This window comes from Melospiza melodia, chromosome 6 (assembly GCF_035770615.1).
Source record: "Melospiza melodia melodia isolate bMelMel2 chromosome 6, bMelMel2.pri, whole genome shotgun sequence".
Classification (NCBI taxonomy): domain Eukaryota; kingdom Metazoa; phylum Chordata; class Aves; order Passeriformes; family Passerellidae; genus Melospiza; species Melospiza melodia.
The window spans coordinates 62549352-63108693 of NC_086199.1; the positions used below are offsets into that span (position 1 = coordinate 62549352).

The following is a 559342-nucleotide window of genomic DNA, read 5'->3' on the forward strand; positions in this document are numbered from 1 at the left end:
TTCAGCAGCTGTTTGGTCATTTCTGCACTATAGTCTTGGGGCAGTCCCTGGCGACCCCGTGGGAATTCCAGGTTCTCATGCCCGTCTCTAATTAACACATTAATTTGCCTTGCCAGCGCTGACTCAGAGGCCCCGACACGGCGTGTCCCAGCGAGAACCGAGCCCTGCAGTGCGGGCACCGAGGCTCCCGCACAGGCCCCGACTGACGCGGGGGTCCCGCGGAGCCCCCGGGGGGCGCGCCCGGACTACACCTCCCGGCGTGCCCCGCGCGGCGGGGCGGCGGGCGGCGCGGGGCCGCTTCCGGGTTGGCCGGCGCGGTGTGTTTACTTCCGGCCGCGCCAGTGCGCGAGTGTCAGCCCGGGGGGGGCACCCGGCGGCCGCCCCGCCCGCGGCCGGGGAGGGACGGACCGACCGACCGACCGACCGGGGCACGGACCGACGGACACAGCGGCCGAGGGAGGAGCCCCGAGCGCGCAGCGGCCCCGGCCCCCATGAGCGGGCGGTGAGCGGCGAGTCGGCGGCCGCGGGAGCTTCCCGGCGCGGCGGGACCCAGCCATGGACTGGCTGATGGGGTGAGTGGGGCCCCCTGCGCGTCCGTCCCGCGGGGCGCTCCCGGCCGGCCGAGGCGGCCCCGGCGCCGGCAGCCCCAGCCCCGCGTGCGGCGCTAATGACTAATCAGTTCCTGCCCGCGGGAACGGCAGCGGGAGCGCGGCTGCGGCTCAGCCCCTGTGCAGCCGCCTGCGGGCACCGCGGGCTGCACGGGAGCCCTCGTCTTGTCCCGAGCCGCGGCTCTCTGGAAAAGTAACTTTTCCTTCCCTTTTTGCGGAATAGGAAGGCCAGGTGTGGCAGCTCTGTGTGCTTCCCACTCGTACAGTGTGCGGCTAATCCCCCTGCGACAGAACATCGCTCTAAACCCAAAGGCGTGCCAAGGTTTAAATGGCTTTCTGTAGGGAGGAAGAAGAGACTTCGGCAGAGATTAACGCCAAATCAGAGCCACGCCAGGGGGCTTGGATAGCCTGGATTAATAGTGCTAATTACCCAGAGACAGAAGGTAGAGAGCTGTTTGCTGCGGTTTTTAGGTCTGGAAACCTCAGTGTAGGAGAGGGAGATGCAGTTGATGGGAGTGACCTGATATGCTACCAGTATCCCAAACGAGATATTCTCGGTTGCTTCTTGCATGAATTGCGCTGGCGACCTGCACTCAGGTGAACTGTGAATAATTATGCTTCAAAGTCGTTTGAGCACTTGGTTTATGCTCCAGCAAAACTGGCGCTGCAGTGATAACCTGCTGCCCTTAGTTTGTTCTTCACAGCCGCTCCTGAATGTGGTCTTTGCCATCTAGGTTGCCTCCTTTCCTTACACTGATGTGCCTAGAACAGAAAGTAAACTTTTGTGGCAGCTGGTGGATGTGGTGTGTGTTTAGAAGGGTCATTGGCGTGCGTGCTCCTTTTGTCTGCAGCTGATCTGTTCGGTGCTGAGAGGGCACTTGTTACTCGCCTTCACATGGGTCTCATCCAACTCTGGAACCAGCTGTCCATACAAAGTTTCACTGCGAGTCTGACCCCTCACTCGCTCAGATGCAGGGAATGCTGAATCTCTGTGGGGTAGACACGGATGGCTGGCTTTTCCTCCAGCAGGCTGGGCAGGGAAGGGCAGTATTTGTGGCATGTGGAGGGGTCTGGGTGCCATGTACTGCAAGCCTTGTGTCTTGTAAGTCACAGGGCTGCGCTCTGTTGTTACACGGTGTCAATGAAAATAGAAATGACGAGCTTGTTTTGATGTGTTTTGTAACAACCGCAAAGCACAGGTGGTCTGTTACATTGACTTTGTAAAAGTAAAAGCTGGAGTGTCAAAGATTGTTACTGTAATTACAAAAAAAGGTCAAACCCAGGACTTATGCAAGTTACTTGTATGACTCAAAATACTACATGCCCCACTACAGCAGCTGTACCTATTCTGTGCAAATTACATTGTAAAGCAGAAAAGAATCAAGGTTTGTTGTAGCCACACTCTGAGTATATTAGGATGATGATTTTCTTATGAGAAATATTTTGGACTTCTTGAAGTCACTACAAAAAATTGGCATTTGTTCTGCACTTTTTTACCCAGGGTGGGTGGATCCGCCATGTGTGGAAAAGACTTGCCTGTTTTCCCCATTGTAATCCTGAGTCACTTGTGTGTTACTCGCTTGTTCTCAGCTATTTCCTGATGCGTTTCACTCCTGACCAAACCCGGTATTGTCCCACTGATGCTCTTCAAGTTTCCTCCCTTAAAACGCTGTTAGTTCTGTTTGTGCACATTTGGGGGGGATGGTTGTGTGCGATTATGGCAGGAAGGGGGAGCATTGATATTTTGAAATGGGAAAGGCTGGAAGTCCTGGGGGACCCATTCTTATTCCCGGCCAAGTTATGCCTGCTGTTAGCAACTGTGTTTGTAAATGGAAACATCCGTCCTGCTGCTTGACAAAGAAACTGAGGACATTTGTCTGCCCAGGCAGAGGTTTGGGTAATGCCACTTGCTCAGCTTTTCTTTCAGTGGGAGCTTCAGCTGTTTGGGTCTCTGATGTGAGGACAGGACTGAAGAAAAACCTGCAGAATAATAGGAAAACAGGTCTATCCCAGTAACACATTAGTTGGTGTTGATGTCTCTGGCTAGCAAAATGTATTGCTCTGCTTCTTGGTGGTATTTCTTTTTCTAAGTGTCCTCACTACTAAAGCCATTGTGATCTTTCTTATTCCGTACTGCATTGGGAAGGTGGTGGTTTGCAGTTTCAGCTTTCCATGCACTTTCCCCACCCCTGTGGAAGGCCTTGTATGTCCCCTTGTTGGTTGTGCTTTCTTAACTTTTTGGTGTGTGAAACACCCTCTGTGTTTTGACTTTGTATTGCTGAGAAATGATCCTTGGAGTGCAAGTGTGTTAAATTAGGCAGCAGCAACAGTTGCTCCTGTTCTAGATCTCGACCCTTCGAGCTGGTGTCGCCTTTATCTGATAAACGTTTAGAGTGAGATCTGCTTTATTCCTTCTTTTGGGAAGGGGGGAAGGGTAAGTGCTAATCATTCCACCAAGGGCAGCAGCTCCGTGCCTCTGATCGCCTCAGAGTACTTAATATACAAAAAAGCCCGGAAGCTGAGGCTTACAAACAATAGTGAATTTATTACGGATTAACAAACTGTACAGACTTAGGTGGTCATACAGCAAAACTTCTCTGGGTGCTGCCTGCTGTTCAGTCAAGTGCTTCAAAATCCAGTCAAGTCCTAAGGAAAAAAGCTGAAAAGAATGAGTGCTGGCATGGTAGGATGCTTAGTTTAGCACCTAAGTAAAGGCAGAGTTGTTTCTGTGGTTGATTAGTATATTTGACCCTTCCACTGAATGCAACATTAATACTGATGTTGTGAACTCTATGGTTTCTTCTGTGCATTCTCTCCATTTAAAAAAAGACCATTTTGAGCTTATTTGTCTTACAGAGGATGTATTTTAAGTCGAGTTTCAACTAGAGATCAGTGTTGCTTAATTGCTTTGCTCAACAACATTTACCAGAGATCCACATTACCCACTTTGGAAGAGATTCCAAACTTTTGTGTTACAAACAGCATTGATCTGCTCTTGAAGTTCAAATTAGCAACAAAGGCAGGCATTGTTCCTTCACTTACGATATTTTAAAACAAGGTGAAAAGTAAGTTTCATAATTGGCTAGGAGTAAAATATATTAGTGGTGCTAATAAACCTGATGTGGTTTCCTCTTCAGCAGTGCTGTCTGATGCTGCAATGCATTTTTTCACTAGAAAAGGAGTATTGGGTACTGTAGTGGTTTTGGTGAACTGTTACATAATAAGGGAAGAGAGAAACAAAGTGTTTTACAAACAATTACCAATGTTTGACGCAATCATAATTGGAGCTTCATCTGCACTATAAACTTTGTAATTTAGTAGGTTAATAGACTAAACTGATTGAAGCTGAGAGAGATGCTTACACTGATTTGATAAAGATTCACAGCTCCTTCTCCCAGCATTGATTAGAATATAAGTGTAATAAAGAGAGAGAGGCTGTCTGCAAGAGGGATTTCTTATCCATTTAAATTTTAGCTCTTGTTATCCATACAGTCATACTATCCCCTGCTCAGTTATTTGTTCTTTCATATGTTGACCTAGTGACTTGAACAGAAGGGCCTAAAAATGGTTGAAGACTATCCTTTCTCATATTGCACATCTTCAGCTTTGAGGACAGTCAGAGAGAAACAATGACCTGGAAAGGTAAGGAAAACACAAATGGCAGAAGAAGCAAACTTCTGGTCAGGACATTCGTGCCTGAAGACAGCACAGACTATTTCTGTCTACTCAGGTGGTCTGTGGTCTGCAAGACCGAGCGAGTGGCTACAGCTGTAAACTGAATAATGTCTAATAGAAACTAATAGCCCTCACACTTACAGCTTTTACTTTGTAATGTCAGTTAATCCATTATAAACACCACATATATGTGTTGCCCTGCTCAGTCTTCATCTCATCGGGATGGGTCATTGGAAAGTATGTTGCAGTGAAATAACACAGTAATTATGCAAATTCAGTCTTTTTGAGTATATGATATTCTGATGATTAAAAAAAAAAAAACAGTGGAAGAGAACTTCTCAAGGTCAGCACACTGCTGGATTTGTTTCGTAGAGGAGACTTGTAAGTCATGCATTTATTTAATTCAGCTGTAACTGTCAAGGACTTAAATTTAAGCTGTCAGTTTTTTCACTTGTTTCAGATACAGGATTTTGCCACATTACCCCTGTGGTAATTTTAAAGGCTGGAGAAAAGTAACACATACTACTGTTTTGCTGTCTTCCATTCTGCATTTGTGGTGGGGTCTTTAAGAAATGCCCTCACAAGGCCTTAAGACGCTGTCCAGTTCAAGATGAGCTGTGGTGAAATAGGAATAATATTGTCATGCAGAGAAGTCCTAACCTTGAGCCAGAACAGCTGAGGACTACATGTGAAAAAAGCACACCACTGTTCTAGTTCTGAGTCAGTAAAACCCAATATGCTGTTTGTCACCTGTTAGACTAAATCTTTGTTGCTTTTGAATGGGGTGCACTGTTGTAGGATATCTCAAGCTGGAAGGGAGCCGTAATAATCATCAAGTCCATTAATTGTATGGAGTGTATTTTGTAGTGGGAGCAGTGAGAAATCCAGCAAGCTTAGCTGTCAGTTTGGCTGGTGCATCATACAGTTGAACCTGCCTTTCTCTAGCAGACCTTTATAGAAAAAGTAGGTAATGATTTTTATTCTGGGTACTGTTCTAAACTTCCTAATTATAGAAAATATTTCTATTAAAAGGAAGAAAGGAATAACACTGAACATTCTTCAGCTGCTGTAGCTGTAGGGAATGCTTTCCTCTTTCTTCCCTTTAGTCATTTCTAGTGAAGAAACTCTTCTGCCTTTATAAGGCAGTCTTCCCTCTAGAAACTGCTGCAACCTCTCACCTTTTACAGCTTGCATGGTGTGTGTCTGTTCCGTTTTTTAACTGACCTCACAACAGGTGTTTCCCTTGCATTCCATTCCCTGCAGATTCTTGGCTTCACATGCCATTTTCCCTGCTTTAAGGGAGCTGAAAATAACTCAGAACAGTAAACCAGACATGTATGGTCCCATTGGGCAGGAAATAGTCACATGCTCCTTATTTGCTTCCATTGATAGGTGTAACATTACCTGTGGGGTCCCAGGTTGCTCTCCCCAGATAAATCTGGGTCTGTCTGTGAGCCACTGGCTCTCCATTCACTGCTTACTGATGGGACTTCAATATTACTTCAAAACCTTAGCAGACATGAGCAGTGCCTCTGCTAAACCAGAGCTTAACTGTGAAACAACTACATAATGCTGTCTGCAGGTAAAATTAGATCTCCATTAATTATTAACTTGTAATATTCATTAGTATGGTAGTGGAAATGTGCTGTTACTTTGAAATGTGAGTTTCAAGGGCTATTAGATTTGTAGAAAAGGAGTCATGACTGTAAGAGAGCAATTTAAATTTTCCAGGTGTGTTGTTCCCTTATGTCTCCCTGGTTCTGAAAGTGCTCAGTTAAATTACTGAGATGGTCACTGCCAAGGTTCTTCTTTTGTAGTGCAGAACAGGTTGCACATAACTGCAGAGTCTTGCTCCCTGAAGAGCCCTGGTATAGTTAATTATTGATTTCTTGGAGAAAATGCCAAATAAATCCTGCATTTTAAAACCTTTGTTACTTTGGCAAACCACAGAATTTATCAGTAAGTTACGTTAGTGAGTACAGTGCACGTGAATACTTGTTTTATATTTTTAGAGTGTTCTTTTTCCAGTATGCTGAGTATGCTGAGGGGCAAGAAGAATAGATAATTTTCAAGGTATCTAAAGTAAAAGGAACTATTACTTTATTTAGAAAAAGAGTTGAATATTCTTTAAGTGTAGCAATACTCATTCCTTGCATGTCTCTGCATGTTACCCTCTTTCCTTTGCAGTAGCATCAGGATTCAGGAAGACTGGTAGCTTAAGATGCTCATCTGAATGAAAACAAATCTTTCTCTTTTTTTCTGCCTTGTTTCCTCTCCTCAGGTTAGTTTTCAGCTAAATGAGTTCCTGCAGCCTGTTTGTGTGGCTGCATGAATAATGTTGACAGCACGATAGTGTTTGTGAGAACAGAAAGCTTAGGTAACACTTACTTTGGTGGTAGCAAGGACTTAAATCAGCTGAATGGAATCATGTAGTAATGTGGTTATTAGTGGTAATTACTCTGAAAATAATTAGTGATCTATCTTCTGGTGATGTATCCTTCTGCTTGAATGTTGGGAGGAGCTGCAGAATGTCTGAAAATAGGAGATGCCATGACTAGGCTGGTACCCTGGCACAGGCAATGGCATCAGAGCACTGCCACAGTGTTACATTGAGTTTATGGGTAAACTATAAATATACTCATTGTGAACTGGATATGGATGAATAATTCAGACTTCACAACTGGCTGTAAGTCATGTTTCATCTACCTGCGGGAAGTGCTGCCTGTGGTGTGGATGTGGAGCTGGGTGGGATTCTGGGTGCCTGGCTGAATCCAGCAGTCTGATTGAAGAGCGTGTTCAGGAAGCTTGGTTCACACATGATGGCCTGCCTCACTTTGCCTATTTCACTGGCAGTTTCCATCTGTTACATCTGCTGGATGTGGGCCCGGGGAAAGCATACTTGAAAGAGTAAAATTAATAAGAGACTGCAATTTTTAGATAGCTGTTTATACAAGTTTGAACTCAGTACTTTCAGATCTATGTATTCTGCCATCACTGATGACCTATCAAACAACTTTAATATGTGGTTCTGCTAGTGGAATACTACTGAAGTGATCTTGCCCATTGATTTTTATCCATTTACAGTTGGTGATATGGTTGTGAAACTTGCTTGCTAGGTTCTTTTTTTTTTAAGTCCTTCTTAGCAATTTATTCACTCATCTTACTCTGCAATTACAAAAAAAAATTAGCTGTGTTCTTAACTGTATAAGAAATGAGTAAATCTGATTATTTAAATTTATTTTTGCAATTGTGTTGTTTAGAGTAGTACTGAAAAGTGTTACATCAACTGAGACTACTTGAGGAAGAATTGTTGCTTCATGGCCTTGTTCTGACACCTCAAAGAGTTGTAGCCTAGGAGCTTCCCTGTTCCTGAGACTGTGTGCAGTAATTATAAATAATTTAATTTTGCAGCTACAATGATGAATGTAACTAAATACCTAAAGAGCTGTGCAATAATTTTAGCATTTGGAGGGGGAAATATGGCAGTTTTCTCAAAAGTTAGTTTCCTTTTATTCTGTCAGCCAAGAGAAACCGGTCAAGGTGCAAGTTTTTCACACAATCAGCAAACCTCTGTCCCTGCTTGTGGAACAAGAGCATTGAACACACACATACATGCACACAATAAATAAACCCCAAACCAGAATTTGGATACAATTTTCTGAAGAGTGGCACACATTAAACTGGAATTAAGACAGGGATGACTGTCATAGATCAAATTCCTTCTTACTCTGAACACTGAAAGAGTAAAACCATTAAGCTAGAATGTAAGCCTGCAGAAAACTGTATCTTTAAATTATCCAGGTCTGGTAACTTGAGCTCTTCAGAATATATCTGCATGCTTTTAAATTTCTTTTCCCCTTCCTTTCTGCACTGCTTAGGTTATAAAGGTGGTCCCTGAATATTTTTATCATCAATGTTCAGTGTCTGGATCACTGTTGTCCCTCTGCTACACTGAGATGTGCAAGTTCTTGGGTGTTCTATCTGAGAACTCCCGTGGTATTTACACATAATGAACAGAAGTTGTGTGAAACACAGGTTGCATAGAGGTGATCTTGACTCTTTTTTTCTCACTGTTTCAGTTCATAAATTTCAGTCTAGAATTTCCTCATTTATAGAACTTTTCTTTTACATGGTTCTTCATAACTCAGCATGGAGTTGCTGAGGAGAGGCTTTGTTCCTTCTTAACAAGTTATGCAAAACTGGATGGAGATGTTTTTTTATGAGGAGGTGTCTACTTTGCAGATGGGCTCAGGTTACAGGATTAACTCTGTGGTTTCAGGTTTGTGTCAGGTAAATGATAAATAACTTTTTTCTTTTTTTTTTCAGTCAGTCTTCTGTCTGATGATCTCCAGGTGTTGCTGGATCTGCAGTCTATGAAACCTTCATGATTGTAATATTTACTAGAGTGTTAGTGTGTGGCTGGTTTCCATCAGATATAAAAGGAACCAAGTTTGTAGTGAGGGCTAATAACTTTTATCAGACCCACAAATATACTTGGGAAAGAAATAAAAAGCTTCTGGGCATGCTTGTATCCCTTGTTTGTGTTAATAGACTGTTTTGAACAAAACCATGTTAATAGTACAGTTCCAGGTCAGCTGGAGAAATCTCACCTGCTGGTTTAGCTGTGGATTGGTTCCTTTTTAAGGAGCTGACCAGCCTACATTCAAAAAGCCACATTTGGGCAATGGTCTTGCTATTTAAGGTTATCTGCATGTCTTCTAGGAAGGGAAAGAGGTTAGAAATGGAAGTATTTTGCAGGTTCTGTTCTAAGGTATACAAATCCTCAGATGGCCCTAATTTTTTCCAGTGTTGTCTTACTTTGTTCTGTGATCCAACCTTTCTTGGTTCCCTTGTAATTTCTGGTTGGGATGCCTAAGCCAACCTGCAGTTCTGATGTTTTTATGGTCTTGTCTGTATCTCCTTTTTGTTGTAGCCAGATAATGCCATTTTTAAGAAATTAGCTGAGTTTTGAGGTTTGGGAGTAATCTGACAGCTAAGAGGTGAACAAAAGAAATAATGAAAGGAGTACTTCAGCCGAATGACTGTAGCTTATTTTCTGTTCAATTCTAGCCTTAATCTTGCAGTGGGTGTGTTGGACACCCCTCTGCTGCTTGACTTGCTGGGCATTAAAAAGTGTTGTTTCTTTTGCACAGTATACCTGGATGGGCATCTTACAGGAGTTGTTCTTACTTTGTCCCTTCTTCACTTGATTATTGTGGTGCCATTGGTGATGAGCAATTTTTGAAGACTAACCTGAAATTTCAGGGGTTTTTTTTTTATGTATTTATGAATGTTTCTTATTAGGCATATGATGGGCTTTACCATGTGGTCTGGTGTAGCACAGGTTTTAGCTTTGAGTTATGGGTGCTATTCAAAATGCTGAATTGGGTGATTTGCATTCTTATAACCCCAAAGCGTCTGTACTGAGGTTTTCTCTCTTGCCCCACCCTGATGAATATGAAAGTACTGGCTTGAGTCACTTGAGCTTGTTGAGGCTTGAGCAAGTGGAGTAAAGTGCTACGAAAACTCATCTAAGAAAGGGGAGATTGTGGGCTCATGCTTGTAATGTACAAGAATTTAGGTATTTAACTGCAAGTTTGTAGGTAATGCCCTTGGTCTGCCTATTAAAGGGGACCTTTCTGTTTTCACACAGTACTGTAATAAGCTGGGAGGTTTTGGTTTTTTGGTTGGTTTTTTTTTAATTGTTTGTGTTTCCAGGCTTGTTTCAGACAGGATGTGCACAGTCATCCACTAAAATGTAGGCAGTTGTTGCTATATGTGGTATAACTTTTTAAGTGGGCAGGGTATTATTTACATGTTCACAGACTTGTATTTTCTCATTGTTAATAGAATCAATGTTTCTGTTTAAATCAAGTTCCTCTTGGTTTTAGGTAGAGTGAGGACTTACCAGCTCTCACTGTTTGCCTCCTTGGGAATACTGACAAGGAGGCATCTTGTTAATGAAGAACTATTTTCTGCAGTTCATGAAACACATGCAATATAATCCACTGTCTTGCAGGACAAAATCACTTGCTGGGGCTTTTTTGTTTGGTTGGTTTGTTTGTTTTTGTTTTTTTTTTTAGTTGTAATCCATTCTATAATTAAAGGAGAAATAGTCTTATGTAGCAGATTTATGAATTCTCATGTTTAAACATTTTATTCTTTAACATGAGGGGGGCGTTATTATAAAATAAAAAAGTTGGCAAGTGTTTCATGAGAAGGAAGTAACTTTATAATAAAGACAGACAAATTTAAACACATTGGTTATACTTGTTTAGGTGTGTCATCTATCCACTTCTGAGCCAAGCTGAAAATGTAAAAAAAAAAAGGGTGTTAAATATTTCAGTAGGCATAACAATTTAAGCTGACATGGAGGTTGCTTAATTTCTGAAGGACAACTCCCATGAAGGTCTTGATGAGTTTTAAAAGATGCAATTTAAATTCATTCCTTTGACTTCTTAAGTGCCAAACCACTCTTTCAATGACAAATGGTAGAGAAAAAATTTAAGTATTTGAAAAACCATCCTGAGAGTGCATGAGAGATATCCCCAGGCTGATAGCCCCTAGTGCTAAAAACAGTCTTGCTGTCTGAGTACGCAGATTTTGAGCAAAGAGGAAGCAAATAGAGGAATGAGGATGGTGTTTATACATGTAATAAAACTTCGTTAGCAGACATCATCATTTCCTGTCTGGGTTTAATAAAGGAATGATAATTATTTTCCATTATTACTAACAGCTTGATATTTTTTTAAAAATACTGCACACAATAGTATCTTATGTACAGTCACTGTTGGTAATTGAACCGTAGCTGTCAAAACAAATGCCTGAAGAACTTGGATCCGGGGAATTCCAGTCCATGCTTGACCTAAGAGAGTGATTTATCGTTCATCCAGATAAATGTCTGTGGCCTGCCTTGTCATGTGCTCCCATTTAGCAAGCAGAGGCCTGCAGCAGGCTACCAGGTATCACAGGACACTGTGTTCCTGTCTCTGGGCACTTCTCACTTGCCTGTGCCTGCAAAAATTACGGCCTGCCCTTCAATCCTTGGCCAATAGTTCTTGTCTTATGGCTTGTATATAATATTTTCTTCTCCTTCTGGATCTGAGGTTTGTTTGGGTCTGTGACCTTGCAGACAAAGGGTCTAGTCCTAGTTATGCCAAAAATCAATGTATGCACTTTGATGCATCACAAGTTAGGTCAGAAGATGCTGCTGACCAGTCTGAAGGGCTAAGGCAGACAAGCACTGGTGATGATGGAGGTTTGAACCTGAGGGTACCAGCTACCAGGTCAGTGCACCCTTTGTGGGCTGCCCAGAACCTGAGTGGGAAGGTTTTCCTGCTTTCTGGAGGGCCCAGTTTGATAGTGTGATGGAAAATGAAAGGTGGTTACCCTGAAATGTGCAACTTTGTGCAAAATTTTGTCCTCTGCTGTTGCCTTTGAAACTACAGTTCAGTAACTGTTCCATGTTTTCTGCTCTTACTGTGTCCATCAACTCCTGTAGAAGTCAATCTGGACATAGTCAAGCTATGGAACAATGGAGAAGGTCAGATGTTGTGATGAGGAGCCAGCCTGCAAGTGCAAACCAAATCCACCCAGAGCTTTTTGTCCCTAGCCAAGTGAAATAGGAAGATGTGCTTTTTGTTTCCTCCCTATTCATCTTAACTCTCCAATTCACTAACATTTATCTTAAGTTTTTTTAGAATGACTCAAAGTTCTAGTAGTTCTACAGAGAGAAAGTTGATTAAAACTGTGGGGGTACTGCTGACCAAACAATGGAGTAGATTGGTCAGTATTCATAAAATAACAAGGATAATACTTCCTAGCTTTGGTATGTTTTTGGATGAAAAATAATGCATTGTTACCAAAGGGTGTTGCAAATCTGAAGTTTCCCAAAGAGCCTAAGTAAAATCAACTCTTCCATTATCCTTTTGCTGGTATATGCCAAAGCATATGGACTTGTTACACATAGAAAAACGTAAGGCAGGACTCCACAGCTGTGGGAATAACTAATGCAAATTGGATCCATGTTCCCAGTGAAAGTAATAAAGTTCCTGCTTACAGGAATTCTCCCCATGACTTATTTCCCTAAGGTCCCTGGAGAACAGTGGTGTGGGTGGAGTGCACAGGACATGAAGTAAAAATCCTGTGTGATAAACCTGTCTAAAAAGGAGTCTAATCTCCAAGGGAGACAATGGTTATCGTATAGCCATGGGCTACTCATTAACTTGTGGTTCCTAAACCAAATATTATTCCAGGGTGACAGCCAGCTACTAACATGAAACTATTACTTTTTAATCTCATTTTGGATTTGCTTTTTTTGTGCGCCAGTTTTTTGAGGTTTAGTAGTAAATTGACAATGTGAGTTTCGCAGCGGGCACTCAGACCTTCAAAGAAAGAATGAGTTCTCCAATATGCTCTTGTTACAAAATCAAACTAAGAAGAGCTTCGGGTTAGCTGGGTTTCAGTAAATACTTTTTCTGCTTTATCATATGGATAAAAGCATAGGGAAAAGCAACAGGAAGCTCAAAAACGATGGGGGGAGGATAAGGCAAAAGTTGGATTAAAGACAATTGATTTACCAGCATACTTTGACAATAAAGAACAATTTTGGTGTATTGCATGACATGAGAAGGTTGAAATAATAATAAATAGGAAGAATTTTTGTATACAGCCCATAGCTGAGCTGAGGATTTAACTTCTGTGATTCACTAAGGTAAATAATGCAATTCTGTAAAGATTAAGGACATTAGCAAGAGTGCTAGCAGGGATAATGCTGGTTTTCAGTCCATGCATCTGAACTGAGCAGTCAGTTGGCAAGAAATTTCTCTTGGGATGTGGTGCTGGGCAATTAACTGCATTTCCAGAGATTTATGGAGTCTTCTGACTCTTCAGTCTTCTGACTCCATAAATAGTGTTGGCTATTATCAGAATGGAGTTGTGGTCTTGGTAGACTGTTGTTTTGCATTATGGTAGTTCTGAGATGCAGAGGTAGATATTCAGAACATATTTACTTAACAGCACAGTACAGCCTAATCTTTTGTTTGCAAATACCTCCCCTTTTCATGTACAGGAAGTTGAAATGCTTCACAAAAATCTGATTACTACAGAGGGACAAGAATGTAACTCCCTTCTAAAATACCTCTGGTAACACTCATTTCCAATATCTGTTTCTTACAAAAGTACTAAATGTACTGGTGTTTAAATTTGGAAAAAAAGCAGGTGTTTGTGTTTGGAAAACTTAAAGTACCCATGGAATGCCTTTCCTCATGATTAAGTCATTTTAAGCACATTTTCACCTCCAAGATGTCTGACAGAAAGATTAAGAAATTGATGCCTCTTTTTCATTGTTTTAAGTTAACACCTTTTTGACTACGGTCAAATTTTTCAGATTTATTATTCATGAAGTCAGCTGTCTTGTTAGCATATTTCATTCTTGTGCTTGTTTAGGGGCCCTGAATTATGGTATGTGGTTCTGAAGGATGACATAAGTCACTCTTCTCCTGGTATTTGCTGTTCATTGTTGAAATGTCACCTTTGGGACTGTGACTATCATTCGACAAATGTTAATCTTTCCAGTAATTTTTAATGATCTTGATAATGCAATGATAATGAGAGAGGAAGATGGAAATGGTTATTAGGGGAGATGATTTGAAATTCTATGGACTTTAAAGTATTCCAGGACATTAATACTGAATCATGGTGGCGCTCTTGCTTTTATTTCTAGTTTTCTAGAGGTGAAAATGTGCCACTTTTTCCCTTTCATCCCCAGAAGGAGGTAAGAATTAAGGTGGAATCTGTTGTTTTAACATCATCAAGCATAGAATGCAAATTTGGCAATGAGACCCCTTGGTTGGTATGTGAGTTGTATTATTGATCTCCTGTTTTTTCTGTAATCTGTACTTGCTTGTTTTTCTTATACAAGGTCTTTTTTCAAAGGCAAGTATCTACTAGTGTTTTCAGAGAAGCCAGATGGTACATTGGCCTTGGTGGTCTTGAATCTGCAGTGCTTCCTGAACAGTTTAAATACTTGAAACTTGCTTATTCCTCTTGGTTATTCTGAGCTTAAGCTTTATAAATTTATGTAAACTTCTGTCACAATCTGAAGAATTGTTTTCAGTCTGGTATTTTTTTGTGATTAAAACAAAATAATGCACTATAATATTACAGTTTAGGCCTGTTTGCTAATTATAATCCTTGAGTAGGAATTACTTTAGCATCTGGAAATAGGAAATAAAAAGATCATAGGTTGAAGGTGCTTTCCCTAAATGTAATTGCCATTTAAAATTATGTAAATGCCAAACTGAAATTTCTTCAGACAGAATGCTTAGGGGAGGATCTGTGATAAAAAGAATAATGATTGGGGTTTTTTTCTCATTAGATGAGTGCTTTCCCTGTTGATGGGATTTTGTTGGTGTGTGTGCACAAGAGAGATCTCAGTATGTGTTCTAAATGCACTTTGTATTTTTCAGTTCTACGATAATTTCTATGGCACTAGCTTCATAAGCCTACCTTTATTTATGTGGTATAAATAGAGAATAAAATCTTGATCAGGAGACATAGAAACACTAAGTATGTGGAAGAAGACAGAATTCTGCTGGGTATTGCAAGGACTACTATATAACCAAGCCAGTTCAAGCAGCTGATCAGTTAAATACTACCTGTGATTTTTTGGTGTCATGCTGAGAATAAATCAGGTTTGTGTACTGACTGGAAATGACCTTTTTACATTCCTTGGAACTTTTTGCACTTTAGGCTTATGAAAACCTACTGCTCTTCCCTGGCTTCCTTCTTTAGTAGGTTTTAAATCAAATTGTTATGAAAATATTGTGTACAGGTTATTGTGCCTGTAGATTTCTCAAGGATTTGCATTGGTTTAGGTAACTCTGTTAAAAGGTAGCTAAAGTATGCATTGTTTAAGTTTTCAACATATGAACTAAAGTGTTCAACATTTGAGTCTTGTACCTCTGCACTTCCTGGTGAGATTCAATTTTCTTTAAAATACGGTAGAACTTGGCTCATTCAGGTATTACATCCTCCAGAATATCTTGGAGAAGATTAAGTCCCGAATCATCTAAAGAATGACCTTGTCCTATGCCAGGGGAGCAGACGAGGCTGTAGCAGCTCTTACAAGCCTTTAATATGAAAAGGTGTGCAGATTTTTTAAGTGCTGTCTCTGTCCTCTTTTCTTTAGATGATATAGCTTTTAGCAACACAAACCAGTGAAGAAGTTGCTGATAAATTCTTTGGATAATTATGAAAATATTTCACATCTGGGAGTGGAAGGAAAGCAAAAAAAAAGTTGAACATACAGCGTGTGCTTCCTCAGATACACTGTGACAGCAACATTTGTAACCTTCCTGACAGATTTCAGTGGGTTACCCCTTGCCCAAAGAAGAGCTGTCTGGATTTTTAGCATGGCTGTGCCAAAGCAGGAGGTTCCCTTTCTACAGGGGAGAACTGTTGCTTTCTATTGCTCCAGCTTCTCCTTCCGGTAAGTTTACTGAGGACAGCATTTCTCTTACCTTGCAATAATAATAAACAAAGCTGACATAAGCATGAAGTAGGAATGTTTCTGAAGACTGCTTATCTTAAAAAAAAAACCCAAATAATGATGGTGCTATTTTATGTTGATCCATGTTAGACTACAGTTTGTGACTGTTCTCAGTGTTTTGAGTGCTTTTAAAAATGAATTTGTGTTAAAATTTGGAATAGTTGTCCATATGCCCCAGTAGCCCCTGCTCGCTTTAATTTTCACTACTGTGACTATGAGGGAGATATTTTTACCCATTATCTGACAAGTGAATACAAATTTCTTCCATATGTGTCATTGCCATAGTATTTTTTTTTTTTATAGCTTGATATTATGAGAACAAAAGGAAGCTGGGGACCCTAGTGAGAATGTTAGAGAGGGATTAATGGAGCCTTGTAGCTATGGAGTTAAGCTGGGCTTCTGTTTTCACTGCCAGTGACATCTTGATTTATGCATACTGGGGATGTTTTAAAACACAGAAGCAATAGGAAATAAGACAGTTTGCTTCTAGCTTGTGTTTTCTGCAGGGCTTCTTGGCTTTGCCTTCCAGTTAGACAAGAGTATTCAGAGCATAATCTTGTTGTTCCATCCTTTTGTTGCTGTTTATTTGTTTGCTGGTTATGTAAAGCTCTCGGTTTGAATTTGTTCTCCCCTTGCCCAGATATTCCTTGAAGATGTAAGTAGGGAATGTGCATACCAAAAAAAAAAAAAAAAAAAAAAAAGAAAAAATATCTTGTGTACACCCTGTTTTCAAACAATGTTATTTCCTTCAGTGTGAATGAGAATATGGCTCCAAGGGTATCTTCTGTGTGTGACCAAGGTGGGGACTGCTAAAGGAGAGAAGTGCACAACACAGGGTGTAAGAGATGAGCAACGTGGTTTTAACTGATGGGTGGACTTGCCGTTCTTTTAGTAGCATTTTGTGTACTACAGATATCTAAGTAGTCTAAATTCCAGTTCAGGATTAGAGTTTGTTGGGGGGAGGGTTGTTTGTTGGGGTCTTGTTTGTTGTTCTCAGGGTTCATAGTAAGAAAGAGGTGGTCAGTGTGGCAGCAGTTAGAACACTCACGCTGTCATGGTGGAGCAGTGTACCCGCAGATGAGCTCGCACAAACGCTGTAAGCAGCGGTCTGGAACGGGAATATAAACTTCTCCCATCACTTATTCCAGAGGTGCAGATTGCTGAGGTAAGCAAGCCTGTAAAGTTGAGATGGATTAGCCGTAAAGTAAGCGTTAACTACTGTGAAAACAAGCCTCCTTCCCTTGCCAAGCGCTTCGGAGTGGCCTGTTGCTGGTCACTTGCTAAAAGGTGACATAATTTGCAATTCTAATAGTGTGACACCGTTTTCCTACCATGCTGAAGTACTTCTCACGATTTCAACATATATGAATATATTTCTAGTGAGCATAATTTTGCTTAGGAGTTTAATCTAAAACCAGAATGATTGACGGAATTTTATTTTTATTACAAAGGCAGGAGGTTTTAGAATGTATCAAAGGAGTTTTCCTAGAAAGATGATGGATTTTAACCTCTAGGCCTGCCTCAATGGTCTTTAGTATTAAGTTGCTAATACGAGGTACTGATTAGGATCTTCCCATTCAATGCAATCGTATTGCTTCGTTTTTTGTAGGCTTCTGTGAAACAGCCTTTTAAGCTAATGCAGTTGCAGTGCTAATAAAAAGTAAAACATGCGTTCATCTTTGCAAAAAAGCGTAGCTTCTACATGAGTGTAGAAGCTTCCTTGGTCCTTTAAGTGCTCTAAAGCAATAAGACTGATTTTTGCTACAGAGAATTTAACGATAATACTGCAGTATTGGTTTTTTCAGTAAGTCCTTGCATGGTGTTTGTCACCCATTTCTAATACCATACCTAGACTTTCACACAGTGCTATCTCTTGATTTTGAGCTATGACAAAATATAGGTGATTCCTTTTTATTTTAGCAATGTTTGAGGCTGAACATAATGAAAAGGCAAATTTATAGCATGTAGGTTTTAATTTTTTTCCCTACTAGAATTCTCTTCCAATTCTTCTATTGTGAGAATATTTTGCATCATTATATAGAAGAAGTGGTTCTAATGTTTGTTTTGTCATATAACGAATCAATTTTGGTTTGGAAAGTTCCTCTCCCTAATTCCTATCTTTAAAGTCTTTGTTATGATTCTAATTAGTAGGTATTAGCATATGTATCAAAATGCAAAATGTGCAAGTACTATTTGGAAAATTAAATGCTAGGTTTAGCTCATCATTTTGTATCATTGAGATTTATTTTGAACAAAACATTAGCACGCTGAAGTATGAAAAGTATAAAATTATAGCATAAAATCAACATCAATAAAAGTCTGTCTCGTGTGCATGGCTTTTCCCTGTCTTAGTATCCATGCAGCCGGGCACAAAAAGCACCAGATAACAAACGTGTTGCTACTCTTCATGCCTGAGACTGGAGGAGGTAAATGTGGAATTCACAACATGGAGTTGAAAATATACAAACATTAAATTGCTTTTATAATATTGAGAATTGGGAAATGGGGTGGATCATTTGGAGAGGAAGGAGAATTTTCCTCACCAGGCGTATATTTGTTTGGTCAGTTGCAATAATGGGCCATCCAGTGTAAATAAATGTTGTTACCACCATCCCTGCCATAGTCACAGCCATGGGCTGGAAGAGCCTCGGCCCAGGAGCTCTGGTGACACCAGGAGCTGTGCCCAATCATTTCTACTGTGATCCTTTTCCTGTTTTTAAAACCTTCTCTTCTGGAAAAGGTGAGAAGGGAGGTGAAAAGAGCTGTTGAACTTCCTAAGTTTTTCAGATTTGGCACAAGTATCTCATTTGGTATCTTCTGCTCACTACATATTACATTATTTCCAAATACATATGCTTTACTTTCACTCCAGAAGAAAGAAAGCAACTGAAACAACTGAAGCTGAAGTAACAAGTGAAGAATCAGTAAAGGCAACCTTGACGATTTTCTGTGGAACTGAATTTTAGGTATAGTTTTACAGGGAGATGCAGGTCTTTATAAAAAGCACCACAGTATCCTATAACAAGATTTTTGCTATCACACAAAGACCCTGCAATTTATGCCATAGTTCCCTGAGCACTTTGAGACTGCTGAGAAGTGCCCTCCTCTCGCTGTTGGAGCTGTTTATTCCTCTCTTTGCCAGCTCAAGTGCTTGAGTGCTTGGGAATTGGATCCTGCTACCAGTGATGCAGCTTACAGCTAATGGAAAGAAAACAGCATTTTATTTCAGTTGGGATCAATTCCTGATCCAATTCACTGTACAGCTGCACAAGTACCTCTGCATGGGAGAGGCACAGAGGGAAGATTGGAGTGATAGAAGGGGGAGTGTGATCAATTGTCATGGTGGTAGTGACAGTTTGCTGGCTTGATGTATTAGTGGAACTGTGTCATTAGGTGCTATGGAAACTTGTTAAGTGCTAGACAAGATGAAACCTTTTTTTCTGTAAAACAGGTTAAAATAATCCATTTTCAGTTAAGTAATATATCCTCTGAGAAATAATTGTTCCAATGTCGGTGCAGTTGATCTTCACATTTGCTACAGCTGTGGAGCCAGAAATGTCACTGACAGAACATGCTTCTGTTTGGTGGGAGAAAAGTAACTTCAAGTGTGGTACCAAAGTATAATCAGTCAGGATGGCAAAGCTGGGAGGCAGATGATTAGAGGGGCCAGGGCAGTTGCAGAAACAAGCTGCATGTCAGCTTGCTGGTTATGCTGTTTAATTGCTGCAGACTTCATGAGAGTTTGTGGTGATGGTTTGTATGTATGTGTGTCATTTTATGGGGTGGTGGGGAATGCTAATGTGATTCATATGCTTTAACAGATGCTCTAGCTCACTTTCCATAGATACAGTTTCTTACTGAGACTTGGCCTTTTAAACTTGATTATCATTATTTGAAGAATAGTTTGTTCATCAGTGTATTTTCTGCTAAAATTAGACTGGCTCTCTTTTATACACAAGTTGCTCTGCCACAGCAAAGTGAAGGCAAATTGGAGTCATTCTGTATAATTTCCTTTGTGTTCTGTCACCCTCTATGGTAACAGCAAAATCTCAACTCCAAGTTATATCTGTCTTTTGCCTTTTTTTTTTCTGCTGACACAACACTTGGTACTCTGAGATGCTCTGTGTCCTGGGGACAGAGATGGATTCCCTTGGTGGATAGTCACATGTAATCTTTTGGTAAAGACTGACTTAGATATAACACATTGCCCATTGCTGGGGGCAGCTGTTAGTCTGAAATCCTGTTGATTGAATAGGTGATTATAGAAGAAGAATGATAAATGTGCTCCCTCTCTTAGTGCCACAGATGACAAACTCATGCTGGCCAGGGCACCAGAGGGAGGTTAGGAAGTAGGATGTGCATCACATAATGTCTATTGCCACATGCTCAGCCAGATGTTTTGGTATGTAAAAATCTAGCATGGAACTTATGAAATATATGCACTTACTATGAAATGACATCAAGTTCTTTACTAAAATCAATTATAACAGAATGTTCTTAATTTGCTTTCTTTGCAAATTGTACTGTTTTGTGTGACTCACTGAAGATGACTAATTCTGTTCACCCTGAATTTACCTAGCTGCCATTCAGAGTACATTTCTTGTGACTCAGTTCATGCTTAAAATTTCTGATTTTGTGCACATTTTCTCAATAATATTTGTGCTTCCAGCATGCAAGGGGAAGTGTCTTAATACACTTGTTACAGGACCAGCATGCTGTGCTCAGGCACAGTGCTTTAGAGGTCTCCAGTGTATTGTGAAATGCAGCCATGTATGTTTATCGGGAGCAGCTGGTTTTGTTCTGTGGATGGATCCATTTGGGGGGAGGGGGAGAGTGCTGGTGGCTTTTAGAGATTAGCTGGTGGCAGTTTTGCTTGGGAAGTACATCAAGTTTTAGCAGAGCTACTGTAAGAGAGAGAGGAGCTGGAAAGCGACAGTGCACCAGCCCTACTGATCTTTTTGTGTGAGAAGAAGCCTTTGGGATTTGGTTATCTGCCTGTGGGTCTAACTGCAGCCTTCATTAGAGGAATGTGTAACACTTGCTACTGAAATAAAGATCTGGCTGAGCTGGTACAGGCGACATTTGGACACGCAAGGCCTAGATGAGACAGCAGAGCAGCTGTGTCCTTGTGCAAGCGAGAGGGAGGCTGTCCGGTTTATTGGATCTTGTCAGATCATGGCAGTGCATGCTTCTTAAATCCCTCGGGCTAGGGAGGGAGTGTTGAAGTAAGGATGGCTTATTTTAGGTAAACAGATTTAGACAGCAGTCCATTTTCTTGTTGCTTTTCTGCTAAGAAATGTGGGGACATCTCACGAAAGGCTAACGTTCAATCTTTGAAATGTTCATGTCTGGCGTGTTTTGTGGGCAGGAGCTGCATGGCAGGTATGAGCTGGGCACAGGGCATGCAGCAGCCTGGTTAGTTCTGGTGCCTTTTGTTTCCCTTCAGGAAGTGGTGGATGTGTGTGTGCTTTTAATGCCATTCATATTCACCTGCTTCTCTCATCCTTTTTCCTAAGTGGGTATCGATTAAGCATTGACAGTAAGGATTTGCTGATCTTACTGCTTCCTTTAGTATTGAAGTGTAACTGGGAATTCTTTTCACACTGAAAGAACAATGGAAGACTTCTGGATTTAATTCTTGGCTGCTGGAACTTCGTATATTTGGAGAAACAGGGATTTTGTGGGATGTTCAGCACTCTTGTAGAATATAATAGTTATTGCCGTGCTCAGGTCTTCTACCAGTTTTTAATATATGAAGCAAATGCTTTGCTCTTCAGCTATGCAGAAGGGACTTCTGGCTGATGCCTTTCAAACAAGTGCTGTACTTGGTTTATCTTTATCTTGGAAGGGACAGCCTTGCTCCTGCATGTCAGAGTGCAGTTCTGTACTGTGTCTTGCTGTGCTTGGAGAACTAATTACTACATGGGAATGGATTCCTCTTTGTTGGAGAGGAAGGTCCCCTGTCTTTTGCAACTTAGACCTGGCTGATAGAGTACTGGCTGATCTGAGAAGTGGGAGGAGGACAGATAAATTTTGTGACTGAAAATCAGACATAAGAGACAAGTCAGTAAATAAAATCTCTTCAAAGGCAAATGTAACATTTGAACTGCAGAGTAGACACAGAACAACTGAGTTGTACATGAAAAAGAACTTATTCTGTGCATATACTCTGCATGGCTGTGGCAGTCAACTTGATGTCCAGAATGATAAACTGGAGGTCATAATCTTGTCTTTTAAGCTTTTAAGTAGTACTTTTCACTCCATCAGAGTAGAGTAATACATAAAATGATGATTTAGGCTGTGGTGCCATTGAGAAAAGCGATGATGTGATTTTCCTGAATCTGTTATGCCACTATAGTAGAATACTGCTGCTTGATTAGTCTGTCATCTTTAGGAGACTCTGAGATGCTCCACCAACAATTTGTGTCTGTACTCAGTGACTGGGGGACAAGAATTTTGTGGGATGAGGGAGAAAGTTAATGGGGCCCAATAAGGTATAGGCATGCCTTTTCATGTTGATAACAACAAAGTGAATGTCATTTTGGAAAACAGTAGTTATTATATCACCTATGGCTGAGTAGTCCCAGATCTAAGTATAAAACTTTGTATTTTTGGAAGTTGTTTGGAAAGGGGTTGTAGAAGACCAGTAAATGAAGAGGCTGATAGGACTTGCTTCTTTAATTTAACAAAAAACTTTATTGAAAATTTTGAAATAAATATTTTGAATGAGTGATAATGTGTGTGTGGATTTGAGCACTTGTTAATCCAGCTTCCACCTGTTTCCTGAAATCAAGCCCTAAAAAGTTCTGTAGTTTAATTGTAAACTTTAAAGTTGTTTTTCCCCTCCTCACTGTAGTGCTTTACTCAGTGTAATTGGGAACACTTTACAATAGTAATGAACTTGGCAAGAGAAGAGCCCTTTGCCTGCTGCCAGAGTAAAGCAAATAAACAAATAAGGAAAACAAAAGAAGATCCCTCCCTGTCCCCTTGGCGGGTTGCAGGAGCGGCTGGCACCGCTGGACATGCTGGCGGAAGGGTGGAATGTCCTGCCTTGCATTCCACGCAGATGGCCTGGACCCCGGCCACCCCAGCAGAGCAGAAAATACTGTGCTCTCAGCCATGCCACTTGTGATTTAATTGGGACTGAAGCTAACTTTAAAAAGCACTGCATCATCAATTAGAACTGTTTTTATGTACTTCCAAAAGCTAAACAACCATTTTGCTAAGGAGAAGTTGAATTCTTCCATAAGACAAACATTAGTGGGATCTTCATTTAAAGGATATTTTCTTTTTTGGGTATCTTGCCACTCAGAAAAGCTCAGTATCCCATCTGAACAGAGCACAGGCATCACCTGAAGAGAGTAATTCTTCTGTGGTCTCATCTTCTGGTTGTCAGCAAAATACTAGCTTTCTGCTTTCAAGGATGGTGGCATAATGCTTCTGGTATTGTGAATACCAGTGCTAATGCTCAGGGGCGTATTTGGGACTGCTGGTTTATGTATATGTAGAGCTGTGGTGGTCAGTATTGCCTCCTGATAAAATTAAAGTGAACAAGCTTTGTAGCGCCCTTGTGAACTTGCACTCCCAAATTCTGAACTGGGATCTGAGTATTTTATGTATTAAGACTGACTGCAGAAGGAATGTGCTGGTTCTTGCAAGACCAGGCACTCATCGGAGCTTGTCTTGCAGTTTGCTGTCTGCAGCACTGATTACAATAACAGCTCCTTAGCATTAATCAAATCTGCAGGTATCAGGAGAGAGGAATGGTGCTCCTTTCCTGTAGTTTAACTACTGTTTGGTTAGTCACCATTCAGGAAACAAACCCCTGTAACCTTAACTAAAGGATGCAGAAATGATGCTTTGTAGTTATTTATCGGGCAAAATCTGACGCTGTTAGGGAAGTAGAACACCCTGTCCTTAATTGAAGGATGTGATAATGATGCTTTGTAGCTTTCTAGTAGGGAAAATCTGTGATTAGTGTCACATGTTGTTTTCAAATCTGGAGATAGAATAGTTCATGTTTGTGGGATGAAATAATTTTAGGAAAAACATGGAAAACTACTTCACCTAATTCTACAATGCAGTCTTTACACTGTGGAATGCAGGCTGGTAATTCAGTGCTTCCTGATGGTTGATAAGAAATTGTTCCTCACAAGTGATGGAAATATAAAAGCTGGAGTATGATTTCCACCAGGTGTTTAATGACTGGGAGGACAGTGCTGTTTAGAAAACTAAGTCCAAGTAGTCAATTTCCAGCAAAATATTTCAGGAATGCTATGCAAATCCATATATTAGAATAACAAAGCACAAACCAGATTGTCTCACTTGAGCCCAATGGGTGTTTAAAGCCAGTGCTATCTCAAGAGCCATCCAAAGCTTTGTGAAGCAGGGAAGCACCCAGTGTGCAGACACCTACCATCTGCATGCTCCTGGTGCTGGAGTGCAGAGGGAGAGGTAAAACTAATATTTGTGGCCTTGCATGTTTGTGCTGTGACCTGCTGTATGGGTTTAAGGGGATTGTGCAGCTGTGAAAGAACACAACTGCAAACTGGAGGTATTTCCTTGTGATGAAAACAGCCAGCAGCTGTTGGATGAGTGTCTTTTGTTGCCCTACCACCAGAGTTTGAGCCAAGTTTCAGATTCACAACATGAACTTTTTTGAAAACTTTGTGCTGCACCAGAGCATTTTTCTGAGCAGGTGAGTGCATGGTAGTTACTTCTGCATTGTTTTCACACTGAAAATGAAAAAACTCCTAAATCACAGGACATTTTAAGATTTGGTGCATTGGTTTTCCAATGTTTGTAATTCAAACCTGCATCTCTTAAATTCCTCCTGATAATGTTTTACAAACCTCCACAAAACTGTTGGACAGTTTCTTCACTTCTCCATAAATATGGTTTAATGGTGCAGATCTCATTCTAATGGCTCTGATTATGCTTGGCCTTCCATTTACTCTGAAATGTTTTTCCCTCAGCTTAACATTTCAGATACAAACAAGAGGACAAATTACTTGTAGTACCAGATAAGTGTGTACATGGCTGTCTGAAAAACTCTTCATTTTTTTTCATCAGTGTATATTTCATGATGTCTGTTCTAGTGTCCAAAGGCAATTACCAAATGCAAATCAATGCTAGATGATAATTCTAAGAGAACTGTACTGCCTGGAGCTGCTTATTTAAATATCACCTTCTTGCTAACTAAAATTGGAGGGAAAGAATTACATTAGCCAGTTAAAAAGGATAACAATCCCTGTTTTAACAGGCCATGTAGCTTTTTCCACTGTTTTCAGCATCCCTTGGCTTGCTTGATCAAGCTGAAGAGAGAAACCTGAAATACATTCTGTATTGTGTTGAGAATTGTTGTTTCTTCATTAGCCAGTGTCCTTCAGCAGTATTTATAATGGTGGTGCTGTGATTTACTCATGAATTTTAGGTTCTGTTTAGCTTAGAGTTTCTTGTTGATGATCAATCAGTCTATTTCTTGCCTGAGTTGCTTGGAGGAACATCTGTGCACCTCTGCTTCCAAAGTCTGGATTTGGTTGTGATGAACATGTGCTATAAGCCTATCACAGAGACAAGACTGAAAGTTATCTGCTCTCCACCCTCTCTGAGTCCTTGAAGAACCATTTCTGGTGAGGATGATAAAATACCTCTAAGCTGGCTCTTTGCAGTTAAGTCTTCCTATATTTACAGAGGGGGCAAGGGAGAGAATTCTGTTGTGTCCATATTGTTATAAATAATTGCTAGGAGAATTTACTAAGAAATGCTGGTGAACATGGAATAAAATTATATGCTTAGCAAGTGGAGCTGCTCTTGATGTGACTAACTGGATTTCAGGTTTTCTTGCTGTCTCTACAGAGAGCTTGTTTAAGACTCCAGTGGAGCTGGATTTTTATTTAGAATTTGGCCATTAGCATGCCAGGTGACTTCAGACACATCTCTTTGGCTCCCTTTTGTCTTTCACTTCCCATTTCTAAAATGGTAACTTCCAGGCACATTTTGAGAACTGCTGATATTTTAAAGACTCACATATACTGATATCCTTGAGATACTTAGTCTGCATCTTGTTAAGCTGTTGATAGGATTAAAGCATTGGTAAATATGATAAACATGGAGATAGGCTAAGGCACAAATGAACTTTTTTTTTAGTTCTTTCCTCTGGATGCCTTTTTTTATGCACACAGACCCTGGTACCAGAAAATGCAGCACACCTTGAATATAGGGAATGGCTTGCCACTAGTAACTCCAGGTTGTGGTTGAATTTCAGAGTGTCTGCTCTCCCTAGACTGGGGTACATAGGTTGCAGTTTGTTTTCCATTGGGCAGTATGGATAGTTATCTCTGTGAGCTTTGCTCTCACTTGTTGATTTTGGAGAAACTTTGTGGGTGTAGGTTCTGCAGCGATTGCTATCACAGCACCTCAGGGATGGCTGATAACCTACATCCACTGCTGCAGCAGCACTGCTGAACCGAGGGCAGGAGTCAGAAAAATGACTTAAAGTTTTCAGCTGCTAGAAGGAGTCTTGCAAATCACATTAAAAATGTTTAAAAATGGATATTCTGTGTACATTTCATACTCTTCAGGCTAACAGGGAAATTTTTGCTTGGGTAATGGCCTAGCCTACAGAATAAGAATTGTGCATAATAGTGAAGAATTTAAGCACTCTTTGTTCCAGCTAAAAGGGAAAATTAGCAGCAAACCATTTAAAGAAACAACCTTGAAATTTCTGTACCATTCTGATATTTTATGTGGGTTTCTGAAAAATTGTAAGTGGATTGTTTTCCCTGAAATAAGAAAAAAAGTAAAATTTTTACTAAGCCACACTGTCAAAAATGCTTATATTTTGACTGATTGGATTATAAGAAACAACACTTGTGGTAGCCCATGAAATAAGTGATATTGGTAGTGAGGACAATGTTTTGAAACACAATGATTTCAATTCAGATTGGCCTGTTTATACATTTTTAAAAAGTAAGCAAGAGTTGGCAATAGAGCTACTGTTGTATTTAGTTTCTAAGTTATCTGTGAAACACTACCAGGAATTTAAGATACATCTGGCATTACAATAAGTTGAATGAGTTCTGGCAGCATTTACAATAGAGAGCTCTAAGCAGTGTTTTGAGTACTTTACTTTTTAGGGTAGACAGACCTCCTCCTTACACCACATTTTGAAGGCAGCTCTGAAAACAGCAGTGATGCAGCAGGTCTCTCAGTGGGGCATGCTTGACCATCCTGGATGGGTTTATTTTGCTTAGAATATCCAGCCCTGAGTCAGAGGGAAGGAAATGTGACACTCTTGGGTCCTGTGGCTTCAGCTTAAATTTCCATCTACGTCGTTGCTCAGGCTTTGAGTTTCTTATTGTTTCTTTACTGTGGTAACATGATAACTATGAACACATTTTTCACTAATAATTTTTATTTGGAGGTCTGGGATATGCTTGTCTGTGAAGAGGTCTATAACAGCAAACTTCATATTTAAAACTAGTTTGTCACTTGTGTTTAGTCATCACCAGAAAACACAGTGCCCTGATTTTCATTTAAAAAAAACCCTTCCAATTTCACTTATTGGCTTTTAAATCTGTAATGCATTTGCCTGTTAGGTAATACATGTTTTAAATATATTATTCATGACTGAGTGTTTTCAAGGGTGATTTCCCTATGCTGTGGACTACTGCATCTTTACAAACAGTTTCTGCAGTCCCTGAGAAGGAAATAACTTGAAAGATTCCATTATCTAAAGAAGTTTTCCAACTAAGGATTTTCTTTAAGAGGAAGGCCGCCACTAATATTAAGGATCTGAAATACACATTCCACATTCATCTCTTCCTGAGCAATAGATGAATTGCCCTTCAGTTTTTTAATTTCAAGCCATGTTTCTGCTGTCAAGTAAGAATGTCACCTGATGTACGAGGTGTTTCTCATTAGGCTGTGAGATTTCTATGGGAACCAAGACCTTTAAGAAGGGGAAGCTCTGCCCTCACTGCTGCCCTGGGTTTAAGCAGCTGCCCTAAACTGACAGCTATGCAGAACTGTGCAGCTTCTTAAGCTTAGCAAGTTATAAATGGTGTTCGTCATAACGACCTTGGGAGGTGAGTATTGTGTGTCCCAGGCACACATAGAGGAGATGGAGGGTGTTGTGCTTTGGGTCTCTAAGTAACACATTTCCAAAGGAACATTGTGCAGCCTCAAGCAAATTGAGAAGATACATGCTCATAGGAAGGATGCTGCTGCTTCTATTGCAAGTATAATTCTGGAAGTGTGATGATAATGAGAGGAAGTGGAGGACTTCCTGCATTAGTTTTTGTGGCTGTGTGAAGGGGCTGTCTGAACTGCAGCTGTGTTGCACAACAGATAAAAGTTATGTTATGCTGGGCTAAGTCTCCTGAGATGTGATCTAATACACCTCCTCTTGGTGCTGCATGCACAGTGGTTAAATTCTTATTAACCTGGGAGTCAGAACAGCAGCAGTAATCACTGAGTATGCTGCTTGTCTCTGGATTTTACCTCCAGTCAATTGCTTTCCCACAAAATGTGTTGGTGCTAGAGTATGTTCTTAAAATACAATTCACCCCTTTGGGAAAAATTTCCACCGTAAACTAATTACTTATCTAAGTAAAGGGTCTGTGCAAGCTGGGAGGGAAAATGTGTCATGGCAGACCTTTAATGTTGTGATATCCCTCTAACAGGTCTCTAAGCAAGAAAGGGACACATTCTAAATGTGGAAATGATTCATTTTATTTCAAAAAAGCTCGGGATATATGTCATGTGCGGGAGGGAAGATAGTTTCCTAAATTCCTTTCTGCAACATCCAAACTAGTTTTACCTAATTTCTAGATTTGACTTCTGCACTATGGATTTATAAAACAAATTGATGAAATGTTACTGAATGTATTCTATTTATTGTCTTTTTGGTGATGACTATTAAAATGTTAATCATGCTTATCTGTTCAATATATTGTATTGTAACATTGTTACAGTGGCTCTAGTGAGTGGTTTTTCTATTTATTCCATGTACAATGTTAGTTTCTTTTTCATCTTGTAAGTTTGCTTGAATGGTTTCTTTTCTTAAGGCCTGGGACCTTGATGAACTTTACTGTAGGGTTGAAAAGTGATTTTGAGGCCAATATGTGAGACATTTATTTAAGGTGTAAGGAGAAGTGAGGCCTGTTTCTCTTCTGCCTTTGTGGGGGTATTGTTTTGTACCCTCTGTGTAGCAGGAGAAGTGCTTTGGAAAGTGCACATTTTGGAAGGTGCTTTTTTTGTGTCTGTGGATGGGAAGCATTACTGTGCTGATCAACTGGTCAGTGAGAGCTTTTCAGAAAGAGTAACACATGCCAGACTTAATTAGCTCTACTTTGGTGGTTGATAGTGTTTTTTGGGTTTGTTTTGGGGTTGTGTGGTTTTTTGTTTTTGTTTTTTTTGGAGTGGTCATAATGACCACTCAAGTTAAATAACTTACAAAATCAAATATACTGTAGTCATGGGGGGTGGAAGGAACCATAGGTGAAAATAGCTTGGTGCATCTGGGAATTTTTATATCAGAGAAAATAATACTTTGGGAAAATCAGCTTGATTTTCCTGTCATTGTGCTGTACTGCAGGTGTGTATATCCTGTATTAAACCAGGCAAACTAGAAAAGTCCTGTTTCCCAGCAACCCAAAGGGTGTGTGTTTGCCTTTGATAACTGTGTTATGTTTAAAGTCACATATTTGAAGATAATTGAGGAGTCTTCTACTTTCAATGCAGAATAAGACGGATTAGGTCGTTTCTGTTAAGGACATAATGCTGACATTGCCAGTTAGCTAGACACAAAAGATTTTATGATGAGATACTGATCTTGTGGTGTAAGTTACTGTAGAAAAACCATAGAACTCTCTAAAGAGGACACTGAAGACAAGGGTGGCAGTCACACTATAAAAGCTGGTCCATTATGTAACATTAGGATGAAAAGAAGCAGAGAGAAGCTCAATTTCTAGAGTTCAGCTGTTTCCCTACATGCAGTGCTGTAGATAATGCAGGAAATAAATAAATGCAAATGTACATTCAGAAGAATACCTAAATTTTCCAAGTGCATAAGAAGGCTGAATATTAAATTTTTCGGATCATTGCAGGCCACATGTTTACCTTTTTGTGTGTGTGTTGACGTCTTTCTGAACAGTTTGACTCAAGAGAACCAAAACATGGATTTCCTGCTCTTTAAGAGGAAACTGAGTGTGCTGTCAGATCTTCTTCAGCTGCCTTCAGTTATTTTACCTATGTAGATGTGAAAGGACAAACCATGGACTGGCCTGCCCATTCAACTGCCTGTGTTATAAATCTCCTCTAGCATTGGGCAAGGACAACATTCCAGAATATGTTGGTCTTCTCAGGCTTCCCAAAAAACATCTCAAAGGTCAGCTAGAGGGAGCATGCTAATTAAGGAGAAAAATGTTTTCTTTCTGTACATTCATATATCAATAAATTCAGAAATACTTTGCATTACTTTTATTATAATTTCTGTGTATTGCATGGATATTAGTTTCTAATGAAATGAGTATTTTATCCAGATCCTTTTATTTAGGAAGTCTGCTCTGGTGGTGGTCACATTTTGTTACAGTATTACAAATAAATATTCGTATTTTTTAATTACATAATCACCTCCTTTGCTGGAATTTCCTCCTTTATTATAGCTGAGAGCTGTGGATGCCATAAGCATAAGTGCACTTTGCATGAAATCTCAGTCAGGATCGTGGCAACAGAATTATTTGATGTCTTTGGCTATTAAATAGATGAAAATAATGCAACACATAGACTTGTCAGTGATGCTCATGTAATCTGTCCTTGCAGTCCATGCTTCTAACCTCCCTTTTAAATGTGCAGAAGAGGCCTACATGGATTAAAGGTCACGGTATGTGTATTGCTGTCAGAGTGCATTATTATGGCAAATTGATGCATTTTGTTCCGTGTCCTCAGTCTCTGTGGGTTGTAATTTCTGTGAAAGGTGGAGATGAATAAACTTGTCTCATTTTATTATTGTAAGATGAAATAGGCATGAATTTCTCATGGTTCTGAGCTTTCTGCCTGCTTCTTGTACTCTGCCTGGAACAGTCTTCCTGTAATTATACCTTTTAGCTGGGCAGCCTGAGTCCAGCCTTACCTTTATGAAGTTTTGCTGTTTAAATTATTAATGGTGGAGAAGGTGTGTTTCTATGGGCAGGCAGGTCTCTCCTGTGGTTTATTGAAGGGAACTTTAGAATTTAATGAATTTTTATTCTGTAGGCTGATAAATCTAATTGAAGTTGTGGATAAAAGAAAAAAGAAGTCAGTTCTTGCAGGCCCTTTGATGCTGTGGATGCTCTTTGTGAGCCTGCAGACTGAGTGGCTCAGCAGGAGCAGTGACTCCCCACCACACAACTGAGCCTATGGCACTGAGTGAGTGAGTGATAATGTATGGTGAGGCTGCCAAGCACCAAGATAGAGAGTGCTGTAGTGACAAAGCATGTGGCAGCACTTGGGGCTTTCCAAGAGATAATCTAGCTGTAATGCTCTTGATTTCTAAGGAAGAAATTGCTAGAAACACGATACAGTTTTATCTCAACAAGACTGGCTTGGACTAGGCTAGATGTGTTACTCCTTCTGTTGTTACAGGAACAATTTGGTTGCATCTCTTTTTTAAGGTGTATATATCATCTTTCTTCAAAAAACCCAAACCTGACACCAATTTACAAAAGGCACTTCTTTTCTCAGTTTCACTGTGTTCTTCAGTCAGCTGGTAATGAGGTTACATAAGTTAAACTGGGTCTGTCTCCTCTTGAATGCAGTGATTAGTGCTCTGAGTAAACGAATCCAGACTGTGCACACAAGTGTAGCTGAAGCAAGGTAGGGGGGCAAAAGGAGATTACTGAGTGAAAAATTGTGGTTCAACAGGAGTTTCCTTTTTGAGAAGCTCATATGGGGTTCAGAGTGAGGACAGTGGCTTTGAAACTTCTATGTATCAAGTGTCATTTTTAGACATTTTTAGCTCTAATTTCATGAAGACAAATAATCAGACCTAAATTTAAGCAAGGGGCTTTCACATGCCAGTGATGACAGGTACTATTGGTACATCTGTTGTGGAATATAATTTTTAAAAAGTCTTTTTCACTGGTAATACACAAATGGGCTTTTGGCCTCCCATCCATACATAGTGATTTTATTATCAGTGATTTTGGTCCTGTTCCATGAACTATACAAAATTTAAATACACTTCTCAATTTTGGAAGAAAAACTGTATAAGTGAGGGGTTTTTTTCTTTTTTTAAGTAAAAACTTGATAGTTTCATCCAAAAGGCTACAGTAGGCAAAGGTGAAATACATTATTTTTGGTTATGTGCTGGGGTATATTTAATCTATTCTGTTGGTTTTAAAATCTGTTAATAAACTTAAGGTTTTGTTCTGCTGTATCTGGGCTCTTTTTGGTAACAGCCATCAACAGTGAAAATTATAAGGACTTCATGGAGGCTGCAAACATTTTTCTTGCAGTAAAAGGCTGAGGGGTTTTGTTCTGCTTTTTGGGGTTTGGGATTTTTTTAAGTAAAGGGGCCAACCAGGATGTTAACTGACCATCCACTTTTGGTGGATGTCCTCCACCAAAGCGCTGTGAGAAGTGAAAGGTCATTCGGAGCTGGAGTTTGTACAGCTCAGAGAACAGGAAGAATAAAATATGGATTGTAATTTAAAACAAGCACCTCTTCCAGCATACCGATTCAGCGCGTCAGACCCTCTCCTCCCTGCTTGCTGAGTAATGGCTGGTTATTTTTTTCCGATGCGCTCTGGTGAGAGCGGCAAGGAGCGCGGGCTGCGGGCTGCGGTGAGTGACGGCGCGGTGCCGCCTTTCCGGCGCGGGGAGCTGCGGGCAGCGGGCTCCCTCTGCAGCTCCCTGCTCTGCTGAGCTGCAGGGATGCTCTGCTTCCCTCTCTTTGCAGTGCCATGCTTACATTTTCTCTATGTGTTCAGCGACGCTGCAGTCGAGTTCACACTTGGTGCTCCCTTGTGTTCCAAGCAAAGGTATCGTTCAGCCAGATGTTATTTTGCTGCGCTTTCAGTTTTGGTACAGTATTTCAGTCCTTAAGGTATTCTGATTTTCAGATTGTTCTGAATGTTTAAATCTCAATGTGGAGCAACTGAGCCAGAATAGAAACATTGTAAAGTTTGTATCAGAAAAGGGAATGTGATTACTGTTAGTAGCTAGTTACTGGTTATGGTAATTTTACAAATTCAAACTACTAAATGAATGTGGATATATGTTCTTTAATTATCTTGGGTTTATTACACAAAAGAACATCTCATAACATTATTGTATGACTGCTGTACTGCAGACGACAAAGGAAAAATTTAAATTTTTTATAGGGCTGTTTTTGAATGCCTCACTTTTTGTTCTTTTTAATGTTTTTTATTGGTTTGTGCTTACATTGCTAAAGACATGAGCTGTGTCTGCAGTGCTTTAGTGCAGCAGCTCTGATCTCTGAGCCTATGTGTGCTGGTATCACAGTATGTAAACTTAGAAACCTCTTGGACATCTTTGTAGCCCTCCTGGGGAAGAAGCAGCAAGAAAAAACTCACAATAAAACTGAACCCTGGATATTGTAAAGGCTTACAGGAAGAAGGAAAAACGAGGTACATATATGACACAGGAAAAATCAGCTAAAAGTTGCTGTAGTTTTGCCATGCAGGCTCTTTCAGCAGAGGGCAGTACCAGCTCTGTGTGCTTTAATATCCCAGGGCTGCACAATCACAAGCAGCAAGATGTGCATGCACCAAGCTGGTCTCAGCCCAAGCTTTCAACTGTGTGAATTTGTAATAGGTGGCTGGAAGGGGACTGTGAATAGATTTTGGAACACCTGTGTAAAGTTGCAGTAAATGCAGTATTGCAAGGTAAGCTCTGTTAGCCACTTATCCATTCTGCTGGCAGGGTTGGTGTGCTTTGGTTGTCAGCTCCTTAGCCAGGTGAACCTCTCTGTGCTTCCCTGTTTTCCTACTTGCAGAGAGAGTAAGTCCAATGCACAGGAGCCAGCAAACAAGGTGATAGCAAGATGTGTTCTGGACTGTTGCTGGTGCTATCAGCTGGTTCAGTGCAGGATGACTATTGCATTGCCACAAAATAAAACCAACTTTTCACAGAATCATTCCAGATGGAAAAGAGTCCAAGATACTGAGTCCATCCTTAGACCAAACACCACCAAAGCAACTAAACCATAGCACTAAGTGCCATGTCCAGCCATTTCTTGAACAGCCCTAGGGATGTTGTGCTTCCATCACTTCCACCACTTGCCTGGGCAACCCATTTCAGTGCTCAACCACCCTTTCAGTGAAGAATTTCTTCCTGATGTGCAGCCTGAACCTCTCCTGGCACAGCTTGAGGCTGTTTGCACTTGCCCTGTCACTTGTTTCCTGGGAAAAAGGGACCAACTCCCCACCTGGTTACAACCTCTCTTCAGGTCCTTGTAGAGAGCAGGAAGGTCCCCCCTGAGCCTCCTTTTCTGCAGGCTAAACCACCCCAGCTCCCTGCACTGCTCTTCATCCAACTTGTGCTCCAGGCCCTTCCCCAGCTCTGTTTTCTTCTTTGGACATGCTCCAGCACCTCAGTGTCTTTCTTGCAGTGAGAGCCCCAGAACTGGACACAGGACTCAAGTTACAGCCATTCATTTTTGTTTTACTTGTGGTCCCCCACTACTTGTGTTTCTGCTGGTGCAGAACCCATTTAAGAGGTTGTCTTACTGTGGGATTGATGAAAAATGCCAATGTCAAGCACATCACATTAATTGTAAGCTTGGTTTGAAGTCCTTTTTTCCCTGAAGCCTACTGGAATATTCTAGGCATCTTCCACAAGGTGGAGCTTTAAGGCTCTGTAGCTGGGAAATTTTTTCCCCTTGTCTAAGCAGAACGATAAATGGAGTTTATGAAATCTTACAAAATAGGTATAAACCAACTGCTTCAACAGTTTTCACAAAAGAGGTTTAAGTTTTAGGAAAAGCAACAAACTCAAAAGATATTCTGGACTGTAATATGTCTGAGTCACTGGAATTAATGTTGTGAAAGAGAAAAGGAAGGATTGGAAAAAATAGTTCTCATTACTTATTTATTGTTTTGGTATTACTGTTTCTTTGCATCCAAACTGACTTGAAAGGTAGGCAGAACTAGATAGAGAAAAGCATTATTAAAATAGTTGCTAACTCTTCATTTGTTAGGAGGAGGGTTTTTTAAAAATTTTAAACAGTCCTACCCTAAAAGAAGAGGAGGAAACTATAGATAACAGTTATTCTGATAGATTAAAGAAAGGCAGAAAGCCTATTTCTTTCTTTTGTACAGCTGTCTTTTCAAGAGTGAGCTATGTATGCCTGTTCTCTAGAAGAGCACCTTTTTTTGGTTTTCACTCTGCCTGCCAAAGTTGCATCTTGCTGAATTCTGGAAAAGTGCTCCTGGTATTTCAGGCTGTGTTTCAGTAATCAGTTATTTTGGGTTTCCCATGTTTCTCTGAGTATCTGAACTGTGTTTTACTTATTGCCATCTTGTCGGAAATCCCCTGCTGCTGATTTTGTTGGAATGGAATTCATCATCTGCTCGCTGCGCTGCTGCTGGTAAGGCAGTTTTGTACATTAACTAGCACAGACATGTGTGGACATGAGCTGGTACTGTGCACACAGAAGCTGGGAAGGACTTTAGCTGAAGAAGGGAAAGGAGGACTGGATGGAGGGGGTAGCAGCAGAGAGACAGAAAATCAAAATCCCAAGTGTCTTTCGTTGTCGGGCTTTTCCACTTCAAGCTAGCCTTTCCTGATAATAACAGATGTTAGTGATCTATTTTTGCCTCATCTCTTTGCATGAAACAAAAGTTGAGGATAGGAGAAGTTTACTGAACTCTCACTACAAGTGCTGTTTCCCTCTTACCTTTCTTTAGTAAACTCCTATGTTTAGACCAAGAGACTTATCTAGTACTTTCTGCAGAATCTATCTTGTCGCTTTGTGCTTGAGTTGCAGCTGAAGTTGTGAAACATTTTTTAAAATTTAAATCATATTGTTTATTTCATGCTTTGCAGGTCATGTCTGCAAAGAAATTGAAAGAAATTGAGAAAATGAGAAATTGGCTATGGTCTTTTAATCTGTGTTTCAGGTTAGGAAGTAGGACTGGTAAGAACTTCATACAGAGACAGCATAGCAGGAATCCACTTTCTCTCTCTCTCTCTCTCTCTCTCTAACGTTACTACAGCCCCATCCGATGATCCTCTCCAGTTTTAGGGACAGAAAATAGCATATGGGAAATGCAGTAAAAGGCAAGTGTGCTTTATGCCAAATGAGTTAAGAGCCTCTCTGGATAGACTGAGTGCACCTGATTTCTAGACTTCATGTAGACTGGTGGCAGAGCCAGCCTATAATGCTTCTGCATCTTGCTGGATCTGTGGCAGAGCCAAATTTTTAAGCTTCGGTTTTCCTCAGATGCTATCACACTCTTGACATACTGAAAACTGTCTAAAACTTTTCTCTGGGTTCCATTTTTTTTTTCCCCCCAGGTATCCTTTTCATTTATTTTATTCAAGTACTGGTTTGATGCCTGCTGAGTAGATATAGGTGCTGGTAGGGAAGATGTGGAGACTGTTTTGGCAGTTGGAAGAGCCCTTCTCTGCAATATAATCTTAGATTTCTGAACCTCAACCTCAGACATTTGGCTTGCAAAAAAATTAAGTAATATGAGTAGGGTGGTGGAGTCAGCTTGAAATCATAGAGATTTTTTTCCCCCAGATGTTACTTGCCATGTTGTATGGGCAAGAATTCTTGCTGTTCACTCCTGCTGCTTCTGCCAGCGTAGTTTGTCTGGTTTCCAAGGATTTTGAGTACTCCACCCATTCTCTTTATCAGCAATAGCAGAAAATACCTTTCTTTAGTGAAGTCCATAGCAGAATGGACTTCACTTAATCACTTTAATCACTTAAAATACTGCAGATGCAAGCTTTTGCATAATCCATAGTTTTCTAACAATGAGTGATCCCATAGCAGTCAGTTCTAAATGCCAATGGCTGTATGGAGTTGGGTAAAGGATTCCTCATTTCCCATTCAAAGAAATGGTGATTTTGACAAAGAGTGCCAAGGCAAATCGAGTTAATGAAGCCAAGGATATTGAGGGTATATTTACTAGGGGTAACTATTTAATTTTTTCTATATTACACAGGCCAATGCTCTATTGACAAAAGCACCCCAAGCTGACAGTTCAGAGGCATTCCTGTGTTGGTAACAGGATACAGTTGGCTCAGAGCCAAGATTTTCTTAGCACTTATTAGCCAAAAGATCATAGTTGCTTTATTTCAAAAAACTTTGGTATGAAGCTATTGAAATAGCAATCTAAGACAGAGAATGCATGTGGAAAAGGGTCTAAGTGTAGCCTAACCCTTGGAGAATGGCATAGGCAGTTGGTGGCTATTTAGCTGGATTCCCTTATGGTCCATTTTCAGTGTAAGTCCTATTTTCAGTATAGAATGTGAAAGAAATGCTGTGTAGCCATTTGTTTAGCTTATAATCAGTGTGAGAAATCCTCTGCAGCTTACAAAGAGAGAAGGGTGATAGTGGAAAATTTCATTACTGGGAAGATAGATGCTATAATAAAATTGCCTGTGGCTTCAGCATCTCCTTTTTTCAAGTTTACTAGTCCATAGGGTTAGTGTCACATCTTCTGTATGATTATCTTGCATCATTTTCATGACACAGGTAGACCTAGATGCTCATAAAACTTAGAGATCAGCAATATGAACTTTAGCCTTTTGTTCCTGCTCTTCTTGCAGTCTATTGGAGTTTTTTCTGCTGACTTCCATGATGCTGAGATGCAAGGAGAATGGTCATTGCAAGTGAAATGCTAGACTGATCTTAACTTGAAAAACAGAATTGAAAACAGGGATGTGGAAGTAATGCTTAACTTCCAAGGCAGCAACTTATTTCCTAATATCTTGCCAAAAATAGTGCAAAAAATTATTTGTCCATTTACTTGCCCCTAGGGCTGTTAGCTTAGCTGTAGCTGCTGAACCAGGCCTGTGAATTTCTCATCCTACTTTAAAAGCCACAACATGTAGAATTTAACAGCTAAAGCACTTGTCATCTCCATTAATCACAGTGTGTTCATTTGTATTTGTTCATTTGCTCTGTGGGTGTATCCTGGTGGATGACTGTTGTCCAGGTGTCCAGGCAGTCACTGACTTCTCTGCTTTCCTCAGTCACTTAGCTCCCTTGGCCTTCTCTGGGTATATAAATTATGTATGGTTTTTTTTTTTCTAGGTTTTCTTTAAAGCATTACCCGTTGTATGAGTTTTAGAAGGATATTTTTTTTCCATTCCACACTCTTCTATAAAGTTTTCTAGACAGATGCTGGCTAGAGAGTCAACTAGGGAAAGGTTGGTGTGAAAGCTCACACCAACAGTGTCACCAGATGACATGGCTTCACATCAGAGGCCAAAAGTGACACTGCACTTGCTGGATTTTGATCCACCCTCACAAGTCCAGCTTTCATCCCAGTGTCTGGTTTATGAACTTAAATAAAGAGAATCCATCTTCCCAGTAGCAAGGGGATGGGAGCCACTTGGATGGCTCCATGATCATTGGATCAGGAAGGGAGTGGTTTGCTGTGTCCTCTTATGTTCCATTGACTCTACAGCTGTTGGACTTAGTTTTCTAAGATTTTATGGTCCATTCCACCTGTGTTTTATGTCACTCATATTGAGTAAGGTTTGTGGGTGGTTGGTAACTGATTTCAGTTTTAAATATCATAATTTCTAGGTCAGATTTTAAGTTGATGTAATTAGGTGGTAGCCAACCATTTGATTGTGGATGTATATATTGAATCAAATAATTTTGATGAACTTGCACCTTTTTTAATCTGTTGAGGAACTTAAGAAGGGAAGAGATAAAACAGGAACTTAAAACCAGTTTATCAGCTACACCTATTACACAGTAGATGACTGTAAATCACACAGTGGATATTTCATAACAGCAGATAAATCTCAATGAGACAATCCTAAATGTTTGTGGGAGGAGCTGTGGATATTATCAAGCAGTTAGTATATTATCCTAACAAGCAAATAGATCACACCCCTTAAATGAAAGGAGTTATCTGAAAAGGATTTGAACTATTTTGAGATTACTTAATTTTTTTTATGCATGTCTCTGAAAAAGATTTTCTAATAATCTACAAATGCTAAGAAGAATAAAAACATAGTATATGTGATAAAAATCTAGTCAGGGTAACTCATACAGCTTATTTATAGGATTTTGTTTTCAAAGTGTCCTATAAAGGAGTGGTAAATGCTCTTCAAGATCGTTTTTGTATGAGTTTTTTTCTTCTGGTCAAAATGAGAGTAAAGAAACATCTCATAGGCAGTATTATGACATGCAAATGATGAAAGCAGTAGAAGGGCATAGTCAACTAGCTTCCAAAATCAGTGGTAAAGAACAAGACTTAGACTGAAAAATGCTATTGCCAGTGTGATAGGGGCACTGCAGTGCCTCCAGACTGTGTTGCTTTTCCCCCACAAGGAAGATATATTTTTGTATAGACCTTCAAAAGACAAAGACATGTTTTGCCACCACTTCACTGTTCTGTTCTTTTCCTTTTAGGTGCTGGATTTTTAAGGTCCTGTCTGAAACGCGGAAATTTTTTGTGCCATGGTGGTTTGTCTGTGACTTCTCCTTTGCTAGCCCTCTTGGGTAGCTGAAGTTCTACAATTGGTTCTTTCTCTTGCAGTTCATTTCCTAAAGTAATCTTTCTAGCCAAGAGCTACATTAGAGCCTTTCTGACAGCTCCAGTCTTTAAATGAGGAACTGGCTTTGCTTACTGCATTTGATTTTAGAATAGTTTATGCCTAAATGTATTCTACTATGAAGCATCCAGCTTTATTTCAGATTTAAACCCTTTTGGCTCTTGGAAATAGTGTTTCAATATATATATATATATATATATATATATATATATATATATAAAATAAATCAAGTAATGTCATAGCTTTTGATATGAATAGAGTCAAAGCAGTCATGAATAAATCTAAAAATTATGAAACTGTTGTTTAGTGAAGCTTCAGTTGGAAAGATAAAGTTAAAATTTTTAAAATTTATTTTGGTATAATTTTTAGTTTCTCAAGGGATGTCAGTCATTCTCTGAAGCTTGTACATGAATGTATAATGTTGGTGAGAGAGAGAGAGACTCTGTTGGTCTTTGTGATTACAGAATACTGTGGTTCTGTTGTCTCAGAGATAAGGACTAGTGATTTGGGAGAGTCAGAGTTTGAAAATAGTTCATTGTAGGGTGATGATCCTTAATGAAAGTGAGTAATAAACTTGTGTTTCTGTCATATTTCAGAAAATCTCCTGCAGATGACAGGGATCAACAGGACTCAGAGCTGTCATCTACCTTTTGCTTCTGCATCTGCTTGTCTAAGTAGCATCTGCTTTGTAGTAAAAACTGAGCCTCTGGTTGTCTGTTCAGATCCCTTTCCTTTGCCCTTTTATTGGCTTTCTGCAGCTTTGTGGGGAGTAGATTGTGTAAAGTATGCCCCTGGAAAGCAGAGGCCGTTAAAAGGTTTAAGACAAATTTGTTTGAAGACAAAGAGGGCATTGAGGAAAACTGTGGAGAGGGATTGAAGGGCTTTTGCCGCGCAACAGAGCCTTGTCTGTGCAAGACTCAGCCTGCCTCCGAGTTCCAGCAGGCTGCCGAGGAGCAGGCCAAGAAAAGACTCTCCAAGACCCTGTTCCCTTCATCTGTAGTCTGCCATCTGGACAGAGGATGGCTAGAAGGGTTCCTGGAACGTATAGAAAGGAATCTTGAGGGCTGAAAATAAATGCCACTGGAGACAGGAAGTGTCTGAGACTAGGAGGGTTGGAGGAGGGGAGCTGCTCTGGGGGTCATGGTGCTGGCAAGGGTGAGGGGCAGATAAGGAGAGCTGCTGTGCTGCATTAGGAGGTGCACAGCCTTTCCTTCAAGCCCTGAACATCCCTCCATTTACTGCTCTATGCACTTGAGGGCATCTTACTTGTTTGTTGCAGGAGCTCATCTGAGTGATTTGGATCTCTTTTCCTTGTACAAAGGGTTACTTCCCTTAAATTTGTAACCCTTGGCATATTAGGGACTCTGAAATCAGACAGGTTTATAGAAAGATAAAGTGGTGCCAGCCACTCTGAAATCTGATCTTGATGTCATGAAGCTCTGTGTTGCTTCAGCGTGGTTTTTGGTGGGGTCTGTTGCAGTCACGTTAGATGATGTTATGAGTGAACAATGTTCCCCTGAATTTTTTTTTCATGTAGGAATGTCAGTGGGCTACAATATTTTATTCCTTTAGTGTGCTTTAGTAAGTGTTATAATGCTGGATGATAATGTTACTCCTGAGTTAGGAGGGTGGCACAGCCTTTGTATTCTTCTCAGAATGGAAATATCAGCTAATCATATCATGCATCTTTTCTTCCTGTAAGAGCTGCTTAAACCTCCAGAGAAACCTTAGAGAGAGAATTCTTTGCATCACCTGCTTTGCAGTTTTTAAGGGTAACCAGCCAGGTAACTGTGAATGTTTTTTGCTTTGTGTGCTGGCCTCTGAGTATTAAGTGGAAATGACGTAAGTTTTCATTTCTCAAGATGTTTCAAAGAATGTGGTCGTGGAAGCAGCTCCTTCCTATTACTGAGCTTTTCAATGCACACAATAAACACCTCTTCATGACATTTCAGGGCCATTATCCTCTAGAGGATGCTCTTAGGAGGCCCAGGCACTAATGCTAGAGAAAGTTACACTCTGTGCTTAACTGAGCAATTTTCCTTCTGAAAAATGAAGCTGAAAAATGAGCATATGCTCAGATATTTACTGTGTATCCCATTTCTTATTACTGACTTCGGCAGTGGAGTGTGCATCAAGTGTCAGCACTCACTGGCCTGCTAGAGCTGAGCTGTAGCTGAAAGTCTTTTCTGTGTAAGAGAGGAAGTTTCCAGAACAACTGTTTAGTCAGCTACATGTGCTGGCAGCCTTCTTTGTGAGATCACTGCAGGTAGTTTGTGATTTGATTGAAAATTAATGGGGCAATTGCAGCATGAGACCTAAGAGTAGAAGATGCAGGTTTGGAATGTGGATCATGTCAATGCAGTAACAGTAATTTTCAGGTTCCTCACAGTACTTGTTCAGCAAATAAAAACCTGTTAGACAAACCTTATTTTATTATAGAAATTCTAATTTAAATGTTGATTAATACCTCTGCATTTGAAAACCAGAAGAATATTATAAACTTATTGTAATGGAAAAAGTAGATCCTTCCACAGCAATATCATTACTGCTAGAAGATTTATCCTATTTTTGTTTCCCTCTAAATCACTTGATATATCATCCCTTAGAGTGTACCAGTAAGGACTGTAATTATTCCAGAGGCTCCACACACAGCCACCATTGGAATCTGTAATTAGGGGGAGTGCAAGCTTTCTGTGCTTAGGGTTATGTTGTTCTCCAGCTGCAGGATGCATTTCCAGCTCCACAGCACAGAGTAGAGCTGCACAGTGTTGCAAAGTGAAATAACAATTTATAGGTTTAAATCCATCTTGTTCTTGATTAAAAAAAAAAAAAAATAGTGGATAGTATGATCTCTGTGCCAGCTCATTTTCATATCATTGTCTGGAGGAGAAAAAAAATCCTGAATTCTCAAATGTCTTAGTATTGAATAGGGGTAAACTGGGTTCTTTGCTGAGAGCTGTGTGCCATGTTCTTTTCATTTGCAAACTTTTTCCCAAATGTCGTTAGTCCTTCCTCAGAGCAGCAGCTTGCCAGAAAAGGAATTTCAGTAGATTGGCCGTGTTTACATGAGTCACTACTGATTCCTTGCTGAAAGAAAGTGTGTTCTGTTATGCATATCTTGTCTTGTTGTAAATCCTGTTATTTTTTAGGTTGCTGCTGGACACTTATGTAGCAATTTTAGAAATGTTATAACCTTTCTTGGGTTATGGTATATGTGTAATTGTAGCATAGTGCAGTACAACAGACTGGATAGGGCAGGTCTTTCTTTGAGTATGAGGAAACAGCACATGAGTGATTGGGTGTAATTTTGAGTCACGCAAAAAAATCAACAAAAAAAAATCCTGTCTTCTCAAGAAGTTGGAGTTCATGGCAGTCTTTTTAAACTTTTGTTTCACAGGGAAAAATAAAGAAAAGTCCTTTTAAATTGACACTGTCCATAGAGAAGGATAAAACACAGCATAAATATTGATGCCTAATTGTTTCTAATATGCTGAGTTAAAACTTACTACAATCACTTTTCCTCTTCAAGCCCTTGCTGTTCTGCTTTTGTGGGATTTGTCAGATTTGTCATAGGAGTTTTTGAGGAGCACAGTGATGGAATTAAAAAAAATCCTGCAGGTAAAACGTGGAATTTTGTATAAATATATTCATGCAAGCACACAATCCACATGCTTTCTCTATAACAAGTTATTACTTTCTGCCTAACCTGTAGTAGGAATTGTCTCTATGTTGTCATGGAGTCTGCAATAGCAAGTTGCTGGTCCCACAGAAGGGATCTAACTGGGGTTTCTGTGATTGCACCAAAATATGTGAACTGGGAGTGGAAAGGAATGACAAGATGGCCTTGACAGCAATCCTGATTCTAATGTGTGTAAGTGGAAAGACTTTGTAGTATGTGGACTTGAAATTATTTTGGTCAGCAAGTTCATAAAAATTATAACCTGTGTTAGCAAATAATCAAGTGTTGCAGTGCTGTTTCCTAAGCCAGGTCATAAATATCAACTGTTCTTTAGGAGATGGGGGAACTGGAAGGGGCAGAAAGAATAAAAGGGTGAGACAAGGATTCTGGATTTAGTGTGTTTTGCAGGTACCTCCATAATAATTGATTTGGCATTTTTATCTTCAGAGGTAGAGATAAGACATCTCTCATGATGATCCTAATTATTTGATGTATGTATTATTACAGAACTGAAGTGTACGAGGAAAACTGAATGCTGTTAATAAAAAAAAAAACCAAAAAAACAACACAAAATTAAATAAAATGCTGACAACCTGCAACAAAGCCTTCTAAAAACTGTTATGTTGGTTATAGGACCAAAACTGGTAATGCTTCATAGAAAACTGAAGAGCCTTGGGTTTTTTACCACTTATGAAGAATAAAACTTTTCTTCACTTAAATTTCAAATGGGTGCATTTTTAAAGGTTAACAGCAGAAGTATTATAATATCCCTTTCTAACTTTCCCTGCTCCAAGCTGAGCTTTATCATTTTATCAGTATAGTGAGGGCTTTTTGTTTCTAAAACAAGCAGATAATCCATTATTGTTCTAGCATGTGGAGAGTCTGGTGATGTATATCAATGGACTATAACTTTTCATTGAATTTGCTGTCAGAAGGAAAAAAATAGGAGTGTTTTTGTGAATTATGATCTATCCCACATTTTTAAACAAGAAAGGGGGGTTGTGTGCAAGTTGACTTGTAATGATGATGTGTGGAGTTAAAACACAATGACGATTTTTCTTAATATTTGAAGTATCTGGAGAAAAGAGATGAGGGTTGGAGTGAAAGGCAGGTCAAAGCTGGAGAATCCATGCAATGTTAAGTTTGCTTTGCAGCATTTCTTTATAGGCCCTTTCAATTGTCACATGGGCACGTGAAAAACTGAAGGATCTCGTGCTGGTGTTTGTGAAAGAGTTTAATATAAAGGTTAAATACAATCATGGAGTGAGTATGGCTGCAAATTATAGGTAAGGAGAAAGCTGGATAGGTAGGGGAAGAAGTGCCAGCTCTGCTGGAGGCAGAAAGAATTCCAGTTATTAGAGGTTTCCTTCTCTCCTCACCTGGAGCTGAACCCAGCAATCTTTGCCTGGCTGCTTGTCTGGGCTAGCAGAGCAAATGCCACTGGGAAGATGCCTGTGTGTCCTGCACTGGAACTGTGTCTGTACACTCTGCGTGTGCAGCAGCCCTGCAGCCTTGGACTGCTGGCTTTGGGAACTTGGCTTGGTGGACATTGTATTCCCAGAATAACCTTAATGTACATCCTTTTGGGTATGGACCGTGCAGTACGTATCTAAAACCCAGGGGACCAAAAATATCCTTATTTATTAGTCTAGTCATATCCCTTAAAACGTTGCTCTGACTATTTACTTTCCTAAGTCCTGCTCATTGATCTAGAAGCAAGTTTAGGACAACCTGTACTGTCTTGGTGGGGATGGGTTTTTTTGGTTGGATGGGGTTTTTTTTGTTTTGGGTTGGTTTTTTTTTAATAGGTTTTTTTTTTTTAATTTGCTTTATTTTTGGGGGCGTAGTGTTTTGTTTTTTTTTGTTTTTTTTTTTTTTTTTTTTTTTAATTTTGCTTCTAAACATTATGGTTATAGGTGTTGGATTATTCTTTTATTTTACTTTTCTTAAATTATGTGACTGTGGACATAGAGCCAGGCATTTTTTGCTAATTGGTCCTTTGTTTTTTTGTTTTGTTAAAGTAAAGAAACGAGATTTACTCGGTGTAAGCGGATGTTAACATTTCCTGGTAGATAGGCTTGCTCAGTCTGTTTAAGCATCTGACAGAAGATGGTGTCAGCAGGAGGAGGGCATAGTGTGAAAATGGCCCATTATGAGCTACTCAAGCCACTGGAGTTTAAACTCTTACTCATCAACTCACTGTACTATTTGACCCTAAGCAATTTAATCCGTTTTTGTCCCATTCCGCTGTCTAAAGCTGGAGAATGCTCCACATTGCAGAGATGTAAATGGCCTGGCTAATGATGTGGTAATTGACCTTTGAAAATTGCATGCTAATTAGCGTAGTGGCTGCTTGTCCTGTTCACAGCACTGCAGGCAAGAGTGCTTTGATTACTGTAGCTTAGTGACTTTAAGCAAAATTACATGAACTTGCACTAAATATCCAAGAAAAATAAGGAAGTAAATAGCAGCAACAATAAGACATTAGATAAATCGTAGATATTACAGAATAGCATGTAAGGAAGATCACCTTTCTCAATCTGCTGTACAGGCTCCCTTTTGCCCATCTGATGGGAATAAAAAATTTGAGTGGGTTTAATGTTTGATTTTGACATTAATTCTCCTGGATCATGAATGCAAACTAGCAACTTCGTGATTGTGACTCCAAACAGCAAGCTCTAAACACTCAAGATTTATCTAAAATCCCCACTGTGTGTAAGTTGAAATTCTGTAATAAGAATTCTATTTTATGAGTATTGAAGGATTGGCTCAAGCAGGTACCCAACCCTCCTCCTGAAAATAAGGTCCCAGGCTCTGTGACTGTCATGTCTGTGTTTCACCCACTGCAGTTAATGAAGCTGTGTTCTGATGGAAATAGATGGGTAGATACAACTAGAAATGTTAAAGCAGATTATTCTACTCTAAGAATTCCTTTTAAATCTTGGAAGAAGTAAAAATGGAATCTGTAAAGAAGGGAAGTGTAACGAGTGCAGTCTTAATTAAGATATGTAGGTGGAAGAGATTTTTTGTGGGGAAAGAGTGGGCTATGAGATGTGTATCCTTAGTCATGCTTGAAGGAAAAAAAGGAATTTGATCATTATGTTTGCATGTGGGCCTGAACTGATGATGGTTAAAATCTTCCAGGAATCTCCCATATGAAAGGATGTTAAAAACTGAAATGCTTTCAGGCAACTCTAATCTACCATATGAAGGTTTTTTTACTTCATTAATTTGGCATTTAGTTTTTAAAATTTAAACTGAGTCATTCCTTGGTTTTCAGCCAAAACTGGTTCTCATCTAACCTGGGTCTTCAAGATTACTTGCTCCCCTTAAGTCATCCTTCAGGTAAAATGGCACAGTAAAAGGGTGAGAATTCCACTGGCAGCTTAGAAATCCTGCTTTTAATGTTAAATTACTCCATCTTTTGCCAGGAGGAAGATGTTTCATTCCCAAGATAGGACTGTTTACTTTGTTCTCCCTGCTCATCTGTTGCTACTGAAGAAGTATTTTGCCATGTCTCTGAAGGCATTTAAGACCAGCTTTCTAGGCTAAATGCTTTTATGATATAACACTGCATACTGGGAAGGGATACATTATGTGAGGAGTTGGGGATTGCCTTGTACTGTAGGTTTTCCCATTGTAAACTCAAGGGACTACGTGTCACTGGAAGTCTGTAAAAGCAGAAGCGTGGCCAGGCAGCAGTTGTCCAAAGTTTGGATGAAATTTAGTAGTGGGTGTACAATTTTTGATTGTATTTTTTTTTCCACTTGAGAATGGTAGCATATAAAGTAAGAATCTTTGAGACTTAGCTCTCAAGGCAACATGGTAGACAGAGTTCCATGTTTAGGAATAATGTTTTGAGAAGGTCTGTGTGTGCCCACAGATGAGAGAGTGAAGGGCAGTTGCTGAGAGCTCAAATGCAGCTTCTCTCATGGGAGAGGCATTTTGAAAGGCAGGAGGCCTAGGCACTGAGGTGTGAATAGAGAGCTGAAGATTTCTGAATTACATTACTCTTTCATTTGATGTTTGGCTTTGCATTAGTCACTTCATCCCACTAAATCCTAGACTCTATTTTGACTTCCCAAGTGTTTCCCAAAGTGTTGTTACTGCTGCTTTACACTTTGGGAACAGAGATACCAAAGTGGAAGATGCCAACTGGCAGATGTAGCAGATTTTTCATTCAAGTATCAGGGAGTATTTTATAGCCTGCAGCTCTCTCATCTTGACAGGCCAGTAGAGTTTACTTGACATTCACTGCTGTGCCTGAGCAAACCCAATGAAAAGGCAGCGTGTGGATGGTGCCCTGTGTTGCTTCATCCTCAGTAATGGGGAGGACAGAAACAGCTCTGACTTTGTGATTCTGTTTCCAAGTAGTTTCCTTTTATCTGCTTCACTTTATAGCCATTTCCTCCTGGGTTTTTCCACTGTAATGACTCTAACAATCACTGACACAGGTTGCAGGGATTGAGGGCTTTTTTCCAGAGTGCTGTTAAAATTTCCAAAAGTGCTATGTAAATGTTAGTTAATGTTCTGATGCTGTCAAATATGAGGTCCAGACTCTGACTGGGGTGAAGTATTCTTGCCTTTCTTTGAAGGATGGATGGCTAGGCTTATGCCTGGGATTTGTCTACAAAGACTTTTTGTTGAACATTTAGGATCTAGCACAAATGTGAATAACAGCAGCCAAAGTCAAATTTGGTAAGGGCTTTGTTAGGATCACCTAAAAAAGCCAGTGTTCAAATGATTTATGTTGCTGCCTTTGCCTGACACACAAATTATTTTTCACTTAGCACTTCAGAGAAGCTGTTTCATTATGTCCATTAATTTGAAGTACAGAATAATCTGCAGAAATAATATTGTATTTATTTCTTTTGAGACAGTCAATTTGCTTCTCTCTGAAGGTAAAGCATAAAGGATGTCTGATAAGTGACTCTACAAATGCAGAATGATATTTTTTATGATCAGAATTTATTCCTGATATACTCAAGTTTCCACTTTTGCCTTCTTTTCATACCAGTCAGCAACTGATAGATTAGCTTAAAACTTCTGATTATAGTTGGTTTCCTGTAATGTATGTGTTGGTTTTACAGTTTTTGCTAAATGTGTGTGTCCCACCCCCAGTTCCCACACACAATTCCTTAGGTCAAAGCCAGCCATATTTCATGGGTGCAGAAGTGTTCCTTTGTTGAGATTTGTACTGCATACTGAAGTGCAGAGAGCTCATCAGTGTGTGCCTTACCAACAGACCCTTCTGAATTAGGAACTGCAAAAGAACCACTTACTGGCTGCCAGATTTGTCCTTATTGACAGCTGTAAATGTTGAATTCATTGAATAGATAATTTAGTTTATAATATTTGGCAGTAAGCATCTGTATCAGCAGTCTGAATTCGGGATTGAAGTAAATTTCCTTTACCCTCGAGTGAGAGGGGCATTCCAGAATCCCTACAGTGAGTCTGTGCAGAAGCAAGGGTAGTAATTGAAGAGGTGAATGAATCTCTCAGGGTGCTGGGGAGGATGTGCAGGACCAAGCTCATGATCAAGTTTAAAAGGAGATTCAGTGTGAGGACCTGGTACTTTTAATTTGTTTCAATTTAAAACTATTACAGTGACTGAGCACATATTGTATACCTGTTTTACTCACCTATGTATGGCATGTGATCTGTTTTATCAAACTCACATATGTGTTATCCATTTTATTTCCTGATATCTCTTGTATTTAATGGCTTGTTCTGTATTTGACCAAAATTACAACCTTTTTTTTAGTATTTAAAGAATTTTCCTTACTTCACTTTCTTGAGGGTTCTCTATAGAGAAAAGTTTTGCTTGTTGGATATGAGGTTTTTATATTGAATCTAGGTACTGTTTCATTATTAACAAAACCAATCCAGCTTTAAACTGTTTTAGTTGAAATACTGCTTGTAGCTTTTAGCACCTTAGTATAAGACCACTTGGCTAAATTAAAAGAAAAAGGAAAGGATAAAAGGAAAGAAGCCAGTTGTGCCATAGAAAATGTGGCTAGTTTTCTTTCTGCTTGTTTTGTAGGCTTCAGGGATTTCTATGTGCCTGATCATGTTTAATTTTAGCTGAAGTCTCTTTCTCAGAAATGTCTCTCCTGTTCTCCCTCTGTGGTACTTCCACACTTCTCCTGGATTGTATCATTAGCTAAATTTTGCAGCAGAGACTTTTATACCGCCTGGGACTGGTTGGGTGGAGCATGTTGGTAACTCATACAGTTCTTTCCTGTTCTTGGGCTGAAGGGGCAGTGCCTGCTCTAAATTACCTGCTTGCTGCTCTTGCCAAGAACATCAATCTTCTCTTACTATTTTTTATGTAACTTTATGAGCCTTCCTTTGAGATGCTCAGAGTTTTGGAGGCTGATCTGAATGGGGGTCTTCATGCTCTGCAGCCCTGTGCCAGAGTTCTATAAATACCTGCTGTCCCCGTGCCCATCTCTGTGAATCAGGGCAGCCTTCACCTCCTACTAAAGCATTTCTTTTGCCACAGCAGTTTTGTTAACCCTGTGTAAGGACCTCTCTCTAACACCAAAACTAATTACTGAATTCTGCCCAGCTGCTTCTGTTTTTAAAACCTAAAAATCATTTAAAGTAAATTGAGGAGACTGCACTCGAGTACCGTGAAGTCCAGTAACAAACTTCACATTATGTTAACTCTTTTGGCCCTTCCAAAGAGCAATGTCTGTGTTCCTTTGCTCCAAGCTCATCTCCCAGAAACTGCCCCAAGTGGGGAATCAAAGCAGGCAGTGTGCCAGAGGTTTGTGTTTCAGACAGTTTGGCACACACTGAAAGCTTGGTCTTTCCTGTATTAAGCCATGGGCAGATGTCCACTAAGAATGATTAGGCAAAATTTATATAAAGGCCTTGTAAAATGGTGTGTGTGTTTTCCTTTCTTTTTTTCCCTTCGTCCCCTATCCTCTTACTTGAGACGTTTTGTGTGGGTGTGTATTTTTTTCTAAATTTATAAGCCCTGGCTTTTGCCCTGGTCCGGTAGAAAGCACTCCCCCACCCTTTTCCGTTTCCAGGCGGATTGCTGCTCTGTTATTACAGCTCTGTAACTTTCTCCAGCACTGTCCTCCTTTGCTTATTATAAACAGCTTGCAATAACCCCTTCAGTGCTGCTGGCATTTTTGCTTTAAATCAGGACTGCCTATTGTATTCATTATAAAAAGCAAACTAAAACAAAAATCTTGTCCTAAAAAGCAGATTAAAGACTTCTCCCCTGTTATGGCTTTCTCTTTGGTTATAGGAAATTTATTACAGCTTTTATTTGTATATTGATCATTGTAGTGTCCTCATACAGGGCTTTTGGCTTGCTTTCTTTTCAATACTAAGCCAAAATCTCCAGTGTAATGGGATTTCTTTACAAGTTTGGCAAAGAAATCTCTTCAGCTCTGAAGCTGAGGCAGCACTATCTTCACATGCCAAATGAATCAGAAGAATTTGGGGATAACATTTACATCTAGCTGTCTTAGAGTCAGATTTCCTGTTCTCCTTCTCCTCTTTTACTTTTTCATTCCCTATCAAGCAACAATTGATAGTGATGTGTAAGATCTCTGTTCCTCTAATATCAGTGTAAATTAAGGCTTAATTATGTAAGTATTTAGGTAGAAGTAAGTGAACGTGGCTGACCCACTGTTTGGTGTCGTGCTGGAAGTGTATAATCAGCCCAGAAAAGCAGCCTTAAATTTGTTCTTTGTAACAATTCAGTACTTCATTGGTTATCTTGGGAATTAACTTGGACAGTCCTTAAATACAAGTTATGATGCAAGACAGTAGAAAACAAGGTTAAGCATTAAGTTAGTGGGTATTTTCCAGGAGAAAGAGAGTAAATTGTTTCTTCAGTAGTCAAATAGACAAATTCAAGTAGATTTTTCAAAAGAGGACAAACAATACACCTATAAAATAATAATAAATATACTGTAGAAGTAACATTTTAACACTTGTGCAAACCTTGGCTCTGGCAAATAAGGTACATATGGGCATTCTGTCTCCTCTCTTTCCTGACCAGATGCAGAGAACTGAGGTTGCTAGTGAATATTTCTTTTTAAATGTAGAATGATGTTTCATTCATATGCAAAGTTCTCCCTGGATGAATAATTAAGCTCTGAGTGTACTGTAAGTCTGTCCAAGTAGTGGAGGACTGGCTTTTCTCTTCTGAACTCAGCCTTTTACTTAACATGTACATTTCCTTATTAAATGGGAATTTATTTAATAGGAATTGAAATAGATCTTTTAATGATGTTTTCAGAGCTCAAAGTAGCTGGGACATGGTTGAAAATGGTAAATCATCCATGCTAATTTATGTTATCTAATGAACTGGTCTTTGAGCTAATGTCCAGAATAACTAGGCCAAATGGTGCTGTTGAAATTCCCCTTGGAAGCAGGGCAGTAATTGGATGAATGTTTAGCCTGTGAACAAAAAAATCCATGCTAAAGTTTATGGATTCTGCTTGGGAAAGGGAATGAAAGCGAAGTGGGCTGTACAAACACTTTATTTGTCAGAAGGGATCTTAAGGAGACATAAAGATGTTTTCCCTTCTCCCAAGTGCCTTCACCACAGTGAGGATGATTCAGCTTGTGTATGGTCTCTGGAATGCCTACGTGTAGGGAGAGAGGAGAGGATTTCTTTAGGTGCAGCTAATTGAAAATACTGTAGGAGATAATGTCTGTAGCACATTGCCTCACCATGGAGTTGCCTATTCAGCGAGTTTATCATCTTTATGTTGACTGAAAATAAGGGTTTTTTTAATCTCTGTGAACAAAACACATTTCTGCAGATGAGCTCTCTCAAGCAGGAATTCATTGTTTCTGAAGTGGTTGTGTTGGCACGTAGGCTTAGCTGTGTTCCTGTGGCAAATTCTTTTGTCCATGATAGCATTTTGGGATCCCAGCATCGATGTGGCTGACTCTGGCACTGATTGGACAGTTTATATTTAGTTGCTGGTTTCCTATAATAGTTTTCAGATGGAGATGTTAAAGAACACATACCCTAGTGCTGCTGTAATCCTGAAAGAGAATGGGGGAGTGAAAAATAAAAAAAGGAATTTATGTCCTTCTGCAGAAGGACAAGCCCCACTGTTTTTTTACCAAAAAGAAAACCAGCATCTGCTTTCAGCAGCAGAATTCTGAAATTAAATTTTAAAAAATTAGGTAGCCAGTGAAAGCAAAATTCTCATAAAATTCATGGATAAATCACTTAAATTTTGTCTCCAGAAAGGCACTTTAAAATAATCTGTGGAATGGTCACTTTTTATTATTATTACAAAAAAAAAAAAAAAGATTCTCCAGTTTAGAATAGTCAATTGCTGTTAAGTAATAGTTATCAGACACTACCTCATGACAGCTCCCATGTTCCATATTGCTGGTGTAGCTGCAATGCAAATCAGTAGATACCCAAAGAAAGCCCAGTGTCATATATGGTTCAATTATACTGTCAGATGTATCTTTTATTTCCAGTAAAGCTGCAAACATACCAGAACCTGGATTTTACTCTGAGCCTGGATTTAAGGTGACCTCTCTAAAATCCTATATTCCAAGAAGAAAATCGACTAAAAGTTTTCATCTGAGATGGGTTTGCAGAGCATTTAGAAATAATCTTTATGTAGCATATTTGATTTATTAACTTTACTTTTATTTTTTAAATTTTCTAAATAATTAGCAAAATAAGTCATTCTAGTTTACTTTGATAAGCTTCCAAGAATGTGTCTGTGCTTTACTCAGCACTGGTGGGTAGGTGGCTGCCTGCAGGGACCTGACTTCGAGCTGTTCTGTGGTGATAGGAAAATCTGGAGGGACAGTGGGGCCTGACCATAGCAACTGGAATAATCATCCCCTAGTGCCAGCCAGTACAGAGGTAGGGACCTTGTAAAGCTGAGGAGAACATGAGGTATCATTCTCTCCCAGAATGTATAGGATAAAGACAGAGTGCTGCCACCACTGTGCTTGTAATGTGCTGGACCTGTTTGGAGTGCTGGCCCCTCTGACTTATTTTGAGGAGGAAATTCTAAAGCTTGCTCTAGTCTGGTTTGGCTTGAGCTAGTTTGTGTCATGATTACACAGCACAATTAAATTTTTTTTCTAGCAGCTAGAACTGGGAGCAAATCATAGGACGGTAGGGATGAGAGTCACCTGCAGAAGTCACCCAGTCAGTCCCCAGCTCTGGAGCAAAGTCATCTCAAAGGCCTGCAATAATGCAGGCTCTGTAATCTGTTCCTGTATTTAAAACCCAAATACACATACCAAGCAAAATAATGCTAACCTGCCCTGTTTCTTGCTTAATTCAAATGCCTTTGTGCTGGACAGAGCAGGAAGAACATTTTGTTTTCTTTCTCTTTACGTTCTTGGAAGGTGTTGTGTTGTTTTTCTCCCTCAGTTTTCTCATCTGTAAGACAGATAATGTTCTCTATGCTCTCTGAACTCCACCTAATTCTACACCTGCCTTCAACTAGTGCCATGGGTTGAGCACAGTGCTCCAGATTAGGCCAGATGCTGAGAATTTGTCCTGTAGATGCAGCATGTTTGTACAGCTCAGTCTCATTGCCTTTTATCATCAGGACCACATTGATTTCTTCAGCCTATAATTCAGTGTAACTCTTTTTCTCTCAACATTTGTGATCTATAGTCCCTTTACAGGTATTCTTGGTTACACCTAGCTGTATAATCTGAGGCACCTATAAAGAATTAAAGTAATTCTCCTTTTTTAGGCTGGTTTTCTATAGCTATTAAACTACTTCAAATAAAAATGCAGCTTGACAAGCATACTGTCTTTAGACATTTGAGCCATTCAAATGGCTCAAGAATAAGAATAACATTTTACTTGGGCCAGAGTTCTATGGGATTGATTGCTTCTGCTTTTTAGGTAGTGAATATTTAATCTTTATATTTGTCTAGTGTGCAGTTTTCCCATATCCTAAAGCAGTTTCACCTGGGCCACAAGTGATGGTCATTTCAACATCCATTGATAAAAATATTTCTCGTGTGATTTATTACTTAAGTCGCTGTTGATCTGCTCACAGGCAGTAAATGATCAACAGCTACCTGGAGTGATTTTTGCATTGTGTGGACTCAGGCTGTGCAGCTGCTTGGTTCACAGCTATCAGGGTGAGCAGGAGGGGGGAGGAAAGCAGCCTCATCTGAGGCACTGCAGTGCTGTGATTTATGCAGGGCAGCTTGCCCCACACTGGACTGCTAGAGGATATTTTTCCCTGCAGCATTCGAGCGTGAATTTAGATCTGCCTGTTTTTAACCTGCTACAAGGAAAATAAGCATTTTAACCACTAATCATATGTCCCTTTGCACAGGTGTAATTTCTAGCTTGATACTGGGAGGAGAAAAAAAAAAAAACAACCCCAAACAAAAATGCTGAGTATTTGTTATCTAGCGCTTCTTGTTTAGTTGCCTTGTGCTCCAAGGGTAGTGCTTGAGTAATAGTTGCAGCAGGGCTGGTGAGCAGGAGGGAACAGATCTGAAGCTGCTTTCAGGCTATTCAGAAGAAGAGCAGCTCACTGATAAACTACAGCTTTCTACAAAATTTATTCTTGCGTGTGCAAGGAAGAGCTCTCCTCTAGGTACTTGATAAAAAACTCCTCTGAGTTTTTGCTGCTTTTCCTTAGCAGGATCCAAGGTTTTGTGAGAGGTGCTTTGGGGAGATTTTACACCTCCAGACTCCTGTTTGGCTGCAGGCAGTTTCCTCTGGGCTTCCTGCTCAGTGGCTCTGGTGGTGGTTTCGCATTGTTCCCCACTGATGACTCAGGGAAACAGGAAAGCGATCCCCTGGTGAACAAAAAGCGCAACCACCAAACAGGTGCCTGTGTTCTGGTGTTGCAGAGGACAAACCACCTCATTCTGGACTTTTTCCTAAGATTCTTATCTGCAAGTATGAGACTCAGGAGGAATGGGTCATACACGCTGAACGGGTAAGAAACAGCCTGCATCCTCTTTTGAAACTTCATCATTAAACCACGTGAAAACAGAAGCCTTTATTTTCCTCTCCAGTGACGGGGTACATGAAATAATGGCCATGTCTTTTGTCTCAAAAAGAACAGAGGATCACAGAGTAGGAAATGTGCAGCTTATTTAGCTTTGTTTTCTTCTGCATCTTGTTAGGTTTGCTTTTATAGTGTGTGCATTTGGTGGGGGCAGGTTGGAGTTGTCCATATGGTAAAATGAGATGGATCCGCTCAGTAAAGCCATGAAACATTAGGAACTCTGTGATTCCTGAAGAAGTGCCTGTAGTAATTATATTAAGTATTTTCCAGCTTTTAGTACAAAAAAGAGCTAGACTTATTAAATGTGATGCTCCCTGACATGGAATGCAAATTACTTTAAATTTCACCAGTCTGAAAAATTAGTTGCTACTTGAAACTACTGCTCTGAGTTACTTTACTAGCTTTGTGGTTTTAAAAGTACTGATTTTATTTCTCTCTGATTGCCGTTACATCTTCTCAGTAACACGGAATACACCATAACTGCAAAGATGATAATGAATTAAATATTCCTTGTTCAAAGAATTTTATAAAAATTGAAAAGAGAGAATTTTCAGGTGATTGGATTTTTAAAAATAATTGTTTGATTTTTATTAAAGCAGATTCTTGTGTGTCTTCATAGGATGTAAGTTTTATTTCTGAGCACAGCTTAGCTGGTCTGAAGAGGCCTTGTACTTCCACTGTGCAGTGGTGACTGTTTGCTTGCAGCTGGCAGATGACTTGACAAATGAAGAAAGTTGTTAATCTTGGAGTGTCACTTTCCTTAGCTGCCTTTAGCCCTCTGCAATGAGTGAGTGCTGAGGTAAGTGCTGCATGGTGCAGCTCCTGAAAAGCCCAGATGTGTTTTGGATGTGCTTCAGAGTACAGGTATGCAGACTGAGCCCACAGTGCCTTAGACTCGCTGTCCATGCTGCAGCCCAGTGGCAGCCTCTGCACAGGAGAGGCAGATTCCAGCTCAGATGGATGGGGAATACTTGGGCAATGTTGGTCATCTGGACTGCTCTGGTTTTTGCCTGCACTGGTTTGCCCAACGCAGCTTAGAAGGATCTTTTGCTTTGCCAAAGTATGTTTACATTTGATTTTTAAAAAATCCAAAATTAGATTTGAATTAGGTTTTTCTTAATGTCAAAGTAGATGGGTGTTAACATCTTTGTGACACACCCTTAACATTTTTTAATGACTGTAATAAAAATTACATTATCCATTATCCAACTGCATACAAGATCAAACATAATTGAAAGTTACTATCTTACAGTGCTTGGTTTTAAGCTGATAAACTTGTCCCTCAGTGGATTGGGTTTGCAGTAGAGAGAGGCTAAGAATATATTCTAGTTAACTTGGCTTTTTTGCAGATGTTTGTGACCTTTGAGACATTATCTTAGAGAGACAATTAAGAAATGATGCTGAAAAGCAAAAGGTAATGGATATTGTTTATTTTAAATTATTTTTTTCAGACTTTAGTTACAAGAAGTACAATCTTTCATTGATTTGAGTTTTATTAAAAATGCATGGTATAGGACTTCAGGGAAATGTATTGTGCAAGATCACCCTGTGCATCTGTTGTGCCTTGTTGTAACTTGCAAGATGATGCATAATCTTTGTAAGGAATTTCACTTGTTGTGGCCCAGTGTGTACCTGGCATTACATTTTACAGTGAGCATTTAACTGGAAGTGTTGTATTACAGTGAGTAAAACCAGAGGCACCCAAATGCTTGCATGAAGAAGCAGCTTCAGCTGTGAGTTTGTGGGAGACTTCAATATTATCTGATTCTAACATGCTGATCTGCTTTACTTTATTAAACAACAGATGCTGAGGAGTTGATTTATCTAATTAAAGAAATTCCTTTTATGTTTATCTCTTGCCTAGATGGTTTAATAATGCAAGGTAATGGAAAAAGAGCTTCAAGTATGTTTTCCTGTTTAGCCTAAACTTTTGCCATGTCAGCAGAAAAGCTTGTTTTGATCTTGAAGGGTTTTTGTTTGGGACAGCATGTTCCACTTGTCAGGTGGGGAGGTACCCTGTTGTGCAGGTCACTTGAGGAGAGGGGAGCTCATTGGGGTGGAGTGTTCGAGGGCAGATAGTTACTGTGGGAGTGCTTTTTACACTGCCATGCATGAAACTTTATCATAAAAAACAAACCAAAAAAAGAATTAAAAACACATGCACAAAAAATCCTAAAACAAAACAACAGCAAACCAAACAAAAAACCTCAAACAAACAAACAAACAAAAAACTGAAAAAAACCCAAAACTGTCCCCAAAGCTAAACAAGAATACAGGGAATAGTAAACAAGGATGTTGTAGCTAAAGTCATCATCATCATAAATTTTTTTCATTGGATATGATTTGCTCAGGCTCTGATTGCAGTTGTAAACTCATAAAGGGGGAGATTGCAAGGGGAGCTAAGATACTTGAGGATATTTTCCAACCTAATACAGCAAAAAGCCTCCCCTGCCTCGCTTTTCTGCTGTTTCATTGCACCTCATTTGACACTGTACAAACATAAACAGGAAACACAATTAAAATCCAGAGTTTCACTTAGAAGCAGTGATTTATATGTATTCTGTGAGCAGGTCTCACTGGACATGGGCATGTTTGCTCTTGCTTGTTGAAATGGGTAATTGTTAGGCTTGTGGAGAGAGAGGGATCTGGTGCTGAGATTCATCACAGGACACTGAGTTAGAAGACCCACTTTATCTTGCTGAGACCGAGGTAGAAATCTTACCTGCCAGCATCTCTTTAGCCATGTTGTTAAGTCAGCTTTGCTGTTGTGTGCTATCCTGCCCTGTGCTGATTGTATTTCTTTGCATTGCAAAGTTTCTTTGTATAAATGATCTCTTTTGAAGGTCATCTTAGCTTGGGAGATATTCCTTTATTTGCTTGGTGCTGTGTTGTGACACAGTGACACTGAAAAATGCACTGGCACTGTAAGCATTGCAGCATCAATTTTTTTTCTCTTTGCAATCGCTATTTTTTCTTTTGTCTTCTCTTGACCCTTTATCATTTGGAATTAGTGATGCTCTGTATAAGTCTTTGCAGGCTGTTAGGGTGTCAAATAACAAATATTGTTTACTACACATTTATTTCCCCCTTTTTCTCCTAATGACTTGAGTTTAAGGAAGGGTATAAATCCAAGCATGCATTTCACAAGATATGACCTCAACACAGCTTGAACTTTGGTCCCAAGTCAAATTTCCTGTGTACAGGCCTGTGCATTCCTATAAGCTTCACAGTGGCCACACAGAGCTGTGTCCTCCTGGTGTCCCTGCACAAAGGCCATGCCCTCTGCAGGAAGGCTTTGCTGCAGTGCTCAGTAGATTGTCCAGCTGTACAAGTGACAGCTGGCAGCTTGCTGCCTTCCCTTCCAATGGCATAGGGAATTCTGACCTACAGCCTACAGGGTGAAAACTGCACCCACACTGGCCTTTCTGATGACCCTGGCCAGAGAGCCACGTGGTGATTCTCTTCTGCTTGTCATGGTCGTTTTGACAAGGCCAAGTGAACCACATTTGGTCTGAAAGTTCAGGTTCAGAAGCTTGTCAACAAATTATTGGCTATTAAATCTGAGCAATAATCTCTGCAACTCATGCACAGCGGCCATCCCAAACCTGTGGTGATGGAACTGAACTGCATATGCAAGAGACTATTTGCTGAAACAAATGTGTACAACAATTTTAAATGTTTAGATGTTAATTAAATAATTTTTATCTTCTCATCATTGCCCTACCTGACTCTCTGCTGTTGAATAACTGCTGTGTGGCATGTTTTCCTGGGACATTAAGTGTCAAAAGAACATTACTAGATCATGCTTTCAGAGATCTGGTGGAGGTGAAAGCTTTGAAAATGCAGTATTTGCAGTTTAGCATCTCAGTGCCTGTGCTGCTGAGGAGCCCTTGCTCAATTTTCTCAAAAAGTCTGTGTTTACCTTGTGACGTTGTTGCATCAGTGTTTCACATGAGAGTTCAAATAGTTGGGCACCTCCCCTCTGCTCAGTACTGCCCGGGGCCCTTGGAAAAAATGTTCTGAGTTCCACTCTGCATGGAAGGGATTTTTTTTTTCTGCATTCATCTCAGGTCTGTGTGTACATGAAGGTGATTATATATTATCACAGTCAGAACTAACCATTGCTTTGAAACAAATTCAAGTTGGATGGGGACAAAATACTTTGGAATATCTTAAGGATTAATGGATGCTCACTGACTAATAAAAAATATTGTTGGCCCCAAGATGTTTCCTCTTTTCCAAGCCACTGCTTTAAATTAATGACTTTTGATTTTGAGCCAAGTACTGAAATTGAAAAAGAATTTGTTTTTCTTGTGTGCTTCCGTCTTGTACTGACGTAAAGCAAGCCAAGGAGAGAAAGTAGTATCTTATGTTTGTTTTGCCCAAAAAAGTAGAAATGGGAAAGAACATAGTAAGTCTGCTTCAGAAGGCCTTTTTATTAAGCCTCATTGCAACTGCAGGAAAAATATCTTTGAAGGATGTGACAAATAGCTCATGAAAGCTCGTTGGAATAGCTCGTCTGGCAGACGGAGGTAGTATGAACACCCAAATATCTTATCTGAGGAGAAACAGCTGTTTGAACTTCTTTACAGTCCTCCCAAATTACCACATTTTCTGTCATGAAAAAAAGGGGAAATCTAAGGGTAGCAGTACAGACTGTTATCCTTGGAAAGCACAGCACAAATGTATCAGATTAGGGCCAAAAACGTAGATTATCCACTCCAAGGTTTTTTTTTGATTGGGAATCCATTTTTGGAGAGTAATCTTTAGAATGCTTTATGGCTGTATCAGAAAATTCAAGCCAAGGTACAAAATGCCGGCCCTCCTGGCTGAGCTCTGCCTGCTATCTTAGTACTTCCTTGGTCAGCTGTAGCCCTCTCATCATTTGTAACTTAGTTACAGCTTTACCCCTACACTTTCGGAAGCTGACAGTGATCTTCATTCAAGTGCCTCAGTTACAAAGTGAGATGGCTTCGTATATGTCACAGAATGCCTTATTTTGCTGCTTTTTGGAGCAGGAGGGTTGCTGCAGTGTATGCAGGGATGGTGTCTGGATGTAGACATGTAAGGCAGCTCTGACTGCTGGGTGTGTAGAGGGAGAGCAGCCCCTGAGGACAAGCAAAATGTGGCAAATACTCTCATGCTATAAACAGCAGAAGTTTCCTTTATAGAACACACTGCTCAAGTCTCCCACTCACTCCCCTGCATCCCATGTCTGCCATTCCATAACTGCACAGGGACACTGCCAAAGGATGGGGACAGGATTCCAGCCTCACACCGTGTCCCACACACAGGAAAGGTTTCTGGCTGTTCCTGACCGCTGCTGCCCTGCTGTGCTGGGAAGGTTCATTCCTACAGGCTCTGGCTCCTGTGCTCTGCCCATTTGTTTTCCTGTTGGCTCTACTGCAGGAACAGTATGGAGAGGTTATGGAGCCATCAAAAGCTGGGGAAAGAGGGTGGTGGTGGATGCAAGGGCCTTGAAAGCAAACAGCAGGACTGACAGTAGTCTCCCTGTCACCCTGTGGTGACTATAGCTTACCATTTGCAGCAATTCCATGACATTTTGGCATTATTTATGCGTCCTGGGCACTCCTGCTACTGTCCACTTTACTCTATGTTTGCTAAGTTTGAAATACAGTGCAAAGTACCAAACCACTTCTAGAATTGTAATTGTGGATCTTTGAGTAAATACTCACCTTCAGGAATGGTGGTTGTTTCATAGAAGGTTGGGAGGGTTTTTTTCCCCCCCTTTAAACTATTTAAACTATTCAGGTTGAGAAAAATGTAGAAAATAGTAGTTTGTAGAAAGCTGGAGGTTGTTTAGCCTGGAGAAGAGAAGGTTGTGTGGAGAACTCACAGCAGCTTTCCAGTATGTGAAGGGAGCCTACAGGGAAGCAGGAGAGGGATGCTGCTTTACCAGGTACTGTAGTAAGGGGTTCAAACTGGAAGAGAGGAAATTCTCTGCTGTGAGGAGGTGAGGCACTGGAACAGCTTATGGGGAGGTTGTGGATACCCCATCCTTGGCAGTGTTCAAGGCCAGATTGGATGGGGCTCTCAGGAACCGGGTCCAGTGGGAGGTTCCCTGCCCATTGCAGGGGGGTTGGAACTGGATGACCTTTAAGGTCCCTTCCAACCCAAACCATCCTGTGACTCCATTGCCCTTTATATTCAGCCTAGCTGTGCACGCAGGACTTCTCCTACAACACAAGATTTATGATCTCACATGTGTTTTCTTTGGAATTTTTTTTGCATGCGTGAGCATTCAAAAGTAGTTTAAGCATTTTTTTATTTGCTTACAATGTATGTGTAAAGGCTTAAACTGCAAGCCTTATATGGGGAAAGTATTATAAATGTAATGCTTCTAAATAAAAGATTTCATTAGAACTTGCACTGTGAGTCATTTGTGTTATATTAATAGTGTTATTCCCAAATATGGATTTGGAACTGGGCCTTCTTCATGGTGAATGCTGCAGATGACTTACAGAAAATAAGTATTTATATTAAATATCAAATTTTTTGGGAGGAGTAACCTTTTTGTCAGCCATTTATACAGATCACTGGGCATATAGTGTAAAATAATTTTATAATGTAGTTCTGAAACTCAGAACTCTCTGCCAGTTGATACTTTAGTGTCATATTAGAAAAGTTTTTGTTTTGTTTTTTTAATATGAAAAAGTGATTAAGACTCAGGCTGTGGCACAGAAGTATGTTCATTTTGATATATATTCTTAAAAGTAGCCTGATCAGTTTGTCTCCCAACTTTTGGAAATATTTTAATCAAAGAACAACCATTCTCACAGCTTATCTACATGTAGCTAACAGCAATTTAATGGATATTTTATAAGTCTCTCTCAGAAGCAAAGATTTAATTCAGAACTCCAGAATGTGTTCTTGCAGGCCTTGTGTGTGTGTGTTCTTCCCTCCCTTTTTTTTTTTTTTTTTTTTTTTTTAATCCCCACATAGTGTATGTGTTTACTTAATGGGAATGTCTCACCTCTTGATATAAAACAGTGTTGTCACACAAATTCAAGAGAACTGTCAAGTCTTGCTCTTACACAGAATCTCAGGTGGTAGGAAGTGCTCACCTTAGGATTTGAGTATTGCAAAGATGTTCCATTAACAATCTGGGGCCAGAACAGGGAACAACTAAACACTTCAGATGCCTAATTTTTAAAAAATTTTTGGCATCTTCTCTGCCACCTCCCTCTGTCCCTACAAGTAAACTGCTTTCTGGAGTATGTACTGTGGTTAGAGCTTGTAATGAAAGTTGTATGCTGGGTAAGAAGTGCCCACTAAAACTGGCCATATAATTTATCTGTTTTACACCAGAACTATTAACAGCCAAATTTATAGCTCATTAGTAATAACTAGGAGCAATAAATTAACTGTCAGCTTTTATACAGTTACTGTGAATTGCAGATACAAGAGCTTGAAATGCACTGGACAGTTTACTTCTGCTTCTTCCCCCTAAGATGCTCTGAGGACTGGAGGCTTTTAATGGGTTGTTGTTGTGAAAGAATACTGAATAATTGTATTAAATGTAGCCATTTAAAAAGCATTTTTCAGTGAATTCAGACTTTCCATTAAAAGAGAATGGGCGCATGCTTTCTTCCCATGCCCACTGTCAAACCATACCTGAAATAATGATGATGTAAATTCAAGTTTGTTTCCTTGTAGCTGTCTTGAGGGGACTTGAATATGGCCCCCCTTTAAACTAAGGAAGAAAAAGCAAAACCAAAACCTGCTAATGACTTTTTTAAAGTCTCCAATTCCCAGGGCTGTGTCCTGCCAACAATGCAGCATACGCCATCACTGTGCTTAGTGCTGCCAGCTTAGCTAAAAGAAAATGGGAGTTCTTTCACTTCATCCACGTGGGCGAGAACAACAGTGATGCCACGGGGTGCTAAGGATTAGGAACCTCAAGCGCTGGCAAGAGGCTCCTGCTGAATGGGAGGGAGCAGCAGCACCACTGCTGCTGCCTCTGTGCCTCTTGGGTTTATTGGTTTGGGTGCTTTATTTCACAGCTGTCATGCAGCTACATTGCTCAAAGGTGTTGAACACATTATTTTTCAAGACAAGTGTTTGCCTTCTCAGTCAGTTTTAATTATGGATGTATTCAAGATACAGTAACAAGGCATTTTCTCTGGGGCATTTAATCATTTTTTCATTATAATTTGATTTCATGGAGCTTATGAGAGGATTTTTGTAATGAGTGATGGCTCACAGAGGTATTACGCAGACTACATATTTAAATAATTTTATGGGGTTAAGTGTGGTGTTTTGTAATATGCTCAAGACACTGTACTTAGGGTTACTTAAAAAAAAACAACAACAACTATTTTTTTGTAAGCTCTAAAAGGCAGTTGAGTCTGACCTTGACAAGCACAAGTTTAGGTACGTGTGTAGGAACTGAAAGTAATCAGATTTTTTTGCAGGTTCATTTAATGTTTTCACTAAAAAAATAATTTCTCAATGGCTGAATTATAACTTTTGAAAAAAGAGGGGTGGATTTCCATCCAGATTAGCACTGTAATACTCAGTAGTCTGGATGTTAGGTGCTTCCTGTGTAGGTGAGTAACATCTCAAACTTAGTATGTGATGCAATCAAGCTATTTTAGGCCTTTTTTTGGGAGTAGCTTGTAATAAATAGTGTCAAACCAACATCTTGGTGTTTTTTTCCAGCGGAGACCTTTCTTTTCTGTTCATACTAATTCTTTTACTGTTACTTAATGTGTTCCTGATGCATATTTGATCAACAAGATCTGTCCTTTCAAACACAGATTTATTAACAAGTGAGTGACCTTCCTAGAAAACCCACACATATTTCTGTCCTGATGATATTTTTTTTCCCTGAGCTAAAGACAATATTACTACTGATTTATGGTTTCTGAAGTGGAGGTGTAGAACTTTCCTGTGCCCTAGAGAGCTGTGTTCTCCACTTCAAACAGCATACTTTGTAAAACATGGATAAAAATGTCTAGCCACTTTATAAGGCTCATAAGAACGAATGAACTTGTACAGTTATTGAAAAAGGCATTTATTTAGATTTGTCACATTTATGTAAAGGAAAATAAAGGCTGTGCAAGGGTCTTGCCATCTGAAAACTCAGGTAAAAATAACTGATTTTTCCATTTATGGGTAAGTCTGCGTTAAATATAAATACATTTGAAAACAGCAGCACCAGGGTGAGTAAACATTAGTAAGCCCAGCCATCCTGTCGCTTACCTTACAATAATTACTGGTCTGCATTTGAAGAACAAATCTTAATGTTGCCAAACTCCACCTTTTTCCTGCCCAGTCTGTATGAGGGAGAGTCTTTATAAGAATGTGTTTCCTGTTTCCCAGACAAGGGAGGAGAAAAATGTGTTTGCTCCCTGTTCTGGAACACAAAAGCCAGCAGGCAGTGACTGGGTGCCCACGGCAGCTGCTGAGCACGAGCCTTGGGCAGCTGCAGCCCCTTCTTCACTGCCCATCCCATCAGCATCTGCTGGCACAGTTGTATCAGACAGAAACCAGCCCAGAGGTGACAAAGAGCTGGATGTGTGGTTTTTATTAGGCCACTTTGACCCAGGCTTTGAAACATAGAAAGATTGTAATTATTTTCCTCCTTTTCTTCCAGGCTCTTGTCCCAAATCCCTTGTTTTCTGTTTTATGGGTTAGTTTTTGTCACAGGCTATTAAACTTGAGAGTAAGTTTTATAAAGAGCAGTGGCAGAGCAGGAACATGTGCTTAAGCCATGTAGAAAAGTAACTGTAGCCCTCCCAGGCTGCAATCCTTATAAGTTTGTAAGGACAGTAAAAATGTACAGGAGAGCAACAGAATGGTTCTTCTGATTTGGAAGGATATCTAGGTGTGGCAATCACATTTCTCCAAAACCAAGTCAATTAGTTTAGATTTTAACATCTATGCCAATCGTGTCCCATATTCTGTGAACAAGAGTAGCTTCAGCCTTTCCCACCTTAAATTTTGAACATTACTCTGATTTCAGCATTTCAATATAAAATAGTACAAATCGAGGCTGCTATGTTTTAAAGTCAAATCCACTGCTATGGTGTTTACAAAAATAAATTTTACTTTTATGGAGTCAATTTCTACCAAGTTAGGGTTCACATCTCTTCTTGATGCTCTCCTTTTAAGTAAAAAAACGCCATAATTTTTCTCTCTGGTGGTGAATTGTGCAGTCAATGATGCAGTATGTGATCAACAGATGGAGTCACAATGGTCAGCTATGGGGCAAATAAGAGTGTGTCACTGTGTATGAGAGAAGTCCTATGAATAAGCTCTCCTAAAAATGGTCCAAGAAAAGTAAGGGTTTGGGTTTTTCAGAATGTGGTTTTGGAATCATCAGTTCCCATTTTTCTGTTTTGCTCTGGAAAGGAGTTATGTCATGTGTAAGTTTGCTCAGGCCGTCAGCATTTACACTGACTATAGGAGTTCTGAAGAACTTTTGGTGGGAGGGAGAATGTCTCTTAGTGTTTTGGAGCAATTTAGTGGACTGAATAAATAAATTGAGCTTTTTATATTCTACATGTATTGGAAATCTGGATAGGATAATAAGTTTTCAACTTTGCTACCATGGCACTCTTAATAGGAAATAAAAAGCATGAATTTCCACTTCTGTATGCACAGAACAGTTTATCAGTAGTAAACATCATAGTAAATCTGATAAATATAAATACTAAATCTGTTCTATAGCATGAGTAAGTATAATGATGAGGCAGTTTGTGTTATAAACTATGTTGCAATACAGGTTAAATATTTTTATTGTCATGTTCTTGAAAACTAATAGTAATTTGTTTGCTCCCCTGTAAGTGCATACTGGGATATGGCAATGCAATTTCAAAGTAGACAGCTCTCTGAGGATTAAAAAAATACTTACAAAGTGTTTCAGACCATGCTTCATCTCATACATAATAGGAATGTAACTCCCTAGTTGTCCCAAATACATTCTTCAGATTTCTACACCTTTCAACTTAATGCTCAGGCCCGATTTTCTTTATTTTTACTGCTTAGTGTTCCTTCAGACGGTGGTCAGAAAACTGCAAGACTGTGAGGAGATTCTTGTTTTTTGGTAATGTTCAGCCATGGTGAGCCACAGCCACGGTGTTTTCTCACAGTGCTCTGACACATGAGTGAGCACTGAACAGCTCTGCTTGGCTTGCGCCTCTCCATTCTCAAGTCCCAGCCTTCTATTTCTCCAAGTGTTTTCCTGTGTTCTGGAGCACTTCTGACTTCCTCCAACAGCAGTACTTAACACCATGTCCTGGCACCTTGGGACAATGGTAGCTGTGTGTGCTTTTGCTCTGTGTAAGGTCTTATCACTCTCATTTATGGGAACTGATGTAGTTGCCCACGCTGGGCACTACATCTTTGTCAATTCTTTGCAAGGATTTCACTCAATTTCACTTCTAGGCCTTAAAGCATGGAATATGAATCAGGTTTTGTTTCCCTCTGTCCATTCAGCCAATTTTTGAACAGCATTGTAGCTTCTGGATTATTTAATATTTGTATGTGTACAGAGCAGATGTTTGTTGCCTTCATGGAAATACAAGGCTGTTTGTCAAGGGTTACACAAGTAGAACAAATGCCAAGCTGCTGAGCTGTTTCTCACTGCCAGTCTGTTTCTCTTAAGCAACAGTCTGCTAATAGAAGTTGTACAAAAGCACACGTCTACAGTACAGGAGGAAAATCTGGCTTCCTTTGTTGCATGGTGAGAGAGCACAGGCTTTCAAGTTTTGCTGGAAACTGATTGTCTGGAATTAGAAATGAGGTGGTAAATGAAGTCCTGGAGAGGGTGAACTGCAGCTTTCACTTTTTGTAGAGGTGTAACACGTTGAAGTTTGGAAATGTCTGCAAGTTCTGACTTGCATAAGCCGTGGGTTTCTCATCCATCAAGTAGCTCAGTGATATTGAGTATATGGAGCGTGTTTATGGGGAGGGTGAGGGTGGGTCATGTTTTTCAGCAAGTTCAGGTATGGTTGGTTATCTTTCCTGAGTTCTGCACATTAAAGTAGCATTTTTTAAAGTGAGACAATGAACAGTATTGAAGGAATCAGGGGGCATGACTTACTTTGGACTCTCTCACTGCTGCACTCCAAATATGTTCCTTGTAAGGGATGGGAGAAGGCATTTTCCTTTCTGAGCATAAGAAAGGGAGAATAAGGAAGGCAGTGGAGACAGTGGGCAGTAAAGTGGAGCTGAATGGCTTTCCGTGCTAATGGTCAGATTAGCAGATGAGAAGACACAACTCATTCAAGTTTTAAGGCTGTATCATGTTCTCCCTTGGGTCAGATAATTTGGCTCAAATCAATAACTGCTTTTTGCTCAAGGGTATTCAAAGATAACAGTAGAATCAGCACAGTGATAATTCTATATGGAAGGATGATATAACATTTTTGCTATGTGCTCTTCATTTGTTTCTTACAACCTAATTTTGAATGACCATCCTGTGGCTTCTATCCCTTTGGTTGTGGGTGAGAAAGGGAAAAAAAAGGGGGATTACAAGAAAAACAGTATTTTCTTTTCTCCGTGAGGTTTTTAATCAAAGGTAGCATAACCCATAGTGATGATGAAATTATTCTAATTGTTACTAAGCTGATTAAATATTTATAAAACAAGAGTTATATTTATAGCTCTTCTTTCTGGATAATGTAAATAAGTTGATGATTTAATAGCTTTTTCTTTCCTTGATGAAATAATGAGAAGTAGCATTCTTTCTGTTGACTTGGGATGTAAATATTCTCTGAACTTCTAAATGTTAGAAACTTAAAACATTTACAGCTTGCAACAGGTTATTTAATTTTTTGGGGAATGGAGATCCAGATGAAATTTAGTGTGCTTGTCCATCTCTATTAAGATTTTAGGAGAGCTCCAGATCTCTTGAGCAGTTATGCTTTCACTGTTTTGAGTAGGCACTTCAATACCTTCTAAATTAGAAAGGTTGAAAAGACCTGCAGTATTTAAAGACTGGGGAAAAAGCTTTCTGAGAATAAGGCATAAGGAGATTTTTAAAAAAATGACTCAGAAGATCAAGAGGTGAATATAATATCTAACTAATGAAGTTTAAAGAAAGGGAGAAGAAAGCTGTAACAGAGAAAGGATGGCAATTATAATTGGAAATATGAATGTTAAAATAAGGAGGTTTCAGATATTCAAAAGATGCGTGGCTTAACAATGGATGTGATCAGGCATTGAAACAAACTACTGCAAAAATCTCTGCTTTTTCTTCCTTGTCAGATACAAAAGTTGAAGCCAGATGCCTTTTTGGGAGGTGTGCTTTAGCTAACAGAGCTTTGGGTTCGCTCCAGGGGTAACTAGATGGAAGGCAGACAAGAACTGAAGGCTGGTTCTGACCCCAGAACCACTCTGGTTGCTGTGGTGTGCTGGCATAAAGTGTAGCTGAGCATCCCCAGGCGTGGGAGCTCAGTCTGTGGCCTGGACCTGATTGCCCAAGGGCTCCTGGGAAGAACCTCTGGACATGGGGCAGCCACCCTGCCTTGGCTGCCATCCTCCGTGGGCTCCTGAGCAGCAGGCAGGTGGCTGCAGCATCCCCTGCACGTGCAGGACTTTTGATTTGTGCAATCCCAGTCAATCAGGCTTTTCAGGGAAGCACTGGGCAGGTTCTGTGGTGGAGGAGCCTGGCATGCCGCTGGAGGAAACGTGTGAATCACTGGGTGGAAAAGTTGGGCGTTACCCGTGTAAGTCTTGTCAGCGCTCCAAATGTCTCCTGGCGTTGTTGGTTGGGGTATGAAGAAGGTTTTTGAGAGTACACCTGCACTGGAACAAAATCAAGTGTACTTATTGGCAAAATGTGTTTATTTTACCAGTATAGCTTGTTTTACTTGGACAGCTCAGAGGCATGGGTGAGAGGTGACTCTGAAACGTGTGTGCAGAGCACAAGTTTCCTCAGAAGTGCTGTGTCTGCAGTAGCAGCTCTTTGCTACCTTGCTGTATTGATGTAGGCAAAATACCTTCTTCAGTCAAAAGTGTGCTTTCATTGTGAAATAATCACAATATGTAAGCTGTAAAAACCATAGTGGGGACACAACTTTTGATTTTATCTATGAGGTTAAAACAGATCAACTCAACCACAAGAAGGGGCATGCAATGCTGACTGTACCTGACAGATCTTGTCTCTATATGAATTTTAAGCTAAGTCTTGCACATTTTGTCTTGTCTTGAAAACTGCTGTCCCCCAACAAATCATTATTGGTGAAGACAAAGCAATAGCCACGTGAGGTGAAAGCTCAGAGGAGCTGTGCAGTACCTGCTTGTTGCTACCAGAGGAATCCATGCTACTGGCTGTTTAAAAGATAAAGTTTTGTCTGGGGAGGTTTGTTTTCCAGAGGACTCTCTGAATCCTTGGACAGTGAAGCATAGTTACTCCTCCATTTTCTTTGGGCTGGGAAGTGAACATCTTCCTTTAACCCTAGACCTTCCCTCTTGCATCAGGCACACAAAAAGGGTTTTGTGGGCTGTGGAGAGGCCTGGGGTTACAGGGCGCTGGGTGTCTGTCCCTGCCTGGGCTGGCAGCAGGATGTGACTTCTCACTGGTATTACTTCTGTCTGTGCTGTGTTTTGATATGCACCCACACTGTGATGGGTATGAATACTGACTTCAGCTAGGTGGGTCTTTTTTCATTTTCTTTATGAATTTATTCATAGGAAAAGACAAGAAACAACATCCCTCATAAAAGAATCACTATACAAGCACTATAGCTCTGGTTAGGTTCCAAATATGCATGAACACCTTGCATATGCAAACAAAGCAAAGCCTAATTTGTAGAATAAAATATTTTACTACTTTCAGAAACAGCAGTAGCGATGTTTTGAATATTGTGTCATTAAAAGCAACAAGTATATTGTTTTATGATAAAAGAATTATTTTTAAAAAATTCATTTAGTTGACCATTTGTTCTTTGTATAAAAATGGAGCATGTACTGGGGAGAAAATAAGGAATTTATTTTACCCTGTAGAATTAGTTAGAATACCATGCCCTTTTTGTTCTAACACTAAGCCTGTAGGGGAACATTTGGGAGCAGAATATATTCTGTCTTTTAGCACCCTTCAGGCCAAGAAATGAAAAACTGAATTCCAACATATAATCAGTCAGATGCTTGAATGTGGACTCAGTATACCAATGTTAGCTTTTGAGCTGCTTAATTCTTAGCTGTTGTGTCTTTTCTTTTAATGTGACTTGCTCAGGTGTGGAATTGGCTGACTTTTTGTCAGAGATATGTCTAGAATTAAAGTTATATAAGGCTGTATCTGTTCAGAGGAAATTTGCATGGTTCATACTTCTGGTCAACATTGGAAGAGCCTGTAAAGTTTTGATGATATTTGCAATAATCTGCTATGTTTTAGTTTTGCTGCTTCTGGTTAGCAGCAAACCAGTTAGCAGCGATCCTATTAATACATCCTATTTATGCTTTTTGTCAGCTGTGCACACATTCATTTTATCAAAACATCAGGAGAATCCTTGACACACTTCTTCTGTTCAATACACATTTAGAAGTGAATTCTTTTACAGAAGTTTTAAGGTTTATTTTTTAAATCAGCATGCCAGTACAAAAAGTTTAGGCTACTGTGGTAAAGACAAGGAAAAATAACAGTGAAGAAAGCTGAAGGGGAAAATTTAATATCTGTTTCATAACATTAATAAAAATAAAGCTACTGTAATGAAAAATAGCTGTTCCTTTACTAAAGTAAAGACAATGAAAAGATTGATGGTGCTGCCCAAGTCCGGGTGTGTACATGTTTATGTAATGTGGGAAAAATTTTCTAACAAACTAAGAATAGTGGTTACACGTTTGCCCTCTTGGTAGTATTCTAGTCATGATGCAATTCTCAGCAAAATGCACTATAATTATACAGGGAAGTTGCTATTTGCATAGTAGAACACTGTGTATTTTCCCCAGTTTCAAACAATTTTTAGAGCAGAACGTTGAAAGGGAAAGGTTCACCTACTGTATGTTGGAGCACATCTCCTTGATGCACATAGTGTTCCTTCAAAGTGTAGAAGCAGCTCAAGATGCAGGGTGAATACATCTCCTAGTGTTCACTTTCCCCTCCCCAGTGAGAAGCCTAGAAAAATGTGAAAATACTTTAAAGTACTGTTATCACTGAATTTAGGTATAATTTATATATATTTATGTATATATGTATCTCCTTTACCTGCCTGTACGTCCTGGCAGTCACACTGGAGCTTTTGTGCCTCTTCCTAGTCATGAAGCAGTTTTCATCAGACATTTCCAAAAGATGTCTTTGCCATGTTGACAGTAATGGTATTTTTCAGTTAAATAGGAATTACAGTAGTTTGACATAATTACCCATTGATCCCTGTAGTCTCAGTACATATTGGTATTGACAGAGTCCTGAAAGCAAGTAGTTTAGGAAACGTATGCAAAGCAAGAAATGCAAAATGTAGATTATAGTAATCTCTTTGGTTTTGGCTGTAGAACTGGGGAAGAGATTTATTTGGCAAAGTTCATACAGAATAGTCTTGGTAGACACAGTGGTATCCTGTCCTCAGTTTCTGTCCAGTACCTTAAGTGTGACTTTTCTTTTGTCTGAAGGCAGGCAAGGCTAATTTTCTTACTGCATTACTAAAACATGACAAATGGCAATCTTGTCTAACCAGAACAGCAAAGCTTTTCTGTCAGCCAGCGCTTTTGTTTCCTAGTAAATAAACATTCATTCAGGTGTTGTAATGGACTATGGGGGGAAAGGTGAAAATGTAGCCATGGAACAAATTCTAAGCAAAATGGAGATTCAAAGGAAGACAGCATCAGAAAAGCCTCCTGTACACCAGTATTGCTCAATGACAGATGTGTGCTTAAGGTGTTAATTTAAACCCCTGTCTCTCCATGACTGGCTTAAACTGAGGGATATTCCATTGTATATTCTAACTTCTTCCTTGATCAGGTGAGAGTTGGGTTGATTTCCTTTATTTTATGTTGTTTCAGCAGTGCAAGCCTGTCACAGTAATAAATACTTGTGTCATGTAGAGTGATAATTCAACTGAAGTTTGGAAGGCAATTCTGTTATAAGTAGACCCTTTCATGACCTCTGTAAGCTTCCAGGAGGTTCACTTTAAGAAACAGCTCTCAAATATTCTGAGCCTAAAATGGAAACCTCTGATGGTTTGAGATAATTCAAGTACTTCTGTTTTGTATTATCTTTGTATAAAGAAGTGATGTTTTTGACAATTTTTCCCCTTTTTGGTGGTCTACTGCCATGATTTCCCTCAGTGGCTTAGCTTGCTTTTGGAGAAATGTTAGTTAGAAACAATGAACATGATACAACCCAACAGTCCTGTGTACACAAGCTTTTTTTATTCTACCAGCTCCTCATTAAACTAGGCCAGTGCACTTCCAGAATACATTAGTGCAGAGCCTGAAAAAACATTTATGGCAGCTTTAACCTTATATTGTATTATTCTGCCACTCTTTGTCCAAATCTGTCCAGAATTTATAGGAGAGGGTTGGTCTCAAGGCCATATATTATCATGTTGGGTTTTGTAAAATGCTGGAAGTTCTATATCATCAAAGTATTCAAATCAAATGGGTAAGTGAATAGCTTCAAAGCCATTTTCTTCTTCAGAAAATCAGAGCATTAAAACTTCAGGCTGTATTTGTGTAAGAAGTTTTAGGAAAATACCAAGCAAGCTACTCATGCTATGCAGTTTTGTGTGACTATAGCTACATAAGTATTTATGTCCCACATGCTCTCTTGCAGACACAGCCAAGACTCTGCTGTGAGGGTGTTACAGGTTCTCATGTACAAGGTTTTTAATATAACCAAGTGTCCGGAATTGTCCTAGAAAACATCAGGGTTTTTTCCCCCAGTAAATTTGCACATCTCTCATTTAGCATGCTGAATAAGAATTGTAAATGTTTTCAAATGGCTTGAAATACTTAGCAGTGTTTGAGGTTTGAGGATTCCTCAAAGGCAAGATCTTCACGCTTTTATTTCCACAACTGTTTTGAAACAGCAGCAGTGAAACTTGAGCTGTGCCAAAGCTGGGGTGTATGTGCATGTGTGTGTGTGGATCCCAGTGATCCCAGTGCCCATGTCCAGCACTCACCTTGGTTGCAGGCTGATCAGTCCATGTCCAGCACTCACCTTGGCTGGCAGGCTGATCCCAGTGTCCATGTCCAGCACACACCTTGGCTGGCAGGCTGATCCCAGTGTCCATGTCCAGCACTCACCTTGGCTGGCAGGCTGATCCCAGTGTCCATGTCCAGCACACACCTTGGCTGGCAGGCTGATCCCAGTGTCCATGTCCAGCACACACCTTGGCTGGTAGGCTGATCCCAGTGTCCATGTCCAGCACACACCTTGGCTGGCAGGCTGATCAGTCCATGTCCAGCACTCACCTTGGCTGGCAGGCTGATCAGTCCATGTCCAGCACTCACCTTGGCTGGCAGGCTGATCCCAGTGTCCATGTCCAGCACACACCTTGGCTGGCAGGCTGATCAGTCCATGTCCAGCACTCACCTTGGCTGGCAGGCTGATCCCAGTGTCCATGTCCAGCACTCACCTTGGCTGGCAGGCTGATCCCAGTGTCCATGTCCAGCACTCACCTTGGCTGGCAGGCTGATCCCAGTGTCCATGTCCAGCACTCACCGTGGCTGGCAGGCTGATCCCAGTGTCCATGTCCAGCACTCACCTTGGTTGCAGGCTGATCAGTCCATGTCCAGCACACACCTTGGCTGGCAGGCTGATCCCAGTGTCCATGTCCAGCACTCACCTTGGCTGGCAGCAGGCTGATCCCAGTGTCCATGTCCAGCACACACCTTGGCTGGCAGGCTGATCAGTCCATGTCCAGCACACACCTTAGCTGGCAGGCTGATCCCAGTGTCCATGTCCAGCACTCACCTTGGTTGCAGGCTGATCCCAGTGTCCATGTCCAGCACACACCTTGGCTGGCAGGCTGATCAGTCCATGTCCAGCACTCACCTTGGTTGCAGGCTGATCAGTCCATGTCCAGCACTCACCTTGGTTGCAGGCTGGCCAAACAGGTTTTACTGGGAGGTGGCCCCTCCTCCGGGCTGAGCTGCCCAGCACAAACACTGCTGGTACTCAGCCTTTGCTGAGCGCCGGCTGGAACCTTCTTCCCCACAATCATAAATCTGAACTATTTCAGCTTGTAGCTCAGGAACTTTATGACATTGTTTATGTGGCTAAATCTGTGCTCTGGGCCTGAGCAGTGTTAAGAAATCAAATTAGCTTGGATGAAGCATCTCGGTGTTGAGTATGGAATGCAAATTTGCACTGGTCTGGGCGTGAAGCAAGTTAATTTTGTGACGTCTGGATTTTGTGGTCCTGCTCTTCAGAAGTTGTAGCTAAGGAGTTATTCTGCAAATGCCAGGAATTACAACAAATAGTTTCTCATTACATAATGTAAGTTGTGTGTGTTATATTTTGTAATGCATGCCTGGGGAAAAATCTCATAGAATAAATTTCATGCTTATTTCATGAATTGTTTTCTCCTTGTGCTGTCATCTAAATGTGGCATTACCAGATAAAATCATTTACTGTACTGAAATGAAGCCATTCTTAGCACCAAAAAGGAGGGAAACTTTTATTTCCTTTGTGTCTCTCCATCTGTCTGGGAAAACTGTGCAAGTTCACTCCCAGCATCTCCCTTTTTTCCTTCTGTGCCTTTCCCACCCAAGTATAGATAGTCCTGACCAATAACACTGCTGGCACAGATACCCTCCTTTCCTGTGCTGATTATACCTTTGACTCCTTAGCCCAGAGTTTTGTGCCAATTTGCAATTAGGAGTTAATTTTCCATGCCATATTTACCCAAGTCTGTAGAAACAGTAGTTGTCTTGTAAAACTTACAGGGAGAGTTCTGTATATATGTAGCAAGTAGTTCTGAATATGTTAAACAATCCCTGGGGAGAATGTTTTAGCCAAGTTTTAGAAGTTTTACCTCTTTGTATGAAGCTTGAGGTTCAGTGTATTTGGGGGAGGAAAAGAAAGAACAGAAGTCTTTCATTTTAGCTTTTCTGTATCAAATGCATATTGCATTAATGCTTCCCTGGAGTGAAGCCTAGCTAAACTTTAAAATTAGGGCAAGAAAAAAAAAAGGAATGGTAATGTGTGAGATGAAATTGTCACTTGTATTATCTCTGGGAAGGAACTAACAGCAGCTGCAATGGTAGAAATTCAGCATCTCAATCCTTACAGTGTGCTCTAAGAACCTGTGCAGCCCCTCAGCAGGTACTCTGCTTAATAAGGTTTCTTCCTTTGACTTGCTTGGTGAGATCCATGTGTTGAAAGACATTTTTGGGCACTCAAAAGGATAAATGCATTAGCTTCACTGTCACACCTTCAGTCATTTGTGTTTTCTTCTCACCCTTTTCCCCACCGAAAGAACAAAAGGGATTTCACCCTTGCTGACACAGATGTTGTGTGTCACTCCAGCCCCAGTGTCACCTGCAGCTATTACTAAGCTTTTGCTAAGCACATTTTGTCTCTGTGGAAGACAGTTTATGAGGGTGATGGATTTGAGCTCTTTATTTGCAAATATTTTCCAGTTTATTGTTCCTGTATGTAGCAGCTCTGAGTACATTGTTTTGCAAATCGGGACAAGGGAACCGCTCTGCCTTCTGGGGCTGTGCCATGGTGGTGTTTAACTCCACTGGAATGAACTCTGTAGGAAAAGCACTGTACAGGGCCTGCTTTATCCTCACTGAAACTGGCTGCTGTAGGATGGTGTACAACAACTTAGTACATAAAGCAAAGAACCTTTGCAGTTGAAAGCAGGGGAAGCTTTAAGCAGAATGAAGTAACATTAGAACTTGCCTAGGATTCAGAATAACTTTTAATAACAGAAATTATTTTTATATATAGTGATAAGTTTTCAAGGTTTCTACAAACTGATGTCTGAATCTGATGTTTCATTCCAACTCCATGGCAATTCCTTGATTCAGAATCTACTTGCCACAAACTTGCCTGAACAGCTGCACAGGAAACAAGTGTCCTTTCAGTGTGTGTTTTCACAGGGCTTCTGTCATTTTAGGTGGGCTGACTCAGGAGGACTGGCTGAAATGCAGGTGGTAAAAATGAACTCTTTGCTCTATTTCAGATTACCTCCTCATGTAGAGTCTGAGTGTGATCATCCCATCCTTTATTTATAGTGCTCAGGTATTAGTTCAGTGCTGGTAGAGTTGAGTATCTCTTGTAGAGCTGCTTTTATTGCTGCTTCCTTCAACACATTCACGTTCTTCATCTCTCACCCATACACACTTGCTGAGCCTGGCTTAACTTGACATTTGGGATTTTAGAACAATAGATGCACCTACACACTTGTCAGAAATACAATATCTTTGAGATCACGATTTCTCTGTTCAGTACATACAGCAGCACTCTTTCCTTTTCCTTTGCTCTTTTTTTTTAACTAAGTAAAGTGGTATTTGATGAACCCTTGCTGCTTCTCATTTTGTGCATCCCTTCCAAAAAGCCTTAGTATAAATTTTTTTTTGCATTCCCAATGGAGCTTTACTGATATTTTGAGCTGATTTGCTTTTCTTGCTGCAAATGGTTGTTTCTCATGTTATGGATGAGGTGAGAATATTGTGAACCCTTTTTTTCTCTCTGCCTGCTCTAGAAAAAACACCCCATAGTATTGATGGAGCCAAAGATGATTGCAGGATAGACACTGACTTGTCATTATTTTCAGAGTTTTCAGTAAAGCAGCAAATGTAGGCACCTTGTCACTTACAAATGTGCTGCTTTTAAGCTCAGTCTTTTATGCACAGACTTTCTGCACTGTGTGTGGCCAGGAGGACCTATTTGCTCCTGCTATTATCTCAAGAGTGGAGCTGAACACGTACCTTTAAAATCTATTTTCCCTTCACTCTGACCATTCCACACTGCTTTCTGAGACTGAGACAACTTGTCTTCAGGCTGTCTTCTTTCCCAAATCCATGCCTGTAGTGCTGATACTGAGCAGAGCTGCTTGTGCCATCTGCTGCTGTGTGAGGATGACAAAATGGAGAGCAAATGTAATCTCGTATAAACACAGCTTAGAGGCAAGCTAAAGGATAAAATGTTCTCATTGCTGATTTTCAGTGATTCCAGACACCTGGGAGTACCCTGTGAGGTAACTGGAAAGGGTATTTGGCTAGGTGGTATCAGGGCACACTAAAGTCAAAATGAGCTTGCAAAATTGAAATGTTATATGTCAGACAGGGACACACAATAAAATTAAGCTTAATTTAAAACAGGACTTTGCAGTCTGATGCTACAAGGCTTCATTTCTATGCATATAAATGCTGAACTGTACCTTTCTTTTTTTTCCCCCTCGGCGTTGTTTGTTTGTCTGGGTTGAATACAACTCCCTTTCTTTGCCAACCTCCAAGTACCAGAATATATCCCTGTGGTGGCTGCTTTACATGTACTTTTTATGGAATGGTAAAAGGGGCAAATAAGTATATAATGATTAACTGCTGGTTATAACAACATTATAAATACAAAGCATTATTCATAAAATTTATAAATATTCCTTGCCTTGGTAGCTGGGATCAGTGTAGAAAGCTTTCCATCAGTGTGTTGCTAGCACATGTAGTCATGTGTAAGTGAGGAGAAATGGGGCTCCCCTCATCCCAATGCCCTGCTGTGCCCTTCCTCTGTGCCTCTGGTGATGTCACTGTTTTGCTGATGTGTCTGTAGATCCAATACAAGCCGTGAAGCTGTTTGTAGGTCCATTCACAGGCATTCCTCTTAACGTTTAGTGATGATTTCAATACACAACGCTGCCTGTCTGGTGGGAAAGGCACTTGCTAGAAGCATTCTCCGGTGCTGAAGCACACTTGGGCTAAGGTGCAACAGTTGTTACATGCAGAGGATGTTGAGGAAGCAAGTGAAAGAGGCTTCTGATGAATGTAAATAGGCAGGATTTCTGATGGCTGCAGACACACCCTTAAGGAAGTGTAGATATGCATCCTTCCGAATATGCACAGGTGGAGAGCAGACCAGCAGCTGTGTTCAAATAAACACTCCTTGTAGATGGAGTACTCTCCTTTCTGGACGAAGCAGCTCTCAAATAAACCCATTTGTGTGTTCTAAATCTTGTGAAAAGTTGTAAGAATCTGTACTGCACATGTGGTTTAAATTATTTATGTTGGTGCCATTTAAATAAAGTGTGCGTGCCTAAGTTGTGCTTCCTATAATAATGTGATTTTTATTATTTTGAAGCATTTAAAATTGATTTAGAGATGCTGGGTTTTCCCACAACTTGTATGAAATCTGTATTACAGGTAAACTGTAGCATGTAGTCGATCAAAACAGAGGATACTGCTTGAATAGAGGAAAACTGATAGGTGCCACAGAGACATGTGGTTGAGAAAAGGGAAAGAAAAGTGCTGAGCTGATGTGGAAGCTAGCAGAAGAGAGAAATAAGCCATTTATTTGCACCCAAGTAAAAAGTGATCAGGTTTGAAAGTTGTGTTTCAGTCAATATTTTGGTTTTACCAGAAGAGGATCAGTTCCTAACCTGCATGAGATCACTGAACCTCCATCTCTGAAGGGCCACTGTTTTGCAGTCAGAGTCACAGAGAGGCTAACTTTCCTAATGCAACTGTAATGCCACAGAGCTGTATTTATTTTGGTTTTACTCCTGGATTTTTTCTTTAATTTACTTTGGATAGACAGACTTTTATTAAAACTTAAGCTGCTTTGTATCACAGGCTTGTTGTTTTTAAGGTGGTTCTTTAAAAAACTAAATTCTCTCTGCAGATTTCACTGGTGGACAAAGCAAGGGCAGGTGCCCATCCTCCATTTGCCAGGACTCTTGCTTCGTCATGTTACTGTCACAAGTTGCTCTTACTTGGGGAAAAGGTTGACAGAGCATCAGATTTTTTGCAGGTTGGATTATCTCCTGTATGAAGTGCCAGGATTCAGTGTGGAAAACCGAGCTGTGTTCAGCTGCAGGCTTCCTATGTGCTATCAGTGAGGTCATTAAAACTCCATCTTAAGTGGATTGCTTGTACAGTGGGAATCAAAATACCTCCTGCTTCACAAGGGTGAGGAGGCCTAACTTGGACATGGAACTAAAAGTGCATAGCTGACCAACACCCCTGCCTGGGTAGATGCTTTGGGACTGAGCAGCAGCACACAGTTCCTTCAGGTTGCATCACGGGGCTGCGGTTTCTGGGGTTTGTGCAAACAGCAGCCACATTCCAGCCTGCTTTGACCAGGTGATGCCAGGCTGGTGGCAGCAGCAGTGTCACAGTTTGTGCTCAGCTGAATTCAACAAGCCTGCTTGCCCTGTGTTCACAGGGCAAGATGCCTGTTCAGTAGGCAAACTGGAACACTTGGCTGTACCCTGAATGGGGAATTGCCCCTTCCGATTACAGCCAGTCTTGGAGGTGCACATAAAATGGCAAACCCACTGTTTTCTCTGAGATGTCCTGGGCCAGGCTTCAGTGTGTCAGAATAAGTCATGTACTCAAGACTTTCTGTTCTAGGTCACATTATGCCACACCTGTTACATTTTTTGTTGCGATCTGGCTCTAAATGCTACATCTGCAACCAGTGGGCACAGCTGCCTGTCCAAAAGGGGCATGGATTGGTGGTTACATGGCATGGCTAAGGAGCTGGACCTACAGTGCCTTTCTAAGATCTGTTAGGAAAACACATGGCCCAAGTGGTTTATCCAGGCAAAAGTGAAGGTGGGTCACAATGGACCTTGTGTTTGGGGACACTGCTTAATCAGTCATCCTCTGAGGACCATTACCCAAGTGCTTTGCTCTTAACTCTGGTCACAATGGCAAGTCATCTCTTGCTGTTTATCGCCTTCTTCTTCACCAACTCTGTTGGGCTGCCATGCACTATGTAAGACTGTCTGTAGCTCTAGTAGCCCAGGCCCTTGCATGCCACACAGAGTCCTGAGAGCAGTGCAGAACCTTGCTGACAAAAGGCGTCTTTATTCCCGTTTCCCACGGGGAGTCCAGCCTGGCCCCACTGCGGACGGGGCCCGTAGCGCAGACAGCAAAGCGGAACGTTTGCCCCGTGTCCTGCTCCGTCAGGCACCGTCCTGCTTTGCCTCGCTTACTCTCCGGCTGCCAAAAAGGAGGGCGGAGGATTGCATTGTCGGTGTCGGTGCCGGTGCTGGTGCTGGGCAGCCGCGCTGTCCGTGCCGGCGCTGCCCCGGGTTGTGTAACGCGGCCGGGCCGCGCTGCCCCTGCGGCCGCAGCGCCGCGGGGCGCGGGGGCGGCGCCGGGCCCTGCTCGGGCCGGTTCGGGGCCGGGCGGAGCAGCCGCGGCACCGCCCGCCCCCAGCGCCATTGGCGGGGCCGGCCCGGCGGGGGCGGGCGGCCGGGACGGCGGCGGGGAGCCCGGGCCGAGCGAGCCGCGATCGCCGCTCCGCACCGCCGTACCATGGTGGGCGATCACTGCAGCCTCCCCGGTGAACGGCCCGTGCTCGCCCAGAGTCCCAAGCCCGGATTAAGCTGCAAGATGGTCCTGCAGGCGGTGGGCAAAGTGCTGAGGTAAGCACGGGTCCGGCGGCGGCCGCGGCGCCGGGCAGGGCAGGGCGGCTGCCCACGGGGATCCCGGCACAGGAGGGAGCTGGAGCCGGAGTGGAAACTCCGGCCGGGCCACGGGCGCTGCTGAGCCCCGCTCCTCTCCGGAGGAAGGAGGGAGGCTGCTTTTGGCTCCCTCTGGATCTTGAGTGGCCATCGGGGAGGCTGGAAGTTGGAACAGCAGTAAGCGCTCGGAGGGGAACATTTGTTCACCCTTAATACGGCAGTCGGGTTTTGTTTGCGCTTTCATGAGAACTGAGTTTCCAGGACGTAATCAGACAGTGAAGGTCCTGGCTTGCCTGAAAAAGGACTCTGACCAAGATGCTACATATGCTTTGGCAAGTCCTCTACAGAAATGTTGTAAGATGAGGGGGAAAAATTGCTCATGCAGCTCACAAGGGCTTGTGTGAACACTGAGACGTGGATGACTACTGAGACCAAAACCAGACTCTTTGGCAAAGGATATGCAGTAATTTGATTCGGAGGAGTTCTGACCCGTTCTGGCTGGTATGGAAAAACGTCACCACAAATATTAGGATTAGGAGCGTCGTTCTTCAACAACTGCAGCTTTTTTTTGTTGTTGTTGTTGTATTCAGATATTTTTCTGGAATCTGTGGAGAGTTGCAGTGCTGCTCCAAAAAGGAGTCTTGTTCCTCCAGCATAACTTTATTTGGCAAGCTTTCGGGTTCGTCCCCGTTTCCTACTGTCTGTTGCCAATTGTTAAATGTTTGTCAACAGAAACATTATCCCTCTCTTCCTCTGTTGACTCATGTCTCTCCCCAAGCGAGTTTAAGAGAGCCATTTATTAAAGCAGAATGTTCTGATCACAAAGCGGCTGAGCTCTGGCTGGGGCTTCAGCTAGAGGAGTTCGCTGAGCTTGAAGCAGCCTTGGTGGGAACAGCTGCTTAGATTTGCTCTTTAAAAAGTCCCATACTGCAGTGGGTTTTTTTTCCCCTGTTAAAAATACTTTCCCGTAGAAAATATTAATTTAAAAAATCGAGGTTTCTCTTCCAGCTTTTTAATAAGTTTAACGCCCCTTCTTTGCATTTTTGGGGTGCAGCGTGTCTATAATTCAATACGGTGTCACACAGCTGGTCATATCATAAAATCCTTTGGCCAGCGACTTGCTATTCATGATGTGAACCTTTTGAAGTTTTTGGTAGCTGTTCTATTGGCAACACTCCCAGATGTAAATAGATGGGTGCCTCTGTAGGGAGGAATTGCCAAACCTTTTGTTGAGCATCTATGGCTGTTTATTTTAAACTATAGGTAAGTTCCTGTGACTTACAAGTGAAACATATATTTTTAATTTGTTCAGTGCGTGATTTTTAAAAAATGGAACATTAACCTCAACCTTTCTCCTCCCCCTGGAGTACGTGCAGAAATTGTGCATAGTTCTGCTTTTCTTCTGAGATTGATTTTCGATGTGTACTATAAAACTGTTGTGAAAGCAGGAAAATATTGTCACACATTATGATATGTTTTGGACCAATGAATTAATAGCATAACTTTAATTTGTTGAGCTGTTGAGCTAGATGGGAGTGATTACTGTTTTGCAAATGTTCTTTTAATGTGTCCTTTTGTTCTGGGTTATCTCCTTTTGCTTGTGGTTAGAGAGAAATGTGAAATCACAAAAACTTTATTTAGATGCCGTACTGGTTCTCTTCTTTCTTCTCTAGAATCTGCTTCAGATGCCTTATCTCACCTTAGGTGTTTCACGTCACCTTGCTTTGTTCTGTAAAATATAAACTCATCCTGTTCTGTAAAGAGCTCAGGCAGTGTGAAAGCACGGGCACTGGTGAGGAGCCAGGTAAATACTACATCCAGTCAAAGGTTCCTTATTGCAGAAATGGGATATTAGTGTGAGCCCTGTCAGTGATGGGGGAAGAAGGAGCCACGTGGGACCTCCTTTAGGCCAAAAATGTGTCTTGGTGGTGACAGCTGGGATGGGATTTCTCTGAACAGAGGCACCCACAGCTGAGCTTTGTCCACTTCATTGTTGGTAGAAAAGAATAGGGACCTTAAAAGTCCTGTGTCTGAATGCAGAGGTGCAGTGCCTGCAATGATAGAGTGACCACCTCGCGTGGTTATATGTAAGTTGTAGTGATAAGAAGTTAAATGAGATGTATTCCAAATTACTGTGATATCTTGCTATCTCTTTCAGAGGAAATGTATTAAATACCACTTCTAAGCTTGGCCACCTGGAATTGCTGATGGAGTTTTTTGCAGTCTCTACAGTGCTAAACTCTGTATGGAGTAATTTTGGTTCTGTTGATCAGGCCATCGCCAGTGACTTGCTGATGAGATCCAAGGATATCTTGCTTGTGCACAACCTGGTGTTATGAGAAGCCCCCACTGCATTTTAGGCCCTTTTCTCAGGCCTAACTGGGAACTGTCATGATCACAGTTTCCTCCCAGCCTTCCACAGCCTGCCAAGGAATTGCAGAAATTCACAGAGGACAAGGGATAGAATGCCTGCGTTCTCTCTAAACTGCCTCCACTCCCGTCCCTCTCCTGCTTGTGAATTTTAAAGCTCAGGTGTTCTTGTGCAGTAGTTGATCATTTTGATTTCCTGCATAGCAGATTTGTTGTGTTATTTACTCTGAGTGTGAGTAGTTACAGCTAACACTCGAGGCTTTTAACACACAAGTTGCTCCCATTAGTAGGTCCAGCTCCTCCTGCCTGCTGGGTGCTGTGTGTGCCAGTAACAGCTGCCAGGAGAGGAATCAATACACCGCGGAAACGAGGAGGGAGGTGTGAGGAAGCACAGAGACTTCATGAGAAGAGCAGTCCCGAGAACCTGAGAAGAGTTTAAAAGAGCGTGGGGGAAAGACAGCTGAACCAGAAAGGGGGAAAAAATGTAACAAAAGCAACAGATGTGTTCTCAGTCTTTCTAATTAATGTTTTATGAAAGCCACGGTTAGGTTTATTGCTCTTTTAAATTATTTGTGATTCAGCTTTGAAGAACTCTAGGGATGCTTGTATCTTTCATCATATTGGTTAGTAAACTGTGTTTAACACTTCAGGGATGGGACCAAGGCTGTGCACTTGTAATGATTAAAAAAAATTGAGACACCAGTAGAAAAGTGTCATCTCCCCTTTAAATTAGTCACAGCATAGCTGAGAAGTCCCATAACATGGTGTTTAATTAGGGCTGTTTAATTTCATTTCACTTCATATGTTTTTGAAATATGTTAATGTAATTTTTCCCCTTTTCTGTAATGAATTGTGCTGTTATTTAGCCCATAATTAGAGAGGAAGAAAAACCTAAAATGGGTCCAGTTTTTCTGTTTTTTGTTATTTTGATTTCTTTGAGTTCGTGGTTCTTGAGAGACATGGAAGGAGAAAGGGCGAAGGGTATCATGTCAAAACTTAGAACATTATTCTGTTTTTTAGCATTATTTCATTAATTGTCCGAGTTTCTTGTGGCACCATGGATTCCTGTCAGCTTCCTTGCAGAGGTCTGCGTTTTACTGGCCTCAAGGAGCACAAGAGGAAAGAAGGCTCAGGTTCCTGGCCTCTCTCCCATTTTTGGTCCCAGTGGGTAACAGAGCCAGCCTTAAGCATTTTTCAGAGCCACACGCTGCTGAGTTCGGGACAAAATGTTCACTGCCTGTGCCAGTGCCTGAGTCCTGGTGCAGATGCTCAGTGTGTTTGCAGAGCTGTGACACTTTGGGTCCTGTGCTAGCAGTTTTCAGAGGCTGTTCCCCATGCAGCTTCCTAGTCTGTGTGTTTCCTTTTAGGTCTCCAGTGGAACTGAGTCCCTCTGGGGTAGTTGACTTTTAATCAGAGATACAGTGGTAGGAAAGAGGAATGATGCAGGCTACAGAGTTGTGATGTCACTGTGTAACATCTTTTGATAAATTACAGTATGGTTTATATGTACACACTGTCCTGGAAGAGTGTGGAAATGGAGAACTTAAACCTCCCCTTTCTCATAAGAGCCTCCCTTTTTACAGCATTGTACAGGCATTGATTTGGATACCAACTAAAAATAGAACAACCAATCCCACTCTTTTTTGGGTAAGCGCTTTTCAAGAGTGTAGTTACTTGTCTTCAGTGATAGGGTGATAATGATTGTTTCATTTGGATAAATTAGCAAGTTTGAGTTGGCATTCTGGATGCTGCTATGTATTTTTATAGCCAGCATTCAAAAGCTTTTGAAAAATTAAATTCCTTCTCTATTTCTCAATTCATAGCAAGATGAGGAAGAAACCAGCTCGATTTTGACGTTGTATTTTGGCTTTTAGGTAATCATGCAAGGCTGTCTTGTAGTGTTCATGAGCTGGGACATGGATGGGTAGGAGCAGAGAAGCTTCTCCTCTGCTGCCTGGACACCCGTGGCTGAAGGCAGCTGTTGTCGGTGATGCTTGTGTGTATCAGCAGGACTAAAGCAAATATTTAAAAAATCGATCCTGTTTTATTCTAATTTGGGCAGAAACATTTTTCAATTATTTAGTCTCTGGTTCACAGTATTAGAAAGTAATTAGAAGAGCCTTGTTTAACACTAGCTAATCTGATTAATGCAAAAGCCTGGGACAGACAGAAGAGAAGGGAGGGAGGACAGTATGCAGGGAAAAGGGGCTTATAGGCAAAATGCTCTTCAGAGCCACATTGGCTATTTTTATCCTGTTCTTTTTCTTTCTCCCTCCCACAATTTTCCATTGTACCGAAATAGTTCAAAATGTTTGGTTCAGGGCAGCTGACATCACTAGTTGTCATGCTGTGTCCTGCTGAATATTTCTGTAACAGGAGCTGATTCCCCATACAATGATGGCCTTTTGGGACTCTCAGCTGCTCAGAAAGGACTGGTGACACTATGGGGCAGTAACATCTTGTGCTTTGGCAAGGGGTGACCAGGCAGGAGGGGCTCTGGTGGCTCTTCTGTGTGAATGAGAGCATGGATGTGCTTGTGGAGATTGCTCATTGATGCAAGTGTCCTGTTCTTGGGACAGAGCTGGTGACAGGAGACAGGCCTGGGTGGCACTGCCAGCCTGATGGGCTCATCTGGCTGGGATGTGCCTCCTGGAGAGGCAGCTCTCCCTGTGTGTGCTGGGTGTTCCCAGCATACACAGGTAGCAAAGTCTCTTCTGGCCGTAGACACAAAGCTTGTTGTGCTCTGCTTGATGTTCAGTCACCCAGGAAGCTGGTGGATGCCTCTGGCAAAGCCATGCCGTGACTGGGGCTCTTGCTGGAGCTCAGGACTTGGAGCTGTGCTCTATGCTGTGTCTCACAGGTGGGTCCAGCATGCCAGACACTCCTCTGGTTCTTTGGGATAATCCTCTGTGAAGCCTTGTGAACATTGCTGAGCCATGTACAGTGTATTACCTTAATGAAGAACTTGGTGTCTTTCTTCAGAGGCATTTACAGCATGAAGTTGTATTTAGCTTATGTGTTCCACGTCCTGTGAAGTGATAGCCAGAGGGAGAGCACTGCTAAAATTCTCTCTGTTGAAACAACCCTCTAAGGTGTCTCCAGAGCTCGTACAGAAAGGGCTCCTGGCCAAGGTTTAATAGCATTTTCCTCTTGTTTAGAGGTAAAAGTATGCTTGCTTCTTTTTTTACTGAAGTTGCCTCCTGGACACTTTACAAAGAATAGATTTGACTATATCCTCAGACTTGTGAAATTATTCACTCTTTTATCTTGTTTTCTTGGTATGCATATAGGATTTGTTCCAGATTTTAGCTGCTTGTTTCAGTCTGAAGATTATTTCATTTATATATGAGCAAAGTATGAGTGTGCAACATTCATCCTTCTGGGAGTTGACTGCAGTTCCTAGTTTCTCTTTTTTTCCTGTGTTGCAATAGCCCATAGTTTCTGGTGCTGCTCTTTATGGGAAAGTTATCTATTCCACACAATTTCTTTCTGCTCTTCTCTGGGATCTCAAATGTCTGTGCACTCCAAGACTTTACCAGGTAGGTTTTTAGGAGAAAAAAAGTCCTCTGTAGAAGAGCTTTTCTCTTGCCATTCTTGATTTTTTTTGAAGAGGTGTGGTGTTAGGAATGTGATCTCCTATCAGTTGTCCTCTCTGTAAGATGGCTGAGGCAAAATCTATCTGTTCCTCTATTGTACTGTGACTACACCAAAACTGAGTTTGTTATTTTATTTATATAAGTTTGTTATATAAGTGTTGTTTTGTTGAGGGGAATTTTTGAATTATTTTCTTAATTCCTGGTGCTGTGGGGTTCAACAGAATCTTAACTAAAACTTCAGCAAATTGCTGTCAGAGAAGAGATGTTGCATTTCTTTTAAGAGCTGCCAGCACCTAGTCTCTGGCAGGAGGATTGGATATATGAATTAACCCTTTCTTCCAGCTTTCTGAAGAACAAACCTGCTTCTTTGAGTGAATGGAGCCCATTAGCACTGAAGCCAGTTTGCTTGAGTTCGTCAGAAAATTTTACTCTCTTAATTTTTCAAGTTCTTTTCTGTCTGGTACAGAAATAAGTCTACAAGTGCTTCTGCTCAGACAGCAGGAGCACGTGGTAGCAGATGCTCCCCAGGTGAAAGGAACACTGTGGATGTCTGTGTGATTCCTTTTATTTTTAAAAAAAGAAAAATCAGCAGTGAGTGCAGCTGTCCTCAGAAGGGCAGGTAGTGGCACAATATTAAAATTCTTAGCTTACTATCTGGAAAAAGTAGTCCTGGCACACCACCCAAAGTACATGGAGTTACTGAAGAAGGAAGGTTTGGGTCTCTTCATTGTTGGTTTATGTAACTCCACACAGAGGTGGGATGACACGAGGTGCACCTTGCGGGCTCCATCACACCCAGCCAGCCCCCAGATCTGCTCCTCAGGCATCCCAGGCTCAGAACAGCACAGCCTTACAGGGAAGGTGCTGGCTGTCAGCAGGATGCATTTAGCACAACAGGGAAAGGAAAATTCTGATAAAGAGGCTTTGCTGATTCCTTCTTTTACAGAGTCCCCAGTTTTGATGTGACTGATAAATTTCTTTAGAATCATGTGGGGAGAAGATGAAGCTTCGGTCTTGAGACCACATTCTGTGTAGGACAGAGGGGAAGCTCTGTTATCTCTCAACTGAAACAGTTGTTTTTCTGTTGCTTTACAGCACAGAAAGGTTTTTTCATGTCTAGGTATATCATTCAAATCAGTACATTTTTAAATCCACACATAACCATCCCTTGCTTTGAGGAGTGACTCTGAGTTGCAAAAGCTGGGGCAGAAGTGTGGCTTCATAAAGGGTTTTGAGGAATGTCTCTGGTGTTGGTCTCACTTCTATGAAGTGATCAGTTGCAAATCCCACATGAATGGTTAAAGATCCTTTTTGTCATTTGCTCATGCAGCCAAGGGAACAAAACAACTTTAGTATGCAACTGTGCATCTAATTTTAGTATTTGTTTTTGAAAACTACTAGTTTTCCTTAACCAATTTCTTGGTTGTGCTTTCAGCATTTAATTAAAAGACTGAATTTGTATTTTAACAGGTTCTTGGAGGTAACACTACAAGTTTGGGTATATCTATGGGGTTTTTTCCTGATTTCTGGTGGATCATTATATCTGTAAAGGTGTCTCCACTTGCTTTTCAGTCTCCTGTGCTGTATTTGGAAAAGTAATAAATTAGGGTTGAGAATCACTTCTGTCCCACTAGCTAATTAACAGTGATCTAACTGTACCAGTAATTAAACCATTACCCATCCTAGTATTTTTTTCAATCAGTCATTCAAATGTTCTTTACTTTGGCCTGTGAATCCAAAGTTTGTGTTTTAAATAGATACTTTCCTTCCTCTGTTGTACAGAAAAGCTACAATGTGATGTTTTCTAAGAAATTCTGAAACAGCTGTGTGCTGTTGTTGACAAAACTGAGCAGAGCATTGCATCATTCTGTCAGAAATCTTTAAAAATTAACTGCATGGTTACACTAGTGAAAGTTTGTACGTATCATTTGTTAATGAAAGTTACCTAGTTAAGATAATGCATTGATTCCTTTTCCCACTGACCTTCTGACCGTGTGAGGAGACACACAATTTATGCCTTCTATGGCCTTCAATTTTTAAGTTTAACAAGATAGTTCACACTAAAGCTGAAAGGCCCTGCTTCTGCTCTCAGGATCTAAAACTTGCCAGGAAAGATGGGACTTAACTGAACTGACTTGGGTTTAAATTAAAGCCAAAATATTAACAAAAGGGGGAAATTTTTTTTATCTCCGCCATTGAAAAGTGACCTTGACCCATAATATTTTCTATTGAATAAATCTTCTTCCTTATTAAAATGCTGTGGTTAATTTGAAGTGTAAGAGATGAGTTTGTGGAGCTTGATACAGAGGATTTTAGGTGGGGCTGCTTTTGCACATTGGTATTTCTTTCCCCAGCCTGCTCAATAACTAATGAGTGATAGGTGATTGAATTCCCCCCAGCTGTGTGTCTCAATGCAGCAAGATGCACGTGTGTGTGCTAGTACACATGCTTTAACACTGAGGTGGCAGGTGCAGGCATGCAAAATTGCTTATGAATAGTGAAAACAAGTTAGGTTTTTTATTTTTGCCCCCATGGTGTGTATCCTAGTTTATACTGTGTACTGAAGCTCCTGCAAAGAAAGCTGAGGTGTTTGAAGTAGCTGTGTTGATACCTGTGATTCCGTGTGCACTCTCAGTTGTGAGTGTGTGCTAGGTGTGCCCTAGCACATTTCTGTCTCATTAAACCACATTTTTTTAGATGGAAAGCAGACAGAGTTTATGTGAAGGTTTCAGCTGTTGAAGTCCTGCCCACTGTGTGATAAAGGTGTTGTTTTCCAAGGTGGAACTGTAGCAGGAAGGCAGGTGCTGAACTTATTTTCAGTCCCTTCCCTACAGAAATAACTAACTTGTCCTTCTGATGCAAGACACCTTTTGTGCCTAAATAGTTGTAATTTCACATTGCAAGTACAGGAGACACTGTATGCACCCATCTTCCAGAACACAGTATGTAGGTAAGCTACCTCCATATCTAACATGGTTTTGCAGTGGAAGGTTCTCTTTAGGCTACAGTGGTGCATGAAACTAGTCTGTATTGTCAGATAATTTTTGGTTGTTGTCATACAAAGAGAGCTTGCAAGGCAAGATGGCAGTGAGGAAATGAAACCATTTTTTACAAAGGCAAACTGGTCTGCACCCTGGTACTCTGTGAACAGAACGAGCTGTCTGCATTTGTATATCTTGGGCTATATAGCAAGAAGTCTGATTGCTGAAGCCAGGTTGCCATGGTGAAATAATTCCCAGCAATTAAAGCACAGTTCCATCCTGAAAAGCAACTCTGTGCAAGGTATGTTGTGAAATCCCACATTTACAAGGCCATGAGGTTTCCAAATCAAATTTGCTTGGTTTAGAAATAAAAAGGTAGCTTTGCAGTGTTCCAGCTCTACAAACCTCATCAGGGTTGGGACATAACAGTGCCTTCAGTGATTTATGTGCTCTGGTGGTGAACTCCCTCCCCACAAAGGTGCACCACAGGGTACTGGATGTGCTCATCTAGAGATAACAGGGCTCTATCAGAGTAGCCAGGAGGAGCAGTTGCTGCCAAAACCTGAATTTAATAATGACGTAAAACTCAAAATAACTCTGTGTTCCAATAGGAGATTAGAGGATAAAAAAATCACTGATTAAATTAATAGACATATCAGAAAAGACACAGGGAGTAGATTTGTTAATTGAGAATTTTTTTGTGATTTTATTACAGTACATTAAATTTTTCTTTAAATTTGGAGAGTTTAAAAACTTTAAAAGAGAGATAAAACTTTTTTTCCATTACATTGTTTTTTCTTGCTCTCTGCAGGTAGTATTTCTGGCCTCCAGAGTTTCAAATTGTCAAATTGAAAAAATACTGCTCTTAATATAATAACAAACCTGACAGATCTATATTTGTCTCCTTCAGAGTGAAAAAGATGTTAAAAGCCTCTCCAGAACTTGCTTTCAAATCTTGGCGCAGATCACTTGTTCTCAAGGCTCTGTGGGTGACCTTTCCACTGCAGCACATGTAACAACCAGGCTCTGCCATTGTCTGCTTTCAGTTGAGGGCATATTTTCCCCTTTCTCTGTGTGTTTTAATTAGAGAAACATAAGGTATGTTGTAGAGCTCTGCCTTGGACTGCAGTATTTTTTGTTTTAGAGAAGGAACTATTTATCTCTGCTGGTTTCCAGCGGTCCTTGGAGAACTAGCTGAGATGTAAACATTCACATGTGCAGATATCTGTGCTGAAATGAATCCTGGCCCTGCTGTGTGGCTGCAGTATGGGAGGATATTTACCAGTGGAGGCTGCTGAGGAAGCATTTGTTTGCTTGAATACTAATGGCATTTTTCCTCTAAGGGAGGCAAGGATACAGGAGCATCCTTATCTTGGTATTGTGTATGGGCCTGATGGGTTTGGAGTGTTTGCCTGGGGACTGAAATGAGCTGTGTGTTAACAAGACAAAGCCCAGACCACAGCGCCAGCCTGCAATTTCAGCTGATGAATGGCTGGGCAGACATGTCCTAAAGAGTCAGCATGGGGTGGCTTCTCCTGTCCCCACACCAGGGTCTGCTCTGAGTGCCATTCCAGGAAGGAGGAATTACAAGCACAGGAGAATGTATGAGACGCCTTCTCAAGCAGGGATTTGGGGTTTACCCTCTTTCTGCTCAGTTTTGGCTTCCTTTCAGACAGTTTGCCAAGTGGAGACTTAAAAAACAACAAAAACAATAGCCACCACTCCATGTCATTCCCAGGCTTGGGACTTGGGCACCTGTGACTCAGTTCTCTGCTGTGTGGTTTGTTGTAAGCATTGAGTAAATTAATTGTTACAACACTTAGTCCATTACCTACTGAATCTCTGTTACCACAGACCTTATTTGGCTCCATGTAGAGATGTTGAAAGTAGGAAAAATTAGTCCTTTTTGTTTCCTATTCCACAAAGTACCAGAAATCTGGATGGTAGTAAATTGCTGAAGAAATGAATCTTGCTGAGCCTTCGTGCTGGCACCTCCTGATTGGGATGCGTTGTGGCTTTTTGCCACCAAGGTAAAAGAGAGCATTTCAAAATGAAGAACAACTGCATATTGCTTAGATAATTTTGTTCCTTCTAGTGAATTGTTTCATTTAAATGATATCACTGGCTCCTAGAAAAAAGGAATCTGTTTGTTTCCCATTGGACATGGCTTCCCTGGTGTCCCAGTTGTGTTATCTGGAGGGGAACCTGGAGAGGGCAAGGACTGTGCAGTCGGGAAGCTGGAAACCCCTGTTCAGTCTGGGGGAGGAGTTCTGGCAGGTAGGCCCAGGGAAGAAAGGGAGCTCCAGTGTTCCACCACAAGAATGCATTCTGTGCATTTTTGTTGCATTAGCTGAGCTGTGGCGTGCCTGGCCCTGCCTCTGCAGCCTTCTTCCCAGAGCTTCATTGGAGACAAGGTGGGGGACAAGGAGTTGATGTGCCTCTGAGACACCTCTGTGGGCAAACACCCAGCTTGTGCTGGGAGGTGATGTACCAGGGAGGTAAGAAGAATCATAGCTGTCTGGGATGGAAAAGACCCTTGAGGTCATTGAGTCTGCCATTAAACCATATCCACACATCATAAATACTTCCAGGGATGGTGACTCCAGCAGTGTGCTCCAGTGCCTGATAACTCTTTGGTGAAGAAAGTTTTTCCTGATCCACAGCCTTGAGGCCATTTCCTTTTGTCCTGTCCATTGTCACCTGGGAAAAGAGACTTTTTCTTGCTGCAGCCTCCTTTCAGGCAGTTGTAGAGAGTGGTGAGGCAGCCTGAGGCTCATTTTCTCTTGGCCACACAGCCCCAGCTCAGTCAGCTGTTCCCTGTAAGACTTGTGCTCCAGCCCTTCACCAGCAGGTGGGTGGGTGGGGTCCTACAGAAGGGTCTGATGTACCAGATGTGGCACGGTGCAGGTGCCCCATGTTCTCCTTGCTTTTCCAGCAGCACCAGCTGGAGCTCAGTCTGGCCCTACAGAATGTTTTGGGCTTTCTCTTGAGAAGCAGCATTATGAAATAATGTTATGGCACTTGTCATCCTTAACATGCCTGCCATGCCTTGGCACCGACTGTTTACAGCAGAGCATCTGGAGGCCAAGCAAAGATTCCCTTTTAAGGCAAAGAGCCACTATGAGAATCCCAAAGAAAAAGTTTCCCTGGCATGTGGGGTACATTCTTCTTTCCTCCTCCTCTTAAATAAACTATTAGTAACTTTTAAAAACAGAACAAAAATGAAGCAGCAGGGCCAGAAATGCTGCCAAAGATGCTTTATGCTGCGCAGCCCCCTTAGACCTGTGCAGCGACCAAGCCCTGGAGCTGACCCGGGGCAGGAGAGGGGAAGAATGAAGCTGAGGTCAGAGAGGTCTGTCAGAGACCTGTGGCAAGAGGAGATTGGAATGGAGACTGCCTTAAAAAGCTTGGTCTCCTTCCTTTCTGCAGCCCTGGAGAAAAGCACTGTGCACAGCAGTCTGAGAACAATTGCACTGAATGCTGCACTGGGATTTGGACTTGCTTTCCAGTACCTTGCACAGCTTCCTTTCCCATGCTGATGTTCTTTTCTTTCCCAATCCTGAGCGTGGATGTGTACCTCCAGGATTTGTGTGCTGGGTGTGCTGTCACATGGCATTTCCAGCTGAAGACTAAGCAGTGATCTGGGTTAAAACAGGACATGGGGTTGCAGAAAAACCTCCAGAGGTGCTAATCTTGTGCTGTTTTAAAGAAAGAGGGGAAATACAAACATCATCTCTAGCGGTGTTCTCAAAGAAAGGGCAGCTTGACTGATGTTTGAAGGAAGCTGTTATTCCCCTTTTTGTGCATGCTGTACAAGTAAACAAAGACACTGAATTACCAAGAAGGGATTTAAGCTTTGTAGCCCTTCTAAGTTTCCAATTCTTGCTCTTAACTGAGGAGAAAATGCAGTGGGCTGCTGGGTAGGAAACTGGACAGCCTTCAAGAGTTTGTTCCTGACCCGTAAGAACTGGCGTAACCTGCTGCTTCATTGTTCTTGTCACTTGGACTCGTAAATTTCAGCTCATAAAATTGTTTCCTTCCTGCTATGAATGGGTTCAGGACTCCCATGCTTACGCAGAATGTTTGTAACCACAAATTAACTGATAATTTCTTTCCAGTAAAGGGCCACATAAAAAGCCTGTAAAGGTAAAAGGTATATCTGTGGGCAGCTGACCTGCTTTACCTTACAAACCTGTAGCTTTCTGTGCATGGAATCCCTGTGTTTTTCCTTTCTGCAAAGGGAGTACATTAGAGGGAGAGACCTCCAATATTGGAATTTTTTTGCCTTAATGTGTTTTACTCCCTCTTCTGTTCCTCTCACATCCCCTTTGACTCCCAAAGAAGGGAAGAGGAGAGAAGCTAAAATGCAAACATCCAGTACACCTTTAATTCTGAATTCTAAGCCCTTATTCGCTGGAAGAATAAAAACAGTGTTCATAAAGTTTGGCCTGAAGGACACTGCTACAATGTTGTCTTACTGCCTCTCCAATTTTGTCTTTTAAGAAGCTAATCCCCATCCTTAGAGTGCCAAAAAAGTAATTTTTGGTAGAATTACTTCACTTTATAGCACTTCATATAGTGGTGCGTGTTTTGAAGCACACCACTTCAAAAAGAAATTTTAAAATTACAGGATAAAAACTCAAAGGCCCAGATAGTTTGAGAGATCAGCTAGTTCAGTGTGTAGAGGTGTACTTGGAATTTGGTGTTGCTGTTACAGACAGTAATCTATGTAAAATGTTCTAGTTGGGAGTGCACCATTTAAACCCCAAACTTTTCCAGATCGTGAACTATACAAATTGTAAAATGCAAGCCAAGTTACTAGAAAATAACCCCAAACCCGTGAGTGTTGTTTTTAATATAATTTATATAATTTTGTAATATTTCTGTAGGCATCTTTGGTTTTGATGTTCCTTAAAACAGTTTTTTTTCTTTTTCTGTCATTTTTTGTGTGCATTGCTGTGGACTGCAGAGCTGTACTCTCACCAACACTAATGGAACATGTCACAGCTGGATTGGCAACAGTGGAATTTGGCACAAATTCTCTTCTGAATTTGTGGGGATTGCTAGGATTATAGCAGTTAACCTTGTGTAAGGCATGGGGTCAGTTGCTAAAAAAAGCCCACAAAATCCCACCACATTAATCACAAAATATATGTCTTTGTCCTGTAAGGTTCTTGATCCATGGTGATTTTCATCCTCACAGACTTGAGAGGCTTGTGAGTTTTGAAGTTTGTAAACAGAGACAGATTTGCCATGTGAGGCCTGTCAGACCTGTTCTGTAAATTTTCCAATGGAAATTGGAGTGTTTGAGATTTGGTTGGAATCTGAAACTGGTGCATGATCCAGAGGGAGTGATGGCAGTTTTACCTGCAGCTCTGGTCATCACCACTATAGGCTTTTAAAATAACTTCTTTAACTTTCTAAAGTTACTCTTACTTCCATTTTAATGTGCCAGACTAAAATGAGAAAACCCACTGATGACATTTCCTTCCATAAGAAGAAGTAAACAGCCATTCATCCCAATGGTTAGTGTGGTGTGGAGGATGGAGAAGGGTGATCAAAGTATCATCAGTTGTCTTTGAAGAGATTTCAGTTTCAGATGCAATGTGAGAAGCTGCACAACTTGCTGGGGACAGCAAGAAATTATTTTAGCTGTGCTGATTTGCTCTGGAAAAAAGGAATCCTGAACTGGTAGAGATTATCTAAAATAACATGGTCAGTTTAGGGAAGTTTGGCATTTAATAAATCATTAATAAATCCCTCTGTATGATCAGCCTGGATGCCTGGTACAATTCTGAAGTGAACTACCTCAGGTTATGAAGCACATCCCCACTGGGATGTGGAGGCAGAGTCCTGGTCCTTCTTCAGCTAAATCAGATTGCTTCATGCGTGCTTCTTTCCAAACAAACCGTGTTGGTCTACACTGAAGCACATCTTTAGTATTTGTACCATGAATCAGCTTTGAGTCTTACAGACAGAGTCTGCTCTGAAATGGGAATAGCATTCCTCAAAATGGTATTAAAACTAAACTTTGGTGGTGATTTGAAGATGCTCTGAAGTGCAGGGGTTTTTTAAACCAAGAAATTACTGAGCTGGAAAGCTGTCATTTCAAGAAGGAAATGACAGAGAAAGATTAGATGAGGATCATTATTAACTGACATGGGATAAGAAAGCAAGTTGGGAAATTGGCAATTTTCTTTGATCTTAACAAAGCAGTTAGATTGGGGGGAAAAAAGTCATCAGTGAGGGTGTCACTTGGTGGAGTGTCTTCTAGCTCTCTTTCTCCAGTGAAATCCAGGCAAACTTGCAGCTCATGTGTGTTCTAGCTGGACACAAGGCTGAGTATGGCAGCCCTGCGAGAAGCATGAGTATTGTACAGTCTTGGCCTGGTGCCAGTTTGCTGAACCTTCTTCTAAGATTTCAGGCAAGCCATCTCTCTTCTGCCATTTCCCATCACTTTTCCCTCTCTGAAATTTATTTTTGGGTGTGACTTGACCTGTGGCATCACGTTCAATTGAGTGCCTAAAACCAGAGGCAGACCTAACCCGGGAATTGTCTGTGGAATTAGTTTGTACTCTGGTTTGCCTGTCACTAAAAACTGTGGAGTGCTGTCCCTTTGGGTTCCCTAAAGAGATTTCTTTCCTTAGTTAGCATTTAAGTACTGATAGACAGGACTTGTGGACAGCTGTAATCCACCAGACTGCTGCATAACAGCTACTTCTGCAGCTGCTTGGGTGATACAGTTGATGTGGCATGGACCTGTTAAGACAAATTTAGCAGAATTCTCTAATTTTTGAAGAAAGACTCATGTAAACTTTAATCAGGATTTGAAGTGCCTATAGCTCTGTTTGGAAAATTCTGTTATTTTTGCGGTCTTAGATGACACTTAGTTATGTTTTCCAATAAACAGTCATTTGCAGGTGATGAATTTTGATGTTTCCTAAAGAGAACAGTAAAACTACTGTTCTTGACATTTTTTTATTCGTGTACTTTAAACATAAAATGAAAAATTAAGGAAGGCATCTTGAATGAGAAGAGCTTGCAAAAAGGAGGTAATGGATGTGTCACTTTGTGCCTTTGGAGTTGAGTCCAGCTGGTGTTTTCTTAAGAGGTTTTTGAAACAGCAGTGAGCTTGGATGTAGGCCTGAGCAGAGGGAAGGAAGTTTATTCCTGAACTTTGCACTATTTGGTAATCCTGGTGGTTGTGAACAAGCTTTGGTTTGTGTGGAATATGGAAGTATCCTTGGTTGATTCTTAATCATATGTAATTGTGTTTCTAAACCAAGGTTTTTTTCATACTGCTGTATTATGCTACAGCTTTGTAAGTTTAAAAAGAAAATACTTTACGCTATGGGCTGGTATTGATAGTTCCCAAACTAAACCTACAGTTTTACAGCCTAGATTAAGCATGACTGAATTAATTTGAGTAAGTCACTAGAACCTAAGTTCTGCCTAATTGGAGAGGGATACATGGCCCAGTTCAAAATGACATTTTTAAGGCTAGATTTTATGTTTGTGCTGCACAGGGCAATTTGACATTCAGGTTTCAGTGGTGTGAATAAATCCTTTGATAACAGTGATTCTGGGTATTTTGCAGGTTCTGTGGTGATAACCAAGAGGATTTTATGAAACGAGCCAAAGTTTTGGATAGGGGCAGAGCATGGGATTCTTCAGGAAGCTTTTGTCTGAAGTGCTTCAGTTCCAGCACCAGGCAGTTGTGGAAAGACTTACACAATCTATTTAAAAGACTCCAGGTGGCTGCGTGTACTGATCCAATAGAGAATTGACATTTGTGTGAAAATGAGAGGCTTTGGATTCTGCCAAAGGACAGTGTAGTGTTGTTTGCAGTAGCAGACTTGTGAAATATATTTAGTGTTGAATTTTTGTTTATTCTCTTGAAATGGGGAAGGGATGCTGCAGCAAGGATGAGGCACAGCCCACCCATTCCCATGTGATGGAAGACTTACCTCAGTCTCTGTGTCTTGCTTCCTTCTGTGGTTTCCCTCCACAGCCTGACTCTGACAGACTGTCTTTGGCCTCTTTGTCTCTCTCTTCCCTCCTCCTCCTCACAGAAGACTGCTCTTAGCTGATGTGGCACAGCCCTAACCTGGGGCCCTTGGTTTAATTATCATGAACTACAGCAAAGACAGAAACTCTATCCAAACTGCTTCTCACTGATAACTTTTTTCCCCGAGTGTGGTTAGTGCGGTTTGTCAAACCAGTCTCAGAAGCTGAAGGTATTTTCTGCATGACTTTTACTAGAACTATAATTTAACTAAAAAAAAAAAAAAAAAAAAATCAATTTATCCTTGAATGCCAGAATCCTGGCCCCCTCCCTCCCCAGCCAAACAAAACCCAGAAACCACTAAATGTAGCAAATGCAAGGGTTTGAAGACAGAAATAGTCTGACAACCAGGAACTGTTATCTAACCGAGCAACCCCTCTGTATTAAGAGCCTTGCACTGAGGAACAACTGATTCTCACATCCTAAAACATCCCCTTGTAGAGCAGCTATGAGAATTAGTCCTTTAGTTTGGTTTCCTTCTGTCTTTGTATTCTTTAGAAAGACATTCTATGTTGTATGATTTAAAAACATGTCACAGGCATCTCCTCTTAAACCATGAAGCCCACCTTTCTCATTAACACTGGAATGAATGAAGGTGTGACCATCTGTTCCCTGCCAGACACCTGCAGTGCTTTCTGCACATCTCTGTAAATGCATCATGGGGCTGTAAGAGTGTATTGTGCTGCTGCACCAAGCTTTCCTCATGGTGGCCTTTCTGACGTCCCTCTAGTCTTAATTTACAATTTAGAGAGACGTGTGACAAGACTCAACACAAGTTTAAGCCAGTGAGCAGTGGCAGTGCTGGTGACCAAAGTTAAAGTGCTGCTTTCCTGCGGAAAGCACAGCTTGGTCTCTGCCTGCTCCAGGAGGGATTATGTGGATGATGAATCTCTCTGAAGATGAGTTTAATAAACAGATCAGTAAAGAGCCCATGAAGAGAGAAAACTGAGTGATCATATTTCCTTTAAGAAGAGGACTGAAACTTCAAACACCATTCCAGGAAAGATGTGTATCACATCCTCTCAGCAAAAATTAAGCCTGCATGTATCTCAGACAGGAACACAGCTGGAAGATTACTTAAGTGTATTAAGAGCCAAAATGTGAGGTCTGTTTCCTTTGGATGAGATCTCAATGAGTTTTGACAGCAAACTTAATGCAGTCATCTGCAAAGGTGGGCTTGTCTTGACTTTACAGATCCTTAAAAATCACTTCAGTGAAGACAGCCTGACATTAAAAAAGAACTGGCATGTCTTCCTTGTTTTTACATTATAATGGACAGCAAGTATTGTCCTATGATCATGCCTCACCATTAAATAGCTCTTCCATCTCTGCTTTTTTACCTGTAGGAACACATGGATGTTTGACCACATAGCCTAAAAGACCAAAGTGCTTGACCCACTGTCCTTCCTACCGAATCCTTGGTCCAGGGTTGGGTTGAGAGTCTATTTAGAAAACAAGTGAGAGGAACACTAGTGATTACAGCAAACACTTTACAGATGGGAGATGAGAAGTCACAATATGCCATGGAGATAAATGTCTTGTATGGCATGTGGTTTCTGTGCTTTTATAAATGGAAGGTTATTTCATAAATGCATTCGATTTCCAAGGGTTTTCAGAAAAACATGAACTCAACTCTTTCTGTCCCAGGTAACCCTAGAATTGAGAAAACAGGTATTTTTGTGCTTATCACTGCTTTTAGCTGGAGTCACAGACATTCACTTAAGAAGCCTTCTGATAGGGCTGGAGAGCAGGGAATGCTGTAGGCTTTGAAGGAGCAGCACCAGCTTTTCCAGCTGTCTTCTTGCAGCAGCCAGATTTGCTGTTTCTCAGACTCCTGTTCTGCAGGTGAGCAGGAACTGCCCATGTGAGCACCAGCACAGCAGGTTGTTGGTGCTCACATGGGCTCCTTCAGGCACAGAGCTTGTCACCACTGTTCACAGGCCTGAGGAGAGACCAGTGCTCTCCCAGGAGTTTGTAATCTCATCTGGCCAAAGGGCAGGGGAGATGGAGCAGCAAAATGAAGCTGCTGGGGAAGGGAATGCAGGAGGAGCAGTGTAAAGGCAAATACAGGAGTTTGGATGAACCAGCTGCCTTCAGGTTTCTGTAGCTGTTCAACAGTAGAACTAACCCCACTTCTCTCTTTTTTAATCTTTTGCAGGAAGTCCAAGGGAAAGCCAAATGGTAAGAAGCCAGCACCAGAAGAGAAGAAGCTTTACCTAGAGCCAGAATACACAAAATCCAGAATTACCGACTTCGAGTTTAAGGAACTAGTGATGTTACCACGGGAAATAGACCTCAATGAGTGGCTTGCCAGCAACAGTGAGTATTATGTTCATACAGCTCTGAGCTTGCTGTCCATCCTCAAGAGGCCATTCATTCACTCTTTTTGCTGTTTTCAGTGCTTAGAGAAACACTCAGTGACTATTTATGCTTACTGTGTAATGCATGTCATTATACCTTGAGTGGTAATCAAGCTGTCTCACGCACAGCGCAGCTGTGCTCAGCAGCATGAAAGCCTTGATGCATTTCCTCCTTGCAGCCTCCTCCCTGTGGCACTGAGGGCACTGCAGTTTTGGATGCTCTTTGCAGAACCATCAAGATCTCCGTTGACTGCTTGCTAAACTGGCTGGTTCTGCATGTTTCTGACTCCAGCTACTGATCTTCCAGAAGCATTGTAAAAATGGAGTTTCTAAAGACTTATATGTAAAGCAACCTAGGCCTAAAGCCAGAAGTGGTGAAGTCTTTTGGTCAGATTTTTTCCTCCCCACTCCTTCCAAATCTTGGTTGAATTATTGTGGATTTCAACAGTAGACAGGCTGAAATTCAGAGATGTGAACAGCTACTGTGACTGAATGCTGTCCCTGTGCACTTCAGCCCTGACTTGCTGTACTTTCCTGGGCTACTCCTGCCTGTCCTCACCTGCATCTGTGGCCCACTCGTGTTTGTTTTCACCACAGTGTGTGGTAGAAGCAAGAAACTACTTTAAACTGCACACTAGGAAAGCTTATAGACACTCATTAAGAAAAGGTGAGGTTCCCCGTGAGAAGTATTAAGAAGTTAAATTATCTCAGGAGATTTTTAAAAAGTAGAAGTGTACTAGGTTTCATGCTGCTTGTTTTTACAAGGAGACATATTTTGAAAACTAATAGTGATGTTTTCTAGCCACTGTAGATTTTAAGTCTGACTTCAAAAGAATGTAGCAAATTGTTTGCCTTCAGCTTATAGCAGAGTATTCTACTGTAAAGGTGAGGCTGATGACGGAGACACTTTCCAGTCTTGCTGCTTTGTGAGTAATAAGAGCTAATGCATCATGGTGCTTTCATCTTAAATCAAAACAAGAGCTTTCATTCTGTGTACCTCTTTGTTTTGCAGTTCATCATTAGGCTCATTTAGCTAAATGATGTTTAAATTCGTATGCAAGCTCAAGACTGAGGTTGTTTCACTTGCTGTATTTAAATAATTGTCTGGAGGATAACCAGTGTTTGAAAGTATTTTACTTCTGAATTTCTTTCCTTTGTTTATTTTTCAGCAACAACTTTCTTTCATCACATCAACTTACAGTATAGTACAATCTCAGAATTCTGTACAGGAGAGTCATGTCAGACCATGGCAGTGTGCAATACGTAAGTCAGTATTTTCATTTGTTACATGTGCAATGTTTCCATGTCTTCAGAGTCTCCTGGGGGAGGATATTGGTGTTGGATGGCACCGGGCAAGTGTTTACAGCAGGTCTCTACTTGTTGAGAATGTGTCAGCTGTGCATCCTCTCCCTTCAGCAGGGAAATGTGATGGAAATCTGTTTTTGTGGAGGACTGGAAGGATGAGAATCTCTGAGTGCTCTGAGCTGGCTTTATAAGGTCAGATCAGAGAGCAAATGACCACGTGTGTGCTTGGGGAGAGGGAAAGGAGGGTGTTAAGGGAACTTCCTTGTCTGACCATCCAGGAGCCACTGTGGCAGTCAGTCGTGAGCTGGGACCAAGGCCCCTGCACAGCTACACACCCCACACTCACTCAGGCCAGCTTTTCCCTCTGGCTTGACCCAGGTTTTCCATAGCAAAGTTTTGGGTTTCCAGATCCTTAAAATTACCTTTGTACAGTAACTAAATAACCTCATAACAGCTCAATCCTGTGCCTCCAGGGAGGGGCCCCAAGCAAAGGGAATTCTGGGCTTTTATAGTCTCACAGTTGAAAAAGCCTGAGTGAGTCTTGAGGTTGTCAGCTCCTGCTGTGTCTCTGGCTGTGTCACAGGTGCCCATGTCCTTTGCTGTGTCCCTGCCATGCAGAGCTCAGCCCTGAGCCTGCAGTGCAGCTGTACCTGCACAGAGTGCTCCTGAGCAAGGGCAGGGCAGGACTGTGTACTGGCCACAGTGCTGGGTTCCAGGGAAGGCAGGGCAGGGGAGGTGAGTTGTGAAAACCTCAGAGGGTGCTTCTGAGAGCTGGAATGCTGACACAGCTCCAGGCTGCTGGTGGATAACCTCTAGCCTGACGTGAGCCACGGGCTCTCTGCCTGAGCCCCTGGGCACAAGAGGACACAAGTGGCAGCTTTGCAAGAGTAAGGAAAACTTTTGGTTTGGCATTTTTCTGCCTCTATAACTTAGAAGACTTTAACATGGACTAGCAGTTAGCTCTGGAAGAAAGCTTTGTAGTGTTACTGGACAGTGTGAATATCAGAAAAGTTACGATAAACTTCTGCTCCTGATGAGCACAGTCCAACATGGTGGAATATGAGATCTAGTCAAGTATGAATATGCCTGTTGTGTTTTGGGTTTTTTTCCCTCCAGCATGTGTTGATAGTCCTTTTCTTCCCTCCTCTTGCATTTCCAGGGATTAATTTACTTGAGATGGATTTTAAAAGAGACAACTGGGCAGTAATGTCATAGTACATCAGACAGAACCTCTATTTTGTATCTCTGACAATCATTACACAATTCTTAAAAGGAAAGCCTTGCTTAATGTACTGGTCTATCTTGTAGACTCGAATTTAATATCAGGGGCTTTCTTTGAGAGCACTTAAAAGCATGTAAAGTGTATGGAGGGTATTTTTGCATGTAGAAGGAGGAATGATAGCTGTCAGAGAGTTAAAGGCCATGCTAGAGACTTTGAAACCAAGCTGGAAGAGAAGGTAATAAATCTCTGCTGGACCCAGATTTTATCAAAAGGAGACAGCCTGTCTCTAAATAAGAAATGGTGAGCAGTAAGATGAGTATTTTGTTGATTGTTGTTCCCAAGCATGCTCATGTTTAAATTCCTGATGTAGCACTGGCAGTCCCAAGCACAGAGTTCAGCTGTTTATCCACTTGGCTGGTGGGAAATAGTGGCTAAGAGGAGGTGGTGGTTGGGAACCTGCATTAGTGTTGCTCCATTCTGCTCTACTGAGCCTTTAACAAGAGTTTTCTGTAAGCACCTTGTGCTGCAGAATAAAGAGAGGAAGTGCCTGTAGGCAACTGCAGCTGTAGCCTGTATTTTTAGTGGTAGGGACTGATAGCAGAATGTTCCTATCCTTTGTTTTGGAAAACTGAAAAATTGTGCTATTTGGGAATAACAGGAAGCATGTCTACACTTGGGTGAAGCACTTAAAATGGCTTGTGTGTAGCTAAATCATAACAACCTCAGTACCTTCCTGTACTTGGGGGCAGGTGGCTGATTCACATCTGCACACTGGAGGCTGCTTGCTTCTAGCAAATGTGTGGGTCTGTGAAAAAGCCACCAAGGTGAGATCAGCTGCCTACACACCTCAGCACAGTTCAGCTCTGTGGGCCCCTTTCATAACCCTGTTCTCCAAATCCTGATCTTTTTGTTCTGCCTTTCCTAGCTCTGGTAAGCTGAGGATGTGCTTGTTGTGTTGGAGAAGCACCAGTTGCTGTGGCTCATTGTGCCTTGGACCTGTCTCCAGTGTTCAAGGAGAGACACCTGGACACTGGTGTCAGTTGCTGATTACCCTGGGGGACAGTGCAGGCTTAGCCTTCTGTGGCTGTGATCTGTTTGTTGCTCTCCTTTGGAGTAAAATAGCATCTGGCTATATAAGATTGCCATAGAATTACAGTACCTTGGAATTTAGGTGCAGTTTGCCATTGTTTCCCATGCTGATTTCTTGGGTAGTTCCATATGAAAGTCTGCATTCTGTTCCACTTTTATATTTTCCCTGCTGAGTACTTTATTATACATTTTGGATCACACCATTCTGGTCATGCCTAAGAAAGGCTTTTTTTATTTATGGTTGAGATGTTCATGTAACTACTGAGAACTGGTTGCTTGTCAAGTTACTTGACATTCAGATTGCACTGCAAGTACCCAGTCCTAAATTTAAAGTATTTGCTGGCACAATAAGCACTGGTTGAAGTTAAATATTTGAGTTAAGGTTTTCACATCTGAGAGAAGCTGCAGCCAAGTGACAAACTGCAGACAGATGCAGCTTTCAGCCCTCTGTCAGATACATGAGATAGCACAGCCATCTGCACACAGCAAGGAGGAGAATTTCTGCTTACGGTCACTAGGAGACATCTAACCAAAACTTAGTCTCAGTGTAGAACAGATGGAAGCATTTGCTGACAAGGTGGGATAATGCCAAGAGAAATACCATAGTGGCCAGTTATCCTCAAATTTTAATGAGGGTGAATGAATACAACTTTGGGAATTACTTAATTTTGCTCATTAATATGTTTATCACTTGTTGTAAAGCAGGTACTATATTTTAACATGGTATTTACTATTAAAATTTAGTATGCTTTATAGCTTATTATTACACAAACCAGCTTTAAAGCGCCCTGAGCTATAAACTGGTTTTCTAGCTGACATTTAGGTACAACTCCTCTAAGTGCTGCAATGAGTGTAATAAATAAGAGCCTGTGTAAGTGCTGTACATAAAAGAATAAGTCTACAAAACTCCTGAGATAGAAATGAAAGATGGATGCAAACTTTCAGGAAGCCCACCTTTCAAAATGTTTTTGTCCAGTGAAATCCCTTAATTGGTAATGCTTATCACTCTTTTTTTCCTAATCTTAGAGTCTCTTTTCTCGTGTTTATCTTGCCCTTAGTGTCTCTGCATAGGGAGGGTATTTCCTCCTAGAGTGCTTAATTCAAATCTGTAAGTTTTACATTTTCTTACATTTAAGTTCCCCCAGCTATATGATTTTACATGATGCCTCCTTTCTCTTCTCTGCCATCCAAAAACTGCTTAGCCCCTGTGAAGCCATCAGAGCTGTTCCAGCTGCTCACAAGCACTATATTCCTGCCTCTGCCTCTCTATCCTGCTTTCTTCATGTTGCCTGTATTTTGGTATTTCTGCCAGGACTGTCTCTCCTTCCTTTCCAGGCAAAATAATTTCCTGTATATGCTGTATATGCTTTTCCCTCCTTCCAAAAGCCTTTCTTGTATATTGGTGTAACTCCTGTTCTGCCTTGGATTCTGTGTCGTCAACACCAGCCCAGAATGTTTTAGAGGAAAAGGGATAAAGCACATAGATATATTAAGATGCAGTATTGTGATTTCACATATGTTAAGCTTCATTATTTGTATCACAGGCTTTTCTCTGGTAAACCCATAGTAATTTCTCCCTGGGATTTAGAACAGAGCTGCAGATTTCTCATACTCTCCATACTGGGGAGATTTAAATCTGCAGTTTTTGAAAAGTGCCCTTAAGTCTCATCCTCTTGTCCTTTCTGCTTCCCATCCATTCCCTAATATGGGGCTGTGCTGTCACAGTGCCAGTGGTGGAATGCAATTAGGCTTCTGTGCCCAAGTGAGCCCTTGCATGGCCCCAGAGTGCTCCTGTCCTGTTGGTGGAGATAACCAGCGTGGGTGGAAGCCGTGTACCAGGTGTGAAATGTTCATGGCACGTCAGGGGCTCGCTCCTCTCTGCCCCTGAGAGCTGGGAATCTGTTCAACAGCACCTGGAACATGAGGAAAACACATGACTCTAATCAACAGGACAGTCCCTGTAGTTATCCCCTTGCTGTTAATGATTCTCCTGTTTAATTCCAGGTTTGCATAGTAATTTCCTAATTTTCAAGAAAAGGCAGAAAGGCTGGGCAGTGGGATGCTTGAGCAGATTTATTCACTTACATGAGAATATAAGTGAACTTGTACAGTTGCCAAATTGTTTCTTTTGACTAAAATCCAATTATCAACACTCAGTTTTGCACCTAAGGGCAGCTCTAAACTGTGCTTTCTGTCTTGCAGTTGAGGATTCCTGCAGCATGAGAGAACTGCTGGGGTAGAACAGTGCAGCCTGCCTCTGCTCCTGGTGACAAGCACTGTCTTAGGGCCCAGAATAAGGCAGAATTGCCCGAGTCTGTCTCTCTCTGCAGGAGGAGGCAAACAAGGTTGTGTTGGTGCACTACATTGTGTAATTCCTTAGAGGTGGATTGTACAAAGGAAGTGAGCAGTGGTGAAGAGCACAGTCTGTGCCTAAGGGCCCAAGTGCTGGGTTTGATGCCTGACACAGCTCTGAAAAGAATTTTTGACTCCTGCTGTTTTCACTCACTCACCTTTTTACTCAATTTTGCAGTCAATCCTTTTCTCTCTAATAAAGGACAGAGTGACCAAATACTACATAGTGAAAAGGAGCTGAAAGAAAAATTCTAAAACCTTACTTTACCTTTCCTCTCCTAACTTGAACTATTCTACTTATTTTTGCAGCTTCCTCTTGTTTTCACATGGCTTGGGGCATGGACTGTGAATAGTGTTATTGGGGAAGACCAGTACAATGGATTTCTTACCAGCCCTGTCATGATATAGGACTGTGTCTTGAGCTTAGACTTTCTGAAGAAAGTTCATAAACTGGAACTCAGAGCTCTTCTAATGTGACATAGGAATAAAAACTTCAAAAATGTTTTCCTGAATTTATTATCTATAAAACTGTCTGCCTAATCAAGTGGGTAGCTGCTCTCAGTAGCAGTTAGAGATGCTTGAATTAACCATGACTTTTTCTTAAAAAGGAACAAACATTTAGTTGTTTTGTAGCCTTCAGATTGTCTGTCAGCTGAAGGATGGCTGCAGTTAATCAAAATTATTATGGCTAACTGATTGAATTATGGTTGCTTTTGGAGGGCTAGTATCTCCTGGTAAAATGCAACAGGAATATTCACTGATGGCAGAATCACATGTAAATTCAAGTGTTTGGGGGAGACTGTAACTGTAACCTAAGGAGCAGAGTTCGCTGCTGGCATGGATGTGCAGAAGGGGCCTGAAAACTTCCCCCGGGGCTGCATTTTGGAACAGGATTTGGAACACCTGAAATCACAGCAAGTGCTGGAGAGCCCCAGGCTGGGAAAGGTGGTGTTCTGGAGCCACCGTCTGACTGTTTCACAGTATTGCACTACAGAACTAATGCATGCTCTCTAATGTTAAGCATCAGAAGTGCAATGTTGTTGCCCCTTAAATATAGTTCAATAATGCTTTCCTGTACATTTATACAGACTGTATGTAAACCTGTCATGGATAGGGAATTATCACTCCCTCAGCAGAACTCCTCCCCTTGTAGTCTTGTCAGCAAGGCTTTCTGTGCTTGGTGCTGCCACCTGCACTCTGGCCTAGACTGACAGGGAGAGACAAAATCGACCAACACAAGTTCAAGTTCTTCGATGCAGAAAGAAGTGAATCTCCTCTGTAGCAGCTGTTGTTTTGTATTACTTGGACAGAGCCCCTTGGAGGAGTAGCTGAGGAGCAGAGTGTGATGTGGTGACCCTGTCCCTTCTCTCCACAGACAGTACTACTGGTATGATGAGCGGGGAAAGAAGATCAAGTGCACTGCTCCTCAGTACGTTGACTTCGTCATGAGTTCGGTGCAGAAACTAGTGACAGATGAGGACGTCTTTCCAACAAAATACGGTACGGCTGCTGCCTGGGGCTCTTGGGGTGCCATCAGTCAAGTGAGAGTTGGTATTCATCTGTGAATAACAGACAGCTTTCTCACTTTTGTCTGATGGGTTTTAGTTTGGTTTCTTTTGTAGTTTTGGTTGTTTGGGGGTTTTTTTTAAGGAAGATTATAACTTTGGTTGATGGTTGCAGTAAAAGAAGACTTACCCTCTTAGATGTGTGAACTAGGGTGGAAGTCTCACAAACCTGACCCCTTGGCCTATATCTCATCATCAGTACCCTTTTTCTTCAGGCATTTTGAGATGATCTAGCCTGGATTTATAGAGGATAAAATTCTGAAAACAGTCAGCATTTGTGTGTTCAATACAGTTTGTTGATAGCAAACTTCAACCTTTGTGTGCCTTTACTATTTCTGTTAGAGCCTCAATGCATTAAGAAATGTGGGTAATAAATTGGATTGCAGCAATCTGGCTTGCTTTCTTTGCCCAAGGCTCTGCATTGTCTCTCATAGTGTTTGCAGTCTCCTTTCCCATACAAAGATTAAATAATAATGTGATTTTTAGAGCTGAAAAGCAATAGCAAAGTAATTTTATCTCAAATTTGTATCCTAACAAGATTGCTACATGCAATGCCTTTGGTTAAGGGGAAGAAAATAGAAACTTGAAGCTATTGCAGGTGGGCTTAATCAGAACTAAAAGCAGCTGGCTTCATGAGCCACTTCAAGAGGTAATTGGGAAACTAGGACATTACAATATAGAAAACATTAGGCTAGCAGCCTTTGCTTACAAAGGAGGTAGTTTCTTTCCCCTTTGATAGAATTTCAGTGTGTTCAAGGGAACATGGTATATAAATTATGTACAAACTGCCACACACCACCAAGGCCCATGTACCTTGGCTTCCATTTTAGGATCTCTGAACTGATGTTTCAGGGGAAAATCCACTCCTGGACAAACTATATAAGGACACAGAAGAACCTCTCATTTTTACAGCCTGTAGCTAAAAAGGTAGTGGCTTTAGAGAAGAACTACACTTGCTGCCTGATTTTTGAACCCTTAAGGTTTAAAATTTAACTTCAAATGAAAATGCATAATATTTGCCTTAGCCTTGTCCCCCAAATTCCTGTCAAAAGAGGGTGATATGACACAGGGCCCTCGGGTTGTTTGCAATGTAAGCTGAGCGGGTTGCTCTTACCCAGGTGCTGCTGTGGGGCTGACAGCGAGCAGCTGGTGCTATCATGGTGTTTCTCCGTCTTCCTTTCAGGCAAGGAATTCCCAAACTCATTTGAGTCCCTAGTGAAGAAGATCTGCAAGTACCTGTTCCATGTGCTGGCCCATATCTACTCCTCACACTTTAAGGAGACTTTGGCACTGGAGCTGCACGGACATTTAAACACACTCTACACACACTTTATCCTATTCATCAGGGAGTTCAACCTCGTGGACCCTAAAGAGACCACCATCATGGATGACCTCACGGAGGTCCTCTGCAGCAGCAGCGGGAGCAGCAGTAACGGGAGCGGCAACGGGAGCAGCAACAGCGCAGGAGCACAGAACCACGTGAAAGAGAGATGAGCCCTCCTCCTGGACCCAAACTAACATTGTGAACAGTATAATCCATTGTGTGTATGTGTATGTATATGTTCAGATATACATACCGGCATATACCGTGATGACAGCTGACCGCAGAGATGCTGCCACGCAGGACGCGCAGTCGCTCGGGGCTGTACGGAGCTTTGGGTTCTTGCGCCAGCCGGCGAGAAGTTGCACCAATTTTATTTTATTTTCTGTCCACTCCTCCTTTTACCTATTCAGATGGATGATGAGTGCTGTTTTTAGAGAAGAGCCAAGCTTGAGAGTGGGGCCACTCTTGGTTTTTTTGTTTTGTTTTGGTTTTTTTTTCTCCTTTTGTTTGGTTGGTTGGTTTTCTATTTTTCTCTTTGGTCTTGAGTGCAAGCCCTTTGGTCTTTCTAGGATGGTGGTCCTGCCATTTAAAAAGTATCTATTATATTATAAGAAGTAACTTTTACTTTGAAGTGGCTTAAAATGCAGGTTGTTTGGGGTATTTTTTTGTGGAGGGGGGTGGTTTTTTGGTTTGGTTTTACATAGACTGCCCCTTACCCTGCCAAAAGCTCCCCTACTGAGTGCATCTTGCCCTTTGTTAGCTTGGAATGGGAAGAAACTCCTGGCTTGACTAGAGTAGCAACTAGGAGCTTGCTACACGTTGAAAGTGGGCAAGTTTCTCCAGTTGTCCCATCTACTCGGTCACAAGGTGTGAACGTGCAAGAGGATCCACAAACCTTTCTGCTTATTGCTCCTACAACATATATACTCTTTTCTCTGCTCCCCTGCCTCTTCTTTTCCCAGGCACACCTGCACAGGTAACAGGAGTGGGATCACTGCAGTCCAAAACCCATGTGCAGGAGTCACCACCATTTGCTTTCCCTTGAACAGAGGCCCGGGGAAGGGGGGAGAAGGGTATACTGAGTCAGTCACCGCCTGTGCTAGAAAGATGGCTGTTGGCATAAAATTATATTGTTGGCTTATTTTAGTTCATCTGTTCTATAATAATAAAAACAAATCTATCAGCCACAAGCTTTGTTTTCATGTGTGCAGCGTCAGAAGTCACCAGACCCCCACCCCTAGAGCCTCCCTTCCACCACTGAATGCTGCTGGCCCTGCTGGCAGCCAGCTTTATAAATAATGGGTTGTTTTCCACCCTGTGATCTTACACTTATTATTATAATTCCTTGCTTTTTCCAGTAGCCCTAGGAACAGCCTCCCCAGGAATTACAAAGATATGCACCTCTTGGAGAGGGGCAGGTTTCCTCTTTGTGCACACATCCAATCTGAAAATGCAGTGAGTTCTTGGATAACTTGAAGCAAATACTGAACCACAGCATCTCTGGATACAGTATTACATCAGTACTGTATCTGGACAGTGATATTCCTTTCTTTCCTTCAAGTTTCCAATGAATTCTTGCAGTCATTTTTTCCAGCTGGGGAAATGCCAGATTTTGCTTGTATTTGTTCTGTAAAAGCTGTCAAAGCTGCTGTTTTTGGTCATTACCTGAGGCCTATGAATGATTAATAACTGACCTGGCATAAATCTGAGAAGGTTTTCCAGAATGAAGTCTGCACCTGTCTTAAAAAGGTAGTAGAGAAGAGGAAGGTAGAACAAGTGCAAAGAAAAAAGCGAAGGAAAGGCACAACAAAGAAATTAAAAATAATAATTAAAAAAAAATCCATAAACCAAAGAACAAAGCATGAGCAGGAAAGGACAGGAAAAAAAAAGGAAGAGCACAAGCAAGAAAAAAGCTTGTGAAGAAGAGTGCATAGCAATAACAGATAATGACAAGTGTTCAAATGAGAAAAAGACTAAATCATGAAAGTGCCATAAAGAGCAGCAAAAAGGCATGAGCACAAGAGAAGGGAAAAGCAGGAGTGAGGGCTGGATGGAGGGATTGAAAGCAACCTCAAAACTTGTGATGCCAGATTTGTCCTGTATTGTTTGTTTCTGGATTGTGGATGCCTCTCACTGACCTGCTCAGGTGAGTTGCTGTTAGTATAGTGGTCAGGAGCATTCCTTCCCCACCATGTCCTCCTGCTACAGCCTCCATGTCCAGACAAATATTCTCATTCAGTCCCCATGCTGATGTGAGCTTTTCCATGACAATTCCCTGCACTTAATTCTGGAGGAAAAAGCAGGGGTCAGCAGAAGGAACAGTGCCATTGGTAAGGCCCCTCTGCTGCTTGCCCTGAGAATAAAGTTCAAGAAACAGAGAGCCAGAGACAACCAGTCAAACCCAAGTGACTTTGGTAATTCACGATCTTCCTGTAAAAATGCACTTGCAGTTGTGTTTGCTAAAAGACCATTTACAGCTGAAGAATTTGAGAAAGGTTTGACTTGAACAAGAGGCAGTTCAACCCTGGAAAGACTGACCTGGCTCTTGAGTTTCCAATCACCACACGGTGATGTCCATGTTGAACAAAAGGGGGACTGTGCCTTAACTTCCCATTGGCGAACTGGCAGAACCTCGCAGCAAGTCTGGGAACGCACGTGTTGGCTCCAGGCAGCAAACAATGCAGCTGCCAGGAGAGCAGTGCAGTCCCAATGCAGCTGCCAGGAGAGCAGTGCAGTCCCACACACCAATGCAGCTGCCAGGAGAGCAGTGCAGTCCCACACATCAATGCAGCTGCCAGGAGAGCAGTGCAGTCCCACACATCAATGCAGCTGCCAGGAGAGCAGTGCAGTCACAATGCAGCTGCCAGGAGAGCAGTGCAGTCCCACACAACAATGCAGCTGCCAGGAGAGCAGTGCAGTCCCACACATCAATGCAGCTGCCAGGAGAGCAGTGCAGTCCCAATGCAGCTGCCAGGAGAGCAGTGCAGTCCCACACAACAATGCAGCTGCCAGGAGAGCAGTGCAGTCCCACACATCAATGCAGCTGCCAGGAGAGCAGTGCAGTCCCAATGCAGCTGCCAGGAGAGCAGTGCAGTCCCACACAACAATGCAGCTGCCAGGAGAGCAGTGCAGTCCCACACAACAATGCAGCTGCCAGGAGAGCAGTGCAGTCCCACACATCAATGCAGCTGCCAGGAGAGCAGTGCAGTCCCACACATCAATGCAGCTGCCAGGAGAGCAGTGCAGCCCCACGGTACCTCTGGAGGAGCCCGCTGCTGTTGATGGCAGCTGTCCCAGCTTCACTCTGCAGGCATTTGCTATCCCTGAAAGCACAGGCGCTTCCTCTGCTGGGGTAATCGCTTTATATTTTACAAGCAGTTAACAAGAACACAAATAATGAATCCTGTTGTGGTGTGGCCTATCTTGTTGGGTTTAGCAGTGGGAATAAGGAAAACACTGAAATGGCGCCAACACCAATGTTCTTCTAAATGTTACTGTAAAGCTCAGCCCCAAGGCATCCCACGGTATTTCAGAGCTTACTGAATTACACTGTAGGAACTTCAGATACAGAAATGCCACTAAGCCTTCAGAGCTTGTCACTGACTTCCTCCCATGCTTGGAACATGTCACCAATGCCCACACTGTGAGCACTGGGCCTGAATTCACCTGGGACTAACAGGCTTAGGCCTTCTAACATTGAAATTATGAATGAAATATTAAATTTTCACATGAAATTATCATATGAAATATGAAATATGAAATTATCATATTGTTACTTTAAATATGCTTTGTAAATTGTTAAAAGTACTATCAGAACAACAGAGACAACTTAATTACCCTACATCCTATGCCACCCTATCCTTAAAGATCATGACAGACCATACCATGGTTTGACCAACCATGGTTGCTAAATAAATAAAATACCACAGAAAAACAACCAAACACTACTAGAAAAACACCTTCTTGAACCATCTAGGCACACACACCCTCATCCTGCCATAGATTGGCAGACCTTACCTTGTCAAACTCAGTTTTACACCTGCCAGTTCAAAACCCTAAAACCACAGCAAAGCAAAAGCTGTCACAGGGCTGAAGTCTTTCACTTAAAGCCAGCAACTGTCCTGTGTGCATTTTGGGCATCCTGTTCTTGGCATTTGGTACTCTGCAAACACAAGTGATGTGCAGAAGAGCTGAGGTTGCATAAGTTTACAGCATATATCAATTTATAGGGTGAATTTTTCAGGGTATCAAGTTGAAACTTTCCCCTATTTTGCTATTATCCCTGAGTTTTTGAGGTGGCAGCATCCATAGGAAATCCAAGCCTCAGTGCCTGTAAATAAAAACAGGAGGAGAAGAATTTCTCTATCCATGCCATCTGGAGTGAACACCAGCAGGTAAGCAAGGTAGGCAAGGACCAAAGTCAGTAGCTTATGTCTGTCACAAGTGTTTTGGGGTTTTTTTTTTGGTGTCTGCCCATTCAGAGATGGGACAAAGGAACAGTGCCAACACATCTTCTGCACAAAGAGCCACGTGCAGCTTTAACATCAAGGGAATGAAGCTATGTAGAGATCAGAGGGGCAGCTTCATCCCAGCACTAAGAAAGGTCCACTGGAAATTGAGTCAGGCACCTTCTACTTCAACCCAGCAAAATCAGAGCTATGCCCTTCTTCCTTGCCTGGGAATGGAACAAGTGTCAGATCCCAGAGAGCACACTCATTTTACATGTGAGTAACAACCTCTTAACCAAAAGCATTAAGAAACTCAATCAGAAAAGAACACTTTGTTGCTGAGGTGATCTGAGGAAGGAGAGAGATTGCTCTGAGGTACCACCAGTTCTGGCAAAACGTACATGCCAGGATGCTCCTGGAAGTGATCAAGGGCTAAAGATGAATGCTGCCAGGTAAAAATGAGCTCCTGCACATCATCAGGAGACTGCAGGACTGCCACAGAAACAAGCCATCCCATGAAAGAACAAGCCAGCTTTATGAAGCCTGCTAAGCATGCTGATCTCATCAAAGCCACGCTTCACCCAACAAGCCTTTGCTCACATCCATCATGGAACTTGTCCCAGCCAATCCTTAGCTCACCATTTCAGCTGTTAACAGAAAGAACCCATATCCAGAAATACTCTTCCATTATCTAATCTGCAGACAGAGGAGGAGGTTGTTGTTTTGTTCTATTCAAACCTACTAAACAAATGAAAGCAATGTTTGTGCCTTAGCACAAATGGCAACAGCAGGCAGTTTAAATGTAGTTCTGTTGCCCAGTGGCTGTCAGTAGCCACAGCAAGGGTTCAGTGTGGCTGAGTTATCTATGCTGCTGTGCCAGTACCAGTGCCTGAATGTGAACCCAGTACCTGAAGGATTAACACAGAGCTGGTATCTTAACATGATAAGCTGCATGCAGTACAGTGAAATCTTTCCAAAGAAACTGATGATATAACATGAGAAAAACACCAAACAGCTGGCAGAAAACCCTCAGTGTCCTAATGGGGTCTCTGTTCTTTTCATGGACAGAACTGTTCTGGTTGTGACAGCTGACATGAACAATAAGACTTTTCAAAGCTAGGTTAGCATGTGATTCAGAGAAAACAGAAATTGTTGTGGCCAAGCGCTCAGATGAGAGAACACTCAGAGAGCTTTGTCTAGCCAAAAAAAAGAAAATAATCAGTACTAGCTAAACTTGTTTTTATGTTGTCATCTGCTAATTATTTTCATTTTTTCTAAAAAGGAGGCATTAAAATGCTCTGGCACTTTCCCACACACCACCAGTGCAGACAGTTCACATTCTCTCACAAGGTGGTGCAGGGTCCCTCACATAAACCACCTCCTTCTCCTTTTAATAGTCTCTGGGATAATTCAAAAGAAAGAGTAGAAAGAAGCTGGGCTAGACAGACTTTGTGCTCAGTGGAGAGCAGCCCTCTGCAACATGAGCTCAGATACAGAAAGGGCAAATGGCACCTCACAGAGGATTTCAGCTTCTGGGAAACCACTGCTTCAACCTGACATCAGTAAGGCTTAGAAGACACCTGCCCTGAAGCAAGTACTGCCCTCAAGGACTTGGAAGGGAAACCTAAACAGGGAAAACAAACTGGTCCTGGGCAGCAGCCACTAATTTATCTCCCACTCTGAACCAATGGAGTACTCCCAGGCTGCCAGTGCAGGAGCTGGAGGTGAATCCCCAGTCTGGGAAAGAGAAGAAAGGCAACACAGCTCCCCAGCACCATGGACTCATCCAAGCCTGCCAGGACACACAGTGCTTACAGAGTCCTGATCCTTTGTGAGTGTGCTGAATTCCTTTAGGAAAGGCCTTTACTTGACAGCCCTAATTACAAGTAGATGAAATTTCCTAAATTACTTGTTTCTCCCCTTTTAATTGCACTTGACAAAGTATCAAACACAAAAACCTGATTTCCATAGGATTAATTCTCAAAATAATTTCAAAGAATATTATTTCTGTTCTCTAGCATCAAAACGTAAGTAGAAGAGCTACTACCTCTCTCATGTCAAATCTGGTAGACAATGAAATAGCTCTTAACACAGAATTAATCCCACTAAACAATTTACTTTTATTCATAAGGACAACCCTGTTCTTGGCTCTATTTAAAAAGATAATCCAGAACAGGAAAGTGACATTGGATAACCATTTACCTGAAATCTATGTGAAACATGTAAAAAAGAATTCTGTCCTTTTCAACCAGGTTTACTGACACTCAATAATTTAGAAAGGTTAATTTGAATCCTTGTGTCTATAAAACCTGTCTTAGCAGGAGCAAATACAAGAAGCAGAAGACAAATTGTGACTGATGACCGGCTGTACCCACTGCAGCAGAATTGTGAAAACTTCAGCTACTTCAATAACATTTTAGAGAGAGCACAAATAATAATAGATATATTTGAATAATGTTACCAGTTTAAAACTGATCAAAGCTGGTTTAAGCAAAATCTACAGAGCAGATGCTGTGACGTGATCAGAGCATCACAGACCCAGCATGTGAGGATGGGCAGTTCTGAGCAAATATTAAAACAAGAAGCGCATCAAGACCTCAATAACATCACTGGTGATTCATTATTATACCAGTGATAAGGTCTGCAGAAGAGCAAAAAAGATTTTTTTCTCCCTCATTTCACTCCCAGAGGATGACATTAGGAAGTGGATAGCAGGAAGGTAGTCAGGCACCGCAAGCCAGCATTTGTCAGCATCCTGCTGCCAAGCAGAAATTTCAATCTGAAGCCAAGACACTTGGGAAGAATCTCTACACAATCTGTAGGGCAAATGAAAGCAGACACACAGTTCCCAGCTGGACAGGTAAAGCTCCTTCCACAGGAGATTTCCAACTACAAAGCCACTACTGGAGTCCAAGGCTTAAGGCAGATCAGTTCAAGCTCACACAAAGTCAGCACTGAGGCACCACAAGACTGCAAGGTGTCACCTGAATCCCAAAGCCTGGTCCCAAGCAATTCTGTGCAGCACAGACACCCAGGACACATTTATCTCCTGCCCTCCCACCTTTCTTCTGCCTGCATCAAACCAGTACACTGAATTTAGTAACAAGATACCAACGCTGTGAATGAAGCTAATCTTGTGGTGCAACCACTGCTGAAATGTGAAAGCACAACAAATACTCCAATCCATCAAGGAATTTTGATTGGATTAGAAGCCCTCTGTGTTCCATCATAATCTCCCTCATGATGGCCAAAAGCAAAACTACATCTGGAGAAGAGAGATTAAAGCCCCCATTAGAACTGTTTAATTATCTGTTATTAGTGGATTAACATTCATTTCTGATCCAGGTGCTTCTCAGATAAAGAGCTCAGGTGCTTCATAACAGCACTGCTTTATTTTACAGTGAAAGTCTTTTGGCCCAAGAACTGAAAACACGGTTACTTTTTAAAGCTGGGGTCAAGAAATAAGCTTAAGCAAGATTCCATATGCCTGTCCCTTTTTCTTGTCTACCCCAAATTTTTAAGCTGCAGCCTGGAAGACCGGTAGGATTTTTGATTCAATTATAAAGTTTTCACGAGTTTTGCAGGAACAAGCAACTATTGGAAGGGGAGAAAGAGCCTTTAAATGAACTCCTAAGTTCCCAAGTAAGGAAAGAACTGCAGCCTGTGCTCCCGTGTTACTTGATGTCAAAGAACCCTCTTAAGAACAGACACCCATAAAAGTCCCCACAGGCAAAGGGACAGAGAGCTCAGAATGACCCACAAATCACAAACTGTGTGACTCTGGTTCCCAAAAGGTGGGCATTTGTTTTGCTGCTTGCAAAGCTGGGACAGCCTGCATGACCCAGAGTTCCTCTGCAGTCTGTCAGCTGGCAGGTACCACACTGGATCATGGTGTTATCCCACAAGAAAGACAAGAAATGCCCAAACAACTTTCCTTTCATTAACAAAGATAGAAATGTAGCCTTTGTATCTGAAAAGAGCTCAAGCGATGTGCTGAGAAATGAAAGATCCTGTCTTTGGGGACAGGCCCTGAGGAGGTTTGCAGACCTGGTCACTGCAATGTGCTGTTGCCAGGTTAAGATGTGGATTCGAATTTCAGCCCAAGCCACTGAGTTCCTTTGAGAGAATCACTGAATTGCTCTTCATGTCAGTTCCCAAAGCTGTATGACAGGGACAACAGGTACCTCTTTTCCTTCTCCTTGTCTGTCACACCTACATGGGGAAAGCTTGTCCCTTGCTGCAGGTACCAGAACAGACTCTTGGTTTTTGTGTGCTGTTGAAACACACCTCAGTAATGTGCCCCAGTATTGATCTGCCCAGGCTGCTGTGGCAGTGGGCTCTGCTTGACCTTTCCCTTTGAGCAGGACAGGGCTGTGTCTGGTCCTTCCCCTCCTGCAGACTGGGAGCTTTAGCTGTGACCCTGTCACACCCAGTGAATGCTGCCATGTCTCTGCAAAGCTACATGGAAGCTACACAGGCTGGAGAGAGGCATATCCACCCCTCTCTCTCCTTCTCTGCACAGCACCACTGACAGCTGGCACATGAAACAGCTTGTAAAAGTCTTGGGAAGCAAAGAGAAAAAGCCAGTGTCTGCTGCCCTGTCCTCTCTGAGGAAGGGCCTGTGTTCTAGACATTGTTCTCCATGCCAGATAATCAGCAGGGCATTGTACAAGGCCCAGCACCAAAGCTCTGTAGCACAACTGCCTCGTCACCTCACACAGCATGTAGTGGGTGACACCATATTCTGTCTCTCTACAGGATTTTTGCATACTACAAAATGTTTCTCCACCTCTCTCTTGTGGAAAGCAGAGCAGCAGCAGAACAGGCAGACTGGGAAGTTTATGGCTGTGCAAAATCCTTGCAAAACACAGTTTGTACTTCCAAGTGACACCACAGCACTTGGTTCTACCCATTGCCACTCACCTCAGGGGCTGTGGTAAAGCTTTTGGGCTGGACTGGCCAGTGCTGCTCTGTGTTCTGGCGGACTCTGTCCCTCTCCTCTCAGAGATGGAGCAGGGAAATGCAGGTAGGAACTGCACACAAACACAGCTTGGGGACAATGCACCAGAGACCAACTCAGCTACAGACCTGGCTCAGCAAGTGGTGAGGCATTACAGGGCAATACACGTTAAGGTGACAAAAGCTCTTTGTTCCCCTTTCCCAAATGAGATCCTTTGTCAGCAGTTCTCCTCATTCTGCCTAACATTCTCAGACTCTCCTCTTTCAACCCATTTGCTAAGGCAAATTTGCAGTGCAACTCCACTGAAACTGAAAATCAGGGTTGTATCTGCGTTCACACCTCTGTATGAACCCACAGGCCACACACTTCCAAACATATCTGGCAGAACAGCTTTTAAAACGATATTTGTTTAAGTAAATGGCCGCAGCTGGCCCTTGTTTGGGTCACTAACCAAAAACAAGCCCCACAGGATAAAAGCTACAGCATCAAACTTAATTAAAACTGCACATAGCCAGGACCAGAGTTTAGTCCCAAGGCCTTTTTCTAAGCTCTTCTGTAAACATAAAGTTCTACCTACTCCATACCCATTTCTGTTCTTATTGTCCAACTCGGTGCTAAAACTGAAGGCTCTTGGGCAGGGGTAACAACTTCCTGCACTGCACTTGTGCACAGGAGGAGTTTAGATCAGAACCCAACGGGAACTGGAGCTCATGAGCATTCCCATAAAGTGAAGGGAGGTCTCAGCCAGGGTTACAGCTGTTACCTAGTCCTACAAATAGGACTTTTTGTTGTACTTTTTGTACAACTGTGGCTTCTCACATATCACCAAAGCATCCCTAATGAATGTAGCTCCAATAAGTTCCCTGATATATCCTTGCACCTAATTTTGAACAGCACAGTTCAATAAACCAGACCAGGAGCACTGAAGTAATTTGCTTCAGACAGGAGAGAAATCACTACCCAACTGTGCATCTCATAAATAACAAGGCTTGACCAAGGCAATTGTTAAAAACAACATACCCCTGGAATCTAATTCCAGGTAACTCCACTGTGAGTCAGGATTGCCTTGTTTCAGCTTAGTTTCATCCACTCTGAAATCTGATTTTCCTTTGAGAACAAGGAAACTTTGAGAACTTTCCATAGAGGAACTATCCAAACAGACAATGCAATTTGAAGTCACTGCCTCAACGGGAATACTTTACAAGAGCCTATGAGGCCTTACATTAAACATAGCTGCTTTTTCTGACATGTCTTCTAGAACCTAGAAGTGCTTCCCATACCAAGACTTGCTGCTTCCCTAGACCAACCTGTTTTCCTTCTTTTCTGGACAACACAGAGAGAAATGTGTCCCATTCCCAGGGCTGGGCCAGTACTGCCTTCCAGACCCAGGAATGTCCGCAGAAGAGAGAACACTTTGCAGAAGTGTTCAACAAAGAGCGGCTCAATGAAAAGCTGTGGAGCAGAGACTTCTCTCCTCTCCCAGGCAGCTGTTTCTGGAACACGCTGCCCAGAGGTGCTGTGCAGTGCCCACCTTGGGGGCACCGAGAGCCCACAGGGGCACAGCAATGAGCAGCCTGTTCTCAGCACGTCCCTTCCAGCCTTGCCTTGTGATCCACGGGCAGATCTCTCTGCCGGGGTCGCTGGCTACACCAGAAGCACCAACCCTGGCTGCAAGCAAACTCTTCCTTCTGCTAATGCCGCTGATGAATGCTCGTGTCTTCCCTGACCTTGAGGCTGTGTTATCTCCTTTGGCTGCCAGAAGGCGATAATAGCTCCTGACAATGGCAAGAGTCAGCGCTGAGCCGGTGGAACAGGAAATCCCATTTCTCAAGCCCTTCAAAGCCTGCCTGGCACAGTTTCTCTCAGCAGCACTCAGCGAGATTACAGCACTAAAAATAACCCCCACAATAAATTGTGCATTTAGAAGAAGAAAGGACTTGCCCTCAATGTGGGTTTCCCTTCCACTCGTGGCCTCAAGTATCCCCAGACAGTTGAACTACTACGGTTTTGTTCTCCAAATTAAGCAGGAGCTGCAGCTGTTGAAGTGGTTTTAAATGAAATAAGAAGATTAAAGGGTACAACAAAGAACTAAGATACTTTCCAGTTTTTAGACAAGTGTCGGTCTTCCCTCCCTGTTGTTTTCTATGGTAAGGAACTCAGAGCTAAATCTCTTCCTCACGAAAACACTCTGCCCTTCCAAGAGAAGCTCACATACAACGGGTTGTACACAGCTGAAATGAAGCAAAGGTAGGGAGGGGGACCAGCGCTGCAGACTTCCCTACAGAACACAATCCCTCTGGGCATTCTGCTGTGCTATTTCAGAAAATGTCCGAGCCTGATGGGTTAAACGCACTGTCTGAATCACCAGGAAAGAAGGCATACCTTGTGACAGAGGACACAGAATTAGCACTACCTGGAGGCCTCACAAAGTGCCATTGTCTTTACAAACTATGTTTTTGCCTAAGCTCAGTGAGAGCCATTAGAGCTCAGTCATTTGCATCCCATCACTTGCATTAAAGCCAGCCAAAACTACTGAGGAAATTGTCACGCATTGTTTGCAAAGCCCGGACAATTTGCATTTGCGCTCTCCAACACAACCAACCTCTTTCTCAGCCCCCAGACTGACATGTGGCAATGAGATTTACCCTCCTGACTATGGACTCAGCTGCTCGTTTGATGTATATACACCATTATTGCTGCATATAGCACGTGTCAGATACCGGTTCAATTAAAAACTGTTCACCATAAGCACAAACACATTTTCCAGGTATACATGTGTCTAAACTAACATCAACCTGCAAAACAGACAAACAGAGAATGCCAACTGGAGTATTACACACTTGCCTTGTCTTCAGTTTGCTCCTGGAAGGTCCTATGCCGCGTTGCTTCACCCAGAGGAAATCAGACAGATGAACTTTAAACGCAGGGAATTTTTTAGCTACTGAGTCCAAAGAGGTAAGCTCTCCAAGAGAACCAAAGACCTACAGAGCTCAGAACCTCAGCTAATGAAGTGCAGGTGGCACAGCTCCCAGCACCTCATCAGCCATCACCTGGGATGGGGTTTGGATGAAGGCAGCAGCCCCCACCTGGCAGCAGAGACAATCCAGCTACCTCAGTCACAGAGGCAGACCAAAATCCCCAGCTACATTTACTACTTGATTTCAAATTTAAGCTTTAAAATATGGAGGGTGTTGTGTGGTCAACAGTTTAAATTAGAAACTCAGTTAGGTCAGAAGCACAGCCCCTCCTGTGCACTACAATATGACACCATGTAGCAAATGACTGTGTTAGAACATGGCCAACCAGAAAGGCAGAATAAATGTGGGCAGGCCAAAGCATGAGGCCCTACGCTTTGCAAAATTGTTCTTTTCTTCTTATAGCTTTTGAAGACCATAATTAGCAGTACTGGGGATGCTAATTGCGCATAGTACTGGAGACATGAACAGATGATAGAAGTTCATGAATGCTGAAAAGAGAGAGTGAAACAGAAAAAGCAGCAGCATATACCTGCTGCCACAGTGCATTAAATCCCATTTCCCCTCACACAGCAGCCCAGCACATCCTTGTACTTACAGAGATGCAAATGATGTACAGCTGCTTCCCAGTTCGGGGTTTGCAGTGCTGCAGAGACCAAATCCTGCAGCACTTGTGATTCTCCACATCTTTTCATCTTTGTCTGCTCCTCCACTCCCCTCCAGTTTTAGCAGACCAGTGCATCCCCCAAAGGCCCTATAAACACTCTGGCTTTTTCCTAGATGAGACTCTATTTTGTATGGCTGCTGCTTGGGTGCTGCCTGGCAGGGCAGAGGCTCCCAGCCACCCTCGCCTCACCAGAGCCTCCCTGAGGCCAAGGCAGCACTATGGAACCTTCCAGAAGGTCTCCAACTGCCTTCCCTCCATGGTGGGCGGTGCTTGCCCCTCACTGGCTCATGGTGGGAAACCCTGGCTGGCCTGGCCGGGGCAGCTCTGGAGAGGGGACACGAGGGGGACACGAGGGGGACACGTTCGGATCTGGCTGGGCTGTGGTGAGCACCAGGCCAGGGTGTGCCCAGGGGCAGCGCCACGGCCCTGCTGTCAGCCCGGGCCTGCCACGCTGCCCCAGCCCTGTGGGAAGCACCAGGCAGGGCAGAGCCAGGAGGTGAATTGCTGGGTGCAGTGATAAATCCAGGGAAAAGGCACGGAGGGCAAGGTGTGACAAGCCAGCAGCCACACGGGCTGCCCAACCAACTAGTGACAAACCCCAGACCCACACGTGGCAGGGACATACCTGAGCAGATTTTTCAAATGTGTGTGACTGAGTGTTTCAGGCAGGGAGGTGCAGCAATCCTTCCTACAGCTAAATCTGGAAGCAGCTCAGGTTAGAGAGGAGAACAATCACCAGCAGCCACAGTTTTTGGTACCATGGTTTCCATCCAGACCAGACCTCGGTGGGGTTGCAATTGCTCTGAAATCTGGATTAAGCTTTTGGAACACATTACTGCAGAAAGCCAGGCCTAGAGGGTTGGGCTGTCCTTGCTCCTCCTCGGGCCCTGGCATTCGTTCCACGCCAGGAGGATGCTGCCTTCCTTCAGCTGCCATCTTCAGCTCCTGCAGTGCAGAGGCCATGCCACGGCACTCACTGGCTCTGGCACCGGCCGGGAGTTGGTTTTCACGGACATAAACAGGACACTCAACAGCTGGTATCTTTACTGAATGAATTTATTGGTTTTTGAACTAAAGTTGCTCACAGTTATTTAACAAGGGATACATCAGATTTTTTTGTCCATTTCAAACCATTAAATAATGTCAGTTTGTGTCTGTATATGTGTGTGTGCGCGAGTGTGTGTCTTCGAAGTACAAAATAGGAAGGATAACAAGAGGTATTGCTTTCATTTATTCTTATATCTTGTGTGAGTAATCCCCTTCCTGCTTGTACCACATGGGTTTTGCTGATATAGGTATTTTTAAATTATTATTATTATCTTGTATTGAAATCCCAGCCTTTTGTAGAGGTACAATGTAACAGAAGCATCAAAATCTATACACAAGGGAAGAGAAAAGAGGGAAAAGAAGGACAGGGGTGATGGGAGGGGAGCTCGGAGGAGAAGTAGAGAGAGGGCAGAGGCAGGAAAGACAACGAAAGCAAAAGAGACTAATTTACAGCAATGTCATGCAATTAAAACTGCCCCCCTCTCCTGCACCCTTGCCTCCCCCCCTCCCCAGCCATCACCCCCTGGTGTCTGACATGCACACAGCAATACGAGAGAGAAAAGTTAAAGAGTAGGGAAAATAAATAAATAAATAAATAAAGCAAAAAAATTAAAATAAATCCCTCCCATTTGGGGGAATGGGGAAACAGGGCAGAAGTCAAAGGTCTTTGCCCCAGTTGTGTCTTTAAAAATTCTTTTTAATCTTCAAACCTATGTACAAGTAAAACTGGTCCAAGAAGGGGAAAAATGATTAAAAAAACCAACAACGACAACAACAACAAAAAAGAACTCATCCAACATTATCATTAAAAAAAAAATCTTGCGATACAACATACACCCATAGGAACCCAACGAGCAGCAATCGAAGGTCATAAAAGAGCTGAACACTAATGCTAAGCCTACATTCTTAAAATCTCAGTCAAGAAATACTTCTCACTGTGTTTTGTCTTCCACGTGTAAAACCACATTTTTTTTGTTTGTTTAACCTTTGAGCTTGGGCCAGAATAAGTTACACTTGGTCACATAACTCTTGAGGAGGAGGAAAAAAGGTGGCAATTCTTCTTTCTCAAAGTCACAAAATGAACACTTACAAGGTTTCTGTGTCTTTTTTCCCCCTCCTCTGCAAAATAAATAAGAATCAATGTTGCCTCTACACAGTTATTAAACAGAAGATATATCTAACAGCTTATTTTTTAAATATATATATATGTATATATAAATAACCAAGACCTAATAACTGAAACACAAAACAAAAGGTCCCCATCCACCCAATCCCACCCTCCTCCCTTTCAAAAGAAAAAACAAAACAAAACAAAACAAAAACTTTATAAAAATATCTTGCAGTAAATTTTAAAGTTTACAGTAGCTTCGTGATTAAGTCTCCCATTGCCCTGACTCCACCTTGTCTTGCTCTGATGAACCAAGTGCCAGTGATTTTGCACACACACACACATACACACAGAGGAAATAAAACCCAATATAAGTCTCTTTTCTTCCTCCTCTTAATCTTCTTTTTTTTTTTCTTTTTTTTTCTTTTTTCCTTTTTTTTTTAAGAAAAAAACCACCCAAGCCAACAAATGAAACTGATAACTTAAAGAAATAATAATACTGATATCAATGCAGCACTAGCAACACAACAATTGCCTCTAAATGCAGGGTGTGGTGGAGGATCCAGCTGGTTGAAGAAGGTCCCAGCGCGGTGGCACAGTGGCAGGGAGTTGACCGGTGGGGAGGAAGGTGTCGAAGGAGGAGCAGCAGTAGCAGCAGCGGCAACTGTGCCTGGTGATGGGAGAGACAGTCCTTGGCAGAGTCTTGTCCCTCTTCTTTGCTACCAGAAGTTGCCTTTTCCCTAAGTTTTAATGTTTTGTTTGTATGTGTTTACTCATTGAACCCCCTCTCCCTCCTATGTTTACTCCTTTCCCCTTCCAGCAGGTTAAAAAGCAAAATGATACAGTATAAAAAAACCAATTAGTTGTGTGTGTGTATATATATATGTATGTATGTATATTTATACATAAATATACACACATATATACATGTATATATAAAAAAAGGGGGCAAAAGAAAAGGAAAAGGTGGTGGGGAAAAAAAAAAAAAAAGATAAGAAAATCCCGTGATGAAGCTCCCCAATATTGTCTTGGTTCAACGCTTAGTTTTGAGTTGCTCCTGGCTGGTTTCTGATGAGAACGCGCTCTGGATTCATGGAACACTGCGCTCCCGCTACACCCGTCTCCTTCCCCACACCCTCCCTCTCCGGGCTGCGATCACCTGCGCGGACAGAAGTTGCCAAGGGTAAATAATTCACTCCAACAATCTGCAACCTCCTTTGAGCCCAGACTCTGCAATCCCATAACTGAGCAGATCTCTCTTGTGGAGCACCAAAAAAGAAAAAGAGAGGGGAGAAAAAAAACCAGGCGTGCACTGGGGAGGTGACTGGGGAGAAGTGGGGAAGAAGCCCACTTCCTGAAGGGAGAGGGGAGGCTGGGAACCTCAAACAGGACTGGTCCTTGGACAGTCTACATCGGTTGCCTTCCGTCAACAAGTGTCCGCAGAGCACAGAAGGTGAAGCCGTGGCTGACATGTTAACTTTTCGGGATAATTCCTGGTAGCAGAGCGGAAACAAGTGGTGTCGTCAGAAACACAGAGAGAGCATGAACAGAACAAGAAACGAAACAAAAGAAAACAAAGCAAACCCAAAAAAAAAAAAATCAAAAAAGAAAAAACCAAAAAATCAGGAAGGAGAAAAAAAGCAAAACATTCAAAAAAAGGGAGGAAAAAAAACCAATCGAGAAAAACCACAACCCAAGATCTGGTGAACTGGGTTTGTCATCTGTGCTACCTTTTCTTTTCTTTCTTTTCTTTTCATTCTTTCATTCGTTTGTTTTTGTGTTTGTTTCTGAGATATATATTATATATCATATATAAATATATATATGTATATATATACAGTCATTCCTTCATACAAAATTTGTCTATAGACAGTTTTGTACTGTTGTGGCAAGGTATATACATCCTTCTAGTTTAGAGGCTAGCTTGCTAAGGAATATTCTTTCATTCTTTCTTGCTTTTTTTCTTTTTGTTTTGTTCTGTTTCCTTTTTTTTTTTTTTTCCTCTAAGTTATTTAATTTTTTATGTGTTTATTTAAGGTTGGTCTTGTAGGCCGACTGATGAGACCATCTTTGCCTTGTCTTTGCCAGCAGGGTACTTATTGTCTCCTCTAGACCCATAGTCATTAGAACCGGAATCGCTCCGCTTGCTGTTTGCGCTATGCTTGGTTGGCGTGCCGGGGGGATGGCTCACCTGCCCGTTCTTCTCGTCTGAAAAAAGTTGTTTAATTACGTCAAAGAAGTTACTCAATGGGCTGCCTGGGTACACAAAACAGAGGAGACAAAAAAAGAAAGAAAGAAAGAAGGAAAAAAAAAAACGAGAGGGAAAGAGAGAGAAAAAGAGAAGAGAAAGAGAGAGAACAAACAAACAAATGAACAATGGGGTTTTTAACGAGAAGAACATGATGAGGAAATCCAGAGCCACGTGCGTGGGGGTGTGTGGGGGATGAAGACAATGAGCAGGAAGAGGAAGAGTGTTTAGGATGGGACACCTACAGAAATAAAGAACCTGGGAGCATAAAGCACCTAGGGGGAAGCTCCTAGTTTTTTCCTGAGTGGGGAAGCATTGCTGTCTCACCTGGCAGGAGGACACAGTACCACGTGACTGAAATAGGTCAGTCCATTACTAGGATTCACTTGGCCACTCCACATGGAAATGTCACTGACTGTAATGCTGGACACAGGCAAATCCCATCCTACTCCTGCTGTTACAAACACGGGGTATTTCCATGTGGCTGCCCATTGATGCTTTATTTGCAGCCTTGCTAAGCTCTCTGTCAACAACAGGCATCAGGCTTTCCTTGCTTGCATTTTATTTCTTTCTGAGTTTCTCCTTGCTGCCCTGTCATGACCAAGCCTGAAGCCCTGAGTGGTCCCAGGGAAGCATCATTTGGAAAATGAGCTATGGCTGAGCGTTGCCATCTGCGTGTGCGGTCTGTGGTTTGCACTCACAGGCTTCTGAGCACCTTCAGATCCTCCCTAAACAGGTACCTGGAAATGAAGATGCTCAATGTGGAAGCAGGCTGTTACACATCTGCGTGCTTCTGCCAGGGTCAAGACCTACCACCTCACTGTCCTGAATTTACGCTCTCTCCACAGCACAGCCTCCATGGCACCAGCATGCATTCCAGTGCAGTTAGGAGCCAGAGAGGGAGGCAGAGCTGTGTGCTGCTGGAACAGGCATCTTCTTCAGCCAGCCCCTAGATCAGGCTGCAGTGCTAACAAGGACTGGGCACATGAGTACAGCCTTCTGCACCACGTGGGCCTCCAGGAAGCATGGTTATATGCTCTTAATCTGCTTCTGTCTTAGAGGGTGTGCAGAAGGTCATACTTGAGGAAAGGCTCGGGAATTTCTAGTCCCCTTTCATTTTCTTGGATTGGGGGATTAATCTTTACCAAACATAGGAGGGGGTCACTCTTTGAATATGGATATTGAAGGTGTTTTTTATCCGCTGTACACAATGGAGGTGATGCCTGTTCATGATCATTAAAATCTCATGATGGTTTTCTCAATATTGGGACTGTTGGCTCTACCATTCTATCACATTCAAATAATTTCTATCTCCAGCTCCTGGAAGGAAATGGGCCCCTTGTATCTGCCTTCCAATGTGGTAGAATGCTGCGCAGAGTGGAACCTTTCATCCCCAGGATGGGAACATTCTGTCAGGAGCAAAGGGCTTCCTCATAGCAGAGACTGGTGGATACTGGTGGCTTGGTCATAATGTACTTGACTTTAATTCCAAACATAAGCAACCCAGTAACTACAGCAGGCAAGCACCTTCTGCACACAGCAATTTGACTGAAGAGCTTGTTGAGTACTTTCTTATTCTCTAATGGAAAATGCAAGACAGACATCATTGTCTTACACAGAGAAAGAGGAAATGCATAGTATTTGTGCTTTGCAAAACTCAATCTGTTACTCTTTTTTGCCTGCCCCATGCTAACCAGGTAGTTAGCTTTCAGAAAAATCAAATGGCTGGTAAATAGAGTGAAGAACCTTAATCTAATTCATTCCTTGACTTCCTGTGCCTGCTGCTTTGTGGCCAATGTTCTGCTTGCCCTGGTTCTGTCACTCAGTTACACTAAAGCTAAAAGCAACAGGCTGTGAGTTTCTGGAAGGGCATCTTTCACCCAACTGACTGAAGCCTTAGCGATGGGCACAAACAACCCCCAACCAGGCAAAGCACATATCTGAATTTCCAACTGAGAAGAGAAAGGCTTTCACTAAACTTAGTTACTTTGGGCTCAGACCTCCATGAGCTCCACCTGATCCCTTCCACATGCATGCAAATGCTTGGGAAAGGGGGTATCTGTTGCACCTCTATGACTTCTACATCAGAGATTTCCCTGAGCCTCCCTAAAACTGTTTTAGGTTTGTGGGCACACACATTGCGCAGACTCATTTTTATCTACTCAGATTCATTTATACTTCTTTTAAGTGGATACCACTTTTCAATGAAAAGAGAAAAAAGAAAGCAAACACTCAGCCTTGAATGCAGGAATGTGGGCAGATCTGGTTCTCAGGTGGCTTTGGACCCCTCATCTTCATAAGCAAATGGAGTTAGCAGAGAGAATGAAAAAGAGCACTGAAAAAAATGCTGGAGAGGAAAAGACTGCTGGGTTGGGAGAAAAGAGTAGGGGAGTATCTCTAGTTATTCAGCTGAGCAGTTTATTTAACAAGCTTAGAGGGAAAGATGAGGGCAGAGTAAGCAGGGCTCTGCAGGAACTGGGAAAGTTTTTTGTTTTCATATAGACAGGAACAGTGACAAAAGTACAACTTGCAAGAATGGAGCAATAAAACACTTTAGAAATCATACACCTTGTATTTGCTGAGTCCTGATACAGGACTTTTTAGTCATCCTACTAAAATATGCAGCCCATGTTTCATCCACCTTTTCTCCACCCCAAGCCCTACCGGCTTTCAAGTGCCTGGAGATTTATTGCAGCAAAAGTATTTAACAGTCTACTTTTCTTTGCCTGTATCACTGCTGGATTCCTTACAATCATCAGTTTTTAGTTAAAATTTTAATGGGAGGTAAGAAAATCCTTAGGGATGTTTAGAGAGCTACTGAAAACTAAAATAGGCCATTTCACTAACCCTTTCCTTCCTTTGACTTTTGTACTTGAAATTAAATAGTAGGTAATAATGCCCTTCTGTCCTGGCAGTCAAGGAAAAACTGATGCTGGGCTGGTGTTCATACTGCTCTTTGGATAGACAAGGAGTCCTCACACTTTTACTCTGGAGATACCCAAGAATGGGTCAGCTGTGCTGGAAGCATGAAAATGGTGCAGGGTGTTGTTCCTGTTAGTTTTCAGTTTCCTTTGAGGTTATAAATCCAGTAAAACAAGACTTGAAAATGCAGGCGATGAGGATTAGAATAGGTTTTTCAGCAATCTTCCATGCCTAGAGTTCAGTGCAAGATGTGTCATAGGCTCTTACACCTGTAAGTCCATCAGGGGGCCTCAAAAAGGCTGCCTTTCTCATTTCACAAAGTGAGATGACATCCCATTTCCTCTGGACAGGGATGAAGGTTTGGCTCAGTGATTCTTCAGAACATCCCTGGTGTTTCATGCACAGACTAAGGTCTTCTTTCCCCTTGAGAGCAAATGTTCATCAGCACAGAGCAAAGAAAGTGTAAAGGGTAGAAAGGGTGAGAAACCGAGAGAAGGATCAGAGGCAGGAGGGGAGGCTCAGAGCATTAGGTTTATGTCTGTTAGGAGGAGATGGATATGTGCAGTTCTGAGTTAGACCAAGGAGCTGTTTGCTGCAAGACAGGGAAAGGGAATGGGTTTGAAAACAAGCACTGAAGCTTATGAAAGGGTCATGTATTGAAGCGGTGCTGAGAGAAATATATTTATTGAGAAGGAACTGGTTTGGGGCACCTGTGTGCGGCACTGTCACAGCTAAATATCATGAAAGAAGTCAAAACTGTGAATGGATTTGAATACAAGCACTAAAAGGAAGAAACAGGGCTAGAGATAGACACAACAACACAGAAGGAAGCTGGGTAGGCAGTTTGCACCAAGCCTCACAGTCCTCAGGATTTCATCTGCTGTTCTTAGGAAGCCTGTCTGACACTGACCTAGGCCCAGTGGTTCACCACTTTGAGAAGCCAAGTGAAAATGGAGCACCTAGGTAAGAGAGGAGGAAGAAAATAAGGGAAATCACTCCAGGCATCACAAGTGACACCAGGAAAGGATGCACCTTGCAAAAACCCTGCTCTCACTTTGTAAAGACCTCACAGCCCTCCACAGAACATAACAGGAGGTGGTGAACAAGCAGCTTCAGGACAAGCCTGGAGGCTTCAGTTACTGATTAAGTCTGCTGTTTTGTAACATTTTTAAGACAGTCAGATAAGGACTTGCCCCTCTTTTCACTGCAGCAAATAGCAACATTCCCATTGACTTCACAGAAGCAAACCCTGAGGCACTTCCTTCTCCTGGGAAACCATCTCTCTGAAGTCTATGTACTGTTAATGCACTAATCCTTGTGGTGCTGAACACAAAAGTTGCACAAAACAAATATGCCATCTGTGGGATTATGCTCTGTCTTTTCTTTCTGTATAGCCTGAGATGTTTTGGGTTTCTGCATGTATATTTTGGGCTTTGGGAGAAAGTGAACAGGAAAATATAGGTCACCAGTGGGAAGAGAGACCTTTTCTCAACCTAATTTATCTTACTTGTTTCCCTGTTGCTTTCACATCATTCCTGAGTGTCTTTTGCCCACCTCTGCTCCTGAGGTTTTCCTCCTATACTCATTCCTTACTCTTTGGCCCTTGTCTTTTTCATCCCTAGGTGCTCTGTTTTGATAGCAGCTGTGGTTTCAGTGAACCATGTACCAAAAATCCAACTTCTCTCACGTAAAGCATTAAAACACTCCTTAATGGGTGATAATCCATTTCCTTTCAAATCCATTTTGCTACTTTTATAGACTTCTAGCCCACTTTGTTAAGACAAGGCATTTTTGGTCTATTTGCCTTCAGAAACAAATGACTTAAAACACAGAACTCACTCCAAGAGTATGCGCAGTGAAAGGGATGATAGAATAATAAAGTGGCCCATTCCTCTTCATTTAGTTGCAGACCATGTAGGAGACTCCCCCCAGACTGAAAAGGCCCCAGCCTGTACAAATCTAAATCAGGCAGATACCTCACTCAGCTCACTAACCTACTGACAGAAAGTCCAGGGAACAACTCCAGTTTCTTGGCAGGAAACCTGAACTGCAGCTGGAAAAGGTGACTTACTTTCCAGAGTTCTTAGACTCTGCCAGAAAAAATGCCAACTGAAAATGGTGTCTGCAGGAACAAACTGCAGAACTACTGCAGAACTGAGGAGCTACTCAAGTTATCACACAGCACTGGCACAGGCATCCATGCCACCAGCAGGTGGGAACTTCCAACTGCTACTCCTCTGGGCAGACCTGAACAACCAACCTGACATTTTATTGTTCTATAACCCATTCTTGTTCTTACTCCCCTAAAACATCCCATTCTCCTCGGCAGGAGGGTGGCCCAATATTTGTGTCTAGCATCCAAATGGCCATTCTCTGTCTTGCACATTTTTTCTCTCACTCTCATAAACACACAGAGGAGCTGAGATCTAGTTCAGCCTCTCCTCAAAGTGTTACTGAGACAGGTAGCTCTGGAATAATGAATTAGGGAATGGTGAATACAGGCAGCAAAGCCCCGAAGGGATGAGGCCCATTTCCTTGCTGCTGCCTCCTGCAGAGCTAAGGCATGAGCAAGGAATCAGAAACAAACTGTCTGTTACTGATGAAAAGCTCTGGCCAATCCAGCACCACCATGTAACATTCAAAAAAGGAGACATGATGATGGAGGGGAGGGTATCATACATTCATTTGGACAGCTGGTGGCACTGAAAGAGCAGGCAAGGATAGTGGTGGGATGAAGAGATGCCAGATTCTGTTATGGAGTCATGCTCTTCTGGCAAATTGTCTGGCAAAGGTCTAAGCCCACAAATTTTTTGTATCTACCAGTCCTTTTACACAGATCTACCTGCACAAGTGTGTGCTGAGAGGGGAAACTGATGATCCACACCCATAAAGCCACAGCAAATGACAGTACTGTTGCTACCCATTCTCTTAGAGATTTCTGCAGCTTTATTCTTATCTTTTCTGTTATAAAATGTCAGAAATGTATTGGCACTTAATAATACAATTTTGGTCTTTCCTGCCAGATGGATGTTCACATAGTATGTTAGGGGTTTCAAATTCTTCAACCTGTTCCTAAGGAGACAGATGACCTATGCATGCTGGTGAAATGTTGCTTCCTCATTTCCACTGAATAAATCACTTCAAAAGATGATTTAATCTTCTGGTAAGGCATCTCAAACTTAGCTTAGTCCAGCAAGGATTTCCATGTAGCTTCCTGGAACACTGGCTATCATAAATAAACACTGTGATCTTAACTAAGAGTGAGATATCTGTGTTTTCTGTATTAGATATTATTACAGAGAAAAAGATCTTGTACTGCATGGTAAAAATCTAACCACAGCTGTCAAAATAGGATCTGACATGAATCAAATAGTTCAATACATCTGGATAAACTTTTAGTACTAAGTTGCCTTTTTTGTGGCTACCTTCTTCTACACTGCAAAAACACGAATTGGAAAATAAATGTCTCCCCAACACAGCACTAGACTGAAGACATAGAACTACAGTATGTAGGGAGCCAGCCATTCCTTTGGACAGCAAAGGATACTGGCAGAATGGGCAGGGATAACTGGCAACCTGGCTTGAACTCTTTAGAAGCACTGACTTTTCTTACTTGTTGTGATCCACCCATTTTGAATGAGTATGTGATCTCTCAGGGGGTCTTCTTCCTTTGGTCTCTCAGCTGGGCCACAATTTGAGCTGGAGAGCAATCTGAGCCATGCTCAGCAAAACCAGCAGCCAGCAGATTTTCCAGGAATGTTAATAAAACCCCCTTGTTCTGACCACCTCATGGTGTGGCAGTGCTAACAGAGCCTTTCAGCTGGGAGGGCAGTGTGTGCTTTTTTCTGCAGGTTTTGACACCAATATTTCTGCCAACAGTTGCAACTTTTTGGCTGCAAATCATCAACCTCCTGTTCCATCAAACAGCTACTTTTAGAAGTGGGATTACTCTAATTAATGCCAATATGGGTCAGGATCACTTCCAAGAACACCAAGTCCAGGTATTTGCTGCTGTTACTAACACAAAAACAGACACTAAATGAGCACTCACAAAGATACAGGCTGCAATTGCAACCCAAAGGTGATGCAACCAGTTTGAAACTACAAAATGCTTCCTAACTTCTCAAGCAGATTGGAATACTACTGGCATGGGCTTGTGTCTGTATGAATCAAACTGTGATTGCTGGATGCTACAAAGAGAAGCCTTTACTGCAGTGTGGTTCTCTGAGGACACGTAGCCATGGCCAGCAAGATCAGACAGCTCTGAATAGGAAAAATGTCAAGTCCTAAACACTGGAAGCAAAAGGATGAGAGAGATGCACTGATGAGATATTAAAGGCAAGTGGATCTGCTGTGCTTCTGGTTTGATCAGATCATTTTGGGGATAGCCACTGGTACCCACAAGGAACCAAAAAGCTTCTTGTTTAACTCTGATGCCAGGAATCCAGTTTCCAGTTGTAAGCAGCAATACAAAATAAATGTTTAAAAGTAAATACAAGCCTTCTTTCCAGCCTGCACAGGGTTATGGTCCAAGATTTTGCAGGAGTGTATGATTGTGCAGTGCCTAACATGACAGCACCATCTGACTGGAGCTGCACCAGTTATCCAAACTGACCATCTCCTCCTCTTATCATCACCCTCTTTCCATGGAAGTGCCACTGATGTAACTGAAGACTTCACTGAGAATCATCGGGGATGGAGAAGAAGAAGCAAAGATTGCCTTACTTACAAGTAAAATTCATCCTCAGATAGTGGCAGTGTAAAGACTGGGAAGTTTACAGTCTTCCTGGGTTAATCTCAGAAGCCAAAGTGGAGGAAAAAGGCAGGCTTTTCAGAGCTTCCAGCACCTTGGCAAAACATACTTACCAAGGACTCCAAAAAACTGGGAATGGGTGGGAAGGGGAGCTATCAAAGGCTATATACAGCCCTACCATGAAATCAATCACCCAAAGAAATTCTCAGCTCACTAATGAAAGACTTGAAGTCACTAAAATTTGTGAAGAGAGACTCTTTGCTGACCAAGGACTATTAAAATGGCATCATGAGCTTCCATGTGGTGTGCATCAATGGCTCCAGATCCAATGAGTACAGTGTACAATAAATGATATTTGCTTTCTAATTCCCAGCTTTTGGTTGAAGCTGGAGGGCTTTTCAGTTTATGTATCATCTTGATTTTCATTTTTAATGTAAAGGCTCTGCAGAACCTATTAGAACCTTAATTATACAACCTATTCTTCAGTGAGATAGACATAAATACCAGATTAGATGGTAATAAACAGTTCTCTCAATCCTGCTTCAAAAGAAACAGAATCCAGCTTGTCCTTTTACAGCTGTGCTGATTTTATAAGGCTTAACGACAGCACATAAAGTGGTAAAGCTTATTTGTCACTAAACTGATTTGGCTGAGAATACACACAGCAATAGATCAGCTAAAGTATCACTCCTGTAGATATTTTTCAGGTTACAGCTGCATTTTATATGTAAATATTTTAATTTTTACAAGGTAAATTTAATCTTATGAACAGGCTTCAAGGAAACCAATTTAGTCTTTCTGGCAACAGCAATGCCCATTCCCCTGCTGAGATGGGTGGAAACATAAAATGAAATATTTCACCCCAGCATGCATTTCAATTTTTTATGAGCCACATTCTTTTCTTCTATTGTGAAATACTACAGGTTGGCAGCACTTTTCTGGTTTGCACAGGTAGGGTTGGTAGAACGGCAGTTTGTCATTTGGATATTGGCAGCTCCTATGACAAACCTCACTGTTCAACATTAACTTGTTTCTCAATGCCAGTGACCTTATGCAAAATCACTCCTCAGACTGATGACCACTGCTAGCAGAAGATGAGATAACATTTAAAGGACTAAACAAATTTGCCTTGCCGTTGATTGCAGCATTCAGTGGTTTATAGTGGGTGAAAACAGGTTCCTCATTCCCACCAGAGCTTTCACATGGCTGAGCCAGGCTAAAGAACTTGATCAGCTCTCCCTACTACAGTGTTAACTCTTTTGGCAAGAATGACCTCCTCTGCTCAGTGTCAGAATAGGGAACAAGGGTGTCAAAACCCCCAGAGAATACAGTTTTTCTACACTATTTGTTATTACTAGATGAACATTGCATCAACATCATGGAGGGTTCTCATCTTCAGAACCACAGAGAAAGGTTTGCCAAAAATAGGCAAATAGGCTAAAAGCTCACATGGTTCCCTTTCACTCCCCTGTCTAAACCATGGGTGAGCTCCAGCAGAAGAAAGCTCCAGCTCCTCACTCCCACAGGAGGGTGGAATTCAGCACAGTGCAGTCACCACTGCTTACACTGTTTGTGAGCTCACCAACAGGAATGTGATTTGAAGGAAGCAGCTCCATTAAACTCCTACAGGCCATCCTATCTCCTCTCTCTCTGTCTGGGCTGTAGCTGCCACAAAACAGTTTCCCTGCTGGCCTTCACCTTGTCTTCTGTGTCCCTTGTTGGATTGCTGCTGACACAGTGACAGCTGGAGGGCCTGCATGACCTCTGAGTTCACGAGCAGTGATCTCTTTATCTAGAGAATGCAGCGTGCTGCCTGGTTATCTCCATAGCTCAATTAACTTGCAAGCAATCAGCAGAATCAGCATTTCGTATTTTGTATGATGTGAATGCCAGATTCCAGGCAAGAAATGAAGTCTTGAGGAAGAAGAGGAATTTGCGGTCTGATGACTTCAAGAAGCTAAAGGTTGGAAATGAGTGTTCATAAGATCAGAAAAGTCACCTAAGAAATCAAATGAACTCCTATCCGAGCAAATGAAAAACCTCCCACCAGCAAAGCTGCAACTTAAGGGAAAGAGATTGCCTGAAACACAGGCCAAATTCTGCCTCAGTCGCACATGCATAAACCTAATATTATCTCCACCATGACGACCTCCCTTTATGGTTACAGACTTCAGAACAACTCCAGAACAACTTTCTTCAGTTAATGAAGAGATAGTGTGGCAGGTGCAGGTCCAGCTGGAAAGCAGCACCAGCTCAGTGAACACTTTCCTACCATCCTGTCACCCCTTTCACAGAGATATCTGAACTCAACCTAGATACCAGGATGGAAATCTAAAGAGAACAGAGTTCTCTCATACAGAATCCTTCTGTACAAGACATGAACAGTAAGACAAACACATCTCTCTTAGTATTTGGGCATTTCCACTGTTGTATTTGGACCAGTGAGTAGAGGCACAAGTACTGAAAGAAAGATGACCAGTCCGTGTGTGCAGGGAGGGAAGGGAAGGCTAGGGACAAGTTAACCAAAATTCACGTAAGCCCAGGCAAGCTGAGCTGAAAGTTTTGCAGAAATCTTTTTTTTCTTATTACTAGCAAAATTCCAAGTCTTCGGTAAGTTCACTGCTCCTTCAGTTAGAGACACAACATCCTTCCCCAAGTCCAGAGGGGAGCTATGACAGTTGACTTTAGCCAAGTGTCTGACATAATTTGCTGTGTGTCTTAGGGAGAATTTAGAAGTGTCACACCCCAAGGACATCTGGGGAAGAGGGGGGTGGATGCAAAATGGAGTTAAATAACACAGCATTCCTGTCTCAACAAATAGCAGGAAACCAAGGGAGACAGCAGCTAGCAGGGCAGCATTCAGCTTCACTGCAGAAAAGGGACTGAAGAGTCATGAACCAACAGCAGCAAGTAAAGAAAAGAGGAAACAAAAATCAGGAAAGAAAATCACTGGCCTGGGTTACAGTGAGAGAGGGTATCTCAAGTGTAACACCACACACTTGTGCCATGAAGGGGAAAGCTGTGGTGGAGTCTGTGCATCTGTGCATGGATGGGGAGGAACAGAACAAGGGATATGTGCTTGTGCCCTCCAGGTGAGTGAAAGACATAGAGGGTTGTTACAGGGTGGGGAGTCTCGAAAAGAGCGTGGGGCAGCAGGGACAGGGACGGGCAGGAGGTGCAACAGGACAGCACGGCGCATTGTTATGTTGCTCAGCAGGGGCTGGGGAAGGTGGAAAGGCACAAGGGAAGGAAGTTCTTACCACATTTGGAAAGTCTGCCAGTCATCAACTCCATACAGTTAGTGGTGTCTGGATCATAGAGCGGAAAGAGGAGGGAGGGAGGGAAAAACATAAAAAAAGGTTTCCATACCTCTGTGCATAAAGTAGTAACTTAGCACATTATTACCTGAAGCAGGAAACATACACACATCTTGGTGTTTACACAACCCAGGCCAAATTCTGCCACCAACTCTATGCCAGTGCAAACCTGGCCCTGTGACTGAGAGTGGAGCTGCTTCAGTACTGCTGCCTCCACTCACCCCTTTATCATGGCTGGAGGTATTTATGAGATGTGGGAAATACTCTGCCACCACATTAGCAAACTATAAGCCTTGAATACAGTGTTTCACCTGGCTAGCTTTGCAAATTAGCCTGCAACAGCCAGGAAACACTCAGCCAGCTCATACATCTACATCAAAAATCTGGAGAGAGGGAAGAAATCTAGCCCTGTGCTATTGGACATGGAGTGAGGCTACTTGTACAGCTCAAAATCATCTTTTAAACCCCAAAGGATAATGTCAAAGTTTCAATCTAACTCTCCCACTTAAATGTAATCTCTTACTGCTCTTGCTTTCAAGGTCAGTATTCACAGGCAATAGCAGAACTTCTGGAAAGGGTGGCAGAATCTGGCCCTAAGACATTACTGTCCACTTTGTGTACAGCTCCCATTGCCACAGACTCTGGGTGCTCCTTACTCAGGTACAACAAGCAGAAGGAGCTCCACATGTCAGCTTTAAAACAGAAAGGCCCAGCCCAGCTGGACTCTTCCATGTGCAACCTGCTGGCAAAGCCAGATCTGCTGCTGTCAGCCAGGATTCCCTTGCATTTGGGATCTAAATCAGTGTGTTCCTGGGCATTGTGGAGCACTCACTGCTGAGCAGGTGGCTACCAGTTAAAGCACTCAGATCTCCCCTTGCCTGGGCTCTTGAGGAACACTTGGGTTTTCAAGAAATAGGTTTGTTGGAAAAATGCACACATGTGCTGAAAATCCCTAATTGCCAGGAAGCTCTAACTACTCCCTATCTGCTGTAAAGTCTGCAGGACAGAGGGGAAGATAATTTCTCAGCATTCCTCCCCTTATATATTGAGAAAAGTAGTTTCATTAGAGGAGGAATATGCTAGGGTGAGCTGAACTCATGCTAGAAGAGCATGGATATGCATCTCCTCTGATGCAACCAGGCTGGTGCTGCACAGGTCATCTGGGAAGCAGGGAGCAGAGAGGGCAGCTGCTTGGTCCAGTGACACTGGTCAGAGCATCTAAGCAGGGGTCACATGCTCTCCATGGCCAAGGCTAAAGGTGGGCTGGCAGAGGTCAGTGGGAGATGATACCCATGGAAGTTCTCTCAGAAAGGCAAAAGATTGAGAGAAAGGGGAAGAAGGATGGAGGTGAAGGAGAAGAGAACATTCAAGATCTAGAACAACAGAGGTGTCAGACAGGCCAGGAGTTTACCTGCCTTTGAAATTCTTTCCCTGGTCTGGCAGGCAAAGAATTTAATATACAATACAATTTCTCCCTGAAGATTTCTCCCTGAAGATGCCTAGCAGGTTTGAGAAGTGCCTACAGCTGCTGATTGAGTCAATGACTAGGAGTCACACTCATGGTCTGTATAATTTTTTTTTCTTTTCTAACTTGGAGAACTTTGTTGTCTTGTGCCTTGTAGGGGTTCCTGTCCAGTCCCCTCAGAGTCACTACCCTTTGCTGTAATGCAGAGTGATGCAGATCTACAGTGGTAGACCCCAGAGCATTCACACAACCATTAGCAGAACTTAGAACTCAGAAAGAATACATAAAGAGCAAAGAAAATCTCAAATATGACCAGAAGACTGTTTCTGACTCCCCGCTCCAATACCTGGAATTTTCCCTTCAAGTGTATCCAGACTGACTGGCCACACAGTAACCAGAAATCTGGAAACAAAAATGTAGCATTTGGATAATGTCAGAGCAGGAAAACATTGTGTAAGATCCTCCTGAAATTGGTATTCCTGTTTCATTCCTCATTTTAACAAATTAAAGAGTAATCATGTCTCCTTAAGTTAACACTGCCTTTTCCCCTAAGTCATTTGCAGTCAGCACAGCTTTCTTTGGTACTTAAAGCCAGTTGTGTCCCAGGTCTACACACATTAGTTGTGTGATTAGAATACAAGCTGACAGACCTACACACAAAAAAGGGATTGTAACAGAGGCTTTTTGACAGCTGAATATCTTGGGCTCTGGAGCCCATTTGGTTCCCAAAAAAAGTAATTTTGTATAATTCTGTAATTTTTTTTGTCATAGAATTAGTTTTGACAGGTAAGAAAAATTTTCTGAAATATGAGACCATGGGAAAAAAAAATCAAACTAACATTAATAAAACTTCTAATTTGTCTTTCTCAAAACTTTTATGCACAATTATGCTTTGAATTCTTCATATTGTCAGGGCTAGTCCCAGGAACTGCACAGGAATTAATTTCTATTTGTAGTGTTTTTCCAATACCTGATCAGATTGTTTTTCCCCAATTGCTAAGGCAGAGCCAGAGCTCATACTGCACCACTTGGAAGACAGTGTTAATGTGTCTTCAGCTTCTCTTTTAGAATATTCACTTTAATACTTCTTTCATTTCCATCCTATTGTAACATCTGCTTTAGAAAATACTCTATGTGATAAAGTATTCCATAATTTTAAAGCAGAATTTTGATTCTAATTGGAAGTCTTAAGATTCTTGCCAATCAGTGTCTCCTCATGGATAGTAATCCATAATCCAGTGAATGTGGGATGCAGGTGTTATGAGAAGTAAATAAAGCCAGGGCCCAAAGGCTTTTAACTGTCTGAGAAGCACTGATGGGTCATGTAACTGCATTTTTAATGTGTCCTGTTCATTTTACAAATTAAAACATAGTGGCAGTGTCAGCTCTCAATCCTTCTGATGATAAGACAATTTCTTATTTTATAGGAATTGCTGGAAGTCACTCACACTTTGGATTTGACCAAGACTTTCATAAGTGACACCCAGTTCAGCTCACTAACAGATGGCAAATGCTTTGGTTGAAATAAGACCTCCCTTCAAAAGGCCAAACAAGCTTCACTTGTTTTTTTAATTTTAAAGGACTCACTTTAAAAATTATTAGTGCTCTACAAATTTTTCTTTCCCAATTTTCTTTATTCTTTAATTTCTATCCTACACAGATGTCACAAGGAAGCTGCCTGGTTTGTGACGCTTCTGATATCTCTGAGACCCATCCCAGCCCAGGAAATCTCACCCAAACAGTTGCTCCTCTGAAATCTCCAGATCCAGGGCTGGATCCCAGAAAGCACTGAGCAGCTCCTGCCAGATGCTCACAGCCCACAGGAAACACCTCCACTAAGGGACATGATGTCAAGGGAGCCACCAGCTCCTCTGGTCCAAGGCAGTTATCATGCAGATTGAAATCCCCCAGTGTTTCTGTGCTTATCTGAAATTCTGTTTTCCTATCAAGACTCTGGAGAGCTTGGACTTTTTTCTACATGCTTTATTTCTGGACTACCAGTTAATTTTAATGAAGGCTGCTCAGTAATAATACTAAAGCTGTTTAGCAAAAACACAGTGTTCTGCCAATCCAACCAGGCATTACAGGGCACTTTTTGTAGGTGGAACTGTGACAACAAAATGAAGTAATTACCCTAGACACTACAAGAATGTAAGACATAAAGGGTCACAGAAGACTGCAGGAAACTTCAGACCTGAATGAACCCCAGAAAAAGCTAACATGCAATCCAATTCCAAACTGGCATTTGCAGAGTCCTTTTTTTGAATCTGCAGCTGGGAGTTTACCCTGCAAAGCACTTCATTTGCTCCTTACTCCATTTTCCATTTTGGTAAAATCCTTTGCACATTTGGAAACTGTAGGTTTCTTACTTTTGTTTTTTTTTGGTGGCAATTTGCCAGCCTGCAGCTCTTGTGAGCCATAAAATACCTGGAACTCACAGATCAGTGCTCTAGGAAGAATTTGCACTGCCCTGTTTTGAAGCTAGATATGGTCTCTAAACACTTGTTTGTGCTGATGACAGGCATTTCTAGCAGTAACAGCGAGATGCTCTGAACTTGGAGATGTCAATAGTTAAAATCTGATATGAAGCCAATAAATATAATAAAGAAAAAGAAAACCTTTTACAAAGAAGATTTAAAGGTTATTTCAGTATTGCTGATTGCCCAGTACATGGGAAAAAAATGGGAAAAAAATTCAAATATGTAGCATCCCACACTTGAAAACCAAAGCTCAGAGAAGCAAGAAAATATTAGGGAAATAAAAATTGCTACCCTATGAATGCTCACAGATGGCTTTTGCATGCCCCTATTCACCAGCTGCTACTATTACTCTTTCATGCAAAGGCATCAGAGAAAAACAGATCATGATTTAATGGAAAGAGTGCTGGGCTGAAACAAAGGAACAAATCTCAGATATCGTCCTCCATGGAGAGCGATCTTTTTATCCCAGCAAAGGGCAGTCTGTCCAGGGATTACCTAAGCAGAGATTCTGAGTATAAGGGCCCTGGATAGAGCCATTCATGGACAAGAGACAAGGCTGGCTGCTCTCACAGACAGTGAGACTCCATCCCAAAGGGGCCCTTTCATGGTCTCACTGAGCGTAATGGCTTTTGTGATACCAGTAACAAGCACACATGGACAACTATTCTGGGTCAGATCAAAGGCCAAAACCATCTGAGAGTCACACTTGATGATCCTTGTGGGTCCCTTTCAGCTCAGAATATTCTGTGATCTGGTGCTCTGTGTCCCTCAGCAGCTCCACAGACACCCAGGAGTGCAAGAGCAGGCCAAGCATACAGAACACTTCTCCTACCACTGCCTCACTCACCATTGAGATTTCCTGAACCTGCTGTAGTTTCTCTGCTTAGCAGTCCCATGAAAATTTCTCTGCAGGGAGTACTTCTTACTCCCTGTGAGTAAGAAGTACTCAGGGGAAGATGAGTATCTGTAAGCCCCTCACATTCAGAACCTGCTTCAGCGAGGAGTTCCACCAGTTCTAGATTTCATGAAGACATGTTTTTCAATGGCTTTCTTGGTACTTGGCTTCCACTACCTTATGCTGGCCTCTAGTTTCTTTCATCAGGAAGAAAAAATGAACAATCAATCCCTATTTACTTGTTCTGTGCAAGTTATGAGTCACAGACCTGGTATTGTCTCAGCAGTTATGGCACAGAGCTCCTGAAACATTAGGATACAAAGCTGGTATGTTGCACTAAATTTGTCCATCGAGACAGTGGATTTTAGAAGCATTACATTAACTTATGGAATGGATTTAATTTATTTACACTTTCTTTCAGGTAAGGGAGGGAATCTATTTTCCTGCTTCAGAGTATGCCAGAAGAAATAGGCACAGCCAGTCTTAGAAAGGAAAAAATGGAAGTGAATGAGGGGGATATATGGAGGAACGGATATTATAAGGTGCTCAAGTGTGACACAGAAACACATCTGCCTAAATCAGGTACATAACAGGCTCACACACACACACACAGAGATGCATGGGCAACATGACATCTACAAACACTGTTGTCAACTGGAGGAATGAAAAAGAGGAAAATGCATTCTGAAACCCAGGCAGGCCGGCTCAGGGGGCTGGGATGCTGCACAGCAGATCAGAGGGGCAGCAGAGAGAATGACTCTCACTGCCACATGTTCCTTACGCCCTGCTGTTCTGCTTTACACTGAATCATTAAATCTTCCCCTTCTGCAGGTCTCCCTTTACATGCATGCACCTTTCACAGATTGTTTTCATCATCCCACCTGTAAGAGCACCAGAACTCTAAGGCAGGAGAGACAAGACACATAGGATGTGTCTGTGCACCAGGAGCCAGGAAAAGCTCCAGCGCTGAGCCAGTGCTGCTGGTCAGGGGACAGTCCCATGCTCAGAGCCATGGAGGAAGAGAGTCTAAATGAGGGTGAGCTCAATCTGTTGCAGCAGTAGACTGCCTACAGAGGGTCCTCAAACCATGAACCTGAACAGGGGCCCAACCTCCACAATCCCTATGTGGTGTTCAGAGCTGGCACCATGGGAGGAGAAGAGAAACAGAGAAGACTGCTTTGTTTCTAGTGAGAAATGCTGATTAATTCAATGACAATTTCTAGGAAGATTTTGCACACATTTCCAACCAGACACCCAGCTAAGCAAGGTGCTGAATGTGAACTTTTCCGTCCTTTATCCTTTTACTTCCCCTTACTCCCTTACTTACTTGGCTGGGTATGCGAACTACTGGGCCACCCTACTTTAATGCAAAGGTTGTCTCTTTTTTTGTAACAAACCCTTTATTTCCCTTCCCTTGCTTTTCTCTCTTTCTTGTATGCTGCTCAAACCTAAAATTTTCAGGTTGACTTCTCTCATTTTCAAGAGACTTGCATATTCCTGATCAGGTTAGGTGGTGTGATACAGAACAGTTTGATACCCTGTGTCGTGAGCTGTCTTGCCTGGATAAGTCCCCAGCTGAGGGAATTATTATTTTTAAATTTCAAGAGACCATTAATTTTGGTTTTGCTCCATGTGAAGTTATCAGTTCTAGTCTGGCATTATAGGTCAGGCTGGGTTTTCCCTGCTAGAACAATATGCTCTCATGTAGCTTCAGGCAGTAAAAATAATATGATTTCTTCATTCCAGAACCAGAGCAAAACTGTAAGTCAGATACATTTTTCATAGCAGAGTATGCCCATAACATTTCCCTGAGTCTTGGTCAGATGAATGGTTTTTATTCCTGCTATAATATGGTTTTCTTAGGGAGATATCCTGCTTCACATGCAAGTGTGCAAGAGGGTTCAAGTTTTTCTATAGAGCCTCAGTAGCTAGCACTAATTAGGGTGAAGAAGTTAAGAGAGATCATCAAGTTATTTACTTTATAAATAACTTTTTCCTCACAGGAAAGTAAGGGTACACCTCATTCCTGAAGAAACAAGGAATATCGAATGTTGTCCATGCATCAGGAGTAATATGAAATATGTTTAACGGATGCTTTTCTATCTCAATCCCCTCACACCCACTCAGCCCTAGCATTTCCCAGGAGGAAGGGCTAGCAGAAAATTCTAGCTGCTTCCTTGAGTTTGATTTAATTTCAAAAGTCCAGACAGAAAAAAACCTGAATCAACCATAGTTATAATGTCCTTGTTTTCCCTGCTTCTGAACAGAATAACCCATGTGCTGGGCACCATTGTATTCCAGCATGCAGAAGGACCAGGCAGTGCTGGAGGCCAAAAGCAAAGAGGACATTGAACTGAGCATATTTCTCTGTCAGGTACTAGGCGTACACACTTCTATGTGCAGTTACTTTATCTTTGGATGCTAAAGCCACAGTTAGACCAGAAGGATGTAACCCATATGTGCAACGAGCCGAGGACATCTGGGACTTAACTGGAGGATGCAATGCCAACTTAACTCCCCCACTTTTGTCTTGGCTTGTTCACACAAGGGTCAATAACAGAATTTGGCTCTAAAGCATAGTATTTATTTACTTCCTTTTCATCTCCCGCTCCTTCTGCCTCACCATCTTCTGCTGCAGCCTCTGCTCTCCACCTTGCACCTATTTATCTCCAGTACGTGCACATTCTTTCAGCTTTTCTCTACTTTTCCTTCCTTGATGCATTCCCAATAGCTTATCTGCCTTAAGTTTTCAATTTTCACCTTCTTCTTTGTTCTGTCCTTTTAGAGGATAGAAGAGTTACCACAGAGATTTTGTGTGTGTCTGTACAACCACTTCAGTGTTCAGAGTGAACACCTGCTACATAATGATGGGATGAGGCCAGTTTCAGTATTATCAATTCAGGCTGCCTGCACATCCAGATTGATGTCATTGCACAGGGTCACACATGTAAGGCTTTCTCTACCACCACAAGGAATTGAAATTTACTTTTCAAATAGATAAAATAGAGCTTCTGCAGAACCTTAGTATATAATTTGTGCTACCACAGTATTGAGAATTGGATCACACTCCTGGAAACTATTAGTCACCTCCTGACCACATGTTAATGGCTAAGTTAAAAGTAGCTCTCAAGTTTGTTCAGGGACCCACTAAAGTTAGAGGTTTCTAAAGTATGCCTGAAGGGTTTGAAAATCAAGTATCCTCTAGAGCATGTCCCTACTCTGGGAGATTCTGGAACTGGAGAAAATCTGGAAGATCAGTTGATGATGCAGCTTTTGATGGAGAAGTGGGCAAATGGCTCTTTGGGCGGGCAGAGGGCAGAAGCTGTTCAACTGGGGAATGTGCTGGGAGCACTGGAGAGGGAATGAGAAACGGAGGAGTGGGGTGAGAGCAGGGAGTTACTGCTCTGTCTGAATGGAGCTCGTTTTTTTGCTGTAATCAGAGGGATGGTCTCCCTCAGCCTCCTGCTACGAGAGGCATTTCACCTTCCTGTCCCTGCTGAAGGTGTTGGACGGTAGAAGCCACTTACCTGATAACTGCTGCACTGAAGGCTGGTCATGTGTGCTTAACAACTGTGCCTGAATGGTTTCTACTACCCTCTTAAAGCGACGGCTTGGACCTGCCAGGAGAGAAGAGGCACAAGCAGCTGTGAGAGCAATGGGAGCCAAGCCCACACACAAGGCTGCAGGGGAAGGATCACAAGCATCTTCCCTTCAGTCCTGTCCCCAGAGGTGTCCTGACTGTGTGTCTGTCCTTCAGCCAAAGGGGCTATGGTGTGCAGGGCTCAACAGGAAGAGGAATGGCTTTGGGGCTCCTTTTGTAAAGACAGAAAAGGTGAAGGGGTCTGTTTCCTTGTTGCAACCCCTGCGGGGGACATGTGGCCACCCAGAAGAAAAGGGTGAGTGCATGTTTCACTCAGAAGGAAGAAACTATGGCCTCACAGTGCCCAGATGAGACTCTGAGACTTCTGAACGAAACAGGGAGCCAGTACCATGAGTTACACCAAAACTGGTGTGCAAAACAGCCATTTTAGCACTAATCATGGCAGTGCCAACTTCACCTCTTTGGGAATCTCCTTCCCTCCCTGCATTTCCATCACTACCAAAACCATTCATGTTCCTAATGTCCTCCTTGCCCCTGACTGAATTTTCCTGAAGTTAAGCCAGTTATATTTTTTCCTCTGGCAGAGAAATTTGCAGGCCTCTATTATCAGCAAGGACCAAGGCAGCTGGCACCCATTTTAGAGCTTTGCCATGGTTACCTGATAAGAGTGTGAAAGTGACAGAGTAGATCCCGTTCTCCTTTTGCGCCTCTCCGCCTTCTGTGTATGTTATGTCCACCTGGAACTTCACTGGCTTCTGGAAGACAGCAGGACCTCCTGTGGACTTATATTCTGCACGGAAACTTGTCTGTGAGATGACACTGTGACTGAGACTTGGGATCTGAAAGAGGTTGGTAGAAGCAGAAAGTAGAACCAGTGCTAAATGGAAAAAAAACCTGCAAAATTCTGTTTATAACAACACACACTTCCAGAATGAGTAACATTTGCTAGATTTGCTTCTGGTCTTGAATTTTTAATGTACAGTGTTCTTGTGAAATCAGTAAGAGAACAGGTTGCTGGGCACCACAGAAGAATGCACAGCTGCTTACAGGACTGACCTAACTTTAAGGGTTGAATATTGGTGGAATACCCAACACACTTACGAATTTACACGTTGCTCAATTTCATACAGTCAGTCTTTCTTGTCCTACTCATCCACCATTTTTGAGAAATGCCTTTTGCTGACCAAAAGGTGATATTAAGGGAGTGGACAGAAAAGTCAGTGGGATATAAAACTGAATATAAAAAACACCTAAGTAGCCTGGTCTGATCTCACAACTGATCCTGTTTTGAGCAGGAGACCTCCTGAGGGCCTTTCCAACTTCAGTTGCTTGGTGATTCTGTGATGTCAGATAGACATCAGGACACCTGAAGTGCTTGGGATATCCACAGGGAAAGGACGCCTGCAAATAACTCACCCAAACTTCTGTAAATATGTAAAAGAACTCTGAGAAGCTTTGTGACATCATGCAACATCTGTGTATTTAGAACCACTGTGAAATTTCATAACTTCCTAATTTTCAAGCAGTTACCTTTCACATTTTCCTCCAAAATTTAACAACATACTCATATTCCATTTATTGCTTCATAAAGGACCAGATTAAAACAAAAATAAATAAATTACTTGGAAATCTGTCTCTAATCTCTAGGAGGAGAAAAATGAAGATGAGCTCTTTGAGAAGCTGACTTTAAGGGATTAATTAGCTGGCTATGACAATGCATTTAAGTTTGGATGTTGCTGTAAGAGACAATTCACTGGTTTTGTACACAAGTCCCTACATCACACCTAAGCCACACGTGGGGTACACAGAGGATCACCAGTACAGACAGTAGAACACACTATACAACAATACAAACCCCAAAGCACAGCTAAATGCATGAAATTGATAGAATAACATGGCTGCTTACAACCAGCCTGGGATGGACACCAGTCTCTGATGCCCACTACTGGAATGCACTTACTCCTTGTGTGCTTGTACAGTAACAAGGGTTACAGCTATTTTTTTGAAGAAGTTAATTGCAGAATCACAAAGACTAAAATGGAGTTCAGTATTTTGTGGAAAAAAAATCAATATAACAAACTCTATAAGAAATTAAGTTTCCTTCTCTTAATTCTATTGGAAAAAGTCTAATTATGTTGTTGACTACCTTGAATTGAAAAACCTCTTGAAATACCTTTGCTGTCCTGGCTTTTTCATCATGGTACCTCTAGATAATGAGAAAAAGGACTTTCTATAGTAAAAAAAGACAATTTCTCCCTGCTTTCTTCACATCTGCAACAACTGAAACTCTGGACACCAGAAGAAATTACCCTTCTTTCTGCCTTACAGCACTGAAGTGGGGATTTAAAGTAACAAGTGCAGATGTAAGACAGGCCTTTTGTCTGGCTGAAGTGGTGGAGGACATACCCATCAAAGGGAAACCCAATCTGCTGCTCAGCCAGCGACTGTAAGGCTGATTTGACAAAGCAGCAAATCATTGTCTTGGTACTGTGCCAGCAGTGTGATCCACTGCTGTGGAATTCCAAACTCTGGCAACCTGGAGGCCTTGCCAAGAAGGCTGAAATCTTTTCTCACCTTAGAGAGCATTATCTACAGTTAGTAATTCATACACAGCTCATTGCAGGCCATGTAAATTAAATCCACAGAAGATGCTTTTGAAGGAGCAGAGCCCCTGTCCAGTAACATTTGGCACATGGAGTCCTGGACAGACCAGTGAGGGATGTCTCCAAGAGGCAGCTGGGGTGACTCACCGAGAGGAAAGCGTGGACTATATCAGCCTTAATGGAGCTTAATGGTTTGTCCTTAATGACCACAAAAATCTGTTCTTCTTTCTCCAAGTTGATGAAGTTACCGAACCAGGATTTTTTGGCAAGCCTGATGTGATGAAAAGAAAGAGATGTTTAGAATATGGAACACTATTTCTTACTTCATACATGCCCCTAGCTAGAAAAAAACATTAAAAAACACATGAAAAAGTTTTGATGACACTCCAGATGTGATGATACTACTACTAATAAGTGGGAAATAGTATCACAGAACATCCAGAACGACATTTCACTTGGTGAAAACTGATGAAATGACAGACCACACAGCCTAGGTCTGGCAGCATGTGTCACCAACAGTGAAAAATCAGGAGCAATGGTAACTCTTCTGAGTGAGCCAACATACCAGTGAATACTGCATACATAACACACATATAAATGAGGGGACACATTTCTGGTTTGTCTCCAGGGATGTCTCAATTTCTTGTGACAACATGCAGATCCTGGCGACATAAAGATTTAAGTTCCTTCCCACCCAATTTCAACTCCTTTGGTTCCTTCCCACCCAACTGCAACTCCTTTGGAAAGATGCTTTTCTAAAGGTGTCCTGGTACAGTCACAAGCCCTTGCTTCTTGAAGCAAGCTGTAGATTTCACTGGAGGTCCAATCTACCAGTGAGTGAAATGCACAATTACACAAGGCCAGGACCAAGACTGTTCTGTTCATCAGCCCCATTCACGGTGTCTATATAGTGTGTGAACTCTGGCCAGCCTACAAAGGAATGAATTTTCAGTATTAAGAAAGGAGATAACAACACCATGCAAGGCACAGTTCAGTCTTCCACTAACAGCAGTCCAGATCCTCAGTTTGTTCCAGCATCAGGTGGTGGTTTCATCACAAAATGAAATTGCTGTTTTTTCACAGTGATCGTATCAGCAAACGTTTGACTTTGCTTATTGTTTAACCATTCCAATGCACTTCATTGACATTGGCTTTTAAGTTAAGCAGGCTAAAGGAAGAATGCAGGGACATGAATGTTAATGAGAGACACTATCTAGACCTCAAAGTAGCATCTCTGACAGGTGTGGTTTTGAGAGGAGAAAAGAGACTGCCAGCTGTGAGACACAGCCAAAGACTTACTGGACCAAACTAAACGCAGGGAAAACCACACTTAAATCAGCCATGTTCTAGGAAAAAATTCAGCATGAAAATGTCAGAAATTAAAAGACCTGCCACCAAGAGACTGCCTTTTTTACCCCCTCTACAGCATACTTTATAACACCAAATCCAGTTTGCAGTATGGCAAGCAACAGGATGGACATCCATCACTCAGTGGAAGAAGACAATCTCTCCAGACAAGGAGAGCCATCTGCAAAAGGGATTGCTACACACCAGTTTTCCAGCAGAGCAATAAACAGCTGGAGCAGGCTGCAAGTAGCCTCACTTTCTGAGGCAAAGTGAGGCAGAGGAAGGACAGAGGCTAAGAGAGAGAAGAACAAACTAAGAAAATAATTTGAAGCCTAGGCCTTCAGGATAAAGAACAAAGCTTGACGTCAGCAGTGTCCAGCAACTTGCATGCATTCCCCATCTCAGAATGCTCCATGAATCATGCAGCTGTGGCCCCACTGCCCATTTAATGCACACAGCAGAAAGACCACACCTGAAAGAGGGCTCAGCTGGGCAAATAATTATTTGCTTCATTTACTGCAGGCAACCAAAAATAAGAGTAGAGAAAGATTCACTTGCAATTTGGTTAAAACAGTGCCCCCCACTCAATTAAAGTGGGCTGGAAAACTGTCACTCCCGAAAATATTCATAGGCAGCTGTAAATAAGCCAGTGAGCCAGAGATTAGCACAGGGAGCAGTAAAGAGAAAGGGCCTCTCATTCAAATGGTCGTTAAGGAGCCAGGGTTAGAGTGAGGAAGAAAATTACATACTAATTAGCTTATGTGTCTCTCACACACCACAACAACTCTGCAAGCCCCTGGAGAGCTGGGGCAATAGCTCCCTGCATGTAAGGGGTCTGTGCTCATTAGTAAATTAGCACCTGGTTATCCATCTAAAACGGCTGCTTGTCCTGGGCTTGGATGTATCATCATCTGAACCAGGGCTGCTGGATGGACTCCAGGGACCAAGGGGAAGCACGGCCTGGAAAAGTGTGCTTATTTAATTGCAGGTCTGCCATCTTAAAATATGGCTTTTCATTTTTGTATTTTCATTAATGGTTTTGCTGGCCCTTCATTTATAGGTCTCTTAACAAGCACAGGTAACAAGGGCCCAGAACACTGGGAGTATTTTTCCCTGCTCAACATGGTCTGGAGCCTCCAAAATCCATCTGGGCTCTTTTCCTTGGTGAGGTTATCACCAGTAATAGCAAGTCTGGAAGATTCACTGCTAGCCTGGGCTATGCTCCAGCTTGTAAATCATTTGAATTCACTAAAATAATTTTGCTGGTGTCACATAAGACAGAATAGATGCCAGTGGCCTTTCCTGTTTCTGTAATGAGCAGAATTAAGACACAGCACACATGCACTGGTTTTTCTTCCCAAAACTGGCAGAACTAGCTGTACTCTTATAGTTTGGGAATAGGTCCACTAAGAAGAGGGGACAGTTTTGGAGTAAATTTACACAATAAATTTACTCCACAATAAAGCCTTTTCTCCTCTTAGAGGGCATTAAGTGCTACTAACTTGGGTTAAAATGCATATGAATCCTCAGCACCCTGAATGACACGTTCTAGCATCTCTCAAGATCAGGATGTAAGCAGAACAAAATGTACTTAAAATGAAGAATCTTCTCTTACCAAGGCAAACTTCTTAAAGGTGGAGTGGGATAGGAGATATGTGGGGGAGTCTGGGTATGTAGATTACACTAAGGAAGCCAATCAGGTGTCCATTTGATGAAAAAGCAAAGAAAGTAGCATGAAAATAGAGGCTGGTGCTTTATTACTTCACACCAAATTTAACACTCCTACAATGTTGTTCCTTTCCCTACTTTTGGAGTGTCTGACCACGTAGCCTTCTGTGTTCCCTCTCTGAGCACGTGGATCAGTAACCTCCAGAGGTTTACCTGCCTGGCATAAATAGCAGCATTTTTACTCAAGCAAATGGAGCTTTGCAGGTTTAAAGCAGCTGGAGCTAAGTCTCTTTAAATGTCATCCCTAACACATTTTCTAGGGCTTTTTCACAGGAGAAAGAACAGCATTAGCCAGACACGTCAAAGAATATTACCTCATCATCAAGTTTGTTAAATGAATGGCAGGCACTGCTGCACCAGACAGAGCTAGGACATGTATTTATCACTCAACCCATGAGGTCAATACAGCTCTTGATAAGCATATCTTATTTCTTGCAGAAAATAAGAAAATATGGGAAAAAATAAGATATGTGGAAGTGGGCACTGAGCAACAGACATCTATCATTAAAGTATAATCTAGTTCATTATTTTTTATGACTTTTATTATGTTTACTGCAGGGTGCAGCCCAATTGAACTCATTAATTTGGCAATTATACAGAAAAAGAAAAGAGGGCCTTAGGCTTTGACTTGCATCCAAACTGCCTCAAATGATAGGCACTACTTCTCTCCACCAGCTTTTAAAGAGTGAGTGGGAAGCAGGGAAAGCAATAAATTAACAGCAAAACTTCCACCAGCATAGATGCAAGGAAGAGAAGAAATTTAATTCTAAAGGTTTTCTGTTTTAATGGCTTTAAAAACATGTGAGATGAGAGTATTGTATACTTCTGTGATAATGATGTGCCAATTTTATGGAATTCTCTCATGCCTCTCTATTAGTAAATGCTTGAAAGTGTTGAAAACGCAGTGTATTCCACTTTTCTTCCTGAATAACTTTACTAATCTCTACTTCTCCCTCTCCTGAAGTGTTTATCCCTCTTTATCCCTCATTCTGCAGCTATACACATAGAATGTCCATCTCACACCAGACAAAAGCCAGGTCTGGGGCAAGTTGTGAAGACAATACCATTGCCACCATTTACAAAACTTTCAGCTCAAAATTCCCATCCAAAACTCATGAATATTTCATACAAGTCTCTTAACAAGAGGCCAAATTGCCTTGGTTGGCAGGCTAAGTCTATGGGCATTGGGTGCACAAACACAAGCTGTGAAAATAAAAAGGAATAATTTGGCATCTGTTGCATATTAGGAAGTGTTTGGAGCAGCACTCTGGCAGGGACTTCCAAACCTGCCATGCAGTGATGCACATTTGTGCAGTGAAATGGTTGAAATGTACACTGACTTTTAGGAATGAGCCTGGTGAATATGAAACAGCTTCTCCATGTCCCAGTACTGCTGCCTAGAATTAACACTGCATTTACTCTGGCAGCCAAAGATCCCTCTGAATCATCTTAGCAGAGCCTCCTGCATGCTATCCTGAGGATGCAAACTCTCCTGTACTAAAAGGAAGACTTTTTGGTGCACAGTTAGTGCCAGTATAAGCCACTGACTAGCCTCTCCAGTTTCAAAGAGTGATCGACTTGACAACCAAATGAATGAAGAGAGAAGAAACATGGTACAAACCCAGCAAATTCAGAAAACTGTGAGAACATGAGGTGGTTACTGGGAGACTGTTTCATCATCTGTTGACCCCCCCTGCCATTACTGAGGTATAGATTTGATGTAGGGTCCTCATCAAAAGAATAATTTCACACCTCTGTCACACCCACAGGACAACAGGTTACAAACAGATACTGATCCAGAACAGTAATATGTCAGCTTATGACATTTAGGCCAGGAAATGACACTGGTATTTGGTGGAAAAAAGGGCAAAATACTTACTCTGGGGATGATTCTGGGGTTAAATTAGACATCTCTTCTGGTGTAGGTACTGCTCATGCACGGACAGCCAAAGAGAGGGAGGAGAAAAGAAATATGATTCAGTACACCTTCCATTTTCAGCTTGTACACCAATGAAACAATTCTGCACTTGCTTGCATTTGCCCATTGCCTCTGCGGGCTAATTCTGACATTTAAATGCTGGTCATACGTCTCTAGATCTCTCTAGAACAAGCATTTCAAGGCTCACTCTGCCCTTAGGTCATTAGGTAATCTTGCACTGGCTTCAGTGGTTTCTGGTCCAGACCCAAACACACTGTGCCAATAACTCTGTTGCCACTGCCTCACAGCCCAGCTGGGCGCAGCTCAGCCACTGCTGCCATTCTCTGCAGCTCTCTGACCACCTCAGTGGCAATGGCAATGACCATCACAGCTCAAAATCCATGGCTGTAATCCTCCTTTCCCATGGGATCACATCCCAGTACTCTGGAAAACCACAGGGTGTTGGGATAGCTGCTGCTGACATCCAAGGATAAGGCATGTGACTTTGTCTGCCCTTTGCTGGCATGCAAAAAAGCCACCTGGAGCCTGAGGAAGAAAATTTTGCACATCTCAATGCTCTAGAGACTTAGAAAACTGAACTAGGCCAGCAGATATGAAACCACTGATTGTATTAAGGAGATTTTTGCACCAATTACCAAAGGAGGCAAAAAAAAGCATTAACCAAGATCAAAAAAGTTGTGCTTCAGAAGGACAGCTTCAGCCTATTGCCTCTGGCTGTCTTTTTTTTTTCAGCATAAGGCTCAGCCTGTGGCTGTGGAGAGGCAGTGGAGCACAGCCACAGGGGAAATGGCTGAGCCCTAGGTTCACATGCAAAGCAAGTGAAGAAACTGAAGACAGATTTTTCTTGCGGTCTAAGAGCCATAACAGGGACAGTAAGACCTGCATGGCTGGAGTGTGAAGAGGGCTCAGGAGATGCTGTTACAGCAGGGGCAGTGGCATGACAGAGCCTGCTCACACATAGGTTAGGGCTTGGTTGATGCTATCACTCTCATTTCCCACATCAATATTCAGTCCTTGGTACAGAGAATTTGCAAAGCCACAAAGAGGTATGAAATTCCTGCTGAATGTCTGCCCAAATCAGAACCACCCTGGGTGAGTACTCACCTTGTAATTTCCGACGATGGAAGCGAGGAGACCCCAGGAAACTATTCTTGATGGAGTTGAGCCGTGTCCTCCAAGGCATTCCTCCAATGCTGGGGCTGGATGGTGGTGTTGGGTTGGGTGTGCCTGCTGGGCTCTCCTTTGGCGTATGAACAGGTGTCCCCTTGGGGGTAGGGAGGGGACTTCCCCTTGGAGAGGGGTGAGGGGTGACCTGTATGATGGGGATAGATTTGGTGCTTGGGTCAGTACTAGAAGGGAGCAATCTAACAGGAGACATAGGGTTGGTCTGCACTTTAGGAACGGCCAGCTGTGGGTTAAAGCCGGCAGCAGGCGAGCGGCCCTGAGCGTTCTGCACAGGGTTGTTCTGGGAAGAGGGGGCGCTGGCATTGCTGGCAGGGAGTGGGTTGGATTTAGTAGACTGGAGTGGTTTTTCAGCCAATTTGCTCTTGGATGGCAAAGTCTGCGTCTTTGGGTTGGGCTGAAGTGCTGGCTTTGGTTGGAGTACATGTCCAGGCCTGGAGGCGTTCCTACAAGCATCAGGGTCCAAGGAGACTTGGGGTCGGGGAGAGAAAGGGAGGTCGGAGGTCTGAGGGGGGATGAAGAACTTTCTGATAGGCTACGAGACAGACGCAGAGTGTCCATGCACATCAAAAACAGTGAAATACGCAAAGAGCGGGCGAGCAGAGAAAGGAAAGTCAGAACAAAATCCATCCGAGTCACAAAGATGCACCATGTCACAAGGAGACACAGGAGATGGAGGTGAAGGGGCAGTGGGGGGGAGGGATTTTGCAAAGAAACGAAAACAAACAAACAAACAAAAAACAAAAAAAAGACATGCAGTTAGCTGGGAACACAGCATATTCAACAACAGCAGCAGCGGCAGCAGCAAGAACAACAGTGTCATAACAGGCTTCATCATATTAACCAACCACGTGTCAGCAAAGGAAAACAACAGAAAGAAAAGTACAACAAAGGAACAAGGAAAAAAAAAAAAGAAAAAAAGGAAAAAAATAAAAAAGGAAAGTAACCAAGAAAAAAAGAAGAGAGAAATGCCATCTCTCTGGGATTGTTCTGATTGCCCTGCAGTGAGAGAAGCACGATGCTGTAGGGAGGTGAGGAAAGGGAAGAACCACTCAAGCCACAGACAAATTGAGATGTGCCAAGAAAGGGACCACCTCTTTCAGCTCCATGTGCCCATATGCAAACCCAGTAGAGAGATGAGACTCAGAACAGGTGTGTGATACATACAGAGTGGCAGGGGATACACACAGTTACTGCACACACCAGTCAGAACCTCTTTCCTTCCTCTTTACCCCTGGCTGGGTAATGCACCAGTTGCAGCCACCCATTGCAGAAAGAGGGGGAAAAGGGAGAGTGATGCCACCTGGGCACCCACTCTCCTCCCCTGATCTGGAATGTTAAATTGCTCAGCTTTCACTTGGAAGCTTCAGAGCACACAACACCATGAGAAATATATGAGCTCAGATTGGTGTTTGATTTTTAAACTGTTACAGCAAAAACTTCAGTAAGGTCTGGTAAATTTATTTATCTGGGAAGAGATGATACTTTCCATCAGACTTTATGCTTCTCCTCCAACATCTCTCATTACATTGAAGGATAGCTTGATAATTGGAATTTCGGTCATAAAGTCTCAGCAATATTTGCCATTAAGTCCCAAGTCTAAGAAGAGGGTGGGGGGAGCCATTGTTTTGTAAGACATAGTTTAAAAAGAAAAAAGACAAGCAAAGTTCATAATCCACTGCTGAGGTATCAAAATGGGATTATGATTTTTTTCCCAAACAGGAATATTTACACATGTTAAGAGGTATTTTGGGAAACCATTCATACTTTGACAGCAAACAGCAATAGACAGACTTGGAAGGGTAGAAGCCTTTTAAGGGTTATTAGCAAGCTAAAAACCACATTTAAAACAACAACAACAACAACAAGTCCTTACAAATCATTGCCATTACCACCTTAGATTACAAGTATTGGAATAATTGTAAAATTAGAAATCACTATTCAAGATATTCAGCTTTGGTCTACCCTTTGATTTCTACGAAATATTACCTATGAGAAATTACACCATCACCATTATTATTATCCATACTTGACACCTAAAAGCCTCAAAAAAGAACTAACCAGACATACCATGTACATGTAAGCTTCCCTCAAATCTCAGTCCCAGGTGAACATACTCACTAGGGACTTCCTTCTTGGGTGTGATGGATTAGCACAATGTTGCCATATTTAAAAACTGTAGAAATGTATTTAAGACTTATGTCTCTAAGCTGTTTGCATCAAAGTTTTGAAATTACTTTGTTTGCATCAAAGTTTTGAAATTACTTCAAAGTTTTGAAAGAACTTAGGGTTAGGCCACCAAAATTAAAGGAAAATCAGTACATCAAAATATTTGTATTAAGATTGTAAAGTTAAACTTAAGTCTGCCATGTTGCTAAATTCTCATTGTCAATGAGCAAGGAAGGGGAAAAGATGAGGAAAGTGTTTAATTTGTGGAAGTCACTATTGGCATCTGACTATTAACTATCTGCAAATGACACCAATGGATAAAACTCAATTAACATTGCAAATGTTTCCTTGCAATTTTCCTATTTTACATGTATGATGGCTTGAGAAGGAGATTTGAAAGAAGTAAAGTATGATTCAACTCCCTCTTAAGCCATTAAGAATCTGAAAAGGCAACCTTAATTACCACATATTTAATAATGAAATGAAGAACAAGATCAGGTCTCGATTTCAGCTGGTGCAATGTGGAACATCATTAGCAAGATCTTGTGAAATTCAATAACTTTTATTTGCTGCTGAATTCAATTTCTCATAGAACTAAACCTAAGCAGTACAAAAAGTGAAAGGTGTATTTGTTTCTTAAAGTATGTTCTCTTTCAATAATCTAAGGTGCTATTAGAAGCATAGGTAAGGACATTTAAAAAAATATGATTTTTATTCCAACATTTCCTTTTAAGCCTCAAATATGACCAGCATTAATATCATTATGATCTGCTGAAAATGCCACCTGATTGCTAAATCCCTTTGAAGAATAAGTCATCAACTGCCTATTAAGTAATAATGGTAAGATACAGCGACTATGCAATCTTGTCAAACTTATTCTTTGATGTTGTCCTACTGAGATGTCAGAAATTGATCCCAAGAGATCAATTAATGAAATCAAGATTTAAGTTTGCTTCACTGGATGCTTATTTTGTGCAAAACACTGTTTCCATGCTCTTTTCCAGTACATTTTGCAGTGGCATAAGAGTTCTCAGACCTCTGCTCCATTTCAGTGGCAACCAGGAGTCCTGGTGCAGAAAGAAGGAAATGGATTTTCACTGGTCCCTAGGACTTGAAAGACATAGAGGAGACCTCAAGAACACTTAATGCTGGTTTCAAACAGGATAACAATTGGCAGGAGCCCAAAACAGGTTTCAGGAAGTAATTCAATCAAGCAAAGTGCCGGAAGCTTTACTAGACTATAAACTTAGAGCTGACAGTGTGCCTTTATTCACAAGAATTACACAGAATCTTAGGGTGGAACTGTGATTTCAAATACTTGGAATATTTATGTTACCTTCATAGAACTGAGACTAGATCTGTGGATGTATCCATAGCTTAAGACATGGGCTATATCAATTTCTAGTGAGGGATAGCATCTTCTCATGAAGTCATGGGAAGTATGTAGAAATCCTCCAGAGACTTTGGGCCAGACGTTTAGGTAACATGCACTGCCACAGCCCAACAGGCTTTTTGATGGGGTCTAGACTCTTGTTAGGCACTGCAGTCTTAAAGTGACTTAGCTGACCTTTTCAAGCACTAGGAATACTCACTTTTATCCCTAAATAAGTTAACAAGAATTGGCAGACCTCTGTCATTGCATTTAGAAACAGTTACAACTTAACAATAAATGTAGTATCAAGCATGTGTTGCACTGGCTGAGTATCAGAATTAGTTCAGTATCAGTATTTAGTTGACTGCATGCTTAAAAAGGGCATGGGAAGGTACCTTGTTTATAGGGATTTGAATGTTCTTTACTCATCCTAGTCAGTCAGCTTCCTACTTTCCTTTTAAATTTCCTAGCCCTGAAATTGGTGTAAATCATTTTCTCTGACTTCCTAATATGAGCTATTCTGAGGCAAACAGAAGATAACCAGCATGCTTTGGTGCTTTACTGTGACCTAATTGAAGGCAGCTGTGAAATGGCTCCTGATCACTTGGTCTGAAAACAGGCTATATGCAGACCTCAGCTGGATATGGAGTGTTTAGTCATAGCAATGTTATTCTGTGTGCTTAAGAGACTGAAAAAAGGCAGCGGCACAGTGAGATCCCTGCTAACAGTGCAGGGAACATGCAAGAGAAATTCTCCACCTGCATTTGTAAGTAACATTTCCCTCACCACCATGAAAATTTACAAGCTGCCAAGGAAAAGCAAAACATCCCAGCTAAGAGCCACAGCTCTGGCGCAACAGATGTCAAAAAGCATCAAGCATGTGTGAGTGGATTGGACCAACAGATCTTGGAGCAGCAGCACTTACCCTTGGACTGCTGAGAGGACTGGTGGAGAGCCCAGACGAAGCTCCGCTGATTGACCGAGACCTGGATGGACACAACAAGGAAAACATCCCTCAGAAAACTGGGACAAGTAACAACCCTGAACACCAGCCACCACAGGCACAGGCATGAAGTGAGGAAGAGGAGGGAGGCTGTCACTGGAAAAGGACATAACTCTTTCCTTTTCTTTCCTTTCACTATTGTCACGTTTTTCAGTTGTCCCCCCACCCCAAATCAAAGAAATGCTGTTGCTCAGGGAGAATACTGTAATCCCTTTCAATCAAGGCAGCTGCTACTTTCTTTTTGGTCATCAAGCACATGGAAGCTACTAGGTCTGCTCTGTGCAAATTGAACAGCTCAATTCAAAAGCATGGTGAAGACATTCAAACTTGTGCTAGAAATTCTGTTTTGCACAGTGCTGGCAGTTACAAAATGAGACTTTCTCTGTCACAAGCAACATGGAAAAGCACCATGTGTACAAGACACAAAGGTAGGGAGTTCTTCTAGATAATAAAACCCCAAATCTCCTTGACTCAAGCACACAATAATTTTTTATGATGACTTCCCACTGAAATCAAAGATTGCGTTGGCTTAGCCCTTTCCAGCTTCTCACTGATGGATTTCACATCTTTGCTCTCCAGTGAGAATTCTTGCTCCTGCAAGCCAGGTCTTCTCTGTGGATAACGAGTTCTGCTTTTGTTGATGACTTTACTAATATCAAAATTATAGCTCAGGTGCCCTCAGAAAGAGGCCAGTCAAGGGAGAGTGAACTGTCCTCTCTGCTGACAAGGTCACCTATACTGTTAATGGTCTTATGCTCTGCAGCAAAGGCCACCTATGGAAAATGTCAGCTGCTGACAATAAAATGTGCAAATGTGCTATGCTAAACCTAGTGGAAGAGCAGACAGGCCAGACTGCACAAACACTTCAGCAGATGAAGTTCCTAGGAGGAGGGCTGCCCTGCAGAAAAATACCCACACCTTATGTGTGACTGTACATGAGTGAGCCCCAGAGGCAACTGCTTTCTATCCTTTTTAAATAGAAAGTTGTCTTGAAGACTGAAACATCTTACAGGAGAGAATTTGGCTGAGAACCTATTTATTCAACAACCACCATGCAGCAATGTGTCAATATAGCAAAACTATCAATGTTTCCTACCTATAATAACCTACCTATAACAAGAGCCATGAAAACAACTACTTGCCTTCAGGTAACAAACATGAAAAGGTGAAATTCCTGTAGAAAACGAAGTGTATGGGTGTATGTATTTTAATATGTGTCTGTCTGTGTTTACACATATACATTAAAAATTTATATAGGTCAGATACTGGATGTCAACTTATGCATAAGAATATAAAACAAATTTAGACCATAAACAGTATCAGTTTACTCTGTCCAGCTATTGTAGAACAAAGCAGAAAAATGATCTCTAAAATGGTCTCCCAGACATTTATTATTAAATAAGTTTGAGTGGCAGAATTCTTTAAAAATAAGTGAACTGCAAAAGAGGAAGTATTTCCAAGGAAAAAAATAAGCTACAACTGAACAGAATGGCAGGTTCTGTTTTCTCTACTTGTATCCTCTATCCTGATGGTTTTGTTTGTATCCCATTGCAATCTGTCCATCACACTAAGCAGGTGAAAATCAGAAGCTCACTCACAGAATGTTTTTTTGGCCAGATTAAATCTCAGCTGGCACTGTGAAGATCTGGGGCACTCATTCTATGAGAAAATTCCCACATAGGTTTTTTTCTTGTACCCTGATGTAGTCTGCCCATCATAGTGCAGCAGTTAAAAACTAGGCTCACTCCTGGCATTCTTTCACACTAGATTAAGCCTAAATTTGTACCATCAAGATCTGGGGCACTCATAAAGGTTTATGCAAAGTAATTTTAAGGGGAGAACTGTCTGCTCCACTTTTGAAAGACTACTGTATGTGCCTCTCCTATAAGTGAAGTAGCTGACTGCACCACAGATGTGTTGTGCAGATGGGAAGTCCGTTTAGTTAAAATGTTCCTTGCATGAATCATCAGGAAAAGCTTCTTCCACACTATGAATTAAAAGAGGAATCCATAGATTATTTTGGACAAATGTGGAAGGCATTCAGGTGCCCAGAGATGCAGTTATATACCAACTTAAAGGAATTATTTCCACCATCTCTTAATTGTGGTGGGAACGTCCTCTCTGACACTCACCTGAATTCCAGGATATTTGCTTAAGAGTTACACTCTGCTATTTCCTTTTTGCAATCAGGTGTTTCCAACAGTCCTGAATTCTCACTTCCCAACCCCATTGCCTCTTATTTTTTTGCAAAAAGGATCACACACATGTAGGGCAGAATATGGCAGTCCCCACCTCCCAAATCCCAATTCTTTATTGGAAGCAATATTTGAAAAATTGTTGTTGTGTACTGTGCTTTCATCCAGCCTAGGAGCCTGAGGCAGAGGACACAAGAGACAGTTAGTATGAAATCCTCCTGGAAATGCATTCAGTATCCACATGATTGCTATTGAACAAGATTTATTTCTGCTGCTGATTTACATGCAAAATATGTAAGAAGTAAAGTAGGCCCTATAGCAAGCTTCAGTTTGTCCACACTGGAAATTGTATATAGGAGCAGTGGAAAGAATTTTAAAAAGCCTGTGTTCAATTTAGGTGTCAGGGTGAAAAGAAAGCTATATGTTTTCAGAAGTCCTCCTCCTTTAGAGAAAGTGGTAGCATAGGATATGACACCAAGACTGAGGAGATTTTCCTTGCATCTTCTTTAATTTAACAAATCTTCCATAATTTACCTTTACGAATAGGATATGATTCTCAAGCTAGCTATAAAAACTCAGTACCATGCCCCACTATGTGGTTCTGTACTCCAGTACAAAAAGTGCTAACAAGCAAAAATGACAGATTTGTCCCTCTCATCAAGATCATTTCAGCTAAGCAATGCTGTAATTCAGTTTGTAAAAAAACAATCACATGCACTGCTCCTGTATCTCAGAGTCAGGTGGACAGAACTGGGACAGGGCCAAAAGAAAGGAATGAAAATGTTGCATTATGCTGAAATTCTGTAATGAAAGAACAGGAATTTAAATTTTTAGCCCCCTCACCAGAAAATGAAAGTTTGAGGCCCTACAGGCAGCATTAATATGGCAGACTCTTACGTCTTTTGTGTGGAAAGAGGTACGACATCATCTCCATGGCTATGAAATACATTTATTTAGTGAGAAGTATTTATTAGTGAGTAACCTCCTAAGAGTCTTTACAGGCATTAAATGTTACTGGAAGTATTAAATCTATAATTATTCCAATAACTTAATACTAAATGCAACAATCCAGGAAACTGTGAACACTGTGTGTGACTCATTTTGCTCTGTGCTTTGCTTTCCTGTGTGCTTGTGCATTAACTCAATGGAAGTCATCAAAAGGTTGTTGAAAATAGAAGCTTTCTATTTGTGCAGTTGCTCAGATAAAGAGCATTCCCTCAAACACAACTGCCAGATTTAGAGACCCAAGAAGAGACTCTTTAGTGACACAGTTGTTTAGACAAGCCTGGAGGGAGGAATTCAAAACCCCCAAAACATAAGGGAGGCAGACCCAAGGTTTAGGAGGGGGAAGATGCAGAGGGCACTCTAAACATGAGGTGGACACCAAGATCATTGCAGGCTATTCCTCCCATTCCACAGACTGACAATAACCTGGAGACAGCTGAGCTATGAAAGAGAGAGGCAAAGGACTGAAACGAAATGTGCGTGTGTGGGCTGGAGTTTGTAGCTGTGATGATTTTATACCTTATTCAATCTATTTGATAATTCAAAGTATCAAAGTTGAAAGGTCCTTCATTTTAAAGTAATTTTGTACTCATTTTAGCCAGCTGCTGTCAAGCAGAAGCCATGCAAGGCCCAGTTCATGTCAGACCAGTTTTCTGAAACTGAGGGGCTTGAATCCAGTTTCCAGCTGGTTTCAGAGAATGCAGAATTTCCTGAGAGGTGCAGGGCTGAAGCCTGACACTGCTGAGGTGCAGACAGAGAGAAACAGGAGACAGGAGAGTGCAGCTGGCCTGGTAACTGCACTGCACATGTAGCACATGTACAGAGCATCTCTCCATCACCCTTCTCTCAGATCTGTTCCCAAATGCTTTAAGCAGCACCCCTGCTAGGACACACTAGCAGAACATAAAAGCTTCACAGCATGAATTTAACATCTAGGTCAGATTTGGCATTTGTTTCTTCTTTGAATAACCATCTCCTAGAGCTTTTTGTTATGAGTTTGGTACCTTGTTGCAGTCCCAGCAGAACTTGCTTTCATAGCACAGTTTTACCAGGATGCTGAATACAGCTGGTCAAGCTGGAGCCATGCTTCCAAGAAGGGGAGCCTGCAGCATGCATGCAGCGTGCAGAGATGCATCAGACTTGTGTCCCTGGGTGAAATGCCTTAGAAATTTTGAATTGGTTTAATTCCATGTGTGGTTTTGCAAGTCATTCCAAAAAATACCCAGCCAACCTCTTATTTGCTTCAAGCATGAATTGGGTGAAATTTGATACTCCTCTTTCCTTGTTCACTCAAAGCCAAAAAGATCTAAACTGAAACTTCAGGGTAGGAGACCCCTGACAATGACCTGAATCAACATGCAAGAGGTGAGCAGTCAGGCTGTGTTGAATCTCATCACTCTTACTTTTGGGTGTCTGAAAGGTACAAACTGTGCTTCCTCACCGCCTGATTCAGGGAATATGTATAGAATACCTTGGATGTTCCACAATCTTACAGTCCCAGCCATGCAAATAACACTGTGACAGCTCTTACTGGGAATATTCATGCTTGAGTCAGAAGGTCTGCTCATGGTAGCAACCACCTGTAAGATGAAGCCTTACAGAGAGTGCAGAGGAAGAAGTGCAGGTGCTGGTAACACACCTCTTCTTATTTTCAGCCCATACAGATGGTGATGTTGAACAGCACCACCCTCCTTAATTGGCCAATTATACTAAAGTTCCATCTATAAATAGTTTAGAAAGGATTAACAGATATTGAAGCATGCTGCAAACATGAGAAGTAAATGTTACTGGTGCTAATTAGCTTTCTCAATGTGTACCCTCTCAAGAAGTTTTTACTGTAGTCTGTAATGATCTCTCACAATGGTTTTATTAAATCATTTATTAATATAACATTCTCCTTCTCCTAAGTATTTATAAATGGAACTATAATTTGAAGCATGATTGCATTCTTAGCTGTACCTATACTGCCTTTATTGAAAATACAGAGCTTTGAAGATATATCTGTCTCTAGGGCCATCTGTTCACCTCTTAAGAAAACATATTCTAAGAAGAGAGGTAATACCCAGCATTTTTTTAATAACATGGATGGGATTCTGTTTCATAAAAAAAAAGAAAAAGAAAAAGAAGAAAACTGGATAAATTAGGATTCAAATTAACTGGAAAATACCAAACAGATACAAAAGTGCTAAACAGGGAATGGGTTTCTTTCTCAGAAGGCGTCTGGTATCTGCACAGTGTCTGAGGATAGTTTTCTGTGCCCACAGACATTGAAATAGAGGGACAAATAAGAGAACAAAAAAATAACCCAAAAGTAAATTATATGGAGTGTGACTCCAACATAAAAGCACACAAACACACACAAAAGCACCAAAAATGCTTCTTCCCACATCTCTCTCTCTCTCTCCCTGCCGAAAAGCCTCAGTCTCTGAATTGTATCAACCTGTGTTGTGTTTGGAAATTGCAAATGAAAAGTTCCTCTACAAAGTTACCACAGGTCCCGCAAGAGGAATAATCCAAAACTAGAGCTTACCCCAATGGATCAGCACTCGCCATCCTCGGAAAGGGAAAATAAAGAGAGAGGGAGAGAGAAAGAAAGAGAGAGGGGTGTGGAGGCAGGTGGAGAGAAGAGTAGGAAAAGCAGAGTGAAATACTGTTCGGAGAACTGAACGGTCACAATCATTGCCACCGGTGCCTAAGTCTTTCCAGAGACCAGGAACACTAGGGGGACAGTTTCATTCACCAGAAAACAACTTTTGTCCCACTCACATATTGCAGACACATCCAACTTTGGCACTGGGGAATATGGAGAGGCACACACTAAGGCTGCAAAAAAAAATTCCCAGCCAAATCCCAATTAAAGCAGTCAGTAGAGCAATGGGGTTCATACTTCATGCTGCATTTCTTTTCTGCCTCTTACATAAGGCACAGTTATATCACACTGTTATCCAGGAAATTGTTCTTTTTGTCCCCAGTTTGTTCAGTGCAGTGTCCCTCTGTCCCCCAAGCTGGCCTGGTAAGAAGTACTTTTTCTTTGCCACGAATGAACTGTGAAATGTATTGGTTATTAAAGCATGCATTTCTGAGCCAGCTTGGGAGCCCAGGGTACAAGATTGTAGCTCAAGCTGTGAATCTGCTTTGATACTGCCTTATTAGTCATGATGGTCTTATAGTCAGGAATTCAGATCAGCTAGAACATACCAGCTCAGCAACCCAGCACTTATCTCTGTGGATGCCATCTTGTGCTCCAGGATCTCATTTTTCATTTAAAATAAATTCAGTCTCTGGGTCTTGTAGGTTGCAAAGGAAATCTTTCAAATGTGAATGGAGAATAAATCAATGCTGTGCTGAAAAGAGTCTGAAAAAGCAGTTCTAAAAGCAGACTGAATCTCTGGCACGTTGACTTTGAAGGCTAGTGACAATTGAAAACATCAGTATTCTTAATTTTGATCTACTAACCAAAGCATTCAAAATGGAAATAGAATTGTCAGGTTATTAAGTTTTCAGGGGTGCAGGTAAGCAAACTCAGGAAAATGTCACCACCTTTTCACATTAACAAAGATTAGATTAGAAATAAAAAAACAGTTTGGTGTTATTAAGCCAAATTATTTTCAAGTTAGGTGCAACGCTTTTTTTCCTCTCTGTCACTTTCTCTCTCTCATTCTCTCCATTTTCAACAAGAGGCTCCCAAGCTGCCAGAGCTACCTCTGGCTGGGTGAGGAAAATCCATTCGCCACAAGACAGAAATGCCAAATTTAATATATGCTCAGTAGATTTCACAGTTTACTGCTCAGTGCAACTAGTCATGCCTCCAGTTACATCAACATTGCAAGTGCTGGGCTGAGCCACCAAGGCAGTTTTGGGAACAGTTAAAATGAAAATGCAGTCAGAATAAGACAAAAAAGCTGTTGTGCTATGCATTGATAGAGAAGTGGAAAGAAGCATTACAGTAAGTTCTTTTTCATGTGTTTGAGTGACACTCCATTTATATTTCAGCCTGTGGAGTGCAAATTTGGGTAAAATCTAATTCACATATATATATATATACAAATATATGTATATATTTAGGAACAAATGCTGTCCTCAATTATACCTGTACCAATCTATCTACGGTGATGTAACTGACAAGAGCAAATTGACACCCATTGCATATACTGGAACCTGTGTGTATATTTATACAGAAAATACACCCATATTCACACATGCAGAATAGTCAAATGTAAATAGAATGGGTGCAAGAAGGTTCAATAATGTTTCTTTCAAGTCATTTTCCCAATAGGGAAGGCACTGAAGAGGTTAACAGAGAATGGAAAGCAAATTGACAACAGGGTAAAGGAAAGGGGGAATGAGGTTTAAAAAAAAATGAACAATCCCAGGACACAATAGACCCAGAAGCGCAGACATGTGCATTCCCTATAATACTGAAGCAAGTGAACTACGGAGCTGCAGCAACCCAGATACAGAAGAAGAGAAGCACTGAAAGAGGGGGTGAAAGAAAGTCAGAAAGAAAAAGAAAAAGAAAGGGACAGTGGCCTCAGCTACTAAGACAACCATGTGCATCTAGAGGGAAGGGACCCTTAAAGATGCAGTATTCCTTTAAAAAAGGTATCATAAAATTGGACAATTAAACACTGAACAAAAATTTAATGGCCACCCTGATTTATGAGACCCCATTCTGCTGGGGTCCTCTTTGCTGGCTACCCCTTCCTTTCATGTGGTTGTGCACAGATCTAGAATCCAGGTTCTCTCCCATTCCCACCACTGAGGTCCTTCACTTGAACTCTTAGAAGTGGGAGGGAGGTAAGATCACAGTGAATGTGGTCCTCAAAAATTCAGCCTGGTCCTTGAATGAGCAGGACTGTGGGTGATCCTCATGCAGTGCTCTAACCTTCTCCTCCTGTTTTCTGAAAAATACCACCTTTGAGAAGGAACACAAAATGCCTATGTGGATTTAAGGAATTCCCACAGAAGATACAGAAGTGTCATTTCTTCTGCTCCTAACACAGCTGTAGCAGCTGCCAGAAAAGGAGAAAGGTACAAGGAATGGTACTCAGAACTGCTGAAAGACTCCTCTCCTGTCACAGATAAAATTTCTGCATCTCTTTTACTGGACCCGATTCCTAATTACTATGAAAAATCTCATGTTTGGAGTAACCCTAGACTAACTTTTAATGCAAGAAGTGCCACATATTAAAGAACAGAACTTACACACAGGGAGTATCAGAGAAAGGAACAGGAATTTCCATGTCTATGCTAACAGTTCAGGATAGCCCAGCCACTAAAGGCTGTATAACCGCTACTTCTTTATGGCTGTGGAACTACAAGGTTGCTAACAATTTAGGTCCAATCCAATGCTTATTGGTATTTTGGCACCTTAGAGAGGGTGCTTTACACACTACATGAGGCACAATCTCTCCTGCAAATGCACGATGTTCCTCACTGTGGCAGGTTCAGGACTTGAAACATTGATCACAGAAGACTGTCCCAGACTGCCAAAGGCCAAAACAGTCCCTCACACATCCTTCAATTCTCCTGAGGCATAAAGGCCACCTTTACCTCTGTATAGAAATATTTCTATGAAAAGGAGAAATGGAAATAAGAATGGTTTGCAAAGTCCATTGGTTCCTTTAAGGACGCCATTGCTCCTCCCTTTTTGAATCATATGCCACACCTGTAACCTTCCGGTAAGCTTAGTGTTTGTCCAAAATGTGTAAGGATTACATTTTGGTGAAGAGTTATCCTTTGGGATGCCAGTTTTCAACACAGAGAAAAATTCTCTTCCTCTGAGACCAAAGGTTTAGAAACAGCATGTACATTAAAAACCTATACAAAAGTATGAACATTTTTTTGTGTTCATGGACCCACATAAGTCCACTTAAAGTCTGTAAATGTGGCGGCCTACCTGTCTTCCATTGTGCGTCTGTTGAGAGTTGGGTGTTACCCTTTCTGCTGTTCTTCAGCATCTGTCACTTGAACTGCTGGATTAGAATCATCCTCCAAAAACTCTGTTTTCAACCATGTTTTCCTCCTGTGTCCTCTGGGTAGTCTTTAAGAGTTTGTCTCTTACCAGAGGTCCTTAATATTTTGTCTATCAGACTGAATTTCCAAATTTTCCTACCACTGTTGTCACTCACTCAGTTGTGCTGCTGTCTCTAATGCTCAGAGTGGAACATTCTGGGCTTTCCTAATGTTTTATATTCCAATCCTTCCCAAAGGAGTCTTAAGCAAATACATCTTCTACCCTGGGCAGAACTACTACTCATGGCAGAACTGAACGAGAAAATAGCAGTAGGATGAAATTTGAGTGGGGAAATCATTGGTACAGTCCAAGGCTGCATTTGGGATAGCCTCAAATGAATGGTACTGTACAAAAACATATATAGTGTGGAGCTGTAAATATCCCACCCTCTTTGCTTCTCTCTAAAGAGGAAAGAGAGAACAGCTCTGTCCCCACACAGAGAAGGTAAGTACTGCATCTTTAAGGTCTCAGCAGTGAGGTAGAGGAGAGGAACATATTGTCAGTGTTTATACCTTTCTTCTTTGTTGAATTTGGGATTGGCTTCAGAGATATCCAGGCTTTTACTGAACATTGTTTTACTATGGCAGGAACAAAGCGAGAAAACACAGTTACTAGTGTGGACATTTTTATAAAAGAGAGTCACCTGTAGCAACGCTGGACACCCAGTCCCCCAACCCATCCTCCCCTTTTTAAGCAACGCTCTGAAAAACCTTTCCTTTACTTTACAGTTATGGCTCAAGCCTACACAGTGCTCAAGTTCATTATCTTCCCCTGACTTCCGAGGTCTAAGATGACTTCCCCCATGCATACCTGTAAACCTTGCTCTCCTTTATTTAATTTAAAACCCAGGTACCATCTACTTTGTCACAGTGTCCAGGGAAAACAGAACACACCTGAAGCATTAATTGCAAAGCATTCATTACTCATGACTTTTCCAGAAGACCTCAACACTAAGCATGCTCTCAGAAAAGGTTAAAATCAGACCATAGAGCCTCTTAGAGGAACAGTAATACATTTTGTATTCTAATTTATAGGGTCCATTGCCACTTAACTCGCAACTCTCTTCCTTATACTCAGTGTATAGAGAAATGCCCTTCTTTCTCATGTTTGGGTCTGAATCCCTGCAGCTTAGAAGTGAAATTCCCTGTGCTTTGCTAAAAGGGCAGGTCTCTGTAATATATTTCACTTCACTGTTTCACAGAACACTGCTTCCTAATGTTAGCTGATCTCTCATGCAAGCTCTCCACTTCAAAAACTAGAAGAAAATGAATAGTTAATGAAGCCCATTTTAGAATGGTTTTTGGACTCTCACAGCAAAGCTGCTGAAAATTTCTGCCATATCCCTGCTGGATTCTTGCTCCCATGGAATTTTTCCTAGTCTGTGTGATTTTAGCACAAGGGACAAATTAGCTGATGTTAAACTAAGCTCAGAACCTACTTCTTCTTTTCTTTTGACATTTCAATGAAATATCAGATAGTCTGAGAGGTGGGGATACCAGAACAGCAGAAGTAATTAAGATATGATTATGAACCCAGTTTAGTTGACAACTAGCAGGGAAACCCAAGAACTAACAAAACTTAGTCACCACTTTTAGAGGGGTTAGAATTTGTGCATACCAACTTTGCCAATCACAAGGATCCATCGGAGAACACCTGGAAAGGTTGGCACAAGCATTTCAAGGAGCCTGTAAGCTCCACAAGCAGCTTTTGTGTGAGTTTTCCTCGTCCATTATTCAAAACCAAGTCACTGAAGGATTATGTTTTTCACTTAATAATTTCTCAGTCTGGAGGCTGGAGGCTGCCAAGTTTTAAATTTCAGTGGAAAGATATGCCCTAAACAAGGCAAGATCAGACACTTGTAGGGCCCCCACACTGTTACCAAAAGCACAGATCATGATACAGACATGTAAACCCGAAGTTGTAACAGAAATCCTCCTTATGCAAGCAAATATCTGTTTACTACTGGGAAAGAGGAAAGTAGGACTAAATCACAAGACACTTGGGTGTGTTTTGCCCACTGGTCAGAAGTATATCTTTGCCAGCTCAAGGAAGAAGCAATGGCACTGTTTCTCCAGATGTTTACACAAGTCATCTGTGTTTAAATAGGAGACCTGATTCCATGGTCAGTCTGGTGGTATTGTAGGATAAAACACTGAATAGTTGTCTCTTGAGATCAAAAAAAAGGTAATTCTTAAAAAAGCATTCCCCTTGGGGATCTAAACCCTACTGCTGTAAAACCAACTGTCAGTGGGTCATTTCATGGGATATAATACGCACCTAGCCATTAAAAATCCCCATTCTTGGTGGAAGGCACTTGTCACTTTGTTACTGAGTGTTCTGACAGATGGTGCCCCATCAGCAATGCATTGTCCCCAGACACTCCCCATGCAGTGGGGTTCATTAGTGAAGCCAGTTCGTGTTATGAACGACTGTGCTGCCAGCAGCACGAAATGTGCCATTGTCATCTCTGCATGTGCATGGGATGAATTACGGAAGCTCACACGTGGAGTAAAATAACAACTTCCCTTTAACCCCTTCGAAAACAAGCACTACCATGCCCATCATCATCAATCATGGTGTTATTACACCCCTTTCTCTACCCTTAATCACACTTTTATGTCCATTCCTGACCTGTGGTATGCATTGCCCCATATCTCTTTTGTGCCTGCAGGTTTTGCTTCCTCCTTAAGCCAAAGCCCTTCTTTACTGATATGTAGCCTGGATATATCTCTGCTCTGAACTTATCCCAGACCTTTTGACTTCAACTGCTTCCTCATGCGCAGAACTGAGTGACACATTTAAAAGCAAAAGAAATACTTTGGATAGCAAGAGACAGCTTTGCCTCTTCAGGCTTCTGAACCCAAATTCAAAGTTCAGATATGAAAGAAATCATTTCAGCTCTCAGAAAATGCTGTGGTCAATTTAACACCTCATGATTGTTCCATTCAGTTGGACACTCCCTTGTGAAGGAGCTTTGGGGTGGGGAGAAGTGATCTGCCTCTGCCTGGCTCTGGAGGCCTCATGTCCCCCCCATCACCCAGCAGCAGAGTAAACACTGCAGGCGGAACAAGGAGTCAGTGCTGTGCTCATCCTTACTCCTTTGAGGCCTGTTAGGAACACTGAGCACACCCTGTTCTGAACAATTCCTTCACCCACACCTCACACCAAATCACATATTTGAGACAGGTTTCCCAACCTACAATATGTCAAGAAGTCTTTATGGCAGTCTCAAGGTCACATAGCCAGTCTGAAATAAGTCCTAGCAGATTCTGGAAATCAGCATTCTTTCTTCACTGCAGATAGAACTGTAACAATTGCCAGGAAAAGTTTCCAGCAATTCTAGGGACCTCTGGAATATCTGTGAAATTATTTCATGTTCTTCTCCCAGTTCCCAGTCAGCAAAGGGAGCTTCTGGGCACAGCAGGCTTTTTTTTTTTTTTTAACAGATCTTAAGAGCTGAACAAATAAAAAATTATGTAAAAACTGAAACAGAAGTTACAGCATCATCATCATCATCATTCATATATGGGAAGTGTTCTTTATACTGATTGATTAATGCAAGTGTGAAACCAAATGCATATGCTTCCCTTAGGCTAGTCATAGGGACTGAGGAAGCAACTTCCATGGTTCACATAAGTGAATTTCCACAGTTCACTTACTCTCCCAGAACTTGCCTTGAGGAGACACCATTTTCCTCTGCTGTTTCTCCACAAGACTGACACTTTCTTTGATAGAAAAGAGGACAATTATACATATTCCATCACTTTACAAGCATGTGATGATTTATGCACCATTTCAGATGCATTCTGGCTCTGACAGCACATTTTGGAGGCATCTACAAGATGCCTGGACAGGGCTTTTCAGATTCAAGTTGTTTTGATGACATGGAGCATGGTGTTCATTTAACTTCAGGTGCCCAAAAGCTAGGAACCTAATCCCAGATAGTCACCTAGATTCCTGTTGTAGGCTCTGGAGACAGAGAAGAACAAGCAGAAGGTAATTTATCCTGTTTGACAGGACACATGTGTCTGAGACCTCCCAAAGCCCTCATGTGTTCCCATTGCCCAGCCAGCCTGTATTGCAAGCTTAGAATGCATGCCCATACCCTCAATAATTAAAAAGGGGTGAGATGGGTCTTGCCCAGAGGACATGGTGGCTTCCTGAGGAATAACTGCAAGCAAACAGAACCCTTAAGTCCCTGGCAGGACTCCTGCACAAGCACTGCTGGCTGCCAGATCACGTTGCAGATGTGACTGGAAGGTGTAATGAGTGCTGGAGCAAACAGGAAAGCCCCACAGCTCCTTTGTATGTGTAACTCAAAGGGGGGGAGCAGACCCAGGCAGGCAGGGCTCCTGGGCGCAGCACAGACCCACCTCTGTCCATGCTGTGCCATTTCAATGGCTCTGCGAGCAGGAACTGGGGATCCACCATCTGTCACGCTGAGAACCTCCATGGATTTCCTCTCGGGCCGCCGCTTCCCGTGCCTGTTCAGCATTGGGGAGTCCACGCGCTTCCTGGGGGGATCTGCCCGGAAACAAAGCGCTGTCAGCTCAATTCTGCTGGGATTTACCTCACACACGTGGGTAAAATGCTCTCTCCACAGTTTCACTCTCACACCTCCCCCACAAAGACAGATCTCTTCATGATGGAGGTGGACATTTGTTCCAAATTTGCAAGCATTAAGATGTAACTTGCAATCCACCTGCAGAGAGAAGGAACCCTGCCACTGCCCTGAAGGTATTGTGAGCACTGCAAAATAGAGGTTCAGCTATACCACAGCTTGCAGAAATTAGCTTACAAAGCTGGTAACAGTAATAACAGGATGATACAAGGTGACAGCATGGGCTATAGCACAAGCTGCTAGGCAGAGCATGAGCCATCCAGGGATCCTGTGTATGTACCCAGGTTGCTAGAGCTTGCCTTCCACATCCCTGCCAGCCAGATTAAATGTGACACAGGAACAGGAGTACATTCAGAATTGCATTCTGCTCTGAAAGAATACCCTTTTTTTGCATCTTTAAGATTAGATTTCAGGTCCTTCCTGCTGATTTATATTTTTCCTCCTTCAGAAGCATTACAAATTAAACAGGCTTGTCTACCTGAGACAAATCTTTCAATGAGAGCAACACCATACTTTTACTACCACAACTATACACATTTTATTGTGTAACAATTGTATGAGGTATCAAAGTGCTACTTTAGGTTTGCAGAGTGAAAACGGAGGTATAATAGATATTTAAAGATATATAAAAGATATATAAAGATATATAAGAGATATTTAAAGGCAATTCATTCCTAAAGATGTTGACAAACATTTACTGAGGTTCTGAGGAGTACTTAAACTGTTCTGAGAAGAGTCTTTAGATGCCAAAATGCATTGCAGAAGGTGACTTGCCAAATCATCCACCTCTTCATGGTGAAGCAGGGAACCAAATACAGACCTGCTGAGACATTTTATAGCTAACACCACACATGGCATCAAAACAGTATAAAGGAGAAAGGCAGAAAAAAAATACAGAAGGATTTTCTTTCCTTTGCTTGGGCTATTTCAGTTCCCTGCCTCTATTTATAGACACGTTTTTAATTTTAGTGGGGACCACTTGTGAAAGAAGGCATCCTTCACCCCTGCTGTTACAAAGGAGCTCACAGTGCCCAGTCCTTAAGGCTTCCTCTTCTGCCAGAATTCCTGTGCAAAACCAGAAATACCACACTTGACAATTCTACCTGTACTGCCTGCTCTTTATTATCCTGCCCTCACACCCACTATGTACTCATTCCTTCTCTCTTTCTAACATCATGTTTTTTAGAACAAGATCTCTTTGAGGCAGAGCTTATCCTTGAAACAATGAGCATAAGCTAAGATGGTTCAATGCAATTAGTGATAACAACTGACCCCATTACAGTATAACCCAAGTATTCTTTGTGTTAGAAGTAGTAATATTCCACTTAAAAATTAATTAGATAAAAAAGTGTAGTTGCATCTCACTCCATTTCAAACTCTATCCAGCAATAAAAAGATAGTAGAAAACGGTATAGGCAATGACCTCCAGATAAGAAAAAAACAGAGTGCATAAAGCTGACAGAAAAACAAAGGTAGATAAACCAAATAAAGCATTCATACTGTGTGACTTCAGCTGCATATGTGTAAGTGGTCAAAAGTAAGCTGGGACAAGGTTTAGATATTTCAAACTCCTGCTGCTTCAAGCAAGTTCAAAATATGAGAAAGAATTCATGCTACAGAACAACTGGTGGTTCAGGAGTGTATCTACACCATAGTAACACACATAACAAGGATGTTCAGTGTATATATAACACAAAATGGATACAAGTTTTTTAGCAGGATACCAGACATAAAAAAGGAAAGAAAAATAGAGCAGTTTAAAAAAAAGGAAGAAGGAAGATGAAGAAAGCATCAAATGTCAAAAGAATGGTATGAATAAGCTCAAACAAGAGAAGTTAAACAATAAAGAGAAAAAGCCAAGAAAAATACTTTATGAACAGATATTTTAAAAGTCAATTTGATCCACGAATGTTCAAAACAGGAATGGAAACTCAGCCAAATGACATTTACAAAAGTGACATGCCATTTTCTTGAAACCTGGACTTTAAAACACAGGAAAGAAGAAATTTGAAGAGGAATTAGCTAAAAACTTGAATGACAGTCTTTTGTACAGCCATCAGAAAGAGAAAACCTGAGAGAAGGACATTAGCCGGAGGGGCCATGAGGGAATCAACAGAAAACTGAGGAGGAAAAGGATATTGCTAACAAGCTAAATGATTCTTTTGTATCAGCCCTTTCTGCTTAAGATGCTGGAAGAAATTGATTTCTAATCTATATTTTAAGTTATCAAAGACAGACAATAAGCAAAAAGAGCGGGTGGTGAAATGCATCTATAAATTCAGGAACAACAATTCACAAAAGTTGGATGGAAAACACATCCAAAGCTTGCATTAGTGCGGTTGAGCTTCTAATAAAGATATTTGATGCCTATTTAAAATTGGCTACAATCCTACAGTACACATGGCCAAGAGTAGCAAGTATTGTACATACTTTTTAGAAAGATCTGATTAAGAAATGACAGGGCACCACCACTGTCAAGGCTAAAGATACTAAAGAATTATTTATATACACACCCATCCTGCCAAAATTACTTAAGTGGTGTCATACAAAAGCTGTAGAAGATTTTGCATAAGCCCAGGAACTAAAAATAGGAAAATTCCCAGTATTTGCTCTTCTCTTCTTTAACTCTCTGGACATGATGAAAAAAAAATCAGGCCATAGCCCAGTGACAGTGACAATACTGTGGATGCTTTTTCCTTTTGCTTCATATCAGAAAACCAAAGCTAAGGATTTTTACATGTGAAGATAGAATCATATAGGTAATGATCCAATTACAAATCTGCCTTCTCACAGAAGGTGGGAAATAAAGGTTCACCTTCTGAGTTTGGATGAGGCATCTCTATCTTCTGTATGAATTCTGGCCCAAACTTTTGTTCTCTTGTTTATTAAGAAACTTCACCCCATAAAATCCTTTTTCTCATGGAGACATTAGTTGACATTCATTCTTTTTACTGAGAAGTTTCTCATTCCCATGTTTTAACGTAAAGAAAATGGAGCTGCATGTGAAAAATGTTGGAAGTGGCCCTTCCTTGGCTCTTGGAAGAAACTTCATACAGCTGGAACAGACAAAGGGACACCAGAAGAAAGGGCAATCTGTAGCTGGCCATATTTTTACCTGTATCCATTCTTTCTGAGACTTAATATGCCAACAAAGATGAAAAAGCAAAATACTCTCAGATGCTTTTTTTTTTTTTTTGCAAGAGCTCAGACAATACACAACTCTCATGAACATGGTTTCTTCAAGCTGCTGTTATTAAACTGTTACTTGTTCTCTGCTTTTCTTTGTTTGTGCAAGGCCATTGCTAATGGCTAATGATGATATTCATCAGACACATGACTGCTCCTAATTAAACCTTGCCCCATGTTCTCAGAGATACTGCTGGGAACAGAGGACGTGGAAACCCCCTGTGGAAGAGGAAATACAAACACTCAAAGAATAATGCTCAAATGTGTGGGTAAGGCACATAGATGCAGTCAGTGTTTCCCTGTTAGGAAACATTTTCACTCCCTGCACAAAAAAATACAAGAGTGGATCATAATATTTCAGTTCAAACCATGAAAATACTCTGGCATGTAGAAGAGGTATGCATTGCATTTAGGGCGTAGCTACATATTCACTTACATGCTGGGTTTGAAGATTCTAGAGTCACCTTGTTTCTTTTCTTATGACAAAAGCATTTCTAAAACAAGATGATGCTGTCCTTACATGGCAGGATAATCAGTTTGAGTCAAAAGCTGATTAGCAGAGTGCTAGATGACAAACTGCACTGAACAAGGGGCTTTTGACCACAGGACCTGCAGCCGGCACAGCTACCCATCTTCATCAGGATCCCTGCTAACATGCTCTCTGTAGCTCCATCCAGGTAGGAGTTTAAAATTGCTGTGCTAACTAAGAACTTTCATCTCTTCTCCTGTAGAAGAGATTTCCCTGCAAAATTATAGGGCTTGGAGCCTGGAACTTGGATAGGTTAATAATTCAATGAAGCATTAGCAAATGCTGTGCAATATAGCACTGCCCTGAAAGCTCGTGAGATTCCAGGCCTTCCAGTGAAAATAAAGGGCACTTTGCTTCTAGTCTTCAAAGTGCTCAAGTACAATACCTGAAAATCTCCACACTTCTATGCAAAATTCTGTTTCAGATAATTGCTAGAAGTGACTAATCCTTTATTAAACTTGTCTGCACATCAAGACTCCCTTATATAGTTAGCTCCTTGGGAAGCAGTTTTCCTGTTGTCTGCATTAGTGGTGATGAGCAGCATCCTAAAAAACCAATGAATAAATAGGAATAAAGTGGTATCACAAGAGCTTTGTAAGGTATGTAATCTTATTGTGAATTAAGCTTTTAAAATCTTTCTAAGTCTAAAAACATGGGAGTTTGATTTATGTACTATAAAACAGCTAAGTTATATGATTCATACTTTCAGCAGTGCATGTATTCACTTACAGAGAAGAGAATGTGCACATATATAACTGCAGAGGGATGCAGCTATACAGTTTCTTACTAAGTGAAGTCCAGGAGCAGCCTTCTGCAACACCACACTGAGACTTGTAATTAGAAAATTCTGCCACTAGATTATATTGCTAAACCTCATCTGCCTGCATAGAGTCAGCCTGTGCGTTCACAGCTCATTTTTTAAGATCCCATTCAAGACCTACTTGGATGTTTCTGCTCTGTGAGACAGGCATGTCTTGAAAGATGAAGCCTTCTAGTTTAACCACAGAACAGACCTGCCTGCCCCAGGCTGAGGATTCTCACCAGTGCTGAGTACACCATTTCAGTGGGAAGGTAACAGCGATGCTAGGGCTTGGGGTTAAATTAAAATAAAATCAGAATCTAAAAAAGAAAAAAGTGAAGAGGAACTAGCTCAGACAGGTTTATGGTGACTTAGGTCATATCTGCAGTACCTATTTCATTTCTAGGGGGAAGATCCTCATCTTCATGACTAGGATACCTCTCCTTCCGGTCAAGCAGAAGAAAATAAATCATTTTTTCTTGGTTTTCTCTGAAAAAAGGAAGAAAAAAACCCTTTTACATTTGAGAAGAAAAAAAAGGTCAACATGTACATAAAACTTTCTCATCAAATAAACAGTCACAGTGACTCTAAATGAGCTGGAAGTGGTCATAACATGTACATGACAGCTAGATACACAACCCAGAAAGCTTTTCAGACCCTTGCTGTCTCCAACAAGCAGCTAGTGAGGAAAGGAAATAAGATTCCCATATTCCACAACCCGGAACAGAGGCACAGACAGTCAAGGTTATGTGTCCCCAGGAAGTCCAAACCAAGAGTGGCAGCCACACAGGTCTCCTGAGCCTCTGAGTGCTCTTTCTACCACCTGTCCCTCTTAACACCTCAGGACTTAGGCATAGGTTTGAAATAAATAAACATTTGGAAACAAAAGCATATCCAACACAAACATCAGCAATGATACTTCCCCATGTGGACTGTGCAGCCCATGTTCTCATGAAATGACCTGGCTTGGCAGCTAGGGAAGAAATAGCACAGTGGCTGCATTGCTGGTCAGGCTGTGAGCTTCTGACCCGTGGAGCAAGAAAGGCTCAGTGCTCACTCCCATCACCTCACCAGCAAATGAACGGCCAGAGGGTGAGAAGTTCTTACCAGTCACTCAGAGAGAGAGAGAGACATCAGTTAAAGTGCTCTCTGCCTCTCCCCAGGTTCATAAGCATCCCAGCCCCTGGACACCCAACTGATATGAAGACTGAGCAAGTGCTTACTCTTCCGACAACAAGTCCTGTAAGAGTTTATTTCGGTCACGGAAGCAGCCTAACGAGTGCATGCTATCTAACACGTCTGGATCAATATCCTCCAAGGAAGGCAGAGAACGAATCTGCACCTTTCGAGGGATTGGTTGCTCTGGTTCTGGCTCATTCTTACCCCCTCTGCAGAGGAAAGAAGATGAGAGAGAGAAAGGGGGAGGGAAAGGAGAGAAAAGAAACATGAGTCACAAATGAACCCATACTCTGAAACGCAGCCTGCAGCAACAGATGGAAACAGCTTGCTAAATTCCCACTGAGAGACCAGAGCTTCCAACCAGACAGATATTATTCTCATAAGAAACTGTCATGAAGGCTAAGACTGACCAGCAGGTTGTGGATTTGGGTCTTTAATGAGAAATGTCTGTGTTCAGCCAGCGAGGCAATAGGAACTTCACTTACCAGTGCCCTTGTAATAGAAGCAGCTGTTCAGCATCCTAATGCCAAACATTTATAAAACACTACATGTTTTCAGAGATTTTGTCTCATCAGCTGGCCAGACCTCAGACTATCAGGCTGAAAAGTACAAGCTGAATGATTCCCTTTCAAAGAAGGAGCTCTGAACAAATCATCAAAAGAATCTTTTTCACCAATTCTGATTATGACCGGCACTGCAGCAGTTTCTTTCGTTAACACTTCCAATGTGATTAAGAGACCTCATGCTCAGGCTCCCACTTGACACACTTTAAAGGGCTTTGGGGGAAAACCATGCTGCTTAATTACACACCCAAACATGACAATCTCTGCTTCTCTTAAGACATGCAAATTTGAAAATTTTGGCTCAAGTGCAATGCCCGAGGTCAGTGGCAGACCTAAGAACACACCATTAGCAGTAGAACATATTACTCTTTCAAATGTAGTTAACACAGGCTTTCTGCACAATTATCTCATCCCATTCACTAGGCTCAGGAAATATTGATTATTCATTGCAATTAAAGGCCATGACTGCAAGAAACAGGTCAAGGTGTCAGGGTATATCTAACTGACTAATGATATGTATTGCAGACATCCTGAATATCCTTTGATTTTATTTTGGAAGGCAGTGAGCAATTAATGTAAACTCTATCCACTCAAAGAGGTGGGTTTGGTGGTGGTGTCTGTGTTTTGGTTGGAGAAATTGTCTACTCTGAACCTCTGCTATTTCTCAATAGCCGCTTCATGCAATGTTGAAGTTTCCCTGCTCCCAGCATGGACAACAGCAATCAGGAATATTTCAACTGCCACCATTTGCTGTTTGTAGGGGCTGTGTTTGGACTAGAAGAGATCCTTCTTTTTGATGCTGGAAAAAATAAGGTGGCCACAACTTGTGAATTTGCTCACACAAGTTTAAAATGTTCCTGACTCAATGTAAGCTATCCAAGTATCTACACAGAAAAAGGAGTTCCAATCCAAGTGTCCTTAGTTTTTCTTGTGTAAGTTAGAAATCAGCTCTGGTAAGTTCATATACATGAGCCCAAGGTCTCAGCCAGTGTACCAAAAAGAGAGACCATACACCTTAAAAAGAGCCAATGCAGATTATCTCCTCTGAGGTAAGAAAGCAATACTAAGTCAGTGTATCCAGAATAGGACAGTCACACGCTGGGACAACCACAGGAGATTGCTGAGTGCTACTTGGAATTCATTTTTAAGCAAGAAATGCAGTTGTGAGACATCTGCTCTGTTTGCGGGACATCACTTGCAAAAAGAGTCCTCAGAAATGTTCATTTTATCTTCTTCTGAAGCAGTGAGAATGTGCTCAGCCCTACCTGGATGTCATGGAGTCAGACTCTGGTGTTCATTACATGGGTCATGACAACATGGGTTGGGATCCCACCTCTCTTACAAGGAGCACTAACACATACCCTTTCAGTTTTACTCAATTTAGGGAACTGCAAGTAAACATGGAGGACATAAAATCTGCTGCTACTTGGGATTTGTTCTTGTGTGTTAAACCACTAAAACACAGCTTCTGATGGCTCCTTTGAGTCTAGCAGAAGTGAGACTCTGTAATGCCACCATGGTCCTGAATCTAAGGGCTAAACTCAAAAATCCTTGTTCAACTAAAGAAACATCTTATTCCTTCTAAGAGGTCACTACTCCTACCTCTTAGAATTAAAATCAAGCTCTCAGAAGGTAATAAGCAATGATTAGTTCATAACCTTGCACTATTAAATCCAGTGATGAGCTTGTCATTAAGATAAATTCTTGCAGGATAGACCTTTGAACAGCAGCTGAGTGTTTTTGCTTTTTAATGATCTACAGTTCACTTCTGAAAAGTATTGACTTAATTAATCATTCGTGTTACAAGCAGATGTCCTTAAGGTAATTAAAAGAGATTAAAAAGAATTATTGTCTTTGAAAATTTCCAGGAAACCTGGATTTCCCATTAGCTGCCCTTGTCTGAATAGAATCTACAATTTTCTTTAGTATCAAGTCAGCACAGGAATCATTTCTAGAGAGCACAGCTTGCCATCCTCCCTGCACTCCAGGGTGGCATTTCCTTATGCCCTGCACCTGGTCAGCCTCAGACACAGTCAGGAATTTTCACACCGCCTCATCAGGTACAAGTAGAATCTGCAAAGAGGTGTCTTGTCATTTGGCAGCGCAATTCAGAGCTTCAGGAAACAAAAATCACCGGGTCTGGGCTGTGATTGGCATGACTGCAATGCCTGTTCCATTCTCAGTCTAGCAGAGTGACAAATTTGTTGCATTGCAGCCCACACAGACATCAAACAATGTCACATAGTGACTACTGCAAATCACATATATTTTTTTGAAGGCCCACATGAATGTAATTGCTGCTTTAAAACCCACCCTCTTTTGTGAGGATTGGTGGATACAATGGCTGTGATTCCTGATCAGGGTGGACTTTTTCAGTCTCTCCATGAAATTCTCTCATGAATTTCACCAAGATGCCCATTTGCATCAGTGCAAAGCAAAGCAGAATCAGTACATTTATTCTTTTTCTTGATTTAGCAAGTTGGTACCTTCACAATCAAGGCAATATACTCAATGTTACAGGAGTGAGTATTTACCATAATAGGTAATTTTATTTGCCCTCTTACTTTATTTAAAAATGTGAAAATAACTGCTGTTTATTTTCTGGTTTATGATAACCTGCATTTGAGGTAAAAATAAATTATTTAAATTAAAAAGGCTTGAAAAACCTCACTGAATTAATTCGGGTGGGAGAGCAAGGACTGGAGGTTGCTGAGGAATGGTTTCACTTAGATTTCTTTCTTCCTTTTTTAGCCTTGTGAATCATGATTTCAACTTTCAAGACCTCTTTCTCTGCCTGCCTAAATCTGCAATTAAATCTTTTCTTCAGTTTTATAGTAGCCTCAATATTTATTTGAAGAATCAAGTGAAACCGCTTCAATGTTCTGAGTACAACTTTCAGGTCAGTAACCTATAGATGACAAAGGATGAAGATTTTACATAGAATAGTAGATAAAATAAAGAAAAAAATTTAAGAGGTGAGCAAAACAGCCATAGGATAAAACACTACACCCCCTTCTCTGTCAGCATGAGTATTTCCAGGCAAAATAAATGCAAAGAGGTTGTGAAACATTACCAGATGAAAGCAGTTGAGTTTTGGAGACGGCAAGGTTATTCACTGACTAAAATTAGCCACAGGATGTTAACCTCCTGAGGTTAACCCATGGCCAGTACAGAGAAAATGAGAAAGAGACTCATTAAAAAAGCTATTTTGAGCAGAAACTTCTTTTCAGGCAATCTGAAGGGACATCTGGAAGAGCCTTTCTGCACTGACTACCCCGGGAGTCCAGAGGAGACTTGCTTTTGCAAAATCCAGTTTCTACTTCTGAAAACAGCCTCAGATGCAGTTTACTGAGTCAATTATCAAAGAGTCTGACCTTCATTGAGAAATACATGAAAGTGTTCAAATGTTTATGTCTCCAAAGGAAAAAAAAAATTCAAATTCTAAATATAGACTAAAGTAATGCACACCTGCACAACTGCATATGTGAGCCTGGGACAACAGTCCTTCAACAAGTGAAAAGTTCCAGGCAAAAATCTTGAGGAGGATAAAAATAACAATATACATGATCACTGACTTTTCCTTTAATTTCCAGTTCTGATAAAAGCCTGGAGAGTGTCAGCTGATTTCACTCCATGAAGAAACAGGGAATTATCTGTGCAATCTGATGTAAACACCATTTACTTCTGCAACTGCTAGCAAGACCTTATGGGAGGGATTTTAGAGATTACAATTAGAGATTTCCCCACTCCATTTGTTCCATATTTACCCATGAGAGTTTAAAAAAAATAAAAAAAGTATGTGTAGGAAACCTCCAGTACTTTTTCGATTTAAAAAGGTGCCATGTCTGGTAACTGAAGAGAACATGGAAAAGCCATGAGCAGAGTGCTGCCACTATTTCAGGTAAACTAAGGTTTTTGTAGTTCCAATTTTTTTTCTTAACTATTCAACAAAACCCCCTCAGGTCCTACTGAAGTCATATAAATCCAGAGGTGAACATGGCCGGTGACAGGCTTATATATCAGTTCACATCATCCTCGAGTACTTCTCAGGAGTAATGACAGGATTATGAAGGTAGGACTTTGCTTATCACCCACCTGGGAAATGTATCCAAGCATAATTTCCTTGTTTATTATGTGAAATATTCTCCTTAATTTGATTAGGATATCATAGTAGAAAAAGTTTATTTACTTAGGCTTCTTGAAATACTACTAAGGCTACACAAAGAGCAAGGTCACTTTTAAAAGCCATCAATCTTCCTTACTCCCAAACCACCAGACAAGTATGTACTTTTCTCACAGACCTCCTGTTTCACTGTCAGGACTGCTGTTTTTAATCAAGTCACAGAAGTACTCTCACATCAACAGGTTACAAGGTCAGAAACAGCCTCATAGCTTGCTATGAAAAAGGAGTGGGATTATGAGACAGATAAGCTCTTGGTCACAGGTGCTTACTTATCAATATCATCATTTTTGTTTCTACTTCAGAGAAAAGCCAAGATGCCAAGAAGGAACAAATGAAAGCTTTCTTGTCAAGAAGGTATTACAAGGGATTGTCTGTAGCACTTGGATAGCAAACTAAATATGGTTGCTAGGTGGGTATTTTTTTGCTGATCACCTGCAGGTATCTCTTTAACACAGCAAGTTGCTGGACTGAATGTCGTATTTTAAACAGTTGTTAGCCATTGTACAAAAAATGTTCCTGCGTTGGTACATATAAATACAATTATATGAGTAGCAAATGGTAGAAAAATAAAAAATAAGATGTTTTTCTGTTCTCTGCCTCTTTTTCTCACATATGTGATACCTGCTTTCAAACTCCAGTCTCACTCTTCTAGTGGTTTCTTCACAGAACACTAGAATACCAGAATCAACAATGAACGTATGCAAAAAATTTTTTAAAAAGTTACTTACATATACCATATGTGTTTCTGAATATGTTCTAGCTGTAAAGGAAAAGAAAACAAGGAATTAGTGCTGTAAAATAGAAAAGGTAACTCTACAAGTCATCCTTATTCAAGGCTTATTCAAGTAAATCCAAAATTTCAGAGATGGACATATGCATACAACAGAAACTTTATGCTGCATAAAGAGCTGCTCATCCTACTGGAATAAATATCCATCCCTGTACAGTGTAAATGGCACTGTAATTCCAGACATAATTCATCAGTCAGGAGCAATTCCCAGGCAAATGCTAAGTGCAAAGCTTCACAGGTAACTGTTTTGGAAATTCAAGCTTTTCCCTTCCCAAGTCCTTCCGTCTGTAATCTAACTGCTCCTTTTTGTATGAGCATAATAGCTGATCCTTTTTTCTTAAATTGCATTTCTAGTTTTGTTTTGGGGGAAAAGAGAAAGGAAGAAAGAAGAAAATAGGTTCAAATAGATAATTAACAAAATAATTTGTGCATCTGTGGTGTGACCTTCCTGGATACAGGACACATTCTAGACTGACTTCACATTTATCACTGAACTCTAAGGACCAAGCAGAAAAAGGTTCTAGTTCTATGCAATTTACTAATTCTGCACCTGAAGACGATACCATGAATTTGTTTTACTTCCCTCTTTCCTGTTCTACACATGAGAATTTCACTATGCAATGAAGGACTGATTAAAGCTGAAAGTAGCCACGACCACTATGGAAGGCAGATTCCACCAACATTACAATGACATCTTTTCCCACAAGCACAGGAGAAGCAGGCAATATGATTTTTCCAAGAGAAACCCTTAACAGCAGACAGAACAGAAGGTTCATATGATGTACATTCAGCAGAACCTTCCAAATATGTTTTGTTTTAATCATCACAGCAGAAAATAACTTTTCTTAGATGTCCAGGGATTATTTGTTATGTGGGAATTTTTTTATATTCATCATTATGCAGCACCTTTGTAGGTGCAGAACAAAATGCATACTCACTGCACATGGGCTCACATTTGTGCAACTTTCAGGGGAAAGACAGGAGAGAGCTGCAAGAAAACTCATATGAGAGGAAATCACAGACCAATTACAATGGTCAGGAAGAATGGTGACAGCTGTCCTGCTCTTATTACACTCCACTTCCACAATAATTAGAATCAGAGAGAAAAAGAAACAAAAAGAAAAGGATAGGAACAGACAAACAACAAAATCTCAAAGATACAAAGTGTTTGCCTCAGAGACCAAGGAATCAGAGACCTTTGTGCTATGGAACAGCTCAGTGTCTGAGAAAACAGTAAGACATGAGTTTGGCTATATATGAGATCATTTTTTTAAGTAAGTCGGGGCTTTTCTTGGAAACAAAGAAACAATGGAATGCAGCTTAGGAAAGCATGACAGGAGGCTAGAGGGAACAGTGTGGGAAACAAACAGCCTCCTCTAAACCCCGGACTGCATCAACACTGCAACCAGAGGTGTGGCTGGCACTCACATATCTGTCTAAGCAGCACCAATGCCCCCAGCACACACATCCAGCAGCCCAGGCAGACTGGCACAGCTTCCAGCCGTGGCACCAGCCCACCACAGTAACTCCCCTTCATCACAGTCCCCTGCATTAGGCAGTCCTCTACCCCTGCTCTCTTAAGAGCAAAGTGGAGTATTCCTGACACACTGTCACCTCCTGTGGAGATGAAGACATGATTTGGGAGTTCCCCCAACAGCCTGGAGACACAGCCCTCTTCCTTCTGGTTCTGTGCAAGCTGAAGTTCAATCACAGAACATAAGGAGAGCCTGTTTTGTACAGCTTCCATGGGGCAGGATTTTAGAATTGTTCCTTAACAGATACATAGTTCTGTGAGGATCTGCTAAGGGGTGAACTGCGCCTCCTGTGCTGGTAAAACCACATCTACTCATTATTTCCCATACACCACATGGAGGGTTAGAGAGATTAATGATTTCAGACAAGATGCAGATGATACAGCTATGCAATGTCCAAGTCTCTTTCATGCTTGCTTTTCCTGCTGCATTTTTTGTCTCCATGGAACACTGTGCTTCTGTATGCCTGTGATATGCAGAAACACCATGGCAAAGCAGACAACAGCACTTCACTTTCTGAGCTAGAGAGGGGAAAGAAAAGAGGGTCACCAGTCCATGTCTTAGTCACAGAGCCTCTGGGCTCCTTCAGAGAAGATGTCAAATGACTCCTGCCTGCCCCTGTTGATCAACCTCCTTCAAACTAATGAACACACAGCATTTTTCTGAAAGAGATGCCCCACTGCACCTTGGTACACATCTGAAGGTGTATGACAGCTCTCATGGCTGCTGTTTACCCACACATCTGCCACTCAATCCACATCAAAACCATTGCTGTGAAATATGCTGAGATATCCCAGACATGAAAAGTATTCTACAAACGCATTTCCTATGCTGATTCAAATGTAATTGCATTGAAATGTTATTAGAAGTGTGCTTGCTGCTGCCAACATCTTCACTACCGTTTTAAAGGTGATTAATTAATGCTTTGTTGCTTTTTGTCTGCATTGAAGTGACAGGAAGGTTATGGGAGGGCGATTGGTTTTGACAAGAAGTCTGCACGCTTTCTACTGTGCAGTGCAGGGGAGGGAGATACACAGTGGGAGCTAATCTCACTCCTGCCTTCATTTAAACACAATGTTTAAATGTGTTTAAGTGACAAAGGCATTTAACAACCCTTCCCAGAGGGTTTTTCTTACTGTTTGCACATGAGTTTGCCCAGTTTAATACCATTTTATGGAAGCTGCAAAAATGCTGCTTCCTAATGCCTCCTAATCACTGCAGGCAACTGTCTCATGACATCATCTCCAAAATAACAAAACATGCTCAGATCCACTGCACATGCACAGTCAGAGAGATTTCTGCAGGCTAAGATGCTGTTATGGAAGGAGAGGGAGAATTTCTTTATCATAGTTTTACGTAAAAATACTTCCAAATACTAAACCTGTACACTGAAGAAGCACGGAGGAGCCTCTCTCACAGATGAGAGACCCACTGTGATACAGAGCTGCACAAGCTCATCAGTAAAAGAGGTCTCCTCCCACAAAGAGCTTACGTCTGAATTCTAAGGCAGGGAACAACAGATGGAGACAGACAGGCAGATGGAAAACAAGACAGCGCTGTCTACATCCTCGGCACTGATCTCAGCAGAGCAGTTGCCAAGCTAAGAAGTTCTGCCCTGAAGAAAAACTTTCTTAAAGTCTGTGGATATAGATGAGGGCTTCTGAACTTGAACTCATGTCAAATTTCAAACTTCCCTGTCCGGAAGGAGACCAGCCTCAAATCCATCTGTGCATCCACACCTCAAATGAATCTTCTTCATCCAGAAGATCCCCTAGTCTGAGCTTTAAACCTACTGCGTAATGTCAAGACACAAAAACCCTGTGGCTTTTCTTGGCCACAGGGTTCAGGCTGGCAGTGCAAACAGCACTGGTAAAACCATTACCCATTTCAGCAGTAGCAGCTGTAATAAAGCAGCCTCCAGGGACCTTGACATGGGCAAGTATCACTGTCCTACGTCCACGGGGCATGAACAGGCCCTTGGCAGCCTAAATACATCAACTGGTCAATTGCCTCCATTCTACAGGTTGTAAAATGAGAAAATTTAAATTATGGAATAGGCACCTAACCATAAGGCCTTCTACAGAAATGAATCAGGTGAGCTTTCCCTTCTTAACTTCTTAATATTCTTTAGATTCTGCATAGCATGATTAGCATCAGATCCAAGAAAAAACAAAATCAGAAAGCAGAGCGAAGATTCTGAAACTAGGTGCAATTAAAGCAATTTTTAGGTAATATTCAGGGATAGGTATTTTCACCTATGTGTACACCCAGCATAGAAAACAAGTCATTCTACTCTAGTATAAGATGTCTATGTAACAGCTTTATTGGAATAGCTTATTCTGCAATATCTGCTCCGATCCACCTTGCTCTAGAAACAAATTTTCAATAGTGCTAATCCATCTTTAAAAGAAAAGTGCCTCTGCCCTTTGTCTTCCTGGAGAAGAAAATACTGGCTGAGAGTACAACTGGTTTCTACTACAGGAGCTATAATTCTCTGCTGTAGCAAGACTGAATCATTTGAAGAGCACATAACCACAAGAAACCTCATCCTGCAGTACTTTAGGCACGCAGAGCACACCTCCCTTAAGCCTTCTCAAACTTTATTACTACTTCACTTTTCCCTCCTGACACTATTCCTACTAGAAGGTTGTCCCAGAACCCCATGGATATACCTAAAATTCTTCTTGCTTCTAGCCCACTTTCCCTTAAAGCCATTTGACATATCTTTGGTTTCATGCCAGTATCTTCCTTTAGCTTAAACAATCCTTCTCTCCCTAGTAATTACCTCTAATGATTATGCAGATGACCAGTACAACCTTTCTTAGACATTATCTGTGTACATTAACTGAAGCTCTTTTTATGCCATACTATTCAAACAGGCTCTTTCAAATGCAGATCATCTTAGTACTCATTCTTTGTTTGACTTCACCTTTCATAAATATGGGTGGTCAGACACACCATCACCAGGAGCTAGGATCAACTTTTAATGAAAAGTTTATGTTTAATCAAAGAAAAACACAAATTCTTTTATTTTACAGCATGTTTAGTAAAACAGGCAGAGTAAATGAGAGTGGTCAAGGATGTCCCATTAACCATATTTGAAGCTATTTAACACATGGTGAGTGTGAACAATATTCCACTAAGAAATAATAAAGTCTTGCTCCCACAAATGAATCATATACAAAGAAAGGTAATGCCTGCTTCTTAAGGCTGGAAAGGGCCAGCAACAATAATTGTGAGTACCCTCCCCTCCATTAATCTTCTCAAGCTCCAACACTGAAGCAAATGATGACAGTTAAATGTGAATGCTAGTTCTGTTTTTGTTGATCATTTTAACAGATGGACTGGGGAAGATGTGGGTGTGCTGTGAAATGGCAATTACTGCAGGGAGGGAAATGCAGTTGGATGAAAAGGAAAAGAGATACAAATCAAAAAAAGAGGAACAAAGCAGAGAGGGGAAGTGAAAAATGAAAGAAAAAAATTCTAGTCACCTTACATTTCACAATATTTTTCTGCTGAATTCACTAGTGAGGTATTGAGCAAACGATCAGTAACAGTAACAGCTACATCTGTGCTTATTGTACCCAAGCTGCAATTTTGCTCACATCTTTGTATAAATATCAAATTGATTCAAGTGAGATATTTTCTAGGAATAGAGGCTTCCAAATAAACCCATGTTTACACCCTTTTTCATAGGACACAGCTAAAATCAAATTCAGCTCTCTCCTCAGAATGAACTCTATATTCCCAGCTCCTGTGCAGTAAACAAAGAGCTCCCTTCTGCCTGGCAGTCAAAGCAAGCAGCTCACTAACAGCACAGGAGTGTGACAGCAAACCCACAGACCCTCAAATAATGAAAAAAAAGACTGCAGCTAGTAACAAAGAGCCAACCTTTCTTCCTCCCAGCTCTCAGCTCTTTAATATGTATTATTTCAAATTCTTATTCATAATTCAATGGTTAGTGTGTGGCAATAACTACCTGATCTGGGTTTTTTTCCCTCCCTAAGGAAGTAAGAGGTTAATTTTGATCAAGAAAGGGAGGGGGATGAGTGTCACTCTGAGACCTTGAATTACCTCAACTGCTTTCTCTCCTATGCATGTGCATTCCCAGCTGTATTGCACAACTCAAATTATTTAGGGTTATTATTTATTATTTTCTGCCCTGTGGAAAAATTCAGAACAATCTGAAGAAGGATCTAGCACTTGATGACCTGCTCCCTAACATACTCAGACCGTTGGCACTTTTTTGAGGAAAAAACCCCAACAAAACAAGAGAGAAGCTGGTATGTTTACATCATGGAAAGGAAGCTAAGCTTGAGAGGGACTTTGTGACTTTCTTGGCCATGAAGAACAGCTGTCTCATCTCTCAGGATATTGCTCTAACCTCTGCAGTGTTCTTTCTGTGAATATACTTGTGAAAATATTATTCCTTTCTTTAAAAATCTGTTTTAAAAAGGTCTTTTAAGGCGCCTAATATATTTTTTTTCGATCAGTGCTATTTATGTACTGCAAAATGTGATGGCTGCTGGGTTTGCAAAATACTAGAAATAACATAAACTTTTCCCTTATGCCACCAAATAGAGCATGACCTGGACTGGTAATGAATGCAAGAAAAACCCAGATGTCAGGTACTATTTTAGGGAGTTGTGAAGGGAGTTTCAGTGAACTTCTTAGCAGAGAGGTGCCTGCATCCCAAAAGCATCGTCACAGCTGGCACAGACTGATGCTGTTGTTACCAATCTCAGCAGAGAGGCCAACCAGTGATCTGAGAGTTTATTTATAAATATTTTAGCAGACTGAAGAACCAGGAGGAGTTTTAAATTTACATTTCTTTATACATACTCCCACTCAGAATCTGTGAGCTTAGTAAATCTGTATAAAAATCATCACCAAGGCCTGACAATAGGATTTACAGGGGCAATCTACCCATAAAGGCACACGCCTCCACTGACAAGCAGGCAATCTTACTTTCCAAAATTATTTTAAAAGACAAAATTTCTTATTTTAATTGCCAATGTTTTTTAATTCCCTAAAACATTAACACAGCGTCAGTAAAGGATACAATCACTTCACAGTCCTCACTCTTGCAGGGTCTCTGTTGTAGTGATGGGATGTATCCTAGATGCAGACTCAGAGCTGAATGCCAGGAGCTCAACACTGTGGGACTAAGTGCTCAGGACCACAGGGCACAGGATGAAAGAGCAGACTGGCAGACACTTGCTCTGAAGGCTGCTAAAGGATAATGCAGAGCAAATGCAGGATAGAAAACAATGCAGCTTATGTGGCCTGAAGTGAGAAGCCAACCCTTCTGTCAGAAATGTAAGAAAATCACCCTCTGTTTAATGGCAAATCTTCAAATACCAGTACTAACACCTGTGACCTTCAAACACTTACATCATGCCCCCAGCAAACTGCTGTATCAGACAGAAGAATCAGACAGCTCAGGTGGACTCGAAAAGGTGTGAATGAGCCAGTAGTTTTGTGATAAGCTATGAGGGATTTCTCCTAAATGCTTAGTGTTACATATGAAAGGGAATCATGAGGCTACAGAAAAAACACAAAAGCAATCTGTCCTCAAGACTCAAAAGAGATGGTATTCTTCCCAAAGACCCCACCAACTCCACTCCTTGGCTCAGGAGTAAACACATTGGAATGCCACCAAATCACCAAGATACCTTCGCTGCTCAACCATTCCTGCAACAAAGCGAGAAATGAAGCCTTGCTCACGAAGCCTCCTTACCGTGAGACGTTTCGAGGCATCCACTTCAATCATCCCCCGCAAAAGGTTCTGACAGTCCGGGGGGATAAAATGGGGCATGTGGAACACTCCACGCTTCACCTTCTCTAGCAGTTGCCGCAAGTTGTCGTCATCGAAAGGCAGGGCACCCTGCAGGGATGGGACAGAGCAGTCAGTGGGAGAGAACTGGAGACGGCCAAAGGAGAAAAGCCAGGATAAGCAGGTGAGAGAATGGAAAAGAGGAAGTCAGCTCATAATACATTATTATGAGTGAAAAAAACTTTTTATCCATTGAAAAGACAAAATGTCTTAGTGCTGCTGTATTTCCTGTAACATAGGAGACAAAACTGAGGACATTGTTTTTTCTATTAGACCTTTAATTAGAAAATGACTACCAGTATAAAGTAAAATATAAAATATGGAATTGCCTTTCCAGGCAAATTCACCAAAGATGCGTGGATTCACTTAAATTCAGTTCAAGCTTTTGATCTGCTGGTATTCCTCCTGGGCATACTTTCACAGCAGCAATGTTTATCGTCTCCTTATTTTTAATCTTCCTGAGACACATTTATTGCAGACATTGAAAAGGAGGTGAACAGCTTTTGAGAGACTTTCAGTAAAGAACACGCTCTTTCTGACAGAGCATTAAAATGACACAGCTGAAAGAAACCCCAACCAACATTAGCCTTTGGAAGCAGCAGACATTCCACCTGTTTAATATACTCCATCCAGTTCCCATGCTGTGGTCGGGTCATCAGTTCCTATTGCTTCCCTACTGTAGCTCACTTACATGAATGGCTTGAAGTTTTTTTAGCTGAAACAACATTTTGAATAGATCATCAGCTTGCCACAAAAAGCAGTAAAAGACCTATCCTTGCTGCAAGGACAAAAAGGAAAAAGAGAAGTCGAAATCTTTAGGATAACTCTACTGACTGCAGCTGATACCCTTTTATAACAAGTCTGCACCTTCCTAGATATTCTCACTTCCTTCTTTCACTGCCTAATTCTAGAAGGTGCCGAGCTTCCTTGATTTCCAGGATGGCTTGTGGGAAGCTGCAAGCTGTCAGCTGCTGTGATAATGAAGTTTTAAGTTGTCAGCTCTGGCACTGCTCTTACTACAGTGAGTAGTGCATCTGTATAAGCAATCCTGTGTCTATGGTTTAGGGAGAACAACAGCTCATTTACAGCAGCCTCAGGAAGCCACCTGATGGCAGCCACGACTGGGCACTGCTTACTGGTGTTTGTTCATTCCAGTGGCCTTGAAGGCAGAGCCTCTCCCTGCCTTCTGTAACCAACCTCCGGAGTTACCTGCATTTTTCCTATCCATTCCAGACTTAAAGGAAAATCAATTCTGATAGTTCAGTACTTTGGCTAATGCAATTTAAGCCCTGATGAAGTCAGAAAGGACACTGTGTGGCATTTCCTGAAGGTAACAACTACATCTCTTTTATTACTACCATCTGCTATCATATCTTGATAGTTTTCGCAGAGTTTGTCCTGACATAATTAACTGGCGAGCTCTACACTTTCCATCAATGATTGACTTATTTCAATAATTCTTCAGGCTCATGTGTGTATGTAGGAACAGATGAAGATGCAGCAACAGACACCCAAGCTTGACAGAGAATCCCCCTGAAAATGAAAAGCCTGCTTGACAAATCCTAACCATCTTGACACATTTTCTCTTCTGTCCTTATGAATTCATAAGTTATATTAAGAGCTCATTATATACTTTTATCAGCAATGAAAGTAACTGCTCAGTAAGAGATGACCAGGTGCTATCTAGTGTGACAGTTAAATTTCTTCCAATGCAACATCAAGATTAAAAAATCAAAATTTCAAAAATGTCAGTGAATTGTAATGACTAAAAAGAAAAAAGGAGTAAGATTGCTTAAGGGAAATTAAAGCATCATACTGAGATTATGTTAAGGTATTCTGATTTGAACCATTAAAAAAGAATCAGCATATCCTTTGATACAAAAAAACTCTAAAATTTAAAAGCATTTAAACAAAAATAATATCCAGAATTTATCTCATTTTACACTGTACAAGTGCTTTTTCCAAAATAAAACATTTATGTGAAGCAATTAGGTTTACTGATAAATGTACAAAAATATCATAATTTTACTTCAGGCTTGTTACTTTTATAATTATAGATGATCAGATAAACTATTACAGATATAAAGCACTTAACATGCACATTAAACCTATATTCATATAGAGTATTTTACCTACACGTGATATATGCTTGTATTAACATAAACTATATTTTCCTACATTATACTGTGGAAATTGGTAACAAATGCCAAGCCTATCTGCCTTCAGCTGGACACCCATTTGCTGGATGTTTAGGAGTGTTATAATAGAACTTCATTTCAGAATAAACTCCACAGAGGATTGAAACTCTGATCAAAAGAAGGATAAGTTCGACAATGGCACATTTTGAACACTTAAAGTATTACCGAGCCAGATGGAAACTAATTTAAACTTTGTACTACTGGCTCAGTTTTACATTCCCATGTGTACCAAATTAAAATGTAGCTCACTGCTTTCATGAAACAAAGATGAGGGTCTCAAGTCCTTCCCTGAAAAAATACTGCAGTTAATGTATGCATATACCTGCTGAAGCACACATATACATACAGCAGAAAAAAGTGAACACATCCCAAACCCAGCCAAATCTTGATCGCATGAAGGATGACTTGTTTGACACACTCTGTATCCTGGAGTTGTAACCCTACATATCCTTACCCATCAAAAAGTGTGGTGCAACATCACAAAACAACAAAGAACATTCACAAAGACAAGTTTTTCATGGCTGCCTATGCTCTTCTGTGCAGGGCAACAGTGTTTCAAAGAAACAGTGAAATATTCCTCATGCTTTTCCTTTGGGGCTGATGTAGAAATAAGAGGAAAGGATGCCACTGAGAGATACAAAAATAGAGGACTAAAAAAAACCATCCGTACATGATGTCAATAGAATTGCCATTAAATACAGCAGCACTTTCAGATTCTTCTTTTCTTTTTAAAGGCTAGTGCAAGGAAGATGACTCACCACTAGCAACGCAAACAAAATGACTCCGCAGCTCCAGACGTCTGCTTTCCTTCCATCATATTTTTCTCCCTGCACAGCAAAGACACAGGGGTTCAAAAGACCGATCACTAGTAAATGAATTAATTATCCTTGAGGAATGAGAGAGGGGAGAATGGGAAACCCTACATTTAGTCCAGCTACCTGCTTCCCAAGTTGGCCTTCCCAACTAGGAGGAAGCCACTACACAGCCGGCTAAATGAATTTTTGTGAACATCAGCTTGCAGTCTTATCTGGGACCTGTGAGGAAAGGCTCAGAAGTGGGAGCAGGGCAGGAATGGTTGACAACTCACAAATTATTAGATCTGGCATTTAAACAGAGTAACAGGTGCCTTAAGGACATCTAGCAGGTGTGTTTCTCTGCCTTGGTTTTTCAGGGAGCGTGTCACCAGCCATGTTATTTGAAAACTCATAGTATTGTCTGGACAGCCTCTCCTGTGTGCTTCCTGTTTGACTTTACAGTACAGACATGCTTTGGAAGAGGGCAATCCTGGGCACTGAAATCTTGGATACTTATTTTCAGAGGACAAAGGGAAAGCAGGGGGAAAAATATTGTTTAGTGGAAATCAACATCACTGACAGTCAACCCCAGCTTTTCTACTGAGATGACAGCTACATCAGAGACAGGAAAGCTGAGGGGACTATGTCCCTTGGGTCAAAAGATCAAATTAAGCCAGGCTCCTGTACTTCTGCCTGATCACATGGTGCAAAGGCACTGTGAGAATAACATACAATTATTTCCCAATGTGGCTTGATTCAGGGCTGACCCGAACAAACAAAACTCTATTTAGGTTTCTTGTGTCCTTTTCTTTCCCTCTGCCTTGGGCAGATTCCGTGTACAGAGGATCTATCTGGGTACTTGTAATGAGGGACACTTCAAAAAAGGTATTTATGTACACTAATATTAACCAACTTACCCGGATGACTTCAGGACAAGCATAATGTGGTGATCTGAAAGACAAAATACAGTCAAATGAGCATGTAACAGCCTGGTATTTATGGTTATGTGCATTCCCATTTTGTTTAGCAGAATGATGATAGATTTGCTTATACAGAATACAAGTGTGCAAACCAGCACATTTTTCCTTACCTCAACAACAGCATATTTCTAACAAGCTCAGAAAATGGTCAAGAACTAGCATAATTTACAACTCTATGGTCCTGCTATGAATTTCTTAAAAACAAGGAATGAAGGAAAGATGAGGCACATTCTGTGAGTATAAAATTCCAGCTCTCTAATCCCACCATTTAACTTGGCCTTGTATCTAACTAAAAGGAGGGCCCACACTGCAAAGCCTTTTACAGGAAAAAAGACAGATGCATCTCTAAACCACGTCTGGTGTCTCTTCTGCTAAGATGACTGTCATTTACACCAATGGTCACAAAAGCTGCCAATACATGATTGCAGCATGCCTTTTCTTTTTCTTTAAAAAAAACAAAAAAGAATGGACAGTAGCACTATTACCTGGTGAGTTAATATATTCTTTTCACATCCTTCTACCCATATATCTCTTGTTTGATTCCTGGCTGAGAAGAGTTAATTACTTCAACTTGCCAGGTAATAATTATAATTCCTAAAGATTATAGCCATGGCTATTTATTTTATAGCCTTCATTAAAGTAACTTGACAAGTAAAAGGGATGCAAACTGTCTGAAACCCGTGTGCAAATCATGCTATTGTTTATACTGACACCTCCCAGCAGTCCCTGAGCCTGTCTTCATTTGTGCATGTGTTTCTTGTGACAAATGCAATCATGGCTGGGCAATATCTGTCTCACAAAGTAATGAGCAAACCAGAAGCACAGCGAGGTTAGCTTTGTGCTAGGATGCTATATTAATGCCCAGTGAGACAGCCCATTAATTGAATTTCCATACACACTACATTATCTTGTGGCAAAATATCATCCCATGGGCACGGAATGCCCTGATTTGGTATCACAGCTTTTGGCAGAGCATGACAGCTACCTTGACAGCAAAGCTTCCATGAGGAGAGAGAAATGCAGTTGATCCCTCAGAAATTTCAGAAAAAGTGGAATTCAGCCACTTTATCCAATATTTAATACAACACCAATCCTGGGCCCATTTAAAAGATGGGCTATTCACAGGTACCCTAACCAGTCCGGCTGCTCAGTAGTGCCTTAGTTTAGACTACATTTTAAAAACCTTGGTTCAAGAGTCAAAACAGCTAATGAAAGCCAGAGCCTCCCTCAGAGAGCTGGATGGAGCTGCTCACTGGAAGACCAGAAAGAACAGTCTTGTGTCTAGCGGGTAGGGCAGACTACCCAGGCTCCCTGTGTAGCTCTGTACTGACAGCCATGGAAACATAGACAAGGTTACTTAACATTTTTAAAAGCTGCAGTTGGCCTGTTTGAAAAAAGTGACCAGAAGCTCACCAGGAGTCTACTCTTCTGACTAAAGAAGAGCAATGCCACTGCAGTTTTCACACTACAAGAGAGAAAGTGAGGCCAGAGTGAGAAACTGAATAGCTTAATGTTATGTACAAATTCCCAAACTTCCAAAATATATTGTTTCCTGTGAATTTGCCTCTTTATGGCAAACCAAGACCTGCACTACACCTATTCTTTCCAAACCCCCAAAGTCTAAACCACAGAAAGTCACAACACTGGACTAACACATGATTTTGCAAGCTTTTAGAAGACAAATTATTCTTGGGAGAATGCTTGACTAGTGATGTTGTCTTTTTCTCATATCTAACAGTGGAGTAGAGGGTACAGGCCATCCCTAAGGCACACACAAAGCACAAGTAAGAAGCAGAACCACAACTGGGACTGCAGCCCAGGCCTGACAAGTACAACTCTCACTAGTGCTGAACTGCTTACATAGAACACTGAAGGAAGGCAGTGTGGGAACTGTAGGGAACACAGTAATGCAACTGGAATTTGGAAAAAATCTGCATGGCAGCAAAAAGAGTACAGGACTTGCATAGATCAAGGATATCTGCCCAACTTACCTCAGAACAGAAAGGCCAGTTCTAACATGTTCTGTACATCACATTAGGCTTGAAAAATATATGGGAGCTAAAAGGAGTGCAGACACATTCTAGGTAACAGTCCAGCTCCCATCACTTACCATGTTTGAATTTCTTACTCTCACATGTATTTTAGGTTCTGCAAGGTACAGCTGCCTCTCTGCATGAGTCATGAACACACAGAGTAAATGGCTACTACAGGTGGTGCCTGTGGCTGACCTAGAAACTTTAGCCAGACTTCTCAAATCCTGCATGGCATGAACTGCTGTACAGTTCAGCAATATCCTTCAGCACAATCCTTTTTGGATAGCAATGGCACGGAAGTGCACTGGAAGAGTCAGTATCTCAATTTGCAGAGTGTTCCTGAATTTTTATTTGTATATTATGACTCCAACAAGGATTTCAGAACTCTTAACTGTGGGTGCTGAGCAGTGCAACCACCTTGAAAGTGCTAACATCCTTGAAAAGAAGAATGTAAGTGTTGTGAAGAACTCAAGATAGGTACATAGGTATTTATGTGTCCCACTAGCAAATGCCCTTGGAATGTTTTCCTTCCTGAAGTCTGCTCAACTGCAGTGGAATGTGCCATAGATCTTAAAAGGCACCACTGAAATTCTGCAAAAGTCTAAGAGTCTGGGTGGAGAAAATGTTATAATAAATCCTTTGAACAAGCTGGATTGATTAAATCATTCAACAGCTGCATTGCAACTGCCCAGAGAGCACAGGTTTCTGGCATTGCCATTCTGAATTCTTGCCAGCACACACTAGCTAGATATCTGCAGCATTATCTTGGCTAACAGCTTTAAAAGGGATCCTCCAGTCAGCCAGAATCCATAAAAACCTCATTTCCATGCTACCAATCACACAGCAACTTCAACTGCTGTTAAGACAAAACTCAAATTTAATCAAAAATCTATTTATCTTTCTACAGAGTCATGAATATTTCTTTGGCTCTTATCACTAATTATTCAATATAGATGTGTCAAGAGTAACACTCCCTGTCTCTTCCCCTAGGCCACCTCCTCATCATTCTGCTACATCTCTGTGCAGCAAAAGCCCCAGTCTGCCCTTGATAACAAATAAATATATCGCTCAGCAAGATCAAGAAAGAGTTGCTGCCTGCGGGTGCCACTGCAAAAAAGCACTGATGTTGGCAGTGTTGATTTCCAGGGTGCTGGGGATTTTCCAAGGCTAGTCTCCCTAGAGCAGGAAGGGCTCTCTGAATGGTCATTCACAGCTGTGACTCTAGGACACAATAATCTTAAGGATCTTAGGGGACCTTAGAGCATTTACATGGGATTTAAACCAGAGGAAATAAGACAAGAGAGCAATGGTGAAATCCAGGACAGCTCGGGACAGTTAAGTCAGGCATGCAGAAAGAAATGTATATATCCTTGATGTATCTTTTTTGAATTTCATCTGAGAAACTAGAAAAGTAGTTCTTGACCTGTGCACATCAAGATCTTGAAGATCTTATGCAGCTGCAGTAGATCTGAGACAACCAGGGCCATATCTTCAGTGCAGATGTGATGTGCCTGTTAGTTTTTTTCACATGGGTTAGAGAGACCTGCACTGCACACACACAAATCCATTGGGCACATATGGTTTATCTGGGAACACACAGTAACTGCTTTGCCAGAGAAGTGGTTGGTTGATCAAGAAGGACAGGAAAAGCTGTGTGATCTGACTCCACATTGAGACAAATCATGTGTTACACTGCCTGATGGGTCCCCAAGTCCCAGTAAAGATGAGTGTCCATGTCTCAGTCCTTTGGTCCCATGCCTTAAGATGGTACTATGTGGGGAAGAAAAGCTGCTTTGAGTGCCATCCTTTAGGCCTCACAGAAAGACACAGAGTTTCTGCAGAGAGGGAGGAACAAGAAATCTCCTTTCCTCTGTTTTTATTATTATTTTATTTTATTATATTTATTCTTCAAGGCATGAAATTACCTTGATATAGGATGTTGTACAGCTGCAGAGAAATCCTCACACATCTGGCTGTTTTTGCTGTTGCAAAATTCTAGAGTCCTTCCTTCCCCTCTCTTAATCACTGTCTCCAAGCAGCCTTTCAGAGGCAGGAGTTACCCACTAGAGCAAAAGGCTGCCTCTGCTTTCCCCCCATTCTGGGCAGCAAAGGGCTGAGATGAAGGGGAAGATCAGAGGAGTAGCAAAATAGATAAAGGGAATTCAGGAGAAGGACACGGGCATTCCGAGAGAGAGAGCGGCAGCCGCGGATCACAGAGCAAAGAGAGGCAGGGGGACACTAACGAAAGGCTCCAGCAGCAGTGGGTACTCAGGGCTGCAGTGAAGGCTGTAATTAAGGTAGTAGGTGTAGTTACGGCTGAGTGCTAGATTGCCATTAAAGCTTCAACTCAGTCATTTACCTTTGGATGAGAAAACTCAGCATCTAGCCCTCAGCCATCTTACAGCTGTTTATTCCTCGGGTGCAATTACATTTTTGGGGAATCTGCAAATCAATTCATTAATTATCAGTTCATATTTTTAAATCATGGAACCTTTAAGAGGTTTTAATTTTAAAAATTAACCAGACCCTTGTATTAGAAGGGCATAAGGATTACCAAATTAGGTACTCAAAGTTAAAAACTGGCAAAAAAAAAAAGGTTGAAAATGTTACACTGTGCTCTGCAGGTAAGTCAGTTGGATGCGTAGCTAATGCCTCTTTTCTACTTGGGACTGAAGTTGGGAAGTACTAGGGAACTTTAGTGTCAATAAGGACAAGCTTGCAAGAATGCAGCTGATTAACACATGGGAGAATCAAACTCTCTGTCCCTGCTAGAGAATCCTTCAGTGAAAGAAAATGAACAGGTGCTTTAAACAGAGATGTTGACAGGTAATTATGAGTTGCATGTTTCCCAGTTTTCAGAATCACAATGCTCCACATCCAAGTTTAATTTCCAGCATTTATAAGCATGTGGAACAGCAGGGGCAGTTGGTAGGCACTGTGCTCTCCCAGTAAAGGACTGTTATCAAGCACCAAGTATCCTGAGGTATTGGGCCCCAAGAGCATCAAACTGTACACTCAAAACTGGTTGACAATTTTGAGTTCCATTTTGCAGAATCCTGTGTCCTCATAAAAATGGAGATAACCAGATCAATGTGGCAAATATAATATGAAAACAGTATAATTAATACTTGGAAACCTAAGACACAGTGATGAAATCCTACCTAGCATTCATAGCAAGGTTTGAATGCAGTGAGCAGAAGTTATAAATGGATCCATAAAATAAATGATGAGGAAAACCCAAACATTAAATAGCTGTTTACTCACAAAAACACACCATCCAATCACCAAATGAGGCAAAGATTTGTTGAAAAAAAATCTGTACAAGCTCGTACTTAATGGGCATATCCTAATGTGCACAGGCTGAGTAAATGCTACACCGTCAAGCTGAAGAAAAGCACATCTTAAATTCTCAGGGATTGATTTGCAAAATCCAAGCTCTTTTAACATACCTTGTGATGTATTATAGGTGATGCTGGTACCAATGGTCATTAATAAGGTTGTCTGGTATTTCCCTTTATAATCTTCATTTTAAATTCCTTGTAACTTACTTTCAATTTAACAACAATTTACTTGCTTTTTGTCTGTCTCAGACGCGTTTCATGTATTTATATGCATGCATGCTGTGATTGGGCTGAAGCACTTCCACTATCTATGTCTAATTTTAAGTAAATGCTTTTCCATATTTAAAAAAAGGAGAAAAATTTCTAGCATCCTCCCCTGCAAAGGGAAAACCTGAATATTTATTTGCATTCTCCAGAAATTATATAATAGAAATATTCCATTTCACTAGAAAACTGCAATTTGCATTTACTAGCAGAAACTCTCGAGAGCATTAGGATCAAAATCCTACCTGCGGTGGCAACACTTCACAGAGTAATTTTTTTAATCTGCAACTGAGCTGCTTTGGGTGGGGTTACCACATGGTGCCAAACTTAAAAACAAACTGAGTGCAAAACTAATGAAGTAGATCTAGGACTGGCAGCAACTGACTCACACAACCAGGTAGCAGAAACTAGAGCTGGAACCTAGTAAAAAAGAGAAAACAAGCTGGGATTTGGGCCAAATATGGAGCAGAAATGAATGGGACAAGTCAGCTAGACTGTGGTACAAATCAGGAAGGAGACAGGAATCCAGTGCTGGAAATGGAAGCTCTTGATGAGATGAGGTAAAAAGCACTAATACTGGCATTTCCAAATTGAAGAGCTTAAATTTGCAACCCTAACAATGACTTAGTTTTAGATATATGTTTGTTATAAGGAGGAAAGAATATGTGCAGCATCATGTCATGTAATTAAAATCAGAAAGGGTGCTTGGACAGGGAGGTGTATCTGCCCTCTGAATTATCTGCTCACCACAGGTCTGCTGATACATCAATGATTTGCTGAGATGGAGAACTGAAGCAGAGAAGGACAAAGCATCTTGTCCTAGACCACCATGAATGCCTTCAGCAGAAACAGAAATCAAGCTCAGATAACCTGGGTCTCAGACCTGAGGTTTAACCAAAAGGCACTCACTCTTCTTGCCTAGTGACAGCCCAGGATGGATTGGACAACCTCTCCTGCTCTGAAACACTGCAAAGCAGCATGCCAGGAAGAATCACTGAGAAAGAGGTGGGGAGTGTCTCTGCATGGACGGGTAAAGAGGAAGAGGAGCTGAAGAAATCTAAAATAATAGAAGCAGCAGCCTAACACATCTTTCTCTTCCTTCCTTGTGTGCTGTTAGCTGACAGACCCTCCCTGCTCCTGAAGGAATGCAGAGACTCACTGTGTTACTCTGGCATCCCAAGGACCATCTCTCTGTAAGACTGCCTTGCAGAGCAATTTCTGCCATAAGCAGAATTAGTCCTGCAGAGCTTACACAAAGCTCCTCTTCCCCTTAAAGGTCTAAAAATACTAAAAAGAACGACAGCATATTCCTCTGCGCTGTGCATATGCAGGATTTACACAATACCCATTTCTATAATGGGGACTCATTACAATAAAGGCCGAATGTGCAGTCTGTCAATGACAAATTATGTCAGCGAAACAGCAAGTCCATCCTTGCCTCCTCCTACACGAACACATCTGGATAGAACTGTCCTCCAGGTAGTCTGTCAGTGCTATCAGTGCTACAGAAAACCATGCAGGCCTAAGGAGTACCTCCCAGAAAACAGTGACTCTGAGATACGCAATCACATCACACCTCAGGCTACATGAGGCTACTCTTCATGATGCCAGTCAAGACTCTGCAGTGACCTGAAGACTACCCAAACTTTGGACTAAACTTAGCAGTTCACTTGTGATAGCAAAGAATTTTTGACTGCAGTCTCCCTGCTTCGCTGAACTGACAAAGTTAGCTGTATCACACAGCTCAACCCCATCTGAGCCTCCCACTCTGACTGACAGAAATACCTGGAGACTCCCTGCATGACTGTCAATGGAAATGTTACAGTTTCATCTCATTATCAGTGTTCACAGGACGGAAAAGCCATTCTCGAAATTAACTTATGGGTGCATGAAGGAGCATCTCATTAAAGCTCAATATCTCAGCCATGATTCACTCTGTTTTGTTCCTTTTCATGCTGGCGGAAAGTACCAACTGCATGGGTAGGTAAAACTGTTGCCTTGAAAAGCTCTCAGGCTGGTTACTGCATGTGCTCCAAGGGAAAGGGAGTCATAACTGGATTACCTTTCTCTGTGAACAGTGTAGCATATTGTTATACATTCCTTCCTTCCTTCACCCCCCAAACCAAAGAGATCACAGGACACCAGTAGCAGCCATGCTGGGCTGCATGCCCGGAGAATTAATGAAGTGGTGTAATAGCTCACATGGAGGTCTAGTGATTGGCAACACACTTAAAATGCATCTGCAAGGCAGGAGATCATACCATTGCTGCTGTGTTCTGTTTATTACAGGCACATCTCTTCCGTTCCATTGATTTCCTTATTAGTGCATTTTAAGGCCACAATGTGGGGGCTGGATCTGCTTGAAGCATGCAGGTTTGAATTCCAGCACAGCTTATGGGAAGGAAGCCTCCCTTTGAGACTCCAGATACGGATAACAGAGCTCGGTGCTAACAAGAACAGGAACCCTACAGAGAGGTTCCCGAGGAGTATGAAAAATCCTACAAGGCAATTGAGGCTGGGTTGGTTTTTATACTTCCTGTTTTTTTTTTTTTTTTCTCATGGAAGGAAGGGGAACAATTTTCTCTAGAGGGTATAGAGGCTTTGTGGCAACTGCAGGGAGGACTGCATTTCCTGATCTAGAGGGGAAGTCTGAAAGAAGCTGCAAGCAACAGATGGAAGCAGAATCACAGAATGGTTTGGATTGGAAGCGATCTTTAAAACTTAACTAATCCAATGCCCCTGCAATGAGCAGGGATATATTCAACTAGATCAAGTTTCTCAGAGCCTGATCCAACCAGACCTTGAATGTTTCCAGGGATGGGGAATCTATCATCTCTCTGGGAAATCTGTTCAGTGTTTTACCACCCTTAATGTAAAAAACTTTTTCCTTGTATCTAATCCACATTGACCCTTTTTTTACCTTAAAACAATTATCCCTTTTCCCATCACTACAGGTCCTGCCATAAAGTCTGTCCTCACTTTTTTATAGTCCCTCTTTCGGTACTGAAAATTTGCAATAAGGTCTTCTGGAGCCTTTTCTCTCCAGAGTGAATAACCCCAACTCTATCAGTCTGTCCTCATGGGGAAGATGTTACAGCCCTCCAACCACCTTCATGGCCTCCTCTGGGCCCACTTGGACAGGTTCATATCCTTCTTATGCTACGGATCCCCAAATCTGGATGCAGTGCAGGTCTCAGCAGAGCAGAAGCACCCCTCCCTCTCCCTGCTGGCCATGCTGCTTTGGATGCAGCCCAGGACAGGTCTGGCTTTCCGGGCTGCAAGTGCCCATTGCTGGGTCACATGCAGCCTTTCATCCACCAGCACCCCCAAGCCCCTCTCAGCAGCACTGCTCCTTTAATCCCTCAGCCTGCACTGATGATACTGTCTCCCTACCCAAGTGCAGGGCCTTGTAGTTGACCTTGGCATCACAGCTCCTTGCTTTTCATCTGCTTCTGCTAAGAACTCAGATCTTGACGTGCACAGGAGAGAACCGGTGGGTCTCGGTTTACTCACCAACCAGCATTCTATCACATCATGAACTTCAAATACTTTTGCTGTCCATTATTCATGACTTGGAAAGCAAAAGCTAGGACTGAGAGGCAGTGGCTGGGCTTTGGAGGGAACCACAATGGCTCTGAGACTACCTTGAACTGCCTTGGTCCAGAGAAGACACCAAAAAAAACATGAACTGTAACCAGCTGAGGATGGGCCTGGGCTGAAGTAATCAGAATCACACTACGAATGGCCAAGAGAAGTCAGTCTGCATGGGAGGAAGTGGAAATCTGCTGGTACTATCTGGTTTCTGTGCTTGCTGTTAAAACAAATTAACACAGCTAAAAGCTGGTGTAGTGGTGTCAGGCTGCAGCAGCTCAATGCAGCTGCTGCCCTTGCTACAGCGCAGTGCCACAGCCTCTGCACAGTCACCTTGGCACTCAGAATCGGGAGCATGGTCCAGTGGTGCCTGAAGGCAACTGAATTTGCATGGAAATGTCTTTAGACTGCCCCTGCAATATTCCTCCAGGCAGGCTTCTTTGTACCTGCATTCATGCCCTGCCTGTCATTGTAAAGGACCCTGCTCCCTCCCTGTCACTCCTGCATGGGAGCTGACAGAAGCAGTGTTGAGCATGAATGTGAACAGCTGCATGCAAGCAGATAGCCTACAGAGGACATGCAAATTCCATTTAATAACATTTTTCTACCCCTTAATATTTTTTCAAAGCCTCTTCTTAAAACAGTCAACTGCTGCTTTCAGTTTCCAAAAATTATATGGCCAGTAAATGCAAACACACCAGCATATGCAGATGAAGCCAAACCTGAAAGCCTTGATTTTTATATCTGTATGTGACACCTGCAGTGACCTGCTTTGCACAGTAAAGCACTAAATCCCACTGCTTTCAGCTTTCTTCTACACTACATGCACCATATAAATTTACTGTCTTGCTGGGAAACACCAGTGCAGTGTGTAGGACTGCAGATCTTTAGTGAAACCCTTTCTGTAGACAAGTTCTATGTCTGGAATGTGTCCCTCAGTCTTGTAATATGCTTTGAGACACTCACCCACAACTGGTTTCTAACAAGCTGTCCCCAACCTGCAGCGATGCCATCCCGAAGTCTGCTATCCGGATGTTGTTCTTTTCATCCAGCAGTAGGTTTTCTGGTTTTAAGTCCCTGTGGCTGTAAAGAAAGGGTCAAAATGTAAATTAAAATATCCATAACAGCTTTCCCACTCCATGATTTGCTTTTTATCCAGAATAGTATCCAACCTGTTTTACTTTAATTAATTTAGTTTTCCTGTCCCAGGCAGGGGAACACACATATCCAAGATCCAATCCTTGCAGTATTCTAGACCACCCTAGATGCCCTCTCTTGATGAATGGAAGGCCTGCAGTGTCCTGACAGGAAAGGAACATGTTCAACTTCCAGAGAAACCAACACAACATGAGGGAGAAACTGAGGGAAATAGGAGGAGGAGAATTTCAGCCTGGATTTGGGGCTGGTATACTCTATCATATGTCAGCTCCTTAAGGTAGGAGGCAACACCATCAATTTATTCTGTCAACAAGAAGAAACAAACAAATGATATAAAGAGTAAAAACCTTCTTGACGTAAATGCTACTGCAAAAATCTCCTATTAGGAGTTGTTTACACAGGCATAAGACTTTGAAATAATTTTGGGTAATTAGCTCTGATGGAAAAATCCCTTCAACTCAGCAGTGCTTTTAACTGAGAGTGTCAGCAGTAGAAGAAGAGAGGATTCCTTCCTTTCCATCAGAGCTTGATTCTCTTATTACCTGTCAGCATGACAAGAGCCAGGCAACCACAACCTTTATGATGGCAACTCCTGCTCCAAATCATATATTGACAAATTTATTAATTTCCACTGCTCACAGCCAAAACCACTGTGCACCCATGTCTGCATCTAAGTACTCAGGAGATTCTGTACAACTATAACATTCACTTAATTTTACTTACAAAGACAAAAATCTTGCAGAAAATTTGTGATGAATGTGCCAGGTTTTTTTCCTTTTTATTTGCAGTTCTTGGAAAGTCACAGAGATGAGAGAAGCATTTCAGACAGACCAAAGAAAAAGCTCTTTTATTGGTTTTGCTTATGAGTAGGCAAAATTGCTCTGATAATGTAAGATCTAAATAGCAGCACCCAAACAGGCAGGACTGTCAGCTTCCATGGATGGGCAGAACACAAACTTGTGGGAAATGGACATCCAATAGCACTGACTGTCAGGCAAACAACACCCACGTGCAAAAACTTACAACTAAAAGCAGTTCCTCTGACCAGAAACTGAACTCAGCAAAAGAACCAGGTGTCAGAATAGTCAAGTGACACCAATCAAGGAAGACAGGCTTATCTTTGTGCCATTTCCTCTTCACTTTTTAAAACATTGCTCTAACACTCCTCATGCATGCAAGTGTAATTCTACCCTTACAAAAATGTAAAGGTGGACAGTCTCTTCCCTCTCAGAGCAACATGAGCAGCATGTCAATGTATTGGAAATTAGATCCTCTGATCTGAAGAGAAGAGGAATGATTGGTTAGAGACAACTTGTAAATAATGCAGGTAAATTCTATGTAAAACCAGAGCACATGGTAATAGGATACCTGGGGACTGTAACAATTATTTCCAAAGGAGACTCCCAAGAAAACAGCACACATTCAAAGCAGTTACTGGTCATTCACCCCACTGAGACCTATGATTTGCTCTCTCCTGCTTTTTAAAATTTAGTCTCCAATCTTACATAAATATGATGAACCCTGCGTATTACAATGGCCTTGTTAACAATGAGAAAACAAGCTTGTGGATAATAATTGTAATTCAGATTTGTGCACATTTTCATCTGAAAATGCAAAAGGTGCTTTATCCAATCTGTACTTCTCATAGAAATTCAAGGCTTGAGATAACAGAGACAGAAGACTTATTAGCTCTATAATAACCAACAAGATAGTCATAACTAGCTGACAAAAAATGCAGATGAGTGACAAGGAAAGGTTCCAAAGGCAGCGAATGACCAGTTAGTGGCCAGGAAAAGAATCCCTGAATGTCATCATCAAGGACGGCAGCAAACAAAGGCAAGATCATCAACACCTGCCAAAGTTTAACAAACTCCAGCTCCAGCAGTGAAATGGAGTGAAGAGCCCATGGTTCTAAGGCAAGTGAGGAAAGCTGGATGCTAATGAGACAGTAGTGTGCGATTTCATCCTTCCTCCAGCAGACATTCGGGACAGTTCTCATCTTACAACTGCTTTCATTAACGGTAAGACCTTATCCAGCTGGGGAGGTGTGCCGCAGTTCCCCTGTCTGAGGACAATGCTGAGGGGCAGGTAACAGCCCCTGTAAAATGAGTGCTGCTTGTTTGATGCTATGAAACAAGAAACCTCCCCACAGCTCAAGCTGAGTGTGTGTCCTGCTGTGCAGAGTTTTTCGGCAGCTATAGTTGTCTTTCAGTCTTGGCAACTGCTCCTGGCTGACTGCTGAACACATACACCGTATGGAAGTTGAGGGTGCTGCTGCCTGTGCCTGTTCCACTGCTTGTGCACTGAATGATGTGGTATGATTCATACATACAGTCTATAGCAGACATACTGCTGACATGTGACTTTTGTGCCTAAAAATTGAATCCTTTGCTTATCCTCAAATTGTGTGGCTCATTTAGAGAGCAGGAACAACCAAGATGGAGCATGACCTAAGCACAGGATGTCCACAAGCCCAGATGTACACTCAGAACAAAATATCTTATTTCAGGAACGTGGTGCAGCTAAAAGAAATGCAAAAATGTTCCCTTTCCATGGCTGAGAGCTTCCAGCCTTGGCAGATCTGCCACAGGCCCCAGCTGGAGCACAATGTGTGTGAATCTTGAACAAGCCCCACTTCCCGACCACTAAGAGGCAGTGAAAGGGAAGGGACAACACCTTTGAAAATCGAGACAATATTCAATCCTGGAGTCTCCTTCTCCCTTCTTGTCTCCTTCTCTCCTTCTCCCTGTGTCATCCTGTCTTCCCATCAGCTGGGATCCACAACACAGTTTAGGCCTGGGTTTTTAGGGACAATCAAGTGGGGAAATGAGGTTCCTATAAGTTGGCATGTATATTATGGATTTTTTTGAGAGTCACTGCAAGAAAGAGAGGAAAAAGGGGGTACCACCATCCACATTCCAAACATGGAGTAAGCTTCACCTCACTGTGCTGCACAATGTTTTTCCATGAATGATCAGTCTGATGGAGGTCTTTAGGCAGAGGCACTGACCTAGCTCCCAGCGAGCATTTTGAAAACCTTAAGTTGGGACCTGGGGATCTGTGGGACTAGGATAGTATGCGTGAAAGTAAAAGTGGAGGAGCAACAGACCTTAATAGTTTTCTTTTCTTTTCCTCCAGATACTCATCAAAATAAAAACAAGAAAACTTATCAGCTCTTCACAATAGAAATTATCACTTCACTGAGCAGAGAGGAGAATTGTTACATTTATGGCTGCCTGGCTCCCAAAATAAAAGAATAGTTTTGATAGTGCAGTTTTGCGTCTCTGGCCCTTCTCCATCCCTTTTTCAAGACAGTCTCTAGTGCTCAGTATGGATGGTTAGCCTAGAAATTTCATGGCAGCCTGAGCATAAATTTTGTATTTTGGCAGCACTGCTTTCAGAGATCAGGGTGCCAGTGGGATCAGCAGTACTTGCACATTCACCCACAAGAGAATTACATGTCCCAGTGAAAATTTTCCTCTAGCTGGAGCATTTCTCTGACACCCATCTTTGGGCCACTTTGAATTGGCCGAGGCAGCATCCTGGGGATAGCAGTCAGGCCAGGAGCTTGCACCAGAGCAGCAGAACCAGCAATGCTGCCACTGGGAAAGAGACTTCCTCCCTGCATTTGCATTTCCCATCTTTGTATTGCCAGCTTTTCAAGTGCCAGGGGGAAGGGAGAGAAACATATGGGAATAGGGAAGGCTTGTTATAATTTACCTAAGAGCCCAGAAGACCGGACTGTCAAATGCACTCGCATTTGAAAAAGAATTCTCTTGTGCCAAAATGAAACAAAACAAAACAAAACAAAATTCCCAATGTATCTGGTAATTACTTGGCATTAATGGAACAGTGCAGAGTAAATGCATTTAATCTGGTTCTATTCCAGCTGATCTCTCTGGCTCTCCATGTCTTACACGACTGCATCAACTCCTCTCTCTGCAGGTGAACAGAGGACTCATTACCCTTTCCTTGTTCTAAAGGCTCTAAAGCTGTAGGGGCTTTATCACATGGCTGGAAAACCAGAAGAGAAGAAAGCAGCTTCTTTTCTGACAAACACAGCAAACCCTCCAACTGAGCCTTGCATAAGCTGAAAAGGAATGAGAAAGAGAAATGCAGGACTGCAGAACAAGTCAGTGTAACCCTGACTCATAGTGGCCATGGACTCCCAGAGCTCCTCAGCCAAGACAACAGCACAAGAAGTCAGCCTCTGGAGCCAGCATCCTGTGGGCTATTGAAGGGAGAGCATGCGAGTGAAAGAGAGCCACGGAGCAAGCTGTGGCAGGGGAAGCACACACTGTCAGACTCTCTGCAGTATCCCTCTTTCACAAGTTACAACAAAGGCTTTACAATTTCCTTGCAGCCTAAGATGAATGCAGAGAGAGCTCTGAAAAAATTGTTCCATGGAAATGAGCATCATCCTTGGAGAAGGTACATGGAAAATGAAAGGCACAGATAGGCATGAATGTGTTCCAGATTCCCACTTCCACACTGGCCAGGCTTGCTTGCTAGTCACAGCCAGAGATGCTGTTCAGACAGTTCCTTTAGCTCGCTCCGGTGCTTTTCCAGTCCATCCTCCTGCTCTGAGAATATCCCTGTACCTGTACTGCAGCAACTGCAGGAGAAACACGCTCGGCCTGTCACCCAGGGCTGCCAGAAGAATTCTGGTGTAGGGACAGACTCTAGATCTTGGATTCAAAGGAGCTGTCACCTGGCATGAGATGACAAACGGAGCCATTATTTTAAGGTGATGTTTGAGCTGAAACGGTCGCATCAGTTTCTATGACAACTCATTGTAGGTCACAGATTTCTAACCCAAGAAACCTCTTAATTGGAGTAGTTGCAGGTCATTTGTACTAATCAAATTGTTGGCTACTTTGCAAATGCTTTTCTTACTGACCTCAAACTCCCAGAAGGGCCAGGCCACAGAATAATTGTTCTGCAGTATGCCTCTTAAAGTGCCTGATGTGCTGCAAATACCTTATCAGTAACAATTAATAGCATGAGAAGCATTATTTTCAATTTCATGAGCAGAAAAAGCCTTTGATCTTATTTTCTCTTGCTTTTTCTGCAAATAATATCCAAACATGTAAGTTGCATCTACCTACAGAAGATTCTTGGTTTATAGCCATGGTTGCTATGCTCAAATTTAGTAAGTTTTCACAGAATTCTGCAGAACAAGTAAATATAATTATAGCTAGGAAAAAGGACAACATCTATAAACATACCAGGAGGCCTGGGGAAAGGTTTGTATGCATCAAATGCTGCTTGCTTTTAAACAATTATTTCCATTGATCCACTAAAATATATTGTTTCTCCCTGCCAACCTCTCCTCAAAGCATATATTCATGTGTTTCAAAGCCAGAACAGCCTGTCAGGTCTGATCACCACTGCTGCACTTCCCAGAAAATGTTACCTGGTTATGCTTACAGTAAGACTATGCCGTTTTTGAGTTTCCAGTTTCTTACATAAAGAAGAAAACTTACAAAAATACATGTTCCCTGACTTTAGCTGAGCTGGTAACTTCGGCATTGCAGCTGCTGCATTTGATGGCTTTTCTCTGGTTCTCTATACAAGGGATATCTGAAAATGCCTCACCATTTTACAGTGATTCTTGAGCACAGAACTGAAACTTCTGGATTCAAGTAATGAATGGTGAGCTTTCAACAGAGTAAAAATGCACCTTTCTTACTTCTGACGGCCTGGAAGAAAACTAGAACACTCAAGTACCAGAAAAACAAAACAAAACAACAAGCCAGCAAGCAATCTTACTAAATTCCCCCATTTCTAGACCAGTTTCACATCTGGAGGCCTTGAGTCAGGATTTCAAAGTGCCCATGTGCTGCAGTCTTCAGCATTTGACAGACCCTCCCTGCAGAACACCCCAGCACGCTCCTTAGGGATGAAGCAGGGCAGAGCGGGAGTTCTGAGAGGGTGGCACTACATGGCAGAACATGGCAGCTGGCATCCTTCAGCCCTCTCCATTTCTCAGAGACACCCCAGATTTCTCCCTAAAAGCCTGCTTCCCTTACTGACAGCGCTCTGCAGCTCCTGCCGGCAGGAATATGCCAGAGACTTTGGCAGCAGCGCTGTGAAATCTTGCAGCGCTGTTTTGTGGGGAGCCTTCCCCTGCCGGCACGGAGGGAGGAACACGAGGCCGAGCCAAGGCAGGCTGTAATTGCTGTCCCAGCCCTGCGAGTGACAGACACACGGCCGTGCCCACGCAGCACACAGCACGGACACTGCATCCCTCACAGCCCGGCCCGGCTCCGCTCAAACAAGCACAGCCCCGGGCAAGGCGAGCAGAAAGGGCCCTCGTAATTGTCATTTATCAATATTCATAAAGAACCTGCCTTAACCCCTCTTGTGCGCGCTCAGGGAAAAAAAAGAAATAGAAACACAGAATGAAACGCAACCAAAATAAAAAATAAAATGAAATAATCACCTCCCTGCTCATTACCGCAGGGGATTTCCTCTCAATGTCACCACTGCCCCGCGCAGTAATTGGCATTATCTGTTATCTCTGAAGCCATAATAAGGTTTGCCACGGGGCATTTTCTGTAATCATATTTTTATTTGTCAGCTCGCGAGCCGCAGACGGCGGAGCGGAGCCGGGCCAGGCCGCGGGCGCGCGGCGGGGCAGGGGCAGCGCGGCGCCAATGGCGGCTCGCGCCGGTGATGTCACGGCCAGCCAATGAGGCGGCAGGCAGCCCGCCCCGCCCGGCGCTGCAGCATTCCCCACAGACACAGGGAGCGGGCTCTTCCCGGGGAAACCGAACGGGAGAGAGGGAGCCTGGCACCGCGCCCCGGGGGCGCTCACACACGGACCCCCGCAGGGAACACAGCCGGGCACCCAAGCAGCAGAGAGGGGCTGAATGCCCCGCATTCAAAAGGGGCTGCTGGTTCGGGGTACCCGAGGTACCCGAAAGGCACAGAATGTGGGAGAGCAGACACCCAGTACGAGGTGAATGGCAGCTTAGGCAAACCCATCGGTTATGTCCAAAGAGAACCTCCCAGTGGAGATTCTGGGATGGCCAGTCTGGGATGGCCTCACATGGACGTCCGGGAAGCTCAGGCTCTGTGCCATGCATTCCCTGCTCGGCGCGGCCGCTCCAGGCACTGCGGCGCGGTGCGGAGCCCGGGAGCGCAGGGAAGGGCTGGGAGGAGAAGCAGCAATGCCGCACCACGGAGCCAGGCGCTTGCCAGCTCGGGGAAGGCAGCGAGGTAGCACAGATGCCATGTGATGTCCCTGCGTGGTGCCACTCGTGCCCCTGGGTCCCTGGCGTGGCACCGTGCCATGTCCACACAAATGTCCTCAGAGAACCCGACAGTGCCTTACTCATAAGCGTTCTCCCATGGTCAACCTGCACCACAAAGCCCTGTAAGTGACTGCACCACAGAGTGAAACTCACCAAATATTGCCCCACTGCTTCCAGTAAATAAAGTAAGAACAGGAAGCACATTTTTAAAATAAAAAACAGACACAAGCTCCACGCCTATTCTGCTTCCTTTTCTCAGCTGCTTGTTTGAAAATACCTCTCAGACAAAGGTGATCTCTCCACACAGTAGCAGCAGAAGCTTTTTACTGATGGGAGGGGGACTGGGGAATCCTTTCTGAATCTTTGGTTCAGGAATACTGGTGTATCAATGCATTCAGTGAATGCTGAATGTGGTTACGTGCTGCTGTTAAAGTAAGCCACAGGTATTTCCCAGTGTTTTGGGATGTACAGGAAGAAGATGGGACTATTATATGGGTATGGGGACACCAGGCTATCAATCTATTCTGCCAGTAGGCTGGAGGCACCCACATTTAGTCATTAACCAAAGCAGAAGCTTTCATTTTTCAATGTGGTCATAACTGGATAACCTGGCTGATGAGATGATTTGTCATTTCACTACCCCACGACAGGACAAGGTCAGGCTTCATTGCTTAGGAAAGCACATTAAGTTTTACACTCACATATATATTTATGCATGCTCTGATTTTCTGATAACTGTCCAGAATATAGCACAGAATAGAACACAGACCACACAGAGTGACCTGGAGGCAGAGCTTATGATTTACTGCTAACTTAGCCAGCACTAGATGCTTGTCAGGTGGGAGTTAGCAAGGAATGGGATTTACTGTCCAACGAGACTACTGCCCACAATCCAGTATGTTTAACAGAGGAAAATGGATTCCTCAAGATAGACATGCATCTGCCTAGAAAATATCACAGAGTGTTAAACCTACAGAGGTGCTAGTCTGTCTATCAGTCTGTCTGATGGCCTCACCATGATCCTCAGCTTGTTAGTCTCCCACATCCAGAGGGATCCACAAGAAGTCCAAAGGACTAGCAGGTATGTGCATGTTTTAGTAGGAACTGCTTTCCCAGTGGAGATTCTGATTTCTCTGGAATATTCATTTGGAAGCATAAATAATTTCTCTTCAGCTGCACTTAAACATTTTTGAGTGTTGTTGGATTGGATTCCTTAAGTATTAAGCCAAGTAGGGAATAGAAACATGTATGTATTCAATCCACCAGTGGTTACACTGCCCAGTGTACCTAAAAAATAACAGGTCTACAACCTGCCAAGGCTCATGCTGGTTCTAAGGAGGTTGTGATCACTCAGTGTAGTTGAATAGCAGGGAGGAAAAACTGGAATTCACAGAATAAAACTGGTCAGAGGTCACTGCCAACAGAGAAAACTTAGATCCTCTAGTTAGGGCATACAACCTGCTCTTGGCTTCTCTAGGAATTTCTTTGACTATTGTAACCCTTCCTGTGTCAGGTAGGCATTGTCCCCAGGACCTTCTTACCCAGATCCACCACCTTTGAACTGCCTCTTCTGCTAAGAGTATGCTGCTGTACTCTTCTTATACAGTATACTCTTCTTAATATATCCTCAAGAAAGGCTCTTCTTTCCCTCTCCATTTATTAGAAATATGTTCTCCTACAGATCACTGTTTCCTGCTGAAATGACTCATAGATGTAGGGGGAGGGGGCTAGAAGACCAAGTTAAATATTTAAACATCCATTTTCACTGTGGCCATCTGGTTTGTGACTTTTCAGCACAGAACTGGGGGTACAGAAAATCCCTGCATGGCTACTGAGAAGTAAGCACACAGTGATTATGCAAATCCAGCTACTGCAGTACCTCTGAGTGGCCCTTGGCCTCCTGGAGTGGGGGATCTGTGGCTGGCTGTGGCTTTGGAGAAGCAGCCATGCAGACATAAAATGTAAATGTTCTCCCCCAGCCAATCCAAATGCAAGGAGCTGCATTTGTGAGCAAGGAGCAGGCAGTTATGGGTCAGCAGCTGTACAGAAACTCTTGTGCTCAGACTGATTGCAACAACTTGATTTCAGTATAATTTAAATTATGTCAACTTGCTGAAGATGAAAGAGAAACTGGTCCAATATAAAACAGTACCTGAAAGCACAGGTTAAACCACACTCCATGGTTAAATAATATGATGGAGTCAGTAAGAAAATTCTTCCCTACTGGAAAGGAAATTAAAGGCAACAGTGACTCAAATGCCCAGAGGGGACTCAGTAAAGGTTGCCAAAAGCCAGCAGGTTTCCAAAAACTGAAGGGAACCATAAAATGACTTTGCTGCATTTGCAGTTGTCCCAGGTTTCTTCAGGGATTCATTTAGATACAGTGTATGGAGTTCTTAGTTATTACTAAGTGCCACAAAAATTATGGAAATGAAATTCTTTTTCCTCGGTGGTTTTGGTTTTCCTGTTTAAAGCCTTCCCTGCAAATTAATTCTTCTCCAGTGAAAAATGACAGACAGTCTTTTCCATGAGAAGTCTGTCTGTGACTGGTACACTGTCTCACACATGGACAAGAATTCAAAAATACATCAGCACTTTACCCAATGATTTAGAGCTTTACAACATCAGTTACTTAAAATTAAAAGTATCAAGGTAAGATCCCTTTATTGTAGCAGGGAACTCCCATTGGAAATGGCTGTACTCACCATATTGAGTGACTGTGGCAAAAGTCTAAAGCAGAGATGATTTGTCGGAAGAACTTCCTGGCTTCTTTTGGTGTCAATCTTCCCTTTTTTACGAGATAGTCGAAGAGCTCCCCACCTGACACATGTTCTAGCACCAAATACCTAGAAAAACACAAAGTCAGGATTTTTTAAGTACATGATCACACCAACCCCCTCACACTCACACAGTTATAGACAAACACTTCTGTTTATACGTAGTCAAGGGGAGCACTTCCAGAAATAACAGTGGAAGAGAACTGGCATTTTAAAAACAGGAGTTAATATGTTTAACAGTGGTTCTGCAAACTTCAGGCCTGCCATTGTTGGATTCAGTGTCCAATGGCATAGCAAGACCTAATCAGGAAGCTAAAAATTACTCCAAAGACCAGGATGGGAAGCAGAGAATAATCAAGTATAAGCTTCCACAGCAGGTCTCAAGGCTACAGTGGAGTAAGACTCTTGACCAAGAAGCCTCAGGTCCTTTAACCAAGCTGAAAATTCTTTTATAAAACAGCTGCAGTCGCAAAGCTGCAGTCAGAACCAGACAGATGTCAACAAAACAGAATGACTTAAGAAAAGGGGAACAATGTACAATATTAAAAAAACAAACAAAAAAAGAACTACATGTGTGTGCAGTCTCTATAAAAGCTTAGCTTTTGCTGCTGAACAGCAGTGATTGGCTGGAGCAGCTGCCTGGCCTTGCAACTCACAGGTGAAAAATGTGGCACTGAGCGAATACATGTGGCACAAAGGGGGCCTAGGAGCAGGAAGGGAAACTCCTGACCTCATACAGCACTCCTGGCAGTCATAGAGTGAAGAGTGAAACCTTCTGGAAGGAAAGGACTTGCCAAGGATGGACTACCTTGCTGTTTTAAATAGGGCTAGTGAAAGGCAGCCAAGCAAAGGAAAACTGTATAAATCTCTGGAGATGTTGCCTAATAGTGGGAGTGACAGTTTTCCCAGGGAAGTGGCAGGAACACCATCAATGGAATCCTTTAAAAATAAACAAGTTGGAGTGTACTTCTCAGTCCCTGCCTCCCAAGAGTGCTGCAGACCACACTGAACTGTATGTGCACCATGATCTCTCAACCCTCTGCTTTACAGCATAATACTTTTACTACCAAAATTAATTAAACTCCTCAAATTTGAATAGACAGTGAAGAATAATTAATCCAGGATACTGTCAAAATTTTCTGTACCTCAAGCAGCATAATCTCCAAGGAAATTTCTGAATTTGAAATGAAAAGTGGGGAAAATTAATATAAATTGGGGGTCTTAATTAGCCCTGTTTTCAATGTTTCCAAAAAGCTAGGACAATAGAAGGACTAAAAGCAGTTGTGAGGAAAGTAAAGCTTGCTCAATGATAATGGCATTAGTCTTGAAGTTGCAAAAGTGGGACCTGAGCTCCTGGTCCATCATCATCATCTCCTGTGTAACTTCCATCTGTCAGCTCTCAGCTAGCAGAAGGAGAAAGCACTTCCCTGAATTACAGAAAGACAGACATTGGTATTGTCTTGACAGCTAAATAAGTACAAAAAAATGGACAAAACCATAAAATCATGAACTTGAGGGAATTAAAATTGTACTTTTGCATTTTTCGATCAAAGTCAAAACAGTTACAAGAAACATAGTAATATTGACTTTTTAAAATTAAAATCAGTTAAAAAAGAGAAAAATCTTAACTTGAAAATCCCATTTGGAATGTGTGGGTTATCTTCTTTCCCAACAGATGGGTAGTTGCCCAACTGTCTGCTGGGTACACCCTGGTAATTTGGAGAGCACTGTTTATAGACATGACATTTTTTGAGCAAGTCATTCAAACACAGAAGAAAGCTGATATGCAGCAGCCACGGGCACTGGGGTGTCCACACTGTCAATCCTTGGTTCCCAAACCCAATCCTTGGTTCCTAAGCCTTGGCTAACAGACAGTCTGGTAAGAAGGTTTGCTGTGGAATTCATTCTCCCACTCATATTAGAGACAGATATGGCTAACTATCCAATATGGCAGACCCAATTCTGGCACAGAATCAATCCTAAAATTCTACTTAACAGCTTGTTGTCTCACTGTGCCCAGAAGAAGCTGGATACAGCAATGCATCTTGCCCCCAAAATTCAAATTGCTAGCTGCTTTTTTTCTGGGAGATATCTTACAAAGATGACTGCAGTTACAGATACAGAAAACCCTCCACACTGGCTTCAAACAAACAGTTTTTGAAAAATACAGACCCAGCATTTCTGTCACCCACAGCAGGAACTGTGAAGCAATTTATTTTCATCAACTTCATCTTATTAAAAACATTCAACAAAAATGCACTGACACGTTGTATGAAAAATAAAACAAATTGAAAGACAGGGAACATTTACAAGGTTATTCATTTTTTGCTTGCCACCTAGAAGCACTAGATATAATAATGGAAATGAACAGGGGAGAGCATTTGAAAAAGATTTGTGCCTATGACAAGTCAAGGGACACCGAGAAGCATGAGAGACGATGTATTCTGATCTGACAAAGCCCTCAACGTGACATGAGTGAGAAGGACGACAAACACATTCCTCAGTGCTTGAGTGCAAGAAAGAAATGCTGCAGGGATCATTCCACAAGCACTATGTGGCTAAGCTGCAGCTAGGATTTGTGAGCTCAGGTTGTTATCTGCCAGCCCTATTCCCTCCAGTACCTTGTGCATTTTTCTAGGAGAGCCCCCAGCTAGGAGATTTTCTGTTAAACAAGGGCATAATTCAGCACCTGCCCCTATCTCTGTGCAAGCCAGCATTCTGCTGGCACAGGACATGGCACAGTAGTAGTACACTTGTTCTTTCCAAACAGGCCGACAAGAGGGGTTTAAACATTTCCAAGTGTTGCACTGGTTCTAAGCACCACTGGATAGCTACACAAACCCCACTAAGTGCTGCATGTCTGTATCTACCCATCTGTGTGTGAGAGTGTGCCTATGGCTTTACAGAAGAAGAGAATAAACACTGAAAAGCCAAACAGAAAAAGCAAAGCAAAGGAAGAACGTTATTCCCTGGGTTGGAAAATAAGGCACACAGACACTACATCTTTCCTGAATCCATGGCAGAGAAAAGAATCCAAATCTTCTGTGTTCACATCAGCATCTAAATTTCTTTACTTTGGCAAAGTGCTACAGGATTGGAAGTATGCTAATGCCAGCTCTTGGAGGATCTGGGAGAAGGTAAATAATATGTAGCCTGTAGGGAAGAAAAACACTAAAAAGCATTTTCATGAGTCTGTCTTTCCTTTTATCTTTCCCAGGTATGACAGGTTTTCACTTCATTATAGTACTACTTTTCCAATTTATTCTAAGCAAGCAAGCAAGTTCTGAAAATCCCAGAAGAGTAACCAGAACTTCTCTCCTATTACATTTAGAGATGAAAAGCAACTTATTGGTGAATGAAGTTTTGGGGTTTTTTTATTCTGTCTATGTAAGATTAACAGCATCAGTCTTTCTTCCCATGGTAAAAACGTAAGAAAACCTGTGAATATATGTGGCACCTCCTGCAACAACCATTGCAAGAAGGTTCAGGGAAAGGAGAGACCCAGTGTCTGGCAGGCAGTGTGCACACTACATGCTGTGATGATACAGACAGGAGCTATGTTAGGACAAAAGACTCTGCCAGAGCACCTAGCTCTCACATGTTGGATGCTCTGGACACACCCTAACTCTTCCGATCCTTGCATTTCACATGAGAGAAACAAGTTTTGACAAGCGTTAACCTCCTTTTCTTTACTGATAGGGAACTGTGAAGCCAAGTGACTTGTCCAGGGTACAGTCACCCAGTATCAGAGCTGGGATTAGCACCTGTGGTCCCTTGTGCCTTCTACTCCATGCTATCCCCCAATTTCCCCTTTGCCTGTGAGGACACTGAAAAAGCCAGAAAACAGCAGGGTTCTGCAACTCAATATGAAGGCAAGTGTATGTTAAAAATAAAGTCTCAATTACTTTTTCCTCACTGGATATATTCTCTAGGAGATTGCAGATATTCTCACAGGCTGCAGCTCACTTTTGTACACACCAAGGTTTGCATCTTGCATTATTTTCTCATGTCCCTGCTACAAGTCAAGACATGAAACTAAAAATCTCTAGTTGAGTTTCAATGCTTGAAGGAGAAAAGACTTTCCTCTTTAAAAGCAAAGAAGCTGAATACTAAATACAAGAATAATTGTGCTGATTGGAGATGAGCAGAGAGATTGCATCCAGCAGCATCTCATCCCTTTTACCATCTTTCCATCTGCATCCCATCATCTCCACCTTCTCAATAAAAGATTCTGAGTTCCTAACCTCAAATGACCCATTACAAATAATCAGAGATGCAAGCTTAGAATAATCCTAGGTTTTTTTCTTTTTGGTTCATTTTATTTATTCTTTCAGGAGCCAAAATAGTACATCATCAGTTCTCATCAGCTCCTTTCTGAAGGCTGGTTTTTGCTGTGATGCTTGACAGCAGCTTGGACTTCCCATTCCCAACAGTTGCTTTGTGTGTGAGATTGTAAACTGGTACTGTCCCATTCTTATCCAGTGCCAGTACAGCAAGGACTTCTTCATGATTAGATAGGTTGCTGTTGCACTACAGTCCTATCACTTAAAACATAAAAAAGGACACTTTTTGTGGTTATTTCTCCTTTCCATCTGGTGGACTATGCCACAACTTCTCAAGAGGTACCTTTGCCCATGCCCTAGGGAGCTTTGAGGAATAACTCAGAGACCCCTTACTAGGCAAGGCAGCTACATGCTACCTCCAAATCAGGATTGTAACTAAAGAAACAGGCTGGCTCTGAGCAATGCCAGGAAAAATGCTGTTAAAGAAAGACTTACTGGCATGGAGAACACCAGGACCTAACACTACCAGATACTTCTGGCAAAATAACAACAAAAAACCCAAATGCAAACAAACACATCAGTTATGATCTGTAAAGAATGAAAAACTGTCTTTTAGCCAGTAGCAAAAATGGTGTGAAATGCTAAAATTCTTGCCAGATGGGATTGCCTGCAGCAGCCCATTAGGGGGGTATGCAGCTCTTGTTTTCTCAGGACAATTTACAAGATACTAACAGCTACACCAATTATGTATTTATTATTATAAAAGTGTTAAATGGAGAGATCTCTAGATGAAAGCTCATGCTGAAACACAAAGTATTTCAGATAAGTATTATAAATGCAAAAAATTAGGATTACCAAGAAACACTCTCTAATGCTCTAGGATGGAGCATTCACACATCTTGTTTTAGTCAGGTAATAGAAGGTTTGTCCATCAGTGCTTGCAATTAACTGTCTGTTAGGAAAGCAGTTAATAATTTATTTTTTATTAAGTGATATGACATTTTACACATATAAAGCACAGCTTTTCTTAACCTAAACAAGTAGGTTTTCAAGTTGCTCTTCTATGTAAGCCTGAATGTACCACTGGGTACCATCACACATCACTGAGCAATGTCCTAGAGCTTTAACTATGCTAGAATTTCACTAGATATCCACACAGCCCTTGTTAGTTTTTAAGATGTATGGCTTCAGCCATACACTCCAGCAAGATGCAAAACCCAGCTGCAGTTATATAGAAAGAGATACACTCAAAGACATAAAACATCAGGCAGGAATCTCCATCATAAAGACAGATAAGTCTTTAGTTCTCGTCTGTCCTGATGCTTGTTGTGCCAACAGCTGTAAAACTCTCTTAAGTTTTGCCCCAGAATTAAACACAGACTGGAGTGGCTGCACCACAAATGGTAGGGTTAGCACAGCCACAACCTTGATGAACCATGGGCCATCTCACAGTTAACCTGGCAGATGATTCACAAGAAACTGGCTACTCCTTGTGACTAATTACTTTAAGAGCTAGAAAGCTCACTACATTTCAAAGGGACCCGTCTTAGGGAACAAGAGACCAACAAAGAAAGCCTCTAGAAGAAAAAAGAACTGGTCATTCTCCTTCCAGGCTACCACCCTACTTGCAAAATGTCCTTCCATACATATATATGGTTGAACATATATGGGGCAGGGAAGAGGTTAAAAGTTGCCCAGGCTGACATGCTCTGTATTTCTTTGACAGCTTTTTCTCTGCACTATTTACTATTGATTAAATAATCTCTATCAGATATGAAGCCTCTTGTTATTGGCACAGCCTATAAATTATTCAGAAGTTATATAAATTCTTATGGCGGGCATGAATTTTTAAACCCTTATTTGGCACTGGGCCAGGAGCTCTGTATTTTTTCTTCCCCTCTTGCCTGCAAGAAAATGTGCATGTGTTAGATTTCTGTTTTCTAAAAGACAATTTTAACTCCAGTTTGCATGTTTGAATGGACATTGTATTTGATTGCTGGTTACATTTGGGCATGAACAGGTTGGAGCTTTTGGGGAAAAGAGGTAGTAAGAGATTATGCTGCTGTGCTCTGTACCTTTGATTAATTTGGGATGAAAGGTGTTTTGAGCAGTACCCTCACAGTGTATAGTCATGGATGCCAAGGCACTGCAGCATCCATCCTGTATGGGCACATGATATGGAATGGATTTAGCTAGAGGGATCCTCAGCACAGGATGGGCAGAGCTGAGACAACACTCATCAGGTCACTGCTGCAATTCTGTTAGTGACTTTACACTTCAGGGCTTTCTTCTTCAGAGCTAAGTGGCCTTTGGTGTAAAAACCAGGGCCCAGACACACACAACACTGCCTATCAAAGTCTAAAAGAGAAGTCAGGCATGACAATGTACTGTGGCTCTGAAGCAACATCTCACAGAATTACTCATGTCAGAGAATTGCTCCACTATGGGCTTGCTTTTCCCCATGCCCAGCATCACGGCCTGGATGGTATCCCAGCACACATGTCAGTGAGCAGAGGATACAGTCAGGCTTTTGGGCAGTGCTTATTAAGACTTTGTTGCCCAGGGTGCAGCATTAATCACCACCAGCAGCTCTGCAGGCCCTGCTTTGTGCCAGGCTTGGTGTTCCTCTTGTGAGTGAGTGGTCACACCCTCCACTCCTACCACTGGCTGGATTTGTTCTGGCTACACATGCTAGTCATTCCAGACAGTCCTAAAACAAGTCAACAGCAGAAGAAAAGGGAGTCAAAGTAGCTGGTTACAAATATTTTCCTTAGTCTAATCAAGGCTCAGGTAGAATGCTATTCTGCCTTCCAATCCTGTTTTATTTTCTTTCCCTGTATCACAGCACTTGACATCCCACAGCTTCACTCCCAAGGTGCACATCTACCATAAAATTAATTTTCAGTGCTGAGCCTTTAGAGCCACTCTGACTTTCTGAACTCTCCCTCTACTTTAGAGAGGTTTCCCTGCAGATGGATTAAATGGCAAAGTCTTGGCCTACCACTAACAAGAACACACATAACTTTTTTTAAATCTTTTTGCATCTTCTGGCATCTCACAGTAAGTTTTCAACAAAAATAAACAGAATTACAGGAAAACCCTGCAGGAGAGGACAGGCAGCACAAAGGCCTCTGCAGACACCACCAGAGCTGTAAGTCTTTGACTGCTGCTGCCACCTGATTTTGTATGAGCCAGAAACGTGAGTTGTGCACAGCTAGGAGATCATTTTAATTTTCTTATCTGGCTCATTGTGATGCACCTTCATCTCTGAAATCAGGAGGTGGTGTGTTGTGTACATTGAAATGAGATTTGGGCACTTGCCCAGTGATAGCATTGTACTGATGAAAGATGAGAAAGGCACTTATATTTGAAAAAAGTGCTGAGGAATGCATGGCACACTTCAGAGAACAATTGTCAAGGTGTCCACTCCTTTCAAAACAGATTCTTGCTTAAAATGCTGATCAAACTGGATGACAGAGATGTAAAATAAATGCTGCCATAAAATTTGAAATCTTAAATGTGAAGATTTGAAAGTCATTCAACATAAATCCACATAAATATACACAAATATCTGTATGCATCTTGACATAGAAATTTACAGAGATATATACACAGACATCAATGGAAAGTGAATCAAGAAATACCAGTATTACCATCTGAAAGAAAAGTGCATGGAGTAGTTGTAGTATGTATTTTCTTTTCTATTTTATTTCCACTACCCACCAAGCCGCTGACAGCTGAAACTAAACAGTTAATCAAATGAGATCAAAACAGATAATACCACCCCTGTTGGGACTTCTGCAACAGAACTGTATCAGTCAGCTCAGTCCCCTCTGGGGAGGGAAGCTTCATTGCCTGTGGACTGTCTGATGGCCCTTAGCTTGCCATGCTAGCAGCTCCTCCAATAGGGGACAACTGCTTTTCCATGATCCAAAGAAAAGTTGAATGTAGTGCATAAAACACAGTAAATAAAACTCGGTGTTGGGTTAGCTCAGGAAAGACCTTTTCTATACAGGGCACAGAGAAAAGAGGATCATCCCCCCCAGGTTCACACAGCTCACCTGCAATGCAGAAATCACCCAAGGAGTGTGTCCCTCCAGTGTATATTACAGAATACACCAACATTTTGTTATTATCTGCTACTGCCTTGCTCCTTCTCTTAGTACATGCCCCATCCTGGAAGTGTTCAGCATCAGCTTGGGTGAGGCTCTGAGCAACTTGGTCTAATTAAAGGGAAGGGGGGGAACTGGATGATGTTTAAGGTCCCTTCCAACCCAATCCATTCTGCAATGATTCTATGATTTGTATTTCCCTAAAATTCCTGACTGTCTACATTTCCTTAGTCAAACTGACTGGTGCACACACAAGTTTTGGTAGCCCACTGATCATTCCACATACCAGGCTACTATGATTAATTTTGATCTTTAAAAAAGGGAGGATGAACCCCCATCCTGGCTGTTTTGGTCTATTGACATTATATGATAGGAGAGATGGAGGCATTGATTGTCTGTAGCTATTTCTAAATTATCTATTACTGTGGACTCCCAATCTTGCTTGAAGGCCATCAGTGTGATCATACAACAAATATGAAATAATTCAACTGTCAGTAATATTGCTCATTTAGCCAACACAATATATATCTGAGGCTGTATGTCACTTAGAGAGAGCCACAGTGCCCTCTGTTTCCCCCCCCCACACCTAGATGTGTAGTCCACCCTCTTACTAAATAAGACAACTCAAAATGATGGATAAAGAGATGGAATAATAGATTTCATAGCTATTCCCACCTCTCCAACTATCTTGGCAAAAAGAACCATACCAAAATAAACAGAAAAAGACTACTTGGCTAACACACGTATGCTAACAGATTTTTGTTATTATTTTTAAAAAATCATTCTAAGTCTTAAATAAACTGTGGAAAAAGGATTTGATTCATGGTTGCATTAGGAATCTACTCAACCAAAGCCCCTTGTCACAAATTAAATCACAAACTAAAAGTCAAACATGATTTGTGAAATTAACAGTTATCGAGGAAATGCTCCCCAGTGCTGCATTGTGATTAGTCTCTGGCTTCTGAAATATCACCCATAATTCATGAGCTTCTCTGAAACCATGCCACTGCTGCTAGTGCTGGGATGGCATGCATGATGGAAAGGTGCTGCCACAACCCCAGAGCAATCCCTTTCCTGATGCTGGTGAGAACCAGAGGTCACTGTGTCTTATTATTTGGGAAGGTCCATGCAGACACATTCTCAGCCCCCACGCACTGGTAACACCTCACCCCTCCGCAGGCACTCTCTTCCACCTCTCAGATTTATCAAAGGCCACAGCTGTTTCTAATTTTGAACACGGAGGCTTGGCAGAAGCTCTGCATTGTGCCCTTTCTTTAAAATAGCGACTAATAAAAAATGAAACTTAATTAACAGTCATTTGTTCTTTCAGAGTCAGTGTCTTTCAGCAGAGGGATTTGGTGCCTTTGCAGGGGGATGCAGACAGCTTAATCTTGCAGGCAGAGGAGCTACAACACAAAGCAGACTTAGTGATTGTTCAAGGCTAAATGGTCATTGGCAAAGCATGCTTTGGAGCCCAACATTTTTTAGAAGCCAGGATATCCAGACATAGCTTAAAGATATGGGATGCTTTCCTTTTCAAGGTGATTTTCATCATGAAGATGTTGTCCTGCCAATAAATGCAGTATTCTTTTTAATAATAGAGTAACACCATTCCCACTGCTTTGAGTGCGAAATATTTTTCACAAGGAGCAAAACAGCCCCCAGTTCTTATGGGGTAAAGAAGGAAAGCTCAGGTTTTGGCTTTACAGGCATTCAGAGCAAGAAGAAAGCTTCAGCACCTCTACAGCCCATCCCCTTGTGGCCTTTCTTCTGCATGTATTCTTACATTATCACCACTGCCACCATCAGCTGTTTGCTCTTTTCATGCAGGAGTGCGTACTTGTGTGTGTGTGTACCTAGGGTTACACAACACAGAAACCAACATAACAAAGAACATTTCCTCTCTTTTAAGCAAAAAAGGGGTCTCCTCCCCTCTTTCACCTTAATACAGAGAAAATATCCTCTGCCTCTCTTTTAGGAAATTAAGGGAGAATGTACTCCCTGTAAGCCTGATTTCCCTCTGCTGCCTGTCTGCACACAGAACAGATGTGGGCCTCTGTCTCATCTGTGGCAAACAGAGCTTCATGGAGCCATGACCATTTGTGCCACTGAGGACCGAGCATTCAGCATGCAGCTCTGAAAACATCTGAGCCAGCCTCCACCCAGTGCCTGCACGAGCTCTTTCTGGCAACTGCATTCCACCTCGGATGGCAGGCTCTGCCCCAAAGGAGGAGGGGGAAGCCAAGGGAAATTACTGCCTGCTCTACTAAGCTAACCCTTAGGCAGACAGGCCTCGCTTCTCAGAAGAGGAATTCATTGCTCCAGTATCAAGACTGGATGAATAGTCCATGAGGGACTGTTACCTCCATTCAACACACTTTCTTTGGATAAACAATCATTCCCTTCTTGTGTTCAGACACTAAAAAAGAGGTCACCAGTAGATGGTGGCTTTTAAAAACTGTTTAATCTTTTTTAACCACTCTCTTCTACCTGTAATAACCTGTTAAAAAGCTGGAAATAGCAGAGTTCCCTACTGGGTCACCCTTTTCTATTTGGAGAACATTGATTTTTGTCCTGTTGCGCCATGATTAATGTGGCCTGTTTGTTTGACAACAGATACAACGTATTTAGTGCCCTAAATCAAGCTAAAGTGATTGTCTATGGACAACATCCCTGTCTGGCACTGCTAATGATCTGGAGAAAAAAAATCTTACAAAAAAAAGCTTTGCTATGCAACTGCCACTGCAGAACCATCAGGGGCCTACAGTGGCCTTTAAAATCAAAATCTGTTGCTGATGGGACAAATTTAAAACACCTTTAGTGAAAATTGAGGGTTCAATAAAAACTGTTAGACAAAGGAGGTTATCCAAATTATCCACTCTAAGTCTGTTACAGCTTTGATTCAAAATGGTTCCAGATCTTACAGGTACAAGGGAAGTAGTGGAATCTTCATTCCTGGAAGTGTTCAAAAAACACATGGGTGTGGCACTTGGGGGGCATGATTTAGTGGTGAATATGGCAGCATAGTCAGACAATGATAAAATTTCCTAAATGATTCTATGATTCTGTGAAAGTACAGAAATTAACATGAGAAAAGCCAGGGAAATAATGAGTGTTCATTCCTCATCCAAATACCAAATATTGCACAGACACCAGCAGAGGGTGAAAACACACCTAGTTCCATTCTTTCAGAAACGTACCAAGTTCCAAAACCCCTCCCTTCTTCCCTCCTTCCCTTCCCCTTCCTCTGGCAAAAGCCAGTAATACCTACAAATATTTTTTATTTTCGTAAACATCATGCAGCTTTAAAACATGGGGATGTTCTATCAACTTCAGGATGGCTATTTCCCGCTCCACCTGGAAGAAACAAAAAGAAACAGTGATTAGAAGCTTGGTCTTAGAATACATTAGGTATTGTCACACATTTTCTTCCCATTTATCCATTTTCCACTCCTCCTCATATGCAGAGGATACGGAAAATTGTAACAATGTATCTTATTTAGCACTTACATAATTTAAGAAAAAATCAATTTATTCAGCCTCAGCGCTCCCTGCCCTGCAGAACCGAAAACCAGCAAAATTTCAAGGTTGAAAGAAAAGTCCCAAATCTACCAAAGAAAATTAGCTGTGGGAGTTACATGAGCATTCAAGGCTGCTCCTGCCTCACAATCCAAAGCCAGTGACATATTCTCAAAGTACAGAAACTCTAAGATGTCACATAGGGCTCTCCTGACTTCCCACAGCCACAGGTATGGCTGCTCTACAAACTGCATTCTTAATTAATGCTAGAAACTCCCCATCCCAAAGAACTTGCCATGCATGCGGGGGAGAAGATGAACAGCAATGTGATTTTAAAGCTCCAGAACTGAGGTGCAGAAAGGGAAAGAAATATAAGAAGTGACATAAGAAGTCCAAGGCAGAACAAGAAATTAAACCAGATTACTGGAGACGCAGTGCTCGGAGCCTTAAGCGCAAGACTGCGCTTTCCCTCAATTCCCAGGCTGCCCAAGTGTGGCTACTTCCAAGAGCAGCTTTCAGTGCTGAGTTAACAAGTTGTGACTAAGTCCCTGTAATTAGTGCAAGCCCTGTTCTCACCCAAAATTCCTATTATGACCACTAAGGGTATTCATTAGAGATGGAGTCAGTGCAATTCCTCAGCTGTTAGCAAAATCGCTCTGCTGCTTGAAACCACACTGTAACTGCTCTGATTTGACCTAGGCTAAGTCGAAGGGAGTTAATGTAGCACTGTGGAGACTCTGGGTATGTGAAATAAACTCTGCAACAAGATGCAGTGAAAGCATTGCACAGTCGGGCATGCCAAATTTCAAGGAATCCACAAAGGCAGGAAAAAGACCTAAAGAAGCAAACAAGGACAACCAGGTAGCATTTTTTCCAGTCCTTTAAATAACTGATTGTCCCAGCGCTGCTATACTGACAGACAAACCATGAACGAACTACAAAACCATCCCTTAATGTCTCCCCTGCAGAGATCAGATGAGTAATTAGGAACTTGCCCTAGTACACCTTTAGTTCTTGATGTCCTTTAACTTCCTGAGAGAACATCCTCTGCTGAACACAGACAATTCCACCTGAATGCCAGTAAGATCCTCTGCAGGAAATTAGAAAGTGGTAGTTTGCAGCACCCTGCAGAGGAGGATTCCCCAGCATGTTGGTTATCACCCCAGATCTCTCTTCCTCTACAGCATCACATAAAAACAGCAAAGGCAACTTTTGCACTGCATCATCCTTAGCCTTCCCCACATACCAGGATGGAAGAAAGTATATTTGTACATGTGCCAATCTCAGTCTTTCAAAGACACTTATTCCTCTCTGCAGAGTCAAAAGTCATCTGAGAGATTCCACTTCCACACTTGGGATCTCTGAAAATAGCTCCTTCAGAGAACTGGGGAATGCAGTTAAACATGTATGTACATAGTTCAGCACTGCTAGGAATTCAGTGATACACAGTGCTTGATGGTGACAGGTCTGTGGGTGTTAACTTACTCATGACCAGCACTCTGATGAAAGCTAATTATACAAACAGGAAGCAAAAGCTGGGTAGATTTCAACTGTTCAGCTATTTCACCCCAGACCCAGGGGGTAGCTAGCTTATTCCATTTTTGCCTCCTCTTCAAAAAGACCTGTTACTCTTTTCTCTTACAAGATATGCACTGATACTTGCAGAGGGCTTGTTCAACGCTATAACTGATAAAAGTTGAATTTGCTTCAAAAATGAGGAAAAACAAAACAGAAGAAGCACCCACTCTCACGACACTCTCCCAATAGTACTGAGATTCACCATCAGCAGCATGTACTGCAGCTGCTCAGAAACTGCAACTCCAAAGAAATTCCTTTTGGATGGGGAAGTACAGGTATTTCATGGGGAATGTGACCAGTGCACTAGCTGTGACAAGGATAATCCAACTCCAGTATTTCTATGAAAAATAAAATTCCCTACAGACGAGCTGTGTAACTGCATTGGTGTTTCACTTCAGAGAAACCTCTTGGTTGGTTCAGTGGCAATGTAAGCTCAGATCAAGTGAGTGATGGATGGCAGCATCCAGTCAGGGTCCTGCTTGGTTACCGTCCTAAAGCATGAGAAGAGGCAGTGACTTATGGCTACCACTTGGAGGAGGGAATTCAGCTACAGCACTGTGTGGCCTATGTTTGGTAACAGACAATCAGAATAGAAAGGCAGTATCTACTTATGACCTACAGATTTACTCCAGGAACCAACTGAAAAGAATTTCCCCAAGTTGCTTTTCTTTCATCATAAGTGTGTGAGTGTAAAAGGCTCTATGCATATTAATTCCTGGGAACTAAATCCTAGGAGGAAATACAGTTTTGGAGGTCTCAATTTCAAGCCAGGTATGTCGAGAGCATCTGTCTTGATGTGCCTGGCAGCATTTGACTGCAGTGTGTTCAGTTCAGTGGTGTGTTGTCTGCACCAGTCAGCTTTCCACAGCCTGCTACCTCTTCTGTTTTGTCTTCAAGGACAAAACTGATCCACTTATCTCAAGTGAGATGTTTTATGAAGGAAAAATGTCATCACTCTACTTCTTGTAGTCCAGGACTTTGACCCATGTAGAGGCTCAAGACGCTAATGGTTGTATTAGTTTAGGATCTAGAGATTCCAGGTTCTCTAAACAGCAGTCTGATAAAGCTCATCCTCAAAAAACCTCACAGCAGTGTCCTGCCTCTTTCTGCTTTTAAAGCAAAACAAGAGTTCAGAGAAATATACAACAGACCACCTTCTCAGAATTAGTGCTGCAGTCAGTACTGATGGGTGACTCCCCTGGATCCTCTTAATTTTTTATATGCCTACAAAGAAGGCAGTAATTGATACAGGCTGGACACAGACTGAGATCTCAATAGCAATGTCACTATGGTCTGCTCAGGAGGACCTAGGAGCCATCATGTCACTAGGAAAGGAGAGGTATCTGAACTCGTTGGCAAAATAAGAGAGGCCTGAAATAGCATGCAGCTTTGCCCTCTCCCCCAGAGCTTTGCCAGCCCCTGGCATGGCTTTTTTTGCGCAGCCCTGTGTTTGCAAGCCATGGAATGCTGTCCAGCTCCGAGCTGGCAAGGACAGGGGAGAGGAGAAACCCTGCAGGGGTGTTTGCTTTAATGCACATGCAATTATCAGAAAGCAGGGCAAGCTCAGAATAGCCTGTCTAGGGAGGCTCAGAGCCTGTGATAAACAGGACATGTGGAGAAACATTTGCCTAATGGTTAAAAGAGAAAGGAATAAAGCAAAGCTTTTCTGTTACATGAACGCTGGGTCACATTACAGGATCTCAACTAAAGCCAGGGTGGTCTCATTCCGTGGTGGGCTACTGACTGCCTTGAGTCTGGGAGAAAGAGCTGTGAAAGGCTGTGCAGGGCAAAAGGAGATGCATTAGTAATGTGTAGCTGTGCAGGTGCCATGCAGGTGCCAATCAGAGGTTCTAAAAATCTGTGCAGGAGGTTGATTTGACAGGATGCTCCAGTGATTCAGCTAATGACAAAGTGCAACACGGGGCCCAGTGAGGAATCATGCAATACTTTGCATCCCTCTCCTCCATCTCTACTTCACTGTCATTCTCCCCCAGAGGAAATCACATCTCTCTGTTTTAAGCCCATTTTGTCAGAAAACTTGCACTGGCAACAAGTGCTCTGCTGTCTTGCCTTTTGAGTCAAGCACACAGGGTGTTAATTCAGTAAGAAGGCAAGGAGGGCAGGTCAAAGGAGACTGATAGTTTGTCTCGTGAAGAAGGAAAGTTTCCTTTTCTCTTGCATTCATTAGCTCAGTAACTATTAGGTCACTCATGACCCATCTGCTCCTTGAAAAATGAGGCTCACAGCTGTTTCATTTTACCAGGCTGTGTTTTATCTACCAAACCTGTGCAAGCACTGTGCAACAACCATTGTTGCAGTTTCTCAAAGTACCCCTACATGCAAAAGGCTGGGGGACAGCAGATGACATTTCTCCTTGGAAGCTTTGAAGCTCACCAGCAGCGCACCAGAAAGCCCTCTCTTTCTCCACTAGCATCAGTAGCTCCCATGTGGCTCAAAACCCTGGCTTGAGAAGGAATTCCAGAGCTGCAGAAATGGTGAAGGGCAGCAAAGCCCTGCAGGATGCCAACATGTTATGATGTTTTTCCTACTCACAGAGCAAAATGGTGCAGGGAGGGAAGGTGTGGTAGGTTTTCTTGTGAAAATCAAGCTCTCTAATGTTGACCCTACTTTGAGGTAACTAATGAAATACTTTTCAGAACTCATGGCTGTCCCTCAGTTAGGAGAAACTCATCCAGGACATGACCTTTTCTGATTTCAGAATTCTCTACACGCAGAACGAACTTCAAAGGATATAGAGATTTGGCTGCTTATCCAACTCCTCAGGCTAGAACTCAGGTTGGAAACCTTGTACCAGAGCAACTACTTTCTCTAATGTCTGGCCTGCTGTGCAGTAATTTGCATTTCCATGATGAGGGCACAGAAAGCAGAGTAAATCACTCTGGTATTTCACTGAGTTGAAGAGCCAAAACCAAAGGCCACTTCATAGGAAGAAACTAATATTAGGTTCTCTGAAAAGTCTGTGTTCCTGCCATAGCAGAAATATCACAGCAAAATACCTGAATTTTTATTAATTTGGTATTTATGCTTTCATGTTGTGTGGGAGTGAAAGTTAAAAATGGTGAAAATGCCTGGCTTTGGGTGAAGACTGTCTAGGTCACCTGTCCACTCTTGCCCATAATGACAGAAATAGGCTACTCCTGAAATCGGAAGAGAACAGCATTAAAGCATAAATGGCTTTATACAACAAGTAACTGCAGGCCCATTAAGCCCTGTAGGGTCATCACTGCTGTGATGGGACATCATTCCTCCAAACAGATTAAGCCATTACCAGATCTAAGCAGTACCAAAACATCTAATGCATTATATCAGTTGCATCCACAATTTCTATGGAAGCATAAATAGAATTGAAGTGGAAAAAATATCAGGGTTTAAATGATTAAAGTATCTTCCTCTGCAGCTCTGAATTTGGCTGATTTTTTGTTTAAAATGGCCTTTCATTACCTTTATCCAAAACTTATTCAGTAGTCCATTATGAATGCAAATGGAGGACCATGAAAGTTGTGCATCTGTGGGGAGTATTTCTTGCTACTATTGTAGCCATTAACCTCACATTTCTGAATATACTGAGCCAGATTCAAAATGCATTGAAGTCAACAAAAGACATCAATTGACTTAAGTGGGATTTGAATCAGACCTTCTAATGATCATTAAGTGGTATCTGGAAGAAATCTTCTACTGTACAATTATGACTAATTAAATGTTTTAACATGAATTCAGGTTTTCTGTTAAGTACTAGTAATTACAAGAAGATTTACAAAAAGTAGATAAAGAGGGGGAAAACTAGACTTAGCTCTCCATAGAATCAGACAGCTAGACAATGCTTTACAAAATAAAACAAACAGACAAAATTACTGGAAAGCTAAGCAATTCCTCATTTTACTGAAGGCTCTATCATGGGCTCATTCCACCACAATTTTTGTTTGCATGTGTGCTTTTCAAAGCTATTTCCCCATAAATGAAAATGAAAATAGGTATGTGTGAGAAGCAAGTGAGATGCATACTTGATTTTAAAATTTGCATGTGCAGACTTCTATACCATGAAGCTTTGGGAGGGAAATTTACTTTCCACAAACTAGTATTATACCAAAATGTCAATTTCTGCTTGTCTTTTTCCATAGTCCCTTCAAAACTGCAACTCTTAAAGCTCCACTGAATTTCAAAATTTAGTATAAAATCTGAGAGTATGAAGTTCACTGGACAGATACTGTGTTAATTTTCTTGGAAATCCTTTCTGCTGTTGCCAATGTACCTCCACAACAGGATTCATGGCCTGGCCTGACACATAGATGCCAAGGTCTTGAAGGGACAGACCCTACAGGTTATCCAGCCATGGAAAATCCTACCCAGGAAGGTCACGGTTTAACTCTGTAGTTAACACCTGCCGTGCTCCTCAGGGCTCTGCCATCAGCTCCCGAGTAAACATGGCACTTTGACTTATCTGCAGCGTATGCTGCTTTAAGGAGCATCAGGGCTTCATGCAAGAGACACTGATGGGAGCTGACAAGGAGTGGATTTATTCATTCAGCACTTGAGATTATCTGCTGCCCGGTGGTACACAGCTAACGAGTGACTGACACACAAGTCTCTGCCAGCAGTCAGCAGAATGGGTCCCTTCCTCTGGAAGGCAAAGAGCCTCCCTGTGCCTCCTGTCACCTTCAGTGAGTGCCACATCCTGGCTGCCATCGCCGAATAGTGCAGGACACAGGGCCTGCACAAACCTGCAGCCACTCTACAAGAGAAATAACCTGATCTTTGAATTGCCTTTCTTTTTCCCTCCTTATCCTGGTTTTTAATGTTAACATACACTGTGCTTTCTATAACTCGTGCACCCAGCCTGGCATTTCTGAGAAACCTGCCACCCCCACGCAGCAGCCACAGCCAAGTCTGTGTGAACACTGGCAATCACTGCTCCAAAGCAGCACACTCAGTCCCTGTCATGTGTGCAGCCCTCCCTGCAATGCCACATCTACAGTGCTCACCCCAAATGCAGAGCTGTAAGTCTGGTCCCCCCTAGCAAGGCACAGAATCAAAGAATCACAGAAGAACCTGAGTTGGAATGCACCCCCAAGGATCCTTAAGTCCAACTCCAGGCCCTGCACAGAACACCCCAAGTGTCACACCATGTCCCTGAGACTACTGTCCAAATGCTTCTTGAACTCTGTCAGGCTTGGTGCTGAGACCACTTCCCAGGGCAGCCTGTATACAAATGTATGCTGGGCTCATTTCAGGGGCCCTGTGCAGGAAAAAAGTGCAAATCATTAGTAATTTTCCCCCAGAAGAAGTTACTTCTTCTGAAGAGAGAAGGTGGAGCCCTGAACATTTAATGCCTTGTGGGCTGCTATGCTAAGCTACAGAAATACAGTCACTCCCCACAGAGAAATACGCTGTAAAATTACAGGCTACAGAGAGTTCAGCTTCAAATAATACAGGTGCAGAACTTCTTGTATTATTTGAGACATCACAGATTTAATATGGGCAATACCAAACACAACACTGGAATGCTGGAGCCAGAGTGTGTAGAGAATGTAGAAGATGCTGAATCCCATTAAGGAAATATGGGCAAGCATAAAGGAGTCAGTATAGCACAGTACAGCAAAATGTTCTGCCAAAAATATAGTGCAGAGCTTCTGAGAGCATTGGTTGAGGATATGATAAGCCAGAGGGGTTCCCAAGAGCACCTAGGAATGGGACTGAGACAGTGAAGTGATGCTGACTGTGCCATGGACTGGATCCTTGAGGGAGTCCACCATCAATAGGAAGAGAAATTTGAAAGCGCAGTTTTGGAAAAGCTTCAAAGGATGATTTCTCTACCATTTCCTATGTGTCTCAACTAGCCTCTTTCTCCCTCTTCCTCTTTTTCTCCATTAGTCACGCTGGTCTTGTTTAGCTCTTTGGCATTGTCTTACACAAATGTCCTTTACATTTTCTGTAATACTTTTCCAGAAGCAATCAATGGGATGGCTGCTATTTCCTTCTCAACATCTTTCCTTAATGGCCATCTCTGGTTCCCTGAGAAGAAATAAGGCAGATAACAAATGCTCCAGGAGAGGGCAGAACAGTTGGAGCTCTGCAGAGATTGGAGGCAGAATGCCAGACTCCATCCCTGCCTTGCCCTTCTCCACAACAAGCTGAACAACATAATTGATTTCAATGAGTGGAAAACAGATAATATGATTTTTGTTATTCTGCTACATTCTCCTGTCATTCACTTTTGGTTGCCCCTTAACTCTTTAGACAGATATTTGTCTGTATTTGTCTATTAGGATCTCGTTTCAGCTAAATTAATAAACTTAGTGAGATACTAACAGCTGATGTCTATAAGGGATCCCGCAGCCCAGTAGTCCCTCACAGCTGGCAGTGACAGAAACAGAGTCTGCACCAACCCACAGCTCACCCCTCTGTTTCCAAAATATGGTGTTGAAGCACAATTGCACCTCCAGAAGGACACGATCCCAGACAAACAGCAGCATGGACCTCATCCAGGAACTGTGAAGAGGCCAAGGGCAACACATAATCACAGAGTTCACGTTTGCACTTTGCTTTGCAATTAAGAGGGAGCTTGGAGGGGAGGCCTGGCAGCTGCAGGCAGAGGCACCAACAGCTGACTTCCTGCCAAAGTGTGAGGCCAGTGGCTGGATACTTAGGGAGGCCAAGCAGCCCTCTAGCCCAGTTCTTCTGCCCCAGCAGGTTGCCAATGGTTTCTATCACCCTGCAGCAAAAACAGCAGCTCCCACCTCATGTGCACCAGCTCTACGTTGGTACTTCCATGTTCATTCCATCTTAGGGACACCCAAGCATTGACTGACCCCAAGAACTACTTATTCTTATCTGTGATAAGAAATCAGTCTGCTTTGTCCATAATTCTGCCCCCAGTGTGTCTCGTTAGTGACATGGCCATATCTGGTGTATCTCTGTAATGACATGAACCAGCACTTCAGTTCCAGCCATCCCTGCTCACTGATCTGGAAGTGGGATTTTAACTTTTTCATGGAGACCCATCTCAACCACAAGCATGTTTTTTCAAATCTTGCAAAACTGGGCTGAACAGCATGGGAAATCAGCAGTAACCTCTTAATATCTTTATTTCTGCACTACCTGTTTGGATGTAGCCAGCAGCAGATGAGCTCAAAGCCTGTTTTCTCAGCTCTGGTGACTCACACAACAAAATTAGTGGCCTCAGCCTCACCTCCAGGTCAGGAGTAAAGTACTGGTGGACAGTTAAGTGGCTGTCATAAAACTTTCCCCTCCCTCACCTACAGCACCTCAGTTTGGAGAAAAGGCACAAGCTTTCATTATGAGCCTAACCCTGACACAAGAGCTCTGTCCGTGGTGCTTGTCACTTCTTCCATCACATCAGGGATACAGCAAAGACAGCAGCACTGTCTGGGAGTTTTCCACTGGGCTTTCATCTTCAAAAGAATGACTAATAAGGCAGGAATTGAAGAACAAAGCAAGAGGCAGAAAGAGAGAGGAGAAGAGGAAATAATATTGCCTATTTAGCCTCAGTCTTGAGGCTGCCTGTGCTCACTCCCTGCCTCTCCTCAGATTCAGCCTGCAACAGAAGACATTACAGCAAGACTTGTACTCCCCTCAGTGAAGACAACATGTTCCTCTGTTTTGTACAAGCAACAGAAGCTGCAGAAAATTAGCCCATTGCTGCCATCAGCAACCAGGATCTCTCACAGCTGGGAGTTAAGAGATCAAAGACAGCAACGAAGAAACATTTTGTTTCTCAGTTATTTTATCTCTGCTCTTCTCATATCCTTCTCATCACACACCAGTCCCTTATTGCTGGAGGTGCTGATGACATCTTGCAGACTATCAACATCAATATCAGGATCAAGAAGCCTCTTGGCAAGAGAGGTTTACAAACAACATTGTAAAGAGAGCTTCTTGAGCATCTCAAAACAAGTGATGAGGATAAGTTCAGTCATTCCTTCTCCTCATTGTCTGAATCTACTTAGGAAATGAGGACTTAAGACACCTCTGGCCATATCCAGCATATGCTCTGGAGCTGAATATAATAATTTGTCACATCTTCGTTATGTTTTCCAATACATTATTCAGTCAGGTCAGACTTTCAGGAGTACTTGGCATTGGCCTATCTCGTTATCTCAAAGTCTGTGGGACTCTTACTACTAATTGAGACCAGAGCCAGCCAGTAATGATTGGCAAATTCCATCTTTAAGTTATACATCTCTAGAGATGGGTCTTGTAATATGAGGCCTGCCTTTCTATTTATGAATCTGTGCCTCAGACATTACTTCTCAGATCCTGCAGTATTTCAGAGCCATTCTGAGTTCTAATGGTGAATTCTTCAGCTTCACCTCACTAAGCCATAGCCAAAACATATTCCCTACCCTAAAACAGGTCCTCTTTTCCACATAGTGACAATCACTTCTGCAGTACGGTCTTGAATTACCTGTGTCACTCCAAAACAAGCTATATTGTCATGGCAAGTGTTGTACTGCAATGCAGATGCACCCCCCAACACAGCATTGTTGCAGAGAGATCAGGGAGAGCAATGAAATCTGGCATTTTAAATTTGAGAAGGTGGTATTTTTATTATTTCTGAAGAAGTTGTGGTTGTGTATCTTCAAAATAGTCAACTTAGGTGCCATTATCTGAGTCTCTTCCCATTCCTTTGTATCTGTCCTATGTATCACATCTAACACAGAATTCACAGCTATTTGGCTTTTGATGAAGAGCAAAGATAGGATGCAACACTTCGGTAAGTCAGGTGACAACACATCGCTAAAGAAAGTGCTAATGACTCAAAAATTACATAGCCAAAGCAACAGGAAAGTTCAAACGTTTAGCAAATTAGCTTAATTCTCTGAGGACAATGGACTTGGATGGACATGCTTATTCCACTTATTCCTGAAAGTGGCAGAGAATGCATTCCAAAAAAAAGATGAGAATTTGAAAACTGGGGCTCACTTAAATCATACCACCTTAGGCCTGTACACCTTGGGATGCTTTGGCACACATACAGGCATCCTTTCACAATCTAATTCAAACTCTCTTGCACTTGCCAAATACTTAAATATATATATATGTGCAGATCAAAAAGTGCTCACAAACATTTCACTGAGAAGATGGCAGGCTAAATTTGAAACCAGCAATATTTGAAATGGAGAACTGGGCTAGATGTAACCCACTCCCACCCCAACTTTTCAGTGTTTTCTTAAAAAGATCACATTCATCAGTCAGCTGAACCTTGTTCCCAGATGTCTGGAATATATGAAAAACAACCTGTGAATGGGGGAGTTTCCAGTACTCACCCTTAAGGTCACAACAGAGTTTTGGAATGAAAAGGCAAAGGATGCTGTTCCTGTCGTCCTCTCTCTACAGAAAGGAAAACCAATTACCTCTCTTTACAGGGGACATAATTAGCTCCCTTCTTTCCAATGGAGAAAGCCTTTCCCCTAAGCTTATACTGCCTCCCACACAAACACAGGACAGACAAAAAAGCAACCAAAATCTTGCTGAGGCGGATGCCATGCTGAGGAAACCCAGCAGTAACCTCAGATATGAGGAAACAGTGCCTGTGCTGTGAGGTTCACGTGTTGAATCCTGGCTTATGCAAACGTGTTTGTGAGCAAAGCAGCACAGAGATGCTCTCCTTGCACCATAGAGAGCTCAGAGTATCAGCAGCTGGTAAGGAATTGTGGTGATTTTAGGAGGCCATCCCTCTTCCCTGCAGAGATCTACACAACTGTTAAACAGTTTTCCCCTTCCTTGGTAACAGTCTTACTCCAAGCCAATTGGACAACTTGAGGGTTATCCACAGTTCTGTCCTGTCCTTTGGTATTATTCTGCTGCCCTGTATTTAGAGTAGGACAGTGTTCTGTATTCTGTATCATACAGGACAAAATTCCTGTATGTAGAGTACGACATCCAAACTGGGAGCCTGTTCTTTATTTTAGATTGCATTCCTTATGCTACCACAGAAGCCACATAAAAACAACCACATTCTATGAAATCCTAGAGACTGAGAACCCTTTTTTGGACTATTCTTTCTCTGCTAACGTTTCCAAATTGTTTCCACATTGTTAACGACTTTTTTCCTAAGGCTAAGTGATTTTCCTGGCAATTTTCCACACATTTTCCATATTCCCTTCAGGATGGCTGGGGACTTGGAACTTGTAGAAAATGTTTTACTTCCATTTCAAGAAAATGTTTGAAGTGCATGCTTAGTCCACACCATGACTCTATAGCAATAAAAGCAATAAAAGACAGAGAAGTGATGAAAGAAAGTGAGAAAAAAAATCACCTTGCAAGACGTAGCAAACCTATTGGAGAGTAATACATTTAATTGGAAATGGTGGCCAATGTGAATGTTTTTGGTGGCCAACCAGGAAGCTGGGATAGTCTTTACTTCTGACCCATTAAACATGCATTTTGCAAAGCTACTTTTTTGATGAGATTCCTTTGGACATGTCTTAATCTACTGTCGTTCCTCTTCCTTCTACAGGAACAGTGACCTGTTTGAGAAACCTGAGATGTCTCCACAGGGTATAATTTAGCACTCTCCAGGCTTGCCAAGATCCCTGGAGCTCTCTTGTGTCTCTCTGATCCCTTATCTTGCTCATGATCTGCAGAAGATCAGTCACATAAAGCCCACAGGAGAGGAGGCTGCTGCCTACCTACTGAAGGCCCGAGTTTGTCGCTTCTACCTTCAAACAAATGAGCAAAGCTTCACTTACAGAAAATATACAGAAAGCTCTGATACACTCCTATTAAGGAAATATGAAGCAGTTCTTTATATCTGAAATAAGCAAAAGATGAAAAAAAATCAAACAGCCCTCCCTCAAAACTGTTCTGAATATTTTTAAATAAGGCGATGTTCACTGGAGAGAGAAAGAAAATGCGTGGTACATGGCTGTGTCCTCTCTTTGATTTTAACTGTAATGGCCCTTCCTCATGCTCTTCCATTACAGGTGTGGATATTCTCCAGGACTCCAAATGGAAGTCAGCACTTCCAATCAGCTCTTTAATGGGATCACTCCAATGGTGATCTCCTTTAGACCTGAGGATCCACCTGACCACCCAGTTTGCTGCAAGTTTCTTCTGGGAGAAGGGTCTGATGTTATAAGAGAAGCCAGGACCTCAGAGGTGACACAGGACTGCAAGAATCTGCAGAGGGTTTACATGAATGAATGAGTTTGAATTTCAAATGTAGGCCAGAAGCAGCCTGCCCAGCCTAATTTTTTCTCCCTTGTACTGTTTATTCAACCAAAAGGATTTTCAGATGACCTGAGGGGATTGCCTTCATGGGTGAGTGTGCATTTTACCAGAAGACCTATTTGGCAGAATGGCTTTTATTTGTAAGCATTTTGGTTCTGTTGCTCCCGCCACGTGCTGCTTTTCTTGGCCTTCTGGTAGTCTCCAAATCCTGTGTGAACTTCCCTTTCCCCAGCACACCAGGGATCCAGCAGATGCACAAACTACAGAGTTGAACAATCACTTTACGCCTCAAGCACTGCCAAACAGTTTCTTGTGCAGCTTAGGAGGGCATGCACTGCTGCTCTGCTACAAAAAAACAGGGTGCCCTTCTAGAAACACCTTCATTTTGGTTGAAATGCCACCTGCATTTTACAGGAGTGATCCTGAACCAGAAAAACTAATCTGGCAAGGAGTCAAAATAGGAATTGTATTTTATTTTTAACTGAGGCTGGAGAATTTCCTTCTTTCCTTTTTCCCTTCCCCTTATGACACCTCTTGAAATAGAGAGCCCCAAACCCACCTAATGCCAAGGGGTCAAGCTATGATTCTCGAGTCCTTTGTTCACCTAAACAGTATGGGGGCATGAGATAAGCTCTTGTTGAAGCCACCAGTGATTAAAACATCAGCACCACGAGGAGCAGCTGCCTTGCGTGCAGTCAGCTCTGTGAGCCAGCCCCAGTCCTCTCTCTGCCATAGGGGAGCAGCCCACCTCTCCAGCTCTGCAAGGCACCCTGAGCTCTGCTCCTCACACCCAGCCTGCCCGCTCATTAATCATCTGGGACGTGTCTGCTTCTGCAACAGCTGCAGACACCCAAAGAGTGAGGATGTTGTTTCCTCCTTGCCACACAGGGCTGTTCTCCCTTCCCCAGCTGCTTTCAAAGAGAAGCACAGTGGCTGTGGCTGGCTCTTGGGACATTCCAGCAGAGTCCCAGCATGGAAATGTATGCCTGCAAGAAACATCCCATGCAAAAGGCCACTGTGATTCCTGCAGAGTTGGACTAAAGACTCTGTGTCTGTTTCCTACCCAGGTATGTCAGGGACACATGCAAGTATCAGCTGTTGGATGAAGCACAACTCCTATTCCCCTTCAGTCCCTGGAGTGTAAAATCATGGGAATCAAAACAAAAGTCAGAACATTTCTGAGGCTCCTCTGTCTTTCCCTTAGAGACAGGTGACTTTTCTGCCTTTAATGCAGCAGAGAGACTTGAGGAAACTGGCTGTGCCCTTCAAGCGCCTGACAAATGTAACTGCTTGGAAAAACACACTGTGCAGTACTGAAGGGGAAGTCCTCTTACAGTAACAGCTTTGCCAAACCAGAGATCAGCCACCAGCCAGAAGAGGACTGCCAAGCATTTCCAAAATGTAAGGCAAAATCCCATTTTTCAGCTTACCAACAGAAAAACGAGGCAGCTGCACAAGACCTGATGTGCTGGTGCAAAGCAGATGCAGCCATGTCAGAGCTTCTGTTCCCTCTGCAGCACTGGCTGAGCGCAAACAACAGACAACAACCCCTTCACTGTCACAGATGACCCCTCACAATGTGGTTGCTTTGTCCTGCAGGACAAATAGCAGGGATTCAGAGAGAAATTAAGAAAAAGAACTGCTTTCCACAGACCTCCGGGGCAGCTTTGATGCCCCTGGGGCACTTCTACCTTCGCACAGGACTTGGCCAATACAATAGTTCCACTTAAACCCAGTGAGAGAGGATTTAATATTTCTTTGATGGCGACTTCCACCTTTCTTTCCCTTCAGTGACACCCCTCCCCACTCCCTGCCCCTTCCCAGTCCTCAACAGCTCTGGGATGGCCAGGTGCCAGGTAGTCTATTCAGGAATGATCACCATCCTTTTTGCATTTTGTTCCTTTGTCCTTTCCAAGGAAATTATCTTCGGCACCCTGGAACAAGCTGTCACTTCAGAGCACCGTCACTATCACATGGACAGCAGCCCCAGGACCTGCAGGACACATGTGAGCAGCAGGCTGTGTTAGGAAGCATCAGCACTGAACACCTCACTGGCACATCTTCCTCACCAGAGACTGCTCCACTCACTGTAAAGCCACCTCCTGGTGCTAAGGAAACCTGCATCAGGCCCCTGATACCTGGGAGCACCCTTTTCATTCCCAAGAAAAATATTCTTCAAACTGGAGCACAGGGATTTCCTTATATTAGAATGAAGGAGCTTTCAGTCTCTTAAAGAAGCTTTTCTTCTTCCCCCAAAATGCAACCATTATATATATATATTTTTAAATCATCATTGAGAAACACTAAAAAGCTTTCTGTAATACTTCTTACAGGTACTATTTGCTTCCTGCTGGGAATTCACGTGCTGTCAGTGGAAGCTTCACCAGATCCTGACAACTTCCCCCATCAGGAATATCCCTGAGGAAGGATGCTTCCCCTGTGGCTGCTCTCCTGCAGGAGGCACCAGCAAGTAATGCCCACAGTTTCAAAAGGCCCAGTAATGCTGGGTTCTCTGCACTGAGAACTGAGGTTCTCTGCAATCTGTCCCTGGGGACAGATTTTCAGCTGTTAAACCACCCACAGTTAAAATATTAAGAAGAATCCCCTTTCCAGTGAGGGACAATATAAAAATTAGGTTTCCAAGCTTTTCAGACATTGTAGTGGATTGGTCTAATGAAAATCTGGTCTAAGAAAGGAAGCTGAGCCCCTGTGAAAAATCTATGCCTATGCCTAAATTTTGGAAGTGATAAAAGGATGCTGCAGGGTTCCACTAAAGGTAGGAGTAGTGAGTCTCATTACAGCAAATATTTTCTACGCATTCCTCAAGAAAAGAACTCCAAATACAGGATACATCAATACTCTTTGGCATAAATACACATCTAGACCAGAGAGAACGCTAAAATGAAAGAAAAAGTGCAATACTTTCTATTGCATAAATATACACAGTTCCAGACGTGAATTTGAATGACATGTTCATCCAAACCCACCTTTGGCATACCTACAAACAAAATCATAACCATCTAAGCCCTGGAGGTTTCATGGGGTGGGGTTAAAGTTGGAATGATTATCTGAAGTGATATCCAAAGGAAGCCATAAAGCTGTCTAAGTGTCTCCTAACTTAGTCTGGATTCACTGGGTCTGCTAAGACTCTGGCAAATGCCATCATCAATATTGACTTGCTCTGACAGGATATATAAGGGAGCCTGTGAGGTTGAGGCGCTGATTTGTGATTCAGACTCTAGCTTCACTTTCTGATTTTCTTAATAGCTTCTTCTGCCCTGCATGGGCTACTTAATCTATCTGTGTCACAGTTCAGTATCCAGAGAAGGCAGACACTCCGATATTGGATTTTACCCACATTTTCCTGCCTTTTTACATGCATTGCCTGTTTAGATGTAAATGCTTCGGGTCAGAGGTGGTCCCTTGTTCTGTCTTTAAACACAGCTGTGGTGTCTGGTATGCCAGGACACGTGCTAAGACACACCTCTGACAAATGAAGAAATGACATTTCAAATGTCACCACTAACTCAACTTAGAGCCTGCAGAGAACAAAGCAATGGGGGGTAAAGTCTGCAATATGTCACATGGAGCAAAATACAAGTTCAAAGCATGCTGCCACGGCTCACGGCTGGGCACCTGATTGTGGTTGGTGCTGGGGCTCCTCCCTACTGCCCTGGCTCCATGCACGGCATCAGGAGTCAGGAAATAATTCAGATGTGCTCACATAAGTCAGGAGGAAGCAGAGGCACTTCACACCCTCCCAGCACAGGAAAATACAGTGCCCCGAAAGCAGGGAGGGAGGGCAGACAGCATTACAGGTGCAGTAGAAATAACAGAGCAAACTTCATGCTGAAAAGCAGGGAATCTTTGTCATGACAACAGAGAGAGCAGTTAAACCATACAACATGCGCAGGGGATGTAAAGACAGGAAGTACGCTGGCAGCACTGCAGCACTGAATGATGGTTTATTTTTAACAACAGTTTCTAAAACAGGAGCTGGTGATTTTGTTTGTCACTTTTTATTTCATCCAATTCTCTAGATGGATACTAGATCTTTTTGCAAGTTTTTTTTTTTATTTATTATGGTTTCTCCTTGAAGCAGAGAATGAAAATGCTGTGATATGTGTACTGAAAGGTTCACTTAGTTTCAGCTGCAGTTTCCCTAAGTGCTTCTGTGTCCCCTGCTGAACTATTGTTTTGTAATGCAGTAGAGGTGGAGAATGCTTTGGGGATATTCCACAGCCTTCCTCTTGCCTCCACTGCACCACAAAAGAACCATTTTTTCCTCTCTCCTCCCTTCATCCTTCCCTTCCTGTAAGGGGACAAGAGTGATCAAGAAAGAAAGAAAGAAAGGTATACTGCCACCTTCCTTGGGCCTTTTCCCCACCCACTAAAGCCTTTCAAATCTAAAGCATTAACTAAGCAGTTCCATGCTTTGCTCCTGCCCCATGTCCTTCAAGGTGCGTGAACACAGCTTGCTCTGCAGACTAACAAGGCACACAGCAACGCTCCACACTGGGGACTAACATCAGGGCACCAGAGGATCCAGAGCTGCAGCTCAGTGGTCTGAGGAACAAGCTCTGCCACTGTGTCCCCCTTACTAACGGGCAGTGGGCATAGAGGGCAAGTGTGACTAGGCAGGAGAAACCAGGCTGTCCAGGGAATGGTGCAAGTGCTGGGCTTTGCAGTCTGTCATAGGGGTGAGTCAGATTCTGAATTGCTGTGCTGCTATCTTAGTTACAATAGATGCTAATTCAGCTGGTCAGGTAGAGTGTGCTTTCAGGAGGCTAATATGAGCAAGCATATTGAGGCTCTGGGACTTTTCCAGGCTTCAGAGCTGTTCTGTCTATCCTAAAAGGAAGACACACTTGTGAAACACAAATGCACAGCAGGATATGGAATACCAGCCTCCTCCTCTGGAGTTTTCTGGGATGGTGTCTAATGAAAGGCTTTGAACTGTTTGGCAGATCAATGGAGCAGTTTATTCTTCTGTGATGTTTTCAGAGAGCACTGGATCACAGCCTGTGAGGCTCTTGCACTTGCACTGCCACACCTGCAAACTCTTATCTGGTCTTTCTATGTGGAGGGGAGGTGAAGGGGTAGTAAAGAGGGATGAGATTCAGTGCCTGCCCTTTCCTGAAGAGGCTGTCAGTGCACAGCAGCAGAGAGACAGTCCTCTGGGTGCTGCTGCAAGAGGCAGAACAGACACAGCTCTTCTCTTGGTAGCTCCATGGACCTGTGGCGCTGACAATGACAACAGCTCGTTGTCAGCTAACACAGAACTACCACATTAGTCTGCCAAGAGAAGACCCAAGGTGCCATTTTTAGGGTTAATTTATTCTGATTGGAACTGTGCTCCAGTCCCTTGGGATGTGACCCTTCTCATGGAGTTTTCTGGAGGGAGTGAAGGAGCAGAGGTGAGATTCTTAGCCAAGACATCAGAGCCAAGCTGTTCTCTGAAACACCCTTTGTTGCCGTCTCTTCGCAAGCCTGCAGCCTCCGCTCCCTCCTCCCCTTCCCAAAAATAAAGCTCCATGATGTAAAAACATTCCTTTGGGGCTGGAGGTGGAAAAACTAGGACACCACAGTTTGGAAAACGCTCAGCACTGCATGAAATATTCACTATCAACCAAAACAGGTTTACCCGGAGGAGGGTATGATGAAGAGGGAACAGGGAATCAATTTCACTGTCCTATGGTTTGTTATTCTGGCTGCTTCTTCTACTCTCCAAATAAGCTGAGCTTTGTGGAAGCTTCTGTCTGACCCAATTCCCATTCCCTCACTTTTCAGTCTGCGTATGCCTCCTGTTTTGTGTGCAAATAAACACTCATCCTAAAGGCATCTTTGCCCAATCCCAAATGCTCCTGCTCTTCTGAACAGGGCTAATAGTGTAACAATTTATCAGAGAGAGAGCCAGGGAGCGCATGTGCAGCTGGGGCATCCATCAGCTGAGCACTGAGATGGGAACTGAGACCTTCCTTTTCCCTTCACAGAGCCACCTTCTCTGCTCTTCAAACACTGCACATCATCATTGGGTGAGAATCAAAATAATTCTCTCAATAACTGATTGCCAAAGTTGTTTATTCTGGAGTTTGCCCAATGCAAATGACAAGAAAAAACCTGGAAAACATGGAAAGCAGGAGAAAGGCTTTGGTAATCTAACCACCCTCATGTGTTTGCATTCTGCCTTCTGCAGGTACAGGTCTCAGTGCAGCCCCAGCCTGAAGCAACATTAGCTGTGTGAGTCTGTGTCCAGGCACACACAGGGAGTTCAGCCTCATCACCAGAGATACAGCATTCCAAGCTATAATGAGGTGATCAGACAGTGCAATGGGAAAAGGGAGATCAGTAGAGGTGATGGGAAGGATGACATCAACTAAATCTGTGGTTCCCTGTAGGTATCCTGGGTTGGGAAACCAAGGTGAAACCAAAATGCCCAGGCAGAGCTGCAATGGAGGAAGATGATACAATTCCCAAACTCTCATAATGACAACACATCTGGGAAATCACATCTTCAGTTTTTCCAATGAGCTCTCACAGAGAACGGGGCTTAGACACAAAGTCCAGCCCCCATACACTGACAGCTTAAAAAAAAAAAATGCTACAAATGGAAGCTAATCTGCAATTAATTCATTTTCCATTCAATGAAATGCCAAATACATTTTATGAAACAAAGGAGTCCTTTAAATGCTCCAAAGGGCATTTTCCTAATGGTGAAGAGAATGTGCACCCAATACTTGGTCTGGTCCAGGTGAGGGGCTGCATTTTTCTACCAAGCCAGGGAAAAACAGAGAAATTCATCTTCCTTGATGCACGGCTCCTTCTCCAGCCTCACAGCTGGAGCTACTTGGCTCACTGGGACATCCCAGGCCATTCCTCTGAGACCTCTAAACAGGCACAACAGGACTCAAGTCATGGCCAAAAAAAGCCATGTGTAGCCTGGATGTGTGAAGTTGGTCCCATATTTGCAAATGTTATACTAAAAGAAGGATTTATTCACTCAGGTGAGTTTGGTCTTATAATCCAATTCTTTGTGCTGGTAAAACAAGGATTTTTTTGTTTTACATTTATCATTTAATTGTTCATATTCTGTTAAGATCCCACTTAACATCATGCCTTTGTTGTGACACCTGCAAGTACAAACCAGACAGTTCTAGCCTTACTGAGACTGGGAGGCAGTGAGGAATGGAGATTAGAAGAGGGCTCTGGCTAGTCCAGAGGTTTCCCAACAGATACTGGCAGCTATTGCTTATGGAAACACACTAACAAACTGAGCAACTAAGGAGTGAGGCTTCCCTAGTGCATCTGCCCCTCTCATCTTCTGGCAATCAGTGAGGATCACTTGACCTGGAATGTCTATCCAAAGGCTCTCTAACTCTTGAACCTATACACACTTTAGGCTTCCCACTATTCTGAAGTTCCACTATGTGCTTTTTGTTCATTTTACCCCCCCAACTAAAACAATCACATAATTACTTCCCAGTCATTCTGGCAGATCTCTCACTTCTTAAAACCAATGTTCTCATGATGGGCCTATGGTCAACAGTAGCCAGGACAATGACTCAGACTTCAGAGTATTTGGGAAAAGAAATGAAGGCTACCTTGCAGTACCATTTTCAACCTATTTTCCCCCCCAGGAATTAGCTCTGTTCAAGAATTCCACTCACTAAAAGCAGCAGTGTTTTCTGTTTTGTTCAGTGAAACTACACAATAGATGACTGTATATGTTTGTCTTTCTTTTTTTCTCTGTAAAGACAATGAAATCTTTTCCTATTCATTAATAAGAAGTTCCTAAATGATAATGTGCTAGCTCTCTTCACTAATGCTTTTCTAGAGAAGTAACCAGAAAAAAACAAAAAGGAAGAATCTGTAATCACTGGCAGATTACAAAAGGACTAAACAGTTGGATAGGTAACAGGTAAATGCCATATCATGATGGAGGAAGTGCCCTGGTGGAGAAAAGTCACAGATGAGTTTATATTTATATCATTGAATTAAACTGGTAAATATTTATTATTTCAGATGTTCAGCAATAAAGAATTAGTTATTTTTACTACTTGCTGCTTGTGTTTGCTTTTAGGAATAAACATGTCCTTTATGATACAAAAATTTGCTCTTTCCTTTAATTGAGATAAATGAGAAGAGCTCTTAATGGGGTGCTCCATTTGACAAAGGTCAGTTCTCTGCTGAGCCCCCAGAGGGCTGCAGCAGGAGGTGCCCTCGGTGCCAGCATCATGGGCGACCACCGGCTGAACAGCAGCAGTGCATTCGAGGAACTGCACATCTCTGCTCTACAGACAGATCTCTTCAGACTAGGCTCCTCACCAGGGGAGGGTGTATTTGTTCTTCATACCATGTCAGGAATATGAAGAAGTCACATGGCCACTGTTTCATTCAAAATTCAAGTCCCTGCTAAACAAGCAAAGCCCTAGTACCTGCATGAACCACTATGCAGGTTGGTTCTGCTGGCTTCTGCAAGAAAAACCAACAGTGCTCCCAGGGCTTTACAAATTGCTTAAAGAGACACTGTCTAATTCCTACATACTCTGCAGAGCTTATTAAAATCCTCCAGGAGACAGCCACAAGCACAATTAGAGCTGGTTCCAGTAGCACACAGCTGCATCCTGTGATAAGCAGGGGATTGAGAGCATGGCAACACAATTTGACTCAGCCAAAACAGCTATCGGGGGGACTGATCATCACTATCTTCCCTTCTGACATGCTGTCACTGTGCTGGCAGCAGCAAACTTCATAGGGAATAAGCACACCTGGGACACAGCAGAATTTGGCAGGCACCTGGAACTCAGCAGATGTCAGGTGTTTTATATAGCATGCATTTTCCCTGGAAAGTCAGTCCATTTGGATAAACATTCACTGATGCAAATGGAGACACCAACCCTGCTCTCTTCCACCTGCCTGCTGCATTATTTGGGAAAGCTTGGCCACCATTTATTTATTTATGAGGAATTCTCTTTGAGAGAGGATGTATCCCTTTTTTCCCCAAGCAGGAGTCATCCCTGCATGTCCCCCAGTGACAGCTGGTGGTTTGCTTCCATCCACTAACAGCAGACACCAAGGCCAAGCTGACCTGACGAGCTCAGATTCAGGGTTCTATGACATTTCATCAGTCAAAATGCCCCAAAAGCTTTTGGGCCCTTGTGTGCAGCTTCAAATCACAGGAGTTTGGGGTTTCTGGGGCAGAAACAAGAGGAAAGGTGAGGAAAAGCAAAATCAGTTTCAATCTTAGGGAAGGTTTCAGCGGATGGATAAAATTTTATTTGATATACACTGGCCACACGACACCTATGTCTCCTAGTCACTAGGTCATGTACTATCTTGTGATAAGGTAATTATCCATGCAAGGAAGAATGCATTAAATGTGAATAATGGCAGCCTATTGCTGACTGATTTTTTTCACATGAAAAAGGGGAATGATGTCTGGCATCACCTAATAATGCTTTAAGCAATACCTTAAAAAGATCCGATGTGCAAGCCTTGGGGTTTTGCTTGCTCTTCACCTTTGGGTTAGGCACATAATGGCCCCCTACAAACTGGAAATGATAATGCTTTATTTGCAGGACTGTGATATAGGTTCATTCACAAATTCTTCATGGGTTTCTGGTGGAGATTCATTCACATTTTCTTGCAAAGACTGTGAAACTCTTTAGTGAAAACCAGCACTCAGGGTAGTACAGGAGAAAGGTATCACACCAGGGGCAAGACCTGGTGCCTTTCTGCACCTCTGTCATCTAGCTTTCATGTGATGCCAGGTACATCACTTCCCTTGATCTATCCTTTCACTGACTATTGAGATGATTAAGTTTTAGAGAAAGGATTTCCTATTTTTATCTGTTTGTACAATACCCCATTCACACTTCAGCCAAGTCCATGCAAAATAACAAAAAATAATTTCCAAGACTATTTCTACCCTGTGTAATTCTGTTAATACGTTTGAGGCAGAAAAGATACTAGATTAGTAAAATATCAGTCAGAAATACAGAAAGCCTGCCCCTCTGCAGCTGCCCAAGGAGAGCTCTGGAGATAAATAGCTCAGCTATTTCTAAGTGGCACATATTGTTCTATGGGATTATTAATGCCTGCTGCAAACTTGGCTTCCAGTGGGTGCCTTCTCTGGGATCAGTGGGTGTTCACAAAGCTTTTCCTTTGCAGAAGGTGTTAACAGCACTGCTTACAAGCAATATCCCCAGTGTCTTTATTATCATGGGGATTTCTGCAGATGGCACACAGTGTTGACTGTTAGTAATTTATAACCATTCCTTGCTCTTATTCCTTCTTTTCCCTCTATGCAAGCTCTTCCTACCATTGGCCAGCTCTTGCTTTATCCATAGCAGACAGCCTGCAAGAAGCCTTGGCAAAGGAGTGAGTGTGAGTCCAAATAGGATGGGCAGAACACCTCAGACAGGTGCACAGCTCAGGGGCAAGTGACAGCACAGCCTGAAGTCAAATGCATCAGCCCTGGGTTAGATGAACTGGCAGCCAGCCACCAAGACAAAGTGCCTGCCTCCAAATTCAGCAATGTCACGAGGAGGGAAGGACAGTGGGGGTGGCACAAGCTGGTGAACACACACAGGTGAACCAAATTGAGCAGCAGAAAAAAAGATGACAAGGAAGACACATACTAGACATATTTCACTACTGCAGGCTCTGTTCTCCTGACCTTGGCCAATGACTAATGTTGTTTTAGAGCACATTCACATTTGCTCTTAATATTAATTCCTCTGGACTGTAACTGGGAAAAATGCCACTCAGGCTGCACTGGGGAACTTGGGAGATGGGGGATGAATTTTTACTGCCATTTAAATAATTTTGTTTATGCCTGAATTCCATGCTGTGCAACCTTCTCTCTTGGGACCAGGTATCACACCTCCCTGCTGTACAAACAAATGGCACATTTGAGTCGGTCATGAGGCTCAAAGAAAGTGGAGGAAAACGTGGGTGGAGAGAGGAACTGTTCAAACATGACAGGTCTTTTCTTACCTATTATTCTTCCTGACAGGTTAAGATACATCTGCCAAGCTATTTTCAAGATGCAAAGAGCCCTAATCTTTGTTTAGTAGAAAAATTTGCATGGTGTGAGTTGTTGGGAGATTCAGGACCTCAATGAGAGAAGTGGGAAGGACTGTGGTAGGCTGGTAAATGACAGCCTGGAGCTACAGTCTGAACTCAGAGAGAGGTTCCTGACCCAGAGCCTGATTCAAGACCATAGGAGAAGCTCTTTGAAGCCAATTTGTGAATGTCCAGACTACAATGCCCTTAGCTTTTGCTAAATCACAAGCTAACCAAATCTGCCAGAATATTTCAAAGGAAATAGCAACCACTGAGTCTGAAACTTCCTCTTAATTTGCTTTTCTTCCTGATATTTACTTTTCCACATCTACAGTTGTGGCATCTAATCCCTTCCCCTTCTTTCCTTTCTTCCTGTTTTGACTTTACAGTTACAGGAAAATCACAGAATTTTCTACTGAATTCTGCCCATTATATTTCTCATTCATCTCCTAGTCTCCTAGTATTTCAGCCAAATCTGGGATGCCTCAGATATAGAATACCAGATCTTTAAAGAATATACCAGGACAAAGCATTTTGAGGCCAGCAGCTATTCAGCAAACTGTAGTCACAGCTGGTCACTGCCTCCCACCAAACATGGCCTGTTCCTGGCCTGAGTCGAAATCTGAGTGTGCTTCTCCTGGGGGAGCAGGGCCATCATTTCCTGTCACCATTCTCTACGTGCACCTGGGCACTAGCTATTTACACCAGTTGGCACTTCCAGTCATCCAAATACTTCACATAATTCATAAGCCTAAAGCAGTAAACACCCACCTTCCTGCCATTTATATCTTTCCCCAGGAGAACTCTGCTCAGAGACAGCATTAAGGCTTCTGCTTTTTACCCAATTTTCCAGCTGGGTTAACTGAGGCATGCTGAGGTCAAGTGTCTTGCCCAAGGCCAGCAGTCAGCTGCTCAGCCATCCCTGGTGCTGCCAGGCCTGCGGACATTTCCCTCAGCCGCCGGACCACGAGGATCCTTCCGAGCTGTCCTGTGGCACACAGAACCTGCAGGCCACGGGAATCTCTGGCTTTGGCTTCCAGCTAGAAGAGGTGCTGGAAGGGAAGGAAAAGAGCAAGAGGCAGTGTGGTGGGGATGGAGCTGATGCAGGTGTGGGAATTCTCCTTTAGGAAGCAAACAGCTGCTCTTGCTGACAGACAGAGCCTGGAACTGATCAGCTTTGGTAAGAACGGCACTGAGGCGTGTGTCAGAGCCTTGGACAGGCAGATGCCTGGAGCTTGCTAAAGATGTGCCTTCCACAGCCCCCCAAAACCAGAAAGCCTCAATGGGGAAACAGGTTTAGACTCTGATGGGGACTCTACAAATGGGTTACCTCAGTTCACATGAAGAGCAGCTTCCACAGAAAAGAGAGGGAGGTGGAAACTGCAGCATGATGCAGTTACGGGTTTTATTAGCAACAGAGATATTGGAAGAGAAAGCTTCACAGATTGTACTCAGAAACTTGTGCTTTTTGGGAGAAGTTCAGCTAAATACAGTCCTCCATTTATTTAAAATACACAGAACAAAATTTGTCTAATTAATAGGAGGAAGGGCGGCACACAAACTAAAGCCAAACCTACTCTGCTCCAAGAAGAACTCCCTCCCACATTATTCCCCAGCCCCACAACACATTAGAGAAAACAGCCTATTTTCTCCTTAGGATAAATATCCTTGTGGCCCAAAACCAGGAGTAGATTTACTAGGGATTGTAATTGCAACTGCAGGGCTAACACTTAGCCTCACCTGATCAGCACCTCCCAGTGTGCCTTCTGTGCTCCCAGGCACATGATGTAGCTGCAATCACAGGGTTGCATTTATTATGAACTGGGAACGTGACAAGATCAGGCTCTCAAACTTACCATAAAAGGCCACTCACTTGCAATTGGTAGAGTTTACACTTCTGTACCTTTGAATTTGCCTATGATTTCTTATTGGGGCTGGATTTAGTTTTGTAAAGCAGTTTTCTTTCTCATCTAGAGTTTACAGGATAAAGCACATTCTCCTCACATCTATGTCATCTATGTGTCTAGCCCCCCTTTACACAAAAAAAACCCCAAATTTTAGAAAAAAATAAGCATTCTCAAATTGTTCTGCACAGGAAGCATACTAAAAACTTCTTTCCCTGTTCAGCAGAAAATTGAAAGGGTATTACATTCTATGACCAAAAAAAAAAAAAATTTAAAAAAAGTTAAAATAATCTTGGTCCAGAATGAGATGTTCAGTTCTGAGGTGCTATAAGAAGCTTCTGTTTGAACAGCTATTCCAGATAGCCTCCATATCTACACAAGTCCTATAGTCAACCTCACAAAATTTCAAACAAGACACAAGAGAAATACTGTTCTTGTTTGCCATTGTGAACAACAGTGATTAAAATACAGACCTCAGAGCCAAGCCTCTGGACAGGTTTCTTTTTTGACCTTCAGAAACGACAAAGAACCCCGCCCTCCCCAAAACTTCCCCAAACCAGTCACTACTGGGGCTAACCCATAACAAAGTTAGGCTACTGACAACTACCTCTCACCTCGCCATGTCTGTCAGCTGTCCTTGCATCCACATACCCTCTTTATTCCTTCTTTTAGTTCTTCAGCAGAATTAATACAACTGAACCCTGTGCCTGCACCTCAGCCTCTCCCATTCACTGTCCATATCAATTTAAAGTGCTAATTTAAAAGCTAGTGTGACTGATGGACCTTGTATTCTGCCAGCTCTGAGATGGGAACAGTAATGAGCAGTAAGAGGATGTTAACATCCTAAACCACTGCAGGAGACCAGAGTCCCCAGTCCCACTTGGTGGGACAATGAAGAGCAGGCTTTGATTCCTGTTTAGTAATCTAAAAACATTGGTAAAAAATCTGGAGAACGTTTCTGTTCTTCCACACTCAGCCTCTCTGTCTTGGGCAGAATATTCCTAAAGCCCAAAAACTGATTTACTACATTATGGATCCGTGAGGAAAAGAGAAGAGCTGAGAAGCAGCACGCCAAAGCCAAATGGCACCAAAAAGCAAGACAACTTCATTCCTTCTAAGCTGCATAGTCCATGAGGGAGAGGGAGAGTTTCCAGCCCTTCCTTCTGATTGCCACCCTCGTCCTTCACACTACAAGGCTATTTCTGCACGTTTGGTTAATATTTCACTCAGTGTTGGCTGCTAACAATTTAAAATAAGAGAAACAATTAAAAAGAAGCAAGACAGTGCCTGTGCAGAACCTACTGATCACTTTGTTCTCTGTGTCCCTTTCTATCTGGTCTTTCTAAGGACCACCAGGCAAGATATTTTCTCATTGTCGGAGGGATTGCATTATTTTCTGTGCATATCCACTATTTATGTAAAAAGAGGGACAAACACCGTTCCTTATTTACCTCTTCTCTCTCTCTCCTGCTTAAAAAACCTAGTCAGCTAAGGAGGGGGGTAACCCATATAACCAAGATAACAAGGGACACAAATTGAAACAGTGAATATAAACCAGCAGCTAATATGAATGGTTTTGCTAATAATATGTTTCTGAAAAATTGCTGAGTCCCAAATGCATCACTGTAATGCTGACAAACAGATTCATGGAAGCTTCAGTAAGTTCACAAACTAGCATCCTGATTGTGAACCTGGAAGCAGAAACCCCTCCCAAATTCCTTTGAAATTAATATAATAACCAAATTTGCTGAGGAATATGCTCCAGGGAACTTTGCATTTAGGTCAGCAAGAAAGACAAAAGATACTAAAATGGCATTTGCAATTTTACAGTTCCCTATCACCAGCACAACTTAAAGACATGGGTCTATCTACACTAAACACTGCAGAGGGTTTATTATAACAAAAGCAGTAGATTGTTTATATCTCACTGATTGCCAAGCAAAGAGGAAATTGGGTTGTACAGAGCGCTCTATACCAGGCTGCAGATGTCTGAAATTAAGATGGAAACCAGAAATTAAAGTCTTAGCAAGGGAAAACAGAACTGTCTTTCCTGGAAGCTGAGTGCTGGCAGGAAAGGGACCTTGGTAGTGCATTCAGACTGTGCACAAGAACTTGGAGCACGTAACTGGCTGCAGTGATTTATCAGCCAGCACAGCACTGGGTGCAGATTACAGTTGTGCTGATAGAGGCAGAATAACTCCTGGAAATGAGATGCTAGCCAGCACACAGCAAAAGGTAGATGGAGGCCCATGAAGTGCTTCAGATTGGAAATTACATCCTCCTCTGCTGCATGAATAATTGTTTGGCTTCCATTAGGAAGCCTCTCAATTTCTGTCACAGTTTTGTTGATGTACAAACAATGTCTTCTTTTATAACATGGACAGTTTCTCTCCCCCCTAATGGTCTTGGTTTACATCCTTGGTGTCAAGAAGCAACTGGTTGTAAAGTCAAGAAAAGACAGTTAACAATAATAAAATGGAGTAAAAGATATGGCTACAGTAGAAAACAAAACTATTTGAAAATTTGCTCTTTCCCCTGCAAAGCATCTAGATGAAGAGCTCAAAGCAGCGATTTTCAGATAAACTGGTTTTAGTTCCTCAGGCTCCTTGAAATTAAGACAGGTAAAATTTCTGTCAGTCTGCAAGCTGTGAGGCAAAGGCTGTGAGGAAAGCAACTTAGGAGTTTGGAGCACACTCATTTAACTGACAGGTAATTTTTGATGCCACCTATTTAAATGTACTTTGCTATGCAATATGTTGGTATCTCGCAAGATTAGCTGACCTTGAGATTTGAGGACAAACGACCTATTTAAGGAGGCAACACTGTGACTTTTTGCTCTCAACACTGTTGCACAGAGCTGGCCACCACCATATGGGCCTCTGCCACAAAACACACACAGGGAATTGACAGTGCACCTTTGCACTCACTATAAAGTCCAGTTGCATTGAATGACCACATATACTGCTGGATTTTCTTCCCAAACTTTGTCTTCTGCTTCCACAGAAGACAGCCACAGCTGATGATAGCCACAGCTCCTGGCTATCCTGCCTAATCCAAAGATCAATAAATTTACTAAAAGAGACTAATTTTCTTTTGTATGTACTCATATTAAAAGCTGAGTACTACAAAACTTTTTCTGATTTCAATCTGGCCAGAACTTATTGGCTAATTAATTTATTCCTGCCCATGTCAATGGGATTAAAACTTCTGCCCAAGTGCAGGAACAGATTTTAAAAATACCAAAAGCAGTTATTGAAATATCTTTCCATAGCTCAACATGATAGCAAAACACAGGTGCTAGAGAAGAATCATTTGCTGATAAGAAGTCAAACTTTATTTAAACTTCTGAAATAGAGAGACTACAAATGCTGCTTTTATAGGAACAGCTTTTTAACAGAGGCCAAGTAAAAAATGACAACTAACCATCAACATTATGTGTTCATGCAGCACAGCCAGAATGAAACAGATAGAAAGAAATTAAAAATAAATTTCAATACTATAAATTAAAAGATGCCACAGAAGGTATGCAAATTGCATGCCACAAGGTCTTGTTTTTTGTTTACAAAGAATGTGTTTTCAGTTTGATGGAGAGGCATCATTACGGAGGGAATTTGAGGCATTTTAAATAGCAGAAGCACTCATTAAGTATTCATTTTTAACAGGAAGACTGAAAAAAAATTAAAATTAATGAGGAAGATGAAGTGTGGGGGGGGGGAACTTTGAAGATGACAGCTTCTTGCTAAAAAAAGACACACTTGATATTAATCGCAAGCAGTTCACACACACGCATTACTCCAACTCCACTGCCACAGTGTCCAGCACCAGTTCACAGCTGCTTCATGCTCACTTCACCTTAGGATACTTGGCAAAAAAGACAAAGCACAGTGGTGCCCTCAGACACTGTGAAAACAAAGATGGAGAATAGATCACCAGGCAAAGGACATGACAGATCCTGTTTTAAACTCAGGTGATTAAACATATCTGCAATAGCAATCATGGGAGACCCTCAGGAAGAGGTAGAACAACAGTCTACATCAAAAGCTCAAACTGACTCCAGTAATTTCTGAGTAGAAAAGCACAAGTATTCTTGTTGTACCACTACAATGGATCTTCTGTAAACAAATGAAATTTTTCTGGGCCAATCTGTAGCTGGCACATTAAAACACTGTAAGACCTTTTACATTTCTTAAAAAATCTGTCTGGTTTAAGACCTAGTGATCTGGACATCAGAGAGATCTTCTCAAACATCCTTTCCTATCCCTGAATCTTAAAAGAAGGAAGAATCCAAGTCACCTTTCCTTAAACACACACACAGAGTAGACTGCTTAATTGATGTACAACACACAAGTTTGAGAAAATTCAGTCTAAATTCAGCTGTCAATTTGTTCTTCAGTATCCTCACACAGTAAAATAAAGTTTTGATTACTCTGTAAAAATATTTGTGTGTTTCTTTTAAATGCTCATATTCTTGAAGAATGGTCTGGGGGGGCAAGGGGGTCCGGGTCAGGCTTGCTATAAAACATGGTCATTACCAAGCACAGATGTAGGCAAGACTTTGTTCTCTCTGGATCTCTTAGTTTAGAGTAAAAACTTGGATATGGAAAAGATTTTTCCAAGCTGAACTGACCCTGGCAGTGGTAGAGTGGAGGTTATCCTGGACAAGTGTAAAATGCCTGGGACAAAGATGATCAAAAGCATTAAAGCAGAAAGTTACTGCAGTGAAACAGGAGTAACAGGAGTTGGATGAAGATGTTTGGAGGAATGAATATTTGACTTTGCTCTTATTTCACGCAGAATCTCCCAGAAGATTACTTCATGCTAAACACTTTCTCACTAGAGTTATGTTTTACAGTGTGATGCTTTTTTATATTGACCATTCCCACTGTCCCCTGCAAGTTCCTCTCCTGAGCCAGCAGAACCCCAGGCAGAAGAGGTGCCCAGCATGCCAGACACAAGCATAACCCTGCTGAGGAACACCTTTCTGAAATTATGCCCAGGTCTGTTCCAAAATCCACCGAGATCAGTGGAAAGACTCCCTCAGAATTTGACTGAGCTGTGGCAGGCCTACATGAAGCCTAAGCTCATTCAGAGGAGAACTAAGAAATTTCCATGCTGGGCAGAGATGTCTCAGCTAGCTCCAGACAAGCTGTCTAATGAGCCCAAGCTGAGTGCTGCCCTGATATGACTCTCATGTTTCTGTCCCCACATGGGCACACGTAGAGCTAACTCAGGTGTCTCTGCATGACTCTGTATTGCATCATGCAGACATACCCCAGCTGCTTTGTTGCTTTATAGCAGCAGTGACAGAACAGGCAGGTCACAACTATAGGATTATTTCTTATTAATATTTGCCCCTTTAAGGTTTGGCATCTTCAACAACCCTAAGTGAAAATGGGTTGAAAATACTGCATGAGAATTCTCCTTTAGGACTCAGTTGACCCAAATACACAATTCTCTTGCTCTGAATTCCCCAGTATGGTGCAGGGAGATAAACTGCTCTGTTTCCTCTTTCTCTCTTGCCTTTTTTTTTTTTTTTTCTTTCTTTCATAATGCTGCATTGCAGGACCACATTTTCTGATTATCATGCAGTGTCTTATTTTGATTATCCTTTTCTCAAATTAAACAATTTTGGTAGTCTGAGGAAAATCAGGAAAGATCTGTCTCCTGCTCTGAGGGGGTAGGTAATGCCTTTCCATAATAGGTTAGCTTAAAAGCATCCTTAGAGCCAGAAAAGTGGCTGCACTTCAGGGGACTGCCAACATGACTATATTCAGACAGTGGCATGACAACACGGAACTAAAAAAAGCCACAGCCACAGAAGTCCCCACCGTCGATGCAGTGACAGCATGAAAACACAATTTTCACTGGTTCAGCCTGCCTGGCGCAGGGTGAGAGGAACGAGCAGGGCTCTATTCCCAGCAGCAGTGCTGAGCTGGTATTGCGTAAGCACTTTCACAGTGCGGCTGGCACAGCTTTAAAAGAACCTCCTCTCGCTCCCTGTTGAGCATTCGTAGACAATTCTGCGTAGCCAAATGACACAAAGAAGGTTTAAACACTCCTATCATCCTTGCAGAGTAAGCACAGCCATGACAGGAGTAATACCTGCTTAGGTTCCTAAAGAACTAACCTTCAGGTGTGAAAGCTTTGCCTCCAGGTACCTCTACCAAGTACGTGAGTTTCTGAAACAAGCAAATGGAAAATCCTTTTTCTCACTTGCAAGCTTGGACAAATCTGAGCTACAAAGCATAGAGAAGAAAACCCCAACAACAAACAAACAGGAAAACCTAAAATACCATTGGTTTTTACAGACCCATTTCGAAGCAGAATTGTGCTGCAAAATTGGCTCTTCCAGCTCCTTAGGAAACCTGCACAAGCATCTAACCACTGCAAGAACACTCAAGGTCACAGGCAAGCTCTTTTTGGAGAGAAGCTGCCTTCTGACTGTAGTGATAAACTCTGCAAAGCAGAGCCTTGTATTGCAGATGAGATGACTGGGAGATTCCTAAATCAAATAGCAAACTATAAACACTGTACATAAATAAGAGCTTTATTGAGCCCTGTCTCTAAAATTCATACGCAACAGGAGAGTTGAAATGGGAAAGCTGGTCACTGCTCTGCTTTGATAAATTGCTACACATCAGCACCAAGCCTACTCTTCTGATTTGGCAAACTATGTTCAGTCCAGCTTTCAAGACCCCAAAACAAGGGATAGGGATAGGAAAGCATGGCTATAAGCCCACATCAGTACAGAAAAGGAGGAGAAGGCAGCACTGGTTATAATTTGCTTCCACCAAGCTACTCTTGCTGGCTCCATACTGCAAGAGCTTTACCAGAAAAATAGAATAACATGTGGAGAAGAGTTCTCAACACTGTATCCACACTATTGTGTGGATACTGCCCTGTATCCACACAATTCTGGCTCCTGAAGTCCCATATGAGAACCAGAACCTGTAAAAAGGCAGAAGTACCTGGGAAGTAACTGCTTTGGGATTTCCCAAAGTTCAGGACTGATGTCTCCCAGGACACCTCTCCTCCCTCTCCAGCTCAGGACTCCTCTGAAACAGAGAGCGCTGTCCTACAGCAACATAAAGCGCGGCTGTAGACAACAGGGAGCTCTGCAGGTCACAAAACAACGACCTGTTTCTGGCATCTGCTTTGTCTTGTTTTCCTATGAAAAGACACACTGGGCCAGACTGCGAGTTATGCAACCTGCAGCAACTCAGCTGTCGACTGGCTTTGACACAAAACACCCCCAGCAGAGACTTCCCAAGGTGCTTAACACTTGAAACAGAGCCCTGGGATACAAGAGAATGGACGAAGGGACTGGTCACAGGTTAGTAAATGAGGAGGGAAAGGCACAAATTAAAGAGAATTCACTGCGGGAAAATGAATGGTTATGAAACCTTGCAAGAGAATAGTTTTCCACAACACTGGAAGTCTTAGCTGAGATGAGATTGCCCCATGAAGCCCAAACAGGAAAATAGGCTTCTGGTAGTCCAGTTAGTCACTCACTGTATTTCTGACACTGTTGTGACATGAAGAACTGCTTGGGAAGTCTGACCTGTTATTTGCATGAAAAAAAGGGTAAGGCTAGCAGAAAAGGATGAAACAGTCTGTCAGTTAAGTGTATCATTTGTTCAACTTGCAGTGGAAGGTGAATGAAAAGGAAAATAATGGAAATGAGCTGTGGATATGTTATCAAAATAGAACTACAGCACAGGTGAGACAGGGAGCAGAACTTTCCCTATTTCTTATGGATATATGAATACTGTAACAAAGGAAGGCAAAAAGTAGTCCCAGCCTACTTCAAAGCTGAAACCTGCTGAAACCTGTCTCTCCCCACCAGCAGTTCCAGGTTTTCTAAAGTAACCATTTATAATGTTGCAGCCTAGAACTCCTTACATGAAAACAGAAAACTGGCCCCATTTTTGCACTCATGCTAATTCATCATTATAGGTAATAACATAGAACAGAAATGCACTAAGTTTGCAGATATTTTAAACAAGTTTGATTGCAGAGCTGGGGAAATGCAAAAGCAGGTGAAGAGAAAGACACACAGAACCAAAGGCTCAGAGGCTGAACTGTTCCAGGAAGAAGAAAGTCCAGCCTTTGTCTGTGATTAAGTGGCTGATTTGCAAAGTTGGGCAGGTATCAAGAACTGGTTAATTGAGGGCAAGAGAGAGTTACAGTACAGAGTGAAAACAGAGCAGTCCAGGGGAGGAAAACAGCTGCCACAAAGTCTGTTTTCCCTTGGGTTTCCTACTTAGCTTTTAGGCTAAATATACTTTCCAGCTAACCTATTCTGTGGAGCCACTTCCCTGAAAGTGCTGGGAATGCACCAAGACTGCAGCCTCACACACTGAGGAGCTGAGGGGTCTGTACCTGTGCAGTGTCCTGTCAGACTCTGTACTTGACAAGACCCGAAAGAAGGCAGCCCTGCTGAAAGCATTGTATGCACATATTTACACATGCCTCCTAGCAGATGGCCAGCACACATCCCAAAGCAAGTGCCAGACTTACCAGGGTGTGTGCAACAGCAAAGAGGAATGAAAGGCAAATTACTACACAAACGGGGAGAAACGTGCCACCTTAGGTTTTGCAGCTGTGAATGGCTGAAGGACAACAGCCCCTCTGACACAATATTGTGATCTTTGCTGCCTCCAAAGCTGGCTTTTTATGAAGCAGTCACACATCCTTCATGGGAATTGAAGCCCATATAGGTACCATCAGGTGTAATACACCGTGTGTGTTCTATGCTGCAGTATATTTTGGGAATCCATTTATGGTCCATGCTACGTGCACGCTGCTTTTTCAAAGGTGCAATTTCTAAACTATCCGTACACATTTACAAGCAACTGATTACAACTTATTCCAGTTCTACTCCAGTTTTCTCATCTGTGTATTTTTGTGACTGCACTGCACCAGCAGGCCCATGGGGTGAATTCAAGTCTAGGGGAAGAGATTAACTTACAAAGCCATGCAGTCCATGCCCTTTGGTGCTTTGGGTGAGACGTCAAGATCCCACAGGAACCTCTGTGTTCCTTCTCACATCACTGTGGCATGCACAGAGAGGGAGGTGCCCAGGAGCAAAGAACATTTAGCATAATGACTCAGATGGGTGGTCAGCAGTTTAAACCAGCCACTTGATGTTACTATAATGAGGATTCAGTTTAACAGTCATTCTGCATGCATGGAAATCCGTCCCATTCCCAGGAAATCACTTAAAAATAAAATGAACTAAAATAAAATCATCTGTTTGAGAAGAAGGAGGTTATGGCTTGGAAAATGCATAAAATGGGTGGAGTGAAAATGCCCGTGGGTGAGTAAAAATTATTTATCACAGCAAGAGGATCAGGGAGCCTCTGAGCTTCATCTCAGGGATGACACAGCAGAAAAAGAACTCCTGCAGAAATTAGCTGCAGTTCTGCTGAATCCAACAGGAGTAGAATCCTCTTATGATAACTCTGAGATTAGACTAGCATGTTTTATATGCATTCTGAGCCACAGAAGTCTCGATTGAAAATTAATGAAAGATATTTCCACTAGGAGTAGCAGAATTACGTCATCTGCTACTTGTTCACCCGGTGATAAATACCTGTCATCTATTGTCTACTAAATCCATTTAAAAATTCCCACCTATACATTCTGATGCATCCAGGAGCAATCCTCATCTTTCAACTACAAAATCATTAGCTTCCTGAATCTCATAATGAAAACTAATTAATTGAAACATATTCTCAGGAACATGCCTGGCCTATAAAATCCTGAAACACATTCTTAATTTCTATACAGATTAAGTACAGGCTCTAAGATTAGGTTATCTAAACATCAGTATATGTATTAAATCTATCAAGACAACCTTTTTGCTATGCCCTGAATCCTTTAATTCTGCTTGGCTGTCCCAAAACTCCCATTACATTGTGTGCTACAGGTCTAGGCACTTGAACTCCTGACCATAAAAATAATGCCTGAAGTGCTGATATACACTGGCTGAGATATTGTAACTTTGAAAAATCATATCTGCATATGCAAATAAAGGACCTGATGATTCTGACTGGCTATTTACAGCACTTTATTTAAATCAGGCTATGTTAAATTCTGCCCTACTGAAGGTCAGAGAGTGGGTATCAGATTATTAGACAATGATGGCAGGATTGTGGCATCTTATTTCAGGTTAAGGATGCACACAACACCTCGCTTTCTTTAAATTTAAAAACCTTTGAAGAAAAGATAAATGAAAGTTTCTAAGGCATATATATGAGTAGTAGTATCTCACAGCTAAAGGTCTGAGGATACAGAACTAATCAGAGGGGGTTATAGCTTTAAAGAAGGATGGCTGTGGGGTAATCTAAGGAGTGGTACATAGAGAACTCAGAATCAAAACAGGAGAAGAAAATTTTATTTCCAGGAGTAGTAGACAGTTATAGCAATAAGGAAGAAACAAGGAATTGTACAAATGGTATTGCTGTTCAAAAAATGTGAAAAAATAAGGGGAGAGAAACCAAGCATTTCTAATGATCTGCACCTGGAAAACAAGTGGAAGATAAATAGAAACTGTAATGAAAGGGACAGCTGGAGGGATGATAGACGATGGAGGTCGAGTCTCTGTGAGAACCAGCAATTTGAGAGAGTGAGAAATGAAAGAGTCAGAAATAGCTAAGACCTCTTTAGAAGCACAGTGAAGGTATGTCAATATGTTAATTATTTCATCTATCGTCTGCTAGCTGTTCCTCAAACTATACCCACAGAACTTGTCTATACCTCGAATTTGATTTGTATCTAACACTTAAATCACAGAAATTCAGTTGCCATGTCCTTTATTCCAGTCCAGTGCACTTGTGATCTTACTTCCAGTGTTACCTCTCACAGATCTCACCTCTCAAGTCTCCAGGCAGGCTCTAAGAGAGTATTCCTCCATTGCCTGCTAATGTGGTTGCTCTCTTGTTGGTATTCAAACCAAAAATGAAATGTGATCATTACCATGAGTTCCTTTAGGCTGCTTAAGCCTCAGCATCCCCTCAGTAAAGCAGCCTTTGAACTAGTCCTAAACCCACTTCTTGCTATGTTTATTTTCAGCTGTTGAGACCCCCATTCTCTGTATGCTGGCCTGTTGATGCTCAGTTTTACACATCAATTTTGATTTTGCTGACCCTTTTCATATTAAATTTCTGTGGCATGACTCCTGACTTCACTGATCAGTTGTTTCTGCCATGAGGCAGAACATACCATACCATACTGTCTCCACAGCTCCAAAGTGTTTCTTCTTCCAGCTCCTATAGATTTTTTTTTTAAAAAACTGCTTGAAGTCTTTATTTGATGACTGACACAAGTTTATGTATTGCTGGAAGCAACAGCCACAATAGCTGGTCAATCTCTCTCCTCACATCTGCACTGGGGTTCAGGTTAGATATTAGGGATGAATTAAACCACTAGGAGTGCAATGCAGCACTGAAACAGGCTGTCCAGGGAAGCTGATGAATCTCATCCCTTAAGGTTTTCAAAACCAAGTCAGACAAAGCTAAAGCTGACCCATGGCAACAGCAGTCCTTGTCTGAGTGGGAGGATGGACTACACAAACCCTCAGAGGTCCCTTCAACCTTTGTTTCTATGATTCTGCACATTTGTCCAATATTTCACTCCTGCACACTCTAACAATCTGTCTGTCTTAGATTTCTCCATCCTTAATATCTCTTCTCTTCCTGAGGCAGTATGTCATCAGCCCCAGACTTGACATTTGAGAGTCTGAACCCTGGCTCAGTCTGTATTGAGCTGCATCTGCAGCCAAACAAACTCAGAGAAACACTAAATCACTGGTGTCTGCCAAAAACCCAGGTCAGTTAGCAGGAGGGCAAAATGAAACACACACCCTTTCTGTGCACCAGCAGCAAGTGGCTTTGCCCAGCACCAAGCAGGTAGCATGTCCTTGGGCACTGCTAACTGCTGCTTTTTCCTGAAAGTGTTCTCACCACTGTCAGCCTTGCACAGCCGTGCAGGAAGGCAAAGACACCATTTCTCCTCAAAAATGAAGGATTTGATGTTAACAGATCTCCAAGGGGTTTTTTTACTGTTATAGGCAGCATTTAGATCTCTTTCTACCAGTTGCTGGATTTCCATGCCAGTCCCTCTGAAATACATCTTTTTATTCTGATAAATAGATAAATTTAGTCTACTGAGCAGGGTCTAGGTACCTTGTCTGCTATACTGGGGATATTCTGGTACTACAGAGCAACCAAATCTCCAGTTTGACTGCACTGCTTCCCAGAAGGAGTCTGGTACTCTGAGGTACCTCCACAAGACTGCTTCCTAATCCAAGTTCCTCTGTGGCTGCTAAAGTCACAGCTTACACTCCTAGAGGAAAAGGAAGTGAAAACACAGCCCCAAATGACTGCGAGAACAGCTGTGTGCCACACTGCCCTCTGTCCAATGACCTTAGCCATTTGTTCTTAAGTAAATGTTTTTATTTTCTGGATTTGATAAATCAGGGATTGATTTAAGAGGTGGAAATGAGGATAAAATGAACCCATAATACCTAGAGGATAACATGTACTCTCTTTCTGTGTGCGTCTTTCCTTTGGAAGCGCGGCAGTGGACGGTGGGGGACAACAGGAGGTTGGCAAAGGACAGAAGGGATTTAGGAGGGAAATTCAGGGGCAGCTGAGGGAGCAGGAGTGAAGGGAGGAAATTCATCAAAGAAAAGAGATAAGAACATTAGACTGAGGGGATTTATTTCAGGGTATTAGGAAGGAAATATAAGAAGAAAGATCTCTAAAAAAGAACTTTATGCTAAAGTATTTTACATATGGAGGAAATTTCCCTCTATTGATAGCAAGTTCTTTCTGCTGGACCATCTACACAGACAGATGTAGAAATGCACACCAGATTTCTGACCACAGAGCAATAGTAAATTCCAGTCTATTACAAGGATCCATGGTGACATTTTTGACAGTGTAACCAGACTTCCAGAACACTCTAAAATGTAATCTATCAGGAAATTCTTATGAGACAATGATATTTCTGTATAATGACCGTTGAAAATCTGTTTCAGGTACAATGAAGAAAACTAGCAACACAATCCCCATCTCCTGATACATTTGTTATAATGGTTTTTGCATATTCTGGTGACTCAACTTCATTTCAGATCTTCTAGTCTTGATTATAGTTGATATATAGAGCTGTACAGAAGGGTGCAAAAAGCTATTAGGAACTGGAGGATAAGCTAAATTTCACAGCCCAATTCCTTATGAAAGGACTTGAGATAAAACATGGTTTATACATAATGATATTATTTATTTCCTGTAGCTATGCCTGCATTTGAAACTTACAGATAATAAAGAATGTTTTTCTCCTGGACCAACAGGAAACCCAAAAGTAGAAAAAAACTACAGACCTGCACTCTGTGTTACACCTTGCACCAGTGACATTCCTTCACAAGTTCCCTACTCAATGTACAGAAGAGGAGGTACTTGGGAGAGCTGCAGTATAAGAATGTTTGTGTCTGTGGTTTATGTGCCAGGAACAGGAACAAGTGATCCTGTTTTATAGGCCAGATCCTCCTTCTTGACTGTTGACAGCTATTCACCCCTGCCAACACCAAAATGTTCTAAAACCAGACTTTGAATGTCTTCATTTTAGCATAACCTGGAGTACCAGTTCCAAATTTCCCAAAAGGGGAATGACTTTGATTGCCTGTATGAGTTTTCACCAAGTGTTCTTGAAAAAGCCAGCCCGCACCCCAGAATTTATTGCCACTTTTAAAAGTCGTTGTTTCCACTAGGGACAATGCATGATGCTATAAAAGAGATGTTCTCGAGCAATTGCTGCATGCTGAGAGACTGCCAGAGATGCACAAGTTCAAGATTAAACTCAATCTCACCTTCCCTCTGGTTTGTAGGGAATTAAGGCAACATCTCCATTATCCCTCACACAACACAAAGCCTTTGCTGCTGCCTCCCCATGCAGCTGAGCACAACATGCTCCATTACGCCACAGGACTCAAGAATACCAGGTGTTCTGACAAAGCAGCCATTTCTGCTCCCACCTTGGAGAAAAATCAACCAAGCTATGACTGCTATTTTTGTCACTGTGTGGTAGCTGGGCTTGGGCTCTCTCCCTTTGGCACACCTGGAAAATTCTCCTGGAGTAGGATGTGAAACACCATTTTGAACTAAAACTCGGGAGCCCTCTCTGTGTGGTTTGTGCACTCACAGCAGGGGAGGGCAAACAATGGTTTATTGCTACAGGAAGGCTCTTCATGAACAGACCAGTGTGTTAAACCCATGCCAGCTGTGGATACAGCATCTCAGGATGCCAGAAGGCAAGGCAGCAAGTTCAAAAATAGCACCTGGTAAAAGAGAAAATGATCAAATACCTAAAAACTCACCACTACAGAGATCAACATGCTCTAAACAGCAGCAGAGCAAACCCACAGCAGAGTGCACCAAGCTCCATCTGACAGCTCTGGCACCAACAGTTAATTGCACTGGGATTGGGCCTTCCCAGATTTTTCCTAAATTTCTGCCAACTACTTAATAGCACAAACTGCAGGGAATTGACTGAGTAAGGCCTGGTTTATACTTAACAAATGATCAGTAAAATGTTCGTGTTGGACAGAAGCATGCTAAACAAACAGGAAGAGCCTGTATCCCCTAAATGACAGCACAGTTCTTGGCTCTCAGCTGTACCAGTTAAACATGCATTAAGAGACATTTTTTTTTTTGAGCTGGGAAACTCATACACTAAACAGTGCTAAGAAACACTTCTTACAGAAAGGTAGTGCTGGTTTACAGGGCACCATCCAGTTATTTCAGCAAAAATAAGATAATCTTTGAACAAAGTCTTCACTCAAATGGTTTGCCTGCTACATACAGGAATGGACTACATCCCTTAATTGGCATGGATCAGTGTACTGATATTTATGGTGTTTATTCTACATGATGTTGCAGGGTTAAATACCTGAACCAACTGGTTTCAGTCAATCTACTCAAGGATTTATGTCCCATTACTGCTAGAGCTGTTCTGATGCCACTGGTTCTCCTTTCCAGATGAAAGAAAAAAAGAATTAAAAGCCTTCCAGACAAGATTCTGGAATGTGAAATGCAAACCAATGTACAACGGAGTGAGAAGCCTTTTCACCTGTGGTTCCCCTTGCCTTTCAGGGTAACTCCTACTGCTTGTCCTTCCCCAAAAAATGAGCCTCAAGCCTGATAACAGCTGAGGATCTCAGCACCTTCTACCATTCCTACATGTGGTGTAGGGACACATCTTTCTAGCTAGGGATGGTGGGTCTGCCCCAAAGCTATGGCCTCTTGGAGCCTGTCTCAAGGCTTCCAACATCTTGGCATGATAACGTTGGGCTCAGAGGCAGTGGGAGTACCGAACAGGCAGGACTTTCAGGGTCTCTGCTGGGGTAAAATGCAAAGAGGACTCTTCAACAGCCTGCTACAAATACAGAGGAAGTTCAAAAGAAACCTAGACTTTGATATATCAGGAGATCATTGAGATGAAGTATTTCAGAGAAAACACTTCAGCCAACCAACATCTTTTGATAAAACTAAGCTTTGGCCATGGAAAAGGAGAATTTACAGAAGCTTCAGTAGGGAAAGCAACACGAAGTTAAACTATTGTCAGTCTCACTCCAAGTGCAAGGACACTGCAATTACAGTGGAAACAGTCAATGCTGAACAGAAAGGGATTTTATAGGATAATTATTGAGAGAAGCTTCACAGGTGGATGAGGGCTAGAATGCTGTGCGCATTCAGATGTCTCATCTCCAGGAGCAGTTACTTCCCATTGAGGCATTATGGTTATAATCAACTGAAATGAAAAGTAAAAAGCACTCCTTAAGTTCAGCTAGCTCTGGCCTGGGCTCATGAGGGACATTTACTGCTGCATGACCAAGCCAGTACACAAGAGTGGTAGACTGTCTATGCCTATGTGTTTGCACACACAAGGCTGTGGGTAGAACATTTTGGGTACAATAGAGGTTTGAGCCAGACTGCTGTAAAAGGCCAATTATTTTAATAGCTTGCCCAAATGCCTCAATTGATCATACTAACTTTAGAAAGCAAAAGGCACTATGCACACTTGACAGGTTTGTTCCTCTGACAGGTACATCATGTGCTCGTGATTCCCGTTTGATTTCCTTCCTTAAGAATGCCTCTAACTGTGTTCCTTGTATGTGTGGTGGAAAGTGGAGGCGGAGAGTCATTCTCTGAAGGAAAACATAATTACCCAACTTCTTTAAATGCTCAAACAGATGACAAGTGAACAGGCTTTCAATAGTCCCCAGCAGCTCCAGTTTAAAACAAAACACTCTCCATTATACATTCAGTAACAGATCCCTAATCCCAAACTCCCTCTAGCAGGAGGGAGCCGGGGGGGGGAAAAAAGTCCCTTTCATTTTGCCCGTATTTTTCATATTGCAAGGTGCTTTTTTATCTCATTGAACTCAGAAGAGAGACTTGCAGACAGGATGCTGTGCTGTGCTAACTGGGTTGCTACTAGAATATGAACAAGGGTCACAGACACAGGGGCTAAGCCTGCATTTGTGCGCTCCTGGTCTTTGATGGCTGCCAATCATTCCTGCAGTTTGCTCAGTGCCTATGCATGTCACACACTTCTAATCTGCTCTCTTTCAGGGCTAAAAGCTGGCAATCATGTGGTAATGCTCCAGGTTAAAGATAAACCACAATGAGGATGAGAGTGTATAAGCGTGAATATACTCATTTATACATTGAAACCTACATGTTCAACAGCAAGTGAAAATATGAGCAAGTACATGTTTGGGGAGATTTAATTTCCTTTATCCTTTCATCTTTTTTTTTTTTTTTTTTTGCCACAAGTACAAGGTCCTCTGGGTTATTTTCTTCTCACAGCAATATGCCAGGCAATTAGAAGAATAATAGATGAGTGTCAGCAAGTTAGCACAGTGCTCCTGAATCAAGAAGTCCTGGAAAGTTTGATGAATTCTTTAAAATATTTTTCTTGGTACTTCTTTTTAATAAATGGAGATAATTTCCCTCCCGTTTGCTATTTTTAATATAACCACCTTCAAAATCTCATATCCAATATCCTAGAGTACTTTAAATGTATTTCACTGAGGATATCCCATGCCCTTGTCTCTTTATTCATTTGTACACAATGCTAGAGGTACTCAGTGGGATTCAGCAACAGCTTAACACCATTTCCACTGCAATCAATAGCAAAACTCCTAAATACTGCAGCTGGGGAACAATTAGGCCAGTATTGAATACATCAGAAAAAATATTGATTTGGTGGAATTGAGGTTTGGTGTTGGTGAGTTTGGCTTTGTTAGTGTCAGGGAGACTGCCCTTGTTGTGATCAAAGCTGAACTTGAACCAACTTCAGTCCACTTCTGCTTCAGATTTAACTTCTCCCTGATGCTGTTCTGATGTTCTGGTAATGATTTCTGTAGACCAGCCTGCAGACAGCAGTTGAGGACAGCTAGGTCACCCAATATCACCCAAAAGTTTGAAAATAAGGTATTCCAAGTAGAAGCTGCTGTTCTCAAGTATTGCCTTTTTAAATTCATTTGGGGGAACGTAAATTTCTGCTTCTACAGACAACTTGCACAAGGGCATCTCTTTATGCCCCAGACAGAAATATGGGACTTCTCACAGATTTCAAGTGTGTGATTGAAATTCCCAGCTCCATGGATTGTCAAGCCAGAGAGGCTTTTGCATTGATCTGATCACAGCTAATGCATAGCATGGATCAGGAAACCAACTACACCTCCTGCTTCAAGTCCAGCATCTGGAGTTAAACTTGGATTTTAGGATCTTGGATTTTAGGAAAAAACACTGCAGTGCAAGATGAAGTTTGACTTTCAGAAGAAAAACTCACTAGAGCTTTGGGGGGCTCGTTCCAATTAGAAACTTCATCCAGTGGTCAAATAGGCCTAGTATTTCTACATGTAATCTACCTACAGCTTGCAACTTAGTTTCCAATCAGCTTTTTATACCCAAGATTGTAATATCCTCTGTTATCACATGCCTATCCTCTTTATCAGTATTTACAGACTCCAATTAAGCTATGTGTTAGCCTTCTCTTTAATAAACTAAGTCCCCTGAGTCTTATAAAGCACAACCTCTGATTGTTTTCTTACTCTCTCAGATACTTTCTAAATTGGGCCCAATTTCTAAACTTTTTTCCTTGAAGAACAGGCATCTTAACCAGACAGGGTGCATTTCAGCAGTTTTTGCAACAAACAGTGACAGCTACTACATGACTTTCTGTAGCAAAAGAGGGAAAACAGAAGAAAGGAAGAAGTCACAGAATGGAAGGGAATGAAGAATGAATGGCTTAAAAAGAGACAACTGAAAGAAAATGGAGAGGGAAGCAAAGACTCTAAAGTAGGATGAGGTAGCAGAGAAATAAACATTGAAGTAGAAGCTCAGGAAGAAGTAAGAGATGATGAACAGATCAGGCAAAGCAGCAGTTATTTACAAGTATGCTTCCATAAGTTATCCTGTCAGTTCCAAGAGGAAGTGACACTCGATTCTCCTACCTATCCTTCCACTCAACCATTCCAGGCAATCCAATAGTGATTGCTGCAAGACCTTTTGTGGTTAAGAACACAGAATTATGTGCAGAATTTTTTGGAAGCAGAGCTCATTAGTCTCCCCAAAACTCACCACCTGATACAACTGAGCTCCACAGCAGTGGGACTGCTTTTTTCCCCATCTCCACAGCAGTGGGAGTGCTTCCCTACCCTGGAAATACCTGCCTTGCTTCAAGGCCAGCACTGGAGGACTCAGAAGAAACAAAAGGCACACTGACACAAAGCACACATATGGAGCTCTGGGCTCCAGTCATCAGGCCTGGGACATCTGTGGCTTTCTGAGGATGCCTGCATGTTCAAGTAATTAGACCAAGGCCAGCTGTCCCCTTCTAATTCTTCACCCTTTATGCTCCCATTGCTTCTACTACCAATTTCTGTCCAAACAATGATTTGTCTGATGGATCACCAATGAGTAGGTTTTTTGTTGTTGTTTATTCTTTTGGAAGGCTGGAATGGAAGAGAACTGGTGAGACAATAAAGAGGAGTAAGGACTCTTCTGAGTATATCCCATGAGACACCTCAGTGTTTTCAAATGAGCTTTTGCCATACCAGAGGAAAGATTTGCTTTAACCTTTATATTCTGAAGTCATAAACTCCAAATGCTTGTATTGGTACTGAAAATGCAACCATCAGTAGTGAACCTGGCTGCTCAGGAAATGTTACTGCTTTATAGACAACTCTGGAATTCTGGGCCTAATTTCCCTGTCAGTGGTCCAGATGTAATTCAAGGAAGTTAATGAACCATATTTCAATCTCAAGACACTTCCTGTAGCACACTGCTTTCTGAAATCTTTCCTGCCAATTTGTGCTAGAGCAAGCCAGAATACTGTGGGACACAGGTCTCCACATCAGTGGGGTTCCTGCTGAAGAAGCCCAGTGAAGCTTTCACCAGTTGAGGGAAGGCAGGAGCGAGAACAGAACCAACCTTTTCCCTCAACTGCGAAATTACATATGTAGCTTTGCCCCAAAGCCAGGACCCAGACAGGCCCAAGCTGGAGCTGGAGAAGGAACGCTGCTCCCCAGCCTGCATTTAGCAGTCAGGGCATGACAAAGCAAAAGGCTGTGTGTGCACGGAGCAGCCCCATCCCCTGACAGGGCAGCGAGCACTTGGATGATACATTTACTGCAGCCTGTGCTGCATTGTGCCTGCCCGTGTATCATCTCCATAGCAGCAGTTCTGCTAATTGAGACCAGCTGCTACAATTCCAAATTCTTCTCTCCAGAAATATCGATACTACAACGTTATGATTAGAAAGCACTTTACCAAATGCCTCTCAATTCTGCACAGCTCAGATGAAGAGCAGCTGCAGAGAGAAGGGACAGTTCCCTGAATATACAGAATAAAACACTGCAAAAACACTGGAGAAATGAAGGCTACAAGAAGCAAGTCAAAACAGAATAATGATGACAAAGAAAGCAGCCTGCTGTATATGCTTCTGCCTGTCACTTTAGATGTTGAAAGCACCGTGAGCAGACTTTCTCCTTATGCTCTAGGATAAATGGCCATAGCACTGCACTGTTACAGCTTCATGTGGCAGGTGTGCACGTTTGTCAGATCCAGCTTTTCTGTCCAAGGAGACATTAAAGCAAAATCCATCAATCTGGGCCTGGCTTGGAAGAGTAGCTGTGGTCCTGAATCATTTGGCTCCAGGGGCTGCTCTGCACGGCCCACTGGCAAAGAAAGTCACTGGAACTGATAAGCTGGTGGGAAGCCTTGCAAAGTAGGAATGCCACCACACCACGATGACTTGGCCACACTTTTGGCTATCTCCCTGTGGCTGCTGGCTCCACACAGCAAGCTGGATGCTTTGCAATGGTCACACTGGGATTGCCAAAAGCTGCAGCACTTTTCCCCTCCAGCCAGACTGGATTAAACTGGCTATCAGTATTCTAAATTCACATAGAAGTCTCAGGGCCTGTCTGTGACCACCAGGCACAGGGCATTCCTGAAAAGACATCTGGTTACTGAATTTATGTAAGAACTGGGCAAACCACTTCAATCCCATCTGTTATTCCAACCTCCTGAGCACAGAGAACAGAATCCTGGAAAGAGAAAAATCTCACAAAGGGTTTGAAAATGGGAACCACCATGCAATGTGCAATTTCCTCCTGAGAAAGATGCTGTACAATCTTACAGAAAACATGGCATGCTCCAGCATGTGGCTGTGTAAACAAGGGCCTAACACACCGTTTCACTACTCAGATTTCATACTACAACCGAGGTAATGCAACACAGCTAAAGCAGAGAGATCGCTTTGCTATGCTAAGTGATTTGCCTCCTACTCTGAAAATCAGCGAGGTAAATAAAGTGTTTTATATAAATACCAGACAGTTTCTCTCACCAAATAAAATGCTCAAGTTTAAAAAAAAGATTACCATTATTTTGCTGTGGAATATAGTCAGTGCTTAGTGTCCCATTCAGATTTTACCATTTATACACAGCTCTCTTACCTATTTCACATTCTAACTTTTGGTCTACATTAGAAGTCTGCTTGAATCCACAGTACTGCAGGAAAAGGAATGCATCAATGAAGTTCCAAAAAGGTAAAGTCTGAACATGTTACAATTGAGTATAAACTTTCAGAATCTTTGTCTGAAAAAAATATGAACTCACATTTTTTGTGTAACATTCACTGACTGCAAATTACACTCCATTTTCTTTCTGCTCTGAGTAAGGCTGCTATACTTACTTGTGCTGGGAAACAGCTGACACAGAAGTCCATATGGGAAACAGGAGTGTAAAGAGATGAGCTTATCTAGAGAAGCTCTGTGTGCTTATATAGGGAAGTCACCTCAATAAAGTGCTCAACACTGCATGCAAACATGTTAGCGTAATTTGCAGGTGACAGTGTGACGGAATTCTGTTGATTGCAGTGCAGTTGTGTTCCTTCCCTCAAGCTGAATTTAGCCTCTCTAGTCACCAAATCACATGAATAAACTGCTATGCATACATTTATTTTATTTTTAGGTCTCCAAGATCAATCAATGACATTCATGTGAGGAGAATCACAAGGCTAGGTAAAAAACAAAGCTCTTCTGAACACTAACAGCCATTGGGACCATTGGGACAAACACTCTGAGGGTTTCCAATGGCAGAGCTCTGTGGATTGTAAACTGAATTACAACAGCTTTAAGCAGTTGTGGACTTGGCAAATCAGTCATCACAGAGAACTCATGCAGCAGAGCAAGCAGTAGGAATATTCAAGTAACATCCACCAAATCTCTTTATACTGATATTTGTACACCTCAGCCTGCACTGTCCCATGATGACACTGTGGTAATGCTGAAAGTCAGGTGCCCAACATACACTGGCCCCAGCAGAGAAACACCATCTCTGCAGCTGACTTTTATTTTGTGCACAAAGCACAGGCATTCTCCCATTTCATTTCAGCTGCCCTCACCTCCCCCATAACTAAATTATTGTTATTATGCTCCACATAATCCTAGTACTGACAGGGATGTTTGTTATACATAATTAAAGATATTAATTTTGCATGGAACAGGAGACACAGAGCCAGGAACTTAATCTTTTTTTTAAATCTTGCATTAGAAAATTACCTTCATTAGCACCGACTCACTGAGCTTCTCTCTGTTGACAATTTTTATCGCGACCTTCTGACACGTGACACAGTGAACCCCCAACTTCACAAGCCCTGCAGGAGAAACAAAGCAAAATAGAAAGGAAGAACTGGTTAGAGGTTGAGGTTAGTTGTCAAGTGTTTTCCTTTTAGAACACCATCCAGATATTGGCAGCTTATATGCAAAAAAATTCCCATAAGTACTTCCTCTAGCCAGAAAAGGTCTTGTGAGTAAAGGAAACCGTTCAGCCCACATTGTGACCATTTGACAGCGAAGTCATCAACATCACTGATGCTCCTGCAGTTTCTGCACTAAAACTGTGGTTTTGTTGAAGCACTGTAGCCCAGCTCTCACCACTCAAAGTGTGTTCTACCAGGAAGAAGTTCTGGCAATTGAACTGCACTGGACTAAGGGCTTTTCCTGACACCTGACATCAACAAAAGCTTGGAAATCAGAAAAACTAGATGGTCAAATGTTTGGTTCTACATTTCTCTAACTTCTTCTAAAGTTTCCATGATCACAATAAAAAGACACTAAATTATGGCTTCCCTTACTGTTTTAATTTATCCTGCTGGATAAAGTTAGTACTGTGATGAATGCATTGTGGTGTGGAAGAACATCAGCTTATGCTGCTACAATTTTAAGTTCTTGTTTGTTATTACTTACTATATTCTTGTCCTCAAAAAAGATAGAGTACTGTTAACTGATTATATTGGCAAAAGGATGTTGATATCCCTGACAGGATTAGGATATCTGAACTATCATCAGAATATGGAACACCAAGACTTAAAAGAAAGAGGTAAGTAACATATATGAGCCATTATCTTCTGCAAAATTTTCATCTAAGCTTGGTGACTTACATGAAGGTACATTGAGATACCACCCACAAGTGAGTTTAAGATGGTCCCTTGAGCTCTTAACTCTACTGCCACTAAGAAAATTTGTAGCTGGAAAAGTTGTACTTCATAGGTTATTCAAGTGAGATCTTGTTTGCTTCAGGTTTTACTCTTGTCTTACATGCACATACAGCACGCCACCTGATGGGCTGGATACCATCCCAATCCACACACTACATGCCAAATTGCCATTTAGGTTAATTCAGTTGTAACTGAACTAAAAAAGAAATGGTACCCCACTGATGTCACTGAGACCTGCTGTGTTTTGCAGGGCATTTATGAATAATGACATCAAACAGTAGAAAAAAGACTAACTTAGTTCCCAGCTTCTAGGCTAGGTTGCAGTTAAGAAGCCAACCCCATCCCCTAATGCAAAGCATGAAGCCAAACACATTGTTTTATCTGGAATTTGAACACAAATTGCAGATAAAGCAATGAAACACTGAACACAGGACTTCACATGCCTTACTGAGGGGCAAATAGATTCTTGCCTTACTACAAACTGGGCCCAATTAAGTAAACTAGAGTTTCATCAGGGATTTCAGCAATCTTCTGCAGGTACCTGTCCATCATTTTTCTAAGCAGTTAATCGTAAATTCGGAATTATTTATCACTGGTTATTATGTGGAGAAATAAACTCCCAACTTGTTTCCAGTCACATCTCTTTTATGGCATGCTCAACGTTCTGGATATTTCTAGCCACATAATTTCTCAGTCTCATCTGGGTAAATGCTGACATCCTCACTTTCAGCCACGACATAAACAAGTCACAAAAATTAAGAATGCAGTGCACTGACAAATCCATTTGAAGCTGTGTACAGCAATAGTGTGTCCTCTGCCTGAAGCAGCCGAGAGCCAGAGCTGGGGCAAGATGCTGTGATGTCCAACCACACCCACTCTTCTGTCTGCATTTTTTCTATTCAAGTTGTAATGTTAACCAAAGCACTTCTGGCTCTGTGTTCACTGTTCAGAGCACCTGCAGTCTTACTTATGCTTCTTCTCTTTGGCTTTGTTGTGTGTTTGGATAGAGGCTACTTAGCACCACCCTGTTGAAAGCGTGCACTGTTTCTATCTGTGCTGATTGCTTCCTTCCTGCTTCTAGGACAAACCACAACCTTACATCACTCTTGCCGCACAATGACAGCACTTTCTACATCGCTCTTAGTTACACTTTCATATCTCAGCAGAACTTCCAAATCAGTCCTTTATATCTAGACTCCCAAGATCTGTGGCAGTGTTGCACTGTACCAGTTATTTTCAGAGGTCAATAAGGGTGAGAAACAACTACTCTCTAACTGGTTCTCCACTAGTGATACACCAGACTTCTTATATCTCACACTTCAGGGTTTGATTTCAAATCTTGTTGCTCCCAAATCAAGACATCTGACTGAATGTGGCCGATTTCTAAACTATTTTTCTTTTGTCCTCTCTGAAGCACCCTGTCATTGAGCCCTAGAAGGGTTTAACCATGAACTTCTGGGACACAGTCATGCTGCATATGGTATCTTCACGGTGTCCTCTGTCCTTGTAGCTATCAACCTAGCACAGAAACTCAAAAATTAAGATTAAACTATTCTGTTTACTCCAATAAAAGGTTAACCAACTGTGAGAAGACAGCAAACACTTTGCAAAAATAAAACTGTTACTGAATTACACTGATTTTATATTGAATTAATTTCATTGACCTCAAGAAGTCATTCTTGATTTCTGCTATGGTATCAAAGGATAGAATGAGAAAACATATGTGAGATATAATGCATCTTTCCTCTTCTCCTGATTTGCATTTAAAAAAGAAAAAAAAGAAATGCACTGTCATTGCTGTCTGTTTTGTGGAGATAGAAATTTTAGACAACCCTCTGAACAGCCCAAGACAGCACTTGTCACTGTACTAAATTCACTGAATGTAATTTTAGGATAAAAAATAAAATATGTCGCTATGCCTCGCTTTCTCTCTTCTCTCCTGGCCACCTCCTTTTGACATTTGCACGTCAGCCTAAGCAGAAAAAAAGGAAAAAAAAAATCCCTCTTAGTAAGTCCATCTATAGGATAACTCTCCTGCTACTATGAAGAAAGCCTCATTGAGCTGAGGCAGGAAGGGTCTGTCCTCAGGACTTCTGTTTCTGTCCTGTAATTTCAGTCAATTGTGGAACTACACAATTGAGATGAAATATCTCAAATGTGGAATTGAGATCCTGTGGGCTTCTTATTCTTAAGAAGCCCTTTCACTGACACAGAGAACACAAACCATTCAATATGTATTATTTATCTACATAATAATAGAGCTTAGAGAAAAGCAACTATGTGAATAAATTCCTAGGCTGCAACTGAAATAATGGAAGTGGCAGAAATTCTGCTTGGAAACAACTGCCCAAAGTGTGCTTACAGAGTTGTGGAAGAGGTGGTGCATCTTCCATTTTTTCCTCTTCTGTATATGCAGCTGTTAATGAGCACTTCAAAACTATATAAATCCCCCTCCAAATACAGAGGTGTCAATAAGTTAGGTACTTATTTGTAAAGCTTATCTACACAGTCAGGCCAGCACAGGTGTGTGTGTCTTCTGCAAAGGAAACAAACACAGCTGCTGCAAGGATATTTTGCACTGGCTTGGCTTACAGCAAGTCTGCCAGGCAACAATCGGATCTTGAACTTGTCTGCTTCATGAGTAATTAACCCCTCAAATGCAGGCAAGTAACCTTTCTGACTGCTAAAGTTAACTCTGGTCTGTCCTGACAGAAAATATAAGATGCTGTGGCAATCAACTGCTTGAAGTTTCCCTCACCACCCACACAGCTGTCACACACTCACTGCTTCAGGCACACCTCAGATCTCCATCTATGGGTCATTCCTGGGGTCTCTGGACACTGACATCCTGGGGCTTTAAAATCAGTTGTTGCATCCAATGAACTGCAAACATTGGGCTGCTTTTGATCTTAGCCACTGAACTGCATCAGAACCAGCCCTATAATTGCAGGCTGGGGAGTAAAGGAGAAAACATGAACACACTGGAAAGCAAGGGATTGTGTAAGTTAACACTGTCTTTTCATCAGAATTAAAAGCCACAGTTTGGAAACCAACAACCATGAGAAACCCCAGATGACACAAAGATGCCACTGAAGGAAGAAGAGCATAGGGAAGTGTGCAGGTCTGACACAGCCCAATGCAGCAGTGACCTGCTAATAATCATGCCTGAGCATTTTTTTCCTTGCAAATTCCCACTCTGTGGATGCTTACAGATATACGGATAGTTTTTGAAAAGGACAGGAGCTTATGTGATGAGCAAGGGACAGATTTAGGTCAGCTGGGAAGGTGGAAGCACATCCTGAAGCAGTACAGAGAGAAGATTCTTCTTTTACCCAAGAAGAATGTTCTGTGGGGATGGAGAAAGGAAAGCCTCCCTCCAGCTGAGACAATATATTCACTGTGAATCCGTGACCACAGCAAGTGGCCAATATTGTATCTGGTAATCACCTTCAGGACTTTTCAGCCAAGGACAAGATTTCAGAAGAGACTCATTTACTTTTGCCTTGCATTTTGTGTAGCAGTTTTTCTCTAACAGAAACTGAATAAAGCATTAAGAGCTTGGAGCTAGTGCTATTTGATATGCACTTTACAGTTGTGTAAATAGTACATCTTTCTAAGGATCCTGTTATTACAGCTCTTCTTTGGAGAAAGAAACATTCTAGGAACAAGAAAGAATGTTTTCAGTACTATCCAAACCTGAAGTCTGCCAAAGACACCAATCTGAAATAAATTATCATTTTGAGCCAGAAAGAGAGAGTAGTAAATAATGAAACACCGCTGTTGTTTAAATACAGCACTTATGGTATATTCATTGTCAGTGATGTTCCAAGTCTTTCAGAAATGCTAAACACAAGTAACTTGTTATCCTGATTTTTAACCATGAGGCAAATAACTACTCAAAGAAATAAAGGTAGATTTGCTATATTTAACACATAGTATTTTTCCCATTGGTAAACAGAAGCCTGTTGCTTTCTTTTAAAATAAAACCAACCTAAAGAAAATTGCTGTAGTAGGAAAACTCAACACTGATTTCAGAAGATCATCTGCACACACATGTTGCTTGCTCTTCACTTCAGAGCACATTGTCAAAAACCTTAAAAAATCTGAGCAGAAAGCCCTGGCCTGGCCAGAAGTGTCTATTTTGGCTGGATGAGCAATTAAAGGGATGTCTAGAGAGAAATATCACTCCTCTTTTAACTGGAGTTAGCTAATTGCCAATTAATTCAAGTCAATGAACACTCTGCAAATGTTAATCTAGGCACTGCAAAACACAAACATTTGTGGTTTACTTCAGGGCTCATGTACTGGCAACAAACTATCTGGATTAGAAAAGGAACAAAAGTTCTAGGCTGACAAACTCCAGTACACTGTTTTTCAAAAAGCTTGATGTGTATATAGTATTGCTGCACATAAACTTTGTATATATGCTCTTTATATATAAATAATTCAATTTTTTATCCCCAGAAATTGGAGGCTGCTGTTGTAAATCTTAAAAGAATTTATGGATGTTCATTCCTGAAAACTACATGCACTAACATTTGCAACACCTGCAAACCCCAAGGATGCCAGTCCAGAAAATCAACCCTTAGAGCAAACAAAAGCATCAGTGCATGTGGGGTGGAGGACAATCCTAAAATGTAATATCCCTCCTCTTTATTCTCCACATTTATCTTCACAAACACTGCAGTTTCAATTAGGGTTAAATCAGTTCAGTTACAGTGTCTAACTCTGCTGACTGCAGTGAAGTTGCTTTAGATCTGCAACAGTGGAAAATGGATTAAAATTTGGCCCAGAGCAACATGATTTCCATTGCTGTAAAATAAGGATAATAACACTCACTCACTTACCTTGCAAGGGCTGTAGAAGGATTAACTGATTAATCCTTACAAAGAATGTTGGAAAGGGATATAAATCCTATCCAAGTTTTACATATTACAATCAGGAAAACTGCATTCTAAATACAATCTGGAAAGAAACCTCTAGATAATTTCTTATTATTAGTTTCACATCCCAATTCTTTTAGAGCACAGATTTCTGGTCTCCAACGATGCACATCTTATACTACTCTTAGTTGCACTGGAAAGAACTTTGTTACTGAGCATCCTACTTACAGAAACCAATAATTGCCCTTAATTACTCAGTCCTTTCATTGAAGAGATGTTTATTTTTCTATAGCAATGGTTATCTCTAATTATTGCATTTAAAATAAACAGAGACTTACAACAAATGACACACAAATTACATGGTATCAATTTATAATTGCATAATAGGAAAAGGAGGTATAGGAGAAATCTAGAAATCTAAAAGGATGAGGACAGAGCTACCCAGGCTGGTAATGAAATATTTTGACTGTGGACACTTCTACAGAGATAGTCTAGTGCTAAAAGGCTGTTCTGAGAGCTCATGCATTAATTGTTTTTAAACTGCACAAACTGTAATTATGGTAGGACTAAAGCCAGAGTTCAAACGCCCAGCAGGAGCATGGAAGGAGAGATTCATCAGTGCTGAGATGCACATGCCTCAGCTCAGAGCTCAGGAGAGCTGCACACTAACTTGCCACAGCCCAGATTTACTGTCCTGAGCTACGAGCACTGTCAAATGTCTGCTGGCTTGGCCAGCCAGAGGGACACACTCCTAAGCTCAGAGATTGGCGAGAACAACGCATCAGCTCAGATGTGACTGGATCCACATGCCTGATATTAGGGAACAAGAGGCACAAACACGTACAGATATATATATATATACACACACCCAGAGCAGCTCAGCAGGAGCAGTTTTTACACTGGATGCCTCAGAGATTATGGTAGGATCATCCTCCAAGCTCAGCAGGATCAAAACACACAGAACCAACATCACCTCTATCGATTTCTATCTTGGTCTCTTTCTTGCAATATTTCATAAATCAATACTTCTCAGAAAACCTTTATGGCCCCTAAATATAGCAAAGAATGTGAGTGTTGAGCCCTTTTGATGTGCCCTCTTTCCCTTCTCACCAGACACACCCGCATAACTAAAGAAGCCCCCTCAGGGAACCAGGACACAAACCTTCATTGGCACATTAATACTGCTTTTGCAAAATACCACTACTTCATCAGACAAACTCTAACAAACTCCTGAAGTCCTCTGGGATCTATCAGCAGCTTGTGATGTCTATGGGTTGAGTTCAAGTCTTTGTTCCTGTGTAAGAACGCTTGGGAGACTAAGCTTTGCTGCAAGTGCAGACTTCAGCCTCCAATGCGGCCATCTGGAAGTGTCAGGGCAGCACCCCCATCCCTGCACACAGGGAAGGAGAAGAGTGGTTTCACTGGTTTCATATTTGAAAGACAAATTAAAATACAACAGATCTTTCCACTGATACACTAGGAAAAAAAGCCCAACTCTTTTTATATGTCTGGATGGGTATTGGGAAAACTCTGCTTTCACTCACAACTTCCCTAGTCAGAAGCCAATTTTTTCCTCTTTCCAGGAGCTGTACATCCCCTTGTAAAGCTCCTCTTGTGGAATGATGAGAGCCATGTTCCCTTCAGACTTCATTAATCCTTTGTCAGGAGATGGCCAAAGACAGCCATTTTCAGGTATAGCAGGAAGCCAGCAGAAGTCTGTCTATCCTGCCCATGGTATCTTTTGGAAAACGTGTTGCTGTAATTAGGTAACATCTGGGTAATGAGCCACAACATCCCCACTTGATCCAGTGATCTATTGAGAAGCACTGATGCACTAATAAGGAGGGAACAGTGAGCATCAGAGAAAGACAGGGTGAGGAAGGAGGAGGGGAAACAGCAGATAAACTGCTCTTCACATGTACTTTTAGCTGATGCTAATCCCATTTTCTATGCTAATTTCTTACATCTCCCCTTCTTTACCACACCTTTCCATGTTCCATCAAGAAGTCCTCACAGCCTTTTGACCCTCCCATCAGCCAAGACTGTTTCAGCTAGGTTATATGTATATTAAAAATGTAATTAAAAGGGGAGGTTACCATGGCAAACCTTTATAGAGCAGACAGAGGTCATGCTCTTCACAAGATTAGGCTCACCACAGAACACTTCATCTACCCAGCTCAGTGCTGATACAGCTTACTCTGCCCCCTGACATCTCTTAATCACCCCCTGACAGATTCCTAACAGGATTTTCACTGAGTGCTGATATGCTGCCCTTCAGTAAGGGCTCAAGAAGTGATTGGATTAACCACACTTGCACCCATGCCTTGGACAAGGGGCCAAACAGCAAGCCACAAGCTCAGGCAGCCCCCAGGAATTCCAGAAGGGCTTGCTGGCAGCAGTGGGCTATGGCCCATACACAGGCAGAGGAGAGATGCATTGGACAGCCACAGCATATGTTATTCTACAGACACTGGTATTCTTCCAAGGACAAATTGCTCTGTATCCTGTGGAACTAACAGAGGCTGACCACTTGCAGTTCCACACTCTGAATTTCATTTCATTATCCACCACAAAACTCTGGATCCTCCTCCAGTCCCAACTCATCACATCTATGGACATCCTACTTCACTTCCACTCTCCTCCAGTGTCCTGACATCTGCAATTCCTTCCCACACCTCTATCTCCACTGAATCTAGTTCCTTATGCTTCCGGCAGTAATGCCCTCCATAGTTTTAGCCATTTGTCCTGCAGTTCACCTGCCAGCTGCACAATTTCCTTCTGTGTACCATATTATCTCCTTTCTCCTGTGTAAAAGACAACAGATGCCACGGCCAGTCCAGATCTGTGAGCACATGGTCACTGTAAGAAGTGTAGGAAATACCACAATTTCTTAATTATACTGAGTATGAGAAACTCCAAGCCACTGGTTTAGGACAATGGGAAGAACGACCATCTGCAAACTGAATTCTGATTTACAAACAGGAAAGTCACAGCAAAAGAGAAAAATAAAATGTAAGAAAAATGAGATTATTATAATTTTAATGAATAGAAACAGGCATATTTTTAAAAAGCCAATTTGAACAAACTTTAAGAAGTATTGCCTTTAATTTGAGAATAATGGCTAAGGTCACAGCATGGAGCTGAAAGGATTTATTGACTCCTACACCAAGAAGAACAGGAGCTGTCTGCTCATGTAGTACAAAGTACACTACAGCTGGTTCACTATGTTCCCCACAAAGAGAGGAAAGCAGGGCATCATATTCAAAACATAAAAAGGCCCAAGCACCTCATTAATTTTAGGTATGAGAAACAATGCAATGCCTACAGAGCACGATCAGCTGTGCTTCCACAATAAAAAGAAAGAAAATAAAATGAATTTAATTTCCTCGCAAAAGGAAGGTGGTTAGATAAACTGGAACATTACAGCCCACCTTCTGACACCCAGTTTCATCACATGGAATTCATACCACAGGGTCTGAAGCTAAGTATGTCCTGAAATATGACATCAATTTCAAACTCAGGCAGGAGCCAGTGATTATAAAAGGATGAGACCTGTGCTGTCAAAACACCTCTTTGTGTCATACTTCTCCTCCAGGATTTCTATGCAACAACTCCAGCCTGGGCTTCTGGAAGATCTCACAGTGAATTTTTCTCTTCTGGAATGATTCCATGGGTCTGATCTAAAGCCTTCTGAAGTCAATGCAAAGGCTCATCTATTTCAGGAAATTGCAGATCAGTTTCTTCAGCAGCAGCTTAGACCTGTAAAAACCTGGCTTATTCTAATAGGTGTTGCTGCAGACAATGACACTGAAGTGCTACAGGTTTGGCTGTAGAAGACTTTATTCCAGAACCAGCTGTTCTCAAGTGTTACCAAACTGTACAACTCCCTGTATGTGTTAACTATCACTCAGGTAGAACAAATCTGCAGGCACAGTTATTGTTTAATCTTCATAAACTTTTACTGCACCACCTCCATACACAGGAAAGAGTTCTGCTTTTAATCACACTGGTGTTTTCTTAGTATCAGAATAAAATGCTTAAATTAGACTTCCTACAAACACTACTTCAAGGCCAGAGCCTTGAAGTAGTGTTTGTAATAATAAAGAAAAGAGTAGATGAACTTTCTAGAAGTCAATCTAGAGTCTCATGCCCTGTGCTTTTTTCTCTGATTGCTTTCTATTGTATTAATGATTTTATTTCTTGGCCCCACACATTTATCACAAAGCATTAGAAGACTTCAGGAGGTTCAATCAGAAGATTCACTGTAAGAAGAAGGACAATTTTTAAGCCTGGACAAGTACATAGAAATAAACAAACAAACAATAAGCAGCTTGTCCCTACAGGCTACAAACCTCAGCAAAAGTTAAAATATCATCCCTCAAAAACAACACTCCCACGTGAGGACCCAGTTTTCCCCACGTGCACGTTACTGTGACCCCATTGGCTTCCCTGGAATTGTTCCCAGCTCCCTGTGACCGAGAACAGGCACAGCAGCCCTGCCAGCCTCTCCAAGGAGGTGACACAACACAGCACAGGCTACAAACAGTGGCCACAGAGGAGCTCAGTGTTGACTCAGAGTCACTCACGCTCAGAAGAGAAGGCAGCTCAGAAATAATTGAGAGTGCTGTGCCTGTTCAGTGTCCCAGCATACACAGGGGATGAACGTGCTAAAATAACACAATACTGCTCAGCAATAATGGCATTAGACAAATCATGTATCGCTTCCTGAAAAGCCTCTGGCCTTAAGGGATACTGCCTGTACAGGGCACAGAAAATACTCTTTTGTCCTTATGAACATTACATGCACTTCAGTTCTTTGGTTTTGTATTTATTATGAGCTCCTAAGCAACTAGAAACTGCTATGATATTCTTTACTGTACTGCAGGGTCAGGCCACCTGCACGCTCAGGCCATGGCCAAGTTGCCCAGAGTTGGATATGAAGGGTTTCTCCCTGAACACAAAAATCAGCAGCTGAAACAGCTTATAGACCTGGCAGGACAGGTATCACAGCAACACTATCCAAGTGTGACCCTCTGTGCTTATAACCAAGAGTCAGAGGTTGCAGTCCAAATTTTACTAGGGTCGATAATTTTAAAAAACCCTCTCAGCCAGAATGGAAATAGACTTTTAGAAGAGAATCAAGAACTTTCAAAGGCTGAATACAGAAAAGCCTCAGTCTTCAGACTTGGACAGCCTAATTCTGGTACCTCAGTCCACAAAGCAGTGAGCCTGGCTTGGTCAGATGGACAAACAAAACCAGTTTGGGAAACACTGTGAGCTGCAGTGACCTGTGAAATGTCACAAAATGGTGGAACAGCCCTGCCATATGCACAGAATCTGCTTCCTGAGCTCCAGCCAGGTCAGTGAGGCTTCCTGCACAAGCAGACTGGCCACACACATTAGAAACAGGAGTGCAGGGAGGCATGTGGGTACTGTGAGCCCTACCAACAGCAGAGGGTGCAGCAGACACAGCCCCACAAGTTTTGCTGCAGAATGACCTCGTCTGGGTTTCCTGAGGGACCATTTTAACTTGGATATACAAGACTTTAACTCTTCCCTTCTATTTCACAGGATACAAGCCCCTGCAAGCTCCAGGAGATAGAGAAACACAGAAAGAAAAGCTTACTTCTTAGAGAGAGAAGCTAACCTCCCTTCTGAGAAGGAGCAGAGGTGCTCTCCTCAGGTCACATTAAAGGGAATTAAGGAAAATCTGTGGCTTTTGTGTGATTACAAGTTGTTAAATACAATAGAGAATCCCTCATTCCAGAGCATCAACTGTAAATCCCACTAATAACTACATGAAGAATCCTAAATAAAGGTTATTTTAAAAATCTGTCTCTCTTTGCAGTGTACTCTTCCGAAAATCCTCCTCTTCAGCTGCATGTGAGTGTTGCTGTGAACAGTACCTAATGCTGAAATGAGCAGAGAAGGTGCCCTCTGAAACCACAGAGGCAACCAGGTGAAGGAATACGAGAGCAGGAACATCCAGACTGCACTTGGTGGCAGTGCACTGGAAACTGCATAAAGAAAATCAGGGCAGGAGATGTCCAGGTATTCAGCAACAGAGGTAAAGAAACAAATGAGGCCTTCTCTAAGCATGCTGCTCTGATTTGTGCCAGCAGTCCATAATTTGCTGCTGAGGAGGGAAAAAAAAAAAATCTAGAATTTGCTGTTAGTTACAGTGTCACAGAATTATGCTGTGAGGGACCTCTAGAGATGATCAAGTCAAAGCCCCTGCTCAAGCAGGGACAGCTAGAGCATGTTGTCCAAGACCAAGTTGGATTTAGGGTATCTCCACAGATAAAGACTACATAACCTCCATGGATTCCTGTTCTGTTGTTTAACCACCCTCACAGTAAATAAAGTGTTTATTGTGTTTAGATGAATTCTGTTCTCATTTGTGCCCATTGTCTCTCATCCTTCCTATCAGTGGCCACCACTGAGATGAATCAGATCCCTCTTCATTCCCTCACAAGAAGTATTTATACACAATGATGAGATGCTTTTCCAACAAACCAAATCATTCACCTCTAATCTTCCAGAAGAAGCCTCAGTTTCTCCATGTTTGTGGCCCTATCCTGGATTCACTAAGTCCATGTTCCCTGGACTTGTGGAGGCCCAGAACTGGATGCAGTTCTCCAGTTGTGAGCTTGGGCAGAGGAAAGGGGTCACTTCCCTCAATTCAGCTGATTCTGCAGCCCAGGATAGTTTCCTACCCTTGGTACACCAGTGCCTGGCTGGCTCATGGTCAGCTTGGTGTCAACCAGGACCTTGAGGTCCTTCTGTGCAGATTTGCCTTCCAGCTGGCTGGTCCCCTGTGTGTACGGATCCATTGGTTATTCCTTCCTAAGGAACAACAGCACTCTGCATTCCTGTGACAGTCCTGCTGCTCTGTTCTCAAGCCTAAGTACCTCTGGATGGCAGCACAACCACCTGGTCCATCAGACATTCCTACTGGCTTTGGTCTCAAAAATACAGTGTATTGAATTTGGTTCATTCAGTGGCTTTCTTCCATTGAGAATCCGTAGATATTAGTGAGCAAAGAACACTTTCAGAGCATTTTAAGGATATTTAATGGAAAAACAATGCTTCTTTGCAGCAATTTTAAAGAATATTATCTAAATTCAAGTAACTCTTTATGTTTTCTACATGTTTTATCCTAAAAGAGAAACTGTCCCCTAGGGTTTTCTAGTTAGTACAAGACAACCCAAAGAAAACGAAACCAGAACCTGTACAACAAAAGGAAAGTGAGAACAACATAAGGAAAGATGTGAATGAGCTGGTTGCTTTTCTTCAGCCATACCACAGTTCATTCTCAGGAGTACTATAAGCATTGGGTAAGTTATAACTGAAGGGAAACTTCACACGCTGCTTCTCTGACTACAGACAATGCTGTGGATGGGCCACTGCAAGGTAAATTCTTGCTTTTATTGTCTGAATGTGTGAAACAAGACTTCTTCTCACCCCAACCTTCCTACTGGCTCCTTCAGCTTACATACCCTCTAAAGAAGCCCATCCATACAAATTGCTCTCTAATTCTTCCCACACAGCAGGGAAGAGCCACTGTGGAAGAAGAGCAACAATGCACATAACCAAAGCTGAGACTTTCTCCTCCAGAGACCTGGCTTTAAGGTCTGATTCATCTCATTCTCATTCCAAGTGAGGATCCAGCACAACAGAGTCTGTTTGCCCAGAAATTGTCAGGTGGGCAGTGATGTGTCCTGGGAAGCAGAAAGAGCTCTGCATAGTATCTGCCTCACATGCTGTCCTACCTGGTCAAAACAAGCTATTTTAAAATCTTTTTAGATTTATGTTTATTTTTAAATGTAATCAGCATGTCTGGATAATAAATAATGATTTTTCATTTTAAAATAAATTTCATTTCATTTCAACTTTCAGGCCAAATATATGTTGATGCAAATGGCCTGTAAAGAATATACGCCCATCTACAGTGACTAGAAAATGCCAGTCATCAATCTATAATGTAGCAAAAAACTGTCAAGAAAGGATGCAAGTAAATGCACATTAACTACATTATGAGTTCAATGAATGGGCAGCAGAAAAGAATGTCTTCCTAACCACAGAAATGCTAAATTTATTTTGCAAATAATCATAACTAGATGGCCACCAACTTGAAAATGAACCTTCCTTTGGAAAATACCTAAAATGTAGAAATGACAAAATAAGGATGGAATCAATAAACAAAATCAAGACTTTGCCCTTGCTGATTCAAACCATAATAAAAATCCACTATTTAAAGTGCCTTGATTTAAATATAAATTACATAAATTTATCAAATCAGTTTGTCAGATAATATTTCTCCTCACAGCTGTGAGCTAAGTTCCATGTCAGAGCTTAACAAGAGCCTTGCCTCCTCACCCCTTCTGCACTTAACTGGCGCCTAGAGCCTTGCTCTGTGGTTTGAGATTCACTTTCCCTCATCTGCTGTTGAGTGTGGGAACTCTTCAAGATGGGGGAACATAAGGAATTACATCACTACTTGAGATGGGCTCCAGCTTCAAGACAAAGCCAGAGAACTGTACCAAGTGCTAGAACTACTGAAGCAAACAAGGTAGAATCCATGCTAACCAAGAAGCAAAAAGATAGTCACGTTTGCATATATAGAGGAATGTGCCCTCTCTCTCCTGCCCACATCTGAGACAAAGCATGGGGTAATATCTTGGCTGCCTTTGGAAAAGCCCAGCTTTATGACACAAGTAAGGATAGGATGTAGCAGAAAATAGCTTTCTCCAGTATTTTTTCTCAGGCCTCATGAACATATTTCAGGACTACAGAGAAGATTATTTTTAAAGAGAAAAATATGCAACATAACACAGAAATAGGTGAACAAGAGCCCCATGGAAATGTTACTGTTGTTTATATTGGAAGACTCAACTCAAGACTGGGACTCCAGTGTAATAAACATAATGCATTCACATGGAATAGGTGCTTGGCCCTGCCTTGGGGTAGATGGTTATGATCCAAACAGGTAAGGCAGTCACAGAGTACACCTAATTACCTGCAATTTCTCTGTTTGAAGGTAAAGACTTTAGGCATTAAGGAACTGGGAAACTTGCTGAAGGTCACACAGAAACCCTGTGGCAGGGTTGGAAGCCATGCACATGCCACAGTCACATCTTAAGTTGGTGGGAGAAGGCTGCAAAAATGCTACAAACCCACCATGAACGCATTTTAAAATGCAAATGATATGCTAGAACATAAAAAATTCGCCAGTAGACTGTCATTTTTATAAAATTCCAGACAAACCTCATACCTACCTCCTGCTACAAGAGTATAAAAGGATAATATTTCCATTTGTGCCACAAGGTCTGTTCCTGACTTAGAGCAAAAAATCTGAGAGCAAAAATGGGGTGCTTTCTGTGTTATATGTGAATATATAAATTTGGTGAGAGAGCTTTCAAATTTATGATCCATTTAACGAAAACAGCAATAACAAGATCACAACACTGTATTTTAGATAGGAGAAAGGATGCTGATTCCGGGAAGAAAGGAAAGAACAGGACAAAAAAAGGAAGGGAAATCTCTTTCCTCTGTGCAAGCATTTCACTCGCTCTGCTGTAGGAAAAGGATGGATCTGCAGCAGAATGACAGGCAGCACTGACAGACCAAGCTGTTTTAGTGGAGAGGGTTAAGCGGGCTGTGTTAGGGTGTTACAAACCTGGGTGCCATGACGTCCCCAGCAGCAGCAGGGCTGCCAGAGCCCAGTTTGTGTCCCCTGGCGTGGGGCAGGCTCCCGCTGCCTCCGGTGCTGAGCCCGGGACAAGGAGCGCGGCTGGGCTGGGAGGTACAGGACAATAATCTCCATCTGCACAACACAGCTCTGAATCCCTTCCCCTGCAGCTCAATAGGTGCATCTGCTGCCCCTCTGCTAATCCTCAACACTGTTTAAAATGCAGATCAGTGGAGATCACGCCTTTTCTTTCCCATTACAGACCGTACCCTAAAAGAGCTTTAATCACACAGACAATATTCTATCTCTTGCAGGGTCTGCTGCTTTATTCTTTCCTCTTGCCTTTGTTTGGAAGCCAGACCTTTGTCAAGCACTAGCAGCAGCAGAATATAATTTTGCAGTGCGAGGCTTGAAGCTAGCTGAAGCAACTATAACCTTTCCCAAAACTGTGGCAATGTAATTAGAAGACTGTGACTGCAAAATATAAACAGCAGGGAACTCGGGTCATAAGAACCTCCTGAGAAAATGCATCCTAAACCCCTGGATATGTTGCATGATTTTAAATGTAAAAAGCAGCATCAGCAGACTTCCTTACTTGTCTTTGTCTCCCTAGCACTAATGCACCATGACATTTTTTGAGATGTCAGAAAGTACAAGAGCTACAGAGGAAAGCTGTGATTGGTTATATGACTGTAGGCTGAGAAAAATTATTTATTTCACAGAAAGGGCATATTCATGAACATACATATGTGTAAATGCTAACCTGAAATAACTAGTTCTTCCCAGGCAATTCTACTGCCAAATGAATGACCCTGTAAGCTGAAAGGCTGCTCTTGCTGTGACGAGAAGGAGATTATGCAAGTCATCATTGTAAAAATAAGACCATAAGAATCATGGTAGCTGAGCACTGGTCCAGCCCTGAATCTTCTAAGTGACATCCCAGAGCCCTCCCTGCTATGGCTATTGCCATCAGTGCATTTCACAGGCTAGGACCAGCCTAGAATTCACCTCATTTATGTTTATCAAATTGATTTTCTTCTCAAGCAACCTTAGATCCCACAAATAATTGTATGGCATAATACAGTAAATCTTGTCTTTCCCTATATCTATAAACCACAGGAAGAAAGATAAGCAAACCAATTATTTTAACAATCACGGTATGTCTGTCTTTCACAAATGTACAACATATGGTGGAGAGGAGGGCAAAGGAACTCTTCCTGTGTTCTTACCTTCTAAGAAATATGTTCATGGCATGGTGATAAAACATAGCACAGCACTTCCCCTACCACAGAGGGCAGGATAGATACTGAAAGATTAAAAAACACACAAGGGATGTGACTAAGAGGGATGTACTCCTTGCCATTAATACTTGTTGAGCCACCAGATTCCCAGGAGACCAGCTGAGGACAATTCACTGCTTGCAAGAGTTCAGGATGGTACCTGGACTTTGGTAATCCCCAGACCTTCCCTTCCTGAAATAGCAGTTGCTCTGCAGGGACCCTCTGCTGTATCAGAGCCAACTGGGCATCACAGAGGGTCTTGAATGGCATCATCCTATGGGCAGACACAGCCCACAACCATTCATCTCATTCCTCACCATAAATACATGTGCTCTGCCCATTTCTTAAGACCAGGCAGGTGCTGTGCTAACCACTGACTTCCTGGACAGCAGGAAACCCAAACTATTCTGCCTGACTTACACATCTATACATTAATTGCTGGAAGCAGCAGTCCCATCCTTCAGAGCCTCATTCATTTGAACTCATGGGATCCCAAACAGTAGGTCTGTGTCTGCTGGATTTGCTGATCAAGGACAGCCCAGCATGTGGCCCTCTTCTGCCAGTTGGCATCATAGCAATTAAAGGGGGGAAAAGACCATGGGATAGGTCATTCCATGGGCACACAAATGCATTTATTATTTGACTCATTATGGAGACACAAGATGATTTTCAATTAGCTGTCCAATGGTATGATAAAACACAAGACACTTTAATTATGTATTTCATGGACATGCCTCAAAGGTGCCGTTTCACTCTCAAAATAATTAGCTGCACGCAGAGAGTTCCAGAGAGCCTGTGGTTACTTTCCTTTCAAAAACAGAAGAGTTATACAAGTTTGCTGAAGTGCAAAGGCCTCCTGGTTGCAAGGTAACTGCACCCAATGTATTTGTCCAGAATCACAGGTGCCTCTGTGTGCACCTACGGCTGTATGCCCAAGGCAGCATGGAAAGTGGCCAGAGGTATACTTCATCCCTGAGGAGCAGCCCCCTGTGAGCACTAGGTCCTGCAAGGGAGTCTCTGATGAAGCATCCAGGGATGCACACCCACACTTCCACATGGACTCCCCAACCCAAATCCAGGAAAGCAGAAGTGAAGCAGAACAAAGCAAAAGGTAGGGAAAGGCTGGAGAGAACCAACAAAGCTGAGTCACGTTCACTTCTCCTCTCCCCGAACAGCAGCGCTGACCTACAGCAGCTGTGTTTCATTTGGTATTTGTATAAGTAGTAGTAAATTACTACCTCCTGATGAAAAAGGCAAGGAAGATGCTAAGAAACAAGTTTTCTCCAATTAACAAAGCCTCTCAGGACTACTTACACACTGTCCCCTCCTAATGAGGGCACCCAAAGTCACAATCCAGTTTTCCTTTACAATTAACGTCTGTAATTACTGGTGTACAACACTGTGCTTTAACTAATGCCACTACTCACAACATCAAACATTTATATCTGCACTTCTGTGCATATTAGATGCAAAGAATGCAAGTTTCATAGCTAAAAAAATCTTTTTTTCCCTCTCATATAGGAATACCAGATTTCCATTTAAACCACTGGATTAAGTGTTTAAGTACTCTGAAGAGAATCTAGAGAGAAGGTTAAATTTTGGCACCCTTCATAAACATATGTGAATAGAACTGGTTTTCTTGCTACAAACAGCAATGACTTGAAGGACCCCATCTGCCAATGATCTCTACCAAGGTGACCAGGTGGCATACAGTGCAACATATATAAAATCTCTTTCCTAAAACATCTACCCCGGAGCTTCTGAAAATAGTGCCAAAAGGAATTAGAAACATTAATTGAAAGGGTTAAAATGGCAAATGTAAATGTTGCTAGGGGACACTTATTATTCCCACCACAAAAATGTCATATGACATCTCTCCCAAGAAACAGTCAACCTGAACACTAACTTCCCAATAATGCAATTATCTGTGTCAATGTCAAGACAGGGCTCTGCCACTTCACATCCATTGTCATATATATTTATCTCCTGTATCACAGCAGTCCTGCTGGCCTTAGAAAAGAGGTCCCTTATGGAAATGAGGCCTGACAGGAAAACAAAGAACAGATTTTGAATGCATAGAGGCATCTTTTCTAATTAAGGAGCTTGGGTGTGTCTCCTGTAGGTGTTTATAGGAGGTTAATTTGTTTGTTTGTGAAACTACTAAGCTTCAGGGAATAATTTTTAAATGGTTAGTTCTTCAAATTTAAAGATATTTTTCCACCACTGAGTTCTCTGTAAATTATCACTTAGGGACTGGAAGGAGGTAGCATGTACCTTCAGAACATGCAAAATGGTGATAATACAGGCAGAAAACTAAAATTTCTCCATGCATCCTTGCTGTCTCACAGCCTGATTAGCTGGGTGATCCTCAGCACCAGTGAAAATGTCAGTGAATATTACTGATATCAACTGCCTGTTTACATGAAGGATGGGTAGTTCAGTATGTAAGACAGTTAATAAAGCAGAGAAAAAATAACTCACCAGCTTTAATCTCTGGACAGGGTCATGTGTTGTAGCTCTACATACAATTTAAAATCACAGAAAATGTCCCATGGGAACACTCATTCAAGTGCATCAGTCAACATGGACCTAATTACTCCAAGGTCTTTTTGAATTCGGGCCTCAATCTCCCTACATCTTTGTTTTTTCCACTGGTAACATAAATCTGCCACACAGAAATACTAAGGATTAATGTACTGGGGTTGGTGAAATGTCAGAAGTACTTCTAAGGTGTTTCTATAAAGGCTCCTTTTCCTTCTCCTTAGAATCATGCAGGAGAGATAATTTGCTGACCTTGCTATTTCTAAGTCTCGTACAGCCGTGGCTGAGGAGAGCCCATCAATTCCCAGTGACAGCTCCACACTGGTACCATGTCCACCCCAAGTTCATAATTCAATCTTTACATAACACATCCCTCAGAATGGATTATGCCCTTTAATACTAGAATTGGTCAGCAAATGGAGTAAGCATGTGTGTCCCTTTTTGCAAAAATGTCTATCTTCTCTTCAGCAAGTTACTCTCCTTTCAAACTCAGGTAACAGGCAGACTGCACACAGCTTCAGTCTGGTCTAATCCTACATATGCCTACATTTTTAATTGCTTAAATTGATGGATTATTTAGTTCAGTGGTTTTCTTTTCAAAGTTGCCTGTTAAAAATAAATGTGTATTTCACGAAACAGCAGTTAGTCTGTGTTGGCCAGCATCTCTGAGCACACGCCACTGTGAGACAGAAACATTCCTTTGTCCTTCAGACCCAACTCTGAGATGCCCAGTTACATAAACCATAACCACGCTGCGCAAGTTATTATGACAGCAAATGTTCTTGTCATTTGTCCTTTACCATTTGTTCCTATTGTCTGTATCAGAGGTCCATCATACCAGGAAATCAGCAATTTCCTTTCCAAACAGCACAGCAGAATTTATAGCTATGTATTGAAGGATGGATCAGCCTTTGCAACCTATGCATTTATGCTGGAGATACCAACAGCAGTAAAACAAGCAAGTTCAAGTCAATAAACAAAATAGATACAAGTGAAAAAATAGATAATCTGATCTCAGTTAAAAGCATGTGAACAAGGAGAAAACTAATTGAAATTAGTGGAACTACTTATAGGTTATATCAGTGCTAACAGGGGAGGACTACAATCACCCTTTGCAAGCAATTGAGAACACAATCTACCATTGCACTGCCTGACAAGCTTGTAACTCATCTTCTGAGTGGAAGAAAACAATGCCAAAGATTTCAACCAGCTGAGAAAGCCAAGGGCCTAAAGAGTGCATATATTTCATTCACTTACAGAATGGGAAATTCACTTTTAGACCTCTGCTTCCCTATTACTCAGTCTACAGATTAATTTTAAGCTTATTTTGAATTTTAAAAAATCCAAAGGAAATACATTTCAGTCTACAGAGCAGAAAAGCATCACCAATTAATGACTAGGATCCCTTTACTGGAGACAGTCAAGCTCTAAGCCTCCTCTGAAGGATATGGAGTGCATACACACACACAAAAGATTATGCAAATCAAAAACCCATCACATTATGCAAACAAAAATTACTCTACTACACACAAGTTCATGTTAGTCTTTATGACAGTCACACACCACAGGAAACCCAATTCTCACCAAATCTTAAAAAAAAAGAAATAAATTCATGACTTTTGAGCTGTTGAAGGAGATCCCACAGCTAGACACACATCCCATCTGAACCAACTTGCAAACACAGCTCTCAAGACTCTTTACCACAGCAAGATTTCCACCAGGGCTGCAACCAAACATGAGGCAGTAAGGACCATGATATGCTATCCATCACACCAGTGTAAAGCAGGAGTAGCTCCAAGTTTGCAGAAGAGCAGCACTGAATCTATTCAGAGACTCTCTACAGTGCCATGGGTTTTCCTATTTCCTCACAATGGTTTTCATATCAAAATTGTAACATAAAGAATGGTGTGCTTGTGATCTCCTTGCACCATTATCAGTGATCCTCCTTTCAAGAAAAGGTTTGGGGAAGATTCTCTGGCTTTTGAGCCTCCAAGCCATCTGTCCCTCCAACCCTAGATCTCTTTAAAGTAGACAGACTGGTTTCTGGTGGGCTGAGACAGTGCAGAACTCTGAACTGTCCAGACCACCTCTCTCAAGTCCAAGGTACCATGAAGTTTTAATGACATGATCCTAATGAAAGTAGCTGCAGCTGTTCATAAAGTGGTTCCTTAATGGGCCCCAAGGCATATGATTAGGCTCATAGTTTTGTACCAGTTTTATGCAGGGTTTCCCTTCATTAAACCACTTCTTTAGCTATGAGCTGTTATATTCAAAGTCCTTTATGAATTAGGAGCCTTCTTCACTGACTTCAACAGCATCTGGCTTCATGGAAGGAACCAGGTTCCTGCTGTGAAGTGTTTCAGCCCAGTAGCTCTGTCTCAAATCTGTCAAAATTGGACAGGACTCCTGAGAATTTTATTAGGGTTGGGCACAAACAACACTTTGAGTACAAGCCAGATGAAGCTAAGGTCCATAAGGTAAGACCTCTGAGTAAAGCACCAGACATTCTGAATTGCTACAGAAGGTAGAGGAGGTTCTCTGTCTCAAATTCAGAATTCAGTCCAGATCCATGTGTATTTGCTGAAAGAATCAAAATAAACATTGAGTCCCACTCAATGAACAGCATTTGTAATGAAGCATTATAAGACAGTATCTTTAAAATAAAACCAAATCAAATCAATCTTGAGTTGAACTTTCAATTTCTAAGAAAATCTGCTGGTGGAGGTTATCATCAAAACCATAAATATGTTATGCTTCTAGCCTTTCACTGTTCTAGATACCATCTAATTGTCCACTAAATTCTCTAATTTCAGCTGTTTTTAACAAAATGTTTACAATAAAAAATAAAACAACAAAACCCGTCAATAACAGCAACAAAACCCTGAAAGAAAAAAATACCTACATTTCTGGCAATGTCCTCCTACTTGTCAAGCACCAGGAAAGACTGCCAGATATTAAAGTAACTTAAGAGTGCTCCATTTGATCTGCACATAGAAGCATCACTAAATCTATGTCCAGTCCAAGAAAATCACACTGGCAGGAAATCTTCCCTTCAGGCAAACCCAGCTAAAAGGCTTCAGTAACACTCAACATCTTTTGACCAGTCTACCAAGCTCAATGTTTTCTGTTAAAAAGTGCCTAAATAATACAGCCAGTGAACAGGGAGCAGAAAACAGTTATGAAAACAGTTTCCACAGTAAAAATGATGAAAAATGGTCCAGAAGTCACAAACTTCCATTTCTCTTGTTCTTACCTGGGGGCTGCACATCCAGGCTTCCTTTGATGAGACTGGATTTTCCTATCTCTCATCCCTAAACATCTTCCTTCCAGCCTCTACAAATGCAAACCTCTAACAGTTCCAGGCTTCTATGCTCTGACACAACTGCCTTTGCCCAGGTTATACTCTGGATGCTTTCAGAGCTGATTAAAGATCTCCTCAAAAGAAAAGAGATATAATTTAAAATTCTAAAGCATACCAATGAACTGAAGTGATGTTACACACCCTGATGAAAAGAGGAAATCAGACTACATTGCCTCAAACTCAGATTTCTGCAAGTCAAGGTAGAAAAATAAGGATCTGTCTCTGTCAGGGTATCTACTGCCTGCCATGTAAGAGTGCAAATCCACCCTGAAACCCAACTAATAAGCAGGGTGAGAACCAGAAAGAAACAGTTCAGTTTTCCAGACAGATGAATGGCCAGCTGAGCCACTTTTCAGGATTTTACTTTCCAAACTAAAAAAAGCAGTTTCAAGGGCTGGAGGTAAAAAAAAAAAAAAAAAGAACTCAGCAGTAGCTGTTCAAAGAGATATCTTAAAATCTCTTATGAATAAAAGTTATTTTTGTCTAAAAGAGGATGTTCTTTTTCTATTGCCTCCCAGCCTCCTTCCAAATATGCTGACAAAGAAAGATGAATGAGAACTGCAGTATCAGAAAGTGCCTACAAGGACTTGAGTTTTGCAGGTGGAGATGCAAAATCAAGGAACTAGGGGGTCAAATCACCACATCATATCCTTGAATCAAACATTAGATTAAAAATTCTCTTTCTGGACTTGGTGCCTGGAAACCCTTACATGAAGCAGAGGTGATGGATAATGGCAGATCAGCATTCTCAATCTATTCCCTGTTCTGACCTGATGTTAAGAAAAATGGCTGGGGGACTCCTATCCACCAATGAATAAATGTGAGCTTAACTCAGCAATACATTTAACCAAATTTCAAACTATGGCACTTGGAGATAAGCAGCCCTGTAAATTAATAGCTTTGCTTTTCTAAAATCAGAACAAAGAAGGAGCTCTCTAGCTAATGATGGACAACACATTTCAGTCGAGATTATTTTTCACAATCCAGTCTGCAGATTTGGTAACAATAAGATACTTTCAAATTCACATTTTTCTGCCAAACAGTTTAGAACATTATTTAAAACAACAAATTGAAAAACTTGTCCTTTCTGAAATCTATTTTTACATTTATTTTTGCCCAGAACATGCTTATCAGTACCACTGACATTTCACAAGCATGATTTAAAGTCTCTAATTTTACTACTTTTCCATTATTTTGGCATTCTCCTCTGCTTGACAAGCCTAAAGGATAATAGATGTAAATAAAATAGATGTAAAGGGCAAAAAAAATAATCTAGGTTGCTAGTACAGTGTCTAATAAAATAAAACCAATTCAGATAGAAGGCTTTTTCTTTTTTTACCCTACAACATGCAATAGGATTAACATTCTCCCTAGAAAGATGTACTTTTCTTCTAGGTTACAGGGCCAGCTGACTGTAATTTGACTCAAAAACAAGCCCTCCAATTCTTGACCACCTCACAGTACAGTACTGGAAAACATCTAGGTCACATAATCCTGTCTCATCCAATTTGGATGCAGTTCTTCCAAGGATATAAATTCATTAGAGAGACAGATTGTAAACAAATATATACACACACAAGAAAAAAAATATGCAGACAGATCCTGCCTGCTCACCCTGCATATATATGACTACTTGACCCAGAAACTAAAGGTATCACCATGTAGTCACTGGGTCAGAGTCATTCACCTATATAAATAACCCAAGAAATTTAACCTCCCTACCACAACAGAGATTATCTCAGCATTTCAGAGGAGACTGTGGTTCCCTCCAATTTGTTGTTTATTTAGTTATTCCTAAAAAGCCAAGCTGCCAGTCTTACAGTGAATTAATTTTTCACCTCACTGAGAGCCCCAGTGGATTCCTGGTGACATCTCTTAATGGATGATGGAAAGTAAACAGTACTGAAGACATCAGCATCAGATTATTATGGATTATTTCTGAGAGGATTTATCAATCCACAATTAATAAAAATTGTACTGAATACACAAACCACAGATATTGCTTAGCTGTGTTTATCTTAAGAGTTAGACCCCCATCAGTTGATCCCCTATGAAAGAATACCTTACTTTCCCCAATCAGCTGAGCACAGGTTTCACATTTAGAAGGTCTAAAGGAAAAGTCTGGGCCTTTGGACCTCTCACAAAAATCTACAACTTTGTGAAGTAGGAAACAATGTCATGTTAGGCATTTAAAAGTACTACCAATTTTTTTTTTGTTTTGTTTTAGTCATGTGTGCCTCTCCCAAGACATGAACTTAAAAACCACCAAGCTATAATATGCTGTCAACCAAAAAAAGAATACTGATCTGGTTTTCCTCTTGCAACCTGCAGTCAAAATCACTTGGCATACCTGGGCAATTGCAAAGGTATTTTTGTATCAATGATATGTCTATTAAATTCCCTGTGCCAGTCTCCCAGGGAGCTTCAATCTAACCACTACATTGCACACAGCTCTGCCATGTAGATTACTATTAGAATTTATTGGTTTGTTATTTTCTGTCATCATTACAGCCAGAGACACAAAGTAATTAATTGGGCAGACACAGCACTCTTGCTCATGCTGCTGGTCTAGCACAATTAATTACCTGTGCCAGGTTTGGAAAAGCTGATCATCTCACTATTCCCTGTCCCACAGCAAGCATATCACTCAGTAAATAATTCTGAGCAAACACAGGAAGCACGTTAAGTCAATATTCTGCAGTTCTACACACATTTCATTCACGATAATAAAAAAGAAAGAGGAACAAGTGAAATCAAAGCTCCTAAATTTGCCCATAGTAATTTAAAGGCCAAGAAATCATTTAACTGAAGATAAACAGATGTGTTTCCTTAGTACATGCAGCACTGTCTAATATTTCCCATAGAAAATTCCTGAAACCTCTGAATACTGACTCTTATTCAATCCAACTTTGTTATCCAAACACACTCCACTTCTCTGCCATATGCTGCAGGAGCACAGGGAACCCTACACTGCCAACATTAGGCGCCGCTCATCCGCTGTCGCAATAAGCCTGAGCTATCACAGGATGCATTCCCATCTGCTTTTGAATTCTGCTTCAGCTAGCAAAGCTAATAAATTCCCCAGTTTGCCCCCTCAATTCCCTTAGGAGCAATACATGTCAAATCCAAGGTGGCCAGCATTTTCTGTCCATAAGGATGGCACAGAGCAGCAGGGACTCAAGGATGGACAGAACAGGCCTGAGCCACCTGAAGGAAGCCATCTCTCCTGCAGCATTCCCAGTCCTGGTCAGGAACACTGCTCCAGGGGATGGGTGTCTCTGGGGACAGAGGGCAGTGGCCCCTGCAGCCTCAGCACCTTTGTGCCACTATTCCCCTTTGGGGAAAGGACAGCATTAGTTAAAATACTGTGGGAACAAGCCAATGAATCAGCCTTGATCTGAAGTGTAACTACGGTTTCCCCAATTCCCCCTGCTCTGACAAGAACCAGAAATTCACATCAAGTACAGCAACTGTTTCCCTGTAAGCTCCTGGGTGGCTCACAGACCATAATGTCCACATCTGTATGGACAGCACCTAAGACTTCTAGGCACTCAGAGAATCTGAGTGAAAACAACGAGAAATCTGCTGGGTGCAAAATTAAACACTTAGTTTCAAACTGTGTTTCTCATCACTGTTCCTTGCTTTCTTACACATGAATAAATTGCATACGTATAAAATAAACAACAGTGTATATAATTGCTCTATTTGTCTTTACTTGTACATCACAGGACAGATTCAGGCTCCCTGGATTAACCCCAAAAAGGTTATATAAATATATGATGAAGTCATGAACACAGATCTGTCCAGAACATTCAGAGGAACTCTTAAAAATACAATTTTTGTATGCTTTCCTAAATTTAATTAAAAAACAAAATAAATGCACATTTTGCTTTTTCTTTACAGTAATGAATACACTGGAGGCTTAATGACCTCTGTTTTCACTGTGAGAATTTACATTTAAGGTAGCAGTGTTGTTCTTTTTTCCTCTTCAAAAAGATATTCACAAACCAGAGGAGGAACTCTTTGAAGAATGCAGTGAGACTTCTTCTGCCTGCTTCTTACACACAACTCTTCCAACCCAGTCTGAGCACGGCGCAGTTCTCCTGCTGCAGGACTTTGATTATTATAAAAATAATTTAATAATAGTATTAAATATAATTTTATTATTATATTAAATTTTGAATAATTCTGAAAAATTATTTTCACTGTAGACAATTTTTTCAGACTTATATGTAAGTTATATATAAGTCACTAAAGGTGTGCCAAATAAATTATGCCAGAACACACAGCTGGACATGAGGATAAAGAGGGCTGGGGAGTCCCTTTGCTAAGCATCTCTAAATGCAAATTTTAAAGTTCTTGAGTGAGAGGCACTTGAAAATCTGTGATCCTGGACCCAGCAAAGGCAGAGAGCATTCAGATCCTGATCCAGCAAAACATTTAGACATTTATGCAGGAACACGAGCAAGTCCATGGCCACAAAACCATTCAAGTGAGCAATTGGCTTTGATCCCTCAATCCTTCTGGAGTCAGTAGAATGCAACAGTGTAATATTAGCTGGGATGATCAGGGGGAGTGCATGAGGGCAAGATACAATTTTTGATTTGATTTAATGAGCTATCTTGCATTTCTTGTGCTGAATAGTCAAAGGAGTGGCATTTGTATGTGCACTCTGGGATGGCTTTGGTTTAAACAAAAGGAATGTCATTCAGACCATCAGGGCTCACTTTTTAAAACTGAGAGGGATTCTCAGAGGAAGAGGAGGTGTAGATAAAGCTCAGAAAGGCCCTAGGGGGGAAGGGGAAGAGAGAAAAGTAGCAGCAGCTTAGTTAGTCTACGTTATTGCTGCTACAAAATGTTTTCTACACCACGCTAAAGAACCCCCTACTGTGAAGACAAAACCCTTAGGATGTCAGAACAGCTCTTTTTCCTACCATACAAAAAGATGAGCAGCACTTTTGTGAAAGCAACTTTCTAAAAAGCATTGCTGGATCAACCCCATCTGGATTGCACTGAACTTAAGGGCAGACCTTCCATACTTAGTTTTCCCACATTAGTTGTAAGGACACTTCAGAAAATGGCATCTCTCTGTCCAGTTCCTGCAATTCCTGCAGGACACAACAATGTCTCAAGTGGATATTTGAAATATTGAGTTCCTATATCCTGATCAGCAATTATGATTTGCAATCCCAAATTAGTTTTTGCTTCTCCTTAGGCTATTTGGCAATGAAATAAGAGGCAGAAAGACAGAAGCCCAGTTCCCAGGAGCCAGGTTGGTGCTTCGGGGCTGAGGGTAGCAGAAACTAGTTTTGACAGGTTAGCCATGCAAATATGATGTGCCAGTCATTGAGCAAGTATCTCTGTGCTGCTCCCCTCTGCCAGTGTCACAGAGACTGACGCATTGTGACAACTTTCATACCCAGAGTCAAGCTAAGCTCATTTCAATCATGCTTTAAACCAAACAGATCAACAACACCAAAATCCTAATACTTTAGCAAAATAAACACTGTTTAGAGAAGCAAAACATTTACAAGCAAATCCAGTTAAGCACTGAAGTGTGAATCCCAAAGCTATCTGCTCATTCACCAAGGACCCCTGGAGTCATCATCAGTCCAGCACAGCTTTCATCCACCTTTCTCTGGGAGAATCCTACCCTGGCTGAAGAAAAGTGCAGGTAAAGTGCTACAGAACTTCAGTGCAGGCAGCACTGGGGACATTAAATACACACACAGCACCTAACACAGCACAGCCCCACTTTCCCCTCATGAACACTGAGACATTGCCATGCTATAAAAAACTATCCTAGCAGTCAGCTAGAAACAGTAATAGGAATCCTGCAATAAGTACATCAGTTGTCATGCTATAATTAGCCACATAGAGTTTAAATAAAATCCTGATTAATGAACATTTTCCAGAGGACCTCACGTTTCAGTGCTATTCCAGCCAATGCTGAAATCATATAGCTGTTAGATGGAGAATGAAATAGGTCATTTGGGTGACACTTCCTCACAGGGCAGAACATCATTGTGAACAAAAACCAAAACAGAAACAAGGGTTATAGTGATTAAAAATCGTGTACAGAGATTAGAAACCACGTCTCAGATTGCCAGTTTCTACTAAAGCTCTCTTTCTTTGGGTGGAGTGGGAAAAGGTTCATACCCTCCTGAGCTCTCTGCACTTCTCCAGGCCCTGGGCAGTGTTTGGACATGGGAATAACAGCTGTACTTCTCACAGAAGCCTCACACATTTCACACACCATGTTTCCAGCAGTGGAAGCACATGCTGCTTTTGGAAAGCCAGCACAGAGACTCAAATGGATGCTTTGAAATCTCTGTCCTTTAGAGGCGAGGCTGAAACCCACTGTCACCATCTCACTCAGCCACAGAGGGCAGATAACCTGTGACAGCCAGAAATAAAGCAGGCTCCCTCCCTATGTCTATTAGTGCTGGACACTTAACTCCATTTCATTCAAAATGGGGGAGAAAACCTGATGCTGTGGCTTTCCACTTGAAATGGCAACATGCTGCTTACAGCAAAAATGTCAACACCCTCAGCTGTCAGACAGAAATACAAGAAAGCCAGAGACAGACAAGAAAGTTTGCAGAGGAAATATTATTTCTCATTATTATATTTATCTTTTATTTACCTTCATTACAGTTAGTTCTAGAAGTTCGAATTAGTGGCATCTTTCCATCCCGAGATTATAAACGCCCAGAGTATAGTTTTAGTATACTATAGCATATATACTATAATAGTATAGCAAAAAGGTTTAAAATACACTCTTTACCAAACAAGAGAAGGAAAGGTTTTTATACCATCTGAGGTTTCCATCTACAGTTGTCCTAGTGGGACATGAGGGAGCCAAAAGCAGTAGGTACAGAGAAAGCCTGCCTTGACTCATATCTGTTAGTACAGATAAACCGTCCAATATCCTGTTTATAGAGAAAAGAGCTGTCCACAAAACATCACTGGCAGCAGAAGTCTTATTATTTATATTACAGAGATGAGAGGACAAACCACAAATGCATAAAATATTAGGGCAGACAAGAAAATATTTTATACTTGGTAGTAAATTCTGCCTAGCTCAACAGCTTAGCTTTTGAACAGGTGTGAGAAGTAGAAAAAACATCACAAGGAATGGAGATGTATGATAGGCATTACTCAAGGAAAGAAGGGAGAATAAGGAAGGCCAACAATTTCCAGTTATATTAACCCCCTTCTGCTTCAAAGATCTTTATTTTAAACTGCTGAGGTGTATTAGAAGGCTCCAGCTTGGTTTCCCATTACATTCTCCCTGTGCCATTGCACCTAATAACACAGAAGCCTTTAGAAATGCTTCTGCTTTCATTATTTTCTCCCACTGGATGCCTAGTTGTTTAATAACTTTATCATTTTAGAGTTATTTGTATTCAAAATAATCTGTAAATCAAATTCAAATATAACAGCTCAAAGTGGGGGCAAAGAAATATAATTATTTGGTATGGCCTGGAGTAATGACTGAGCTTAATGTAATAGAATTGCCAAAAGAAAATGTGGGTTAAGTAGCAGGAACCATTTCCTAACAGCAAAATCTATCAGACTAAAAAAACAACCTCCCTGCAGAAAAGGTGGCATCTTTCTCACTTCCTTTTGAAACAGGACAGATGATGGCAGTGGAGCATATAACACAGGGAATCACCTGAGAAAAGAAAATGACCTAGAACAGCTTCCATCCCTGTCCCTTCAGAGCAATTCACAACCTGCAGCTGAAACTCTTGTGGGAACACATTCCACACCACCTCAGCCAAATGGAAAACCAAACAGCCACAGCCCAATCAACAGCAAACCAACGCTTATGGACCCTAGTAAGAAACTGCATTGTTATTTTGCTCTTCCTGCATTTTTAGGAGTCAAACTGGGAAACAGCCCAGGCCATGAATGGATGTAAGGATCGGAGCCAAATTTACTGAAATTGCAGATGTTTACTTACATATTTATCTTAAGCTTGTTTCTAACTTCTGCACCAAATAGAGACAAGCTTCCTGTTGAGCTCTTCTGAACTGGGGCTTTTCTGTATAAGCAGCTTATAGCATGAATAACTTACTATGCATATACATGCTATATATATATAAAATAAATGATTACTCAGGTTACTATTCTTATCAAATGATTTAGCAGTTATTTGCTGTAGATGCCATTTTTATTTTCCAATTCATTGGAGGGGAGAGTCTGCTAAAAACACTTTTTCAAACTCCAAGAATTTCATTAATCAAGTAAAACCACATCTAAAATGAAGAATATATTGCAGTAGTCTATCCGAGCAAAATAATATTTTACTTTCTATGCAAAACTGTTTAAATTCCTCAACAGATTTTAACTAATTCCAGAATAGCCACAGGAATTTTCACCTTCATTTCACAGGTGAGAAGACTCAGGCTCACAAAGATTAGATGATTTGCCCAAGCCCATACTCTAAAGCTAGCAACAAAGATTCATGTGTAGTTAGGAGCACATCTAATTTATTTCTATCTATGCTTTTATTACACTCAGGAGCATGCTATTTCAGTTCCTTACAGTACTCACAATCAATAAATCCTTGTATTTTTCCCGTCAGAAGGGATTTGTGACTTTCACCATCACAGAAGCTGAGAAATGAAGACACAGAGAAATATGCTGACTTGGCCAAAGCAACTCACCCAGGGGAGTCAATGCTGAAGGCAAGAACAGAATCTGGACCCCTGGAATCCCAGCTCTTACCTTCATAGTTCTCCTTCCCTATCACACTGCCTTCTTTCTTTTTCTATCTTAAACAGGTCAGTCTAGAAGTCAATGAGATTTTCTTGGAGATTCTCTAACAGTACTTTTCACCAAAAAGGCATCAATATGTACAAGAATGAAGAGAACTTAGCTGATAAAACTGTGCAAAAATGGTCTTGATTCAAGAACTAACACCACCAGAAAAGGGGGGGGGGGGGGGGAGGCCTTTTGGTTACTGAATTGCTGTGAAGCAACAAGGACAGGTAAGTGGTAATTCAAGATGTGTTTCCAAGCAGTTTATTTAAGCTGTCATTACACAGGGCCACTTTCTACAGTTGGAGAGGAAACAAAACCTGGGCTACCAAGTTTTGCATGATTGGTGCATCACAAAGCATTACCTGCACAACAAATCCCTTAATCTAGTCAATTCACATTCCTACAGTTTCTCTTTATTTGTCTTTAGGGCAAGCAGAGAAAACTGACAACACAGACTTGGGGAGATCTCTGCTCACTGGCTCAGACACCACTTCCCACCCTCTGGGAATTAAAGTATGGAGCACAAAAACTACTACACAGTATTGAAACTTTTTTTTTTCCTAAGCCTTTTACTTCAGCAAATAGCTCACAGAACACCAAACTGTTTGATGTTTTAATGTTGCAATATATATCCTATGGCATGAGCTGGGATCTAGGGAAGCAGCCAGAGCTTCGCTCAGCACAGTAATGAACCTTAAGTAACTTCATGCTGTAATGATGGCACAGGAATAACATTAAGATTTGTCCAGAGGTGTAGTTAGGTGTTTTCCTAGCTGCTGATGAAGGGAGAAAGGCAGGCCTGCAGCCAGCTTCTGGAAATGCCCGCAGGGAGGGCCACACATCACATTCTCAGAAGCATTTGTAGTCAGGTTACACCATACACAGCTGGCACTGCAGGAATGAACCACCCTCTCTCTCACCCTGCTCTTTGAACACATCCCTTCTGGTCCTCTGAATCACCTTCTTGGCTTGGGGAAAGGCAAGAGAGCGCTGCTCTGCTGCCTTTTTAAACCTCAAACCATCACAAGCATTGCACAAAGCTCTAGGTGACAATGAGGGCACAGTGAAGTGGCCCCTGAAACCTCAAGGCATACTTCCAAGTCATAGCCTGGTCTGTGCTCTGGTGCCTCCCAATTCTCACAGTTAATTGTACAACAGGTCACTCAACAGTCAGCATCCACAGCAGTCCATCTATCCACACCCCCATTTCTGATTTAAACCACTGTGAGTTGAGCAGCCACAGTCTAGCACCAGTTACCAGCTGGTACAACACTCCTAAATCAGTATTTAACATCACCAATAGGCAAAATTCACTGCTAAGTTTTGCGTGAGGAAAGACAGATGAAGCAACAGCACCTGCAATACAAATGGACTTCAGAAAACTTATTTATCAATCAGTATTTTAAACACGCGTGGGTTGGGTTTTCACACGCAAATTTGAGTAGGGATGAGAATTTGGAGATGTCTCAGTCATAAAGTAAAAGATTTGGTAGCCTGTACTGGCAATTCCAATTCTGGCATTAAAATACTAATTGTACCTTACTTTCAGAACCTGCACATGGGGAACTTTCAGCCACAGGCCCTTCAGTTTCCCTGATTAAGAAAAAAAAACCCAAACACCAAAGCCTAAAGTCAGAATTTTGTACTGGTTTAACATCCTCCTTTGAACTAGAAGCTTTAGCTATCCATTTTCTTTCCTCTAATTTTTTTTCCCTTGATCTATTGTCATTTGGCCAAAAATGAACCAATTTCTTTTAAACACTGGCACAGACAGAATATTTATATATATATATACACATATATGTATTCAAAATGGCTTCTTGGATTGGTAGCTAAGCTGCTCCAATGCTACAAGTCTCTGTTGGAGGTTAGTACCTGCTCTGAATGTGTACTACAGATGAGGGCAAGATACCAAACTCTTTTGCTGCTATGACACCTGATGGGCTGAGACTCACTTGTGACATTAGGCTTTTGTATGTAATGCAATATTTTTATTGCACATTTCCAAGCCACAAAACAATTTAGCCATAAAACTGTCATGATATGAAGCCTGTATTTTTAAAATTGCTTTCTGCTACAGCCATCACATTACATTACCAAAATGGAAAAACTATCAAGATTAAACTGTGCTTTACCATTTACTTGCTGCTAGTTGATTATTTATCATTTTCCCCTCAATTTAGACAAAGAAAGCATGCAGGCACAGTCATGTTTATATCACACTAAATTTTACCATTATTTTGTGTTCCCAGTTTTACAGAGACAGACTAAAACCTTTCAAATCTTTCCAATTGAGAATAATCAGCACCCATTTCTACATGTATGAAAAAATACATCCAAGGCTACTCTGCAGATTTATTTAAATATTTACTACGAAAGGCAAATCCAATCTTGCATTTAATTGCACAAATAGAAAGTCTGATGGAATAGGGCTTTGAAGATCTTTGTTTACTTTCTATGACAATACAGCCAAGTAGGTGATTTTGCAGTGCTTCAGTCTCCCATTTACACAGGAGAGTCATGTTTGTTTTCTCACCTTCCCTCTCATTTTACATTAAATGGTCCTGACTGGGTGCCTCTGGAATCTGTGCATTGTAAATGTCTGAACAGGTATAAACACCTTTTCTGACATAAACCTGACAATGCTCCAAAAATTCTTGCACAACAATCCTTCATAAAACATATTCTGTAACTTTATTTCCTTAAAATCTATAGAGGAAACAAGCTCTCACAAAATCCTAAGCAAGCAGTTGACAACTTAAACACCACTCGCCTTTCTCTCACATTACCACTCTCTCTAGCTGTCCTGTCGTGGTCCCAATGTCAAACTAATACTGCAAATATCAGGATTTTAATTAAAACCAGACTTTTCTATGCTTTTTTATTTTGCCTTAATTTTCTGTACCTTCCAAGCCTGAAAGCTGATGTCTAAAATTGAGGGAGAATAAAGCTGTACTTGTGAGATTGCTGATTTTTTAAAGTCATTGTCACCGCAGAATAAAACAGCTATCCTATGGCATATTAGCATTTATAAGCTAAAATTAGGAATTTTACTTTCACTGAAAACAGTTTTCCATCATCTGCAAAATAAACAGAAATAGGAAATACTATCTCATCCTTTTGTTGAGAAGAGTAATAAAATTCTAGGACATCAAAGTGTTTGTGCTGGACTGGTTGAAGCCACAGAAACGATACATTCTGAATTACAATGCCAAATCAAGCGTAACCATAATGAAAACCTGTAATAATTAGATTTGTTCAATCCAGAAAAGATAAAATGGTAAAGCGTGATTTGGACAGAGAAAAATCCTGAAAGGTAACCAAGAAAATAAAATCAAATGAAGGATTATTCTCCTTTGTAAAGAATCTATTCCAGCAAGAAATTGAACCATGACTCATGAATCGAAAAGCAGCAAAGGGACCTATTGAACTAAGAAAAATGGCCTTTTTTTTTTTCCTGGCAAGAGATCTCTGAGATCTGCAAACAAGAGATCAGGAACAAAAGCTACATATACAAACAGACTCCTTTTTAAACCTCACAGATTTCTTACCCAAGTACTGTCTGGACCAAACAGTGGGGTTTTTTTGTAACTAACAGAAGCCAGAGATGCTCAAACCACAATCTCATTCTGTCACACTCTGCTCTTACCTTTCACTTGGAGCAGCCCACACCTCTCAAGCACTGACATCCATCAGACAACAAATGAGTGGTAGAGCCCAACCTCTAAAGAGCAGTCACAGCCCTTTTAAGTAGTAAGACAAAGCAGACCTGTGAGTATGTAATCAGGCTGAACAAAGTTCTTTGATCTGAAATTCTGTTAGGTCAAACTATTCTACCCTTCTCCATCAGCTCCTTGCCTCTTTTGATTTAGTCAGTGACAAACTTACTGTAAAAGGGAAAATTCTGCCAGGCTTTAGTGGGTACTAAAACCTCATTCAGCAAAACACTTTGATACAGACACAGACCTACAGCCTGTATTTAATTGTCCTTTTCACTGAAGATCTCAAATGTTACAGAAAATAACTGATAGAGACTAGAGGAGATCTTTCACATATATCCCCCAGTCTGAGAAATAGCTCCACCCCAAAGGTGAAGGTGGCAAGCACTCATGGGGACAGGGCTTCTTCTGAATTCTTACTCCTATTCTCCTGGGGCTCAGCAGTTGAAGTAACTTCCACACAGATGCTAAACCTTCGCACAAGTGCTGGACCAGAGGCAGTGCAGTGCAGCTCCCTACTCATTCCTCTATGTGTTTAAGGCTGTGCACACCAGGTAAGATCTGATTCTGAACAATTTTTACACATATTTACAGAAAGGAAACATGCCCATTTTCTTTCAGAATTATAATCACGTTCCTGTTAGAATTACAATTAGAATGACATTTTCTGTGTTAGTCAAACCCTTTCACAGGAAAGAAAAACACCATTGCTGTTTTAAAGAAAAAACAGTTTGTTACCCATTCAGACTTCTTGGCAGAAAGAAAATACGGAGATTTTAGCATGAAAGGTATCATTCTGAGAAAGTTTTAAACAAAAGAGAATACAAATTTGCCAATGAAAATGCCATCTTAACCTTAAACACATTGGTACAGCACGACTGAAATGAAATGATAATGTGGCTGCTGACTGGGGAGGGAAAGCAGATTGAGTCAGGTAGAACTGACATACATTACCAGTCATTTCTTTGCTATTCAATGATTTGAAAAAACACCAAAAACATTATTTCCCCACATGAGAGAACTTTATCCCTACATAAATTTCAAAAGGAAAATGTCAATACTACAAATATCTACAGTGACCTCCAGATCATATTTAAAGAGAATGAGATCAAGCGCTCATATGGCATGTTTGTGAGAGCAGGAACCATGGAGATTTACTATTTACTTACAGGCTGGATGTAGCACATTAACAACACTCACTATTTTGGATCCAGCACCGTTGGCTTGCCAATATAAATATGGTAAAACCCAGCAGGATATAGACACTGTCATTAGCACTATTAGACATGCTACATGCACTAATAAAGAATTGTTCCTTTCTCCGAAGTAAAGCTGCCTTTGCTTACCATAGAGCTGTGTGACACAGTTCCAAGTTTGCTTTTTTTAAGTCCTCCTTCCTCATATGAAAAGATTTCAATTCCGAGTGCTTTGGGCCTGTATCTTACTGCACTTTTATTCACTTGGAATTTTTTTCTTCCTAAGTTTTTTTGGGATTTATGTTAGGTTTGCTTGTGTCTATGAAATGAAGGGTAACAGTTGATGCTGGAAAGCAGCAAAGAGAACTTAATGGAAATAAGAAACAACATAATAAGGAAGTAGTGCTTGCTGCTAATACAGGTTTCTATTGTAAAAAATGTCACTTCCAGGCAGCTTTAAAAAGATTTTCCCCACTTGAAAAACAACCCAAAATATACTTCTTGACAATATTTGTACAGTTCTGTAAGTGAAAGAAGAGAGTGTGCAGTGTCAGAACCCCCCTGCAATTCTGCTTTAGCAAACACTCTCACTCCTCCAATCTGCCCTCCTGCAGCCAGGAATCCTGACTTGCACTGCAGCTGAACCCTCAGAACTCCCATCACTGCAGGCCTTTTGCTGTATAAACACTCTTGATTATTTACAAAAAAACCTCCAATTGAAACAATAGTGTGCTTGCAGACCACGGGGAGCAGAGAAAAGTCAAATGGACTGTGGTGGGTCAACCTGCTCTGAGATGTTGGGAGGAGAAGGGAATTGCAGAGGAGCCCAGGGACTGTGGCATGCAGGCAAAGTGCAGGCTCACATCAACAGCAGCAGCACAGTCCTACTGAACTGCAAATGCTTTTTTCTTCTGACTCAGAGGAGCTTGAAACTGCTTTGTACTACACTGAAGGAGGACTTACCAGAAGGTTTTTAATTATTTCACAGTCACATAAGAGTATTTCAAGAATGTTTGCTGTCCTGCCACCCATTCAGAGGCCTCAGAGAGAGCTGGGGTAAGGAGAGGTTACCAATGGCATTTACTGGATGCTGTTTCCATGTGAGTGCCCTCTGACACAGCTGCACCCAGTGGTCAATGCTGGTTTTCTTTTGAGCTCTTGGTGAGAAGAGTCATGGTGTCTTTCCTGCTTTTTCCTGGATCTGAATAACCTTCTTCTGTGTACTCCTCTAATTGTGTTCCAAAGGCTTTTCCCAGTGGGTTTCCCTGACTAAAACAGGATGCTTTAAAAACGAGGAGAGAGTCCCTTCACTACAGGTACATTTTAGTGCCCCTCTAGCTTTCACATCAGAGGAAAAGGACCTGAAACAAACATACAACTTTTAGATTGCATCACTATTGAAAAGAAGAAACCAAGACACTTCAGCTCAAGCAAAGCAGCAGAAAAAAAATTGCCTGAGAAGATATTTCAGAATATTTAATTAAGGACATCATGATCTCTCTATTTTTAGGATACTTAAGGTACAAGTTTCCCTTGAAATGATTTAGCATATTTTCAAATTTTAATAGATTTAATAGGTTAGTATTATAAATGAGCAATAAAGAAATAAGAGTGAATAGTCAAGATGATGTTAAAAATCATGTAAGGAAAGAGTTTCTTAGATTTTAGATAAGTTTTCCAATAATACTGTTTCGGTCAAAAAAACAAATAGGCAAACAGCTGTCAAGCCCAAGCTTGAGAAGTTTTTGGAAAAAGATTAGCTGGCATTGCTGTCTGAAGAAAAGTCCTTCCAATGTCTTGTTTTAAGCTATGACACTGTAATGACTACAGAGTCCTGTAAAAAGAATAAAGCTGAAAACATAATTCTGTCCTTGCTCTCCAAGGGTTCTACTGCAAGAGGAATTTTTGGGACAACCAGAACCCAGGTTTAATTCTCTCCAGATGCTGACATACATCCAAGACAGGAATTTTCCAGATTTTCGCTGAAAGCAGACATCTTTGTACATTATCCACCTACCTGTTCAGCTGCTTAGAGCTTAAAACAGGTTGGGTCTGCATTCTTTAGTGTGAAGGACAAGGCATACATTAATTACAGTCAGGAAAAAAAAGATGCCTGCCAGAAAAATTCTAGAGCATCCATAGTTAATATCAGAATAAAGATTTTAAGAGAGATAGAGACAAAGAAAACCCAACCAAAAGAGGTAAGAGATGGCTGATCATCCCAGCTCCAAGCACAGAGAGAAGAAAGTGGTCAGCACCATGTGAGAGCACAGTGCTGGCTCAGGGATTAATCACCAGTTACCCCCAGGCTTCAAACCAGTGTGGAGAGAAACTTCATAAAAAGGCTGCTGGTTATAACTTCATTTGCAAATGCAATTGTTTGATGCCAAAATAATTAAAATCCAAGTCACTGGGCCCTTAGGAAAAAAATGACAAAGCTAGGGTTCAGTACTACTTTATGACTATTTTCTTTAAATTGCTTAAAACATACATCTGTCTTCCATGGGCAACAAGGGCCAAGGCAGCAAGCACTGCTGGATTTACATGTATTATGCTTGATTATGGAAAAATAATTTTTTTCTTGTGTTTCCCACTGAAAGAGAACTGAAAGCTAGAGAGAAAGTAAGTTCCCAGGCTGTAAGTCCTCTTTATTGTAAAGTCCAGCTAACAAAACTAGGAAGTAAAAGGTCAAAACTGAAACCTTAATTTTGGACATCGCAACTTCACAATAACTGACTGAGGTAAAAGATTCAAACTCAAGTCCTCATTAACAAGAGATGAGAGCATGAGGGACTGTGAAAAATCCACCTGAGCTTGTACTAAAATATGATGTTCTGAGGACTATTAAAACTACTGTTAATCATTCTTCTGCAGACAGGATATAACAGGAAAGGAGGCCCTTCTGTGGTGGAAGAAATAAGGTTAAAAGCTGAAATGTTTTAAGCAACATAGGGCAGAAAGAAGGAGGATACATTATCTTAGGCTTTGATCCTGAGCAGCTTCCCTCCACCCCTCATTTATCCATTCAGGCAACCTGAAAAACACATTACTCTGCAAGATGCTCTGCTGAAAGTACTTGTAAAAGAAAAAGGAGAACAGGACTCATCCCTTTGATGGAATGAACTACACCATCTGAGGTAAACTGAATGTTCCTTTTCCCCCCCTTTTTCAGTACATATACTTCACACAGATTAAATAAACCCAATATGTGGAGAAAGAGCCCAGGATGACACTAAATGTATCAACAGCTGACCCTTGAATAATAAGGCATCCAAACAACCTGTCTAAAATACCCACATCCACTTCATGCAGTCAGTTTTATCTCCTGGACCCAAATAACTCATCAAGAACAGGATTATGGGGTTTGGTTGGCTGGATTGTTTAAATTTGTTTTCAGTTGTGTAAGACAAAAGTTAGCCAAGTGATTTCTAGTAACTGAAAAGGTCTTGACTAGCAAATTTTATGTTTTTCAGCAGAGTATTACCACTATACCCTTCAAACAGAAGAAAAATTTAAATAGAAAATTAATGGTAGAAAGTAATATTTTATCCTGCTGCTTGCCAAATCTAAGGAAATGTAGTTAATCAAATGGCAATCACTGGTATGAGTGAACTTGCTTTCTTACATGAAGATACAAAGGTATCACAAAATCTTCAGTCTGAACATTACCAGCTCTTACTCTTGCACCCCGCTGCAAGGCATGTTAGTATTGAGGGACCCTCACTGCAGCAAGGACCTCAGCTAAAAGCTTATGAAATTACAACAACTGTTGTTTGCAATCAGCAAGTTGTTCTTGTAGTCACAGAAATTATTTACTCATTCAAAGGCTTGCTTTTCTTTATTTTCCCTGACTTACCAGCATCACTTTATAAACCTGCAATTGTCTACTGCATTGAACTCAAGGAAGTCAGTTGCTGGAAAGGTACAGAACATTACTTCTTTGTTTTCCATTAAAAGAAAATGAAATCACACTGTGCTCATTCAAGTGTGTGGAATGGGAAAGTATAAAATTAAGGTAGAAAAGACTCCTCCTGGTCTTTATAGTCAGTGAGGTTCCTGATGCAGTTCTTTTATACTTATTATCTTTCAAATGAACTGTTGTTCTAAAGTTAGAGTTTAGGGCTTTTTTTTTAAATTTTATTTTCTTTGTTAGAAGCCCTGAGGCTTGTAACACCCGTGAAACAACCCCTGTCTCCAACTGCAACACTACATGGACAGAAAGCCATCTTGTTTTCCCTTCCAGTTTCATAAAAATAAACTTGCTAAGATACATGAATAGGCACAAAATCTAGACACATAGTCTGGTTGTGGCTGCAGGAGCTGACATCTTGAGTAATACTACAAAGGCAGTGTTTGGCAGATTTAATCATGATGCTAGACTCCAGGGGCAACTGAGGTGTGAGTAAAAGTACTGGTGGCCATAGTTCATGGCATCAGCTGGGCCATGTCCAGCTGATACAGATGATCACAATCTTGACCTCAGCAGAAGGTTTTCATAGATCATGAAATCCTGCTGCCCTCTTCTTGCATACAGAGAAATTCTAGGGGAAACAATGATATTAGCAACTCTTAACCAGAACTTACTCTCTCTGATGTTTCTATTCCCACTTTACCTAATTTGTTTGGTATATCCTATTACCATGTTCTCTGACAATATAAGGTACTGAGATGCTAAGTCACCCCACAGCTGTCTGACCCAAAACAAACCTGACACAGAAACAGGTGCTACAGCAGAGCCAAAGTTATAATGATTTAGCCATTCTCCAGTCCCAGACTGCCATACTGGGAATGCAGCCCTAATCTCTCAAAAATGTTCATCGATTTTTGCACAGCTTAAAACTGAAAAGTGTTAAAGAACATGCACAAAGTTGCTCTTTATATAGTTTGTTGAAAACCATGTAATGGAGAAGGCTAAATGAAGAATGTGTCAGTAAAGATCTGATCCTACAATGTCCAGAGACACCAATGAGAGAATTTCCACACTCAGTACAACAATAAATCCTGAAAGTCATTGGTGTCTGCTCAAAGTGACAAATCCATCTGGTTGCCAGGAAAAGACACAGTGCTTCAGTGCAGCAGCACAGGCAAGGAATCATCACTTAATGAAACAGAAAAAGCCTTAGACACTACACAGAAGAAGGTTTTCATGGGAAGCTTGAGGCCATCCATACATATTCAAAAGGATCTGGATAATTTATTTGACCTGTGCCCCAGAATGCTGGGAGTTGCTTCTGGTCCATCATTTACAATACATAATCTCAACACATCCCTCCACTCTGCACAGTGAAATAAAAGCATAATACACCCTACTCAAAGATTCTCTTTCTTCTAACAGTGTGAGAGAAAAAAACCCCAGCAAGACAATTAAAAACTGGTCATGAAAATTAGAAAGCTGTACAGGGCACGGATCACATTGCAACTTCAAATGCAACATTAAAAGCAAGGAGAGAGATCTGAAGGAAATCTAAATAGGAATAAATAAAAGCAAGCACTCATAAAAATCACAGAATCATTGAGGTTGGAAGAGATCTTTAGGATCATTAGGTCCAACCATTGACCCAGCACTACCACTGGAACTCCTAAACCACTGGACCATCACCCACTGCGAGATCAAGACACCTCTTCAACACCTCCAGGGATGGTGACCACCATCTTCCTGGATTACCTAGTCCAATGCCTGACCATCCTAACTGTGAATTTTTTTTTTCTAATAGCTAATCTGAACCTCCTTTGTCTCAGCTTAAGGCCATTTCCTCTGGTCCTCTCACTCCAGCACAGTAGAAGAGACCAGTCCCCATCACACCTCCTTTTCCAGGTAGCTGTAAAAGCGAGGGGTTCCCCCTGAGCCTCCTCTTCTCCAGACTAAGCAAACCCAGCTCCCACAGCACTTCCTCATAAAACATATTCTCTAAACATTTCACAAGCCTTGCTGCCCTTCACTGGACAGGCTCCAGCACCCCAATATTCTTTTTAAAGTGAGGGCCCCAAAACTCAACTCACTTTTTGGAGATGATGAAAGGATGCTGCTATAATATATCTTGACTCACTATTGTTTATATACTTACTTGGGGGTTAAAATTTTGCATTGGTCTTCCAACATGTGCTATTCAGGATATGCAGCACGTTGGGAAACAAAGAAAATGCAGAGCTCCTGATGAGTGATGAGATTTTTAAAAAGCCATGGAGGGAAGGCACAGCAAAGAGAGATGACTCAGCTCTGGCATCTCCCAGCTCTGCTGCTGGTGCATTTAAGGAGTTAAAGAGTTAAGGGCAGTGCAGCTAAGGAGAGCACTGTGTTAGCATCACAGAACACACCAGCAGGAGCAGCAGGGAAGGCCTCAGCTCCAGGGAGAAGGTGAGTGGTGCCCAGCTCTGACAGGGCAGCAGCTGCCTCCACCCAGCACACAGAGCAGGAGGAACCTGAGCTCAGCAGGGCCACCTGGCAGGCACCAGTGCTGGGTACAGACACACAGCTGGGGACTGACGGGCAGCCACTGATCCCAAACACTGCCTGTTACAGTCATTCATCTTCTCTTGGTCCCTTCTGCTAAACAGCCCCAGCTTCCAAACAAAGCCTTGGCCCAGGTTTGCCAGTCTGCTTTGCAGCCAAAGCAAGGCACACAGCACAGACAAGACAGAGCAGCAGTTTGCAAGTGCTGATACACTTGGAAACTAAAATTCAGGTTCCAGCACTTGATACTGAGAGCTCCTCTTTGAGAAGTTTGTACATCAATGCCTTTAAAATTGCTGCTGTCTGCCTCACTTTTGCTTGCTCACCCTTCTGCGAGTTTAGGAACAAGGGGTGCTCTTAACAGTAGTCATGAAACCTAAGACTAATGAAAGCTAGGCTCAATCACAGAGAAGAGGAGATACATTCAGACCTACTTGTATCACTCAGCCACACACAGGAGACAGACTGCACAAGTAAGGATGTCTTAGTAATCTAGTAACTTCAGTATTCATCAAGAAATGTAAGGAAATACTGACTAGACTAAGCTGGCGAATTTCCTAAACATGACAAGGGAAAAATGCCCTTCCTATACACAGTTCATAGGAGAGAGATAAAGACTTGCAAAATTGAAACTGGCACCTATTTACTCTTTCTTACCCATTGAATTCTCTACACTTGCACAATGCCTCTTGTGATGAAAGGCATGAAAACTAAACCACAAAAAACTGATATTTGGCAGCAATCCTTCAAAGTAGTTTATTCCCATTTAACACAAACATGAGCCTCTAGTTTTTCTGGGAAGAGAAACCAGAACTGACATCTTTGCGTCTTCTCTCCAACCATCCTCTAGCATGAGCAGCAACATGCAGCCCATGACAAATGTTATGAAACAAGATGAAACACTAGAAATGTAAGGGAACAAAATAAACAATCCAGTTTTCCTCACAAGAGGATGTATACTCTCCTTCTATTTCCCATGACAAGCAAGTAAGCATTTCAACACTTAAAACTCTCTTTCTATGCCAAGCAGCTAAGGGAAGCAACCATGAGCAGTGTGTACACATAACCCAATACAATGCTAAAATAAACTTCCATCACAAACTGAAACCAAACAACTAAAATAAGCTAATTTTTTTAAAAGCTATTTTGTGTAAATCCAGTGTACATTGAATTGGATGCAATAGTACGCAGGAAGATAAGAACAAAGGAGCCTCCTAAATCATGAAAAATAAAGTAACCTACTTCAGAAGTGTTGCATGATCTCTGATGGCATTTTCTGATGTTGTTGAGCAAAGAGCTATCTTACATTTCAGAGAAAAGAACCTGTGCTCATTAATAAAACTTTGAGAAACTTATTAATCCAATACTTGTTTATTGCTGACTGTTTCTCCAATGAAGCCCTTACCCATTACTGAATGCAGGAAAAATCTGCCCATGTTAGGGCTTGCAGAAGTTTCCAGGCAGTGTGACAACTGACAACCTTGCCTGAAAACAATTAAGATAGGCCTAGCCTATACAACTCCTTCAAAATCAATTAAGGTATTTTTCTGGTTCTTTTTTCTGAATTACCTCTAATCATAAAACACTGAATGTTTTCCATAAAAAACAATACTTGAATTTTTTCAGAATACAGATTTTGCACTATGTACTATCAGAAGACAGTGAAAATGATTGATCAATCAGTAGAATATCTGACACAATTCACTCATAACTGACAAAATGTCCTACACATACTGACAAATTGTTGCTTGTGCACAAGAGTATTTGTGAGCACTTCCCTGCTCTCCATCTTACTCCTGTTTTTTGTTTGTTTTTATTCTATAATTTCCCTTAAGTTCCACCCCACAGAGTGTGTGTAGCAGAGGAGATCGAGCCCACAGCCCCTGGCACCACACAGGAAAGCTCCCTACTGGCTCAAGTGCTTCATCTCAACAGGAACAGAAGCCAAAGGAGTATGAGTATAAATGGACCATTGCAATTTATAGGCTGTATTAATAATTAAATGCTGAGAATGCTATTAGCACCTTCACTGCATCCCCACCCACAGGTCCTTCAATCATCCAATATCACAGAACTTGGATTTTGAGGTATTTGTTCTCAGTGCTTTAAAGCATAAAACATCCTGCAGTGCTACAGTACTTATTTCTTCAATGTGATGAAGTTCATTTTGTGTTAAGGTTTTGGGTTTAGTGTTTTTTTTTTTTTTAATAATCTTCCTATCCAGCCAGACATGCAGGTTAGATGAGAGCCTGCAGTTCTTTGTGAAAGGAAATAAGAGACATGAGCAAACAATGCCTCTGTAGAAAGGGGAATGAAGCTAAGAGAGATTTGCAGTTCTGACCCTCCAGAGTAAAACTGGCAATGGTCCATTTGACAAGAAAAATCCATGGCTCCAGAGGGTTGGAAAGTGGTTCAGACTAACATATTTCATTTCCTTCAAGGCTACCTGTGACTACTTCCCCAACAAGAAAATCACCAGCTTAATTAGGCTTCCCCAGCAATCTCAAAAAATGGAGCTATCCATTCTCCACCTACTCTTTGCAGCAGACACTTAAAGCACTTTCTGCAAGTCTGACAACGAAGGTGTTTGGCTTTGCAAGGCTCACAACACAGCAAGGAGCCATCTGCAGCCAGGGAAGACACAGGACAGAGTCTGATTAGAGATTCTGTGCAGGTTTTCTGTCTCCTATCATTGCTCTCCCCTCCCCCTGCACATGCCCTAGGGAGCCCAGTTCCATATTCAAAGCAGCCTGGGGTCTTCAAGCAGAGAAATGTGCATGATTTGTACGTGGCATTAAAGCAGGGGAAGAACTCCAGAATTACAGCAGCTGCATCCAGCCCCAGAGACGGCCCAGCACCGATCAGGGATTCAGGGGGTCGCATAATTCATTTCACCTGCAGCAGCAGCATCAGGGGAGGTTAAATATGTCACTCCATCACAGTGAGGCAATGGGCAGGGGGAAGCCTTCATCATTCATCCTGTCAGCTCCACACCTCCCTTCACCTCGCATCAGCAGGGGGAGATGGGCAAGATTTTCTATAAGCATATGAACAACTCAGTGGGGGACACAATGACCTTATGAGTCTCCCCTTCCAATTTGTGAATTAATTGTCAGCACCTGCCCTGCTCTACCAGCTCCCCTCCCTGCACTCCATCTTTCTCCCACTATCAAGGGCCTGGTCCTGCAAGACTAACTCCAGCACGAGAGCTCAGTGCCCTCCTGGGACCACCACAAATGACATTGCAGAAAGGTCAGTGTCACAGAACAAGAGGTCTCATCCAAATACAAACAAACATATTTAAATAGCATAGGAAATTTGTTACAGGGCATGTGTATCTCTCTTTTTTGGCCTTTCTTGGTGACAAAGGTACTTTCTCATTATTTTTACTGTTGATGAAACCTTTTGTTGTTTCTTAGCAATCTGAAAGCCTGGTTTCACATGAAAAAGTTTCTTAAGCATAGCTTCTCCAGAGTCATATTTTCACCTAGGCTTAACACCACTCTTCTCTTTACTGCATTATTTGCTAGAGTCCAGCTGTGACCACTTTAGGAGAGAATACCTTTCTTCATGTACTGCACAAGTTCATGCACACTTGCACTCATGTACAATAAAAAACAACTTGCCTGTAACAGGGTCTTTGGGACCCCACCTCAGGATTTTCTCTTGAGAATTCAGCTTTTAAGGTACTTCCATGACACATCAGTTGTGCATGATCATCGTGCAATAAAAGCACAAATTATTAAAAAAAAAAACAACAAAAAAGCAAGCTTGCTGAGAAGATACAATGTTTTAAACCCTGCCATGGGTGTGAAGTTGTAAAACAATTTCTTAAATAGCAGAAGGATGGAAGAACTGGTAAGAATACACAAGCATTTAGATATTGCAATTTCTGGTATAGGTAAGAACATAGAAAAGCAGCAAATTTCTAGAAAGTGGTTAGAAAAGTACTGTTTTTGTTTTGAATATGTAATTCAAGCATAGCCAAACCAGAGAGGGCCAACTGAAGTAAGTGCAAAATTAAATCCCATTAGCATTTAAAGGTTAAAAACCAGTAAGCATGCAAGTGTTGAACAATTTTTTCCTTTTTGTCCTATCCTGGACATAAAGGGCTTTATAAACAAAGTATTAAGAGAAGTGCTCAAAAAATTTCTGCACCTACAGCTTAAATCTTCCATCATGCAAAATGAAGAGCTTGTTCTCTCTCACTCTTAAGCTACACTCTTAAGGAAAGAACTGGTCCATTAACCTGCAGAAAATTCAGCAGATGGCACTTTTGATGTCTCGACTAAGATAAAATACAGTCACAATTCGTGCTTTTATATTTCAAAAAATATATATATAAATGTTTCAAGAAGTTGTTTTTCATGCCTTAAGGCTAAACATTTGAATGCTTCCTACTGTATTTTCTCCCCTCACTTGAGCTGCTAAAATCTGTAGCTATCTTGTGCTCTGCCACTTGTACCACCCCAAACACTAAAGACACCTGAAGGATAAAGAGATGCTTCATAACCAAATGCATACTGGCAAAAAGCTTTTTTGCTTCTGCCAGTTACCTGCAGCTCATGCACACATATCCATAAACAAACCAAAACATCAGCAGGTGAGTAATCCAAAGCATCCTTTACTTCTCCACATGCTTTTCACAATGAGACCACAGAGCAGCAGCACCCCAAGCCCCAGGACCAATGGAGTTATATTTAAAACAGACACTGACAGAGGGAAGAATGAAGTGCCTACCTATTTCATTCTCCAGAAACTATTTCAGCTGAACTGGTGCTTATTTATGACATCAGCATTGCTCATACAGCACCTATGAGTCACAGCTGGGAGTTGATCACTGAATTCCAGTGGGATTTCCTCACAGTCAGCATGGAAAATGAGCTCACATTGTTTCATAGCATATACACCTTTGGAGGGTCCACAGCAGAAAGCAGCAATTTTAGCTGTATTATAAAAAGTATTTCACAACATGGGACTATTCTCACTCTTTCAGGAAAGCTAAAATTCCATTCCAGAAGCAGATGTGTGGTTGCTGAGGACTCTGCTGTGTCCAGCCCAGCAGAGTCATTGATCACTGGATCCCAGCATTCCAGAATCACCTGTACCCACACCCTTTAAGCAACACTCTTGCCTATATATTCTATATTGCCAAGGGCTCAGCACCATCACAGACCAAACTTCAAAAAGGTTGTAGGGTAATTCATGTGAGTGAATTCATAGGAGTATCAAAAAACCCCAACTTTTAAGCTTCTTTTATGATTCTAAATTGCAACAGGAAAATCAGAGTCCAGGAAACCTTTCGAATGGTGAGATCAGGTAACTACTGGAAAGGTCACAGAATCTCCACACCTGGGAGGTCTTCCAGAACACGCCAGAGGTGGTGTGGATAAAGAATGCAATGTATCTCTTGAGGTTCCTCTCAAGAGACCTCTAGCAGCTGACCTGTGCAAGGTCTATGACAGAAAGCAGTAAAATGGTATGGGTTGGAAGTTCTGAGCAGTGACCAAATAAATACCCTTGACCTCAATTTGCACTTTCAGGACCTCTTTCACATGCTCTGAAGTTTAAGACATTTAGAATGTAACTGATTTCATTCTGATTCAAATGGAACAGTAAAATTGTACCCTACAGAATCCAAAGTAGCTGATGTGCAATGACCACAGCACACAGATCAGGGAACAAAGCCTTTGGCTTCCATTACCTATGGGAAGTGCTGAGCCATGTAACTTCTTGGAGCAGAGCATGCACTGCTAGTGCTCTCTTACAGCCTCACCTCTACTGCAAGGACTGACTCTATTCTCCACCAAGCACCCCAAATGACATTGTTTTCACACCCCACAAGTATCCCCTTGACAAACTATAAAAATTCCAAAGAAAAATCCCACTATAACAACTACAGCTACAGTTTATTTAGGATTCCAAAAGATCACATTCATATCTACATTCCTGATGATTCTTGAAAATCCCAGAGTAAAACTGTGCAGTAGTAGCAGTAGCTATCATTTATATCATTAAGTTCAAGCTTCCTAATAGGGAAGAGGCCCTCCCAATGCAAGCTGCAGCTGAAAAGGACAAACCACTGACTTTAAAACTTCAGAACTGAATCACAAAACAAATTAAAAGACTTGGATAGAGACTGAGAGGAAAGATGAAAATAAGGATGAGGTTATCTGAATCAGCTAATCACAATCAACTGGATGCTTTATCTTCCACAAGGAGCATGAATAAATAAACACCATTAGCAATCCCTAGTCTGCTGCTAAACCTGGCCATCATTAGCAAGCTGATTGCTTCCAGACACTGAACAGGAGTCACTCCTAAGGATGTCTTAGAGGAGGGGAGATGATGTCAGGTGCATAAAGGACATAGTGCCACAGGCAGGGAAGACAGATAAATACAGTAATGGCTGGAGAGAAGGGGGAGAGGGAGTGAGAACACAAAAGCAGCGAATGGGCTTTGATGGTGATAACCAGAAGCTTGAATTTGGTATGATAAAACAGTAACTGGAAGAATCAAAGAGACTGACATGATTAAAGTTACAAGCACTGAAGAATGTTTTAGCACAAATGGAAAAAATTTGAGGTGACAGAGGTGTTTAGAGAGACCAATGAGGAAAAGACTTCTGTGACTATGGGGAGTAGAGGAAAAAAACCAGACCTATAATTTTGCCAGTGCAGGCAGACACTCAGAGTTAAGTTTTGGGGCTGAAAGAAGCTATTCCTCAGAGTTTAGCTATCTGGATCTGCCTAATTACGTTCTTCAATGACAAACACTGAGTATTTTAAACAAGTTCTCTATGTCAGGATTGCCTCACCATCTTAAGAAGCCTTAAGAAAGGCAAAACTTAAAAGCTAAAATTGCTGGTAGGCAGATTATGAGAGAGTTATCTACTTCAGGGACATTGTATTTGCCTACTTTCTTCATACAAAAATCTGCAAAACTCAATCAACAAAGTTATATGTGAGGAATATGTTTCAAATAGTTGCACATAAAGGTGATGTGAGAAACCAAATGCCTTTTACTCAAGCCTGTGATCTTTCAGCTACATTAAATCCCTTCTTGTTTTTATGTGATAGAACATGAACAACAGCTAGAACCAGCAGACAAACATTGGTTTCTCTCCTAGTACATGAATTTGCCAATAAAACAGTTCTATTAGTGCCTGACCCAGTAAGTGTGCAAAAATCACAAGAACTGTAATGCTGAATTTTGCAAGAATAAGAAGGTGTCACAGACACCTCAGATAGACCTAAGAGGGATAATCTCTCAAGAGAGATTACTACAAGAGGATATCCAGAGTGGTCTATTTCTGATTGCCTCTCCTGTTCTGATGGCACCTTCGTTGCTTCTTTATTTTAAAGCACACTACATCTACCTTATCAGATGTAAAATTTCTGCAGGAAAAAACCTACTTTAGTATTTCTAAAGGCATGGAACAGCTTTTGAGTCATTTGGTTATACCCACTGGAAGAACTTCCCTTATGCTAAGATTTCTGGAATGCAAACCACTGTCTCCTGACTTTGTAACTCCCTAATCTGTTAACTTGGCTAAATGAGTCTCACTTGGGAGAGTTTGTCAATCACTAAATTAAAACCTCCTTCAACAGAGACACTACTCCTTTTCTCCCTCCAGTCCCTGAAAGCAAAGCAGCAAAACACTCATAAAGAGAAAGAAACTCCAAGAGAGTGATCAGTATGAATTCTGATATTTTCTCTCTCTGTGCTTGATGCATTTGATGAAGTGAGGCAAACCTGCTGTTAACAGCTCAGTGATTTTAAGTGTCTTGTCTGGTATGTGTCTGGAACTGCTGGATAGCATCTCTTAAACTTATTTGTTTCTAAAACCCTCTTTTCTTCTTTCTGAAACTCATCTCTGAATGTCATGCTCACAATCTTCTACGTACTCAACCATGACCATGGATCTTCAGTGCTGAGTGCTTGTTCAGTCTCCTTTAACACTGCTGATGGGATGACATTTAAACAAAATAGCAACAAAAATATCAACACATATGGAGAGGGATTCCAGCAATGAAGCCGCCAGCTCATCTGTACAGCCACAGGGATTTAGAGCCTGTGAACATATTCTTGCACTTCTCAAGAAGAAAAGAAAATGCAAATTATTGGACAGTGATCAGCCAACAATGCTTCCATTCCCATCATGAGAACTTTTCATTATCACTATTCTCACCAAGCTATGTACAGACACAGCCACAGGAAGACAAAGTCCACAGCCTCTTTTACAGCAAAGAAAATTAGAGAACCCAGCATGAAATTATCAGCTCCAGGCTGCAGAGCCACAACAGGAGGTTTTTCACAGTCCTAAGCATTATCTGATGGAGAAAAGAAGTCGGTTCCTCATGCTGTGGAAGCGGCAGGCTGCTCAAAGCAACTGGGGGATGATGACCAGGCTCAGACAGCCCAGTTCACATGGCTGAACTAGGAGAACACAGCTACAGCACAGGGGTGAGGGCAGTGTGACTTCACTGCTCCCGACAGTCAAACTAGATGGATTAGAGGGAGCTTGGTTAAGCCCGCCTGCCTTTTGAAAAGATGGCAGAAGGAAAGAGGCTAGAGGACAGGACTGAATAAATTGGATTGTAATACACATTACAGTTTAACAGCATCAGAATAGATGTGGCAACACAGCAAAGTCAAGAATAAACCTGGAGCAATGCACCAGCCCTCAACTGGTGAAGAAAAAAAAGTTATTCATTTCGATAGAGGAATAGAAGAGACTAGTTTTTGATTTTCATACTTAAAAAATATATAAGAGCAGAACTTCACAGTGTGATTATTTACATCTCCATGTAGGAGAGCTTACTGCCACCAACCACACATATAAAGGGGTAGAAAGTTTGCAATAAGAAGGGCAGAAAGGAGAGTCAATGGTAAAATGTCTGCTTTATGTCTTCCTATCCTGTACAGCAATCCTAGACTTCCATCTGGTGCTGGTTCCTACCCTAAAGATTAACAACTGAAATCTGTTAACTTGGCTAAACACTGTTCTGCTCATACTGCTGTAACCTTCACAGACACAGAGTATGCATGAGAACCAGAACCACAGTTCCCTCCCATTTCTGCTGAAAGAGTGAGATGAGGCTGGGTCTCACCCTCTCCACACAGGGTTATATAGATGTACACTGCACCATTCAAGAACGGGGCCCTAAATCCACTGCCCTCATGGTTCTTGAGAGTGCAAGAGACTTTGTTCTTGATCTCTCTTTGGTGATTTGCACCCTGTGTCTACAATCTACAATGTAAGGAGTCCAAAGCACCAGAAGAAATAACCTTTTTAGAAAGGGCTGTTGGAGTAGGGCAGTCCATCACATGTCCATCTAAATCTGTGAAATTAAACAGGAAAAAACCCTATGTTATTGTACCACTAGGAGCAAAAAGTACCCCTCAGCTTCCAAATGCAAGGAAATGAGCATTTTACTGAACTGTCAGTCCCCCATACCAGCAGTGATTTTCATTCTTTTCCTCCACCATATTATCCTTAACAGAACTTGAGAGTTCTCACGGCAATGCAGGCAATTATGACAAGACTGAACCTGATAGGAAGGCCTCTAAACCAGCACATTATTGGACAGTCTGTTGGCATTTCACCCTGAGTTACTGCAGCCTTCCATGAGCAGGACTTTGCCTAGATAAATTTCCCTGAAACAATGCCTGATTTGCACTATAACTCCCAAATTGAAAATACCAAGAGCCATTTTTACAGAGCATAGAAGCAATGACATCTGAAGAGGTTATTCAGTACCATTTTGCTACACAGCAAACTCTAGTCACATGAAGAATTTAATTCTTTTCTCATGCCTATTGCCAGAAAACCAGAGCCCAAGTGAGTGCTTGTGATCAAACAAATGTATACCTGACTCAAAACTGAGAGATGTCACACAAGAACCATCAATGTCAAGAGGTCCAAACTTGGGCTTAACATTCTGACAGAGCAGTTAAAAACACTTATCTATGACTGTCCCTCATGCACCCAAGAGTGAATCTGTTCTACTTGAAGTTCTCTGAAAAGCTCTTCCTTTTTATACATGTCAGCAATTTCACTTACAGCAGAAGCCTTCTAAATCTGAGTTTAATATAATTTCCCAGTGTTCTAAAAGTATTTGAACTCCAAGTATCAGGGATGTCTTGCCTGTGTTTCACACCATTAGAAACAATGGCTTCCAAAATTAAGTGAAACCTTAATAAATATCCCAACTACCTGACTCCAGCCCCTTTACATGTTTTTGGTAATCTATATAACTCCTTTGCAGCCCTGACACAGGAGCAGGTTACAGTATCAGTGCTGGACACCTGAATTTACTTTGGAAGCAGTCCTTCCAGGAGGACGATAGGAGCCAGAGCTTAAAACTGCTTGTTCTTAGTAATGGAAAAGGGTGGCAGATGTCACAAAGTAACTACAAAGATAATTCCTTTTTTAGAGGCCGCAGGGATCTACTGATGTTCCTAATTGACAAAGCTCTCCTCACTAAAACACAGAGCCATGGAAAATGGACTCTGCCTTCTCTAGACAAATCAGAACAGACAAAAAGTAGTTTGAAGGATTTTAACTGTTCTCTGAGGTGTTATTCTGAATTGCATTTCAGCTCCATTCATGTCTACTTCAAAACTCTTGCTTATTTTTCTTCTATCTCCTCCTTTATTTTCCCAATGCCCCTGGAAACATAAAATTAAGAGTAATAAAATATCAATACCTATTAAACCAAAGCAAAAAAAAAGTTCTTTTTGTCTGGGATTTTGATGAACTGAAGCCTTCTAGGACCTTCACTTTGATGTTTTCAGAAACATCAAAAGATCGGGCTTGTTATCAACATCATTAGTGCGGCCTGAAGATGTTTAATACTCCAACACATACAGAAAATGCAGCACACAATCCCCCAATGGCATTTGCCTTGTTTTTATTCCTTCTTTTTTAATTTTGTTCTCCAATCTGATTTGCATTTCTCATTCCAAGCCATTTGCCTCTCTCCCACCCTGCCCCATCCTCTCATTAATTCACCAGAAGAGCTTTCTAGTGCTGACCTCTTCCCCCTTCCTGAAGAGAATTGTATAAACTCCTTTCTACCCTACCATAACATAACACACAGCATAGAATAGAGTCAGAGAATCACAGAATGGTTTGGCTTGGAAGGGGCCTCAAAGATCATTTAGTTCCAACCATCCCTGCCTTTCACTAGACCAGATTCTCCCACCAGGTATCTCTGCAGCCTCTACACACATTGTGACAGTCTGAAATGTTCTTCCACAGTGAAGCCTTTTGCTTTGTCTCTTTCAGGGCTTCACACTTCTCCCTGGGTAAGCACCTGAGTACTGGTTTCTTTTTCTGAAATTGCTACTTTATTTGAGCAGGCAGCACCTTACACAAAAGCTTGGAGAGAGGTCCAATGATGCCACCAAAACTGTATGTAATTTAATTTAAAGCACTGGCATCAGACCGAGCTTGGAGTTTGATGATTAGTTACTTTAGTCCACCCTATTAATTACAACAAACAAGCAATCTTTGAGGACTGGTCAAGCAGAGAGGTTTATTCCAACACTATCAGGCTTCTTTCACTGCAAACAACATCATCATTAACATATTACTGCATCAAAGGACCCAGCAAGGCTAACGCTGCTCTGCTGTCCTTCATTAGACAGTCTCACAATCTTCTGAAAGAATTGAAGCCTTCTGGACTCCTTTGCCATAAGCAACCTGTTTCATCTGATTCTCTTCTGTAGGGCCATCAAGATCTGTCTGGCTACAACAGGCACATTTGTATAAGGCTCCAGCTACTCAGAGGAAAAAACAGAACAGGTCATCACACACCAAGTTACCCCACAAGCCCCAGCAGGGATGCTCAGTGTACCAGCACTGCAAACACACCACACATTGCCTACATCAAAATAATTGGTGATAACAAAAGCAGAACCCCTGAAATATCTGAAAACTAAATGTTTTCCATCTTTTGTTATAGAAACCTTGCTTCTAAATTTGCCATAGAAAACAATTCAGTTTCATCTGACCTTACAGACTGGAAGGTGTGGTCAAATCATAGATGATTTAGCTTGGAAGAGACTTTTAAAGGTCATCTACTCCAACTCTCCCTTAGGGATACAGATGTAAACACAGATATGGATATCATAGAAATATACGTATTTCTTTCCCATAGAAGCACTATATACCTCAGTGTGAGCACTTGTTATTGCCAGAGAACAGAAAGGCTCTGTAGCAGATGGGATAACCAGGAGGTATCCTGCAGGTCCAGGATGCAGAACTCATTTGAAAGAAGAACCAACTGAGGAACTTGCACAGTTTTACCTGTAGATCTGTATGCCTGACCTTGCAAAGATCTACAGTAAATATTTTTCACTTGGAATTAACCCTCAGACAACAAAATTCAACCACAATCCTTTAAAACATACCAAAAGAAAGATGCATGGGACAGAATATTTATTGAGTGATTAGAGGAAATTATTACTGCAGAAACCATCTCTGTCACATGCCTTTAATAGTAGAGCAGCCCTGACTGGTAGCCTGCAGAATCACTGTTTTGTTCCAGGTGTAGCTCTGATATAAACAGATCACTTTATAATGTGTCTGCACTGTGCTCTTTAAGGACTGTGCTCCTCCCACTGTTGGATACACTCAGTTTAACAGCACATTGTCCAGCCTTGCTGAAGCACTGCAGGATTCCCATTCCTCACATGCTGCAGAGATACTTTGGACTGACACAGCAGGCAGCAGCACTGCTCTGCTACTAAAGAGGATGGGACAAATGCAGAGAATTTTTAGGCTGAGCTACACTGGCTGTTGATCTCTGCAGAGTCATGTGCCTGCATCCTGGAATCTGGGACAGAGCCTTGGTACACAACAGCTTCATGAGCAATGCTGTGAGATACCCAGCACAATTCCAAATTGAAAGTAGCAGAAGGGGCTGGACAATTGACCTGGCTTGCTGTCATCAGGGGCAAAAAACATAAATATCCAAGCTACAGTAAAATGTACTTTATAACAGCAAGATGGTAATGTCACTAGGCACAGGACTCCAGACTTGAGACCTGAGCTTTTTTCATGCTTGTGTCCATGGCATGCTGCATCATGTTTGCAATTCACTTCACCTTCCCAGCCTAAATCAGTTCCCCTGTTTTAAGAATGGAATTAACACTATTTACTTTACATATTGAATGCGTTGAGGTCTACCTCTTACAGCTGCTACATAAAAGCACTACCATTAAAGTCACTGTTCTGACTATATTTAGGAACTCTCTGTGTGAAATGCTGAAGCACATTTCTAATGTCAGCAGGATATTAGAAGACCCCTTGTCTCACTGGAACAGCTTTAATGAGCTCAGTACATGTTTCTGCTGCCACAGTGCTTCATAGCTTGTCCATATATCAAACAGTCTTGGAATATTTACCTTTTTTTCTGTGAATTCTCTTGGTTTTAAAGATACAAAGGCTATTCGTGTGATTGGCAACATGCCAATATGAAAATCTGGCCAGCCTAACAACTTACTACAAGACATGTGAAGATAAGGGGGCAGACAGACAATAGGAGGCAAATTAAATTCCATCTATCTGAGAACTGGAAATTAAAGAAGTAAGGTTTTGTTGTGTAACCTCTTTCCAGATCAAAGATTACAGGGAGACACAGAAGGCACAGGTTCCTATTTCATTCTTCACTACTGGTTGTCATAGCTTGATGAAAAGATTGAGCAGTAAGAATAGCTAAGAATGCAACTATAATATACTGAATTTTGGACTATGCTAAAGAAATTGTTTAAATTGCAATAGCTAGTGAGGCCTGGTACAAAAAGGGAACACTTCTGTGACAACGTTCTATTCCATTACTGAGAGAAAATAGCCTTTCCTGTTTGTGTGCTTCTCTCCACCACCTAACCAGAGATGTACGAATCCACCCCCAAGCAGGATAAATGACTGGTGCTGTGTCAACAGCCTCTAACCATGAGGGTGGAACAGGTACCAGCAGGAAGAGAGGGGCACAAGGCATAATTAGCAGCTTCCTCCTCTGAGTGCATCCATGGTGGAAATGTTTACTTACAAGACTCAGAAATGAAACAACAAATCTTTCATTAGCATTTAAATCCATGTGAAATCCCAAGAACTCTTTGCAAAGCCTGGCAGTACTAATTGATCAACCCTCTGCATTTGCACCAGGAACACACGACTCAGAGGGAAACAAATGGGAGCCTTTCTGTAGGAGCTTGCAGAGGGAAGAACAGGGATACAGGGCACATGTTCCTGGTGAGATGGTTGCAAGGACCAATTCAAAGGTGGCATGCCCACAGGTTCTCTTCCTCTAAAACAAATATTGCGGGGATTCTTGAACCTAAACAAAATCCATCCTCCCAAGCTGTTCAAACAGCACTAGCAGAGAGGAAGCACAAAAATGGTGCCAAAATAAACATAAAAATGAAATGGAAATTGCCTTGAGGAAAGTTTACTGAAAAACATAGACAAGAGATAAGTGGCAGAGGCAAAACCACCAACTTCAGAGAAATTACATCAGTTTAGACCACCTGTGACACACACCTGGGTGTGGAGAGACTGCATAATTAGAGTGGAGAAGACTAAAAGCATATTTTTTGGAGCAAGAGAAAACACAATGTGACAGAAGGCAATTTTTTTGAATAATACTTTTTCCACCAAGATATCTCTAGCTGAGTCACTCTTACCTTCAGGAATTAAGCTTGCTAGTCTTGCATTTGTAAAATGGAGAATGCATTATCTTTATAAAACTCTTCAAAAACTACAGATAAAAAGGTAAGTGTGAAGAATTATTATTGTTGCTGTTATTGAGGATGCTGTAGAGCTCCCCTGTTGAGCTGCTACCAAAACTGACCCTGTTCTTGACTCCATTTAAGACCCTGTGCTTGGGCATTCAACTCTAGCTATTTTTGCAGAAAACACGTGACAGTATCTGCAACCTAAGGAGAATCACAATTATTCTACAATTTCTAGGGAAATGGTTGAGGAACTGTTAATCATAGCAACAACCTTTTGAAGATATGACAGAGTTCACGCCAATCTATGGACCTGCATCACCCATACAATCCTGTTACTGTGCCACAGTGCAACACTGTCAGAATTAGTGGATTCACACAAGCATTAATAGGATTAGCATACTAGTTTATCAACCACTACACATACAATTCCCCAGACAACAAGCATTCCCATCACCGGGATGAAGCATGGCAGCTCTCACTGTGCCACAACACAGTCATTTAAAAACTGGCAACAAAGGCTCCTACACCAGGACACTCTGCAGGAGAGAGTCTGACAAGGCATAACAGGCTCTCTTTGGACACTGAGGTTAGCAACTCAGCAATAAAGCTACACTACCTTTTGATGCTCATGGATAGACAGAGCCTCAGCTCAACCTGCCATTTAAAGTTCTGTGCCTCCTGTATCAGATTGTCACAATGAATCTGTGTGAAGTGCTGCCTTCTGAATCACTAGCCTCCCTCCCAAAGCAGAGTTTATTTCCATGATGGACATTCTATACCACTGCTACCCTCAACCAACCTCATTTAATATACAAATTTAAAAATCTGAGGCTGTCTGCTCTCTTAAAAATGGCCACAAAATTTTAAACATTTTGACACCACCAGAATCCAAAGCCATCCTGCCACAGATGTCATTCAAGGACCACTGGCAACAAAGGGAGGACTCCTGTACTGTTCAAAAGTGAGCTATGGCTAATAGTGAAAGCAGGGTCCCTTTTCTTATACTTCACCAACACTACCATGGTGCACAGGCCAGACTGTAAGCTTGGTTTCACCTCTGTTATAAACTTTGACCTCTCCTGCCTTTCCACACTGGGCAGAGAGCTCTCTTCCACTCACTCCCCTGTCCTTGCACCCCTGCTCCCTAAGCCTTATCAGAAGGCATTCACCTCTTCACAAGTTCAAATCTCTGGCAGCAGCAGCTATTGGAAGAATTCACTCCCTTCCTATCTTCCTGCCCAGCTCCTTGGAAGGACAGGGATGGAGTTGGTGGGATGGTTAAGCAGAGAAAAGGTTAAAAGTAAGGACAGAAAGAAGTGTGTGAAATACAGACAGTGGTATCTGATAAAAGCCAAGGAGAAAAATGCTAAATTGGTGTGTGGGAGAGAAAGAAATTGTCAGACAATGAGACATCAATGAATAAGGCAGAGAGAGCAAGGAAAGAACTGAGCTGGTAAGCAGAGGAAAAACAGAGCTAACATACTGCTCCAGATTTCCTCACCTTCCACATCCAACTACTGAAAAGGAATCCAAGGCTGCTTCCCAGGGGTTCATTACTAACCCTACCTGTGTAAACAATCTCCAAGCACTAATCACGTTTCTATAATTTAAATATTAAATTATTTCTTATTATTTCTTTTAGAACAAATCCAAGAATAGTACTTATTATGTTATACTGACCACTGCTTCCTGATCCAGTAATTTGCATAAATACTCTATAAAAAGAATATAAAAAAATTCAGCCTCACGTACACCACAGCAAACTGTTTCCTAATGCAGAAAGGTATGGTACAAATCCATCAGTTTTGTCAGCTGAAAACTGGCAGAACTGCAAACTTTGAGTGCTTAGGATGGTAGAGAAAACTGACACATTGTTCCAGGGTTGTGACAGAAAACCAAAACCAGCACAGGGAGACTGCAGTAGCTCCTCTGGGTTGGGATTCCAGATCACAGGGGATGCTGATGTGGCATTATTGCTCAACTACCCAAGAGACAGCAGAGAGAAAACAGAGGTGCGTATTTTGACTCTGAACGCTTTGTTACTGATTTTCAAGTAGCAACAACTACTGATGTTATACTAAATCCTAGGGCTAGCACTGGGATTTTGGAAAGTAAGAACTACAAAGCTGAAGTGATCCTTTCCCTTTACATGATGTAAAATCATACATGGAGAGTTGATATTAGCAGATTTTAATAACAAATTTGGGTCAGCTATAGCAATTTGGGTTTATGCTCAAAAATTTACAATTAAGGTTTGAAACTGGGTACTGTAAAGTGAAAATTGCTATGGAACTCTGAGAACTCAGATTCTCAGAAGAAAGATGAAGAGAGGTGTCTAAAGGCATTTTTTACATTTGATCATTAATTTTGGATAGTCAGCTGTTACCTAGCTTATACTCACACCTATTATTAAGGTTCAGTACAGCAGGATACAAAAGCTGGAACTGTTCTTTTAATTTAGAAGGTACATCACATTTTGAATGCTGGAGCACTACTTGGTACCTAGATTATACGGACTGTTAAAACTAGGAATAGGCTATGATACCAAGATGGAAAAGGATGAAAATTCCCCCAAAACCCATATATGTTGTTGTCAAGTTTCCCCAATAAAGTGAGGACTAGTGTAAATTAATTTACACTTTTAAGCTCCAGTTTTTAGACATCAAAAGCTTTTTCAATAAACTCAGGACTGTGGTGGTCAGAGTATATAACCTGTTGCTTTACATTGCAAACATCAGAAAACAGACATCCAGTAGCATGCTGACTTTTAATAGGATAATAAATTCCTGGGTGCTGTAAGGATGGTTTACCTTGCAAAAGTAATTTATATTAAAGTGAAAGATTGTTAATAATGTAAGGCCGCTCATTATATGTCTGAAATCAATGAAAATATATTAACTCACATAACTGAATTTGGTATTCTGTTTTCAAGTCAGCCTTGATCTTTGTTCATCTATATTTCATCCATTACACAAAGTGATTTCAAAATATTTTTATCACAATATTGTACAGAGTGTTCTTTACTTTTTCTCTGCTCAAGAGATGTTTGGAATAGGACAAATAGCAAAGGCTCCATTCAGATATTGCAATAAAACCACAGAGAGGTGACAAGCAGGAGTGAAACAGAGGTGCTTGAAAAGACTGAATCAAAGACTAGGTTATTTGTCTTCAACCACTACTTCTTTAAGTGTTGAGAAATTCAGCTCTACATAAACCTAAAAGAATGCTCTAAGCTACTTCAACTGGCTTTGGACCTGAATGAACAATAGAGAAGATCACAGTACAGGTTTCTTCTAATTCCTTTGTACGTTAAACTACTTAGAAATATTTTTGGGGGAAAAAATCCTGGAAAACAAGCAAACCTGAACTGTATCAACTTTTGAGGAAAAGAAAAAAAAAAATTAAAAATGCTCTGTGGGTGAATAAGGTTGTACATCACAGTCAAGACAGCCATAATACATAGAGTATCATTAAACAGTGCCAGAAAGCTTTTTGCATTTGCCCAAACAGAGCAACACCTTACCCCATCAGAAGGCTTCAGGTATCTGCCCACACAGAGTACCACCACACCACTTGAGAAAGCTGCAAGCATCTGCCCTTGTTCCTTAGCCCAACCTTTTATACCCCTCATGTTCATGCACTGCACCTGTGTGCCCTCTGTTCCCTTTGGTGGTTGGTCAGTGCCCTGGGCACTCCAGGGCTCGTTGCTGTCAGTGCTGCTCACCTGCTCCTCACAGCTGTGCCCATTAGGAATGAGATTCTGCCACAGCCCCACTCCCAATTACCACAAAGTGTGCACCTACAGTTACACCCTTTGAAACACCAATTAAAGTCTTCACAATGGTGTTCTGCTAAATCCTAACCCTTCTGTTGAAGAGGAAGAAAGCTGAGGGGTAGGCTTGTCTAAATTATTAATCTGATCCCTTGCTAGTCTGCCTCACTGGAACAATGAGATGAATTATAGCGAGGGTAATGTTATTTTAAATTACATTCAGCAAGGTATGAGGCACTTATGCATTTCCTATGGGCTGATGTTTCTGTGTTCATGCATTCCCCTCATACTCCTCCTGCATATAGGCATCAATCTAACTCAAAAATCTTTCATATGTCCAAAAGGAGAAGTTAATTACAGAAAGAGCAGATTCACCCAAGAAAAAAATAATCTTTTTACTTGAATGGCTTTGTTATAAAAAGGCTGGCTGCCCCCTCAGGGCAAACCCCTCTATGACAGGAGCCAATGAATTGCTATGAAGGATGGTTTAGTAAATGAGACATGGGATTTAGGATTCAGGACACCTGAGTTTGAGCCCTCTTCAGTTAATAATTCACTGGATGACTTTGAACAACTTGCTTAATTTATTACACCTTTGAGCTTCTTCTTTGTGTAATATAGATAACTGCTTCCCACCTCACAGGGTGGCCAGGGTAAGATCTAATGATTCAGACTCAATCAGATGCCGTTGACTGCACAAACTATTGTCATTTTTGTTTTGTTTAAGAGCATAGAAATTGCTGAATGCTTTTCCAGAAACACTGCCCTGGGTATGCAATGTCTGTCACAACTTCCACCAACATATTTTGCATTTCTCACAGTTTCTTCTGCAAACATCTCTCTCAATCCCAGACAGAGTTTTGTGGGAAAGGCAAGATGCAGGCTGAAATTCTTCAGACTTGTTTTGGTGAAGATGAAATGCAGATCAAGTCCAAATCTATTTCCATCCTGAAATATTTGAAAGGTCACATATATACAAAAATGGATCAAACATTAAATATTGGCAGCCACTGCTATTATGTGGTATGCTATTGTCAGACTACAAACTAAGACTAAATGAGAGAGTGAATTTCCTCCTCTAGTCATTCTTCAAGTGTACTCAGAGCAAAGAAAATAATTTATATTAACCACACACTGGGTCTCAAGTGACCTGTAATCTTCTTGTGATTCTGCCATTACATTTCTAGGTGACCTCAGGAAGACACTAATCTTTTGCACCTGTACTTTCCTCCAACCATCTCCCAGCTTTACCACCCAAAAGCAAAACAATATTTAAAGTACCTTGTCTCACAGACAGGAATAAACAAAGCACAGCTATCTGAACCCCACAATAAACCCTGATATTCAGCATTTTCTACATCTATAATACAAGGTGACTGTGACACAGGTGAGTCCTCCCCTTCAGCTTGGTTCCACTGGAGCTGACTTCACTTCCAAGAAAATTAGTTTTGCTGGCCCTGTCTCTTAAAAAAAACAGTGAACAGTTGCAAAAGAAGTTGTGTAACTTGAGGAAAGAAAGAGCTGATAAAGCAGTATAGATGTGCAGCATACATTCCCTTGGAACTACGCACATTAGAAATAATAATTTCTAAAGCAATTGTAGCTTTTAAGCCAAACCAGTCAATTATAAATGCAAAAGACTTTTTGTACAGTAGAATGGGTGTTAAGGGATGATTCACGTTCTGTACATAAAGCTGTGTTCTCACCACTCCTCATGCAAACCACAGGAGATCAGAAATTTGCAACTTTTTTTGTTTCCATCTGTACTTGTCTGTTCTATCACTACGTCTCCCTTCAATCTCAGCCTAAAAGAAAATTCTAAAACTGGGGGAATTGTGGGTATTACTTACAGAAAACCACGATTATTTATCACTTTCCAAGTCTGGATACAAAAAAATAGCAACTGTCTTCAAAAACACAAAATATTGAAGGAAAGTATTCACTTTAATTTATCTTTCAGCATTTGTTTAAAAGAAACACACTTCTAAAATACTCATGTAATGTTATTTCAAATAGCTCTTTCCCCCCTTGATTATTATTTCTACTTTTACAAACCCTGAACAAGTGAAAAATACATGGTATGGACTGAAAGGCACTTCTCAAACCATCATGGGCTGTTCTCCCAGTCCTAACAAGGGCCAATTCATTTGGGACTGCTACAAGTCTAATAAAAGATCAAAAGAAAACTTCACACTGAACAATAAAACAGTGCCAGAAAAATATCAAAGTGTTTTGTTATATTGCTGCCATTTATTTCAGGAGGGGAAAAAATGCAAATGTGCTACAAATTGCTCCTTAACCAAGTGTGAGTCCTGGTGCACAGGGCAGCCCCCAGCAGCAGCTACAGAGTCAGCCATGGCAGCTCCTGTGCTTCTCTTAAACATGGTGGGCTAACATCAGCATGGGAAATTCAAAGGATCTTTAAAATGTCTCTTGTGGTATTTACTTTCTCCTAAAACCCTGGATAGAGCTAATGGAATTTAATAACCTCTGTTTTACATTACTTGGTGAAGAGCTTCTGATAAAGATGAGAAACTTCTGCTTGAGAAACATCATGCTCTGTGAAATTTTACCAAGCAACACCAAAACTCTCTCCTGCACCTTCAAGTCTGAACTTCATTCATCAAAAGGTTTATAGCAAATACTAGAAAACAGGTAGGTCTTCAAAAGAAAATGTTTCGAAAACATCTCTCAAATTCTTAATTTTTTAAAATCTAGTATGTTTTAGGCCTCGCCCTCCCATTCTCCTGGCCACAATATATTTTAACCTCAATTTTCATTTGTGTAAAGCAATAAAGGACTAACTTTTGAACTGAGAATTTCTGGTTTGAAAGAAAAGCTGGCTGATTTCCTGCTTGTCTGAGATGAACATCCCATCCTCACTGACAGAGTAATGCATTTCAGTGTGTGCCTGCATCTCTCACTGCAGCTGCACGTGGGAAATGCAGAACAGGGACAAAGCAGAAGTTGCTTATGAGGAAAAGTTTGTCACTTCCAACTTTTTAAGGTATGACTAAACTAAATTAAAGATGGACCACACACCTGAATGCTGTTCAACTATGCAAAATACAAATCAAAGTGCAATGTGGTTCCATTAACACACTAAACCTTTCATTTGCTTTAAATCACTTCACGCAACATTATTCAGTTGAATCATCTTTCCCACTCCCTCATTAATTACTACTTCCACAGAAAACACTGTTTCTTGGACAGAAAATTTCTTCAACAGATAATAGTCACATTAAATCTAGCAATTCAAAAAGGAGCATTTTACCAAACGAGCCATGAAATTCATTTTACTTTTCTGCCACTGGGATGTCAGAAAGTCTATGTCACCTTTAATAAACTTCTCCAAATGAGCATGCTGATAACTGAACAACATGACATTTCTAACAGTGAGAAGGCAGAAAACCAGAAACAATTACATTAAGAAATTAAGGGACAAGAAGAAAAGCAGGCTGGAACTATCTTGCTGCAAGTAAAACCTCATTAAGTTAAGAGTTTTGCATCCTTCTCAGAGAAAAAGACAACTCTTAGGCCTAAGAGTGGCCATGTTTCAAATGTTATGGAAGTTTTCCTATCTGTCCATCCACTCTGGCAGTCACACTCCCACCACTCCAGACTGTAACAGTGGGGACTGAGGTCCCTTCAGAGTGGGTGGCTCCAGTGACCCCAGGGGTGCCCCTTTTGGCTCCCTGCACACCCCACACTCACACAGAAAATAAGAAAGATAAGATTTTCTCACTGGCTCAGCCCTGGATATCCCACAGCTGAGTCCCAGATGTCTGGATCCTTAAAGCAATTCCATCACGGTGCAGTGACACAGAAACAGCTCGAGCTGGTGCCTCCAGGGACGGACCCCCAACAAAGGAAGCCCTGGGTTTTACACCCTCACAGTCTGTGCACCCAGACAGTCTGGGGTCTTCCTGCTGACTCGCCAGCTCCTGCTGTGCCCCAGTGTCCAGTCCCCTGGCCAGTGCCACAGGTCCCTGTGCCCTTTGTGGTGCAAAGGGTCAGCACCGTGTCATGGTCCTTTCCTGAGGCTCCCACCATGTCCTTCAGCCAGGGCACAACCTGCAGCTCTCACTGCAGCTGCACACCCAGCTACCTGCTCTCAGTGTACTCCTCAAGAGTAGTTTCCTGTTGCACTCTTATTAAAACCATTTGATAACGCAGAGCGGGACTGAAGAGTGAACCAAGCAGTGCCTCACCACCTGAAGGGCCAGAGAAATGAGCGTAAAAGTGATAAAGGCACTTTTCTAAGATACTTCAGCAACATTCTCAGTCAACAGATTTACTTGCAAGTTTGCAAGAAAAAATGAATTCATACTGGAAAAAAAAAAAACTGGAACAAAAAGAATCTGACACTTTCACAGAAAGGAAAATTCCAAGTTGAGTTCTTCTCATCTTTTTCACCACAGATACTCTCTGTTCCTTCATATTCTCTTTTATATCATCAAAAATATAAATGCAAACCTCAAGAAGGAAAAAAAACTTGACAGGTCTGCCACAGTGCATAAGAAAAAATAGCAAAAGTAAAACAAAACCAAAAATGAAACAAAAACTTTAGAAACGAATGGAATTAAACTAAAGTAAGTATTTTCAGCTGATTGATTTTTTCTTTGCCATTTCCTGTTTTTCAATCAGCTCTAATCCTTGGCTGGAGAATTCAATGGAGCTATGTCAATTTATATTTGCTAAGGATTTGGCACATCATATTAAGTATTTCCCAGTGTGATCATCTCTCTAAGTTAAGTAATTTAAACATTTCATGCAAGTAGGGATACAATCTGTATTCCAGTTTCTTGACTGATCCCAGCACAGCCAAAAAAGCTTCAATTTTCTCAAATGAGATTAATTGGAACATGTATTTGTACACTGAAAGCTTTAATGCCGTACCCATGGTGTCTAACTACTCATGCACACTACGTATACCCTCTCAAAATACAGTGGGAAGTACTAACTTATTTCACAACTTTGTCTGCTTTTATAAAGTCATGGAAACATCTGTGTAAGAAGCTTTCTACCTCTTGTCTGGTACACTGCAGATTATCAAATCCAAGAGCCCCAATTTAATCTACACAGCATAATAATATACAACACTTCCCTTCATCTACTTCATTTTTACCTGCCTGGTATTTAAGAGTAAATTCCATTGTGGGAAGGGAATTGCAAACACCATGAGAGGTGATATGGCTGGTCCCTGTATTACCACCAGTCAGGTGCACTGCAGTGGAATGAAGTGATGACCTGCAGCATTCACAGTTGAATTTTGCTAGAAAAAAAGGAAGGGGTGGGGGAAACAAATGCATATTTTCTGTTTTGATTCTATTTTTTCTTGCTTTGACTCCGTTGTGATTGTCATTAGAACAATATGAAGGAAGTTTTAAATTTTATTTGAGATCACTGAATATAATCATGCATTCTCACCTAGAACAAAAATTTTGTCTGTTTGTCAAGCTTGTTGACCAAATTACAAAAAATACATTGAAGTTTGATTTTTTTTTTCCTCTGGTATGTGAACCAGACTATGCCAAGTCTTGCCTTGATGAAAGAAAAAAGCCCTCACTTTGGACCTGAAAAAAAGGTGGAGAAATATTTAAAAGGGCTATCAGCAGAGCACCATTTTGCATTTAATCCTAAACCACAGGAACAAACAGAATTCTCTTCTTCGACCAGTGCACTCATAGATCCAGCTCTTTATGAGGTGTCTTTGATGAACATTACATATCAAATATTTGTTACTAGAATCCAATATTGTTCTGTCCTCTTACCTCTCAGAAACTTAGGCTTTTACAAAAAAAGTCCCCAAATATTTAAGCACTCTAATCAAGGAAATTATAATGAAGAGATGGAAAAAGCTCTTTCTGAAGTTGTCTGAAAGGGTGCAGAACAAAACAGTAAGGGAAGTAAAGAAAAAAACAGGTATGGAAGAAAAATGAAAGAGTCTGTAATTTTTCTCAGGATAGAAGAAAATCTGTGTCTGACAGCAAGTTAACAAATATTTCTACTTCAGTTCATGATGGTGGCAATTTATTTTCCCAGTGTGTCCCCTTGTCTTTAATAATTTGATGTCTGAAAAGGTTTTCCTTTTTCTACCCCATGTGTCAAGCTCTGGCAAACAGTTTGACCACAGGAAACTTGTAAAACAACATCAGGACATTCAAAGCACAACGTAAGGTAGAGAAAACACCTTTTAAAAACTCAGTCAAGGATAACAAATTACAGGAAGAATAAGGATAGAAGAATGCATTCCTCACCCCAATATGTAGAAAAAAGACCAGCAAGTGATTCAAAACAGCATTTCCTGTAGACCCCTGATTTTTTTGCTATTCAAGTAAGGGATTTGAGGCCAGAAAGTACCATTCTAACTATCTTGTCCCACTAAACAGGCCTGCAAACTGTTGTCAAGACTACAGGTTACATAATTTAAAAGCTATCCAGTTTTCATTTACAAGAAGGAAACTCCCATCAATTTGTACCACTGCTATTGTAACTGTAAAAAGAAATAAAAACTGCATGCTATTCCTAGTTCATGATTGTCTGACTGACTCTGTTCTCATGCCTTTGGGAATTTCCCCAGTAAGATGGAGCAAAAATTACAAACATGCCCGTCCTAGCCACAGCAACAGGTTTATCATAAAAACGTGGCAAAATGAAAACTTTCACACAAATGCCTCTAAATATGGGTGATTAATACTAAATGACACCTCAGCACTCACCTAGCCACAGAGACAGAAACAACAGCCACTCTTCTCAAGCTTGTGACAGTAAAATCTCTGTACTGTGCTTTGAAAAAGCTACTTTGAATATTCAGCTTCAAGGGAGGAAGGAGGAAAACCCAAGACCCAACCCAGGCGTCGAAGACACTGCCCACTCTTTGGTCTGCTCCAGTCTCACTGTTTATAGAGACCCCAGTTCCAGCAGGAATCTTCACCGTGCAGGTGTGACAGATGGATGAAGCCCCTAATTACCCACCCAATTTACCGAAGCTCATTTGCCATACTGCTCCTATAGAAATAGACAGATTGGCTGAGTTTTAAATCTGCAAAAGGCTCTTTCTACATGCCTTTCTGAACAAGCTGATTTACACATGGAAATAAGTGTTCTGAGCACATAAAAATAAGACAGTGAGTTAGGGCCCCTCAGAAAATCTGCCCATGGCAGGCAATTACACCTCACACATAACCTGTGTAAGTGTTCAACCATTCACTGGTAAAGTAAGTGTAGACACTAAGAGGTAAGTCCAGGGCAGAAGAGCAGGACAGAATTTGCCCTTCTGCACTCCACATAACCCTGGTAGTTTTATAACCTTCCAGCTTTATACAAGGCTGCCAGATCTTTCACAGATGCTGGCAACAAAGCCAATGAAAAGAATAGGCACGTCAGATGATAGCTGTGAGAGGACACTGGCATCACTGCATATTCTTCTACACTGAAAAGCAAATTAGGAGACACAGAGAAAAGAAAAAGGGACCATGGGAACCACAACTGGGAGGGAGAAAAAAGAAACAGCTGTAGTTAGAGAGATGCCAGAGACTACCAATCAATGTGCCGCATCAGAAAAGCACTGTTTTTTGTGGTCAGAAAAAGAGATAGAAGGGGGAAAGGCTGGATTCATACATTTATTCCCATCTTTGTCACTGATACACTTTTCTCTCCAGTTTTGATCCCACTGCCTTGTGTCACAGCATATTCACCAAGAATGGATATAAGGTCTGAATTTCAGAAGTGCTTAACACTGTAACTAAATTCAGGCAACAGGTGCTACAGGTATTCAAATGCTCTAGGGAAAAACAAACAAGCAAATTAAGAAAACTCAAGTCTTTAGTTCTTACCTAACCTCTCCGAGATGTTGTGGGGATTAATTAACTAATGCCTCTAAAATGTTTAGAGATTCTCAGATAAAATCCTGTAGATGTTAGAAAAATAATTTAAATCAAACATCACATAACCATTGAATGGTTTTGGGGAAAGATCATGCCCACAAGCTACAAAGAAACAGTAGGCTGGCTAAAAGAACAGAGGAAAAGTGGGCAATCAAAGAAAGACTTAGCTTGCTTAAAAATCTTAAGACATTCTCCCCAGGCTTTGAAGTCAAAGTTCAGTGAAAATTAGAGTAACAAGGCTTGTGTAGGAAACAGACCTTATTTGCCATCATGGCACAGCCAGAGGACAAAAGCAGGAGCAGAAGAGATGACAGCAGCACCAGCTGCCCACCACTCTCACCCCCGCCCTTGCGCACACAGCACACGTAGATTGCCATCTCTCACCCGATTAATCCTCTCCCAGGACAGATTAACGCTTATCTGCTCAATATCCATCTGCTGGGCGATTTCAGGAGATTGTAACCAATCCCAAGGCCTTATCGGCGTCTCTCCCCCCATGGGCAGATGGGAAAAGATGGAAATCATCGTGTTCTATTAGCAATGGCAGTGACAACAGGCTAACGCAGCTGCCTCTTTCCCTTGCTCCCTCATTCAGCTCCACAGCACAGAAAGATTGCAGCATGGCAACACAGGCAAAGCCACCTTCTCCCTCTGCTTGCTATTCACCTGAATTAATGAGTCTAGAGGGGACAGCAACAGCTAAATGCTCCTTCCTAAATAAGTTTAATACAGGAGCACCGCTGTCTCTGCCCCAGCTACAAGATCAGAATGGATTAGGCAGACAGGAAGCTGAAAGGAAAGTCTTGAACTATTAAGATTTAGGCATTTCAGACATCTGTGGATGTGCAGCACAGAAACCAGACCTGCTACAGCAGTATGTTATCCTCTGGTCATCCACCATGGTAGAGGAAACAACACATATCCATTGTCTGTACATCCCTACCTGGAGGTTGCTTTCTCCAGTTCTCCATGGCTGCATCCACCCTTTAATCAAAACAATTACAGGCAAAGTGGGAAAATAAAATCACATCAAGGTGCACAGTTTATTTGCAATGAAAACATGTCTTCAGCTGTACACCTAAATGGAGCTATGGCCTTTACCTTCCCACAAATGAAAGAAATTGATTTCTGCCCTTCCATGTTCCTTATCCTTTTGTGTTCAGTCACCAGAAAGAGTATAGTAATGATTTTATTTGCAGAAATCTAAAGGAGGTGAGTGAAGGGAAAGAAATCTTTTTAAAGGAACATAATCCCATTAAAAATCTCAATGCTGTTTAAAAATATCTTACCCAGTATTTCTTGAAGTAATACTCCAGCCTCCTACAACCAAAACACACAAGACAAATGTGAGGGTGAAAGAAAACAATTTTTTTTAAGTTTCCCTTCACTGTTACTGGGTCCTGTAAGTTCTTATGGTAGTGTGTGTCCCATGTTTCTCCTTATTCATGGCAGCCACACAAGTGGCTTAAAACAGACTTCCACTAAAATGCTCAGTTAGGCACAACAAAACCCACTCTAGAATAAATAAGGTGATTTAAGAATCAAAGTAAAATCCCACAACCTGATTAGATTTTGAACACTGAATACTGAATACTTGCACCAAAGTGCTTACAACTGACAGACAAAGCAATAATTCTAAACATGGAAACACAACAAGCAAATTCGTATTAGATTCTGTCTGGCTGCCCACTGCAACTCCTCAACAGAAATATCTCTAATCCCAGAGCACAGCCACAGCAATACTTAAAACCTACATAAATATATTCTTAGTCAGTGAACAAAGATCTCAAATCCAGTAGGATGTGTAAGCCTGAAGTCATACCTGGCACTTCTTCTTGGAAACAAGACAAGTTTTCTAATTTGAAGGAGAAGTGGTGAAGCAAACCACTACAGAGACAAAACATATACAGGAACTATCTGAGCAAATCCCAAAGCACTTTTCAAAAAGTGAGTATTGAAATGTAGCATCTTTTACAGTGAAATGCGATAGCTTTTCACTAAAGTGAGGCAATAGCACAAAACTGCTCAAGACAGAGAGAAAAATGTGATTTCCCAATCTGGAATTCTGCCCAGAAAACTGGGTCTAAAAAAATCTCTTCTTTCATTAAATGACCTGATGGGCTCTTTAAAACCTCCAAGTGGGAGTTTTGTACGTTTCTACATACACAAAAACTCAGTGGTAAATGTGCTATTTGAAAAAAACAAAACAACAAAAGGAAACAGAGGGAACACAATGGACACTGTACATAAAGTAGACAGGCATTGTCTGAAGAAGCAGAAGAAAACATAAGAATACATTAGGTTGTTTCTAAAAATGTCCTTAATACACATACAGAAAAGCTCTATTCCCAAAAGGTCACCTGCATGCTGCATCCAAATAGCAAAGCCCACAAAATACAGGAGACATAATGTTTTTAATAATGTAAAAAGTCACCATATAGCAGGTCAACGATCCATTAACTCTCCTGTGACAGTCCTTTGTTCCAGTCCCTTATGAACTGAGGCAATATTTGGATGAATCAGTATAAGAGACCAGGCTACTGATCTTATACTGTTCTAATAAATATGGACTCCTCCCTGCAATTGTCGGGTAATTAGAGTGCCTTACTGTCTTTAGTGCAATTATGCTCATAACAAACCTGAAATAGTATTTAATCACTCTTTCACAGATGAGGAATTAGCTATTTTAGCCAGCTGAATGTCACTGTTTCTCATGGTTGACAGATACTTAAATGTCTTTCAAGGTGTCAGATTTTGTGAATAAGAGGAAAAATGGGGAAAAAAATCACAAAATGAATCTGCTGGACGCCAGGGAGTGCACATCCCATCCACTGGCACAGGTCTCACCTGCTTTCTACCATTCAGTGCAGCCTGAGAATTAAGTACATAGTGCATCTCCTCTCCAGCCATAGATCCTAGGAGCAAAAGTATGACCATTAAGGAAATGAAAAGTAAGTTCAAAGACCTCTCTGGAATCTTGTGTTGTAGGTATCTTTTTAGAAGAACAAGTCATGAAAGAAGGATTCCCATGAAATCTAGCCTCAGGGTGGCTTTATCTCACATGGATGTACAAAGGAAGGAAGAGGGAGGGATAAATTATTCCCTTTGGACATTGCACGTCTAGAACCTAACCCTAATGGCAAGTCTGTGAGAGAATCTAGATCTGTTGCATGAATAAAGGAGATGTGCACTGGGGTTCTCTGGATTTGCAAAAAACTTTGGTCTTGCTCTCCTGTGAGTGCTGACCAGCTTCTGTTCCAAGATGAAAAGGTGTAGCTCCTTCAAACATAAGCCTAAAAAATAGAGCACAGTTCCAATGGGAGCTATGAGACTTTGAATTCCTGCCTAACATCTTCCTTCTGTCACAGAGAGGGAAAACACAGTCTCACGGTGGGGCACTGCTGCTCTCAGAAGTACATGTATACATTATGAATGACTGATTTGAGGAGTCACAGCAGAGGACATCCTCTACAACATAATCACTTGGTAACCTTCCTCAGAACCTATTAACATTTCCCCTGTTCCCCACTTCAAAGCCTGTAAAACAATCATAAATATTGAGTAAACATACTAATACGTTTTTTAAAACAGCCTGGAAAAGGCTTTGATTTGATAGTATGCAAGAGGAATTATCAAGCTTTAACTCTTGCCAAGTATTTTTAAATGATTCTTGAAAGAATGACTGAGTTGAAAGAAGAAAGCTACTCCTTTAGAGGTCAGTTTTCTAGGCTACAATTCTCAGTGCTAGCCAGCATATGCCATTGCCTGAAGGAATTATCCCAGCCTTTCCCTACTCCAAAATATAGTTTGTGATGTAACTTTGGCAATGCTCAGTTCAGGCACTTACAGGTTATGATCAAATTATGTCATGTTATGATCAGTTTATGTCAGGTTGACATGTAAATATTCTGACTGCTTTTGCTTACTTGTTTGCTGGTAAACAAGTCTACTGATTTCTTTTTTAACCTTACAGTCAAGCTTTAGTTATGAAGAATTTTCTGTATGTCAGCTCTAATAGGCACCTTTGCCATCATCTGCCCAAGTTTGGGTTTGTGAGATTTTTTTAATTAGTTTGACACATTCAGGAGAATGTCATGGGCTTTCCCCCCTCCCTTCCATGAAACAGTTCCACATTTCTGTCAATGGTCTCACTAAGAGCCACATTACATGATCTAACATGCTCCTCTGTAACACTGCCTCATCTTTCTGTTTGCTTCCCATGGGACTACATGCCAAATACAGATTCAGATACTCCAGTCCGGTATGAGGAAGTGGGTAGTGATTTGGATTATGCAGTGTCTAAAAGATAATGCTGTGGTATAAGTTATTTCACAACCCTCAGTGAACTCTTCCACTTCCTCCTCAGACTGTATGTTCTCCTTGCCCTGCTAATTGACTCCACTGAGGCAATGCTCACGCAGCACAATACACCCAGCACAATGTAGGTCTTGATTATGAATTTTTGTATTTGCATGGTTCATCTGGAGCAAGAACTTCCAATCTCCTCAGGCACTGCAGACTCACCAGAGAACCAGAGAACCTTGCAAAGACAGTGATCAGCACTGTAAGGAAGCAGCAGTTTGAGTTATCATCAATACTTGCTTTCCTTTTTCTCCTCCAGCTGTATCTTCAGCCACCTAGATTGATTATCTTTTTAATTACATCTCATTCAAGCCATGCAATAGCTGCTGTTTCACAAATACCTGATGTCTGCAATAGTCAATCAATGGCCTCACATTAAACCCCCACTTATATTCTACATCCTTTATCTTCTTTCCTCACTCCTTTTTCTTCCATTACATCTTGTACAGCACAGCTTGCTAACAGTACAGCTTGTTATCACACACTTGGTTCTTGCCCCTTGTCTGTTCTCTTAACAAGCATCTCAAAACATAAGCAGAGTAGCAAAGACTTCTAACTCCAGTAACTGCAAGCACTGAGGTTGCTTGTGTATGTCTGCTGCCTCAACTTGTCTTTAGTCTGTCATCTCCTCACATTACATCTCCCATCTCTTTACACAGCTAATAACATCACATACAAGCAACAGGACTGTTCTCTTACTCTCATTTTCAATTCACAAACATGCAAGATGTACAGTTTGGTGCACTGTAGGATTTGTCAAGTCGTCCTGGTCACGAGAGTGTCCTGATTACAGACTCTACAAACTGGGCACAGGTCAATATTTTACAGCCATCAGATTAAGACTTTCTTGTTTTTCAAGAAGCAAGGGATAATTTTCAGATGACAAACTTACATAATTATATTGTAAGTCAATGTATTTTAGGTCTTTTCCCCTATTAGATGTTATACTGAGCGTAATTTAGTGGTTTTGCCTACTGGGACCCCTACTCTTGCTGATTTCACACTGGTATTTGGCATAGAAATTGCACTATAGGCATTGGTCCATATTTCTTACTCTCTCCGAGAATGGTTTGTGTTTCTCCATCTGCTAGTCTGACTGGACGGATGTCTAGGAATAGTAATGGTTCTGACTCCTTTGCTCACATCCTACATATTCTAAGGCTTCAGTGGGGAGAAGTGATGCCATTTTTTACCATTTGTTTCACCAAGAGTTACGTCAAGGTTAGGGTCAAAAATGGCAAGGCAGCAGCTGGCTAGTCCCTTCAGGAGTTTGGCTGTAGTGCTTTCTCCCTCTCCTCAGAAAGTGCTGAGTGTAGATTTTTGCTTCCACAGGGGAGGACCTGATAATCCCCTGGTGGGTGATACCATCTGTCTGTTCAGGAACACATCCTGACATCAGGGACATGCAGAATGGGCCGGCACACAATGAGCTCTGAGGCCCACAGTGCCCTCCCCACTGGGCACCCACCCCACGAGGAGCGGCCACGCCTGCAGCCACCCCCTTCTCTTTGGGCAGTAAAAACATTTAAAGGATTGCAGGCTGCTCCCATTCACTGAAGTCAACGTGGTGGTAGTAAGTTGCACCAGCTGAAGTATGGGAGAGCTGATTTCTAGACTGATGCAGAATTAGGCCTCAACAGCACATCCTTGAGGGGCACTTCTGGAGAACTGCCATTCTAATATAGCTCATGGAGTGAGGACCTGGAACTCGGAAGAGAAGCCTGGAAAAGAGGTGAGGGCAAGGAGGGGTAAAGGAGGTTAACATGCTGCAATGACAGCTACTAAATCTTACTTTCCCAATGGATGTTTTCAAGTGTATGTTTAATTGATATTCTTATGTGCCTCTGGCTACAGCACTTTGCTTTATTCCATTAGGACTCACAGTTTACAGCATTGCATTATTTGAAAAGATGAAACAGCTAGAATTCAGAAATAATGGAATAAATCATTCTGCCTCATAAAATCATCCTCCTACCTTCCCTCCTGTCTACACCTGAAAACACTGTTCTTGTTTTTCTGTTGCAGCCAGTACATTACATGTCACCCTTAGGACATTTGCAGTAACTTTTGGAGACAAGAAATAAGCTTCCCTTTGCCATGGAGCACAGAGATAAAATGTTCACCCATGGGGAAGAGGAATCAATATATAGATCACAACAAAAATATTCACAAAGGTGTCCAATCACTAGAACATCTGAAGTACAAAGTGCAGGCAAGTTTGCTCCAGTGAAGGCTTTTACATTGCTGGCAAAGAGCTCTTTAATAGTGGCCATCCTGGACAGAGCCAAATGAGACTCGAATCTGCTCCACTGGAGTCTCTGCCTCAGTGGGGAAGTGCACCTTTCTCAAAGTGCTGGAGCCATTAAGCCAAAATGCTATTTTGGTTACTCTGCACCATGATGAGAAGGTTTCTGAGGGCGAACGGGTCAGCAGGACCCGGGTAAGCTTCCATTTTTCCAGAGGGGAGAGAGAATGCACCTTGACTGTAAGGAATAGCTGCATCCAGCAGCCTTTCCACCTTCACAGCAACTAGGGTGCCCAAAGCAAGAGGTTTTTTGTTTTACTGGATTCCCGTGACATTACAAGTGAACAAGTGAACAAAGTAGCAAAAAACTTCTAAGTTTTATAATTCCGAATTCAAGGCAGATATGAGTGGCTTTTATAGCTTTTCTAGGACAGCAACCTTAACTCTGCATTCTTTGTTTCCCTATTTGTTCTTGTTCTTAATGTTCTAAAAGCCATTATTGATACACACAACTGGACATTTACAAAGTATGTGCCTAAAGAAAAAAGAAGCAGCCTTTGGGATTTGACTGCACAACCTTCAGATGTACCTGTCAGTGAGTCCTGTCCTAATCAAACATCCCTCTCCCTGAAGAAAGTGCCAACATCACAGTGAGCTAACATTTTCCACTGGAAAATATAAATATCACATTTCTGCAAAAGTGGTAGGCTCACAGTTAGTACACATCTGCTTAGGCTCCAGAGTATAGGAAAGGACAGCATTTTCCTTATACCTACTGAATTCCCAGAGGATGGATGTTCTTCTCAGGAGGACACTGAAATACAGTTTCCATCAATTAGTAGATGGAGTCAACAGGACTACAGTGTTAGGAAAAAGGACCTTGCTTCTTGTTAGAAGAAGGAAATTAAAATGCACACTCTAATACTAATATTAACTCTAATACTATATGTACCCATAAGAATTAACAACAAAACTGCTTTATTCAATCTAAAAATAAGTTCTGCCTACTGTCCATGACTACTGCAAGTTCTTTATCCTCAACCATTTTTCTCCTTAGGGAGGTTTTTGGGGGAGGTTTCAGAATTGGAGCAAGTGCTCACACTGCCATAATGCTGACTCATGGAGATTTTAGTGAAAGAATTACAGCATTGCCACAACAAAGCTGCAATCCTTGCAATCCCAAGATATCTTTAGGATGTGAAAAACCCAGCATGTACATAAAATCCTTTTATCAGCTATCGACAAATACTACCACTATTTTCTTATTTAAATGCTCAGACATCAGCTATAAAGCAATAAAAACATCAGTCTGAAGTTACTCCTCTCTTGCCCTTCTCCCCACTGAAATTGCCATATATAAAGCAGAGATATTAAAAGTACTTGTCATTATTCTGCTCTAAATATGTATAAAGCTGAGGCCCGAACTCTGAAAGTTACTTTTCTCTATCAAACCTCATCTAAACATACAGGAGTTGCAAGCAAGCAGGCTTCTGCAACTTGTGGGACAGGAATACAAAAAAGTAGTTTTATAAACTGTTCCAAAAAGGAGAAGTTTGTTTGTTTGTTTACTTACTCCTTTACCTTTTGGACAAATACTGCTGTTTTATGCTTCTATTTTTTGTAAATAATAAAAAGGAATTTACTGTAATACTCCTCCTTGAAGCAGTGTTTTGTAATGACACACACAATGTATTGGTGGGAAAGACAAACAGAGAGGAGAGAAGAGATAAAATAACTCTTCAGACTGCTAAGGTCATGGCAACCTTGAGTGCTCCTGTAAGGAAAGATCTGGCATCCTTTCTTCAAGAGCTTATACCCATCACAAGGGTCTATTTGCAGTTAACTCTGTGAAAGCCTTCTGGCACTACAGAGCAATGCTCAGCAACACAGGATTTGCACAAGAGAAGGCAACGGAGTGAAAAGGGGGCAACGTGACAAACAAACATACAACCAGCCTATTTTCAAAATGTGTTCAGTGGCAATAAACCTCACTGATAGCAGATTCAGCTCAAAGGCTGGGAAGCCCCAGCCCCTGCTGCTATGGTCTGTGCTGGGCTGTCTGACAGTAGGAAATGAGGGCAGGGCTTGACGCAGCAGACCACAGGAAGCTAAGTGCTACTGTGTAAAACTGCCTCGCAATGCACGCGTCCTGCTCAAAGCCGACTCTGCTTCCTGCACCTTGAGCATCAGAAGGGATTTAATTTCCCTGCAAGGGCCCACAAGAAATGAACAATACAATGTGCACAGTGGGCATAATCCTTGACTCTTGTTGACGCCACACAGAAATCCATTCTGTCTTCTTCTAATCCTTGCACACAGCCGAAGCTTGCATGATGAAGCTGAAGGGACAGGAGCTATTTATAGCCTTTAATTTCATCCTGCATCAGTGGATTTTCAGGCAAAGGAAACAGAGCTTTTAGCTTGTTTCCCTTTTTAACCTGTTCAGCGCTCACAGCTTGGAGAAGTCAAAATGGTTTTATTTCAGAGTCATTTAATGGTTTCAAGGAAATAAATATCCAAAAAATAGGTCAAAAACGCTAACGGTTCAAAGGCACGATTTCCTCACAGGTCAGGAGCGATGCAGGGTTTCCCAGTGCTGCCCCTACAGCTCTGCAGATGAAGTGGAACAAGGGGATATGCAGAGCAAGGTAGCTCCCCACGGCTTCAAGGGCTACACAGACAAACCGCAGACAGGATGCACCTATCACTCCTACTGTGCTCCGTCTCAATTCCCATTTTCTGGTTTGTTTTCCATTTCCCCCTTTCAGCTGCGCAGCCTCCTGCTCCACTGGCACCCTTTTCGCTCTGGTCACACCATTAGGGCAGATGAGTTTCCTGCAGGTACACAAAGCAGACCGAGAGCTGCCTGGGTGAGATAAGAGACCTCCAGAGAGACAGGAGCCTCTTAAGCCCCCTAATCCAGCAGGCACGCGACGCTCGCCGCTCGCAAGCACACCCCACGGAACAACGCGCGGCAGCCAAGACCTTGCACCAAGTTCACACTTCTTGTCTGCATTTTTACAAGCTCCATTGCCTATTCAGTGTTTTTCTCATTACTTTTGTTTCCTGGGATTTGACATTCTAAATCTAGGATGGGATCTGTTTTGCTTTGTCAGGCATGAGTGAATCAGACACAAGGAGTCTTTTTTTCCTTCCCATGTGCAGGGGAATAAATTTTGTGAACATCATTCTACTAAAAGCTGTTGGTGAACATGAATTTGTCTTTGCTTTGTCTACAAAGCCTCATTCCAGCAAAACTGATGTGTATTTGTAAAGCACATGCAAAAGAAACATTAAAAAGCAAGAACAAATTATAATAAACATTCATGGAAACATCCGTAATTTGAAATCAGTCAAGAAGAAACTAAAACAAATGCCAGAGAAAAAAAGAAGAAATCTAGGTACTAAAATCACATGGTCAAACTGATTAACAAGTTGCTGATTTAGCCATGTAAGTTAATACTTGTATAATTAAGTAGCATATCTATCCAAATGATCACTCTGCACACAGCCATGGCTGGCTGGCTACTCCAGCAACTGATCTGGAAGCAGAGCTGGCCCAGGGGTGATGGATAACTAGGTGAGATTAAGGAGCAGGCTTTGACCCACCTCAAAACACAATGACATTCAAAAAGTCTAGCTGAACTATTTGCGTTCCAGATGAAAATCCCAAACTTGCACTTTGCCAATCCATAGCCACAAAAAAAAAAAAAAAAAAAAAAAAAAAAAATCAGTAACAAAAACCAGACCATGAGGCAAACCCAAGCAACACCAATCCTTTTAACAGAAGATGAGCAGCACAACATCACACTGAGTGATGAGCAGAAACATCAGAGCCAGAAACATCAGAGGTGGGATATGGGTGTGCAGTAAAATAATTGTACTTCTGCATTACACCTACAAGACGAGACCAATGCTTTTCCTAAAATTAAAATGACACCCAGACTGGAGATCAGTTTTTAGGATATTGCTATACAGAAAAAAATTTCAAAGCTTTGTTGTGTTTTCCTTTTTATTTTTTTTTTCCAGCCCAGACCATGGGAGTTAATTCTAATGTCTGAAAAATACCAATATATCCTTTCTTTTTTGCCTCCTTCTCCCTTTATACTTCCCCTCTCCTTGATCTTGTCTTAATTTCTGAAGAGCGTCCACAGGGGATATCCTTTAATTTTAAAGCTAAACTTACTACACCAAATGACTGATGGTATAAAACTTTACAGCTCCAACAAAGGCCACAAAATTTACTAATTGGTAATTGGTTCATGTTATCTCTTTTTTTTTCTCTCTTTTGGTAAGTTTTGAGTCAAATCTCTTTATGAGGATTACAAATTCACCCTTATTTCCTGCTCAAATGTTAATATTCACACTGGATCAGGATTTTTCAAATCAGTTTAAGAAAATTAAGCACCCTATGGCCATTGCCCTTCAAAAAGAACAGATACCTTACTCCCTCAAGTACCTAAAAAATCCTACATGTAGTCAAATCCTTCTCTCAATTACACTGGTGAAGAAGCAGAGCTATCCAGAGGGGTTTTGCAGATATGGCAGAGAGCTCAGATTTAACTTCTGGACAGTGACATGTACAATGCATCTTTCCTGACCTGCAATATTTGAGGAAGTATTGATCAGATTAAACCACTGGACCGGAAATAAGGCAGGATTTTCCAGGGAGACACATGTGTACACATATAAAAATAAATATAAAGCTATATAAAAAATAATAATCTATATAGTTACAATACTATTCTATATCAATGGACAGCATTTCTCCAAAAAATAGCAGTGCACCTCAATGCAGCTGTTCTGATGTCAACTTGGAATGCACAGTTTATATGAAAGAAATCTTGCAGCTTGCTCCTCCAGCCCACCCAAATGTGGACTGCTGTGATTCCTACATATTCCTCACAACATGGCCCTCAAATAGAGCATTTGTATCTACCTGGGATAAACAAAACAAGGAATCCCTTGAATCCATGGAAGAAAAGTCCAGAAGAAAAAGTCTCTTTGGGGAGGAGGGGAAAGCAAAATATGTAGACATATATAGATAAATCCCATGACCAAACTTGCAAAAATAAATGAAAAACCATTTTTTATGAGCATCTTGTCTGAGATTTTTGGAACTCCTCTGTGAATGAGCCAATGTGACTTAGATAAAGGCTTAGGCTTTAATAAATAATTTCTCCTCTCCTCATCTACCTGCTCCATTAATCTGGCCTTCCCTCTGCTGCCAGATCTGCTAAGAGGACATAATCTCCCAGTTGTGACATCAGTGTCTGCTGCTGTGGGGAATGGCTGGCAATACCACTAATACAGGATTATGGTCAGCATGTGGCTGTGTGTGCCAAGGCAAGCACACAGATGTGGGGAATGATCCTGAGCTGCATCCAACTGCTTGCCTCTGTTCAAGCTCACCACTGGAACAACACACCCCATAGGGCTGTGGAGCAGGCCTGCAGGAAGACACTGCCTCTCTGCAGGAACAGCCATCCCTTTGGCATCGATTCCACACAGGCAGCTGAAATCCTGCATGGTTTCTGCATTCAATCTCTTTACAGAAGCAAGTTTGCGAAGCTGGGCTGTCCTTGCTGCATGGCTTCACGAGGGTCTGTTCCAAGTCTCTGCTGGGCCTCATTTCATCATTATTCCTATTTTCCTATCCAGTATCTGCATACCTGAAAACACACAGACTCCACAGAAGCCATTCCTTCCTTATTTATTTAACAGACTGTCCATATCTTTACTGACACATTTACAGAAAAAGACAAGATCAGAGTAATTTTCTGACTGAGAACAAGACCCACTGAGATCAGTATCCAAAACTGAACAGTTTAGCCTGGCAGATCTAGCCTGAAAATTTTGCACAAAAGCAGGGTAAGCCTCATCAACATCCAGAGTTTCTTCATGACCCAAATATAATTGAGAATCTGCTGGCTTAACATTTTCAAATATACTACTACGTCTTTGATATAAGCACAGCATCCACGTCTGAAACAGAGGTCTTCTGAATTCAAACCTTCCTGTCAAGTAAAAAACAGCACAAATATGGGAATCAAGTTTCACTTTGTATATAAGATTGTACATGTGATGACAAACAGGAAAAGCACATTCCAGTTTTAGAAGTATAGATAGTAAATCATAACTGTTTGAATAGTACCATATATATAGGTATTGGAAACTACCCTTAAAACTAAAATGACTTTTCAAAAAGGGATCCACACATCAACCTTGAATAGATGCAGTTAGTGCTACTGCAACTCTCTCTCCACTTTCAACAGAATATTTTTGAAGTAATTTTAGGCATAAACAAAGCATAACAAGAATCACCCCAAAGAAATTTTCTGCTTTTGTCCACAGCCCTTCAAGGAATAGTCTCCTTGCTACGTATTCATTTATAGAGTTGGTTACGAATGAGTAATGACAGTAACACAAGACACTTTTGGGACACTATGAACCAAATCTTCATTACATGGAGAAACACAAGGAGGCAAAATGAAGAGCTAATTCCTGCACAGTCTGCAGTTCAGAATGGCTTCTAAATCTATGCTCCAAGATGCTGTCTTTTTGTCTGTTACTGTAAACCCTTCCAACATAATGAATAATTAAAAGCAGCTAGATTACATGGTATATCACATTAATGACCAGAAAACAGGCATTTATATCATCTGCCCACTTCTCACTTTTATTACCCATAGCACTGCTGACCCCAGTCACCTCCTGAGTGTTATTCCCACTGAACCTACTCTCTACAGCCTGGAGCCAAGAGGACTAATGACACATAGCTTAAAACAGAAGTCATCAGCAATGCCAGCAGTGCTCTCCAGTTGGGATCTGCAGCAATACCACTTGTAACTGCACCTACCTCAATCACCACACAGGCTTTGAAAAGGCTGTTTCTCAGATTTTTCACAATAGCATGCTCCTTGGCACAGAGCAAGCGTGGCAAAACTTAAGTCCCAGAGATAACAGAACTCACCAGTTTGTGGAAATATGGTAGGAACAGAAACTTGATCAGCAACCCTGCATGTTACCAACATTCAAGGCAATCTGTCCTCTTCTCTGAACAACAGCATCAGTCGTCACAGATTTGCCAGAAAAGAGAGGAGGGGAAAAATCCAAAGTGGAGAGACTTTCAGTGGTAGGGAATATCAGAACTTAGATCTGCTGTGGAGTAGTATGTATAGTGTTCATAGTAAAGAAATCAAACCAAAGTAAGGTAAGTCCTCAATTAGTTTGTGTGGTATCCAAGTACAAGGCCATTAAGAGAGGAATATGATATCAAGAGAAGAATTAGCAAGGCAATTAGCTCAAAAACTATTTGTGAGAAGTAGCATTTCTCTTCTCTAAAAAATATTTCTTCTTGTTTCTCTTGCATGCCAGCCTTCCCTCGAAGACCCCTTCCCCATTTTCTTGGCTTTGTAACAAGAAAAAAGCAAAAAATATCACAGATCATAATTTCAACGATTTACAGCACAGTCAATCACACAAAACCCACATGTGTTTCCGGCACATCTGCCACCATCCTGCAGGCAAACAAAAAAAAAGGATCCAAGACACGCAACAAGATTTTCAGCATGTGAGCTGCAATGATGTATTTGCAACGCAGCATCACGGCTACAAGCTGCCCTACAGGGGCACAAGCAGATGGCTTGATATTATTCTCCAGACCTTGGATTGCCAAGTGGTAATAGGGCTGTAAATCACCACCTTAAAAAAAAATCAGACTGGAAGTGTAAATGTGTGGGTTTATTTCTCTGTCAAAACGTGCATGGTGTATGTATATTGCTGCCTGTTGTACAAATATTTTCTTCTTCAAGAAGCTCTACGTGTAACGTTCTGGCTTAACAGCTGGCCAGCCTCCAGTTGCCCAGTGAGCAGTACCGACCTGCAGACATCAGTCAGAAATATAAGCTACACTTCAGAAGTAAGAGACTGGAGATGGATTCAGAGTCTCTAAATGTTGAATGAAATACTTCGGATCACCTCAGCTCTCAAACTGTCATGATCCTATCAGATATATATGAAATACAGCAGAGGAAATGTTACTTTCTCTCTACTTCTCAAAACAGTTAAATCTCTTCTTAACCCCTAAACTCTGCACTGCTTATACAACAGTCTGGCTGTGACTAACTCCAGACTCCTACCACCACCAAACTGCACTGCACTTTGCTACCTGATCTCTGCCCACTCCAAAGATCACTGAAGTCAGTAAAATGCTATCTGTTGGGAGCAATGGCTGTGGATCAGGATCTGCAGACTCCAGGAAGTTTACCCAAGCTCTCATCTGGTACCTTTTTTGGGGTCTTTTTTCTCTACATTAAATCCAGCCATTGAATCTGAAATATTTTAGATAATCTTGATGTTAATTTGGGAGTGGGGGGGAGCAGAGGTGGCAGCACTGAATAATTAAGCTTAAGTACCCTATTAAAGGATGGATTATTTAATCTTTATCTTGTTATAAAACAGAGAATAAAATGGAAAAGGATTGGTTTCAATAGGTGCTGCTGGTAATGTTTAACAATTGAAAGTTTGAAACGGAAGAAATAATTTTTTCCAAGTGGGCTATGGACCAAAAGTTTGGGAAAATTCTAATGTATGGAACAACAGTGAACCTAAAAAAAGAGCCTGATGACAAACTGAGCAAACATTTGAAGTGGAAAGGGAAGGGAAAATGCTACTTCTGCTCAGCTAGAAAGACGACAACATTATTTAACGCATGAAAAACGAGAGACAAATTCAGAGTTTCTATAACTGGTGATGTCTCAATGATATATTAGATTTCCTTTTTATCCCCACTTCCTCACCAAGAGGTATAAATGTCACCTTCACTTCCCTCTCTGCCTCCACAAGGTCAGGGAGCTTTACACCTTTCTTCCTGGGATGACTGTGAATCTTGCCTGTTCAGCATGCTGCCACAGAGACTATTGATCTCTGCAGTTGCACCACAGTCAATGACAGCCCCCTAGGAAACTTTGTTGGAAAAGTCTGCCCAACTAGAGGAATATAGGCAGGAAAAATATCTGAAAGTAAGTGCGATTGTGGAAGGGGTTTCAAGAATCACCCCCTAGGAGAATTTTGAGAAAGAATAATGAAAACCAAAAATGTTGTTTTGGTAGTGACCAAATAAAAATGAAAGAGAGTAAAAAACAATTCAGACAACATCCAACTTGTCTCCCAGCTTAGCCCAACAAGGATGAGAATAGCTGTATTTCAGTGTGGCTATTGTAACAAGCATTAAGCATGAGGCCCTCATAAATTGCCCGAATGTCTTCAAAGAACAGAGAATGCTAATGCTTTAAGGCAAAATGATAAGCTTCTAATAGCCAGTACTGAAATCAGTTTCCTAATCACTCCTTAATAGCAAATTGGGTTTTGGAAGTCTAATAACTTAAAATCACCAAGATTTTAAATACTAGCCCTGAATGAAAGATGTTGGAAGATATTCTTTGCTATTGAATCTATAAATAGACTTAAAATTTAGCCTAGTTTCCAATTCTCACTGATATCCCCAACAAGACAATTAAAGTGTTTTTGCAGATAGAACAGTTTTCTTAATAAGCAGCTCAGACACCAAAATCTCCAGTCAGTTCATAACTGCTTCATTAGCACATTCAGCTTAGGAGTTAGGAACAATTGCTTACTTGAATTACTTACCTAACTTAGTCCATCTTTTTTCAGAAAACGTAACAGTTAAAGATTAACCTAAATTAAATGCATTTATCCTCTTGCATTATAAACTTGGAGGAAAAATGAAGAGATCATGAGATGTAAGAAGCAGTGACATTTAGAATCACCAGCACCATCTATCACTGAAATCAATGTAAGAATGAATCTGGGGGAATTATTCCATGACCCAGTGAGCGGATGGATAAATCTTCTCAATAACACATGCAGGGTCTCCCTAACAATACAGCACCCTGATTTTCATTTCAGGAAACAAAGGGAACAGGCAAAAGGTAAGAGCTATAGGTAAGCATTAATTCAGGTTAGGAGTAAAAGGGAAATTTGGATTTTTCCCATTGTCACAACAAAAAGACATTCAAACCTGGCGTACTCCTGGTGTTCCTGCATGGATGACACCGTGCTATTGCCAAGTGTAGCATGTTGCACTTGGAACTGGGCCCACCCAACTGCATTAGAATTCTGATTCAGAACATTAAAGATTAGATTTATAGCCCATCCTACAGTGACTACAGAAACACTGTCAAGCTAAAAACAGAGGCTCTGACATCACTCCATGAGTAAGAGGAGCACAAGAGCAGGAGTGGTTCTGTGTCAGCCACAAATGTCACATTTTTCAGGGGCGGGGAAGGCAATGAGCGGACGCATCCACGCTCGCCTCAGCAGACAGGCAGGCACACACACAAAGACACAAATCTATCCTTGTGCCAGCACTCACTGCTCTGTCTTCCTCCACAAGCTACACCCACTTATGGTGATTTGCTCTGCAGATACTTTTAGAACCAGATCAACCTGTGCAAATCCACAGAACCACAAAATCCAGTGGAGCGGTGCCAGTGTGCAGCAGAGGAGAATCTGAATCTTGCTGTACCTTTGACTGAAGGGTTTTATGAGGGAGGGAATTCCTTTTCTTTCAGCTTATTTAAATGGCCCGCAGTTACTATGGTTACTCTTAAGGCATTTGAAATCTGACTGCATGATGCAATTGGTGAAATGACAAGGCACAAAAATTGATGTTCCTGTGAAACAGGCTGTTCACCCAGGACAGAAAACCAAAGACTGTAAATAGCTGATGGTGAGAATCTCATATTTAGCCTATTGGCTCCACCTCAAACACTTTTCAGTTCTATCAAATTAGCATTTCCACTGTAGCTCTCTCAGTGACATGGGGCACAAGTGCTTTTGTTTCAACAAAGCCCACAATGTGAAGTTCACTCCACTGAGGCTTTAAGACAATAGAGAAATGCCATTCAAAGAGCAGGAAACAATGAGCTATTATCTCACTCATTTATCTGGCCTATCCGTCAGACTGAGAGCAAGAAAATCTTGTTGCTTTAACAAATTATGTCATAAACTGCAAAAGAGGCTGGAAACACTCTCCTTTCTCATCCTGCTATGGCTGCATTTGCTGAGTGTTAAGGAGACTTTCTCTGAGTGTTTGGGCTTGCCCATTTTCACTCATAGGCTTTATGAAAATACTGCACCCAGCATTGTAACAAATGCCTCGTTATGCTATAATGAGTTAATGAACAGAATATGAGAACACAGAGGCAGCCACTGATCTCTCTTGAGCACAGTTACTTATACAAATACCAGTGTAGACATTTTCAGCCTAATAAAACCTGTTATTTTAATAATGTTGAAAGTGTTGGTGTAACTTCTTTTTATCCTTACTCATTTTAATTCATTAACCTGCCCCAGGCTGACTATGCAATAGCTTACCACTTCTTCTTCATCCTTAGCCTGGTATCCTGTGTGACAACAATCAAGGAAAAAAGGTGGAGGACGAAGGAATTGTTTGTTAAATGAAATCTAAATGATGGATTCAGACAGATGTTTTCCATTATTAAAAGGAACTGAAGTGTTACTTTTCCAAAATACAAGAGTGAAATAGCAATTTCAAAAAATACAAACCTAATGCAAGACACAAAGACAGTCCTGCTTTTTTTTTTATTCAGCAACTGTGACCTAAGTTGAGGATGGCCAGTTTTGCTCTGTAGCAGAGGCTGCCATGATGACACCTCCAGTAGGGCATGGAATTGCCATTTCAGGCTCATGCTACATCACAGATCCTCCTGAGAGCTGGGCCACTGACTTCACAGGTCTAAGGATTAAACCTTTAGGTCTCAACACAGCTGCCACACACCACAGGAATAACACCAACTGAAGGCTTCTGGCAGCAAGGGACACAAAAGTACATGGTTAAAAGCTGTTCCCTTTGTCTTCTGAAGCTTCCACTTTTGATATTGCCTCTCAAAAGCTGTATCATGGTAGTAAATTTGTAATCAGTAGGATGTCAAGCATCCCCTCAAACACAAGCCAAAATTCTAGAACCAAATCAAAGATCTTTGAGTGAAGTCTCAAGAAAAACAGGACTCAATGTTCATTAAGGTACATTTCAATGAACATATAATCTCCAGGACTCACAAGTTGCACTCCAAATCACAGGGGATCCCTTTTGACTCGTCCTCTCCAGTACATGTCCTTTCTTCACCAAACATCTTTTTTAATCTGATGACTTCAGCTTTAACAGCAGTTTCTTGCTAAACCCACTTTAGTAACTCCCTCTAAAATGATGTACTTATGTCAGCACTGGTTTAGGGCTTTGTTTCTAAAAACTCCTTCTAGACCACAGTGCTTTCAGGACTGGATGCACATGTTCCTTTTTACAGCACTTCATCAATGGCAGAAGCAAGGCCAGAATCCACAGACAAAGCTGCACCAGTCTCTGCAGTGCCAAGAAATACTTGTTCAGTTTCATCAGATATGAACTGCTGCATAAAAGGGAAAGTAAAATGCACTCCAGGCAAGTCTCTGGACTGCAAATTTGGGATGTAACAACACACTGAACTAAGCAGCAAAGCATGTCCTTAAACACACCTCCCACTCCTAATGGCTAGCAAGGCCCCAGACCCTTTCCATGTCTCATGTAGGGATCTTCACCTCTGCATATGCAGGTCATGTAAAGACAGGAAGGAGGGCTCAGTGAAGGGGCCCTGGAGGCTTCTCCAAGCCTTTGGACAGCATGCTGTATTGTTCAGCAGCAGCAGGAGAATGAGAACCCTGGATGCACAGCATCTGTTTGTGTTTCAGCAGGCAGAAGATGGCTGGCTAGGCTACAGAACAAGCAGCAGGAGCCCTTGCTTTGCCAGGACAGCCTTACCTTACAGAAAAGCAGATGAGGAGGAACTCTCTTCATTCCCTGTGCCCTCAAGGTTACTGCAGCTGAAGACTGCACTCAGCACTGAGTGATTCTACCCTGGAGGGCAGCTGACCAAATGGCAGTTCAAAAGATAAAGAAATGTTCAGGGAAATCATCACAGAATGAAATCGTGTTTCTAATAATGAAATAAATGGTGGATAAACCAGTGTGATTTAACTCTTAAGTCACACAAATGGCCTTATGATTCCCAGCATTTGTATTTCCTCTGGATTAGAAGAGTTGAAGTCATTCTTTGATGCTAAAATAGCAGTTGTATATCCCAGAGGATATGGCAAACCACCATCATAAACACTGGAAGTATGTTTGATCACACAAGTTTTAGCTACATCATACTCTCTCACACATTCTAGTCTGTAAGTTTTGCCATCCAGTCCCACAGGCTCTTCATCAAAACTGTTATGTTACAGCACTGCAGAAAAAAAATAAGAGTGAGGGCAGGGAAGCAGACAGAAAAATTCCCATTAAAAATACACTCTGGAAGGCCATTACAGTATCCATCAAACAGCAAAATTAATAGAGTGTTGATTTAGGGGATGTATTTCCAAAACATTAGAGTCAACATTTCCAGCTTTTTTAAGAACTATTTGGTAATTTAAGAGCTTAAGATGCTACATTTGCAACCCAGACCAGCAGTATTGATGTTACACTTTCGCTCCTATGTTTCCTTCACAGCAGTTTTCTGGCTAGGGTTCCAGCATGTAATGGAAAGGCCACAGCAGTCACTGAAAAAAAAATTGAACCTAATCATACAAGGTGCTGGAAATTAAATGATTAATCAGCCATCAAAGCAGAATGCTTCAGAGGGGTTTGTACTGGTGAACCTGAATGCTAATGCTGCCAACCTGCTCTTTTACATCTGTATATGTTTCTCAACCTGCAGGAAGAGTGGATAATCCATCATATCAGGTGATACAATGGTTTCTGATGAAACATTGAAAAACCCCAAAAATTGAACACCACTGAAGTCACCAGAATGGGAAAAAAGAATAGCTTTGTGTTCCATTTGCTTATTTCCTTTTGGTTGCTTTTAAAATTAAAGGGTTATTTCTCCCCACAGGCTGGACACTTTTCATCTCACATTGCACAATCTCTACTCATGTGCTGCTTAGGTGTTCCTAACTTCATTGTTTGCTCTGGAAGTTAAACTGATATAGTGACTGCAAGTTTAAGTTCCAGATTAGTAACATTATTTCACTGACATCACTGAAAAATAAAGGACCTAAGGAGTTATGTCAGCAGGGAACATTTCAGTATTATTCACAAAACCAAAGAGCAAAGGACACAGACCCACTAAAAGGCAGGGTATGGATATAACTAGCCAAATGCCAAATCCACCATATCAAAGAATTCAAGATTTTGACAACCATTCTGCTCCTCATTTATCTCATTTTGCCTAAAAGCCTCTTCCCCAAAACAATCCCATTGTGAGCATTTGTTTGTATTTCAATATCTTGAATAATTAACGAGTGTCTCATGGAGCTGGGACCAAATATGAAGACAGGGTCCTTTGAGTATGTTTCTGTGCTAAAGCACCTAACACTCCTCGATGTCATTAGAAAACTTAGAGCATCTGGATTTGGAACACTCTACAGCAGCAGTTCTGGAAAGATATTGAAAGCAATGTCTTTGCAAGGTTCTTTTCGTCCCTTTCTAAGAAAGCCTTACAGTTAACTAAAATTCCTTTAAATAATAGAAGGAACAGGACAGGGAAAATGGTCTCAAATTGTGCCAGGGGAGGTCTAGGTTGGATACCAGGAAAAATGTCAAGCCTTGGAGCAGGCTGACCACCATCCCTGGAGACATTTAAAAGATGTCTAGATGTGTCACTTAGGGACATAGTTTAATGGTGGATTTGGATGTACCGAGTTAATGCTTGGACTTGATGATCTTAAGAGGTTTTCCAACCTAAATGAATGATTCTTATACATCACAGGTATATAGGTTAAATCAGATATCTATTTCCATAATATATACAAAACAGATATCCATTAAGTTATCTTAAAATTACATGAGCTCTCTAATATTACACCACAGATGCAGGAGAAATTACTATGCACACAACACCAAAGACTTTATGGAAATACATTAATTACAAATGAGAATCAGAATATCACTTAGCATTTAATTTTTTCTTCTGATCCAGAATAAAAGGAATGCAACCCTATTCCTCCACACAGATGTGTATAGGTGCATGCAGACATTTTTCCTTGCCTGTCGATAAAGGAGAGATGTGTCTCAAGAAGGGCCCTTCAGTACCCTGACAGCTTTGACAGCCACTGTCATGACAGCTTATCAAAAAGAGGACATAGCATGATACGAGTTTGTAAAAATCCCTTCCTCATTTCTGCCCTTTCCTTGACATTTCTTATCGTTTGCTGCCAACACTTCTTCACATTGTAGGATTATCACTGACAGACATCATTTCAGAGTAAAATTTATAACAAATTAAAGACCTGGCTTTCTTATGTCATCATTAATTCAGAGAGTCATGAGTTTCATAAAAGCATAAAATTCACTAAAGGTCAAATCCACTGTCCAAAGAAGTCAAAACTGTATTTCCAATGAATTAAAATCTGATGAGTATGAATGAAACCCTAAAACTATAATAGGAAACATATTTCATTAAGAGATCACTTAAGAAGATCATAACCCACTTCAAAGACTAATTTGAAAGGTCTTTATTTTAAAGGTAACTTTATGGTATGACCAGCTTTACTAGCAAATTGTATGGTCCCTTTGAGAGACTTTACCTGGCATCTTACCTGAGGATGAAGCTGCAATGACAGCAGCTACAAAGAAATCACAAGCTGGGTAGATTTATGTTTATAGAAACTAGAAAAGTGCTAACAAGGGAAAAAGTACTTTTCACAGGTTCAAAGCAGAGTTCTTCTGTTTTTGGTTCTAAGTCTGGTTTGATCACAATCAATCTTTTTAATTCCCTCCTAATTCTTCCCCTTCAGTCCTTTCTTTTCTTGTCTGTCTGTAAATTAAGACCTCGAGAAGATCCACGTTTGAGGGCCCATGCCCACCTTTTGTGAAAATGAATAAACAAGCATTAACAAAAACCACAAGCTGCTTAATTTGGGGCCAATTACTGTCTTCTATATCATCCCATCAAATCCAGCTGCTTGTGAATTGGAAAAAAAACCACTGCCTGCATCATCCCACAGGCTGCTGTGACAACATCTCTTCTACCTCATCTTCAGCAAGGTTAGCTACCAAGATTTTAGTCCAAACCTGAAAATGAAGAATTGGTGATTTTTTTCAAATTGGGTTCAATGAAAACACTGAAAGTTAAAATTTTAAAACATTTTTATCTAGGGCTTCTAATGTACACTGCTACTAACTTTCTACTTTGCCATTAACTTTTTTGATACTTTGCTTTCTGTGACCTGATCAATGGAAAATAAATGGACATTCCCCTAAGAACTCTGCAGTTGTCTCAAGTTGTGCACTTAAAAAATCAACCAACCAAAAAAAACCTTATGGGAGATATTTCACATATTTATTAGTACATACAATGAATTAAATAGGTTCTCTTCAACTGGCTCTAAGGATCTTTGCTTGCCTCACATGAAATTCTTTCAGACAGGTAAAATAGTCTTCAACACTGACATGAGACCTATTTGCTTCAGCAGCGAACACACCAAGATTCACTGGTAGACTAAGGTAGGAGGAACACACACTGAGTTCACTATTTGATATAAATCTCAAAAATACTTCTGGGAATTAAGTTCCAGCTATATTTTATTCGATAAAGAGGATTTAGGAAAAAACAAAGTCTACTTTCTAATCCATAATACTAAAGCCAGTCTGCAATATAGATGCTCTAGTGATGAACTTTTCTCTGGTGAAATAGTTGCAGGATCTAGTTATTAAAACATTGTACTGCGATGCAGAAATATGAATTTCAGCTCACAGCTATGTCACAGAATTCCTCAGCAAGTCTGAGATGATATTTAATTCCTTTGTGATCAACATATTCGATGAAGTTTATTTTCTTTATAATATCCATTATGCACTTACTGAATCTAGCAAAATAGGGTTTGAATCACATTTCAATCCCAACAGCACCAGTATTGAGTTCTGACACCAATTCCTCACCATGGGAAGCCAGCTGTAAAAAATACACCTGCAAGTGTCCTTCTACAAAACCAATTAAAAACTGGCTGCCCTATCAGTAAGAAAGGGATATACTCAGCCCTGCTGAACAATTCCCTGATAAAATCCTACTGACAAGGTAAAATTCCCAGTGCCAGCTGCACAGGCCTGGTGGAATTCACCAAGTGCAGCTCTGCAAGACCCAAGGGCTCCAGGTCTGTCATGGGATACACCAGGCACCAAGTGACAGAGGCACAACCCAACAGCAGTAAGAGAGGCAATTGTTTCAACCAACCACCCAAAAAGCATTGTTTCCTCCCTGGCATATCACAGTACCTGAGAAGACAGCAGTTGTCCAAAACTGCCATAAAGGCAAAACAAAGAGAATCATCATACTTTGATTATGCACAAGCTTTGTTCCAATGACAAGAGCTGTATTAATGAAATGCTCTTGATATTACAAGGACATTGCACTAATTTCCACAGGGACAGCTCTATTCCAGGGATGTTAAACACTAGGCTGATGGCAAAACAAGCAGGACCCTAAGAAAAGGAAATGATGAAGTTAGTTTTCCTATGGGTTTGTGTGACAATTCCCTTCCAGTAAGGTGCAAACTTGAATTTTAAATTTTCTTTAGGCTACAATTGTCACAACAGAGCTTTTTCACTTGTAGCTCTGGTAAAAGTTATACCCGTGATGCTCTTTTCTCAGCAGAGTGTTCATGAACCCTTTCTCATGCACTGTGTAGGCTGTTACCTTTCTGTCTAACTTGGACTAAACTGACCAACAGATCCACATCTGGAACAGAAAAAGATGGAAGACAAACAAGCTTGGTAAAATTGTCCATGATCACATAAACCTTAATCCCTCATGAATCTAGTAAGACATCATGAAGTAGCACTTAAAGCCCAGTAATCTTAAAGCTTCTCATAAAGCTTCCAAAGTTCTCCAAGCTGGTTCAAGAAATAAACAGAAATTTTCAAGTACAAGTGGAAAATGAACAACAGTGAGAGATGATGGGAGAGACTTCTATATACAAGTACAGAATTAGTGCTTTGCACTATTTCTGCCTCAGCACGTTAACCTTTCTCTCTCTGACCTCCACCTCCCTTTAGTTACTCACCATGAAATAAGTCTTTTAATTGCTATGTAACTAAAGCTCTCTTTCTGGCAGATTGACTGAGAAGGCCAAGCTGGTGTCTGGGGACTACAGGCCCTTTGGTGACAGTTTTAATTCTGGTCAGAGCAGAAAAGTCAATAAATCATTCTTGCAGAAGTTGTTACTGACCCTGAGCAAGCCCTGGGAGGAGAGATGCAATCTCTATTCACAAGGAAATAAACTCTTGTTCTTTTTTTTTTTTAACTTTCAGAGATGAAACGAAGAAGTAAAAGAAAAGAAAAAGGGAAAAAAAGAAAAAGGAGATAGGTTAAAGGAAGGTAGAAAGTGAAAAGTCCAGCTTTGACCAATTTGAGGAGAACATTCTATAAAGTTGCTTGATGGGCCTAGTCCTGACTCATCTGAAGCACAGCTGCATTGCCAGTATTTCAGGACACAGACCCAAACCCCAGGAGAACAATAACATACAACCAGTCTTCTTGCATTGTCCTCATGTGTTCTGGTTTTTTCTTAACGATATATGAGCTTCTATTGGTTAAATTAAATTTTTCTTTTTCCAGATTTAGTCAGGCGGGTTTTTTGGTGTTTTGTTGGTTTTTTTTTTTGATGGACCAAAAATATTTTTAGGTAATCAGCAGAAATGTTTCAATTAATACTAGGTAAGGCATCCTCTCAGAGTCTGCAAATAAATACTAATTAATCACATGATTTTCCCTCCTCTCCACTTCTTTTTGTGGTCTTTGGTGACAGTAGTTGTTACACCTCCAGCTTGTTTATATCCACATTCACCCTGTGAAACTTCACCAGTCCCTCTAAGATTTACTTTTAACTGACAGAACACGTAAATTTCAAACTTTATTTTCTATTTGTAAGGGTATTTGAAAGTGATGTGTTCCAGTAAAAAAGGGAATTTATTTGGAAAGACCCAGTCATCAGAAGAGCAGGAAATGAAGGATCAATGACCCTGGGTATACAAGTTTCCAATGCCAAGCAAATTATTGTCAAGGTGGTATCATCTTAGTACCACAATGACAAGACTCCTTCAGAAATATCAGTAAGTAGTTATACATTTTGTCACACGTGTAAAAACTAACGTGTTCTGACATAATTTCAGGCTCAAACTGCATTTATTTTATGTGATTGTGTCTGATCTTCCCTTTGACCAATACAGATTCTAGCACTGGCTTTGCTGGAAACAGGAATAAGTGAACAAAGATCCAAAACAACCTTTGTATAGTCTAAAAGAAAAAACAGAAGTGATGAGGGCTCTCAGCAAAAAAAGAGCTGGTTACAAAGGATAAATGCAGCAGGTATCAGCAGTTACTGCTGTAATCCTACATTGTTTCATTTGAGAGAAAGATTAATTCTTCACTGCACTTGGCCTATCTAAAAAATTACAACGTCCTGTCTAAGTCACAGCAGAGGTAAAGAAAACAAACCCAGCACATCCATGCTTTATTATCGCTTCACTTCATCATCGACTAGAACACAGGAAAATCAATAAGAATCCTATAAGAACACATCCACCATCATAAAATATGTGGCTTACATATATCAAATCCTAACAAGTGTGCTTGCATGCTCAGCAGAGAAAATCACTTCATAAAACAATCCCAGGAGAGAACTAAAAAACAAAAAAGGTGTCTAAGGAGGGGGACAAAACTGAATGATATATCCAGAGGACAAGGAGATAGCTATAAGAACTCATCATCAATATAGTGAACCTGACAGGCCAATGTTTCTATCCATTATTCTAAAACCTTAGATAACTTCTTACCTCCAAAGAGCTGTATGCATTTAATTTGTTCATTGTCCAGTACAACAGGAATTTCCATCTATCAAATCTACTAATTTACTAACTGTTTTAATCAAAAAGGCTTCTCTGTCATTTGAAGATATATTTTTTTACAGTGTTTCCCTATGTTAAAAGTCTAGTATTCTAGCCCAGGATCTGTCTCAAGTTGTTGTCTACAATCTACCCCAGAATGAGCTTCTACTGACCTCCAGCATGCAAGCCAAGCTATTAAAAAACAATGGCATCAATTTTTAAGTAGCAGTACCTCTATTCCTGTAATTATAAGATTATTGACTAGGAGAGAGTAGAAAAGATTTATCTTTTTGTTTGTGATTTAAAAATTCATTTTCCTATCTTCTCCAGTTCATTTGGCACACTTAGCAACTTCTTTTATGTGTAGCAAACTACACCTTTCTCTTTGGCAGCGTGTCCTTTCCTAGTAACCAAAAAATAATTTAGTGAAAAAGACTACTACTATAACTGAGACAAGAATTTTAAGCAAGAAATAAAGAAGAAAGAGTAGGCCTGAGAATTGCCTCAGTATTGTGGCTTATGTGTTCTTCTAGAAGACCTAGCTTAGAAGAAAATTTGAAGAGCAAAGAACAAATAAATAATTTAAGTTGCACTGTAAATGGTCCTTTACTCTCCTGTTGTTTTCCTAATCAGTTAAACACAAATTCAAAGCGAGAGTGCCCCTTGAATGTTCACCTATTCCAGTTTCCTTGATCTTGGATACTGCCTCGTACTCCAGACTGCTTTTACAACATCCTTTTATTGAGCTTTCTTTACACTGTAGTCCTGTAAGGCCAGAGGGACTCCTCAAATCAATTCTCAGTGCACCTGAATCAATTTCTGAAGCTCACCATGTCAAGGGAGCAACCTTTTTTGAGACTAGAGCAGTCATATGAGTTTCTAATACAGTGCATTAAATTTCTTCTGTAATTCAGTGTCAGGCTTTAAACCTAGTCCAGACAGTAGATATAACACATACTTGTAAAAACAGAGAGTAGGGTATAAACTTGCATTACAGGTATCATAGCACACATTTGACACAATAGTTCCCTTCTACTGTGAAAACAACAATGGAATAGTTCCAATTTCTCAGCAAGATCCTGACATTTGGGCACAACTCCTCACAAAGCACAAGCTTGTGAATTAGTTTTACGTCACAGAAACACGACTTGAAACTTTGATAAGTATATTTAAAGATAAAGAACAAAACCCACTGATTCTTTGGATTCAGGGCAAGATTGCAGAGGATTCACTAGTACACCTGTGTGAAGATGACCTGGTTTCTGTCACTTAAAGAGGGGAAATGACATACAGTGTACTAACAAAAGAAGTTTAGAGAAACTCACAAAGAGTGTTATCTCTGTGAAGATCTCCCAGGATCTGAGCCACACATACTCACAACTCATTCAGGAACTCTGTTCTCCAAGAAGTAAACCAGCAGGTGCTATTAGTCCCATTCTCACAATTCTCATCTCCCCAATAAGAGCAGCACATTATGATGATTTAGTTTGCCCTCAAAACACTTCCTGAGTGTCTGCTCTGCTGATGCTTGCTCCTGAATATGCCATTATTCATTCTCTACTTTTCTCAACAGAACCATATTTACTACAATACTCTCAAAGGACAGGAAAATGGATCATTTGCCTTTTTCCTCCAGCACCTAATTGTAAGACACAGCAGTACTTCCCTGCTTACCAACAGCACAAAAGTGTCATTCCTATACGCAATTAAGAAAGCAGGTACTCCAAACTCATGAAGAGAAACTTTAATTACGCAGTGGCTTTGAAAGATCTCTCTATACAAATTTAGTATTCTTAAATGCGCTGCTCATTAATAACTCTCTGTGAACAAAACAGCACAGTTTTTTATTACTTTAATGTTATTTACAAAATAAATTGAAAGTCTGTAAATACAGCAAATTACTTCTGGTTTTTGCTCAAATTTTGAATACTGTTTGTAAGTCACATGCCTCAAAACAGTATTTAATTAAAACCACGTAGGACCAGAAGACAACTTTAGAAAATAAGAAAAAACAAGGTGTTACATTTCCCTACTGCTATTTTCCACAGTTCAGTTTTGTTTAAGTACAGTAGTTCTTCCTTTTCAGGAGCTTCAAATTTGTTCCCCGTTAATAAACAAACAAAAATCTTTCAGTTTCTTATGTTAGGTGAATGTGTTTAGTTACATACCTGTTTTTTTGTATGTATAAGTGTGCATTTAGATGTACAAATATGTACACATATACCTATGCTCTTATCTACACAAAAGAGAGAGAAATGGGGAAAAGGCACATGGATAAAGACTTCCTATTTCCTTCTTGCACATTTCCAGCACCAGCTCCAAATGCAATGAAAATGATCTTCTAAAAAACAGCTGGAATGTATATCAGTGTAAAGTTGATGCCTGAATAATTGAGCAGATGCATAAAAGAACTGTGACCAGAAGGAGCCCATTTTCTCCCAAGTTCCCAACCCAAAAAAAGCTTTTGCTTCTTGTTGGAGGTGATACAAAAGTCCCCAATAACCTCTGAGGGATTCCTATCCTTCATTTGATTTGAAAGGTGTCCGCAGCAGGTCAGTCTGACAAAAGGATTCTGCTTTGGAATAAAAACCAAAGGAGCCTCCCCTGGTTCTGCTCATTCAATGGCTCAGCTGGAGTCACGTTGTGGTGGTTTTTGATCCCATCACAACACAGCACCAAAACAGCAAGAGTGAACCCCCACACTTGGATGATCTCTGCAGCCAAAAATCTGGCGCTGTCTTAAAACACATCTTTGAATCCATTTTCAACTGACGACCCATTTTAATGGTAAGAAAAACTACAGTGCTCCAATTCAAACACAGCAAAGCATAAAAGCCCCCTTCTAGCCAAATATGAGGGCACATTGCTACACTTTCATTGCTGAGGACAACCATGGCTACTTCTAACCTTCATGTTTCCAAAAGAACATGTATCACTACCAGTCTCTGCTTCCCATTTCAAAAACTTCTCACAGTCTGTAAGCAGCCAGAGAGGTGACATTTTATAATTTATCTGCTCTAAGATTTTGTAATGATGTTTATTTTCATACTTTGTTTTACACAAAAGTAATTATTACCTTCTAGGAAGCTTCACACTTCACTTGGCTCTCGGTGGATTAAGTCCCTTGAAGTGGGTTTATTCTCACAGGAAAACCCTCAATTCCCTCCACACAGCAGAGCTGCCACATTGGCTTGTCAAGTGCCTTCCTAAAACCCCAAGGATGCTTTCCTAGTTCAGGTGGGGAGGCAATTAATTACTGTGGAGCAAAAGGAGACTTTCTTCCTCCCACAGCAGTTTACACTGACACCAGCCACTGGCTGTGGCTTTCTCCTTATTGTGTTCCTGAAGTGCACACCCAAACAGGGTAAGATACCCGCAATGGAAGTGGGGATAATGAAGGATAACAGAATGGAGCTGAGAGTTCGACAGCCCAGGCAGGCAGGGAAAGAAATTAAGAAAATGTTCCTGGCCAGAAGTGACACAGGTACAGGGAAGAAGAGGAAGATCCATTCCTTCCCCCTTTCTCTCAACCAAGCAATTATTCAGCAAAATGGGCAGCCACATTATAATCTTTTTATTACTGTTAGCAACCTAAGTATTTGAACAAATCTTATGGCACACTCTAGCTAACAGGAGAGATTTCACTTCCAGAAACAGTTTTAGCTCCCTTGCCGCCACCCTGCTCCTTCTATTTTTGCACCAAAAAGGGGGAGGGATGATGCATAAAGGAATATGTCCAGAAAAATACATGCAGTGCTGTTGGCTTGTCCTCCTAGTGGTCTGCATCATGATACCACAAATGCAAAGGGACACAAACAGCAGGAAAACAGTGGCCAAGAAGGTGAATTGAGGAAAATGAGTTGTATTTCTCACTCCAAGCATGCAGCACTAATTCTATTCCATAGATGCTGGCTGGCTTAGCCTCAAAACTCCTAACCTCCTTCCAAATTATGCCACATCCGCTTCCCAGAATCTCTCTGTTTCAACGCTTACAAATACATTCATTTTAACTCATGCAGTCACTCAAACATTTCTGCAGGCACTAAGATGTCAGGCAATGTCAACATACACAGTATTGCAGTTACATTGATGTACAAAAACAGGAGAGCCACTGCTGCACAATATTACAGATCCCTCTAATTTTTGTATTTTACTTTAGAGTTCCCAGAGCACCTGTGAGAATGAACTCCTACAAATTTTATCCATGTTCAATATTCCTTACACACAAAATCTTGAAGAACTCATGCTTAGGCACCATGGACACCAAGCATCCCAGAGTCAGGCACAGGAGGATACACCAAGGTAGCAACTTGCTTTTCTCACACCTAATTACAGTCTCAGGTGTTTCAAAAGAAGCAACCACAGCATGGAAAGAGATCTTTTTGTATGCAAAGAAAGTATTCAGAGAGGTAAAAATATGCAATCCCAATCAGCCCTTGCTGCAGATCTCCAGAATTATTTCTGAATATTTCAGCCAGCAAACATGGCATTTAGAGCAATGTAGGCATAAAAATTTCACTGAAGGCAAGCCCTGCAGTGCATTTCTTGCTGTGGTCTCATAAGAGCACAGAAATCCAGTAACCTGAATGGGGCTCTGGACATAACAGGGTCCTCCCACAATCAAAGAGGACCATGTAATTCAGACTAATTTCAGGAGAAGTTGCATACATCAAAGTAGGAGGTGTGGGAGAGATGACTGAAAATACACACCACAAAACTTAGCTTTCCTTTACACAAAGGCATTTTACCTGCAGTGCCATTAATGATTTACAAAAAGATTTTATAATTCCCATGTCTCAAGAAGCTTATGTTCCAGGTTCAATAAGCTAATAATACTCCTTGGAAACACTAAATTTACTACAGCTATTTTAAGAAGTAAAGAAACCTTAGAAAGAAAGACTATAGAACAGAACCTTGCAATGATTCAAAATATAATACCCCTTCAATGCTACTTGGCACAGCAGAAGGCACTTATATTCCAATAGAAATAAAAAATAGCTAGCACTTCACAAAGTACCTAAAAGCTCTTTAAAAATTCAATGTTGCATATGCAATAAGCATTTTGATTGTCACCCAGGACAGAAATGTTGTTGCATATGAAGCAGTACCTGACAAGTATTTAATAACATTTGACATGATACAACAATGTATTTTGCTTTGTTTGTTTAAGGACAGATTTGACAGATATTGGGTCATAACTGCAAAAACAAAACTAAGGGTTTTGAGTACAAAAATCCATTGAAGCCTTTTGTCCACTGACACCCATAAAAAGGGTTGTCAAGGTGAAACAATACATCAAAAACTGCCAAATAACAAAAAATTTGGAAGAAGGAACAGAGAAAGGAAAATCAGATGGGTATTGAGGAGATATTGGAAACTCCAAAACTCACCTAAGGCAGACATTTATGTGCCAAACTGCTGAATGTATAGGAGCCAGCCAAAGACAGTTGTCACCAATGTTACTAACAGGAGTAGTAACAACTGTATTTATGCTTGGAGTTCCTAAAGGCTAACTAAAAAATGGATACAGTATCTGCTTATGGTGCTAGGCTGAAACAGCTGGGATCCCTCCCAAGGCAACAGAAGACAGTAAGCAGGGCAGGGGAAAGGCTGAAGATGCTGCGTACAATGAGCATGGCAATCATAGGGACGCTTTGAGGAACACGGGCCAGGGGGGTGTGTGGTGTGTTCACTTCAAAGAGGACGCCTAACCACACAGCTGAGGGCAAGGAGCAGCCTGGATGAAGGAGACGTGAGGAGGATCAAGGAGGAGAACCTGAGCCAAGCTCTGAGCACATCAGCGGCGAGGGCAGGGCAGGAGCACAGGCTGCTCTCAGCTGGGCCCCAGCCCGGGCTGTGCCGCCTCTGCAGCTGCCGGCCCAGTTGCTGTCCCTGCCTGGTCACTCCCTGCCGTCCCTGGGCTGCTCCCTCAGGCCACAGCCAGGCTCTGATGGGGGAGCACAGCCATGGTCCTGCTGCTACCACAGAGACACGTCCTGCAGAGAGCACAGCCATGGTCCTGCTGCTGCCTATGGAGCCTCATCCTGCAGGGAGCACAGCCATGGTCCTGCTGCTGCCCACAGAGCCTCATCCTGCAGGGAGCACAGCCATGGTCCTGCTGCTGCCCACAGAGCCTCATCCTGCAGGGAGCACAGCCATGGTCCTGCTGCTGCCCACAGAGCCTCATCCTGCAGGGAGCACAGCCATGGTCCTGCTGCTGCCCACAGAGACACATCTTGGGGGGAAGAAGCACAGCCATGGTCCTGCTGCTACAGCCACATCCTGGAGCTGCGAGTCCCACAAGGAGATTGGCGACACAGCTGGGCCTGTGTTTGATTCTCCCTGGAGTCTTGCATTTGATTCCACTCCCTCCATTCCTAGAAGAGATATTGGTACAACTGGAAAGTTTCTAGTTATGAAAAATATTATCTGCCTGGAAGGGCTGTTCTGTGGATATTTGAAATGAAACAAAATCAGAAAGACTGGATATTCACAGCTTGCCTAATAGCAAGTGAAGAAAGAAGAATAAATGAAGACCGAAGAAGAAATAAATTAGAAATACAGGAAAACACATGCACCAATTGCTGAAAAAAAATATTTACTGTGGTAAATCCAATTGGAAAGGAAAGAAAAAGAAAAGAAGGAAAAGGAAAATAAAAGGAAAAGGAAAAGGAAAAGGAAAAGGAAAAGGAAAAGGAAAAGGAAAAGGAAAAGGAAAAGGAAAAGGAAAAGGAAAAGGAAAAGGAAAAGGAAAAGGAAAAGGAAAAGGAAAAGGAAAAGGAAAAGGAAAAGGAAAAGGAAAAGGAAAAGATACAGCAACGCAGACAACTATAACATCTACTAAAGAAACAGAAACTGCAAAACAGTCTCCAGAGGAAAAGAATGAAGTTCCAATATTCAAAATTCTTCAAAGCAAGTGTAGGCAAATAAAATGTTTAAATGATGAGAAGAAATGTCTCCATTCTGTACAAAACATAAGAACCCCCCAATGACAGAGGGCTGTCTGGATAACCCAAGGCAGCTTGTCTAACACCTATTTGCTGATTACAATTTGATTGAAAATAAGTGCATTGCAGACTACACAAATGCAACTGATCGCTAGTATTTGCTAAGACCTTAGGTTAATCCCTCTTAAAATAATGCTGTTGAATAACCTCAGAACTTAAAATATCTACATACAGTAAACTGGAGCGCTCAGAAATTCAAATACACTTACACTGCATATTTCAAAGTTTAGAACACAACCCCTGAAGAGGGAAAATGTATTCTTACCACTATTATACTACTTCTAAGCTCCTAATTTGATGCTTTTCACATCAGAAACACACTGGAAATTTAAAATGTTCCTTTATATAGGAATTTACAAAAAGAATTCATGGTATATACCCAATAACTTATTCCAACATCATTATTTCTTTTATAGCATAGCTTGATTAAATATCTGGAAGATTAAAAAAGAAAGAAAACCAAATCAATCTCTGTAGTATAAAGGGTGATGCTAAGAAATTTGTTTTCTAACATAATGAGATCATACCATTAAGGCTCCAGTGCTTGCAACTTACAAGTAATTTTCTTGCTTTATGGGATATTGTCCTTCATTCATACACACACTCCATTATGCATTATAGATAACATATACAGGGGGCTAAATGGAAGAAATTGCAATAAGCATTTCCACAAGATAATGGAAGGGATATATGATACAAGGGAGACTCAGCACGGATGAAGAAATCCGCTTATCAGGTCCTGCACAGTATTCCAGCTATTTATGTAAAGTTTAAGCATTGTTATCTGGAGAAGGGGGAAGAAGGGGGAACTCACAGAGGAACAAGGTTATTCATCTGCTTTAGCAAGCCTGTGTGATAAAGCCTTACTCACATTCCCCACACCCATACCTTTCAAAGACTCGCCTTCACTGAGACTCTGGGCTCTCTTTTCAAGTTCTGCTAAGAGTAAGAATGACATCATTGATGCCATTACTAAATAATATTGTAAAGGTGCAGGACTGAGTGGGAATAGAAGTGGGAAATTTTAAAGGATATATTTAAATAAAGGCAAAGATACTTTACCACTAAAAAAATCCATAGTCCTGTTAGAGTTCTCTTTACTGTCAGCTATCCACAACTCCAAATTGAAGTTCTCTTGCTGAGGAATAAATAAAGAAACCTCCTCTCTGGAACAATACATATTATTCAGCTTTTCTTATCATGGGAGAGGTTTAATCCAAACCATTTTGGTTCTCCATTCCCTCCACTGAATTTAATAATATCTGGAAAAGGCTTCTGGAATTTAACCTAATCTCACAGGCTTAGCTAAGACAAGAATCACTAAAATTTAAAGACTGAACCTGCCTTTGTGCATGAGTTATTACTCAAGGGATGTTTTCCTAGCAAATTAGGATTCTAGACTGGGTCTCTCTTCCACCAGATAGGCATTTCCACTCTAATTCCCAGTACTTCAGTCTGTAAATTTCAAAGAGCTCTTCAGTACTGAAAGAATTTATGGGGATGAAGGGAATCTATAAGTGAAGAACTTAACCCTAAAGGTCTTATCTGTTTCACTTGACCAGAACAACTTCACCAGCAGGCAGCACAGTACACAGATGTTCCCACTTTTCACTTCACTTTTCTCAGTAACATCAGGCCACAGAACTCCACAGGAAAATTTCAAAGCAATGGCAAAACTTACAAAAACCAGTATTTCTTAAACACTGACTGCCGGCATCACAACTTTTAAAACCTGTTTTATGACCTTCACAGGCGCTCTGACACACACTCCACAGAGCATGTGACCCTGTTATGTCATGCAGTGTCCAAAACATGGGATTATCTTCTTGTCAGAGCCTGTGCTCACTGAGGAGTTCCGCTACTGATACCAACAGCCCTCCTTTACAAGCCTCTCAAATCAGCAGTCACTCTCCATGGTTCTTTTTACAAATGTTGTCAAGTACAGGCAAGTTTAAGAAATTATTTATGCCAAGAATATCCCCCCCTTCTCCGTGCTCAAGTTTTCAAGTGCAATGAATTAACATAGCGCACTCCAATAATTAAAAAAAGCCTAATTAAAAATATAGGCATTGTCAACAATAGACACACATCCATTAGTAACTTCTGAACCTTCCAAACCCCCTGTCACTTTAAAATAATCTGTTAGGAAAAGAATTTAAAAAGGCAACAAAATTTATAGCACATTGGGAAGCATGTACATCATGATCCAGAACTAGTAGCTCCTTCATTAAAAAAAAAACAAACAAAAAAAAAACAACAACAAAAAAACAACCCAAAAAAACCCAAACAAAATCAAACCAAACAAAACCCCCAACAAAATAAAATCAGTCTTCCATTGGTTTCTCCATCATTGGTGTGAGGTGTGGTGGCATTGGGGTCCCTTAGGTAGCTAGACTGAATTCACATATAGAGTTACAGCCATGAATAACACTCAAAACCAACAAAAACTCTCAGAAGATGATTCCAGCTTCAAATTACATATACCTCCATTATAAATACTAACACAAACACAGGGAAAGAAGGAAGCACAGATGAAAAAACAGATACCTCAACAAGCCAAGATTAAGAAAGTACACATAGAGCAAATGAAAACCCTTGAAAAATGCCACAATAATAACATACACTGCTGCATAATCCTTTTGGAATAAGGAAATGCTGTCTTTCAAAAAACAAGTCTTTTAAAAGCACAGAAACTGCCTTAAAGTTGCATGTTCCATGATTTCAAGCATCCCTATATCATAGTGTCTTACTTTCAGAAATCCTAAACAGAAGTAGTTAAACAAAAGAGAAAGCAATTGATAAGACCATTTTCATTTTCTTGCACCAACACAAGGCTTCCTTCTGGGAAAACTACATCCCTACTGATGGCAAGAAACCAACAGTTACAAGTAGGTTAGGTGAACCCCTAGGGATTATAATTTGTCATTGTCTAAAAAAAGTTAATAAATTCAATTTTAAATAGGGATGCAATTAGAATTCCAAGCAATGGTAACCAAAACATTCAAAACCAGGTGCAGATATTTACTTTTCTTAACTGTAATCTTTATCCCTGGAATCTGGGTCCCAACTTACCTATTGCCCATGGACACAATGTTCAAAAGCATTTCAACCCTCTACAAAGTGCCTCCTTTCAAAATCTTCAGCTTACAGAAGATTCTGGTTTTTAAGTGGTTTTGCCACCAATCCAAAAAATATTTGTATTTTGTATATATGTATAAAGCAGCCTGGAGCTTTATTTTACATAGTAGGAGTACTTGGAGATAATGGCCTGTAAATACTAAGCCTAGAGGAAGGTCACAGTCTTGCATACACATGGCACCATCAATTTACCAACTGAAGATAATTCTGCTTTTTAAACCCCCCCAAAATGCTGTACAAAGCTACTTGCAATTCCTCTCAGAGCAAGGTGAGCAAAATATAGGACTGGTGGAAAGAAGAATGATCAATTAGCAAGACCAGAGAGATGCCCTTCAGGCTTCCCTAAATGATTCTGCTTTTCCAAGCTGAGAGGAAACATCATTCTGACCCTGCACTGAGTTGGGTGGTGGGAGGTGAAGCAACAGTTCCAACATGGAGCACAATTGCCAACAGCAGAACCTGGAAGCCAAAATGCAACTCAGTTTGTGCCAGAAGAATGTACAAGCAGCCTCAGATCTTCCTGTTGTGACAGAAAAAAGCACTTAATAAACAAAAACATCACAGGCAAAAAGATGAAGATTGGGCATCTCCCCTGCCAACACTTAGTACAACCAACACCAAGTATTGTTTAAATAACATATCACTCCAGCATTTCAGAAGCAAGCAGGACTGCAGAAAATAGAGACCTCACACAGTAACCCAATGGCCCCAATGGATTTTTTTACCACCTATCTAAGGATGACAGATTTGAGGGAGAAATAAATTGTTTGCCCTGACTTGAATGCAATTCACCGAACAAGTCTGCACAGCTTCTGAGCGCTAAGAACCAATCCACATGTTCTGTTAATATATAAACTTATATATAAACTTATAAACAGAAGGCTTCCCAACAGAGCCAATAAGAATGTCACTCAGCCTGAAGATGGCTATCACAAGCTCTTCTATTTTTTGTAATAATTCCACCACAAATTACCATGTTGGCCTTCTCAGAAAAAAATCCACAAATTCAAAAGATATACAACCATCCATAGCTTGTAGGAGTAGGAGAAGAAGGATCAGTAGGAGCAGAACAGAGATTACCTGCACACAAAGACTTATCCCTGCACCTCCATCCTTTCTCTCCACTACAAGGTAAAGCGAAACAACTCTACAAGGTAAAGCCAAACAACTCCATTCACAGCATTATCCCAGTAGAATCACAGAATAGCCTGGGTTGGAAGGAACCTCAAAGATCAACCAGTTCCAACCCCCTGCCATAGGCAGGGACACCTTCCACTGGAACAGGTTGCTCAGAGCCCCATCCAACCTGGCCTTGAACACTGCCAGGGATGGGACATCCACAGCCTCTCCAGACAACCCGTGCCAGTGCCTCACCACCCTGACAGCAAGGAATTTCTCCTAATATTCAATCCAAACCTGCCTCTTTGAGTTCAAAGCCATTCCCCTGTGTTCTGGGACTATATGTACTTGTAAATAGTCTCTCTCCGATTGCTGCCATTATTGATTATCAATTATTATTACCAATAATAGGAAAGCAAAGAGAAGAAAGACTTGATCAATGGTACAGGGAAAAAAAATAGCTACAAGCAGACTGAGTATTTCTGATGCTCTGCCAGAACCATGAACAGGTCAACTTTGGTCATGACAAAAAGAAATTGTGTCCTACAGATTTGCATGCATCAGGAAACTGCTCCCTTGCCAAAGAGCCTTCATGCAGTGCTGCAGAACAGCACTACAAAGGATGATCTCATTCCTGAACCAAGACCACTCCTACTTGAGTTAGCCTCCAAGGCTACCAAAAAGAGTAAATCCAGGATCAAAATTTTTGCTTCTGCACTGGTTGGCCTGTAATTAATCACATTCCAATATCTGTACCAACTTCTTAAGTTCTGTTCACTTTGATTCTGCCATTTTTGCAAGTATTTTGCAAGTATTTCAAATATTTCTCAATTTTGTTTTCCTCCTAAATATAGCAAAACGCAAACCAAAACACTACAAACACAGCATTAATAATATAAAAAGCTTTTCTGAAAGCCCTCTATAATAGAAAGTATTTACCAGACCTTTCAAAGACTGAATAATGCAGGGAGTTAAGCCATCTGTGAAAGGTGTGAAAATTTAAAATTGATTCACTAACGTAGCAAGACAACAAGACAACATCAGATTTCCAAGCCTTTGTGTCTTTACATATTCTGAAATTTCATACATAAATAATTTCTTGGTTTTCCCATCACCAGGCATTGAAAGATTAGATACAATGTATTTTTATTCAAGGCATGTTCCCTAACTTACTATCTTCCTTACTTAAGAAAAAAAAAATTAAAATAGGAAAAAACCCCCATACTGCTACTATACATGGCCAAATGTATAGTAGCAGTATTTATTGAGGGATGAGGTATTGCGGGCAGGAGGAGGGGTGTTGAGGCACAAAACCCCCCCAGACTACTCCAAGATGTTACTGACAAAAACCAGGAATGCAGTAAAAAAACCCCATTTGAACAATCCCAAAAAATTGCACCAACTGCAGTTTACGGCTCCTCACATTATCCAGTAAGATCCTCAGTTCAAAATATCTTGAGGCAAGTAAGGTATAGAACCTCATATCATCCTTAATTACATGATATTTACTTCCTACTCTGATTTGATTGGCAATAAATTAATTTTCCCCAAGTCAAGTCTATTTTGCCCGTGACAGTAATGGGTGAGTGATCTCTCCCTGTCCTTATCTCAACCCATTAGCCTTTCATTATATTTTCTCTCCACTGACCAGCTGAGGAAAGGCAGAAAGAGCAGCTTTGGTGTGCACCTGGCATCCAGACAGAATCAACCCATCACATAACACCTTTGAAAATTGGGAAATATGCAAATCTGATATGCTACCTTAACTCATTTTAGAGAAAAACAGCATGTTCCAACAGCTGACCTGCTTTCCAGCAATACTGCAGTACTATTCCTTTCTGAAGGAGAGAGGAAAGAAGGCACATCTGAAATAAATGGATGCTTCATGTAGATACTGAGATATCTAACAGACAGATTAGATAATGTACCTTTAATAGATTACAGCTATGGTGGTGACATATACCACAACAGGATAAAGAATTTTTAGGAGGATTAAAATATTCCTAAAATTACATACAGCAAGAGTTATCTGAAATAATACAGCAGATTATTCTTGCCTAAATACCATAAATACTTTCCTGCTATTTGGATAAACAGCTCTAGGGATACGTTTCAAAACAATGATTTTAATAGTCTGCATTTGTTTTGAATATTAAGAATTTAAAAATAGGGATATTTTAAAGAGAGGGAAATACACCTTCTGTGGTTATTGTCAAGTATTGTTTCAGGGATTGCTTTTAAAGAACTCAGTACTTACTGGGAATAATTTATTAAATACCAGTAAATCTCATTTCTCCTGGTAAGACATCAAAATCCCTATGGCATACATTACAGGTATCAGAGTCTCAATGGCTTTCCACAGCCACCTGTAACTGCTGTAGGCAAGCTTTTACACCCAGGGCTGCAACTTCTAAATCCTTCTCTAGAAAAATCAAAAGTTTTCCTCCATTTTCATTAAATGAAAAAAACCAAAAAACCTCTATATAAACAGGACACCAAAATAATCCTCCTGCAATCTCCTAAACATGACACTGCAGATTATATTACACTTTCCAATCCTGACATTCTGGGAATTATTCTAGTAATGAAGGTATGCTACAGAGAATATTTAACTCCTGCACATTCAGTTATGATGCCAAGGCTTCATAACTGAATGTGCAAAAGAGAAAACCACAGCCAAATTCTCCAGAGCAGTACTTGGTCACAGAAAAGTCATCTTTATTTGTGTGAAATGCAATTACCAGGAACTCACATGAATCCAGTTGTACTGGATAAATGCATCAGTTTCCAATTTAATCACTGAAGTCTGTGTGACGGAGAGAAATCTTTCTTAGCATATGAACATGAAGACACAGCCAGGACTCCAAATATTCACATTCTGCTGAAGGAATGCACAGATCAGAACAGGACACAGACTCAGGATTCAGGCACTGGAGGCTTTATTCCTACAGCTACTCTGCACGATGTGGGTCAGATTGAGCTAGACTTACATGTGCAGGTAAACTGGTGCAACAGGAATAGATAACCAGACTGAAGTAGTTAATGTCAAGCCCCTGATGTGCACACCACACAGATGATTAAGACATTTTATTTCACTGTAGGCTGGTCAATACCCAAAAACAACTGATTCACCAATACAGAAATGGTTTGCAGCTCTCTACAGGATCAGAGGCTGGTTCAGACCCTCGAAGACTCTATTAAGAGTTACAAAATGGTCCTAAGTTATACCTCATTTATGCCTGAGTATCTTGAGATAGCAGAACGAAAAGTACTAATCAGTCCTGCGGTTGCACTTGCATGGTTACACTTAATATTGTTCTACCTTCTAGTCATGGTTAAGTGGTGGGTAGGAAGAAATGTGAACATTTGCAGTAAGATCACGACTTTTTAAACATGTACACCCTCAGGAAAAGTCAACATGTATGTGTTCAGACCATTTATATACAAGAATTACATCAAAAGGTTAGTTGGCTTTCTACTTCAGAGAAAGCTTCAGTATGAAAAAGCTTTCGCATCCTCTGCATATACACAGATCCAAACAAATCACTCCAAACAAAATCTCCATGCCAGGTAAAGTTTAAAGTTCCAGGAGCTGATCTTATAACTGTGGGCTTCCAACAAACTGATGAAAGTGATGCCCAATTTCACAGAGCAGTCATGGGCAAATTGAAGAAATTTCACACGTTTATTTTGTAAATGAGGAACAAAGGGACAGGGCTACTCATACATATAGTGCTGATTTTTTTTCTGCAGCTGTTCTAAGATGCAGCTGAAGGGAGTACAGGGTAAAATAACTTTATGGTTGCAGAAAGCATGTAGCACCTAGGTGACTTCTTTGGGGACATTATAATTGCCATCCTAAATTGAGCCAGCGGTACAGTCTGACAACAGTCAGCCTACCAATCAAAACAAGGAGCTAGAAACAAGTATCCTCTGTACTCTTCTCAATCCTCCTGTGTTTGACTTTGTCCTGTCACCCACCATTTCTGCATTTGAACACATTCCATCTCTTCTGTACATGCTAGCAACACAAATCTCTTGGAGACTTCAAGGATGCAACATATGAAATGCTGTTTGAGTATTTCACTAAAGAGGACAGAGTGCTAAGTGGTACTGTGAATATTGTCACAGTAGTTCTATCAAAGTAGAGAGCTTTTGCAAAACTTCCTAAGAATTGTAACATCAGATTTGTACAATCTCCTCTATGAATCTGTACACAGCCACATACACAGCTGAAAAAATGTCTTTAGTATTTTGTCCTGCCTTTTGGCATTTGCAATTTGCCAGAGAATAGATACAGGCTGCTCTGTAAATCTCACCCCATGACAGAGCAACAGAGATCTGACCTCTCAGTCCTGTTAATTACTGGGGCAGGGTAAAGATCTTGTAACCACAATGAAGCACTGGAACACATCTCTGCAGCCTATGTGGTGGGGGAGAGACAACATTGCTTTTTGTCAGCAAGAATTTAAATAAAATTTACTCTCCTCAAACACAGCAGAAACTCCTGAGACTGAAAGACAAGAAGCTTCTAACAAATGAGGACATTTCTTGGGTGAAAAGCAAGCTTTCAGCTTGAAGGCAATTCCCCACCCCACCATCACAAATGTCACAGAAGCTGACTGCTTTGCCTGACTCCAGTGCAAACTTCCACCCTTGTGATCACAAACATCCTTGGCCATACTGCATTATGTTGTCAGTATTCTGTACTAAGGGAAGTGGTAACTGGTTTGGTAGGGCTTTTTCATTTTGTTCAGCTTTTTTCTTTTTTTTTTCTTCAGCTTTGGTTTGTTGCTTTGTTGGGTTTTATTTTTTTTTAAGATGAACAAGCCAAATCACCACAGGGAGCATTTGCAGTGAAGATGCCAGGAAATAGATTTCATATCCCATATATTTCCTGCCAAAGTATATTTGCATACTATGCCTTCCACAGCTGACTTGGAACTACAAAGATCTGTTTTCTTTGGCCCTTCAAAGTTTGATTGCTACTTCCCATATAAAAGCTCAACAGGAAGCCAAACTCCTTGTTGCAGTTCTTGTAGACCCTGGCAAGCCTGCCCAGCAAAACCCATCATCAGTGTGACACTCCTACAGATATAGTAGTAAAAATTGATATCTAGATGATCTTAATGGATAATTCCTTTTTCTTAATTAATGTAGGGAATTACAGTGGCATTTTTAATTTTTTTTTTTTCTGCAGCCAGCCAAGAACAGAAATTGGAACCACTGATCCTCAAAGGATAAGTCAGAAATACATGGGAAGACAATTTTTGCAAACTCACTACACTCATCTCCAAAAAGCCAAGCTATCCCTGTAGCTCCTTGGGAGTGTCCAAAGGTTAACTACATGTTTGAACACGATAAGTGTCACAGCCAAGAAGAACTACTGACCTTCTTTTCATCAAAAATCATGAATTACATTTGGATACTGTCCAACAGACAAAACTCCCAAACTTCAATAAGCAGAATGGAGCTTGTATACACTATTTCTTACTGTGCTACAAATCGTGGGCATTACCAAATAATCCCAATGCCTGTTTTATGGACCTCATTCTTCATAGACTCAACATGATGCAATCAGATAAACTGTTCAGTTACTACCTTAGAAAACCCTGCCTGAATGTTTGCTGAGATGGATCAGATGTTATGCTGGACCACATCAAACCAGCAGAGTCTTCCTGCTGCTTGTGCAGTTACACGGGCAGCACAACCAAATAAACCTGCTCTCCCACAGGTATTCAGTTCACACCGGATTCTTTGGATTCTGAAAGGGGAAAGCTCACATCAGACTTTTCTGTAGTCATGCATTCTTCAGTCAAATGAAGCATCTCTCTTGTATTGATTTTCTGGTACCCAGAAAAGCTGAGCTTCCACTACAGCATTTTCCTTAGATGTGGGAAATGGAGCACTAACCTGGTTTCTTTCCTCTGACTAAGAGAATGTTTTCAACAAGCTTCTAGAAATTCAGTATTTTTGACACTACTACCTTTCTGTCCTTTGTGCAAGTGGCCAACATGTTTATAACTTAGAAGCAAGCAGAAATTTGTATTTCTTATACTGAATCAGAGGAAAGTATTTCACAGATGTCACAGACATTATGGACTAAGTATTGATCCTGGATCCAGTGCTACAACTACACTAGGTGACAAACAAATTGCAAATGACAGGAAAAAGATGACAGGAAGGGAAATATAGCACCCCACAAAATTTTACTAGGAAAAAGCAGCAGAAGTCAGACTTATACTAGGTAGCAATACATGTTTCCCACGTGTCAATATTGTTACAAGTTTTTGCTTACATGCCATTAGAAGACAACAAGTAAATTTTTATTAAAACACCTTGTTTCAGAAGCCCAAGAGATTAATTTGATCCCACACTCTAACACAGCTCATGCTAAGGTGACAGCAATAATATGCAGCTATTGCATTCAACAGCAAGTAACACCCATGCCCTTACAGTGAGGAGCAAATCTTCAGCACTGACATGCCAAACTGTTACATTGACAGATAGAGGCTCTCAAATGCCAGTGCACAGAGTAAACAACATAAATTGAGCACTGTGCTATCAACAGAGCAGTACTAAGTGGGCTGTGTAATTAAGCAGAGCTCAAGTGCACTAACACTGAAAGTATTCCTGGACTGCTTCTTTCCAATACCAACTCGTTCCATTTGTTAATGACAATTCAAAGAAATCTTCCTGCTCTGTAAAAACATGAAGCTGGCTAACAGACCTGATTTTTTAAATACCTAAGAAAGCAGTGGCTCTGTAAAACACAGCCTGGCCTCATCTGATATCCAATGGATAGGCAGCTACTAAGGGCCAACTCAAGTTCTCCACACCCTGCCAAATGCTCAAGTATCATCTTATTAGCTTCTGTTTCTCCAGATACCTATAGACTGAAATAGATATGGGTTGGGTTTTCTGTTTCATGTTCTTGGCTTTTTTACTGCTTTCCGTACACTCTGGTAGCAGCTAAAATAAAAACTCCTATGGTTGTGCTGCTCTGGGAACTCTGGACTAACATCTGCACTAACTGTCATAAAATTAATTGCAGAATTCTGTCCTCTATTTCTCTGGCTCTCAGTAACCTTACATCTTCAGTAATAGAGGAAAGAAGCTTTTTGCACATAGAGAAATCTTCAGAAGGACCCATAATTTAAAAAAAACACCTGCTTTCTTCCAGCAGACAAAGGCAGCAGGGCACTGCTCAGTCAAAGGTGTGACTTGCATCACAACTAGAGCAAGGTGCAAACTAAAAGCCTGAAAGGATTCATTTTCCTCCATCCATTTCATTATCATTTCTCTTACACTAAAAAACCTTCAGTCAAGATCAAGTTTTCTTTCCTCTAGTCATCAAGAAAACAGAAAGGCAAGAGAAAGAAAGCTTCATTTACTTTCATTTTACAGACTGGAAGCTAAGACACACAGAATGATGGACAAGCCCAGGCAAACCCAGCTTGTGGAAATCTGACTGCAGATCTCCTGAGAGAATCAAAAGAAATGCTGTCTTTCCCACCTCATTTTGCAGTGGGCAGGAGAAAGAATTTTGAAAAAGCAAGAAACATTTTGTCAGATAGGCCACAGATACCACCTGCACACTAGAAAGAAATTATTTCTTTGGTTGCCATTGATATTGCATTCAGCTAAAAAGCTAAAAGACTTATTTTGTTCTGTATGGTTACTTTCAGCTTATGGAGCAGTTAATGGGAGATGCAGGGAACAAGGAAGGAGAACAAAACCCAAATCTCTATCAGTTCAGAAAATGGAGAATTCAGTCCTTCATGAATGGGGATTGAAAACTTTTTTCTTGTCCCAGTCTATCCCTGCTTCTGCAAAGCTGAGTGACTGCAGTTCAGACAGAATGATAATTTCCTTAAGTGCAATGTTCAAGACAGCCTTAATTGCAAATAAAGTTCAAATAAAATGGTAGAGAAAAATAAGTGCATTAGGGGAAGAAAAAAAAAAGCAACAAGATGCCTCCATTTCCTACCACTTCCTGTACAAGCGTAAGTGAGATCTCAATCAATGAGACTGCACAAAGGGCACCAGCTTTGAGCAATGCAGCTGCTTTCTGAGAAGCTCTCTGAGAATGGGCTTGGTTTGTCTGCACAGCTGGAACAAATACAAGAAATGTTGAGATGATTACCTGTCCTCTTTCCCTTCCCATGAAGATATTCTCCAACATGAAGTGACTTTTGAAACATAAAAAGCTGTAACCATGAAACACGACTGTTTCAAAAAACCTGTAGGTAGTTGAAAGATTGGGTAAAACAGAAACCTTATGGGAAAGCTGAATTTTTATTCAAGGTGGCCTGATCATTGAAGGACACTCAGTTTTGTGGCTACTACACTGCAAAAGAACCAGTAATCAGTGACACAATCCAAACACTTTCAGTAGGTTTTACGTCATATCTCCAAATAATGGCCTTAATTCCATCAACAATTTCTGTATGTCCTTCAGGAACTCAATCTGTCCAATTCAGTTTTCACACTTGCAAAATATGAATAATCATATGCATTTTATCTGAGTAGTACTATGTAACTAACATTCCTAAAGTGCTTCAAGATCCCTGCTGTAGAAACATACCTGGTGTATTATTAATTTTGATTAACAAACTGAAAATGTAATGAGTAAGTATTCATGCACAAAGCAGGAAATCCTTATCTGAACCTAGGAACAATATAGAAAGAAATTATCTCACATAGACTTGTCTTCAAGTAAGATATACATGATCCATCTACCATTAAAATGGTAAATGAAACTATGAATCTGTAGCAGTAAACTCAATCCAGTAAACTATTGTACTTAGGTTACATGCAGAACATTAAAGTTCTAAAAACCTGCCTTTTGCTAAAAAAAGCCCTGCCAGACACTTACTTACTACATCTCACTCTTTGCTTTTTAATCAAAGTGGCCATCACTAAGGACTGTTTTAAACTCCAATTCTGGTCGACATTTCTCTACAGAAAATTGACCACAGTGAAACAGGGTTACTCAGTACATGGATGAACCCAAGAATGCAGTTGACAGGGCTCAGAACTCCTTGTGCTGTGCTGAAGTGCTGAAAATAAAAACATCTCTCCACTGCCACTAATAGCTGCCAGTTTATTCACAGGATGAAAAGTCTCAGATTATAACAGCATGGATACAGTGACATTCAAATGTATTTGGCAGTGAACTCGAAGAGCAAGAGAAGCAAAGAGGAAAAACAAAGACAAGATTCAAAGTGTATTCTGTCATTTTTCTAAGTACTGGGCACCTCTGCTCTGATGATTGCAGAGCATTTTCCAATTCCCACTTTAGCAATCCAACATATGGGTAAAAGAGATGAGTACAACTTTCTCATACATATGGAAAACTGATACTGAGCCACATCAGGCACAATTTTCAGGGTCTATTATTTTCTTTTATTTAATTCTATGTACAAGTACTCCAAAGACAATCAAATTGAATGTTAATGGGATATGAGACAAGCTTCTGTGCCTGAAGTTTTTAGAACATTAAAGTAACTTAAGAATCGAGAGAAGAATAAAACCCTGAGTTTAACTTTCTGAATCTTTATTCCAGTTGTTTTCCTTGACTTGGAGGCTGAAGAACCAACTCGACTGTGAATACTGGAATGGCTAAACAGACAACAAATGTAAGTAGTAAAATTCAGCTTTGTATTATGGTTCCTCCCCACCAGCTCAATCAGAGCAGATCACAACGAAAAACTATCCATACCAAACTAGTAATAGATCATCCAAAAGAAAAAAATTAGAATGGACACAGGTCTGCTCTTATCAAAGCCAGCAACAAAACATTCCACTTAATTCCAGAAGAACAGAAAATTACCAAATAATGACACAATTTATGTTCACCATATTGGTTTAGATATTTTTGGCTAACCTTTCCTGGCTTAAAACCAGCTTATTTTCCTCCAGTTCCAAAACTGTATATTTTAATACCCCTTAGACATAGATCCTTTGTTTTAAAAAAAGCAAACCCATCAGATTTGCAAAATGACCTGGCAATGCCAGATCTCAGAAGTGACAGGTTCAATTGACAATTAGAAGATTTTGATAAATAGGCTTCTGTTTCAGTTTTCATGGCTAAATATGGATTTGAGAGCCCAAGATGCTGCACAAAGTGGAAAAGCTAGCTACTATTATTACATACACATGGAAATCTCCAGCCTTCTCCTTGGTATCTATCCCTGTCCCTTTATAATATGTAAATATGATATATCTCCATCCTAATGGCACTTATTATACAGCTACCACTGAACCTCACACCTCATTTTTATCTCTTATTTAATAACTACAGCATTTAAATTAGAAATTAAACAGTGGTTTTTTACATGGTTTTCATACTTACAATTTTTTAAATTCCCAATGCCACTGCAGTAATTTTAGAAGAAAACTCGAAACAATTTAATTTTTTTTGCCTTTATTTGAAGGTAACTTTTAAGGTCACAAACTGAAAACCTGCATCTAATCAAAATGGAGTTCTCCCCAAGTTTTTACGAGCCCTGACAATAGGACAGAAGTTCTGTAGAAAAACAAGGTCACAAATTATCTGATCTGAGAGGCTGACCACAAAAATTACTTGCATTTCTGATTCAGCTATTGTAATCACTACAAAAATCAAAAAAGTCAGTCCTCAGTACATTGCAGTTATGGTGTTCTACTACTATCAAACAGTAGAAGCAGCTTCTGCAAAGCCAGAGAAGCAACAGTAATTAGCAACATGCTTTTTTTGGTTCACTAATTAAAATAACAGTTCTAAAAGATGGTGTCCCATATGGAACTGCAAAAGGTTTTCCAAGCAGTGAATAGAAAAATGGCATTACCACATTCAGCATCTTTCCAGAAAGAGTTTAAACATTTTTGGTAGTTTTCCTTGTTTTGATTGTTCTATAGTTTTTATTTTGTTTGCTTGGTGGAGTTTTTGGTGAGAGTTTTTTTTTCATTTGTTGGTGTTTTTTAGAGGGATGTGTTTTCTGGTTTTTTTTGTGAAGGGTTTTGAGTTGCTTAGCTTTTTCAATTCTTTTAAGGCTTTCATGACATACGTACGAGTACCAACATTTTAAATTTTCTAGCTGCACTTTCTCTGTAGCAAAGACCCCACTAAAGTCTTTGTATTGTTGTGACCAAAAGCAGGCAGAATGCAGTCTCAGCTAACCCACTCCTCCAGGCAATAGGCTACATCTATAAATCAGCTTTCTGCCTCCACCCCCCACAGATCAATGTCACAAGCAGCTATCTAGGGAGCAGCAGGGAAGCCAAGCTGGTGACCGTGTTCAAACACTCCAATAGGTTATCGAGCTGTGGTGTTAGGTGCTGCAAATCTGTTATGTTCCCCTCTACATACACCAGACTGCTTCAGAGTGGCTCACCATGAAAACAACAGGATGAGGCTGCTTTTGTACCACCTTGCTTCAAAAAGAACTACTCAGTGAAGGTCAGCAAATCACATAGGCAAAAGCCAAAACAAAACAGAGAGGAGAAAAAAAGAAACTGAAGTTACTGGCATTATGTGAAAGAGCATCAAACCCTCCCCAAATAATTGCTAACTGTCTAAGAGCAGTTTTTTAGACAGTCAGGCATTGTCTAAAAAACTCTTATGAGCAAAATAACGAAAGTTCCCTCTTCCTTTTTATGCAATGCAAGTATCAATTGTTCTAGTTGCTCATTTACTGACATGCCACAAGAACAACAGTAAGGAAAATAGAAGAAGAAAATGGGACAAACATTGCAACTTACACTGCTGAGCCAGAGAGGGCAGTAGGGAAAATCTGATAGCTCTGTTATCAATAACCAATAGAAACATACTTCAGTTTCATTGCTAAGACAAATCCACACCCTAATATAGTTAAGTGGTAATTTTTTTACAGAATTCAGCAGCTTCCAGATAAGGCTCAGGGTGATGTCATCAAGGATTGTGTCCACATATAATCAATGTGTTTCCTAACTACTGTAAATCACTGTCTAAATTGAACCTGCAGTGCACACAGCAGACAACCAGAACCCAGTAAAGCCATCCCTGATACATGAAGCTGATGAAAAAGTTTAGCAGAATGAAAGGAAAATACACCTCTGGCAAATATGCTGCTAAATGACCCTTCTATTCCTCTAAAAAAGGTAAGCTGAGCTAAGGGAACAGCAAAACCTTCCAGTCCTTCACTGTTTGAAGCCCAGTGCAGGAGCCTGGTGAAGCTCACTGGCCTTACAGCAGTTGCAGGTTTGTGCTCCTGTTTCCTCTGGTTTGGCTCAGTCCAGTGCACAGGCGGTGCTGCTTAATGCTCTGCGAGAGCCTTTCAGTTCTTGCTTAACAAAGCCCTCCTCCCACATGTCATATGTATTCAGGCTACAGTCTGTTTATCTAATATCTCCCTCTTTCTCTCTCCCCCTCCCCCTCCTTTCCACCCCCTTGTCCCCAGAAGAGAATAACCATAATGTGCCTATCGCTTGCAGAAACAGACAGCTCAGCTCCCCCTTGCCATCTGGTCATACTCTGGTCTCTCAGCTGCCGTCAGCATATGAATCCCGTTGTTTTGACTAGTGGGGTCCCAAGGAACAAGCAACAGTGCAGATTGCAGGGAATCAGGATGCCCTTTTCTCTCGTCCTTAAACCAAAAAGCAACCCACTTAATTAGAAAGTGAAAGGGTGTTTGTGAAATGCAATGGGAAGGCACAATCCCTCTACCTTTGCTCATGTGATGGGGATCCTGCCAGCCACCGCAAGCTATTCTGCAACTCAGGAAATTAATATATTTACATAGAGACTTAACTTCCAAGATACATTTTCTGCTTTCATCACCATCACAAGAACATCCTGTCCCGCTTACTCCTAAACCCTTTACCTCTTTAAAAACAAAATATAAAAATCAAGCTCCCACAAAAGCCAAAGGCAAATATCTAAACCCTTAATCCAGGAGAATTTATCTTACAAAGATAGCGTATTTTAAAAGATAACTCAGAATCTGTACTAATTGGTAGAACAGGTGGGGAAGAGATTAAAAAAAGCCCCAGAAAAAATAAGAATTGTGGTGACAGCTCATAAATTTCTTAAAAAGGTAAATGGCTAATATTATTTCTAGGCTAGAACAGCATTACCAGTCTATGAAGTATGCCAAAGATAAAATTAAAATGCTGCTTTTTTTATAAGCACAAAGAACCAAAGATGGTTCATCACCCTGTGTGCCTGAAACACAGCGGAAGCAGCAGACTCTGAACCAGTCAGCAGCAGTAAGGAATACAGCTGCACCAAAGTCTCAGCAAAATGACCAGCCTGCACACCCTCTCCTGCCAAAATGGAGTAAGGGAAACTCCCAATAGGCATCTCAATCTCTCCATGATAATTCTTCAGAGGGTTCAGAACCCACCGAGTGCTGCAACAAGGAAGCACAAAATATATCTTTATGCTTGGACTGGGAAGATGGCATAACTTAATAGTACACATTTAAAAACTCACATCAGTGCTGTGGTGGTTTAGTGCCTTAGTAGTAAGCTTGAAGAACTGCTTTGTTTTGCTATAACTCACTTGGAACAATGCTACGAAAGCTTTCTAAAGCCTGTTTCTGAATCAGATACTTTTCAAAATTCAGGTTTTATGTAAACAAACTTGCTATTCTCCCACGATACTACTAAAATTATTCACCTTGTGATGTTTTATTCAATCAGGAGTGCATCTTGTGCTCCAACAGTTCCACACATCCAGGTTCATCAGTCTGGAAACAGCTATATAGTGAAACCTTTATCTGTGAGTATGTGAAAAAGTATTACCTCACAAAACATACGCAAATAGTGAAATAAAACAAAACATAATTTGAAATTATATTCACATAAGCCAAACAATTTTTCGCCATGTAGCACACAGAGAGAAAACCAGCATGAAGCTCTGCCAGAACAGCAGCTGGGTGGCACAACAGGTCTCCCTCCAAAGAGACAGTGCCATTTGGGCTCTTTGTCTCTCATATCTATGACTACCCAACCAAAGCTTTCATCACAAGTAGCTCTTAGTCAGCTTTCAGGGTTCAAAACGCGGCCAAAGTTCTACTTTTAGCAAGTTACACCATAAGACTTGCATTTTGCATCTATATTGTGGCAGATATCTGCCTACCTGAGCACAATCACAAGAGCAGCAAGAGCAGCACAAGCCTCAGCGCTGACTGAAGGATTTTGATCCAAGTATTTACAGTTCTGGGCAAGTTTATTCAGCCCAGAGCTCTCAGGACATGGCTTCATTCTTTAGGTTGTTGACCTAGTCAGATGAAAGTCAGTGTAAGGATGCCTACAGATTGCAGGCATAGCTCCTGTGGCATGGCAGGTATACTGTACATTGCCACAAAAGCCCTAAAATTTGCAGGAATGGAAAGACCATGGAGACTCCAGGTAAGGAAACAAGTTTAAAAATTGTTTGGGGGTTTTTTTGTTTGGTTTTTTTCAGATTGCTTCAATATATGGGAAGGACAGCAGACAAAGCAATTACTGCTACTGCCCATCTGGTACCTGTTTTAGAACACAGGTGAATTCACTGAACAACTGTCACAACAACTCGGAGTTAAAACATGAAAATTTAAAAACCTTATCAACCATTATAATTTCCTTCACGAAGTACAACAAACAACATGTAGAGCAAAAATATTTGTCTCCTGAACTCCAAATACTGCCCAGGGCTGCCTGAGGTCTGGTGTAATTGAGAGCAACCCAGAGTTCTGGCGAGCTCCTAGCACAGAGCAGCCTGGCACTAAAAGAAGTGCTGCCATCAAACATGCTGCCCATGCAGGGGCCAGCTCTACAGCCACAGGGCATGCCCTGCTCCATATTCAGCAAATTCTCTAGCACACCTACATTTGACTTCCTACAATACACACCTACAATGCCCTTCACTAGTATAGCAGAATAACCTTTAATTCACATAAAATATATGTTTATGTATATTTGCCTGCATCCATTTATATACAACACATTATATCTCACTAATATTTTTTCGGAGGGTTTTTCTTAATCTATGCTGGTTTATGATTAGCTGTAAATCCCCCAGGATTTTCTGATCTAAATTAAATATGCCACAAGTCTGAGAGGAACACTACATCTCCTTACAGATAAACCAGCATGTAACCCCACTTCTTATCTGCCCAGTGCAGCAGTTTCTCCCAACCTTCCATAAAATCAGAAAATATATTTCTTATCTGTACAAAGTCAAGGCTCTGACAAGGCTCTTCCCGTTTCAAATGTCACCACCGTTCCAGTCACCTTTTTCTCTCTCCCTCCCCCTGCCTCTTGTCACTTACTAAGGAAACATTCTGTGATAACTATCAAAAACTGCTGCAACCCAAAATTATACACCTGGGTAGCACTGCCCTCTGCCTTTGGTGATTCCTCACTTTAGCAGCAGTACCAAAGGCCAGCACAGAATAAAAAGCCCTCAGTCATTCTGGCTACTGGACTAATTTGTGGGTGGCAGCAGTAATGCAGCTGGCTTTCCTCACTGACTTTACTCATACTACTCATGATATTTAGGTTTCCCAACTCTTCATTAAGTTCATTGAGGAGTCTTATTTTTCCTTAAATAAGCAGCCAATGTGCCTCACAGACTGCTTTGGTATAAATAAATATTTCTAGTTACAAATGCCATATTTAATAGTAGAAAATGGTAGACTTGGGAAACTACATGCTGGTCAGTCTCTGGGCCCAAAAAGATCCAGGAGCAGTTCTTCCAAGATACCATGCTAAGGCACATAGAAAATAAGGAGGCGATTGAAGACAGCCAACATGGCTGAACTAAAGAGAAATGATGCCTTACAAATTTGGTTTTCTATGACAGAATTACATTGTGGTGGATATGGGAAGAGTGATTGACGTTATCTACCTGGACTTGTACAAGCAAAGTGTTTCACACTGTCCCACACAACATCCTCAACTCTAAATTAGAAAGACATGGACCATTCAGTGAATAAAGAGTTGGCTCAGTGCTCACCAGGAGACCAGAGCTGACTGGTGTTCCCTGGGGGTCTGTAGTGACCCCAGGGCTCTTTAGCACCTTCATCAGTGATGGGCAGTGGGATCAAGGGCACCCTCAGCACATCTGGTGACGGCACCAAGCTGAGTGCTGCACTCAAACACGCTGAAGGGTGGCAGTGTCATCCAGAGGAGCCTTGAAAGGCAGGAGACAGGCCCACAAAAACCTCCTGAAACTCAGCAAGGCAAACTACAGTGTCCTGGCCAAGGGCTTGGGCAATCCCAGGCACAAACACAGGATGGACAGGGAATGGATTGAGAGCAGCACTGGAGACAAAGTCCTGGGGGTGTAGGCAGACAAAAAACTCAGTACGACCCTCAACATGTCCCTGCTGCCCTGAAAGCCAAAGGTGCTCTGGGCTGCACCACGAGGTGTGGCCAGCAGGGTGAGGGAAGTGATTCTACTCCAGTCTGGTGAGATCCCACCTGCAGTACTGCATCCATCAGTGGCCCCAGTATATAGAGAACATGGGTGGATCAGCTGGAGCCTCACAGCACCTGAAAGGGGCCTATAAGAAAGCTGGGGAGGGATTTTAGACAAGGACATGTGGTATAGGACAAGAGAGAATGGCTTTCAGCTGAAACAGGGCAGGTTTAGATTAAATCTGTAATTCGGTACTGTGAGGTGATGAGGTACTGGAACAGTTTTCCCACAGAAGTTGTGGATTCCCCATCCCTGTCAGCGTTCAAGGCCAGGCTGGACAGGGCCTTGAGCAACCTGGTCTAGTGAAAGGTGTCCTTGCCCATGGCAGGGGGTTGGAACTAGATGACCTTTCATCTAGGTCCTTTCTAGGGACCTAAGGTCCCTTCCAACTCAAACCATTCTATGGTGCTATTATTTTACTGCAGAGGGTAGAAAACACATTTCTTTCCAATGGAACTTTTATAATGAAAACTTATTATCAAAGCAACAAATGTAATTCAGAATGACTGGAAGGCTGTTCTCAAAACACATCAAGAATCCAAATGTGTAAACCAAGCTACATGTCAGTCCTAAAAATATGAGACACAAAAAAATTGGGCTCATGGTGCTTTAGAGAATGTGGTGCATTTGGCAAAGCAGTAATGGAAGCTGCTTTTCCAGCTGGCTGCATGACACCTGGCTCAGACAAGGTAAGTGGGAAGGGGGAGAGGATTCGTTTCCAAAAGTGTTTTAAAGCATTCAAGATGACAACTCTTCACATGCTGTTGAGCACTCAAAAGACCTTTTTCTCACCCAGCTGTAGCTTACTGCAAGTGAACATAATTTGCATGTTGCACACAGTAATTACAATACCTAACTTCATTGCAATACAGCTCTCAGTCTTTTTAATCCCCTTTCTTTCATCCCGTATTCTCTACAGCAACTACAGACATTAAAAAATAACAGTAATGAAAAATTAGGTATCACAGTGATTAATACTGCATACTGGAAGACAGTGGAGCAGTCTGGGACACTAAAAGTTAGATACTGTTGAGACACATTTTCAAGTAATAACAAGTTTTCCAAGAGCAATACACTACATTACTGCCTGCATACCCAAAGTCACAAAGTAGATTTGCCAGAAAGTATCGTTCTACAGTGGGGACATTGTATCCATTTTTAGCAAACAAAATGACATTAAACGTAGAGATCAAATCATAAAGGCTGTTGGCAGTAACCATGACTTTGTCTGTGATAAACTCACTGCTACACAAGTCAACACAAAGCTCAGCTGACCCCTGTGGAGGCCTATCTGCCCAAGGCACTATATTCAGACACTGCTGCTTTAAAGCAAACTGCAGGGTGAGACGTTTCTGCCATACAACTCAGACCCAGGTTGAGGACAGCCCAGTACACTGCAGCTACAGGCAGCTCTGAGACCTTCAGGAGACTGTCAGAAAGAAGGCAGTGGAGCTTTAAGGACTGTTTTGCAGAGTCATTCTGAGCTAACAGCTAATGGTATGATCCATTCTCCAGTGATAGCTCTTGTATAACTAACTGATGAGAATCAGCAGCAAAGGAGGGAGATTTTATGTCTCATTAATTTTGAAATTTTTAAGATGTTTTTAACACCAAGCAAATCAATAATCTGAGTATTATGCCATGCTTCTCCTTTGTTTTCATGTCTACTGATATTCTCAGCTGTGTCATAATTTAGACACAGTTGTTTATCATTTGGTCTGAATACTTAAATGCATCACAGTTTACCACTGCTGTTAAAACCGATTTTTAAAAATTTTTATTTCAGAAATTCAGAGGTTTGTGGAGGTTTCGTAAAGAAATTTATTAGTTAAAGCTTGCACCACTTTTGAACAGCAAGGGCTACAATCAGGCTACAAACAGTACTTGTCTTTGTGATTAGCCACAGTTCTCCCAAGTCAGAGAGATATTCAGATGCATAACCACACATATCCTATGTACCAAAAAAAATAAAATGCAGAGATGAAAGGCTTTTGAAGCATGGAAAGACAACATCCAAAGTCACTTCAAGTTTACCAGTGTTTTAATACATTCAGCTTGGAAAATGCTGGACAGTTCCTTCTTTTTGACAGAAACAACTACTTGCCTCTGTGAAACAGGTTTCTTGCAGCAAGAAATTGCATAGATGGGTAAATTACTCAAGATCAAGAAAATCACTGGAAAACTGGGAGTGGGAGCATGCAGTGCCACCTATCACCACATTAAGAATCATAAATTTTGTGTACAGTGTCACACATATACACATACAATTGTGCAGTGCACCTTTAGATCAGTTTTAAACAAACAGGAGTATACAGTTGGTATTAATGCCCTCCATGCATTCAACAGGGACCAACAAAGAGAAGGATGCGCCCGTGACAAAGGGTGAAAAACTTTTGTGTTCTGCTGAATAGCTGTTGCCATTCAAAAACAATTACTACTGAATAATGTCTTGCAATAAAAGCCTTATCATCTGTACATTGACAAAGGCACAAAAAAGTATTTAGCATACACTTGGAACTTTAATACATTTCTCAGAGTACTGACACCCCTGTTTCAAAATATGTGAGTTGAGACAGTGAAGAAAGTTAGTTTAAACTTCCCAGTTGTGTTATGGAAATACTTAGCAGAAGAGGGCATCAATTTGCAAGGGTGTTAGTTTTTTAATAAATACATGTTTCTCAAAAATAAAAAATACATTTCTTTCTAAATTACTTTTTTTTTTGCTTTTGCTTCTGGCAGTACTTAATATCCATGAAGTTTAATATTCAGAATGTGGGTTTCTCTGGGTAGCAACTGCTCAGCCAGCATGAAGCTCCCTAAGAGGATGGCTCCCAAGGTATTTATATAATATGAAAACAGTAACAATAATCATCAGATGTTTATCTCAGCTTAATGAAACGATTCTAGATCTCTGCTGCTTGAATAGTTGAGAAAATAAGAAATGTTCAAGAATGATGAATGAAGAAGTAATGACTTAAACTATCAGCCTGTGGCAGAGACCATTCTTTACAACAAAAACAAGTACCCATGTTACAGTGTGACTTGCTATGATCTTTCTATAGCTTGCCTAAAGTTGATAGAAATTTTATTATAATCACCTTACAGGGCTGTACTGTAGCCATGTTAAAAACAGATGTCCAATTGTTTCACTTCTGATATTTCCAGAACACCAAATAACTCCCACTTCAGAAAGGCTTGTATGTATTCAGTGAACAGTATGGGCCCCAGGGCTGTAATACACTTCACTCTTATCATTTCAACATTACTTGCTCATGTCTACACAGGTGCAAAGATAAAGTTCTCCAGAATGGCAAAAATATAAGTTCACACCTACCACAGGAAGCAGGACTCACTGGTCCCTCATAATTTCCCTCCACCTATTTTCTTTGTTTTCAATTGCTCTATTACCCCGATCCATGATGTGTCCTACATCCCCCCCATGACTATCCAAAACTGGATGGGAGCATGACTTGGTTTTCAGGAATCTTCACAGACTTCCTTCATCACTTAAACTGAAGCAAAAAAGAAACTCAACCACAATAGTCAAGCCATAATAACAAATAAAAGCTACCACTGAGGGAAGTGATGAGGGTCTTCAATTCAAGAACTAGATGTAATTACAAGCTTAGCAGTTGCCCCAATGCAGTTCAGAAAATGCAGCCAACATGAGGAGCAAGCCTGTGTTTTGTCCTGCAGTATTTCTAAAGAAAGGAGGCATACCAATGATCCCTCACAAAGGGATCAGATTGGAAGGGGCATTCTGATGGCTCCATCAGACTCACAATTCTACAAAGTAAGAAGGAAGACTAAAGGAATCTAAGTAGTATTTATGCAATAAAAAGAGAATTTACTACAAAGAGTAAATAAAGTTTCTACTGTATTATAAAACACCAAGAAAAAGATATTTAGGTGCAACTGAAGATGCCAAAGTTACTTAGCAGCTATGAGACTTTAAAAACTAGAGTAACAAAACTGGAGAGCAGAACCATCGTTCTCAGAAAGTTCTTTCTGTATTAACTCTCCTCTGTGAAAGGAGAATCCACTCCAGCACTAAGTGAATCCTGTACTGACAGAAGTCAATCCTAACTTCAACAGAGATATACTGCATTTACAACAGATAAATCTATGGCTCATGGTTTCCCTACTAGTTAGACCTTTTCGTGAAACCAAATTCTCACTTTCCTTCTGACTTCAGGAGGGGGGAAGAGAACAATTTCCCAACACATGACTCAATACAGAAGAGAATGGAAGGGAACGTTCTAGAAAAAAAAAATATTTCCCATTTTGCATCACCATAAACAAATTGTTTTCAAGAGAAAACAATTCTTGAATGAAATTAATAATTCAGCCAATTTTCCATACTAGACAAGGGGTCAGCAGAGATTTCTTGGAAAAACAGATCATCATCATCATCGACACTACAGAACTGTCTGTTTTGAAGGTCAACTTCTCTGTTGTGGACTACCCCTACTCAGAGAGGAAAATAAAAACAAACCACAGGGAAGAGTCAGCTACAGCACCTTTTCTGGGATAACGTAGCCCAGAGAAGGAATTGTTCTCACATATGCCACGGAGTATCTCAGAGGCCTTGTGCTAGTGAATGACTGGCATGGTAGAGCTCAGCTTCAAGCACACTTTTTTATTCTACACCATGGAATTCCAGGCCAAGGTAAACAGCAAGGGCTGCTCAGGAGCCACCTCTGCTACTAAGGCACCACCTCTGGAACCAGAGACCTCTCACTACCACAGGGAATTTCCCTGTTGATCAAAAAGAACTGAAAACAGATTCCTTCACACCAGAGAAGGATGCTTTAGATGCCCCACTTATCCTTACTAAGGAAGAAAAGGAAGTGGCCAAACTCTGAGGGTCTTCCTGATTCACAGCTTCAGCAAGTCCCAGGGGCGGGACCTGTAGGTCCAACATGATATGCAGAAAAGATTTCATTAATAATGGGTACACTTAGACAAGATGAAAATAAAAATATATTAATAAAATCCATTTTGGGTGTTCCCTTCCTATTTCTTTTCCTGAGCTCACTTGCTGTTTGTGATCCTTCCATTGGCCTCGTGTTTCCATGGAAATTTCAGCCAGTGTGGTGACTACAAGAGTGGCCTCACGCCTCTGCTAAGGAGCTCACATTGGTGGGAACTCATTTCAAAGTTGAAGCATGATCAGGACAAAGCTTCACACTGCAGCATTGGGAAATAACTCCAATAAGTTGTAGTGGAATCTCATTATAAGCAAATGCATCATTTCATACACCAGGCCAGTTAGATCTTATTTTTACAACCTTAAAATCTCAAGGTAAAAAACAGCATTCCTGAGCAGTAGCACATAATCCAGATGCTGCTCTTCTCTACTGCTGAATGTAAATCGATTCTCAGTTCTGAGGCCACAACCATTCTCCCTGAGCAACTGATTGCAATATTGACACAAATGAGCATGACCTGTTTTAAGTAAGTTGGAGAAGTTGCTTCTAGAAACCAAAATCCAAAAACCAAAGTTGCTTCTAGAAACCAAAACTTCCACTTGGCCTTCAATCTAGCACCATAAATAAAAGTTAATATAAAAAGCTAATTATAAGTAAGATAAATTTATTTTGATTAGGATAGATTAAGACACAAGTGATTTACTGTATCCAGAAGGTTTTTTGCAAGGTTTTGAACAGGCTTCCTATCAGCTTTCTTGCAGTTCTGTCAGTATAGCCTGTGGACTGTTCTAAGCAGCATACACAAACAGCTATTTCTTTTCAGCAACATTTTTTCTTTATTCTCTAGAAAGATGCATTCATTTTCATTTTCTTCCTGAAGGTAACAAGGGGATAAGGAGGCTGCAGGAGGCTCAGACACAGCACTTTGGTTTTGTGCTGTTTCACCACAACATTTAACTCATTATGACATGCAGGATAGACAAAGACCTGCTGATATGCAAGGTCATTCTTGAACCACAAATACTATTATTAGGAGTCTAAAAGTCCCTAAAATGTCACGTCAGAAGGCATCTGTCACTACTTAAGAGGAGCTATGTGTTGTCATATAAAGGTCTGGTTTCTTCCCTCCTTGCCTGCAAAAATTTCACAGATTAAAAAAAATAAAGGCTAATAAATAAATCAAACATCATACACAATACCCAGGGTGGGCAGCAGGTACGCAGCCTAAGCCATGCCTTACACAGACCCTGAAGCCAGCACTTCTGGGGGTTAGGGATCAAAACAAATGGGAGAGAAAGAGGGATGTTGCTCATTAAATAATTATGGGGTTTAGTCTAAATTGCTAAGTAAAAGAGTCACTGCATGTTTAGCAGATGCTACTGTGTAAAACTAAATCCACTAAGATACCAGCATGTTTCACTCTCTCCCCCTGCTCTACTTCATAAGCAGGATTTCCATGATCAGACAAGCATCCACTGAACAGCTGGACAGTTTGCCAATTTCACAGCAATCAGTGCTCACTGAACACAACAAGTTCTCTTCCCATACCAGAAGCACCAAAACAATAATGATAATAATAAGCTTGAAGGGATGAAAAATGATTCTTCCATCTATTCAGATTTTTATAATGCAGTTTTACTTTGTTTGGGTTCTTTGGGGAAGCAGGAAGAAGAATCATCTTCAGAGTGTTTCCTCCTTCATTTAAGGGACATGGAGGAGAAATGCTTTATTTGGTCTGTCAGTTTCTTGGTATTTTCAGTGAACAACTGAAAACCAAGTAAGACATCAGCAGACCCTGTTATACATTATGAAACACTGTACTTTAAAAAAAAGATCCTTAGCTTCTGTAGTACACTGAGTCTTCAATTTTCCAAGTAGTTTGTGTAAGGCCCATTATCAACATTACCGGTGACAAAACAGAAGTGTCAAGAAATGACTCTCAAAATTAGAGATAACAAAAGACATCTGCTCACGTCCAGCCATTTTCTCACCTACTTAGAAACTCTTCCATGAAACAGCAAAGAAGAAATGGATCTTCCTTTCAATAAAAGGAAAAAGATAGATGGGCATAAATTAATCCCATCAAACTTAATGTTTTAGCTTGGGGGAACCTTTATGGACCTGCTTTGACAAAAACCCATTTTATAGAGGAAACAACAGAAGAAAATGCTACAAATCTCTCAACACCTGGATGCACCAGTTGTGACCTTCCAACCTTGGGAGATTTCAAGTATCCAGCAGATTGCTACACACCAAAATACATCACCAGTACTATAGATCATGATACATCAAGTTTGTGGTACACATTCTTGGCCTGGCATCAACATTTAATTCGGTTCTGAAGGGGTTAATTGGGAAATTTGATCCTTTATATTGCCCTAGGAAATCCACAGTACATCCCTGATTAATGTGACAGGATGCATCAGTTCATAAAGGGTGAAATTTACCCTTGCACAGTAGGATAGCACTAGACCAACACTTAAGTCTCACTTAAGCACTTAAAATAATGAAATATCAAAACCTGGTGGAAAGAGTAGCTAACTGTAGATGAAATTCAGTGTCAATAAATGCATAATAGAAAGAATAATGTGAAGTAGTAATATACATTTCTGACTCCCAAGTTAGCTGGAGTCACTCAAGAAAAGAGTTGCCATTACTTCAGACAGCATAATAAAAATATCAACTCAATGTGCAGAGGTAATCAAAACTGACAACAAAATGTTGAACAATCAAATCTAAAATTGTACTTGAGAATGAGATAATGCCAAAGTATAAATCAATGATACATCCCCAGCTGGAATACTGACCTCAAATATGCACAGTAGAAATAGGTAACATTAAGAGAACAGCAGCAAAACCACTGAGTGCATGAGGATCATACCAGGATAGAATGAGAAGATCCAGATTGCCAGTTTTGATGATCAGACTACATAGGAACACACTAGACAATGTTAGACAAACACAGGATGATGAAAGAGATGATACATTAATAATACCCCCTTAATACCAGGGTGTGAGTTAGCTCTACTAAATAAAAGGGAATAAAGTTTTAAACAAAGAAAGAAGGAAAAGGAGTAAAGGATTTTGATGCTTCTTTTCATTCATCTGGGGCAACATAAAATCACATCCATCCAAAGCACAGTCAGTTATTGGGAACAGACTCCTATCCCTATGCTACAATAAAAATCAACTGGTAATCTTTGACACATTCAAATAGAAGGCAGCTACTAACCAAGATACTGGTGGGGGGGGAAGGAAAAAAAAAAAAAAAAAAAAAAAAAAAGGAGAAAAAAGATCCTACTGCTGGTGATTCAGAAGTCTGCTGCTGCAGAATTTCTAAAACCTACCACTGAAACCTCCAGTACACCATCCTGTAACAGGAGAGAACAGGGGCCTGACACAAAAAACCTATTTTTATCACAACATCCCTGTTGTGCTCATCGAGAACCAGACTGTCTGAAACTGACAGCAGTGCAGAACACAGATACCCAAGACCCCTTTAAATTAGTAAATCCAGGTATCATCCTGACCCACCACAGCAGTCTGGAGCCTTCTTGCCTGGTTAGAAACTGCAGCACAGACATACACAAGCAGAACTAGGCTGAGGGTGTGAAATGGCATGAGATTTTGGACAATGTCCAAGACAGATCTAAAAGACAAACCCTTTTACAGTTTTGCACCTCACTCAGAGAAGTAATAAGTATGTGGTTATGTACAGCTCTGGAACAAAAACCACTTTTCCTATATTCACGCTCCTGAAATTCAAAGATGGTTAAGCCTCAGACTTAAAATCTTACCTGTAGCCAAAAGTACCTCTGTCTGTGTGTGTTTGATCACATAACTCCTTATCAATGGGTAATAATGCAAAATTAACAATTTTGATAACTCTGATAGGCCTTCTAATGAAAATGAAGTACAAATATTATGAAGTCTGATGTGGAGCAAGCTAAGTACTGGGAAGGTACCAAGTAAATATCAAATAAAGAATTGTCCTTATTTCCTCAAGGATTTAATTCCATAAAGAAACTGAACTACTGCCTTCCCCTTCCTTACCACCTCCTGCTGCCAAGAGTCAGACAAAATAAACCTCATCATACAGATTTTTATTGAGATCTCTTGAGACAAAAAGAAGTAATTTCTGGACTAGAGGCTAAGTGTAAGAATTCTAGGCCCAAAGGTCAATTGTCTAAGAGAATTGTAGGCATTTGTGGGTAGCTCAGAACAGAAACAATATCCAAGCTGTGAGTATTGTATCAACATAGAAGTACAGTTGCTATAAATTCAGAGATCACTGACACAAAGTTAAAAAAAAAAAACAATCAAGGTTACAGAAAGACCTTTTCAAAGGCTGAAACAAATATGCATCTGCTTGCAGAAAGGGTGCAATATCTAAAATTTCAGACACCAAAACCTTTCATAATGTATGTGGTTTGATACTTTTCTCAAGTAATAAGGTCTGAAACAAGAAAATCCAAGACCTAGACCCTTTCCCAAATTTAAAAATTTTAATCTCTGTCCTTACATTGAAGGTCAAATCCATACTAGAGTCAGTCCAGCAGCACAGAATCCAAGGCTCTTAAGCAAACAGCACCAGTGGAGGATCTAGCCCATAGTCACCAAATCTGATCTTTCAGTTACACTACAAAATAAATCAACTCCAACTAAGATTATGGGATACAAACTCAGGCTGCTCCTGGAGTAAGCCATGGTTAAACAGTGTTTCCTGTGAAGTAGTGGAAATCTAAAGTAAGACTCAACAGTTTCAGAGCTATCAAGCCATTTTGACAACAGCATAAGCAAAGCACCAATTTGCCTGTGGAGAGAGACAGACTCTGGGCTTCTTCATGATCTCTCATATCCCACTTTTCCAGCCTGTTATTACACTTAATACCCTTCAGTGTTTCATAATATGAGTGAGCTTACAGTCAATCACACTCTGTGGTGCTGAGCTTGCAAAGCAGCATGGATCAAGATCTTTCCATTCCCTTTGAAATCCAAGTCTGGATTGCTCCAGCTTGTTTTTCAATAGAGCAGTATTTTCAAATGCTACAGTTCGATTTTACAATGCTGCTGGCAAGGCTGGGAATCAAGCTAAATCCACATGCATCCAGCAGGGAAAGTTGCCACAGGGGAAGAGTGAAAAATCAAAGGGTGAGCAGTAAGATGATCCTGGACCACTGACTTGCTGAATGCCAAAGAATAAAGGTTTAATACACAAAGAAATGAGAAAGCCAAAAAAGTTACTTCCAATATTGTCAATAGTTCCAATACTATGACAGAGATGGAAACACAAAACTGGAGAAAAAAAAAAGAAAGCTGCTGCATATGTATTGCTTCTTTGTCACCCACTTACATTTCAATTACTAAATGTTTCTCTTCAGCAGTATATATCATTTTAAATAAGCTTCACAGCTAACAAGAAAAAGTATCATGGGGTGGTTTTTTCCTGGTATAGCTTATAATGAAATCATATTTGACTAATATTTCTATCTATTCCTTCTACTGCTTTTGGCCTAGTCTTTGCTGAAGTTGTTTCAGGAGAGCAACTACAAAATATCCTCACTTGAAGTAGCTTTCCAGTAGCACCCGTTTGCTGACTTCAGTATGGTGACTCCTCTAAGGACACATGGAGGACAACAAGGTCCATGGTAGGACATTGTACTGCTCCGCTGTAAATCAAATTTATAGTCAAATTGCTGTAAATCCAAAGAAATGTCGATGAAGCACCAGAGTTGCAACAAGTAACAAATGAACAAAAAGCATAGCAAGGATATAAATTTGACCCATCATTATATGAGAGTTTTCATGTAAAACACAATCTCTGAACAAAATACAAATGGTATAAATCTGATGACCAGGGAGAATTTTAGACTCTCATGTAAACCAGAACCCCAAAACTACAGGACAATGTTGGTTTAGTTGATATTTAAATACTATTTCGCATATGAATTGCCTTGCCTTACATAACTTCCAAAATGTGGAGAAACAGAAAATCTGTGCAAGATCTCAGCAAGAAAACGCTGAATGCCAAGAACTGCACAGCAAAGGTCACAGTACCAGGTATACCCAGTCACAAAACCAGAACCAGTAAGAAGGAAATGAGTTTTAAACCATTTTCTTTCATATCTCATTATTTTTACAAGTTAAGAGACAATAGGAAACCAAAGAAACTGCACATATAGAGCCTACCAACACTATAATCACACCTGGTTTTCTGTTAAGGTTAGGGAATAAATCTTGGTGATTTAATTTCTCCTAGGATGCATGTACACCTGTGTTAGGACCAACACAGAAGTCTTATCAAGTTCATCACCCTACCTGCAGCAATGGCCATAAACCACTTGAATTCATTTTTAGACTGGAAGCAAACATATTTTCAGATTTTCATTAGAAAAAACGTATTTAGAATAATCAGTGGGGGTGGTGATGCCTTAAGTTTTAGCTTTTTCTAGGTAGCCTCTTCAGGCATCCAGTGGAGAAGGAAAACTTTGCTTTTTGAATTGAAATATGACTCACTTTTGCCTCATCCGCAGCCTAGCAATTGATTTTTTTTTTAATTTTAACCTTTGAATTACCACAAACTTGTGGCAAAACAGGGAAAATTCAGGTTTTTAAAAAAGTTCATTTCCTTACTGAAGCTTTTGAATTGTTATCCTTTGGTGGATTTCGTTTAAAAACTTGTATTCCTCTCCACTGGATGGCAGAAAGCTGTTCACTTTAGTCCTCTCACTGCCAAATTGACAAGCATGCTGAAGAAAAATAAAATGAAGGGCTCAAGGTCTTTTTTTTTTTCTCTTCTTTTTTTTTGAACATGTCTGATTGGGCACCAATTTTTATTCTGCCTCCAAAAAATGAACAATAACCTACTGCAGCATGTGTTACAGTGCTGTGTTTTAAATCACTTACAGGAATCTCAATAAGCAAAAATAAAACCATGTTTTGGAGACTGTGGGTTAGGCAAGAATGAGTGATGCCTTTCTCCCATGCTAACTGCAAGCATTAAAGGTCATACATGGTCACTGCCCCTCTAATATATAATCTATGTGCACTGAGAGTTCTTTGCAAGGGCCAGATCTATCCCCAAACTGTGCACTAGGCTGGACCTTTGCTTCCTGACTGGGGCAAACCCAGAAAAAGAGCCAAGCCTTATACCCCAAGAGCATCATGGGTGAAACAACACTTTTGCATCACATATCTTAGCTGGCACAAATGTCTTTTGATGATTTTCAGCAATTATAGCACAAGTTACCTAAAGTATTATCAAGTAAGGCCTCAAATTTGTATTATCTGCTGTCCACAGTATCATGTTCAACCAAATACTGCCAAGGGCTCATAAGCCACAACTACTGTCCATCACTAAAAAGAACAAAATTTAATCTCTATATTAATGCTTTTTATTTACTGATCTCTTTCTTCTTTAAAATGAAGCAAACCCCCCCCAAAAGAACAGAGAAACCTAAGCAGTAACTTTGGTTTCACTTTACAGACGCTCAGTAGGTTTCAAACATCACAGTCAAAAATCAATACATTTTAAACCCACTAATCTTAACTGGAATTATTTGCCCTAAACCCTTCAGCATTCAACTGTTAACGAAACTGCACGTCTCCCTACAGAGCATGTACGCAGCAGCACAGCCACGGATACAGCATGATTTTGACATTTAGTGTACTCCTGGAAAGGAAACAAGCCAAATGCATCCCTGGCACAGCTTTAATAATTTCAAAATCCATTTGCACAAAACTCTGGCTTATTATCTCAAAAACAGTAAGGAGCAATATTTTATTTTATCTGTTTTCTGAACTCCCATTTTTACCTCCCAGAACATAACTAAGTACTTCAAAATAGGTCTTAAGTGGCACTCAAGTTATAGCTAAATCTCCTGCTAGCAAAAGGGTAAATTTTACTCCTAGGGCACTGATGAGAAGATTCTCCTTTCCCATTAGCCAAAATATTTTTTCCAGACAGTAACTTACAATGTGACTACGCCCATGTAACAGACTCCTAAGGTCATCCCTTAAAAAAATTCTTTGATATTTCAATTTTCAAGTTCATCAGCAGCCTCCTCAGAAATGCCTGCATTCCTGACAGTCTAGTCTTCAGAATAACCCGGGAGCTGAGCCGCCCACTTCACACCGACCTATACCCTTTCCAGGCAGCAGTTCTGGGAGCTGAAACTTACAGAGATAGTATTTTGTAAATATCAGCTTGCCAAATAAGACTGCCGGTATTATCCACAGGGTTAATTTTGTAACCTTTCTTTGTCTTTTACATCCCACTTGCAAATTTAGGTGGGGGTGGCGATGAGGTGAGGACTAGAAAGGAAAAGAGGAGATATGGGACTATGTGGCAGTTTAATTTGAGGCACTTTTAAAGGCTTCCCTATCAGTCTATCTGAATCTCCAAAAAACGACTTAAAAGGGGAAAAAAAAGAAAAAAAAAAAAGCAAGAAAAAAAAGCGCACACCACCAGAGGGCTGCTGCCTGCAGGAAAATGAAACTGCTGCATTTTAACACTGCAGTAGAATTCCACCAGCTCCACGGAGGCATAAATGAAAGTGACCAAGTTATAAATCTTTTGTAACTGGAACACACAGCATCATACATAGTTTTACTCAGTGACATTTTGTTTGAGAGATCAGGGACAAATGCCCCTAAGGAAAGAAGCAACAAAAGCCAGCATAGCCCATCTTGTCAAAATGGGAATATCAAAGCAATTTCTCCATTTTTTTAGATAGTTAGAACAACTTTTTAATTGCAGCCACAGAAATTTCAGCATTTATGTATTAGTATTTCAATAATCAAAAGGACAAGCTATGGAAGACAAATAAAGCATAAACAGATATCATCACCTGGCAGACCAGGCTGTATGGTCCAGTCCATTCTCAGGAGGTTAAATAAAAATTTTAAAAAATCACTAGACCTAAATAGTAGGGTTATCCCAGCCCTTTTCATGATGCTTTTTATTTGTGATAAAATTATCTATGCTAGCTGGCTAACCCTCTCAGTTCCAAAAGGGAAGTCAAGGATTATCTTAGTTTTACACCAGGGCATCAGAAAAAAATATATATTTTTTTACTAGTCAAAGCTCCACCCCAAGTCAGTGACTAAGCCTGTTAAGGGCAGTGAAGACTACATAGTTATTGTTTCTGAATAATCTGCCTTACAACTGCACAATGACACGAACAGACCCTGTATTGTACACATCTCTACTACTCTTGAAGCCAAGAAATGTCCCAGCTAAGATTCCGTAGCATTTTAGAGATCACAAGTGTACAAATAGTGACCCAACCCTTTGAGAAGTTCAGTACCTTTAATCCCAGGAGCCTTGAGAGCACAGAATAATTTTGCACCAGAGAATTAGAACTCTACAGGATCAAGCAGAAGGTTGGCATTCTGTGTACACACACAAAACCCAAACCAACCCTGAAATAAAGTCTCCCATACACAAAGTGTACAATGCATTATATATATAAAAATGCTCAGCTTATCCACACCTGACACATCAAATTGATCTGCAGCTGATGCAGAGTTTATCACAGACGAAAACAAAGTCACAACTGCTACAAGTAAGTAATAAGGTAAACAATGGAGAAGACAGGACTTCTATGCAGGGCAATGTTCTTTGGTGCTCTGGTTTACTTCTCCAACCTTCACTGCCCTCTGCTCATTGCTCTTTGTGCCAGAAGAGAACAGCACTACCCACCAGGGCTAGAATTCCACCTGTGAGTTACACATAGCCTTTGATCCAGATCCTTGGCCTTGCCATGTGTTCAATCCCCATCATTTCAATGAGAAGAAAAAGACCTAGAGCACACGAATTTCTCCCCTCTGATGAACTCTTCAGAAATTTGCAGTAGAGCAGTAAATATTATGTTAATTTTGCTATTCTAATCAAGGTTGCTATGAATTCTTGTGAAGCAGTCCTCAGCTCACCTGGTTCCACAGAGCCACAGGCACTAAAGCACTGAGGATAAATAAGAATTGGTGGAGCTAGGGAGGCTTTGCAGCCATAACTCATCTAATTCAGTGGTGATAAGAGAAATGTTGATGACAGCATTAAGGATACAGATCCACAAACACTGCCTATTTTTGCAGCATTTTGTCTGAGCAGGACAAGGCACCTGGTAATAAAGATGGCAACTTTCCCAATCATGCTAGTAGTCTGGTTGCTCCTTTTCCTAGCAAAGATGAAGTAATGATAAATATAAGGACATCTTCTTCATCCTGAAACTTAATGCAGACTGGTTGGGTAATTTCAGTACAGGTATGTATGTATGGAATACTAGAGAAGAATTACTACTAGAAGTATCAAAACATGTGCTTGCCTTAAGTTGTGTGTTAGCTGAGCAGACAGACTTCTGCTTTAATGATGAAATATAGTCGTTTGTAAAATGCTGGGCCTGTATTTTCAGTTTGAATTGAATTTGCTTACAGTATCATTCCACTTAGTGCTCTAATTTGCTTGAATATTCACTGCATAGATGTATTCCTAGGCTGCTCTTAACTAGAACACTGCCAGAGGTCTGCCTCTGCTGCCATCAATGAGAAGCTTGCTCATGAGCCAAACTCCCCTCTCAGATAAACGCGAGGAAGGCCTTGAAGTCACTGAGACTGCACAGATGTAACTGAGTGGGGAATTTGCCTAAGTAATGTCTTCATCACAATCAGGAAACAACCAGAAGTAAAAGAGATGTAATTTCATAAATATGAGCAATGAAATAAACCACAAACCCAAAGAAAAGCAGCATGAGACTAAACCCAGAAACTCTCGGACAGATCGCTCTTTATTGACGATGATTACTGATTTTAATCAAGCTTTACTGATTTACAGGAGTGGGAAGTTTGGGGCGAAAAGGGTAGATTTAATTAGCTTCAGAGGCTAATGACAAACTTGAAGGCTGGAGCTCGCAAAGTGTAAGGAATCTTAAAAGCTGTGCCACTCATAGCCGTGCCTTTACAAAAAACCAAATGCTTGCGTTTAATGAGGCGATAGTGCCTGCGCCATTGCCAAGTGCTAATATAATACTTGGCTTTGTCTTTGGTGACGATTCTCTACAGACAGGCATTGCAAACACACAAACGGCTCTCAGTCTTCCTCTCAGCTTTCTGCAGGAAAGGACTACTTCAAATACTGCCACTGTACCAAAATGGATACATGGAGGAAATGCAGAGAGAGCTCCCTTCTTCCCACACTCCCCGAGCACTGAGCTCAGCTTTCTGCCAACAGAAATGCCCAAGTTCAAGTCTCCATTGCCCTTGCTTTGCACGGCTCCAGCAGCAGCAAGCAGGCAGTAATCCAGCCTGCCAAGCTGTGTGGGGATTCCCCCAGCATTAGGGAATCATAATGTGCTGTTAGCACCACCATGTCCTTCTAACTTTGGTATAAGAATCTTAGCCAAGTTGAGGGCAATATCTGAAGAGCAGCTGTATTGCAGCAATCTCGATCTGCCACAGCAGCATCTCATGGCCCTCAAAACCAAGTGAAGATTACAGAAGCTGTGCTGTTTAGGACAGCTTTCTGTTAACCTGATATTTTAAAGGAAATAAAATTTAAATGGTCAGGCTGTCAGTCTGCAATTCCCCCATAACATCAGAACCCATTATCAAGTCTGAAAGAGCAGCGAAGGGAAAGGGAAGTCTCTAAGATTCGACAAATTCAATGGAGAGTGCTGAATGTCTGTGGAAAAAAACTAAGACTAAAACTATCACTCCCACTACAGAAAGCTCACTTGTGATTGATTCTTAATGTATTTCAAGAGAAAGAAAAAAGATGGACAAGCAGCAGATACAGCTCCAAATAAGTCACAAACATTGTCCTCACCTAGTCCAAGAGACAAGGGACAGAGAAAGAGCAGGAACAGCAGGGAACTATAGGGTACAAAACTGGAGAATACCGAGTTCTTTGGTTTTACAGTTCACTGAGCAAGTCATGGTTTAGCTGCACAGGATAACAGAGAACGTCAGAAGAGTTGAGGCTGGAAGTGATCTCTGGAGATCACCTGGATCAACACCCTTGGTCAAAGCACAGCCAACCAGAGTGGCTGCTCAAGGCTTTGTCTAGTCTGGATTTGAACAGATGCAAGGAAGGAGACATCTCTTGGCAACCAGTGCCAGGTGCAACCCACTCTCACAGTGAAGGAGCTTCTTCCTATATTTAAATGGAACTTCCTATTCACACACAAAGGCCTGACTAGGATTAGTGCCTTAGCATGAATGGGATTACATGCAGATAATGTAACACAAATTATCCTTCCCCTCAGTTCACAAGCTAGGCAAGACACATGAAATGTGGAAGAAAAAATATACACCTAAGAGAAAATAATTCTCCAAAGACATATGGTGCATCAGTATTCATTTCCCAAAGACAAAGCATCTTGCCTAAGTAGGAGACAACCATAAAAATACCTTGTTTTTTAGTCTACCATGCCCATACAGTTAAGAAAAAAAAATCTGACACTAACATTTGCTTACTTAGACATGGGCTATGTCCTTGAGTATTTCTACCAGCCCTTTAAGCAGTAAACATGAACCTATTTAAATAGAGCCTGAACAATTAAGGGTCTCAGCCTTGGAACTGTAACATCCCCAGAAATTTTCTGAAGATACTTTCCTAGCATGTTAATTAATTTTCTCTAAGAGATTACAGCAGTAGAAAGAACCAAATATCTGTCTATTAGCCTCTAGATTAGGATGACAATCTTTGGATCAGTTTCCATTTTGAAGAGGCAAGGTAATGCCAAACATTTAAACAAAGATAAACAAACAAAACCCCAAAAGCAACCAAAAGAAAAACTGACCAACCAAAAACCCCACAAAAATGCAGACCAAAAAAATGGATGATGAGGACTTCAAAAAGAAAACCATAGCCCAAACCTGTACCTGCTGCCAGCAGGTTTTCTCAGCAGCCAAGCTACCCATCATTCAGAATCTGAAAATTTGGTGAGAGTTTTGTAATAGAATACTGGGAAAGGTTAAGGGATTCCAGTATGGTGAAAATCTTAAAACAGTCAAATCCATTCCTTAATCTTGGGGACAGGTCACACTCATTAAAAGGCATTCACACAATCACTAAATGAGACTCACCCAAGGCAAATGGCTGGCATGATAAGTAACCCAATCCTCTGCTGGCAAACAATCAGCAAAAGACATCAGAAAATTTTTAGCATCCCACACAGTACATTTAACACCACAAAGATTTGGGATATGAAGTCTTATTTTCCCACTTAAACTTGTGCTTTAATGCAAATGCAGCAAAACATTAGTCTTATCAAGGTCTTACACTAGATGAGCGCAGACTTCATCAGAGCGGGACATTTATTTTATTTTTTATTATAATTTTTGAAAATGAAATTGTACATCTCCAGCTCATGTTTGGCTGCAAATATGTTCTTGAAGGTCCCTCTTCTTCATAAATTATATTCCTGTAAGGCAGACAAGCCATCACTATGAACCTGGGCTTTGGTGTGCCTCATCCTGGACCAAAGCAACAAAACAATCACTTTTCCAATTGGAGTATCTGTGTAAAAATCTAGTGTCTGCACTGCTAGCTATGCATAAAATAATTAAATAATATTTAAGATATTATTGAAAGTAAATTAAGAAAAAAATTTTCTAAATTAAAAATAATTAAGGAAAATAATGAAAGAAGATAAAGAGCTAAGCAATTTCATCATCATTCCCTGCTGGATCAGTTTGAGGACCTGGCACATTCTCATTTGCAGCTGCTGTTCCACTTTGATAGACTGACACTTAATAGTTCTAAGAGTAGGCTTTAGACAAACAGTAAAAAAATTAGCATATTTTTTGTCAAGTCCAGTTTGCTTCTTCCAGAAACCAGCTCCTCCATTACTGCTGTTGCAGTCAATAGGGCTTTTGAAAGGTAAAATACAAGGGGAGCCAGTTTATGGCATTTAAAGCTGAACACACAGAGCAATGACACTGCAAAAACAGTGTGTGTTAATACATAGGTAATGTAGACATTCTTAAAAAATACATACATTACCACACTGATTTGTTTTCTCCCCCATTAAGCATATAGTGCAAAAGACAGCAAATCAAAATTGCTAAAGCTTCAGGATAAAAAGACAGCATGTTGTTTGGAGGTAGAAGCAGAGAGTCAGAAGAGCACTTACTAAATGGATGCCTGAAAACACTTTTCCTTTTTAGAAAAATTAAAGGTAAGTACTTCACTGGAAATATTATCATGCTTATCGTTCCCACATAGTGTTGGAACACTGAAATGAGAAAAAAAAATAGACAGTACTTGCACCCCACTGTAACCCACCTGACCATGATTTCTCTCCTCAATATCCCCTTGCACCCTGCATTAACCCATTTGCTGTCAGCTAATTCACAGATCACAGTGCAAAGTTTTCACCAGCAATAATCTCCTTTTGTCAGTGGCTGGCAAGTTTTCTACTTCTTCCAAACTCCTTAATTCTACCTTAATTATCTTTAAAAATCACTGGTTATCAATGGATGGATTATTAAATAAAAAACTGAAAAGCAGCCTGTTATCTGTGGTGAGCTACACAAAGAATAGTCCCTTCCAGTCTAACCTTATCCCATCTCAAATTAATAACGTTTATGTGAAAAAACCAAAAATTTAAAAAGCATTCCCCAAAGTAGGTACAACAACAGTCTAAAAGCCAGAAACTGCTTAGCACAGCCATGGGGTGCAGAACAGCAAGCCTGGCCATTAGAACTCCATGAAAGAGTTATTTAGGGCAGCTTTAGGGCTACTTTTTATCAGCTGGCCTGATATGTCTCTGTGGCCTTCAGGAAATAATAAAATAATTTCCTCAAATAAAACCAAGAGCACTAACAATTCAAGGAAAGTGTCCTACTCCACCACCTCCAGCACTGAGCATCCATCAGCCACCTGCACCAGCCTGAAGGTGACTCTGCCCTCCAGGAAAGCAACAGCACCACCTGCAAGAGAATGTACCTGGGTTTGCCTAAACACACACCACCATTCACCACCTTTGTCCATACTGCTTTCTGTCCTTAGTCTCATGACACACTTGCATTTAATAGCCTTTAAAAAGTTTATCCCAAGGTCATTGCAAAAAAAAAAAAAGGAGTGCAATCCTGCAATCCTGTTTATACAGTCCACAGGACAACTGCACCCTCATAGGCATCTCTGCCACAAGTGACACATCCAAGAACAAAATGCTTGCAGCTACATCAATAGCCAGTACTGCACTTCTATGAAAGGAACCAAAACAAATTCTGCTGTTCTACCTGAACTCCACTCAAACCCAACTTTCAAAAGCTATGAAGCAATGGAAAAAAGTCTTCTGGGTAATTTTTTTTAGTGTGGTTTTTAACATATTTTTATTAGTAATGTTTCGAGTCTGTAAATATAATTAATTCATAAAAATTTTATATTCCTATTCAAAATTAAATGTAGAATAAGTAAAATGAAACTGGATGAACAACATTAATATGCTCTAAAAGTAGTCATTTTATATCAAATTTAATCTGGTCACACTTCTGTGCCTTTTTAAAAGACTCTCTGGCAAACTCACATCTACCAAGCATGGATGCTCATAGGAAGAGTGTCCAAACTGTCTAGAAAAAGTGAATTTTTTGTTTGAACTTGCAAACATCTGCATTGGAACTGCTTGCACAACGATCTAAGCAGAACTAAATTCTCTTATGTAATCTACACAACAGACTACATTCAAGAGTACAATTCAAATCTTTGAATACTGCATAAGTGCAAAGAATCCACAAGTGAGGTAAAGACAGTTGGGGAAAAGAGATAAAAATAGCTGTTTGCCAGAAAATCTGAAACAAATAAGGATTTAAAGGAAATCACTCTGCATTTACAGACACTGCAGATGAAGATGGTTCAAGTTCATTAAGAACACTATTTACAACAAATTATTCATGTTATTCTACAGATCATTATGGCTGTTTTGTAGAAAAACATAATGTTTATGCATGAACTGGAAATGGAACAATCTCCTCATATTCCATAAGCAGAATGAACAGCATTATTGACTAGGATTGCTAAACATCTTGTGCTTGTTAAAAAAAAAAAAAAAAAACCAGAAAATTTCTTTGGGATATTTCTTAATAGGACCATCCACAACAAACAAAAAAAAAAAATCCAGCCTCATCCATTTTATCCCTGACTTGATGATCCTTCTACTGAATTGAGCTCAACTTCAAATATGGACTGACTTCACAAGGGCAAATTACAGTATCTTAGCATTTGAAGAGGACCACAACTTGAGCATTCATTTATGTCTCTGCCTTTACTGCACCTCCATGGAAATCTACATCCAGGCTTCCACCTTGTCTTATTGTGACTGCTCTCCTATGTGCATAGCACAGTCCTCATGCAATGTGTTTTACTTCAAAAGGTATTACTTCCAAACTTCTCATTTCCTTTCCATTTTTTCTGAAAGCTGGAATTTTTCCACCACCTGCATTTGTTCTATATTAAGCACCTGCTAATTTTTAGGTGTGTATCACATTTATTATTGCCATTGCAATTATGGTTTAACTCTCTAAAGCATATTAATATTAAAGACTTCCCAAAATGTAACGTATGGAGTAAACTTATGGTATTCTGAAAAACATTGCAATGCTGGAGAGTCCAAAGCATTCACTGGCTGCTCCAGTCAGTTTACAAAAGGAATTGTAAGAACCTACCTAAAATACTACTCTTGGTGCTTCTCAGAATAACAGATTTTCTAGAGATGAAAAGAATTCATCTCAAGAGGTAAATTTTAACAAGAAGATTTTTTCCTTTCTTCAACCTCTCTCCTCACCCTAATGCAGTCCTCCTTGCTGTGGCAGAACAAAATGATATTAGAACAATAACAAAAAGTAGAAAAGTGCTTGAACAGTGCAAGAACCCTATTTGTGAAATCAGTGCTTCCACAGTTCCTGCTGGCATCTGGAATGTAAGTATATAGTCATAGAATTGTACTCATTTGACAGTATCCGAATTTAACAATTCTTGGGTGAGAAAGCTTACTGTGCTTTACAAAGAAAAACAATAATCCAGAGCCTGCTGCCATTTCCACAAGTTCATAATAATTGTGCTACCAATAATGAAGTAAAAGACTAATGGCATGCCCCTACAAAGCTTTCAGAAGTCAAAATTCATTTTCACTGCATTTAGCAAACAGAAATTTGCTAATTCAAACAATAAACAAAACAAAACAACTAAAAAGAGTGAAAGTCATAAACAGGATAGCTGAACTTTCCAGTTCAGACAAGTAGCAGGGTAATACTAGTTTATTTCAGCCAGTAAAGTAGGCAAAGCAGTACTTTTGAAAAGTGAAAGGTATATAAAGTTAAGAAAGACCAAATCTCTCAAAACTCATAACCATTACTTGATAATCCATTACATGTGAGTCACTATGACATAACTTTCCTTGGGAAAATTTCATTATTAAGACCTCTACTACCTCCAGTACTGCTTGCAGTATTTATTTCTGTGATCACAAATTCAACATTTGAGTCTTCACAGACTATAATGAGGAAGAGTATGGGTTCACACCGCTTTGAAAGAAACTTTCATAAGGAAAGCAAAGTATATGTATGAAAATATTATTAGGATGTATACTGGTTTGTTGTTTGCTTGTTTGTTTAAAAAGGCCATGAGGAAAACTGCAATGATTTACGCCTCTTACAATGATATATCCATCTAGACAGCTAAATGGAAGAAAGCTGTACTCCTTAGACTATCTCTAGATCCAATACGCTGTGTTAGAAAAAAAATTATATGTCCTCTTCAGTATGAATGAAGAGGACATACTTTGTTTAGCCTACTTACCTAAGAAAACCAGGCTTCTGAGACCACATTGACTACCCAACATTCCTTGAACAGAGCTGAAGTTTTCAACCAAATTTGACAGAGACAAATAAAAAAATTAAGAAATTTCAATTTCTGCCAGCGTCATGGAAACAGATGGGTAAGGCTGTAAAGAAATGACCTGTTTAGGCTCTCACTGAATAAAAGGCTATTAAATTCTCTAAGACCCAAATTTAATTATTTCTGTTCTTACATAACCCAACAGCACAGTGCTGAACACCTCGCTCACGGCTCATATATAATGAACATGTTATACACCAAAATAGCTGTAAGCTATAAGGGATGCAATGCAGGAAAGGAAACCCCTACACTTTTTGTGAAGGTCAAAGTGCCGTGAGTTTCAAGCACAACTCTCTCTACCAGGCTTAAAACAAAACAAAAGGAACATAAGAAAATGAATAAGCAACATTAAACTTCCCATGAAGTTTATCTCAATGTGAATAGACTAATTCCCACTTAGAACTAATGCCTTATTGCTTGTAGACAAATCAGCATTTTAGAAATTTCCACTAGGCACTGAATTGGTGCTACAGCAAACAATGATGCCAAAGCCTATACAGTGACTGTCAAATGAAAACACAAGAAAACCCTCCAAAATGCTAAAGACCTTCACAAGAAATATTTCAGTTCCTCATCTTTGCACTCATTAATAAATATTCACTACAGTCAATTTGAATTACTGTTAAGAGTTTCAAAGGTGAAACAGGTGTTAATGAGGCCAAAAGAAATACAAGAACAGAGGTAACTGTGGAATTTAAAAAAAAAAAAAATAGACTAAGGAATACTCAGGAAGCTGTTTTCATGTAAAATTACTGGCAAATGAAGAAAACCTGTACCTAAAGCTATAACAATGGTTCATGATCAGGTGTGACTGGGGCTTCTCAAGGCACTCTGTTTCCATGTGTGTTACTGTAACAGGACACACATGCATTGCTCACTACTGTTAATTACAATGAAAACCTCCTATAATTAACTGTTAAAGAATGCACCAATGGAACTGAGATAAAACAACCTTTCACCACACATCCATATATATACACAGCAGTGATTTTTTTACTCTGGCAATTCTGCAAAATAATTTTTTTAGTACAACAATAAAGGTTCTGATGCCTCTCATATTCTTGCAAGATCATTTACATAGAGATTCCATAAGCTATTCCGGCAGATGACGTCAGGAAGAGGTGCTCTAAATTCAACCTATTACAAAAGCAAACCATCTTGCTACAGTACTCAAATGGGATGTCAAATTCATACGTTGCATTATTAAACAGAATTTTTGTCCCTCTCTCATTCCCACTAGGGGCAAAGACCTAAGCCCAAACATTTTTCAGTACTGCCCTGTGCAGCCCCCTCCCAAGCTGTGTGCCTGAGAGGCTCTAATCCTCTCTTTGTGGCATCGGCCACCCTCGGCAGGCGTGACGCACCAGCCCAGAAGGCTGCTCGGGACAAGTTCTGCATATCTGATCGATCAACACTTTCAGTTGTTACCCACCAATGTGAACAGAAGGCTTTTCCCTGTCAGTTTTGCCCACCCACAGCCAGATGTCACCAGGTCCCACTAACGTCCCAGATATCACAACCGGACCTCTCTGCAGGGACCAGTAGGTTGCTGGTAAATACATTTTTTCAGCTTTTAATGTGACAATCAGCATGAACTTCACAGAGAGAAAGCCAAAGAGAGTTTTACCTACCATTAAGTCCTCCCTCCATGGAATCCTAAGTCTGCTCTGAACTATGAATGAACCCTCACACCTCCCCAAAACCTCTTCTTCTGATGCCAGTTATTAGAACAGTCAGTGAGCAGGTAAGAGTGATTAATATGTTTGTATAACACCCATGTATCTGGGAGCAAAGCTTGACCTGCCTATCTAAAATAACTTCATTGAGTCAATAATTTTTTATTCTAAATAAAAGTGATGGATATGAAGATCACTGCAAAATGGACAGGACTTTGCAACAAAACTTACATTTCTTTCTATTAATCATTACATTTTGTCAGATTTTTCTTCTCACTCTTCCTCATCCCCTTGGAAAAAAAAATTCCAAAACATTACCTCCTAATCTTCCAAGCTTCAAAGTCAAGCTCTAAATGAATTAATACAATCACAACTTCCTTCATCTGTAAGCCACTGCAACCCAAATGCCAAGATACCAAACACACTATGGTGAATCAGGCCCTCTTACTGCACTGCTTGTCCTCTCCCTGAAATGCTGCAGGTTGCCAGCTTACCCACCAAAACAAGCAGGAAGAGGATGAGATACATGGCACACACTGGCTATGCCATTCTGCATGCTCCCAAATGTGATTAGCACGGAAAATGCAAGAAGACCAGAAGGCATCTTTCCATATTTAGCCATCTATGTTTAATACTGAGTTAGATTTCACCTCAGTGCATTATTCCATTAATCAAGGGTGGGTATAAAAAGGGAGACACAGACTGACATCAGCTACTTTCAAGATCTCTCTTCCTCCTTCCCCCACCTCCAGCTTCTATGACACCATGTATTGTGCATTTCATGTGCATTCATGTGTGCAAACAGCAGAGACTTATCTATAAAGATCAGTTATATGGTAAAACTGCAAAAGGAAACTTTCACCCTTGTCCAGCTGGTTGAATAACTGCAGAGGCCAACAGCAGCAAGCCTCTAAATACATCCTGTTCTTCTCTCTCCACCCCCACGTCTCTAATCACTTAGGAGGAAGATAGGAAGATTAGCAGAGAGGAAAAAAAACATAACCAAAGCTGCAGATAACCCTTTAGGACCCAACGTCAGGCTATAAGAACATGGAGCAAAAGGTTAATGCAGCTGTATTTTCAGGAATCTCAAGCACAATTGCATTTAAAGGGGAGGGAGGGGTACTGAGAAGGTGAGAGAGAGAGAAAAAAGGAAATGGTGATGAAGGCAAAAATGAATTTGTCATCTACAGCTGGCTCTTTGATCACCTGGAGTATTCAGGAAAGGATTATCAGCAGAAATAGGGCAGTTTTATTAACATTATATCGTAATTTTTCTTGTAGGATATTTTCATTACCATCATCAAAACAGATTTTAGTAAGAACACAGCCGCAGGAGACCCACTGAGCTATGCAAAGGATAAAGGTGGTAACCAAAACAGTGACAGAGAACTACCTATAGCAGCTGATTTACTGAAGAGATTTGGGGAAAAAAAAAAAGAAATATAAATAAAAGTCACTTCCACTAGAAGACAATGTCATCTTCATCCATGTCTCTGAACGGTTGCTATGGGGTTGTGAAGAGGAGGGGAAGGATGGGGGGGAGGTTATAATCAATCATCTCAGAAGAGCATTGCTTCTTACAGAGAAAGATCTGGATTTTGACTGTGTCCCTAAGAAAATTGCGGACTGCAGAGCTGCTGCCACGCAGGGCAGTGAGGAAGCAGGCAGAGCAGAGGCAGCAGCTGGGGATGGAAACGCCTATTAAATCCTTTAGACAACAGATGGGCAAAGCTCGGCTGGGTTATAAAAAAAAAATACACCACAATGCATCATGTTTTATTGTCCCACCATAATGAACAACACTTAACACCCACATGCCCAAAGAAGCCCCCCTATGGCTGATCTTACCCTTTCCCTAAATTATAACCTCAAGTCTCAATCCACTTTTGGGGGGATCCCAACCCAATGAATTTGCCAGATGCCATTGCTTACTGCACCTGTTACTAAAAATAAAATATTTTAAGAAGGAAGACATTTGGGCTTCTTTTTAAGGGTTTTTCTTCCAATTAATACTCCCCTGCCCTTGAAGTGAATATGCTACCCAAGCAAGCAACAGTAAGTCCAGATCTTGAACGCATTTAGGGGATCTAATTATGTCATGTAGGGCAGAAGCACCTGCTCTCTGCTAATTCCCTCCACTCGCTTTCCTCTTTTTAATATTTCTTACCATTGTTCCATTCAGGAAAATCTGCTGGGAGCAAGTTTCATAAACAAGCCTTAAGAAAAATAATTAAATAACCTCCCTTCCCCCCTCCCAACCCCTCCTACAAAAACACAGCATAACCAGAATGAATTCTGCTACCGATCCTCTATTTTTCTTTTATTTCAGACCCTACCCACAAAAACCACCAGCCCATCCATCCATATTTGCTAAATACCCACAGCAGCCAGTGCCAGAGACATACTGTACATATTTCCACCACCCCCCCCCCCAACTGCACCTTAAGGACTACACCCTTTTCAATCATGATGTCATGAAATACTGCTGGTGACTCCCCCACTACCACCACCACCACCTCCTCGGTACTACAGGCTGTGAACCTTTAATTTCAATATAATTTAATTAAAAAGAAAAATGCTCCTAAGTAGGGCAGTGAAAAAACGGATGTGAAAATTCACTACCAGCAGATCATCTATTTTTTCCTCTGCATGCACTCTGGCTGTCATCAGAACAACACCCATTAGCAGGAGTAATGAACATAAAGCATCCTGGGCTTTTTTTTCTTTTTCTTTTCTTTTTTTTTTCTTTTCTTTTTTTTTTAAGGATAAAAGGAAAAAAAATGAAGAAAAGAAGGAATTAAAATGAAAACTAAAAATAAATAAAGGCCAAAATCCCCTATGAATATTATCTTCACTGAAACAGCAAATGGGAAAAGCTGAACCCTCGAACACCCCATCCCCGACACCTCGCCGGCTGCTACAGCACCTTCCCTCTAGCAGCGGTGCTGCTGCAAAGGAACCAACCTGTCTGTCCTTTTCCTAGGGTTTTCTCCAAACGATAGGGTCCAACATATTGTGCATGTTGAGCTCCGCTGCCTTCTTTCCCTGTTGATGTCATTTCTACCTGGATCTGTAATTCTGCAATGTGTATGTTCTGATGAGCTGGAATTTCTCTCTCTGCAGCTCTTTAAATTCCCACTTTGCAGCTGTGCAAGCAAAGCACTCTTTTTTTCTTTGCTTTAGTCCCCTTGGTTGCAGATTTTCGTCTTCCTCCTCTTTCTTTCCTCTCTCTCTCACGTGCTTGTTTTCTCGCTGGGTCTGCTCGGGACGCCGAAAGACGAAGGAGTTGTTTCAGTGTTCAAAGAGGGGGATCTGCGATCCAAGCCCGAGGAGCATGATGCTGGTGATCCGAGCTCCGCACGCCTTGTTCTCTCCAGGAGCTGTTCAAGGGAGAGCCAGAGCTGGAGCAGCGGAAGAGCCGGGGCCGCAGCTGTGAATGGCACCGAGAGCAGCCAATCCCCTCGCCTCCCACCTCCTTCTCCCCTCCTCCTTCACTACCTTTTCTTTTCCATCAGCAGCAGTTGCTGCCTCTGCCTGCTACAGAGCATCATGACCAATGGCAGCAGCACACACCTAAGTTCACCAGCCTATTGATAAGGCACAATTAAGTATAATTTAATGTGTATATTAATTTAAGACCCAAACATACACTTCATTATTTTTCCTTTTTTTTTTTTATTTTTTTTTTTAATCCTCTGAATTCTACTCCACTATGCAGCTGCAGATTATTAAAGAAAAGGCAAGATTGTGGTAGGAAATAGGAAAGGGGAGACAAGCTACTTCTGAAAACGAGCCTGGGAAATTATTTGATTCTATTTGATTCTGGCAGACCTCTGTCTCCTGGGGGTTTTACCCTTTAAAGAAAACCTTGAGGAAAGAGGGGGGTTGTGGGGGAGAAGAGAAAAATAACAGGCACAATTCTGTAACCACTGAACTCAGTGACAGACCTGCTTTTGAATTAGATAGGGAAAAAAAATCTTTGGGTCCTTAGTGAACAGATCAAAAACTGAATGGCCACTCTCTTAATTAAAATTGCAACTGAAAATCCAGGGATTAGATGGCAATAGGAGCAGATTGTCTGATCCACAGGCACTGTACTAGCAGCGTAAGAAAACTTTCACTGTTTTTGTCCAAGTATGGCTGTGTTTAACCTTCAGACATTAGGGAGCTGGACAAAAGAAGGGATTCTGCAGATACTTCAAGTTCAGCAGAAACCTATGTACTTTCTGGATTCAGGACTGTACAACAGTTTCAGCCAGTCTCCAGGGATATCCAGCTGAAGCTGTTCCCACACACACAGGTTCCATTTTTACCCTCTTTTCCCTACTTCAGACAGAAAACTGGTCAAGATACTGCTATTCAAATTCCAACTGAGACACAGAGCAAGAATTCTTGAGTCAGGGAAGGTAGCCTTGACAAGCCTGTAAAGAGAGAGGAAAACTTTTACAAGTCTTATCATTATCTGTTGCTCACTGGAAGAAGACTACTTCAGGTTTGTTATTTAAACCCTTTTTTTTTTTTTTTTTTTTTTTTGAAGAGGGAAATTGACCTTTTTAAAATATCTATATCCAGAAACAACAGATGCCCTTGTAAATTGGAATAAAACTAGAAATTGGCGGTCTACCTGTACCACAGACAACATGACTATCCACCAAGGTGCAGAGCAGTTAGTAAGAGGAGGAGGGAGGAAATCGGGCTTAAGCAATTCCAAGATTTCTTCAGGAAACAAAACCTTAACACTTGGTGTGGGAAAAAAACAACCCTGCTTTGCCCTTTACTGTTCACCTTTACTCACTTCCAGACTGTGTCAGTGCAGCAACCTGTAAGCAAAGTCCCAAACACCATCCCCATTCCTCAGCTTCCCTCTCCACAGGTACCCTGTGTGACCACACACTCCTTCCCAGCCAAGCACTGCTTCTGTGAATTTCCAGTGGCAAACTGTCCCTTCCAACCCTCCAGGTGTTTCCTTTGCCCTTACTACTCAACTCAACTCCAAATTGCCATTTCTCCAAGCTCCCCAGACTTCTCCTTGTTCTTCCACATCCCTCAGAAGACTTCCTTTCCCTCTGGCTTACGAGCCAGGATGGGACCGTTCCAGGAGAGGCACCATGGTGGGAGAAGCACTCTCCCTGATGGGCTCTTGCCTACAGAAATCAAATACTGGGGGCAATTGAAATGTATCATGGTTTCTGATGTTTTACTCCTCTCTAAATATCTGCCCTCCCACACTGTCAAAAAGTCCCAACAGACAGTAAGTAACAATGGTGCATTGTGGCAATGTGTGCATAGCTTGCAGAAAAATGAAAATATTGTTTATTTGTATCAATTAGGTATCCACCATGTTAATAATGCAGTGGGTGAGTATCAGCATAGATCAAAATCTTTTTTAATTCCAATATTTGTATCTTAAAAGGTATTTAATACAAGATGATGATGTCTGTATGTAGATGAACCATATGTGGGTCATGTTGTTAATAGAATGACAAGAAATCAGACAATGTTGTCCATCCAAGTCCAAACTTGTATATTTCATATTTGTTTCTATTGGGCATTCAGGAAAGTGGGTTAAGAGACACGGATGTTACAAATACCCTCCTTCTGCCACAAAACACCTGTCAGTTTCATGGCTGGAATAAGGTCAGAAACTTAGTGAAGTTCATATGATCCTGACTGGAGGATAAAACAACACAAACAAACACAAAACATCTGTGGCACAACCCCCTCCACCTTCTCCCTCCTCCCCCCCACCCCCCCCCCAAAAACCTCCCATATCCTTTTGGTCTTGTTTAGTTATGTTATTACGTTATTTTGATTCTGTTGGAATGTCCTTCTGTATAGCCTATTGCAACAATTTCAACCTTTTGTCCTAAACTCTTTTTGAAAAAATGCTTGGACATTTCTTGATTACTGAATAATCAAACACTTTGGGGTTTTTTTCTTTTTTTTTTTTTAATTTTATGTATTTGTTCATATGGAGCCAAATCCCATTTATCTGTACCCCTTTGATCTGAAAGTCAGTCCTTTGAATCTAGGTTATGTCCCCCTGGTGTGAATTACTTATACAATAACTCCCTCAATTATTTGAAGCCCTGTTTATCCAAATGTTTTGATGTTCCAAAAGTATTTTGAATAAACAGGACTCTGCTGTCATTGGATATATCAGATATCTTTGGGGATGCATATGGGATGATTTCCCCTGACCTTATTCTGTATAATCTTGTGCCTAAATGAACAAGAAGTGTAAACTTAAGTGTATAGTTGGCATATTGGCATAATCTTAGGTTCTTGTACTCTTTTCTCCATTATTTTTCTTTTGTTATTCTCATTTAAGGACTAAATTTCTCTCAGGAAGGACTCAACAATGATCCCAGAAAAAATTTTGCTGGAGTATGGAGTGAACAAAAAAGAAATTATTTAGAATTTTGCTGTTTTATCATACTTCTGGGGGAAAAGGTGAGCAAAGGATTGGCACTTTTTTTTTTTTTTTGTATTTTTTACCCACTCCCATTGACACTAGCTTGTGTCTAAGGAAAGTCTTTATTATCATTTGTTTTCTTAGATGCTTGTCATTGCCTTTCCTCTTATTCCCATAAAAATCTTAAGGGTCAAGATGGATCATGAGATGATGAAAAAAGCTACAGGAAAAAACAAGTCCATGAGGAAGTTTTGTTTTCATGTTTTTCACTTGTTCAGTTGAATATATGTTTGAAGTTAGTACTGAAAAAAAGGAAGCGTAATGCTTCCAAGAAAAGTCACCAATAAATTTGTGCAATTAGCATGGAATAATAAATCAATAGTCTTCTCATGGTAAGAAAAATTTAAGCTAGGACTTTGTCTCCAATTAGAATAACTTAGCAGCTAATGGTTATGATAAGAACATGATAAAGAGGACAAAAACATTCAGCATTTTCAATGTCAGGATCCATTATCACATCCTGAATTGTGTATTCCATCCACATACGTATGGACACATTACACACCTTTGATAAGTGGTGTAGGGATTTAGATATTTTCAGAATTAACCTCATTGTATAGATATCTCATAAGAAACTCATCCAGGTGTTTGAGGGACATTTAGTCATCAATACTGTTGACAAACTGATAATATGTTTATTTAGGATAATTATATCAATTTGCAACATCTTCAAACAGATGTTAACAGTCTAAAATTGAAAATTTTTCTCCTTTGCATTAGGTAACTATGCCTTTGTAAGAAGCCAAGGAAGACTGCAAGAAATGAAAGGATTGGATTTCAGTAAGTGGGTGGTGTTTCGAATTTTTAGAACACACTCAGACTTCAGACACTTTTCTTACTGTAGCAAGTGTTGAGGAACTTAATTAGTTAACATCAGTTGCTGGAAGGCAGTGCTTCCACACAGACCCCCACTCTGGCAGCTCCTAAAAACTGGTCTGTATTGCTCAGCAAAGCTGTACCATGACAGTAGTTAGGCAGAATCTGGAGATTTTACTGTTGTTGCCATTATTACTATTTTTAATAATAATTTAGCTAGTATTATTCAGATTCTTGGTGTTCTACATACTCTTGTACATAATTTTTAATACTTACCAGAAAAAATGAACTGTTAGCTTATTATCTACATATCATCATTGTTTCAAGCTGAATTAAGGTAAAGGCTTGTAAAATGTTTAATAACAAAATAGATAACTGCTTTCACAGTATCATTTCCTCTGGACCATGGACTCTCTTTATTCCTTTGGAAATATTACTGTCATTTTCTCAAGCCTGCTGCTGTCATTACCTGTGCCTCACAGAATTTATAAACTATTAAGAAACAAAAAGCTATTTCCAGCTTAATATAGCAATATGAAAACCTCTGTATGAAGTTTTTTTTTTCTTACACTGAGATTTGTGTTTCCTAATGATATGAATATGCAGGCACATTCACTTAGTTCACTAAGTGGAGCTGTGACTGGGTCTTGACAGAAATCAAACATGAAAGCAATGAGACACTTTAGCATGAGGATGGGTCTGTGGTAACTGACCTGTCTTTGAGGTACAAGAGACCAAAAGAATGTCTGTCTGCAGCTGTCAGAGCGAGTCTCCACCTCCCCTAATACTGTACCTCCAGTGGTGCCTATAAGTACAAATGGAAGGAAGAAAAAGTCCAAGGCAAGTGCACGTGATTCTTGCCTGCAGTACTCTCTCAGGATCCCATTGTTTTCAGCTCAGGGACTTTCTGAGCCAGATGTTGTTTCTGTGTGTGCCTCAACAGATTTTTTTTTTCCCCTGAGCTTGTTTTTGTCTTCCCTTAAATTCTTGACACCATGACAGATGGTCAGATATCTCTTCAGATTATGTGCATGCTTCTCAGAAGAGAGTGAATCCTTGAGACAAGCAACATCCATTGATCAATGCTCAAGAACCCCAAAAAGGAAAGAAAGAAAATTATGTGTGTGGCACAATTCTTGAGATCCAGCAGCTGTATGGAGCAATTCCAGCTGCTCAGAAAGCCCAGAAACAGTGGAGCTGAGAGTTCAGAGCAGTTGGTGTTTAAGATGTAGAAAACAGGTATGAGAAAACAGAAACACGATTTCTGCCTGTGTTTCTTTTGATGTTAGAACAATTCCACCTATTCAGTTTTTGCCACAAAATGCATGTGCACCCTGATCAGTGACTGATAATATTTATGATTATATCGTACAGAAGTGACTGTAAAGTACATATTAGCGGCTGTCATGGATGTTTTATGGGCACTTTAGCAGCATGCACTGAAGTTGTATGATGTCAAATACACTGAATAAGCCAATTCTGTACATTTTACCACAGGTGGTTCAGTGAAATATTCAGTCAACATCCTAGAATATTCCCATATTTCTCTGCTGTGATTTCAAGTAGGTTAAAAGTATTGATCAGGATGAGCAAGGAAAAATATTCCTTGTCTAGACCACAGAGTCAGTCTGCCCAGTAGCTGGCAGCCAAATCTCACAGTTGCTGGCACCTGCTCACACAAGCCAGTGAGTCTGACCACCCCCACTCCCCAGTGCCTCCCTTTGTGCTCTTGTTGGTAGAGATTCAGGGGTGCTCTCACACCTGGGGCTGGCCCTTAGAGACCCCCTCACCCCACTTGCTCCCAGATCCCTTCCCTGCTCACCATCTGGTTTGGCTTGATCTGTGCGAGGGATCACACCCACTCACACACCCACACTTGATCAGTCCCTGCACCACAGACACACAGGCCCTCCAGCCCCTGGCCTGCCTCCAGCTCCTGGGTTCACACCCCCCTGCACATATGTGCACAGGCACCCCTCACCCAGCAAAGAATTAGAAAATAGTTTAATAAGAACACAGGTCAGACTGCACTGATCAGGCACAGAGCATACCAGACAGGTATTTTGACTAGCCAAGTGTGGTAACTCGCCTTATTCTTTACATACCCCTCTGCTTTCTCACTCCTGTCCCTCCCCAAGTCACCTAACCTACCCCCTTTTCCCCCATTTGGCTCCACCCATTAGCATCCCATAATTAGCCCAGTTCAATCTGGAACTGCTTTTCCCTTACATCCCATAATGTGTCCCACTCCTCAGCAGTGAGCCCCTAAGTCTGAAAGCTGACTAGAGTGTGCTTTTTCTTGTGCTCCTGCCAGCCCTTGTGCCCCTGTGCTCACCCAGATACACTGGTGGCCCCTGGCCTGGGGATAGGACAGCAGGGTCTTATTCAGGCACCTCACTCCTCTTATTGCCTCTCTGATCTCCTTCATGGGATCTTGTCATGTGATATTTTGTATGGCATGCTGTTGGATAACTTGTATCCAAGTTATCTAACATGAAGAACTTGGTTTCTTGGTTGCAATAGCCTGCCACTCCTTCTGCAGAGAGAATTATAGACATGACCCTCAGACAGGAATGGCCATCTGGAGCTGTGCTGTGTCCCTTGGAAGATAAGGCATACCTGGCATTTGACACACAGTGGGAAATAACAAAGTTCTCAGATTTGTAGCGATTCCACTGGGAATTTCAGAAGAGGACATCCTGCCCTAAGGTCTTACAAAATGCTGAAAGGAAAAGTTAAAGACGGGCCAGTAATGATGGTAATGGCAGAATGGTAAAAGATCCCTTGCTCCATAAAAATACACTACTCCAGCTTATTTGGTAAAAGATGAGCAAAGAGATTGATGAGGTGAAAAAGTAGGACTTTGTTCTTTGCATTCACATCAGTCTCACAGAAAACAAAAGGCATTACTTGAAAACAATCAAAAAGAGTGCCAAGATAAGCAGTAGGCAAATAGAACAAAGGAGCCAAGAACCTGAGGCCACTATGCACCAGTGAACAGAACTGATCCATTCATCAAATTGCTACATATAACAGTGGCAAGTGCAAAAGATAAGCTTTTAAGGAAGATAGATCACATGAGGTTGTTGCTAACTTAGGACAGGAGTTGGAATGAAGGCTGCAAGGCAGGTGTAGGTTAGCAACAGCCAACATTCCTGACAGCAGAGCCAAGGATAAAGCACTAGGAAGGGTTTTATCTGATGAAAGAAAGTGAAGAAGTGAAGAACAATTTAAGGGGTCAAAGGATATTGTTCATCAAAAGAAAAAACTACAGGATTTTTTCCTCTGCCACTTGCACAGGCAAGAACCCAGAAGCCGTCCAAAAGATTTACATACTGAGGTCTCAGAACTGCTGAAAATGTTTGCTTATACTGGGCAAAATACTGATTTAATATCACAAAGGAAAATCAATATAATTTCCCTTAAAATGTATTTCTTAACTGCACCGATAATTTGTTCATTCAAAAACAAAACAAAAAACCCCAAAACAAAACACCAAGAAATAAACCAACCCAAAACAAAAACCCCAAAAAACAGCACCAAAAACAACAAAAAAACCCCAACAAAAGTAACAAAAGCCATACACTGAAATACATCCCTGATTTTCTTCAGAGCCTTTCACATGGGCCAAAACACATTCAGACTGGGAGGACTAGGTACTGTATGCAACAGTTATTAGATATTAGAAAATGTTACTACATACTAGAACAATACTTAGACAATTGAGCTGTGCTAATGCTGCTAAGATAAAAGTGCAATTCCTATTCATCAAAAACTGAATAAAACAGCTCCATAGTCCATGAGGTATTTAATAGGGCAGTCCAGAATACTGGAGTCTGAAGCACTTTCCCTGCCTCCCCAAAGAGCAAAGAATTTTAGGAGCATATTTCAGACTCTCTGAAACCTCTATTTTAATGACTCTTCCTTTTAAAGAAAAAGTAAAGGCTATTCTGAAGTTTCCATAGAACCACTCAAGCACCAGAAGGTCACAGTTCCTAACTCCATAGGTGATGCAGCTTTTCAGATAAAACACCTGTCTGTTGGGAAAGCCTCTGGCAAAATAAAACAATATGCAGATGAAAGTTACAAGGATGGCCAAAAGGTGAGCAGCAAAGTGCTTTCTAAATCCCCTCCTGCTGGCAATGGAAAAGGTTAAACAAATTCCAGCATCGTAATGTTGAAATTGTTCAGGTGGAAGAGGGAGAAAGTGTTACAAACTGGTTGAATAAACAAACTTTGGAAAACAGGGTGCTGTCCTGCTATTTGGGTTTTGCTTCTGACTTACTGCATGGACTGAGAAAATCACTCTGAGAGCTGCTGAACCAGCTGATACTAGACTTTATGTGTCACAGGTATTTGCCACTTCACTGGCAGAGTCCCAGTTACAAAAAAGGGTAAATTCTCACCCTCCTAAACATAGGTCTTATTAGGATTAGTTAAAAGCAGGCAGTCCAAAGTTGATGTGTCTAAGATCCCATTATTGCCCTGAGCTTCCTTTTCTTTGTTTCAGTTCTCTTTAGAAAATATTTCCACCTCATCTGCTCTTTATGATACACTTGGTGATCCTTGAGGAAAATTCTTGAAAAAATTGTATCAGAAATGTATACTTTGCACATTAGTATTTCTTCCACCTGCCTAGAAATGAGAAAAACAAATACTCCAACAACAGGACTGAAGGACTGTCTTTTTTTGGATGTATGAATGAATATTTGCACTGACCTTTTCACCAGTTATGGTGAAAAGCTAGGACACAACTGCTCTGAGGAATGGTCTGTGAACCCCCTGGGAGCAGCATGCATTAGCATGAGAAACTCCTTCAATTTTCCCCTAGCAAGGCAAAAGTTATTCCCTGAGAACAGCAGTGAATCAGATCACCTGCTCTTGTTTTTCGCTGTGGTTAGTAGGTCACGAACACTTCGGGATAGATTGTGGCCTCTGGGCATGGGGTTGCCTGAATACAGTACAGCACATTCTATAAGAGGAGAGCCACAGAAGGCTTTTCTTTTTTTCCTCTGCCTCTTCCACCATGGTATTTTTACATCTTTCCTCTATGTCATCCTTTTTTTGAGTGTCCAGAGTTTGAGGAAATCCTAAGAAAATGGCCTCAGTAGATATCACATTGTTTCATTGAGGGCCTTACAAGAGAAAAACTCCAAATGCCGTCTTTACTCTTTATACACCCAAGTGTAAGAAAATGTCTATCTAGTGATTCATTATTAAAATATCAGATAAAAGCCTATGGAATTTTCACAGTTTGTCATGATCTGAGCAACTTTTCTTTTTTTCCTTGGAATGGCAAATGGGTAAAATTCAAAATGAAAAATTATATTGTGGAAACCCTGAAATCTTGTTTGCTGGATCTACAATGTTTGTTATAGCAAGGTAGAGGGCTTCTCTCATGACAGGACTTGCATGACACATGTTGATAAAGGAAAAAATAATTTTGACTTCAATGTATGCCCTTGTGGGCTTATGCACATGGATCACATTAATGTTGATGATGATTACCTGGATGCACTGATGAACCAGTGGACCTCTGGCCAAGTTAAAAGTGTTAAAAGTCTGCAGGAAAAGAGTAGCAAAACAATAGTGTCTGTACAACGCCTTTTCTCCCACTGCTCCAAAAGATATTTTTAAATGCTCGACAGTGGTTTTTTACTTTGCTTTTTTACTGATGTAAATTTTCAAATCTTGAGTTATTTCATTAGAAAATACCGCCAGTATTTAAAATGTCAGACTCAAACTGCATTTCCCAGTGTGAATGCTGAATACCAGTGCCTGAAGGAAAGTTTTATGGCATCGATTAATTACAACCGTTTGTAGAACTGACAAAGAGCTGTGTTAAAGGTTTATTCTGACTTTTAGATGTGAGTATTGTGCATCATTTTTATAACATGCAAGCCAACAATGATGTACTTTGTTACTGCAGGTCAGAACAACTTCACCCCAAGAGATAAATCACAGAAACTGACATTAGCAATCCCAGAACTTGCAAGGCACAGGATAAGAGAGGCCATAGGAGAGATACTTCACTGTGTTTTCAATTGATCTCACTTGCTATTAAGAAAAACAAAATATACCTAAAATGAAGAACACACAATTCACATGGAAAAAACACTTGTGAAATAGGCGTGATGTGGAATAGTAGAAGTAGGCAAAATACATGTAATGAATTTAGATGGGAACACTGACGGGTTTCTCTCAAAAGTCCAAAGAACAGACTCTGAGCAAGTATAAATAGAATTTTTAAAAATGTACTAAGTAAGAAAACATGAGTGATAGTAAAATCAAAACCTAGCCTTAATGCTGTTTCCATTCTGGTAGACAATTTTACAAGAGAAAACATATTTTTTAGAAGGGGAATATGCTGCACATATGTTGTTCATGTCAGCATTTACAGATTATTAGATTTAATGTTACAATTTCATGTAGCAGCCTAAATCTGGGTAAAACCTGTCTCTTACAAAGTGCTTGTCATACATAAGTATGTGACAATGTGACAAAAAAATTGCTCTCCCAGTGATGACTCTCCCCAGGTAACCAAGACAGACCTGGTACAGAGAGATAAAATAATTTACCTGGCATAATTTGAGAGGTCTACAATTAAACAGGGTTAAAAACAGTTAACAGAAACAGATTTTTCAGCAGCTGCTGTACAGCTTTTTTTGTCTCTATTTCGTGCCAAAAGCCATGGAATCTTTGGACACTCAAAAGTAAAAAAAATCCAAACCCTCAACCTAAATACTTTATTCTAAAGTTGAGCTACTTAATATATGTCATGAGATCCATCTGATTATTGATGACATGAAATCAAGCTATGTCAAAGGAGACAAGCAGAAAGAGTTTTGCTTGAAAAACAGAATCACAAAGAGTTGAAAACCAAAAGGGTCAAGATACTTCCTGCTATAGCAAGAATTGTGCTATTGGTGACACAAGTGGACGATGCTTGTTACTCATGGGGGCCCTGGATAGAGCTCAAGGGGGAATAACAGCAACAGGGACATGCAGAGTAAGATAGATGAGAATAAGATATATAAAGACAGGAGAAGATTTAGGTTTATGGACAAATTGTAATGAATCCTACTGTTTACGAGGTCCTTCTGCAAAATATACTTGTTTATAAGTGGCAGACATCTGGCTAGTTTTTTCACAGTAAGTCAGCTCTGTGTCAGCCTGAGTCAGATGTTTGAGTATCAAGATCACTCTAAAAAATTTCAACCTCACCTGTAATGATTTGGATAATTACAAGTCAAAACTGCCTTGCCCTGTCAGGCAGAAGTCATGCTGGTAGCTCTGCCAGCATTAGTGACACTACAATGCATTTGAGCTATTCCCAGAACCCATACAACTGTGGCAGATAATGTAGCATGTTACCTTTGTGCTCTCTGTTGTCCAAGGCAAAACAAATACGCACATGACTGATTCCAAACATGGGATTCCATAGGTGCCTCTCCTAGCTGGCCAATAATCCTTAAACTGACTCTTCGCAGGAGTGAATGATTGCCTGCACAGTGACAGCTGTATGGAGGGCACAACACACTTCCACTGGCAGGGTCTGTCACCTCCTTCCCGGACAGGAGATTCCCTTCCTGCGGTGCTCACCTTTTCCAGCCTCCCACGCCGAAGGCACCGAGTGCAAATGTGCATCAGTGCCCTCTCGTGGGCGGCAAAGGTTCAAGTCCCTCTACTGAGACCCCCCCTAGGGCAGGGGGTCCTCAAGTCAGGTGGCAGACAGGTGTCACAGCTAATACTGCCGAGATCCATCCCAAAAACGCATTTTCCTGACAGAATTGAATCCTGTCATAGGAACAGATCCATTACACTCATGTGGGTACCTCTGACGGCAGGGGTGGGTTGGGAGCCATGGAGTTACAGGTAATAAATAATAGCTCTAATGCTAAACCAGGCCACAGATGATGCACTTTGTTTACATCTGTGTCCCCTCAGAGAATGGAGCACCTGTGAATAGCATTTTCAAAATTCTTCCTGATTTTCTCTGTTGGCTGCTTAGGTGTTTGCACAGCAGATCCCTATGGAAGTAGCTAACGATAAATCACTGTCAATCACTTTTCAGCATAGGCAGCAGTCATTTTCTACTATCAGATCTAACTCCTGTAAGTATTACTATAATATATAGCATGTCATGAATACTGTAAGGGTCTGAAAATAGAAAAAGAGACACTCAGAACTTCAGCTAGTGTAAATTCTATCAGTACCATGGACCTCATGGACTGTGAAATTTGAAGTGAAATCTTATTAAGCTTTCTGCACCTTTTCCCTCAAAGAAATTTCCCTCTGCAATGAACTTTCGGCTTTCAATTTAAACAAAGCTGCCAGTAAATTGACACACACTCATTTCTTAATTTTTAAAATTTTGATGACAGCTATCCACAGTTCCCTGAAATACTTAAACAACACATATAAGCCTCCTTTGAACATGAATTGGTTAATCATGTGAAAACACAGTACAAAAGACTTGAACAGAGCTTTCTTGACTGGACTAATGCCAAAGCTATAAACCAATATCTTGGTGCTGAAAGCTATCAACAGCTACGTGAGTGGTTTAGGATTGCATCTTAAGAACAATTTGTATGCATTCTTCTGCATAATTGTACATCTGGTGGCAATAGAAAACATGGTGCATAAACAGGCACAGACAGGGTTACACAAAATAAATTCAGGTAATCACTGTCCTTTTCTGTGTTGAAGCTTTTGTGGTTCTCTCTAAGACCCAGACTATGCTAGTACAAAAACCACTAACACATCTTTCTAGGGCAGGCAAGGAGTCAAAAGCCACTTACAAATTGGCTTTACTACTTTGGGGAGGAATGGATAAAGACCATGGGACAGCATATAATCTGTGGGCTCTCTTATTTCCCTTCAACTTCTATTATCTGCAAGTACCAAGACTTTAGCTTTCTCTGTCACTGTCACCACGGAGACCATGGTTCTCTCAAGTGTACAATGCAGCCTTGCACCCACCTTTGTGAAACCAAGGGGAAGTATCCCTTTCAGCCTATCCAAGACCTGTTTGGCAGCATCAGACAAAAACCAAAGTAAGAAATGATTACTGAAAAATGACTGGAGGAAAATTATTTTTATACTGAGGTATCCATTTTTAGTAGCAGGAAAAGAAGTCTCTCTAGTGTACACCTCATGAGTTCCCATTGCTGACAAAGATGTATTTTTTCACAAAGTACAGAAGCACCATTTTCTGAGGAACTTGGACTGCTCTGGAACGAAAATGTTCTGCTTACAAGGCAGAGAGGCATTTCATGGTGATTCCTGGAATGCAGAAGTCAAAATGCAGGATGAAGACATAAAGGATCTTTCTTTTAAACAAGATGCATTGTGGAGTTGCATTGAGGTGTTTGTTTCTTTTGCTACTTTTTTTTTTCCCCGAACCAAACTCTACTTTGGATAATAAAAATTAAAGTGATACTGCATTACAGAAGAAGTAATCTGCTACTCTTAGATCTGATAAAGCTTTTAGCTCAGGACAGAGAGAGGTGCAATTAGCATATGGTGAAGAGTTTGATGTTTGAGCTGTAGATGGTGGTGTTGCTTTATGGGAGTTTAAGTTCAGTGAGGATGGACTACTTGAAAGGACACAAGCAGAGGTAAATTGGGGTAGCTAACAAATCAGTTACCTCCAGTTGCCTAATAGTAGTCAACTTTCCTTCATCCTCAATTGCTCACACAACACTTTTTAGAAATATGAATAAGCATAGAAGTCTTACATTTTGCCATGATTTAGGAACAGAGGTAGAATAGCAATGCAAGAAGTGCACAAATGCCAGACAAACAATGGGAGAGGTTATCTTCATCAATACAGTGCTTACTGAAAACTGGTTTTGTCATTCTGCCTTTTTTTTTTAATGTAAACTCATTCTTCAAGTATGTGTTGTATTGGATTTCAAAGTGCATTTCACAGTAGCCTTGGTTTTGGTTTCAGTAAATGTTGGTGCAATTTGTCTTGAAGGCAGACTCACATCCAATAGAAATAATCCACTTGATTAAGTTTTGCATACACAGGAATCCCATTGATTTAGTGTTCATATACAAATCAGGGAAATAATCTGTACACCTCTATGAACCAATGCATCCACTGCTCCCATTTACAGGAATTTTAACTTACATTGTAGATTAGAACATTCCTGTAAAAATATCTCACTTGATTTGAAACTCATTCTGAGTTCTAGCTCTGTCTTCCCACTGATTTCCCCCTGGGCCTCTGTTTTTCCTGCATGAAAAAAATGATACTTTCAGCTCCAGTCTATAAACTGGTACCAAAGTGACTTCCTTATGCAGAGTCAAACTGAGGGACACACAGGGATATTGTAATTCTCTTCAATGTAGCTCCTGTAGCAAAGCTCTCAGATTCCACCATCCCTTGTGGACAGACTTGTTGCCCACAAACCAGTGATGACTGAAGGAATAGACCCCACTTTCCTGCAGCTGTGTGCTGCTTTTGGCTGGGGTGAAGTTAATTTAGAGTGGCTGGTATGGGGCTGTGTTTTGACTTTGTGCTTAAAACCATATGGATAATATAGAGAAGTTTTTCTTGTTGCTGAGCAGGGTTGCACAGAGCCAAGGCCTTTTCTGCTTCCCATCCTACCACACTGGCAAGAGAGCTGGAGGTGCATGGGAACTTTGTGAGGAGATGCAGCCAGGATAGCTCACCCCAGCTGATAAAAGGAATATTCCACACCATATGATATCATGCTCAGCAAATGATGGGGTGGAAAAGGAAGAGAAGGAAGACTTTTGGAGTTGAGGTGTTTGCCTTACCAAGTAAAGGCTACACATCATGGGGCCCTGCTCTCCTGGAGATGGCTGAACACCTGCTGAACGTGGGTAGCAGTGAATTAATTCCTTGCTTTACTGTGCCTGTGTGTGCTGCTTTTTCTTTCACTATCACACTGCCTTTATCTCAACCCACAAATTTTGCAGCTTTTACCCTTCCCATTCTGTCCCCAACCCCTGGGAGAGTGAGTGAGTGACTGCTTGGGGCTTGGTTACTGGCTGTAGTTAAACCACACCAAGCTGTCAATAATATATTATTAAATGTACCATAACCATATATGTCAGCATATATATGTCAATATATGGTTATCTATGAGCTCACATTATGCATAAAAACCTCTCCAAAACCCCAAATAATGAAAGTGCTATTTGGGACCCCCAGCATGTGAAAAAACCACTTTTTCTACAGCATCTGAGATTTGGCAATGAGCTGGTGTGTCCCTGCAGTGACCACTGAGGCACTGTCCATCTCTCTGCTCCACACAGCAGCTTAGGCACAAGGGCACAAGCTTTCCAAAGATTTACAGGATGCACCATGGACAGAGAGAAGACAAAGAAGAGAATATATAAATCAAACTAGAGCCCCTTGGTCTTTCCAGAAAGAATGTAATCTTCACTGTGTTTTTGTCTAAAGGCAGCTTAAGGAGCAACCACTGAGAAGGGCAAAATTAGACAATTTTTCAGGATGAGAAAGTGCTCAGGATCCAGGGAATCACAGGCACAAGTTCAGTCACACATGTAAGTGCAAGCTTAGGATTAAGTAGTCAGAGTGCTTACCTAGAGCAATTTCCAGACACGAACACTATTTAGATGTCACTCTTGGGACATTCAATTCAGACACAGTATGTAAGTTAGGTTTTTCCCACTTCACTGTGCTCTGAGGAAGCCTGCCTTCCTCCCAAATCTTCTGGGGATATAGAAAAAGGAATGAGGATATTGGGATGAGGAGCTGTCAGTCTCTTAGGCTGTGGTTTTGGTTTTCTTCCCTAGTGACAGAGCTTTTGTGTCCTCCTGGCAGACACTATTCAGCTTAATCATCATTTAAACTGCCAGTTCATTACTCTCCTGAGTCTTTATGCCAGCTAACAGTTTTAGAGTTGCTTTTCCCTGATCAGACTAAGACATTCAGACCCCTATTTAATTTTTCTCTGCTTGATCTCCACAAATGCTGACACATGCTAACTTGACTCAAGCTTGTCGCTAACCTAAATAATTATAACAATTGCTAACCTTTTGAATGTCTTCAAAGAGGGGATTTAGGGTAGTTTTTTGCTATCTGAAAAGTTGGCTGTATCTATGTTGTCAGGAAGGTCTCTCTTGTCAAAATCAAATGTGTCACAGATGACAGATCTCTGGTAGGACACTTGTTTTAATTAATTTAACTTAATCTACTTAATGGATTTACTTGTAAGTTACCAGAAAATTAACTTACAGCTTATATGCTGTACGTTTGGGGATGATCCATGGAGCGTTTACATGCTACACAGAAGCTGTGTCCTTAATTTGTTTATTTAAAAATCAATTTTTTGGAATTGCATTCTGCCATGGGTTTGCTGTTTATCATATGAATAACACTAGCTTCATCACTAAGGTTAAAAGGCCAGACAGCTTTAAAGTTGAGAAGTTTGAGTTTAAGCTGCTGTAATGCAATACAACCTCATGCCAGGATTTTTTTTAAGATGACCACACTGCTTTCAGTGAAAAAGGGATGAATATTAGCCAGCAATAAAAATAATTTCAGTATCATTGCTCTTTACTTAGCAGATCTTACTTATTTGCTAAATATGGATCAAATCCTTAAAAAGAGATGATTTTTAATTTCCCTATGGGCTTTCCCATGGCAGTCATCACTGTAGTATGCCAGTGCTTCACACTCTTTCCCCACAACAGTCTTGTTAATTTAATTATTTTTGTTCACATTTTCCAGATGGAAATTGAGACAGAGTGATTGAGTGCAAATTGTTTCTTCACTTTGCGTTGGGCATTATAAATGAAATAGTTCTCACTGATGATAATTTTAGCTGCAAATTCTTAGCTTGTCTGATCAGATACTTAAGGCGTAGGAAGCAATTAATGAATGCATGTAAAATATGTGGCTTCTTCCCTTGCAGCATGTTTTCTGAAGACTGCCACAGTGGCAAGGAACAAATATAGTTTCCCAGGGTATCAATGATTACCTTAAGCATGAGCCCATCCTGTCCTGCTCTGAACTTCCACAGCTCCCTTTGCTACTCACCTATCAGCCTTGGCAATGAGGGGGAAACATCATGTGGAACTAAGAAACAGACATGAAATTCAAACTGGCATATACAAAGAGAATGGGAAAATTGGTGGTTAGCTGTAAAAGGCCCAGAGGGACTACTTATTAAAATTTTAAAAACAGACAGACTCCTTAAGTCCCCAATCACTTCATATCCTATCTAAAAGAAAATCTCTCTAGGTCTAGGTCTATCTAGAAAAGATCTAACTAAAATAAACATAAACTTAACCCAATTTTAAAAACCCATAAGCAAATACTATAATAGTGGAGGGGTGGGCACTGCTTGTTTTCTACCTTCCCTGTGAATTCACCAAAAACAAAAAAAAAAAAAACAAAAAAAAAAAAAACAAAAAAAAGAATTTATGAAGAAAGAAACTGCAGCAAAAGCAACTGGTCATAAAAAGCATGGGACTGTGTATAGTTCTCTGAATGGTCATGGTTTACATCAAAAACAAATGCTGTTTGTACTCAAGTGGGATGTGTCTTACTTTTCCATGCATTTTTAATATGACTGTCTTTGTATTTACTTGTTTAACAAAATACAGATCTTGAGATCTTTGCAGTGCTCCATCTTCTGACAAAACTTCCTGAAGTGGCAGGTGAATATGTTCAACCATGTAAGGGAACAATTTACTCTGGCTTTAAGTAATTTTTTCTTTCATTTTTAAAAATCAGAAGTATATTACATGCCAAACATCATATGAAAGACAACATTTGGAAGTGCAAATAGTCATAACAATGGGCTCTTTCAATGAAATTAATACAACATATTGAAAAATCATGCAAAGCATTCAAGATTTTTCTAATTTGTTGCATGGAAATCATAGTTTTGTGACTTTGCTTTATGAAAATATTATTATTCTATACAGAAGTTAACGTTTAACTAGCCTGGATTTCTTGCAAGTGCTTTTGCTATGACTGTTCCTTTTAATAAGTCTCTAGAGCCACTGAATCTAAATAGGAATTTCTCAGGTGACGGTGCTTTGCATCAGATCATTACTCTGTCTCTAGCCCCAAAAGCACGAAGTACAGAGGAGTAATTAAATGGATGTAAGTTCATAAAAGTCCCTGTGCAAAGGGGACTCATATCCTGCTTTTCACTCCTACTCTCTGAAATGCAAATACACAAAATTCATAGTAAAATTGCACAAACCTATTCCTTTCACTTTTACCAAATACATATTTCATCCCAAGTATCTCCTGCCCTTAACCCATCCCTATGAAAAGCATTCTGACTGTGACCCTTTTGATTTGTAGTCAGAGAATTCCCACTGAAGTGTTTCCAGAAATCTCAGCCAGGACAGTTTCAAAGGAATCAAGAGACAGTCCCTGTGGTAACTATATCCCATAAATTTAGGGATTTACAGGTTGATCCTAGCATTTTAAACTCTATTTAGAAACCTAGTAGCAGCTGCTACAGATGCAGAAATATTGGTGTAATAATAATTTTGTCATGATGCTGCTTTGAAAATTGGTCATAGAATTGTTCCTCAGCTTGAGTTTCCCAGGGGCATTGAGATAAAGTGCAATGCAGCCAAGTAATCTTGAAGTGATAGGAGTAGGGATTACTCTGGCAAGGATTACCTCTGGAAGAGAAGTCACTCTCCTTACCAGACACAGATGAGAATGTTGATAATAAATCTGAGCAAACTTTAGCATCCTTCTGCTTTATCTAAGCAGCAGAATTCAGCTAAGATCTTTCCAAGCTAATGAGGTCATCATAGAGGACACTTCTGTGGTGGCTGTACAGCACTAGAGAATGGAGCCCAGTCTTTAGCTGCAGTAAATCAGCTCAGCTATCGCCTCACTAAATTGGCAAGTACTGTCATTCCCAAAGCCTCCAATAGCTTCAGCAATCAAGCTGCCATCCCTAACTTTATATGTCTGCTTCAGGACAAAATGAAAATATTCCTCTTAATGCCTAGAAATCCCCTGTCCTCACCCTGTTCATTATTACAATGTCTCAAAATTCAGACAGAATTGCTTAAGTAACTGAAAAAATAATCTCCAGATATTAAGAGATCTGCAGCAAAAACAATAAGCAAGTGATCCCTAGAGTAGGGGCTTTGTATCTTCTTTTGCTTATACAAGACCACAGTAGCTTCACAGAAGCTATAGCAGCAGAAGAACCAAATGACAAGAGCACAAAGCCCTACAATTATTGCTAATTACATCTTTAAAAATGAGGATTTTCCAATGTAAAAGGGAAATTTAAAGTGGATGGGAAGGCTTGCATGAGTTTTCTTACAAAAGGCTTCTTCATGTTAGCTGTTGATCTGCTTCTACATCAGTTTTTGTGTGGTTCTTTTTTATGCCTTAGTTACCTATTTTTATCCCATAAGGAGGAAAGACTTTTTATGGCAGGGCTTTTTACTAGACTTTTCTAAATACTAGAAATTATGGGCACATATTTATAAATCTCCATAGCAGACATGGACTTTTCTTCCCTACAGACTGAGGGGATCTTTACCAGTGTAAGTTTCATCAAGTGCTTAATGCACAGCTCCAGAGATATCTCCATTATCACTATAGACAGACCATTGGTTTCCCCTTTCTTGGCAATCACTATAGACAGACCATTGGTTTCCCCTTTCTTGGCAATCACTCATTTCATTGCTGTGCTGAGTAGGTCTGCCCAGGATTTACCCAGGTCAGAGATTAGATCACATTTAAATGGCACTGCAATTATAACTTCTCCTTCTCACCTTTCAGGTTTGCTTCCCATACAGTCTTCTGCTTCCAAAGTCTGCTTAAAACAGAAGCAAGAAAATAGCAGCCCAGCTAAAAGCATCCTCCTTTCCATAAACTGCTTCTTTTCTAAATAGACAGGTATTTTTTCCCCTCTGGACCTTTTCCAGTCTTCATTTTCTGTCTATCATGGCTTTCAGTCAGTCTGCCTGACAAATCCTCTCTCACTCTGCTCCCAAAACCCTGGCTTTTGATCCAGTGTTCAGCCATTTCACCTCTGGGCTTGCAGTCCTGTAACTTGGAAGATACAGCAATAAAGCAAGCACAAGTAAGACTAATCTCTGAAATAGACTGCGTAATTCTCCTTCCTATTCTCCCCCAAGGCAAACACATTGACATTTTGAGTTAAGTTAAATTCTGGCTATATAAAAAGAAACTGAAGCTTACCTATAAAGTTTATAATGGCTAATGCTGAGAGTCTCTCAGAGGGCAAAAACTGGGGCAGAACTTTCAGCAATAAAAAGTAAATTTCTCTGGGTAATGGCAGGGAAATCACTCTTCCTCTGTAAAAGCAAATCTTACTGTGTTTAGACATTCTGAGGAAAGCTATTAATTCTGGGCCTGACCCATCTAACACTAATGTAAATCAGAAAGAAACCCCTTGAAATCAGAAGAGTTACAAAAACGCATTAAAAATTCTTTAATTATTATTAAGGCCAGAAGCACTTTTGTGAAAATACAGACTAAGCCTCTTCCTCTCCTCAAAATTGACATTTCTAAACTTGCTAACAGGAGGAGCAATGTGATCTAGCATCACAGAAATAAGAGTTGGGAGGCCTTGACTCTATCCCTGGCTCTGACAGTAACATATTAGATGACAATGAGCAGATCATTTCACTTTTGTCAGCCAACACTTCCTCTCTCACCCTTGGTCTTGTACAGCTGTAAATTCTTTGGTCTTAACAGGACCATCAAAATATTGTCATAATGTAACAAACTGACCCTTACAAAGACTAATTAGAATGAGAAAATTAAGTGGGACTTACATACACTGAAGTTACTTAAGAATCATGGAAAACACATATCAAGGTATTGTTTATTAGCACTGGGATTACCTAACTCCAGAGCACTGAGGCTGTTTTATTACTCAGACTCATTTGTTATCAACAGTCACAATGTTTTCTTAAGATGGCAAGAAATCAGTCTAACTTGCAATTAGGGATTAAAAAAAAAGCTTGACAAAAAGATTTGACCTTAATTTTAAAAATTAACACTCTGACAAAAAGCAAATGAAGTGCATTTTCAGTTTAATTAAAATACCACAATTACAATGTAAATAATTGTGTTTTATTAATCATCGGCATTCAAGCTTGAGACTGGAGCAATACTAATGATAATTAAGTTGCTGGTGCTGAGTATGGTGCCTTAATAATTACATAGTAGTTAATACAGAATGCTAACTAAAACTGGGAAGTTCTGCATAGCAATTAAGTTATCTCAGGCTGCTAATTAGTTATGTTAATCTAGAATTACTTCAGTTTCCTGTATAGACTGGTCTTGTTAAACTTGAAGTCGCCATTGTCACTTCTGTCATATGCAACAGAACCGGTGCTCTCTCTTTCCATTGCAGTTTACACAAGAATGTTTCACACCATCAAAGTGGTTTCTTAGGGAGAGAAATTGTACAGACTCTTACACTGGATTTTTTAGTTATTTCTATGGCACATGCAGATAGCATGTTTATAGCTCAGAATGCTTAATCATTACAAAGACCCTTCTAATTATTAATGCCAAGGCTTAGTCTACTTTATGAAGTTGTTCTTAGTAGTCCTTCTTTTACAGCCAGAAAAGACAGGGTTATTTCAAGGGATATGAAGAGAATGAGAACAAGAAACAGCTTCATACATAGACCAGAGGCAGAATTAAAAAGTCATAGGTAATTCCTGCTTCCAGTCATAATATTGAGGACTGTGCTTTAAGATGTGGGCTCCTGAGCCAGGATTTGAGCTCTAAAGCAGACATTGCAACGAACATGAGTGCACAAGGTCTCAAAGGTAAAAAGCAATTGAGAAATTACCTTGCAAGAGAAAGTGAACTGGCCCCACTTGTCTATTTAAAATTCTTCAGAAATACAGAAATCAAACAGAGGAAGATTAATGAGTACTTCCCCTGCATTTGCAAGGAATAGCTGCCAGAAAAAGGAAGGCAGAGGTCCAGTCTTTCCAATATGCCTTGAGTGGCTGGGAGTCAGTAACCTAGTGTCCCCATTTCCTTTTACTACCATTTGACAGGGTAGTTTGTCCCCTGGTTTCAGAATAGGGCTGCATGTAGTCATAAGAGCCCCTCTTTCCTTCTCTTCCTGATTCTTAAAAACCCAGCTACCCCAGTTATGCATGTGGATTGATCTATCATCCATCTATCTATAATTTATCTATCAACATACACTAAGATTCATTTGGGCAACCCACTCAACTTGATCACCTAAATGCCTTTATGCTTCATGGCCTAATTTCTGAGCACCAGACAATCTCCTCATTGTTTCTTAGAGAAGTAAGCTGCTCTGCCCCTTTCATGGAGTAGCTTACATACTATAGTGCCTCATACTGTTCATGAACAGAGAGGAGCTGGTGGGTGGTGTGATTGTTTGAGCCTGTCTTGGCCAAAATGATCATAAAATGAGGGAATTTGTGATTGCCAAAGAAGTAAGAAATGGGATCAGCAGAACTGCAACTTTGGATTTCTGGAGGGCAGACTTTGGCCTGTTGAGGGCCCTACTTAAGAGTACCTTGGGACACTGAAGGGGAAAGGAGTGCGGAAGAGTGAACATTCTCAAAGAAGAAAATTCTAAAGATAGAGGAGCAGGCTGTTCCCCTGTGCCCAAAGATGAGCTAGGCTGGAACACAGGAAAAAAGAGGTGTATCAACTTCATAAGAAGGGGTGGGCAATTCAGGATGACTACAAGGATATTGTAAGGTTATACAAGGAAAAAATTAGAATGTCCAGAGCCCAACTAGAACTTAATTTGGTAAGTACAGCAAATAACAACAAAAATGTTTCTATAAATACATTAACAACAAAAGGATAGCTAAGAAGAACCTCCATCCTATCATCATCGCATTGCAAAAGCTCCATACCTTCTCAGTGATTTCTCATGTGCAGCTCCTCACAGCACTAACTCCTTCTCCACAGCACAGCCAACAAACTCCAACTCTCTCCTCACCCAGCTAACCCACTCTTTTGGACACGCATCTTATTGGACACAGCTGTGGCCTATTAAGGGCAGGCCTATTCCTAATCTTTGGTGATTAGTACAGCTGCAACTCCTCAGGTGTGAGATTATCTTCTGCACTATCTTTCTTTTCTTACATTCTATCCCTCTGCACCATCTTTATTGAATGCAGGGGGAAACACACTGACAAAGGATAAGGAAAAGGCCTAAGTACTTAATGCCACATTTGCCTCAGTTTTTAACAATAAGACCAGTTGTTCTTGGAGTATCTAGCACCCTGAGCTGGAAGACAGGGAACAGAATGAAGACCCAATAATCCAAGTGGAAATGGTCAGTGACTCGCTACACCACTTAGACACACACAAATCTGTTGTACTGAGGGAGTTGGTAGGAGGGCCCTAATCTACTTTCAATCATTTGTCAGCTGTCCTGGCTAACTGGGGAGATCCCAGTTGACTGAAGGTTAGCAAATGTGATGCCCATCTACAAAAGGGGCCAGAAGAAGGATCCACAGAGCTATAGGAGTGTCAGCGAAACCTTGGTGCCAGGGAAGGTCAGAGATTGTCCCGCTGTACTGGGCACTGCTGAGGTGGCAGCTCAGAACCTGTATCCAATGCTGGGCTCCTCACTTCAAGAAAGTCATTGAGGCGTTGGAGCATATCTGGAGAAGGACAACAGAGCACAAGGAGACAGGGTCTGGAGCACAAGTCCTGTGAGGAGAGGCTGAGGCAGCTGAGGCTGTTTAACCTGGAGAAAAGGAGGCTCAGGGAGGACCTTACTGGTCTCTACAACTGCCTGAAAGGGTACTCTAGTGAGGTTGGTCCCAAGTGATAGGAAGCAACTAGTAGTAAGTGAGGACAAGAGAAACTGTCCTCAGGTTGTGCTAGGGAAGGTTCAGATTGGACATCAGGAAAAAATTCTTCACTGGAAGGGTGACCAGGCATTGGAACAGGCTGCCCAGCAAAAAGGTGGAGTCACCATCCCTGGAGGTATGTAAAAGATGTGTATATGTGGAGTGCAGGGACACAGTATAGTGGTGAACTTGACAGTATTAGGATTATGTATGAACTTGATAATTTCAAGTGTCTTTTCCAACCCAAATAATTCTATGATGTTGTTCCTTCATGTCTTTGAGAAACAATCTGATTATGGTCAACATGGAGCTGCAGGGAATGTGACTTTTTCTTTTCTCCTTTCTATTGGCAGAGTGAGGGTTACAAATAAAGATTTTCTGCTAATGCAATGGCAACATCAAGAGCTTTAAACCCTGATCTTATGTTTTCTAATGCATGTTCATCTCTTACATTGACTGCTTCCTTATACTGTTTTTCACCCAGAGCATGTTTGGGCACTAAAACAGGCTCCCCAGGGAAGTGGTCGCAGCACCCATCTGACAGAGTTCAAGAACAGTTTGGACAATGCTCTCAGGCCTGTGGTGTGACTGTTGGGGTGTTCTGAGCAGGGCCAGGAGTTGAACTCGATGATCCTGATGGATCCCTTCCAACTCAGCATATTCTACGATTCTATGAACTTTGTTGTCCTCATAGGAAGTCATCAGAGCTACAAAATAATACTTTTTATTTTTCTCAAGATGCTACTTGTGTGGAGAACTGGCACTTCATTCTGCCATTATTTTCCTAGATTCATTTCTAACCTTGTTTTTCATGGAAGCAAAATTGCTTTTCAAGAAGCAAATACAATTCAGAGAGGCAGACTTCTGTTTTCAGTGGACAACTTTTCATGGTTATCCATAATTCCAAAGGCATTGAGACCATCATTCAAGCTGCTCAGAAATTTTTAATACCCCAGTGTCATGGAACACACAGTTGTCAAGACAGGTTGATAAACACACATATGCTATCCCATGGAAAAATCACTCCCTGCATGCAGCCAGTAACATTCCTCACAGTATCACAAAGCATTTTGTAATCTGCTGTTATAATTGCATTGCCCAGGGATGGTTATCGCACCTGTAAATTCACAAACAAGAACACCAAGATGCAGAGGTTTAAGTAGCTTGGTTACCAAGAAATTTGTGGTTAAAGACATTGGCTCTGAAAATCTTCACCAGGTAAAGATTTATGCTCTAATTACCATGCTCTAAGTAATGGGCTGTGCTTCTCCAGGGATTCCCCCTTGAAGCACTGTTCCTTTACAACCGCGCTCCTGACTATCTGCTGCAGACCATTCATCTCCTGTCCAAATTTGGTTATTTTCATTGACTGTGGCAGCGTCAACTGAGGCAGCTCATCTCTTGGTTCTGCATGTGCAAGCAGGAAGGTCTTTTAGGGAACTGTCACATGTGACTTTGCTAGCTGCATGTGTACCACCACAGATAGGAGCACTTCTGTCCAGGAAATTTTGTGGTGAGCCCCTTAACAAGCTGCCACTGCATGGGAGCTTAAGTTAGAAGTCAAAACACTCCAAGGCCTGAACTGCATCCTACAGATGAGCCATTTCCAAATGCTTTCATATAGCACAGGGTAAGAGCAGTTCAGCTGGTGTGCAGCAAGGTCAGGAATAGCTTATCTCAGTATCTTCAGCTCAAATGTCTCAGTGCAGCATATGTTGGGCCATTCTGAAAATTTGGGCTCATGTCTAAAGACAGGTCAGCCTGCATCTGCTTCCCCTTCAAATATTTCCCAAAGTACAGACATCTGGACTTTTTCAAAGAAAATTGGAAGGCAATTTGGTATGCAGCTCCAAGTGTTTCTCAAATCTTCCCCACAAACCCTTAGCAGTACAGACCTTTGTGCTTCTGCCACTCCACATTCACTGAAGTGAAATTACCCTACTGTAAGACAGAAGCAAGGGCAGGAAATGACCCCATGAGAGGCCCTTCTGGATAGCAATGGTAAGAATGAAGCTGTTAATCATTATACTGCATGGTGATGAGACACTGCTGCCAGGCTAATAAATACTCTGATCCGGCATGGTATGGATGCACATCCAGATGTGTTCTTGTCTGCAGAGGCAGCAGAGGGATTTCAAGGTCTGCAGTGGGTCTGCTGGAGACTGAGGAATTGTTAACAGTGTTAGCAATTTGAATAGTTAAATTGATGAGGGGCTTGGGGAAAATGTCAGTAAATTAGAAATCGTTAGAGACATTTGAGCAGCATTAAGGCTGAGAATTTTGTTGAAGGACATGTTTATTATAGAAATGATTGAACCCTAGTAGAAATGAAAAGACATTTTGTAATATCACTTGACTGAAAGAACAAGGGCACAGAAATGTCTGTAAGTACACACACATATTCAATCACAATGGCAAGCTGTTAAAAAAGCAAAGTTTCAAGCAAACAAAATGAGAGGAAGAATCTGAACAGAGTGGGCAGTTGAAACAGAAGTATTTAACTGCTTCCCGGTTTCTTGGGTCAAGTATGGAATATGATAAAAGGGAAAGCAGAACATAATTTTCTGTTTGATTGTCTCTCCTGCTGTTTTGTGAATGGAAGTGGAGAAGCACTGAAAAAATGAATAGGGAAGATGGGGTCTGAAGAGAGAAGAGAAAAAAAAGCTTCTCAAGGCTCTCCACTTTTGTGCATGAAAAGTTTTAAATACTGTAAAACTAATTATTTTAGGAGAAATGCATTGCTGTATTGTCTAAATGTGCAGACAAAATATTTTTTATAGTAATCAGCAGAAATCATCCATCTCTATAATGTAACCTCTTGATTAGCACAAAGTTAATTTGGTGCTTATCAGTCCAAAGCAAGGGGAGCATGAAATTAAGTTGAAGCCAAATTTTTATTTCCTTCCTTTGACAACTTCCTTTTGATATAAACAATCATTCTATTGAATAAGGACTGAGTTTAAAATACATCATAACTTTCTGATTTCTGCTGTTATAGAGTATTTTCATGTTATTCTACATGGCATTTTTCTATGCTGCCTTTTATTTATCCTCTCTCCAAACCTTCTGAATACTTCCTTAAATACAGCAGGTCCAGTTTAGCTGTGGTATAACTCTTTGGCTTTCCAACTTCCTTTCAAATACAAAATTAGAATTTTGGACTTATTTTCTAGTAATACAAATAGATTAAATGATGTTGAATGTATATGTTTCTTCTCCAGTTTTATGACAAAGCACAGTGGTCCAATGACCACCTTCTTTCAGTTTTGAAGGCTGAACTTTTCCTCCTCACATTGTAATATTTCCCCACTATTGTCTACAGGAGTTTGTCTTTCTCTCCTGCATCAATACACAGCCTCACAGGCAGGGAGGCTGCACTTCTGAAACTGCCACCTGGAGTCCTCAAGAAGCCACTGAGGATGGAAATCCATCAGCAGAGTTTTCCAGTGATTATCACTCCCCTTGGTCTCTCTTGGGTTTTGTGCAGCTGGTGGAGTGCTGCTGCATTGAAGGGCAGCTATGATGAATGAACTCTGGATGGGTTAAAAGCTGGACCATAATCTGATATCTCCTAACAAGGTTTCCCTTCTCTAGAAATTCATGGCACATTTACGAGTCTCCTTCCTTCTTCTCCCATCCTTTTTGCTTCTTAGAGAATCGTGGTTTAAAGAGATATTTCAGAGGTATTGTTCAGAGATATTTCACTAAAAGTGAGTCACTCCATATGCAGAGCTGCAGCATGTCCCAGTCTTATTGAAACAAAAAGGACTTTGCACACTGAAAATGATGCTAACAAGCCCAGCTTTACAATGTAAAATATATCATAACCTTTCTTGCTTCTGTTGCCTTTTCTCTCTGTTTTTCCTACAACATTAGTGGATGCTTCCATTCAAGAGACATTTAAAAAGGGTATTTTTTGAGGCCACTTGGATTTGCCATTCTTGATACACTTGATATCCCTACTGAAATCTAATTTGCAGTATGGGGCTTTGTAATTTCATGCTAGAACAGCAGAAAATGGAAGAATAACTCATCCAGAAGGAGAGGATTATGTAACAGTAGTGAAGGAGAATGAGCAGAGACAGGGAAGATCCTCTGGAAAGTTGCTGGTTCTGCAGTGCCATCCACCTGCTAATTGGTTTCAAACGATGGGGAGACACGCTGCCAAAAAGCAGAAGAAAAGAGAGGGGAAAAAAAAAGCTTTGTATTAATACAACTCAACTACATTCATTCCAACAAATAGGTATATATTGCAACTGAATAAAATCCTCCTCTACTACCCAGGCTCCATTTAATGAGCGTCTGCCTTTGCTTCTATGGACAAGGTATGTACTCCAGACATTGAGAAAGGGGAGTGAGACATTTGATGTGGGATGAGGTCAGCCTGCTACAAGTCACACCAAACTGAAGCGGGAATTTGAGTGCTGGGAGAGTCACAACACCTCACAGTGAGGATTTGGTGTGGGAGTGTGATGGTCTAATGGAAGCTGTGGACTCTGCCCCAGAAAGGACACCGATTAGCAAAGCAAAAGAATTGCTGACAGACACACTGAAGAAACTTTGAAGATTGATAAGCTGGACTTGGAAACCTTATTAATTGTTCCAACACATGGATGCTCTAAAGGTGCCACAGAGTTCCACTGGAAAATAGGGTAGACAGCCCTATGCAGCCTGCTCTGCTTGTCTTGGTATTGTAGCATGTGATGGTGGGACTAGTGTGAGAATAGCAATGACAGTGTGCTGTATACAGATATTACACATTAGGGTTACATTACTTCATTAGACATTAGCTGAGAGTTAATCAGTGCACAAAAATATATCACTTCCAAAAGAGGGAAGTATTTATCACTGAGTGATGAAAGGCACCATGATAGGATTCTAGGCTGCTTCTTACCTTGAGAATACCCACAGCAGAGCCATGGAAAAAATGGCTGCCAACCTAGGGTACACAACCACAGGCTCAGGCTGGAGAAAAACCAAGGACAAGAATTTCCATGGATAGCAGCAGGAGATGGATGGGAGAACTAAGCAGAGAGCACTAGAGGAGCTCTGCTGCAATGGCACCCCACTAGGTGTTTGTTTATTCTACCATTTTTTTTAATGCAGTATGAATTGTCCTTGCTGCTGCTAATGTTATGGGGATTGCTGTTTTATCGATCTATGCACCATGATTTTCACGTTTGTCTCCTAAATGGCTACTGTTATCTAAGAATCTCATGTACAATTCAGCTGGAATTGCTCTAACATGCAGAATGCTATGTCATCTAAAAATGGGGTCACTGTTGGTAACAGCTCTCCGAATATTCATTCAGTAAACATACCAAAAGCATCAGTCCTACCTGGTGCCTTTTACCACCCCATTAAACACTTTCCCGTTTTGAAAAATGCTATACTTCTGTGTACTGTTTAACTCTCAACTGATTTGTAATGAAGTAATTTTACCCCATAGCTCTTAATTTTATTAAAACACCGTTTGATAATTTTTTCCACAACATCTTGCAAGCAACAGCCACCCAGCAGGAGCAGGCAGTTAGGAACCATGGAATAGTGACATCCATACTATGTCACACTTGGACAGGGTGGAGGCTATCAGAGCACAGCAGCGTTCTGCAACCTTGACCATGCTTTCTTCCCCTAACATAAAAACCTCTCTGGTTAACAAATTGTCTTTCAAAACTGAAAACTTGCAAAATAAAAGATGGCACCTCAGAGAAACAGTAGCAGAGCTGGATATTGGAAATTGGAACTCACTGAAAGAAAGTGAAGATTTGAAGGATGAGTTTGGGTGACTGCAAGTCAGTGCAAACTGTTTGAGGACATCAGTAGAACACCTACACAGGGAAGTGGAGGATTCCAGGGACACACTGAAAAACAAAGAAAACAAATCAAACAATTAGAACTGCAGAGTAAAAATTTGGATTAAATCAATGAACAGCTGAAGGCAGAGATCATGGAAATCTCCTGCCATATTTTTCCATGCTAAGATAAAATGTAGCAAAAGATCAATATATTAGAAGCAAGAAATAGGTTTGAAAATTTGAGACCTTTGGAATGCTTGCAAATCACACTGGGATTGAAAGAGAAAGTATTTGAGCAAGAAAAACTCAGAGCCCGCCAGTTAAGGAACATATTAGAAGAACTTTATAAGCTCAGGGAAGTACAGAGGAATTGGATTCTGCAAGTGAAAGGACCACTCTAAGAATTAGCTGGGAAAGCTGCAGTTTTGGCAGTGATAAGAACAGATCCTGGGCATTTGCCCCCTTATAAGCATGCTGAAGCCAAGCTTCTGGAGACTCTCTCTTTAGTTAAAACATGAAATGTCTTCCATTACATTTGGAATATCTCAAAGGTTTTGCTGATAGTAACAGTTTACTTTGGATTTTCCTGATACTATTTTATTAGTAACAATATTCCACTATGTTTAGTGGCAATATATTTGATATACTGGTGCAAATCCTTACCCATACTTCAGTTTTAAAAAATCAACTATTACCATTTTGGGAATAAAGCCTCTGCAAAGTTGTCCACATTTAGTAATTTTCCCTTGCACAGGTTTTGACTATGATAGAGTTAAATTTTTTAACTAGGTTGTGTGATGTTACATTTTAGATGTTCAATTAAAAAGGGATGTTTTCATTATCACTGAGCAGTGCTTACACAGTGTCAAGGCCTTTTCTGCCTCTCACACTTCCTCACCAGCAAAAAGGCTGTGGGTGCACAAGAAACTGGGAAGGGGCACAGCTTAATAGCTGACCCTAACTGATGCAAGGGATATCTCACACCTCATGAGGCCATGCTCAGCAATAAAACTGGGAGTGAGGGATGGAAGCATGAGCTGCCATTTCTCAGAGCTGGGCATCAGTTGCCGGTGAGCAAGTGTTTTCTTCTGCATCACATTTTTTACTCCATTTTGTTTGCTGTGTGTTTTTTGCCCCCTCTCTTTGTTGTCTGTGCTTCTTCCCACCCCCATCCCCTTAAAAAAATATTAAATACCCTTTATCTCAAGGCACAAGTTTTCCCACTTCTACCCTTCTGATTCTACCCTTACTAGGGCAGAAAAGAACAAGCAGCTGAGTGTTGCTCAGCTGCCTAGCACAGTGAAACTACACCATCCCTTCTTTGCATTAATACATGAGTTCATGTAGGCTGGTTTTAGAAATCAAGTTAACTTTAGGTTCTGAGCATAGGTTTGGGGTTTTTTTTCAATTAGATTGTTAAGTGTGAATATATTTTATAGTAGATAGATGCATGTAGTAAAAACCCAAAAGAGAACTCACTGCTTCAGGCAAAGGAGGAAAAAAAAATGCAGTTTGTGCTAATTTGACTGAAAGTGGGCAATGTTCAGTGCTTCATCCAGAATCCTGGAATCCACTTCCCTACTAGATTGTCAGCTTCTATGTTTTTCATTTACAGCTCACACTGCAGATTGCAGAGGATATGTTTTCTCCAGACTTTGAGAAAGAGCATGGAGAATCTCAAAGATGTGGGAGGGTATGTTAGTTTAGGCTGGTCAAGAAGGGCTTTCATTAGTGGACATTAATTCAGGCAGTGCATAATTCCACTTGGCTAAAAGCTTTTTTTGTTTGTGTATCTAGAGACAATAGCCAGTAGAACTTTTAAAATACAAATAAATAAAACCATGTAATTTCTGTGAATGAAAAGTTAAATCCTAAAGACCAATGTATCAGCTGGCCAACTGATAATCATGCTGAACCTTCGAGTTATTCCTGACATTTGTGCACATAGCAGGTAGAGCACGCTTGCCAGGCAGAAGCTGGCAAACAAACAGTGCACAGAACAAATATGATAGAGGGAAAAAAAAATCTGAGATGATGGTGAAGGGAAAATTGTGATTCCAGTGCATCATTGTCACTTTAGCTTGTAGCAGTGGCAGTGGAGAAAAATTCTGGAGATGAAAAGCCTAGAACAACCCCTTAATCTCTTCTGTGCCTGTCCTGTGTGACAAGCCACCCTTTGAAATCAGAAGAGATACAGTTTAGATGACTGAAGTTTGAGCATAGAGAGATTGGGCAACACTCAGAGGTAAGATGAAGTCAGAACAAAGAATTTAAGATGCTGAACTGCAACTCAGTGGAGCTAAATTTTCTTTCTGCATCCTTCTTCCCTTTCCTCTGGCAAGTCATTTACCTCCCCATATCTTAGTCCCCCAACTGAATAATGAGGCAGTAATATTAAATGGTGTTTTTATTTTCATACTTGAGAGCATTTGTTTGTTTGTTTGCATTAAAGTAGTAAAATATTACAGAACTGAAGGAGGGAATGATAAGGTAAATGTTGAAAGAACAAAGTGGAGGAGCAGTTGTGGAAAAGGCTAAAGGTAGGAATCTCTTACTCTGGATCAACAACATCAGTCAGAATAGCTTATGTACACATAAAAATGGTTTAATCAGAGAAAATGCCTGGTATAATTAGAACCCAATCTAAATAGAGACTTTAAGTACTATTGTTATCAGGTAATAGGAATACTGAGATATGAACTGCCTGTGCACAGACATTAGTGCCAAGGTAGTCTGAACTGTACTACCTGACACTTATTGACAATTGCACCTGTGCAACACCAGACTCATGGTACCTAATTCTTGTTGCCCAGTGCCACAGGGAAAGCTACAAGAAAAACAAAGGTTCAGCAAGGTCAAAGTTAAAAAGGAGAAATGATCACAAAGCAGGGGTTCCAGAAATACACTGTGAGAAGAGTCACAGAAGATTACTCTGCAGTGGGGTAGATAGCTTTGTCACCTTCATTTTTCAACAGACCTTCCCAACTAGCTTCATCTGCTGTCATGTATCCATAATACACATGAAACCTGAGGGTGGCTTACATAAAACTTCAGAGGCTTCTGTAGGAGCCAAGAGAAGTATTAGGGTTTGCAAACATATTACACAGCATAAAGTTGTTACTTCACATAATGTGTAAATGTTTGGTGAATTCTACAGAGAGAGAAAACAAATCTTTCTCTGATTTTGATAAACTATTTCAATAGCAGTACTTACAGGTCATAGTAAAATAAGGTTTTTTTCTGGTAAACTATGGATAAAGAACAAGAATGAAGAAAAATCACATATGCAACACTTTCTACATATGCAGTTCTTTCTACAACTGGCAGTCTTTATGAATGATGTATAAAGGCTCAGATAATCCTATGATGTTTCTGTCTTTCTGTTTTCCCTATCTTTATTTTAGGAAATAAACTAAAGGAAAGGATATTATGTGCTTGGTTATCACATAAAAAAGCAAAGTTGTATTTTTAATTCATACATTTTTTGTGTTCTGAATATAGCTGCAGGGCTGGATTCCTGCAGGGGAAATGTCCGTAATTACAGTCAGGTGACACCACCTTTGTGTTGAAGGAACCAATATGTGCCAGGAAGTGCTACACGATGCTATAAGCAGCAGAAGGGAAGCCTTGAAAAGTGACTTGAAACAGGTACGTGAGCATATGTGTTGCACTGATTTGTTATATCTGTGTGTCTTACAAACTTTTGCCTTCTTGACAGTTTATTAGAACTTTGGTTAAAGCCACACTTAGAGCAGCAATTCATTGCATATACAGTATGCATATTACATGTTGCAGTAAGTGCTGAAGACCGTGACCAAAAGGACCTTTTGTCCTAAACACTGTCCATGGCCTCAGATAACTGTGCCCTTGAGCATGCAGAACTGTAACACTCAACAGGTGCATTAGTGCTGCCTTGTTTGGGAGGGGAGAGGTAGTGTGGAGAGATCAAACCATTTATTGAGATCATAGAACCTATAGAAACTGAACTTAGATCTTCAGCAAGTCTAAGAAGATGCCTATTTCTCTTGAGTTTAAAGCAATTAGCTTTAAACAAAAAGACAAATACCTCATTAGAAGTCTCCCTTGCAGGGAGAAATTAATTTCATCTTCAGTCACGTACTTACATGACTGAACACTAAGGTGGCACTTTTTTATGGTGACACCTAATAATCAGTGAACAGAAGAAGGATTTGGGAAATGCTTGGAATATTTAGCTACAGAAGTCGACTGGTCCAGTCCTGATGTTTAAGAATGCTCAAGCTGACTCAGTATCTAATTGCTTTACCTCAGCACTCATAACAACTTTGAAGTTTTTGGAAAGAGAGAAACAAGGTAAAAAGCTGCTGAATGTGCTGCATTTTCAGAGGTGCTGCAGTCCTGCAGCTCCTATTGACTCCCCTGAGCCTGAAGTAAGGCAGCTCTGCAGAGAAGCAAAACTGCTGTTCCTCCCTGGACAGAGCTCCAGACCCTCTTTGTACATGTGTGCTGGCTTCAGAGGAGGCTGAGGATCTGATCACAGAGTAACCAGAGCCAGTACATATAAAAAAACCTCACTGCAGGCACCAAGAGTACTTCTGTGAAACTTACCCTGTCCCCCAAAACCTGTCACATTCAGCAAGAAATACTCTGAAGGAAAGATGGAAATAGTAAATTAGACTATTTAATCATTTGAAGATAATCTTTTCCAGAGGGAATATTGGCTACAGACTTTTAAGAAGATGGGACTTTAGGGCTGGGAAATATTTCTATCATGTCAGTATGGTAAAAAAGTTAGATCTGCATTGTTCGGAAAACAGCAGATTTCCTTGCAAGGTTTGTGATTAAACATCTAACAGAAAATAATTATTTTCTTGCAGGCAGTTAGGCACCAAAGAGTCCTCATATTATTCACTGTTAATTATAAAAACTAGTATCTATAAAACTGAAATGCCCACTAGGAGAAAGTATGCCATTTACCATGCAAAAATCCTTTTACACACAGAAAATTGGTGCCTCTTCTGTAAAAAATATCAGTTGGAAAGAGGAGAAAGCACATTGATCTGCATGCATATGATGTAATCACGGAGAATCAACAAAGCAGTTAAATGACAAAGGAGAAAAACTATACTTTGCTGGAAATCTGAGTAAATATTTCTATAATAATATTTCTGAGTTTCTATAAACTCATCTAAGCAGAAAAACAATGTTTGCTTGCCTGGGGATAGAGTGGGAATGAAAGAAATCCTGCCCGGAAATTCACTACTTAAGAATAAAGAAATTTGTGCCTACACAAAATATTAGATCAAATGGGAAACATATGAACAAAATTTGCTATGATTTGGAAGGCATCTGAAAAAATTTGGCTTGTTAGATTTATTCTAAAACAACATCCTTACCATTTGAAGGAAGTTGTCACTTCTTCTGTCATTTCCTCTTATTTTTCATTGTTTCTTCCCTTCTATGACTTAACTTATATTTTGGTGAGGAGAAATTTGGTGAGCAGACAAAATCAATCCTTTCATTTTTCTATGCATTCATTTTATTTTCCCGGAGGAGAACAAAATAAGCAAAATAAATACATAGAAATGTGTACCACATATGAACGGGATGCTTTTGACATCTATTCACGGCCTGGCATGGTACTAGGTACAAATAAGGATATCATAACTGGGAATGCTGCAAATCCTACTATAGTGAGACTAGAATGATCAAATCTACATTGCTTTAGTCTTTTTTTTTTCAAATAATGACTTCTAACGTCTGTATTTTTTAAAATGAGGCAGCAGAGAATCATCCTGTTTGAAAAATAATCTAGATTTTATAAGGCTAATTTGATTAAATAAAAAAGATGCGAAAATTTCATTTGCTAGACTTGTCTCTAGATAAGAGAGCAGCTTGTTTTTAAACAAACCAACAAACACATTGATTTATTCACAATTACTGTGGGTAGGTATTTTTGCCAATCAAACATAACAGGCATACATTGTATAACAACAAGAGCAGTTGAGAGGATGCAACTCAATAAAAACAAACAGGTCATCACACCTAGACAAGAATAATGAACTGAAGAAACATAAGATGAGGAGGAACAAGTTAAATAATTGCATGTCAGAAAGAGATTTGGATGTTTACCATGATATTGTGCTGTAAAAAAGGCAAACCCTTATTGCAATTTATAGTCCATGTTCTAATCTACAAAACATTTAGCAATTCTTCATGTCTCCTTGAAGCAGTCTGTAGAGAGCTGGACATCTGAGCTGGGATGAGACATGGCCAATTTTGGACACTTCATGGAAGGTATGGTCCTACTGGGAAAAAAACAGAGGAATACAACAATAGTTATCAGGCTTCAGAAAGGTATATCTGTTAGAAAAGGCTGAAGGAATTAGGATAGGTTTAATCTGACATTCCTCTGACATTCCTCTGAATAGCTGAACTTCAGAGAGAAGAAATCTAAGAGGTAAAACAATAGCAGCTTTCAAATATATAAAAGGTAATTTCAATAATAGGAACAAATGGTTTTCTGTGTCTGCTGTGCATAGGACAGCAATATTTTGCTCTTCTAACTGTTTGCTCATAACTTTTGAAGTGCTGTCTGGAAATGGACCTGTTACCAAAATAACACTAAATACAGTTTTGCACTGCTACAATTTCCCTGGTACATTAAAAGTACATTTAAAAAATACAATTTGGGGAAAGTATGGCAGAACTGGAGAAAAAAGGAGAAAGTCTTCATATAATTGTATATTTCTCTCTTCCTCTGAAGCAGCTGGTGTCTGAAATTGTTTTCAAAGAACCTTCTCTCACCTCTGTGCTGAATGAACCTACGGAAAAACCTTGCACAAACCTGATTTGAAATGAAATAACTCCCATTTTGGAATGAACTGTATGATGAAGATGTAGTTATAAAATAAATAATGATTCAGCTCTAACTTTCAATTTTGTCCTTATTAAGTTGCTCAACCAGGTGTTGAAGCCAATAGAATTTGCTTTTCCTCTGCTGGAAAGCTATTTTGAGTGCAGCGTGACTGAAGAATAGCCACTTATTAGCTGCCCAGCAGTGCTCTCGGCTTTGCTGCTAGAATCCCCCACAATTGCTCCAACAACGCTTTTGCCAATACTCGTCTGGCTCAATCAGCAGCTCTAACGCTGGAGTATGAAATTCTGCAGTGCTTGTGAGGGTGGTAAGCTGCCTGCTGTTTAACAGCTCTGCCTCACGGTGTGGCGTCGGGAGGGAGGCAGCGCTGATTTTGATCTTCAGTTTGTATTTGTTTCTCTCTTCAATTTATTCTCTTCTAGTCTCAGTGCAGGATAGATCCTGCACTATCCTGACTGGAATTCCTGGCTAATGTTGTTGTGTGCTGCTCCGGTGTTGCCATGTTTCATGCTGGAACTATCTTTCCTCTATGATGGGGGATGTAATTCTTCTGCATCCCAACTGGACTGTGAGGATTAATTAAAGTTTGCAATGCACTATGAGTACCTTGTATACCATTGAAGTGGAAATTATTGTTTGTTACAGCCAGTCCCAACACCATCTGGGATTTCCATGTTCCTGTTTCAGCTCACTTGTACATTACCAAGCTTGATCTGGCACCATGAACAAAAAGATTAGCGTTGCAATCTCCAGTTCTGTGTTTGGTGCTGTGTCCAGCCCCCGTGTAAGTCTGCATACATCCCAAAAAGCTGTCCTCCGCACACCAGGACTCCAAGGGACTTTCTATAGCTGTAAACCTGAGACATCCCTTTCCTTTTCCTGCACTTGCAGTCTGGTGTGGGTTGGATCCACAAAGCAGTGGATCCCTTTGACTTTTTCCACTGTCATCTCTGCCCACAATTAACTTCAAGTCAGCTTGGCAAGACTGTGTATGAAATGATGGTGGAATTGGGCTCTGCATCTCACAAAAGATGTTTTTCCCCATGAAACAGAAACATCCCTTTGTGTGGCATCTGAAGTCCTATAGGGACATGGCAAAAAAAGGGCTGATACTGCCCAAGTATGCAAGCCAGTAGTGGAAGTGACCCAGACCATTCCACAGTATTCTTGTATGTTCATAACACCTACAAAACTTAACCCAAAACCTGCCTTACCAGCTCACTGTGAGATCCTCTGCAGGGCCAGGTGAATATCTCTGAAACAGACAAATCCCAACTCTGATTTATTACTCTGCTTTTATGCACCAACACAGCTAAGAGTATCTTTTAAAACCTTCTTGTGACTTCACTGTTTTTGTAATTCACAATAAACCAATGGGATTAAATGACTGTGGAAACTCTCCCACTATCAAGACAGATACTCAAAATGGCATAAAACATAACCACTCAACACACTTGCGAGCTTTCCCTGGGGAAGAGAGGAAGTAACAAGGAGTTTGAAGTTTACTTCCTAACTGAAGGGTTCCGATAGGGGCCTTACCCAAAACACTGGGAGGCCTGACCTTCTGAAAAGTGCGCTATTTTCACAGAGGTACAACTGTAGTTCTCTCACCACACTAATTGCTGCCATTTACATGTTTGAAGTGACATCTGACAGGTTTCAGGTGTCACCCCAATGCTGAGTGCTAAATAAACACGTAATGAAAGATGGACATTATCCACCTGAGCTTTGTATTCCATCACTTTCCCCGTAGCATCAGACTCTCCTCAGCCTTTGAAGCGTCCCTCCTGGATTTCTGAACAAGCTCAGAATTAATGTGGCAGGAATTCTGCTGCAACTGTTCCTCAGTGAGGGCAGCATCATGCGCATCACTCCTCTCCTCTGCCACCTTGAGACAGTGGTTTCTGATTTTATGAAGAAAAGCTTAGGTGCTATCTACACTTTCACATTCTGGAGTCAGCCTAGGGAGAAATGTCTATTTGATAACTTTCAAGCAATCCCACTATGTGATGCATATTTGTTTGCCTCCACACATCTACAACCAGCTGTCTGGTTTTAATCAATTTTTACCTAATGTCTTCAGAGATACAAAGCTATTAAAAATTCATAAAAAGAGGCAAATGGGCCTATCACAAATCTGAAGGGTAGATGAAGAACTGGGAACAACAGAGAAGAGACTCGAAATGAGAATGAAAAAATAATACAGGAGAAACTGATGTCTAAATGTTTATTACAAGATAAACGCAATTTATTGTCATTACAGCTTCTTTGATTACCTTTCAACCTTTTCTTAACGATGCCCATATGTTGCGAATAAGAGGGTTTTATGACTTTTGTTCTCTCACCTTTCCCAGGGCTTACATTCCCGCTTTAACGACTACGCCGACACCAGCCGCGCCGCCGCCGGTGTTTGCCCGCCCGCCGGCGGCGGTGGCCGGGGAAGGCGCCCCGCGGGCCCCGGCCGGAGGCCGCCTGTCGTTCCGGAGACGAGCGCCAGGTGGCGGTGCCGCCACTGCCGCGCCGCGTCCCGGCCACCGGCAGGCACCCCTTCAAGGACCGGGGGAAGCTTGTTTTAACAAGTCCTTCAAAAAATGCTTAAAATGGTGAATAAAGGTAAGTTATTAGATTCTATGCGGGTTTTCTGAGAACAACAATAAAACAGGAAAATAAAAAATGAAGTTAGAAAGTGGCAGCACCGTCAGGAAGGGACAATGCTCGCTTTAGTCACTGCGCACCTCTGTATGGGGAAAACAAATCTCAAGAATTTCTGAGTTAATGTTGCTATTTTTTTTCTGTTGATACAAATTTCATAGAGGCAATAATGTCTTCTGTCCGATCTCTTTGAAATTATTGCAACTAGAGGAGGTCTTGGAATGAAATCCATGGTGAGTAAAACTGTAACTGCTCATGACTCACCAAAAACTAATTTCATAGCTTGTGTGGTTACAGGTGTAAGAATACCAATGAAGCTTGTTAACACTCTTTTCCTTCCATCCTGCCCTTATGATGTCAAGACTGTAATGTCGCAAAATGTCAAGACTTTGTACCCACAGAGGAAGACTTGGGGTGATGGTTGAAGACAAACTGACCATGAGCCAGCAGTGTGCAAAGTCAACAGTGCAAAGCCAACTGTGTCCTGGGCCACATCAAAAGGAGTGTAACCAGGAGGGTGAGGAATTGATTCTCACCCTTTACTTCACTCTTGTGAGACCCAACCTGGAGTACTGCACACACTTCTGGTGCTCCCAGCGTAAGGAGGACATGGAACTGTTGGAGCAAGTCAAAAGAAGGGTCATTAAATTATAAGGGGACTGAAGCACCTGCCCGTGGAGGCTGTTGAGCCTGGGAAGAAAATCTGAGGAGACCTAACAGCAACATTCTGGTCTCTGAAGAGGGCCCACAGGGAAGCTGGGGAGGGACTCCTTGTAAGGAGCTGTAGTGACAGGACAAGGAGTAATGGGTACAAATTGGAAGAGTAGAAATTTACCCTAGACATCATTAAGAAATTCTTTACCATAGGCATGGTGAGGCATTGGAACAGGTTGCCCAGAGCTGTGGATGTCCCATCGCTGGCAGTGTTCAAGGCCAGGTTGGATGGAGCTCTGAGCAACCTGGTCTAGTGGGAGTCCCTGCTATGCCAGGAGGGGTGGAACCGGATGATCTTTAAGGCTCATTTCAACCCCACAACATTCTATGCTTCTATATAAAAAAATGAGGCTGTTCCCACTGCAAGAAAATGTTAGTGGAGAGTGGAGGGAAAAAAAAAAAAAAAGGAAAAAAGAAAAGCTGGTGCTATATTTGGAGCGTTCCTAATTGCACTGTTCTATTTCCAGATGCCAAAATCCGCGCTAGAATTTTAATTAAGGGCTAAAATTGTACAGCAGATCCTGACAACAGGAAACAGCCCTAACAACGGGAAACAGTTATGTATTTAAATTGGCTTTGAAATAATCAGATTTTATCTCCCGAAGCAGCACTTGGATGAATATTAAAGCTGCTTTTGTTCTCCCGGAAAGGGCTGCGCTCGATCAGCAAGCTCTGGGAAGCCGCTGGGGCCAGGCCGGGCAATGATTCGTTCCCTGTCCCACACGGCCCCCACGGCAGGCAGAGGAGGCCGGAGAGCGCCCCGCGCTCCAGCACACCCCGCACTGCCCGCGGGGCGCCCCGGGCGTGCGGGAGCGGCGCCCCTGGCACAAGATGGCGGCCTGAGGCGCCGCGCCCGCCCCGCCTCCGCCGCAGCGCCGCGGCGCCCCCTACCGGCCGCGGCGCGCCCGCAGCGCCGCGCTCCGCTGCGGCGGCCGCAGCGCGGGACAGCGCACGCGCAGGACGGCTCCCCGCCCCTCCCGGTGCGTGCGGAGGCGCGTGCGCAAGAGGGCGCCGCTGCGCTGCCCCGGAGGCGGAGCCGGGCGCGTCAGGTGACGCGGGGCTGGCGCTGAGTGACGGGCGGCGGGACCGGGCTCGGGGCTGCGAGCGGCATCGGCGGCCTGGCGGGGCGGGAGGAGGAGGAGGAGGAAGGGTCTCGGCCGCGGCCCCGGCGAGGCGCCATGGCGACCACCGTCACCACCCAGCGGGGCCCGGTGAGTGCTGCGGGCGCGGCGCCGCCGCGGGGCCCGCTCAGGGCTGTCTCCTGCCACCGCTCGCCGCGCCGGGCGGGCGAGGCCCGGCTTGGAGACCCCGATGGGCCCGGCCGGCCTCTGCCAGCGCCGCTGTGCGAGGGAGGCTCCGTGACTCTCACCCTGCCCCAGCTCCGTCCGCGCCGGAGAGGGGAGAGGAAAAGCCCTCTTGTCTTCTCTGGGCTGCTGGGATGCGGGGGAGGGAAGTCTGCCTTGTCTCCCGGTTCCCCGCCTGCGAAGAGGCTTTGGGAAAGGGGAGGGGAAGTCCCTCCGAAGCTGCGCGGAGTCCTTGATGCGGCCGTTCTTTGTCCAAAGGCCTTTCCAAGGAGGGAAATGCTCACACTGAACCGGAGCTGAAGGGCTTTGCCTTGGAAGCGGAGCGCAGCTCGCTGTGCTCGCGGCTCGGCGGGGCACGGTCGGGCCGCTGTCCCTGGAGCTGCCGCCTGAACGCTGGAACGGCGCATCCCGCGGAGGATGTAGGCGGGCGTGTTGGATGGGAGCTGAGCCCTCGTAAAACCAATGCACCAGCCTTCTGGGAGGTGCTGCTGACAGTTTATTGGGAATATGTTACTGTCTGGTTTTGCCCAGGGATAATCATACCTCACACCGGGATGCTCTACATATGAGGTGTTGCAACATCAGCTTTCGACAGATGTGCTATTCCTGTCTGTTCCTCCTGTCTGAAAGGATCTGGTAGTCATTGACAGCATGATAGTGCTTATGGTGAAATGAGGAGTTTTTAAAAAGCAGTAACTTTACAGTGCTGTATTTTATTATGTAGGAACAGCTACGTTAAAAAAGAAAATTAATGCAGCCTTATAGAAAGAACAGTGAGGTGAATTACTGCTAATCTTGAAAAACTGCACTGCTGGCACTTCTCTTATGACAGTAATATGATATGGTTGTCAGTTTCATTCTTTAGAGTGCCTTATTTGTTTTATTTATCATAACTGCCGGGTCTTTCTTGAATGTTACTCTTCTACATGTCTTGTTCTAGAATTTCCCAGGTACTCCTGTATAATCTCTTGGGAATCTTGGGAATCCTAAACTTGACTGAAATCTGACAAAAGGCATATAATAATTTATCTCATGCAGCTTTGGCTTTCTGTGCTTCAAGTTTTGAGGTTTTTTTCATGTGTTGCTGACGTTGTACATGTTTTTCTTCCTTACCCACTTTAGAGATTTGAATGTTTTCAAATGAATGAATAAATTATGCAATATTGACCAGGCATTCACAGCTGGGGGTGTTGATATGGTACATTCCAGCCTTTCTTAATTCTTTTCAGAGAGGAAGATGATAAACTTCTACTAGTTTCTATATACGCAACTGCATTACAAATGAATAGCCACTAAATGGTGCTAAAGGATTGGGAACCACTTTTTTCTTTACTGCTGGAGAGAGCAGTTCAGTCTTTCTGTTTGAACAAGCAAGAAAATATTCAAGGTTATTTCATGTGGGTAAGAAACTAAAGTGGGCTGTTGCCAGTCTTATTCCTGCACTCTCTAGTTCGTGATGCTGCTTGCTTGGTGTGTAATTAGAATTTCTTATTGCTGTTTAGTTTTTTTAGATGAAACAGAATTCATCCTGTCTGTTACTTCAAATACTCTGCTAGAATATAGATATCTCTGACCCTTTTCAGGATGTTGTGGAATTAGCATCTTTTCACTTTTGTAATCTTGTACGAACAAAACAGTTTTTTAAATCTAAACTCTAGCTGAATATGTAAGGACTGCTAAGTGATACCTTTTACAAGTAGGAGTATTAATAAGCAGTTTGACCAGGCTTTAGATTAAGACTGAGCCACCAAAACTTTATATTTGTGATTCCTTATCTAGCCAGTCATATCCAAAATTACTTTTCATGGTTATTCTCCATGATTATCCACCATTCTGGCAAATACATGAGGTCCTTCCAAATTAGATTAAGTACCAACCTGGGACTGCACAGACTTCTGCTCCTAATTTCCCTAATGGTCACTATTCTGATGACTAGTGACTCTGGTGAGTTTTTTTCTTGAGACTCTTCAAAACTTTTACAAGCCCTTGTCAAAAGTCTCTTTCCAGCTTTCTTGTAGGCTCCTTCAGGGACTGGAAGGTGCTCTGTGGTCTCCCTGGTGGCACCTTCACTTCTCCAGGCATAGACACAGATGTCATATGGACACTCATTCTGTCTTTTATTTTTAACTCATGCTTGTATACCAAACTTCCTGCCATACTTTGCAGGTATTTTTTACCCCCTCCTTTTTTCCATGTGAAATCTGCCTCATTTCAGTTTAATGATTGAGATCTCCTTTCTCTTTGTGTTGCATCTCAGAAGACAACCTAGGTCTGTTTTCTGAATGACCTCTTTGCAGATACCAGAAAGCTGCTACAAGGTGCATTCTAACTTTCTTCTATTCTAAACAAGTCCTCAACTTGGCCTCACAAGTGCTCCAGCCCTTTTCATGGGCCTTCTTGGTACATCTTTGCTGGTGTCCCTGAAGTTCATTGTTTTTCATGTTCTGCTGGGCCCCAAACGGTCACAGTGTTCCAGGTGTGGTCCAGCAATTGTTTCCTTTCCTCAGCTCACTGGTTGGGTTCTTGTTGATCCACTGCAGTTTTCTTGTAGAATTCATTGCTGCAAGTGTCCTCTGCTCATCCATGTTTTGCTTGCTCTCCACCTCTGTAGAGGTGCAGGCAGTCCTGACAGTTGTTCTCCAGTCTGTACCAGTGCCACAGATTTTTCTGGTCAAAGTCCAGGTCTTTGCCCTTGTTGAATTACATGCAATTCCTGCCAGTGAATTCTTCCATCTCTCTGGTTGGTCCTGTCCTCAAGTATACCAGTCATTTCTCCCAAAATTTAGTGTCATCCTCAAAACTGATAAGGATGCCTTTTCATGTTTTGTTGCTGAGGAAAAATATTAGACACATAAGTTAGTTTCTGTACAGACCTCTGAACTGCTTCACTTTTAACCAACCTCCCGTGTCATTAACCACTGAACTTCAGCTTCTGAGCTCAGTGCTTCAGTCAGCTTTTCATCCATCCAGTAGTCCACCCAATCGGATTGTAATGATCCTGCTTTGATACCTTCTGCTCTTTTCCTTAGTCAGTTATTCTTGTTTTTGAGAAGGCAGATGACTTGTCAGCTTTTCATTCTTCTATAGCCAGCCTTTACCAAGGCTTTTCCTAATCCATGTTTGGCTTTTTCGCCTTCATATGTCAAGGAATGTCTTCCAGAAGCACTTGCTCCGTGAATTTCTGAGTGACTGAGGTGAAGCTGACCTGCTTGTGCTTCCTTCTTGCCCTTTGGAATGCTGGGTATGAGATTTGTCTTTCTCCTGATCTAGGGGAGTTTCTCTAATCTCCATGGCCTTTCAAACATGTTAAAGAGCAGCCTTGAACAAATATCAGCTCTTTCAGGACGTCTGGATGCTTCCTATCTTGTACCAATTTTTTATTCAGTGTGCAAAGCATAGAATAATAGTTGAAAATTCTGTCATTAGCTTTTTCTTTCTTAAAAACAGTAAAGCCATTTAAAGGAGAATGGTCAGAAATTTTTGAATAGTAGGTGTTTAAAACTCTTTGATATTTTGAAGAAGTTTCATGTTAGACTTCCTTGGTAATTGCTAGTGTGGAAACCTTAATTATGGTTCCCTGAGTGTATTGTGTTTGGGGAAATGTTTCTGTAACACGGGGCTTTTGTGACTGTGTTTGGCTCTGTGTCCCTTTCCCTCCCTTGCACAGGTGCCAACCAGTACTTGCACAATCAGTGAGTTGAAGGTTCTGACAGCTTAGCTCCCATTGCCTTTACCTCCAGCCCTTGTTTCCTCTGGTCAGGCTTTTACACTGACCCAATTTGCAGCTCTCTGGCACCATTTCATGTTGCATAAGAAGTAGGAAGGTGAGACTGAGACAGCCCCATCCTCAGTTACGTCAAATAGCTGTAGAATATCACGCCATGTTCAGTTTGAAAAAGTTGAGATGCAGTTTTTATACCTGCAACATTCTACTGTGAAGATCCACAAAGCTATCTCTTAAGTGATTGTAGCAGATGGGAGGGGCAGTTATTCTATTTCTAGATAATCCATACTTTTAACATGCAATGCTGTCAGTAAAGTTTATTAGAAAGTGATTATAAGGCAGGCTTATTTTTAATTTGTGTTCTGAATTGTAGTCCCATCCCTGTCCTGTTGCTAAATGGAATTAATTTTTTGTTCTGCAGCTAGTGACAGAACACACTTGAATTTCACATTCTTTCTGAAGTGCCATTAGAGGGAAGTCCTTTTGTTTCAAAGTAGTTGTGGAGTAGGATCAGTGGCACAAACTTGTCATATATGTTTTCCCTGCTTTTGAAATAAAAACTGTGGTTGAATTCTAGTTACGTAACTTTGTATTTTTAATTAAAGTTGAGAAGTGGCAATTATGTGCCTGCTTTTAAATGCTTTGAGGAAGATGTAAATTGGCTTGTTTTCTTTACAGATAAATGATTGCATGATACTGATTTGTCTCCATCAATATGGTATCAGCTGATAATTAGTATAAGAACATATTGAGTAATGTATTTCCTTCAGTAAGCATCTATGAACCAAATCTTAGTCAGTACTGAATATATGAGTGTGTGCATATCCTCTTTGCCACTCTTCCCTTTTGGAGGGGTTTACCGCTCTGATCTTTTGCTAACTTAGTTAACAGTAGATGGTTTTAGTTTCTATGTATGTCAGCTCTGCAGTTCTAGGATAAGAGTGTGGCTTTGTGTGAGGTAACTGAATAACCTAGAATCAGCTTAGCTGCTGTAAGAAACTTTGGTCTCCTTCATGGACTTTTTCCCCTTTGGACTTGTTTGTGTATTTTATTCTAGAGCAGATATTGGTTAAATTTTATGAAATAAAATTTCAAAAGTGAAAGCTATTATTAGATTTCTGTTGTGAATGACTTCAGCTTTCCAATATCCAGGTGAAGATGGTGACAAAAGAGGCTATCCTGTTTTCTGGGAATTTGACAGAGGGAGCTTGCATAATATGGAAATGGGATTTCAGGGATGCAGCCATCACTTCTGACTGTGGGAATGTTTATGATGTCTATTCCTAGAGGTGCTGACAGTACCAGATTGGACACTTCCTAAGGACCATGGCTGGAGGGGGACCTGCTGTATTGTAAATCTCATTTCTTTGCTAATTCTGGGGCCATTTCAGATCTTGCCTAAATAGATTATGTTTTATTTTATTGTGATAGGTATTCCAGTGACAAAGCTGTTATAACACCATGTCTCATTGCCAGCCAAACTTAGATAAAGTTTCTTTTGTTATTAACTTCCAGCCCATTTTTTCTTTCTACTACTTAAAACTTCAGCTGCTTAGGTTTTTAATAAGAAAATTTAAAGATGCTTGTAAGCAAACTGGTTCCCTTTTTATTCTACTTCCCAGTAGCCCAGCAGCAGGCATCCAGTGCTTCCTCCTGAACTTTTCAGATAAACTTCCTTTCTGGCATGTGTCACCTACTGTTGCCAGGATCCTGAGGCTCTCAGATAATCTTACAAAATAGTCATACATGTGATTTGGCAAGAGCTGCAATTTCTGTCTCCAAGATGCAATGTTGACATGCAAATGCTGTGTGATCTTGAAAAGCTGTGTCCTCAAGGCCTGTTCGCTTCTTAAATTATGTTCTGTAGGCACGCATCTGCCAGATACATGATTGAGTAATCCTGTTTGGGATTGCAACATGAGAATTGTGTTGTCTTTTGTCTTCATCAGCTAGACAGTTCTGTATTAAATATGTCATCCACTCTGTAGACAGCAGAAATGAATACAGCTTAATTATAAATTTTCTATGACACTTTTTCCCTTTTAAAATTTTATTATAGCTATTTTTTATTTTAAAATGAAAATCTCTCTACATGTATTTGAATTTATAATGTTCACGGAGCATTTAAAACCTAGAAACAACCTGAGTTGTTGAATTGACAAGTGATGGGTAGAAACTTTCCCTTTATACTGTAAAGCTAACAGAAAATCCACAGGGACTGCTGATTCATATTGACTCATGTAACAAAAGTTCCTTACTACTACTTTTTGTCCCTGGCTCATTTTCATGATAGACTAGATTTTTAATTCCCACATTGTTCTTTTGAATGTGGTGGAATTTTGTCACCAAGGTTAGTTGCAGGGTGGCTGTGTTTAACACTGGAAGAGTGTTAGGAGATCTTTATTGTGTTGCAGGATTTGGTCCATAGGAAATCCTGTTTTACAGTCTGTCTTGAAGGTGACTGTGGAAGTGACCTTTCAGATGAAAGCACTGTGCTGTGTCTTGGAACAGGAGCAATTGGACACAACGTGGGTGATGAATAATTGAAAGAACTGGATGCCATCAGATATCGTATATGAATATGTTGTAAAACTTGGTGGTTCTGACTTTTGTATGGACTGCTTAAATGTTTAGTTGCAGAGCAGCTTTGGCTCTCTGTCCTACTTTTTTTTCAGAGGCTTATTTTGGAAATTACTGTTTCTGAAAAGAACATTTGCTACATGAGTTGGCAGTTTTGTCATTTAATTAGTTCTTTGTTCATGCTGTCAAAACAAGACTAAATTCTCCTTAATTTGTTACACTTTGACTTATATTCATCTCTTCATCTCTTTCCTATTATAAAAGTTTAAAGTCTTATTTTTTTTCCTCTCTTTCTTTTTTAAGGTATTTGTTGGTGAGCTTCCTCAAGACTTTCTTCGCATTACCCCAACCCAGCAGCAACAGCAAATCCAGCTGGATGCCCAGGCAGCTCAGCAGCTGCAGTATGGAGGAGCAATGGGTACAGTAGGAAGACTCAGTATTACTGTAGTACAGGTAAAAATTATGTCATCTTTGTGCATTTAAGTAATTTTAAATAATTAATGCAATTTTTAAAATTGGTGGATACAAAAAGATTTTGTGTTGGAATTTGAGTTACTAAGTTACATGTAAATGGGTAGTAATTCTTAAGGGTTTTGTAGCTTCATTTTTCTGTACATCAGCATTTTGTCCAGTTTCATGTTTCATTGCTGCCCGATGCAGCAATTTCCTGTAAACCTTGCTATTATAGCACATAATCAAATGAACTCATGAGGATTTTTGCAGTGAACAGGTTTCTCTGAAAACTTCTATTCAGAGGCTTCCTGTATTTCCTGCACTTAATATTGGAAGACATTAGTAATTTTGAGGATATTATAGGGAATTGCAGTTCCCTTATGTGTTGTTCCACATCCTTCTCCTCAAAACTGTTCTTCAGCTAGTTGGTCCAAAGTCTTATTGTCACATATATTGTTTTTCCTTTGTTGAACTTTGAGATTTCTGTCTGCACACTTCTCTTGGCCTGTCAAGGTCCTTCTGGATGGCAGTACAACAGACAAGAAATACTCTTCTCTATTTGTCTAGGAATTTATGCAGGAATGCTATGGAATCTTGGCTGCAAATTGAGACATGTTCCATTCTGGATATGATACTTGCTGTGATATAGTTAATCTGTAGAAGATGAAAATCTGGTTGAAGTGTACTGTATTTAAATGTGTTGATAAAGTATATCAAACAGCATGCCTTAATTCTGTTACTAATAAACTGATGGAAGATCAGAAAAAGTTTCTGGGGGGGTAATTTGCTGCTTTTTTTTTTCCTTGTAGATATTTAGGCGTGGTGGTGAGTTTGTCTAAGCACAGCTGATTATCACCTTTTTTTGGTAGGAAGGTTTGATAATCTGTCTAATCCCACAAATCGAGAATATAGATGGTGCTTCATTTGGATGCCAGCTTTCTTCTTTTAAGTCCACATTTACAATAAACAGTTTGAGACCTTTCTTGCCAGCTCTAATGTATGAATTGATGAACCAGCATGTTCCCTGAAGGAGAAAAGGGCTTTCCAAGCCTGAAGTGCAGCCTTTGTGATAAATGTTACACGGTGCACAGCCTCAACTGTTGTGAGTTCTGTAAACATCTTCTAGGTGAGAGATGCCCTGGGGCACCATGTTTTGTCACTTGTCTTACTATGAAAGGAACCATGGGCTGCTTAGTATAGGTCAGAGAAGCAGCACATGCAAAAAGCCCGACTTCTGCTTGAGCACAGCTGTGCTGCAGTACTCAGTGTTGTGTTCAGGACTGTCATCAACTTGTTTTGTTCTAGTCTTCTGATGTTACAGCAAAAGAATGTTGGATCTGTTCTGATTCTATACAGCATCTGTTTTTATAGTGATGTTAGACCTTAAGTTGTCCACTGAATTAACTACTATTAAATTCACATGCTGAGATAAGTGTGTAATCACTTTGAAACCTATGATCTGCTATGACTAGTTTACCTCAATTGAACTGCTTTTGCAGGTTGTGCTTTTGGATTGTGTGATATTCTTGAAGGTACTGGATTTCTGTAATTCATCCTTTAAAAGAACTGAAGTGAAAGAGGACAGGCTACCTACAGCATTACACTTGTGATTGTATGGTGGAGATGAGATACCCAGGGAAAAATTGAACTTGTTACAATGTCCTTGTAATCATGTATTTTGTAGTTTGGTATGAAGTGATTTATTTTAGCTACAGTGAAATGTGTATTTTCTGCAATAAACAGGCTAAAAAGATGTTCCCTTTTCAAGGTCTCCCAGACACTTACTGGTGTTACTGGTTTATGTTTTAATCTGAGTGCTGTTTTTCTTTATCTTTTAAACTCTTTTCTCTCTGTCACAGAATTTAATCTAGTCCTTTCTTCAGCATTTGGTTCTTACTGTGAACTAATAGTAATTAACTTCTCAAGTTAATGTCAGTATTATACACTTCGCGCGTTTCTCTTCTTTTCAGGCCAAACTGGCAAAGAATTACGGAATGACGCGCATGGATCCGTATTGCCGAATACGGCTGGGATACGCCGTGTATGAAACTCCAACAGCGCATAATGGAGCCAAGAACCCCCGCTGGAACAAAGTTATTCAGTGCACTGTTCCCCCGGGCGTGGACTCCTTTTATCTAGAGATATTTGATGAGGTCAGAACTGCTATATATTTTTTCTACCTCTCCCCATCTCCGGTTTGGACTGAGGTTTGGTTAAAACCTTGCAAAAAAAGGAATGTGTTGGCACGGACAGTTCCTTAGCCATGTTCTTTGGAAGATAATAAAAATATTTTCAGAATTCCAGAAGCAGCAATTCACAAGTCTTTGCTCTTCCCCAAGAATGTCAGAACTGTTACTTTTCTTTGGTAGTTGATAAAGTGGCAGTAGCAGGCTTGCCTGCAAGGGAGGAGAAGCAAAAGATGTCTGAGTGCTATTTAAGCTACTTTTGGCTATCAAAATGCCCTGCAGCTTTGTGTCCTTCACTGTCCCTATTAAAAATAGCTGTTGTACAATGCTGTTTTACTTGAAAATTCTTCGGTGCTGTTCTGTCCTAGGAAGAGCTTAGTAGTTTTCCCAAGCTTGGAATTGCTGAGAATAAAACTGTCAACTACAGACTGTGTGTAGTCACTAGAATTTATTAGGAGAAACTAAGAGGCTACAGCTAAGGCTTAAGTCATGGTTTGCCTGTTTTTTTGCTGCCTCTCTCACTGTATGTAGTAAAGCATGACCGTGCAGCAGCCATATGATCATTACACAAGTGAGGATTTTGGGTGCTGCTTTGAGGGCTTAGCTGATTGGTTCAAGTGTGTTTCATTGCTGCAACAGGGGGGCAGTTCAGTACTTCTATCTGCTGGAGTTCACAGGCTATCATAATAAACAGAAGATGTTTATGTTCATGTAGTGGCCTCTGATGTGATGTTAGGAGATTCACACAGCCTATGATGATATTAGGATGCTGTATTTCCAGAGTTCTGCTTCAGGTTTTCAGTTTCTTGCTATTAAATGTCTGCAATCAATCTATAATCCCACTTAAAGTGTCCTTCATCTTTGTTGGAAAGGAGATGGCCAAAATATTTATTGACACTTCAGTAGTTTTAAAGGGAATAAAATGAACAAAGTTAATAGTAAAAAAACTGAAGTGTTAGTCAAGGATAATTTTAAGTTTGGGGTTTCTTTCAGGACAATTAATTTGGTAATGTTTTTCAAATTATATTTCAGAGAGCCTTTTCAATGGATGACCGCATTGCTTGGACACACATTACAATTCCTGAGTCTCTGAAACAAGGAAATGTGGAAGATGAATGGTATAGCTTGAGTGGAAGGCAAGGTGATGACAAGGAAGGAATGATTAATCTGGTTATGTCATACACGGTAAGCCGAGTTTGGGGTGGGAAGGGAGAGAAGCTTCTTAAGTAGTGGGAGGGAGATATTTTAGACTGAAGTAGATCTGTTGTACCATACTGGGTGTTTGTGTGTGTTGGCATTTAAAATAATTATACCTAACTCTGGGAATAGCAGTCAAAAATATTTGTAAAGACAAAAAATACTTCGTGGTAAGGTGGCAAATGGGTATTTATCTTGTTTTGCAATTACCAAAATTCAGCTTATTCATGTTGTTGAGGAGTACACTGAGAGCGGGTAGCTGGATGTGCAGCTGCAGTGAGAGCTGCAGGTTGTGCCCTGGCTGAGGGACATGGTGGGAGCCTCAGGAAAGGGACCATGACACGGTGCTGACCCTTTGCACCACAAAGGGCACAGGGACCTGTGGCACTGGCCAGGGGACTGGACACTGGGGCACAGCAGGAGCTGGCGAGTCAGCAGGAAGACCCCAGACTGTCTGGGTGCACAGACTGTGAGGGTGTAAAACCCAGGGCTTCCTTTGTTGGGGGTCCGTCCCTGGAGGCACCAGCTCGAGCTGTTTCTGTGTCACTGCACCGTGATGGAATTGCTTTAAGGATCCAGACGTCTGAGACACTGCTGTGGGAAACCCAGGGCTGAGCTGATAAGGAAACCCTGTCTGACTGTGAGTGTGGGGTGTGCAGGGAGCCAAGAGGGGCTCCCCTGAGGTCACTGGAGGCACCCACTGCAAAGAGACCTTGGTCTCAGCAGGTACAGACTGGAGTGGGTGCCAGAGTGGCTCCCAGATGGTCAGACAGGAAAGTTTGCTTAGAACTGTGCTACTATATGCATAAAAAAGAAATCCTCAGCTAAATGGTCCATTGTCATTTTTAACTTAATAATAATATTTTTTTTTAAAACTTTGTGGAATCTAACAATAAATTTCCCCCCTAAATCTTTAAAAATTCATGTCAGTTTAAAAGCAGAAAAATGGAAACTCTTCTCCGTCTTAGGTGTTTCTTGGGTAGTTTGAATGCTCTTTGAGATGACATTGTTTTTCACTTCCTTTCTTGTTCATTTGGTGCTACTGGCCATGAACTGCAGACCTCCACTGGTTTGTTTGCAGCTTCTGGAGTGTTCTCACCTGTCACCTTTGTTTCAAGTACCTGCTGGATAATGTGTAGCACGTGCAGCCCTGAATGCTTCCTACTGTACTTGTATGTCATCAGAAGTTCCACGCTGCTCAGTGCACAGCTGGGAACCTGCTGCTTGCAATTCACATTCTGCCCCAGATCTGAACAGTTGTTTCATTACTCCAGGGAGAAAAGAGTTAATAATTAACCCTAAAAACTGTCTCCCTGTGAATGTACTGTTCATAATAGTCAATATTCTCAAGGATCAAACTGAACTGAAATATAACTGAAGTTATTGTGGTAGTAAAAGGGAATGGAGTTAATTTGATATTTTGTTTAATGCACTGGTTTACCTCAAAAATAATTTATTTACAATCAAAATTTGCTTCAAGGAGCAGTGTACTGCTTTTAAAAACAAAAAATAAAAATCAGATAATCAGATTTTGTCTAATATTTATGATGAATATGTTGTATATTCATTTCATAAGACTAAGGCATGAAAGCTGATTAAACCTGTATTTTAAAATAATGCATTTTGATAACAACATTTCATCACTTCTGAAAGGCAGGTTTGATGTGATGTGTGTTTATTGATTCATGGGCAAATAAATTGTCATTTGAAAGATGGTAGTTCAGTTAGTTTGCCAGAGATTTGCTTAATATAGATTAGCACTCAGCATAGTCTTATTGTACTGTTGAACATGGATTTTCAATGTGATGACTTATTTGCAAACACTTTTAATTGCTGGCTTTTTTGGCCCTTTCCTGAGTTGTTCTAATCTGTGCCTTTTCTGTCAAGTCTTTGCCAGCTGCCATGATGATGCAGCCCCAGCCAGTGGTCCTGATGCCCACTGTATATCAGCAAGGAGTTGGATATGTGCCTATAGCAGGTATGTTTTCTCTACTTGATGACTATGAACCTTCCAGATGAAGGGTGTTGCAGAAATAAATACCAAATTACTCCTGTTTTTTCAGAATGTAAAAGAAGCTATAAACGATTTTCCCTTAACCACTTTTCCCATTATATATATTTATGAGAGGGAACAAATTAAGTACAGGTCTGCCTTCAGTCTTGTACCCTGTTTAATAGAGCTGCATGAGTTTGATTAAATGGGTTAAATGTCTGTCAAGTTGAGAAGGCTTCTCTTTTTGAGTATTTATTTTATACTTCTATCAGGTCTCTGAATAGCTGTCTAGCAGGCTGCACTGCAAGTTTTGCTTACTTAAATGGTGGCAAGCCATATCTGAAGATGGAGGCACTTCAAAAAGTCCCTCAAATGAATTGTGCCGTCAGAGCTGCAGCTTCTGTAGCCCACAATGGGATTAATTTTTCTGTGGTCCTTGAAGATGCTTTGTTGTAAGGGAACTCTCTATACAGCATGTAGAGTATTCACAGCTCAGTGAATGAGAAATGTTAAGGAGCTCTGAGATAGCTCTTTTTTATGTGTTTACATAACTACAGCAGGTTTTGTCAGTCCTTTTGGTTGATTCAAAGAGAGTTTTGGACTTGTAGAAAAAGATGTGTTAACTTCTGTTTTGTAATTTTTCTGTCAAAGATGAAAAGCTTAAAGTGTGTAAATAAGTTTGAATTTGTCCTGCTCACTTACAGCTCTTAAAACTCCCAGTTTATTCTATGACTATCTATTCAGTAGTATGTGTACTTTTCAGGGAAAGTAAGAGATAAATTCACATGTATTTAACTTTAACTTATGATAGTGGGACATAATTAAAGTGCTAAGGGATGACACAACAGGTACATGTATTGTATTTTTCTTCTTTAAGACTAGGAGGTGATTGAATTTAAAATGACTAGGAGATGATTGAATTTAAAATTCCATTCACTGTAAAAACAAACCTCATCAACAGAAGACTAGGTATGTAAGCTAGGAATCATACCTCCCGTTTCATTTTTACAGAGTTAAGTTAGAACAAAATAGGGAAAAATTGGGCTGCATGCTTTATTCCCTAATGGAAACTTGCAGTTTGGTTCATTTTAGGTCTTTTTTTTATCTCTGCAACTTAACTGTCAGATTTTAAGTCTTGCCAGTGAAGTGCTTTGAACTGGAGTGCACTTTCCAAAGTGTGATTCTGTTGTGGTAAACCAGACCTTCTGTAGTGAACTTCAAACACAGTCATCTTGTTTAAAGATCTGATAGAAAGTGCTAACAAATTTCTTGAATAGATCAAAATGAGAATATTCATATTACAAAATTTCCATGCCAGAGTATAAACAGAAGACATGAAGCAGAGAATAGTTTCCTGTATAATTGAAATTAGACAGAACTGAACAGATAAAACTTACAGAAGACCTTCAGACTTCCTATTCAAGTACTGGATGTTCAAATCATGATGTTCTGTAAATTATTTATCTTGAGAATATTTTCTATTTGGACAAGTGAAGAAATAACTAATAATTTGCAAATGATAGTAAGTCTTACCTTTTAGCAGCTAAGAATTTGGGGTCTCTATGTAGAGCATTGCCCTTCTACCAAGATCCAGCATTTTTGTTCTAGTTCTGCTATAATACTGTTCTGTGTTCAAAATTTTTCCTGCATCTGTGACTTGTATTTTTAAAGCATTGCAAAGTTTCACCCCTGGATTTGAACTCTTCTTTTGTTCTGGAAAAGCTTGAGTGTACTTCCTTGACTTCATAAATGCCAGACTTTTTACAAGCCACCTCTTACCTACATTTGATATTTTTTACTCTCTTTAAATATTACTGTGCTTTGTGTTTGCTGTTCTAGAATTTCTGTGGACATCATCAAAATTTCCCAAAGCGCTGTGAGTTCCAAAACTTTGACTTACTCACTAATCAATGACCCACTCATAATAATTAGATGGATGTTTAGGAAAGTGACTTGGCTGCAGAATACTTTTGCTGTTTCATACATTTAATGGCTTAATAAAAGTAATTTCAAATTATAAAAGGAAACATTAGTGCATCTTAGAAGACTTCTTGGAGTTTTTTGAAATACTTTCTGTATGTTGAACTAGATGCTCCAATTGAATTCCATAAACTCTTTCAGAAAGGTGCATGGAAGATGCTGGCCTTCCTTGCACAACTGAACTGTGTGTGTCTTCTGGGCCCACTCTGTTTGCACATTTCCTTTGTAACACTGTACAGTGTTTGCTGTCTTCCTTTTGAGACTGCTTCAGGAAGGGAAATGGACGTCGATGTGCTCCTGCTTGAAATATTTGTAGTTCAGGTTTTTTACCTGAGCAGCTAAATTAATGCAGTCAGTAAACTTGTTCTGTTTTTCCTTCTGAAGAGTGGAAGAGCATCATTGAATAGTTTATTATATTTGAAATGAAGAGGATTCTACTGTAGAAGACTGTCAGAATCAACGCCATATCTATGATGGAAATGGAGTGGGTGGACTAAAATGCTTATCCAGACAGTTTTAACAGTTCCTTGTTAACTGTCCAAAATAACTGTGCTTTAAAGAGAGATGATTAATCAAATTTAGGTGTGTCACAAAGGCCAAGCTGTTTTTCTGTAACAGAAACTTCTGTTCAAAATTAACTTTCTAATTAACTAGCCTTCTAATTAATGTTGAAGCTACTAATTACTCTCACACTCTGTCATACAAGCTGAGGTAAACAGTAGAAACAAGCAGGTAGTCACTGTGGTAAGCAGATGACCACAAGTAATGCTCATTTCCTCACATCTGGTGGTAGATGGAGCTGTCTTAAGAACAGGAAGTGGCCGTAGTATATTCTTGCACCGTGGTAATTGCAAAATTTTTTAAATTGAAAACTTCTGACGACAGCACAAGCTGTTGCTTAGAAGCTATAGCTGCCATAGGTGATGTATTTATGCATTGGGTATGCAAAAATTTGAACTTGTGAACTATGTTGTTATAGAAGTTGAGTTTATCTACCACCTCTTCCTATTTCTTTTTCTAAAGATTACTTAATTTAAACTGTAGATGATTTTGATACACTGCTGCTTGCAGTATCTTCTTGTAGTGAAGAGTACCAGAGACAGTGAGCTAAAAATGTTAGTTCAATAAGCAAGCTGTATTTTTTATTAGCTAAATATTTGTGGGATAAATAGGAAACTTGCTTTTACTTATTTTATAAACTCCCATGTTAAAAATATGTTAAAAACCTGTGTGGTTTTGAGTCCTGTCAGAGTCAAGAATATCACTTTTTATTGAGGCAAGGTTGTGTGTATATGTACATTGTTTCTTTAGGTGTCCTTATGGACGATCATGGGTTAGCTTGTGATGTTACTGGTATCTGTTCAGAGAACCATAGATGTATGTTGTCCTTTGTAGTCTGTAAAATCCTTGCTGCAAACACCTGGTGGCTTACTTATTTCAGTAGCATTTCCCCTGATTGTTACTTCTGCATAAACAGCACATTTAGGAAATTTGTTCAGGGCCCTGAAGCAAATTAGCTGAGAGACTGTATCCTAGCAGCATTTAGTTTTTTAGTGTTAGGTAGCTTTGGTTTTACCCAACTGCCTCATTTTATCCTACTTTCACCTTTGGAAGGTAAATAATTAATATCCTTTAAAAATAGATTAATATTTCTTTCCCATGTCTTATTCCTTTCCCCTTGTCCCTTCATTTTCACCTGTCTTTAGGGCTTGAGTACTTTGCTCTGGGTAAGTTTCCAAGCTCTTTTCTCACTCCCATCCTCATTGACACAAGAGTCTTTGCATGAGCTCATCTAAACAGCTTTATTTGTTACAGCACACTGTACAACAAGGTATTGCCACTTGCTTGTTACAGTAGAACAATTTAATCCATCTTCTGCAAATTATTAAAGCCTCTAACCTGTTGGAAAGGCATTTGCTCAGCTTTGAGCTGTAATGGCTAAACTGATTGCTGATGACAATGTTGATGGATATAATGTGATGCTGTGATATTCTTCTGAAGCTGCTGTGTGTCAGTGAGCTATATTAGGTGATAGTGTTGGTTTTCTAGTAGAGAAACAATTCTTGCAGTTGTTTGGCTACTGCAGCATTAGTGGAGAAGCAGATAACGTCATGACTTTTGGTAAACTTGAAAGCAAAAACTGAGTTGTGCAATAACACTGAGAAGACAACCTGCTAATTGCCTTAGTCTTAATTTCGTTAATTAATCTCAGTGCATATTTTTCATGCACTTCTGTTTTAAATCCATGTAAAGTTAAGTATCTGACTAGAATTCTAAAGGCAAATCATATTACAGGAAATCAATTTTCCTTCATTTTAGACTTCCTTTACTGTGACACTTTTGATTTTGAATTGTGCAAAGTTGCTGTGACACTACTATCTCTGATAAAAGCATTGGCCTTTAATCAAATACATTCAGAAAATTTTAGAATTACTTCTTGTAAAATATGATATCATTTCTTGATGCCCTGAATTTCAGAAAGATGCTGTATATAAAATTGTTGTGGTTGTCACAACACATTTGCTTTATTCAGAACAGTGAAATTTTAGCATTTTTCTGTTGTTTCATACACTTAATTTTTCTAGTAGTTTCCATAGAAGCAATATTTTAAAAAATGAGATGGTATGCATAGTAGTGAGATTTTTCCTGGAGCAAATATCATTAAGACTTATTTTGTTTTTTTAGAAAAGAGTTCCCAATTTCTTAATTTAAATGAAAGAACGCATGCTGGGAAGGTTCCTGAGTTTACTCTGAGAGACTCTATGGATGGGACAGGATGATAATGAGTTAAGAAATTAAACATAGGGCACTTTACTGAAAAAGAAAATAAAATTACAAGTGTGTAATGCCTTGTATGCAGTTGGAAAAAGTTTACCCTGTTAATTCTGCTTTGATGCTTTCATTGCTGCTTGTAGCAACTGACTTGCTATTGTTTCATGTATTGGAATGCCACTGCTTATGCAAGCATGTTTGCCATTGCCATTTCACTGAATTGGAAAACAATGCTCCATTCTTCTGATTTATAACATGTACCTAATATCTGAGAGTAACAATTCCACTGACAGTGGATTCTTACGTTATTTAGTTCCAGTTTTCACCTGTCAGTGATATGAAGTTTTTTAGCTTAAAGCAGCTTTTTACTGAACATTAATAATTTGGAAGCTTATTATTACTTTCTCTAATGACAGCTTATATGTGTCTGTTTGCTAAATTTCAGTGCATAGTTCTTTAATTTTCTGTTTAAGTCTTACTTTCTATTTTGTAAATCAGAAATTATGGATGCTTTTAGCCTGAGTGCGGAAAAACCCAAAGTACTCTCAAATTGGTGTTGTGTAGTTTGAATGTTGAGTTTCATGAAAAGCAAGCATTTATCATGGAGGTATTTATTAAAAATCTGTGATACTAACTCCATTTATATGCAGTCTAGTTGTAGACAGCATAAGCTAAAATTATAAGTAAGTGCTGAGAAAATAGGTTTTAAAAATCCTTGGTGAGAACCAATATGGACGAGAAATTTCTTGTGTCTTAAATTTATTATTTATATTGGAAATGCTTTTTGAGTACTTCCTGTCCAGATGTCTGACTTGATAATTACCTATTTTTGATGAAAGCAGTAAGGAAAACTCTGTTCTAGTCTTGATTTTATTTTGGCACTGATAAGATACTGAAACAGTACTGGTAAGCTGTAGGATGCTATGTACTTGAGAAAAGAACCTCAGATTTGATTTGGATTAATGCTTTAAAGTGTATTGATAGTTCATACACTGTTCAGGCTGATTGTTGGATAATATTAGGGTGTTGATGACTTAGTAAAAAATCTTGGGAAGTTTATGTTAGAAGTAAAACATAACTTCTATTGCTCAATTCTTTCAGGTGCTTTGCAACTTTATTTTTTGAGGCCACACATCTTATGCCCCTTTTAAATGTCCACATTGTTTGTAGGCAGTGTGAGGAATGAGTTGAAGCTCTAGAAGAGGCTCTACAAAATGCTGCTGGGTAATTGGGTGAAGTGTATTTGCAGTGCTGGTGAGGACTGCACAGTGGTTTGCCTCCAGGGTGTCTAATGGGCTGTGTGTTCAAACTCATAGTGCCAGACAGAATTCCTGGGACCATGGTCCAAAGGCCATGAAAAGCTGTGGAGCCAGGTTTAGGGTGATGCAGAAAAGGGGACAGATACCTATGGTATCTGATACCTATGGTAGAGGTGTGATGCAGATGGTTGGGCAGAAATATGGTTCCAGTGTGCAGGTAACAAATTTATGACACTGACTCAGTATGAACCTTTTTGAATAAATACAGCCTGTGTGTTAGACTTAAAGCTTCTACGTTACTATTTTTTTTTCTTCTAATAAAACTTAAGATGATTAAAAGGGGAATTTTAAAATCAAAATTGGAGAACATAGATAAATAGGGTGGTGTTTACAAATCAGTAATGAATCCCTTCAAATAGAACAGGAGTCCAGTTTGAGGAAAGAAATAGAAAAGAGTATATCAGGTGAAATCCTGGGTGCAGTGCTTGCAGTGAAACTATATTCATTTAGAGTACCTGGTCAGCCAGAGTTGATATTTAGCTCATCCAACCTTGAATGTGAGTCATAATATAGCATTTTTGTGCTGACAGAAGAAACAAGTCAGTGGGATGTTAAAACATTTTTAGACGTTAAAGTGAGTATAGACATTTCTGACTAAATAGTTAGACTGAAGAAAATCTTGAAGAGATGAGGTAAGTATTGAAACTGCTCTTTGCTCTTTTTTTAAATGTTAGGTCGGAGTAAAAGTAGTATAATGTAATTCAATATTTTCTATCACATATGTATTTCAGTCATTATGTTGAGAGATGAGGCTGCAAAGAGGCACTCTTGAAAATTATCTTGGTTATACATGTGCTTTGTTGGTACAATTTTTGAGCAGTTAGTCGGAATTCAGTAGAAGAGAAGCAGCTTCTGATGTACTCCTGTGTAATAAATGAAAGCTAGTTCTCAAAGAGATCTTATTTTGAAGATGTATAGTGATGATGATGATGCAAATAGTTCATAGTTTGTTTAACTTACAGAGAAGTAATTAAGGTCATATGTAGAAGGCAAACAGATGAACTAAAAACTGTGTAAAAGAAGTTAATTGTCCAAAGAAATTGTGTGCCAAATTAAAAAAACCCAAAGCCAACAGTCAGAGAATATTAAGAAGTGTGAAGTAAAGCAGTAAAGTATGTTTCTGACAAAAATTGGTAGATCTCCCATGTATGCAGATGTGAAAGTGTTAAATTATATGTTAAATCTAAACTGGTTATGAGGTTGTGTGAGGATTTTGAAGATCAAATATGTAAAAGAAGCAGAAATAATTTCTTTTAAAGAAGCAGAAAACCTAGAATCATGCATGTAATTAAATAATAATAAAGATAAAAGTATGTATGGTAGTTCATGAAAACCTAGTTGGAATGTGAGACCATAACAGTCTCAGGAAGTTTTGCTTTCTGAAGACTGGAGGATAGCAAAGTGAAGTTTCAATTAAAAACATTTTTGAAGTAGCCATATTCTCTGTTGTATAGAATAATTAAAACCCAGGAAGACTAGAATGAACTGCTTTAAAGCAAACATGTAACTATGTCAACTTTAGGAGGACGTGACATGGTTGTGTAGGAAAAGCCTGTATGTTAAAATTCATAGGTATTTGAGTACATCAGAAAGAACAGTATGGTCTGTGTATATCACCTTCTCAGCTGCATTTGTAAAATGCTATTTCCTAAGCATTCTTTCCATCATCTGATATTCTGATACAATAAAGGTAATCTTGTGGTTTAATATCTACTTTAAAAAGCTGATGAACAAATAAATATAGGTGATTATTCATCTAATGAAAGGAGTTGAATCTGTGCACCTCCTTTGGTGAGGTGAATCAGATTTCTTTAAAAAGTGAGGGGACTAAGACAATTTGTCAAAACAAAAACGCTTAGCAGTTTTCTAAGCCTCTCTGACTGCCACAGGTTGCAGAAGGATCTCATTGTAATAAAAGGGAAATAAAATTATTTATTAAATCTGGGGTTAAAATATGTGCAGAGGATAATATTAACTAATACTTATTTGGTGACAGTTTCTCAATTTGATCATTACTGTACAGGAAGGTCTTTTCATTACTGTACACTATTTTATAAAAATATCGGGTGAATAGTCTTTGAAACAGTGCATAAAATGCTTGAAAGCAAATAGAGAACTGATACTAGATCTTGGTTCTTTGTAGCTGCAGGTACTTCTCCTTGCCCTACCTTAGAAATTCTACAGGAGAACTGCAGAAGCTAACACAAAAAGGAGTGGGACTAAGATAATCAAGGATCTGAAACTACATAGAGAAGAAGTGAAATACACAATTTTCAGAAGTGATAACAAAAAAAATATAGATATGTACTATTATCTGTTTTCAGTTTTATACAAAACAAAAGGTAGTGTTTTCACCAGTGGTTCTGTGCTTAGTGATAGAAGTTCTTATGTGATGTAAAAGGGATTTTGTCTAGTAATTTCTTTTAACAGGAATAGGAATACTCTTTTTCTAAAACTCTGTAAACTTTGTTTTACATGGATGTACAAGAAGTTAGCGAAAAATGACAGGTCAGGTGAATTTTATGCTTTGGAAGAGAGATGAACAAAGCAGTGTGTGCCCCTAGAGGTGTTGCTCTTTTGCTATGTTGTGACTTTGAAGGCTGGATGGAACTTTAGCCCGGAAAAACATCTGCTAAAAATTGCTTATTTGTGTGGTCTGGTTTTCTAGTGGACCAAAGTACTTTGCTTTTCTTTAAATATGCTGGAAATTGCATTCATTGTCTCTTGGAATATCAGCCATGTATATTGCTAATGTAAAACCATTTTTTCATCACAACATAAATACGCTGGGAACTAAAATATGAGGTGGGGAAAACCAACCACACCTTTCTGTGATGAGCTTAGTGTTTGGTTAGTGAATGTTTAATGCACATTGTACCTAATTTTGAACAGTGCCTGTTGTCATACTGTAGTTTATAACTTCTGGAATATAACCTTGGGGTGAAAATCTGTTCCAGAAGAATATTTTCGAATTGCAGCAGTGTAGGTATAATCTCTGCAATCTTCTTCCTCCTCTGGAGTGCATGTTAAAATAAATAAATGCTGAAGTTGGTGAGTTGGGACAAGTCATGAGCTGCTTTTGTCTTCAAAATCACAGGGATTTTTTTGTTGTGGGTTTGTTAATTTTTTTTCCCCCTACTCATGTGTGTTTTGTGGCTTTCTTTCTTCTGTTTTTAACCTGTAGGGATGCCTGCAGTCTGTAATCCAGGCATGGTCCCGGTGGCAATACCACCTCCTGCAGTCAACCCTCAGCACCTGTGTAATGAAGAGGACCTGAAATCTATCCAGGACATGTTTCCCAACATGGACAGGGAAGTAATCCGCTCAGTGCTAGAAGCTCAGAGGGGGAACAAGGATGCAGCTATCAACTCCTTACTTCAGATGGCTGAAGAATCATAGATGCCCACTTCCTCTATAGTCCCTGTCCTCGATGCCACTTATTTTTACTTGCCAAGCCAGGGATTTAGCTAGAGGAAGAATTTCCCAACAGCTTTCTGTTAGTGCATCGTGTGTGACAGATTGTACCCCTTTTCTCCTTGGACAGTTGGATCTTCTCTTTCTTTCTCAGTCTGTACATACTCTGTTTAGCTTATGTCCTACCATAGAGCAGTGAAGCATCTTTACTATCAGCTGTGCCCTGCGTGGCTATATTCTGATGGCATTGGGAATAATGCTGCTTTGTTTCTTTCTCTCCCCCTTTTCATAAACTTGCTCTTACAAAGTAACTCTATGCAGTACAAGATTTACTAGTGTTTGTTAGATTGGGGGAAAAAAACTTTCCATGGAAGGTTTTGCTGTTTAAATACAATTGATTTATTAAAAGTATTTAGGTTTCTGCAAGCAGCCTATTTTTGCCAGAAATTAAAGGAGAGACCCTTTCTTATCCTGTGGCGTTTAGTTATTACTGTGATATATTCACACCTTTTAGATGGAAGATTTTTAATTTAATAAGCTAAATTTCTTAGGCTGTACTGTTGGCATTAGTAATAGGCATCTACTATTCAATCTAGTCATTGGGCACCAAAGCAATATATTATCTGGTGTGCATTTGGGGCTTTGTCCTCCCACATAGTATTGTTATGTATCTGTAAAATCTTAGGAGGTAACTTTTAACTCATACAGTATGTATTGCTGTAGCAGAGAATAGAACTAAGCCCTAATGTACTCCTACAGTTAATTGCACTCTATTACTTCTGCATTCCCATGGCTATTTCAAAAGTTAAGTGCAGAAGTAAAGATACTTATACCTGGAAAGTGATTGAAGCCGTAAAGAATTATTTAAGATGTTGTCTTACATTAAAAAAAGCAGATATCTATGATCTGGTTATAAAGCTTCTTTCTCTATACCTATGTTTCAGCAAAGTTATTGCTTTACATTCGTGGGAAAATGATTGTATTTTTCCTGTAATAAGAAATAAACACGAAAAGTAGCTTCAGGGTCTTAGAATGGCATTATAAATTGCTCAGTGACTTGTTAGACTACAGCTGCTGTAGTCAGTTTATTATTATTTGATGCAGATGGAAATAAAATTCTATGTGAGAGACAATTTAACATATCTGAGTTACAGTCTGATCCTCAGAGGAGGTGTTTGTATTTATTGTTAATGTAATTTTTTCAAGTAAGAGTTGATTTTGGAGCTGCAGAATCATACAGTTATGCACCAGTTACACCTGTCGGATGAATTTCTGTGGTGTCTGTTTTTGTAAAGTAATGCACTTTAAATAGTCTGCACCAATTTATTTTTCCAGTGATGTGCAATGTTGCTGTTTTGTCTCTTTAATGTTTGATTTCAAGTATTTTCTACAATAGCCATAGACCTTTATATTTTCAAGAGTTGAAATGAATGTACACTTGAAATCTAGGCTCTTGAATGATTCATGAGAACATTAAAGCCAGGTTGGAACACAAAATGACGACCCATATTCTCTTCTTCCCCACACTTTATTTTATGTCCTATGCTTAAAATATTTTCTTTATTATCTGATGGAAAGCTGATTTTATCCCCCTGCAACCTACATTCAAGTAGCCTTTAGGTAGCACTGGCAGTAGAACACGAATATTTATTTTTTTTAATCATTAAAAGTAATAGTGAAACTTTTAAAATACAGCACCAAAAATCATCCCAGTTTCTGACCTTTTAAAGCTGTCTTTTCATAATGTACAGTTTTAAGTTTTGTTATGAATCCCTTAACATCTTAAATTTCCCATTGAAAGCATAAGTGTCTTTGAACATCCTCCAGTTGGATTTTGAATAATGAAATTCAAGGCTATAGTTTTGTGTGCTGTAGTTGTAGAATTGCCACCTTTTGTTTTCTGAAGTTAAATGGGTATTCTTCAAGAAACTAGTCTTGCCCCTTCCCTGCAATCATGGTAAATTTTGTGATTGATTAGGTGTAGAGGCATTTGGTCTTTATAAAAGCAGAGTGTTTTGTGACATCATGACCCAAAAGGATGAATGTTGGTAGGGATTTAATGCTTAGATACCTCCAGGAAGAGTCCTGTGCTCTTAACTTTTACATAGATAGCATGAACTGCTAGGGACAGAACAATTCAGGGAAAATGTACATATTTAAATTTTTATATTAAAACGGTGGGATTCATAATACAGCTTTTCATAAAAGCAAGTGGTCATGGTTCAAATTAATGGCTGGTAAATTGTACTGCATCCTATCCATTTCAAGCGCAGAACAAAACCATCTTTTAGTCCTAACTGCCAGGAGGGGTAAGTGCAAAAGTTAAGCTAGCCAGGTTTATTCATAAACTGACTCTGGCCCTCTGAGGGAGACTCCTGTTCTTAGATATATTTTTAGTGTGTATTTTTTTTCCTAGGCAAGTGTTATACAAAACAGAGTACAAATATGAGTTGAAAATAGGATGTGTAGGAGCAGTATGGCCAGTAGATGGGTTTCATTATCTTAGACTATACTTAAATATTGTTCTGTGCATCTTTTTATCTTTATTTAATTAAGCATTAGAGATTAAACTCTTACATCAATTTGTGCTACTTTCTCTTGTTAAAAAGAACAAAGTGATCAGCCTACTGAGCTTTTCAGCTTACATATCCTTCCAGTTAAACTGTTTATTGTTAGGTTTGAATTGGAGAGAGATGAAAAAAGGCAGGAGGTGTTTACTTATTTTAGGGTCTGTGAAATTAAGGTATTGGAACTGAAAGTCTGGTTTTCTATTTAAAACAAACAAATTGTCAGTCATGATTGTAGCTTTTGAGAAAATGCTAATGGGGTAATACTGTGTTTGATGCTGCTCCTCTGCTCAGCAGCTTCCAGCAGCTTGGAGCTAAAGCCAGCTGTGTAAGACAGGCATCTGCTAAAAGTGAGTGCTCTCAGGATAGTTTGAGTCCTGCCAAGAGCCTCAGCTTGCTAAAGGTAGGAACATTTTTTGTCTAGCTAGATCCTTGCAACTTCTCTACTGCTCTTTGCATCTGCTGATGGTACTGAATGGGTTTATTCCCCCCTTACAAGTGTTACTGCCTGTTTGGTTGATATGTAATACCCTACAGAGGATGTTGTGTTGCTGTAATTATTCTGAAGACATTGTTTCTCTGTATTGAGTTCCAGTGTCCGAATATGTTTCTTGCACTCTAAAGTACATTAACTTTTTCATTCTAATTTAATAAATGTACCATCTGAATGAAAGTGTATTATGTCTCTGTTGGAGAGCACCAGAGTGTGAGTCTTTACTGTTCTAAAATTCACGTATTGGTTACTGTCTTCTATTCAGTGTTGAACATTGGTTGGCAAACTACACTGCTTCTTAATGTGACCATCTGGTGGGAACAGTAACAGTAAATGCTCAAAAGTACTTTGAGAATTCTTCTACAGGTAGGTGCCTCTTTCTGACTCTTCTAGGGGCTGCTTTCTCAAGGAAATATGCTGGTGTTGCATACTGAGGACAGAAGAAGGCAGTAGTGATGCTGCGTTGTTTCAAAGACAGCATTGGAGAGCAGGGGAGGAGGGAAGAATGGCACGTGGGTATGGAGGGAATGCTGCAGTGCGAAGGATTGAGGACTCTGGATGGGAGTGGTGTCCAAATGAAGAGTTATGAAATGGACCAAGTGTGCTATTCCAGCTACAAAAAGAGCGGGTTTTATCTGCTAATATATGATAAATGAATTTGAAAGATTTGGTTTGCATAGCATCTCTTTCTAGTACTGTGGTGACAAAGGTATCTGGGGCCCTCTCTCACTTAATAGCATCACCATGCACAGTGATAATTGTGATTAATAAGCAACTGCTAGTTTGAAGTATTACTGTATTATCAAGATAAGATTTTGGTATTTACTGTCCATCCATAGTGTGCTTTTTTCTCCTAATCAAGAGTTTTGGGTTTTTTAACAAATAATAGTTTGGAGGAATCTTTCACAGCTGATTTTTCTTTTTTTCCTTAAAGTATTGAGTACCTACTATGAAATAAAACTATGTTAAAATTGTGCTTTATTCTAACCCTTGAGTATCACTTTCTATTCCAGTTTATCTTCAGAGGTTACAGTTTGCTTTCAAATTTCTCCATTTTGCTGTGAGAAATAGGAGGAGTGAAAATTAGTTTACTTCAAACAAATGTTGGTGTTCTTGTGGCTGCTGAAGCATCTATTTACCTTTTTGCATTTTTATTAGCTTTTTCATTTCAGTGTTAATCAGTGATGATGTGTGGGGGTATAAAGAGAAATCAGTATATTTTGAATTATTAAAACATTTCAGAACATCAGTGTGAGCAAGGCCTCTAGGAGAAATGCAAATATGTGTTTTCTTAAAATAAGAAGGAAAAATGAAAACCCATATTAGCAATCTTCTCTGCAGTTTTGAGTTGTAGCCTACTGAAGACTTGAGCTTTCTCTTCTAGATCCTCAGGAAGCTTAGTCAGAAACCCAAGTTAATCTATTTTCATGCAGCAGTATATTTTAGAAGTATTTTCTTTACTATCTTGCCAAAAAGCATAATTAATTTTGTAAGATATACTTGGGTTATACCATAACTTTTGAAGGAAAATCTGCATATAGATGAGAAAAGTGAATTTGTGGAAAGCAAGTAGATTGAAAATTATCTGAGCTACATATGTGTTTCCATGGATGAGAGAATTATAAAAGTACTACTATTTGAAGTATTCAAAGAGTTCACTCAGAGCATGTTATTAAAACATTTCAGTGTACAAAAAGTTGAGAATTTTTATAAGTTTAATGTATTTACCATTGAAAGAGAATGGAGGATAATTAAATTTATTTAAAATTATCTCCAATTGTAAAGTAACTCCAGTGAAGTACACTTTCCATGTGTCTGCGGTCCATGTTTCTCTATGGATTACCAGGCACTTAACACTCACAGGACAATGTTTTTCTGGTTTAAATTTGTTACCTCTGTAATAGTCATCAGTTTAATGTGATTTAAGTTGATTTAAAATGCTTAAAGCTTTTTTAAAAATTATTCTTTAAGTAGTTATAAAAGGGGGTAATGGTTACAAATTCCTGCCTGGTAGGCCAGGATACTCCTCTGCGACTGCCCCACCTTCCCAGGTGCCCGTGTTTAATAGGTACAAGGCTCTGCAAGGGGAAATCAAAGGATGAAAATGATGGTTCATCTCTGTAGGACGATTCACTAAGGTGAAGTTCCCCTATGCACTGTGTTGAAACTGCTTCCAGAAGGAAAGAAAGATGAGGTATTGGCACAGGAAACCCTCCAGTGAGGGGAACAGAAGGTCCAATTTCCTGGCAAGCCCCACTTCATAGGGAAGTCATCTGCTTCCCTGGCGGCTGCGTTACAGATGAGATGAGGAAACTTTCAGCTCTGGTACTGCCCTTGGATTATTATCCATTATTGCTCTCTCATGTCGGCAATTATGAAGTTTGCAATATGAAGGCCAAGGACGATCAGAAGAGGTTTTGGGGCCTTGGGACACCTGGGTACTATGGGATCAGGAGCATGAGTAGTGTTCTTCTTTATCCTTCCAGCTGCAGGGAATGGTGAGGGAAGAAACAAGAAGAACCAGCACATTGACACTTGGTGGCAACAGCTGGGTACACCTGTCTCAGACAGAGAGAAGGATCTTTGCAGGGGGGTGCAGTGCTTGTTGAAAGAGCATTAAAGTGGATTGAAGGGGAAAAGGGCTAAACCCAGGCTTGCTGGACATAAGCCTGGTGGCCACCCAGCAGTGTTAGACCGATGGAATGGTAGCAAGATCCTCCACACTGCTTCGTGATGTGTGAGTATGCTGGAGCACATTTGAAATACATACAGTACATGCAGCATGAGGAACAAACTAAAGGAGGTGGAAGTGAGCAGATAAGAGGAGCAAAGTTTTTCATCTTTTATGCCAGTGGGAAGAGCTATTTTGACATTGGTGAAGGAATTTTACCTAGTTCAGGAAGAGGGCTGTATTCCCAAAGACTGGTCACAAATATACCCCTCTGAGTCAGAAAACTTCCTGATGCCATTCCTTGGACTCACTGTCATTTAGGTAAAGAAGATGGGTATTGAGCAGTCACAATAACTGAAAAGTACTTAAAGTTTTAGTGATCAAATAAAACAGCTTTGTCCCTGTTTTTGAGATGTGTTAGGACTAATATGTCTATAAAAAGAATATGCAATAATGCTTTCACTAGGATCAAGAAGTACAATGTAGGTGCAATGTTTTCCTGCTTTATTTTTTAGAGACTCCTGAATTCTTTTTTACCTCAAATATAGGTTTTGTGATAAAGCATGTACTTGCATATTTCTGTAAGTTACATGAGGTATTTTGCAGTCATCTGTTTTTATTCTTCAATACTGTAACATTAAAAAAAAACCCCAAACACTGCAATTTAATTGACTTTTTTTTTAATTATTTTTACAAGTAAGTCATGAAAAAGGAAAGTTAAAGAAGGAGCACAATTTATTTTCAGGAAGACATGATTCCAGCTTCTTTAGGGTCTCCCTTTTTCCAGTGATCATATCCTCAGCTGAGTTGCCATTGGGAACCAAGTGATACAGCCTGCTGCAATTGGGAGCCATATTTTCTAGATTGTTGGAATTGGTAGTCAGGTGCTGCAGTGGTTTCTGAAGAGCAAGCATTCACACACTGGCAGTTTTCCACATAGAGATAGGTATAATTTATGCTGGTTCCATTTTGGCAAGTCAGGGTCACATCTCTTGTTTGGGTGCTGAGTTCCTGGCAGCAACCACACTTGTGTTCCATCTGGTTTGCTTCAAGAGAGTACCTGTGTTCCGCCAGGGGAAAAAATGCATCTTGTTAAAAACACTCAGAAAACCCCCTCAGTGCTTTTTGTGAGTGTTTGGTTTGCTTTTGGGTTGTTTTTTTTTTTTTAATCCTCTTTTCCTCCTTGTCACACACACTTATGAAAGTGATTTTCATTGTCTTCAATAGTAAAACTGTTCTTGCTTACATTGAATCCAGTTCAATTCAGTGGAATCATATAAATACATTAACTTTGTTGCTGTTCTACAATCATAGAACCGTGTAGGTTGGAACAGACCTTCAGTACCTCAATGTCTTTCCTTCAGTGAGAGGCCCAGAACTGGACACAGGACTCGAGGTGTGGCCTCACTATGGCCAAGTACATTGTCCTGGTCCTGCTGGCCATACTGTTGCTGATCCAGGCCGGGATGTTCTTGGTTGTCTTGGCCACCTGAGCACACATGGGCTCATGCTCAGCTGCTGTCACCAACATCCCCAGGTCCTTTTCCACAAGGCAGCTTCCCAGCCCCTCTGCCCCAGCTGTCTGGGATGGTTGTGGCCCAAGGGCAGGACACAGCACTAAGCCTCATTGAACCTCACACAATTATTGATAAATATATACAACAGGACCAGCTGCAACACTGAGCCCCAGGAAACATCACTGGTGACCATTCCCCAGCTGGAGGTAACTCCACTCAACATCACCCTCTGGACCTGGCCATCCAGGCCATGAACAATTTTTTATGCAGTGAACAGTTCACCTGTCCAAGCTATGAGCTCCCAGCTTCTCCAGGAGAATGCTGTGGGAAGTGCTGTAAAAAACTTTATACAAGTCTGGGTAGACAATATCCACAGCCTTTTCCTCATCCCCTAAGTGGGTCACCCTGTCCTAGAAGGAGATCAGATTGGTCAAGCAGCAGCTGCCTTTCCCAAACCCATCCCGGCTGGGCCTGATCCCCTTATTACCCTGTATGTACTCCATGATCGCACTCAAGATAATCTGCTCTATGTCCTTCCCTGGCACCAAGGTCAGGCTGACAGGCCTGTACTTGCCTGGATCCTCTCTCCAAACTTTACTGTAGATGAGCATCTCATTTGCTGGCCTGCAGCCAACTGGGACCTCCATAGTTAACCAGACTGTTGACAAATTATTGAAAGTAGCTTTGTGAGCACTTTCTCCAGCTCCCTCAGTACCCTTGTGTGATGGGTATAAAGAGATATTAAATGAAATATAAACATAAAGAGATGTTAAATGAATTTTTAGAACTTACATTGAGGAGCTAGGACAAGTTCCTTCACAATATGAGACCTGAACAGGTCCAGAAGACTCACAGTCAGCATGGCGGATCACAGTTTCCTTGGTGTAAGGCTTGCAGGTTTTAGCTTCATAAGAAAGGGGGAAGAGAGAAAATATACTTCAGTTCTCTAGTTCTGAACTAAGGGAACGTAAACCAGTTTCAAAGTGCTTGATGTCTGATTACTGAGAATCTGCAGTATGTGATGGGATGGGTACTGTGTAATTTATATGGAGTTGTCAGATTATTCTTTGATTTCGGCTGTAAAATGCCTTTGGAAGATAATGCAGAGGCTTGAGTATTGCTGATTTGACTTGTGGTATTCAGTAGCAGGAAAAAAATTGAGTTTTTCTTTTGAATAAACAGTAAAAACACAAGATCTTCTTAAATAATTATGTGAAAACAGGGTGAGTGAAGAATCTTTCCATCCACTCAAAAATAGTTACAGGTTGAACAGAGTGCTCTTCAGGCAGAACGCATAAACACAGCATTACTTACGTTTACATATTTTGCAGCAGCCATCAGATGTAATCTCTGTTTCGTCCTTTGTAAAAGAAGGAGGATTTGTATTAGTACATGGTTGACAATCATGAGTAAGTATATTAGTTAGCACTACTGATACTGGGCAGAAGGCTTCTCTGGGATGAACCCTGAATGAAACAATGGATGACTTACTGTCCTCGCCACAGGAGTCTTCAATACTTGTAGCCTCATAAGAAAATACTATGCTTTTCTTATTATTAATCATGGAGCAAGCCTAGTTTCATTCTTAAGGCATTGCTGCAACTTCAGTGGAAGTGATTTGTTGTATTCTTCCTCGTCCCTCCTTGTTCATTTAAACTGAATTGAGTCAATGAAAGACTGATAAAAACTTACAGGATCACACTCTTCAGGGTCATGCTCAGGGCATACTCTTTTCGTTTGGACTGCAACAAACTGATCTTCAATTTTTTCACATTTGTAGTGGCTGCACTGATCGAGTGGCAGGATCTCATTAACCTAAGATAACACAATAAAAGCAAAAGTTGTTTTCTTTTCATTGTGATCAAGTATGTCTGAGCTAATTAAGTTCTCAGTCCTCAAAGATTCTCAGATGCTTCTGAACTTCTTTCAACTGGCAAAAATGAAATTCTACAAACTGTAGCTAGCTTGAAAGTTTAAATCCTGGCTCTGAACACTTAGACCATAAATTAGAAACCATTGCTCCATTAGCCACAAAAATCAAGAATTTGATACCAAATATTGTTCAACACAGAAAGGTGATACATTGTTTTTTGAAGTAATTTCAGTATTTTATTTTTACCAGTAAGGGACATGAGTTGACTCTTAGCTGTTCTAACTTGTATGGGCTAACAGATAGATCTGAAAATGAAAACAGTACTTACATTGAGGACGAAAAGAATACTTACATTGAGGACATGAACAGTGTTGTTACTGAGTTTGACTTTGCAAGCTACTTCAATACACTTCCCACAGCACTCTCCTTCCTCAATCATGTATTGGTAACCCTACTCAGAAAGAGATGAAAGAGAAAGTATGTTGAATTGGTGATGGAGAATTCTAGTCTAGCTGACTGGGCAGCCTAGAGAACCTGAACTCACCAGTGGGCAAGATGTCTCACACTGAACTGTTTCACAATGCATAATGTTTGCATTAGTCTCTGGATCCTTCTCAGAACTGCAGGTACACTTCTTACATGAATCGATTACTACTGACTTTCCAACCTGCAAGACAGAAAAAAAAAAAACCCAAAAAATATTCAAATGCCAACAGTTTCTGTGTAATATAAAGGCAGAGTTGAAAGCATTGCTGAGAACCATTGAGGTACGCAAGTATGACAGTTCTCAAATTCTTTGAACATAGAAATTTTTTGGCTTCATGCCTTGCAGGAAAGCTCATATTAAGAGAAACTAAACGAAGCAATGTAAAAGGGAGCAGTAAATTATTACATTAAATTAAGATTGGTTTGTACTGTCTAATTATTTACCAGCTTTTCAATGCTCCATTTAAGAATATTTTTCCTCTATCAGTTATCTTCAGTGGTCGTAAAACAATTATAATTTAAAAGCAGGGACTAAAATAGGCCTTTACATATGCAGATACCTAAGCAGAGATCTAAATTTACATATGGGTTTTAGTCTTTCTGAAATGTATCCCCAAAGACTCCAGTGCTAATATTTAAATTATGAGTAAAAGACCTAACTACCAATTTTAGCAAAAGGGTTTGGTATCAAATCAAAAATGTTAGCTTTGGTTTTTTAAGGTTTTCTGGGCTTATTTCAAAGAGCAATTGAGTTTGGGCTATTCATCAGATTGTCTGGCAAAGTCAGTGAGAGGAAGCTTAAAAAGAAAGTACATCATTAAAAATGGTACGCTCTTCTTTTAATACTACTCTGTGAGGAAGACTTCTGTGACAAATTTGATTTTGACTCTAAATACCCAAACAGCTTCCAATTAAGGGCTAGAGAGAAAAACTCCCAAAAACACGTACTGGGAAAAGAACTTTCTCAAAGACTTATTTTGGTAGAAAGGATATAGTTTTCACTTCCAGCAATATACTGCCATATCATTCTTACCATGTACAATGTTCCATTAATCACACAGACATCAGGTATTGGTTCTAAAAAACAAAACAAAAAATTAATTCCAGAATAACTCAAATTGTGAGTCTTCCTGAGAATTCAAGATGTTACCAGGTTTTGTTAGTAACACAGAGAGTACGGAAAACTTTAATTCAATCCCCCTATGTTCTTAGACTTCATATATAGGGTAGCTGAATGTTTAAGCAAAGTTTCATCATTAAAATCAGCTGGAAGAGGTGGAGAGGAATGGCTTCAAACTTGAGCTATGCCTGAAAAATCCCTCTTTTGCCCTTTCAATATCTGGTTCAATTCAAATTAAATTAGTTGTTTCCTCTGGGAACCCTCGGCCTCCATGATAAACAAAGATGCTTCAGTTATTGATTCTTTATGACCTTTCAGAACATGGCTTGTATGGAAGATTGATACTGTGGAAAAAGGTATTCCTGCTAAGGTATTCCTACTAAAGGTATTCCTATATAATGTAAATCTGACAACATGGCAGAACCCATCTATGTCTTTCACAGAACAGCTTTAAACTTGCCTGTTCCTTTGTTTTGACTTTCCTTTTTCAGGCTTAATTTATGGGTACTTTTTTCTTTTTAGTCTTTTGCACAAGTATATGTACATAAAATATATGTATATAAAGTGTATGTTTATAAATAAAAAATCCTAGTTATATTAGTTTATTTTCATGAGCATCTGGCAAGAGTGTAAGTATAATTACTACTTTTCATACACTGTCAATTTAGTTACTGATTACAATTCACTTTGTACTATTACTTCCTGTTACTTGGTCTTGTAGTTGACTGTTAAGCTATTTAGTGACTTATTCTTGTGTTTATGCATCTTAGTTTAGTTGCATTTAGACTAATGTTAATGTGCTCTAATGTTCCATTAGTAAGATGAAAAAAATGCATGGATAACATTTATAATTACAGGTACACAGATAGTTGAGCTACATAGACCAGTGAATGTTCAAAATACTATTCTGCTCTCCCACCCATTCTCTTATTAAAGTTAAATGAAAATAACATGGTTTTTTTTAAAACAAAGCTTCAATGCATATTTAGCCAAAAATAATTTTGTTTTCATTGAGACAGAAAAATTTAAGAAATATTTTGTTGTTATTGTGATACATTAAGAACGTCCTTAGATATTAACGGAAGTGCAAATGTAATTGCCTGGAGTGGTATTTATAAATGTATTTTTAATACTTACTGCATTCAAATTCAGGACAACATGGGTCTTTTTGTGGTATTACAGCCATGGAAACAAATCCTAGGTCACAAGTTGTTTGCTGAGCTGTTTGGCATGGGAGTGGCTGGCATTGTGCAGTAGCAGTGAGGGAATCACAGACACATTTCTGGCATTCTTCTATCCACTCCTCTCCAGGCTGAAAATATGTAAATTATTTATTCTTAAATGCTCCTTTATCCTAGTTGTTCAGTTTTAACTTAAGATATATTCTCAAAATTAGTAGGAAATTCAGATTGTAGTTGTTTCAGTACATCATTTAAAACGGGTATGCTAAGAATAACCACAGAATTTTCTTCTGCATAAAAAGAATGGTATTTTACATTTCACGGCTTGTCTACTTATGTCTATGAAATTTAAATGACTTTTATTTAAACCAAATGTCTCTGCCATGGCCTTAGTGAGCTTTTCCACCAAGAGATTACTTAAAAGTCTGGTAATGCCAGGTTAAATAATTGTGTGCTGTCAGGTCATTTGTTACATGACCAACTTTGTTATTGTGATACATAAAGGTTGATTTGAATTGGCTGTTAAAGGACAGAAATTGGTTTGGTTTTGCAACAGTGGTATATTATAAAGTAGGGAGGGGAACCACCTTTCGTGCAGGATTGACATCAGTGCAGTTTCTTTCTACTGAAATTGTGGTGGTTGTTGCTGTGGTTGGTGAGGCAGCTTGTGATGTAGTTGAGGCGACTGAAGGAGCGGGAGTTGTCAGATGACATGGCCCGTAGAAGGGCTCAATCTCACATTCCTTGCTGCAAAGTGCATAAAAATTACAGCCAGCTCTATCTGTTCTGTTGTATACCACTTCCCCTGCAGATGAAAATTGGAAAAGAAATTACAAGGATGAAAATACATAGGGAGAAAAACCAAGAAAATATTGTGAAAATATTAAGTGTATTCATGTATAAAACATTCTACGTTTAGATGACTTTCAGTGGTTATCTTTAATTGAATAGAGTCTTAAGGGTTTATATTGCTTATGAAATCTTTTATAATCAAAAAATAAGACACTTACCAGGAGAAAATAAAGTTTCAAACACATGACAAAAGCATGGAGGTATTTTGCTGGATGTAACGGATGTGCTGGTGGAAGAACTGAAGGTTGCAGGAGTGCTTGTTGTAACATGGCTTGATTGTGATGTACCAGTTGAAGCTGCTGTTGAGTACAAGTAATAATTTAGTTTGCAGGTACAGGATTTTGATCTAATAATTTTAACACCTTCAAGAGGTCTATTCAACATTCTGGCAAATCAAGTGAACATGTTTCCTGCATTCAAATATTTCAGCTATTCATAAGTGGAGATTATGGAAATTTTTTTCATTGCACATTGAATAACATCTGGCCTTTGGCAAATCTGATGAGATTTACCTCTAACGTTTTGAAAAGTTTCAACTTTCCTCATTTAAGTAAGAATTAATACTATGAGGTTAACCAAGCTGACAAACATAAATACTAGTAACAAAGAGGGAGATTGATTAAAAAATTGGTTTATGTGTTTTAAAGAATATAAATATATATATATATATGAATATATATGGTCATAGATTCATATAATCACAAACTGGTTTAGGGAAAGAAGCCACAAAACACAAAGTTGTGAATGTTGGTCTAAAGAAAATGATGGTTGTAAAATTTTAAAAAGTAGACAATGATATACCTGGGCTGACAGTAGTGCTGAAGAAAGCTGTTATAGCAGTATTTTCTACATTAGGAGAAAAGAATGTTATAAGAATTTACCTGTGGTAATTCCAGACTGAGGAAGAGTTGTAGTGAGCACAGAAGAGGGGCCAGAAGTGGTTATTAATCTTATTTCAGGTGAAGTGGAGGCAGGGCTGGTGGTGGTAGTGATGATGGTGGTTTCCTCTCTACCTGAGCCTGTGGTGCTGGGGCCAGCTGTGGTGCCTGTGGTGGTTCTTATTTTAACATCAGAGGGTGTTGTGGGAGATGTTGTAGCCTGGGTTGCCACTGTGGATGTTTCTCCTGGAGCAGAGGTGGCAGAGGCTGTTGTGGTGCTTCTCTTAGTAGTCCTGGAGGTGCTGGCAGTGCTTGTGGCTGGGGTAGACACTGTTGTTGTGGGTGGGGTGATGGTGGTTGTGCCTTCAGTCTGAGGGGGAGAGGTGCTGGTGGTGGTAGTGATGACAGTTGTTTCCTCTCTGGCTGAGCCTGTGGTGCTGGGGGCCACCGTTGTGCCAGTGGTGGTTTTCAATTTTATTTCACGGGTGGAGGCAGCAATTGTTGATGTTGTTTGAATAGCAACAGTGGATAGTACCGTTTGAAGAGTTTTTTCTGTAGATAGAGTGCTGCTTTCCCAGGTGGTTGTGGAGGTGCTGGCAGTGCTGGTGGCAGGAGTAGGCACTGTTGTTGTTGGGATGATGATGGTTGTACCTTCACTCCAAGGGTGAAAGGTGCTGGTGGGGGTAGAAATGACGGTTGTTTCCTGTCCAGCTGAGCCCGTGGTACTGGGGCCAGCAGTGGTTCCTGTGGTGGTTTTTATTTTCATTGGCTCTGTGTACCTTGGGGTGACAATGGTGGTTCCTTGTGGTGAGAGGGTACTTGTTGTTCCTACGGTGGTTGTTATTACTTGCTGTGGAAGTGTGCTGACAGCAGTTGGTGTTTCTGCAGGTCGTGTTTCTATTGTGGTGGTTTCTGCTGGGATGTGTGTTGTGGAGGTGCTTACAGTGGTTGCTGTGGTTGGTACTGTTGTCTGGCAGTGTTTTCGGTCACAGCACAGCACTGAGACCTCGTAGTCAAAGCACGTGGGGTACTTGAGAGTCTGGTCCTTATTTCTGCACACAAGCCCCCTGTCAAGGCTGCAGTCAAATTTCTGTTCCATTATTTTTACAATTGAGTCTGGGTAGTCTTTAGCTCGGCACTTGATGTCTTGAGGCTTATCACACAATTCATACCCAGCAGCTCTGATGTTTTCAAATGTCTCTGAATCTCCATTTTCACTGCCTGGAGTAGGGGAGTCCACATTAAACCACTGTGTCCAGGCACAGCGCTCCACCACGCAGTTGTCTGTGCTATTGGAGATGCGGATTGTGGTGGTGGCTGGCGTGGGCCCTGTTGTTGTGGGTGGGGTAATGGTGGTCGTTCCTTCAGTCTGAGGGGGAGATGTGCTGGTGGTGGTAGCGATGATGGTTGTTTCCTCTCCTGCTGAGCCTGTGGTGGTGGGGCCTGCTGTGGATCCTGTGGTGGTTCGTATTTTAACTTCAGAGGGTGTTGTGGGAGATGTGGTAGCCTGAGTTTCCACTGTGGACGTTTCTCCTGGAGCAGAGGTGGCAGAGGGTCTTGTGGTGCTTCTCTCGGTAGTCCTGGAGGTGCTGGCAGTGCTCGTGGCTGGTGTGGGCTCTCTTGTTGTTGGGATGATGATGATTGTACCTTCAGTCTGAGGGGGAGAGGTGCTGGTGGTGGTAGCAATGATGGTTGTTTCCTCTCCAGCTGAGCCTGTGGTGCTGGGGCCAGCTGTGCTTCCTGTTGTGGTTCGTATTTTAACTTCAGAGGGCGTTGTGATAGGTGTTGTTGTCTCGGTCGCCACAGTGGAGGTTTCTCGTGGAGCAGAGGTGGCAGAGGTTCTTGTGGTGCTTCCTGCAGTGGTCCTGGAGGTGCTGGCAGTGCTGGTGGCTGGGGTAGACACTGTTGTTGTGGGTGGGGTGATGGTGGTTGTACCTTCAGTCTGAGGGGGAGAGGTGCTGGTGGTGGTAGCAATGATGGTTGTTTCCTGTTCGACTGAGCCTGTGGTGCTGGAGCCAGCTGTGCTTCCTGTTGTGGTTCTTATTTTAACTCTGGACGTTGTTGTGAGAGGTCTTGTAGTCTCGGCTGCCACAGTGGAGGTTTCTCGTGGAGCAGAGGTGGCAGAGGCTCTTGTGGTGCTTCCTGCAGTGGTCCTGGTGGTGCTGGCAGTGCTGGTGGCTGGGGTAGACACTGTTGTTGTTGGTGGGGTGATGGTTGTCGTTCCTTCAGTCTGAGGGGGAGAGGTGCTGGTGGTGGTAGCAATGTTGGTTGTTTCCTGTCCGGCTGAGCCTGTGGTGCTGGGGCCTGCTGTGGATCCTGTGGTGGTTCGTATTTTAACTTCAGAGGGTGTTGTGGGAGATGTTGTAGCCTGGGTTGCCACAGTGGAGGTTTCTCCTGGAGCAGAGGTGGCAGAGGGTCTTGTGGTGATTCTCTCGGTAGTCCTGGAGGTGCTGGCAGTGCTCGTGGCTGGTGTGGGCTTTCTTGTTGTTGGGATGATGATGGTTGTACCTTCAGTCTGAGGGGGAGAGGTGCTGGTGGTGGTAGTGATGATGGTTGTTTCCTCTCCAGCTGAGCCTGTGGTGCTGGGGCCAGCTGTGGTTCCTGTGGTGGTTCTTATTTTAACTTCAGAGGGTGTTGTGGGAGATGTTGTAGCCTGGGTTGCCACAGTGGAGGTTTCTCGTGGAGCAGAGGTGGCAGAGGCTCTTGTGGTGCTTCCTGCAGTGGTCCTGGTGGTGCTGGCAGTGCTGGTGGCTGGGTTAGACACAGTTGTTGTGGGTGGGGTAATGGTGGTCGTTCCTTCAGTCTGAGGGGGAGATGTGCTGGTGGTGGTAGCGATGATGGTTGTTTCCTCTCCTGCTGAGCCTGTGGTGGTGGGGCCTGCTGTGGATCCTGTGGTGGTTCGTATTTTAACTTCAGAGGGTGTTGTGGGAGATGTTGTAGCCTGAGTTTCCACTGTGGACGTTTCTCCTGGAGCAGAGGTGGCAGAGGGTCTTGTGGTGATTCTCTCGGTAGTCCTGGAGGTGCTGGCAGTGCTCGTGGCTGGTGTGGGCTCTCTTGTTGTTGGGATGATGATGGTTGTACCTTCAGTCTGAGGGGGAGAGGTGCTGGTGGTGGTAGCAATGATGGTTGTTTCCTCTCCAGCTGAGCCTGTGGTGCTGGGGCCAGCTGTGCTTCCTGTTGTGGTTCGTATTTTAACTTCAGAGGGCGTTGTGATAGGTGTTGTTGTCTCGGTCGCCACAGTGGAGGTTTCTCGAGGAGCAGAGGTGGCAGAGGTTCTTGTGGTGCTTCCTGCAGTGGTCCTGGAGGTGCTGGCAGTGCTGGTGGCTGGGGTAGACACTGTTGTTGTGGGTGGGGTGATGGTGGTTGTACCTTCAGTCTGAGGGGGAGAGGTGCTGGTGGTGGTAGCAATGATGGTTGTTTCCTGTTCGACTGAGCCTGTGGTGCTGGAGCCAGCTGTGCTTCCTGTTGTGGTTCTTATTTTAACTCTGGACGTTGTTGTGAGAGGTCTTGTAGTCTCGGTTGCCACAGTGGAGGTTTCTCGTGGAGCAGAGGTGGCAGAGGCTCTTGTGGTGCTTCCTGCAGTGGTCCTGGTGGTGCTGGCAGTGCTGGTGGCTGGGGTAGACACTGTTGTTGTTGGTGGGGTGATGGTTGTCGTTCCTTCAGTCTGAGGGGGAGAGGTGCTGGTGGTGGTAGCAATGTTGGTTGTTTCCTGTCCGGCTGAGCCTGTGGTACTGAGGCCTGCTGTGGATCCTGTGGTGGTTCGTATTTTAACTTCAGAGGGTGTTGTGGGAGATGTTGTAGCCTGAGTTTCCACTGTGGACGTTTCTCCTGGAGCAGAGGTGGCAGAGGGTCTTGTGGTGATTCTCTCGGTAGTCCTGGAGGTGCTGGCAGTGCTCATGGCTGGTGTGGGCTCTCTTGTTGTTGGGATGATGATGGTTGTACCTTCAGTCTGAGGGGGAGAGGTGCTGGTGGTGGTAGTGATGATGGTTGTTTCCTCTCCAGCTGAGCCTGTGGTGCTGGGGCCAGCTGTGGATCCTGTTGTGGTTCGTATTTTAACTTCAGAGGGCGTTGTGATAGGTGTTGTAGTCTTGGTCGCCACAGTGGAGGTTTCTCGTGGAGCAGAGGTGGCAGAGGCTCTTGTGGTGCTTCCTGCAGTGGTCCTGGTGGTGCTGGCAGTGCTGGTGGCTGGGGTAGACACTGTTGTTGTTGGTGGGGTGATGGTTGTCGTTCCTTCAGTCTGAGGGGGAGATGTGCTGGTGGTGGTAGCGATGATGGTTGTTTCCTCTCCTGCTGAGCCTGTGGTGGTGGGGCCAGCTGTGGATCCTGTGGTGGTTCTTAATTTAACTTCAGAGGGCGTTGTGGGAGATGTTGTAGCCTGAGTTTCCACTGTGGAGGTTTCTCCTGGAGCAGAGGTGGCAGAGGGTCTTGTGGTGCTTCTCTCGGTAGTCCTGGAGGTGCTGGCAGTGCTCGTGGCTGGTGTGGGCTCTCTTGTTGTTGGGATGATGATGGTTGTACCTTCAGTCTGAGGGGGAGAGGTGCTGGTGGTGGTAGTGATGATGGTTGTTTCCTCTCCAGCTGAGCCTGTGGTGCTGGGACCAGCTGTGGATCCTGTTGTGGTTCGTATTTTAACTTCAGAGGGCGTTGTGATAGGTGTTGTAGTCTTGGTCGCCACAGTGGAGGTTTCTCGTGGAGCAGAGGTGGCAGAGGTTCTTGTGGTGCTTCCTGCAGTGGTCCTGGAGGTGCTGGCAGTGCTGGTGGCTGGGGTAGACACTGTTGTTGTGGGTGGGGTGATGGTGGTTGTACCTTCAGTCTGAGGGTGAGAGGTGCTGGTGGTGGTAGCAATGATGGTTGTTTCCTGTCCGACTGAGCCTGTGGTGCTGGGGCCAGCTGTGCTTCCTGTTGTGGTTCTTATTTTAACTCTGGACGTTGTTGTGAGAGGTCTTGTAGTCTCGGTTGCCACAGTGGAGGTTTCTCCTGGAGCAGAGGTGGCAGAGGCTCTTGTGGTGCTTCCTGCAGTGGTCCTGGAGGTGCTGGCAGTGCTGGTGGCTGGGGTAGACACTGTTGTTGTGGGTGGGGTGATGGTGGTTGTACCTTCAGTCTGAGGGGGAGAGGTGCTGGTGGTGGTAGCAATGATGGTTGTTTCCTGTCCGACTGAGCCTGTGGTGCTGGGGCCAGCTGTGCTTCCTGTTGTGGTTCTTATTTTAACTCTGGAGGTTGTTGTGAGAGGTCTTGTAGTCTCGGTTGCCACAGTGGAGGTTTCTCGTGGAGCAGAGGTGGCAGAGGGTCTTGTGGTGCTTCCTGCAGTGGTCCTGGAGGTGCTGGCAGTGCTGGTGGCTGGGGTAGACACTGTTGTTGTTGGTGGGGTGATGGTTGTCGTTCCTTCAGTCTGAGGGGGAGAGGTGCTGGTGGTGGTAGCAATGATGGTTGTTTCCTCTCTGGCTGAGCCTGTGGTGCTGGGGCCTGCTGTGGATCCTGTGGTGGTTCGTATTTTAACTTCAGAGGGTGTTGTGGGAGATGTTGTAGCCTGAGTTTCCACTGTGGAGGTTTCTCCTGGAGCAGAGGTGGCAGAGGGTCTTGTGGTGCTTCTCTCGGTAGTCCTGGAGGTGCTGGCAGTGCTCGTGGCTGGTGTGGGCTCTCTTGTTGTTGGGATGATGATGGTTGTGCCTTCAGTCTGAGGGGGAGATGAGCTGGTGGTCATAGAGATGATGGTTGTTCTCTCTCCAGCTGAAACCGTGGTACTGGGGACAGCCGTGTTGCCTGTGGTGGTTTTCAATTTCATCGGCTCTGTGTATCTTGGGGTGACAATGGTGGTTCCTTGTGGTGAGAGGGTACTTGTTGTTCCTACGGTGGTTGTTATTACTTGCTGTGGAAGTGTGCTGACAGCAGTTGGTGTTTCTGCAGGTCGTGTTTCTATTGTGGTGGTTTCTGCTGGGATGTGTGTTGTGGAGGTGCTTACAGTGGTTGCTGTGGTTGGTACTGTTGTCTGGCAGTGTTTTCGGTCACAGCACAGCACTGAGACCTCGTAGTCAAAGCACGTGGGGTACTTGAGAGTCTGGTCCTTATTTCTGCACACAAGCCCCCTGTCAAGGCTGCAGTCAAATTTCTGTTCCATTATTTTTACAATTGAGTCTGGGTAGTCTTTAGCTCGGCACTTGATGTCTTGAGGCTTGTCACACAGCTCATACCCAGCAGCTCTGATGTTTTCAAATGTCTCTGAATCTCCATTTTCACTGCCTGGAGTAGGGGAGTCCACATTAAACCACTGTGTCCAGGCACAGCGCTCCACCACGCAGTTGTCTGTGCTATTGGAGATGCGGATTGTGGTGGTGGCTGGCGTGGGCCCAGTTGTTGTGGGTGGAGTGGTGATGGTTGCGCTGAGGCCAGCTGTGGTTCCTGTGGTGGTTCTTATTTTAACTTCAGAGGGTGTTGTGGGAGATGTTGGAGCCTGGGTTGTCACAGTGGAGGTTTCTCGTGGAGCAGAGGTGGCAGAGGCTCTTGTGGTGCTTCTCTCGGTAGTCCTGGAAGTGCTGGCAGTACTTGTGGCTGACGTGGGCTCTCTTGTTGTTGTAGGGATGATGATGGTTGTACCTTCAGTCTGAGGGGGAGAGGTGCTGGTGGTGGTAGCGATGATGGTTGTTTCCTCGGTGGCTGAGCCCGTGGTGCTGGGGCCAACTGTGGTACCAATTGTTGTTTTTATTTTTATTTCAGGGGTGGAGGCAGCAATTGTTGATGTTGTTTGAACAGCAACAGTGGATAATACCGTTGGAAGAGTTCCCTCTGTAGATTGTGTGCTCCTTTCCCCAGCAGTTGTGGTGGTGCTGGCACTGGTGGTACCTTGGGTTGGTACTCTTGGTCCAGGTGTAGTGATAGTTGTGCCTTGTGTTGGCAGGGCAGTAGTACTGGAGGTTATTGTGGTGCCGGGTGTTGTTTGTAGTGTTGACCCTGGGAGAGTGGAAAAAGTATTGGGTGATGATGGAGCTTGGGTTACCACAGTGGAGGTTCCTGCTGTCGTAGTTGTGATTTGGTATCCTGTTGTTGAGACTTGGGTTGTTGTTGCTGTTACTGATGTTTCACTCTGAGGAGTCGTTCTGTCTCGTTCCCTCATTGGTGTTGTCGTTACTTCGCTTTCTTGTTTTTGTGTTGTTGGTATTATTGTTGTCTGTACTGTAAATGGTGTTGATTCTACAGCAGTAGTTGTGAATTCTCTTGTGGTTGTGGGTGTTGTAGTTTGTGCTTCTGAACATGGTACGTATCTGCAGCATGATATTCTGATTTCATAATTATAGCACTGCTTGGATTCTTGGTCCTGGTTATTGCATATTAATCCTCTGCTTTGACTACACTCTATTGTTTGGTTAAGGTTGGTAATTTCAGTATCTGGGTATTCTTTGGCTCTGCATTGAACATCGCTTGGGTTTGTACAGACACTGTATCCTTTATCCTTGAGATTTTGATATGTTTCATAATCTCCACTGTCCTCTTTGTTTTCAGGCTGAGTGGAATCATACCATTCTGACCACACACAGACATTTTTCACGCATACAGTTGTCACTGGTGTTGCAGTTGTAATTTCTGTAATTGAAAGGAGGAAACATAATTCTTGTCTGTCCTTATTAGAGTTCCAGGAAGAAATTATTCATCTTCCATACCTTTTTATTGTTGTAATAATTTTTAATATTATGTAATATTTTAATTTTAATGAACTTGCTTTGGCAGTCTCAAATTTAATTTCTAAAGTAGGTTTTGACTTTTTGCCTTATTATTGTAGAGGTACTTTCTTTGACATCTATTAAAGATTTGTAACTTAATATAGGTAATCTGATATCCTTTGCACAGTATGTCACTGCTTACATAATACGTCTCACAATTGCTTTGGTATAAGTAGAGGAGGTTTTATTTCTTTGGTATTATCTCTGTATTTATTTACACTTAACTGCATAACCACACAGACTTTAAAATATTTTGACTAGTTAATGACTTTTCTACTTAGTTCAATATTACCACATGTAACATATTTATAAATATAAAATATATACTTAACATATGTGTGTTTTATATGTAGTACATTATAATAGAGAATACACATATACTATATATGAAATATATAATCTAATAGGTAAAAGGTATTTTCTATGTATTTTAATAAGACTTCATATTCCTGGCATTATGAAGATAACCATGTGTAATAGATATTACTTTCTCAATATGAATGTCACTTAATAGAAGACTTAAATTTGAATATTTAGTTCTTGCTGTAGTATAATTTTGTAGACACGTTTCTCACAATTACTCAGAATTTGGTCATTGTAATTAATTAACAGCAGGAATAATATAGCAGTGTACTCCAGGAGTAGAAGGAAACTGTTGATTTGGGTATTAAGCAGAATTAGGAAAGGTTCCAAAGAATGGTTATAAATAGTTTAAAGACTCCCTCAAAATAAATTTCTTATGTGCTCACTAATTTAAGAAATGGCAGCAACTTTCATGTTTTCAGAAGTTGGTGTAGAACTGCTGGGGGTTTTTGCAAGGAAATTAGAAGATTCTCCAGGTTGCAGTGATTAATAAACTCTATTAATTTTTCCCTAAGGATCACCATGGTAAAACAGAGGAAACTGAGTTTGTAAGAAATGGTGTATTCATTTCTACATCCTTAACTATTCTTTTTCAACTAAAGCTGCCAGGTGAATTAGCAGCTCCAGTAGAAGTCAATAGTTTCAGGTAAAATTATATACCATTAACTGATGAAAAGGTCCTGCCTTTCAGGTAAGTTTTAGTCACTTACAGAGATTTCGGAATTATTTTAAATATTATTTATGCATACCTGAAACAGTAGTTGTGGGCTGACTTGTGGAAAATGTAAATGGGGTTGTTGTAAAAATGCCACATTTAAAGATGTTTCTGCTTATTGTTCCATTGACATCGCATGTTGCACTGAAACACCATCCAGTTCCATCTGTGGTGTTGTAGATGAGTTCACCGTATTTATAGCTATTCCCTTCATAAATGCAGTTGCAGGCTGTAATTCAGAAGTTTATTGTCAGTTCAGACATCTATGAAAAGACAGCATCCAATACTTCTTTTTCTAAATAATTTTTCTTAGCTGTCTTACCTTTATCATCGAACTTGCACTGTAAACCTTCTGATGTGCACTCACTGAAACAGAAAGCATAAAAACCAATATATTTTGTGATTGTGATGTAATTTTATTAGTCATCTTTCTGACAGATACTGGCATCAAAAGGCAAGGCACTTTGTGTTTATTCCTAGAGATTTCTGTTCATTTTGGCTCCTTTTTGGCCATTATTTTCCAAAATCTTCCTTTATATTAAACCCAAACATATAAACAGAAGTGAATTTAAATATTATGCAAAATTATGGGTAGAAGTCTTAAGGCAGACTTTCCTTTTTTCCTTAGTATCACTTTCCTTGCATTTGCAGTATTTTTGTACTAAAATAGAAGGCTAAAAGGGTGAGTCTATATGCTCAAATAATGCAAGTATGTTACAAAATCCTTGGAAGCAGGCCACTAATAAATATCTTTACTCATGGCGCAACAATTTTCCTGCCACAGGAATGTGAAATAAAGATAGCCTAGTCATAAAGGACTTCTTGTTCTTGATGCATCTTAACGCTGAGGATTTACAATATAATCAAAAATAAATTCATAAAAACATAAAATCATGTAAAACCTTCTTATTAATGTAGTAGGAAAACTGGCATTAGATCGTAAGGCATTATTTCATCACAGGCAGCATGAACTGATCTTGCACGTAACAGGAACATACTACTTCTCCCTTGAGTTTTGATCATTTTTCCTTGTATAAGATGAGGTTGGTATGTTAAGTCTTACCATATACTACATTCATCTCGCTGATATATCTTTCCATCTTCATCATCATAACAGTCACAGAGACTAACACACTTCATCTGATCCTCATGAAAATATGGCTTGTCTGGTGGGCAGTTAGGGTAGCAGCCTGAAGGTGGAAAAGGTAAGAATGAGATGCAGTCAGCAAAGGTTTTATTTGCACCAAATGCATTTGCAGGTCTTGTTTTTAATTGTCATCATGTTTCTACTTTATGTTTTGGAATAGCTCTAGGAAGAAATGCAGTTACTAGCATCAGCAGAACCCATCCATAAGAACTTAGTCCTAGAGATCTTATTCCAGTTTCCATAATCTGCTTCCATTCATGTGGATGTAATGATACTAGAGAAAATTCAATTGTACAAATGCAGTTGATGGAGGAAATATACTTCTTCACAGACAATTTAAAATATAGCAATATGTACCCACTAGGAGGTACTTGCAGCTATATTTACCTTCTAAACCTGGCAGGTCATTGAGACATTTTCCACTTGGGTTCTTACAGGTCTTCATACAGGAAGCACCACAAGGCTTATAGTGCCATTCACATTCTCCTTGCTGATTGTAGTAATCACAGAACAGTGCTGAGGAGAAACAGAAAGTTGAACATATTCAGGGAAAGAAAAAAAAAAAAGATCAAAGAGCTTAAGCATGAAAAATTGACACAGTGAGATAGATATTAATGCACATATGTAAGATACTGTACACTTAGCTGCACTTTGAGAAAGGTTTATGACATAAAACTTACGACAAATTGTTGGGCTTCTCCAGGCTACGCATACACCAACTTCACTGCATGCTTGAGCATAGGCAGCTACTGCTGTACAAAAGCAATCACAGTCTCCTCCAGTGTCACAGGCACAAGCATCTGTCACACATGCTTGATAATATTTTGCTGGTTCAACCTGTTATTAAACAGAAATATAATATTATGCATCCTGACTTCTAAGTGATTTCTTACCTTTGCTAGAGTAGTTTTCTTACAATTGTAGTATCCCAGAGGAAAGGCCTACATTGGTAATTTCTTTTTCTTTTGTTAAACACTGTAAGACACCTGAGGTGATGCCAAATGATACGTCCAAATCATGTATTGCCAGATTTTTAGAAACCTAGACTTGTGTCCTGGTGTAAGATTAGATTAATTTTCAAAAAAAATATTAGGCAACTGCACAGTTACCTGACAACATTTGTTATGTACTTAGTGTCAGGTAAAGGTTATGCTGATATTTCATTCCTGTGTTATTATTTCATTGACCTTGCCTTCTCTACCTGGTATATGAGAATTTTTATTCAAGTCAGGCTGCAAGGAAATTCATAGTAATTATGAAATTATTATTTTGTTGTTATTTTTCTTTTTTAAATGCCTTTTTATTTCTTACAAGTAGGAACTATAAATCTGTCCCATTGAGGGTGATTCAGACTGGAGTTTTCCTGGCACAATTTGAAGCGAAACATATTGATAAACAAGGCATGCATGTTAAAACCTATGAGAATAGCACCTTCATCAACCCACAGGCTTAGTTTTCCCACAGTAAACGTCTGCCCTGGTAATACCTGAGAGTGACAGGCAGCAAAGACATTGCTGTTGATGATGCTACACTGCTTCTCTGACCAGGACTTCCGATAAGGGTTGGTAGAACATGGGTCCTTGACACTGGAAGCATCAGGGCACGTAGAGGATACTTTCCAGCTGTTTCCAAACTCTAGGACATTCTCTACTACAGACTGACTTCTTGTAGTAAAGTCATTGACGCTGTTGCCATCATAATTTCCACAGAGACCACAGACCTGGCCCTGCAAAAGACATAAATAAAAGAATAATGGTGTGAGAAAACTTGAAACAAAATCTGAGACTGAAAGAATACTCGAAATCCGTCTCTTAGAATAGTGGCATTCCATTATATCAGTCCTAAACATCTTCATACTCTGGAATAGAGGAACAGAATATGACCACTACAGCTAGAAGGATACTGTTGTTAACTTTTTTCTTTTAAATATGAACAATAAAACCATCTTTGTAGTCATAACCTTCTGTCTTTGAGGTGTATTTTTAACAAGGAAGTAAGGACTTGCAGCTGATTAAGCTTTTCACTTAAGCCTTGTTTTGTACAATAGCTATGCATATAAAAACAACCTTCTAACTATTAAGTACTAACAGTTCAGCCACCTAATCTATTAATTGAGTCTTTACCATTAAGTCTGCTCACTGGTATATAAAGAAATTACATTTTCCTTGTGCATCCAGAAATACCACTCATTCTGAATGTATGGATCTGTACAACTGTGAGAGGCTACAATACATGCTTTTTCTATGAAACTAAGGTGCATACTTTCCATATTACTACTATTTTTTAAAAGTGCTGGTGAGGGAAAGAACCTATGGTACTGAAAGAAGTTGGTTCTAAATTATACTTCATTTAAATACCTAATTTAAATGGCATTGTGGTATGCAGTAAGATAGAAAATTCTGTATTTACTACAGTTTTTAGTGCTTATATATCATAAGCTAAGAGGAGTATGAAAATTGGAATTCATTTTCCTTATCATCTGTGTAGTTAAATGCTTGACAAATACTTGGTGGCATAAAAGAGGCTTTCACTCATTATACACTTCCTTGTTCTTGCAGTGTGATAATTTGTGTGTCAATGAGAACTGGAAACAATGGATTATTTTCAAGATCAAGCCTATTCAGTTGATTTATACACAGGTAGTTATGTAATTTTAATAAGTCTGATAACCTGTAAAAATGTTCAGTTTGTAATTTCAACAAAGTCAAGTCCAAAATAGTGTTTTGCCAACTCAAGTTCTATCAGGCCAAATAGGCACTGGAAGCTACCTTCCAAGCTCAGAATGGCAGCAGGATGATGATATGGCATCCTGAGGTACCAGAGGAATGGAAAGCAATGTGGGATGGACAGCAGGAATGCTAGAGACCATCACTATTTGGGATCTTGGCAGGGTCTCAACAAGATTCACACCCCGTCAAAGCTGGACAGTAAATTGCCATCGAGCTGCTAGTTCCGCACCTTGAAACGAGGGCTGAGCTTGATGAAGATGCTGGTTTTCTTGTCCCACATGAGGATCAGCCCACTTTTGGTCTCAATTACCAGGTACATCCCCATATAGCGGACTGTGTATGGCACCTCGTCATTCTGCCCTCTCTTTACGACACTGACACGCTCTTCGCCAAGGATCAGCTCATAGCTCTGAAACAGGAGGAAGAGGTAAGGAGAAATGAGCTCAGTAGCTGCAGCTGTGCTCTCAAACATGTTTTTTCTGCTTTTAAGAGTACTATGAATAAATAGCTTATATCATGAAAACAAATAATCAAAATGCAATGAATCAAAGCAATCTAATTCAAATCTCAGGTTCCTGGAAGTGTGGTAACAGATATTTAAATGGTGTAGGTTAAAAAAGTGTCTTTTGACTGTCATGGAGAAACTACATTGCATACAATAAAAGAATCTTCTGACACAATAGGCTAAATTTCTGCCTTTAGGCCTTTACTTTTCCCAAGGATGATGTAAAATAGTGTGGGAAGTCAAATACATAGAAAGGTAGGAAGATCTACCAAATATTTCACTTGAATCTGATGTAAACCTAATTTAATAGTTGAATTGCTTTTTAAATATTTTCCAAATTCTTTGAAGCAATAGAAATATAGGCTTCTCCTAAGCCTTAGCAGGTACAAAGGAAAACTGCTCTATGTGCAAAACCTTCTTACCTCTAAGAAAACTTTGATAGACTTTGAGCAAGTTGTCCCAGTGTTGCCACAGGGAACATTTTCAGTGGCAACCCTGAAGGTCCCGTTGACTGTGCCACTTTTGCCACAGTGGTCCTAGGTAGAGAATAACATTTAAAAATATATTATTTTTACAGGATAGGATCAAGATTACCCCTCATTTGCTACTGCTAGCTATCAGTACCTGGACTAGTGTGTATTCACAGTTTCCATTGAAGCTGAACCTTTTGTCATCAAAGGTGTTATAATGACCATCTCCATAAACAGCACAAGTGCCCAGACATTGATCTTTGGTACATTCCCACTTCCTATTCTTGCATACACTAGGAAAAAAAAGAAATAAATATTTTAATAATAAAACAACTTACTCTTTTGTGTAGACATATCTGAACAATCAATATTTGTTTGGCAATCCATCCCAAATGCTATTTTTTTTTTCTGGAAATAAAACACTCTTTTACATTTTTCATTCAAAGAATTAAAGAAAAATCTGTTCTGCTACCTGAATATCTTAACTGCAAAACTAGATACTTAATGAAGCCTGTAGTCCTAATGGTTTCCTCCCATTCTGTGCTTTGGCCATCTGTCAGATATTAGAAGGCAACCTTCTCATACTGCGTAACCCAAAACTAAAAGATCTAAAATCCATCAACTCATTAGATTTGGAATCCAAATCTTTCCTTGTTCTTTTACTATAAAAGGTCTTTAGAAAAGCAAATGATGGAACCAGGAATGCTACTTCTGCAGATATTCTTACCAGGTGTTACAGTCGAAGTCGATCTTTTCTCCAGGCTGATACGTGGCTTCATTGTGAATACATGGACATTCCTCTTCAGGAATACAACCACCATTCCCATCTAACACAAGCCCATCTGGGCATATGCAGCCAGATGTACATTGTGAGCTATACTGGAAAAGATAAAAGAAAAACATAATTTTAGAGTGAAATGATCACATTAGAAAAAGGAAGATTAAGTTCTCATTAAAGGTGCCTTATATGGTCTTATTGCTGCCCAACTTAAATAGGAGAGGATTATAAAGTAATTAAAGGGTAATGGAACAAAAAGGTTATTAGCCATAGATTTAATAAAATATAAATCTGTCAAAGAAAATTTTTTTATGTATACCAATCCTGATTGTTCTGCTGGAACCTGTGAAATTTAAAACACATTGGCTCTTGCACTTTGTAATGGATGATTTGTGACTGAATGGAACTTTAAAAGAAAGACAAGTAATATTTTTTTCAGTTTGGCTGAGTTATGTTGAAATTTATTTATCTCATATGGTACTTACTATGAAATGGCATGTGGCTACCAAGAACTTAAGTGGAGTAACATGATTAGATGCAGCATGGTATGAGAAAGAATAATTTCTCTTAGCCCACTTTTAGCCTTTCCTTCAGAAGGCAAATAAGCAGTAGAGCTGTAGATTTTTCACTACTAGTTACTGTTACCTGCAGTAGCTGAAGAAAGGTAGACACTAATCTTAAGAATTAATTTGGATATTACTTATTATATTTTGATCCAAGGGTTCCATTGTTAATGCTTCATAACATCATTTTAGGGCTTCTGGTACAAGAAAAATGTATCTGTGTTGTAGGTTTGGAGTAGATCCAATAGATAATTACTTCAGCAGCAAGAGCATAGACAAACCTGGAAGCACCATTTCATTGGGCCATGACATACTTACACACTGCATATCCAGAGTCTGGCAACTTTTTTGACATTCTGCTCCAGTTGTTCCTGCTGTGCTGTTTTTACAGTCAAAGTAGACCATGGGAGATTCACAGACTAGAGGAAGGAAAGAAGTGGCACAGGGCTTATTTCACACTGTAGCCATTTAAACCATCTATAAGTTCTTTGGAAATTCCCTGTTTCAGTCAGCAGAGATTGTTGTCCCTATTTAACCTGCTGATAAGATTCACTACAGAGTACTGGACTCCCCCCCCCCCCCAAAAACCCCACAAAATATATCAGAACAAAAAGTCTTTCTGTAAAAAGAGGTTTTATGAGTAATCTAGATCACTCCTGCCTTTTATGACAACTGTAGCACTATGACTAAGTGAGAAATGCTTCTATTAAAAATCCATTAAGAAGAATCAATTCTATGAACTATTCTGTGCAAGACCTCGTAAAGAGAAAAAAGTAAGTAGAAGATTATTTTTACCTGAAGTTGGATTTGGTGCTCCAATGCAATTCAGTCTTCCCTGGACACAAGTGCTGTGAGAGAAGGAAAAACAATCTATTTTATTATCTCCTCTCAAACCAAATATTAAGATTGAGAGCTACTTATCCCTTCAAGTTTCAGAACTTTCAAAGGAATTTTGAAAACCTGTTTTGCAGTCTTGGGAAAGAATTTCTCTCAATACCACTACACATGCTGTTTTCATATGATATCCATTGCTGCTTAGCAGGAAAATTCATAGGTTGTAATGCATATTTGTCATTGCTTGTTACTTACATTCTCATAAGATCTCCTCTTGTTGCTGTTGTTGTAATTTTATACTTGAAAGATTATGGAATTAAATAAAAAATGTACCGAAGTACAATTGCCCTATCAATCTAGAAATATTACACAACCCTAGAAACCTTTAGGATTGAAAAGACCCTTGAGATCCTCAAGTCCAACCATTAACCCAGCACTGCCAAGTCCACCACTAAACCATGTCCCTATGTGCCATATCTCCATGACTTTTAAATAATTGCAGGGATAATGACTCAACCACTTCCCTGGGCAACGTGTACCAGTACTTGACAACCATTTCAGTACAAAATTTTTCTTAACATCCAATCAAAACAACCCCCGGTGCAACTTGAGGCCATTTCCTTCCATCCTGTCACTTGGTACCTGAGAGAAGAGCCTGACCCACACCTCACCACAACCTCCTTTTAGGCAGTTTTAGAGTGTGAGTGTCTTCGCTGAGCCTCCTTTTCTCCAGGTTAAACAACCTCAGGTCCTTCAGCTGTTCTTCATAATACCTGTGCTCCAGACCTGCTCTGCTGTCCTTTTCTGAACATAGTCCAGCATCAAAACGCCTTTCTGATTGTGAGAGACTCAAAACTGAACACAGGATTTGAGGTACAGCTCACCAGGACCAAATACAGGGGGACAATCACTTCCCTAATGTCAAAAGCTTTACAAAAGTCCAGGCAGACAATATCCACAGCCTTTCCCTCATCCACTAAGTAGGTCACCTTGGCATATAAGAAGATCAGGTACGTTAAGTAGCAGCTGCCTTTCCCAAACCCATGCTGGCTGGGCCTGATCCCCTGTTTGCCCTGTATGTGCCACTCAAGACAATCTGCTCTGTGTCCTTCCCTGGCACCAAGGTCACGCTGACAGGGCTGCAGTTCACCAGATCCTTCTTCTGGCCCGCCCTGTAAATGGGCATCACATTTGCTGACCTCCAGTCAACCAGGACCTCCAAGGTTAACCAGACTGCTGACAAATGATTGAAAGTGCCTCTGTGAACTTCCACCAGCTCCCTCAGTGCCCTTGTGTGGACCCCCTCTGGCCCCATAGAGTTGTGTGTATTTAAATGGTGTAACAGGTCATTAACCATATCACTTTTCATTGTAGTGGCTCCATTCTGCCCTCTGCCCTCATCCTGCAACTCAGGGGAATATATATCATTTGTAAATTTGAAAATAAAGTCAAAAGAACTTGAAGAAATTGAAGAGAGAGCATTCTTTTGAAATTCAGGGTGAAACCATCTTACACATTCCAGACTTTAATGAGAAAATACACGTTATTTGAATGTTTTAAAAAAGATTACTTACCATACACGCCCATTTTCATGGACCACTTCTCCAAATGGTATAGGAGATCCTTTGTAGTAGCAGGGGCACTCATTAGCAGGCACACATTTGCCACTCTCATCCATGTAGGTTCCATTTACACAGGTGCAGCCATCAACTGGGACAAACTTAATATTGCATGTGACATCAGGCTCACTCAGAGAGCGGCAGGTGGGTTGGCAGGAAGAGATGGTATAGCTGTAACTCAGGGATTTGGGACATGAGGTGGTGTATTTTGCTTGAGAGAGGAAAATAAAATAGATTGTTAATTCCAGATGGTTAATTCTCTTGTGAAAAAATAAAAATCATAGGCAGTAGAAATAACATGTAAACAATACACCTCTGTTTATGTTGCATATTTCATGTAAATGTATTTCTGAATAATTTCAGAGTTTGATCTGAAAAGCTATTGTATGTGTGGAGTAAATAATGCATGCAAAGAAGAAAAGATTTTTTCAAATGGAAGTTCAGAAGGAAACCTCCATTTGCTGCTGCCATTCAATGCCAAGATGCCTAAACCTCTTGAGGAATGAGACAAGAACCCAGCATTCAGCTTCAAAGACATGCATCTGCAAGTGTTCTGGTCAGTATTACTAGTAATGTTATTCTAATACAGCACATTATCTCTGCAACAACTTGTGATACTTGTAAAGCTGTAGTGAAACTCTAAGTTGCACAGAAACAGGTGGAGGCACTTCCATAAAAACAGTCCCTTTCATAATCAAGCCACATCTCCCTTCTATTCCTATTCACTCTTGCCAGCAATGGATTGATTCTAAGCGGACAGCAGAGAACTACTTCCAGGAGTGCACTTAACAAAATCCTTTCCTCATCACTTAGTGATTTGTCTAGAAATGAGTAGAAAATAATCTCTGATCAGCAATTTTTATTGATGTGTGTTCTTAGGAAATGAGGAGAGTACTTACTGCAGACATCAGCCCTCCATCCCTGCAGCTGGATTCCTTTTGCAGCACAAGCTCTCACATAGGCAGACAGAGCTGCACACAGACAGTCCTCGCTATTTTCACAGTTACATGTGTCAAACATGCAGTTCTAAGAATGGAGAGAAAAATAAGGTCTCAGCACTGGTAATATTGTCAGTCTTTAAAAAAACAGTGAACTTTATCTTTCAAGTCTTATTCCTTAATCTTTCTTCAGATATGCTCACTCAGAGATAACAGTAACACAGCTTTATCACTTTCTAGTCCTTGTCTAAGGTTCCTGGCAGGGGAAATAGTGGTCTTAAATTCTGTTATACATTTTGCAGCTTCTTGGTCCTCTGAACCGTTTTGGTGGATGTGCTGCACAATAGCACCCAAAGCTCTATTCACAACGTGCAGTCCAGACATCCCATTTCACCGGTGTCAGCACCTGGGTCACTCCTAGTGAGAAGAGTGGTTTGCAACAGGTTGTTAGCAGAGTGATGGTAATTAGGTAATGGGCTGTCTGTTCCAAGCAGTCATTAATGAGATGCCAGGCTGATAAGGTAACAATTGACTGATATTCAAACAAGCATTTGACATGCCTTTAAATACACTATCTGGCTTATGTGTAAAACCACTGGGAGTAAATAGCTGCCTTTTCATCAGCAAACAAGTCAGGATCTTGCAGCCAAGACTGACAACCGAAATAAAGTAGTGTTACAACACAAAGAGAAACACATGTTGAAAGAAGGAAGTTCTGCAGCACAGCAATGGGGATACAGGCATTGCCTCAGACATGTCTGGAACAGCCCCTATTTCTGTTGTTTCCGAAGGGAAAAGCAGTCGGGCAAAGTACCGTGTGGTAAACAGTGGGATTCACTGCATAGTGACAAGCAGCAAAAGGTCCTGTGCTGTCAGTGAGCAGTCCACACCAATGCTGAGCGTATTTTTCTGTGAAATGAAGAAACAATAAAAATGCACATTACTCTTTGTACTTCATTAGTCATAAACCCATGCTTGCCCTGGCCTGTGCAGACAGTTCTGACATTCCATTAAATCTCTTCTTCTCCTATCTTTATTTTTTCTCTTTTCACTCAGCTTGTGGGTCACGGTTCCTAAAACCAAAGAAGAGGACTTGCTGAAGGAGATGAATTAAAGGTTTCCAAAGATGCTTCAGTAATCCACTTCTCTGACACCAAGCTGTCAGCTTGGACATCTACTCTATTTTCAGTGTCCTTGCAGTTTGCTTCACTTACGCTTCTGTCACTCTTTTTTTACATCCTTACTTATCTTCAGTGCATTCATTTTGAATATTTGTTTCTGATTTCAGATGTAGGTTTTTATAAAATATTTAAGTTTTTATTTTTTAATCTTTGTTTTCCAACAGATGTATTTTCCTTAGAGATGAGCAAAAAGAAAAAAACAAACCAGAAGTTTTAAGAAGCACTCACCATTATCAATGCTGAGTGCACAAGGATTCTCAAAACTCTGCTGGATATTAGGGCATGAGGCCTGAGTTTTCCATGTATTAGCAAATGCTGATGCTGTTCCTTCAATTATTCCACTTATGACCTTGAAGTCGTCACTTTGGATGTTATTGAAATTTCCACAGAGACCTGTTGAAAAGCAGTGAAAAGTTTATACTGCTCTGACTACGAAAAAAGACATTGATCAAGGAGTCCTTTACTTCATTCACTCACCACAAGTCTGGTTTTTGAAAGAAGCATCCAGACGCACAAACACTTGCATCACAGGTGTGAACTGCACTTCAACCTGGACGCCAAAGCTTGTGTCCATGATCATGAAGAATGAGGAAGGTCTGAACATGGTGACATTAGCTGCACATGAGAAACAAAACAGTCACTTTCTGAACAAGGCCAAATGCTGAAAACACAATGCTGCTCTTTTTAAATTTCTATTGCATTTTTTTGCAAATTCAGAAGTGAAATAAAGATCTGGAGGTCAGAGATATCACATGGAATCCTTAGCTATTGAAACAAAAATAAAATTTCTTTCTAAGCAAGTGTGAGCAGAGGGGTAGGAAAAAAAAAGAGGTAAAATAGGTAAAGAGATGTCTTCTGCCTTCACTTTGGTGCAGTGAGAAGGAAGTAAATCTGAGAGTAATCAAATCAGAAGACTAAATTCTGTTTGCTACAGTTTGAACATTTGCCTGTGCTTGTCCAGCATGACACCAAACATCCCACTTTACTTCAAAAGCACTTGTGTAATTTACTGTTAGAGGAAAAAACTACCTGCGGAAATGGGCAGCTGGGTGTAGATGGAGTTCACAAACACACCGCCATCAGGTTTGACCTCCACAATCTGATAAGGAAGAGGAACAAAAGGCAACTCTGTGACTTACAGAATGGTTTGGCTTGGGAGGGACTATTAAAGGTCATCCAGCTCCAACCCCCCTGCTATGGGACACCTTCCACTGGGCCAGGTTGCTCAAAGCCCCATCCAACCTGGTCTGGACACTTACAGGGATGGCACATCCACAGATTCTCTCAGCAACCAGCCCCAGTGTTTCACCACCCCCATGGTAAAGAATTTCTTCCCAATATCTAATCTAAACCTGCTCTCTTTCAGTCTGAAGCCATTCCTCCTGGTCATAGGACCTTGTGCCTTAGTAAAAGTCCCGCTCCAGCTTTCTTGTAGGTCCATTTTAGGGACTGAAAAGCTCTCATTTTAGGGACTAAAAGTCTCTCCAGAGCTTTCCCTTCTCCAGGCTGAACAGCCCCAACTCTCTCAAATCTTTCCTGATAGGAAAGGTGCTCCTATGTGTTCATCTGTGGCCTCCTCTGGACCTGTTCCCACAGGTCCATGTTCTTCTTACACTCAGGAGCCCAGAGCTGGATGCAGCACTCCAGGGGAGTCTTGCCAGAGCAAGGCAGAGGGAAAGAATCCCCTTTCCCACCCTGCTGGCCACACTGCTTTGGACATAGCCCAGGCTGGCCTTCTAGCATGCCAACAATGTGTGAAAAATAACTATAGTCCAAAGAGAAATAATGAGGAGAACCCCGGTGATATTAATTAAACCAGTATTCAATAAAAAGGTAGATCTTTGTGATTTCACCTACCCCCTATTTCTACTTTGTACACTGTACTAATTTTCCCTGCCAGAAAAGAATTACTTTTAAAGAGACTTTCTCGGCTTCTTGAGGGATTACATCATGTTATTTTCTTTGAACACATCTTAGTGATTAATTACATCACTAACTTTGGTAATCACAATTACTAACCTTGAAGCTTATGGTCTTTTCCCATCTAATTGGCAGAGAAAATAGCTTTTTTCTGCTTTGTGAGTACAATATGTTTCTTAATGAAATTCCACAAAGCCAAATTTATGGCTGATCTGATTTTCATAACAAAATCCACTTTTTTTCACTTGATTAAAAATATCATCTACTCATCATACATATGCTGAAAATCTGACAAAGAAATGCAGCTGCCTGACTGATTAAGCCCTAGTTTCTTTTCTCCCCATATTTTTATTGTGCTTATTTTGCATTCTTACAGTTTGTCCTTTATTCATGTTGAGGGTCACTGACTTCAGGCAGGTCTCAGTGTCAGTCAGGCCACATTTGCGTAGTTCTGCCAGGATGGTAAATTTTTCATCTGTACAGTCCTGAAAAAAAAAAAAGTCAAGTTATTTCACTGAAGAATAATTACAGGAAGTTTTCCCTATAAAATTTGCAAAAAAGCTTTCCCTATAAAATTTTCTCTCAATTCTGAAAAAGTATTTCTTTTTCTGGACAAGATATAGACTGTAACAAATCCCAGAGCTGCTTTGGCTGAAGATTCAATTTTTCCCTGTTTGAATTATCAGGAACAAGAAATGTAGAATCTGGATTTTATTGATTGTATCCATACAGATGTCAAGATGGAGATCCATATTCACATTTGGTAGTTTTATTCATGACAGCTTCTTATGTTTTATTAAATTCTATTGTAACTCTCATTTTTTTGTAGCTGGTATCAATCCTAGACAAAAATTTCTGATAAAATATGTTTTTGGTGAACAGTAACATACAACATTTAATTTCCATTTTCTGAATAGTGCAGATGGGGAAAAAGGAAAGAAAACAACAAACAGAAAAAGCCCCTAAAACATCAAAACATTTCACCTACACATGTCTGTAATTAAATATTTTAATTATAATAATTTCCAAATCTTCCATTTCCTTTGAGTTATTTTTAAATGTTTAAAAACATTTAAAAGTGAAGTGAAATGCATCAATTAACTTGAAGTTTTTCTGTATTTAAACTCAATGAAAATGAAAAAAGGGCTGTTTTATAATCTTTATTTTTAAGAACAGTTACTGTAGTTTTTAGAGTTGTACCATTTGGCCAAATACCACATAATAGAGTAACATGGCAAAAATTATGCAACCCAATAAGAGAGCTGGATTAGTTGTACTGAAGGTTGCACACTAGGCAAATTCTTAAAAAGACAGTGCTCTTCAATTACTCTCACAGAACTGGAAATTTTCCAGTGAGCACCACATACAGCTAAGTGGCAGGGAATTTAATGTCTGTGTGTCAGAGGTGCTAAGTTTCTTAAGTGTTGATAGAGACCATGTTTTCTTCCTATAAATCTCTGAGGCTTTATGACCTGGAAGCATCCTCTGAGTCCCACCTTAGAGAGGACGTAGGTGCAGTCTCCGTGGTGATCATAGTGCTTCGTATCATAGGTGGAAATGTGGGAACCTCCCACTACAGAGCACGTTCCTGGGCAGGACTTGTCCTGGCAGCTCCACTGGCCCCCATTACAGGTACTGCGAGAATAAAGTGAAATCAGTAACAGTGGAATCCAGAACAAGAGGACATACAGTGCTGTTTGGTGCAGCTGCTTTGCTGTTGTTTTTCCCTTCAAGCTGTGGTTTGACACACAGGTTTAAGAGTTTCAAAAACTCTTGAACATTACAGTTCAAAAACACGGCGAACTTGTGATTCAACGTATTAAAATCAATTTCTCTGGTAACCATTCTCCTTGCTTATCTGATTGTTTTCTTCTTTAGATAGGTGGACTCTCCAAAACAGGTTTTGGATAAATAATTGTGTGGATTTTTTCAGGTGACATAAAGCACAATGTCAAGTTAAAATATCTCCTGGGTGGTTTTGGGGTTTCTTTTTGTAATACAAATGTATTATAAATTAACAAATAAGAAAAGGTAACTCCACATCTGCTCCTGAAGCAGACTATGTCTATTTTCAAAGCTGATGTGGTAGAGCACAGGTACAGGATTAATAATTGAGACATTGAGCTTGTATTGTGTCATCCCTTGCTTTCTCCAGAGAAAATAAATATTTGCAAATACATTAATGACTGCAGCTTCATTCCTCTGGAGAATTCCAAATGTTTGAACAAAATAAACAAAGGGGAAGCATTTTAATTGACTGGTGAGAAATCTAAACATTGTAAATCCTTGCTTTGATCACCATGAGTTAGAGTGCAAAGCTAGTTGTGGCTGTTGCTAAATAAAACAAATAATGTTCTTTAGGGGTGCTTTGGAAATGTAGCAGTCAGTTAAATACACATATCAATTACCAATTATGCAATTGCATATAATAAACTATTAAACCCGTTAAATATATGAGAGGAAACAGTGAGTTAGAAAAGAAACAAAGGTTACCAGGTCTGGCATGGTTCTGAAAAAGAAGCTCCTGTAGCATAGGTTTTGCCATTGTAAATACAGGAGCACTCCTGCTGGGGAATGCAGCCAGAATTGTTGATGTCATCAAATACAGTCCCTAGATTAAAAAAAAAAAAAAGAAAAAAAGGACAAAACTTGATCAATTAAAGAAGCATTTCCTACAACCATTTTATTTGTTACAAATCCTAAATATTTTCTTAGCAAGAGACCTGCAGTTGTGAGTGGACACACCAATGCTGAGGACAGCAGGACTGTCAGTTTGCTGAGGGAAGGATTCAGGCTTTGTATTCCTAAATTCCACTTGCTCTGAAAGAGGGACTTTCAACCAGCATAGGTGGCTGGTTGAAAGATTGGTCTTGATCCCTTTGCTGTTCTTTTATCCTGCTTTCTGCATATTGCACGTGTATTGGCAATTAATTCAGACATCTTTTCTCAGCTGACACATGACAAATGCTTATCACTGGCAGCTGTGAAAAATATAACTATATGAGGCTTAAATCCCATGCAACCTACAGGTAAGCTCTTGTTCTTTGAGATCAGAGATGTGAGTGCTTAAGGACTTGCCTGGGGGGCAGAAACAGCCATCGATACAGTGTTCTTCACAAAACAGAGATCGTTCAGGATTCGTGCATGTGTCAGTACAGGGGGAGTTGCACTCCTGGTACTGCATGTTGTAAGGACACGTCTTGGCTGAAATTTAAAGGAAGAGAGTATTATTTTTTTCAGACAAAAGTATTTCTAGTTCTCCATACACTTATATCCATTTAAGTTTTAAAGCTAGATTAAAAAAAAAAAAAAAAAAAACAACAAAAAAAAAAAAACCAACAAAAAACCCCACACCAAACTGCAATTGACTATAGCTCTCAAAATTTGCAAGTTTAACCACCTAAATCCCTATTTTACAGTTGAGATGCGCATTCCATGACTCCGGTGCTGAACTGGCTCAATGACTGGATTTCTGTGGACAGCAAGGTAATAACCTCAGAAAGCCAGCAAGGTCTGTTTTTACTGAACGCTCCCTTCCCTGTCAACACCTGTAATGCTAGTGAAATGTAAGACCTAAATTCCTAAGGCTCTAGTATATTTGCATTTTGAGATACCATCAGGAGGACAAATAGCACCTCATGGACTTTAGTTTTGGAGCTGGTGACAGTATCAATAGCTACCCCATAATCAAGTACATGTTTAATCAATACAAATTCATCACTATCAAGCAAGAGGAGATAAATAGGTGATTAGTCAGACATTCACCTGTGAAGATCCAATCAGTTAACTGAGAACAACGAATGCTAGAGCCATCATTAGGAAAAGAATCAGGAATATAAGCAAGCAAGTATGTATGCCTCATTCTTCTTTCTTGTTTCTCCCTTATTTGCTTCCTTCACTGTACCGGTTCATTTAATTACACTTTGACTCTCATTAGAGTATCCATGTTAGTGTTTTGCTAGTATTTAATTCAGTTTGCATTAAAATCCTTAGCTCTTTGGCTGAAGTCTTCATGCTGGAACTTATACATCAGAATTTTCTAAAGGATTCAATCTTGAACAGGCTTTAACTCCTCCTGCATCCTCAGCGGTATTTGAGAGCCTGTTGTTGGTGAGTTACTGAGCATGAAGTAAGGCTGTCTCCAGTGATACTCACGGCACAGTTTTGAAGTTCTCCAGTCCAGGGGCTGCCCACCAGCATGAGCACACTGCCGGGAGTACTCGGCAATGGTGTCACAGATGCACGAGCTGTTTTTAGATTCTTCAGAGCTGCACAAGTCATCTTGGCAAGCCTTAATGTAGTCTTTAACATCAACTAGGTCATTACAGTCGGCAAATGCAGAGCTGGTCAATGTTTTCTCGCATATGTCATCCTTTGGAGGAAAAAATAGACAAGTCTCAGTAAATAGAAAGAAGTTGGAGGGGTGGTATTGTTATTTTTTGTAATTATTATGTAACATAGTCTTATAGCTATCTAAGTTGTTGTTGCCTGAGGACTTTTCCTATTGACCCATATAAAGTTGTAGAAGGGAACAGATAAATTTGAAAGAAAAATAAAAGGACAGTCAAAAGATCCTTACAAGATCATCAGAGCAGTTATATGTTGGGATAGAAGTGGCATCTTCACAGTGTTCTGTTGGCCCATCCATTTTCTGCAGATTCCCAAACTGCAAGGCTGTCATCTTAATATCTGTAGAAAAGAAGTTTAACAATGCAGATCAGAGGTTTTTGTTCAAAGTAACTGCCTGTTATATTTATTTTTTTTCTCTCAAGGACTGGGGTCATGGCTGGCCAAGACAGTTAGGTCCCTTAAGCCTTTAAACGTGATCATCACCCCTTCCAAAGGAAGCACTACATCACTACCTCAATTTACTTTGTACAGCACCCTGGAAAAAGGAAACATTGGAAAACAATTATCAGCCTATTACATCTAGATGCACACTAAGGTTTTTCTCAGAAAAATAACAAACCCTTTTCAGATTGTATTGAGCCTATTCAGGGCAGAGGAAAAAAAAAGATCTAAATGGGAATTCGGACAATGGAGATTGTTGTAAGACAAGGTTTAAGAAAATGTTCAAGCTGGGAATAGTTAAAAAGATAAGATCTTACAAAGATTATGCAAATCAACAGGGAAATGTGGATATACTGATTGTGAGACAAAAATGAAACTAGAAATGTACTGTCTAGAAAATATAATTGCCTTTTTTTTTACTGAATATATTTCTATATTTAATTATCTTATAAGTGCAAATCTGCTCATTTTTATGGAGTTACCTGATTACTTTTACCGGCATGGTTTACAACTGTGGCAAGCAAGAGATATGCAATCAGTTGTTAGCACCAGTACTATATTTACACTCAGAGCATTAACTTACATAATCTGATCTCTCTACTACATATTTTTAAATAGAGATTGAATCGTATCTTATGGGTAAACCATTTGACAGGATGGGAAAGAGGAATGCTGATGATGTCAGCTTGTTGGAGATCACATAAACCTTTTTTTTTTAAATTTAAAACACTTACTGTTTGAAATGAACTCATTGTATATGGGAAAGCCATTGAAGTCACCACAAAGTCCACAAGTCTGATTGGCATATTTCTCATTCAATTCCAGCTAAAATGATGAATAATAAGTTGATAGAAGTTAGTATAAATATTCTAAAGTATATTAAACCCAGAGAAAACAGTTGTACATGCTGTCTCTTAGTATTTCTTGTCAGATCTGTGGAATTTTATTTAAAACATGAAGGATAGAATAAAGACTCAGATTTGATTGCAGAGTCCAAGCTATTGATACTATTGACACAGACTTCAAATTTCACTGTACTATCTATACTATTCTTAGCCACTTTCTATTGATTCTTCAGGAAGAAAAGCAAATCCACAGAAAAAAATGAAGGCATAGGAGAGTGAAATTCAGCTAAAAATATATCTTTGAAGGGGTAATTAGGCCCTATAATAATACCAATAGCTAATGATACAATGAAAGTGATTTTTTTTATCCTGTTTTAAGCAGATGCCTACCATCCACTAGGTATAAATCCATGTAATTTTCCTTAGGGCTACCTGGATACAAGCCTATCTTTACTAAGAAAGAATTGCTCAACAGTGGGAGATAAGAAGGCAGTAGCAACCCCCTAAACAGGTAGAGCCAGGCCTAATCAAAGATTAGCTCTGTTCTCTGAAGGGGTAAACAGGTCCAGGAGCAGTTCTTACCAGAATGCTGTCCTTTTCATTCCACAATAACACAACACCGATTTTGCTGCCGACCTTCACATAAATGCTGCTCTTCTCTATCGTAATACCAGATTGACTATATGGCAGTTGAACTCTGGGAAAAGGCAGAAAGAATGCTAGTTAGCTTCTGATCCAAATGTTTGATAAGAAGGGAAAATCTTGTGGTATCTGCCATCTGTAGGAATTCTAAAATAGTGCATTTTTGAGAAAGAAAATCAATTACAAAATGAGATGGTCCAGCGTTATCAAATACGGATTTAAATTTGGATCCAGCTTCTCAGAACATTTCATCCAAATTTTATTTCTGAGGCAATCCTCAAGGGAAGGATTTATTTTCCATGACAGGAATTAATAACATTTTATTCATTATTTATTTTGGTAAAATTGTCAGATCTATTAAAGAACACAATTTCCCCCCCCCCCCCCCCCCCCCCCACTCCAGGCACACCAAAGTACTTGGCAAGACTGGGGGAAAAAAAGCCTGTGGATACCTAAGAAGTGTTGCGAGTGAATTTACCTGTTGCCATCGACCATGACAGCATCTTTTGTTAGCTCGGCAACGACACCTTCGAGTTTCATGGTGATGCGGTTGATTGTCGGAGTGTTTGCCACCACTTCACGCCTAATCTGGATGTTGAAATCCTCATAGGGAGCGTTGCAGTGGGAGGCAAAAACGTAATTACAGAGCCCGGGGAAGGTGAATATGTCCCCGTCGAAGGTCTTGAAGTGGAAGTTGCCCCACGTGCTGCACACACGGCCATTGTGAGCAGGATTAGCAGCTGTGAATTGAGACTGGCTGTTAAAAATTACTTAAAATCCCCAGCCTCCACATGGGGAAATCAATTTGTCCAAAGCTTCATTTTCTCACGGAATGTTTTTTGCCTGCCTAGCTCCATTTGTTGTTTTCCATCTAACCACTATAGAGCTGTGTATTTATTCATCATTCATATCTATTACTCATATACCCTACAAATGGTTACAGTTATGCTCAGCTAGAGCTTAATTAGTCACCTTCACTTCAGCTAAGAAAACAGTTTATTTCTAATCACCACGTTTCTCCTCTGAATTACCCATGGTTTCCTTTATCAGTGCCTTTCCCCATTTATATCAAAGTCTTCTGTCTATACCCTCTAAAACTGAACACACTTAGTTTCCTTTACTTACGTGTTATTGCTACATTTGTCAGCAGTGATGGGAAGATGTTGAAGCTAGCTGAAATTCCGAAAGAAGCTAGAAAAGAAATAAGAAAGAAATCAAAAACTAGCATAACAATACCTAAATTTGCATGTAGCATAGACCTAGGAAGGACTAGAGAGTTAATATGCCGGACCCAAGGAAACAATGCTAAGCCTGTTTTATTTTACACAGGTTAAAAGTAGATAGTAAAATTTGAGCTCAGGATACTTAAGTCATAAGAAATTGCCTTCAGCTGTGATGATCTGCATTTTTTACTTGGTAACTTTGACCCTTTTATGAAACTATGCTTCATTAAAATATTGGAATTCTTCAGAGACATGGAACAATACAAAAGGCTAAGCTGTACTAAATTAGCTTCTTACTGCTACAAAAGCATTGTTTCCTTCTCATTACACCTCCTCTTTCTAAGGAGGGAAGAAAAACTTTGATTATCACCTTTTCTCTGTATTATATTTTTCTGTTAAGGCGCTGAAAACTCTTCAAAATGACCACACATTGGTTGTACAGGACAGACACAAATCATTACATGGTAAAAGTCAGGGAGGATGGGTTGCCCTCTTGGTTACCCAACATTGGCCACTGATTTCACAGTAGGCCAAAGTGGTCTCACTTCCTTTTTTTAAAAGGAACCAAACATCACTTTGGTGTTATATGTACATGTTCATGCAGATATGCACACAGCCTCTGCAAACACATCTATTTTCTTAGTTAACTATGATTATACAAATATAACCATACTGTGTAATGTCTGTGTACTTAGTAACTGGTGTCTAGTAAATATATTGCTCTTCTTAGAGAGAGAGAGAGTTGTTAATACGCATTACTTTTCATCTGGAACCACTGGCAATATGCTAAGGAGGGTTTTTATTTAAAGCATTTTTATTATTCAGTATGGATGTAGCAAATAAATACAAATACAAATATACATACAAATATAAATACAAATATACAGCATAAATAAATGTACCATTCTGTTTCTGTAGAAGACCTCCAGAGAACTGACTTCCTATTTGGATTCCAATCTGACCGCCTGTGTAAAAAAATGTGAAAAGCATATTAAGAATAATATCCTGAACTTTTCAAGCAAAGCATTTATCTAGGATCAAAGGACCCAGATAAAACTCCATAAAACAAAGGGGAGAGTCTCCTTTATCTTATCAGAGAAAATGAAACAGGCTCCTCAAGAAAGCTAAAATGCAATTATAGAAAGAGACATTCTATTGCAAATACTCCAATTTTCTAATCCAAATAACATATATATTTTTTAATATGCTTTACAATATATTGTAATCCAAATAACATATATCTGCTTTCTGTGTTTCTCTCAAAATTCACTGCAAGAGATTCTAATGACAGGATAACACCCCTTATTTCACTGCTGCACTAGATCTCAGTAATATGTGAAACAATTCAGGAGGAATTCACAAAATGCAGGCAAATAATTTATTAAAATTATTGTGTAGAAGGTGGGTTATAAGAAAAGGCATGGAAGTGGTTAAAAGAATCAAGGGGCTTCAAGCTTCATCCAATAATGGCTGCAGATATTTATGACAGTTTCTCTAGTGTCTGAGCATAGGGCCTTTTTTCAGGGAGCAGATGGGAAGCCTCCATCAGGGACGTAGATTTGTTTTACAGCTGGGTTCAAGGAGGTACCTCTGAGGGACAGTGCAAGGGCCATAGCCTGAGCAGTAACCCAGCAGTAACCGGATGAACCAGGTTTCCTGTTCTACCCATCTACTCAAAGATTGTTCAAAATCACATCTTCTCTGCAGAAAACCTTAAGCATCATGCTATAAAGCTACTTGACCAAGGATTCTTGCTTCAACACCTGAAGCAAAGACTTTCGAGAGACGACAAGTATTCTTTGGAATGCTTTGATTCCTAGAAAAAGACTGACCCTGACCTCCTGGTTTGACGTTCTAAGGTCTTGGATTTTATAAGTAAATATACCAGGCATTTCCTGTAAAAGTTGAAGGGCTACAACTTTATTTTGTGAAGGACTGAATGCAGTCAGGATGTGATAACTGTGCTTGTAACAGATTGACTAATAGGTACCTTTAACCTGCCAAGTCTAAATCCTCACAGGATTTAAGTGATGAAATGACTAATATCTGAATCCTTACCTGGATTATGTGAATGAGCACTGTAGGTGTCTAGAGAATTTCTCAGTCAAACAGAACTGCCTGTGGAGTTTGCCCTAAGTTAGGCCCCCTTTTTCCTTATACAATAGGTGAGAAGAGTTCACAAAGAACCCCACGAGATTACTGGCTTTGGAGCAGAGGGTTCTGGTCAACCCCACCACAGCTAGAAGTTGCTGCAGTGTATGCAGTTTCTTTCAGCTTTAAGCTTTTAATTCTTTTCTCATTTAACTTTGTGCTTGACTGCTGCTGATGTGCAAAGAAGTAACGTGGGACAGAGTTTAAGCATTTTCCATTTCCTGCTCATCTTTGATTATCATAGATAATAAAATTAGGTAAATGTATTCACATCATTATAATTTATACTGGTTATATTAAATGAAAATATGATTGGTGAAAAAATTGATAAAGATCAGGTAAGAGAAATACCTCTTTAAGTCTACATAATAGACTGAAGTTTGCTTTCACATTACACATCCATAGGAATCTCAGCAGGCATAGAATCACAGAAGGTTTGTTTATTCTAGTGTGGGAACCTTCGTAACAGAGCAAAATAGATCTATATATGTATTTTGTTCTGTTAATTTTTCTCAAGGAAACAGCAGGAGCTTTTGTTTACTTAGCAAATACATCATTCCCAAGGAAATTCTACCTGCAGTGGTTTGTTTAGCAATTACAATTACACAATGCCACTTTGTTTACTGTTATAAAAATAAGTGTCTCGGTTGTAAGAAATTTACTATTTGATAATTAGGAAACTAACCTAATTATTAAGAATATTTGGATGCATTCTGCAAAGTCTATATCCAGCTGCTAATTATTGTTGTCACCAGTTTATAAAAGTTAATATTTGACATGAAATATAAAGGCAGTCACACGATATTTGCAGAGACGGCATGGGATGGGACCACTATTCTTTAGTCCGGATATCAGAAAATATTTCCCACTGGGTGTGTTTCAAATAAAGAGGTGTTTGCTGGGCACTGCCTAATCACCACTCATTTGTCAAACCAGTTTATCAGATCAGCACTGCACAGGAGAAATAACTTTCTTGTTCCATGAATGGCTGCAAACATTTCTGACCGACATTGCATAACTCCAAACAGAAGTTTATACTCTACGAGACCGCTGTGTTTTCAAGCACAATAGGGACCAACTGGCCACTGATTCAGTGTTTATTTCACAAACTATAAAGCAGCCTTAAATTATATTTGCACTTTTTAATGTTTTGAAAATGACATGCAAGATAAATTTACCTAGGCAATCTGCAGATTTTAAATTGTCAGTTGACAGGCCAGAAATTACTGTACATGAACAGGACTGACATCAAGCCTGTACTCCTGCAAGTAGCTCCAATTTGATTGGTTCCATAAACTTAACAGGGTTACTCATATTAATAAAAAATGCCAAGATCAACCCTGATTCATGTAACATTGAAAGGTTAAAAAACCCCATCCAAAATAATGGATTGTGGTCTCACATAAATCTCCCTGTCCTGCTCCTACTCAGTATCTGTAATTTATATTAATATTTTGCATAGGGTATTATAAATTAGTAACTGCACTATTAGTTACTGAAATTCCTTGCCATATGAATATTCCCTTCTGGTTTCTTTTGCAAAAGAAGTTGCAAGAAATGTTGAGAAATCTGGTGTTAGCCCCTGATAGATGACAAAATATTGAAAAAGATTGACCAGTGGTCTAATCTAGCAAGTAGAAAATGTAGTGGCTTAGATTTCATAAGAACCATAACAATCATAATGAATTCTAATACAAAATGCAACAGGAATAAAATGCTTTTTAAAGTCATATGGGACACTGAAAAGCTGACATTTTAAGACATCAATAAGAGTTTTTTTGGATTTGATCTTCAAGGCTACTTTCCATATGTAGTTATAGTAGTATATAGAAGTTTAGTCAATATTAAATTGGTCCAGTTAATAGACAGATATTTCAAATGAAAATATATAAAGAAATCAGCCACCTCTTATACGGATCAATAAGTATAGTTGTTTAAAATGTATTACTAGTCTAAACAGAGTATTTTTTCTTTTCCCAATAAAAAAGAAGATTTCTTACCTATTTGATGGATACAGCAAACTGCTAACAGGAAAGCCCATTGTGGTAGCAATATCCCCCTGCCAAACCCCATCTTGAGTGGAGTTTGGCACAAGGATGTTGGGTCTAAACTTGATCAGGACTGCAGTTCATCTGTGCTTTGTCGCTCTTATATAGTAGGTGACTTTGGCTTCAGTCCCAGATTGATTCAGAGAGTGTAGAAAGGTGAGGTTTGGGGGATTTTAGCTATTGAACAGGTAAACAGAGGATGCTCTTCCTTCCTTAGAAACTGGCCATTATTTGCATTTTGGGAGGAGTAAATACATTTACGTATGTACATTTTAAGATTCTATCTAGTAAAGAAATTATTGCAAATAAAATGCAATTCCTCCTCCACAAATAACAGGTCCTGGAACAAATTTAATTTGGTGTTGCTTTACAGTTATGCAGATGGATGGCAAGTAACTGTTTGAAGTTTTTCAGTACTACAACTGATGCCAGGCAACTCCTTGACAAAAAACCCCACTGATTTCTGAAGTTTGTTTCGGAATATTTAATATGTGGGGACCCAGCATCAAGAAGTCCCTCCATGCTTATTGAGACAGCTAATCTTGTAAAAAGAACAAAATAATAAGCTTGAAGGGTGCTGCAGTTTCATGTGGCCACTCTGAGTATATCCCATGGAAACCCCTCTGTGTGGCACTGACAGGTATTAGGCACCCAGCTGAGGAAGATTCACCCACACCTATCCTGTATTTGTTAGAGATGGCCTTAACCCTTAAAATCTTCTTCTCAGTTCTCTGGTTTTGCCTTCTCATAGAAAACATCAGGAGCCAGCCAGACAGCCAGTCTCGTAGCAGCTTTCTAGGACTAAAAAGATTGATTATAGTCTGTGATCATGATTACATTGTTTCAGAATCATTCTTGTTTAATTCCATTCTCATCCACAGAGTTATGAGAACTACAAATTAGTGAAACAGGCAATGAATCAAGGGTATAAGGCTTGCCAGTAAAGGTTTAACAGACCTTTTTTTCCTGAGCATTGACTTTTTTGCAGTTTTACTGGGCAATCATTTCAAAAGCAGGAACAAATGCATACTACGACAAGTGCAGACAGTATTTCTACTTCTTGCCACTTTATCTTTTTTAGCTTGACATTGGAGGTAGGATGAGTTTCTCTGGGCAGATTTCTGTCTATTTCCTAGGTCAATAGATCTTACTTTAATAGTAAAAGATGGACAAAACTATTCAAAGTTACTGAAACAATTCTTTGAAACTGCTAGGTTTGGCAAAACAATTTCCAGTCCAGCACTTGGTATATACATCATTTTCCCTCAATACACCATCAGCTTTAGCCTTCTCACAGTTTTCCAGAGTGCAGGTAACTGATGGATTAAAAAAATTTCCATCATAAAGAATGGAATGAAGGCTGCTGCTCAGTGGGGGATTTAGCCAGAGGGATCTGGGAGATATACTTTGGGGTAGGGGAGCCTCAGGAGCAAGGAGAAAAAAAACCACAAAAAGTAGGTTGTGTGGAGAGGCAGAAAGGAATTTCTTTGGGTTAAATGAGACAGTTTTACCTTCTACATGTCTGTAAGATTCAGTACAGCACTGTCTGCTTGTGTTTATCATTTCTGCTGAAGCAGGGGAAGGACACAAATTCGGGAAGATGTTCTAATTGTAAAATGGGATCACAGCCATAACCTAACTCCCTTGGGTTCTAACCAAAATCCTACCCTGCAATTATACATTTTAAAATATTTCCATAAAAGAATAGGGGAGTATAATACAATATTCCATTCAGGTGTTTCTGAATTGAATGATGTAATTTTCTTTCAATTTTTTTTCTAGTTGAGCCCCTATTTCCACTTCTGTTTAGCTCTAAAGAGATCAGAGCCTCACATATTTAGTGCTATAAAATAAATTAAAAATAGTTTCTTTATGAAGTGTTATCTGAATTTGATTTCTGGATGGAAATCAGTAGAAGCTTGCTATGGCAATGTTGGGGTACTTAAGTCAACTTTTTGGCCTGCTATAGTATGAAATGTGTTCTCTGTCAAAATGTCCAGGATGTTTAATAAAGTTACATCTTCCTAAGCAGTAGTAAGCTGTTTACACACTCTAAATCTGTATCTTTATGCTTCAGCAAACCAGGAGAAAAGAAAATACTGCATTTCCTGCCCAGAGAACATTGTTTTATTCTGTGCCAGTACTCCTAATGAATATAAATTCATCTGTACATAGAGAAGGCAAATGGTTTCTTGTTTACGTGACCATTTAGCTGTATTAAACAAATATACTCTAGTCTCACTTACACAATTAGACAAGCCACCCAACAAACTTGGCTTTCAGCAACCAACGTGCATATGCCTTTAGCTGTGGGCTGTTTATGATGGTGAGGAGGAGCAGAGCTTTCCCCCCTTCTCAGTCACATCCACCTCTGCACGAGGGGCAGAACAGAAAGTCAGGATCTTCTTGTGCTGCTTTGAAACATTCGAAGTTTCTTGATTTCCCCTGGGTGTATAAGAGCAAGGGAATGCTGATAATGTAGGGTGCAGTCAATGCTCTTCATACTCATCTGGTAAAGGTCACGGAGATGTCCATACCTAGGATGATCAGGAGTGTCACTGGGGTCAAGGCTGCTTTCTCTTTTGCCCTGTCTCTTTTATGGGGATTGTTGCTAGGCAGAGTGCTAATATCAAATACTTCCTCTTTTTTCTAAGATAGTTTTTAATTTTCACTCTAATAACTCTTTGTGACCAAAGCAATACGTGTCAGACTTCAATATGTTATTCCACTAAGCATTTAGCAGTGGACAGTGGTTGTTCAGAAGGCTGTCCCAGTTGTACTCAAAGGTGTTCTTCAAAAGATATTCTCCAGGAATTTTGCTCAAACCTTTCCATGTTTTGGAGTTACTTTAATTGCTACTGCTCAGATGGAGATTTTTGATCTCTAGGGATGGTCAGACATGTTCCAGTATTCAGCTTATTCAACCTTACAGCCTCTCTCTTCCTCTCCTCCCCAAGGAGTGGATGAAATTGTTAATAACACTGACAGGTGCAGAAGAAATTCACAGAATTTACAGAGTAAATAGGTTGGTTGCCTTCAACATTGTTGAGTCCCGCCCAAATTCAGGTCACTCTGCTGTGTGGCTTATGAAATTTTGAAAGCTATCAGGTCTTTTTTCTTTTTTACTGATTGGTAGGGGAATCACGTCTGTAGATGAAAGTATCACAAAAGTTACAAGGGTTTAAGCAAACATGTTCATTGGTCATAATAATTGCTTCAAGTGGTTCACGTAGATTAAAAATCAGTTGTTCAAAGACTTCTCAGTTTCCCAGATAATACAGTGAAAAGAGCTTACATAGGAGCAAGTTCTCACCTACAGTTATATGATGGAAAGAAACTCCATAAACAAGTTTTGAAGTGCTTTAAAACCAGAAGCTTAGCAACTGTTTTTACTGTTAATTTGTATCAGGAATATGCCAAGGGAACCACAGTTTCTGGTTTTGGCTGGCATTAAAACAAAGCATTTTCATTTTTAAGAGGAAGTTTTCAGGGAAATGTCGAAGGCATTATTTATTTATTTAGTGCATTTTTGTCTGTTTTTCTCAGTTTTAACATGTGTAAAAACCAGAAGCTTGTCTTGACACCTCAGTATTAATTCCCATGGCCAAAAATTCAGGATAGATCTGTAGGGATGACAGACACCAGTTATCAGAAAGTTATTGGAAGTCATTAGAAATTAACTGCAACAGCCAATGATATGGCTGACAAATATTCTTCTCTCGTTTTGATCTTGTTTCAAAAATCTGTACCAATGGATTGATCACTAAAAGTACCTCTTGTAACAGTCAATCAAATAATTCTGAGGATGGATATCACATCTCAAATTTTACCTTTTTTTCTTGGTTTCTTACACAGAAGTAGGGGCAAAACTTGGGACGTTGATTATACTCACTTAATCTAAAATTGCAAATGCCAGATAAAATTTCAATATAATATGTACTATAAATACCATAATTACAACCTGAATGTAGATCATATGAGGGTGGCAAAGGTAAGCATTCAGAATTTAGATAGAGGTAGTAGTAAGGCTCTGAGTGAAAACCAAAATCATTTGCCTTCTGTGTTCAAATTACAGCTCCTGTAGAGACAAGAATTTGTACCTCCTCACAAGTGTGATAAACCAGAGACAGCTGGGACCCTGGTTTTGTGCCCGGTTTGGGTTCGTGCCCAGGCACTGTGCCTCAGATCTGTGAAGCCATTGCTTGCCATGTCAACTGGCAAAAGGAAAGAATTGGATTGGTCAGAGAAGAGCCCATTGTGGCGTGGAAGGTAACGTAATGTAATGACAGTCTGCAATTAACGTCAACGAAGTTGGTATTAACTTAAGCAGAGGATCCGGCACACCCTTTCCCCAAGCTCTGTAGAGGTTTTGTTGCTGTCCTCAGCTTGTCCTGCTGAAGTTTTCTCACCTGTCTCTGATAGCTTCAGTCATTCTTTCCTTCCATCAGTCTGCAGGTTACTCCCCAGGGTTTTACTTTCCAGCCCTTCCCAGGTACTCACTCTCCACCCTTTCTTTCAATAGCCTGTTAACTTACCCACAATAAATATGTACACTGCTACTGTGGAAGAAAATGCTGGATGCTCTCTGGCCATGGGCTCCTTTCCCTGGTTCTTAGAATAAATTTTACAGTCTGGGTTTTTTTTATTATGACATGTCACACCACTTGAGAAATCTCACAGAGGTTTCTTCAGAGAAAACAAGGCTGAAAATCATGTGGAGAGAGAGTTAAACTCTTAACAGTGCATGGCAGATGAGCTCGGTGTTATATACGGTTATCACTTTTTACTATGTTACGGTAACTTTACAACTGGTTATGCAAGATACTATGGAATGTGGAAGAAAACTTTCTGTGGAGATTAGACTGTCTAAATGGGAAAAAAATGAGTGAGAACTAAGAGCAGTGAAGGTAGAAATAATGAAGTAACTTGCCTCATTTTTCAGCAGTATTAGCCCATGTTCCTTAATTACAGAGTGACACCTTAAGTGTGTGGTTATATTAAAGCTTGTCTAGTTCCAACCCTCCTGCTGTGGGACACCTTCCACTAGGCCAGGTTGCTCAAAGCCCCATCCAACCTGGTCTGGACACTTACAGGGATGGCACATCCACAGATTCTCTCAGCAACCAGTCCCAGTGTTTCACCACCTTCATGGTAAAGAATTTCTTCCCAATATCTAACCTAAACCTGCCCTCTTTCAGTTTGAAAGCCATTCCCCGTTCTCCTATCTCTTTCTGCCCTAGTAAAAGTTCCCCTTCAGCTTTCTTGTAGGCCCATTTTAGGGACTGAAAGGTTTCTCTAAGGTCTCTCCAGAGCCTTCTCTTTTTCAGGCTGAAAAACTTTCTCAGTCTTTCCTGACAAGAGAGGTGCTCCAGCTCTCTGATCATCTTTGTAGCCCTTCTTTTGACTCATTTCAACATGTCTGTCTTCTTCTTATTCTCCAGAGCTGGATGCAGTGCTCCAGATGAATCCCCTCCCTCGAGCTACTGGCCACACTGCTTTTGATGCAGCCCAGGATGTCATTGGTTTGACATCTGGAATGTCAGGCTTCTTATCTGGGAGGTTCAGGCTCTAAGTTTAATTCTTATCTGAAAACTGAGTTAGAGGCTCAGGCGAACTTCTGTCTGAAGAGCCACGCTTACCATTCTGTCTCTCCTTGTCAGTGGATGTCTGGGCTCCAAAATTTCATTGCCCTTTTGTGCAAGATTATCCATTGTGAGTTTAATTATTTTTCTATAGTTTTGCAAAAAAATCATATGTGATTTATGATTTATTATTCTTCCAAATTTTTTGGGTATATGAACTGAAATAAAAAGTTTTACAGATGACATATTTGTGGCTTGAAATTTCTTGCAGCGAACTTCTTGGTCTTCATACAAATACTTATCTTGTAAGACATCTAAATGCTGCACTACCAGCCTTTTACTACTAATTCTGTTTCCATCTTTATTTTCCTAACTCACTCCTATTTAAATTTCAGAGATCCTCTTTAGTTGTTAAAAATCACCATGAGATTGTTAAATGTGCTTCTGCCTGCTCAGGAACAGGGAATCAGTGTTATAGTTTAATTCCTTTTCCTACATATAGTCATCTTCCCTAAAATGCTTCCTAAAAGTAGGATTTTCCAAATCCCTAGGCCTTGCCATTTACACAGGGCATCACAAGAGCTGCCACTTCCATGAAGGAGAGGGACTGTGACCCTTGTGGCTGTGACTGTTAAAATGCTCTCCTTATTTTATCTGTCAAACACTGGTAACTACCAGACATTGGGAAGAGAGCCTGGTGCTGAGTACAGCACCTGCTCTCTGAGGGTTCTGCAGCCAGCAAACAGAATGAGAGGGGCAAAGCAGGAACAGGGGTAGGCAAGCTTCTGCTTCCACAGATCATGGCATCACCCTTTATTTTAAGACCAAGCAAGAATTACAGGACAGCAAAGTGCTGTCTGCCACTGCTGGGGTAAATAAAGCAGTTGAACTGATTTTCAAACCACTCACAACTCATTTAAAGTACTTAGTAAACAAAATCTGGTTATTTCTGCCTATGTCTGTGTTTAAACATGGACAGGACACAATTCAAAGTAAGAATCTTGGTTTTTCTTTGACTGCACTGCTTGACTAATTTTAGTTGCAACAAGAGGTTTCCAGAGCAATACATCTGTACTGATTGCTGCAATTATTTTACTGCTGAGGTGAGTTGCAATTTTAAGTTTTGTTCTTTACAAACAGAAAGAACATGCAAAACCACTCTCACTTGGTTTAAATTAATTGCCATTCTGCATATGGTATTTAGGGGCCAGTCAAAGCAGAATGTCAAATCCTCCTAGCTCTCTTCTATCCTCCATTTTTCAGAGCTGGATCTCAGGCAGTCAGTTTTTTGTAGCTGAAATAAATATTTAAACCTGTTAATGATATTATTTTGAGCATCTAAATCATGAGTAATACCAAGGTAGCTTATTAAACTGCATTGCATATAGAAGTGCTTGAAATTTCTATCATAATGGAAAAAGGAGGATACAAATCTTTTCACTTCATTTTTATTGGGGTATCCCATACCCATACTGCATACTACCCATAGCTGCAATGAGATAGTGTAGCTCATTGTGTATGTAGAGCGTAATATTTTAATTCATATACCCTGTGCCTTGTGCTAAGATTAAGTGATTTAAGCAACTTGTCATCCTCCACGACTCATCTCTTGATGGGGTAGGTAAAGCAGTTGAACTGTTTCACACCATTTGCAACTCATTTGAAATACTTAGGAAACAAAAACTGGGTGTTTCTGTTAAAGTCTGAGTCGGGATGTGGATAGGACACAATTTACAGTAAGAATTTTGATGCATAATGCAAGAAATGTTAACAGAAAAAGTATCAAAATAAATTAGCTCTAATTCAGAATCAGAGTAATGGTGTGATTGCTAGCAGGAATCTGATGGACTTTTGTCTCTCACAGAAGTGGATATGGCACTTCTGCTGAAAGTCAGGAGTCCTCAGATTTGCTATCAGCTTCATGATGTAGAATGCAAAATTTCTCTTGTGTCTGATTTCCATCTCGATCACTGGCTAAATATTTTTATTATAAATGTCTTAAGAAGAAACTAACAAATTCTACATTTCTATCCTATTATGACAGAAAATCAATACTGGTTACTCCTAGAATTAAAAAACCTAATTATTGAAAATGGATAATTTTAAATGCAAACCCTTTCCCCCATATTCTGGTGTGCCTGAGGGTAGGAATGGGCTCTTCTGCCTGCAGTGATTTCATTATACCTTGACACTGGGAGCAAATTAAAGTACCTTTGATGTTGTCCTAATCTGAGCAAAGTAACTAATGCTCTCTTGTTTCACTCATGGAAGAGAAGTGTTTCACCGCTTGGGACTCTTGTATGTAATAGAACATAGTGCTGGATTAAAATAAACCCACCTTAATTGTGAGTGGTAAGGTGGTCTCAACCACAGACCTTGCTGTATACACACCTGGACAATCCAGTGGGTTTTTCCATTTAGTGCTACTTATTTCCTAACAAAATCCTGTACATATCAAGATCAAAGACAAGTAAGACTTTGGGAAAGAATTTCCAGTTTGACCAGTCATGAAAGAACTGAATGAGCTCATTCTGTACATAAGAGACATTAGCTGTACCCAAAAAGACATCTGGCTCTAGAATTATTTACTAGGGTATTTGTGGATCAAATCCATATGAAAGTTCTGAATGGAGCAAAACCTTTGGCATGTTATATTTTAAAACCAAGGAGAATTGAATAGAATGTCAAGAAACTCCCATGGTTGTTCTTTTGGGCGTACCCACTAATTAGTCACTATTATAGCTAATATTTGCTCATAAAGTGAAAGGAACATAACTATATTTATGCATGTGAATTAGTCAGTTCTACATCAAAATTTATTTTAAAATTTATTTTCCTCAGACTATTTTTATTCAAAGGCCCTTGAAACTTAACGTGGGAAAGTTATTCCTATGGGCTTAGAGGCAGGACGATTATCTGAATTGATTTAATGAAGAATACCTTGGGAGAAGAACTGTCTTTGGGTATTTTTTTCCTGTGGTCCAGAAATCCAGACAATGAAAGTCATGACAAAGTTCTAGGCAAATTTATATTTTTCTTAAATTATGCTAATTTGCTAAAACATAAGAATTTGCAGTTGTATTTTAGTGATTAACCTACTAGCTCCCTTCTATCCTCTATTTTTCAGAGCTGGATAAGAATTTAATTTTCATAGAACATTATTCACCTCCCACTGAAATCAATGATGAGACTTCTATGGGAGCTCATATAAATGTTATTAATCCTTTAATAATGCATACTTTGATAATGATTGTATCCTTTCCCATGCTGCCTCACTAAGTGGGCAAAGTGCTACCTATCCCAAGGCAATGCATAATGCAATGTATAATCACAGCAGCTGAATAACTGCATATCTACTGCTATGAGTTAATATCTGGAACAAGCAGTTATACCTTGGCTTGAACATAATTGACTCCTTTTTTTATTTGCTCCTGAGTGTTTCTTGTATCTTTACTTCATAGCACTGCCAGATGAGATTACACAACATATTCCACGCAAAGACCCTCTTTCCAACTGCTATGACTTTGTCAAAATTTTAATTTCTTGAAATTTCTTTTCTAAAAACTTAATTTCTTAAGTTGACACTTTATAGACTTTTGATCCACTTCTGCTGAGTCTTTTATGAAGGAGGAGGTGGAAACACTTCAGTGAGAATGTGGAAGGAGTATAAATTGCTTGATATATCCTTTAACAAATCAACATATTGCCTTATCATGGAATTTGGTGGGGACTTGCTTGTGTGAAAATCATGCCTTGTCAACTGCACTTGAAAAACCAAACATTTTTCCATTAGAACTGATCAGAAATCAAGTTGTTCATACGACTGTTGATGCCATCCTAGGGTGTTACATTTAGCTCAGAGAGATCCTGGTATTTCTATTGTGCAGTAAAGCATTTAATGGATGCCAAATCAAACTCTTAACCTTTCTGTAATTCAGCAGGAAAGTAAACTCGACACTGGGAAACAGAATCAAACCTTCTGATAAACATGTTTGCTTTGCTAATAAGTTTGAAGATTTTTTTTACCCCAACACTAGTGTAAGATAAGAACAGTAAGTTGATGTTGGTTTTAACCAGATGAGGACTCCTTCCAGCCTGATTATTTAGTATAAGCATGACCACAAGAACATGAGAGAAAATATCCATCCAAACCAATACCCCATCTGTGGCCATGGCCAACAGAATATCAAGGAAAGATCTGAGCAGGCACAAAGTGATAATTCTGATGAATACCCTTGAATGCTGCACACACCTGTGCTCAGGGGAGCTCGATGTGATTCCTTTGAGACCACTGTCTCTACGGATTTCGGGCTGTTGGTTTTGTTTGTTGTTATAAAGGGCATATGGATCATGGTTGTAGTCAGTAGAGAAGAAGCAAACAAAATGGAACTTGGAAGGCCTGTAACTTGCTTTAGAAGTTCCTTAAGATTGACCAATTTCATGCTCTTAATAACTTTCTGTTGCAGCTCAGCTGTTGCTAGCACATGAGTTTTCACTGCATCTTTTTGTTTTGGCCTTTGCTGTTGCTGTTACTGGATTATCAGGGTGTCAGCTTCTTCATAGAGAAGCAAAGGGGAGGTGGAAAGTGCAGCACTGCCTGGGAGAGAGGGGAGAAGAAGGATGTGGGCCTTGGGGATCATACAGGGAGAATATCTGGAATGAATGAGTGAGGAGGCAGGATGCAGAAAGGTGTCAGAGAGAAGTGGGCACATGTGGATGAGTGAGGAAGCTGAAATAGCATATGAAAAAATGAATGGGATATATCACTATTTGGACCTCCAGATCCTGGAGACAAAATAAATCAAACACAATTAAAGATACCGGCTGGCCTATGTGACTAAAAGAGTTAAATAACTTGATATAAAGAATTCCTTTCTGTGCTGTTCTGGGCAAGCCATGAAAAGGACGTCATGCTTCTGAATTTTATTTGTCTTGGAGGTGGTGCACAGACATCCTTGTGTCTCAGAGTCTCCTTTAGATGACATTGCTTGCTGGAGATAAAGAAAAATTTCTGTCCCTAGTCAACTTTGATCCCTCCCTCTGTTTGATGACTACTGTTCACTCCATGAAAACTGTGACTACTGCCTGAAAACTAGCAGAGCAGTGAACACACTACAGAAATAACTAGCAAAATCCTGGTTTCAAGCAGTTGACTGTTTCCTTTAAGCTTCATAAACAGCACAGGTAACATTAGATGCTTATTACTCTCTCCTCTCTTCCGTGTCTTTATGTTACCTTTTATCTCTAAGATTTCTCACGTTTCTTGTTTGTACAGCACAGCAGAGAGTAATTCTATGCTCTTCTTCTACAAGCACTACCACGGCTTAATAAATATCTGAATAAATAAAAAATAGGACAATGCAGAGAGATGTAAACAAAATTAAACTCTAATCTCTTTTGGCAAAGCATGCAGGTGCATATTTCAAAGAATTGATTCAGAGCATAGGATATTACGGTGCCTAGCACAGGAAAATCCTGGTCCGTGTGAGTGGAGGTCTTAGCTGTTTGGGTAAAGCTAATGCCAAGCATGCAGTTAGTTTGCTCTGAAAAGCCTGGGTTCTTTCTGAACAAGTATGTGGAATGGAATTGGGTTTTAAATAGAATCTGACTCTACAGACATCAGTAATCCCAGTTGTTCCAACACAGTAATTCATGAGTTTAGAGTTTTATAAATTCTCAAGAATGTTGCTGAGTTGACACCTAAGAACCAGTACCCCACAGGCATGAAATGGAAATGTTCTTAATGAAATGCAATCAGAAAGTTAAAAAAAAAAAATACACCAGATAAGGGAGGGAGAAAAAAAGAAAAACAAAGAGGGAGAGAGAGTAAGCAGACTAGGATTGCCATTTCCCTTTTACTCATTCCTTCCTCTAAGGAAACGTTACTTATGCTGCTGCGTGATTTTTGCAGAAATACTTCAGCTTAAACTCCCAACTCTTCTTCTGTTTCTACAGCCTTCACATGGCTCCCAAACAGACTATCTTGATTACTTCTATTGATCTTTTCATCAGAGAGTATGTTTTTGACGAGGATTTACTTTATCTACCAACAATTATTTTACAAGGCTCTGATCTGTCAGCATGTGCATTGTGTAGGGGCAGAGTCAAGACCATGCTTCAAGGACATTTTTAGGCACCAGGCTGAAGGTAATACAACTCATCCACAATGGCAGTCTCTGTCTGACTGTTTGCTCTGTATAGATTCAGTTTGTGTGACGCTGTTAAACACCCAAGCCTTTGTCAAAATGAATAGGAGATTTATTATCTGAGATAAAATGGCAACTACTCTCAACCTTTGCAGAACTCAAGGGCAAAGCAGTTTTTCCAGTTAGGAGAACTTTGTCCACTACCAGGAGCTAATGACATTACATGCTTGGATAGAAGTGGGGGACCCTGAAAACTCCTGCCATGAAACCTGATTCAGTAGAACAAGCAACCCTCACAGCCCCAAACACACCCATGTTAACAGCAGAGGGACCAATCTTTTCTCCTGGGAACAATCCCTGGAGACCCAGGCCCCTTGCTGCTTACGGGTGAAATGCTGACTGCTTGTTTAGAGTTTAACATGGCTGTTGGCACATGAGCCTTACAGGCAGTGTAATTAAATGCACATGTAACACCATGGGAAGCAAAAAAATAGTAACATATATATCTCACAGTAGTAATACTGATTGTCTATAGTGTTTATAGTGGAACAGAAGTCCTGGGAGAAAGCCAGACTTCAGATTTCTAAAACAATGCAGGATTTTTCTTCAAGTGTCAATGAGGCTAATGTGGTTTTTTTGGAGCTGACTGTGATCCAAATTTTGTCCTGGTTGTGCAAATCCAGTCTTCTGGCTTCAGCTGAAGGGGTTGGGAGAGTAGGATTTGGCTGGATTGCACCACTTCCTGAGGTAGACATACCTAAGAAATAACTCTCTAAGCTGATTGGAGGCCTGCTGTGCCAAGAAGCTCGCCTAATTTTTCTAATTATGCCAGCTGGGCCAATAAAACATTGCCACTGCCTATAAACTTAGTATTACATCTGACTTTGATTTGAAGAGGGAGGGCTGGACAGACTTCAGAGCAATAGGGGTACAAGTAGCTCCACTGGTAAGAAGAGAAAAAAACATGTTTGAAATAAAAACAACAGTAGACAGCAAATATGCACTTTCCCTGTAGATCCTTTCCCTTTGGGGACCCTACGCCACAAACTGCAGAAAGTACTCTCAGTGTGAGAGCTTATATACATATCAATGCAGATTGCCTAACACAGCTGAAGTATCTGAGTCACATCCTAGATGACACAGAACCTTTTGGGAGAAAAGAACAAAATAACTTCTTGCCTCAAGCAAAACACTCTGTTTGCTATTGCGCTTTATAGAAGCTTAAGGCTGACAAGATAGACCGATAATCTTCTATGCAACTGCTCAAAGAATCAAATGCACAGCTATGAAATTTCCTATGTAATTCTGAAAGCAGCTCTTTGTATTTCCTGGAGACTAATAATGACAAATCTTCAGAAAAGTGAAAGCCTATGAATTTAATTTAAAATATAAACACACACTCTAATTTAAAAAAAATAAAGAAGTCTAAAATATGTATTTCACAACTCTAAAAAGTTGTGTGTCAATAATCAGAATTACAGTTGGTAGTCTGTATCATTTAACAGAAGCAAGGCAATATAATCACAAGTACAAATACACATTAAGATGCATAATACAATGGATATTAAGAATGAAACAAAGAATAAATAACAAGTCAGACATAGCCTCAAGGAATGCAAGCAGGGGTAGAATTGTTCTTTCAGTAAGGTGCAAAACAGTCTGTCCTTGTATGTTTTGTCATTTCCTTGTAAGCAACATGTTTGCTCTTGACAGTCATTACTTTTGCAGTCAGGATACTGAGTTCATTGGTATGACACATCAGATCCTCCGCAGTGCCAGAACATTTGGCACTGTGGGGAGGAATATGTACAGCTCTGAGCCTTCCTTGTACTGTCCTGATCAGCCCATCATCTAAACTAACAGAATCCTCAGGTTTGCCTGAAGATCCTGTGAGCAGAGCAGGGATGTGCTCCCAGCAGAGACCAGGAGAGCATCTGCTAGGACACAAGAGACTGTGAAACGTAGTACCAATGCAGCCAGGCAACCAGGGTACACCAGCAAAACTTGCTGATAAAAAAATGAAAGGGCTGGAAAAAGGACACACTTTCAAAACCCAGCTGGATACATTATTCTTTTCTTCTCTTTTAACCTTGTAAGAAGATAAACTCATACCAAATCCCAGTGACGTTAGAAACTTGACTTTATGGAGAATGGTGGAACAGTTTGCTTTGATCACTGTGTATAAATACTGTGTGTATACCAGCTGTATAAATACTGCATGGAGTGTGCTTTGCCACAGGGGATATAGGCTGGAACAAGGGCATTGCCATGCCCTGTCGGCAGGAGCTGACCCCAGGGCTGCAGCAGGGCCAGGGCACCCCTCCTAGGGCCTCAGGGGTGTTGGGGACCAGTTTGCCAGCAGCACTTTTCAACCCTTTACATGTAATCTTGGGCACAAGTCAACAGGTTACCTCACTAAGGCTCACTGAGGTGGATTAACCTGTGCTCCACTAAATTATTTTGAGGTGGAAAACTTGTGATTTCACTTGCAGTGCCGGTTTGCAGTAGGGGATGGGCTTTTCCTAATCCAAATTCCTATCTGGAAAAAAGAAGGAAGGATCTATTAAAAGAAAGGTAAAATCAAAGCCCCAGCCCTTTCAGGCACAATCTTGGTTGCTGTCCCAGTAGCAGAAATGCAGCAGAGCTGCCAAGCCCTCTCAGAATGGGTTTCCCAAAGAGGCAGGAGCAACATGCTGCAGGTGCATACCTTGCTGTCCTTCCCTGGAGGAGTGGGGATGCTGGTGAACTGCCATCCCTGGAGCAATAGGTGCCCTGCATGTGTGGCACAGGTGGTGACAGTCCCCTTCTGCACGGGAGTGCACTGACAGAAATCACACTCCCTTTCTCTGGGAGTCAGATACACCTCACATTGGGGTGGACACCATCCTTAGGGGCTTTGCCAGGAGCAAGGCTTCTCCTGCTACTGATGCCCACACCCAGCAGGGCCCTGAGGGGTTAACAGGCTGTACCTGAGGGTCCCCTGGTGAAAGGAGTCCTCCTCCTTATGTATTTCTCAACATTTCTTGGGAGGACACTCCTGGAGCTTGGGCAGTTTTGGGTTAGGCCCTGGGAAGGACACAACCTCCTTCCTCCTGGCCTCTCACAGCTCCTGTACTGCCAACGTTTTGCAGCATCTTCAACAGTCTGTCATAGCCATGGAAAAGCTCTCAGAATAGTGGTTGTTCTCTTTCTTCCCTCTCAAAAAGCTCTTACAGCATAGATGAGCATGGATGGTTGAGCACATTCAGATAAATTTGTTTAATCTTGTACTGATCACTCTGAGTCCTTGTAAAAGGAGCTTTAAAAGAGCTGTGTGGGGCACAATATAGTTTGATTCTTTATTAGTTAATGGTATTTGTGACTGAATTGTGTATGAGAGATGATTGTAATGTATTACATTAATTACATCTTTGATATAAACTTTTAAAAACCATAGTTGCCAGGATTGAGGCAATTTGCTACTGGGTGACTATTATGGGCATATTATTTCTGAATCCTTAGCTTGGCCACATCAACAGGTCAGATTATTCTCAATTAGCCTAAAATGAACTGACAACTAAGAGAATGAAATAAACCTGACTTTAGAAAAATGGTTCCCTCTTTATCTTCACTATCATAAATGCAAGAAAGATTGTAATTCTCATGCTTTGTGTGTAATCTCCAGCATATGAAGCCCTGGTGATCCTGTCACATGTGCTGGAGAAATCGTGTAATAACACCAGCATGATCATATCAGAATGAATGAACCAAGCTAGGGAAAACTCTCTGTGTCTCTGGTAATTTTTAGTCATTGTATGTTCCTCAGGTGTGCTTCCTCAGTTGGGTAAGTGAGGTGTCCTTACTGAGGCATCTGGGATGCTCAGGGATCTTTTCAGTTGGGTGGATGAAGTGTAAAAAGCAGACTCTAAGCCATTTTCGTGATTTCCTGAAAGTCTCAGAGGTTAGTCACTGTGCATACTTGTATTTTCCTGTGAGGTAAACTGAGATCCTCCTAGAATCAAGTCCACTGTAGTTGGACATGTAGTTGGACATGTAGTCCACTGTAGTTACCTCAGGGTAATGCTGACAAGTTTTTCCATGTGTCTTGGAGTGCAGGCTGCCCTTGATGGCCTTGTGGCTCTTTTATGTGAAATTCTGCTTCAGGAGTGCTTATTTGGTTCTGGAAAGTGCTTCTTTGGTTCTGAGGCAGAAGAGCTCATGAGCTTTGTGAAGTTTGCATGAGTTGAGTCGACTCGAACTGTTCTTTGCTCTTTATCTGCAGTTTACTCTGAGCCTGCAGAGATAAGAAGTGGCAGAGGAAAGTAGATCACAAAATTTTTTAATCAGCTGAAGCCTTCCTTGTGCCAAATAAGCAAGTGATGACTTGAATCTATTTTATAGTGCGGCTATGTCACAGGAGAATATACTAGTTACTATAAAAAGAAAATCAATTCTATCCCAGCCAAACCCAGCACACAGTGACTAACAAACTTTATTTTATTTTGTAAAAACCCAAATAATATTGGATATCTAAAAATAATTGAAGTGGAGATTTACTTATGAAGGAATCCCAGCTAGGATTGAAATATTGTTTCTTGAAATATGGTTCAGTAAAATTGTGTACACTATTGCTGAGAGATGGACAACATTAATGCCATGGCTTCCTTGCTAAATGTAAAACTTAGATCAAGAGTAGCGCAACCCTAATCATAACACTAGGCAGAAAAGGCAGCCTTGGGCTAAAGACGGCCCCAAGGAAAAAGCTGTGGAGGAACTCATGTCATGTCAGTTTTGATTCCCCTTGGGATGCCTTTTGAAGCTGCAGTGTGCCTGGAGCTTTGGGCTTCGTGCTTTTAAAAACCCTAACCCTAGGCGTAACCCTAACCATAACCATGGTCAGGTAAATCAACCTAGGGTTAGGGATGGTCCCAAGGAAAAAGCTGTGGAGGCAGCCATGTTGTGGCAGTTTGCACTCTCCTAGGGATGCCTTTTGCAGCTGCAGTGTGCCTGGACCTCAGGGCTTCCTGGTTTAAAAAAACCTAACCCTAGGCATAACCCTAACCCTAACCCTATTACAGCGTCCTGTGTGGGTCACTGAGGGTGAGAGAGAGACAGTGAATCTTGTTTCTTGATCAGAAGGCTGGATTTATTGATATATGATATATAATACATTATGACTATACTAAATAGAATAAAGAGAGAGGTTGCAGAGCTGCTAGCCATGCCAAGAATAGAAAGAAAGAATCTCTAACAAAGTTGTGTCCAAGGACTCTGTCCCTAGCTTGCATTTTGTGATTGGCCCTTAATTATAAACATAGGAACATGAGCCAATCAAGGTGCCCCTGTTACATTCCACAGCAACTGAAAACAATTGTTTACATTATCTTCTGAGGCCTCTGCCCTCCAGAAGACACAGAAATCTGAAAGAAAGGATTCCTGAGAAAAAATGTCTGCAACATAACCCTAGTCAGGTAAATCAGCCTAGGGTTAGGGATGGTCCCAAGGAAAAGCTGTGGTGGCAGCCATGTTGTGGAACTTTTGCGCTCTCCTTGGGATGTCTTTCGCAGGTGCAGTGTGCCTGGAGCTCTGGGCTTCCTGGTTTAAAAATCCCTAACCCTAAGCGTAACCCTAAAGGTTACCTTAGTCAGGTAAATCAGCCTCTGGTTAGAGAGGGTCCCAAGGTAAAAGTTGTGGTGGCAGCCATGGTGTGGCACTTTTGTGCTTCACTTGGGATGTCTTTGGCAGCTGCAGTGTGTCTGGACCTTGAGGCTTCTTAGCTTTCAAAACCGTAACCCTAGTCACAACCCTAACCTAAACTCTATATAATAAAGAAAGACTTGGACTATGGCTAGCTCAAAGGAAAAATCTGTGGTGGGAGCCATGTTGTAGAAGTTTTGCGCTCCACTTGGGATGTCTTTTGAAGCTGCAGTGTGCCTGGAGCTCTGGGATTCCTGGTTTAAAAAACCCTAACCCTGGGTGTAACTCTAACCCTTTACCCTAGTCAGGTAAATCAGCCTAGGGTTAGAGGGTCCCAAGGTAAAATCTGTGGCGACAGCCACGTTTTGACAATTTTGCACTCCTCTTGGGATGCCTTTTGCAGCCGCAGTGTGTCTGGATCTCGGGGCTTCCCAGTTGTCAAAACAGTAACCCTAGTCGCAACCCTAACCAAAACTCCATATAATAAAGAATGACTTGGGCTATGGCTAGCTCCAAGGAAAAATCTGTGGTGGCAGCCATGTTGTGGCACTTTTGCGCTCTCCTTGGGATGCCTTTTGCAGCCACAGTGTGCCTGGGGCTCAGGGCTTTGCGGTTTAAGAAACCCTAAGCCTAGTCGTAACCCTCACCCTAAGACTAACCCTTGGCAGGAAAAGCAGCCTTGGCCTTCGGCTGGCTCCGAGGAAAAAGATGTTCAACCAGCCATGTATTGGCAGTTTTGCACTCTCCTTGGGATGCCTTTCGCAGCTGCACTGTGCCAGGAGCTCTGGGCTTTGTGGTTTTCAAAACCCTAACCCTAGGCAGGAAAAGCTGACTTGGGCTATGGCTGGCTCCAAGGAAAAAGCTGTGGAGGAAGTCATGTTGTGGATGTTTTGCATTCCCCTTGGGATGCCTTTTGTGGCTGCAGCTCCCCCTGGAGCTCTGGGCTTTGTGGTTTTCAAAACCTTAACCATAGATCACAACTTCTTTATTATGAATAAATAAACTACTTGCCATGAAGTGTGTGAGGTAATGTTTTGCATTTTCTTTAGTTGACCAAATTTAGTGCAATTGCAATACTAATTTCTTGTAAAATGGTAGATATCTGAATAATAGACCTCAATTACCATTAGAATGATATCATAAAATACAAAAGCATTAATAGCAGAGAAACTGATAAAACTACATCAGGTAGAATAATCTTATTCTCCAGAATACAGAATAACCAGCAATTAATGTGAATAAGAAATTCAGTTCTGTTGTGGCAGGAGATCATTTCATGAAGGTGTTTATCATGTCTTTTCTGCAGATTTTCATGTTATGGCTGTGTTGCTGTTGGCAGCCATGTCCTTCAGTAGCTGTGACACTGAGTAATGACAAAAAGCTCACTTTTGGCCTCATACCTCTCCAAAGGTCAGTTAAACTGGAATGAGAGTTTTTGACTGACTTCTCACTGAGTGAGGGAACAGCTGCAGAGTTCACATCTGATATTCTCTGAAACAAAAGCCAGTTTCAAATTTCCTTTGGAATCATGATCCTCTCAAGTATTTCTGGCTCTTTTTTTTCTTTTTCTCTATTTTATTTTATTTATTTAATTTTATTTTAATTTTTAAGTCAGTGAATCCCAGCGAATCCTTGTAGCTAGACTGGAATACAGAAACAATGGTTTAGTTTCAGGACTGGCTACTAAGACTACACATTTTTCATTTTGTGAGACTAAGTGTGTGACATATCCACAAAGAAAATTACTCTTTTTAAGAGTTCCATTTTTGACTGCCTGGATAGCCTTTGCTTTCTTAAAACAGAAGGAGGCAAAAGTGGGATTTTATTTTTTTATGCATGGTCATAACAGGAGGAGGGTAGTTAGAGGCAGGCAGAATAAGTTTCTGTCTATTTAAGAAAACCCAAACCCAATTGTTTTAACAGTGGAAACACTTGCTGGTTACTCATAATCAAATTGCAGTTATAAATGGGAGTTATAATGAATGCCAAAAGAAATCAGAGGATCAAGAAGGAAGATAATTTTTGAAGCTGTAAGGAGCAAAGGAAAATTGGACGGTCATGACCACGGCATCCTCTGCAAAAAAAGTACTTCTGTGCATTTATGATTGTTTTATAATTACATTAATAATGTTTGAATAGAACTAGTCTCCTTTTCTGTTATAAAGCTCTGTCTTAATCCGGCTTGTTGGCAGAGAGTGGGGTTTTTTTGTTGGTTGTTTTTTTTTTTTTTTTTGCAATGGTTAGAACAAAACCTACCGAAGAGATGAAAAACTTCTTTCTTTGAGTTGGGTTTTTACTATTATGAAGTGTGTCTTCCGTTCTTGAGTTCTCTATTATCAGCCTAGCTCCTGAGCTGTGCCCAAACAACCCTAAGTCTTTCAATGGATGTTTTCAGAAAATGATGTGGTTTAAACACTGCCTTGGTTTAATAGGCAAATGAATTACTGGAAGTGGATTCAAAGCTGGAATCTGAATAGACATATAATTTCAGGTTGTAGTTTATATGTTGCTGATAATTACAAAGAATAATTGAAAAATGATTATTAGTAATTTGTTAGTTACATGGCAGTGATTTAATATGTTGTGTGAAGAAGGAACAAAAATGAGCTGGTCATGAAAAACTTGAGACACATAACAAGAGACCTGAGTTCAGAGTGAAGGTATGAATGCCCATTAATTCAATATTGAATTTAGACACTAAAACTTTGAATACTGGTGTTTTTTTTCAGCTGGAAAAACTTCTAAGTGAATGATTTCTCTGCTGCAACTTGTGTCCCAACGATGATCAGACAAGAAAAAAAATAAATAAGTGAAGTATAAACAAATCTTCTTATGTTATGTGGAATGGATGCTTGTAGATTCAGGAGTAAAGCTCATCCTCAGGATCTGAAAGGAAAAGTTGTGTGGCTCACTTTGAAGGGCCTGGAAAGAAATTCTTCGGTGCCCAGAGCCCCCTGGTGTTGCCGTCGGTGTAACAAACATCAATCATCTACACCAGCACAGCTCAGGGTGACCTGCAGGTGTTCTGACCTGTCAGGAAAGACCTGCCAAGCCAATCACTTTCTCCCACCCAATCATTTATTGACTCCATTATTTATCGATGGTTAAAAGAATGGTAATTTGTTTTTGACAAAGATAAGTGGTATAATTTATCCTCGCTTATAGGAAAGTTCGCTTTGGAGCTATTACCCAATCTGTGTCAGCAACAATTCAGAGCAAAGATAGGTCCTGTGTAAAGGAAAATTTAGGAAAAATGTAAGTCTGCTCTACTACATCCATTGCAGTGCTCTGGTTTACATTTACTCCATGTCTTGTTTCAAGACCTCTTATTTTGTCTTTAATGCCCAAAGCATGTTGTTCCCTGTCCTCCTTTTGAATTTAGGGTTCCCATTTGCTCCTTCCCAGCACTGGGACTGCATCTGTGATAGAAATCCTTCCTTCTCCAAGGCAGGGGCTCCAGTACTTGCTCAGCCACAGCCTCGGTGTGCCTCCATGACTTACCTTGTCTTATTTTCCCCTTGGTTCCTGTCTCCCCATGCCAGGACTGAAGCCTGTCAGTGCCCTTGCTTCTATTTCTGTTTTTCCTTCTTATGCCACCAAACTCTGCTGTCCCTGCCATTATCACCTGTCAGTCTTTCCACATGCCACATATCTCCCCTTCTCTTCTTCCTCATTGTATTATTTTTTTCTCTTTCAGTGTATGAAATGGCTGGTGGTACAGACCTATGACAAACAGGGCTCTCCAGGAAACAGGATATCTTCAGGGATGCTGAAATACAGGCTTTGTACAGGAAAACAACTAATGATCTTGAAGCAACATGCAGGAAATCTGCCATTTCAGTAAGTTAATGGTGGGCAAGGAGCTGTTGTGGACCAACAAAGCACATAATAAATAATTTTCTATTATAGACATTATTTCCCTTCTGCAGAATGAACAGGAGAATAATAATTTCGTAGCCTGCCTGGTAAAGCCAGAAACTCTGTTACACACCGAACTGGTCAGGAATTCAGTAGTAGTGCTGCATTGGGAACCCTGGTGGGCTGGCTGGGAAGGGAGGAACAGAGCAGTGTGCCACCTGGGGGCCTCGCTGGGCAGCAAAAGAGCCCGAGGCATGGAAAAAACGAACAATGTGCATCAGGAAGCTGGGAGGGAGCTCGGGATTTCTGTCAGCAGAAACTTTGGTGGTGTTCGTGTTTCCCACAGAAAACTCAGTGCTCGCTTCTGAAGGGGGAAGTATAGGGGTGGTTATTGTCCTGTAAAAGAAAAACAGGCGTGAGAGCAGCCTAAGCTGCCTCGGGGCACCCTGTTAATCTGTTGAGCCATCCAAACTGTAGGGTAGGAGAAAAGTTTATTTAAAAACTTCAGCTTTTTACTGTTCCCCTTACAAATCCTAGAGCAGTTATTCGTAGGATGTCACTTGGCATTACACAATGTACAGTCAGAGCTGTGGTGGCCGGTTCAAAGCACCCTGTTACTAAAGCTGAGTAGTGTAAGAAAAATTCCACAAATCCATGAAGTTTCTGTCCAAAAAGGAGACTGAGGAGTCCTGCAATTTTATTTGAATAAAGAGAGAATGCCTACCAGGCCACTGCCCTCTGGCATTTTCTTTCTCAAGGTTTCGGAGGGGGCACCCTCCTTTTATCCTGAACTCCCGGCTGCCTGCTGCCCTCTCCCTTTCCCCATTGGCTGAGGCACCAGGAAGGTTCAGCCTTCCAGAGCCACCTCCCACCTATCCCACCTTGAACCTACCATTTTACCCTAAAGTTCAGACCCTTGTCTCTTTCAGGAGCAGATCTGCCTGAACTTTGCTACACACCTGCTGCCCAAAGTCAGCAGAGACATTGGGACACATTTCAAAGACATTAACACTCAACCTGCACCCAGCAAATTGTCTGTAGAGACATGAGCTTTCCTCTCAGTAGCAGCCGCATAGATTTACAACAGTGCAATTTTAGAGATGAATTTATGTTGCAGTGGGCCCTAAAACATGAGACAGACTGGTTTGAAATACTTTGGCTAGCCTATGCCAGTCAGGTAAAGAACTTTCAGGGCTACAAAACATGTGCACACTCAGAGAGGTGCTTGCTTTCTGAGAGTTCATTAAGTACTAGCGGCTAAGGTGATGTGCTAGGAACACTTCCAAGTGTTTGGTTTT

General features: G+C 40.9%; 4 protein-coding genes and 1 long non-coding RNA gene across 24 annotated transcripts; 2 read left to right on the forward strand and 3 right to left on the reverse strand.

The window, feature by feature from the left end:
- Positions 1 to 437: 437 nt before the first annotated feature.
- Positions 438 to 110232, forward strand: MOB2 (MOB kinase activator 2). Of its 4 annotated transcripts, none has more exons than XM_063158669.1 (5): positions 438 to 572; positions 99984 to 100144; positions 101355 to 101448; positions 107529 to 107653; positions 108902 to 110232. In XM_063158669.1, exons 1-5 carry the CDS (start codon positions 556 to 558, stop codon positions 109210 to 109212), a joined length of 708 nt encoding a protein of 235 aa, XP_063014739.1. In that variant the 5' UTR covers positions 438 to 555; the 3' UTR covers positions 109213 to 110232. The 4 variants fall into 4 exon arrangements, with proteins under 4 accessions (XP_063014739.1, XP_063014738.1, XP_063014737.1 ...); XM_063158668.1 differs by lacking the exon at positions 438 to 572 and adding an exon at positions 55145 to 55197; XM_063158667.1 differs by lacking the exon at positions 438 to 572 and adding an exon at positions 80619 to 80774.
- Positions 110233 to 123130: 12898 nt separating this feature from the next.
- Positions 123131 to 427321, reverse strand: BRSK2 (BR serine/threonine kinase 2). 15 transcript variants are annotated; one of them, XM_063158675.1, is made up of 23 exons: positions 426869 to 427321; positions 275913 to 276007; positions 227767 to 227852; positions 216029 to 216169; positions 205873 to 205989; positions 195615 to 195648; positions 194662 to 194730; positions 191610 to 191756; positions 184276 to 184307; positions 178846 to 179010; positions 178014 to 178111; positions 172861 to 173011; positions 169000 to 169065; positions 165002 to 165025; positions 159194 to 159254; positions 154650 to 154857; positions 153486 to 153534; positions 148679 to 148802; positions 146587 to 146767; positions 145855 to 145944; positions 137431 to 137478; positions 126439 to 126455; positions 123131 to 125740 (listed from the first exon to the last, which is right to left on the reverse strand). In XM_063158675.1, the coding sequence occupies exons 1-23, from the start codon at positions 426960 to 426962 to the stop codon at positions 125288 to 125290; spliced, it is 2550 nt and encodes an 849-aa protein (XP_063014745.1). In that variant the 5' UTR covers positions 426963 to 427321; the 3' UTR covers positions 123131 to 125287. The 15 variants fall into 15 exon arrangements, with proteins under 15 accessions (XP_063014745.1, XP_063014742.1, XP_063014740.1 ...); XM_063158672.1 differs by having other exon boundaries at positions 126439 to 126503; XM_063158670.1 differs by having other exon boundaries at positions 126439 to 126503; positions 154650 to 155262.
- A 40824-nt stretch (positions 427322 to 468145) lies between these two features.
- Positions 468146 to 493213, forward strand: TOLLIP (toll interacting protein). Of its 3 annotated transcripts, none has more exons than XM_063158689.1 (7): positions 468146 to 468262; positions 474963 to 475112; positions 477083 to 477265; positions 478331 to 478483; positions 480383 to 480473; positions 482328 to 482364; positions 482853 to 482886. In XM_063158689.1, exons 1-7 carry the CDS (start codon positions 468230 to 468232, stop codon positions 482869 to 482871), a joined length of 666 nt encoding a protein of 221 aa, XP_063014759.1. In that variant the 5' UTR covers positions 468146 to 468229; the 3' UTR covers positions 482872 to 482886. The 3 variants fall into 3 exon arrangements, with proteins under 3 accessions (XP_063014759.1, XP_063014757.1, XP_063014758.1); XM_063158687.1 differs by lacking the exons at positions 482328 to 482364; positions 482853 to 482886 and adding exons at positions 484175 to 484195; positions 489744 to 493213 and having other exon boundaries at positions 468147 to 468262; XM_063158688.1 differs by lacking the exons at positions 482328 to 482364; positions 482853 to 482886 and adding an exon at positions 489744 to 493213 and having other exon boundaries at positions 468147 to 468262.
- An 8702-nt stretch (positions 493214 to 501915) lies between these two features.
- Positions 501916 to 503028, reverse strand: LOC134419464 (uncharacterized). The gene is made up of 3 exons (XR_010028050.1): positions 502892 to 503028; positions 502469 to 502686; positions 501916 to 502012 (listed from the first exon to the last, which is right to left on the reverse strand). It is a non-coding gene; the product is annotated as an uncharacterized LOC134419464 (long non-coding RNA).
- Positions 503029 to 503600: 572 nt separating this feature from the next.
- LOC134419936 (mucin-5AC-like) lies at positions 503601 to 534196 on the reverse strand. The gene is made up of 31 exons (XM_063159538.1): positions 534172 to 534196; positions 533486 to 533548; positions 532486 to 532551; positions 531839 to 532100; positions 531301 to 531415; positions 530608 to 530698; positions 529662 to 529771; positions 529238 to 529454; positions 528161 to 528286; positions 527576 to 527693; positions 526579 to 526717; positions 525457 to 525567; positions 524192 to 524261; positions 523640 to 523777; positions 523391 to 523555; positions 522796 to 522890; positions 521943 to 522069; positions 520999 to 521254; positions 519386 to 519438; positions 518909 to 519009; positions 517977 to 518128; positions 517404 to 517542; positions 517202 to 517315; positions 516504 to 516683; positions 515032 to 515271; positions 514226 to 514382; positions 513933 to 514061; positions 513462 to 513588; positions 512721 to 512764; positions 512433 to 512627; positions 503601 to 511183 (listed from the first exon to the last, which is right to left on the reverse strand). The coding sequence occupies exons 1-31, from the start codon at positions 534194 to 534196 to the stop codon at positions 503601 to 503603; spliced, it is 11508 nt and encodes a 3835-aa protein (XP_063015608.1).
- Positions 534197 to 559342: the final 25146 nt, after the last annotated feature.

Excerpts from the sequence above, each read along its gene's own strand:
- MOB2 (XM_063158667.1), top strand. The coding sequence starts at position 80,665 with ATGGTGGGCGATCACTGCAGCCTCCCCGGTGAACGGCCCGTGCTCGCC. Across the intron at positions 80,775-99,983 it reads GCGGTGGGCAAAGTGCTGAG|GAAGTCCAAGGGAAAGCCAA; the intron begins GTAAGCACGGGT and ends AATCTTTTGCAG. Across the intron at positions 107,654-108,901 it reads CGTCTTTCCAACAAAATACG|GCAAGGAATTCCCAAACTCA; the intron begins GTACGGCTGCTG and ends TCTTCCTTTCAG.
- BRSK2 (XM_063158670.1), bottom strand. The coding sequence starts at position 426,962 with ATGACATCAACAGGGAAAGAAGGCAGCGGAGCTCAACATGCACAATAT. Across the intron at positions 184,308-191,609 it reads ATGCCTCGAAACGTCTCACG|CTAGAACATATTCAGAAACA; the intron begins GTAAGGAGGCTT and ends TTTCCTTTACAG. Across the intron at positions 153,535-154,649 it reads CCATCGTCGGAAATTACAAG|TACCTACACCAGAAGAGATG; the intron begins GTGAGTACTCAC and ends GTGCATGAGCAG.
- TOLLIP (XM_063158687.1), top strand. The coding sequence starts at position 468,230 with ATGGCGACCACCGTCACCACCCAGCGGGGCCCG. Across the intron at positions 468,263-474,962 it reads TCACCACCCAGCGGGGCCCG|GTATTTGTTGGTGAGCTTCC; the intron begins GTGAGTGCTGCG and ends TTCTTTTTTAAG. Across the intron at positions 477,266-478,330 it reads ATCTAGAGATATTTGATGAG|AGAGCCTTTTCAATGGATGA; the intron begins GTCAGAACTGCT and ends ATTATATTTCAG.
- LOC134419936 (XM_063159538.1), bottom strand. The coding sequence starts at position 534,196 with ATGGCCCTTGCACTGTCCCTCAGAG. Across the intron at positions 518,129-518,908 it reads AGACTCTGGATATGCAGTGT|TATAGCTCACAATGTACATC; the intron begins GTAAGTATGTCA and ends TATCTTTTCCAG. Across the intron at positions 512,628-512,720 it reads GTGCAAGTTCGATGATAAAG|CCTGCAACTGCATTTATGAA; the intron begins GTAAGACAGCTA and ends TCTGAATTACAG.